Source organism: Diachasmimorpha longicaudata, chromosome 10 (genome assembly GCF_034640455.1).
Source record: "Diachasmimorpha longicaudata isolate KC_UGA_2023 chromosome 10, iyDiaLong2, whole genome shotgun sequence".
Classification (NCBI taxonomy): Eukaryota; Metazoa; Arthropoda; class Insecta; order Hymenoptera; family Braconidae; genus Diachasmimorpha; species Diachasmimorpha longicaudata.
The window spans coordinates 7,428,445-7,960,686 of NC_087234.1; the positions used below are offsets into that span (position 1 = coordinate 7,428,445).

Below are 532,242 nucleotides of genomic sequence, written 5' to 3' on the forward strand. Positions count from 1 at the left end.
TTACATAGAGGATATATCTGCATATAGAATATGTATTCATTTTGAAAAGTAGGAAATTTCCATTGAGTTCCTCAAAATTGAAGGAAAATATAATTTTTTTAAATGTGTTTGTGAGCTTGATGAATGAGATGGTATGTCAATCCTGGTCGGGCCTTTAACTCCGATGGCGACGGTGCCGTGAGCAGCTTTATCACCACTTCGTCTTCAACTGGATTCCATATCTTTTGACAATATTCTTGTTTCTGAAATAACGATGAAATACTGATAATAATGAAATATCGATTTTTGAATTGAGATTTCTTCTCTTACTACGAACTTACGTCACATCTTTGGGCAGTCTTGACAGACATACACCAGTAATTTTCGCCATCTGAGCAGTTCAAAACCCTTCCCTGAAATCGCATTCAAGATTAAAAACTGGAGGACAGTTTTTCTTCGCTGAGGGGAACCGGAAATTGAGACTCACCACTGCTAGACCACAAGAGATCATGACGATCATCACTGCGATGAATATTTTACCAGCCATCTCTGAACAATTGAACAGTAAAAGCAGGTCGACCGAAATGCCTTTCTTTATATCTAATGACCACTTATATACGTAATGACCCCCTTGATGTGCTAAAATTATTTTTTTTACGTTGAAAGTATATATGAAATTTTCTTAAGAAATGAAAAAATATGTTTGAATGAGGAAAACTATCTTTCAAATCAACACAACTTCTCTAAATATTTGCAATAATACACACACCAAAGACACTCAATCACGTTAGAACTCAATAAAAAAACCGTGAAAATGGCATAGACCTTCTTGCCTCGCAGTGGTGACGACCACTGACTGGTAGCAAGTTGATTTGAATGGTTAATGCCTCTTGATGAAGTAATTAGATAATAATATTGGATACCAACTCCTAAGAATTATAATGAATGTAATGACTTTCGTGTGGAGTGATCCATGACCAGACTAAGTCATTAGGTGTATATGGGATAGGTATTAATTTTTATGGATTCATTTTGTCAAGAAGAACGTTTTTATTGAGCTTATAAAAATCCATTGAGAAAATAACATGTTTTTTGCGAATTTTTGCCTGTTGTTCCATAGGTGGAGTCGGACCGTACAAATATCAGCGACTCCGCGGTCTTACACTTCGCGGTCGGCTGGAGGGTGCCGGCGTGATCGGTGTGATCACCACGTCGTCAAGTGGGAAATCTATACTCTGTGGATTTTCCATTTTTTGACAATAGTCTTGTTTCTGAAATAAAAAAGAAAAACCGATGAAAATAAGATAGGGATTTTGGAATCTCACGCAAGGAGATTGAGACTTCGCCGCTTGCTGCGGACTTACGTGACATCTTTTGGCAGTCCTGGCCGACATACACCAGTAACTTTCGCCATCAGCGCAACTCAGAATCCTTCCCTGCAATTGAATTCAATATTAAAACCTAGAGGAATTTTTTATCCAGATTTTCCTCTAAAAAACTTTTTCTCTTCTTTATATATGTATGCGATGTATTATTCAGAATTTAAATTTATCGGTTGCATAAATCATTATTGAAGTGAATTTAAACTCACTACTGCTAGATCAAAGGAAATCATGACGATCAGTAGAGCGATGAAGATTTTCCCAGACATCTCTAAAAGATTGAGAAGGAAGTCACGTCTAATGGTATGTTTCTCTGTATAATATCCGACCTGTACTTCTATACGTAATGATCTCCTTCTGTTACCAAAATTAATTGGTACCACGTTACAACCCAGTGAAAAAACCAACAAAACTCGGATCGACTTTCGTAGCGCAATTTCCAGAATCAGGAACTAATATCAAATTGATGATTTATATGTCGATGCGCGTCGGTGACGATGATTTGACTTCCCTTGACTTCTTAGTGAGCACTGACACAAGTTGCCTTTTTCGAGAAAACTTTATACTTCACTCCTCAGACTAATCAGAGAAATTTCACAATCCAAAAATTGTTGTAAGTCGTTATTTTGGCTTTCCGGGAAAATTAATGATGAAATAAATTGACATTACGGCATTCTTTAGTGGTGGCGCAACTAAGATTCATGTAATATCCTTTATGAAGTAATTAGAAGATTGCACCCACATGACTGTTTAGGAGATAGCATTGACTTGAATAATTAATATTATCATCCAATGGAAGTTTCCGCGACTGGACGGAGTAATTCGGTAATTTTTTCTGGTAATTTTCATTGGAATTTGCCCTCCATGTATGAATCATTAAGTGAGAGAAACGTAGAATTTTCGATGGCGTGCGGAAGGGTAAAATGATCGAAAGACGAGCGGGAAAAGGCATGTGACTCAATAAATATAAGCGATACTATTTATTAATTTTATTTTGTCAAATTCCTGAGTCCCTAAACATCTATTGAAAGGATAATATTGTTGTTATTTTCGTCCGCGGTAACCACCAGGTAGAATCCAAGAACTGCCCCCGTAATTAACAAACATCCCCTCGACGTGGTATGGAATCGGTGGGCCGGTGACTACCAGCCTAATATCCACGCCGTCGTCCTCTGGATTTTTTAGATTTTGGCAATATTCAGTTTTCTGAAAAACGGATAAACGAAATTGAACCATCGACTGTGAAATCAGAATTTCATTGAAACAGGAATATAACGTAATTTTTTCGCGTGGGACGATGAAAAGTTTACTTTATTAAACTCACTCCGCATCTCTTCGCAGCTTTTTCTGATGAACACCAGTAAATTTCTCCGTCTTCGCAGTTCAACACCCTTCCCTGCAATTAAATTGAATATAAATGGAGTGAGATTTTCTAAAAAATATTCTGGAAATATCGTTATTGAAATACGAATTCAACTTACCAAGGATAAATCACAAGAGATTGTGATGATCATTATTACGATGAATATCTTGCCGTACATCTTCGATAATTCGGGGAATCTGTAGTACAAAGCATTATTTAATAATTGGTAGCCCAATTTATATCCAACTTATGAGAAACCGAGTGGAATTTATTACCTCTTTACTGTTGTCACAGGTGTTGGTAAAATCAGCGGGGCTTTTCCCGATCGATGATTTAATTAAAAGATAATAATTAACAAATATTTACTTTAGTACATCTCATGAAAAGGCAATCTAGTGAATAATAAGTAAAGATAACCGTAGATAACAGTAGATACTAGATGAATACATTGATATGGTCCCAGGAAATTCTAAATCTGGAAGAAATATTTAATCGGAATAAGCAGGACTGCGAATGCATAACAAAATCGAATTAAATAATAATACATATATCCATTGAGTTGGAAAAACCAGAAGAGATTCAAAATTCAAGTAAAACTTTATGGGACGCGAGCCAATAGAAACTCTCATGCGCAGAGAGACGCGCAGCACGCACACTGCACGTTGTTTCGTTTTCGTTATTTATTTTAACGCTTGGTCACTTCGATCACGTTTAGTGCTCATTTGCGGTGTGAAATAATGGTTAAAATATAATTAAATTATTTATTTCCACTTGATTATTGATAAATAACGTTTCCTGCGTTTCTGCAATCCATTCAAATTCCATTCAACTCCAGAAATTATGGCAGACGACGATTTTGATGGGGATGAGTGAGTACCTAACCTCAAAGAGTTGCAAACAATGATTACTATACATTATTTTAATCAAATAAATGAATAGAACATGTTCTGATTGTTTTTTTCAATCATGTGCGAATTATGACTTCCTTTGCACATGAAAAGCGCCAATATTGAAAGAATTAATGTACCATAAAATTTCAGGGTAGCAGACGACTTCGATGATGCAGATGAAGATGACAACATTGAATTGGAACAACAGGAAGAAGAAGGGGATAATTTCGAACTCCTGCAGACCGGAGAAGGAAATGCAGGTGTTCAAAAATCTAAGAGGATAACCACCAGATACATGACGAAGTAAATAATCCCTCATCACTTGACAAATGAACATTAATGCTCACCCTTTACGGGAGAGAATAATTTCATTTTTATAAATAACGCTTGATCTATCTTTTTTTTTCAACTCATCTAGAAATATTTCTCTCTAAAAAATCAGACACCGTCTTTTGTCGATTTTTATTCACCTGGAGTTATTGTTATTAATTTAGGTATGAAAGGGCAAGGGTTCTTGGCACACGAGCCTTGCAAATTGCCATGTGTGCACCCGTAATGGTGGAGCTCGAGGGAGAAACGGATCCCCTGCAAATCGCCATGAAAGAATTGAAGCAGAGAAAAATTCCCATTGTCATCCGAAGATATCTTCCAGATCACAGCTACGAGGATTGGGGAATTGATGAGCTAATTATCACTGATCACTAAATATTACAAACTGCGTCTGAATTATTTATGTACCCCAATCGAAATATTTTAATATAGAAGAATAGTGTTGGTCTGAAGGACTGATCTCCCGATCATACATTAACTCATCAGATTAATTAATTTGTAAATAAATCTTGTCGCTTAAAATCGTGTTTTTTAAAATATTTTTATAGAAAGTATATTCTCCCTGATTTCAGTCTCATAAATAATGGTTAAATGGTGAAAATTCAATAATAAGCCAATTTCTATAATTTATCAGTGCAAATTTTATTGAATTTATTCATCAATAATTAACAAAATTGATGAAAAAAATGCATGAGTTGTGAATTTGCTATTCTTATTCTTTAATCGTTCTTTATTTAATGGGAACGTTCTTGAGAGAGTCTGCAGTGAGCTTTCCTTTGGCGGGAGTCAGAAGGAGATTCCCGCTCCACGAAGCCTCTCCATTCGAATTAACAATGAGATCCACTGACAATTTTTCCCAGACCTTCTTCTTGGGGTTTAAAACATCGTCTGGAACTCCATTCTCGTAGTTTTCTACTACCACTCGGTCTCCTGGGGATGCGTCTGATGGCGGACGAATGGGTTCCACCTTTCGTTCTTCTCCATCTCTGAAAAAAAAAGAAATTATCTAATTATTGAATTACAAAGAGTATTTAGAAGTTTTTCAGTTTTTCAAAGTAGAAATTTACTCACACTGAGGCACACAGGACCATTCCGTGTGAAGCCACACCTCTCAAATTGGCTGGTTTCAGATTAGCCAGAACCACAACCATTCTGTCCCTCATCTCCTCGATCGGAACAAAATTCACAAGACCACTCACGATCGTTCTTGGTCCACTCTCTTCCCCCAGATCGATTTTCTCCACGTACAAAGAGTCGGCATCAGGATGCTTTGACACTTCGATAATTTTTCCTACTCTGATGTCGAGCCTCGAAGGCTCGATTTCAGTATTTTGATTGGCTGGTGCACTGGATTTATCTAATAAAAAAAGTATTATGAATCGAAAGTTATAATTAATATCAAGTGATACATACTCGCTTGCTTCTTCTCTTTTTGGGGTGGAGGGTAAGCTTTATTGCTCAGGCTCTTCAAGTTCGGGTCAGCCTCGAATTCCTTTCTGATTGGATCCAGCAGTCTGTTAATGTACACCTCAACAGCTGCTTTCAAATCTCCAGGATGGATTACTTCTCTGGAGAAGGCATTCTCAAGATCTTCGTATGTTTCGTATTCTACGTCACCACCTGGACGGTAAAAATTTTTTTAAAGTTAAAAATTATTATTTGGAAAGAAAAAAGTTGTTAATTAGATGAGGAAAATTATCAGCGAAAAAACGTAAGAATCGTACCGAATTCCGCTGCCCTCGGAACCAAGAATTTTTCTCCCTTCTTCATGAGTCTGAAGATCACGTGTTTGGAAAACGCGAGAATTCCGTTATCAACGATGTTACCAGGCTCACAGAATGCCTTCTTCAATTTTTTTTTGACATTAGCAGCACTGTCCAGCAGATCTATTTTAGAATCCTCCTCTGAAGACGACATTTTGGCCCCAGCCAGTCCAGGGACTATCAAAAAATAAAAAAAACTTAGAACTAGTAGGCAAGAAAAACAATATTCTTAATTATAATTATTTGATTTCTTGCGGCGATGAAAATCCTAATGAATGAAAAACTTACTCATGGGATTCATCAGATGGACTCTCTTCTCATATCCCATCATGGGTAGATACTTCTCAGAGAATGTGAAGATCTTGCGTTGATCAACACCACCGAATTGAGCATCAACTCCCAAATACTGTTCGTCAAGTGCTTGAAGACCTGGATAGAGCAGCCCAGAGAGGAAGGGACTTGCCACTTGCTTGACAACTTCAGCCCCAGCTTTCTTGGCATCATGCTCAGTGACTATTGAGCTCAGACGATAAACGTCCAATGTATATTCCCTAAAAACAACGGGATCGAATGAAGATTCATTCGCTTGGTTAGTTTTCCAGATAAATCATCTGGGGTTATTTCAAAAAAAATAATTGACACGATGAGGAATTTGAGAACAAAATAATCTTCTTCATTACTGATCATAAGTGAAGAGCCAGGCTAAAGATTAAATATTGTCATACCGAGGAGGATAAAAAGCCCCCCAGAAAAACGAGAGAAAGACTCACTTGGACAGTTGGTAATCCGTTCCCTTTACAAACTTAAGATTGTTAAGTGGAACTTTAATCGATTTCAACATTGACTTGATCACAGCTTCGTAGTACTCTGTCCTTCTAGCCAGGAGCTCCCAGGGTGCCTTCATGTTATCCAAATAGGCATGAAGGTCGGCGAAAAGAATTGTCACTTCAACCCCAGCGTTCAGAAAATCCGCAATCTTGGATATTGGGGTGAAGTACCCAATGTGGGGCTTTCCTGTGGTCGCTGTCCCCCAATACAGCTTCAGATCCCTCTCCTTCAGGATGGATTTCAATCTGTCGTCACCCAACCATTCCGCAAGGTTTCGCGTTATCAACTGATGCTTCTCTTCGGGGGTTAACTGAGTCATAATCTATTTTGTTAATCCAAAACATTATTTCACTATTTTGCTGTCCTGAGTGGGAAATTTTTTCAAAAGAATTGTCAGTGAAAATGGGGATTTTAATAGATTTTTTTTGTTGTCATTTGTTTTTGTAAATTAATTTCGTACTTTCATTCTTTACTTGTTTGTCTACGCATGCGTAACTGTGCCGAACACACGTGTAACATGTCAGAAAATCGCATGATGACATGATGTATAAGCTTCCCAAAGTCTATGATAATTAAATTTTGAAAACCAAAAAAAAAAATCTAGAGAAGAAGTGTTTATCTATTCCAGAGAACTATTTTCTGCGAGTCACCACACAATGCTCGTTAATCTTTGGAGGTTATGAAGGCCGTCAGAATGAGAAATGGCGTTAAGCAGTTGAGAAAACGACTGTAATCTTTCAGAATTAATTTGGAAAAGCCTCAGAAAATAATTATAACTAAAGAAGAATTGATTTTACTCAGAAAATTGCTACATTATTACTTGCCAGTATTGATTGTGTCTGTGATGGCCAGATGTCAAGAACTTAACCCGTTAAGTTCAACCACTTTCTCATTCCTAGGGCCCCTATGCGTTAAATTAGCACTAGGCGACAGCGGTTGCGCGGGGTGTGTGTAAAATTACACTCTTCTGCTTTTTTCAAATGTTCAAGGTGTGGTATGATTAAAAATTTTGAATTATTTGTTCTTCCAAGTGCTGAGATATTTACGTAGAATTTATTTACCGTGTTGGTACTGGAAGAGTACTTGTTCCGGTTGTTTATGTCGACATATTTACAACTTATTTTTATGTAGGTTATCTAGGTTTATTTAGGTAAACAGATTAAGACAAACGAGGTAACAATTTTTATGAAGTTGATTTATTTAAACATTTATTTCTATAAAATGTATGGATGGAACTTATGTTTACGGAACAAATGACAAATCGACCCAATGTTTTGCTCATGAAATGTCATTTTCCTTGAGGATGATATTTCGTAATTGGCTTGTTTTTTGCAGCTCGTGGCCAGACTTAATAGATCATACAAAGCTGTTAATATTTTACGAAACCAAAACTTGGAAAAATTTCTCAAGAGTATCATAGGCTAGAATAACGAGTGCTTTAGTATAGTTAGGTTCCACCCCGTTAGTGGATAAGTTCGCTGGGCTATACTCTTCTGTGGAATTGTCTTTTGGACAAAGGCCCTGCTCGAAGAGAGTTAAATGGGTTCCATTCAGCCAACAGTTTACAAATGTATCACTTACATCAGATCTACCGATGACGGAGTTTGCTGGGGAACAAAAAAATGTAAATAATTGAGATACATTTTTCAGTGGATACCTCAGCGAATTTTAATCGATAACTTTCCTCTTGTTACTCAAAATTAATGAGTGCAGTTGCAGAAGTTCATTGAACAGGGGAACAGAGGAGGAAGTATCTCATAATACCGCGATCGACTGAAACTGATTTTCTTACCTTTCTCCACACACGTTTTGATGTTTGCGTTTATCCTCTCCCTATATTCCGAATAAATGACGTATGGTTGGACGGAGTTGATAACTTGCGTGGGGATTATCTTGTCAGATTCTGTAAACTGATAACACAGGAGGAGCATAAATATTTTTTTACGTTTCACTCACGACCCAAAAACGACATTTCTATACGGGTATCAAAATATACTATTTTGCACTCGTCATAAAATGAGTTATTTTTCTTGCTGTCGTGAAAATTACAAGAAAAGAGATTCAGATAGTTATACATAAGATGCCTTAAGTATACATACATAGTCCAATCCATTGAGGAAGCAACCATTTATCTTATAAAGAGTCGAGAGGCAATTCATAAGGTTGCGTTTTAAGGGTCCTAGTGCACAGGTGGCGATAATTTGGGTGTGGGACTTATCGATTTCTGATGAATTTCGAGAACATGAAACAAATGTTCCAGAAGTCTTGTTAAATCCACAATGCGGCATATCCTGTAATAGCTCATTGCTGCTTTGTGGAACCTTCTGCAAAGATAATGGAAATGCAAACAATCCAGAAAAAATTTTGGGAAGCAGTATTGAACGTATTATGACATTTTCTCTTTTTGAACTCACTCTGTCCATCTGTCTATTGGATTTTCTTCCGCAAAATATCCGGGGGAACAATTCAGTGAAAGCGTTTTTGTCATTCAAACAGGCAATAAATCCTTCGCTCCTCTCTTCACGATTTGTACCATATTCATTTGCTGGTGAAATAAAAATAAATAGGACTGAGGAATCATAAATGCAATATGAGACTTAATGGTATCTTTCGTTCCAAACACGAACCAAATATCACTTTTCCGTACTTGTTACGAAAGATTTTTTATCAGCCCTGTGACATAATGTCGTTTTAGTTGCCAAAAAACTATTGGAGCGTCGTTAGCTTCTAGTAGCTTTGACTGACGTGCCAGAAATGTTGATCAGTGAGGAATAGATAATTTGCCTCGGCTTTATTTTAATATGTACTTTTTAAGATAGGATACTTACCATCTGCTACACATGCTCTCATAGCTTTTCGAAGTGTCCTCCAATGGCCTGGTCGCTTGACGTACACTTTACTTGATTTCAATATTCGATGAATGGATAGCGTATGGTTTGGGAAAAACTGGGAGGGCGAAATATGAATATTATAAAAAGAAATTTTCTTTCAATTATATTACGTGCATGATTCTCACCCATTCAAAATCCTGCATAACACAGCCAGTGAATCCACGGTGCTGCTTGATACACGTTAAAGCGGTGTCACGGAAAGGACCGAACATGCAATGGCCGTGGGATGGAGAGGCAACTCTGCTATAGCAACTCTTGGGTAGTAATAGCATATATTTTTTAATTGTAAAACTTCAACTTCCAAAAATAGTATGTGTTACACGTGCGTTCGGAAACTACTTTTTTACGCATTGGTAACAGAGTAAACTTTTGCAATGTTTTTTGTCAGAAAACACTGCTTAAAAAGTTCAATCATCAGTTTCAGTCATGATTTATTTTGTCTAGCAACAATGGCCAATGAAACCCATCGATAACGGTCAATGAAATATTTTTGTCGTTATCAAAATGGATTTTTTTGGAAAACAATATTTTTATGTGCCTTGCCAACTCCTTGATTAAAGTATTCTGTAAACTTCTGTAAAGCTCATGATTATAATCACAATAAAACAGTGATTGAGACTAAACAAATTAACTTACCGGAGCCAATGCGATTATCGCGGTTAACAGAAAAAAATTAACCAGCGACATAGCTTTCCTGGATATTCGAGATATTTCGACTGTTATTACTCGAAAGCCCTGTCTAACTGTAATGTCATAGACAAGCTGCGACAGTTTTATATACCAGCGGAAAAATAGAAAACAACACGTGGCAGGCATTGTCATAAAATTCTATATACCAGACATTGATTGTTATCAATTGAAAAATCCGATTCTGTCCAGTAAATAGCACCAAAAGCAGGTGAATTCAGAAGCGAGCTTTGCATTGCTTTATCATTCCCACCACATTTGGTGAAAATGTGGAATATTTTGATAACTTTCGGTTAGACAAATGAAGCTATGCAATTTGTTCGCCAACCTGGAAATTTTTCCATGTTCGCTTTTTGACAAGCTCGTCATAATCATTAGCAGTCATCCGAACTTTGTACACGCTGAAATCACGAGATGAAAAAACAGCAAAGAAGAAATCATAACAAGGAAAACGAGTTTCGCAGAGGAAATAAGCGATGCCAGAGTATCTCCCACTCCTCTTACAGGAGCACCCAGTTATTAAATGACTGTCTGCGAAAAATCGCGGTTTCCTCATCAGTGTCTTGATGCACTGCTGCTGAGTCACAACAAACGCCAATTATGCTGCGAATTGTGCTCATCTTTCCCTTATTGATCCTGGGGTTTCAATCGGTGTTGGGGAAATATACTCCACCGAAGGCTAAGGTGGAACCCCTCTATCCAAAAGGAATTAGAATATCCATCCCAGGTGAGTCTTTTCAATAATGAAAATCTTTTCATCGAATCTACATAATCTCAGTAGTCAGGGACTGTTTTTTAGTCAGGGATAGAACTTTTCAATTTTCGAAAAACATACAGCAGTACTCTTCCCGATTAAAAAATTCTGGGATGAATACTGGAAGAAATTACAATCGTCGATTGTAAAAAAACCTAATGCTATTAAGAGAAATTGTCACAGGCGATTCAGATTTAACCCAATCAATTCCCAGTATCAGGAGTGATTTTTTTTTTTGGCCACCCCCTTTACTGTACGGTGACCAGAATTTTCCTCAGACATTACTCTTTGCGTATTTTTTAATCAATACTTTGCGCGATTTAGCTACTCAACTAGTGTGTCAAGCGACAAATATTTTTTTTAATATCTCTGAAACGTGCAAGAATTTGCCGGTTTATGTGCATGCCTCTGCGATACAGCTCCCTGACGTCTTTCCACTCAATACATTTCCAATGGACATTGGAGATATTGGAATACCTCATTACATCAGTATTGTCAGTAAAAATTTAATTTGCCGGAGTATTTCTTTATATGCGACTACACATGCGAGACTATGATATCACCGATTATCCAATGACCAAGTAATTTGAAATAAATTGTGTTCCATTGTTGGCTACAAAGGCAATTAGAATGTTTTTTTCTAATCATTCATATGATATCCCAAAATTGCCAGTATACATATACCATTATAGATTACAAAGGTAATGAGAAGTTAATGGCTTTCATTAATCGCTAAGGCGGTGGTGGACTATTATCGATATGGAATATCAAGGATTCCTGTCAATCTCTGGAAAAATATGTGGGAAAATTGATAAAATATTTAATACAGTTATTTCTGCCTCGTGTTTAAAGCGAAGCGTCATTTTCTATTCTCGAACGGATAGAAAAATGAAAAAAAAAAATTTGCTCGTCTTTTAGGATGCAATATACTGTAGTGAGCGGTTTTTAATAGTTTTGCTCTAAAATAAAATAGATGAGGAAGGCATCACACTAGTCGCCTTCCACGTTCGTGTCAACGAAGAATTCGAAGGGCTGGAGGCTGGAACAATAGCCGTAGATGTTCTAAGAGTGCGGAATGGCCGGTGGAAATACCAAGATAAGACGACAAAATTAAAGTATGGTGATACAGTGTATTACTGGGTTCACGTTGTGTACGAAGGTCTCGGCTACAATCTCCTCTTTCAGGAGCACAAGGTCACTGGTGAGTCAGACTCCTATCAGAAGGTCAAGTAATGATTAAGCGTGAAGAATCACGATGAACTTCATTAACATGACAACTTTCCTCGTTCCTTAAAATAGATTTCTACGACGACGACGGTAATCGACTCAATGGTAATGGCGAGCCGATTGCTCCGGGCGCCGACAATCCCAATTGTCAAATATCAACGTCTGTTGTGGTCGATCTGTCAACCGGCCGTCGAAACGCAGCTTGTATTGGGGAAACCCTCTTCCAGGACGAATTTGTTGATCTTGAGCCGAGAAAGTGGAATACGATTGAACAATTCTCACGCGCTCCTGTAATTTTCTACACGGGGAAAAATATTTTGTCAATATTACCGAACTCTAATGCGCGTATTGACATTTCCCTCCGAAATTACGAAAGAGACGGAAATTTGACGGAATATTTATCTCTGTTAATCGTTGCTCGTTTTAACAAAACAATTATCGACTTTTCAAGTGTTGATGCATTTTTTATTTTACCATTAATAGGATTACCCGTTTGTTATTTATCGGAATGACCAAAGAAATGTAAAAGCCGCGGATGGAAAACTCCATGTCATTCCGACATTTATGGAGAAAGAGTACGGAAGGGACTTCATTGAACATGGGACTTTAACGCTCTCAAAGTAAGTGACATTTTTTTTGAAGGTCTTCATTGACATGTGTGCGATTAAGTGTCGCAAATGTCATTGAGATTAGTCGTCCTTACAGCTTGAATTCTATGAAAAAGGAAACAAAATATATGGATTGGTAAAAAAGTTAAGGATTTGAAACCATTCTGTTTCATAATTTTATGATTAATTCAGATGCACAGGCAAACCAAACACGCAGGACTGCACTCGTACCGGTCGTGGCAGCTACATATTGCCGCCAGTAGCGTCCGGGATCGTAAATACCAAGAGCTCTTTCGCGTTCATGTACGGGAGAGTCGACATTCGCGCAAAATTACCTAAAGGGGACTGGATATATCCAGTTATTGTCCTGGAGCCGTTGGATGGGGATCCAAACTCCATGGAAACGACCCAGCAGTTGAGGATCGTTGAATCCTCCGGTAACGAGCGGTTGCAAGCTAGTGGAGGAACTGATATCAGCGGACATATCATCTGCGGAGGGCCGGTGTCGCGATTGACTGCGGCCAGCACTGCGCCTGCTCAGCGGGCCAGGAGATATTCCCCAGAGCTCTGGTCCGACTCCTTCCATACGTATACGTTGGAGTGGCGGAAAGACAGAATTTCGGTGAAGGTGAATGATGTCGAGTACGGAAGTGCTGCTGTTGATGCCAGCTTTGACAAACCGGTAACCACGAAAAATGAAAAGTCATCTTTTTCAAAAATTTCGTTTTAAAAGCAGAAACAATATGCCAAAATACAATATGAATAATTCCTGGAAATCTGTCTTTTCCAGTTTTATGTAACCCTTGGAGTGGGCGTGGGGGGTTCTACCGAATTTCCAGACCAGGCGGTCAGTGGTTCGTCCCAGAAACCTTGGAAGAATGTCGCCTCGAAGGTAAGACGTCGAGAAAACTTTCGTACACTATGTTTCCGTACTAAAATGAATTTATAATTATCACTGACAGGCTTTGTTCGACTTCTTCAAGTCCACTGCGGAATGGTCGGGATCGTGGAGGAACATGGACAGGGAATTGCAAATTGACTACATTAAAGTTACTGCTTTGTAATTACTACGAAATATTTTCATACAGGTATATTTCTCTTAAATACGGTACTTATAAAAATATGTTGACGTTGATATTGAATCTTTATGTATATGAAAAAATACTGACAAGAATCATCACGAATATTCGTCCTTAAAAGTATTAAATGAAGGACAAGACAGTTGTAAATTAGTGGCCGCAAGAAACACTTTCTGTGCATCAGGATTCTTTTCCTCCTCGTCTACTGCTGAGACGTTCAGCCTCTCCTGGGCGTCTTCGAAATTTTTAACTCTTCTCCAGAACGAGAACAAGCCTCTCTGAGAAATATCCCCAGTCCACTCTTCCCTCTCATCAACAAGATGAAACTCTTCAAGCAATTGTCGGTCGATATTCGCCTCCACGAACTCGACGTGGGTCATCGCTGCTAGTTTAGAAGAAAGTTCCAGTTCTGCTGGTACAGACGATGACTTCAGGTGTTTTGGCATGAGTAGATTCCCCTCGTACTGGACAGCATCAGGGTTGAAAGGGTGAAGTCCTGTGGTCTCGAAGGCAGTCGGCAAGATATTTTTCCACTTGATCTTCTCAAGTGTTTTCTCCAGAACTCCACCGAAGTACTCGCGCTTCAGACGACCTCCATTTTTATTCATTTTCCACTCTGTTATTGCATCTCTCCAGGCTGCTTTGAGAGGATGAAACACAGCGACGTCCATTGGCTGGAGAAAATTGATGTAATTTGGGTGAATGGAAATCAACTCTATTCCATTATCGTGACAGAAATCACTCAGCTGTAGGGTCAGATGGGACGAGTGTCCGTTCAGGTAGAGCACTACTGGCATTTCAATTCCATTTGTCACAAGCCACGGATGAAAAGACTTACGAATCCAATCCATGAATGAACCTGGCGTCATCCAACCATTTGTCGAGCGACCAATAGTGTAGTCTTTTGGCGTCAGAGCTGTGACAATGGCTGGTATTCGTACGTAGTTGAGTGTGATCATCGGTGGTAGACAATCGCCAGCAGCATTTCCACAGAACAATGCTGTGAGGCACTCATTTTCATCGAATACCGCCCGATTACCCCGTTTGATCAGGACCTTCGGTCCCTTAGGGCAGAGATAGAAACCAGATTCTTCGCAGTTGAATACACGCGAGCCGTCAATATTCAATAAATTTTTGTTGGCCAAGTGATTTTTCACTTGGTCAAACCAATGGCGAACTTTGTCTTCGGTAACTCTAGCTTGAGAAAACGTTGTACTCTCGGCTATTCTATCTTCAACCTGCGGATGACGTTTTTGAAAAGCACAATACCAGTGCCTTCCTGGACGACCATCAGTGAAGACATCGGCTTTGCCGAGGGATTCTACCAATTTTTGGACTGAATTTAAGAGCTGATCTTTGGTGACTGGGCAACCCTGGTCAGACATGTAGAGAATCCATTCCACGAGCTTCTGCTCGTAGAATTCACCCAAGACACTCGCTGGACCCGGCCGGCCTATTACAGGCTCCGAACAGCCTTTGGATTTGTCGAATAGCGTTGATTTTGGAATGTTAAATTCTTTGCTAGCTGATCCCAGGGTTTTTCCATCATTCACAGCTTTCACAGCTTTTTGCAGGTCTTCGTTGGTATATGAAAGTACTCGTTTACGTTTGGGCCTGGAAATGGGAAATAATTTTGATGGGTGCTATTTTTCAATAGACGGATTCATAGAAATAAATTTATTAATATTATTCATTCATTTCGATTCAAATCTAATGGATAATTGAGGTGGATTCTTGGTAGTGTTTTGACTGATGGCATTTTTCATTTTTAAAATTTTTTTCAGAGGTTAGGACTTGACGTGCGGTAACCCCGCTACTGGTGTTCTCGCTAGACTCAGTCCTCGAATCATTTATTTCTCTCATAAAATAAAGTATTTCTCTGGCGTATCGATCCCTGCCTACTTCAAAATGTTTACTCAATTGGCAAAAAAATATTTAAGGAATTTTTTCACTCACATTTTCGCGGTTGATCCTTATGGAGTGATGCGGAGTGTAATGAGTAGGAGTTATGTCTCCATGGGACTTGTTAACAAAGGGATCACTCAAACGAACAGTTGAATTTATGGCTCTATTGTCTTACACGTCTCGTAAAATACCAAGGAAATTACAAATTTTTATTCCAGTTTTTTAGGAGAACGTGTGAGTAGACTCACACGAGTAACAATATTAAATGAATGTGAAATTCTATCGTAAGAGTGCTCTGCGTTCGATAAACGGGTCATGTTCGGTAAGTGAGCCTTCAATATTAGTCATTTTTTAAAGCGGCCTGTACTGCATAATATAATATTAATTATAACAACTAAAAGAGAGTTTTAAAAAATATTGTGGTTAAAAATTTGAGACTAAAATATTTCTATGGAAAAATCAACAATCAAATAGACAATTCGATGTAAGAAGCCAATAAAAAAGTTTTATGGAAGAGTCGAACGTAATTTTTTTGTTACATTTCTTTACGAAATATGAAAATAGAAATAACATTAAAAATTTGAGAGTTTTGAACCGGGGATTCTACTATAAATTTCACGACCGCATAATTTCATTAAAAAAGATAATTATAGGATTTTTCAAATCAAAAGATTGTTATTCACAAACCGAATGAAATCGGTGGAAAATTGAGGAAAAATTTAACAGAAATCTAATAATATTATTCACTCAATTCGCTACGTTATTCAACTAATTTTTTTCTTGCGTCAAGCGACGTTCACATTTAGATTAAATCTATAAAAACAGAAAAATAAGGAGTTGATTAGTCATACTCAAGAGGGATTTCAAATGGTACTCTTCGGAAAAAAAAATTTCAATAAACGGATTATCCGCTGATGACGACTTTCCGCTTGCTGATAAGTTAGATTTCTCAGGCAGTGCTGCAGTACTAGCACTGCTCCTTTAAAGCCCTATCTACGTGATTTATGAATTGAAAGTTGATGAAGGAAAAATCTGCGGAAATGATAATTCCTTCGATTTTTCACGCGATCCCATTGGAAATTCCGCAACTACCGCGATAAATTTGTCAAATTATGTGTTTCAACGCTCGAATTTTTTATATATTCTTCCTGCAATTTTTTACACGAGATATTGATAAAAAATTATTGAAAAATATAGTCATGACTATTGCAAATATTTAGAAATTTCATCCATTCCCAAGCCGAAGGTCAACGTAGCCTCGAAAAATACAGCCGTAAGTGAGGAAGTAAACGTAATTGTTTACAGTGAATTGTACGTAGCATTTTCACTCGCCAAATGGTCGTATAAGGATGGCCAGTAAAAACCCGACAACCGGGGCCTTATTTCGTTCTCTCGCTTATTCGATTGTGCAGTGTTACGAAACTCAATACATTTGTGCGTTGACTTTTGCGGGATAATGTCCGTTAATTTGTGAATTTTTAGTTCAACGCGAGTATGAATCTAACGCCGGATAAGCAGAGCATGAGATCCATTAATTGTAGAATATGTCACGAAGGTAAACACCGACATCAGCCGATTCTTATTTTCAACTTGATTATTCATTTTTTCCCCCATAAATTCAGACAGCAATACCGAGGAATTAATTGATCCATGCGAGTGCTCAGGAACAGTGGGTCTGATACACACCAGCTGTCTAGAGAAATGGCTAACAACTTCAAACAGCGCACGATGTGAAATATGCAAGTACGCCTTTCCGATAAAGAAGAAGGATAAACCATTAACGCAGGTTGGTGAATTGCGGACAGGTTCCCATAGCTGAGGTTTCAAGCATATCATTATCTTTGGGCTTCCCTCAAACTCAGGGGATCGATTATAACGTTGACCTTGAATTTAATGAGTCATGCGTTCGTGGAAAGTGAAATTAGATGTTTAGTATGTGGTGATATTGAATTATTGAAAATACTCATAATCATTTTGATGCATGTGCTGTCGGGCCAATTTTATCATCAAGCGGAATTCCTTGGGGAATCATAGTTTATGAATAAATTGGTTTGTTTTCATTCCGATAATTCGTCATGAATTAATTTTTCAAGATGGGTTGAATCCTTTTTTATTGGCTACTCAATAGTGAAATTCGTCAATATGAATCCGATTCTATATAAAACAATTTTTTTTTCAATTTTCCATCACAATCGTGGGAGAAAATAATTCCGGAGGAATTTTCTCGGTAATTGTTGAGGGTAAAAATCGATTCACGAAATTTTCGCATTTTATTTGTTGCTTCAGTCAATTTGGCAATGGTGGCTATCGAAAAATGGCTACGGACCCCAGGGGATTGGTGGTGACCTAGTCTGTCTAGTTGTCCTGACTCCACTTTGCATCGCTGCAACTTATCTCTGCGGAGTTGGTGCAGCAGTTTACACACGTAATGGATTCTGGGAGGGCACGGGATTGGCTGTGCTCTGCTTCATGCTCGTAGCCACCTACGCATTATGGTTGATCGTCACAGCAAGGTGTATGATCATTCTATGAGATAAAAATTCAATTTAAGAGGGTTTGACCGATCGACAATTGTTTTTTCCTCCTTCAGATTTCACTATAAATCCTGGCGAGACTGGTGTCATTGCCATCAGGATGTCAAGCTACTTGTCAAGCATCGGCCGCTGCATGTGCATACGGAAATGAAAAATGATAAAATTTCAGTAAAATTGGAGAACAATGGTAGCGCCAACAGACAAGTTACTACGATTGATCACTATCGCAACGCCGAGAGACTGAGTCCTTGGTTTGCCAGGTTGATCGCTCGCTTTGGCAATCCCTGCCATGAATTCCACCAAACTACGTGGGTCTAATCATCGAGGACAGAGTCGCACTCATCTCGAGTCAATTCTACCTCGCCGATGTGCCAAAATAATTATCCTGTCTTAGTCTCTTTTTAAATGCACAATGAAATTATGTATTTTAAATGAAAATTTTGTTTTAATACTAAGTAACTCAATATTTATTTTTTTATATAAATAAGGGAATATTCGCAGATGTCCTAGACGGAGAAAAATTATTTTGCTTTCGGTGGTTTTATCCGCTTTCACGGATAATTGCGAAAGTAAAGTAGTAAATGATGAGCAACAATTTTTTATTGTGAGATCCATCTCTCCATAATGTCGCAGGATTCATCACAATAAAATATTCAGTCTTACCGAAATTTTGAAAATAAATAATACAGTAATTACTGCAAGTTCAGTAATTTCTTGTGAGAACGAAAATACTATTTGACATGATTTTTTTTTTTGATTCCAGAAACCCTTTTCCTCTCCCATTTTATTTTTTTTTCTATATATATAATCTAAGAAGCCATGAGGACGGCTACATAGGGAGTGTCTTGGACCGCAATGGGGAAAAAAGTCAAGTAAGAATTGTATTGGAATGGAAAATAAAACCGGAAGTCCTGTCACCCCTCAGAGGGAATCAATAACGCTACGTACACAGGCACATGACCAGCCCTCCCACTGGCTCTTAAACGAATTCCTGGATATTTTTTTTGTCAAAATAACGGAGAGAATGATGGAGGGATGATCCCACCCCTGCAAAAACGCGAAACCCGAGAATAACCACTTGGTTCCCGGTGAAATATTATCGATAGGTGAGTTAGTCTCTTATGACCCTTAGAACAACGTATAGACATGAGAGTACAGCCACCTGTTCAGGGGTTCTGTATTTAATAATGTAATAGTTGGAGGTCTCATTTGGGATGGTATACATTTCGCGAACTGTGAGTTGACTTATCAAACGAAGACAATGAAAATAAACTAACTGGAATAGAGGGTACTAAGACAGTAGTCCAAGTTCGATCGAATTATTCAACTTTTGCCTCGACATGGAAACACAAACAAACGCAGCGACGCAGTTTATGCTGTTTATTGAGGGGGTGAGTTTAACGACCTGAAGACATTTCGGTCAGTGCCACTAAAATAGAAGAGGAAAGGGAAGTTATAATTGATCCCTCGTTACATCGAGAAATGCGGAGAAAAAAAATTACTATTAAAAACATTTAATCAATCGGCAATCAAATTAATGCCATGATTCACGTCAATTATAGTTCAATTCCTAGGGCCATTCCTGGAATGTTATTTAATGAAAAAAATCCTTCACCCAATTTCCGGTGGAATAACCAAGTCGTTCAATTAACTGCGTATAACCTCGGAAAATTCCAACCGCGGAATAAAACGTTTTTATTCATGAACTTCAATGTTGAGACATTCGCAGAAAACTTTGGTGGAAGAAATTCTCACTAATTCTATACCCCTGCGACCCGAATGAATCTGGTGCAAGGATGGTGAAAGAAGTCACTGGAACTTTACAATCGAATCGATGATAATAAAGTGGTATATAGTTTATAGAGCATTTCAACGGTAAACTAGGCCTATATCAGGTATTTTCACTTTTGCAACAATGTTGTAGGTAGCGTAACTTGCATTATTGAGGAGCTTGTCACTGGTAACTACCTCAAAAATTATTTGTAAGGGATCAAAGGTTAAATGCCAGCATCATTTTACCTATGCTACAAAAACGATAAGTTACCTGACATTTTTACATTTTTTATTAGAAAAATTTATGCTTCTTTCGTAAGTGTAAAACGTTGACAATTGTTTGAATGTCACTATGGTTTTGGTCGTATATTATGCAATTCAAAAATTAGGTTTCCATCGGACAATCGTTTTTGACCACCGATTAAATTATTCTGCGACTATATAGTAGATTATGTACTTTTTTATAGAATATATAACATATTAGATTGTATTAGATTATTCCGCAAAAATTGTGTCGTCATTTATTTCTACCCAGAATTTTTTTCTACCCATAATTTTTTCACGAAAATCAAGTGACAATAATATGTCTCGAATGGTCATTCCACCACAAATAAATCCCACGTATCACCTAGGATAGCAACAAACCACATGCACAAATACGTGGAAAATGGATTAAAGCGCAAGTCTCGTAACTATGACTACCACATGTACTTGGTGGATTACCACCTGAAAGTTCGGGTCATTCTAGTTTTAACCGTTATATAGTGAGCTCGTTGAAGCGCATTAACTCCTCTGTGTCCCAATAAACTATTTCACAATCAAAAATCGTCGTCTACAACAACAAGTGAGGATTTTTCAAATCATAATTTTTGTGAGACTCAGAAGCAAATAGGGTTTTTGCGGAAAACGGAATAAATACACGGAACGGGGCAAAAGGGGAATTTTTTTTTTTCAAGTACTTTTAAAAGACTTGAATGAAAAAATTTACAAAACAATCTAATTAATTCGGGCTAGTTCTATGGAATTTTCAAATTTATAAAGAATATATGATGAATATATATGTGGCATGTATTTATTATATTTTTGAGAATAGAAATTGATCGTTGTGCTTTGAATAAATGTTTACGACTAGTTTTTCGAGGGATGAACCCCAATTTCGATAGTTCTGTTTCAGAGATAATCGAGAAGTCAAGGCGCAGAAGTTACAGTAAGTGGTGACAGATAAACATCACCCCCGTATTTCAAGTGCAAAAGTGAAGGATCTGATAATTCCATATTATTGAGAGTGATGTGACAGTCTGTCCTTCAGTGGGTCAAGCTCAAGTTTACGCATGTTTGTGGTGGTGTTGCTGACCATTGTTCTGAAGATAATCTTGAAAAAATTGAAGCGCTACGACGAAATTGAAAATATTCGCCGACGTCGGTCACTGGTGTTCAATAGTTTCACGACGAGGATCAAATTTATTGGGCAGTGAGGGACTCTCAGACTTGAAATTTGGGCGATCGAGATAAGACATTTGTGCTAACTGATGTGAAATTTAAGTTGTTTTTGGTTCTGTTTTGGTGGAATTTCACCCGCGCGATCGGAGGTGGGAGGTGTCGGGTGGGTTATTAATCATGTGAGTAAATGGCCGTGATAATTAACGGCCACTGTCGGAGGAACCTACTATGGGCATCTGCCTTGACACTGGTGAGTCATGATTATCGTCTCTTTGTTTAGAATTTTTTTACTCTCGTGAAAATGTGATTCGACGATTTTATGAGAAAACAGGGTGATTACGAGGATGCAAATGAACTCTAAGCATGAACTGACTTCAGACAGAATTTCACTCTTCCAGTAAAAAAAAAAAACAGAAAAATTACTGAATATGTGAGATTTCGAAATAAAAAATGGTCGATCATTCGACAATTTTTTAACGATCTGAAAATCAATAGTGTCTACCCCATATTTAATAAAATAATATAAATCCAGTTATTCCATAGCGTGAGTGACACCAATCGCTGTCCGAAAATGATTAAAACTTCCTCGTAAAATTAGAAATATTCTTCACGATTCCGTCACACGAAGTTACAAATCTATTGACGACACACGGTTCCATCTCTCAAAAATTCCGGGGATTCAGCACTGAATAATGTATGTTTACCCTACAGGACACGTAAAGAGGGTGTACGGTCACGCGAGTCGTTTGTCAAATCAGCTAGAAGCCGGATGTTTCAACTGGTTGTTCCTTTCAACTACCCCTAACTGCAATGCCTAGTCTTCAAAACGGCCATTCACGTGTTCAATGGGAATCTAAAACTTTCCGACGATGATCGTAAAAACGTGAACATAAAAATACATAAATACATGCTATTATTTATCCGTTAAACGGTGCCTTCTCACGCATTAACGTTATAAATCGGTAAAAAGGACTTAAATAAAACATTTTTACATCGTAAGGGAATATGTCTAATGGGCAATTGTAAGATAATAGTGGTTACACCACCCTCACCCCCTTTTCCATCCATGAAATATTACCGACAAGGCCGCGGATTGAGACAAATCCAGTTTTGTATTCACCCTTCATTGCGACCCTGTCACACGCAAAATCGTTCACTGACCTCAGTTGCCCCATCATTGCAAACAAAGTTAAACACAGTGGAGGGGGAATAAATATCGCGTAGGATGAAGGAATGAGAGAGACAAAAAATTGTCGATAAACAGGTGAATTATTAAATCGTCGAAAGAACAAAAACAAATATTTCCATTAAAAAAAGGGGCAAAGAAAATGTGAAATTTTTGTGTTTCACTCTCACAATTTTTCCCCAATAATTGTTCACATTCTGCTTAACATATTTTTTTGAAAACATCGAAGACAACATTGGTCAATTAATTCGTAACGATTTGGGATCGCGTGTATGCTCCATCCCGCATTGGATAATTTAATCTGACAACGTTGTTGGAATGAAATTCAAGCGTTTCACATGTTTACGAAACCGCCCACGTCAGTGATCGTACATGACGAAGCCGTTTCAAATAGCTCCAGAATTAGAGAATAGAAAATAAAAAAACCTCATTTTACATTTCGACCTTGGTTTCGCGATTACACATGTAGATTATATTATTCCTCGTTATCTTGCACCTTGAATGATTCACATACAATTTTTTCGTAGGAATTCATGAGAGAATGTTTACCCTCATGACCTTCATAATTTATTTTATATTTCAATATAGATTCTAATATTTGAAATACAATGTTAGACGAAATTTATATTTTAAAAAATCTACACACGTTCATTATTTGCCTGCTATCAAGACATCACACAATTTTATCGACATCATCATCGCATTTTGGTGGCCGTACGGCCGCCGAAGGTGGGAAGTAGATAAATGCGAATTGGGTCAGACATGGATGCGTCACGGCCAGTAAATCACACGAAAACGATAGTTGACTCGGAAATGACTCCTGAAAGGAACTATAAAGTTAACGGTGTAGCGGCTTAAAAGCTGATTCTTATCAGTGACTAATTTCTCGTTGGTTTTTTCGGATATTTATTGGGGTTCAGTAATATTTTCCCCTAGGGTCGAAGCGCGCAACAAACAGGGAGGAATGTAGAGTATTTCCAGGAGGGAATATCCAGTTTTGTCAGTTGTTTACTATCAAAAGTCCGGTGTTTCACCGTCTGGAATTTTTCCCATTTTTATAACAACATAGCTGTCCGTGTGGGGAAAAGGCCCGACACCACTTGTTGTCTCCATAAGAAAATCTGCCATACACGATGAATAAAATCAAACCCATTCGTCTTCGGTAGCAGAAAGGAAAGTCTGTTTACGAATTTTCAGATTTTCATGTCCGATAACGAGGGTCTGCTCATTTGTCCGGTTTTCCGGCGAATAAACGAGTTGCGTTTGAATAAAACTCATTAGATGCCTTCGACCAACCTGTATTTACATGTTTACCATGATTTAACGCCACCCTCGATGTGTTTGTTGACATGAATCGTCCCTTCTCAATAATCCTACTTTATTATTAAATATTCTCTAATAAGTCCATTAAATGGCATGGCAAAATCGTAGGGGTGCAGGAGCCGCCAAGTGGATTTCATTCAAACGCAACTCAATCCATTGCAGAAAAATTCAACAAAAGAACACACCCCCTTCTAGACCTATATTCATTCGTCTATTGACCAAATGCCCTAAGAAGTGACGTATCTTATTCAACAGAAAGTGAATGGGGGGAAATTCAAGATCGTACTACGAACTGTAACTCCTCTAATTAACCGATACTGTAATCATCATTTCAGATCATCATAATGAATCGCAGGTGTTCGAGGACGGGGATGCTCGAAGTATTGGAAGGTGGCGAGGTGAAGCAGGCTTACTCTCAACACCCCCAGCGGGTGTATTTCCAATGCAGAACGTTGGCCCAGTCAAGTTCGAACCTCCCAACGTTCCCGTCATTTTTGTCCTCGGTAATATTAGGAAAATTCTCCATCATTAAGTCACTTTTGTGTATATGATGACAAAAAATCCTGCCACTGGATTTTTGGAAAGTGGATGAACTCAGTGATATGAATAATTTTTTCGCGTTTTAGGCGGCCCTGGCAGCGGGAAGGTGACACATTGTGACAATCTAATGCAAGAGGAAAATGGGATGACGCACATTAATATGACAGACCTTCTGCAGCAATATGCCCTAGGCAACGGTAAGATGAGCCACGAATTTCACGCAAATAAAGTACCTAACCCTTTAGTAATAGGGTGGTCTTTAGGCTGTCCCTGGAGCTGCCGTACCATTTAATAAAATTTGTCAACGGGTTGGTGACAGTTCATTTAACATTAAACTGACAATTTACATGGAATCTTCCAATTTCCGTGCAATTCACATTTCCGTGCGATTCTCCAATAGATAATGACCAAGAAAATGTTAATGAGTCTTGATAAAAATGAAAGTCCAATAAAAAGAAACAATGAATGATGCATTACGTAATGTAGACGTTTGAATGACGCCGCTATGACACAATTTATATACCCTAGACCTCTAGTGAAGCATCAGGGTATGTTGTGTCGTAATCGATATATCCCGGTGATCGATAGTCCGTAGCGTCCCCGCTGTGTTTCATTGCCCGTCGTTATTGCGTAAACAAGTGTGCTAACCATCCCCCCGAGCATAAAAATTTCTTTAACCCCTCTTTTTTCATGTATCACCCAATGATATATGCAATGGTTTGATTGCATACCCTCGCGAAAGAAAAGTTTCTAGAATGTTGCGGGATAATTCATTGCTCTCTGCAGTTGGATTTTCTTTTCAATTGAATTAGCCACGCGATTTTTCGCCTCAATTAATTATGATTATTCATTATGTTTCAGACATGCAGGACTTTGGCCTCCTGAGCAGCAAAACAGTTGCCGAAGTCCTCATGTTGGAGATGAAAATGTCACCAGGGGCCACGACATTTTTGATCAGCGGGTACCCCAGGAATATGAGAGATGTCGTTGAATATTCGGAAAAAGTAAGTCATCCATTCACTGATAATTGCAAATTAATGAACTGAAGCGTGCGATATTTAATTTATTGGACAGCGCGATGAAAAAGTTTCCTTCTCCGGGATCACACTTCCACATTTAATTTCATTACTCAGGAAATTTTTGTTTTATTTGCGCTAGGCAAACTAATTATATTCGTCCGTGACCGGGTCATTTACCCCGAATGATCGGCATTTAGATCAAACAGGTGATAAAGCTCCGAATAAGTGACTCATCAGATCAATTCAATACCCAATTTTCAGAGTGTCCAGTTTAGTTTGCTTTGAGGAGTCCTTCGGCTGGCGCGAAAGCCGGGACAATTTTGATCTCCTTCTGGCTGGATGGGAGCCTCTATTTTCATTCAGAGATATCCTCTGGTCACTTTAGTCAGTCAGCCTGTGCTTTTGAATGCACCTTCTAACGCAGTTATTGGTCGATTTCCAATTTACTCGTGAGTGGTTCAAAGTTGGGGGTCCTAGGGGACACATGCAAGAAACTGTGACACGTGCCGCATGACTCAATAACTATTGACGCACATTCATTCTTGTCTCCCTCATGGTCATCCACACGTCAACTATATTTATTCGCTACTCTATTCTAGCCACGAGTTTCGCTTTCTTGTGGCGGTGGATCGAGGGTTGAGAATGTGCGCGTGGAACTGACAAAGAATCAACGAAAACCGTTGACCCGGCCCAGTGACCCGCTCCGATTACCTGCGAGAGTCAATGTCTTGCAAATCGGTCAACACCCCTTTTATATCAATAATGGCAAACAGTTTGTTTCGGTTAATTTCCAATTATTATTATCGTCTTAAAACGATAATGGTCTGTCCTCATTGGTGAACGTACTACATATTCGTCCGGAGACTAAGTCGCCATTTCTCCGGACGACGAGTTGAAGCAATCACATTTCCGTTGTTGTTATCAGACATAAAAATATTATTTCATGTTCCTCGTTGCACACAACGAATTTTACGACAGTGAAAATGTTGTGAGTCTTTCCCTGCAAAATACTGTAATTGTTTGAAACTATCCCTTTAAAAGAGCCAATTTTTTTAGCTCTTTTGTCGCTGGTTTAGGGCGATCGATGTTAATAGAAGGGCAAATATTTCCAATAGCTTCAAACTGTTAAAGATCGAATGTTGGTTTTGAGTTATTCATATGGAATTCTGACAATACTAGGACTATTTATTCCCTTTCCTTCATTGAAGATTAGCCGATCTAATCTGTATGTGGTACACTCGGCAACTCCGTTGCCACAATAATTTTGGAGTTATTATTTGATAATATTCCTTTCAATTATTCCTCTCAGATTCAAATAATTAACGGCGTCGTCCTGGTATCATGGCGTCAAGAAGTCTTAGAACGCCAGATTGATTATGGAGCTCAACTAGGTCACGTAATTCTGAGTCTAGCGCGAATGGAACTCCGAAATTTTTATCGCAATGTGATGCCTGTAGCTGAGTACTTCGATCGGAGTGGTATTCTCCTTGAGGTGAGTGAATTCCATGCAATTACAGTCATTTCAATTATAATAGCCCAACCGAAATGTCCGTCACTAATTTGCAACCCGTAATTGCAAGTCAAGTGCGTGGAAAATCAGCTTCAAACTTTTCCTTCTGCAAACATAAGCTTTTAATCGATCATAATTAGAGTCAACTTATAGCCGAATAGACGGAGTTATTTCATTACCGACATGATAAGCAAGACCTATTTCAAAAGTTTCGACTTCACTGGATTATTCATACTAATAAATTCATGACTGCTCCACATTATCGTTTGCCTTCAAAACATTCCATCAATTATTCAACTGATGTATTAGCCATTTAGTCATCACATGGTTAATAGTTCTTTTTCACCCACATAAACAATGAGCCACTAGTCTCTATATTTTTTCGTTGCAGGTGAATGGAGAACGAAATCCAAGTGAAGTTTATCTTGATTTTCGAGAAGCTGTTGTGAGAATTTTGGGTTTGTCCGAGAATGAGGCGTTTGACAGATCGCTACCGCAGTCACTGCAAACCGAAGTGAGTTTTCATTTAGAGATTGTCTTCAATTAAAGAGAATCATAATTGCACGACCATTTTCTTGCGTCAGGTGGAGGTGGTGCAACCAGACGTCACGTCTAATCCTCAATCAGCCACTCAGATAACTTCGCCACCACTTCCAATACGAATCAATCCCGCCAAAACTGCGAATAAGCCAAGAAAGGGTCTGCCGAGCTTCATTTGGGTGATAGGTACGTCCCTTGCACCCTCTTCCCGATAAATTTGTGGACCAATACATGACAATCAAATTGTCCATGTGAAAAAATAAAAAAATAATTCTTCAAGGTGGACCTGGGAGTAACAAATCCCATCTCTGCACGCAAGCTGTCAGGAATATGCCCAACTGGGTGCACGTCGACATCGGAGGTCTATTAAGGACCATGGCAGCGTCGAATCCAGTCATAAACGATGCTATCGTGGTTGGGGAAATGGTCCCCCAGGATGTCATCATACAGTTGGTAGAGCAGCAAGTATTAATCAACCGGGATAATGATGGCATTGTAATTGATGGGTTCCCCAGGGACCTGTCGCAAATGCAGGAGTTTGAAAGCAAGGTTCGTACGTTATTTTCATGTTGCTTGCATTATCTGCGCTGGCAAATGTCATGGAATCTTATCATTCCAGTTCGGACAAGAGCCACCACTGGTTCTTCTAGACTGCTCGAAGCTTCAATTGGGCCGGGGAAAGCTGGACGATAGTGTCCCGGCTTTTCGGAAGAGATTGGAGACATTCAGGGAAGTTACGCTGCCGATGTTGAAGACATTGGATAATGACAATCGTCTCAGAACTGTAGGTCAACTTCATTATGTCCTTTGATTGATGTATTCGTATGTATTTCCATCTGAATGGTGATGAGTTTTTAGATCGACGGGGATACTGATGTGCCCTCGGTCCAACAAGAATTCGCCGCAGCAATTTATGAGCTGATGCGTCAGGCCCGACGCAAGGAAGATGCCAGCCATTCGGCGAATAATGATGACCCGAATGCAGAAGCTCCCGGTGATGTCAATGGGGGCCTCAGAGACGTACGTTTACCCAATGGAATATCGAAGAATATCATCCCGAATGGAATCAATCCGCTTAATCATCATCCGATCAACAGGAGAAAGAAAATCGATGGTAATATTGGTTGAATTGATGATTCAAGATAACTGGGGAATAATTCAACGGAATTTTTGCGTTGTAGCAGTCAAACTACCTAACGGATTTGCCCACCATGGATCGAAAAATGGCGTCGGTGTAAAGGTCCGGGAAGCTGTGACCGAAGGCGCGAGAATAGCCAATGGCGTCATACGAAATGGTGCCCCCCAAAATAGTAATCATGTACATATGAATGGTGCAGCAAATGGTGCACACCATTATCTACAAAATGGCGTTGGTTATTTGTCTAATGGTATTCCACCGGGGGTCAACAGAGTTGCACCTGCGCCAATCACTAATCCGAAAGACTCCATTAGGAAAATGTATAATGAGGTCGACGGATATCACGAAGATCTTCACATATAGACGATGCATCGAGTGCAAGTGAACTCAGTATTATAGAAGACAGGGAAGAGAGGGAGCATAATAATAAGGGTGACCAAATAATTCGGGGGGATATGGAAAAATTATTGGACATTTAGGATTTCCTCCCCCAGATTGGGGAAAATTTTAGTGCAGTGTATCATTGGAAAGAGAGGGCACAGGTTTATTAGAAAAGAACTAATGAAGAACTGCTCATAATGTTTAACTATAATAATCAACATTTTTAATTCAATTATTAGAGAGGATAATCATTGTGCAAATATGATAGTATTTTTCCAGGATTTAGTGACGAAAAAAATAGTGACGATGGTGGGGAAAAATCTCAAGGAATACTGTAATACGAATATTCATAAATAATCATATTTTTCAATACACGAGTGCATTTAACTCCGAAAATGGCGATACCAGGAGCAATTCCGCTGGCGGATTTGACAAGAATCAATCGTTCACATTGAAAATGACAGAAGTCATCAAACAATGTCCGCGAATTTAATCGCTGACAAAAATAACGAGAGTGCCTTTAATGATTACGAATAAGATTACGAAATATTTGAGCGCATTTCTACAATTTTTACAATTATCCGATTTCATTCTACGTGTATTCGAAAAATATGTATATTTTTATTTAAAAGCATCACGTTCTGAGCAATCAATATAGAGGCTGTTTAGGTTATTGAATGGAGAAATGATGGAAAAGAAATTTAATATAATATAAGTTCAAAGGAGGATTTTGTAGTCCATCATTAGAATTAACTAGAATCAATAAAATGGTCGTTTCCTTGCGGCCGTCCTCATTAACCTAAGGCAGGTGGAGCAAAGTGGAACAGTATCCTTTATATCCTAACTCAACATTAAATCCCGTAACTGATCATTTCTTATGCAATCGTTGAACAATTGACGAGGTATTTTAATATTGTATGTAAATGTTTATAAATAAACAAGAAACGTTAATGTGGGGGTCTGAACTAGGTCATTTCGATCCATCCGCGGGGATAGCCCATGTATTACGTAAACTATTTAGGAAGAGGCTCTTCGATTTTTTATTTTTTTATTTAAAGACATGGGAGACTCTAGAATTTTATTTGAATTTATCTCCAGTCTCATTGTCAGTGTGTGCGCAACAATCTACTTTACCACACCAGGGTAACCCCAACTATAAACATGTGTGAGAGGCATACAACCGAACAACTCAAATTTCCAATAGCTTCAAGTGACCGACAAGGGTATTACGCACGATAATTTTACCGCAGCCGATGAGAGTATTATCGATATTCAGGATCAATGTCATGTACCCTCTTTAGAAAGAGCCCCTCTCATTTTGAAGGAGACTTTATGTCTATTGGCTTTAGATGGCGCTGCAGGATTGTATCAAGCCTTGGGGTGGGACATATTCAATTTTTTATGTGCACATCCAATTTAGATACAATAAATTAAACTATCTAGTCGCCCATAAGGTCGTCGAAATTAAATGGAAAAATTATGGCCGTATGTATGGAATTAAAATAAAATAAATCAATTTCTAAATTAAGGATTAATTGTTGCCCACCAGGTCCCAGCTAATGCGTTATAGATGCCAGCGAGAGATTCAATCCCCCCGGAATCAAGTTTCGGAAATCGCGTGATTACTCTTCATTCGTTTATTATTTTTATCTCCATCCATGTGCGGTTACCTTATAAGGACGAATGACCACTGTTTGAGACACAACACCGATTCCAACGGGGGATTGGGATATGTACACTTGGCGTGTGCGCGCACACGGGAATTATGTGGGTCAACGATAATAAGGGAAGAGTCCAATTTTATTGACACCTGCCACTGAATTGCGATAAACTCACTCAGGTTCCCTCAATCCGTGGACTTTGACTTCTACCGAAAACATATTTTTTTATCGCGATATATTTTTCAACGTCCGGAAATTCCAGGAAATAGTGGAGAACATGTGAGGAAATAGAGTTTTTGGGAGTTTTTCCGGTGAAGAGCTACTTTTGTTGCGGAAATTTTAATCCAACTCATGCGTTGCGAATGTTAATTACGTCTTCATCGCGAATGCAAAGTTGTGGATTTTTTAATTAATACGGTAAGGCTGTTCGTGTCGCTTGTATTTTTTTTCGCGCACTTCAAGCGCAATTTATTATGATTCCTGGTCTCATTACACGACATATTTTCATACGACTTTCTTCTCCATTAATTATGATTTTACATTTTTACTGGTTCGGGCGAATAAAGTTCAGTTTACGGCATGTCGAGCTCACTTAAAATTTAAATTTTTTAATATATATTGTCACTGGAAAAGTTCGATTTTCATAAACTAACTAACAGTCGGAAACAAGTCGAGAATAAGGCCCCCAGGGTTGAGAAATCAATAAGTTAATTTTCTAATTTTATGAACTTTAAGAGCTGACATGCACACAGGTATTTTTTTTTACCTCAAGAGAAAATTTTGAAATATGTCCGGGAGCAGCTGCCCCTCCCCTACCAAATCGAAAACCATGTTTTCCCCCTATCTCGGCGCAAAAATCAAAAGATCACAAACTCACCAGCAAAATCCATTCGAGATCTCCGGAACAATTATCGAAAATAAATGGGAATCTGGAATTAAGGACATGCGCCTGTGACCCATGGGGTGGGTCTCAATGAATTAACCTGGATGGAATTCCCGACTGGTTTTTCCGGAGTACCTTGCGGCAGCTGTTGAGCCTATGGATTTTCATGTTCTATATTCCCACCGACAAAAACTGAGAATCTCCTTGAGTAACGCCCACGGTCCAGCTACTATTTGTTCTCTCCACCCTCAAATCCGGACGATGTCAGAAAAATTAATGAGTTGAGACATTAGCTCAACTATCACTAGCTTTACCTCAATCTCCCTCGATAAGCGATGGAACAAAAAAAATTTTTTTGCACGTGATATTCAACATGGAGACGTCTAAATTGAGGATCAATAAATAGCGGAAAATCGCAGCACCAATTATAATGCAGGATAATTATCCCAGAGGATTTTTCATTTCTCAGAATACGTGAACTATCAGAAAGGAATCGATTCACCACTGACTCATTACCAGAAAGCCCATCGACGCTTCACGGAATTCGATCCCGTTTTATTATTCGCGAGCGCGTGTTCGCCATCAAATAAAGTTTTAAAAAATGCGTGTCGCATTGACGCATGTGCAGGTGCACATTGATCATGAGTTTGAGCAGTTGGATGAAAAATGTTAGTCGCTGGATATTGCAGGAGATTATAATGTACAGTGGTGAAACTCTGTGCCATTTGAGTCAGGAGAGGAGAGGAGAATTAATTACACCAATCTCTCACTTGTTCTTTCAACATTTTTTTTTTCATGTCGAGAACGTGGTCCGATTGCCCAATACATTTTTGAATGTATTAATATTCGTGGTTTTAATTAGCTCCTGGTGATCATTTGAAGTTCACATCAACAGTGTAATCAACATACGCTATGTGATTTACATATTAATCGATCAGTTAATTTTATGGCTTAATGATGATACTCGTTTTTCATAATTAACTCAGGGAGAATCATTCGTTTGACAAAACTTTGGAAATTTGCATTTGAACTTGACTGGTTAAATCTATTATTAAATGTTGATGTTTGTATATGACTATCATGCTCATTCTATTATTTGTGGAATATTCAATGAAAGCTGAAATCACCCAGAAATTAATCCCCATCCAGACATAGACCTGCTGACCCTATTAACCCACGGGAATTCGACATCTGGAAAGCCCTCCAATAATGAGTTTAAAATGTACAAGTCGTTCCGCGTGTCCTTCTCCTTATCGAATTCACATAATGGCACTTTGAATATGAAGAAACAAAAATGATAATTGAGTCGATATTGTTACTTTAAATTATGCACAAATATGCTTCCTGTACAAAATTATAAAGGAACTTCGGCAGAAGTCATTTCAGATGCATTTTTATTGCCACTCTTTCTTCGTGCACTATGAACCATCGGTAATCACCGAATTATGGACTCACACATTTCGGCCAACATCACCGGTGTCGAGATGCACCCAGCTGTCGTGCCATTAAAGCCTCTGGTACTGGGTCATCGTGATGCTACCTAAATTTTCGTGACATTCATTTTTATGCCCTCGTCGACCATTTGAGGAGCTCTTACGGCCGCTCACCATCATTCAACCTTGCCAATTTTGGGGTCCAATGTGCCCTCCTCGATCATCATTAAATTTTAAGTAAGTACCACTTGAAATTCATTGTTTATCTCGTTAGAACGAAAGCCCAATTGATTAATTTGACCCAAATTTCACTGACACTCGAGTGAGTCTATTTCCTGTATTTACGGGTAATCGGAGGGAGAATAGGACTGCTGATAAAATTTCCGGATCCCCCGGAGGAGAACAAGAATAAAAAATTTGTAAAAATCACGTCACAAGTCCGCGCGCCTCTGATGCGAAGATAAAAAAAAATCATTCGATATTCACGGTAAGGAGCCGATGTTCCGGCAATAATTGAAGCGAAATAAACATGTTATCCCTCCCCTGGCTGATTTATCCTTATTACATGTACCTCCCTGGCCAGTGAATCTCGCCGTAACCTCAAAAGGAAATAATTTACTCCTTGTGATTTGCCAGTGCATGGTCAGTGGGTACAATTAGCTGAAATTTTATGGGAGCATTATGTTGGGACCTTAAAATTGTCCAAGTGATTATACTCGAAGTGGTAATAAAGTACAGCCTCGGTTAAAGGAGGAGAAGTGAGACGGTACCGGTGGTACACACGTACCTGGTGCTCGTGAGCGATGACTCGCACTCGTCCCGCAATGTTATTTCGTTTTTTCTCACAAAGTGGACTGAGAGAGTGAGACAGAAACAAAAGATGACTCTTGCCAACCAGTTTAGGGGGTAAAACGAAGGAAAAAAAATGGGCTAAGACGAGGATAAACAGGTGCACGTAGGATTTATCTAAACTGATTTATCAGCTGTGGACAAATTGGTGACGATAAATTTTTCGTCCGCTACCTCGTAAAGCAGGGGGGAATCTCGAAAATGCAATCTCTAATCAGAATTCCACGTGCAGCGAATGGTGGAGAATCCCTCGGGGCTGTAAAAATACGTGTAATAATGAAATTGAATTTGTTTTTCATCAGTGTTTTAGGTTTTTTGGGGATTGAGCCATTAAGTTCCATCACCTGCGAAATTCCTCGGGCGAATATATTTTTTTTTCGGCCGATGCACTTGGACTAGAAAAAAATCAACCCACAATTTTCACAGCTTTAACGCACATGCAGATGAGTTGTACTGGTAATTTCGAAGTGTTTGCTTTGCAGTTAAAGTTTAATAAGTCAAAAATTTTGCAAGTCGTAAATGCAGGTGAGTACATTTATGGGAGTTTAACGATGAGAAAAAAATGGATCGAGTTATAGCTTCACTGGGTACCCGGGGAAATTATTCGTACCGATCATTACGAATATTCACGAGCGATCGTTAAATTTTTTGGTTTGGTGGAGTGTTTATTCTTGGTGAAAAAAATGGGCACAATATTTGGGGAATTACGGTAGGTAGGGTTTATGAGGTGTTTAACGTTGGATGAAGAGACAAGTGATATTTATTATGACGTGTCATTCGATTGTCAATGCATTCTAGCCATCGGCTATCGGGATTCGGAAATTACTTTCCCAAAATCGATAAGTGAGCATGGGCAGCTCGCGATTTGAAGTAATAAAATCCCTCAGCACTTGGGTTCAGACTACTAAACCAGAATAGAGAAAAAAGTGTACAAAGCTCACGCAGGTGGTGTCAGGGAAAAAAAGACCACCTGTAATTCATTTCTACTTCTTTATATCTCCGACCGTCCGATCATCGCTCCATCTCTTACATTAATTTTCCTCACGGCTACCACCTTTGATGTTCATTGAACACTCCTCAAGGATATATTATTGCGCGCGAAGGTTTAATTGGTGAAATCATTGGCAATGTATCTCACCGGGTGAAATACTGTTTCACGTCACCTTTCACGGTGAAAATTATTTGCTGAATTTCAACGACTAGTTGGAGAATTCAACAAGCAGTTAGTGAACTTCAAGGACTAATTAATTTCAAATTTCTACTGATGAAATACCGGAAGTTTCAATGAGAAAAAAAATCAAAAAGGCAGGTGAATGTTCAATCAAAATTATCCAACATTTTTCATTACTATATTTTGTAATTGGAATTGGAGACGGAATTCGATGCTCATGGATTTATTCTGACGAACTATCCATAATCATATTTATATTATTCCTCGTTGGGGTAGGTCTTTCAAGGTGTCTCAGGAGGTGGCCCACTCCGAGACACAATATTGTATTGTGCACCTGTATCAACTGAAATCCACAACAAAAGGTGAATCCGTTGTATACCTCATTGGCACCCTATTTAAAAACTTCGGAGCCCCAGGGAAACTGTCTTACGAAACAAAACGCATTGTACCCCAATTTTGGAAATTCCAATTTTCAACGGATAATAGAAAATAACTTGTGGGTTCTCCTCCGTTGTATCCGAATTTCTCGTCTATTTGGGCTCATTTTCTCATATTTAACAGTTGATTTTTCCTATTCAATCCTCCCTTCACGTGGGAAATATTTAAATTCTTCATGAGTAATCTTTGAAATTTTTTAATTTTTCAATTGACATCTGAGAGTGAGGAAAATTATTGTTTCTCACTATTACTGACTATCAATGCTAAAAATATTAATCTGTTGCATTGTAAAAGTGAAATCGTTCATCTACCGAGGGGCGTCTACCTTCTGGTGATCCTACCCCGTGCTACCGCCGCCCAAACATTTATCGCAACATTTCGACTAAAATGAAGATTCACCGGTGATTCACCCTGTGCTAGGATTTGACATGGGGGTGTTTAGTCCCCGTCGAAAAAAATATTTTGAAATTGAGGTAAGGGTAGGCATTGTTGCGTGACGTTGATGAGGCCGGTGGTTTAGTGAGTGCGTTGGGCTGAAGGGCGGGGGGGTGAGAATGAGGATGGTCGGGGTCAAGTACCGGAAGTTGTGCATTGGTGTATACCTGAGGGGTTGGCGCACTGACCGGTTGGGCTTTTTTCGATGGCATCCAACAAATTAACCCCTGGGCTGTATATATTTAGTCGTTGATGCGCATCCCCCAGTTGCATCCCCATAGCGTTCATCGTTTTATACACTATTCCTGTTTTTTTTTTTTCACCCGTCACCATATGTCGTGCAGGTGAAGACACTGTCCGATATGCGCGAGACCGTATCGGCCAGGAGCACGAGCCATATACCCCCTTTTCAGTCCCCCTCCCCGCCCCCTATTCGTCCTCTTCGGTTCTGGACTCTCGCAACCCTCGGCGGATTTTTGATCGCGTGTTCTCCACGCCCTGGCGCGTGTACCCTCCCCCTTGTCTTTGCGACATGCGGAACATGTGGGAAATCTTGGAGAATTTTTAGATGTAGTTGACTTTTTCGACGGAGGAATTTGTACGGAGATTTTTTTGATTAAGGAAACCCGAGGGGACTGAGGAGCCCTCTTTCTTCCGATTTCAATCAACCTCAAGAGAAGTAAAAATACTGGAACAATATTCCGAAAATGGATTTGCGAAAGTTGAACCGATCTTCAAGGAATTAACGAAAAAAGGGGTATTGAAACTGACAAATTAATTCGATTGGATGGGGGGAGGGGAGGAGGGCAGGTGGCCATTTCAAGAGGATTTTCGGCGGTTACAGGTTTCACAAAGGGGTCATACGTATTTATAATATATGACGATTCACCATTTGCTGGCAAGCCGTATTCGATCCTAATGGATGTTTTATTAATGAGAAACTGAGAAGTAAGGTGAGTCTTCTTGGTGCGTGCCTCGATTCACATATAAATCAGACGATAAAATACCGAGTTTTATCGTAAATGAGAGGAATCAAATAAATTGATTTATGGAGGCAATATTTTTTTTTATCCATCACTTCTTCACGGGGGATTCCAGGACTAAGTGGTGATTTGTAAGGGCTATGTGTTTTGATTTTTAATGAAGTAATCGGGGACTCCTTGGAGTTGTGATGACATTGTCATTGTTCTTGTGGGAGTGCTGGTATTACGAAATTTAACTTCAGATCTCATTGAGCGATTGTTAAATGAAAAAATTATTAATGCATACGGAACCCAATTATTCTTCTAAAAATATAATGAATTGTTCCACTCACCCAGATTAGGATACCTTCCCCATTGAAGTCACCTGGGATTTAAAACGCCAGTTGGTGTTCGTATGCTTCGCCCTATTATTCTGGTGATAGATCGATTGCCGCAGAGTGACAGTTATCTTTTCCGTGCCACGTGCTTCATTGGTGCTGCAGATTCCTGAAAATAAAATTTGAATTCTCCCATTTATTCGCATTCCTCTCTTGAGATACCAATAGATTTTTTTGTTGGATAGAATTGATATGATTTCTCGAGGGAAGTTGAACTTTTATTTGCGAAGGTTCGTTGCGCCTCTGGCACGTCATTGCCGGAGATTCCAGCGGGCTTTGGGTAAAGGCTCCAGTGGACCGAAACCTCCGGCACTGACAAATGACCTCTGGTAACACAAAATCTCGCCGAATTAGTCCTAACGGAAACCCGCGGCAACCTGAGTAGCTGAGATTCTTGCGTTTCTCGCGTCATCGAGATAAAAGAAAAATATATAAATGGACTCCTTTTATTCTTGCTTCCAAGCGCGGATTCCATAGTAACACAGATACAAAATAATAATAAAAATGAGCCATTTTTGTGAGTACATAAATAGGGAAACAATAATTTTTCAATCATCGCGCATACAATGGGCCCTTCAAGCAATTTTCCTGACTAAAAATAAACGTCCCCGGGAGAGCTAGACAAGAAAGCCCTGTACATCGGAACGAATCTGCTCTTTTATTTCCTTCACCTCCAATTAATGCGCCACATGACGGTTTCCGAAACGGAAATCGGGGGTTGAATACTTTGTTTGAAGCGTGTGGACCCCCACTCTGTACAACAGCCACACGCCGGGTATAGGTAAAAAGCTGGGGCATAACCGAGGGGTTCAACAAAGTATCATCCAGACGGTATCGAAAAACGCCGAAAGTTAATTGCTAATCGCGTCATCTCCACCCACATTTTTTGAACGCAGAGGAAGGGCACCAGTGGTTCCTGGAAATTCACGGGATTTTTGATATCGGGGGTTAATCGATATTTCGAATTCAACATTTGCGAGACGCTCGATCAATCCTGAGCTAAATTAGTTATTTCATTTTATTATTTTTTTCGTTCCATCTTTTATTTGAAGTATTGTATGTAAAATATTTTTTTGAAAAATACAACTCTGTATTCAATCCTGCTGATTGACTTTGTAAATATTGAAATAAAATACAGGATGAATTTCTGAAAATCATAAATACCTACAAAGGTACACCGGAAGCAGTAGTCCTTCAGAAAAACTTCAAAATACTAGGGTCAATAGAAGATGCAGAGGAAATTACGTGGGTGCCATGTGGCGAAAAGCCGACTATTATTTTCAGGGGGGAAAAATTTCAGTCTCTCAAACTCGTGACTTCCTGTTGTTCCATCACGTGGAAAGACGTTTAAAAAACAATTTAAAAAATCAGTTTAGTAGAAGTTTTCCCTGGTCATCTCTGATCACAAGAAAATTCCGCTGCAAAATGAAGTTTACAATTTTGTTTTTCCCCTCTCTTTGGGAAACATTTGGAAAATAACACGAAACAATTGTTCATCGCAAATTTCATAGGAAGAGAGATGACAATGCTGACCACAAAACATTGCAAATGAAGGAAAAAAAACCCGCAACTGACTTTTTATATGAAAACGATCCACCAGACATTGGGGTTTACCAATGACTGAGCCATCCCACATATCGAATACGGGACAGATGCATATGGCCTATGCATTTTGTAATTTCATATGGATGCCTCCTCTGCGGTGAATTATATTTCAATGGGTGTTGCCGCCAAACCCACGTATTTTCCCCACCTGTTTGTATTTATTATTTTCTCTGTGACATACTCATAGACTATTACAGTACGTTATTTTCCAATATTTTCCTCATCTCCTCCTGTGGCGTGATAATAATATATGCGAACGCTCTAAAAATTATAATGTGCAGTATTTTTTTGATACTTCTATTCATGAAATCACTGAACACCCAAAAGGATCCATTTTGTCCCCCTCTCCACCACCCACAGAAAAACCTAATCGTGTATTTCAGTTTAATGAAAATGGGAGGATAGAAATACAAACAGCCCTGTAATAACGATCGTCACTCATTGACTTTTATAGGCTGCATGGGCCCTATAGTATGGGGTTGATTTTTATCGTCGTCATTTTCATAAATGATGGGCAACCGTTGCTGAGCGCAGCCTGGTGTATAAAAGAGATTACGTAATGATTTCAAATACAGTATGGGGATTCACTCGTAGTTTAGAGGGGCCGGTAGACATGCAAACGATCGATTTATGGCGGACTCCTCAAGGGTGACCGATTTTCTAAAGTTTTTCAATTTTTTTATTTGTGGATTGAATTGATATAAATTATGTTGGCTGTGTTCCAATGATAATTTCCAATAGATTACACTCCTACAGATCATTCTAATGTCTCTGTAAAAACAATATATAAAAAATATTTTCCACGATAATTTTCCAGAGTAAAATGACGCAAGCCAATGTTCAGAACATTCTCATGTCCATCAAGAACGATCATCGACTATCATCGTAACCGAATTTTGTTGCGATATCCCCCAACTGTCCTGGTAGAAAGCACGCGTCGCCACGTGGCCAGGTAAAAAACCTAAATTGATGCCCTTCGTGGGGCGGGAGTCGATTTCTCTCCCTTTTTCCTCCTATCCACGTACCTTGTCGCCGATCCTGTCGATCCCCTGAAATCCGCCAGCCATCGACTTTGATGTCACTCTCAAAAAGCTAATAAACATGGATTAACCAATTGTAATCCCACTCGATGGAGAAATGCGTCAATGCACGATCTTTAATCAATTCTCAACCCAATGAAGTCATCGTACGCATGACGAAAATTGACGGCTCCCTCTCATCTCAAGTTACAATTACTTCCCGTGACTGTTTGTATTTTCTGATCGACGAGACATTTTTTTATCTGTAGGTGATTTTTATGGTGGGAACGAATGGTCCGAGGGGCCACAGTGTTGACTCACTCGATTAATTAAAAGATATCGATTTTGGCCAACTATTATTTTTTTATCTGTAGTGCAACTAACTATGAAATGTGTAAATAAAAAAAATTACCATTCTCACAGCTCTAATCATGATGCCCAGACGTCCAGGAGCATATGCGCTTGCCTCCTTGTGACCAAGAACCACTGAGTTATTCGGTACACCATATGGTACCGCGCCTAGAGCTCAGAGTTACCTTAGTCCTCCTGTCACTATCTCTGTTTCCACCCCATCAGTCCTCGCCAAGAGAAAGAGAGACGCGGACGAGTGGCCACAAGTCAGTACATGAGCTCGTGCCACTGATTACCGGTCACGGTTCATCTTCTTGCCATATCCTTCACCTTGTTACCGATCTGTCTGCAGCCGGAAAAAACAACAATGTCGAACATTAATTTGTATGCAAAAGTGGCCAATGACAAAGAATATCGCCGGACATCCGAGCAATTTCTGGGTTAGTAAGAAAATCAAAATTCACGGGGTCTTGTATTTTTGGTCGAATTAGGTTAGGGGTATTGGTGGTTTTCTTTATGACTTGGAACAATTCTTCTGGTGCGCATTCACATTCTCCGACATAACATTGTTGGTACTGACATATTTCCGACGTATTTACAAACGTCAAACATCTGTCATAACGTGGTCAACGAACTGGACTATTTTTTTGGGTTAACGTTCGTTCGAATGCAAAAAGTATATAATAAAGAATTGTATATCATTTATGCCATATAAATAATATATAATTTAGAACCTCTTGAAAATAATTCATCACAGCCAAGTGTCAAAAGACCCAAAAAAATTTCTTTTCCATTGTTTTCAAAGATAATTCAAAAATAGTTCACGAAATCTCCCTGAATAGTTCCAATCCCCGAAAACAAAGTCTTTCCCAAGCCTCCACCATTGTTCCTGCGTATCACAGACAGCAGGATGCCCTCAAAGCAAATATAAAATATGACTCCCACGCCGATTGTGACCTCACTCCCCGGTGTGTCAATTACCAAAGAGGAACCCCTCGATGATTGCTCCTCCCTCCCCCTCGTACCGCCTCGGAAAATATTCCCACTGGGAGACAGTTTACACACTCCCCCTTGTCATTCTCTAGAAACCTAAACTCATGTATTCAGTTCTACAAATTGACCAGTGTCATGCAAACTCTCTCTCTCTGACCCCTCCATTGTCATCCTCCAAAACCACGTGAAAGCGAAACTAAATGTAAAGAATTTTTTCTTTCATATTTTCATATTTTCCTCGAGATGATCTATGGCCGGCCTTTTGAGAATCCTCTTCACTCCAGAGTCTCGGAAATTTTGGGAGAATATTTTCTTTTATTCATTTGGATATCAATGCGATGAGCACATTCTTCGATTCAATTTCCAATCTTTGATTGACTTTCGGCGTCGACTGCCGGGGTGACCGTGAAAAATTTTCTCATGAGAAAATGGACGATAAAAAATACTCCAGAAAATATTTACCAACATACATATAAATATATTTATATATATATATTTTTTCTAATATATTGTGGTAAATAAAAAATGAATAATCTCAAACGGTTTTTCTCATAAGCTTCGATTGGCTCTCGATTTTTCCCACACTTGACGATAATGCGGGCCGAAGGAAGACGTTACCACCCAACTGTCTCCATACATTTTATTTTAATTTCCCTCGATTTAATTACCACTCGGTGTGGTGAATCGTTGGTGGCATTGGTTCGCACGCTTCATCAACTCGATACCCATATACCTCCTGCGTGCTCTTCCGTCTATATTTTTTCACGTTGAAATGAAACACACATGTGCACCTGCATTTAGAGCTTGCATGTAATTAAATACTCCGGATCTCTTCTTTATACTCAATTGTGGAATAATGATGGAAGGGAGAAAATGCATCATAAATATTCACAATGCTTCATTGGACGAACAAGCCGGAAGACGGGCGGAGATGATATATCCTGGTGATTATCATTCTCCCTGTTGTCCATGTTCTTTGGCTGATTAAAACGTTAAATTACAGATATTTCGAGTTATTCAGACGGTGGAATAGGTTTTATTGTTATGGTAATTCAATTGAGAATCAGATTTGTCCAATAGTCGCATGAAGACGTGGGAAAAAATACTCAAAGTGAAAAAACAAGAAGAGAAATCAGATTTTTAATTTTTTTTTTCAATTTTACACTGGGAGAAATATTTTGAAGTTCTATTCATTTTTTAGTTGAAAAAAAAATTATTAAATGCACCAAATATCCTTGAGATCCACTGGATGACGTCAATCATCTGCACAACCGACGACTATTCCATTTCAGAATTGATTAAGCCTCAATAAAATCGTCGAAAGAAGGTAGAAAACAAAAAGTCTCAAAGGCGTTGATCTTCGGAACGATAAAACACCTGAATTGAACAATAAGAGTGCACTTGTCGCACGTGTTTCATGAAGACAAGTGTCCTAATCCTAAAGTGTTCGACCGCAGGTGCTTCCGTTCCACTAGAGAATGAAAAAAACGGTTGCACACCCTTTTTACCCAGCACGTGCGGATTCAAGAAAATGATCGGGAACGATCATAGTCAATTGTGAAATTCTGAAACAACGAGCTTACTAAGGCACCTGTGCATCTGCATTTTATTTTTATTTCTTGAGGACACCTCCTACTGCCTGCAAATGGTGTCACTATTTTTTTAATGTTTCAGCGACTCCCATTATTCAATGGAAATTTGGTATCTTTTCGGTCATTTTCGGTCTGTAATATTTAGTAAATATTTCGCTCTGTGGAGGCCACCATGAAAAGGCCCAAATTCATCCGTGAAATATCTCAGATTGACATCGCTCCTCCGTACCCATAAAATTTTCGCTGTAACCCAAGATTTCTCCGATCATTATAATATTAATTTTTTTTAAAGAACGTGTCAATTCATCATATCGAACTTTCATTGAACCGGTGTTGTCGAATTGCCGTATACATTATAAGTAGTGATTATCTCTCCGACACATTCGCAGCAGGAGGGAAGTGATACGTGTCTGATATTTTCGCCTCGGAGGTACGAATCAAATACCATTTGGGAATATTTTTTCGAGAATACCGGGATATAAACCGTAAACGTCGACGGTGATGATCATGAAACCCGGTAAGAAGAGGTGTCATTACGGCCAGCCGTCCAGCCCGTAACTTTAGTGAAAAAAAAAAAGAAACAAGAGTTAAAACTCAGGTATATATATACTTTCAAGTGTAACTCTCCTTCACGCCCATGAAACAAAAGTATATACATCGAATTGCCACCTGAGAGTGTCTCTCCTACCAAGAAGCCAAGAAGTAGCGCCATTTCACGTGTAAAGGCCACTTTGGGTGTTGAGGATCAGAGATATGCCGTGGGAGAAAGCCAAGTATCTTTTTCCTTCGTTTTGTTAAAGGCACCTGTTCCATTGATATATTTTTTCAGAATTATTTTTCGCTGATCTTCAATAGAGACAGTTCTCACAATTTTCCTTGTGCATCAAAATATCGTGGGGCAATTAAAAAAAATTAAACCAGAGGTATCAATAGTATTGTTGACACTGTATTAATGAATGATTTATATTATCGAATCAAAAGCTCTCATCCAGACTCACCCCTGCCCAGTCTGAAAAAAAAAAATCCTTTCAAATCTACATACGTGAGAATCAATCGCCCGGGATGACTAGGTAGACAATAATAAAAGATCATTCCAGGTATTACCAGTATAGCCCATCATCCACCAGTTGTTCGGTACAATCGAGTGTTCACCCTCGCGTGGGGCAAGTTTTTAATCGGAGAGCACGATTGCGTCATTGTCATAGGTATTACAAGGGGATTTTTCGCTTTACGATTTCGTCAATCCTATAAGCCACTCTCACGAAAAGAGGGTCTTAAAAATGAGAATAGTTTGTTGGGTGATCCCTATTAAGGACTTTGGTGGCCAATTTATAAACCGGTGGCGCTATCCCTGACAGATACCTGCTTTAAACTCCACCAAATTGAACAATGGCTTAGGTCACTAGTATTTATAATGTGCAATAAATATTGACAATAAAAGACGCCTTTTGTCTATTTAAAATTTGCACAATGTACCTAATGGAAGGCCAACCCCCCGCGGCGCAAAGTGTCTCGAGAAAAGGTAAGAGAAGCTAATTAACCAGACGAAGGCTCGACCCATCTCCTCCCATTTTTCTCTCTTCCAATGTTTTGGCATCACTTTGTGACCCCTTTAACACTCCTAATTGGATACATTGATGAGAAAAGAAGGAAAAAAATCGCGGGAGTTAACGAAAACTCAAACGTTAAACTTTTTGATGAGGGAACACATTCGACGATCTCTTTAGGGGGTTTTGCGTCGGCAAATGTTTAAGTATGCCCAAATTCGTGATACACGTGTTTTCAGTTGGGGAGTCTGGTTGTCTCTGAGTCTGATCATTCGATCGACGAAAAATATAAGATCGATCTTACCTCTGTTCGGCTTTTAAAACCCGAACTCATCTCCCTCGTACCCCCCGGCGAATGCCATTTACGGATTTCACGTATGGTCAATCTCTCATGAGAAATTTTTTGTTTCACCTTTTTTTTTTCAGCCGTCGCTGAGATCCTCTGGACGTGTATGGGACGATGCTGGTTAACATTTAATTCCGTTAACTTGCACAAGTGAATTCAGGGGGCTTCCGACTTTGAGGTATCGGTGAATGTCTTTTTAACACTGACGTACATGAAATGCTATGAATTTTTGAATGCATTAGGTCGGGGATTTTTTGAGACAAATGATGACGACTTGAGAGTGTACTCGCTGTATAGGGTATTCTCTATAAGGTTTGATGCTGACGTTGCGAGAAGAGAATCTGTAAATTAATCTTGTCGCCTGCGAATGATCACGGGAGCAATTTGCGTCGTTTAAAATATTTATGTGATGGGGAGAGCTTGCTGAATCGGGGTGATTAGACCGGACTCTGTTAATAAGCTGAATATTAAACCAATAATGAAATTAATCCATGTTTCATTCGATTCAATTATCCAAGACCACCCGTGCACAATTTCCCACAAATAACCAGTCAAATTTCTCCCTCCACGACACCACAAAATACACTTTATCTGATTTTTAATGTACATACCATCGTACTCCCTTTCGATTCCGGTACAATTAAATAATCAAAAGAGTGACAATTAATTCACAAAATTGTCCATACATTGATATTCTCGCATACTCCTTTCTCATTAAATGCCCACAAAAATGTGATAACGTGAAAACCACTTAATTTGTTCCCCAGAAAGGTAGGAGAATAACTTGAAAAATTATGAGCGTAAGAATGATAAAAATAAAGAGTGAAAATAACGAGTGAGAGAGGGAGAAGTAAAATTCAGAAATATATAATACAATAATGATGATCTCGGTTCCGTTTATCTCGAGGAATTCCCGAAACGATCGTTTTATTCCTGCAATTTTACATCCCGCCTCAACCACTTCAACTCTCATTATATCCCATGAGGCAATCTGAATCTGAAAGAAGAAAAATGACGGAGAAAAATTGAGAGAGAACGCCATCTAGATATTTCGCACTTCATGGAATCCATCGGACGGGAAAAAAATCTCTTAAATTATGTATAATAGGATATAACCTATTGCGCGATAATTTCACTCCACTTTTCCAAGCTGAATGAGACAAAATGATGCGTTATAGTTTATTGTTTATTATCGATAAGAGCACAACACGGGAAATGCCCAGCAACTCGAGAAATATTGCACCTTGGCGATTTTCTCGGAAACAATGGCTCGGCTGGGGTTTGGAAAAAATTCAATGGGTCTGGGGTGAAGTTGCACATTTGCAATTAGTTTAATGGGACTTGAGGCACGCTAACCCCGAGCAATGGACCCTTTTCACATTGCCGACGTGCTCATCATATTGCCGTGACGGTTTATCTCAATTGTTGAAGGAAAAAACCATCGTCAATCGCAGAAAAACAAGTGGAAAATTGCTTTCGTCACAGCATCGGTAGTAGATCTCTGACCAGAGCTGCTGATTAATATTTAAAAATCGATGACTGAGGAAATATATTTTTTTCCCGTCATTCACTATTGCGCTATCGGAAAAATAATGACCGGCTTTGTCGAACTGCAAGTAGCTCGATCAATCGAAAACCAATACAGTCCGAGAAATATAACCCATGGGGCGAATATTTTAATTACTGAGGTGGGAATGGCGGATAAAATTTCAATCTCCATACATGAATAAATTCCCCTGTGAAGATCGATTAGTCGACATGTCGAGACATCGATCGATCGAACATCGTCAGCCCCGCGGCGTTTGAATTTTAATTACCGAGAAAACGACACGGGGGACAGAGTTTTAATCTCCATACATGAATAAATTCACAGGTGTGAGAATCAATTAATCAATACGTTTGACAATGGATTAATCGAAAAAAATGGCGGCCCATAATTCCCCGTGGAAATTTTTCATTGAATTAATTCACCCAAAATCGAGACGCGTCCCTGATGTTGCACAGTCTTTACTTTTGGTCAATTTCATTATTAATATTATTTTCTACCGAGAATAGGCAACTCCCCGGCCCAGGTACCTCCGATATGACTCTCTCGGATTAAAGTGGACCCAAATACTCTGGGTATAAACGGCTACGACGCGTGCGATCCACCTGTACACTGGTGGGACCGCACCCACTTTTCTCACTGCTCTGGTTCACTGTTTTGGTTCCACCTTGTATTTCAGGTTCCTCATCATTCTTTTTTTCATTCAACTTCTGCTTTTAGCTACCTCCTTACCTTTTCCGCACTCACCGAAGATATATTGCGATCCAGATAATGATTTTTACCACTTTCCAGATTGAACTTTGGTTAACATACATTTTTTTTCCGCCTAACAGAAATAATTGTGGCACGCCAGATTATAGAACCTCTTCAACTAACGTTCAATTATGATGACTACCCCCGTCTTTTACGAGTTTATTATTTATTTTATCCGGTAAATCATGTTCAAGTAATGGATAAATATATGTATGAGCATGGGAATGCTGCCGGAGATATTAAGTTTTGAGCACTTGGACTGAAGACCTAAAACAGATCTTTTTCGCACTCTTGCAATTCAAGATTTTAGCAAGGTACATCAGTAGCGTATATTTGCCGGAGGCCAATGATACATGAGATATAAAAGTGCCATTGAATCACGATCGTCTGACTTAAATAATACTTTGACATCGTAAAATCCGTGATATCGCTTAAATTTCCACGAAATTGTCTCGGTCTTGTCGTCATGCATTGCCTGAAGCATACAACGATAAAAGACTGGACGGACTACTCTCTGTTATTCACGTGTATCGTCGAGTGTGGACACGACTCAATTTACGAAGCAGTACAGCAAAACGAGAGACTAAAGAAGAGCGTGGCGAAACTGATCGGGGCGCGGGAAGGGGCTCGTATTAATTGACACCTTTGAACGGGCTTGTATATCGATATAAAACGATCGATTGAGACACCCAAGAGGTATCGAGAACGGTAGGAACCAGCCCCACTGGTTGATTTTTTCCCATCCATTTTTCAAAAATCCGGAGCAACGATTTTTGAAGCCCTTTATTTTTTTCGCATTATCATTAAGATGATTGCATCCCTGACACCAAATGAACCCGCCCTGTTCTAGTAGATGAAGTCTCACGACAATGTTACGTGGAACTTTGATTTTTTCCATTTGAATTTCGTTCTTCCCCACATGACCCACATACTGGGTTCTCGGAGGAATTGCGTGTCCTACCAAAACGAATGCAATATGGACCATCCGGTGGCCATACATGATGATGCGTTCGTGAAGGAATCTCGCATAACCGTCGCCCATACACTGGCTACTCCTGTATGACTACTTTTATCCTGAATAAGCCGGGAAAAAAGGGGTACGAGAGGAAAGCTGAAGCTGTGTGAAACGCAATCGAAAATCGCTCGAATGTACTTTTCATTATCTTTTATTATAGCAGTTTGTATGCAACCAGAGTGTGGTATTACTGTATCGGACAAATAAGTTCCTGATAATGAGAGATGAATTTTTTATGTACTCATTTCTTTCAGATTCAGAAGGACTAATTTATTCTAAAAATAGGATAAATGAATAAGTACATCGTTTCATCAAGTCAAACATCTTAAGAAAGAGGGTAAAAATTCAAAGCTCATAATAATAAAAAAATCATAAAAGACTGGCAATTAAATAACTACAATAAAAACCACAAGATACATCTCATAATACCCGGAAGATTGAAGAAGCCCGATGAAAGATGAATTCATCCTCCATTCACAAACGACAATAATCTCGCATTGCTAACAATAATAAAAATGACATAATAAAACAGTAGTAAAAATACATCAACATCCGTGGGAGCGCAAAACGATTTGAAAAACTAAAGGGCCGAGGTTAATAACGAGAAAAAAAAATTGCAAAGAAACGTTAACGATGAAAAAGGCAAGCCGGACATGACAAATTAAAAATGTAGCTTATAATTCACTCAAAGATATAAATTTGTATAAATGTGCATTGGTATAATTATCATCGGGTGAATGAATGACGGGGATGGGGAGGGAGAGAACGAGGACGAGAGGGAGATGGAGGGCTCGAGGAAAAATGGCTGGGAGAATTTCGAAGGGAACATACACCTCTCGGCAGCTGTTCCTTGGCGGTGTTTGTTTCCAATGTTGCATTGTCGGAATACATTCCGTCGTGGATGCGGTGGGAAATGGTCTGTGTTTGGAATTGTAACAAGAAATTTTATCCTACATCCACTTAAACATCAATCACGGTTTGAGTATCCGTCCACGACTTTTACGTACGATTTTATTACTCGACATTTACTTTTTTTTTACCTCTTTCTTGTCGCCGGTAATGTGAATTCTGGTATTGGAAAGTGTAGGGATTCTTTGCCGGGGGGACATTGCGGCGTTTATGGTATCCTAAGAGTTCATATAAATGTTTATTACAAAAGACGAAAAAATGGCTTTCCGGATTGGAGAAAGACGACAGATATTGAACAAAATTTAACCTTTCCCTCGACCCTCGTTTCCCCGCCGGAATTCTCGCGTGTAAATTAATTGAAAAACTTTTGAAATTGGATTAAGACAGGAAGATAAGACCTACTAAGCATTTGTATGTCGTATCCCCTCAGAAATATATGACAAGCAGGAAACGATCGAGAGATTAAGAGCTACGGGCTATAATTGGAGGCAACCGGTATTCATTAGAATTTTACTGCACTCAATATAACCGGAGAGAATAAAAAATCGTAATGATCATTATTGTTCCATAAATCGAGAAGTGAATATTTCAATTAATAACCAACCATCTAATTATCTTGTATTTATTCGGCTCCCCCACCCTGCCTGAATGGCCCGTGCACAGGCGCATGCGCAATCTCAATTCCAGAAGGATAAAATAACGAGACAAATCGATTTACATTATCTTTCGGATGACTTGAAGTCGAAAAAAGATGCCGAAGGGTTTAAGAAATGGTCACAGCCGTTCACATGTCACGAACGGAGACAACTTTTCACTGTTACATATGAAGGCACCGATTCAGTGTTAGCACACGCGCACGCATTCACCGCGCACGCGCGTATGCCCGTATAGAGTGGATACACTCTGCAATTACAAAATGGGTCTTTGAGTTATAACGAGCAGCTGCCTCAACGGTATCACGAGACATGCCCCAGGATTAATTATTAACATCGCCTCAAGACTCGTTACTGGCCTTTCGCACTTTGTCTCGCCTGTATATTGCCGACCGAAGGTATTGGGTAGGCAATTGATGACAAAATTACCGAGGTTATCGCGGGGCATTACATACGCACTATTATTGATTGAGTATAATGATGAAGATGGCAGTGTAAATTCGCTGAGTTTATTCCTCAACGATGGGTGATTACAGATTTGTTGTAACGTAATCTAGTCTTTGCTTGACGTTTCGTTTTAATGAGCGACGATGATGGGATGTTTTAAGGCTGGACATGGCAGTCTGCTAGCGAGTTAGAGAGGATTAAAAACCGTGGGACGTATGACGTCACGTCACAGCACCCTTATATGAAGCATTGTAACATCAGAGCGCAGATATTTCCTCAGCTGGGTAGAACTTCCTGGTTATTCTTTTTTTTCCAAAATAAAAAAATTTGTAGGTCAATTATTTATTCCATTAGTTAAATAAAATTCATGCGAGCTTCTCTCAACCCTTATCCTTATTCCTATTACAGGAGGCGTCATTTTTTCCTGCCATTTCCTCCCTCCCCGATTCAATCGCTAGTCTAGGCCCGCGTCTGAAGACTTATTCAGGTTTTGGCACGTCAGCTGTTGCCGCGAAACGCCAAAAAAAACATCTAAAAGATCAACAGGTCGTTCAACCTCACACATGTGTAGAAGACAGACGGAAGTTCCTGCGGGCCCTTATTCGACTTATATGTCTTGCAACCACTTCATTCGGAGATGAAAAACCCGCTTCGAAAAAAAAGCCTCGATAATTGAAGTGGGGAGCGACAAAAGAACAAAGCGATCCCCGAAAAATAACCCATCTCGCGCTCAATATGACTCGAGTCGATCAGACCCGAGTTCTTCTGAGGTTCAGGCAAGTTTTTTTTCATTTAGAATGTAGTTAGAAATTCGCTGTTAATCTGTCGTTGATCCGTCTATCTACTAAATTATTGAAAATTGTAGCTGTTAAATATTTTGTGATGACCTGAGTCACTGCAGTGATCAGATTATATTTTTGTAGGGAAATGTCTTGTGGAAAAAAATCGGCGTCATAAGGGTTACGCAGGAATTGAGCTCTCGTTAAAGTTTACGACTCAAAATGGGGTTTTGAATTTTACGATCTATAGATTTATCGAGGTTGCCGCCTTTGTAGGGTTCCTCTTCAGATTCATTTAATTTACGTTTTTTATTTTTCATGGTTGTGGAGGATATGCCTACCACATGCTGCTCAACTTCGTGGCTGGCGTTGGGCCATGTTTTTTTTTCATTGGTGAAAAAATGAAGTCTAGACTTCAGCATCCACTCAAACGGAATCACTCCTCGTTGATTATTCGTTGGAGAAATTATTTGATTGTAGAAAAATTTTAATCGATCCGAAGTTTAATAAAAAATGGGAAAGTGTACTAATCATCCCTTTAAATTCTCGTTATTTCGGTGCTCTTCTCACACACGCGCACATACACAATCATAAGATATCCATTCAGAATCAATTGCAAAGAATCCCATTGACTCGCGCGTGCCCCGAAAAATGAAGGAGTCAACTACCTGAGGCGCAGTACCGGTGTTGAATTTCCATATCGTCAAAAGCCCTACAACATCACAATGGCTGTCGATCACGTTACCCACTGGCAACTTTATTAATTACCCACCGATCCCCAGGTCCCAAGAGCCACAAAATATCCATCCCAAATTGTCCATGAAATCCTCCAAAAATCCCTCATTTCACGAGTCATTGATTTTGCGAATCGACACCTGTCCGATAAACGACTTCTCCACCACCATCAGGCCCTGTAAATCGATCCCGCCGCCCGAATATTTATGTCGATATTCAGGATTTTGCATTTGAAACGCGAACGACGTTTTAATGATGCGAAATTTGACATCAAGAAGTACACGAAGAATTCGCGCATAAATTCAAAAACTCCATCATCCGCTCATCACGTTCCTTTTTTTCCGTTCCTTCTCTCCGACGAGGTGGGATCTGGTGTTCGGGTACTTCACGTACGCCGTGACGTAATGACGAGCCCTTTCTCAACATCACCTGCCGCACAGGTGCCCTCTGTCCTTCTCCAGCGGTGCGTCAGCCGCATGATTAGACGGAGGACAATCGCCGGGTGATCGGGATGAGGAATTTTTATCCTCTCGGGTAATTATATCATCAGGACAGGGAGAGTGATGAAGCTGCTGGCGCAATTTATTCATGAATTCCATCGGAATTTTGACAGTCTTGTTTACTTTGAGATAATTTTTCTGTCGTCAAGAGTCTTCGGTTTTTTTTTTGGATGAGATCTTACGAGGTAATGATCGATGCAATTTAATCGATTAATAAATGTTGGTTTTCTGTTAGGGCTCCATCGATGCATCACAACAGGGGCAAATGGACAGTTTTTTCGCTTCGAATCTTCCCTGATAATTAATACATTTCAACCCTCAAAAGTTTTCCTTCTGTCTTGGAAAAAAATATCTCTGAGATGTTCCAATGCCACAATATTATAAAGTCAAACAATATTTGGATTACTCGCATCTCATTCTCCTGACATCCGGCAGATTAAACCGGTGAATTCATTGGCTCTTGTAATCCTCTTGAAAAATAGTGTGAGGTCGTATAGATGGTCTCGTTGGGGCCAGCAGAAGCGTCCGACCACCTGGACAATACCATGAGGAACTTTTGTTTGCTTTTAGCCGACTATTCTCGGGGTGCTAATGACTCCTCATTGCTGGCGATAAACTCCCGACTCCTTGGGGACTTCCGGAAATGGTGTAATGCCACATCTGGGTGGAATATTTGCGGTTTCAGTTTAGGCTAGAACTTATCGTCTAAAGTTTCGGTAATTCCTTGTTTGTCGAATGCATCTCTGTAATTTTCGATGTTCCGAGAATTGTTGTAAATGTTGAATTTCCTGACGTCTGAGTGTTACCGTAAAAATCAATGTTAGTATTTTCAATTGCTAGCCACTCTTGGCGTGGAATATTCTACATCCATAGGAATAATTCATTTCAAATGAGTGAATATTTTTTGTGATAAAAGAGCATGAATAAAACCGGTGTTCGTTCCTGAACATGCGTGCAATACTCGCTCATTATTCGCTGCTTAATGACACTGAACCGCTTCTGCCTTCACAGACGTATCTGATTTCGTCCTGGTCCAGTCCTCGCATTTCCCTCACATTTTTTTTTCACCCCTTTTATTTCTCCTCTCTGTCCTGCATAACAGGTCCTGTGTTTCATTATCCACATGCGAGAGGTAATACCGAAACGTGTGTCTACCGAGAGCATGTTTCGCCTTTTGTGCGTTTCACTTCGACGCGCCCCTTCACATGATCGGCCGCAACGATTTTTGTCCTCTTTAGGGCTTCATTACTGGACGCCACGAAGGCACGTATATAGATAAAAAATATACATCTCTATATATTCGACCGTCTTTTTTCCATATAGAAAAAAATTATTTAGATTTTTTAACGCAACGTCCTACCGCGTTTTAAGCCATCTCTTTCGGTAATATTTACCTTCGCTAAAAGAACACGTGCACAATATTCCTCGGGACTTTTCGTGTGTACTTCTTACTTATTCATGTTCGCTTATTTCATCGGGGATTTTTCAGATAATGATACAGCATGCCTCGATTTTGTCCTGCATTTGGTTCTTTTATACGGAATTTTTACGTTTAATGACGCCAAAAGCAGCACACCGAGACTTGTGCCTGGGTTGGCATCTTCACAAAAACGTGATTCCAGAGCGATTCTTTAATAAGACAACAAGTTTTTCAACTCACCCTGCCGATTCTGATTCTTCCTTTTTTGATGATACATTTGTTAACGTTTGTGGATGATGTTACTTCGGTACAATCAATTCCACGAAATTTAACGATTTTACAAATACCCGTTTAGGGCTTCATTAGGCCCTGCGGGAAGTTAACACGTGAGCCCATCCTACTTGGTAAAAGAGATGATGAGAAAAAGTGATTCTCAAAATCTCTATCACGAGAGAACTCAATATACACTGTTAAACCAAATTTAAAGGAGAAAACTCCCCCCCCCCCCTCCGTTAAAAAAAAAATCGGGCATTTTCAATGTTATAAAAATTGCCGCTCTCTAGGGATCGCCGACAGATGTCAAAAATTCCAAATCCATAATGGTCTCAAAACATTACGCATTCAGTGATTAATGAGATGTAATTACGCGAGTCAAGGAATTACTCGGGAATTCTCAATATTCAAGACTCGTTTGTCGTAAATTTTTTATTCAACGACTTTTTAACAATTTTTTCTACTTACACAGCGGATTCGCGTCAGGTGACATCCGACCAAATGGCAATTAATTATTGTGGAGTAACGTGAAATAAAACAGTAAGTACAATGCGCATGCGAGTGCACACTTTTACTTGGGATTTCGCGAGGGGAAGCACGACCAAGAGACGATATATCGGGTGACAATTAAGCCCATGTGAATTAAATCCGCAGCTGTCGACCACGGCTATACCTGAAGACATTGTGGTGGCCATAAGATGGCACTGTTTATAATGATATATGCCGATAGTTCGTCCTCCATTTTGGAGCTTTCAACACACACTTCATCGGCAATATAAACCGAACCAGCTTCAGACAGATGGTAAAATCTATTAATAATTTTTATCCAATTTAGTTTAAAGAGCGAAAGGTAAACGATGCGTGAAGCGAATCCGGGGAGTTAATGTTGATAGTTACAATTTATTAAAGGACTGAAACGGCTTCCCAATCCTTTGCCCACTTATTCCTTTCTTCGCGATTGATCTAAAATATGTAATAACCCTCTCTATTGAGTCCTGATTGACATGAAGATTCGTAACGGCTGACCAGGTCCTCTTCAGCTAGCCAACTTATCGATCCCTATAATCATGGCTTCAAAAACCGACTGAAGTTTTTACTGTTGCTTCGGTGAAGTGTTGCCGTGCACCATTTGCTGACACGCATCGTCACTTATTCATAAGACTGACGTCCTATTCCCCCCGAGGGAACCGGTAATTCAAGAATCGTGTGCCCTGTATCGGAATTCGGATGATAAACCGTATTTAAGAAGCGAAAATGTGTCGACAAAGTGAAGTTGAAGGGGGAGAGAAATGAAGACTCTCATAAATATAAAAAATTTTAATGAATTTATTAATATTATGGGATGAAGACGCACTTCACAGCAAGGGTGATGATTTGCAAGGGGTGTCGGTCAACAAAATTACACGACATGATGGATATTGTTGATTACTTCATGATTGAGTGGCATCATTATCAATATTAATGAGGGCAACTTCACAAAAAAATTATCCCTTCAAATTTTATTGATTTAAAATAAGCGATTGTCTTAAAATTATTGTTTTATCCATAATATTCCTCTCACGAGTGATTCCCCGTTGATAAATAAATTATCCACCGATTAATATTCAATTTCCCATTGCGATTCACCGCGTCACGAGAATTAATTAGCCATAATCGATGTTGCCACTGAACCAGCCGAGAAAACAACAATTTTCATCTCCCGTATGATAAAATCAACGACTCGTCTGACTGCCCCCTGAAATTTAAATATCCCGGTATAAACGAGTATATTCTGTAAAATCAATTGCGTGTAGCAGCACAGCCCCATAAATTCCCCGATTTCCGATATTCATGGGATAACGCAAAAGTAGGCGAGAAAATGGCCCTTAATATTACTCTACGCTGCCTGCTATCATATCCAATAAATCGTCTCCCATGTACTTTTCAGTTTAATATTTCCATGAAATTTGTGAAGAGAAAAGGACACGATGATCCACCGGGGAAACACCTTCTTGTGTGCGGAAGGCGGAGATGATGCTATGTACTTTTATTTTAATGAAAGAATATTCACGATCGCGTGAAGGAATTTAATTATCAAAGCTAAAGAGGGCGCTCCTTCCTGATACCTTCCCTTAACGACATCAAAGTACAGGGTTATCTTCTGGGATTCTCCTGGCGAAAAGCGTTTAAATCAAACGACTCAGTGGGTAAAAAAGCCGAAAAGATTGAGAGGAAAGACGAGATTCCGATCAAATCAAAAACTATTGCTTATAAAATTGAAGTGAATGAGCCGGCTGTTGTCGCTCCGAGCAAATTTATCGGCTAATAGTGGAGTTCGGGCCGTCACAATTACAGGGGGTGCAGTAACTAAAAAGAAGAGACGCGTCATTTATATTCGCAAAACGGCAATATCAAAGACTAACCGACGATTCGCTCTAGTCGTCGCTATCTCCGACGCATACAAATCATGTTTGAGAGACTTGTTTGCCAACACAATAATTCGGGGTTGCGGGGCCTCTGGGGCTCTGAGTATCGAGTCACTGTGGATTCTAATTGGGTGTGAAAACTAACTTCACCTGTCTCCGTAGCCCTTCATTCAGGAGAAAGGGGTTTTGAATGTCTCATTCAGACTTTTTTCAAGTGAGGGTTAGACGCCTCAACTGTGGCATTGAATTTCTCGAAAGGGATACATTCATGAATGGGGAGGTGGAGGGGTGGTATTGATGGGGATGTTTGATAAAGATACTAGGCGTGAAGTTTTAAATGATAGTATTACGTACACGCCGTCAAGACTTTCACTGCTCTCGACTGCAGAGCAGGTTACAATGAGTATCATTACAAAGACTGCTATGAGGCAAGTTCCCCCTAGCTCATTAAAATGGGGCTGGCGAGTCCAAGAGACTCGTAGATACAGAGTCTCCAATGCTCTGGGAGCAGGCAAGGCGTTCGATTCGCTCACAACGAGATGCGATTAGCAGCTGTTATAGAGACTCCATCGACGCCGCTGCTCCCATCTCACTTCCCATCCGGATGTCCTCAAGTACCTGTCTACTCCACCTCCAGTAATGTCCCATCAACACATGTGATTACCCTAATATATTACCGAATCTCAAGGACATTTTTACCCCACCATTTCGAGCGATTAAAATAATAATTGCACCTTGCAAAAAAGCAACATTCATCCCGTCATCAATACCATATTCAAAAGCGATAGGAATATCTCGTCAGATCCCTATCAAAATAACCTCACGCTCTTGAATAAAAGAAAGATCTTTCCACCGAGCAATGATAATTGTGTAATTCGCTTTTATACATTATAATTACCCTTGTGCGATGGTCTTTGGCACGCGAAACGTTTCCAGAATACATCAGTGTAATAGATGTTACGGAGACAGCTGCCCGCGCGCACCGATCGAGAGTGAGGCCGATGGCGCTTATATCGCACTAGCCCCATTCGCGAGATCGTAATCCCTATAAAGTTTTGCCACAACCCGTGAAAGGCATGGAAGGTAAAGGGGAAAAAAATGAAAAGTAAAACCACTCATTAGGGCTTTACCAATGGGTGAGGACAGAACGATGGTCGAGCCACCTCGTTTTAACGCTCTCATTTCCATCTTTCTTTCTTCAACTCTCTGTCTTCTTCTCCGGCCACTCCTTTTACGCGGTATTAACGTTCTGGAGAACTGCAAGAGCAAGCTTACACATCAGATCAGGTGCATCGGTCCCTTTTTTTTTTTTTCATCCAGATCCGATACCGAGATACCCCAATTCGTCATGTGTTTTGATGCGGAATTAAAATACTGCGGCTTTTTTTTTCACCACTGGATGCAATGTGTGGCTAAACTGTTTGCACTGGTATGGGTTCTTTCATTGGTTTCTTTTCCCCCATTGCGGGAAAGTTCTTTTTCTTCCCCCAAAGGTGGAACTGAGTCAATGGTAAATATGGATTTCAGGATGGCTGAGTGTGACCTTCGCTGAAATTATATATTTTTTCCGATTCTAGAGTACTTGTCAGGTGGACGTGGCTGAGGAAATGCTTTGATGTTTTTTTTTCAGCTTCTGACTTGAGGGAACCTGTATCACGCGTCGGGTATAATGTTCACTGATAAATAATCTTGGAAAGCTGCGTTTCCGAGACAAGATTCAAGGAGCGATGGAGAGCGAGACTTAATTGGTAGCGATCGGGATAAGTGAGAGTTGAATTTTTGGAATTTCATCTTGGAGGGTCGGGCCCACCGCCAGTGAGCATGCTTGCGCAGAGGAGATAAATAAGAATTAGATGTTTAACCGTAAAAAAATGAAATACCGTAACGACGGTGTGAAAGACTTCACCAGGGGCGTCAATGACAATTTCATCTTTCCAATCAATCACCAAGAGCAAGAGTATCTTATAAAAGGTGCATTGAGTCCAACTTTCGAGTGATAAGTATCCGGAGAGAAGGCTAGGCCTCGAGGGCTGGGAGCTCAGAGTATCTAATTCAGAGAGTCCACTCCGCTCACCTCAGGACATGAAACCAAGCGTGTTGACCGAGTTGGATCCGGAGAAATCACTCAAGTGGACATCCGTAAAACGCTGTTCCGCGTTCATTCGTAATCACTCCTGAGCAGGAGGACCAGCTGGAATGATACCGAATGATGAGGCATGCGCTCAGACCGAACAGCCCAGAAGAGGGCACGCAAGTATTCACGGCAGGAACTCATCTGCCTTTCATAAACGTTCCGCTGGCCAATTTACATAATTTGGATATGTTGTTCCGAATCCTTTGGTTACATTGCCAATCTCCCCCCGAAATACACGACATTGCGTTAATAATTGCACGAGTTAAATTTAATGAGTTTCTTTACGACAGACTTCGATTGGAATCCAGACCAATTAGAGGTATCTCAACATTTGGGTGTGAATCGCGTAATTCGGAATTTTTTCAAAATTCTTTCTTCGGATTGAACAAGCGTGAAATTAAAAGTGATCAGTCGGGGGTCGCCTTCAACTTTGCCTTAACGGTGGGATGACACTGCTGTGTTGAATATCGCTGCTACCAAAAATATTGTCATTATCACGTGTCCCCGAAAACCCGAACGAAATCTATAAATTCAGCGATATCACACTTATCTACCAGTTGCCTCTCGAATCACCCAAATTGGTCCGACCGAGTTGTGCGTATTCCAGGGGGTTTTCTGTTACCAGACCCGTTACGCTTGATTTCACATTCTGATGCTCTCCAAAACCCGGTACATATACATTCAGCAAACCGAGGAGAACTCAGGAGAGCGTAATTGCCGGGTTGGGCTTTGTCTCATTGCGATCCACCAAGTTTTTTTTTCAACCAGCATATACGGATATATGTGTGTGGTCGGTTATACCCCCACGTGTCCTCTGGGGATGTACATGTCAGATGGAATTACCTCTATACTTTCTCGCCGCTTTGATGTTGACTCTCTTCAATACTTCGTTCTTTCGTTCGCTCCCATTTTTCCTTTTTTTTCATTTGATATTAAATTTGATGGTTCGCAACGCAAGCACATTTTTACATTTGCCAAACAGTTTTGTTTAAATTTATGAGGGCGCGAGTGGGCGACTCTCATCGATGCAAAATCCTCGTTTAATTTCTAATTCATCAATCACTTCTGCGATGCGAAGGCTGATGCATTTGAAATTATAATGCAAGAATGAAAGAATTCATTGAAAAATCGCGGGTGACTTCGGCAGGTTTTCAAAAAAATATAAAGTCTATCATCACCTATAATTTTCAATTTCCCAAAATAAATTCAGCCCTAGCCCCCGCAACTTACGCGTAATAACCTTTCATCAAGCTTTCCACTTAATTAAAGCACCTAAAAAAAATCCATTTATCCATAGTTAAACTGATTAACCACGGGTGGGTCTCCTCATTAAACCCCCGAACCATATGATTTGCCCGAAAGTTGCTTGGACGTTCAAAAACTGAAGAGGCCCCATGTGTGCGTGATCCTGGAAAAAGGGATTTTGACCGTTATAACCCGCTGGTCTCTCTCCAGTAGTGAAAGAGTGAGAGCTCGATACGTTGAAAAAAAAAAAAGATGGCAACATGATAGAATGAACACCCGCGTGTAGCGCTCACCTCCTGCTTGCCAGATGACACCCAATGTTGGGTTCTGAAACAGCAGCGGACCCACGCGCCGAAGGGAGGGACAACAAAGTAAAAAAAAAATGACGAGAGGAGGAATATATGTTAGTACGGAATATAATGGTACTAGTTAGGGTTAGCCTCTATTGTTCACGTGTTGCTGTGGTATTTCAGTATGTGGTAGGTATATGTGATGGCACGGAGGTTACGTTCAACTGAAATTACACGGTTAATGCTGGGCATCGGTGGGGAATGGAGTAGCATATGAACTCAACCTTTTTTTACTCTTACTCTGTGTGTGTGATAATGGGTGAGGGCGAAGGCTTTGGCGTGTGCCCATCGCGTGCCGGGGGAACGACGGATGGAGAAGGGATGGGACTGACTTTCTTCCGGGATTTCCCTTCTCCGGGGATTTTTTTTCCGCTGCTGTTGGTAGAGCTGAATGAAGACGAGAATTAGGACTCAACCAGGAGACGAGGTATATGAGGATATTGGAACTAGACCTACCATCGACAAGACAAAGACATTCGATCTATTGAGTCGATATGGGGATCTAATAAGACAATCTGTCGATTTATGATATATCGATTCATTAAAATCATTCATCCTAGTACTCACCCCGAGAGCTGGTGATAATGTCTTCACCTCACGGCATACTCATGGACTTGATTACAATAATTATCGCGCCACTCGATAAAAATTTCCATTTTCTGTTTCCCACCAAATTAATCGGCAATACCATTTTCCAACCGGTTCTTCCTCCTCGATTTTTTCTTCATCTCCCCCGCCCTTCGCCAAAAGTGAAAGGGGACCCATCCTCACTGTTTATCATATCAGGCTACAAATGATACTGAACTCATGCCCTAATCAAAAAAATTATTATCATCCCATCCATTGCAATTACCTCGTGGTATGTATTTAACCCGGATAATTCCAAAAATATGTCTCAATAAATCTAATAAAATACAACTGAGCCCACTCATCAAACTGTAAACTTTCTACCTCAATCCCTGTCTCGAATACAAAATGAATTTGACCAGTCAATTGCAAAGGATGAAAAACCATTGGAAGAAGACCATGATCGGCTTTATTGGATGAATAAACTCGTCGTAAAAATCATATGCCTCGGTGGGAATACACTCGTGCCAAACTGGTAAAGACAGGAATGATCACCATCGTTCGCACAAATGAAGGAAAAAAAAATAATGAAAAAAAAATCAAGTGACATGATGGGAATGACATTAATTGCCGAATGTACCCCCGTTAGTCAGATGTACAAAACAAGCTTACTTTCATTGGAGGTTTTAACTCTCGTTTCATTTATTATTCAGTCCACGGGCAATATCATGTGCCCCGAATATGCCGTGTCATTTCTTTATTAAATGCTCTCACAATTACCCAGCGATATTCCCTTCGATATTTAATTACGCCTTTTTTTCGTATTGTTTTTGATTATTACTCGGACTATTTTACGATCGATTCAATTCATCATTCATAAATTATGAGTTTTTTTTTCAGACATGTTGCCGGATCTTATTTCATTGCACTTGTTGATGAGGTTGTTTTCATTGCAACTTATATGGAGATAAGTTACAGGTGGTGCACCTACGGATGCGTCGGTGCGTGAAGTGCGACGACGCGTGCGCATGACACGTGTTAATAATTCTAACCTTTGACTATCCGGAGAATGTTATTTGGCTGGAAGATCTCCATTTATTGGACTGAGTACACGTCGGTGAATCTATGGTCGATGGACCGATCGACTTTCCATTTCAAATGTTTCGATAAGAGCGCGCATTCGGACTTGTAAAATAAAAATGTGAAATCAGACGCACGAAGACATCATCAATCGCTACCTACGTCCTATCATTTCAAGAAAAAACACTTTCACAAATATATCCTACTGTATTTTCAATGTGAACGTACCCCCAAACTTTCTTAATCGTCAGCATGAAATCCGACAGCATTTTTCAGGTTGATTTATGACTATCTCATGCGCCAGAACATCGCCCCATTTATTTCAGCGAATGATCATGAATATTAAGTTATCACCACGAGACACTTGATCACCCGGCGATATTTTTCAAATTGCAATAATCTCATTTCGGTTCATTTGTCATTTCTTACGCTATGTCGACCGGGCCATGAACAACGTACAGAGCATGTCTCGAATTTCACGTTGATCAGGTATTGGTGGGCCGAGTGAACATTGGGGTGCAACAGGGGTTTACGGATGATCACCCCACGAATCGTGTGGTGCTTCATTTAATCACCAGGCAGGGGATGAGCGACCACGCGCCTGCGCCGCCGCCTACATTTTCGTGTATGAAACCCTCAACGGCCAGGTGTTCTTCCTCTTGGAAAAAAATGTGCCACCTTAGTGACTCTTCCGTTGCAAGTTTTTGATGACGATACATGATTACCCCTCTATTTTATATCCTAACGGTTTTTCAACCTCAAACAACTGCACTTTCGGGCGAATTTTTTGCAGTCATTCGCTTCTATTACATTCATCGTCAGCGAGTACATGACATCGTGGGAGTAATCTCCGGCAGCACATTATAGTTCGCAATTGAAGCGGAGAGATTAATCAATTTAAAAATATAATGAAGTGACCCGAAATCATAGTGTAAAGTTAGAAACAATGGGTATCATTAATTACTCACCACCTCGTCCATTATTTTCCTCGTTCACCTGCCCTTGAGCACAAGTCCAGTCCGGATGATTGATGCAGTGGAAGAGCATAATTTTTTACCTGCTTTCCACATTTTTCTGTAACTCACATCAGACTTTTCTGAGATTTTAGACCTCAGAAGATTCACATCAGACATCAACCGTTTTCTACAATCTGGCTGGTCCCGCGTTGACAGGAGAGCGATTTACGAGCGGCTGTTCCTCGTAACGGAAGGAGATGAGATCATTCTGTTAGCAGGTGTACATTTTTTTAAGGTATTCGATAGAACTTTTCCCTTTCCATCTGTAACAAAAAAAAAATATACTAATTTTTCAGTGAATTATGGTGTCTACAGAATGATATCCAACAATAGCCGTCCTTGAATATCAATTCACGTCTGGTGTCTTGCGTTCGGCGCAGGAATGGGCGGGAAAAGTCGTTGGAAGCTCCAGAGGGCTAGGGAAATAGCGCGCGCAACGCGCGTCGTTTTTGAATTCAAAAAGAAGTTTTTACTACCATATTCTTACACTCGAATAATACGAAAGTTGTGTACAAGAGCTGATGTCTGTCTGGTCGAAAATATGTGGTGGGAGCGATGGAAAGATGGGGGAAGGAGAGGATGTACAACGGGTTGAGAGAGATCACGTAAACGTTTACTGTTGGCACTGATGGTGGCGCTGATGGCAGTGACGGAAGAAGGAAGAGTTCTGAGGATAAAATTTCCAGGGGTTCGAGAGAGAAAAAGAGATGTGAAGTAGTGGGGGAGGGGTTTAGTGAGAGGCACGCGCTGTCTTTGCGTGAGAGTGTGGCGCGTGCCGGCGCGTGCCCCAACCCAGGGCATCGTATGCTCCGCGTGTTCCTCCTCTTGTACTAAACATTGGCGTAAACTCGGATTCAATTCCACTTTATATTGGGGGAGAAACAAAGACATTTGTGATGGTAAATTGAGAGGTGATGCTGAGACTTCCAAGATGGCCACCCTAAACATTTCCAATTTAAAATTAAAAATTCCACTTTCACACTTTACGACCATTTCGATAAAAAATAATGTTCTATCAACTTTTATGAAGGAAGCATGACTAAATGCATCAAAATTTGTGTAATAGGCCTGTGGAAAACGCGAACGGCTTTGAGGGGAGTTTGTTGAGAGAATTACTACTAATCCGGTCGCGCTGAATGAACCGCAGTAATCCAATGCTGTGGATGTCACGATCATTCGGGGGTAGTTGGCACCTCCCATCACAAGATAATTGATTTTTTAGGCGGATATTTAAAAGGGATTCATCACCTGCTCGATGGAGAGTGCAGATAGGCCCTGACGACGTCAAAGTATATTCTTTGCCTTTTTTAATCTATCAATATGTCGCTGGGGGGAATATTTTGCGCTTTTTTTCATAACAGTTTCATTCACTTCAAACTAATTTTAAGTACTAAAAAATTGTCGCAAAAATCTGAAAAGACAATTGTTGCAGATCGCAACGTTGACCTTGAATTTGAATTCGCGATGCTCTCTGGGAATTGTGAAATACATATCAAGAGTTGAAAATTAACTCAAGATTTAGGGCTTTACCTGCAATGAAGTCCGAGAGAATATATCAGCGAACACCAGCTGCGCGGTTAACTTCTTATTCCCCCTAGTCGGCAAGATTGAGTGGTTTCCATTAAGTTGGACGATATGTGCCCCAGGATATCTGAAGGAGTATACCTACCTGATGCCCGTCGGTTATCCTGAAGAGAATTGAGGGGGCGAGGAAGAGAGTGAGAGCGACAGTGGGGATTTTTATCTCTCGAGCGCATCTCATTTTGGGGGGGAGCGGACACTTTTTTACTTCTTCAGAACAACGTGCGGAAGGAACACCACTTTTTTTATCCATAGACTCTTGAGTTTTGCCCTGGGTGGCATCACCTGTGAGTGGCGGAACGACTAGTCATTCCACTCACTTGACGGCTATATTAACGTTTTCTGATGAATTTTTTATACTCTGAATTTTAAGAGGTCATTTTATCGAGTTATCGCTGACGATCGGTTTTTCAATTCTTTAATTTTAGGGAAATTTTAGGACAACGATGTTTCTGCATTAGCTAATGAACAAAGTCAATGTTTTTTTCTAATTCAATAAAAAAAGTGATTCCGAACTGACATTGCTGCGAAGGCAATGGGTCGTTCCTCAATTTAGTTACGGGCCGTTACAAAAATTATCTCCCAAAGTTTCTACTTCCCGACTCCCATCGGCCATTTTTCTCCCGTAAAATTTGTCCCCTACATGATAATAAAACCACAATTTTCAAGACGCTCTTCCTCTTCCGCATGCCTTTCATCTCATGTGAAAAGCAATCGTTTAAGAAGAAAGTCAAGCCTCAACATCTCTCCCCAAAACCGCACAACGGTATCGCTTTCCAACAATGTCCTAAAGGCCCATGTAAAATTGTCTCCAATAAGGAAACCAATGGAATCGTTTTTTTCTTCTCTTTGGGAACAATTGACAATTGATCTTGTCGTGCGTCAGGTGAAAAAAAAAAAAACATTTTGACGTCGTGCGTGCAATATCTCGTGAAAGTGTGGAAAAGGAAACAGAAAATTACCTGAGTTTCGAGTATCGGGAGTTGTTGCAAGCGATGAAAAAATATTCAGCGTACGTAATCGTCTTACGGTATTGCTAAATCATTGACGGCCTTTTGTTGTATTCCCACTGGAGTTTCACCTCAGCATCTCAAAAGCTTTGTGAATGGTCCATTCAAGGTATGTATTCAGTGATATGTATTACGGTTGAAGGGAAGTGAGAAATCTTTTGACCACTGGGCTCGATATCCCTCAATCGTTAAAAAAAACCTCGACCTACTGAACGAATACCACACGCGATATATGTTTTTTTTTGCATCTCCTCCTTGACTTTTGTTATTCACTGCACCAGTTTCCACCGGATATCTTTTGCATCTGAAAATAAAGACGAACGGAAAATCATCACTCCAGTGCATCCAGCGGGGATAAAAAATGTTGGTCTTTATGTGGAGGGTAAAGTATTGTGTAATTCAATTCTTATTCTTTCGATTTGAATGTCTTAGAAAATCCTCCGGCCTTCGGGTGCACCTGTTTTTAATACATCATCGTTCTGTAAGTTTTAACGAATGATAATCATGGAGATCGGGGAATTAATCGAGGGCTGGAATACAGCCTGAATGGTTTTCAAGAAAAAATTTTAATCCATCATAAATTTACTTAAAAATTTCAGATTATTCCGGGTCAAATGGGTCTCGATAAATGGCTCAGTACTGATTAAATTAATTATTAGAATGCGATAAAAGTTGTAACAGAAGAAAATAAAATCTAGGGGAAAATATGCCTCGAGGGAATTTGGCTAATTTATCAGCACAAATTCCACCGCGATACAAACACAACAGGTATTTTCCTCTTGTTCTATTCGCGCTCCGTGAAATATAAAAGCAATTGCGAAACAATTTTTTTCCATACAACAGTTGGACACTGCAAAGCGAGAGACTGCTTGCATTTTAGTCTGTACGTACACAAAGACCACTGTAACCGCATGTTGCGGATATGCATTTGGCGAATCGTAAAATGACAAATGGATACGTGAATCATTCGTAATGTATTATTTGCATTAAAATGTCCGTTAGAATTTTCTTCGATTTTCTAAGTATAGCCTATGGAAAAGTCATCTTCATTCCTTGATTCTGCGAATGGGAAACGACCAACAATGTTTAGTGTATCACCAAAAAGTGGTTGGCCCCCTCTCGTACGACAATGGAAAAAAAACTAGAGCTCAATGGCAAGTGATCAATCTAAAAGTTGAAGAATTCCATTCAACTATCAAGACAATTATATCGTGCAACACTCACTTTCTGGCAGTATTACAGTGATAACCATAAACGAACTGATAGGTGCACGTTACATAACCCCTCAACTGCACCTTCCCTGGTGTCCCCCCCTCAGACAATGAATATGTGTCGACTGCGTGTCGCCACTGCGCCTCACGCCTCGTCTACAATCGTTGGTCTATTACTGCCACAACAGAATAAATTGTTTGTGATTAAAAAATAGGAAAAAAATATAGCCACGACACTTGCGTCATTTGTGAAGACAGTCGTTGGGCATTCAATGTCTCACTGAGGTATTGCAAGTCAAAGCAGCAACTTTTTTTTAGAGGAGAGGAGTCGTTTAAAGTAAAATTTCCAGTTTATTGAAGAAAAAAAAAATGTGAAAAGTTTTATTGCTTCACAGGAACATTCTTCACAGACCTGTGTGTCTCCGAATCATTAGATAAATTCTACAAATTTTTCCAAATGAATTTTCCATCTCTCAATCAATAATAAAAGTAATGATGAGAAAAAATTGTTCATGGTAACCTCTAAAAAAATTTACAACCCAATTGAAATATTTATCACTCGCCATATCTCTACCCTCTAATCAGTCATAAAGTTTCTTTTTCGTGTCAGTGTGATAGCAATCACATGTCAGAGCCACTGGGAATTAAAATATTGCCTCCCTCGCGGAGTACTTCAAACTCCCCGAGGGAAGCTAAAACAAAATTTACCTTAGCCTATCATTCAGCGATATTATCCAATAGCTACTTCAATTTCTTCAAGGTCACCGATGCGCCCTGCCCAGGCGTGAATATGACAACCAGGTTGATCGAGTAAAATCATTGAAGGTGGGAGAGAGTTATCGATATTCATCCTAGACTGGTTTTTACAATAGGAGAAAATCGTGGGGATCCAATCACGTAGCGCAACGAATGCCGTGCTTCTAATACCGCGCATGCGCATCATTAGGGTTTACGCCCACATCCACTGCAAATCCTGGCGGTCCTAGTCATCTTCGTTTGAACGTCAAAGTCGAGATGATTTTTTGTGAGTTGACAGTGCAGAAAAGTTTACGATCAAATTAATTAATAAATTAATTAATGCAAGTCATCATCGAAAGAACTGTGCGCCAGTTCAGCAATCGTCATCTGCACTAGTGTAGGACCCTTCAGGAGAATTAATTTAGGGTCGGGTTGAGGCCCTCCCGGACGTACTGATGGCCGAATTGACAGCGGTAATTAACATGTGAATGAAATAATAGTAAATTCACTTTCAATTGATTGGCGATCACTCTCGCAGCTATTGTTTTTCAGCTTTGTACATCGGCGGTTTCTCTCCGTCCCCTCCTCGTCGCTGGATGCTACCGGAGTAGGCGGAGCTGGGGCAGCGGTGGTGATGCGCGCGCTTCCTACAACCGGACTAACTCAACAGCACAGGTGAGGCACTGGGGGGGTTTTTTGTTAGGGATGAGTATATACCTGGGTAAGGCCACGAGGACTTGGTGATACTGAGGTCAGTCGGGGTCCTGCAACACGTCGGGACGCTTGCACTGCTCGATCTTACCGCCCTTTTTGGTTTTTCAAAACAACATTTGAGATTGAGATTTTATTAGTCGTGATTAAGATTGTGAATTGGGAGAATTTATATTTTTGAGTGCATTTTTTTGGATTTATCGGAGATACGTGGAAGGATACTTGTCATCACATTGTGATTTGAGATATTTTCGGACTCTCAGTGAAGTGATTTAGAATTTTTGTATCGGTGTTCAGATTTTTTTTTTTTGCGGAATAAGTGAGTTTCCAAATGCGCGAACTGAAGGACTAGGAGAGACTTGACGAGATATCATGTGTGGTAAGTGGTGGAATGAAAATATTTTCAATTACCAACATATATGATTTAGACATTTTTCCGCAAAATATTTATCAAGTACTATATCAATATTGGAAATCTAAATATAATTTGCGGGCACATACAGTTCTAGAACAAATATTGCAGAATTGTTTTGGAACAATCTAACGTCTCATTAGATTATAATAGAATGAGGTAGTTTTCCATTATGTCAAAGGCTAATCAAACACACGTTTCCGTGCGTCAAATCAATATCTCAGGCTAAACCAAACGGTGCTAATGAAAAGAAAAATGATGGAACAATGTTCCATGTCAACTTCCCCTGGTATTTGATCAGCTTTTTATATCACCGAATATTTGTTCCCATTCCATTTGTCAGATTTCATAAGATTGTTTGATCACCGTACAGATCGAGAAGAAGTCAAATTTTTCAATCGAAGTTTGACAAATACGCGTCAAAAATGGAGAAGACAAGCGAGAAAGCTAAAAATAACTTAAAGTCATACACCTGTTCACACAGGACCTAAAAAAATGCAGCGAGTCGTTCAATTGTCTACATCAATTTCAGATTTGAATAGTTAAGTTCTTCAAGGAATCACAATTCGGTATGAACACAAGTGATGGACAATAAAAACCAGACGCCTGTTATTTTTGAAAAAAAAACACGTGTCCAATATCCGGTCTCATTATCATTTTCGATAGAAGATTGACATTCCGACATGAGACGGATTGGTGATTTAATGAGCTCAGAAATATATCCCCTGACAATGACGTAGACTCATTCAGTCCCGATAGCGTGAATAATATTTGCAAATCACCGATATGGAAATAAATGCCCTTTTATTACGAAATCTATTTGAGTTTTTCGATTCATCAAATCCAAACCGCCAATAGACAATCACAATCGCAAATGGACCACAATTCGTCTTTGTCTTCTCGACTATGGATGATTAGCCATTGATGTCTCAGGTTGTAGACACCAGCAAAACAAGTGGGAGAATAATCCCTGGACTAGACATCTCGTAGGAGTAGCGATTGAATTCTGTGATGAGTCACTGAATGATATTTTTCGGACAATGTCAATGTGCTCCATGGCACATAGATGATAGATGTCCCTGTAATTGTCGAGTCACCCACCCTCTCACATTGGCATACGAACCAGTGTAGATCCACAGTGTAATTTCCCCACTGGATATTCCTGTCCTACGAAACACGATACAAACTAATCGTTACCCTCCTTTCATCAAACCCCCTCGGTGGATTCTAAAGCTACCGCTGTATAACCACATATCATTGAAAATTATTACTCAGGCATTTAATGCCATCAATTGAAACGATCCAAGTCAATGTACCTCTTGACAATCATTTCGTCATGACATTGTTTTAGAAACAGTACCAAGAACTTGGCTGATGAAACCAGAAATCTGCAGTAGTGTTCCGGCTGGTGCACTCTCACCTCCAGCGACATTGTCACCACCGAGTAGTCCATGCGTGATGGTGGCATCGCCCTGGAGTCCAGGTGGACCAACTGGTGGTAGCAGCAGTTCAAGCAGTGGCATATCAAACCGCTCATCTATCCCAGGACTAGCACCTGATCAGCGTCTCAGTGCCTTTAGCTTTGTATCCGGTTACTCAAGTGATCTTAGAATGCAGAAGCTAGCACATGCACCCGCATCAGTTTCACATGGTAATTTTAAACGACATATTATATTTTTCCTGAGGCGAATGCGTAAGAGGAATTCACGACTCGATATTAAGATGGTCTGATGTCCTCCATGGCATCCATCATGGAGAGCCAACTGTAATTCACATTTTCGTTTCGTAACAGATTCTCTAAATCAAGGTGAACATCATATGTTTCAGTGTCTGACATGCGATCTGGTTTGTTATACGGTGGTTACAACTCAGCATGGTGGGCACATCATGCGGTCGGTCTTCTTCTACCGCATTCCCTTATGCCACCGCGAATTCCACCACAAACAACACCAGTTGCTGAACACTCGCCAATACATCAGGAGCCACTTAGTCCAGCGCGTGCAACATCACCCCGTAGATCTACCCCAGAGCGAGCCCAGTTTTCAGGTGATTAGCCGATACCTTTTCAATGCTCAACAGTAAAAATTACCGGTGATGATTAGGTGGGAAGAAGATGCGTGGATAAATTTCAGACAAAGAATGGAAATTTGTGAAATGACTTTTGCGAAGTAGTATAGTGGAACGAGTGGTAATAAGTAGGCCAGTCAATTGTCGGGTAATTGTTGGTTCAGGGGGACACGAAAGCACGGACAAATCGACGGTGGAAAAAAATAGAGTACGAAGGAAAACCGGTTGACGGCGACAAGAGAGGGGTTCAAAGGGGATATTAAGGCTTTTATCAGTGACCCGTTAACGTTATCATTGAAACAACAACCTGTGTACTTCGGACCAATTAACAATCCCACGGTAGCATCGTTATTGTCAGGGGAATTGCTGGAAAAGTACGGACACGATTTTTCTACCGATTTTTACCTCACTCGTTTGTTGGTGATTTTAAAAGTTGACTCATTACGAGGAAACTTGAGGGGATGAACAGTCTTGGCATTGGTGGTGTTTTCTGTTTTCAGTGGAAGGGGCAGCTCGATTTTCCGAAGAAGAAGTACCCCTTAATTTAAGTACCAAGCCGAGTGATGTATCGTCATCGATAAATCGAAAGAGTGAAATCTGGTCACCGGGTTCTGTGTGCGAGCGTGAAGCACGCGAAACCTCAGCGCAAAATTCACCATCAACAGCAACGCCGGTAATCACAAGACAGATTCACCACTCACCCCTCACGCCACCCTCCTCTAACGAGCGTACCTTCCAGGTAGGTGGATATTCAACCTTTCATAATGTATGAAGTATTTTCTCTCCTCTGTCATTTTCCTATTGTTCAATGGGGAAAAAGTATCATTCTCCCTATTTTGTAGATTTTAACGAACGTGCAAAATTGTTTGAAAAAAAATTTCTAGTGATACTCATCTCCAGAAATAGCAATATCACAGGGTTATAATACACATTACATTTTTCTCTCTATTTCCAACTCGGGTATTCAACCATAAGCTACTTTTTCTCTACACACCCTTGGTCTACCTTCGAACTAACTGACGTGAAATCAATCCTAGAAATCTCGAAACCCCCGAGGGAGTATATTTATCCACCGAGCGCCATACCGTTTTTTCTGAAGTATCAGCTACTGTTTTGGCGAACACTCGACGACACACTGAGTTTTACGACTGGCAAGCCAGTAAACACCTTATTTTTACCGTTCAATCTCCTTACTCGTTCGAGTATTCCAATATTCCTCCATTATTAGAGCAACCAAAGCTGTCGTAAAAGCGGTTCTTTTTTACGACAGGTCAATGTTTTGAGGTTACATTCCACGATTCTAATCATGACACCGATGCCAACCACCGATCGATAGATATTTTTCAATTGCATCAATTACCCAGTCAATATGAGCGAATATTTTGACACTCCGGAGGGAAAACAGACACAACTGAGAATCGCCGTTTCGGGCAATGTAAATAAATATAATAATAATAACAGGGGTAGGAGCTTATTCGGCGGAACCTCTTCGGGTTTCATGCCACTCTACATGATTTTCAATGAAATTGAAAGATGGTAAAAATCATCGACCACAAGGCTTCTATTCGAAAGGAAAAAAATGAAAGTACACATGAGATTCTATCAGTGCTTTTTCCACTCTCCGCCTCTTTCATCGATCCAATAAACGCAATGGGCGTATTATCACGATACGCGATGTCTCCTCTCTCTTTCTACTCTACTTTACTCACGTTATTTTTTTTGTCATGGCACTGCCTCCGTCAAATTATAGTGCCTGAGGACACTATAATACATTAAACCACTAGTGCATCGGTGTTGATGCACTGGTGAGTGGAGCAAAATGAGTCAACGCCTGTCAGAGAAAAAAAAATTATGGCGAGTTTAATACATTACAGCCGTATCGCCTATTACAGTGTTATCAGCTGTAACGATTGTCATTTTGCTCGATTGCAGAGAAAATCGGAAAAATTAATTCCGTAATGTATTTGGATTTCATGAATAGACAATCATCAGCAGGCTAAATATATTGCTCGTTCATTTGTCTTTGGTACACTTCACCCACAAATACAAGTCGAGTAAATCAGGGGATACACTCGAATTAATAACAAATAATAAAATCTTTCCTGTTGCATTAGTTATTGACAGACTTTACGGAGGAGATCGGCTGGTTTTGAATTTTTTCGGAATATATATGTGTGTTTCCACAAGCCGATCAATAAATACAACCACGTGGCGTTCCGTCCATTTGGTCAGACATGTAATTGTTACTTTGGCTCGTCACCTATTTCCACTTCATAGGTAGGAGTTTTTGTTTACTCCTCGAGGCTTTCAAATATTTCGCGACAATTTCGAGTTATGACGGCAAATGTCGAACAAAGTTTGCACTGCTCACCAATTCATGGCTTTCTTCGTGGACTTTCGGTTGAATTATTTAAATGTCTTGACCACACGTCAAATTTTACTTCAATCCAGTTGGCTTCGTCTTGACGATTAATATAGCAAATTATGTAAAGCCTCTGCGTTGACGATAATGATAACGTTTTGCAATATTTTTCTCTGAATGGAAGCAATCGCAATACGACCTAACGGAATGGCTCTCCCTATTGAGGCTAGTTTCAATGATTTCAAGTTATCTATTTCAAACGCGTACCGGAAATCTACACATTGCACCTTTGTTTTTGTACTCCGTGATGCTCCTGACAAGTGTCTAGACGCGAACAACTGAATGTCCGGTGGGGATGTATTTTTTTTTTCCTCTGACTCATTGTTCGCTTTACAAAAGTTGAGAGGCGCCAGTTAGCTTCTTTTGCCACAGAGGTGGGACGTACAATGGTTGACAAGGCGGAAAGTCAAAACGTTCCGTAAACACAGGTGCCAATGAATGACCTGTATAGGGATTTTTTATCACTTGCACTCGATATTCTTCAGTGACAATCAATTGTCCGAAAATGATCTATGAAAGGAAAAGGGGAATTTACTCAACTGCCGGTCTCCACCACATTAGAGTCAATATTTTCAAAAGTTGATCAGTTTGTGGCCGGTATTGAGAACGGAAAATCATAAATTTTTTAGATTAACTGGGTGAAAATATATGGAAAAATAGGCTATGGATGGTGTTTTTTTTTTTGTCGTTTGATATGAATATCGGTCTGTCACTGTAGTGCCCTCTTATCACTCATACAATCGGTGAATCGGTAGAGAAGCAATTTGTGATTGTACAATACAACCAACTGCCCCTAAAAGACATAGAACAGAAATACCACACGCTATTGTAGATTTCAGTCTATCAATCTGTTGGGTGGTATGATTCAACGGTTTTGCATTGATTTCATACCTCATAACCGGCTGTTGATCGCCCATTGCGTGACAATCACGATTTCAATCACGTGAGAATTCTCAGCACCCTATGTCATACCATTTCGGGAAGAAGGCGCATTTGATCACAAAATAGGGACTTCCCTCTGCTCAGCTTATTTTTCATTTCCTTTTTTCGTGATCGCTCAATCTCGTGAATTTTTAATTCCTTAAATACCTAAATTTGGACGAGAGGTTGTCGTTCAGACTTTGTGAGTAGACGTTAGAGTAATGATCGCGATAATTTTTCGATGGTTTATGGATGGAATTGTTTATTAATGGTGACTATATGATTTTTTTTATAGTGCAAGCAGTGCGGCAAAGCATTCAAACGATCAAGCACACTCAGCACTCATTTACTGATTCATTCTGATACGCGACCCTATCCCTGCCAGTACTGCGGGAAGAGGTTCCATCAGAAGTCTGATATGAAGAAGCATACGTACATTCATACCGGTAAGTCATCATTTAAATTATTTTCAATAAAAACCGCATTAGACGAAAATATGAAATAAGGATGAATATTTTCTCCTCATGTAACACATACTTAACTCGAAGAAATCAATGGCGCCAAAAAAATTATAGTGCCGTGGAAATCATACGATCAAACATGTCAACGAGTCAGTTGGATGTGAAATAATTCATGGACATCAAGGGGCGTTACTTTGTCCTCTAACTTCTGTTTTATTCCTTCGGAAATAAACTTTTTCCCTCGCCGAGGAGAAAAGTTAATGCTACATTACATCTACACAGCTTTGTGAGGGTGGTAACGAGGAGTAATTTCACTCACCGCATTTTTCCATTCTCCTTTTGTAATATATGTTGAAGTTTATACTCGGCAACTTTTTGCGCGCTGTCACTAGAATTGTTCGGACAAATTTCACCCATTTCACTGGGGGTAAAGCTTGAGGACAAGAATTTCTAAAATGACAAATTAGTTTCTAATGCCAATCGACATTTTTTTCTCTCAGATGACAATTCACTGTCGATTTTTAAAATTACAGCAGTAGTTGTACGCGTGCTCGTCTCTCCCCTTTTCTCTTACTTAATTAGCCTGAAACATGCACCCCAAGCATCGCTTAGTTGCGGCCGTCGGGCACGTGTCGACCGGGCGCCGGGTACAGGAAACTCACTTAACGCCCAACAAACAGCCCATTTCCCATCGCACCTTCCTTCCGGTCATTTGTGCATATCCCATAGACCATTCTAAACAGTGCAACTGTAAGAGTTCCCTCATACCATCATATTTTTCAATCCTTCCTTCAAATTCTATGGAATTATCTCCATCATTGGAATTTGTCAGTTTGATTGAATCGAATTGATACATCCATCACTCCGAAAAAAAGATGCCATGAATTCTTAACGTCTAAAATTTCGAAATTTTTCATTTATCAAATATTCATGTGCACGAAACCAGACGAAAATGTCCAAATATATGGGATTTGCAAACCCTTTGTCCTTGATATTGAATAATCGAGTATGAAAACTTGAATGATAGCTGTTGAAAAAAAAAACCGTCTCACTGATGCATAATTCCGATAGCATGACGGGGCGGGATGAAACACTAGAACTATCAAACATCTGAAATATACGAATAATGCGGGAGCAATAGAAAATGCACAGTACTGCATATAGGGCTTTGAAAAAAAAATTCCCCCTCCCTCCCTCCCTCCCTCCGAGGAAGGGAAGAGAGACACTTTAACCCTTTGTGTCTATCGAGGGAAAAAAATAAAAATAAAAGTTTCTTCTTTTTCCATGTTAGAGTGAATGTTAGAGTTGGTGCGGTGTCACGCAGAGTATGAAGTGGTTGCTGTCAACCCTATCACCAACCGTACAGCCGTACTCTGTGGTCTTCTATACACCGCTGTTGAAGTTGACACACCACCCTCCACCCTCTTTTAGATTATAGAAGACAATTGCTGTACATTCCATATGACAATGGGAAAATTATGGATTTCAAGAATGATAGAACTCTAGGTTTCAAATGAACTCGGGGGTTTATTATTTCCGGTTAAAGTTGAAGTTTCAACCCCCCGGTGTCGTCGCGAATGAATACCTGCGAGGGGTTTTGTTGTCGGATCTCTTCGGCATTTAGAGATCAATCAGAATTGGGATCGGTTTGATCGTCGGTTCCGCAATTGAGGGAGCTGCATTTTATCGTGGGTAACGAGGGGTATTTCAATGGTCAGACCTACAGAGTTAAGTCAATTGAAGGGTAGACCTACAGAGTTAAGTCAATTGAAAAAATTAAGTATTGTTGTGCGGCCCAGAATAAGGTCAGCATGACCAATGTTTTATTATCATTATGATTAACAACATGTGATAGATCTTTGAAAGTGATGTTTTATTGATTTTATGCTTCTGCTCTGCCTTCATTCTCCCTCATTACTGGGGTCTCTCTACCTTTAACGGCACGTCTTAAATATTTACCAAGCGAAACGCCCAGTTACAAGTCTACCCGGAATGAGTTTTAATGATTGGTCGGTGGGAATGAGAAAATATATGGGCTTTGATATTTGTAGGTTTATGCTCAACCGGAGAACTATACGATACCATTTGCTCTACTCAATTATGCAGATGACGGGAAATTAATGAACTTGAAATAATAACTGTGTTTATCTTCATTCTGTCGTCGTAAAGAAATCAATTTTCTTCAAATAAAAAAAGAGAAACAAGTATTAAAGACAAATAAAAATTTTTCCATAAAAAAAAGTTATTCCAAAATCATTGTTTCCTATTTGTTTGCAAATGCTATTGAAAAAACAGCTTCACGTCGCATCGAGTGAAATATTTTGTAATCAGGGTGCTGGTGCAATTACGCTAATTGTATTTTCCTTACCCCCGATCCTCCCGGGAGGGAGAAATGACTTTGAGCGAGTGACTGGAAAAACACACACATTAGAAGTGAAAAAAAAAATGAACGAGGGACAGAGAATAAGTCTATGTCGATTCAATACACATGAGCGTTATTTACGCAATTAATATTGAGTGTATGTAAACCAATTAAAAAACGTTAATGACACTGTTACAGTACGACAAATATTTTGTTATTATTTTCGTGGAATCGGTAATAGTTGAGGGACAATATTTTGCTCAATAATTATTTTTAATTTGAAATTGGGTGGGTAGAACAATATTGATGATTTATCGAATGTCATCGGTTATTTCAACTGATCTGATTTCGTCTCAAGGGGAATGATTTTGTTGGGCATTCGTGGAAACAGAGAAACCTGTGACAATATTTTCATTCAATCGTGATTCAATCATGATTAATTTCATTTAATATCAGAGTGATTCATTTATCAATAAGGAATATTGATAATTTCCAAATACAAAGATGATTGAGATTCGTCATTACCGAGAATTCTGTCTGAGAATACGTTTAGTCGATCTGAATGACAGAAAATGTCATCCAACAGCATATCAATCGTCCGTGTGACGTTCATCTTCTATATTTTTAGTAATCCAAGACATTAAGTTGAATAAATCTCGGCTGAATGCCTGTTTTTCTCTGGCACATATTTTTTAAATGTCACAGGCGTAATTAAAAACCCCAAATCGACAGCTGCGGCTTAAATCGTCATTTGAATCCATGTGATAGGGGACTGATAAAAACAAATCTGAGGATTATTTTCTTCCAGAAGAAGAGCTAATATTCTACTTTTCGTGGAGGGGAGGGCAGGGGGTGGGCTATTCAGAATTGATGCGTCTGGGGAATGAAGAATTCCTCGAGAATCGATGTTCACATGGTGTTGGTTTTGATGATCAATAAAATTCATTCATCATGCTCTCATCATTCCGACCGTTCGCACAATTCATCGGTGTATTCAGCTGTGTGTGACTAACCTTGGTGTCTGACGACGCAATTGCGCTTTATTCTGGAAATTCATCCATTTGGTTTGTTTTTCAAGCGTGATAATTCTCTTTAAAGTTGATGACAATAGAGACGAGTATTTTTTTTTCATTTGTGAAACGTGAAGAAATGAGGTTTTAAAAAAAAATTGGCAGAAAGGAATCGTAAAATATTTTTACGATAGCATATGCTCGGTTCATTATTAACATATTCTCTAGAAAGGAGAATATATATGTATATCTGAGGCAATTTTCATTGACCTATTTTCGTTGTATACACTCCCTCAATTTTTTTTTATTTCTATCTGTTACAGGTGAAAAGCCCCACAAATGTGTAGTCTGTGGTAAAGCATTCTCTCAAAGTAGCAACCTCATCACTCACATGCGAAAACATACCGGTTACAAGCCCTTCCAGTGTGGCCTGTGCGACAAAGCATTCCAGCGTAAAGTCGACCTCCGAAGGCACCGAGAGGGCCAACATCCAGCAGCACCAGCCCTGGACTACCGCTCGCTCCAAGTACCAAATTCCCATCAGCACACACGATCGCCAATCTCACCGTCCTACCACATGATACCAATACCGGGGAGCAGCTGAGACCAAAAACAATTTATTCGGTTTTTTAAATAAAAAAAAAAATGAAAATTAAATGTTCTATCGGCTGGACCAATGAATTTCTCCGTGTAGAAATTATTTTTTAACGAAATTTTAATCTCTTAGGTTTATCTCTTCCGTCGAGAGATGGTAAAAATTATTTCTCAAATATCGAACCGTCCAAAAATGTTAATGATAATTTGTAAATAGTCATTAATTCGTGAGGGGGGGCTGGATTAAACGATAGGAAAAATCTACGTACGAGTGAGTGAATTATAGAGTGCCTTTGGTCAGTGCATATACCTGAGACGTATTTATTTCAATACTTTAGCGTAACTCGTACTATTTATAAACATCTGACTATTCTTTCTCTTTGTTTACAGTTATCATTCACATACGTGTCATAGTCCATTGAAACCAAAGCCGCCCTTTCTGATTTTCGCTTTTAATTAGTGTCTTCGGGGGAGGAATGTGAAAAATTATTTTTTTCTTCAAATTGTATAAAAAAAATTGAGTACTTATTATTCCTTTGAGCGCTTGGGCATTGTAAAAGGATTTCATAGCGGCTAGAGGACCAAAGATATATAGAACTTAAGGCTGGTATCGACGGGGCGAAACCAGCGACTTCGGTGCAGTTGAGTAACTTTTTAGGCACGATTAGCATGCCTGAAAAATTCCTTTCTCCCACATTATGAATAAAAATAAAAAATTCTGGTCTGGACTTGTGACGAAATGTACTATTTTCTCGTGATCAATGTTTTCAGGGAGATATTTTTATTGAAAATATTTTTCACGGAGAGAAGCTTGAAGTTCCGGGTATTCGCCAACCGTCGTTTATTATTTTTTTGTAAAAATAGTTAGTGTGATTGGACAATTACTATTTTAAGTTAATGTTAATGAATGGAATTCGATCAAGATAAACTTATTTAGCATAAAAATGCAATTAAATTTTGAAAATGTTGATATACTTTTAATAGGTAGGAATTAATTCTAAGTATTGGTGTAGTTATGAAATGAATGGATGATTATTTTCGGGTATTTAAGGATTAAAATTGACTGCGTGATTGGGTGCATGAAAATAATGATTTTGTGTTAAATCGGTAAAAACCAAAAAATGTGTTTATTGATAATTGAAAATCCTATTGAATAAATAAATTGTTTTCTTATAAAAAAATGACTGGTTTGATGATTCCTCTCATGAGCGGCTGACAGGCCAGAAAATTTTCTTTGTTAATCGGTTAATTAAAAAAGTTGATTAAAGACCTTTCTCTCATTTCATTGAGTAACGGTAGGCATTCAGATTCAAGATAAATCGCTCGCACGGAGAATTATGCTCGATTTATTTTTATTTCTCACTCACTGGCGAGACACCAAACGTGTAATCAACGGCAATCCATTACGCACCAGAATTGAAGATTTTCCACTTATCGACGTTGTTTATGTGAGTGGAAAAAAAATTGTAAAAATTTATAGTGAGGAGAGGTAATGAATCTCACGATAACGATTATTATATTCCCTCCAAGATTTTCAAACACGGATATGTCATAAATTTTATTTTTGCAAAAAATCATTATTGAAATAGATCGTTGAGACTTAATCCATTAAAATATGCGAAAGCAAATACTGGACTACAACTGATTCCCTTCATAGAAATGAAGAAACAACTTTCGTCCAACGCTTTCATTTTCTCTTTCGATGTCGATTGGCAAAAAAAAATTTAACATCAGATACGTGAGGCCCCGTTTCCCGAAAAAGTGATCGAACCCATCGATCACGTGAGTATCGCCCGAAATTTTGTTTTCACGCAGGGGAACAAAAAAACCGCTGATTTCTTTCCGATAATTGCTGCTTCGAGTTAAAAAAAAGACACAATTCCGAGTTTGGCATCGAGGGAATGAATAAATTCATTGAGGAATCTTAAACCGACTGACTTTCGGAATTCTCAATTCAGGAATTTTTTGTCCAATAAATGGAAATAAATTAATAAGTTCTTCTGATAAAAAATGATTCCTTGAAAATTTTTTTTTATTGTATGTTTGAAATCGAGGTTTGAGGAAAAAATAGTCTGACAATATATCTTTTCACTCACTCACCTAATGACCCTTATCCAAGTGATAATACACATACAAAGGAGAGTACCTCCCCCTTTCCCCCACTCCCTCTCTCCAGGCCATTTAAAATTCCCTGTTTTGTTTGAAATGCCGTAATACAAGGAATAACGACTTCGAGGTCGAATGTGCCATTAACTCGACCAGTACTTTTACGATCTAGACGTAAATCAAGCTTTTCGAACTAGTAATTGGCATCAGGAAAATTTATTTATTTATTTTAATTTTTTTTACATTACAAAATTGAAAAAAAAAATTATTCTATCGCTATGTCAGCAATGTTTATCTATTAGCGAATAATTTCCAAGAAGATCACCAATCCTCAATCGCAAAAGAAATCGCAGAAATCGAAGTTGCAATCGGAGTTCTTTTTTTCACTCGCAAGAGATAAAAAATCACACCTGAAAGTGTATTTAAACAGTTAAAAATGTGGGGTTTATTTATCCATAAAAATGCGTGCAAAATTATCATGAAATTTATTATAATCAACGATAATAATTACTGAGAAACATCCCGTAATTATAATAAAAAGAGTTCATCAATTTTTTTACAGTTATTAAAATTGAAATCGATGACCGAAGAATTCTTACCTCCGGTTTCCAGTTCTCTGGTTTTTACAGCCACTAATTACCTATAGGCGGCAATCTGCCACCCAGTAGGCTATCGCCATATTTCTTCAATACTTCGCTACCTCTTATCCCACCAGTTATTTTCACTCGTTCATATATTTAAGCTTTTCTTTACGAGGCAGACGATTACGCAGCTCCTCGTAGCCGCGACCGCCTACTCTGAAGACATTTCTTGTGGATTACCGGGAAAAATTGCAACTGATTCAAAACAAAAAAATAATGATGATGCCTTTCATATCGGGAAAAATGTTTCTTTGTAATGAAGGATTTCTCTTTGAAGTCTCACCGATATTCTTACATTGTTTCAATTCAGTGCAAGATTTTTTATTGCGAACCAGTCAAATTCATTTCTACGAATTAAATGTCCCCGAACAACCAAACAATTTTATTTTCTCTTCAATTCAGTTAGTGTTTAGAGACAATTGATTTTTAATGGAAAAAGTTTGTTTCCCGCGCAGAATCTAATCTCCCCTTGATTTGAAATGCACTTCAAGTACGTTTTCTATATTGGATAGGTAATTCACATGTATGGAACAAGCATTGGTCCGAAGATTGTCATATAAATCCGAGATCAATACTCTGCGACACGTAGACAACAACGAGTAAAAGTATAGTAGCCAGAAAGGAGGAAGTGCAGGGGTTAGGCTATTCCATGATAGATTCATAAGGAACTGGGAGACAATCGTATACGCTGTCTCGTGTTCTTTTCCCCAACATGAAAATACCCATTGCATAACCCCTTCTTTTCCACGATGATGATTATATGCCTGGAAATAACAAAGAAAGGTTGGAAATCACGTGACGAAAAATACCAGTGGAAAATATAACCAGAGGTGGAATCAGCTAATCCGAACGTTCCACGAGACATGATTTTCCTTTAATTTTTTTTACGTTTTACTCGCTAGAACAATATTAACCGATTGATTTGCCCAAATTTAATTAATTTAGTTTTTTCCTCCCATTTATGGTAAATAAAAATCGCCGTCAAATCAGTTCCCATTCATCGATATTATTCCCATTCTGATTTACTGTTCTCATCAGAACGGGTTGAAACGCAAAACAGGTTCTCCATTTGGTTCGCGAATTATTTCAAGGACGTAACCTATAGGGCACGAGTGTAATCTCAATTTAAAAGCCCCACCGCGTATAACCGTTAGCCTTAGCCTGAAAAAAAATATCATCACCCACCCATGATTCCCCAAATAAGTAAAATTATCACGGAATGGGCAAATTCAATTCCCGAACATTGAACGCCAATTAATGGATACAGCCATAACTTTAAAAAAAAATCTCCCTCCCCATGAAGTGAAAAAGGACTCGTCGTCGTAAAATTATTCGTTCCTGTATTCTGGAATGCTTTGGAAAGGCGAGTCACCTGTCTAAAATATCTAAACATTACAACCTACCCTTCGATAATCCTAGGTGTACCCTAACCTACCCCTATCATCCGAAGAAACACCCGAAGGCGTAACGGTCTCTCTCTCATGTTGGCAGTTGCATCTGCGACGGGGATTCTCCACTTTTTTTTTATTTCTTTTTTTTAGAATTATGTATATATACAACAGAAGGAGTCGTTGCCGACGGCAGGTGCGGGCGAACGGTAGCGGAGGGTTAAAAGAAAATGACCGATGGAGGATAGGTTGAATGTACGCTGAAGATATACGGCGGGAGAAGGTGGCAATTCTTCTTTTTTTCAATCCCCCACCTCTTTTTTTGGATTAACACCGTTTTGAATTCTTTCGGTCTCACTAATGAATTTATTTCTTCCTCCCTGGGCCCTATATTTTTATTCAATGATCGGGGGATTAAGTTGTGGAGTTAAGGGGGTCCCAACCTTAACTCGTGAATATTAAATCGTATCAAGGGAAGACTCGCACTGGGAGAAAAAATTCTCCTTTTCGAAAAAATAGTTTATACTTTGATGCGAGTGCGGAAAAATTACTTTTTCGCACAGTGTGATGAGAGTCGCATTGATTTTTTTTCGGGAAGCGTCACTCCTAAATCAGGAAGTGAAGAAAGCCTCTTTGGAAAGAGTGATTTTTTTAAAAATGGACAATTTAAATCTGGGTAAACCAGGTTTTCCGTCTGATATCCACTGACGTAATAAAATAGCGTAAAAAAACAAGCATGACATTGCTGTCTACAACGTAATGCCCCTGAGGACTTAATGTACGCTGAAAATGGTGAATGCAACCAATCGCTTAAGCTGACTTTTTTCCACCTCAATCCCAAATTGATTAAATTTTTTTAAGAATTAATTAACCAGCGACTTAACGTCCCTCAAGTGTCACGTCAATGATACCGAGGAGTTTTCGATGCAATGACGATGAACAAACTGATTTTTCGGTAGACAAAAGGACGATTACATGAGATGAAATTTTTTATCGAATTCTGGTGAGTAAGATTTGCCAATTTTTTCTTTCGTTATTCCCTCGGCCATTTACCTCAAAACATTCTCCCGAAAAAAACATCCGCAAAAGCTCGAGCAAAAAAAAATCTCGAAAAAAATCAGGATAAAACTTGCAGGCGTATATACAGGTGCTCCCTTATCTATTGAAATCTGTTATACATATTTATAATGTAAAGAACGATGAAGGTAAAATTGAGAGAGTGAGGGGGAGGGAGAATTTTTGCATGGGGCACCCGGGATTGGAGGGAATAATTTATTCTCGCTCGTCTTCACTGGACTCTCCCCATACCACACAGAAACTCAGCAAAAAAATAAGTCGTGTGTATGTCTGTTGCAACCTGATGTGCAGCACGCGTTTAGGAGGTCCTTGCCCTCTTCTCGTTCGATTCAAACCGGGGGCCCTCCACTCAGTTGGCCCCAAATGAAAACGGGTCCGGTTTTATTTCATATGCCTTATATACACCGAAAACACTTCCTCATGCGGATGGTTTAAATGTTCGGGTTTAATGATTTTTTAATTAAAAATTTTTTTCCCAGCATTTATTATAACTTTTCCATTCACATTTGACCTTTACCTTATAGTCTAATTCAATGCCTACTAGTTGAATGAATGGATTCCTTGTTTCTTCGTAAAATAAACATTAAATTTTTCCAAAGCAGCGAAACAAAAAAATAATCACGCGCGTAAAAAGTGCGATTATCATCGTCGCACTCGGACAAGCTCCACTCGCAGGTGTTTGCTACCTGTTGGGTCCGTTTGATGACATTTACAAGATTTACCAAGAATAGAAATCTCGTCTTCGCGTCTGTCAGGTCAGTCTCTCCTCTGCCTGTCAGGCAAAAGAAAAGAAAAATGCCATTTGAGAATGAAAAAAAAAAATGGAGAAAAAAGTCGAGAAGTAGAATAGGAGGAGATGCTGGAGATGTGCATCGAGATGGCACAAAAACTCGTGAAATCGTTGCTGGAACGCGTTTATGAATGCAACGCGAGCTTCTACGGTTGGAGAAATGGGAGGCGCCATGGGGTAATGAAGGTAATAAATGGTGAAGGCTGGGGGGATGGGCAGGTGAAGCGCGCGTGCCGTGATAAGGCGGATCGCTTTAAAAAAGAGAGGAGAGGAGTAATGCACTTGGGAAAGACCAAAACGGGGAGTAATAAAAGTTAAATGATGATTTCAATGCACTTCCAGTAAGCGATTCTGGAATTATTTTATTCGTTTATTGGATCGGTGTTGCGGGAATGGAGCAGATGGGATAAATAATAAAGGGAACTCTGCTGTGGGAGAAATCCAAAGATTGTTAAATTTCCATTAACAATAATAATAATCCTTGAAAATAAACTATGGACACAATAATAATTATAATTAAGAGTAATTGGGAAGTAATAAGGAGTAATTTTTCTGCTCGTTGTCATGAGAAAACAATAGACGAAACCAAAATTAGACCGAGTCATTACTGTTCCGGTCAGATGATCGACTAAAATCAATTCCATCCAACTTTTACTCCAGATTTTCATATACCTTCTATAGCCGTGATGATCTAGTGGTTATGATTCTACGTTGTGGCCGTAGCTACCCCGGTTCGAATCCGGGTCACGGCAATACGATGGTATTTTTTTTTTCAATTCATCGCCAAATATTTGGCCGTCAGGTTGTCGTGGCAGATGCTGCCGATTGGGAATCACGATTGACGCGCGTTAACGCCAATCGATGAACACATTTGCAATTAATGAGGATGATTTGCCATGACAGTGTATATAGACACTCTCCTAAGAATATTCTATGCAGTAGAGTTCACACATGTAATTGTAACTCATGAAATAATTCCGCTGGTTGACACATGATTTGAAATTCAAAATTGAAAGAGACAAATATATTCGTGAGACTAGGAAATGACGAACGGCAGCGCCTGCGCGCCGTCACGGCGCTGACCAGGACACTTCACAGATGCTAGACTGTCGAGAGAGAGAGAGAAAGGGAATAGAGTTGTGACCACGATAGGATCAATGAGGAAAGGAGTATTCGAACCAGGTGCAACAGCCCAAGAAACCAAAGACATTATTCAAAACCACGGGAGGACATTGACTGGCATCTGCGGGAAGATCAGCAGCCCTCATGGTGAGGGTATGTAGAATTTTTTAGTTACAACTGTACGTCATTGACACTTCCTTCGAGAAGAACGATGCAAATTGGATTTTTATTTATATTAAAAGTTTGTTGTTTGCAGAAATAATTGTCTCAGTCATAAAGTTCTCAATCTTTTTCAGTGAAACTTGCACTCCTCATTTATGAGTTCTTTCATGACTCTTGTCACCAAGTTTTTCACCTAGGCGAACAAGGTAATTTTTAGCGTACTCCTCTCATCACGTAAATCTTACTTGAAGATCATGCCAAGATAGTCGTTTTTACTGGATATCTATAAAAGTACTTGAACTTATCCTCAGATACATGTTATTTTTTTTTCGCAGCAGAAAACGCGCGTGCCGATTGCATATACCTCGGGTGGTATGCACGCGCCAGTTTTACACACGAGACCCATGAATTATGTATACTATCCCGGGGTATGTACAGACAGAGGGATTACACTCACCGGTATTACCTTTATGCGTGCAAAGTACTGAAATGGGGAATGTGACGGTATCATCCTGATTGTTAAATTGTACTTTGGAATTTGAGACGAAACCCGATCCCGCGATTATTGAAAACCCTCGACTTTCTCGGAATATTTTTTTTTTTAATCTAAAAATTGTTGTTCATTGAATTGAGGGCAATTTTCAGGCATATCATCACGAAAATTGCTCAATCAAAAATCATCGAATGAAGTAACGGTACACGAGATTTATCTGGGGCGTACAAAGAATGAATGAAAATGCATTTTTTTTCAACATTATAGCAATATGGGCATGTCCATGTATGTGCAATTTAAGTACAGTGGAGGGTACCAAAAATGGCGATTGCGTGTGTGATTGCCGATTAACGGGCTTTCCGGGTTGAAATTCAATCCCGCAGTGGTGCATGTGTGGCACATTGTGCAATGTGGAATTAATGAAATCTTCGGGTTTGAATTAATGGCGCGTGTGAAATTGAGAATGAAATTGAAGTTTAATTGTTTTCGAGGAAAGAGAGATGCGACCTTTCCTCGTTGATTTTTTTTTCTGAAGATAGGGCTAGCATTTGGCCGACTTCAGCAAGAGTTGGTCTACCGTCAGGAGTAATTTGAAATAGTGGTACTTTCCTCACGAATATCCAATCATTTTTTTCGTCACAAGGTGTGGAAAGAGGAGATTTTCGAAACGCGAGGCGTGCGTAAAAAGGTAACAGACCCACCCACCATTTTTCCAAAAACGACAGGTGAAAACTTCCCGTCGGAATCATTCATTGCCACCCACTTAAAAAAATCCCAAGTGGTCCACCAGCCAATGTAGAATGTTAAAAACTCTCGCCTTATATATTTGACGTCTCTCCAACAACAGCCTTTCAGGGTTTGTAAAGCCATAGAAGGTGGTTTTTTGCCTCTCAAAAGCCGAATCCATTGTTGAGGACCAATATGGCTCTTAACGTAGGGTGAGAACCTGTCATATCGATTTTTACCGATTTTCAAGATCAAAATCTTAGCTTTTGAGGAAGAGTGGGAACATTTAGAATACCTGCTCCTTACAGCTCGATTCATACCTGCTGCAGACTCGAGTTTAAAGTCATCGAGGTTCTGATTTGAGGGCCCATTCATGTCTTAATGTTTTCCCTTGACATGAGCTCATCAAATTCATTGAAATAGCTAAGCGATTAGAGGAGTCGAAAGGGCGTCTTAATCCTCGAGAGCTTTACCCCACAAAAAAAATTCAAAATTTCGCTAAAAATTCTAATTTCTCCGGTTTTTGCCGGGAGTATTCCCCAGGGAGGGGATAAAATTTTATTGACGCTTTGCGCGACACTTTATTTACCCTGAGTGTCGTGTTACGGGCTCGTATTCAACAGTGGGAGTATTTTCCCCTTGTGGTTATATATTTTTTTATACTCTCATCCCTTTGTGTTTTATCTCTACAGGTTTATAGTATGAACAACGAGTTCGGGGTCATAACATGAAAGGCTCAAGTTTTTTTAAATAAAAATGAGAATGTAAACACAATAAGGGGTAGTTTGATTATATCATTTTTATCCTCGGAATAACGCATTTTTTAAGGACGATGGCGGTGGAGGGGGTGAGGTAGTCACCGGCAACTGAAATGACCTGAATGATAATTGATCAATCAATATAATCAAAATATTATTTTAATCGCTAGACTCTTGTCTGAATCCCCACGTGGTAGCCACCATAGCCTTCACCACGGCAACTCCACAAATGGCGCGAGTTCCTCAACATCCTCGAAGAATAATATATTAATTTGTAACTGAAACCTCGGTTGCATATCTTTCTACGCTTTTTTTCGTCAGCCGCAGGTGGCCCCGGCACGCCAGCATGCTAACGTGTGCCACAGGATCGCATATACAAGAGGCCTTTTATATTCAACGTAGCAACATATTCGCAAAAACCATGGTTGAGAGAGAAAAAAACTAACACACTGGAGGAATAAAAGAGGAAGAGAATTCTCACGAAAAAAGAGTAGTGGCCCTCAGAAGAATTAGCCGGGATGGACGCGCGCCACACAGTGCGGAGAGGAAACCCAATGGTGAATCTCCGGGAACCAACTGCCGTTTTGCTCGATCGATGCCACGCGCCAATAGATGAGTAATTAATACCCGCAGACTCATAAACCCCATTAATTTTTCAATTTTTATTTTCATTCTTAAATAGTAACTGTCTTCACGACCGATGGGATTGTGCTATCACTCGCTCCCATCCCTTCCCCATGCAAGTGGGTGATCGATGTCCTGAGTCTAATTTAGGGGTGAAAAGAAATGGGAGTAATGGGGGAAAATTACATGATTTTTTTCATGTCGTGTAATACGATCTTTGCAAGCAAATGAGAATTTCTCAATTTTGAATCGTCATCTCCCGATTTTTTTCCGTTCAACCGGAAGATCGGATTTGTCAGATACACAGGAACGCGGCGAAACGCCCGGCTGCGGGTACGCAGCTGTTTTCAGGGTGCGATGACACTTGGCTCTGCTGAAAAATAAAGGAAAAAAATAATCGGCGAGAAGGACGAACACAAGGAGGCTGAAGGATTGCCGGTTGTGGGGAAAAATAAAAGCAGTAGGTGTTTAAACCGCAGACAGAGGTTCGGATTTTGAGACAATGTGCGGACGCCTTATGAATCAATTTTGGGTTCATTCACTCAGTTCGATAACCGATCCGAGAACAAATGACCGGTAAAAAATGATGTATCAATTTTCATCGGTATTGAAATAATACAAAATGGGTGCAGTCCAAAAAAAAAACCAACAAATTACAGCATTCGAAAAATGAACAGAAAAAAATATTAAAAAATTAATATATTAAGCAAATATATATTATTATTATGGGTTATAATTTTCAGTTTGACCGTGGTTTATCACTAATTGATTGGTTGATTCAAAGTGGAAAATAATTCTAACAAAAGACGTAAATAAATATTTTTTTCTACCTGAAAGTAAAAAAGGTGATGTGAATAGCTTCCGCCTGCTGGCCACGGGGCAAATTGCCATACTCGATCAGTTTCAACGCATTAATCGACTAACCAGGCAATTAATTGCACCGACGAGGGCCGGAGGATCCGAGCCGAACAACTGGATGAACAGAGGTAAGCCATCTCGATATGCCATCGACAGCTTAATTGCATATCGTCTCGAGTCGTCTCTTCCTTCCTCATATTAACCCCAAGACCAATCGTCAGATTGTTTCGGTTAAAAAAAACCTGCCAAGAGGTCGCAACATCTGACGAACGCATCCTTCGATAAAACGCGAAATGAGGAATTGAAAGAAAAAAACCAATTGGAGGGTAAATGTGGGGCAATTCATAATTCGATAATTTTTATGAGTATTTTATTTTCTTCATTTTGTTATTCACATATATTTTATGTTGCATCCTAGGTTGTTTTATACATATGTGAGAGTAGGCACATTATTTTTCAGAGTGCCATAATATTATTTACATTTTTGTAATTCATAAATTTGTCGTCAGCTTTTTTTAATAATTGTTTTACCCCGCTCGTTCAGAGACAGTTGACGACCACGATGACCCTATATCTGGAGCATCTAATCGCGACAATGAGTAATGGCCATTGTCATAGTCTCATTCGAGGACACTTGATTAGGAATCAACGACAGTGAAATACATAAGACCCATCCTCGACTAACAATTCCTCCTGTGTTTGCACTTTTTGACGATGCACGGCTCGACCGAGATCCACACAGAGTGATACACCAACTCTTCGTGATAGGTTTGTTTGCATACATATACCCAAAGCCAGTTGCGTGTTTAAATTCTTTTTTCCCTTTTTTCATTCAATTTTCAGGTGAAAAGTGTTAGGTGTTTGGACAGAAGGAATTCTTGAAAGAGCGCCTATGGAAGGTGGGGGGAGAGAATGAGGCTATACCTAGACTTATTCGGTTTTCTCGCGTTGTAGAAATCTGAAGGGATGAAACAATTTTTCACTCTTTATTGGTGTATTATTTTTGTAGCAATTCGGGCTAATGAGAAATATATTGGTTTTAAATCCATAACAAAAAATTGTATTTAAATATCCACCCCCCGTACTGACAAACGAACAACCCAAAAGTCAAATCTCAACAGTGAGAAATAGAGACGAGACCCTCAATAATCTCCAATTGGTGCAATTAGCACTGATTACAAAATCACAATCGTAAATAAGAGATTAAAGTACATACCTGTTCACCTAAAGTGCAACAAAAATTTTAGCCGCGAATGGAGTAAACACTAAGTATGTAAAATATGTGGTCGTTTCTTGTCAATTAATTTTATGACCAAGTTAAATCCTAATTAAGTTCTCGTGTCGCGATCAATTCTCGGCGACAAACACACACGAATCGTGTGATGCGTAATGATCAAGAGTGATCCCAATAACATATACCGGTAACTTCCCATCACCTGCCTCAATTCCGTGTTCACTTTTTTTTTAACCACCGAAGCGTCAGAATCGAGAGCTGCCAGTGTACCAAACTATCAATTACACTTTCCCCAAATAATTCAATAATTTTCATTTCGCATTTTCTTGTTTAAATCTTGAAAAAAAATTGCCACTCAACTTCTTCTCACCTCAATCAAACTACTGGACATGAACAGTTTAAAATATATTTACTTCGGGGCCTAATTATTTTTTTTTATTTTCTTAATTTTGAGGTGGAGGCGTTTAAAGTCCATTATCTTTCTCCCCCATCTCATTAAGTTTTAAAGATTGGAGAAATGAGCAACGATAATTCTTAAAATCGGACTACTGGTCGAGTGGCAATTACGCACTCCGCTCTACATTATCTATCATCACACAATATCATTCGACGTCATTATTAATTCATTGCCGCCTATATCCGCTGTAGCCCCTCGTCCATTGAATATCCCGAGAGTCCACTTGATGAGTGGCGGGGACACGGGATAGACAAAGAATTAGAAAAAAATATAATTAAAGCGATGGCTGCAGAGAAAACAAATGGAATGGCGATGAGAAAAAAAATGCAGACATACATTAATAACGTTATAGCGTGTGTTTGAACAGCCGTCGACGTTACACAGCTATGGCACGATGAAAAAGAGGGATAAGTTTGTGGGGCATTTTCAACTTAATTGCTGAGAAATGCGATCTCGGGGGATTTCATTATCGTCGCAATTTCTCTACGCTTGATGGAAAAATTAGAAAGGGGTATTTTTACATTCCCTCACATTTGAGGAATAGAACAGTGGTTTTTATCCGCGAAATTATTTGGTAAAACTCGTAAACAAGAAGTTGGACAACTTTAGATCACACCATTCTGCATGAGGACTTTTTTATTGTGCGGAAAAAAATCAGCATTAGACCAGGGTACATTTTCTCTGATGATAATCAATTTAATCCAATATATGAGATTATGTATTGCGAAATTGAAGGGCGCGAATCCGCCATCAGTCTCGTGCTCTCGAATTCGGGGACTTGCGGAAAAAAATTGATCGCTCGTAAAGAAAATTAAGGAGACAGATATGAAATTTATGTCCATAATTAAATGTACAAAGTTCCGAGCATGACAGCCTCATTATCAGAACACAGGACGAGTTATTAATGAAGAGATCCAGGGGAAAAAAACGTCTCAACGTATGGTTGTAGTCAGTGCTTGTGGCTCTTCGGTACATACCCCCTCAGCTCATCATTATCGATGTGTATTGCTGGGTGCAAACCTGTCATTAATATCGAATTAAACGCACTCGTTAAAGAGCCCCCTGAGGTTTCATTTCAATTGTTTAACGTTTTTTATATCCGTACAAACCCCACTGGCCGATATGGGAAAATAATTTGAGGACTTTCACCGCCAAAACGGTTCTCCGGTGACATGCGCCGAGTGCTTTTTTATTAAACAGTGAAAGCTTTAATCACGATAAAAAGTGGCAATTTCCAGTCAATGACATTCGTATGATTTTACCCTATTATGAATATCAATGAAAATTCCCTTAATTAATTTAATATTCAATCTCTGAATATTTCGAACTTCCGCCAGAGATTATAGAGAATATTTGCCTTCGCTTCATTCCACTGTATTTTAAATTTTCGTGAGAGATTCCAACCGAAGGTAAAATTAGGTTACTGTCTTGCCGACAGCCGATAAAGTAACAATTTATGTTGACTCTCGCCGGTGATATCGCTATGTAATGAAACAGTCCTGCCACTTGATAATAATGTTAGGCCCAGGTCGCGTGGCAACCCTGACTAATTTATACACATCGTTGAGCATCAGTGTTCCCCCCCAGCAGCTGTGTGTGTGTGCGTTGGTTGACCCAACCGATGCGCCAGATAATAATTGTCAAAAATGATTATTGCAATTGTGTATGTGTGATTAAAATCAATCAAATGCGTTAACCAAGTGTCCTCAAAACACTTTCCCAAGTGTGTTCACTCTCCATTTGTGCCATTTTAACATAATAAATCACGAGAACATCTCCACTCAACGATTCATAACTGAAATTCCAGAGTGAATTTTCACGTAAAAACGATTCATTTGTCCGAGTATTAAAAAAAAGGAACGAGTGCTGTATGATCATAGCGATGTTGTGTAAAGGCGGAACGAATTAAATTCTCAGGAGTGAATCATAACTTCGAGGGGTAATAGTGTGACCCTATTTTTCACCTGGTTGTACCGAAAAACATCAAAGGTAAAACTATCTGTTTATTTTTATCACTCTTTGCTAATTCAGATCTCAAATTATACCATCGAGTGTATTCTGGCTTTCGTCATTCACTGACTTTCCATTTTTCACATGCAGAATACAAGTAGAAACGATCATCAAAATCTATTCATTCATTTATTCATTAACTTTTTTATTCCTCGATACGTTTTTTATTTTCCCAACTGGACCGTCATTTTGGCACTAATTAATTGATATCAAAGAAAAAATGACGGAAATACATTTTTTACAGACATTTGACAACATCATCTTATTATCGTTAGTGATTAAAAAACAATCGACCTCCATTTTTTTTACTGATAACCTTAAAAATTAAATCAATTTATTTTTATTATCGCTGCCTAGTTTTGATCTTAAATCAAAACAATTTTTTTACCTATCGACACCCATTAATTTTCTATGTCACTTTTGACTGTTGACCAGTTTCGACGAATATCTGGAAATCATTCGCAATCATTTTGTGGGGGAAATTGTATATGACAACAGAGATAATCACTAAAATCCCTCTATCTCTCTTGGATTCTGAGATATTCTCAGAGATAAGCTAACTGATCTTATTTTAACCCTTCACTCTTCATTTATTGGGATCAATTGAAGAAGATCGAGATTAATCCCTTATCACAAGCCATTAAAAAATCCACTCTCTTTTTCGTCCCCAAAAACATTCAAAATTTTCTAGTCACAGGTTGCATTGATAGCGAGGCAAAGCCAGAAGGTGAAAGCGAATGCCTAGTTTTAAAAAGTCAAAAAAGAGAGAGGAAAAAAAATATAGGAAAAAAGGGAGAATTGTGACCGAACAGATCGGTCCTGGTGAATGGTGTTGCAGATAGACTCGGTGTGGGGTTGGGCGTCACCCCCGCTGCGCCTACAGCTAGCCGGGGGGAGCCGAGGCGCCTCGGGGAGCTCGGCTGGCCAAGCATCCTCGAGCCAGAGGATGGGCGAGATGGTGGTCGAACGAGCACCATCGCCAGCACGCCTCAGTCATACCTCCGAGAAGCATCCTCGTGCTACCCTCACTGAGCTCAATGTCCTGAGACGCCATCGAGAGCTGTGTGACGTTGTACTCAATGTCGGTACCAGGAAGATATTTGCACATAGAGTTATACTCTCGGCATGCAGCCCTTACTTCAGGTAAATTCATAAAAAAATGAATTATCGAGTGGGTTACTAAGGAACCCCGAGAAATCAAGGGATTCCTAGACATTTCTAAGGAATCCAAAGAATCAAAAAAGAACTAATTAGTCAATAGCCCCCAAAGTCCCGATGCTCATAATGTTGTCCCTCCATTAATGAAGGATCCTCTCCCCAGGGCGATGTTCACTGGGGAGTTAGCGGAGTCTCGCCAAACCGAAGTAACGATTCGCGATATAGACGAAGTAGCAATGGAGCTACTCATAGACTTCTGCTACACCTCGCACATTATAGTCGAAGAGGCGAATGTACAAACTCTTCTGCCAGCGGCATGCCTCCTGCAGCTGGCAGAGATTCAGGACATCTGCTGTGAATTTTTGAAACGCCAATTGGACCCCTCAAACTGCCTAGGAATTCGTGCATTTGCCGATACCCACTCGTGCCGGGAACTCTTGAGAATTGCTGACAAATTTACCCAGCACAATTTTCAAGAGGTCATGGAGAGCGAGGAGTTTCTACTGCTGCCAGTCGGCCAACTAGTTGATATAATATCGTCCGACGAGTTGAATGTCAGGACTGAGGAGCAGGTGTTCAGTGCTGTGATGAACTGGGTGAAGTACAATGTTACAGAGAGACGTCAGCACCTGGCGCAGGTCCTTCAGCACGTGCGTCTTCCCCTTCTGTCGCCAAAATTTCTCGTAGGAACTGTCGGCTCGGATCTACTGGTGCGATCTGATGATGCCTGTAGGGATCTAGTCGATGAGGCGAAGAACTATCTCCTCCTACCGCAGGAAAGGCCCCTCATGCAGGGCCCCAGGACCAGGCCCAGAAAGCCCACCCGTAGAGGCGAAGTCCTATTCGCGGTTGGGGGGTGGTGCTCTGGTGACGCTATCGCTTCTGTCGAGAGATTTGATCCCAACACCGCTGACTGGAAAATGGTCGCACCCATGAGTAAAAGAAGGTGCGGTGTTGGCGTTGCTGTTCTCAACGACCTGCTTTACGCTGTTGGAGGACACGATGGACAGAGCTATCTCAATAGCATTGAGCGATACGATCCCCAGACTAATCAGTGGTCCTGCGATGTTGCTCCTACCACCTCCTGCAGGACTAGTGTTGGCGTTGCTGTGCTGGATGGGTTTCTTTATGCTGTCGGTGGGCAAGATGGTGTCCAGTGCCTCAATCACGTCGAGAGGTAAGGGAGTTGGGGTTTTTCATACTGAGAATAAATTCTAGTATTGTCAAATCATATCAGCCTTCACAGGTATGCTTTTGCCTTCACAGGTATGACCCAAAAGAGAACAAATGGTCTAAAGTATCCCCAATGACTACACGACGGCTTGGAGTCGCTGTGGCAGTACTTGGGGGATATCTCTACGCCATTGGAGGCTCTGATGGTACGTCACCATTGAACACGGTTGAGCGGTACGATCCCAGACAAAATAAGTGGTCCCAGGTGTCACCCATGTCCACCAGACGGAAACACCTCGGCTGCGCAGTTTTTAATAATTTGATCTACGCGGTAGGGGGGAGAGACGACTGCATGGAACTGTCTAGTGCTGAGAGGTACAATCCTCATACGAATTCGTGGAGTCCCATTGTCGCGATGACGTCGAGGAGAAGTGGGGTGAGTTGTCAAAAACAATACCAATATCCCAGTAATGGCATCCAACAATTTTATCAGACACACTCTCCATACCCTTTGTATAGAGTAAACCTGCAGGTGGATTTAATCATTTCAGGTCGGTCTGGCTGTCGTAAATGGCCAGCTCTATGCAGTCGGTGGTTTCGATGGCACAGCATACCTTAAAACCATCGAAGTTTACGATCCCGAACAGAATCAGTGGCGTCTGTGTGGCTGCATGAATTACAGACGATTGGGCGGGGGGGTTGGTGTGATGAGGGCACCACAGACTGAAAACTGCATTTGGTAGCTCAGGCCCCCCTCTTCGGCCACAACGGCTGAAACACCATCGACACCAATAACACCAGTTACACCCGTAACTCCACCAGCACCACTTTCCGTTCCTATCGCATCGACCAATACTAGAAAACGATATCGACGCTCCATGAGCATCATATGAACGCTTCTTTCGTTATTATTTCATCGTCATTCATTTGGGAGTGTTCTAGAGGAGATTCTAGCGTTACTACTGCCTTAAGTAATTTTTCCGAGGGGTTTTTGGTGTGTTTGTTGGGAGTGAGAGGTAGTTTTTTGATCGATCCAGTAGTGAATCCCATAACTAATTTTTGAAGACTATTTGCGTGAGAACAATTCAAAGAAAAGCTTTACACGGATACATCCGATGATTAGAAATGCTATCCCAGAAGGTATTAAAGGGACGACAGAATTTTTTTGAAGTTTCGGAAAAAAAATTGGAAGATCTGTTAATTCTTCCAAAATGTTTAGAGTATTTCCCCATGCTATACTCGAATCATTTGTATAGCAAAATGGGAAAATTCACTGTACCACTTCACTACTGAATCAATTAGAAAATTTTTTGTTTTATTATCTCTTCATGTGATTCAGTATGTAATTATCGTTAGTGATTATTTAAATTCGGTCCAAGACTGATGTAATAAATTGAGAAATGCCTAATTTATAAGGAACAAGAGATGATTTACCCAGGGCAGCTACAGGAAAACATTTTATTTCCATTCCATTCTCACATGATAATGAGAATCTACATATTTTGAAGGAGATAATGGAGAGGGCTATTTCCACAGGCGCATTTATCGAACGGTGCGAAAATAGAACTGAATAAAATCAACGATTTTTACTTTTTTTTTTTCAACGAAAAGGGATCGATACCTAAAATACAAATTGGGAGTTGTGTTGTCAAAAAGGGGAATGAGTTGAACTCAAAAAAAAAGCTTTTTATGGTTGTCAGTGAACGTGCACGTCCGCTTTTATTGTTGAGAGGAATGATAATAATTTACTTAGTAACTAATGATCTGATAGCAATTAATGAAGATCGAGAAGAAACAAATTTTCATTATGAAGAATTGAAAGTAAAAACTTTTAAATGGCCAAGGAGAGTTGAGTGATTCACCCTAGGGATTCAATAACTGCTGATTGACAAAACGAAATTGGGCGAATGGGGTTTTATTTTGAAGATATTTTTTCACACGCCAAAACGAGAGCTTGTTCCTTCCATTCAGATCGCTCATTCAGGGGATATCGAGGATTTAAGGTGGACATCCTGCTCTAGCCTCATCTAATAACTCAAACTCAAAGGTTGCACTATTATCAATTAATGAGAAAAAAATTCATTTGATGCAAACAAAAATTGAAAACCATGTAATATTTTAAGATGCACGTCTTCTAGGTGAATTTTCAAACTAATTAGTCGTTTATGGTATTTTGATTGTATCCAAATTAGCCAATTATGTTCGCCAAAAATATGAAAAATTCTTCCCACGGATAAAAGGGTTATTTTTTACACTCGAAGATTAGTGGATAATCGAGTCCTTCCAATGCCTTTCGATGAATTAAGGATCATGATATATTATTTATATTTTTCTCTCTAATATTTACTAGTTTATTCGAAATGAAAATATAAAAATCGTTACTCTCTTTTTCGAGTTATTTCAGGACTAAGTTCAACGTGTACAATGTAAATGATTAATTCATCATGTATATATTGAAATCTGTGAAAATATGAGGGCAAAAAGAAACAAAAAATGTTGAAGGAGAAAATATATTGTTAAAAATCCGATCAATTAGTGTTCTTTATTTTTTTTCACACCAACAATTAGCATTAAGAAATATTTTTTATTCAAATTTCCAAGTAGCTCTACAAAAACCAATACAAAATCCTTAAGGTGGTTTTCAACGATGAATTCGTTCCCTTGCGGAGGAACACGGAATTAAAACGGGTCGATTTTTTTTCCAGCACGTCAACAGCGAGCGTGGAAAAAGGTGAGTGAAGAACAGAACAAGAGTGCTCTACACAGTGGTGGTGTCAGCTGATTAGTGTCCGATCAACGTTAGAAGTTGAAGAAATATATTTATAATGGTAATCACCAGTTTTATATCTTATCAGCCCCCCTTCAAAATCAATCCAATGTTGGTGGGATTGTGTCGAATAAGTCATTAAACGTGGTGAATCATTTCAGTCGTTTGGTGAAAAAATAGCGTCCATAATGGAGCGACCTGGACAGGATCCGGTGAACAAAGATGACGTGCCCTGGTACATGAAATACGCTGGACGGGGAGTAGGAACTGGCGGAGGCTTTAGTAAGAAATTAATTAACCTATTTTTTTTACCGAGACTGAGACAGTCTGGGATTATCGATTTAATTGGAAATTTTGTCGCTTTTGGAGCTGATGAATTAATTTGTTGGGGGCTGTTTTGTTCGAATGCTTTTTGCAAATCATGCTGAATGGTTTGGGAGTAATTGGAGTGAAGGAATCAGTGACTGGAACTGGCTAGATTTGATGTTAAAGGTTTATCGTATGAGAACCTATATTGATTACTAATTAATAAAAAATTGATTGAGTTGGGGCTCGGAGGACTCACATCACGCAAATTAGAGTATAAGTCCTCATGAAGTTTGCGGGAATAATTTTGTTATTGAAGAAAAATCATAATTTCCATTTGAGAAACTTTTTTCTATATTTGTTGTAAGAAATTTATAGGTTATTAAATCACTAAATGATAGCATGAATAGATTCCCTCGTATTGTTGCATCTCATGAAGCTAATTGGAAATAAAAATTGATTGTAATATGATATGCCACTCGATTCGGATTAAATTGTCTAGTTTCCCTGGCGGACAGAAAAACTTTCACATTAATATTTTAACGCTATTAATCACGAGTGCGAGACTGAGATTTACTTGGAGAAATACTGGAAAATGAATTTTTCTCATTGTAGTTGCCATTTTTCTCGGCGCCTGGAACTGCATTGGCATTCTCCTGGGTGATGTATCATGTCTCATCAGTGGTATGTGGCAAATGGTGGCTGGTTTTGTGGTAATAATTGTTGAGGCCCCCTGCTGCTGCATGTTCCTCGATTTCGTTCAATCTGTGAGCGATAATGTTGAGAGGCGGCCGTACTGGAATCGAGCGGCCGGTTATTGCATGTAAGTATCTAAAAATTAACGTAACTTGAAAAAAAACCACAGAAAAAAATGGTTCAGCTCCCATGGCATTCCCCATATTCAGAATTTGGTGGGTAGGAGTAACGTGACATTAAGTTGAAATTAAGACAAAAATGGAACCAGAAAAGTCATCTAGATAACCTTGGACAAATAATGAAGTCACGTCTGAGCTCAAAAATTTTCCATTCCCAATTCCAGAATAGCGCTTCCAGCGATATTCGTCTGTCCAGGGGTGTCCAGTATATTAGGAAGTGGTCTGATATTCGGCGCGGGAGTAATCTACGGTCTCATGTCCATCGGGAAGAAGTAAGTAACGTAAAAATTCTGAAAATCCTGTCCTGTCTTCACAAAAAATGTGTTTCTGCTTTTCTAAACTCATTCATTATCGTTAATCATGTGTTATCGAGTACCAATCGGGTTTTAAACTTCTAATCATCGGAATCATTGATAATATAATCTCAAAATGGGGGTAACTGTTTGACTAAAAATCGGGATAACGTGAATGAACAGAGGACAAGGGCCAGATCCAGCTGGAATGGGCTCACCATCAGGTGTTGTGTCACCACCACCTGGTACTGGACCAACTGATCATCACACGACATTGATGGAGGATCCAGATGTCTGGAGGCCAACATAAAATGGATATTGCAACATTCATTCCACCACTTCGCTAATAAGGCAATAATCCTAACTACATTCGCAGATACCCTGTTGTCCTAGTGCATGGAGTAATCATCATCTCTCAATGGGGTTATGGGTTATCCTGGGCGCTGGAGAACGTGGGCTTGCATGGGCTTGCTTAATTACTTTTAAGAATTAGAATTGATTATGTTTATAGCTTTCTATTTTTTTCTCTTTCTAGTAGCGCCATTTACGGAATTAATTCAGTAGAAACCGCTGGAAAGTTCTGTGAAAATGAGGCTCTGGAGACAATGTCTGAATTTTTTTAATGATATTTGGTAGCTACAAAAAAATAAAATGAATAGAGCTTTATGAGAAATAATCAAGCTTGAGAATTCTAAAAATGACTTTGAAACATTTTTTGACATTGTCTCCTGAAGCTATACGTAGGAGAAAATCGTATAGAATTTTTCTGCAGGAATTATTTCCATACGTTAATTTTTCTATCATTTTTTTTCTATGAAAAATGTTTAGAGACTTCAAGAACAAAGGAGAAAAATATCATAACTCAAGAGAAAAGTGTAAATGACAATTGCTAGATTTCTTTGTATTAGTCCTTCTAGAGCCTGAAGCAGCTGAACACATAATCGAAACGTCTGCCTGATGACAATTTAATTACCATCTTTTCACTCAATGAAATCATGGAGATAAACTTATGAACTAATTCCATACATAATCCAACCTTAAAAGTCCTATACGATTTTTTTTACGTTTCATCAAGTCATCGTTGATTAGAAGCGACTAGCATGGGCCCTCAGGGATGTAAGGGCTCCTTGCCATACCTAATATTCCATCGACGTTTTCAGGGCATCGGTTGAAGAGATGAGTGCAGCAGCAAGGAATCCCCAAGCGCCTGCAGCAACGATGCGATCGAATCTCGTCGATAATGCACAGCCCATAGGCTTCACCAATAAACCGGATAGTAACGTTTGATTTAAGTAGTGACCAATGAATTTTATGTTCTCGTGAATGTGGTGGACAATGAGTGGTGGCAGGGGAGAAGTATCTTTGTATTAGACTCCGCATTTTTTTATCTGGTGAATGGAATAGGTGAATGTTCTTTGAGACAGTCGAATGGGTGCTCTAGTCATCCCTCATTTATTGTGTTTCAATATTTGCTCTGGCTCATTTGACTTGATGCTGATTGAAAACAAGTGATAGACTTTTCAGACTCGGGAGATCCATTTGTGGAGATTTCACACGGATTGCTAAATGATTTTTGTTTTCTTTTTCAACAGTTGGAAACGGTGATTTTTATCCACTAATTCAGAATGATTTTTTGCTCATTTTTTTAATGATTTTAACATACGAATGGATGTGCCAAAAGTAACTTCACATTCAAATGATGAATTCCATTTTCATTGAATTTTTTTTAGAAGAAATTTCTCAGTTTTTTTAGATTTTTATTGCTAAAGACATTCACAGCTTCCTGATGCATTCCCGGTGGAGGTATTTGTTGTTTTTTCCTCAATGGAGATAACGGAGACACAAATAGCTAAGGTTAGGTCAATTGAGATTTGCAAAATTCATTGTGCAACATTCAGAGGATTGAAGTCACTCAAAATAACATGAAGTTCCTCCTAAATTTTATTATTAAGTTTTTATTTATTTAAGAGTTACAAGACTTGAAAAAGAAAAAATACCGAGTCTGTCCACTTCGTGTAAACGTTCTTTTGATTAATAGCAAATTAATTTCATTGGTTTTGGGAAAAATGTGAGTTCTCAATGAAATTATTCCATTCGACTCGACTGCTGAGGAAGTTGTTGAGATTAGTTTAGCATTTTTCTTTTCAGGAACAGGTGTATCGATGCATTAAGAGTTGAAGTCCTTATAATTGATAGAGAATACTCACAACTTGAATGAATTCCTTTCGTGTTGGGAAGACATATCGAACTTGGGGATTAATAGTTCATGATAAAGTAATTAGGAATTATGAAGAATAATTAATTGTTTTTCAATTAAGAACCACCATTTTAATTTCATAAGTATTATTTCGATGTAAAAAATGTTAGGGCCTCGGTAAATTATTAAGCGATAATAAACGAATTCCCTTCTCGAGTCACGTACGAAGTTTGTTGTAAATTACATGAAGAGTCGGACAAAATGGAACGTCTTCAATTGCTAATAACTTGAGAGCGGTAGAGTGAAATTCAGCGGTGTTTTTATTTATTTTGAAGATCTGTTTTTGAGCTTTGAAATGAAAAGACAATCATTCAAATTCATTCGCCGTTTTCCGATGTATTGAACATTGAATACGTCCCTTCTGGTCAACTCTCTCCTATGTGTATCATTAACAAATCTTGAGAGTATTCTAAAGAGCAATGAAACACTTCAGAAATTATTTTCTGAGAATTTCAAAATCTTTAAAAATGAAAAAAAACCACAAACGGAACAGTGAAGTTTCTTCATTTCCATGATTGATTCTGCATTAAAGTAATAGAACATAATCTTACGGATGAGGAAATGCCATTAGAGGTGTCATTAACTCAGGAAAATTCTTCTGATAATTTCATAATTGACTTTAGTACAGAACCACTGATGAATGATGGAGGATTTTTATTTTCTCATATTTTCAGAAAAAAGACAATTAGAAATGCAACAAAAATATCTGAGGCGATTTGTACTTTTTTTCATTACTCATCGAAGATTTAGGAGAAAAAAACAATAGTTCGTATAGAAAATTCTCAGGAGGCTTCTTAGATTCGAGGAAACGCCCGCAATGTGTCGATTTGAGTTAATGATAAAACTAGCGATAGGAATTATCAAGTGAATTGCGATTATTCTATTAGAAAAACGAATGAGATAACTGAAAATATCATGTAGCTAATTTTTGGTGTTGATTCACAAAATATTGAATGAACTATAAAGTACGACAAAAAATATTGAGATAAAATGTCACTTGCGAAATGCATGAGTATTTTGAGTCAAACGGTGAAGAGATTGCTCTCGACACCCTTCGAGGTGTTCAAGTTATGTAAAATGAAATTGTCAATATAAATATACTATTAAGTTGAAAACACGAGTCATTATTAACAACTCCTCATTTTTTTTAAATTCATTAACTATGCCGTTGGGGAATAATTTCAGTAGAAAATGTCACAAGCAGTTTTTTCGTGGAAGCTTCAATAGCTAAAAAAATAATTTATTACATTTTCACGTTAGATTGTTCATTCTTGAGATATTTGGGTGGGAAACGACACCAATTTTCTCCACTTTGTAATTTATGTTCTCTCGTAAAAAAGATTGATAATTGTCAATATTACAACCTCAGCCACTGGGCAATTAAAGCCTTTCCGTGAATCTTCAGCAAATCAATCAAACGCAAGTTGAGCACTAAAAAAAATCCATGCTTATTTCAGGGAAATAAAATTTGTATAGTTGAGGATATAGTTGTAAATAATAATTCTACTCTCATCATGGATAATTATCAGTGCTTATCCCGGTTTCGCTACCGTATCCTCACTGATTCACCCGATAGACATATTAAATTATTCTAATGCCCTGTATGCGATAGAGTTAATGGCAGCAGAGTTAGGCGCGTTAGATGAACAACGTAACAACAACCTCTGAATGCCAGCAGTGGTCATTGTCAAGGCTCCTCGCAAAGCACGTAAAATTGCGTAATTCAATGTTTTACATCAATCAGCTATTACTATGATTATTTTATCGTTACGTTACTAATGCAATAGTCTTGACTCATTCGTAAATATGTTTTTATTGTAGTAGACGCTTCACCTGATTGAATTGAAAAATTCTCCTCGACGAGAGAAAACGTGGAGAAACTTCGAGGGAATGCTGACAGGAATCCCGATAAATCCATCATTATTATTTTTCTAATGGTCTTTAATTTTAAAAAATCCCTTTTGACTAGACGGCATAAACACGACAAATTGAGAAAATGTCACATTGCAATGAATTTCCGGATAAGCAGAAATTCGGCTAATTGTTTCGAAGGAATTCATATTTTTATTGTATACTACCACTTTGGGAAACCAGAAAAATGTAGAAACGTGAGCTTTAAATGGAAAAATTCCGACTTTGAACCAATTCCACTCGTTTATCTTTAATATTGATGAGCAAAACTAGTTTATTAACTATTCCTCAATCATAAACAGACACCTGTGTCGAAAATGCGGACGCAAATCGATGATCAATCAATCATGATTTTTTCATCGATTGTATAATTAATATAATTGCAAAAAAAAATAATTTTCATTGGCAATAATAAAGTAGAGTGCAGCAAACGTCCTTCCCCCTGACTCGTCCACTGAGGTAACAACAATCGCGCAATTATGATGCAACCATTATCGTCCGACGACTCTTATCAGTTGAAGCGATTGGTACGGCAATTAATTGCCATGCCAATCGGAAGTAGAAATTCCATTTGTCTTCCTCTCGTTCGTCGTACTCCCTCCCCCCATCCCTTTCTCATGCACGTTCCGTACATTTTGAAGTCCTTTTGACAAGGACAATTGGAAAAATATCCCCCCTTCATTCAGATCGAGTGGAAAAAATCATTTTTCGATTGCCTCTGGAGGCTTCCATCGATTCATCTCGAGGAAAAAAAAATCTGACTAATTGTTGGAGGGAGGATTGAGTGTGGAAACCTCTGGAAGAATCAACAAACTAATCAGTTTGATTACATGATTGAATTTTTTTTTCTGAATTAAGTTCATTGCGACTTTTGCGCATGGTAAAATTTTTTACAAGAATTTCGGACCTAAAAAATTAGTGTTTCCACTGTTGCTCTAATTTTTAAATGATTCTTCATAATTTTGGTTCATTTGCTTTTTATTATAAAAAACATTAAGTTTAACATTACCAAAATTAATTATCAAAAATAGGGATCAAATGTAAATGTGTCATTTTTCTTCTCGAGCAAAATGACATTTTTTTAAACATATGTATTTCTGAAATAACATTGACTCGTTTCACTTACCTCATTCGTTACGATTTAACCAACCGTGAGCATTGAATGAGTCGATTATATTTTCCTGCTTGTGTATGGAAAATTCTAGGGAGATTTGTACAATAAGAAACAACTGGCACGCTAAAAAAACCCGACGAAGAGGAGCGAGAAGGCAAGGGGGTGGATTCATTCAAAATGAACAATGTAAGAAAACTTGTTCCTCAATTTCCGGCAGTGCCAGCATGTTTTGCATAATTTTTTTGCTCTTCCGGTTTGAATATTAAAAAAGGCATTGAATTTTTATGTCTAAATGGAAAATCCATTGCGAGAAATGACGCTGTTTGTTTTGTCATGTTCTTTATGGTATTCAAATTGCACTCAGATCGCTTCAAGGTTCAGAAGTATGTGATTTAATGGGGCGATTAGAATTAATCGAAATTCTGATTGATTTCTATTCAATTTGTGCAGAAAATGTTATTTGTTTTCCTTTGGATTTTTTTCTCATAATCTTCCAATTAAAATAATAAATGAATAATGTCTTTGCATTTGAATTGGAGCATTGTATTTTTTTAAATTTAAGTTGTCACTTCTCTGTTCATTAATTGATCATTCCGTACAAATATCTTGAGTTAATGAATGGTCATTGAAAATTGCAGTTCAATACAATCGTTAATTTTAATTGAGTTTCCAATGAGCATTAATCAATAAATTTCTCAATGAAAAATTCCAATAAAATCAAGGGGAAAAATATCTAGTGCAAAAAAATGAATTTTCATTTGTATTAAAAGCAAAGTCATGTTTCATTCCAATTTCATAATCTCTGATTGCGAAAATAAATAACCATTCGAAGGATAAATCCCGACAGGCTCGATAAATTTGACATTCCGGAAACGAATAAAGCATCGTAAAGAATATCTTCCGTTCTACTAATCCGTTTCAGGGATCCTTGGCTCAGGAATAACTTTCATTGAAGGTTGATTCTGTCATCACCGAATGGCAAGGAGAGGATTATGAGATTGAAAAAAATGATAGAGGGCAGCAACCGATCAACACGTCGTTAGAATCATTTTACCCCGGGGCGATTGCGATACTGTTCCGCCTCAATGGTATTTTAATATCGGAGAAAATAACAAGGAACAGATCCTGGATTTTTTTTCTATCAGGGAGTTGATCCTTCACAAGGAGAGATCCGGGTAAACAATGGTCATGATCGTGATGGGAATTAACAGTCATATCGGTAATGAGGGAGTGCTGGGAAGGGGGAGGGCGATGGAAATCATTTAGTAATGATGTCTTGGAAATGTTGTCTACATTATGTGACTGGTTGATGTTGTTTTTGAGACGTACTGGGGGGCACTTGGCTGCGGGGAGGTTCAATTTATATGCAGATACGTGTGGAAATATTTTATAAGGTAATCCAACGGGTGGGGGAGGTGTTACAGTCTTTAAAAAATGTTTTTCATGAAAAAAATTCCTTAAAAAATTGTTTTGCATTAAAAGCGCGCCTACGATGGATCTACTTCAGTCATCGAATAGACAACACTCCAAAAATCCCTTTTCTGCACATCGTAATGGAAATCATTGTTCGATACCACGAGAAAAATCATTTTCTGCATTCATAAGAAAATATACTATTTGATTTTTCGCAACAAAATTTTCAGCACTCGGCGAATTTCGTAGTTTTTACGAAACATTTCTCCCTATAAATTTATCGAATTATCAAAGCAGCGGCGAACATTCGACATCTCTTCCCTTTTCATCTCGACGAAACCCACTGAGTGTATATAAGTCCACAGGACTGCAGCGATTCTTCTCAGTCAGCCACGAAAACTCATACACTACACGTGATTGCTATTTTTTTTATCATCTGAACTCTTGTACAACATCGTCATAGCAATGTGAATGAAGTTTCGAATTTCCAGTTTGTAAATTGAAGAGAGGAAAAAATATCGAAATATTTGATATCGTGATATCAAATATTTTTTTAATTCACCAGTAGGTTCTCCCTGGTAAGTAGTTTGCATTACTTATCCCTGACTATCAGAGCTCACCGGCAATTCGAAACGGATATACAATATTTGACCTCGGTTAAACGATCGAATTAAAATGAAATTTTGTTGCGAAATTTGTGATTATGAGTGCTCTTAGATGTGCTGTGTAGGCATGTCTATTTAAACTGTTATGCCACTTGATAAATGAGAATTTTTTCGCGGATGAGTTTATAGTGAAGTGGAAGACCGTAAGGAGATTTATTGCAAATCCCTCATTGTCAAAACCAGAAACATCCCGAGTGTCAAACACACGTGATATTGTCTCGTGACTCATTAACCCGTTAGTCATCGTCCCTTAAACAGTTTGAGGCCCTTCTGTAAGCGCGGCTATCATTCAATTGAAACATATGATCGGATGCGTGATGTGTGATTCGCATTTGATGTGACTTTACAACACCAATGATTACCTATTCAACGGCTTAATGCCAATGTGAATATAATTGAATCAGACTAATTTACTTCCTCCTAATTTTTGTCCGCAGGGTTTACCAATTGGGAAAGCAATGTTGAATCAATTTAAATTCTGGTGGAAAACTTTCAAGTCTACAGATGCGAGAGGTGTAAGTTGACTGCAATTTGTCCCAACTCCCACCCGGAAGTAATTTTAAGAAATTAAAAAATAATTAATAAGTAATCTTGAGAGAATAAAAATTAATTAACTCACGATCGCCTGCGTTCAGTCGCTGTCGACTTAAACCGCAGCTGTTGCCACGTTGCCACTTACCTCAATGGGGGTAGTGGCAGGATGGTAGCGAATGTGGCAATGCCGCCGCTCCAGCATTCTGCAAGGACGCACTCGGGTTCCGCGACACGGCTTTTCCGTCCGCTCGACGATTTTTTAGATAGAAAAAAATAAAAAAAAAAATGAATGATGCAAAAGCGCGATAAAATGATTGAGCTAGAAACTAATATTTTCACCAAACACATCTGACCCTATGCATGATGAATAATACAATTGATCTTTATCTCATCTAGGTGACAGCGAGTTTAGCAGCACATTCAGGTCAAATATCCCTCGGACTGTCCCAAGGTTTCAGTGCTGTGTTAATACCAAAATTACTCGAATCAAATTTGACAAGTATAATCGAGGCATCATGGATAGCGTCATTGGGGGTTATATCGAACCCACTCGGTGCACTCATCGCTGGCTCGACAGCCGAGTGTTTCGGACGAAGAGGAGCTATAGCCCTCGCTACACTGCCCCATGCAGCCGGATGGTTGTTCATAGCACTGTCAACGAATATATCGATGCTTTATGTCGGCAGATTTATCAGTGGTATCGGTGCGGGAATGGCTAATGCACTTTACCTCTATGTCACAGAGGTGATTATTGCTCTAATGTAGAAGTCACTCTTTCCAGAATTTTTGTTCATTTCCCGGAGCTTTTAGCAGTTCAAGTAGCATCGCGAATTTTGAGAATCCACTAACTGAATTTGCAGATCGCAGCGCCGGATCAACGAGCCTGCCTGGCCTCCTGTGGTCCCGTCCTAGTCTCCGTGGGTGTCCTCTGCAGCTACGCCCTAGGTGCCCTAACCACCTGGCAGTGCACGGCAGCCATCAGCATAGCCCCAGCAATTCTCTCCCTAGCACTAACCCGTCTCATTCCGGAGAGTCCAGCCTGGCTGGCTAGGAAGGGGCGCCTTCCGGAGGCCCATGAGTCCCTCCTCTGGCTGCGGGGCCCCGGCATAGCCTGTGACAACGAGTACCGTGAGCTCTGCAGCGTTGCCTCTGTTGAACATCGAAAAGAGGAGCAGATAAATTTAGCAAGCGCCATTTTGCAGCCCAAAATCTGGAAGCCATTTCTAATCCTCTTCGTGTTCTTCGCTCTCCAGCAAATGTCGGGAATTTACATTATTCTTTTCTACACTGTCAATGTTCTGAAGGATATTGGCACTGATATTGACGAATACATGCTGAGCGTTGGCATCGGCATTGTTCGATTACTGGCGGCTATCTTAGGGGCCATTTGTGCCGGTCATTTCGATCGCACGACGCTCGCCTGCACTAGTGCCATTGGAATGGCCGTGTCAGCACTGACAGTTGCCATGTCAACAGGAAGAACCATTCACACGGAATTAATTCCAAAGTGGATATCCATCATATGCGTTGGCAGTCATGTTGGCTTCTCCATGATCGGTTATCTGACCCTCCCGTGGGTCATGACGTCCGAGCTATATCCTTTGAGATTCAGGGGGGTCATGGGGGGGCTCACAACAGGAATTGCTCAGATTATGACGTTCACCGCTGTCAAAACCTATCCTGAGATCAATAATCTCATTGGGATACAGTTGGTGATGTTAATTTTCGGCGTTGCCAGTATATTTGGCGCCATATTCTCACTGACCATCCTCCCGGAGACGAGGGGTCGAAGCTTGGAGGAGATCGAGAGGCGATTCTCTCTCAATTTCAATTATTCCCGGGCGAGGGAGGTTAATGTCTTCGTCGTTGAAAAGTTTGGGAGAATTCAGGATAAGTTTGCAGAGTTGGGAAACGACAATTTCGCCTGTGAACATGACGATAAAATGAAGAAGGGGAATGGAGACAGCTGTGTTTAATATGGAAATGACATTCGACAATGACAGTCCGCTGATCAGTATTATATGAATAGGTTAAGTTATGATTAATTGTTTTTATACGTCTTTTATGGTAATAAATTTTTTTATGAAAAAAAAACTATTCATTTATCCTCCATTGATCCCGTTGTACTTACCAGCAAAATCAATACATGTACAATGATGTATTAACGATATACAATGATATACATTAGTTAGTTTTCCCCTTTACGACCCCCAGCCGGTACATTGCGGTCCTCCATTGGCTGAGGACCACATCAAGGTTAGGTTAGGTCGGCTCAAGTCACTATATCATTCGTGATAAGTCATTTCGCTATCTTTGAATCTTCGACTTTTCACAAGTAATTATTATTGAAAAAAATGCCATGTGGTGACATGAAAACCGGGTGTCTATATACCGAAACGGCATGTACAGTGTGTACACATGTTGTTACAAAGGTTAGAGCGTCAGGAACACACGCATGCGCACATAGACTTTGATCACAAGGCGCGCATATCGACTTGACGCACAATATGGCGTCACACGAGGATAAGTTTATTGACAGTATTCAGGAGAATTTAATAAACAACAATAACATTCACAGTGCAAAATGGATACCATTGTCACTGACACTTGTCGAGTACCCCAAAGGTTATTGATTAATCACTTAATTCGCGTTTTAATCCATTATTTTTTTGTAAATTCACGAATTCAACTCGAGTATGAACAAGTTGTTTATTGTGTACTGAGATGAGAAAGTAACGATCACTCGTCTATTTTTTCAGTATTTTAGAATTATCCTGACAGTTTCATGTGAAATTTACTACTGATTTTAGGGTTTAATTCATCATTTTGGTATATCTTTGCTTTTAGGAGACCTGGTAGGGCTTTTTTTGGCGCTCATAAGTCTGATGCCATTCGCTATTATTGCTGGCTTTATCACACTTATCCTGTTCAGGAGGGATTTACATACAGTAAGAAAACAATTCACTCACTGCATTTTAGTCCCGTGGATTTGCAATAACTCACTTCATATCACGCATAATCGCCAACGAATTTCAGATTTTCTATTTCATCGGTATTTTAATTAACGACGTCGTTGGATTAATTCTGAAGCATACGATAAAAGAACCAAGACCAATGAGACGAGACGTGGTGTATGTTGAATATGGCATGCCCTCAGCTCATGCCCAGTTCATGTGGTTTTTCGCAGCATACACAACAGCGTTTGTGTGTATCAGGTGATGACTGACATTCACCTGATAATTTTGATCATTTTTTCACGATTTTAATTGTCAAATCATTTTTTTTCTTCAACAGGATGCATCACAACAGCAATAGTACAGTCTCTGAAAAGTTCTGGAGATGGACAATAATAGGGGGATGTTTGTCTGTAGCATCTCTCGTCACCTACAGTAGAATTTACCTCCATTATCATACTATTTCACAAGTCCTGTGGGGAATGGTGATTGGTATTACCATGGGGGTCGTTTGGTTCTCCATTATTCATCTAGTCTTCACACCTTATTTTCCTGTTATGGTGACATGGTAAATTGGAAATAACATTGAAGATAATTTATTTTTATGTTTAATTATTTAAAAATGATTTGTTCACGAATATCACAGGAAAACATCCGAATACTTGCTTCTGCGTGACACAACTCTAATTCCAAACGTCTTGTGGTTCGAATACACGAATATCCGGACGGAAACACGAGCCAGATCGCGAAAGCTCGTCTCCATGAAGTCTCAATGACGTCTAATGGTCTCGCAATGGTCTGATACCAAATAAAAAATTACTTTCATACATCTATTTGATTTGACTGAACCTTGTTTCAATCACTCTGTTTTTCCACTGAACAATCATTAGACAGTTCTCTCACTCCTTAATTTTTTTTCTATCTTGAGCCATTAAAATGGGTGCGCACGTTTTTTCAATCATTGTCTAGATCTAATCGTTGATAATTCTTGTAATTTTTTTATACTGCATCGATCGTTTGTTACCAGGGGAAAATTTTGTAAATTATGCATGAAGGCGAACAATATTCCTTTTTCCCTGATCTGAAAAGTTTGATGAATATTTTATACGAATAGTAATGCTTCGATAGTGAAAATAGAATCATTCCATTGAGTTAAAGAATCAAAATAGCCTCACGTTGTTTAATGCTATAAATAAATTGTGATGATTATTCCCATTTTGGTAATAACTGCCCTTCAACTATTGAGGTCAGTGCCCCAGGATCGACTGTTTGCCTTCAGGGTGAATATGTTCTTTTTACAACTGATTGATTGATTTGATACTGACAAATAAAGATGAATGAGCCATTACAGAAAACGAGACCTGAAGATTATTTTTTTGTCTAAAATTAATTTTCCCCACGATTTCCCAGGACATCCAGGTTTCTCTTTTCGATTCGCCAATTACATTGTCAGCGAAAAATATTGGGAAAAATAATTTCAAATATTGAAGTACATTTTGATCAATTTTTCAGTCCCGATTTCGCGGTACTAGACCTTTCGCCAAACACGCAGACGCAAAGGTGTTCTTACCTTGATTTTCACCCTCAGGAACACGGTGATCGATAAGACAAAATTTATGTAGTGAATTTTTCCGGGCCTCAGTAAGCACTCCATCCCCGGATTGAAAGAATTATTTTTAGTCATGGATTTTAATATGAAGAAACTAGTCAAGGATGGTGTTAGGACGGCATTCAACAGAGTTGTTCAGGTAAATAAATACGATATGTAACACACACGAATTCAGCACAATTTTCAATAGTCTCTGGAATCAATGAATATTTGCTGTTGAAATGAGCATTTATTGAATAAAAAACCAACTATTGAACTGCAATGAAATCAGCTTCTGCTCTTTACTACTATTTACAAATATTCGTGAAAATTTGACGAGTGGTTTCACCATACTACCAATTTTTCGCCAGTCTCATTTGTCCCATTTTGTTCACCTCATCGTGCTTCATTTTACTTTCGATAAAAATGAAGTATCTTTCCTGCAAATTCATCATCAGTACAACTTTTTCGAAAACCCTGAATTGCCCCCTTATGCCTTAACCTACCCCCTTCCGCTCCTCGCGACAATCAGCGCCAGCTGCTGGTTGACAGGAGCAATCTTCAAGATCGATAGAGCCAGTCATAAAGGCAGCTCGAAGAAATAACATAATTAGTTCAAGTCAATATCAAGTGCATTATCGCCCTAAGGAGTTGTTATTCATTTTTAATCGTGTGGAATAAACCCTGGAGTTATGGACTTTAACGTTAAAAAACTGGTGAAAGACGCTGGTGCAGCCCTGAGTCGAGTGGTCCAGGTAATCCCTGCAATCTTAACCTCCCAGGATCTTAATTATCTCCTTTGTATGAAAGATTTTTAGTCCATGGTTTGAGCGTACTTATGCTAATTGCACCGCCCAGTCTATGATTTGTCATTTCGATAACTTCTATTCGAATTCCTTTTTTAATGGGGATGATTCATTTCTGGGACTCGTTTTACCCTGCATAAGACCTGGTGCAGTGGTGAAATGAGTCCCTCGTTGAGCAATAACATGAGAAACAGAGTCTATTGTTTTGAGACAGGAAATAACGTGCCTGTAGAGTACAAAACGTGCTGCTCATTGTGGAGGTATTCCTCAAGGATCCTTCATGTTTTCTTCCCATTATTGGTTTTGGTAAATTAATTGATAAACGAGGGGGGCATGGGGGAGATGTGACTCATGAACTGTAGGAATGTGGGATTAGATTTAGCTCTCGCGGTTGATTAATCATCGTTAAATGAGCTGAATTAAAATTTCTTGTTCGTCAGGACTGTGTGTAGTTTAAATCACAGAACCTTAGAACTACAGCATTTAAACGCTTTACCGCTAAGTTTATGGACTGATACCCTTTATTTTAGCTGACAGAGGAGACCCTCGGAACCTCCGAAAAAACTGAACTCGATGCTCACTTCGAACACTTGGCCGACAGGGCCAATATGACGAAGACATGGACGGAGAAAATACTCAGAAATATGGAGGCAATGTTGACTCCAAACCCGGGTACTGTCATCCACATTGTTTATTGTTACAAATGATTTGTTCCTGTAGTATTTAACAATTTTCTACGTCAATGCTCTCAGGAAACAGAATCGAGGATTTTTTTTATGAAAAAATCGACAAGAAGAAGCCTAATAGATTAAGCAATCTGGAGTACGTTGGGGCGGACATGATAGAAGCTGGAAATGAATTTGGACCAGGAATAGCATATGGTATATTGAATTATTTCTACATTTACAAAAAAATCCGCGAAATGTTGAAAAATTCCAGGTTATCAGCACATTTTTCTCAATAGAAATGTTCTCTAATATATAATACCGCAATAAATTCTGAATTCAGGCGCAGCACTCATAAAAGTCGGTCAATGTCAACAGAAATTGGGGCAGATAGAGCGTGACTTTATCGGTACAGCAGCTAATTGTTACATTCAACCCCTTCGTAAATTTCTCGACGGTGAAATGAAGACAATAAGCAAAGAAATGGCAATTCTCGAGACAAAACGGTAAAAACTAACCTCAAAGTCAGCTTTAATACGAGAAAAATCCTCACTGACGACTCGTTTTATTTTTGTCAACTGCAGTCTCGACTTGGATGCCTGCAAAAACCGAGTGAGGAAAGCGAGGAGCATGCTGGGGCAGCAGAGTGTAAGTTTCTTGAAATTTTTATCTCCATTCAATCGTGGAAGCGATATATTCAATTAGGAAGTGGTACAATCCAACACATCGTTCAGATATTCCGAATATTTTAATTGTCTTGAGGACGATGTCTTGATAAACATTTTTCGTAACAACTTAGAAATTTCTAAGCTTAATGACAAAATGGATTTTTGTGTTAACGTTTTACCATTTCAACATTAAATCTTTGTGGCTTTAAATGTCTTCGTACATTATCACTGGGTTTCTCTCCCTCATTGCTGCATTCCTAACACAAACAGGATTCAGGAGTGTCACCCGAAGTGTTGCTGGATCAGGTATTGTCAAAGAGAAGAAAAAAAAAACAGTTGCACTCATGAGAATTTAACTGTCATGTTTTGATATCAATAAATGGTGGACAATTCATCACTCCGACGAATAACACGAATGTTTTCATTTGTTTTTTACACTCAGGCAGAGAGGGAGTTGAGGATAGCCCAGTCTGAATTCGATAGACAAGCGGAAATAACAAAACTACTCCTGGAAGGTGTATCGAGCTCTCAGGCCGGCCATTTACGTTGTCTCCACGAGTTCGCAGAGGCACAGGCTCGACATTATGCTCAATGTCATGCCACCATGCAGGAGCTGCAACGAGAATTGGCTGGGTATGTACTGCTAGAGAATATTCCGGAGTTGTGTCAGAGTGAAGAGAAATTCCATCACCTCGTTAAATAATATTTCACGTTGAATAAATATCTCGATGCATTTATTTTGTAAATATTCCATTGACAATTCCTCTTCTCCTTGACACCATTCAATGGCTTCTCTTTCAATTGTAAATCGTCTTGAATCAACAATTTGTAAATCTCATCACGTAAAGCTGCACTTAGCTTCATAATTTACCAATTTGTCTCTGGTTTTCTGCATAGCTATCCCACCATAGAATGGTGATATGAGTGAGTAATGTCTGCTGATGTTGAACATAAAAAGATCTAAGTAATGAGCCTCAGTGAGAGAAAAAAATCTAAATATCCATTTACTAGAGAAAGATATTTATTGTTTTATCTTGAATGACCTCCGACAATAAATTTAACATTACATTACATAGCATTAATGCAAATGAATATTTGATAATTATTTTTTTCTCAACTCTCTAGAAAAAATCATATTGAATGTCAAAACGAATGCTTGGCGTGAAGGCTTAGAGTAGATTGATGTACTGTTATATTTAAAGCATACACAGCATCATTACTCATTGATGAATCTGCTCTCCACATCTATTGAAACTTGAGCATCAGCTGTGATAAACGTAGAGGAGCGGAATTTTCTAAAATATGATGAATAAATATTCACGAAAATTCCACTCAGTTTGCTTCAGATACATCAGCATCAATTGCTTGTTGATGAATAGTGACTAGATCATACCAGACTATTCAAATTCTCATTCTCTATTTCTTGCCTGGATTTCTCTTTTTCCATGGGGCATGGGGGTATTGTAGGGCCCGTCAACCGAGTCCCCTGCTCCGTGTCAACAGTGAAGAGATCGCCGAGCTAACCCCAACATCGACCGAGACTCATAACTCTCCGATACATCCGCAATTGACTGAATCAAGTTACGTTACTGCTACCTTCGAGCCCAACATAACCAAAATTTAAATTGAAAAGTATGATCTATTGAATTCTGGTGTTGATTTTGCCCGGCACCTAGTGTTATTGCCATTACTATTTAATTGAATTCAATCAACGATACTTCAATAATTCTAGTTCACTCTTGTTGACTTTCCTTCTTTAAAAAAATCGTTAAACTCTAGTTTTTCTTAAGAATGTCGAATCGGTATTTCTCAACGGTCTTTCAGCTGTTTCCTTATTCTAGAGCTTTGTGAGGGAATCTATGATGTATTTGTGATGAAGAATATCGAAAGGTATTTGGAGAGCATGGAAATCAGCGCTGTTTGCTCTATTATTGTCTTATGATAAAAATGATCTACTTTTCATTGCCAATAAAAAAAGCATTGTTCTTGTTGATAAATTATTGCTGTATCCTTATCTTCCTGTCTCAATGTGACTGTAGTGCTTCTTCTCACACTTCATTTCGTTGTTAATTTGTTTGTTGTGATTGCAATTTACTCACACATAATTTCATGAGAGATAAGTTCATGCAAATTTGTTGATATTTTCCTTCAGGAGTTCCACGAATTCTCAATATAAAACTAACTAAAAATTTGAGATAATTTGTGATTTGGGACATCATCAATGTACTAACCTCAAAATTATTCATGTGGATTCAATTATCAGTTTGACAGGGAGTTCGTATCACCCGGTCGGTCAACAAACTCCAGAGCAGGTCGACAGTGAGGTGGACCGGGCCCGAGTACTCTGTGATTACGAGGCTAGGGACGCGAGTGAACTTAACCTCACCCGAGACGAGGTAACAAAATTCGAGATCTGAAAGACTTGAGATTCCGACAAAATTGGACACCAACACTGACTCGAGTCCTTGCATGCGAGCATGACAAATCATGTATAATAATTTGAGGTTATGTCCTCATATCTCTATGTTAGAACAATATCATTCAGTTGTGAAGTCGTGACACCAACTATTGTGAAGAGTCGAATACAATTCCAATTTACATTCTTAATTCAAAATTTAAACTGAACCTATCACGAAAGTATTCTAAAATGATTTTCACACTCTAGTACAGACGATAATATTCTCTTGCATATGATAAAAATTAATAATATGTAATGAACGTCCACTATATATTAAGTTGTATTTTCCTCCAAAGCAACAATTGTCGTTGGAGTAATGCTGATGCAAACGAAGCCAGCTTGATTAATTATCTGTAAATACTTGTTGACATTCTATGGATCCGTCACGATAGTATAGAATATTTTTAAGCCCATTCATTGTTGTACGTTTTCTTGCACACTTTTATAGATCATTATTTCTCAATGTTTCAATAAAGTTGAGTATTTATTTCTCATTTTGTTTATTTTATTACTCCCTAATGCATGACCAACCTAACCCAATATTTTGCAATTTTTTTATACAGACATGAGGAGAATCGAATCGAAGACTTGAAAAAAGTAATTGTTGGATTGTTTTTTTCTCGAAAAAAATGTTCTGACTCTGAGCTGACTGAAGTTTCTAAAACTAATAAAAAATTCGTCTTCCAGGTAATCTCAGTTAGTGAAATATCAGGTGACGAGGACTATTTCATGGGCTTCAGGGGAATTGAAAAAGGAAAAGTTCCTCGAGTTTTTATCGAACGAATCACATTGAATTAGTGAAACAATTGAATCGAAACTATGTTCACAATAATTAAGTACAAATGATCTGTGGCAGGTGTGCAATATTATTAATACTCTCCAAGTTCTCGGAAATTGAAGCAACTTCGTATAAGTAATAAGTTAAAATAAATTATCGAACTCGATTCCTCAAGAAACAAAGATTTATCGATTGGAGTTTGGAAAATCGTCTAAAAAATTATTTGCGAAATAAAAAATCAGTATACTCAGGTATTCGTCACAGCGAATCCATTAGTTCCTCAGCTTGTGTATATGAATGATAAATAAATAAATTGTTGAGTGAAAATATAGTTTTTTCTCGAAGTGGAATGACGAGAGGTGAAGTTTTGTGAGATGTTTCAAAAATTTATTGACATACAATAATCGAGGAAATTACTTCTTCTTGGATACACCGACAGTGCGACCACGTCTGCCAGTGGTTTTGGTGTGCTGACCACGTACGCGAAGGCCCCAGTAGTGACGGAGTCCTCTGTGTGCACGGATCTTCTTCATTCTCTCCAAATCTTCACGAAGTTTGGAGTCCAAGTTGGCGCTCGTCAGCTGTAGAGCGAAAAAACAAGTTCATTATGTTGTTGAGTACATGCTGACCTCTTTTCGCAACGTATTTAGAGAGAATGTTCAATTAAAACATGTGAAATGGAAATAATAATAAAACTGTGGCTTGTCAGATGGAAAATTACCAATCCAATTCGATTTGGCAATTTAAATATCAATCAAACAGCTGTTTATCTAGCAGAAACTACCAGCCAATGGAAAAAATGGATTAATAAATTCTATCGGTCGTGATTTCTGCCATAGATATGTCATAGTGTTTATTTGACTTTTTAATTGAATTGATAAACTGAGTACACACCTGGGAGTATTTGCCATCAACAATATCCTTTTGTCTGTTGAGGAACCAATCTGGAATTTTGTACTGCCTGGGGTTGGCCATAATGGTCACAATTTTCTCGACCTATTGGCGTAAAAAATAATCGATTAAATGTAGGTGAACAAATACAAATGAATAAATTTAAAAAATGCGAAATTAATTTTTTTAAAGTGAATTTCATCCGAAAATTGGTTGAATAAATTGATCGATTTAAAATGAATGAAGGTCTACCTCTTCCTCGGAGCACTCTCCAGCGCGTTTATCAAGATCGATATCAGCCTTCTTGAGGACGATATTGGCATAACGTCTTCCTACTCCCTTGATGGCAGTCATGGCGAACATGACTTTTCTATTACCATCGATATTCGTGCCCAGGACACGAAGAATGTGTTGGAACTTCTCTGGAATGACGAGTGCCTAGAATTTCATCAAAACAGTCTCCATGAAATATTTCATTCTTAATGTCTGACAATTGTTTTCGTGCTTTAAAATAAGAATGATTAATTGAAATTAGCTCTCATCATGACGCGGTAATAAGATGAGACATTTGAGAGAACCTAACCTCAATCAGAATTGTCATGTCTTAACGACAATGATCATGCCCCTTTTTTTGGAGATAAAATGATTCTCTGACAATTAATCGACCTCTCAATTCTTTGAGCCCACTCATTGTCACTCCTCAAAACTTTAAAAAGATCTGAACCGTCAATCAAATTTGTCGGAAATATCACGAAGGATAACCTTGCCATGATAAAAAAAAATTCCGCCACAAAAAATAAATATTTATTTTAACGAAAAATAAAAATGTCGATTTTCTACGGGGCACAATCAAAACACAGACAATTGATCCAATTTTCCCGATGTTTTCGGATTATTTGATGAGTAAAATATCACACTCACCATTTTCGTAGGCTATCCACGAGCGAAAGAATCTCGAGCTGCAGTTCCACTCTCGGCTTGAAGTCCTTGTCGCTACATGAAAACTGAGCCATACTAAAAAAAAAGCTACGAACATAACCTGTAAATAATTGTGAAAGTGAAAAGCTATAAAATCGCATCTATACGTAAATAGTAAATCTTTTGCAATCAATTCTCTGAAGATCGAAGCTGTGAATTAAAATTTCAGAACATTCCCATGTGAAAAAGTAAATGCATGTCGAGAATTGAGAAGTTTCGTGTGTTAATTAGTCATCATTATTGGGCATGAATCCTGATAGAGTTGTGCACCCATCAAGTGGTGAAGCTGTCCCTGGGGCTAATGATACACTTGAAGGGAATCTGAAGCGATTGACTAGGTACCTCCAGTCTTTGGGTGGGCATATTGATGACGAGCTGAACGTGGTCCTCACAGATCACTGTTATGCTCGAGCATGGAACTGGAAGCCAGAGAGCATTTATGTCAAGCCTATGAAGAAGATTTTTTTCTCGAAGGGATGGGATTCTGTGGGGTGAGTGTGGTCGTTTCAGTTGTTACGGAAATCTCAATAAATATCTCCCATCTCTTCTTTTAGCGAAAAAAAGCTAAAGCCCACCGACAAAATCGATGTCCAGACGTCGCCACCCCCTATCTCTCCACCTCCACCCTACGATCTCATAAAGCCCCTCCATCAAATGGAGGAATGTCACCGACTGGCAACATTCGCACGTCCGGATTACCTCGAAGATTGGGAGGAAAAAATCGACAAGACCTTTTGGTCAGGTCTTCAAACACGCCTTTGGAGTCGTGTTCTTCGCATCCTCACTGAAGAGCACCTCTCACGCCTTGTGAAAACCACCTCAAGCAACGAATCCATCTCCCGACGAATGTCCATAGATTCTTCCGCCAAGCGATTCCGTCACGTTTTCGCGTCAACCGGTTACGATCCTCGGCTAATCCACTGGCTCCACGCTCTCCTCTTTGACCATCTCCCACGGGACTTCCTGACCATTTATCTGGACATCCTACAGACCCTGCGCACTAAAATCCCCCAGCTCGTGGACAAAATAATTTCGACGCAATCGACAATCCCAACGCGATCGGGAGGCGCAATCAATTGGGAAACCCTTACATCAGTCCTGAAGCGCCCGTGGGACCCAGTTTCCACAACCCTCAATACCTGTCGTCCCAAAAAGCTTCCGGGAAATCCTATTCTCATAATTCCACCGTCTGGCATCACCAATCAACTCTCCCCGCGTCAGCTCAAGTGGATCTCCCAACTGAACGCCCTCAGCACAGTCGTCACTATAAATCCTCACTTCGGTCTAACCTCGAGTAAGATGACGATGATTTCCTGCATGGATCAGCTGGTCCAAGCAACACGCGCCAAGATCCAGGAGATCAGGGCTGACTGTCCCGGGAGGCCACTCATCTTCGTCGGGTTTAATACAGGTGCAGCATTCGCCTGCCAAATTTCACAGATCGAGCATGTCACAGCGATTGTCTGTCTAGGATTTCCCTTCAGCACAGCTGAGGGTAAACGCTCGACCCCCGACGACATTCTCATGGACGTGAGGTCCCCCGTTATGTTCGTCATCGGGCAGAATGCGGCGTCAGTCAGGGCTGATGACGTTGAGGAAGTCCGAGAGAGGATGCTGGTGCAGACCAGTCTCATCGTCGTGGGAACGGCTGACGATCACCTGAGGATATCCTCGAGAAAGAAGAATGTGGAGGGCATCACGCAGGGAATGGTTGACAGGTGCATTCTGGATGAGATGGCCAATTTCATCGGGGGAATTCTTCTTCAGCCACATCCGCTGCCCCTGAGACATGTTCACATCAACTACGACAGCAAACCGATCAAAAAGGAACCGAGGAAGAGGAAGAATTCTACCAGCAGTTCCGTTGATAGCTGTGAAATCGTAGGAAAAAAATCGAGACCTGTGACACCGACTAGCGCGGGGAATTCATCGGGTATGCAAGTTATGATGCCGGTACCAAGGGCGGCGAAGTCGTCGCGCAATGGGCATAATGGGAAGAGAAATGCCAAGCCAAGGGGATCGATCAATTCGAAACTATTGACGATCGCGGGACAGGGGCAGGGGGGGAATGGAAACGGAGGGATTACTCTCAATATCGGTGGTATGGCTAGTCTGGCACCAGTGGGACCGATTAAATTTGGGCATGGACCTGGGGAGGGGATTGTTAACAAGGTACCCGTGGACGTCGGTCTGACGAAGGTCAGAAAATCCTTGGAGGGAGGCAGGAGTGTCCTCATGGCGGAGGAGGGGGCGATTATCGGGCAGCGGGGGCCTGGAGTTCAAGGATTCTATGAGGAGGACCTTAGAAAACCTGTGGCCAGGGCTCCCGTAAAGAAGGATCTCCACGGGAGGAATGAACCTCTCAGGAAGCCCTCCACTGCTGAGACCAATCCTGCGGAGAGGGCATCCACTTCTGCCATGAGTACAGGTTAGAGTTGTTTTCAATTTTAGCGCGCGAGGGAGGTTTTCGTACTTTCAAACGTATTTGTGATAGTTTGCGGGAGAATAGGATGACATAAGTCAACAGTGATCTTTGAATTTTGACTTACAAATAAATTTGTTTTTTCGTGGATTTTGAGTTTATTATTTTTCCCCTTTTCCCTGGCGATCCTTCCATTCTGAAGGGGGTCACGTGGGAGGGAGAAATTCAACGGATCTTTTAGATTAATTTTTTTCATTGAAAATGTTTCCGGAAGTGCATTATTAACCCTTTGGAACGGGCTCACCGAGCGTCATGCTGCTCCTTTTCCATTTTTGTTATGAAATGAAATGTTAATTATAAATTTTTAGCGCTGGAGAATATGGCCCACGAATCCAGCGACTACCCCGAGGTCAGCAATAGTACTAATCAAACTGGAGCCAGGATGAACGGCAATTCCATGACAATAATTCCAATGTCGAATAAACTAACAGTTGGTTGTGCTAATGTTAAAAAACTACCACTAACAGCATCGAATAATTCCTGGAAAAAGACTGAACCTAAAGATCTCGGTGAGGATTTCGGAAGTATTCTCGATATTCCCATAATATTTGCCAAAGACGATGATAATCTGTCAGCACTGGAGAAAACCCCCCCTCCAGTGAGTCTAAAAGACACCGCAAGACTCCAGGATGCCAAGCATGAGCTAACTACGCCCACCAAAGTTGTATTACTGAGCAATAAAACCGTGGGACATTCATCGTCGAAAGTGGATGGATCTAAATCCCAGAATTTCAATCGTCCCATTGTCCTCAGAGCTCCAATGCAGAATCCACCCAATCAGGGTCCAATCATCACGTCAAACGAGCCTGTCAAGTACACGAAGATCATATTGGCCAAGAGAAATACGATTATCAAGTCCAATAATTCAGACAAAATAGTTCTAACAAGGAATAAACGAAACTGAAGACAAACTATTTATCACTGTAGAAAATTGTGGGAAATGAAGAGTTGGTTAATGTAATTTTTAATAAACGATTGATTTCTCATAAATGGTACCGCAAATCATCTTAGATCTATTCATCATATGAATAGGAATCCCCTCTTCCTTTTCATCTCGCCCATATCACCGTAAGCATTGAAAACGGGTGGCTAAAATAAAATACCTAATTTACTCCTTCAAATTTTATTAGGTTCAATCATTCATGTTCATTTGTTCTATCAACATAATTTTCGAAAAAGTGAGATTGCTCATTCCACCGGAATGCCTAAAAATTAATGAAAAAAAAAAGAAAAAAATATTCGACCTCGTAAAGAAGAGTCTTATTAAAACCTTCAGAGAACGGTTCACCATTTGACTAACAGTAATAAAAATCATGTATATTAGCTAGATAAACAATGAAAATAAACAACTATTTCACTCATTTACCTCGTTCTATTGAATTTAGACGCAACCCTTAAATTATAATACAAATGCACATAATTTTACCTCATAACCTCCCCGTTTATCTCTACGTTTTTAAGAAATTTCAATTGTGCAATTTCATTTCTCATTACTTTCTATTTACTTTGAAAAATAATTTTTTCAGTACTTTTTCTAAATTTTTTTGCATGAAACTTTGTGCTGCAATCGTTGATCTGGTTATCCTCTAATTTATCGTACAAACTAGGGAATGTGATACCTCCAAAAATTTGTCTGAATCGTTATCTGTCCAATGAGACCCTCATAATTTCCGTAATCACCCGCAAAATCAATTGACCGGTGAATTAATTAACTTTCAAAAATTTCTGGAGGGTTTCTTCGACAAAAACATTGATTCACTATTTCTCTGGAACTGCAGGGGGACCGCATTGCCGGTATTAACATCATCTGGGTTAGTTATTGCAATGGACGTGTTATGCATTCAATGGAACATGATTCTCAACATTTCGTAGCACTGATTTTTTTTCCTGCAATTTTTTTTTCGTTCAATTGTACTGCTCGGGAAGGACGTACGAGATGTCGTCCCATGGGTGTCGATAGAGGCCTTGTTTCAATCGTTTCTGATCCATATAATGTCCTGGAACAAGAAGAATAGATTTTTGTCATACCTAACAGTTATCTAACCTCAAATTTTTCACAAAGTCTTGAATCAATTGCCGAAAGTATTGGATTTTTTTTCCAACCTATAACTTTACAGAAAGACACAGAAATTTCCAGACAACTCACCAATAAATCCTATACTCCTTCCCAGGACAAATAAACTGTTGATCGCCCCGATCTCGATGTATTCCTGAGCCTCCTCCCTCGTAAACATTCCAGAATGCCTTAGCATGTCCACAAAAGCGCAGGCAACAATACCATCAACATTCAGAATAAGATTGGGTTTCTTGCTGGTAGTGATCTTCTCCACCTCCATGGCATACTCCACCAGGGGCTTAACCGGGAAATTCTCCAAGACATACTCCTTGATGAGCTTGACCCTCATATCGGGATTATTAATACTCTTAACCCTGTGACCAATTCCCATAATAAGCTGTCCCTTCTTTCTCGTGCTATTAACAAACTCTTGAGGATGTAGACCAGCATCATAAGCCTCCGAGAACATGCGTGCGGCGCCATCAAGAGCCCCCCCGAACCTGTCACCAATGGTGAGCAGTCCAGAGACAAGCGAGCTGACCAGATCCTTGCCAGCCCTGGCACAGACAATGGTGTTGTGTGCCCCAGAGACGGCAGGTCCATGATCAGCTGTGAGCATTAGTGACATCTCCAGAAACTTGCAGTAAGTCGGCTGCAGGCACCTCTGGAACCACAACAGCGAGACAACTCCTCCAATGCCGACATTTTGTTTGAGAACCTCTGTAACAGGCATCCCAGCGTAAAGCAGCTCCTGTCCCCTCTCGTCACAGATAGACGTCATAAAAGACGCTGGCTTCCTGATGAGTCCCAACTCTCTTGCCCAGTTGTAGTCCATCGGTACCGTTGGTGGAGGTACCTCTGGTGCTGGTACAATGCTCCCACTCTCCACGAGTTTGCCATAGACAGATGCAATGAGATCCCCAAGTGTGTCAAAGCTATCGGGCACATGTGCTCCGGCCTTTCTTAAAGCTTCGTTCTTCGCTGAAGCTGTCTCCATGTTGCTGTGAGCAATAGATCCAGCGTGTCCAAACTGTACTTCTGACTTGAACATGCTTGCACAGGTGCCGATGCACCAGGCAACTAGGGGCTTAGTAATTCTCCCAGACTGGAGTGCTCCGCACACCTCGTACTCTTCGATCCCCCCGACCTCTCCTAGAAGGATGATCAACTTGGCTTGAGGATTGTTCTGGTACCTCATTATGTGGTCCATGAAAGTGGTACCTGGATACCTGTCTCCCCCAATAGCGACTCCCTCGAGCACTCCATTGGAAGCTTTCGAGATGATGTTGTTGAGCTCGTTGGACATGCCACCGGATCGCGACACGTACGCAACACTTCCCGGTCTGTACAATTTGCTGTGGAGTATATTGTCCATCATACCACCGGTGTTTCCAATCTTGAAACATCCTGGCTTAACACCTCCCACTGTAGCTGGACCGATGATGGTAACTTTCTTCTCGTGTGCCATGAGAATTAGTTTTCTCGTCATATTCTCAGGTATTCCCTCGGCTATTATGGCTATCGTCCTGATCTGGGGGAACTGGAGGGTCTCTACAGTACTCTCGTAGGCAGATCTCAGACTGGCAAACGTTACCATGACATCAGCGTCCGGATGCTTCCCCATAGCATCCTTCATCAGCTTGTAAACCGGTATCAGAACCTCCTTGTGTCCCCAGTAGAACTTCTGCTTATGATCACCAACGAAGGGATAGACAATAGCAGCAACTGATGGCACAGTCCTGCGACAGACGAAGTCAAAGTCCAGCATGCTCTGCACTGCCCTTGTCTGCATGCCCCAAATGATAGAACGAGTTCCATTGCTGAAGAGTTGTTGAGTTGTTGGTGAATCAGTTGAGTCCTGCGTTACCGTAGGCCTTTGAACTGGAGGTGGTGGGGTTGGTAGGGGTGAAGTTGGTCCCACGTCCTGCCCGGAGGGAAGCAAGAAATTCGCTGTTGAGAATTCCTGCGCCTCTGGATCGGGAATAGGTTTTTTTCCCATGGCCATTGCACAGATCGCTGTCATATGGGTCTCAGGGCCGAAGACGTGAACGGGAAGGGCCAGACGACGACCGACTTCTCGAATTATGCGTAGGCCTTCCTGGTAGTTTGGTCCAGCTCGTCTTACAAATATCCTGATATCGTGTTCCACCAGTTTTGGCTGAAATTCCTGGAGGGACTTGACAATTCCTTTGAAGGTCGCTGCGACATTCGTAAAGTTCGCTATTCCACCACCGATAATGAGGACTTTTCCATCGGGATGTTTCTCTTTTGTCATCAGGCTAAGGATTGTCTTGGCGTATTCGTAAGTCTGCTGCTCACTGGGAGCACCGGAATACTCGCCATAGTTGGCGAGCTCTGAGGCACCCCCCAAATCGCAGATTGTGTCTGAATAGATAACTGAAGCACCACCACCTGCTACCATCGTCCAGATCCTCCCGTTAGGATTGAGAATCGTTAGCTTCAGGGAGGCACCCGATTTCGCGTCAAGATCGGCGATGTACGCCTCCTCGGGATAGGCATCACGGCCGAATGGAGGTGGATAGCTGATTTCTCCCCAGTCAGGACGACAGATAAAGTCAGCTGTTGTGTCTAACTTGGCAGCTAAATCCAAGATGTAAATGTAGTCGTCCGTTACCACCAGAGGGTTTATCTCCAAGTATGTGAAGTAGAGATCAACGTAGAGTTTGTAGAGAGCTTCGATGAAGGTGGCAATGTCGTTCCTCTTAGCTTCAGCCACGTGGGGAAGGAGTTTTGAGATTATTGTCGCTTTGTCTGGGAGTTCTTTTCCCACTGGTACGTCGAGCTTAAGAGCCTTGGCGTCAACATCACCGATATCGACGCCCCCTTCGTGATGGAAGAGGATTGTATCAGCTGTTCGGTGAGAGTAGATGCAGACGTAAGCCTCTTCCTCGGCCTTGTGGGGGACGAAGGGCTCAATAATGAAAGTCTTTAGCTTGCCACTTGCTTTCTCAACTTTCTGCTCTTTGTTCATACGTTCGTTTATCCAGTTACGAACTGATGGCAGATCGGCGTTGACGTTGATCAGGCCTAGTTTACCGCGACGTTTGATCAGCTGATCTGGCTTGACCACTAGTTTCTCAGTGGACAGCCAGGGGTTTTCAGCGATCGCTGTGTTCCAGTTGGTGGTTTCGTCTATTTGGACGAAACGACATTTCGCCGCCTTTGTGCCGTTCGCTAGCTTACGGTTTATCAAATCCTTGCCGGTCGCTTCGCGAATCGCTTTTGCTGACATTTTTTAGAAATTATCTGTAACATAGGTATGTTACAATTTATTACTAACTAACGGTGATAGGATGAATAAGAGAATATATGAGAAAGAAACTTTTGGGCCCCTGATAACGAACTTAGGGACAGTGCTAAGGCCAGGTAGGAACCGGGGGATTATCGAGGGACGCCGGACCCTATATCTTTCAGATAAAAGACTATCAGTGGCATTCCTGGCACACACACACCTCCCTCTCTCCTCGTGAAAGTCGAGATGAATTGGAAATTTAGGCGGTCGCTGGGTCACATTCCGCGCCTTAAAATTTTGGGTGAAAGTAGACGAGAATTTCGAACGGCAACTATCAAAATAACTTTTTAAAAAATGTTCTTCTATTTAATTGATAAATCACCCTCGATTTACTCACACAATAGAGAAAATAATTCAAGACTCTTGAGGCGCGATGGATCGAACCGATTCCCTGTGATCACCAGTCACAAAAATCCCTGAAAAACTAAATCTAATAGGTCCGGTATCATGGACACTCGGCGATCAACTACTAGCAGACGTTCCAGGGGCTCAGCTTAATCATTTGTCCCACAGCCGACTTAATAAAAACATTGGACAGTATGCGACACACAATGGTGGCGAGATATCGTATGATTTCTCGTAACTTGACTTTTTCCCCTTCTCCCATTCCTGCGACCCCACTTTTCTCATTGCCTCGTGCAATACTTTTTCATTAAGCCCATGAGGCGATAGTCCGCTGGCGGTTCAGAACGTACTACGATAAGAATAATCGAACGATTTCTTTTTCCAGTTGTTATTTTCTTTTTGATGGTGAAAAATTGATAAAACAAAGAGAAGAAGACAAATGCTGCTGATGGAGTTGATTGCCAGGAGTGAATGCGACCGCTTAGCATTAGCCTCGATTTTTAATAATTTTATTTGAATTTAAACATGAATTTATTGACATTTATTTATTATTTACATAGAAAAAGTAGATAAATTGCTTAAAATATTGAGGAACTGAATCGAGCTCTTCCAAACGATGATTTTTATTTAATTTTATAAGTGCATTTACTTTACATGAGAAATCCTCCCTCAATCGTGAAGAATAAATGAGTCAATAATATCGTCAAACCCAACAACGTATGACGTGATTATAAATTATAATTCAGAACGCGTAATCCGCGTATTATTCATATGTTCAACACGCGTTCAATAGACGCCATCGATTTCCTGTTCGCTTTGGATTCTTGAGGTGTTTAAAAACCTTGTGCTGGATATCTCCGTGATCCTGACAAGCAAATCCAGGATAGCATCTGCAGATCGAAGTTCAGAGATTTATATAACGGTAAAAAATAACTAATGCCCGTGTAAAAATAGGAAAAGAGAACAAATTCTGAGGTACAAGAGAAAAATAATCGGGCACTTTAAACAATATGGTCGAATATTAAATTAAATACTGCAACAGTTTTCATTTTTTTTCTTCGGAATGCTTTATTAACTCTTACTACGTAAATAAAAATTCAAGAATAATTTTCCTTTCACCTAATCAATTTTTCTCCTAAGTTGAGAAAATCTTCTGTTATATGCAAATGTCTTTTACTTAATTTTGGGAACAATTTACTCTCATTAGGCTTTGACCACAAAAATAGAATTTCTTATGTAAATCTACAAAAATAAAGTCACGAATGAGAAAAAAAAAGCCGCTGCCCTTGACCCTTGATCGCGACACGTAGAGCAACTATCTGTGTTCTATGATATTGTCAAAGGATCGAGAGTGCATAGAATTATTTATTTTCGTGTGATAATAAGTGCTTGCGCATTCCCTGGCGTGATGTCACATTGCTTTCAAAAGATTTAATAATTACAATGTACATGAGTAATGAGTGACTCCTGTGTGATTATTTTATGATTATTGATGATAATCATTTCATTGAGTCCGTCCTTGAGAAAAATGAATATAAGAAAAAAATGAAGGAATAAATGAAGAAATTTATGTTGGAGTGATATTCTGCTTCATTTCTTGATGAATTATGTCAATAAAATAGTTAACAAGAAGAAACGAACGGACGTCAAATAAATTACCAAAAATGGGGCAGTTTCAATTGCTTATAACTTAGTATGGGCAGAGTGAAAATCAATTTTTTTTTTATTCTGAAGTTAGACTTGCCCCGAAAAAAAAGAGCTCTGAGTTATAAAAATTCCGTCATTCGTTCAGGAGATATCAACGATGCAATGACGTGCATTCCTATTCTTATTCATGTACCAATCGATAGTGTGAAAATGAGGTTATGTTGTTCCCAGCAAGAAAACCAAAGAACCCTCTGACAATACGCATTTTCCACCTGTCCCAGGTTGTGGAATTCCTCAGTTGAGAGGCATTGTAGTGAAAATCGTTTCAAGCGATGCGTTTCCCTGTCCACTACCCCCTAAATCCCATTCCGAATCACCATTTTTTTCAGCATTCGCCCCCACGAAACAAGAAACAGAATAATTAACCGCTTTCCGTATGCCTTTTGGAGTACAACTCACCTCAACTGGCAATGAAAAATGAAGGCGATTGTTGTCACCACTACTCGGCACTTTTCCGTTTGGGCAGTGACTCCAGTTGGAGTACTTATTGCAATTGCGGGTTTATTGTGGCGAAAAATAAGACTCCGATGTTTAACGTGTCTCACAGCACTGCAAACTTACACCAACGCACGCGCGAATTGCACTGATACTTGCATAAATATGGGAGTGTGAGAGGAAACGAGAGAATGAACTATAGGTGAAGCTTGTGAGCTCTAGTTCCGCGTCACAACCACGATATATATGTAAGACTGTGGGAGAAAGCCGCCTTAATGGCCGACTGCAGTTTTCGCTTCCCAATTCAGTTTGTGATCAACAGAGAGCGTATCACGAGAGTGCATTTTAGAATTCAAAAAACGCGGGCGATTTTCTAACCTCTCCATATTTCCTGTTTCTGGCTCAACAACGCCTCTCTGTATCATAGATTATCTACGTCGTGTGTTCGTCACGAAGTATCGGAGCCATTTCCATGAAGTGCGACCGGACAACTCTCGCGAGTCCATCGTCAGTTCAACCCTAACCCAATTCAGTTGACAATGATGATATAGCTGTTAATCATGGCACTGTTCGTGTGGACTTTCAAGGCAAATATCCACCGGTTTATCGCGGATGGACAATTTATTCAGTATTTTATTATCCTCTTTTCACTGTTCAATCTGTCGTTGTGTCTTTACGAGGATCAAGTTGGTAAATTCGATTGGTGAGTTTCTCATTCCCCTTACAACTCGCCCTCACACAAGCGAGGATAATTTGATATTAATTAATTCATGATAATGACCCACAGGAAACAGAATTACGTAGGGAGAATCAAATTTGCTAGTTTTGATACAGTATCGACTGCCAAGAAGATAATTGTTGCCACCGAGGAAAATGTCCTTGCAGCTCTCAATTTGAAATCAGGTAAGTCAGTAATTAATGTTCATTGGACTATGGGGTCGGAGCATCACTAGGGGGAATACATTGAACATTTTGGCCCTTTTTTTTTCTTTCTGAACATTGATGAAGAAAATTCGGTTTATGATTTGCTTCATGTTCTTCACAGGGCAAATAATATGGAGGAGAGTTTTGGAACGAGGTTGCGCCGGACGAATCCGTTCCTTGAGTGGCGGAGGAGATGGAGACTTGATAACAGTCAGCGGTGGAGTACCAGCGATCGTTCGGGTCTGGGATCTAACTGCTGGACATATCCTCAACGAGTGGCCGGTGGCTGAGCAGAATCCCGAGCAGTAAGATCTTTTACGGCAATAATTCCCTGTGAATATCTATTCGCCTGTCACGATAATTTCATTCTGGAAATGCGATTTATTGATTTTTCAGACTAGACACCCCATTCCTATCATTTTCCACTGTTGGATTATATTCTGCTGAAAGGTTTTCTATAAAATTCCATGACAGCACATGTATATTTCTTACACTATGTGTTTTGTTGATGAATTAATATCTATCCAAAGCATCACATGAACGATGCCTTTGATTTAAAAAATAATTTTTTTACGAAATATTTCTGATTGTGGACTTGTTTGGGCAGGTTGGAGGATGTTAAATGGCACATTAAAGATGGTACTCTTCATCATATTCTGCCGATATACAGTAGTGGAGTTGAGGTGACATCCTATGATAGTAAAACTGGGGAGAAGTTGAAGACGAGGAAGGTGTCAGCGCCATTTATAACAGCAGAAACAAAGTAAGTGCCCGGAGATAGAATAGTTGAAATAATCCGAACCTTTTTGAATATAAAATTTAATGGTCTGTTTGTTTATTGGTGAAAATTATTCAGTATTTTCTCGAAGATTGAAATAATAATTGACTAATTATCCAAAATCACTCTTATTTATTATTCAGATGTGTATTGACAGCACCATATTTAGCCTGCCTCAAAAGTGACACATCCCTTGCAATTCTCTTTCTGGTGAACCTATTTGACACGAATGAACAGCCACATTCAGTAACCAGTAACAACATATTTGGGGCTGGTGCCCAGGGCCCATTCACTCTGGAGGCAGTACCAGGAGATGAATCAGTATTATCAGTAACTGCTAAGGGAGACCACCGAAAACGTATCATGATACCTGGTGATACACCGAAAATCATTCCAAGAGATATCGACGGCGATGTGAGACTTTATATCACGAATGTTGATGAGGAGAAAGTACTTTTGGAAACTACTTATCGCAAGGGGGTAATTGAGCAAGATAATTATTTCACTCTTTATTTCAAGTTCAGGGCTACATTTACCTGAATTTCCCGGATTCTTACAGGTGACAGAAATCAAAGCATCAACTTTACTGGACTCGACCCCAATGCCAGAACTGTCAGCATCAATATCGCACAGTGCCCTCCTTTCCCCGACCATAAAAGCTTCAATCTGCCCGAAAACGCCAAAGGGCGTGATTTGCCGCCACTTGACGAGCTCCGAAGACGATGGAGTAGCCCTTCTTCAGCACAATAAACTAGTCTGGTCCAGGGAAGAGGCACTGGCCAGCATCAGCATCGTCGAAATGATGGAGCTCCCCATGTCGGACCGCGATCAGACAATTGAGACAGAATTCGATCAAAAAGAAAGTGAGTCATCAACCTTTATCTATTGTCCATATTTCATCAGTCGATGAGAATTTTCAGCAATGACCATGGATCTATCGCGATGCTCTAACAATGTGCATGGTCCCACTTCTCGAATTTTCATTTCTCATAATTAATAATCAAAGTTTTCAGTGTCTTCTCTCTTGATAGAATAAATTACAATAGTATTATGAAATGGTAAACACATTTGGGGTTTATTTGATTTAAATCGATCGATGACAATAACGAAATGTATCGTCTGAAAAGTGTATGAACTAATTGAAAAATTATATTAATGAAGTTTCTTTTGTGAATGGCTGCTGGCAGGTATCGATATAGACAGTTCATGTAAGTAGTTGTTGCAGGATAGGCTGGTTTGGAGATTTATCTCATTTTGTTTAGATCAGATTGGGCTTCGATAGCTAGATAACTGTTGCTCCATGCCGTTGAAAATTTATTATTCGATGTAAAAAATGAAATGAAATGCATGGCGTTGGAGTTGAGCAAAGCATGAGGATCTATTCAATCCGTAGAAATTCAGCGATTGGTGAATATTTCTTTCGCATCCTTTGCCCATTAATTCGAAAAACAATTCTTAGGATCGTTTAAAATGCAGTTAACAATCTCATTCGCATGGAATTTACCGAATAATATTTATTTTGTAGTTATAGAATGAATTGCAAACAATTCTTGATTTTTATATTTAATTTTAATTCGTTTAATCGGAATGTTTTCAATTTTTTACAGGGGATGTCGTGGGGATGATGACGCGGAGAGTGACAGCCCAGTTTAATCAACTCAAATCGTTCCTTCAGTCCTCGTTCGGTGTCACTCCACAGGCATCGAGCCAGAGAGCGGATCTGGTGAGAGATAAATTTGGCCTTCACAAGATGATCGTCGTAGTGACATCGGCGGGTAAATTATTCGGTATTGAGTCGAAAAAGGGAGAGATCATCTGGCAGTTGAGGATTCAGGACATGGCAACTGAGGGGAAGGAGTCGACACCACTGATATTGTACGTCCAAAGAGGCAGCAGACACTTCCCCTATCCTCCACAATGTGCTCTGCTATCAACTGACAAGAACACGGGGGATGGAGTCATTTATACGTTCAATCCCATCACTGGGCAGCCCCTGGATGGACTGGTGAAGCTCGACTACAAGGTGAAACAGTCCATGCTGCTCCATGATGCTACTGAGGATTTCCTTAGGGCTATTCTACTCCTAGATACCAGGGATAAGGTCCATGTGTTTCCTGAGAATGCAACTGCTGTTGCCGCTGCCAGTGGCAAGAGCACTTATTTGTTCACTGCTGATGCTGGTACGGGAATTGTCGCTGGATTTTCTCTTGGGTATAGTACACCTGAGGTATGTAGGAGGAAGTGCAGAAAATAATGATGTGACATTTAATTGCATTTCTAATACATTTTTTTGCAGGAATTGATAGCTCACAAAGTTTGGGAGCTAGTTCTAGCCCCTAAAAATCAAAAAATCACCCACGTCGTGTCGAAAAATCCAATCGAGCGTGTTCACTCCCAGGGACGTGTTCTGGGTGACCGATCAGTACTCTATAAATATATTAATCCAAATTTAGTGGCCGTTGTTACCCAGGGTGTTGGTAGCACTCTCAAGAGTAAGTAATTTTCCATCGAAATGGCAGAAAATTTATTCGGATTTTTTCCAACTTTTTTTGTTTTCTTCATTCACAGATACTATAACATTATACCTCTTGGATGTCGTCTCAGGAGCAATGATATTTTCTATTGTCCACAAACGAGTACGTGGACCTATCCACATAGTTCACTCTGAGAACTGGCTCGTTTATAGTTATTATAATGACAAGAGTCGTAGAACTGAAATAGCAACATTAGAGCTTTACGAGGGAAAAGTTCAGAGTAATACCACTGTGTTCTCATCATTAACAACAACACGACTACCTATGGTAGAACGACAAGCATTTATATTTCCAGCGTCCATTGAATCAATGACGGAAACTATCACGGAGAAGGGAATAACGAGCAAACATATTCTAGGTACACAATTTTTATAAATATAAAAAATCATGATGACGGAGGAAAAAAAATCGGATTCATTAATTCATCTGGCATTTGGCGGCTTGAGTTTTATTGCTTCTTAAAATTTTATTTACAGTGGCTCTGGCTAATGGTGGCATCTTGGAGTTACCCTGGATGATGCTAGATCCGAGACGACCTACCAATCCTGAATCGCGAGAAGAGGGTGTAATTCCCTACATGCCAGAGATACCAATTCATATGGATGCCATTATCAACTACAACCAAAGTGTATTCAGGGTATCCGGAATTTACACGAGTCCCAGTGGCCTTGAAAGTACCTGTTTAATTTTTGCACATGGTCTTGGTAATTATCTGTCTTATTAAAACTCCCTTGGCATGGCTTTTGTTAATATAGCAACTACTACATCTAAATTTTTTACAATTAATTTGATGGATTCCTTTGAATTCTAATTCAATTTCAGATTTATTCTACACAAGAGTTGCCCCGTCGAAGACCTTTGACGTTCTGAAGGAAGACTTTGATTACTATCTCATCGTCATAGTCCTTGCAGTACTCTTGATCTCATCGTACGTAACGAAAAAGTTGGCATCGCAAAAAGCACAGAAGCAGGCGTGGAAATGAATCGATGAACAGTCGCCCCCAAAAAAATATCCTCTTTCATTCAATTAATTTTCACCCTTGTGTGCTAGAATTTTTAACTTATAAAGGCCACATCACCCACCCTTTTGTAAATTAAACATTGTCAATATGTAAATTAATCTTAACAATGCCATTGATTTACGTAAACACTTACAAAATAGAATCAATTACTCTCAAACTGTTTTTATAAACAACACGTAGTTTCTAAATGGAAATGATATACCATGTAATGAGTGAGTGAAAACGAGGCGTGCTGATACCAAAATAAATTCAAAATCAAACAAACATTCGGAATTGCTTAGTCTATTGCTTAGCCTCTTCCGCTTTTTCGTAAAATAAAATTGAAAACCTGCACTCGATTGATTAAGGCCTCAGCTCTGCAATCCGCGGAACGCTATTTAAATTGTATGATTTTTGCTGACCCCTGACGAGGAACAGGTGCAGTTGCAGTTGTGGATATGAATTTTATGCAACAGCCGGATTTAAACCGGAATGTTGGTCTAGCACGTATGCGGGTGACTTTGCAGTATCGATTTAACTCTGTGACTGCGCAGACCTGCAACATTGTCACGTGCTAGCTGTCATTGCGCGGTCTTTGAGGAAAGCAGTAGACAGGATTTGCAGGAAAAAAAAAATAAAATTGATGTGGTAACCGATGATTATTCATTTTTCCGAGTGATCGTTTGTATTGATTGAGTGGACTGTTTTGATGACAGAAGGGGTGTTCATTCGTTGCAATACGGAAAACATCAGGTACGAAAATATTCAAATTTCCTTTTATTATTTGTATAATTATCTGTTGGAATATGAGCTCTACTTATTATTTGAGATTATTAATTTTTTCGAGTCATCAATTGATTCTCCAAACATCGAAACCAATCACTCACTTTGACCTACATTTGTTTTTCCAAAGTTAATTGATTTATAACTAAGTGGAGCCGTGAATGCTGTCCGATGCGAAGAATATAACTCGTCAATCAATATACTAGATAAAATCACCGGTTACAGGTGTTCCATTCAGGTATTCATTGTCATCTCGCGACAATGGATGACATCCGTCTATTTTCTCACGTTAAATGACCAACTGGGGAAGATTGATTGCCTCAAATCTATTCAGACGCATCGGGAATTGCGGACAATTTTGTGTCTATGGGATTCTTTGCATCGGTTTTTCGACGATGCTCGCATATGCTAAAGTATGTCTGCCTCGTTGGCAGATCTCTCCAGCTGTTGGGAAAGAGATTTCCCCTCGTTGAAGCTGTAAATGCAATTTCCCAGGCGGTTTTTGCTTCTATAATTTTTTTTTTCATCCAGTCATTCACTGATGGTCGTCGCCGGTTCCGGTCGTATCAAAACAACAGGAAAACGGGAGTGGAGCACTAACTGTTGGACTGATTGTAGGTTTCGGTTACTTCTGTTGAGTAGTTTTTCAGTGATTTTTCATTCTGCAAGACGTACTAGTACTATCTGTTCATTTCCATGTTTTTCATCATTTGAAAAAGTATTTTAAGTTGTCTATTACATGCTACCATTCGCCAGTCCTGGTTATATCATTACACCAGGGAGACAGGAATACAAAATTAACTACTCGGCTGATAGTAGGTTCGTTTAATTATGCTGAATTATTTTTAAATGATTGTTTCTTTTTCACGACGTCGATGCAGATCCGATATCAAATTTTTTAATGTATATTGAGCAATTGCGAATGGTCATTGAATGGTGTCCATGCACATTGACAATGTGGTTTAAATTGCTTATCGTTGTGTTGCCTTGAGAATTGTACCGGTCAGCAGATAGGCCACTGAAATACGCGCGATATGGTTTCGAGGACAACTTGGCTTTCTAGATTCGCCTCGTTATGAAAGATCGTCAGAGTATGAGTATAGTTTGAATTTTGAAGATTCAAATGTTAAGAAAATCCTTACCAAGTGTTATCATGAAGAATTAATAACTATTCTACTGTTTCAAAATAATTAGTACATGGAGATAATGAATTGTTATTCAACTTTTGGAATGAATTCCCTTTTATTACATTTGATAACAATTTTGAAAGTCAAACAATTGATTTTCAAATAATATTGTCTCTCCTAGAACATGGTTGACGTAACCACTCCCTTGCCATCCACAAACGGCGGTTCATTGATGGGAAAGACCCGAGGTGCCCTAAAATCGATGCGTACAGCACTCGGAGGTGGTGGTGAGTACCTTCAGGGCCTGGGAAACCGAATCGGTTCGGCCATCAGCAGCAGCTTCGAGGAGAGCGACATCACGACCCCATCCTCACCACCCTCCCCCGCGGGAAATGACTTAGGAAAGGATCAGGTCGATGGTGTTGCCAGAAGGAAGCTTCGCCTGCCTCGGTAACATGTTATCGCCCCTCATGGGGCGAATTCAGATGATTTTTATATATTTAAAAAATCTCAATCATGATCTTTTGATAAAGTTTCAGTGGATATTCCTACGAAGACTACGAGGTAATGGCTAGGCACAAGCTTCAGCGCCAAATGTGCCCCGAATACTCCCGAAACAATCGTAAATTCCCACCAGGAATGACGTACGAAGAAATTGCGTCTTCCAGAGCTCCAATTGTTCATAAACCTGACGTGAAGACTGACGAGGAGATCAGCCCTGATAGGTCTAGTGTGGAGAGCATTGAACCTCTTCAGGAAAAAGATATCAAGGCCACTGGTCCCGATCCCTTCGAAAAACTTAACTACAAAACCGGTGAGAACTGTCGCCAGTAGAATACTGCATCAATACATGTCTAAATATTTGTATCTCGTTATAAGTAATTTTGATTTGCTGATTAGGGGATGGGTCACCCCCAAAAACTAAAACTGTTTTCGGAGAAAAATAAATGGAGGTACTATTTTGCGGACAAGACCTTGTGTAGACATTCATCATAGCCTATTGGGTTACGACGTTTATTGACAAGATCTTTCTGCAGGTGGAAATTTGAATTTGACAAATTATGACCTTCGAAGTCTGACATAATTTCAAATATTATGGCATTCGCTGACATATGACTACATTGACCGTCGTCTTCTAACACTCTGTGTCATTTTATCAATTCGACGGAAATGTCAAAATTTATCTTCCTTTAGATTTGTTTTTTTACATTTACGTCAAAAAGTACTTTTGTTTATCCTTCTCGAAAAATGTAAATATTTTTTTTCGGGTGAGCCTCCCCTGAACAATCGTTTATTAAAAAAAACAATTCTCAAAATTTTCTTTTTCCACTAAAAGCAAGGGCTCCAGATCGCTATGAGACGGTCGTTTTTTGTTTAGGTAAATTAATAACTGAAAAATGAAATGATTAATGTCTTAATTACAACGTGTGAGTTGCCAGATCCCTGTGTCTTTATTTGCATCAGTGTTCACCCACTTATTTATTAGTTAAATGTACCCTGCAATGATAATTCTTGGAGAATGGTATCCACTTGGTAATGTGGAATTGTAAAGTTCCTGTCAACAAAGTTCTGGCTTTATGTCAGTGGAGTACTGATGTATTGCTTATTGTTTGGTAGAATTGTCTGGACTGTCTATTGTAGTTGAGATAGAAAATTGATGTGCTTCTAGAACCACTTTCATAGTTATTTGTCAGTGATAATGACTTACCAATGGTGTTATTATAGATATTCCGTGTAGTAGTGGATCGGCTAGTGATCTGGATGGATATGGGCCTAGTACGAGTTTAGATTCGAATATGGATGGTCGTAGGATGTGGGAGAGATCAGGTATTTTATGAACATTTAAAAAGGGCTAGAATGACCGAGTGTGAGATCAAGTTCATTTATACTTGATGAAAAAAATAAAGATAAAAAAATGAATGAAAAATCTTTGAAAACTTGACTTGAAAAATATCAACTGATAACTCTACCGAAACTCCCTGAAATTCAAACAGTGAGTTTCCAATTAAATTAATAGAAATTTCAGTAGAATCGTGACTCGATAAAACCCTCCATGACGTGTGCCGGGAATGGAGAATGCATAGAAAAATAAAAAATCGCCGATAAAAATCTAGATATTTCGCCGGTGACACGTAAATAAATATAAACATCAAATATTTGTCATGGCCCTGACAGGCTCCTCTGGATCAGTTCAATCATGGGCATCGAGTTTGTCGGCTGACAGTCAATCAGAAGAGGCGGCCGCAGATTTTATGAAAACCTTTGTGCCCCTTCTTTTTGACGCACCTGATACAATCGATCAGGAGCAAAAAGCAAACTTTGGCCAGATGGTTCTCGTATGTATGCAGATGACTCTTGGCAAAGCATAATAAATCAATAAAAATATTCAATAACTCGTTATGTTTCTACCTAAACAGACGGAGTCCGGTAGAATTTGGTTTGCAAGAGTGGTGAATGCAAGACGAGCACGTGCCTGTGTCACCGAGGCATCCTTTTACTCTTTGGCTCAGCACTTTGCACTGGCACTCTTCGAGTGCCATGAAGCTGATGACTTTGCACCAGCAAAGAGCCTCATGAATATGTGTTTCACATTTTATCATAAAGGTATGAAGAATATCCTTCAATTTATTTTCCTCGTTGAATAGAGGACAAAGGGAGTTGGGGGGTTATTGCTTTTTTAATTGATGTGCTTGCAGTGGAGGTTCCAGGTCTGGAACCGTACAGGGAGTATCTCTACACTCATCTCAGGGTACAACCGATCTGGTCCTCCATGAGGTTTTGGACAGCTGCATTTTTCGATGCTGTCCAATGTGAGAGGGCCATGAGGCCAGTCCCATCGAGATCCAAAACTCTGGATCAAGAAGCCTTAGCTGCTGAGGATCGCAAGTTCCAGGCGAATATTGTCTTTGGACAACTTGGGTAAAAAAGTTTCACCATTTTTTCTCTGATAATTTTTCACCGACAGGTCTTTTCAAAATGAGTTGTCCTTTTTTTCTATGGGGACAATTTAATAATAAATGAAAATTAAATATTATTTTCTAGCACCTTCACGTGTAACATGCATGCCTTTGGCCTGGCAAGAAGTCTCTGCTTGGAATTCCTTCGCAAACAATGTGTAATAGCTAATTTAACCCCAGGTAAACGAACTCAACGCATTATATTCTAAAAATATGTATATTGATCTTTTATTCATTCCTCGGTTGCTTCCAGATCAAGAAAAAATGCTGCGCGACAATATAATGCATATGTTCGATGAATCAGAGCCCTGGAGATAGTGAGTTACAAACAGACGAGTGAATTATCAAAATACAATAAATGATCATCAAGATGATTATGAGACTCCGAAAATCGCCTTCCAAAACGGTAACGGATCAGACTGATTGCCAGTGATGGTAGAATTAACGATAATAATGTCGAGTGGAGTGTTTCATCAATTAACTAGCCCGAGAATTAGCGATCTGCTGCGAATTTAGTTGAAACTGCGTTGTGAGAGCTTCAATTATTTCCAGAAAACGAGAGGGGAAATTTCTATTGAATAATATCCAATGATTATAATTCACAATAAGATATTGTGCAGCAGAAATTATTTTTCATTGTTATTTATAACAATTACCTTCAATTGATTAATCTTCCGTTAAATTTTCTGCCTAATGGAGACTATTATAAAGAGTATTATCGACGGTTATTTTGGCAGTTATGAAAATAAGTCGTAATGGCTCGTTTATTATGGCTATTCAAGAAAATGAATTTCGTCCGATCATATCACTACAGCTGCTATGCAAAATGTAAAATTGACAATAATAAATATCTATTTAAGAGAGTATTTTCGTTGTCCGTTGTAATTTTATTTGATGCTCCTCAGAGTGTTAGCTGATGCTCATCAGAATTTTTCATAGATAGAATTCATAGTCATAGTGGATGGGGATGTGGCATTGAATAAACTCAGTAATGTTATAAATTTTTACATAATGTTTATTATTCATAGTGTACTCGGAAATGTTGGGCCACAACCAGTGGGCCTATTTTTTTTAATCTCTCAACACATTTGATCATACGGACATCACAATGTTTTTTTGCTTTTTTTTTATTTTTCCAGTCCACGTTATTCGTTAATCTAAATCTCCGTGCACAAGTGGGTCTCGAGAATTCTCAATGCTGAGAGTGATCCGGAATTATCTTCATAAAAAACGCCACGTTCAAATGACAAATTATTTACTAGAAAAAATGAGAATTCGAAAATATCTCGAAATTCACTTGCACAAAATCGAGAAAATGTCCATCTCTTTTTCTTCTTTCTCACGTCATTTGGTTCCTCTTTCCTTTTTTTTCAACATGCCAGCATATTTGTACAATTTAATCGTAAAAACATTCATACCATGAGTATTAAAAAAACGATTAATTAAACAAAATAATAAATTTTCATTGCATTTTTATAAAATTTTAGATTTTTTCATTTTGACTTTAGTTTCACTCGATGAAATCATAACGGATATTTCCAGCTGCCAGTGGTTGTGTTTTAGTTGAAAAAAAAACTGTTCCTTCTAATGACTTTGTGTGCTCAGTGAGATTGAAATATTGAAAGGAAAATATATATGACTCTGATATTTCGGAAGAAACGGAGCAGTTCAATTTATTTTTCACTTGATTTTTTTTTTTCGGCAGTACACTTTTCACTTGCGCTCAGATTGAATGTCTCATGATTGTTTACTCCCATAATAAATTGAAAAAAAAACTCGAGTCGAAATACTGGAAAAAATCGGCGAAAATACTAACCGATGACATTCAGTCTGACACTGTGATCTGACCCACTTTGAAATTTATTCTCTTAAATCCATCAACCACCATCCTTTCCTAAGTCTATTACGAAATGATTATTACAATATCAGTATTATAATATAATCTACATTACATTACTAGTTTCGAAAAATAATATTACAATATATAGTGTATGTGAGTGTCATCGTTATGTATTTCATCAATTAATTGTAAAATTTCGTCATCATTTTTTCAATCCTCCATTAATGTTAGACATCTCCCGTTATATCACTCGTATTTTATTCAATTCTTCATCGGCAGTGGCTGACTATTTCTATCATCGTACGTCTCATTGTCTCTATCATCATCAACTACGTTTATCATCATAACAAAATTGAGAAAAAAAAGAAGAACCCCAGCCACTGTGAAAAATTGCAATAAAAAAATTTTAATCATCGTCACGATGAATTTTATTGCTACACTTGTTCCTTCATCACTCTTCAGCAACACAAATTACTGATTATTTATTCATATATCACTATAATAATTGTAGTGTGTAAGTGTGGATGTAATATCGCTAGGCGTATCTTTCTCGTCATTCATTTTACTCTTAATAACAACCGTTTTTTTCCACCTTTTTTTTCTTCTCAATTTTTTTTACTGTCCTCTTTCACTAAATATATCACAAACTGCCCGGTGGTGGGTGCAGCCCCCGAATTCGCGTCGAATCGATATCCCGATCGAGAATTTTTTTTTTCATTTTTGTATCATTTTTTTATTTTAAAAACATTTCGAACACTTAGTCAGTGTCAGTCTTATCGTATTATGAAACGCCTGGAGACTGCGTTTTATGCCCATTCTTCGTTATTTTTACAATTCGTTGGAGGATAAATCATCGAGTCGTTGCGCATTCGAGTTCTACCACCGGTAAAAAGTATAATATTAAGGGGGATTACGTGTTAATTAATTACATCACCATCGTCAATGAACAAATATCCACGATGAAACACGAAATTTTTAATTCCTCAGTGATTGGATAATTTCGATATTCACGTGGTATCTGCAACATCTCACGACCCAATTATTTAATTTAAATGTCGTACTAGAATTATCTACATATTATGCTGCCACAGAAGACTCCCGCTTACATTTTATTTTTTTTTCTTTTTAAGTGTAAATATCTTTGTAAATTTATAATCTTAATTATTAGGCTTTCTCTTCATTTAGGTTTCCAGTAGTTAGTTGTTTTTTTTACTTACATAAGGGTTTGTTTAACTATTAATTTAGATTTTTTTATCATTCTTCTTTTTCAAAAACTTGTAGTCAAGGGGGGGAGGGAAAAACGATAGAGAGAGAGAGAGAGAGAGAGAAAGATAGAGAGCGAGAGAAAGAGAAAGGTATGAGAAGAGAGAGAGAGAGAGAGAGCAGTAGTGAACTAAAAAATGATAAAATATAATTCATTGAAAATGTTATTGAACTTCGCAGTTTGCGTGAGGGACATAGGACATTAACCGCTTGGGGATAGTCTATGACGAGCAAGCTTTATGCAATTCAGCTGCCAAAAGCGTATGTCACAATTACCTATCGTATAAAGGAATATGTTAAAAGCTAGTCACAAGTGATAAGTAGTATTACCCCTGCAACTGACTACTCCGCAAATACTGTTCGGATTTAACCAGAATTTTTACGTATGCAGAAGCACATAATGAAGAAATAGACGATTTTTCTGTTTACACTCGAGTAAATTATTTGTTAAACTTTACGACGACTGAAGTTAGTTCCTGGGAATAATTTTGACTACTTATTTTTACTCTAAATTTTCCTCAAAAGACGGTTACTGTTGGGTAATAATTGTCAAGTTTCTTTACGATTTATTTCAGCATATTATATAGATTTTAGTCACTAAGCCACTACAATGCAGAACGTAGTCGATTTTTCTTTTAAATTATTATGTGATGTTTTACACGAACCAATGTACGATAAATAGTCCAGATGGACGTTAATTACATTTAGTAATAGCTTAGGGTGAAAATATTCAAGTTATCCATTGCTATTGGTTACAATAATTGCAAGCTACATGTTAATACTCCATTAATTTCTTTAATTATTTTTTTTGTATTTTTCATTTTCATTTCAATCTCAGTAACAATCGCCCCGGAGGGATGCCAGTGGTTACGAAATAATCGTAGTGTTCTTAGACTATTTTTATGTAGAGTTAAATAAAAAATATATGTTCAATTCTAACAGCTATTGATCACTTTCAAAGATCTATCAACTAAATCTGCGAGATGCAGATTTCTTAAGAAATGAAGAAGCCGTGGACGGTGTTAATCGTTCGTTATTTTTTCAAACTTTTATGAACTACGTGAGAGCTGAGCTGATCTCCCAGGGGCGATTGTTATTTATTTATTTATTTTTTTCATTATTGTTCATCTTTTCTTCACAGCGAAGCCGGAAAAGTTGCACAGCGGGCAGAAGCTGGATTGGGTACACACGTGCACATAGAGATCAATCCACTCGATCGTTGAAAAAACATTGCACAGTGTTTTTTTATCACTCAATTGTTAATTCAACGCTCGATGTGTGATTGATCGTTGAAAAGCGGTTTCACAACGAATACTTTATAATTTTTTTTTTTATTTGTTTCTTTTACATTCGAAGCGCCAGCGAAACGAACTCGAACGGCTGAAATCGCCGATAGGCTATGAATATTGAGTAAAAAAGAGAACAAAATGAAATTGACGATTCATAATGGCCTCTCGGCTATATTCTGTCGTTCGAACTGATGAGATTACACTTCTGAATACTTTTATCTCTTAAACTGCCTTGTGATAGCATATTATGCTGCAGCAGCTAAAACCCTTGACTCAAGTTAGGAAGCTCAAAACTTCAATGGATCCGTTTGTTTCAATTGGGACATTCGGATTTTAATCTCTTGTTGTCCAGATATTTATTTCTGGGGGGGGGGAGGGTAATGAATTGAGATTTTTAGTATGGCCACCGGTGTATTTTCGGTTGATCGGGGCAGGGGAAAGTCACCACGGAGAATGGAAAGAAGAAATGAATAAACTTAATTTTCTTTTCATTGTTTAATCGCGGAAAATAGAGGAGATGCTTTTGTTAATTTATTGGCCAACTCAATTTTCTGTCGCAACAACAAAAATTCTGTAATGCTCTCAAATAAATTGATCGTTCGTCATTAAATTATATTTTTTCTGCTGACAGTTCGAATTCTTCAAGAAATATTTCTGACAATGCCGAGACAAACGTGACTGGTAAAAAAATAATTTTCCCGTAGATCTCCTTTTTTCTTTTAGTACAGTGGATGTTTTCACGCGAAAAATCAAATTTTCTCTCAACTGCAAAATTTTTTCTCCTCGCAATGGCCATCCCCTCGCCTCTTTCACTATCCACAGCGCTTGGTATTAAAGGGAAAGATATGTGACAATCTGTCAGATTTACTCTATCAGTTGCTAGTCAATATTCCTACAATCCGTATTCTGAATTAAAAAATCTCACAATGAAAATAAATAATTGGAGTAACTAATTCTCCTGAACCTCAAATTGTATTCACATAGGAATTCACAGGTTCACTGAATGATTCTGTAAGTGAAATAATGAAGCGAATGACATTACCTAATATCCATCACTTCCTATTATTAATAGTACGAATAATAAATCCTATTTACACGCTAGAGTGGGGTACGGAGGAACTCGTCCGTCTATTAATTTCCCTTTTACTTCTTTTTTTTATAATGCATCCTCTACAATTTCTACACTTCAACTAAATAAAGTAATAATTATTCCAAAATTTGTTTATCGATGTATCGACGATTTTGAAGTGTTAATTGGGATTCATTAGGTTTCAGAAGTCAACGAGTTGGGTGGTAATACGATCCTCCACGTTTACCCAGCTTACACAGCCAAATGCATCGTCTCTTTATTCGTGTCATGGTGTTCGATAAGAAGTGAAACGTCAGAGAACTATCGAACGCGAGTATTAAATAAAAAAATTAAATAAATTTTTCGTTTTACCACAAATGTTTCTCGAGAGCATACACTGTTGAAAAATTTCCCATGAAATTTCAGTTAAATTGTCCATGTGAAAGATCGGAAATAAAAAATTAAGGTAAATTTGTTCTCCCATTAAATTATTTAATTGTTATTCAATTATGATAGTCACTTCATTAATGGTTACTCGCTGTCGGAAAATTTGCAATTGTACTGAAATTCTTACGAAACCCGAAATTTCATATTTTTTTCACAGTGTATCTGACGTTTCTTTCGTCGTAGGTACGCTCTATAAATCATTACGTTGCATATTAAATCATCTAGTCACTTTATCATTTAGTTTTGACAACACGATGTCTAACTTATTTACACTAGTAATTTATAGTTCCATCCAATCTTTCATTCCTTTAATACCAATTCTCATAGTAACTGATAAAAAGTGGCGTTTGATGTTTAAATGCTGTAAAGGAACTTTCACATCACTTAATCATTCATTTTAAACTATAATCCACATTTTTAATTGTTGAATCACTCGGCTAAGCATTGTGAATGACTCAAAAAATAAAAAATAGATTGCGATAGTGCGCAATGACTAGGTTTCAAACGTTTAATTTATCCGTTTCGATTTAATATTATTTTCTCATTGTCGTAACTGTGACTGTCACCCGATACATTTGCCAGGAAGACGATTCCAGCATTGTTTATTGGACGGTTGATAAATGTTTTATACAATTCATATGGATCAGAAATAGAATTCTGTTCACAAACTCATGTTAAACTGTTACGAACAAGACAATTGTTCAAATTAAATGAATTTGTCTGAGATTTCTTGTTCTATTTCCTTTGTGATTATTCAATCGGGCTTCTCTTCGACAATTGAAATATCAATATTGATAACTTATACAGAAAAAAAATTACTGGTCTCAGGCGCGTTTCGGTGTTCATGTTGTGTTGTGTTTAGATTAAGGTCTTTACGACGTGATCCAAGAGAATGAAAAAGGAAATGAAACGGTGCTTTGTTAAAAGAAAGGCTTTGATCCATTTCGCATAAATGGCTGCGATATTTCCGTGACGGAGAGGGGACTAGCCTCTCTCTGAATATATATCTGCCGAATTTTTTACATAATGGTCATCAAAGATTTGTTTTAAAAAATTGTAAATCATGTCTGCCCTTTTCGTTCTCCTCGTGCACCATCGCAATATCCTCAAAGTGTTACCTTAGTTACTCCGTTACAATGAACCAATAATGTACATTGAATTTGTTCTCTACACGATATCACCAGTTTTTTCCTAAAAACCGATGATTTAATAGCATATATACATATTTTGATGTGTGCTATTGCACTCATTGTACATGCATATAGTACAAACAATATAATAATTGAAATTTATGTTTTTTAAATTTCAATTCACCTCTCGTCGCTATTTTAAACCGTGGGTAACGAGTATAAAAAATCCTCACTCTCTCAGTTTAGTCTTGTAAACTACATCATTGACGCATCATCATGATCATCATTCAATTTCACCAAAGGTCGAGGGATGGAGGGGGTTAGAGGATGGCTCACCTGGCCCTAGCTAGCCTACTAACGCGATAGAATTCCCGATTTATTTACCTACACGCACCTATGTACACGCGAATTGACCAACAAGTCAGCGCCGTGTGTTCATACGTGTTCATCTCTCCTCTGTCTGTATAAATAATATATTTATGTATATATATCTTTTTTTATTTATTTATATATTTATATTGTATTTTATCTGTTATGAAATAACACTTGTAACGCTCCTCTGACGTACCCTCCCTCCCGGTGGGTGTTGCATTGCGCGCACATGTTTTATTACTGGTGAAACAGTGGGAAAAATCCCCGGAAGCATGGATTTTGTCATTTTCACGTTGTTTTCCCTTATTTATTTTTATTTGCATTTCATTCACGTTTCCTCCATACTGTTTATTTGTTATTCAGTTTACACAGAACTGGGAGATATTCCGGTTGATTTTTATTTTCAAGTTATGCTTGAGAAAATATCACTGGGAAAATTGAACATAAGATAACAAAACAAAAATACGCGGGAGTAATCACTTGGAAAATTTTACGTATAGACGATATTTGAGGTAAATAAAATGCCAAATAGAATTTTTTGAATCGTTTCAAATGACTTATGATTTTAAAAAAATTTGATTGTATTTCTAGTGATTCTATGAGTGTTTAGCTTATGCTATCGAAAAATTTTATCCATCAAATATTTCAATAGAAATTTCATGTATAGCGATTACCCCTTCCCTGCAAAATCTCAAAATCATGAGAGTACTCATCATAATGCAGTAACTGTTATTAAAATACTAGAAATAATTAAAATTACAGTTCTAACAAAAACTATAGAAAATACTTGATCGAAACAGTTATCATAAACACTTTGATCTCACGTACGAATAATTGCAGGAAATAAAACGAATGAGATGAAACGAAAGTAAAGAAAAAAAACACGTTTGCTTAACCTAGTGGCCGGTTCAACATTGTCTGGGACTGAGCCCGCTGGACAGGAAAGACTAATCAACGCCGAGTGAAGCCATTGAAATTGGTTGAATCTGTTTAAAAGACTCGAATGGATTTAGTTCTCTCTCGTATTTCACTCGTTCGATTCTTTCACAGAAGGTAATGCGTATTGCAAATGAACGAGAATGGTTTCCTTCTACTCTGATAATTTCCCTTTCGTATTATTGTCCAACTAATCGATGGACGATGAATTTTGGCTTTTTTCAATGACTTTCGGCTGTTGTGGCATGCAATTAAAAATACAATAGTCAAAATGAAAGATCATTTCATCGTTCGCTCATCACTCGACAAGTAACACTCATTCATCGTCATTTTTTTTAAATTCTAAGAGCACCAGGATGAATGACGTCAGTTATGACACTCGTTCATCACAATATTTTGACGCTTGGGGGGATCTTTTACTCTTCCAGTATGAATACCTTGAAACTCGCAGGAGAATTGCTCTCAGCGGCGGCATTGGTCGTCCCTCTAATTTTGAGACTGATTTTTCCTTTGTTTGGGAATTTTTAGGGGCTCGAGGAACTGCCGATAGCCATGAGAGGTGCTGGTGGGAGGGCCACCGGTATGTGATAATATTTACACTGGGGTCGCATGCAGGCGCCTTTCACCGCGTCTCGGCATACGGTCACGCGGTTATCCACCACCTCCACGTTTCCTAAAACGTCAATTTTCTTTTTTAATTAAATGTGCAATGTGGGAAAGTGTTCCAAATTTTTGGGTGAATGGTCGGAGATGGAGATTTTTTTTCAGGATGTACAAAACAATGACAACAACAACATTTTAATAGTATTGGATCCAATGAATAACCCATCGGTTTAGATTTTTTGCCTGAAAACAAATTGTTAATTTATGAGTAAATATGCAGAATGTTGTATTTGCAATATTTACCGTCATGGAGATGGATGAATTTGCAGGCGGGACGGTTGCAAAGTTGTCGATTAAAATCTTGGCACACCGGGAGGGTGTCCAGTAACTGAAATAAAACAATCCACTCTCTGTAATTCACGCTAATTAAGTATACGGCAAAATATGTAAACGTAAAAAAACACAAAAAAATATATATTTAGGTGGGACACAACCTTAGTAATAAGACTCACGCACACACTCTGTCTACACTCTCGCCTTCACCCACACTCAGACTCTCCAGTTTCCTAGAGCATGTATTCATCACATGCCCTACAAATTGGATCGTACGTGAATATTAAAGGTACTTAGATCTAATTAATGCACGAGAGAACGACGATATACTTCACCCTTCTTTTTTCCATTTCAATTTATTAAGTAGTCGACCTCGCCCGCTCGTGCATTCTGTAGTATACGTAAATTTGCAGTAGAACGTCATACTCTTTATTTCTTGAAAAAAAATATGGGGACTTTCCTGGCGCTTGTATCATCTTTCCAATGAATTTGCAAGCTAATCTTGCCTCGTGGGTAACCCATTGTTGGATGAGGACAGAAAAATAATGTAATTAAAATTGAAAAATTTTTAACTTTGGTTCTCCAAATTTTGAATACCCTACAATGGGTTTTTGATCATCAATTCGCAAATTAATTCACCAAAAAATATCTCAATCATTTCGCTCTGCATTTTATTGGTGACTTTACTGGTAATGAATTTGCGAATTCTCAGAGCCCTCTTCACGGGGCCATTTTCACTGACTAGACTTGAATAAATCCCATAATACCAGGGTAATTAATGAATCCGATGGAATTCAGGGGAGATTACTACGAGTTTTGAAAGTTGTGAGCAATGAAATTTCCCATACATCGGCATTGTAAATATTCTATTAAATTGAATTCAACATTTTTTCCTGGAACATTGAATGAAAATTTGAAAAAAAAATTTAATCGACTCTTCCGCTGTTAATAATTTTTTTTTTGCACTATCTACTTGTTTCTAGACCTTTAAACAATCCTGAATAAATGATAAATAGCCGGTGGTATTTGAAACTGCTAGTAATCTCCCTTCAAAGCTGAGGAAACTGCAATAGGATCCGAGGGATTCCCGTGTTGACCGCTCGAATTTTCCCAAATAATCCCCTAACAATTAATATACAATCATAAAAACCTGTAAGTATGTGTACCACCGATACTCTGAATTCGTGTATTCGATATGCTTGAAATAATAATTACGCACGAACATACATGCATGTATCACCGGTAGCGAATGAAATTTATTTCAATTAATTCAAAGCGATTTGATGTCATAAAGACGTTAAATAAAAATAAAGACCAACATTATGATAAATAATAATCATCTCAGAATAAATGAGTGAAGTGATAACAAATAAACACACAGATAACCACGCGCATCTAATAGACCCAGAGACAAAATAATCATAATCACGAATATAATTCTGCTAGATAAAGTGACCATTTTGAGATACAAATGAACGGTAGCTCACATATTAAACATCAATTTATGAGTGAAATAATTCATGTTAGCAAAAAACGTTAGAGTAATAAGCATTAAACAGCCTACGATATAAATAAACTGTAGTTATTAAAGGTACGCTTGGAACGAAAAAATAAAAAATAGACATACGTGAAAGTAAATTAATGATGTACATATATATGTATATATGTATACCGCGTTTAATGTATATGGGGTATTCCATGTGAATTCAACGCGATAAAAAATCTTCCCATTGTCGATCTTAATAGCAATTTTTACTGTGATTGCACTTCAGATATAATTTGTAATTTTTTCCTCCGCCGAATTCTTTTGCTCAGAAAAAAATTGAGGAGCAATTTGTTTGGATGTGCAACAATAGAAAAAATCGGCAATAAAACCACGTTGAATTCCCACGGAATTCTCCAAATAAACCAGTAGTTTATCATCCTTTAAGCGTGCAAAAAAAAATATAACGCAGTAGTCAATAAACGGGTATTCAAAACTATCAACAAATATTATATAATAATAACACGGGTTACTCATATCGCAACGAGATATAGTCGAATCCTATCGGATATCCTCGTCTATATTGATATTGTCAAAATATATCTGGGGTATAGAGTTGCGTATAATGAAAAATAAATAGTCTTGCATTTACCCAAATGTCTATATAAATATCTTATATTAATATAGACTGTGATATAGATATAATAATTCGCTACTAACACAGAGTCTGGTCATGCAAATAATGGGCCCGGGAGAAGGGGGCTCTTGTGCTTGGGTGATAATTTGTGCATTAAAAATTCAATATTTCGGTAATTTAACATTTATCGATACTCTCATTACAAACAATATTATTCATCAATTAAATTAAACAAGCCCTTTGACAAATGAACAATGTTAATCATCTGTTCTGGATTACAGGAAAGTAGGAAAAGTGCATTTTTCGTAGGATTTATGATAATCAATGGCTCCTCTTTGACACACGTCACCCAAGCATTTTTTTTATCGCCAAGCGCTAACTATCGCCGATTGGTTCGTGTGCGTGAGATTTTTTTCACGGGTTTAACACACATTCACACGCTACTTGGATTGCTACGAGGGGGATAGGGGGTGGATGATGATGTCAGAGGATTGCTCGGATATAAATTGGGGATGAACTCCAAAATTATGCGTCTTCAATTATTGTTTATTTTTAGTTAGGGAAAAAAATGGTAGAATTTGGGATCTTAAAAAAGGAGAATTTCCCAAATTATCATATATTCAAAGAAAATGTAAATTGATTGAAATATCAGTTAAACTATCACTTATTAAAAAGAATAGTTGCAGTGATGGAAGCCAATAAATGCAATCACACAAGTCAGTACAGAATATTTCGTACAGTGTGACGAAAAATGATTTTTCAACTAAATTTTACCACTCCATTACTCACACTTCCTCAGTTTCCACTAACAGAAGGAATTCAATGAAATAGGAATTCAGAAGATTGTGTTTCACGCAACAAACCAAGATACAGCGGAGAGTTAGCGGGATTTGGCATTTAAACGATAGAATGAGGGTAAAATCATAAAGCTTTCTCAAATTAATGTAATGTATTCTACTGCAAATAAGTTCAACACTATGATTAAACTGCGATCTCCGCAACCATAACGACACAGCCAATTGTATTTTCTTTATCACCAAATTAAACTAATAAATTAACGATCATTAACCGTTAGAAGGGGGAAAGAAAACCGGCAAAGCTAGAGAGTGTCTCCCCAATATAAGTAAGACCGGGCTACACATCCCCTCATTGGAGATGAAAAAATAAAAAAAAGAATAATGTGCAGCCGAGAGTAATCGTATGTGCGTGCAGATAATGCGAGTTAGCATTCATTCTTAATGTTCCCTCGTAATTAAATCGACAATTCCATAAACGTCTAACTTTCACGTTCAACAGATTGAAAGTCCTTTTGTATATAAATGCGTATAAAAAGCGTTTGTCTACGGCAAGCGATGACTGACATATGCGTTCTCCTCTCATGAATAAATATTAAGTTGCACCAATTATGACAGCAATTGTCGCGTGCGGGTTTGAGTGACATGTGGTTAATCCTTCACTCGGATAATTCATCGCACAAGCCGAAAGAAAATGTAATACTCTTGTGATGTAAATAATCGCGTGTTTCAATGTAAATAAAAGACGTATACGTAAATAATAGTGACTCATCGCGACTTATGCACAGTAATAATTTCATTAATCAAATATAATTGGAGGAAATTTTTATATCTCTACGGGGAATATATAGAAAATTAATAAAGCGTGCACGATTCAATTGTATTTTTTTCTCTCATTGAGTACACACATACGGTCATAAGTAATAGAGTAAATAATACGATCAGGGCTATCAAAGTAGCAGTATAATAACGATCGTAATTATGATAATAGACAAACACCAGGTAAGGCAGTGGTTATTTCGCAGTTATAGTTGCGGTGAGCAGTCGGTGAGGGAGACGCCCCCAAAAGCTACGTGTTAGCCAAGGGTAGTGAGTAACAAGGACATTTGCTCAATTCTCACTTCAATTCAATTAGTGTTTTTTACCATTATTAGCACTACTGTCCTTATCACTCCTTATCCTTAAAGGTTAGCAGCATTAAAATTTCGGGATTGCATTATCCAACGTTTTGTTACTCGACAAATTCATTGAATGGAAGAGCAGTAAATTTTTTTTCTCTTGATTATTTCCGGTAAAAATTGAATACTGTTAAAAGTTAAAAATTTAATGGAACATTCGGGAATTTAATTAGAGCTTCCAAATTGAGCTGAATATTTGCTGGTTTTTAATTATTTCCTGTCCATGAAATTTTAATCTTTTAACAGTGCGATAACGTATAATGCAAACCCGAGAGGTAGATAAAAACTGGTTACAATAATGAGTCTACCTGTCCGCAGCTGTCTGTGTAGACGACACAGTGAGCATTTTGAGGGACCACAGGGGCCCCGACAGTGGCTAAGGCTGCTAAGGCGATCCACATGCAGCAAACGAGGCAGTGTTCGTACAATTTTTATCGTATATTAATCATAAATATATATATGTGGATATATATATATATATATTTGTTTATTACCATCCGAATAGCGAATTCAGTACAGAATGCACCAAATCAAAGGGAGAGCACGTTGAATATTCCCTCCGGGCCACCCAGGTACATGTTCGATAATAAATTTTCAAAGACAGGCGTGTGGAAATATATTCAACGTTCGAGGTAATAACAAATAATTTTTTTTTGTGAGAGCGATTTGATGGATGAGTGATTGGAACAATTGGTCGAATGGATGAGATGGATTATTTTGATTCAGTATTTTTTTTTTTCGTTAATCATGTACCAGGGTGATTATTTAGTTCGATCCATTATTGGGGTGATGAGCGGGCATGGCGATGATGCGGCCGCAGTGCACACATACCAAGCCAGCATTTCAAAATATCCAAATATAAATTATTTACGTAATATATCCAACCAGTAATGTATCAGGTTTTCATGTGGATACAGATACGACAACGATTGGTGAAAAAAAATATTTTCGCAATAGAGAAACAATTATTGAATAGAGTATCAAAAGTCAAAATAATAAAGTTAAATAGTGTTTTCGCGGTTACCACAGGAGACAGTACCAGTTTTGGTTTCATTCCACCAATCGAAAGATCCATTTTGCAATATAATTGGTGGTACGTGCATTGTAATTTATTCGGTATTGAATATTGTTTATTGAAAACCATGTGAAGGCGACCAGTCGAGCAATCCAGGGTGTTGTCGTGAGAGATGGCAGGCCCAACACCATTTTTTAAAAAATCGTTTTCATATCATCCATGAACACAGCGGACAAGAGAGTGAATTCGTTAAATATATTCATTAGTTAGGGGGTAGAAGAATCGAAGGTATGCGGTTATTACCAGTGGTGATGACTCCACAGTCGCCACATGATGATTTTTTTAAAAGTGATATCATCGAGTTTAAAGGAATAAATTTTTACCGATAATTTTGGATATCGAAGACGTCCGCCAGGTGCACAAATATATTCGTTTATATATTCCGGGGAGAGGATAGGGATGAAGCATTCCAGTGATTTATATTTATTTGTGGAGGATTTGGGTGTAATCATTCGGTTCAGAGTCGTGCAGCAAGTCCGGGGCAAGCATGAAACAGAAAGTGTAAAGAAAGATCATGAACGGATTTGCGTATCATGCAGCATTCCCAATAAATGTGAAATCATTGTAAATTATTATCGATTAGTTGTGAAGAGCTGCAATGGAAAAATAAATATGAGAGTAATTGGCTTTAGGAGAACAAAGAGAAATTATCATCGAATATTGATACGGTCGACTTTCCGTAGCTGTGCAGATTCGGGGCTAGAGGGATGGAGAATGAGGAGTTGTAGAGTACCCCTTCTCTGTGCACTAGGGGTGTCTCTTAAAAATATTTCAGTGGAAAAAGAAACTATAGGAAATCACTTTGAAACGAATAAAAAGTTGACTAAAAGTATTTTGATTTTATTTTGATCGTCCCTATTCCCCCGAAGGCCACAATAAGGAAAGTCTCCTGTTTCAAAGCTGTAAGGTGTTATGAAAAAATAGTCAAAGCCTTAATTACAGATTGTCAGGGTAAAAATGTCATGCCAAAGACTCGATAAACCGCAAAACAATATGAATTAGCAAATATATAGCATCATACATTAAAAATCTGCACTCGTTCCTCGCTCACTTGGATATTTTGAAAGTAGCATAGGTGTGATTCTACCCTCGATTCCAGATGAATCACAACTTCCATTTGTCCAGTCAGCGTCCTGCGTGTACCCTTTAAAAGCCTGGATGCGGCAAAGCTGCAACAACTTACTCGCTAGGCGGAGATATGTGTTTAAGAAAGGAGAAATAATGTGCATTTAACCCAGCTATCGATATAAATAATGGCTTGATGAACAAATGTAAGGCGAATTGGCACATATTTCTCTTCGTAAAAACACTGTTACTTCGCGTTAAGTCTACTCTGTTGTCGTATTGATCTAGTGCGAATAAACGATGCGCCATATAAGACTGGCTGAAGCGGTTACATAAGTTTTACAAATAACGATGCACGTGGCGTGTTTCGTGCACTCTCTACGGCATATGATACTGCTTAAAGCTGTTTTTAAACGTCGTAGGAATGGGAGAATAATTTTGTACCACTAAAATTAGAGACCATTACGGTCTAATCGTTAGGGGTGTCAATGGGGAATAACAATTTTGGGTTTTTGCATGATACGGTTATTGACGTGGATGCGGATATATTTAGACGTAATTCAGAATGCCTGTGGAAAATTTGGAGAAGGCTTCTAATAAGCTTTCAACGATATTATTGGGAATTCTTGAAAAAATATAAAAAAAAAACTTTCAGAAAATTTTAGGAGTTTCGTGGAATTTCGAAACAGAATGAAAGATAGTACTCGGATCCACGTATAATTTTAGCTATAATTATGATTATAGATACAGCCGCCTGATTTTTTTGCATCTTGTGGAAGATCATTTTTTCAAGCAACATTAAGCGATATTTTTTAATAAATAACGAATGTGAAATTAAAAATTTTCATATAATGACTCATGCAAAAACCCCATTATCCCCGACTAAAATTTTATAAAGGTCTCTCCATTATTGGCAATTGTTTGGCCCAGTGAAATAACAATCACCTGTGCTGTAAACCCTTGTACCACTCACCATCATCGTATCTAAAGCGCTGAAAGCATTCATGGAGATCATTGATAGGAAAGTGGGATATAGTGCGAGGAATTTTAGCACAACGTTTAAACCAGCGGACTCTATGGTCCCCGATGAGCATATAACACCCGATTTAATGGTCCGTGGTACATGTGATATTCAAAGCAAATAACTAGGGATGGAGATGGAGCGTTAAGGATATCCGAGTGCTTCGTTCAAGGCAGTATTTTTTTTTCTGAAGATAGCCTTTTAGTTTTACCAAGAATTTATAATTTTTTGGAGGACTTTGCATTAATTTTTTTCTCCAATTAATTATTACTTGGCCTAAATTCTATTGACCGTTCGTCAACAGTGCACAGGTGTTCTACATAATCTTATAGGTTCGGCCCAGACGTCAGACACGCAAATATACAAAAAAATTCATGAAGTTGAAATCGGTTCCCTTCAATTGAATAGTGAGACCAAATTTCCAGTCTCAAATGTGCAAATAATCTTCATTAACAAAAAATTCGCAAAGAATTGCCTGAGTTATTCGGATATCCTTAAAGACTCGATTGCTTGATTTGATTAACGAAATTGATCCAAGGCGATGATATTAACGATTGATAAAAAAACCTTCCACATATTCATAATTTTTATTGTATTCAATCTATCAGAGAATATATTACATACTTCCTTGCAATGGGGGTGATGAAAATAATTATAATGTGTCCAAGGAATTCAGAGGAGTGACGTAGAAACAGTGTATGGCACAAGCACCAAAGTCCTAATAATATTCAGTAATAATCCACTTAAATAATCATGTTTATTTCACAGGGAACATATTCAGGGAAGCAGGAAGCGAGTAAAGGCTTAAAAATGATAGGCTATTCAGCAGAGATCGCAATATTCATTGTACGAGTAATATAATAATAAAAATAAAACATTACAGGAATATTTAGCTGACTCAGGATAATATATAATCGTTGAATAGAAATAGAGAATGAAATAAGAAGAAGCATTAATAAAACAAATATTTTCATGCATTTATCAAGCATTATTATTACAAATACTGGCTGACTCCTGACGATTTGAAAGAAGATTAAAAAAATCATAAAACACCCAGGCGTGCATATGCCCCCGTAATTGAAGCGCATTCGGTAATTAATATTTCGAGTGCTAGTACCAAAACGTCATTTTATTACTCAATAATTTCTCATCAATGATTAATAACATTGATTGCCGAAATAGGTCACTTGCATTATCCGAGACTTATCCCAGGTAATTTACATGTATTTTAATCAAAAGCAATAACCATTCTGTGTATTACCTATTATCGGTGAATCAACGAATGCGCGAAATTCGGCATTTGCATACCCGGAGTTACACGAAAATTGTGTTCATCTCTTTTGAACAGTACAAGTATAATATATAGGCGAGTGGATGTTGTGTATGTGTAATCAAACAATGTACATGAAGTATCCAGAGACGGTACAGTACAGAATAATAAATACTACCTGTATGCATGTATATATCGTTACATCTTAGATGTTAAATTTTTTTTTTTCATTTTTTTTATGTGTCTCTTTGCACGTGTATATGTATGTTTATTTATCTTCGTTGCACGCAAATTATATGCAACAATTTTATTGCGCAATATATATTATTTGTATAATATATATATATAAATCTAGTATTATATATTAGGCGTATTTATATCAATCAAGTGTTGTTTATCAATTTTAATTTCATTAATCTCTCAAACTCTTTCTCTCCCACTCTCACTCGGTGTTCGTATTCAGTGTGCAGTGGAGTGTTAGTGCAAGGGAAGGCACTTTCGCTGTGTTTCGGTGATTCTAGAGACCAAGGCTCAATGACATTAGTCTAGTTTCTTTCAATTCTTTTTTTTATCAACGACATTAAAACTCTGGATTAGTTATAACACACTTAGAACACAATTTAGAAAAGCCAAAAATTCTAGTTAAACAATAACACTAAGCACGAAAGACGATTAAAATATATTTTTCTTTGATCATATTTACGAACATTGCAGAGTGACTATTCTCGGGCTTGTGGTGCCTCGTAATAACGAACTAAAATTAAATATCGTCTTTAGGCCTTGGGATCTTGAATCCGAACCAGCCACCCTCTCTCTTGATGTTTATAATTTTGCTCGGCATGCTTTAACAGTGACACAGCAGCTTGACAAAATTTCATCTGGAAGTCGCTCTTGATACTTCTTAAAAATAAAAAATTATTCCGAGTCGATTAATTTTCGGGAAAATCCATTGGTAATCCCATTGTACTCGTTAATGTCCTCCATGAACTTCTGGTCAATGTCATAATTCCTTCTTTAAATCAAGGAAAATAAAAACTGTTGTGTCATTGTTAAAATATCCTTCTTGTTTAATAACTAACATTGAAATAGAACCCTAGAATACCGGTATTTGCAAGCTAGGCATAAATCCTTTAATTTCAATATCGCCCTTGTTTTTAAATTCCTCGGTATGGAACCGGCCTGATTACTGAAAAAATCCCTATTTAATCTATTACATAACCACATATAAGTAGGCATGTATTGAACATAAACTCGAGATGACTGTTTATGCGCTTAGGGCACTATTTTATACTATACTATCACAATGGACGGCCCTCGTACACTCCTTTCTAAGATGAAAAATGGTTCCCACTTTTTTTCCTCACTTTTTGTTCGTTTATTTTCGATAATAAATCTTTTTCATGTTTTTTTTTCGTCTCGTACATTAATTTTACACGAAGTGAAATAAAAAAAGGACTGCTCAGTATTTTCAGCTTCATATTGGAAGACTTCCGGTGCGCCCAGAGGCTTTGCCTCCATGCAGCGCGTAGATAACAAACTATAAAGGCTTCTTAGTTTTCTTTCAATATTTTGTTTCATCTTTATATATTTTTTTTTCTTAATTCAATTCTCGTCTGCAAGTATGCGTGAGTTTCGTTGTGCCCGAAGGAGCCATTTTTAATCTCATAGAGGATCAAAGAGCTCGGAGGATCAGGAATACGGGCGACGCCAGGGGTTTTCTCTCATTTTTTTCCTTTCTTCGCCAGCAAAGAACTCAGCTGGTCTTTCAACCTGTATATCAGGATTATTTTTCTTCGTTGACTGTGTCGACGCCCAAATTCTCACCTCCAAGTTCCTTGTTCAAGGAAAAATTACTATGAATGTAAAAAACTGGGGACTGTTGCAGGAACATTCGAGTTAAAACGAGAAACAAAATCCGAAATAGAAATTGTTCATTTATTTATTTATTTGAAAGGAGGAAAAAATGGACAAAAAATTCTGGGACAACCATGATATTTCGGAATTAAAATCTTTGCAATAATGATTCAATAAAATTCTCTGAATTATCCCCAGCTCCGAGAGCTCATAGCAATCTCCCCTCGGTATTTATATATCATAAATTTTTCGTGGCATTATTAAACGACCGTCGTTACCTAATCTAGTATAATGATACAATCACTACACAAATTTTTATGCCAACATGCAGATGTCCTGCAATTGTACATCTCTATCAATAATATATTAATATATAAATGTTTTATTCCCACTTGGTACGAGACATCGTATATACAAGTATATAGACCTCTATTACTCTCAATAAATGTATAATAAATGTACTTGAAGACATATTTTGTAAAAAAAAAGTGTTTCAAATCACTGGCAAGTGTATTTTTTTTTATTTTCCCACGAAATCTTTATTTCATCCGAATGTCTATATTTAATTTCCCTTTTATTTTGTTCAATGTCGTTCATGCACTTTCTCACATAATCCACACACTTACTTCTAGATTATGTCGTACGTTATTTTGACAAGGACCTATCGGTAATATTTACTAATAAAAATACAATACATTAGTTACTCTGCTTATTAAACGCATTGGCCGCGTTAATATTTGGTGAATGTGTATCGTGATGGCGTTCGTGCTAATTTTTTTTTGTATTAAAAAAAACACTGCGTTTATCACTGATGAAAATTATTCATCTCGTTTTATCAACAGTGGTTGACATTGTTTATCATTTTAATTTCATAATGTCGAAACACGAGGCGTATACACGACAACTCATTATCGTGACATGTAACTCTCCCAATTTGAATAGTATGAGTACGGTTTATCCGTAAATATGAGAAAATTAAACATAATTGATAACAAATAGACCTAAACGATAGATACAATAACATACATCATAAATTAAAAACAATTCAAATATAAATGACTGCGATTTGTCGCAGTATTGCGGCAAGAGTGCGCTTAGACACGTGACTAAACTTCAAGACAATTTGTTAAAAATATCGTTAAAAATCCATTAGAATTGACGTTAACGTGACATTTATCCACTACATCGTAACAATTCCTCAAGTCTCAATGAAGATAAAAAATAAACAATTCATTGGATTCCATTGAGAAGAAAAACTTGGTGCACAATTCCCCGAAAAAAAAACACGCTCCAACAAGAACAAAAAAAAATAACCACCAATATTAATGACGTTGACAAAAAACATGTCGAAGGATAAAATAGAAAACCTAAAACAGTCTTTACCACGATGCTGTGTGAAAAAATATATATAACGTATACTACTTGATTAAAATAAATTCTAGTGTTAAAAATAAGTCACACGTCGCGCGACTCGATATTATCAAAGTCGACAGGATATTAATGGGAATCGAGTCATTAAGGCACTGTTCATCGACAATGTCTGACTAGAAAATGAAACTATATTCTTGTATTTAATCAACACCACTGTGTCTGCCTCATCAGATTGAAATTAAATTTCACCAAGGCAACGCAATATTTACGTAGTTTTCATTTTCTTGTACGGCTGCATTATGACACCTGTGCTAACGGGAATGGCAACCTGTGGTTGTGCCGCTATCGTTGCAGGATTGGCAGTGGGTACCTGATGAATTCCAGGTACAGCTGTTGGTACACCTGGTACACCAGTTACACCAGTTACACCAACAGCACTCATGCCAGGTATCATGGCATAGGGATTTTGGGCGTAGGGATTAGTGGCTTGTTGGAGTGCAGCAGCAGCAGGTACACCTGGGAATGATGCCTGTACGTACGGAGAATGGAGCATCGGATGCTGACGAATTAGGGAGTAAGGATTGATGGGTGTGGCACTCGGTGGCCTTTGATAGTGATGAAGAATACTGGCTGGTAATTGTCCACTGAGTGGTCCACCAGGTATGCCAGCAAGGCCAGGTGGAAGCATCTGACGTGTCTGAGCACTGGCTGCAACAGCAGCTGCAGCCTGCGACTGATTGATAGCAAGTGCCTGCTTGTTCAGGGCAACACCAGTATAATTTAATGCTGTCAGTGGATTGATTCCATATTGCTGGCTTGTCTGCATCTTAATGGCCTTTGCGTAGTTCTTCTGGGCAACTTCCTTAGCCAGTGCTGCTGGATCCATTGCAGTAAGGCTGTGGCCCATTCCCAGAGTGTTCAGTACATTGAAGTGCGCCATATTTGCCATTGTATAGTTGGCCATTGAATTGACATTGGCCTGATGTATACTCGCATTAGCAAGTGATACGATATTGGACATTGAGAAATTTGGTACATTCGGCATTGAGGTAGTCATACCAGTCATTGTTGGTATTGATACACCAGCTGAGTGAGCCGTTAGTTGATTAACTTGAGGTGAATTTGAGTGATTCAATTCGGGAGAGTTACGAACATTTTCACCATCGTGATTTGACGTTAACTGTTTATTATCATTTGCATTTGATCCACTACCACCACCACTGGCTGCCGATGGTGGTGGTGGTGGATTATTAACACCCATAACACCATTCGATTCGGATACTTGGGCGAGGCTAGATGATGCCTGGGATTGTATTGAATTTTGAACGCTTGATATCGACTGGTTAGAGGTTTGAGGAAGGGGTGGTGTTCCAGCGTACTCACATGACACAGGCACGAACGGCTGCGGCAGCTGCATTAACTGCTGATAGGTCGTTGCACCAGTTGCCTGGTACACTGGCATACCAGATTTGTCACCAGCTGGACGTTTGTACGGTACCATACCCGGAAAGGCCTGAAATCACGAGAAAATACAATCGTCAATTATTCCACATTTTTTTTTAACCGCTAAATTAAATAAAAATCATAACATTGCTCGAGCCACGTCGAGATTTCTCTCAACGATTCGCTCGTTTCGGTTGCCCTCGTGGGATTTAGTGTATGGCTCCCAACGACTGGATCACTGCTGCCTCTAATTTTTTTTGCTTCGTTTTGTCAACGATTTTTCTGGGTTGGAACGATTGAATGCCAAAAAAAATGAAAAATAAATCGTGATTTGGATAGAATTCGTAGCGCGGATCATAGAATGCTCTCTAATGATTATTTTTTTTTTGGTGCTACACTTACAAAATTGTCGTAGTAGAAAGACCCGAATGACTTTGATTCCATCTGCAACAAAGACAGGATAGGTTTCAACTATTTTCGAGGGTGTGGCATTAAGCTGTTTTTTTTTGTGATGTTATTTTATTTTTGGCTTTCTTTTTTCATTCTCTGGAGCCAAGGAGTGAGAGATCGGATTGGGTATATAATGGGCGAACATGGTAAATATTAGTTATTTACAAGTTGTGCCGATGACGCAGCTTGAGGACGACGTTGCCCATTCGACGAGAGTGACAATTGCTGGACTAAACAAACTGTAAAATTGACTCTATCACGTGGTGATAACACAATCAACAAACAGACATATGTCGATCTGAATAATGTCGGTAAAATGACGCGTTTTGTACTACAGTTGATTCCTGCATAGAGAGCGAGATGTCATTCGAACAAATTTTAATTTCATTCATTAAGCACGATGAGGAGATATTCAAGAGCCGAACGTTATTTTGACATAAATAATACGTTTAATAAAAATTGTGTTATTGATGATTGTCAATCACGAGCGCGAGAAAAATGTGGACAAATGTTACGACTGACATCACGAGTGGAAAAAATAAGCTAATGCCTTCTTTTAAAATTAAAAAAAAAATTAAACGCAAGAGATGTGAAGAGTGGAAGAAAGTAAAACGATCGTGGTAAAGCAGCGAACGTTTATTTTTTCTGTCAAAAATGAATGTAAATCTGCAGAAGCAACATAAAATGTTTATTCGAAAAAATTTAGTCGTAAGCTGCGAACGTAGTGCGAAAGCTCAAGCCCGATTGCCACGTGATTGATTATCTCATGTTTCTCAACTTCATTCGTCCAAACTCGAGAGATTTCGGCGATGAAAGCTCGTGTGGTTTAAAATATGTTTGTTGTCAAGTGGATAATTTATATTGCAAGTGTAGGAAGCAGTCTATCGTGCTCGTCGGTTAAACTCGACGTGACTCTACATTGAATAACGATTGACAAGTGATAAGCATAGGATTTAGCACAAACTTGGGGGATAGACGAGTTGATATTACAAAAGCAATTTCTTCGCTTAGAAGGGAATTTTTTAAGTAAAAATTCTCAAAAGGTGTACTGGAATTTTCTGGCAAAAATATGGACAGTATTGCAAAATAACCGAGTGACTTATTTTATTTTCTCAACTCAAGAATTATTATTTTTTTTCGTGATACTGTATTCATTTCTCCTCTCAGAGAAGAGAATCATAACTTTGACAAGTTAAAAATAATATTTTTAATTCTCGAAGTTTCTTTTTCTCCGTGCATTTACATATATATTATGAATTCATCAATATATGCAGACGTTTCATCGAAGCTGTTCAATGAACAACACCTCGAGGCACTTTGTATTCATGTAATCGTCGAGGGGATGACGTCCATTGTACCATCACCTCGGTGGGGAGGGAGAAGGGCTTAAAAAGCACAACATGCATCATCGGCGCAAGCTTGAAATTTACAAACGAAACACAATTCGCTCGCTCGATTAATTTCGTTCAGTTTTGAGGAGTGAATTGTAAACTTTGACTAAATCATTATTTTTGGAATTAAAAATTTTTTCTAGTGTAACTTCAAAGTGCTGGAGACTTCCCAGAAGGTCTCCTCTCCCTTGGTTTTAGAGAGCGAATCGATAAAGTAAATCGAGGAGGCTTTTGGGATGTGGCACTTGAAATAAAATATAGATTGATCTTCGGTGATCTATAAATACAATACGAGGCGTAAGCTCCGAAGTACAAGACCAAAAGAAATTAATAAATGAGAGAAGGAAGAGAAATAAATCGTCCGGAATCGCAAGTTTCTCCAATCATTTTATCATAACGGAGAGTAAGCTAAATTAATCAATCTGTTGCACCCCAGGAAACTCTTGACGGATGGTTAAGCGTTTCCTGGTGATGAACTAGTTCTTTTACAGACTCTGACGTCTCGAGGTTGGACAAATTGGTGACAATGGGGCAATTGTTTTTCATATATTAGAGGAGCTAGAGCTCTAAGCGCGCTCGGCAGTGTATTTACAATCGTAATTAACTATTAATGTAAAACTTAAAAGTAGAAACTATCTGTGGTTGTGAGCAATTGTTCATTTTCATAATATTTCCAGAGTGAAGCAATGGTCGTTCTGTCGAGATGACAGGGGAAGTTATTTTGAAATTATCCGCGGAATTTGAATTAGCAATTCTTGAGATGTGACTAATGTAGTTACCAACTATTTGAGGGAAAAATTATGGCATTGTTTTTCTCAGATGAGAAATGAATTAGTGAAAAAATGAATAATTGCTCTCATCCATCTACAGAAAGGAAGGTGTACACCATGCAAAAGCCGTGGTACCATTAGCAGGTCATCATTGGTGTCGCGCATCCGCTTCTTTCCGAGCTCGATGCTCGCCATACTGGCATTCTGAAGTCCTCTAGAGACAGCCGATGTAGGCACACCTGACACTCCACCAGCCATAGCGCCCAATCCCGTGACACTCGTCGACAACGTTCCCGTCTGCATATTGCCGTTCCGACATATCCCCATTTATCCATTCAGTATATTTTTACAGTAATATGATTGTTTGCACCGGCCGATCCATTTATCGAATGATATCGTATTTTTTATTTGGCGGGTGGTGATTGGTCAGTCGTGCATTCGGGACAGTTTATTTATCGTCGGCGGTATTTTTTTTTGTATATAAATTTGTTCGCAGGCGTTAATTGGCAGGTAGCGAAGCGGCACGAAGATTTGTATTCAGCAAGCATGAAGCATCGGTCAGCAAGAGGGCAAGATAAAAATCAAAAAAAGAAAAAAAAAGATAAGTTGAGGCTTCGTTTAGGCAGAAATATAGTTTGAAATTACAAATAATCCATTAAATACAGATAGTCTAACGCAGTTTTGCGAATAAATCAATAGTATACGATAATTATCAGGTGGTGATTAATTTTATCGACATCTCCATGATCGTCAACCCCGAAATTCTGCAAATAATCAGTATTTATCACACCCCGAAATGTGGGCTGTACGAAAAAGTAAATTTAAAAAATATGTAATGACATGAAAAATTATAGATATTGCACAGAGAATAGATAAGAAATGTATTGAGTAGAGACGAGGCTCCCATTCGTCTACTGGCGCTGGCATTTCTGGCACTGGCAACTCCTGTAAATTATACTCTGGCATTTCTGGCATAAATTAATGTTTAGCGAGTGGTGTGTGTCGAGTTATAGTCTTCCTTGTTAGCTATTAATCACGGGTCCTGGGATAGCTGTTGCTCGTACCCCTTGCTTCAAATTGCAGTAGGCCCAAAATACAAAAATTATAAAAATTATTATGCATTAAGCCTAGAGTTTACCGCTTCTCCCACAAGCACCTGGAATTAATTGAGATTATTCTTTACGATTACATTCGCGTCTCGTTGTTCAGAAAATATCTCGTACTTTTGTCTGTTTTTTTTTAATGTCTCAATGCGTCTCCTTGTTCGCTGTCGTTGCTGGTGTTTGGCGTGGGCTGAATGTGCGATTTTCGTAATCTTGTGAATGAAAACACGTGAGACTAATGTGTACGTGCAGGTGTCAGGGGGATCAGTATCAGAAAGACAGTGTAATGATTGTGTACAGGGCATTACTGTGTGGTACACTTGACAAACATCCAATTAAATGGCGCTATAATATCTAAGGGTGCATTTTGTCAAATTTTAAGTGAAATTCAGTGATAGATTGAGCACAGAGAAAATCGGATAATTCGTTACGAGTGCGAGAAAATGTTGTGTAAAGTTGGTACAGGCCAAAAAAAAATTTTTTTCGCACTCGTAATGCCCTAGAGTCTTTTTCTCTGAGCGCATAATCAATGTTTACTACATAAAATGCATATAAATTGAGTAATGCACCCTTCTGATGTTAAAGACCATTGTAGAGAATGAGACTTCCCTGCTAACAAGCTGGTACTGCCGGTATTGGTGCCCGTGAATACTCTTCGTGTCCGGACGTTGTGGCGTGGTCATCCGTGCGCTGATGTTTGCTGAAAATTCCTCCTCTTTTTTTCATTTTTTTTTTCTCTATCTCGAGGTACCCCCGATGATCGATTATTCAAGTTGACTCGTGAGAGAACGAGAGAAAAATATACAGAAATTGTAAAACAAAAAAATATAAAAAATACTGAATGGAAATTTTTGAAAAATACAACGGACAATGAGACTTTATCATTGAGAAATGTTAATCAAAAATTGCTCTTCAGATTCTGAAATAATATAAAATTCTTTTCTCTTGTTAAAAAGAACAAAATAGTTCCGAATAACGAATTTGAAATAGTCTCCCCCCAGATGGATCTTGTTAATTCCTGGTGGTGATTGCCACGTCGAGTAATGGGAAAAAAATGAAAGATGATTGAAGGATAAAGTAACGAAAAATTGAAGAAAAAAATCGTCGGGTTTCAATTTTTAATGAATAATCAGAGTAAATCCTTCAATTTCGATTGATATATGACGTTTCTATTCTTCTGATATCCAACGTATCTCTCTTTGATCCATTCGTGTTCAATCATTCATTTCATATATTTTTGTAATTTGCCTCGTTAGCTCGAGTGATATATCCTGAGTTCTAGTTGGTGAGGAGTGTAGAGGCGCTTTTTAATTTTTTTTGTGTTGGGGGGCAGCAAACAGCAGCGGGGTTGATAGCCGGGAATTATCGTGCAGCACAGCTTGTCAGCAAGGTTGTGTTTTTCACTTTAATCATTCATGAATAAGGGGTACGTACTTTAACTACTATTTATTTACAAGTTTACGTTGTTGCATCATTATCACTCCATTCCGGGGTTAATATTCTACTGAACAAGACGAAAGCCATTAACGAGTGAACATCTCAGGTGACTATTTTCCAAGTAAATCGAGTGATAAAGATGCGACTGGATTTACAGCGAAGGTAGTAAAACTGCATCATTTATGGTCTAATCAAAATAGTCAAGGTGATGAATATATTCGTAATATTTGGTGTATTTGCAACTAGTTTATTTGCACCTCGATAGCTGCGATAGGCTGCTAGAAAGAGAGAAAATAGAAAACAGTGGTGTTCTTGTGATGATTTTAAAAAAATGGTAATATGGGTAATTCAACTGCTACTAGGACTACACACTACTTCCATGGCTTACATCAAACAGGATTGATAGATGGACGAACACAAAAGCAACAAACTGGGTGGGGCACTGGGAGGTGAGGATCTCCATTGTGGAGGGATGTTTTTTTTTCAGAAATTTTTTCGCTGAGTTAATCCATTTTTAATTGGCGATTTTTTAGTGCAATTTTTTTTGAGGCGAAATATCACGGGAATTTGTATCACGTTATGGCGTATGAAAAAAACCAATAACGTTGAACGTTTACTAGACAGTTCTAGTAGATTATCGATGGGGATGTTCAATAAAAAATTTTGAACGGAAAGAATTCCTTGAATTTTCAGTGAAATGTCAAAGATTTTATCTTTTTCCCATAAATAAAATTCAATGGCACTACGAAGAATGGCAAATTTCATTATTCCTAAAATTTTAATTATTTATCACTGTTTTATTTGAAATCCTCACGTCCCAGTGGAGTTTCTGACCGCTGCGTAGGCTTCAACCAATTCACACTAGATATTTTCATCATAATAGGTCTCTCATTGAATCGCAATATCAATAATTATAATGACGACAGGAGGAATTGCACAATATGACAGATATCGATTGGTGGATTGACGATAGGCGACGCAGCGACCGAAGCTTGAACACGAAACCCAACAAACCGAGAATAGAATGAAAACATGGGAAATAAAACGAAGGGGGACAGGATGAGGGAAAATATTGAAATCGTAGAGATAAAAAAATATCAAGGATTAAATTGGCCTTGCAAATATTCCCCTCTTTTACCCCTGGTACAGGCAATTTCGCGTAATATAAATTGAACAGACTATTTTCAGGTAAATGAGAAAATTTGATCAGTCGATGCTTTTGCAAGTGACTCATTTTTTTTTGCATCAAAGAGGTAAAATCAAAGTCGAGGCCTTCTGCAGTATACTTCAAGAATTACGAGGCCCTCCGTGGGAGAGCCCCATGTTCGCTCGGAATTTTTTGGCAGTGGAGAGCAACCAGGTGGAATGGAAGACGGCGAGAAACTCCGGAGCTTTGAAACTTTTCGAGCCCCAAAAACTCCTCTTCCTCACTTCTCCTGCCCAAGTATTCAGCGAACATGTTGGAAATAAGAAGTAATCATTCTATTCTTTAATTAAAAACAATTCGGAAGTGAGTCGAATTTCGGAGTTTTGCTAATTGCGCATTTGCTCGAGAATCATTGATCCTACGATAAAATATGCTGAAACCGTTTTTGCGGATAATTAAATTTTCAACAAAAAATATATAGCGATACTTTTCCGTAAAACCTTTGGTTATCGAGATAAATTCATATTCAACGCGAAGAAATCAACCGTTATGAGGTTTTTGATCGAAAATTTGTCCCGTGATATTCGAATAAAAATTAAAAGGATTTGTGGATTGCAACAAAAGTAGGGGAATTTGAAAGAAAGACGAGAGAGAGAGAGAGAGTAGAAAACAGAGACAGAGACAGAAAGAATGCATTACCGCAATGCTAGCCCGAGATTGTGCGGCCTTAATGTGGGCTTGTAGGTGCAGAGGGGGGTGGAAATAGCGGCAGGGGTCCCGATTGCATCGGCCCTTGACAGCGTCCATGCAGACCGTCACAGAACCGTCCTCGTTCGCCTGCACCGTCTCGAGGGGGTGCGCAAACCGGCACTCCGTCTCACCGCGTTTGCACGCCCCACGTTGAAACTCGCGACATACCTACAGCAAGAGCGAACACGCATGGCATAGCACTCTATCTATGGGGGATTATATATTTTTTTTCACTGTGGGGGCCAAAAGTTAGGGTGGGTGAAGACATGTTGAGGAAGAACAGGTGTGATTTTTACAGAAAATAATACTTGGAGAGCCTAAGAAGATTGAAATTCAGAAATGATTTTTCCACCGAAATAGCCGAACCATTTCGGACGAAATTAATTACTTCAAATTGATTTTGCACGAAATGTTGATTGAGGAGAATCATTTACAATTTTCAATCTGATGAACAGCCGAGAAAAAATCAACTTGTTTGGGATTTTTCATGTCTCAAGGGAAGGATCTGAATTATTTCCTCAAAATTAAACTCTAAGAATATTATTAATGAACAATAATTATTCAACATATTTCCCCATTCCTCATAAAAATAAATACCGGCATTGTTCTAAAGTTGCAGTCGCGAAATTCACCCCTGAAATTCCCTTCCAAAAAAATCCCGGATGTAGCCCCCCCCCCTGAATAAAGAATTTCGCAAACAAGTAAACAAATTCCGGTTGAACCTCTCAACTCTCCCATCTAATTTATAAATCTAGGGGCATAACAATACCAGTAATAACATTAATCAAGTGGTTTTACTCATTAATGAAGGTAATTCTTAACGTTTAACATCATTCGGTGATAGGACAGGTGTAAAACAATTACTTCACTCGGTGAAATGAATACAAAAAAAAAGAACTGTGCATATTGCTTAAACATTGATAAATTCGATAAATGTTCCCTGACTCCCAAGGCAACCATAATGCACACAACAGCGGAGATATCAAATCACCCAGGACGAGTGATATTGATTCAGTAGCAGTAACGGTAAAGCAATATCCACAGTTAGGAAACTTGATGGCTACGCTATAGGCGAGCATTTCAGCAGTAACCAGGCTCATGTACCGATGGGTCCACTGTACTTGCGCACGTAGAAAATAGGGTGGGAGGCGAACACTGTTTTGGCTGTATTGTGTTGTAACAATATTACAGAGCGATGTACACTGGAGAGGGGCCGAGGGGGGGAATGGAGCATTTAGGAGCGAGTATGAGATTAATAGAACATGAGATAGACTTGAAAGGTTCTTGTTGCTGAGGCTTCATCGTAGATGAAAGGATGGTGAGGGGCAAGAGGCGAGAGGAGGGAAAGAGGTGGAGGGAATTGTAGCGATTGATCTTTTGACTTTGGCTTGAGCACGCTCTGATGATCGTATCACTACGACTCTGTACAATAGATGATACGATGGAAAATTCACTTCCTGATTCCTGGTCGTTGGCTCCTTTGTCTGTTCTCAATCCACTGAGGTTGAGAATTTTCCATGAAAATTTATCCCCATTGATTCGTCTTTTAATGACATTTGCGAGAGATAAAATTAATGCGGTTCCAACGACCAATCATTTTTGTTTTATATCTGTGATTATGGTGATGTTATTTTAACAGCTATTTACGATCAGCCACTACATCAACTAGATCCTAGGGCGACTGAGTCATCGTATTCTACGTTGTGTTATCAGGTTAATTGGTTGCTACGGTTAATTACAATATTTGGTAGTGGGTGAATGCATTGTTAGGGAGTCAGAGTACATAAGCAACGGAGAGGGCGTGTTGTGCGATTTAGTTTTTCCATCTTAATTGTTTTCTTCATTGATAAATCGGGAATTGAGACGATTCGGGAGTTGCTGTGATTCGTTGAGTTGGAGCTCATTTCAGAATTTTGAGAGACTTAAGTTGCGTCTGGAAATTAGATTAAAATTACGTGACAGTTTGCTAATTCAGAAGTGAGAATAAAAAGCCGATAAAAATACGGAGGGACCAGTTAGAAGCACAGAACGTTCTGTAAAAATTACCTAACTGTTGCCTATTATTTTAGGGAGCATTTCGTGCCTTTTACGGGACCTTCTGTCATTTTTATCGACCTTTATTCTCGCCTGCGAATTACACAACTTCCATCTAATAAATTACGATCCCATCGCTCAAAATTTCCTCAACTCTACAATCGCCCAGCATTTCTCACCGTGCACCATTCACCCACAGCAGTGTATTCATCATATTTACAATAGCCAAACTCACGCATCAAAGGCACACATACCACTTAGTGTAGAACTTGTACAGTGAATTTTTCAAAGTGAAAAAAAAAATCAACAACATTTTGCTGCACGCGTGCACGTAAAGCGGGGAGAAAGACTCTTGTGAGATTCATCGATCGTCGATCAGCCCACCCCCCCCCCCCGGCCCACCCGGCAGATCGATCGGATGTGCTGCAAAGTCCCCCCTCCTTCCCCCTGGATCACTGATCATGATCCCAGGATGGTATTACCATCTCAGGGCTCATTTCCCTTGTCCCCAGTGATTACGAATAACCGTATAGCTATGGGAGCACTAGTGTTACGTGTGTATGTGTATGCGCGCGTGCCGCATTCGTCGTTAGCATACAGAGGTACGAGAGATGTAGCATACATTTATTATGCGACATGCGATGTATAACGCACGCCACGTGGCATCGAGTCGTGCTTGTGGCGATTCGAGTGTATGACGTATTATTCCGATATATGATCCCTAACAGTGTATTATGTGGATCCTTCGATCTCTCGGTGTTGTATCCAAACGATCGGTGGTGGGAGAAAAGGTGATGAGGAGCGGGGCTCGAGGGAGAAGGGGGTTAGGGAAAATAAGGGATGTGATTTTAGTTCAAGTTCTAGTCTCGTAATATATCGGTTGGTTGCTGTTCTGCTTTGATAATGAGTGCGCGTCATGTTGTGAATAGTCGAATGTGTCAATGTTATTCGAGTGATGCCGTGAGTTGTGTCAGTTTATTGTAAAATTATCACGATTTTCATTTTGTAGTACTGTCGATTTCAAATAAATATAAGGCTACGCACAAACAAACAACGACAACGATTAACTGCGAGCGCAACGAGTTATTATTTCGAGAATCGATTTATTAGGATTTTTTTTTTCATATGATTGGTTGAATCAATGAATTCTGGATCGATTGACGAATTTAACTCGTTTGTGATGTTTTTTTTTTGAGCCAATGAATTGTTTAGGCAGCACGGTAATAAATCGAAAGAAACACAACAATCGATAGGTCTATTGATATTGTAATGCTGAAAATATTATTAAATAAGGAGGTAATATTACATTTAGTTGAAGTGTGGTACACTAGTGTGAGAGCGACGATCGAGGTGCGTACTAGGGTCAATTACAGCACCTCGATCGCTTTAGGTTTCCTTATTTCTTTCGTTAGCGATTCTTTGATTTTTCTACTGGAGCAATTTTTAAATTCGCACCGATATAATGCGGCAAATAGGTGTGTACATATTTGTGTGAATAGATCCAATCAATTTCGAAGCGAAAAGTGGATTAATTCAACTGATTGTTCAGCTCTACCGTTGAAAATTGATTTCAATCTAGAAATTTTCTTTTACTTAGAAAATCATTAATCACACAAATATGTATATACACATCTTATACATATAAAAAATTTTTAATTCACATGCTTTTGCGTACAAGCCCCTCCTCCTAGCTGTAAAATAAACAATATACCACAATTAATGCATTAGAGGATTACTGAATTAGAAAAATAGAGTGAAAAAAAGAAAAAAATAAATAAAAACAAAATTAAATGAAACATATATTAAAATAAATTGATTAAAGAGAAATAATAAACGATCATTCGCTTCACCTTCATTGAAATAATGAAAATAATTATTTAAATCGGCGCTACGATTTTATCCAAATCGAAAATATTCATGTGATCACAAATAAATCATACAGACTTGTTTTCGTCTCTGTACGTGACGATATAAAATGGCAATCAATGAAATTCAATCGTAAATTACACTAGGCTGAAAGAACATGAAGACATAAAAGTTCTGAAATATCATAGACTGATTTTGTTCATCTAAAACGTGCGCAGCAATTATGACGCGTGTGTGAGAAAAATAAAATGATTAATTACATCAGTCTACTCATTACACTACAGTTCATTCATAATTTGCGTTACTCAACGACTCCTGTTGAATCGTTCGATCCAGATTGATCGATTAAACAACGACAAAAGCAAAAATTCAGGGCAATCAGTCTGAATCGAACGACAATTATTCAATGAATAAAAAGAATTTGAGAAAGACAGGCAGCAGGCAATAATATCCTCGAAAAAAAAATCTGTGTCAACGATATTTCACCACAATAATTTTGATTACTCAATTGTCACATGGAATGGGAAGATATTGGAATGCCAGGTTGGTAGTAAAGGCCAGGATGTGTTTCAGATTGTCTGGATGATATGAGGAATGATGAGTGGAAAAATCCCTGCGAATTAAATCGAGGAATCCTTCGTCACGACCTTATATTAATTTTTTTTACTTTTCTAAACATGAACGTGTTTGTGGTGGCTCTGCTGATTGTTCCACAAAATCCAACAATACCGAATACTAAATGATTGGCATGCAACCGATTGAATTCACGTCGAGCTGCGCCTCGATTCGGCCATTAACGGACACGCTGTTAACCAATTGAAATGCCTGACGTTGTGAATTCGATATTTCCTGGATTTTTATACTTTTTCTTTCTTTTATTCCATCAGAAACCACCAGTCTACGTCCATGAAGAACACGTCAATATACCCATCGAACCACAAGGATCAATGTAACGAGTTGTGCCCGCATTGTTTTCATTTATAAGTCTCATTATTATGTTAACGAAAATTATATCAATGTAAAATTGGTCATTAAATTTGGATAAACTGATTGAAAGGAAATCAAAACAACTCATCAAATGAAAATCATCGAATTGACTCTACTCAGTACTCTCAATATCAAATAAAAAAATTAATGGTAAAATATAAAAATAAATTGACGTGATATAATGCAATAAAAACAGTATCTTCAGTTGTTATAGTTTTGAATTACATTTGTTTTTATTTGAATTCCATCATCAAAAGATTTCGCGTGACCCGGACTTAATGCAAGTCATCGCATTACATCATCACAAGTAGGTATTATTATGATTATTTTTGTTATTAACCATTCGTTATTGTATTATTTTACTCAATAGTTATAATTATTAATTATCGTTAAAACCAATCGTGATTAGTTCAAAACAATTCGATTCGTTTGTTTTTTTTTCTTTCATCAAATATCTCATTTTTTTTCCTTTCTTAAACTGCAATAAGTGGGTAATAATAGGTAAGTAGTTATCCAATTAACAATATCACATTGTGTATACTTTTTTTTCCATTTTCATATTTTTTCCCCCTTTTCGTCTCTTCGTTCTGCCATTTACGCTCTTTAGTTGCCTATTATTTGTTTTTTTTTTTTTTTGTATTTAATCCTCTGTTTCCATTCATCATTTTGCCTTTGCATGTACCTTCACACGTGGACCGTTTTGACTATTATTTTTTTTCTTTACTCTCGATAGAATTCAACGAGCCACTCGCGTACCCATATCGCATTAAAATCAATTGTTTTATTATTTTTTTGTTCACCGGTTTTTCTCTCTTTATTATTTCGGGGTTCAAGGAACAGGAGAGCTGTTATGGTATGACTCTTGTAATAAAAGTAGAAAAAGGAAAAAGGTAGGGAATGAGATACCATGGGAACAATAATAGACAGTTACATCGTGTGATCAGCCGGAAGCAAATTTCGAAAATATTTCGATTCGACCAATTTGCGTTGGTATATATATCAACCACCAGAGACAATTGATTTTTTTTTCCATCATTCCCAGGCGATGAAAAATTAATAGAATATCAACGAAATGGAATTTAAATGTTTAAATTAATCATTAATAGAGGGATCTGATGATCAACGAATTTTAAATAATTTATCATTATAAATTTTTATTTTGAAAAAACGCTCATTGGTATTAAAAATTAACGTTTCGATCTTTGCTACCGGTTCTAGCAGTGATATAAAATATAATCAATCAATTTGTTAACCTACCTACTATATACATCTCATATGTTCTTATGTGCGTATGCATGTATCTCTTTTATTAATCGAGTTATCATTTTCATCGGTTATTATTCATCCACTTTTCAATGCAATATACACTCTATGAACTTGCATACGTACATATATGTACACATATATGTATATCCCAATGATTTTTTTTCTTTATAATTCCGTATAATCGAACGTGCATTCATGTATAATTGAAAAATTCCGTTGTACTAATTAATATTATAATGACAATCATAGTCCATGGTGACAATTGTCTATCGATTGATGAAACTGTTGATTTAATTATCATAGCATTAACAATTACTGGAAGACATCCGCTAAACATTATCAACAATTTTTTAATGTCACAAGAGATGAGAGAAGAAAATTGCTGATTTGTTATCACTGTGATGAATTATCCATGTGTTTTGCTCGATTAATTATCAACAGTATCGATGGAAACAACTGAATGAAAATAATAAAATACAACAAATAACAATTTCACCCTCAGTGTTCCATATTCATGATCACATACTTAAATCGTCATAAATAGTTCATAATTTACAACTGAAAAATGTTTTTTTAGACTCTCACAATGCCCTAATGCTTCATTTATCATTCTGTCGTGCTTGTGTTCTGTTATCTCAACTTTTTATCATTCAATTTCATTACATTTCATCGTCTCCAGTACTTTTACCCTCAATTTTTTTTTCTTTAATAACTTGGACTTTTAATTCGTGATAAAAAAGTGATTTGGATAGTGGATAGGTAGAAAAATAATAGCAAAATGTGATTAATTTATCCTCGATGGAACAAATTCTCGTAGCTCCCTCGATTTTTTATATTAAAATTCTCGCTGTGTAATGCATATTGTGCGGATAACCGAATGTTTTCTTCATGCGTGTGATCTCCCTCAGCCTTTGAAAAAAAAAATCTACAAAAATAAACCCCCAATTTCACGCTTATCATCGCGTTTATCCCCCACTGCAGATTCTCACTGAGTCTCGGGGAAAAATCTCGTCAAGTAAAAATGAAAATTCATATTCGGAGAGGCTGTGTATGTGTGTGAGTTCTGCAATGCGAAAGGAATTGATTTGTTGCCGTGAAATATTCTCCCCCAACCCCCAAATTCTCACGTCGGGATGCTCTACTCCAACTTACACGTTATCGAACTATAAAATAATCCTATGCAATCCTAGATTTATGTCTAACGTATATCTAAATATAGGTTTCGGGAGTTATTGCGCAGGTTTTTCATGCTCCATTCGTCGACGCAACCGAGATTTTTCTTATACATTAGGCAAAAATGAAATTTCAGAGATAGGTGACACTGAATTTTCAGGGCAGCAGCTTTAGACGCCTCAGGTCTCACTGCTATGAAATAGCCAATGCACGAAATCGAAAAATTAATGATTTTTTTTCTCTCTCAATAGCCTTCAGTGCACTGTTAGAAATTTTTTCTGTACGAAAAAAATAATTCCTAACAGTAAAACTGTATAAGTAACTGAAATTTTCAATGTCAAAATGTCCAAAAATTTCAGTAGAATTGCGATAATCAAATTAAAATTTTGTAACACTGTATAGAATGTTGAAAAAGCGATTGTTTACTTGAAGATGAGAAAAATTGCTTTTCGAAGATAAGGCACGAGCGTGCGCGCGACCATGTCTATTATTGATTCATTGTTTTGGCTTGAATTATTTTTACTTCTGGTTTGTTTAGATATATTTGTTGGTCTGCTGTATGGGGCCGTGCACACGTTTCGGGAGACAAGTAGACGACTGTCGGGCGAGCTACTGAGTGACACGCTACGTCGTCGCCAAAAGACGAATGAGGTACGAGTGATAAGATGAGAATTAGGTGTCTGGTGTCGTGCTACGCCCGACTCTGTCTCTTTCAATTCGGTGACTTTTTTTTTGTAAAAAAATAGTTGAATGTTGTGCCAGCTCGATTGAACTCCACGCACGAGATATTCAATAAAAATTACGCTTTTTCGGCGATTCCGGGACAAAATGAAGTTGTTGGAAATTTTATGTAATTTATACGTTGATTATTTCTTCCAAGTACACTTTCCTAGTCAGCCGAAAGGTCCAGCCAAACTACATAATGAAAAAGTCCGTGTAAAGTCATCCCCTCCTCCAATAGTCCCATCAACTTATCAATTTGAACTGTTAACCCTCCAGCTACTCTCATGCATGCAAACCTGCGCAAAACCATCCGCTAATGTCCATCGAATAGGTACATCACTCACTCGGCAACTGCCCCTCCAACTTTTCCACCAATATTTCTCTCAAAATTCACGAATCGTTCACTCAATTAAATAATCACCTCACAATTATTCTCACTGCCACGTGAAAATTATCGACACCGTGGTCCTTTTGAAATCTACAAATCTTCGTATTAATTACCTAACGCACTAAAAGTGACAAATAATGCCACAAGAATATAATTTACGTCTCGATGTGTATTCCCTCAAAAATTCCACCATAAAATAAAAAATAATAACTCGAAATTTGTGTTAATAATCCTTGATTCACGCTCAAGTTACCTAAAAATATCTTTCATGAACTACTGTAATCACGTTCCCTAGCATTTTACCACTCTCATAAGATAATCCCCCTCTCCGTCTCTACCCGAAATTTATATTCAAATTCCATTAAAAATTCTAAGTTTTTCTATGGTCGTTGATTTAAACACGTCGAGCACATGTCACTATACTTCATCATCTTGAAGGAACACTTCCCACCCCTTTTTCATTACCCCCCCACTCCCCTAAAACGCCTCGACGCGTCGAATTTCCGTGCCACGCGGCAGGTAAAATCCGCACAATATTGAGGCCACCGTTCTACCCCATCACATAAAAAAAGCTGAATTCGCCTGCCGCATCCACTGGACCTTCCCGTGTTACAAAACTAACGAATATTTCCAATACGAATATTTCATAAATATATTTATGCACGTACGCTGCATAAACCCCATATATTTATAATATATCATATGAGAGGGGGTGGGGCAAAGTGGAACAGTGGGGTAAAATAGAATTTAAATGCATGGGAAGAGATACCTAATTTCCACCTGTAGGTTTTATAGTGAATTATATGTTGTCGCAATTCCCAATAAAATTTCCTAGCAAAGATCATAAACCTTATGAAGATAACGAACTTTTTATAAGAATTTTCATTGTAGTCTTTGAGATTATTTGCAAAGAACGCTCTTATCGAAATTCTCTTATCTTCGCTAGATTAGTAGATGTTGTCACTGCCTTAACGTGGGATTATTTTGTTTCCTATGAAGATAGCAAAATTCTTATAATGATCTTTTTCATAGTTGTCGAAATTCTCTACAAAAAAGATCCTCATAAAAATTTTTCCATCTCTAAATTTGGTCTGAATTTCGCTTTTTTTTCCTACAGTTCCATGTTGCCCGATCCTCCCCTATCTAAACTAGTATAAATAAATGAGCCCCTCTCGGCACTCCCCCTCATATTTTCACCGATAATCCTCACGATCAATTGTCATAAATTCCGAGTACACTCTGACGTACTCACATCAAATAATCCATAACCCTCTACAATAAGTATAATCCTAATAGTACGCGTGGACGTAGACAAGATTGTGGAGAGGATGATGATGTGGATGGGGATTGTGCAGTGGTGTGCATACGGAACTCGTTATTGTGGTTGGTGATGGGGATTGATTGACAGATTGCATCGTGGATACTGGGGAGACCTGATTTTGTGGGCCTGCTTGGACCTGGGTGACCTGGTAAACGGCGTTTGGCCCAGTCATCTGGCACTGGGCCGCACCGGTGCCATGTTGGCCACCGTGCTGAATGTAGTTTGGTGGTAGACATACCTCTAGACGATCGGTACGCGGCATCTTCTGCGGCATTGCTACTGTCTGCTGTACAACACCTAGTGGACTACCAACCCCCGTGGGATCGGCTGGTCCCATTATCGCTGGCATTATTGGACTCGGTGTGAAGTATGGGGTGTACGTGTTGTTCACCTGTGGCATTCCAGTTAGGTAGGGATTGGTTGCCTGTCAATCAGAAAGAAAAAAAAACGCCCCGGATGTGAAGTATCCAGGAGCGTTGGCATTAATTTGAGATGATTTTTTTTTTGGCTTTCGGTGGGGGATTTTTTTTTTTGCGACGTTTGGTGGTGGGAATGACGCGTATGTACAGTGGGTCGTACCTCTGACCTGATTCACGAGAGAGGTTTCTAGGGGGGAGGCCCTTTCGCACTTGCCCTTTGTGCTTTCTTTCGCGGAATCGCGCTCCGACGCGCAATTACTTATACAAACACCCTTCTCGGGGTTTTTTTGCTTCTGCTGTTTTGTTTGGAGAGCTTTTTTTTTAGACGTGGCACAAGTCACAATAGGGCGACCTCGGGGAACGGAATCAAAAAGAGTGGTTGCCGCTCTGATTAGGGATGGGAATGATGGTGATTGTGGACAGTGTGTGGGGGACACTGGACATGCGCGACGGTTTTTTAATTGTACTGCAGTGCGATACTGACGGTTGATATTGAGAAAGTTACAGGCTCTAACTACTGAATTGAGTTGAACAAACTTTTGGGATTTTATTGGGAAGATAGGGAAGAAGTTGAGGTGATGAGATTGAGAGGTAAATTGGGAGAATTTTTTATATCGGTTCTCGGAATTTTTTGCTTCATGAAGAATCCCCTGGAAATTTTCACATTTCCGAGAATAAAATACAGACGATAAATTCCCGAGGAAAATGTTAAATCGGATAGATACTCGAACTGTTAAAGATCGCTTTATAGGGTTGAATCAAAAGTTTGTTCAATCAATAAAAAAAATCTACAATAAACACACGATAAATATAAAAACAAAATGTCGATCCATATAACATTAATCGTAATGATAAAAAAAAATAAAACAAAAAAATTAGTGAAAGCCAAACCAAAACCAGGAGTTACCATAAAGGCGTGGGTAGCGAGAAGTTGCTGCTGGATTTGCTGTTGAAGGTGATGGTGCGCTGGCAGAGGAGGTTGGCCCTCCTGTTCGCCATAATATTGCAGCGTACGGAGAACACACCAACAATCAACCACAACCACGAGCACCACGAGGCGGCAAACATGGGGGACAGACAGGCGGTCATACGTGTAGTATAATGACAACATAAATAATTTTTTTTTCTTTTTTTCTTCGCATTGATACTCTCATTACTTTGCGTGCTGGATTGATTAATAATGAGCGTAAATAATAAATGGAATCAGTTATTGTGGGCACATGAGATGACCTGTGAACGATATTCGATCAGCATTTGTGGAAAATTCATGGGAGAACGTATTCATAAAATGGCTGGAAGCATTGAATAATGCCGAAAATATACATCTCATTAACGTAATTGAACGGCACACGTGTGCCTGGAGTGTCGACCTCAACAATTTTATAGTAAATTTATAAAGCTAAATTTGGTTGAGCAATTAATTAATTGCGAAATCCTCGATTAATTGAGGGGATTCATTGGATTAAAATTAACTTTTTTTGAGAGCCCTCGCACAGAATAGCGGCTCTCCAGTCCCATTAGCCACGGCAATTTCACCAGAAACAAATATACATGTGATATGTTTTGAAGGAGAACACTGACAACACTCAGAAAGATATTAAAACATTGAAAAAAAAATGGAAAAAATAATTCACATATAATCATGCAACGTGCTGACAATTAATCTAGGGAGTGATGTGCATCAATAATGGCAAATCAAACATCGAGATTGAAATAAAACACATGAAATAAGCACTGTTGCATCTGCTTGATCTACAGAAAAATCATAATGTATGTAGATGGTGATACAAATGTCATACATTTGCGCGTGAGTATTTATTAAGAGTATGAAAGCTTGATTTGAGCATTTATTAATGATAATACGGGCTACTGGAGGTTTTTCGACATACCACTGTAGGCACCTGACCAGGCACAAGGGGCTGTCCAGGGGTTAGTCCCATCTGCTGCATTAGGGCATTCTTCAGGGCTAAGTGATTTCGTCCGTTTATCAATAATTGATCCTTGAGGTGCTGGGGTGGATGGAAGTATTTGCATGGTGGCTTTTCTCGATTGCATCTTCCCTGAAAGCATAAATTTACAGCATTTATTAATATTTAGTGAATAACAAACGGTACAGACGGTATGTTCTTAATAAACATGAAATAGATGAAAATATATTTTCATCTATTTGATTGGACTCATGTAGAAGCAATAGCCTGAAAAAGAAACACCTAAAATGTTATCTATGGACAGGGGTTATCAAGAGGGCATCGGCACCGCGGAGTCAATATCACTGCGAGTGTAATCACCAACTCGATGGGCAATAAACGCGATCGATTACCGGAGGAGGACCTCCATAAATTTCGAATCAAATTAATCTCACAGGCGAATACAATTCCCCTTCCACTATCCCCCACTTCCCTTGATTTTTTCTCCCCTATCAGTTCGGAAAAATAGTTGGGGCTTGAGTTTGCTGAACCCCAGAATTTTGTCCCTAATTAGACTCCAAGAATATTAGTTAAGGTAAGACGTATCCTAGCGGTGGAAATCCACTGGCTCTCGGTAATACCGCGGACGTAAATTCACCGGTGGCTCATGTTTCCATCTGTCTCTCTCTCTTTCATCATATTGCTACTCGGCAGAGGCTGCATTCTGTGCCACGTTGAGTTCAGCCTCAGATCAAATATCGCTTAATTAACCGAGTTGAAGAGAATATAATATTGAAGTACCATCAGCCTTTAATTCCGTATCGCCTGAGTAACAGTAAACAGTCCAAGTTTTCCTCTAATGAGCAAACCATCATGTCCTGAAATTAGTGGTGTATTTGCATGGAAAAAATTTTATTTGCTGTTGATGAAGAATTTTGGCTAAATGAATAATTATAATTATTTATATAATTAAAAAATAATTGAAATGAACAAACTTTAAACCCATTACTGATTGTAAATTTTTCATTAAATTGTTTTTTTGCTACCACAAATTCGTGGCACAAATACCACACCCACCGACTAAGTTGATGAAGAAAGGGAGGAAAAATAGAAATAAACAGAAAGTTTCTCCGGTGAATGACTGTGCGGTGGAAGGTAACAAGCCCGGCCACTTCGGGAAACCGCTAACGGATGGCTGAATACAAAAAGGCTTTTCCGCCGTGAGAAGAAGCACGAGGAGGATGGAGAACGAAGAAAGGACAAAATGATACTGGAGTTCAAGAAAGACTTGAAGTAACAACATTGTTTGGGGGAGACAGTGTCGGCGATGTACCAACTCAATTACAGCTCTTTTGAACGACAAGATAATTGAAATGCCTGGCTGATGGGTTTTTTCGTTGTTGCTGAGTTGTCCCGTTGGTCTAGAGGTTTGCGGCGTTTTGACGAATATAAAGGGTTTGTTTTTACGAGTGACGTTTCATTCTGAACGGATATAAGTAGGCATGGGGGTGATCAATCCATTTTGGCATCACAAAAAAAAATTGACGCATCCATTCATTGGTAGAACAATCATCTCGATTAACGATTATTCATTTATTGCGAGAAGGTAATTTTCACTGAATGTTTCTCTTTTCTGAATACATTTTTCAAAACGCACAGTTTTTCAAAATAATGGTGAAATCATTTGCAATGTGCTTTAGCGAGAAAAATAGCAAACTGAATGAAAACTGTAGACTTCAAAGGGAAATTTATGAATTTCCAGAGAGAAATAATTTTTCCGTAAACAGGTGATGGAAAAACATCAAAGTGATGCATAAAATGTGTTGGCCCGATGTTAAAGAATGCGTGATAATATTAATCGAGATGAATGTCAATCCGAAAACCCGACACTTTAATTAATGCCATGGATTTTTGATGCCCTGGGTGGAGTTATTTAATGTCACATCGCACGGTTGATGGAGAGCATTACAGCTCGTTGAGGGAGAATTTCAAAAATAATGAAGCCGCCTGGGGGTTTACATATTCCAGAGATGAGTTCAATGTTATGTACGGAGGAATAATTTTCGTGTGTTGAATTATTATTACGGTTCTTTGAACATTTCGAAATAACAAAAAAATCGTATTCTCATATTCTTTTCCATAATGTACACTGTGATAGAAACATAAATCACACAAATACCTTTGGAGAGAGAAATATTACCTTCGGGGCTATAAATATGTGGTAAGAGGGGGGAAGCTCAACGAGAGGAATGATCATGTTCTCAATAAAAATTCGCAAATTCACATGAATTTATGAATTTTTCTGCAGTTTGAAAATCATAAAATATTTTTCTTTGATAAAACCAAAGTACATTAAATAGAATTGTTTATATAAATATAGTCTAGTTCCATTGAGAAGAAAAAATCTAGAAAATCAGAGGGTTAAAAATGTAATAAATAGAATGGGGCAAAACCGAGGGTATTTTTCAAATCCATCACGGTGTGGGATCAACTCGAGAACTTTTCAGATCTTGTTATAAATCATCACGTGAAAATACTGGTTTTATAGGTGAGGAGGGTTCAAAGCATTGCCCATCGGCTTTCCCTCCCTAATACATGTGTGTGGTTCCTCGGCCTCGTTTTCTCAACGACCTTTTTGCCAATCCACCATACGTTGGAGGTAAAAAAAAAGGTGGCCTACGTACAACACGATCCCTGGCCCCTGACTAACCCCACTTTACGACCCGTTGTCGTTCAAACCCCTCCTTCGTATTCTGCGTGTGATGTGGCATCCGAACTCCGTACCCCTCACACTTCTCCGTATCCTATAGCCTCTCTGCGGGAGAATGCGGGGTCGCGAGATTACTGGGATTTGCGCGTAAATTTACATATCGATTTTCGGGCGATGGTATCGCACAGCGGGCCACAATTTGCCTTAATTTTGTTCGTGCAGTGAGAGAAAAAAAGGGGGGAACATGTGAAAAATAATTTCTTCAGCTGAGGAAGTCGCATAAATATTGAATAAATTTTGGGAAAGTTTGCAAATAGTCTCTTTCCCGAATTTATGATGAATGAAACTCAATCTCAGGTAGAGAATCACCAACAGAAAAAACAACCGAACATTTGTAGTCACGCGACATTTTTCCTATGGCTTCCACACCTCCGATAATAGGATCAACGAGGGTTCGCGGAAAATAGCTTCGGAACAAAGCCAGCAGGTACGTAGTGTTCAGCCATTGGTGGATATCTAGGTTAGCTTGGGAGTCAGTAAGGCGATAAGCGAGATTAGAAAGGACTTTGTTATCCTCGACGACCCTCCAGTGGCTAATCTCTTTTCTCGTCAATATCGTTTGTCAACCTGGTAGCCCTCAGGAAGAATGGCCGAGTGGGCGTCGGATAAATCGACGGGGACTGGGTCAAAGGTGTCACCCTGCATTCCCGACGCAAGTGACTGTTCTCCTGCATCATGTGTTTGATTAACAATTATCACTAATTGATTCTCAGTCATCCATGTATAGGAAATCTGCGGGTAGACGGGTCCAAGCGTCCAAGTGCCATCGTCTAGGTACTCGTCAAGTGCTCATCCGAAAGGATCGATGAGAGGGAAACTATTGAAAGTCTCCGGTTGTTGAGTCTTTCGAGAGTCTCCGAAAGGACGTCTGATGCCATTCCAAGCAAGTTGGTCACGTTTCGTACTACTACCACTGGAGACCTCGTCTCAACTGTCTAAAAACCATTCTCAGGGCACTTGATGATTCAACAATGTACACGTGGACCTCCGCAGAGTGCATGAATATTGGGAGAAATTCAAGTCAATCGTGAATCATTTATTTTCCATGTATAGAGATGGAATAATTCCATTGGGACTATAATCCTCAGAAATTCTTCGAATATTTGTACGAAATTTCCTAAATAATTGAATGCCTAAACAAGTTAACTCACCCCTGGATCAATGACACCTCTTGATTTTTAAAAATCTCATCGAGTTATCAAAGAAATATTCACTCCAATTAATAAACTCCCCCCCAACACTTTTTCCTACAATTGCATCGTTTCATGTAATTCCATGAGTATCAGTGAACAACTTGGCTGCTATAGATGAACTCACTGGGATCGTTTTGGTAGAGGTAACTTGTTTACTTCGCCTGAGAAATCGCGATAATTTGCACAAGGGTCTCAGGCGCACTCCAAAAGCTCTTTCGGCGTTTGATTCGTCAGCACAATTAAGCGAATTAATAGGGCAACCCTCATCGAGAGGAGTTGAGTTCATGCCCTTTGAGTTTCACTCGCTTACCTTTGATAATATATATATACAGTTTTAGACATAAATGGAGGACTTTTTGTATGCAAAGTAACATCGCGAAGCTCTTGAGTTTTCGTTTTTAACATTTCGAGGAGGTTAATTAATTGTAAGGAACAAATTCAAGAATGATTTATCATGTGTGAAGTATTTATATTTAAAAAATATCTATCACCGATTATTTCCAACTTTTTTGCCTTGGAGAGGGTCTTGTGAGGGCCTTATTAGCTTCTCAGCCCTCTCACAGCACTCCACCACTCACAGCCCTCATCTCCAGCCTGAATTCCCGGTCGAAAGAACCCCGAGTGTATTCAAGTGACGAGAACCCGGATAAGAGCCAAAGAAGGTGGCAGAGAATCAAACAAAAAATGAAAGAAAAAGAAGAGGCTCATCCCGAGGTAGTAAAAACGCTTCAGGACGGGTTCGACAAGGTTTTCCTGTTTTCTCTTGGACCTCTTCCACCATCAGATACATCTGACAAACTAAAGTCTTTTTTACAGGGAGGAGGGACATCAAAGTAGATGTGTCCAGGAGTACGGCAGTCACGTCCGGGTACCGCTGAGGAAGAGAATCTTCAGGGTTTCTACTGTGCACACAGTGAAAAAAACATGCCCATTCCCTCCCCGGCCGCTTTGGAAAAGTCAAAGCGATGAGGGGGTTGAAGAGGGTCCACAAACTCGAGAGGCTCGCGAATGATATCGTGAAATAATTGCACGCAATGGCTTCGCAAACCTTCAGGGGTAGGATAGGGGCTCTGAAAGACAGGGGGGAGGGTGGTGGTGATAAAAGGGGGTACGAAACTCGATGTTTATCCGGGCACTTGAACGACTGAGAGTCCAGAGACGGCTTGGGTTTTGTAATTAAAATACAATTAAGAGCGGAAATCAGAGCGTCGTGGGATGACAAGTCCCCGTGGAGTTGGATGGGGAGGGGGTTGTGAGGGGAGAGGGCGATTTAATCTTCCAGTATTATCGCTAGGGCAGACGTCTGCGTGGAGTCCCTCGGTGTGTGTATTTTTTTTTCAACTCTTTGTCCAGTTCTTCACCTTTTTCCGAGAAAGCCTCTACCCAGGGGTAGATAACAAAGCGATAATAACAGCTCTTGAGCTTTTGAGTTTTTCCGTGCGGTGTTTTGCATTTCAACCCCTGGAGAAATTGTCTATGCGAGGGGTCGAGGTGGTTGTTACCACAGCTGGGTGATGTAATTGGTTCTAGGAACTGGAGGGGGTGTGCAGGATCACCTGGACAACAGCTGTTCAGGGGTAATGGAAGGTAAAATACTGCAAATTGCAAAAAAAAAATTTTTTCCTTGAAAATTGAGGTTTTGAGGGGTTGTTCTTGAAACTGTGTGGAATTACTGGAATTGAGTTGAAACTGTCTGAAGTTAATGAAATTGGGAGACGGTACAATGTTGAGAATTTCTCTGTTAATTTTGGATTTTTTATCGCCTGTAATTTTCGCGGAAATTTAAAACAACTTGCCACTGGGAAAAAAAAACGTTTCATTGATTTTCTGTCCTAATGATATTGTCTGAAATGGAGGTAAGATCACACTATCGTTAATATCATCTCAAAGCCTGCACTAACCCCCCAAAAATATGTAAAAAAAATTTCCAATGGAAAGCGTTGGCACTTGATTGCCCCTAAAATCACCGTCTTCCCTAAGAAATTGAATTAAACTATAAGCACCATTGGCAAAAAAAACCTACTCGGCTGACATACCCCGCGGCTGCACTCCATCAACCTGCACACTCGACTGTAAAGTGCACTCTGGAATGACGTCAATTAAAAAAAAAAGGAAAAGGGGGAACGAACGCGAGGAGTTGAAAGTAAGAGGATTAAAGCCATCCCTCTTCATTCTCCCGCATCAACAATCCAAGAATCGAGACTCAAACGCTTTTTTAATGATTTCTTTCAGCTTCAGAGGCTCACCCCTGCCCGCACCTGCACGAGCCCACGTTAAATTAGTCACATTGATTGCAGAGCTTGGGGGCAAAACGACGTTTAATCGTGCATGCGCATGCACTAACCGAGAGGAAGGGATGAAGAATAAGGCGTCTCTGTATTGTGTTTACAAGAGGTCTTGATGAGGGGGAGGGTACGGTTGGTTTACCGGCTGCCGCGAGAATAGGAAGGCCGGTATACGTACGTAAGAGTGAGGCGAAAGTACCATGGAGGCGGAGGAGTGAGAAAGAGATGGATAGCAACAGGTTGCTGCAAGTAGAATGCACGAGTGACAAGCTGAGGGAGAACACTCCATCTTCCTCGGCTTGTCTATAACACCGAGCGAGAGGGAGGAGTGTTCAATGGAATTCTTCAGAAGTTACCAGTAGTTATGGGGGTTGGAGTGCATCGAAGAAAATTTTTTATATCTCCATTCCCACCCCGAATCTCAATATAAATTAAAATGCGATGATCAAGGTTTATGGTTGGGTAGGGAAATTTTATCCTGATAAACATTTGATTTCTCTTGAAACTTGGTGAAAAATTGTCGATAATTAGATGTGTGTGATCATTGCAGGGGTGTTTCCACTGATATTAGAGTAATTTTTTATTACATTATATTTCCAATTTGGGTAGAATTCTTCAAAGACTAATTGCGGGAGGACAGTAGTGCGGAAAAATCTATGAAATCTACTTAGAAGTCTTGCCAAAAATTTATTCAACACAATTTTCTGAAAGTATGAAGGTAATAAAGGGAAAATCTAAAATTAAATTATATCTACCATAGATATAATGCAAAGTAGCGTAATAACAATTTAGGGGCAGGTTAAGCCCCGTTCTAATAAATAACAACTATAATTTTTCTCATATTACCGGGAATGGTGTTTGCAGAGGCGATATAGATGGATATTGCGGTAACTTATGAATTTCACGTAATTATAGGTGAGCAAACAAGAACTCCCCTGGGCTCGTCTAGTTTATATCAGTACAGGGTTGAAGAGAATGAGCGAGGGAGAGGAAGGGGCTCTAGGCTTGGATGATGCACGGAAGAGGGGAGGATGGGCGCGAGGTACAGCGAGAAGATGAAAATGGAAAATGAGGGGGTGGAAGAGGGGCAAAGTGGAGTTGGGTGAGTAGTGTGCTGGAGAAAACATGGTAAAACGAGGGATCGTTATATACTCGGGGACGATGGTGTGTACGGAAGGGGGTGAGAAAGAGGATTCAAACTAACTCGGTTCATTTCCATAAATACTGCCACGGTGCTATACAGACTCTGTTCCACGACTCTTCGCTTGCTTTTACAGTGTGACCTGGAATTTTCAGTATTTTCCGGCATCTTTTTTCCTCCCACCCCCCCTCATCATACTCTATTATTGAAATTTTAACGTATGAATGGCCGAGTTTTTCTTATTTTTATTTGAGGAGAGATTTTTGCAGTTGAAGTGCTCATGAGAGGCGAAATATTCGTTTTGTCGTTAAATGAATGTGAGAATTGATAAATTCAATTTACCGGAACGCAATAAATAAAAGTATCAAATATCCCCCCTAGGATAAAGTGTTTAGAAAATTTTTGGAATATGATAAAGTGAGATGATACAGCTTGTAAAAAGAGACCGAGGAGTGGGAGAGGGATCGAGTGAAACAGTTTCAGTTTTCAGGTGATCTGTGGCTCCCTAGCCGTGAGAATCGATGCCGTCGGCCGGCCAATAACCATACATCCCGGCACTATTACTCCCACGGGCTACATTCCCGCCCCAACTCCGGCTACATTGCGAGCTTTTCCACTCGCCTGCACACCTTCTCCCATCGTCCTCCTTACCCATGCTACGAACGCATCTTATCATGTACCACAAGTTTTGTTAATGTGAAAAATTATTGCCTGCCAATGACACTATTCTCAAATTTCAACTATAATTTATGCTGGATTCATTCGAGACGGAATTATCAGAATGATTTTCCAAATTAAATCCATTAATTTACCATTCTGTACAATAAATTATTCATTTGTGACGTGACTTTGATTTTCTCACACCAATCGATATATTTAGTTATCAACCTTACCTCGAAGACGAGGGCATCAAATGTTTGCAATACGAATTTGTATCCCCCCGGAGTAACCCACACAAAACCAGTGAGTTTGTCAACTACCCCGATACATGATCCACCTTAATTTACCCTCTCTCGCTCGAGTGTATCTTAGATCCACACACAGATGAACGTCAGACGCGTACATGCGTCCCACGAGAGTGACAATTAAGAGATATCGCAATTACACTCGTGGGAGATCAAGACCAACCTCGGAACGATGACAATGTCAACGGCCCCCATCGCTCCCTTCCTCATCCCGATGGAAAAATCGATTCCACCATCTAATGAACTTTTATAGAGCAAACAACATGACGAAATCACCCTCCGATAGCCCATCCCTCCGCCAACTTCGAAAAGGCTGGAGCGTCTTAATTAAATCGATAACACGTGGAGCTTACGACGTCCAACCGATGAGCGTCACATCGGGCGCCATTGGGCAAACATCCATTGTGGAGTTCATGGGATAAGGGTGGGAGAGGGGGTGAGGGGTATGTTGAATGACGGTCCTCAACTCTTAGGTGCGGGCTCATCCCGCGTGCTTTAGATCGTGAGAGTGAAGATATCATCGCAGACGCCCACAAAATCTACACGAGTTTGGAAGACAGGGTTAACACGTCAATGGATCGTTGGATAAGACGCCAGACGCCCGTTTGAAGGGGGGAGGAATGAGGGATTATGTTGAGTGGGATAGTTTGGCACGTGTAAATACTTGGGGGTTCAACCCCCTCTTCGCTGGTATTTCTTCTTTTTCATCTGTTAATTCTTCCTCAACTCGAAACATGTCAATATTGGATATAAATTCCTTTTTTAAGGAATCAATCAATAGATGATAATAAAAAATAATATGTATAAATCCTCAGCTAGTCATGCGCCTGCAGCGCCTAACCTTTTTGTAGTTGAACGGAAATTGCCATTTTTGTCTGACTATTCACTGAAATTTCCACTCTCCAGTACAGAAATTCCCCGAAAGTCCAGCGAAATTACACTGGAACAAGGAACGCCCACCGAAAATCGTCAACTTACGGAACTATTACTGCCAATTTTTTTTTAACTATAAAAATAAATCGAAAAATAAAGGAAACAAGAAGATATTTTTCCCAGGATAAGACTGGATGAAGCGAATGGGCTGTGATGTGGCAGAGTAGTACAGCCACTACTTGGGGTGGATGAAGCACTATATATCCACAATGTATATACTTGTATCTCACTGAAAAAAGGGTAGGATCTGAAAGGAGCGAATGCCGGATTATCGGAGGATTTATTTGAGATTTTTTCCTCCCGTCAACAGCACGACGCGCTTCTCGATACAAGAGTATGAGAGAGATTTATATACACATTGAATAGTGGAGAAATAACAGTCGCGTCGTTGCGCAATGATATCTCACGGATGATGCAGACAGATATGTGCAGCAAATCGAGACAGATACAGGTGGTTCTCTTTTTTTTTATGATCCAGTGTCGCCTCGTATGGAAATTCTTCTCCTTCAATAATTTCTCCAATTAAATCCATTGAATTGCCATGAAAAATTAGCAATTCCTCTTTTTGTTAATGAACTGTCCTCCATTTTCATTATAATGCCATCATCAATTCACGCAAATTTCGCATTCAAATATATTTTTATCGAAAGCGATGTTGTTGGGGTGCAATTAAATATACATAAAAGGATGAGAGAGGGATATGAATAGCAATGACAATTTTTCCATTGCAAATGGAGTCGACGAATTATTCTCGCATTCGAAGTTTTCCTCTGTCGTCAGTCGCACGACTGCTGCGAACGAGGTCGAAATGACTATTAAGGTCAATACGGTAATAAAAGAATGGTTTTTTCTATCGAATAATACCTGATAAACGCCTATTATTTACTTGAATTACATTTTCCCCTCGTCAAGAATTTCTGTAATTAGTTTTATTCATTTCTTCCCCGGCTTTCACGGGAATACTAGTCACTGAGATCTGCCATTTCCCCTTGGAAATGTTGCCTTTGTCAGCTGTCTCCATCGCCAATAGGTACACAACAATGACTAGTCGATACTTATTTCTGTTATTTCATTTTTCTTTTTGAGTGCCACGGCAGGTAGACAGTAATGAGAGAAATCAGACAGTCCGCTCTCGATATTCAACGCAAGACTCATCGATTCAACTTTCACAGTGCTGAGTTGAAAATAAAAATAATAAATGTGAAGAATAGAGACCGAAGTACAGGAAAAATATTCAATGCAAGAGAAACATTATGTCTGAAGGTAGATATTTTTTTAAGACATCTCTCCAGGGAGCTTTCGACGGATCATTTCTATATGAAAAGTTTGCGAGGCTACTAGTGCGCAAAATGTCACTTTATGGCCTAGCGAATTAATCAAATACTCCCATAATCTCCGAAGGTCATGGCGCTCAGCTGACGCGCATCCCCTCCAACCCCGTCATTTTCACGTGTTCACGTGCATGTACCCGCGTCGTGTGACAATCCTTGGAAAAAAAAGCCGGAAGTGTGGAAGAGAGTCCGCAATAAGTACCTGAAGATCCAGTGCTGTGTGTGCCAGTCAGAGAGGAAGAGGGCCCTCTCGACAGAGAAAAGGGTGGTTTACGTCGGATAAGGACGTCAGGACACGGTCGGACGCGGTAGAAAGAGCGAAAAAGAGGAGACGGAGGGGTGGATAGGCTAGGGGGTGGGCAATAGTCGGAGTGGCGCCACGACTCCCGTGACGTCTGTCGGCGCGTTGGCCAATCAATAGGATCCCCATGGCAACCACAGATAACATCGGACACACATACTGTATAGAAACCAACACCACACTGGACTGCTTCCTTCGGAAAAAGCTCTACTGATGGCCAAACACCACCCGTAGGGCCCATATCCGACGTGACATGGGGTGGGAGTTGATGTTATTCACGGGATCCAGTCCATTTGGGGGGCAGGGGGAGGAAGAGAGCAGGACTAGTTTCTTTGTGACTATTAGACAGTTCCAAATTTGCTAATGAATTATTTTCCTCGAATTTTCTGGGAGTCGGCTTCATAGGAGACGAACCTTATGGATTTTTTTTGAGTTCTCCACTTCATCGACTTCTATTTTCATTGGAACGAACAGATCAAATATTCCAAATAATGTAAAATTAATTTGAAAAATAGTGAAATGTCTGTTCATCGTTCAATTGCAAGTCTCATTCACAGTGAATGAATAGGTCACGTGATTCTTTGGACTAAAGAAGAAATAAGAGGAAAAGTTGAATGAATGTTGCTACATCGGATGGATGAGAATACAAAATAGGAATGGAGAATTGGATTTCCGAGACGTCTGTGTGCAATTGATGCAGCAATGCTTAAACACTGCGTAGGCGCTGGCCTGTCGATAGAAAAGCATTGGAGCGACGAAGGGCGAGAGGGGGAGGGTGGAACGTTGAGTTCAAAGTTCCTTCTTCCTGTTTCTGCACGACTGCCAGTGGACGAAAGACGAAGGATGGAAGACTTTGTAGCGCAATCTGATGAGGCATGCAAACCTAAATTCTTTCATTCTCATTCCTCTCTCTTCCGTTTTTTTTTTTTTAAATTTATTTTCTCTCCACTCTGTCCAATCTCCGCTTCCTACGGTTTGGTACTCTCAATGATTCGCACGAGGAATGTCTGCGAATTTTCTTTTCATTCTCTTAACATTTCTTCGCATTGTAATCTTGGGAAAAGAGCAACAGTCTCTGTCAATAGCCGCGTTCCATCGCGTGTTGGGGGAAATTAAATCGATCCTGGTGGGCAGACTACATTTTATACCTTGAAAGAAATATATTAAATGCGAGAGAACAGAGAAGTCAATTGGTTTTCTCATTATTCAGACGGTATTCACTATTTATTGAGGCCATTGCGGTTGAAGCTCTGACAATTTCTCTGGTATTCATTTTTTAAATTGTTGGAAGATAGAAATTAAATGACTTTTAATGACTGCCTTAATTCCAAATCGGTGATTTCAGGGACATTGAGGCATCCAAACGATAATAATGGCGGTTAACTTGATTGAAGAAGTTGAGATAAAAAAAAACATTAATTTGAAAAATATGGGAAATAATATCTTTCACGGATTTTTCATAAATTGCAGTATACGCGGAATTGACTCAAATCAAATCATATTCAATTTTACTGATAAACTACAGATAAACAATCTAAAATAGCATGAATGATATTCGCATGTTCATGGTAGTGAATTTAATTATTTCCCATAATTTTCGCTTGATTGCCAACGAACCAGCACAAGTGGAATTGAAAATAGAAAAAAAGGCACTGTGAACATGGACTTGATCATCGAAGCTCTATGAAAGAGACAAAATGGGTGACATTTTATGACGTACCGAGCAGATTTTATGCCTTACATAACAATGGAACGACATTGTCGTTCATATTCGCTCTATAACTGTTGACAGTGCAGTTATACACGCGGTAGTATAATACAGCTAGGGGTAGAAGTGAAAAGAAAGGAGAGACAGGGTCGCTGGCGCCACTTGGACTGGATGCAACCCCCTCATTCCCACGCGCGTCACACACAAGCACAAGGCGATCAGCTGGTCTAGCGACGCTGGGACGCCCGTGGCTGTACCTGGACTCAGTCCAACCAGGTTATCCGCTTTTGCCCCCTCTCCTCTCTCTCTTCACCCCCCTCGCGTCTCTTCAGCCACGTAATTCCCTACTCCTCTGTCCCCATCCATTACCCTGGTATAAACATACCCGCACACGCTACAACCAACATTCCGAGTATGGAGTGGAAATATTTATAGGTGGAAAATAGTAACAACGATGAAATACTGCTCTCCGACGGATAATTGCGAGAAATAAAATAATTGGAGTGAGAAGAATTGAAGAGTGATTATTGGCGATTGGAAAATAATTGTCGTTCATTGTTGATGAAATGGAGGAACTGCCAGAAGACTCTTTCAGAGAGGGGTTAATTACGTAGGAGAGTGAGACTTTTTTCCGGCATACTATTTTTTCTTCATTTTAAATAAAAATTTAAAGTTCCAATAGAAAAACAGTTGTCGTTGATTCGTAATGATTTGAGGACAAATTGACCGGAAGATTATTTTTCCGCATGTGCTGGGCGGTCAGTTGTGGGTGGGAAATACCATGTGACGCCAACGCCCTTTAGACCACACCGCCGATTTCCCCCTGTACGCAATAGCCGATTCCCTCCGGAGAATATAGATCTCCTAGGACTGCCACCGAGCGTGCAGTATTTGCGGTCGTGGCATTCGATGTAGATGGCTCCGAGGCATTCCGTGCGTTTGATTGAGAATTTCTCGAGATCCAGAGACGGTATGTAAGCCGCACGGGTGCATTGACGACGCCCGACGAAAGTCCCTCGATACCCAACAACTTCCATATTTCATTTAATCTGAATCGATTCGATGAAAAATAGATAACTTTGAGGCAGCGGTTGCGGAGAATATTTGTAGATGAATATTATCGGTTTGAATTGAATAATTTTTAAAAAATATTTTTCCTCCGCAAGAGGAGCATCTCATCAAGAAAAGATTCTCATTCTGCATGAAAACTTTTCCTCTCAATCTAGACAGAAGTGATTGATGACTCCATGATTTTAAACATTGCCAATAAAATAATTTTTCGTGAGAAGCCCTAACCCTTCTCCATGAGAAGTTATTTTTTCTCTCTATGTAAGAGGGCGATAAGCGAGAATGACTAATTTCTTTTCTGCTAAAGTTGAAATGAAATCTCCCAGTGTAGGAATCGTCCCCTAGATCCCAAAAGAAAAATCTCACTAACATTGCCTCGTCCCCCCGCGAGTCATAACCCTATATTACATCAGTCCTTTCTCCCCTCATATCTCCAACGAATATTGCTACGCGGAAGAACGAGGAATATCGCGCAAAGACTACCCAAAGTTATGGTGTAAGTGCTCTAAAAAGGGCCCCGAAAGCCCGCGTACGGACAATAAAGCCCGGAGTTGGCGAGGGTCGGCCCTTCTTCACGCACAACAAGAAGTAGTAAAAAAAGACGCACGTGCACAGACAAGAGAAAAGAGCCAGAGCAGATATTTTGTTCTTATTTAGAGCCCCTCTATGCTAAGACCCGAGCACTTAGAGAGCAAGCGGAGTAACTCGATCGATTGGCAAGATGTGCTGGCTGGAGAGAGGGTTGTGAGGGGATGAGGGGGTACTTTCAAGTGAAAAATTCAAGCTTGTCTCGTTGCCTGGGGCACAGGAACAAGGCGGCACTACGGCAAGAAAACACTGAAACAAAAATCCTCTCTCACAAGGCTTGTATCGTACTTCGGTGACTTTCTTCTTTATTGCATCCGCGAGCCACTTCGGAGTTTCCTCTCCAAAACCACCCCCTCATCCCCTTCCATTTCGCCTATCACTGGTAACTGGCGACTGGTGTTGCGAGAGAAACTTTCTGAGATATGAGTTTGCCAATCGTATAAATCGTTCGATCGTTACGGGGACAAAAGCCCACGTGGGGGTGCCCACTGGGTATCGGATTTTCGGGCATTGAGTGGTAAAGGCAAAGTTGGGGATCAACAGAATGATGGAGGAAGGTTTCCAAATGTTTTCAATCTGTGGAATACGGAAAATATTGGTTACTTTCGCGGAAGTTTCGGGAAATTGAAAATTCTTTTTAGGAAATTCAAAATGAAATCTATTGTAAAATTCCAAATTAATTTGAGGTTAATGTTAAAATTCATTGAATTAACGAAGCATTTTTAATTAACAGTATAGGGAAATATTGTTTCTTGAAAAAAAATCGCGTTGCTGCTAAATTCCATTTCCCTCCGAAAAGAATCCAAGATCAATGTCACAATAATTATCATAGTTAGATTTTTTGAAGCTACTTTCTTTCACCTAAGGAATGGAGAAATAGAATCGCGAGGAAAATACTTCGTCCAACAAAATTGCAACGCGGTTTCCTGACCCGGAGGGGTAAAGGGAATGTATGACTGGTAACCACAGAGGAGTGAGTCCGCGAACAAAACCAATTCCTGCCGAAAGTTTCTATTCAGTACCAATGCAGTTGGTACGGTACCAGTCGCGTGTTACTTCTAGCGTGGTACTCGCTCTTTATCCTACCACCCCTCTGATCGTCCTCATTCCTCTCCCCCTCTCTCTCTAGATCGTTCATGTTCCAGTGGAGAGAGGGTCGACTGGGGTGTGGAGTTATCCTCGAAATCGATACCCAGTGAAAATTCTCGCTTGACAATGACGGGGTAATGATTGTCCATTTTCAACGGGTTCTGATCTTTAATTGCTAAACTCTACGACTATCTGTGTGAGGGGGAATCCGAAAAATTAAAAGGGCACTGAATCTCAAATTGAAGAGAATGTCAAAAATGAAATGTTCTAATAAAAAAATACATTTCCTTCAGCGGTTATTTAAATACTTTCGTTCTCTTGCACATCGGAGAAGGTGTTGAGCCTCCCAGCGAATCGACAAGACACTTCCAATCTCCAAAATCAAACAATCCATCAAATTCCCGAGTGCTCGGGCTCTCGATTTCCCCGACGATATTTAAATGTCAGGCCCATAACACGCGTCAGTCGCCACTCAGTCCTCCCCGGGGCCATCCACTCCCCACTGTCACCCCTCTATTAAACTTCTCCTCCTTCAACCCCACCATAAACTCGACAATTTCACCACCTCCAGTTCACTCACCACATCCCCAATCTCTTTAATTCGTTCTAAAGAAACTATCAACAAAAAACCGGGGAATGATTCTCCTCTAAAGCTTTTCACTGGGGCTTGCGTGACAGGGGGACGTGACAAGCCCTGCGATAACTCGATGGCGACGTTCGATAATAGACAGAGTGGCGCCACCGTATCACGAAAGCCTGGAGTCACTGGGTCTATTGCCAGTTGCGTTACCGAGACTTCGATTAAATATCAAAAATTGTTTAATTTATGTGGACTACGGAGGATTCGAAAATTTATCCGTAATTATGATTGATAAATGTCACTATCACTGCCAATCAGGGTATGCGCGGAAAAAGAGGGCGAAAGAAGGGGTGCAGTGGATGACGCCGCGGAAAAGTTTTTGGTGAAGCGTCCTTGTTACAGGAGTTCACATGACGGCAGTGGTGCACGCGAGCCACATCGTTGTCGGCCTCTTTTTTTTTCACAGAGGGAATGTCCGCGGTCCGCAACCGCTCTATGCGGAACCAATGATTTATACAGTGAAAGTTTTCGGATGTTTCAGTTGGAAATGACAGAATTGTTAATTAACTTTGTGCGGTTAGTTGGTTGAGTTGAAGACTATTAATATGACTTTTTTAAAAAATTACTCGGAAAACTAAAGGCCAAAATTACTTTGGCGGGCGACCCGATAGAGCTTGAATAGTAATGAAATAATAAAATCATAAATCAATCAATACTTATTTCCCTCGTATTAAAAACCGTCTGACCTTGATTCTCCCCAAAACTTTCTGCCTCAACATACCTGAAACAAAAAGAATAAACTCCAATTAACCCAAAACTCATCTCCGTGAAAACAATTCAATATTAAATTTCAGCGATTAAATTCTCACTGCTTGATCTCCGGTAAATCAAATTTTTCTCTACCTCCGTAATTCCCCCCGTATTACTCATTAACCGAGTGATAATCCGTTAATTGATGAAACGAAAAAAAACTCAGATAATCCCTCCCCTAAAAGAGAAATCACGGGATATAACTTGCGTTGAAACAGGGTCACCAGTTTCAATTGAAAAATTCCCGGCTCTGAAACAGAGTTGTATTCTCCCTTGATAATAAATTAGTAACATGAGACATTTAGGTAAACTAGAGTAAAGAATGGCAAGTGGAGGTGGCTAGGGAGAGGGCAGGCAGTTTGCAAGCATCGCTATCCTCCTCAATCCGCCCACTTGAAGAGTGGAGACTTGAAATTGGAGCTCAACCTCGGCTCCACACGTTATCTTTTTCTCTCTCCGACGGGGTGAGAGAGGAGAGGAAGCACCAATGTTGGCTTTATATGTATAGCACCGCCGTCACCTCGTTATGCTAATTATTTTAATCCCCACTCACTCCCGGCATCTTTATTCCATTCCACCCCGTCCTCTTCGGTTCTCATTCTTAAGCTGAAAATTGCGGAACTTGTGGGGTGAGCAGAGGGGGAGGGGAGCATGAGACCCGAATATCCGATGCTAAGTCGGACAATTTTGGCGGGAAACGTCAGGAATAATTCGCCACCGGAAATTTCTCGAGTGATTCCCAGCCGCCACTAGTCAGGCCTCGAAGGGGATTTATGTGAAAGTTTTGGGGAATTAGTTTTGGGGGAGTTTTGGAATGAGATACGCCTTGGAATTCATTTTTTCGGGGTATTTCGAGGGGTAGGGGGTTGATGTAGGAGGGAGAAATGAAAATGGGGAGGATTTTTTGATGTTTGGAATTGAGAGAAGCGAAAGGATGTCAAGGTTTAATTGATCATCTTCAGGTCATCTACGAGTATTGCTCAGAGAGAAGCTCAAACAATTTTCGGTAACAGCCATTTATCCACATTCCGGGCGAGTAGTGCTAGCCCCAAAAACTTTCCAACTAATTTCCACACGGTGCAGTATACGGGTTTTGGGGCATTTTGGCTCTGTACCATCTTCTTTTGCATCCGCATCTTGACACCCACTAAGAGTTTTCTCACTCCCAAAATTTACCGGAATTCCCGGCGTACATGAGTTAAGAAGAAAATGTACAGGAGGATTTTCAACAGCAGACGTTGCTGCCTCACCAGCGAGGAGGCATAACTCGAGTAAAGCAAATCGGGGGAATATCATATCGTTTAATTAAATTTTGATTCCAAGTTGTTGGAAGTAGTAACCGGTGAAACAGAGAAAGAGCCGTGGGAAATTTCAGAAACACCGGCTGCGGTTAATGCATCTGCGAACGAGTTTCAATCGAGCTGAGAGAGAATTTCTTTTTTTTTTCAACTATTTTCCGTTTCTTTTGATTTAATTTTCTTTCTCATATCTCAATTAATTTCACAGTTGAATGTGCGTGTGAGGTGAAATTAATCTCCTCGAAAGCGCGATATCTTCTGCGCGAATGATGCGATTTGGATAAGTCGAGTGTTATTTTAAAGCCTCCAACAGTTCCATTCAAAGGAAAGCAAAATTTTTTAGCTTCACTCTGAGCATTTCGAGCTGCAGCAGATTATAACCTGACTTTTATTTTCAACGGAGTTTTTTCCGATGAAAAATGCTCATTCGATAATTTTACATTATTTTAATAATTCAGGGATATTATACCTTCATTAATTTCGCAGTGGAATACGTGAGAGAAAATCGATAGCTTCGAAACCTCCATATATCTCGTCCAAATGGCGTGATGTCTATTCGATAATTCCTTGGCATTATTTCAATAATTTTCCATCTCCGATCCCAATTCATTTAAATTATACATCACTTGAAACTCTACGAAAAGTCTATTTTAAATGAAAATATAAGCTAATTGATTAACACCAATTTCAATTCATTTGAATCAATAGATATATTAGTAGACATTACTGACTAATGTAAGTTCCACCGATTTTTTCCCGTGAGATAGAAAAATATCTATCACATAATTCAATAATATTATTTCAACTCTTTATAATGGAATTTTTTTACAATTTAATTGAATGGCCGACGAACGGGTGAGATAAATTGAGAGGCAAGGGAGCAAAACAGTCCACAAGGACGAGGTAGAGTGTATGTAGTACTCTTGACTGAATGAATAGACTCGACTGTGGCCCAAGGATGAAGGACAAGGGGCTCCGCAAGAGTTCGCCCTCTGTACAGTTCCCTTATTAAAGCAATAATCATATAATAAAGGGTGCGGTATGGTCTCGATGGCCCTCTCTCGAGAGATAGCCACCCAGTGTTGGTAAACATGTATGCAGTAATTGCCATCTGTCTCACCAATTGAAAAAAAGATAGAATAATATTATATTGTATAAATCTATATTTTTTTGACGAAAAATACTTTAAATAATTATTTATTAATATCGAGATAGGCGAACTAGATCGCTGACGAAAGACTCTTAAACTGTTAAACTGCTTTTTAAGAGACGAAACATTCTGATAGTTTATTGATAACTGGGGAAAGACTCTGAAGAAATAAAATGTAAACGAACGCGTTACTTACTGGAGAATTCGCAAATTCCGACGAATTTATAACTGGGACACGGTCGACAACCCGTGTACCAATTGCGGTAAAAATCAATATCAGCTGTTCCATCATCCGATTAAATTGTGCATTCTCTTTGGTCTCTTTGATTCTCTTTTTTCATCAATAACGTATTAATAATCGGGGGTTAAAATCGTCGCTTGCGGCAAATACGAGCATGGAAGAGTGAGAATCGAGGGATTTCCAAAATTTACAGAATTCGTAAATGAAGGTGGAATTTTTTCTTTCATTTAGTGAAAAGTTGGGGCATATTTGAGACAAGAAATTCGGGAACAAAAATAATCGGAAGATTTTATTTTAAATTTAGAGTTTCGTTGACAACTATTTGAATTAGTTAGCGAGGATATGAACATAAAGAACCGACAACTAAAATGAAATAAAATCCCAGAAAAACAAATTCAACGGGGAAGAGAGAGACTCAAGAGAGTAAAACTCCTGAAAACAGTTAGCCCTCCGATGTAACTCTTTTTTGCTAGAAAATCCGCCTGAGAATTACACCAGCTGTTGGCCTGGTTGAGGAGCTGGGCTCCTTTTCTCACACTTTTCCCCATACCCGGGATTTTCCTGAGAGTTGAGCGACCAGTCCGAGCCCTGTAAATTCAGCCTAATTCGTCGCTCAGCAAACAGTATTATTGTCTGGGAAAAAAATGAATGAAATACCGGCGACGGTGGAATAAAAAAGCCCCGATAAATTCTCCTCATTCAAAAATATATTCCATTTTCAGACGTCTCCGAAAATTACACGGGGAAATTTATACGATCGAGTAATGCGAGCTCACCTTGCGCAGACCGCGATCGGGTAAATGAAAAAAAAAAAAGTCCATCGAAACCGAGGGGCACGATTTCCCTCGTGGCGGGATCGCCTTCTTTGCAGTCGTGTGCGCAAGTTTGCTCTCGTATCGCGTGATAAATCGTGAATGCGCCGGTCATAATGTACGCGGACGGTATAATTTCCTTCGTGTATACATTTTTTTTATTTTTACCGAGATTCTTTTTCCTTCTTTCTCTTCAAAATGCTTTACGAGGCGGCGAATTTTTTTTCAACTTTTCATCGGGGAATATTACTTGAATATGAATAATAATATTGTTCTAATCAACAGAAATTTTCAGCCTCATTATTTAACTTTTATAAAATAATGTGCAGGTTAATTATCTCATTGGAAATTCATTAAAAATTCCACGCGTATTTTGTTAAATCACAGACCTTCTGTCGAGGCAATTCGAGTAATGTGTCTATGTGGTACATAGCGAGAGCTATTGCTACCCGAATATACATGGGATATATGCGGCACTAAATATAAACTTGATTTATTATCGGTATGGGATATTATTAAATCCGGTTACTCCGTTTGCCAACCTCTAAGTTTCAATCCTCTCGTCTCTCCGCGATGTAACGGTGCGGAGCTTGGACTCGAGACTGAGTAAAGCGAGGAGATGAGAAAAAAAAATAGAAAATATCGGGAATGTGAAATTGGGAATTGGAGGTGAAAAAAGAGGAGAGCCGACGAATTTATTAACTTTAAAAGTCCCTTCTGCAGTTTACGGTGATATATATGAGGACAATGAAATAGTTTTGGAGGGGACACGATGGGAGGTACCGGACGATTTTCTTTCATGTTTTTTTCCACTATTTATTGGGAAAGTTTGAAAACGTTATTTTATTTGAGCCAGATTACCTCGATAATGAGTAGCTTTAGGACAAAAAGTCGTAAGAACTTTTTTGTAGCTCATGAAATTGTTCACAAAAAGAGTATTCTCACATTTATCCGTAAACACCGTCGTTACGAAGATATTACAACATTTAACAAAGCAGGTGATGTACGACTTTTTAATTCGACTGATTTGAACGAGAGCATTTCACTCAATTGGAATTATCTCGACAGAGGATAGTTGTATGCTAGAATGTCACGATAATAGTTTATGTAACTTTAAAATTATTCAAACAAACGTATAAATTCGGAATCCAATAACATTCCCCCATAACCACTGTAAGTGAAGGCTCGCCAGTTATTTCCCTCGAATTTCCATCCCCTGAGATGAAATAAAAATTCACAATTTGGCAAATGGCGCGTCATTCCATCAAAAATAGGCGCCAGTTGTTCCATCCACAAAAAGGGAACACGAGAGAGCTTAAGTGCGGACCGCAGGAATGGCTTAGAACTGCCATTATCGGTGGTTTAACTGTCGAATGGGATTCAGTAGTTCCTCGTGCGGCGAAGGGAAGATCCACCTCGGACCCTCTTATATAGCTTACAGGGTTGTAAAGTGATCCGATCGGTGCGATTCACCCGAAACACCCATTTCGATACGAAATACAATTTTCCCGTTGGGATATGAATATAACCCAGAATGAGATGTGAAAATTCATATGAAAATGAAGGAAAATAATTCAGAGTAAACGATACGACCACTCCGGATGTACTACAATATTCTGAAACGATGTTAATCAACTCTCTGACCCAATGGGAGCAAGTTATTGTTATTCGACCTCATCAAATGTAATTTTTTTTAATAAAAAAAAAACTTCATTTGGAAGTAATTTTTTAAATCACTTTCTCAACAATTACAGTTCAATTTGCATGAATTAGATATTTCATTTGAATATATAGAATGAAGAAAAAATCGCACCATCAATTATCCCCCCATAAATCAACATAAAATGGTGAAGATGGCAGCGTAATAGTGTTTCCCCCCTCACGAGAGAAATCTCGCGATAAGATATTACACTAGAAACGATCACGATCCATTTTCCAGAGACAACGAGAGTATGTAAGAGGTCCCCTGAATCGATGGACCAAACTAGAAGAGGAGCAAGAATGAAAAGAGAGAGGCGGGATCGGGCTCAACTGGAATAGGGAGTAAATGCCCCATGAATGAACGATGAGGCCAGAGGGGGCAGGTATTGCCATCCCCCCTGCACCCCTCAGTGAATTCGAATCGGATTCCAGCGAATGAGAGGGCCCGGAGACAAAAAAAAATAAAATTGCGCTGGAATCACGATCGACAACGACACGTGATCCATATTGCATGGGATCTGGCGGATGTGTTTTCTCCTTCGGAGGTGATAATCGGAATGGAACAAACGTCATTCGTCACCCGAGTTTCACACGTTTATCTTCCAAGATATCTTTTTAGTCATTTTCCAAGAATGGCCACATAATTTTCATGCTTTTTCTTTTTTCCCGAGTCGATAATCTACTATTATCTCGACAGTTCGGGTAATTTTTCTTGCATTGTATTGACTCGTGGTAACATTTGCAGAATTTCGGAGAGAGAAAGACTGAAAAACTCAGGCTGACGACGACTGTTGGGGGAATACCCAAAAGCCATTTTCCAAGGCGCATCGATTCCATCTCGATTCTGCTGACGCAATTGGAAATTTTCGTTTCTCTTTCTTCTTATCCCTCTCTCGTTGTCCGTTTGGGGAATTTTGCGAAATGGGAATGGCCTCGGTGTACTCTTGGGGCGAAACATGAAAGATTCATGACGCGTTACGGACGATCCCGCAACGTCAGCCAGCACCCAGGGTGCACCTTCTCGAGTTAAAAATTTCCTATGTGGATGATGAGGCCTAGTCGACTGCTGCTCCACCAGAACCTTTGGGAATTCATTTCCGAAAATCTAGTCCGATTTTTTTGTTGGCGTTTTTTTTTACGAAAAAAAGGATCCAATTAACATGAAAGGTTGAAGTATTCTATCAGAAAACCAATGATTGAGAAAAAAATAGCTCAGTAGCATTTCAGTGAGTAAAAAATAGCCCTCCAGATTTAACTTGGATATTCTTAATTCAAATCTCGACGACTCATTGCGGAATTTCTTCAATGTTTTAATAACCAGCTCCGCTACTCATAATCATTCATTATTTGAAATGAAAATAAGAAATTGAGGCCGAGGGATGATTTCTCCGAGGTACAACGGGAATAGAAAATAGCAGAGAAATGAGAATCGTGGAAAAGCGGATGAAGTAGAAAAATGAGAAATCAGAGTCGGTGGAGGGCGTCTCGTGGGGTCTTTTCTACAAGGTACGGATTCGTTTCAAAGATACCCTTCTTCCGTCCTGGAATTACGTGCTGAGGATCGCCAAGACTGCCTGATCGAAAGGCGGCTCTCTCTCTCCCTCTCTCGGTATTGGAGTGTAATCGCAGCAACTGCGATCGTGCCCTCTTGCCTTTATTCCACTGGCTCTTCTCTTTTTTTTTTCGTTGCCGTACTATACTTCAAGACGCCCCACGATGTAATCTGGCAGTGGGGTTTAACGAGCAGCAATTTATTAAGAAAAAGTGTCTCTGATAACAATCCGTGGTATGAATAATAATATTTATTGCTATTATATTCGCTGATTATGAATTCACAACGCGAAGAAAATAATGAGGATGTAACGACTGCGAAGATTCAAATTTTTCTCTGTCTCGTAGTTTTTGTCATTCAATAACTCGGGATCGGTATAGCTATTTTTCTTTGTTATTATTATGAAAATATTTTTTATCACTATGTACTTAAACGTATCCCGCTTACTACTTGAGTTTCGAACAAGTTGTTGAATAAAATTCTTCACCGGAATTTTTTTCCCTGTGAATTGAATATCAGGAGAATTATTCGAATAAATTGCCAGACCTACTGCCAAAATGTGCACTTCAATCAGAGCAAAAGTTCGACCGACAAAAAAAATGTGGCCGAGCGAGGAGGGAGGGGATTAAAGAAGGCAAACTAAAAAGAGCAGCATGTCAGGCTGTAGAAAAAAAGACGAGTGTAGTTGAGAGCGGAGTCATGGATGGATGGTAGAGAGGTCGCCTACCCTTCCAACTAAAGGGTTATACCCGATGCAGACGAAGGATGAGAAATAGGGGGAGAGTGAGAAAGAATTTGCGAGAGAACACGATGATCTCTTGATATAATCCCCAGTGAGGCGAAAAATACCCGTTTTTTTAATCTCTGAAAGAGACCTCCGGATAATTGTGCAATTAATTATAAATCTTTATGTTTGAGATCTCAGTTGGCTGAGAGTTCTTCAACGCTCGAGTGACTGCAATTCGTATTCCATTTTATTGTTGAGAATGTCGAAAATTTTTGATTGCTTGCACTCAACAATTTCGGTAAATTTGTTTTTTTTTCGTTGGCGGATAGAGCAAGTCGTTTATGGTGGACTTGCGGGGGGGAGGGGGCAAGGGGTGGTTACAAATGGCAAGGAAAGTGGATTTCAAACTGCGAGGAAGAAAACAGGGTTGTCGATCGACTTTCCTTCACTGCGTCTGGAACACCGGTGGAGCAACGATTCAACTTTTATTTGAAAACTATTCGGAGCGGCGATTGTTGGCTTCCAACTGGAGAAATATGGACTGGCAGGTTTGATGGAGAGTAACAGTTCGGGTAAATGTACATTCCACTGTTGATAGACCAATAATGAACAATAAATATTGTTTTTTTATTGATTGATAGCGAGATTGGAAATAAAATTGATTTTGTTAGGTCAATTTGGAAAATTTCAATGAAATTCCATCATAAGAGAAGGAATAAAAGCATTAAAATTTTTCCAAAGAGTAACAGCTCGAGAGTAGGAATTACGTTGTTGGAATCATGGAGTCTGTGAAGACGAAGGGCGAAGGGTTTCGGAGGGTCTGAGCTATTATAAATATATGTTGAGCCAGCGATATACGACAGGAGGGGGTCGGAGGATGCTGGTGGGTCGCGTATACATCTCTGGTTAGACATGAAAAATGCATCCAATGGCCCTCGAGGCACTTTGCCATTCAAGTCCACGGGCATCCAATGCCAACCTGCCACCACTTTTTCGATCGAAAGTTACCTGCCTCCCTCAACTTCTTTCACATCTTATTTTTATTTATTTTTTTATTCTCCTCCGGTACTTTGAGTGGAGATATTGAGAGGTCTTGGCTTACGCGTGCGCACCCCAATCACTTTTCGATGGGAAGGGGGTCTTTGCATTGGAGCAACTGACACCCAGCATATCCGGTAAATCTCCCGTTCGTCTTTCGCATGAGAGAAGCTCATAAAGTTTACAGAGTACTCTGTGGAATGAGTTTGTGAAACATGTTTATGGGACGGTTTCAAGGACAAAGATTGGAGATTTTCCGGGGTGAATTCATTGAATTGAATTGTTTATTCCAATAAATTGAAAACTTTCGAATTCTTCGGGATCTTTTTACCGCGAGAGACGAGACAGGGAAGGGGTTATGGAATTTAAACATTGACATAAAAACAATTCAGAAAGTAGCAAATAATTGTCGTAAATAATCCTCGAGTCAATCCACTCAATCCAGTATTTCAAATGCATAAAAAAAAAAAAACCCGTTGACACTGGCAGTTTCTGGATGACAATTAATTGTTAACGAGCAATGAAGGGAGCCGCGAATGGAATAAAAAGTTAAAATAAAAGACTCCCTCAATTCCCCAGAGAGTTGAAACGTCGGAGTTACGCTTGCTGTTTATAATATTCATCTCCCCAACACTTTGCAGGGGTCGCACGATTTGTGGGGGTTTGCACTTGCTACCGCGAAATCGCTCGTTAAAATTTGCAACAATCAATGCCGTATTGTGTTTTCATGCGCACCGCAGGGGGTTACTGCTGAAACGTTAACGGGATTTTAGACTACAAGGGCGGAAAGTGGCTGGGGGTAGAGGTTTTTGGGGATAACACGAGAGCGTTTTACTTCCCCCCGAGAGAGAGAGAGAGAGAGAGAGAGAAAGAAGGGGGGAGGGGGATGGGAAAGGGCCGAGGGAGAATGACAGGGGCTGAATCGCGAGCCGCATATTTTCATTGCGGCTCAATAAATAAATCATAAGCCCAGCCCAGCGGTGCGAGAGGCATTACGTTGCATTAAATAAATTAAAACCAATATCCGTGTCGTGTGCTCTCTCGACTGTTCCATTCTCGTCTGTCCCCGTGTCACTTTTAAAGCGAGAGAACGGCTGAAGTTCTTGCGAGCATGCATTTTGCATTATATTGAAATGGGACGTTATCTTCAATCGGATTCTCCGTGTTTTATGGAATTGTAATTGAATTTCACTCAGGGAAGAGATTTTGGATTGACAGAATTACAGAGTGTCGCGCCAAACGGACACTTTGGAGTTGGAGGAGGGGGGATGAGCGTTTTGTAAAGTAAAAGCTTTAGTTTTTAATCAATTTTCGGATTTATGGAAACTTCTGAATGAATAAAACGAGTATCTTTCACTGGATACATTGAAAGATATTCCGGTAATTAAATCCAAAATTTTTCACCCCAAGTTGTCTCAATTTCCATTTCCGCTACCACTTCCGTTAGGTACATCACGCAACTTGTAATTAAGGATACACCTGTGGTGCGTCATTAATTGACACGTTCGACACGAGCTAATCAGATCATCACCAATGCTAATGGCCGATAATTGGCGCTCCATGAGTCAGCCGTGACTCACACGAATATAATAAAGATCCCCTCTCGATTTCAATAATTGCATTGGAGACCTTATGTTCCATTCCTTTTATTCACAACACGCGAGACATACGCAATGCAACGGGGATTGAATTGCATAAGTAGCATTGGCACGGGGTGAAATACACACCGGAAGTTGTGTCGATGGTCACGGGAGTACCAGGAATTCATGCACCACTGCATGAAACATTCACCAGTCGGTTCCAAGAAATGTCCACTGCATTTGCTGGTAGCACTGTCCCGTGGGATTTGCACCACCGACTGAAATTTTCCCCGAAATGTTTCGATAGAGGAGAAAAAAAACCGAGGGTAAAGGGGGTCGGGGGTGTGCCCCCTTTTACTTGATGGAGACCCTCTATCAAAGTTTGAACGCGTTCCAAGTAGAGTAGTTTCGCTTTGGAGAATAAAATAAAAACAAGGGATGAGTCTTCTTTATCGCTCGGTCGTTTATATCCGAGGATTGAAATCCTTCGTCTTACCTCCGCAGTAAATAAACCATTTTTTATCATTTCTGGTTGGAGGGGGTAGAAAGGGATTAGAGGAATAGCCTTGATTGATTGGTAGCCAAATTGGAATTATTTTTTTTTGGCAAGATGCCAGGGGTCAGAGCATAACGAAAAGAAGGAAAAAATTAATTCTTCCCTGTGCCTGAATACGACAGACAGTAGTTATTGGGATTTTTTCAATGGCCCCTTTGTCCCTCATTTGCCCTACAAGCTCTTTGAAGATCAGGTTTTTTTTTTATCGGTGATGACAAAATAATCCAGCTTATTAGCACAAAGTTAGGTGACAGCAGCCGCTCGTGTCTCCAATCTGTGCCCAACATTTGATTAGAGAGAAGACAAGGGGATGGGAAGAAGAAAGCTCTCATTAATTACCACGGTATTACCTGGTAAGGTGATCTCAAGCTGTTGGCTGTCCCGCGAAAACTTAATCTCCTGTGTTGCCCGGTGAGACGAGAGAGCGCCCCGCCTAATTAACGTCTCGATAATCATGCCGGTAAACATCTCGAGGTAGAATCCCCTCTTGGCGCGGGGTGAAGAGGTTGGCGTTTAACCTCGGGATCAAGTTCAAACGGGAAAACGTCCGAATAATCTTGTTGATAAGCCGAGGATTTTCGTTCTCAAGATGCTTGGAGGACTCATTGAGGAAAGTACTTTTAGTAATTTTCAAATTGATCCGATGGCTTTTGAGTTTATAGATGGAAGTTATACCGGTCAACGACCGACTGAGGAATTTTTCATTAAATAGATTGGGTGATGGGTGAATGACTCTGTTGGGGTCCTATCAGGGGGTTTGTCCGGACCCTCGAGACGGTTCTGAAGGTTTTCTTGGGGGAATTAAAATTTACTCCGCAGGGATTGCATGAAGAAGATTATCTGTATTGATTTCCTACGTAGTGGAGCGTTTGGTGGCGGTCGCCAAATTTTAAAGGAATGATTTCTGCGTTGACAAAGTAATTGCAGCGGTTTTTCAACAATTTGAGAGATATAATGCCATTGACCACACGTCAGATATAAAAATCAGACATAATTCTATCACCATCTTCAGCTATAATTAATAATTTCCCGTATAATTATCAAGCGAGTAATTTCACTCAGAGGAAAACTGATGGACATTAATCACGGAAAACTGTGAGTAGCGACGCATAAAAAGTACGATAAACCATTTACATCGGCATTAGCAATTCTAATGTTTCCCTTTGGAATGAAAAACTTAATAATTAAGTTGCTTCCGAATGTGTCTCGAACTTGATTCTTTTCCCAGTTCTCCCTACTTGCCATGAAAACGTTGATGCTGCTGGACACGTCGAAGAGGGAGAACAAGACTGAGACAGGACTAGTTACCTCGGCTGCTCAGCAGGAAACTTTTAATTCAGTAACTTCTGGATTAAATTATCACGCCGAGACGATTGTCCCCGGGAAAGATTAAGAGAGGAGTTTGAGGGCTTGTCGTATCTCACGTCAGTCTTTGAACATTTCAAACGGTAAGTACGTTTCCACTTTATTTATTTCTAATTTTCCCCATTCACTTCTATCCTCGTAAAGCAAGTCCAAAGTATTTTAAAATATTCATCATGTTGATAAAAAGAGAGAATAGGTTGTGCTCAATTTGTCAATATTAAAATGTACAACGTTGACTGGAGAAGTGCTGTCTGTTGATAATCCCCCTACTGGTGGCTTGCAAAGAGTGAGACAAGTATTGGTGTGCCAAGCGTTTAAACTGAAATGGTGAATCTACTTAGAGTGAGGATAAGAAGAGGTCTCTGGTTTATCTCGAGTTTTCAGTATCACGTGACTGTCTTACTTCACAACCCAAAACAACGGCGTTATCCAAACGAACTGTTGGTACACGAGAAAGGGAAAAAGAGGATTGCGCGGAGGGTTGGATAAATGGAGGAATGAAGAGGGGTGAGATAGGTTTAAGGGGTTTGAGTAGAAAAATCGAGGGAACAGACGAGTGAAAGAGGAAAACTGAGAGTCGGAGGGATGCATCCAAAATAGGGATTTCAGTGAAGCCCAAGCTACGGTTGACTGGATAAAATATCCTTCATTGCTATTCTCGGGGTTTCGAGATTTTCCTCCAATGTCTAGAGTTCTCTTGTCTCTCTCCCTCTGGGGGCTTGTCTATAACCCTTACAGTCAGGCGGAAAAAGGACACCGGTATGTATACATCACCAGTGGCAGTAGTAGCAATCTGGCGGAAGAGGAAGAGTGGGCGTCACCCATGAAGGGTGCAGGGAAAAGGTCCTGCATTGCGACAACTAATGAACCATCTTGGAACGGACCCCCTCTCCCCCTTTCCACCGAAAGTCTCACGGGACGTGACGGCGCAATGCAGTCACCCTTTTTGGATTCCTTCTTTCCCCCTCACTCCTTCGAAAAGACTTCACAACTTTTTGCTCTTTTACCGAAAATCCTTTTCTGAGCTCACCCTCATTGTAAATGTCTGCGTTGGCTTTAACTTCCGGGGGATCGTTTACACATTTCTATTCCACTTGAGGATTTTCTCATCATTCCGCGGCAGACTGTAGGGAGGATATCAGCAAAAAGCTACCTCTAGACTGTTGTCTCGTATATTAAGCGTGAATTAGACGAAGCTGGTATTTTTCCACTGAAGTAATTAAGATAAACTCTCCATTACGAAAATTGCGACCAAGGTCTCAGCCCTCCGGATTGTCCCATTCTCTCTTCCGAGAATCCCCGTTATTATGTTTTTTTTTCATGAAAAAAAAAGAAAAAAAAATATGGTGAAGCAACACGGAGAAAAGGGAATGGGAAATTAGGAGGAAACAGCGGGAGGACCTACGAGCCACTTCCGGTGGCCCGAGGCCACTTCTCGGTTCGGTCTCCACAAAGCCAGCGATGGTAAACCGAGCGCAGAATGCCGAATTTAGCAGAAACTTAGTTGAATATTGTTTGGCCGGGGGTGGATTCGTACACGAGTGAACGCAGCTGGCCCGTTTACCTTCCATACTTTGTAATATAACTTGGTCTATCTATCGTACGTTGGAAAATTGGAAGATATGGGGACAGGGTGGATGATAGCATTACCTGTTCGAGTGCAGCCCTACCATAATGGCTCATTTCTTCTGGTAATGGGAAGCCAGATGAATGGCTTTGAAATTTCATTTCACAGCGGTATTCTTGCGGTTTTAGGAAGACGAGTAGGAATGATAGAAAAATTTTCTTGCAACAATTATACGATTCTACCTGAATAATATACCACGAAGATGCGACACTTTTTCATTATTAGATATTCATGTATTGCTCATAGAGCGAAGAAACTGCCATCTCCTGGTGGAAAAGTTTTCCTCGAGATCGTCTAAAAGTTGATCGATTTGGGAAATTCCTCATAGGAAAAATTCATCGTCTAGAATGCCCCCAGTGAAGACTATCACTTCAATATCTCTCATCGACCAGAATTCATCACAAATTCCGTTGCGACCCTAAAGGATAGAGAACTCATCAACCACCCAGCCACAATGGATGCCAAAACGACGTCATAGTTGGCCAGAAATGGGACACATGGTGTATATGAGTGGTATGGTATATACATGTCATGTATACGTAGTCAGTTTTATCCCCCCTCGAACGTAATTCAATAGCCATTTCTCTATTCTCTTGAGTTTCGGGTGATGCAGCAACCGCCTTTGTCCTGACATTGACAGCGAACGGACATTTTGTTGGTGTCTTGATGGCTTCTTCTGGCCATAATTCTCCCCCTGCTGAATCTCAACTCAAAGATAATTTCAAGGAGAAAACTTCGGTATAATTTCTAGAGGACGTGTTTATCATTCTCATTTGTTCCCAGCTTTGGCCATTTCGCCTCACCCTAGGAATTTCATCCTCCCTTTTTAGTATCATATGAAACTTGTACGAACCATCGAGAGTACTAGAACTCAATTCTACTTTTATGAGTTTCTCCAACTTTCGTAAGTTTCTGGGAGTACCTCATGTCATCTAATTGGTCAGCTTTGGCCATTTCATATAATCATCAGTAACATCCTAAGTCACTATCGCCATCTCCAAAAGTTGCTTCTCTCATACACCAGTGGCGCATTGTCACGGTTTCTTCTCCAACTATCAGCTTTCACGCCCTCCATAGTGAAGTAATTTTGCAGCATATCTTGCACCGTATTCCAGTGAAATTACGTTGGCTTATCGAGTGCTCCAGGCCGGAGGGAAAAATGCATGGAACGATGCACGTGGGAGTGAGCAAAGAAGCTTTGCTCGAGGAGAGGGGGGTGGGGGGATGAAAAAAAAGTTTTTACCCACGCACTTATGGGAGAAACATGTGAAATTTTTCTACGTGGATATACATGAACATTGAGAGTCTTGGTGAATACATAAGGTAATACGGCCAGTTATCGGGACGACACGTTGAGCGTCACACATATGTTGAATTCAATCGAGAGTGACGTGCCACAGTGTGAAAAAGGGTGGAAATTCAAGCGGGAATAGTGTACAGTGATGCAAAAGAAACGTGAGAAATGCACGACCCGAATGGCTGGAAGATGGAGAAATGCCATGGGTTTGCTTGTCGGGGGGTGGGGGAAAGTGGAGAAATAAAAGAGGAGGAGTGAAAAAATACAACGATATATTTATCGTTGGTGACTTTTTCTCTTTTGTGCTTCACCGTTGACTGCCAAGAGAATCTCTTTGTGAGAACTAAGATAAACAAAATCGATGTACCATTGCTGAGAGTATAACGGTTAGCTGCGACCTCCGAGTAAATGCAAACTTCTGGATATTATCCATTTTATTTTTTCCTTCATTCTCGTCCAACAATCCTCAATTGATCTTCATTCATAGTCCATTAATTGCCTGAATATCATATCGAGTATTGCCAATGGATGGATAAACCACAGGCATTTTCCAATATTGATTCAGACGAGGTACGATCCTTTCCCATCGGTTCTACCGCACTGGCAACCATTTAAGGTGATAGATTATTTGTTTGGAAATCCTTGCATGAAGAATTCCAACAATTGAAAAATTCCCGACATGATTTCCTTCATATTTTGTTGGATGTTACCATCCAACAGTCATCGATGGATGGGGATTCATTCATAGCCCATTAATTACCTGGATATCGCCTGGAGTAACCCCGACGAATAGGTAAACCACTGGCATTTGCCAATATTGATTCAATAACCCTTGAATTCCAACTACATTCTCCCTTCAACAGAAAAAAACGAGCAATAGCACTCGATGGAAGGAGTTCTACACACACTGAGTTCCGAGTAGCATGTGACCGAGAAAGCTAGGAAGACGGAAGTTTGTATTGGTATTCGAAAACGAAAGAGAAAGCATCAGAGTGAAAAAAAAACGAAAAAGCCTTGGAGAAAATACTGGTAACAGAGGCTGAAAGTGTGGTGGCGTTGGTGGTGGTTGATGGAAGTGCGGCGTTGTGGTATACGAGCAAGGGCGTGGTATTCCGGCTTCATTTCATCCTTTATGCTGGCACAAACCAGTGGGAGAAGGGATGAGGATGAGGCAACGCTGAATTACAACCCCTTGTGAGATACCGCAGAATGCAAGCTCAAAATTATACGGGCGTGAGTCGTTTCTCTGCTCTGTACATCTACCTACTATTTCCTCCTTTCCCTCATCCAGCGTCGTTTACCCAAGTCCGTCCGACTCTTACCTTCGGCCCAGACCACCCTAAACTGCCTCCGAGTATGTCCTATAAAGCCACCCACTATCACATGTTCTGACCCAGAATGGGGTAAATAAGTGAAGTTGGCAGTCACCTCATACATATTAAGTAATCTGAGCGAAATTCTCAAGAATATGGAAAATCATGTCTTGTCTTATGAACACTGGATCATCAGTTATGAACAACAGATGATGAAACTTTCATAAATTCAGGAAAATTTACATTCTCCTGGTATGGAGTCAGGGTAATCAGCTGTGATGGACTGCTTGGGGGTAAAACTTTTCAAGTTTATCGGAGGTAAGGGAATACTTGAGCCATTCTTCATTGTTCTCATAAAAAAAAATCGTTAGGAATCATTGATTCATGAAAATATTGCTGTTAGCTTGAATTAAACCTCAAGCACTCGATGTAATTAGCAACTTTCTAGTCTCTACCTTGATAACTCTCGCACGTGTTCTGTTATTTCACTTTTTTATACTCCAGCACCAGGTGGATAATTCACTAAAATTTACGATACCTTAAACATCCAATTAAAGCGTCTATAAAGCTGTGCTTGTTAACCCTGTGCGAATGATCGGGTGTTACCTTTTTATGTGCACGGGACCGCGAGAAGAAAAGCCTTCCACCCCTTCATACTGCAGTTTGTCCGGAGAATAAAAGAGGAGGGAGAGTATCCCATATACTCTTGTGGAGCCCGCCAACCTAAGTCCGAAGTTACGACCAAGGATTCCCGAGTTTTCTACCAACACGCACACATTGATCATGGAATTTCTTTGCCATTGGATTCTATCGCCTTCTCGGCCAAGGCAGACCGAACAAAAAAAAGACAATAATGATAGAAAGTATGGTGGAGGATTGCTGAGAATGTGATCGCGAATCGTGCAAAAAGACTCAGGGTGACAAAGGAAATCCCGATGTTCGAACTTGATGGCTTTCCTGAAGAGAAGTTTAATTTAGTTGGCTTCAGCCGTATTTTGAGTTCATCATCATTGTTCTGGAAATGACGGGGGAATAATTCCACCCCTGGTACATGTATTATTTGACTCATTGTCTAGATGATTCTGCTTAATCTTTTAATTAACTCTCATCCCCTTCAGTTGCACGTTGATGACTTTTCCTCGAGTGAAGATTAATTTAGTTGACTTCGGCCTCATTGATTGTGATTGAGGATATCATCTCCCAATTGAACTATTCTACTTCACTCTTTGTCTAGATCCTTCATCTTGAAACTGTAACCACAACTTACTCTTCATCATCATTGAATGTCAGCTCAAAACTGACAATTGTTCCCTGAGAATTTGGCACGAGACAACCTCTACCTTCCTTTTCAATTATTACTGTATGTTTTCCAGACAATCACCCCTTTTAAAGAATGCTCATAATCACCAGTCAAAACATGCCATGCCAGGGTGGTGCAGGTATAAAATCCCTCCGCAAGATGATCAGATTTACCGCATCATTGAAAAGAATGAAAAAAAACTTTATTCTCAATAGCAGCCGGCACGTGCCAATACAATCATACATTCACTCGAGCCTCAATCGTCCCCTCGTCAACCCAAAGTATCACATCATCCTTTTTGTTTTTTGTCCGACATCCCTTCAATAAAAGCAACCCCTCCGATGACGGTAAAAAAGTCTTGTTTGCAGCGGACTTTTCAGCTTTCCGCGTCCGTGAGGGTATGTACCTCGTGTTTGACTACCTGATGTGGCAGGTATTCGGGGATTTCAAGATCGAATGGAAAAAAAAGGATGGGATAACCAAGGGTGGGCGCCCGTCGGCGAATAAAAAATCATTGGAGGGCCCAGTGTTGTTGAGCACGAGACAAGAATTCAGAAAGGGTTGGGCTCTTATTTCATTTTATGTTAAAACTCCTGCTGTTCCCTAGCTTTTATTTACCACTCATGGTTAGCCCGTTAAGTAAGGAAGATTTTACCCAGATATCATTGCACGAAGGTAGGGCATTTCAACCTGGCCTCCATCTCTCTTTCGTATTACCCCGGAATTATTCATTATCATCCTTGCCCGCAACTCAACCCATTTTCCCCGCCATTTCATGCCATTTTCCTCCGCAGATATAGTGCTCACTCCGCTCCTGCCGTATTCCCCTGGTTTATTTTCATCCACCAGCTCTCAGCCGCACTGTTTTTCTCACCTCCTATCCCCACCGAGTCATCTCGCCCTTTAAATTTCAATGCTCTTCTCCTTTCTTATTCCCCCTCTCTTCTTCTCTTAGTTTTATCATATCTAGAACTGCGAAACCCCGAGACCGAGAGCGGAAGTTATACGTGAAGTGTACGCCTACATTGCTAAAGTTGAATTATTAAATATTCATGGAAGGACCATAGAAATACCCACTAACTTGCGTTATACGAGGGTCTACTGAAAGTGTGTTTTCGTAGAAAAATATTTGATGTGGCGAAATGGAGCCTGCAGCGGTAATTCCAAAGACTTGGGACAAATAGGCCTCTGAACAGTGAACAGTGAATAGCCCCTAAACTCCGTCGGACTACCCTTCCCCATCCCCCAATTTTTCTCGAAATTCAGACATTCCCTCCCCCCCAACTGCCTATTTTTTATCCATCACATCGCAGAATATTCGCGAAAGAGAGATAAAAAGTCGGGTTCAAGCGTTAAAACTAGAGCCCCCGTTTCCCAATGCTTGTTTTGTTTATGTAAAGCTGCCGTCATATAACGATACAACGGGGAGCAGTCCAACACATTTTTCCAGCAAACACAAGCAAAACCAGTGGATAGTGGGGATGCAGTGGGAATTTTCCCCAGAAATCAAACACAAGCGAAACCAGTGGATAGTGGAGGTGCAGGGGAATTTTCCCCAGGAATCACTCTGGAGGCACAATGCCAATCGAGAGTGATGTGTTTTTTTTTCTTTTTTTTTTTTTTTTCACAAATATGGCAATGCCCGTGTGTGGCGCGTTTGTATTATCTCCCTCTATACGTGCATCACCCTATTTTTTATCATCCACTCCACTGACAAGTTGCACAGTGCCACAGGTCTGCATTGTTACGAGCCGGAAAGTGTTTTTTTTTCGACAATCAGTGACGAACAAAAAAGATCTACAATTTGAATCATTTTTTTTTTCTTTCAACTTTATGTTTTTCAACTCTTTTTTATCAATTTTGGTGACGATCGTGTTCTTCATGGTCCATTTGTCTGAAACCACAGCATTCAGCATTGTCAATCGGCAGAGGGGAAGCGATGGGGGAGGATGGAGGAGGGTGATATCACCAGGGGGTATAGGATTTCGTTAACATTGGTTTTAGCGGTATTTCGATTATAAAGAGAATTCTGATGGAGACGGAATGAGAGAGGGATGCTGGCAATTGAATCGAAATGGCTCCGGAGAATAAAAAAAAACATGAAAGGAAAAAAGAGCCGACTAGTGCAGTGGCATCAGTGTCATCCTCCCGTAATGATGGCAAACAAAATATCGCGGTGTAACAAGACACGAGGAGTTGGTTATTTTGGCATCCAGCGGAGGGATCGAGGTAGGTATACGTCCCGAAACGAGAACTCAAACCAACCGGTCGAACAAACAATGACGGTGAAGCGGTATTGTTCTCCGAGTAATTGAATCCAGTCTACCCTTTTTTCCTCCCTCCCCCTGCGCTTGTGACGTTTCGTTGGTTCTTCTCATCCTCTTTTCGTATCGAAGCTGAAACCCAATGGTTTTTCCTCTGGTATTTTACCAATTCCTTGAAGCGACTAGACCCTTCGAGGGTGCATTCCCCTCTTTGCAGAATCATTTTGTGAATAAAAAAGACGACAATGGAGTGAGGAGAGGTAATGGCTTTTCGGTGGCCAGGAGGGGGGAGGGGTGGAGATTGACGCGACGAAAAATCATCAAGTCATCGCGCCGTGACGTTACGACGTTTTTGTGTATAAGGGGGATGAACGATTTGAGGATTTAATCGATTTTGGTAATATTGATGAGATTGGACAATCATTTTGGGGAACGAATTACCAATTTACTTTGCAATGAATTTTTTATGATGATGGCTTTTCAAGGGGACAAGAATCGAGGAGAAAAATTACGGTGAAAATTGTTGAATCATTGAATCAGTGAATAATAATCATTGGACGTGTGCTATTTTTTAACAGTATTTTAAATTATATTTTTATCAATAATGTAATCGACATTGAAGTGGTTTCCACCACTTTTTAATGAACACAACGTCCAAATCTCTCCACTGAAAATTTGGACACGTAAGGCTGAACCACGAGGGGTTGTTGAGCCAGCAGTCACATAGCAGTCACTCCCTCCCTTCCCTCCCCCTCATCACTCCATAATCCACAATTATTTCCAGTTGCGTCACAGTCACAGGCCAGTTAGGGTGGCTTGGCACACCCTTGTATGCCCATAATTAAACAGTAATGCACCGATGAGATGACAGAGGGGTAGAAACAAGACCGAGCCACAGCCATTTGCTCATACATATCTAGAAGGCCAGGCCCTTTGCTTGCTCAAGGCGTGGATTATACCCTATTCTCTGGCCTTCTATTTGCCGAAGAAACAATGTCAAATTCAAAGGGGTACGACATAGCCACGCGTAAAAATTACCCCTATTTGTGTAGGCAAAATATACCAATTGTATATACATTTCTATACTTCCCATAGATGGCAAATTGAATGGATAATGAATATCCTTCGTTCATACATCATATTAATTATTATGATTTTTCCATGGAGGATTCTGGTGAAAATATGCAGTCGCAAACGGTAAATATAATTGTCGAAGAGTCGGAAATTCCCGATAACGAGGGATTGCTGATGGTTTAACGAGTATCTGACGTCAAAATTATATTACCCACGATAAAATCCCCTTTATAAGATATTAACGTTACTGCACCAGCCAGTTAATGTGTATTTTCCCATTCTCAAGCGAGATCAATACCTGAACCCATTGTTCTTTTTATCAGTTTACATGGAGATTTATTACCTCCTTCAGAGTAATATTTCGTTAAAATAGAATTTGACTTACGTTACGCTGGGGTCATGCTGACTTTATTGTTATGGAATTCCAGAACTTACCTGAAACAAGAATAAAAGGATTAGGAGAACATCATTCAACGGATAAATAGTGGTTGACATTTATGAGTAAGAATGTTTTTTGACCTTTTGCGTATCTCTCGTGTGCATAAATAATATTGATTTGATCTAGTTCAGCAATAAAGTCACTCTGGAATGTTGGAAATCAGTTGATTGTAAATAACTCGAGTATTTTTCAACGCACAATCGAAACACCTCATCAGCACTCATGCGCTAGATTTCCCCTTGATTTCTATTGTTATTAAGTTTTTAGTTTTTTCGAGTACTCCTACTACCCTTATTCTGAAATATATCCGTTTAACTAATACTATTTACTTTAATCTACCTCAAACTTTCTTATACATTCAATTATAATTACGAACGATGTTATGATTCAGTTGCGATCGCAGACTATTCGCCGTGTCTTCCATTGGTTGAAAACCAAGGGCTAAGTTTCCCCGAGATCTTGAAGGTGTCTCTCCCTACAAACTAGGGGGGAAGGGAAAATTCTCAAGTTATATGATTTACAATTGTAGAGTGTACCCTTGACTGCAGCATAATGGATGAAGGAAAGACGGAGTTTTGCAGGGGTATCCAACCAACAGAAGCATAAGTTGTAGGTAAGAGAAGAGAGGAAGATGGAAATTGTGAAGGATAGGGGGGTTAAGCTTGGCGGGAGGAGCAAATGAGATAGGTGGAGGAATTGGAGAAGGCGGAACAGAAAGTGAACGTTTAGGTGGATGTTGGAGAGAGTAACTTCCTAACAAGGCGGTTAGTTGTGGCTTAGCGACGCAATGAACGCGAAATATTGCTGCGGGTGTATGTTTGGCATTGCTGCATTGTACAAACTGATTCGTCGGCCTCTACTGCATGCACAAGTAGAGAAATTTGTCTTTTATAATGGAGTATGCAACTTTGAGACCAAAAATTAACTTGTAAAGTCTTCCAAAGATTTCGACTTATTCGTTAATTTCAAAGAAATCAAAACACATTCATCTCCACGGTGCCCTCGTGAAAACCAATTTACTGTGATTTGAAAAAATTGAACGTCAAATGTCTTAATCGCTTTCATTCGGACCAGACATCATCGAAGTTGATAAATCTCTCGAAAAGAATTCTCCCATTCATAGAGTTATTGTCCGAATAATTGACCCCTGAAAATCGCTACATTCACCAGAATTGCGGGATCCAAGGCAATGAGAAATACAAGCCACTGCCATTCACGGCAACAACCCGAGTTTTTCTCAATTCCCCCGTATTTGAGTGTAATTTCCCCGAGGTACAAGTACCACCAACTGCTTCGATTCAATCTACCCTCATCTCTCCATCCCTCTTCTTTCGATTTCTGCCGCCCAATTATTTCTGACGCTACTTCACACAGATCAAGCCGACAATTAACGCTCCGAGACTTGGCCTTTCTCACAGCTAACCCTCAATGGCATCGATCGTTTTTCTTCCTCACTGGATTCCACCACCCGTACATCCTCCAGCCCTCTACCATCAACCGACAGCTCATCCGGTGGTTTCTTTATAAATGTCCGGATAGCTTCGACATCTTTTAATTTTACTGGCGGACGACAGGGCCTGTGGTACATGTCTCTAATGAGCCATGAGTCGTTGTCTGATAAATTCATCCATCTTCCGCCCTCATTCACCTCAATTTACCACATCTACCTCCATCCAACGACTAAACTGTAAATCCAGTTAATATACATTACCGATGATGTAAATTTAACGTGCGCTCTCTCGAGTTTTATCCGATAAAAAAAAGCCTCTCCCCTCCCCACAAATTAATTTGTTCATGTCGGAAAAAGTTCTCCCTACCGAAATCTCGGATAAAGTAGGAAGGGAGATCAACAGAGGAAAAAAGTGAAATACGACAGCTCAACTTTTTCTCCTACTGTTTATTTATTTACAAGAAAACCCCTTAACCTTTCAGTCTGGGCGTACTTGTGGGTAAGGTGCACCAGCTTATATTTTATTCATCCTCTATTGAATTCGGGTTCAATCTCACAAGAGTGTCTCTCGGCCAGAGCACGGCGGCCCTTCATTCCACTGTGTTCCATGGATTTTCTCCTCTTTTTTTTCCCCCCGGGTTTTCTCAGTACTCCAGACTCTTTTTACAGACACACTTGATCAAATTCTCTCAAATGAAGAATATTGTTCTTAATTCAAGAATTCTTCGTCCTTCAAAATTCAACGAGATTGATTACATTTGAATGCACGTGCTCAACAAGAAGCGACAAATGATTTGTCCATAGGAAAGCTCGTTTTATTTCACTGTCTCGGTGTTAAAGTCCTTTTTTTGTCAGGACATTTTGCCAAGGCGAGCAGATCTGAGTCGACGAGGCAACCCTCGACTTCGCGTCTAAGCTTGATATCTTCCTTGATAAAACGAAGAGCAGCATTTCTTAATATTTAATACAGGGTATCCTGGCAAAGTGCTGGCTCGACACTTCTCCAATTGCAAGATAGATCCTAGTGGTGAAGGGGGAAATCGCAGAAGGCGACAACGACGGGTAGCTGTCTCGATGTTGGATCTCCCTCGAGTGCCTAGACAACTCAGCCCAGCTGTGTCGGAATTTTCCCCCCAGACTGCCCGAGTGGTCTGTCAGAATGCTGAATTTTAACTCTTTTATCATCGACTTGGAGAGACGGAGAAAACGTCCACTGAGAGACAAATTAAATGGTGGAATAAAATCAACGCAGCTCATTTTACAATAGTCATTCTGATGAGGAATGAGAACGAGTTAAACTCAAAGTAAACCAAGTAACATCACATCGCCGGTGGTTTCGTCAACGCTACTTTATTATTGTGGAACAATGCGATTGAACTCGAGAGTCGCAATTAACAAAGTGTGGACTTTCAATGGCTAGAGTGAGAGAGAGTTCGGTTGATAACAAATAGTGAAGAAAGTGAGAGGAGTGAATGAAAGGTTAGCGAGAGTTGTTGGAGTTGTAAAGTTGAAAGAATTCTTCTATCAATATCATACTTCTTTGAATAGTGCGGATATCAAAGTTGCTGGAAATTCTTTGGTGATCGTGCCAAAGTTGCCTGGGCAAGACATTAGAAAGGGTTTTTGGTGATGAAGAATGAAGAAAGAGATCGTGTAACGACTGATGATGAGAGTAGATCAGCCGCCAATGAATTCAAAACCGTCAAAATGAGATTGTTTTTTTTTTTAAAGACACAGCAACAAAATTTGTGGAGTAAATACAATTAATTAAATTGAGAAAATTAATTTCATTTCAATTTTCAACATTCGGACGGGGCTCTGTTGAGGCCCCCTTGGCTGACTAGGACTAATTTTTCAGGCCAAACTTGACGCCACTGGGAACCGAAGGCTGAGAATTTCAGAGGGATGAATTCCAAAAGAGATGTGCTTTTAATTACGTTAACGCTGGTGTCCGATTAAATGAACGTAGGAGCCAAACTCGCGTGGCACGGGGTAAATTTAATTATAGGACTTAGACTGGGAAATGCCCCATCCCCTAGGCATACACGGAGGTCCAGCTGAGTGGGAGAAAGCAGAAGTAGGGGGTAAGGGGAGGAGGGGTGCATGTAATGACTGTGCAAAGGGTGAGGAGTGCGGAGAGAGACCTTTCTCCCTGGCGGACGAGAAGACGATGTTGCGCGGGTAAAATCCAAGTATTTATATGACGGCAGTTTATTTAGTCCGCTTATTAATGGAGCAGAAGGGGGTCGTTGTAATTAAGGTAACCCCGGGATTCCGTATACCTTGGCTACAGTGAGATCTTGCATTTTGCTCAGCCATCTTCTTTACCGTTTCCACCCCCCAACTCTCTATCCCCTAGGAACTTCTTACACTCGTACCGAGCGGCATCCGAGGCATCCGCTTTTGTAACTTGAGAGTCTTGTAATGCCAGAAAAAATGGATGAAAATCGTCTTCAGCGTCGTTGGCAAATGCCAGCGTATTAAGCACTTTGTGCCCTAATATATCTCGTCAGGCAGAAAATTGTGGGAAAGCCAAGGTCTGGCTTTTTTGGGGGATTTCGAAGTCGCTGAGTTTCCTTTGTGCGGATGTGCACATTTTGGATGAAACATTTCACCAGTTTTTGGGTTCCAGAAGACAATGAAAAAGTCACCCAAAGCGTCTTGGATTTTATATTTTAACGGGATTAATGTCTTATCCTCAAAGACCATTTGCTTAGATTCATTGACAAGCAGATAAATTATGAATAGCTATTGGCATTGACATACCTAAAAATCACCGGACCAAATAGCGGATTGACTCAAGACAAAATTCTACAGTCCGGGCGATGGTAATCATGAGAAATGGTCTACGACCATTGCAAATGTTCTCCCCACGTAGACGTCGTAAAATTATTCAATTTGTTGGAGACACTCGGGACGAATTAGCTGACATCAGCTATGACGACTTCAGGTCCAAGTGACTTGTGGGCGTTGTTGCTACGTTCCGGATCGTGGGAAGGTAATCAATCATTGAATATCTCCCCACAATGCCACAATTAACTTCACTACATCATGGCAGCTTTAGTGGGATATTGTCGCTGACATTTCCTACCTTATCAGGTACTCTCGTCCATTATTTTGATCGTTTACGATGAACATGGAGGCACATTAAATGACTTACATATCGCTAATCGCAATGAGAAAATCCATGAATCTAGGGATTACGCAAGCACCCATGCTATGAAGTGTAGGCGTATCCGCTGATGTCATGAATTCTCAGATCAATTTGCATTGATTCAAACATGATTGTTTAATTAATGCATTCACTTCTGGAACTGTCAGTGATGCAATCTGATGGGATTAAGTCGGCAATTTGAGGTATAATTTCAAGATGTTGTGGGAAACTATTGATAATTCCAAGGGAAAGCGAAGGCCTTAATTTGAATGAATTATGTTGTAAAAAAACTGAAACATCAGATAGTCCTGATCCAAGAGTATTCAGCATAATAAAAATGGCATTTCAAAAGGTTTCCATTTCCCGCAGTAGTTTTTTTAATTCTAAATTTAAATGCCATCACTCTGAACGATTATGACCAGCTATCTAATCACATCGCATCACCCGCTATCTCGTGGAATTTGTACTCGTTACTGTTCGATAAACAATATGCCCACAAATACTTATTGCCATTCCAATATTTGCTTTTCCAATTTATACCGCTGATCTGATATAAAACTGATCGATGCACTACGTATGAGATAACATTGAAGCTGGAGGACATCACAGAAATATATATGTGGAGAGATATAGTATGGCTCGCTCGGTTAAACGTGGTAATCACAAAACGAGGAGTACGAATCGGTTCACGAAGCACGGGAAAATGCGCGAATGTCACCAATGCAGAACAGTGGGTGGGGAAAGGGAGTGAGGTGCCCCAGGGTGATGCGTGAGTACTGCATCAGGCGGATGGGTTAAAGCCGCGTAATTAACATAGGTGGGTAATTGTAAAAGCACAGTAACGGTAGGCGAGAAGTTAGCGAGAAGCGGAATGAATGGAAACTGCCAGTGAGAATGTGTTGACTTTTTTTTTTCTTTTTTTTTTCGTTATGATTTGTTTGCGTTTCAAATTCTTTTGTATAATTAATGGAAATGATAATGCAGCCGGAGGAACTCATTATTTTAGCGGGGGGATAAGCATTAAAAATTTTCCTTGATTATTCAAACAATTTTTCGAGTGAATGTTTTAACTGTCGATGTGCGTGAAATATTTTGGATTCTCGGGTTTTAAATATTGTCCAGTTAAACAGAAATTGTGAATAAATGAGTACTTTGGTATTTGTATAATTGCAACCAGTCGAAACTGTTTTCATGGGAATCGAATTGTAGTGTGCATGGTCACGCACTGTGTCTCCCCCCACTCAATCCACAAAATTGACCAATAAAAAGACAAACGTAATTTCGATGAGTTTCAGGACTGTGGAAATGTTGCTCGTTGAACCGTTTAAAATCCAAACACAATTTCAGGGGAACGATTTAATCGTATGCCATCCACGCATTTTGCTAATTTACGTGTGTGGAGGGCTTTTCGATGAGGATAATCAATCGACTTTGTTCGATTATTGGTGATTGGTACTTCAAGTATTCAATGTTTAATGGAGAATGAATTAGATTAGACATCATATTCGATAGGATATAAACTAATATATATGTTTTAATTGTTTTTCCAATTCAGAAATAGAGAAGATTAAGAAACGAGAAAATTTCTAAAAAAGACCCATTATACAGAGGAAATTTCCTTGATATGGCCTTATCTCAAATAAATATTTTCCAGACATGAACGTTTTTTTTTGATTGAATTATTCAGCTGAAAAAAAAGGGAAAACCTGATTCAAGGAAAAAGAACCTTCATGTCATGGTTTGTGCCACTCAAAATGACCCTAATTGAGGTAAATAAACGTCTCCAAACATGGGACAAAATTACCTTAATTTCAGGGCCTAGTTTCTCGAGCTTATTCACATAATGACTGGGTGCAATGCTCTGTTGTTTGTATGGATAATATTCGCCTTCTAAAGAAGACGTATCGTTGTCAAAGTACTTTTCCAATTGGTCAATAAAATCGTCCAAACAAACTTGTTCACCATTACCCAACCCCTCGTCCTAATTTACCCCGTGTGACTCCCTGCTTCTCAATTGTTAAATTCGATTCTCGCGCGAGCGAACACCCACGACCAAAACAGGCTGGTTCGACCCTTCGGGTAATTGGCGTCACGCCAATCTCCATGACGTTCCACAAGCATTACCCTGTACCCTTCTGTAACGTTCTATTTTCCAACACTCAACATAGATAACTATCGCAAGCTCACTGGATTACAAAAAAAAAAAACAGAACAGGTGGAATTTCGAAAAATTGCGGGGTTCATGGCTGCAGATGAAGCGATTTGGAGTCAATTGGTGGAATAAATGGAAAAATCTGATCGAAATGGGAAACTCATTATGATTGATAATCGTGGCATTATGAAACTAAAGCCAGATCATCCAAAATTCAGAGGGTCCTGTGACTAGAATATGAGCGAATATGCAAATACCCAATGTCCCCAAATTTCAAGGACCTCGTGAAAAAAAATCTAAGGAAATATTTGCCGTTGCGTTACGACGCAGAAGTCACGATCAACCGGAATGAGACCAAACATTTTTGGAGCGATAAGAGACTCAATTATCGAACTATCAGAGGGCACACCGTTCAGTTTGCATTTCCAATTATTTGTCGGGAAATGGTCTGCCAATACCGGATACCTCTGATAACGCGTCTCGCCTCTTCTCTCTTGGCCGTGGAGAATCGACCTCCAGCCAATACCACATCCACACGGCCTCTCTCTGCTTCACATGATCTCTCTATCCATTCTCGTGGTCATGGAAAGGCAAGGCTCAGTTAGCCAGGCCGAACGATATAAGCCATTAGCATTAGCCTCTACGAGGTCATCGTGCAGGAGACTCACGTTTCAGTGGCGGTAACACAATGCAGCATAAATACTGCCAGTTATGGGCTTTTCGTCGATTAAAAGTGCATAAATTCGGGTATCGTTGGGTTAGAGAATAGTCGTTAATTTATTGATCGGATAAATTGGATTATTTCTTCTCGTTACTTGGGCTTGTGAAAAAACAAGTGTCAAGTATGGAATCATTAGATGTTTTTTTCCAATTATATAAATACAACGGGGATTATGCGCACACTTTTCTAGCACATTTCTAGCATCTGACAAAAGGAAATAAATAAAGGGCCTTAATCTTAGGAGATGCACTAGCATCTCCCCGGCAATATGAACTATTTCCACTCGTCATAGCCGAACCTCTTCAAAAATGCATCATCTCCCACCGTCAGCAAGCGAAGCACTCGTGTAGCTCCCGAATTCCACCCGTAAAACCCAGTGAATTGAAGTTACACGAGGTGAGGAGGCGTGACAGGGGTTGAAGCCGCACTCGCCACCATCATCTGTCACTCGCCGTCGAGGTTGTAACCCAGAAATACCCGGTGCATTCGTGCCGCGTACATGTGTCTAGCTGAAACCGCGGTAGGAGAAAGAAGAAAAAGAAAAAGAAATTCAAACGGCCGCATTGTGTGTCGTCTTTGGCGTTCCACTGTTAGCCCCCACGAGTGCGTCAAGAGGTCACCAACTTGGCCGCAGTAACCAATGTGAAAACAATTTTAATGGCCACCACCCAGTCTTTTATCGTCTCCCCGCAAGAAAGGAGAGGGGCAAAAAAAATGCAGTTAAAGTTTTGCTGTTTGCGCTCCGCAGGGACCAATTTCGTCCTGTTTATTACTTCCTCGTGGTAATTTCGTGTACTCCACTTAATTGTTAATTGTGCTTAGTACTGGGAGCAACGTGAATTGAGGATTTTTTTTTTGTTCGTCAGGAGGATTTGTAAACACTAGCGCTTCCGAATTATACGGATAGAACGCAACCGCTCATGCTGGCTCACGACATATCGCGTGTCGCCACTGCTACGACTTCCTACTAGCGGAGACTTGTATGAGGCTGTCCATTGTTTTTTCCTACCTCCAGTCGCTACGTTTTTTTTATTCATCCTCCCTCTCGGTTGTCATTTCACGGTGAAATGGCAGTACCTGGGTGCGCCCGGATCACAACTCTTTACGATTTTTTGTTCGCGCTGCTGGTGATGCCTCATAAGCGGGACAACGCGAGTACGAGGGGGGAAATACGAATGGTATGAAGAAAGTGGAGGGGTGGAATAGGAACAGCTGGGTGGGTTTTTTTTGTTGATTGGTGATATGGATATTGGTCACGCGGGCTCCCAGACACGGAACATTCCTTCTGCATGATGCAGTCATTTTTAGACGAAGGGGATTAGTCACTGGGAAAGGGTAAAATAGGTCGAGGGGATTTCGAGTATTGGTCAGTTTTCACAGAATATTTCAGCCAATTGTCATTTTAATGATGAACACAATCAATTTCAAAAAGGGGTAATCACCCATTTGCGGAAGTTGCATTAGCGATGACTCCATTTGACCAAATCAATGATCGAGCAATATCGTATTCTAGCCGACCTGGTGTCCACGAGACCTCGGGGTTCACGCTCAATGCGGAGAATGAGTAGGGGTTGGTGGGAGTGCGAAGGGCCGTACGAAGAGAGAGAGAGAGAGAGAGGACAATCGTGATTTGTGAGCGGGGAAAACGTTACGCCGCGATTCCCGTCATTCTGTGATACATTGCTGCGGCACGCGTGCGATGACACTGCTATGGAGAGCACCCCCCCCCCCCTCCTGGCCATGTTCGCCCTTGCTGGTATTAGAGCTACGTTACGTGTTCCATTCATTAATGACACGGGAGTCACGTGAGAATTAATGATCAAACGAAGGACACTGAGTAAGAGTCTGACGTTTTTAACGGCGGGTAAAACAAAATCTGCAGTCATTTGCATTTGAGCGAATGGCGGAAAGACATGGAGACGTTTAAGGAGGGGGTGGGCGCGATTTTTTTGAGTGAAAACACGTTTAAAGAGCCAGAAGGAAATTTTAATAGCCGAGACTGTCAAACTTGTATTCTTTATGCGAAGAATAAAAATGCTAGATAAATATGCAAAATCTTGTGGTATATTTTTACAAGGCAGCAGTAGGTCATTTCCGGTGGTCTGAGTTGCAACGAAATATTGTATTTTTGCGTCTAATGTTGAGGGTAAATATTGAAAAAATTTAATGGATGAAAATTAGGCCTAGAGATTGCGGGAAATTGAATTCTCCATGTCGGCTCACTGATGCATACGTGATTCAGCCAGCCACCAATAATTATGCCAGGAATACTACTCGGGCGACTCTCAAGGGGACTTCCCTCCGTTAACGTCCATTCCGGGGGTACTAGGGCTAACCAGAGCCACTGTGCACCGCTATAACACCAGAGTGGTGGATGGGAGAGAAAAGCTAAAGGGCCGTCGAGCGAAATTTCGTACAAAATTTATGATATATATCGGTGTGGCAGGTAATTACCCGTCGGATACGCTAGTTTCCCCGTTTCGCAAGAGAGCGCCCAAGAGAAAGAGGTCAATGCCTCATTGTTGCGGATATATAACGCAGGCACCACTCGACAATATATGTTACGTGTTACTGTTACAATGGTCGTTGGGCTCTCGTGGTTCATATTGGCTCTTTCAACAGCCTGTGTTGTGACAATCTTGGGTATTATTTAGGGATAAGAGGTAATTAACTTTAGTGGAGATAATTCGAGGGATCTCGTGAGATGAAAAAACTGAAAATCATATGATGAAAATGGGTCGATGAGAATTAAAGAGGAAATCGTGGTAAACCTTATTAATTCTATCAATAAAATATTTTTGGAGGATATTTTACGTCTTCATTTTTTTTTAAATGGTTCTTGCTGTACACGCAGAAACAATATTTTAATGAGAAAATTGTCCCAACAAATCATTGACGCACATTCCATTGTCCTTATGCAATCGCCGCAGGTAATATCCTCCTCTTAATTTTCCTTTCACGAGCGTGCATAAAATGTGCACTACATCATACCCGCAATTTCGTTGAAATAATAATAACCATCATGAGATAATTTCGCTGTACGTTTATTTTAACACCGCATTTTGTACCCTTCAGTGACTTGTCGGAAGGTTGTAGGTTATCCGAGCTGGGGTATGGGGGCTTCCATATGCGCACCCTGAGAATCAGAATTACGGGAATGTGCTCTGAGAGTAGTAAAAATAATCGCGTGAATGTCACTGTAAAAGTATTCACATTCCCATATTTTTGGAGAAAAAAGAAACGTGAGAGCCACAGTTTGGAATTAAAGGATTCAAATCACTTGGACGAGTACAGTAAACAATATTAAACCAAAGTTGCATCGGAAAACGATCGAGTCTAATGTAAATAGCGAAATGGCTTTCCAGGCGCACTCAACTTGCTGATTCCCGAAAATTTTGTTTGTTCCGAATAGATACATTTCACCTGGTGGAGAAACCCGTACTCGAGTACGTCTTCTCTCTCGACTGAAGCAGACACGAGTCTTTATGAGAATTTAGGAAACGAGAAGCCAAACTCGTTGGAAATTTCCCAAACTCCGCCTCGTGGTTCGTTTATTCGTGATATCTGGTACTCTGGATAATCCATTCCATGAGGCTAATTCACGTATTCACTGAACCAGATAAATCGAGGGACTGGAAAGATCTAATACCTAATGCCGAAATTCCGAACGATATATATCATCATTTTCACGGAAAACTCACTGGAAAGTTGTAAAAATGCGGAGACTGGTTGATGTTACAGAACTTTAAATGGCATAAGAAGTCAAAGTATAAGGCCGCTGGATTAGGGAGAAATGCGACCAAGTGGAAAGAGAAGAAGTTGCGTCAGACCTTTCCTTTCCCGTTGCCGTTACCTACCATCCTCGCACCAACTTCAAGACGTCGTGCAGCCGCCGTCATTGCGCCGCCTTGCGTTCTCACGGATTTATGGATTTCATTATTGTCGACGGTGGTTGGTAACGGCAAGGCGTACGAGAGCCGAACAAACCAGTGGTTTGAGGGTACCAAGAAGTGCGAAGGATTCAGCACCAAAGTCGCTGAAAACTTCAAGCAGAAAGGAGTGGGCTTGCATTTTACGAGTACATGTATAAGTTTCTGACAAATTTCACGATAACAGATTGAAATTTTTATTTTTCATTAGGGATATGCAACTATCTCTGCAGAAGTAGATTTTTATTTCCTTCTCTTATCGTATACAAGATGAATTAGGAACATCAACCTGGCGCACGTCACGACCGCATCTCTCGCTGTCCTCTGTTAGATTGATAGTCACGTACGTCTGAATTTTCCTAGGAAATATTCCGGACTATCAATGCCCCACACGCGACGAAAACAGATGCACACATATCGCTCATCATTCGTCTCGTACAGCTGTGAAAAATTAGATTACACCTGATACAATCACACTGCCATCACCGCAATTTGTCCTGAAAAGAAGGATCACCGGAGTATGGGTGAACAGCTGTACGAGACAGCCGAAAGGTAGAATTCATCGATGATTACCATGTATACGTCTAATTCCATCAACTCTAGGGAGCTTGTAAGTCATAAAGGACTATTTGATTAACAGGAATAGAAACCCCTGTCGTTGCTAGCTCCATTCAATTAGCGGATCATTATTATACAGGGGAGTATATGAGTAATGCTGAATGTAATACACTCCATTGGAAAATTAAATCAATTGTACCACTGTATGGTACAAGGGTGGGGGGGATCGGAATTAATTTTCAAGCTCTTCCCTACACGCATCCATACAAATTCCTGTGAATTCATTGTAGCGTTAGCTTCGCATTGGTGGTTGTTGTACATTAACTACATTATCCGCACACCTACAATACTCCGTCTCATCATTCAGACAAGATCCCAACGATAGTACGGCACGAAACTGGAAGGCGGTACGTGTCTACCTAGTGGATAAGCCAATGTATTAAGTCTCTTCTCGCCTTTCAGCATGTAGACACATCTCGTCGTGGGCGCAAACTCAAAACAATACACCAACAACGATCTAGCGTTAACCCAACGGCATCAGTAACGTCCACATAACTGTTACGATAAGCGAATAATAATAACGGCATCAACGTCCTTGCCAAGGGTGTGTCGAGTGAGCTTAGTTTGTTCATAGACACGAGGGACAAGTTTGAACTTGGTCGTTGGGACAACGGTTATTCTGTACTGTACATTAAGCGAGACCACATGTTATGGTGTTCCTTGGTTGTCTCTGAGGTTTCAAACTAATCGTCTAAGAGTAAAAAAAAAAATAAGCGCATTTCATGTTGATTTACAGGGGAAGTGGGCCCATCGTCCTACTCCCCCCCCCCCCAATTTCTTTTATTTCTCACTATTGATTTCTTCAGAAACCAATAATTTGTAAGGGGAAAACGATCGCGGAAAAGTGTCACCAGTGAGAAATCTATTTCACCGCGTGCCGTACATAAATAACAAAGTTACAGGAGTTAAAAAAGTTGAGGGTGAGTTTGAAGGTAGAGCGAACGAGTGTCGCTTGGCCCTGGGGCTTTTCACCTTTTTCGTTTGACGTCGGTGTAGGGCTGTCCTGGTACGACAGTCAAACGAAAATTTATCACCTTTTGTACAGATATTTTGATATAAAGTATTTTCATCAAACGATTGAGAAGTTGCACTGGTGCATTGCTCTGAACAAATAGTACAAGTAGAACGTGGACTAGTTTTGAAAATTTCAGCCATTAGGTTTTTTCACACCTCAATTCTTCCCCTGTATTGCAGTTTTATCATTGATGAGGCAAGGTTAAATCCTCATGACGCTCTTTACTCGACTTTCTAGACCAGTCGGTTGGCAAGCTGTGCACGATTTACAGTAGAAGCGGCATTGCCGATTGAAGCATAAGGCCAAAAGACTGAAGAGTACACTAAAGCCTGTGACTCGTTTCTTATTCCTCTCGCTTTCGATCAACAAAACCCCTCTGGACTTTTCTTCTCAATAGTAAACGGTGCGGCTGGCACCCACGTTGAGTGCAAATGAAAATTTTACCAGAGCCAACTCTTCCCTCTTGTGGACACGAAACAAACAAGCTCATCCGAGTTTGTCTCTTTGTTAGACACTGACTGCAAAGATAAAACATCAAAGGATATTCCTTTTGAGAAAAAGAGAGTTAAGAAATTACGAAGAATATTCTACCACGAATATTACATGGAAATCATTCATATTACAGGGAAACAATTTCGGAACGGTTAAATTCGGGCTGTCAATTAAAATAACCACACGGTAGCATATTTCTCATTTCAAGCTCAAATATTTGATAATGAATACTAGTGGGCTGAAGGATGAGGGGTAGCTCAAGCGAAACTACATGAACGCGCTATGATTGGGTCAGTGAACTTTAATACTCCAGATTGGAAATATCGCTCTGTAAATAGCCAGACCATGGGCTAGCCCCAGTGATGGTGATTTAGCTCCAACCCCATTCCCGGACTTTCGTTATGTGTAATCTGCTTTGAGTTATTTTCCGATTTTCATCTGTTTTCTTCATATGAATTTTATTGGAACTGTGGCGCAATATTCTTTATCATGGAATGGATTAGCCTTTTGGAGATTGATAGGCACCTTCCACAGTCTCTATTCTGTGCGAGAATTGGATGTCACTGGATTATTTCGTAAAGTATGATGAGACGCTTTTCGTTTGCAATAAAAATCATCGGATGTTTTTCTTTTCCGCGCTTGCTGATGACAAAGTTGGCACGATCAACAGTAATTAAACATCCGCTCTGATGCTTGGGTTGAATTTTCTTTGCTCCCTGGTGCGAGATTTAAATGGTGGTAGGAGGAGGGTGCCAAGAGGAACTGGGAGATTGTCCGGGTAATTTGTCAATCCAGGCGCTTGGTCACCCGGGAACGCTTTAATCGACCATCATTTACTCACTGAGCACCCTCGACTTCTCTACACCCTCCTTCTCCACTCTTTTTCCCAACTTTTTGTTTTTTTCCTTTTTCTTCCTCCCCTCCTAGCCTGAATGCGAGTGTCACGACAAAGTGGAACAGCTCCCTCGATACAGTACACCTCATTGAAAGCCGCTGGATTGACAAAAAAAGAAAAAAAGAAACGAAGATGGATTTCTTGTTCACCACCGCCTTAATTCACTTCATTCGCCCATTAAGGAGGAAAACGAAAAACCACAATTTTATGAGGGAATAACCGGCTGGGAAATTATTCGATGCAATAAAGTCTTGATGTGACACTATTGGAAGGGTCCACAATAACGTAGGGGGCAACTGGAGATTCGAGATTACCCACATCAGAGGGAGTGAATTAGAGAGCAGGCGAACGATGGTGTATCCCATGAATACACATACCCACACATGCATACGCATTGAACCAACGAACAAAGAGGAGCACACACGACAAGGCTAAAATAGTCGGGCTGTCTCTGTTAGTCATGAGCAAACAGACTGGCATATTGGTCTCCGAAAACTACGTACCCAACCTACCGAGGTTTTTAATAACGCTCCTTACGTGACTTCGACCCGATGCTTTCTCTCCCCTTCTTATACCTCCTTTTGGGTCACCAAGAAAACTCCAATGGCGGCCGCCCTTCACAATCCGCTAACGGTAAACTCTTCGTTGGAGGTACTGTGTAAGCAGGCGAAATGAAATTTCCAGAGGGCCGAACATCAGAGATTCGAGAGGAGCATCAAATGTTTGAGCATCGAATTCTCCTGCTCTTTGTTCTTGCTTTTTTCTTTTTTTTTTCTTCCTACATCAGAGAATTATTCCACGAAGCGCGGTAGGGAAATGCCATCTTTTGTGTTAAAGGAAGTTATCTAGGCAGAATTCTTGAATATTGTGGAGGCTGAGATGGGCTAGATTTTGCATATTCCATCAGGTGTTGGTAAACGAATTTGACATTCGCTCATAGATAACTACATTAAAGCAGGAAGGAAATCATAAGCCGGCGAGTACTATAACACAGAAAGCACTGTTAAGCTCATCCATCACTAAAAGCTCGTATTCCAACTAATAAGCATACTCGAGAAGACGAAGATAAATCGAAGCGTGATCGCCGATAATGCCAATTACCCTCGACATTGTATGCAGCAACGACAACGATAATGACAGACAATGCGCGGGTGAAAGCACGAGGGAGCTTTCATACAAAAGATCTTTGTGTACACATGCGAATGAGAAACGAGAGATGCATCCGTAGTTGTTGAGAATCGATAGGGACATTGTTAGATGCGCCGAGGGAACAGCTATCGAGTTAGCAGTTATCGCCTCGAAAACCGTTCGTTATCCGTTTGGAGAGGGGGAAGAAAAAACCTCGTCGGTATCGATCGTCGATTGAGCAAATGGAGCAAGTGTGTGAGAAGGTAAGTCTCATAGAGGAAAAAGACAACAGGGAAAAAGTCAAACTCAAAGAGGGGGGAAAACGAGTGGATCCTAGACGAGGTAGATCCCGAGGCGATCTGTCGCAACGAAAAATCCAGTCTGAATATCCCTTAATGGCCCCTCGACATATTCCAATTGGTCTGCACAGCATAGAGCGCCCCTGGGCGCTATCTTCTCCTCTCGAGGCTCGTAAAAGTACCATCCGTTTGACTTACACCTCTCGAGCCAGGACCCCTTCGTTATTTCCATCCTCATTATCAGTCTTGACAATGTACTCTACTGTATATTTATCTGTTGCTTGTTTGATTTTTATGAGATCGAGAGATGTACAGTGGAAATATTTGCTGATGCATCACACCTCTATACATAGCTCTCAGTGAACTCAAATTGAAAAATATTATGAAGAGTCGCTTAAACGTCTACCTTATTTACGACTTGTTACTGAACCGGATGTTTCAATATTTTTATGAATTACCTTGTATTATACTGTATGAATGCTATATCTCAAATCATATTTGTAAAATTGATACTCCCAATATTCCACATCTCACCCAAATGGATTTCCCATGAAACGTATGTGGAATAAATACCGAAGAATCTCCCCTGAAAGATTTTCTCCATCGTAAAAACGGAAGATTTCTCGCTTGGATTTGAAGGGGTTTGTATATGTTGAATGAAAGATAGGGATGGGGGTTATACAAACTCAGTAGGAGGGGGAGGGTAATGCGATCAGTGTGGGCTGGAGGTATTTCGCCAGAGGAACAAAGGACTTCTCCAAGGATGGGATGAAACGAGGGACTGAGAGAGGTAAGGCAAAAGTTTTTGGTTGAAACGTGCGGCAAAAGCAAATCGTTCTGACGCGTTTTCTGAAAACTTTCCTTTCTCCCTTGTCGGTTGTCTTTCCTTTATTATTATTTTTTTTTTCTCTTCGTTGTCGTCTCTCGGACAATAGCATATTCACCGAAAGAAGCCCACGAAAGCGCATGCTGATGACCGTAGATAACATGTCTCCTGTGATTTTCATAACACATGATAAGCATCGCAATGCTGTTAATTCCCAAATCCATTGGAGGTGGATATTTATTGTACTGGAAGAATGACGTTGTGCGGGTCTAGGTGATTATGGAGGGTAGAGAAATGAATGGTGGAAAGCAGTGAAAAGAAGCCGGGAAAGATTACGATTCCCTGAAGTGCTGTTTCATTGCCACATGAATTGATGAGAGAGTGAGAGATCCTTGGATTGACAGGATCATTATGGGTTATGCTAAATAATTATGTCATGCTATCCACAGCTATTCTTCATCTTAAGAGGGATAAGTCAATGATTCATCAGAATGGGATTTTGACCTTTTATTGTTCCATCAAGAAATGATGTATCTCTGGGGTTTTATGGCCTCCCTATGTGAGTTGAATATTCGGTGAGGATTGTTAGATTTTTGAGGTTTTCTTTTGGGCTTGTGACGTGCCTTACCAAGCATTTTCAAGAATACTTATTGCAATTCAGCACGTTTCTTCCAAGCTAAAAGCAAGATGGAAAGAGTATCCACTAGAGCGTAGGCGTCTACATCCAGGGATTTCAACAATTTATCGAGTATCTTCAGTCTGAAACCCCAACGGAGGTTTCCTGCAAAAGTGATGAGAGAAAAGGCGAGTAATGTGGTAAAAATAGGGAAAAAGTCACAGGTGAAAAATTGTGGGTTATTCAAATTCACCATTGTCTATTCCATTTGAGATTCTAGACATTCGTGATGGAACTGAAGATTACTCAACTCTTTCACATGTACATAATCACTCGAATGGGGTGAGGAGGGCAAAGGTTTATGGTTGAAGAATTATACCGAGTGTACATGCGCATGAGCAAAGTGGGCTTAAGAACTTTACCCACGAGGACACTCAACCAAGTTTCGGCAAAGATCCTTCAGAGCTTCTACCCACTATGAGACCTTTCATATGAATTCGTTCTTAGTAAGGAGCCATCTTGGGTTTAGGAAATTTTGTTGCTTTACATGTAGTCATAATTTGTTCCACAAGGAGTTGAGTAGAAGAGCAAACATCCCAAGATTGGATTTAAGAATGATATTAAACCAATATCAAATTGTGTCAGTGGTTTGCATTTTCCAGCTAAACTTCATTCTACTCATCGAAGATTTTATATCTCAACTTTGTCATCAAAATCTAGCACAGTGCATTGTGAATTCACTTTACTCAGAATATATATATATATATACAGGGTGTCCCAGAATTGCACGTCCAAACTTTAAACTTAAGTTGGGGGTGAAATTCTGGATCGAAAAGACCTGAGCGATTTTTTGATCAGATGCACCCTCTTCAAGTTATTGAGGGTTGAAGTTGGACGAATCAGGGGCGTGGAATACCCAGTCGCACGTCGGTGAGAAAAACATGCGAGTGTAGTGGTGTCCCCACCATACCGTACTACTCCCCTGCGGCGGCAGAAAGAGATGCATGGCGGCGGTGGGTAAGAGGAAGGGGAGGGAAATAAAAAAAATGAACACCTGCCCGCTACATAATAGTAGATTATGACATGAGGACGATAGGTTGAGGATTGTGAGAAGTGTGAAGTTTGCAGCACGAGGCGTGACAAGTCGCAGTCGAGGCGAGCCGGAGGCTTCGCCCCCCCCCCCTAGCGCAAAAAAGAAATAGACTTAATTAAAAAAAAATTATTCTTTAGAAAAATACATAAACAATATCAACTAAAGAAAACGAATCTTAACGTTTTGCTTAGGTTCTATTGTCCATGGTTGTGTTCATCGAAAGAAGAAATCATACGATTGCAAAATTTATTCACCAAAAAACATTTTATAATTTGTATCAATTTAATTTTATAAACTTTTATAATATTAAAGCACTTATTAATCTTTTGGTATTTCGATTAAGATGAAAAGTGAAAAACAGAAATAGGCTTAATTTAAAAAAAATTATTCTTTGGAAAAATACATAAACAAGATAAATTAAAGAAAACGAATCGTAATCGAAATACTACCTCTTACCCTCCGCCTCCAGTCATCTCTTTCTGCCGTCGCAAGGGAGTAGTACGGTATGGTGGGGACACCACTACACTCACATGTTTTTCTCACCGACGTGCGACTGGGTATTCCAGGCCCCTGATTCGTCCAACTTCAACCCATAATAACTTGAAGAAGGTGCATCTGATCAAAAAGTCGCTCAGGACTTTTCGATCCAGAATTTCACCCCCAACTTAAGTTTAAAGTTTGGACGTGCAATTCTGGGACACCCTGTATATATATACACACAATCATAACTTGTTTTTAACAAAGCTAATTGGAGATAACTCCCCAAGTCAAGACTAAATTTAGCTGCACTATTAATTCCAAATAGGATCGTTTGAACGTTATTCCAAAATTATTCATCCTGAAATGTTCTAAACTTTTAAGCTAAACTTCATTCTAGTCATTAATTTCTCTGTATCCTCCCTCCCATCATAATTAAGAAGCTATAAACTTGTCTCATGCTACGATCGTGCATTCTACCATCAGCCGACTCCGAGTATCTTCTCTATTCCAACCTCTCCATATTTTTTTTTATCCTCTCCAGGAGATGCCGGCATTTTTTTGTGGGTAGAAAAATATGTTCGTTATCCAGAAAAAGTAGTCTGGTGGTTTTCGGTGAGGGGCGAGTGCACACAGCGATTACGGGTGAATATAACGTCTCGTTACGTGGAGCAGACCGGTCCTCGGCTTATAATTTGTACTGCAATTCCATCTCGCGAGGGTTCCGGCCTCATGAGCAGCAGTCTTTTGGGCGAAATGCGCTCGGCAAATAATAAAAAAAGAAAAAAAGAGAGAAAACAAACAGAGAAGGAAGTGAAGTGGCAGTGTGGGTGGAGGGACGAAGAATAGGAACTGAGGGAGAGGGGGACAGGGGTTTGTGGGATACCCAGAACGTCAGTCGTGGTATAACCCAAGCTGGTAACCGTTTTGCTCTCCACGCCAGATGCTCTCGCGGAAGAAGCGGAACAGAGAGGTAAATGAGTTTTTATTTATAGCTGAGGGCTCGCGTGGAATTATCTGCTTATCATCCGTCCAAGCTAACCCCCCCCCCCCCCTTAGCTATATTGTATAATACCCTAGTGGTGGGCTTGGTTTGTTGGTGTAGACTTTGCCGTTTAATTATAACTAATTCTCATGCAAACGTCTTTACATTTAGCCGAGTTAAAACTCAACGATTTCGAAATATATTTCAATTTTTCATTTAACACGCCAGTATAATGTGTCAATAAACGAATAGAACTGAGTCACCTAACAAGGAGACAAATTAATTAGGTATCGGGGAATGAAATCATCGTCAAAAGGCTTTTCTACGTCGAATGTCTCAATTAAGAGATTGTACTAGTATGAAATGTCCCACTAACCCCGTCGACACTGACGACGCTTGACTGGCCGGCCTCTTCCGGTCTTCTAATGGGTAGGTGGAGCCACTGGCTGGTCGAGCGGGCGTCATACAACGAGAGGAAAAAAAAGAAAAAAATAACACTGGAGTGTCGTCAGGGTCTACTACCCACATCAGTAATTTTCATTGCGTCACCGCGCACATGAAAAAGCCCCGACATCAGTGTAGATTTCACACAGAATGCCAAACGAAAGGAAAAACCAAAAAGCAATGGAGAAGCATTTAAACTTAGTTTAAATGAATGGCAAGAATTACCGAGGAGTACTTCCCATTACCGAAACTGTTCAGATTTGCCGACCGAAAAGTTTTCTCTTTAGACCAGATCTGCAAAAACGAATGGTCGGTAGAAGAGGGTTAAAAAAAAATTGCCAACGTATCGTTGAGGGAGAGGGGTTGGGGTGAAAGAAAAAAAAATTGAGTGAGGTACGTAATCAGGCAGCTCCCGAAGACACGATCTAACGGGTGAGATTGCAAATTAACGAGAAAGGGACGAGAAAGGAGAAGAAATGAAGGGGAAACCGGGGAGAGTTAAAGAGTCGTGTGAGAGCTGGGACGGTCCATTATCGCGTGGGATGACTTTGGGGGGATACAAATTTTAAATTGTACCTGACCGGATTGTCTCTGTCTCTTTTACCCAGCAGGCCAAACCCACAGGTTTTGCAAATCACTTGAAATATAATATGCAGGAGAGAGCCATCAGTGAGACAGGCCAAGCTCCGTATCGGAGAAAGGGATGAGAGTGAGAAAGAATGAGAGAGTGTCCTACTGGGCTGATAGCATGAGGCAAGTGTGTTTCGGTGTGCGGGAGAGAAGCTTAAAAAGTAATTACCGCTGAAGAGCGCCGGCTGGTTAAAAATTGGCGTACATAAAAAGTTTTCTAATTTCAGAAGCCAAGGACTAGGGCTCGAGGAAGAGAGTCCACGAACTTGTTTTCTCTCTCGGAGCCACTCGAGCGTGGATTCTACACGTTGAGGTACATCAACAGGCCATGACTGAGGGAGGAAGAGAGTTTGGAAAGGCTTCATTCAACAATGCAAAACATAAACGAGGTAAAAAAAAAGCAAAATGTCAATTCGACTGATGGATAGCAATATCTAAATGAGGAGAAAAGTTTTATTGCCCCACTTGCCTACTGTGCCATCAACATTCCACATTCTATGAGAGTTGAAATTTCATAGTTGACTTCGCATTTTCTATGACTAATAAAACACAAGTTGCTGAAGACCACATAATAATGGGGGGAATAACTGAAAATGAATCCGAAAAAAATGTAATATTTCGGAAAAATCAGACAATGACCGAAAGAATGCAATTTTCTCACATAAAAAAAAATTGATCCCCCTGAATGTGTCAGTTTGTAACAAGTCTAGCTATAAACGCCAGTTTTTCATCGCGACTGAACAAAAATTGTCTGATGTAGAAGGGGATGAGTGTGAAAAGGGAGAAAAATAAAGTGATACATGATGGGTTTGAAGGGAAGGGTACGATGTACCACAATTATGAGATCCAGAGGGAAAGGGTTTAAAAACTCTTGGCTCTTCTTCTTTTATCCCTCTTCTTTTTCAACTTGCCGTGAAAAATTCACGGCAGGCTGAATCCGGCGCGTCATTAAGCACGTTGTTTCATAATTCAAGGGACTCAACTGAACAACATACGCACACGTTCAACTACTCTTCCCCTCCCTCCACCCCCTTCATTCAGTTCTTGTTCTGTGGGCTTTTTTTCCCCGGCATCATTATCATGGCTCTTTCTGTCACTTCCTTTCAAAATCTTCGCTAAATGGTGATCCAAAAGGGTGGATTTGAATGCATACAGCTTCGGCAAACGGATCAACGACGTCATTTATTCATTGATTGTCCACGGTTTAACCATTTCAATGTGAGAGATGAAATTTCATTAAATCAGGGACATTCAACCTGATGCATCTCAATTATCGAATATTTTTGACATTAATCAATAGCAATGATGATTCATGGACAGTTGTCATCGATTAATTTAGATGAATGTGGACATATTCGTAATGAAACTTGGCTAGATACGTCAGGGGTCACTAGACATCGGGGGCGATACGAGCTAGTATATTACGAAGGAGTTTGGCTCATCAGAAAGTCGTTAGCGTATCCAAGATCCCCTAACCGTTGGTCTATAACGACTGTCCTTGCATTCAAGTCATCAAGATTCAGAGGACACAGCACTGCAGATGGATTCGGCAGTTTGTCTTGAAATTTGTGAAGTCTTCCAAGTCCTCAAGTTTGTCATCATTATAAATAATGATATTGAAGATTGCATCGTCACGCTACGACAGTTTTTGAAGATATTCTCGGGAGTACAGAACATATTGACAAAGACAATTGTAAAAGTTATTGAATAGCCACTTGTGACAAGCAATGAATAACTCTGAGGGGAATTTTACAGCGGTGATTAATGAATTCTCGCGATCCGTTTCACAAGACATTCGCATTTACTTCCTCAACAATGGTTACTTCACGTATACGCGTTAATGCACGGGAGTACAGCTGCTAAATCATAAAATGTAAAAGCATCCTGTCAAGTGCTCTAACGAAGTGCAAACAATGAACGAAAATTTAATTCCAAGAGATATCAACATAACGAATGAGTCACAATTGATGATGGAGATGACGTGAAGTTGGTAAGACGAACTAAATTCGAACGCAACATTTCAAGTTAAGACATTGGATTTAAAAAAGCGATAATTTTGGAATTACTATCCGAGTTGTCCACTGAAGATCAAATGACAGACATCAGCAGTGAATAGATTCGTCTATCCAAACAGAGTAACCAGCGCGCTGTATTTATCCAACCGTCATAATCTGGTATGTAAGTACCGAGAGATTCGTCTGTGTGCCTTTGGAGACTATCATCGACGACCATAATACCCCAGCACCATAATCCCCGCTCGAGTTGAACCGTCACGTACGTAGAACGTTAAACTGAATATCACGCGTAAAACGCAAGATATAAAAGCCAAAGATATAAATTACGTACAACGATTGTAGCACACTCTAGACACCGACTCTGACTTTTATGTCATCATGTCTAATGATTCTCAGATGCTGAATTTTGCTCATCATCACCCCAATTCTTTCCTTTCCAATCGTCAATATTTACGTCAACACATTTACATTGTAAATGCTCCCTCTAACGACATGAAATAAGAATTTCACAGAATTCAAATGAAAAGAAAGCCTTTTTTTTTTCACCATTAAATTCCATTGCCATTGAAGACTTCTACGGGGAGAAGTGCTCTCACAGCGATTTGGAAAACAGGTAGACTACAAAAGAAGGAAGGCGTGGGTATCTGGAAGGTGGTGGATAACCGAGAGATAGTAAAGTTGTAGGTGGTTGATTTTAATTTCACGGGGCACGAGCCTTCGGTTACGCTTCGTACACAATCCACCTGAGCACTGGTGGCTGGAGTTATATAGCCATACACCAACCCCCTAGAACCATCACAAGTATTACTGCCAGCTAAAATCCCGCGGGCTCTTCCTCCACGTGTTATGCAATAAATGCCAGTGATAAACGGCACAATTTTGCCCGCATAATTCGTCCTAAATTAAACCGTTATATCAGAATGCTTCTTGGAAATGAAATTATAACGTCAGAGCTTTTGATGGGCAAGGGAAGAGAGATTTTCATAAGGTTATGGTGACGAAGGATCAATTTTAATGCAAGCTGTCTCGGAGCTTTTTGAGGGCGAGGGAATTCGTGAGTGACTACTGCTCCGAGAGGGAAAGGAGGCAGTGGTGATCGATGGTATACGGCGTTCAACCGTAGCTAAATAATTAGCTGTCTCGGTACTGTACCTCGCAAACGTTTGTAGTGACTGTACCGTGGTAATAACTGATGCAGGGGTGATCACGAGAGCTGACTGTGGCATTTTGCCCCCGACTTGTCACATACTTTCTCTATTATGTGACCGTACTTGGGAGTGGAAATTTTCGCGAGTTGGTTCGGACAATAGTCCAAGATCCGAATGACGCGGAAATGATGGAGATGGATTTAAAATATATGCCAAGACAATAAAATCCTCAGAGGTTATTGATGAAAGATCCCTTTTAAAAGATTTTCGAATGCCCAAACTCACATGACTCTTAGTGAACATGAAAGTTGAAGTTTAATAGAATATTTTCTTTGCTGACTGAATAAACCAAACTCATTGCTACAATTAAGTTACCGTGAACTTTGAATCATCAACTGAATAAACATAATGTACCAAAGAAATGACGCATCAAAACGTAAAGCGAGTTAGTAACAAGTTGTGAAAATACATTTCGCAGATTTCCTAAAAGAATTTTCGTTAGAATTAGCGAAGGAGGCAGTAAAAGGGAGAAAGGAGCGGTGGATACTAACGAGTTGCCTTTTCGAAGGGGGAGAAAGAGACAGAACAGCGATATTCATCGTGCGAAATGCTTCGTCGTCTCAGTGGGGGGAAAAGAAAAGGGCGTTATACGAGCCCCGACGTTCACCGGCCATTTGCTTTAACGGCCATGCCCGAATATTCTTCGACAGTGGTTCCCCCTCACATCCTCCATTCCTGAATTTTCTTCAGCAAGAAGAACCCCAGAAAGAATCAGAAAAGGGGGAGAAAAAAAATACCGGACGTCATTGGGAGCTTATGTAAGGAGGGCCTTGCTTCACCAGCTTAAATTTTTCGTCTATAATAGTTGAAGAAACAGTCACTGTTGCACACAAGTTGGAACTATTCTCCGATCATAGAGAAAACTACCCTACGGCGGATTACCCTTTTTCTGATTTTCCAGCCATTTTTCTTCCTCTCGCACCTCTTCCATGAGCTGAATCTTTACCGAAAATACATTTCCCATTGACGATATATTTTCCACTGCGCGCATTCCGGTTTTTCTCAACTTTTTTCCAAGGACGAAGAGAGTCTTCGTTAGGATTCCTTATCTCCATTTCTCTTTTCAAGCTTTTTCACCAAAGAACTATCGAAGATCAACAGTAATTCCTCACCGTTACCAGTAAATCCTTATCCCAGCAAAACAGTCTCCATCCACGTGATTTTTTCAGCGACTTTGAAACGGGTTCGCTGTGAGATACCGCTGAGTTCGTTGTACGTTTTCTGGTGTCTCTTCCTTGTTCTCTTACTGTCACTCCTGTCTCTCTTACCCAAAAACCTCAGTCCACCACTTGCCTCGAATCTTCTTATCCGTCTGAGTTTATTGTATGGGTTCTTATAAAAAAAAAAAAATTGTGCATCGGTCAGGGAGACGGGGCCACGAGATTGTACTACAAGGAGGATGAAAAAGAGAAGGATAAAATGATAAAAAAAAAAAAAGGAGTATGGGAGAGAGCTGTGGGAGGAGAATCGCTGGTGGATGAGGAGAGTTGAGAGGATAAGAACGAGGGGGAGAAAGTGAGTCTGTGAGAACTGAAACCAGTCTCGACGAGTAGGATCCTGTGCTTCGCTGGTACTCCTTCGAATCCCTTCCCCGATGTCCTGAGCTCGACAGTTTTCTTTGTGCCCAGTTTTACTGGCCACGAACGTTTATAACGGGTGATCTCACTCCAAGGCTTTAACATTGCAAATCATCGCAATTCACTCTTGAAAGCTGCAAAAACTATGGTTTTCAAGATCTCTTAATGGAAAACACTAGACAAAAATGTCCCATATCAGCGAAATTCGAGAAAACGTCCAGCCGATAACGGATCAAGGATTGAGGATTAAATTAATTAATGCCCATCAATATCCATTTTTACCTAGTGGAATTTTGTAATTATATTTTGGAGATTGATTAAAATTTTTTTGTTCCCTTTACCACATTCACTCGTCGATATTCCTTCAAAGGTCTTTGATATTTTTTTTGTCAGGCTTCTCCCTCGATATACGGTTGCCGTGAAAAAGGGTAAAAAAAATTTAAAGCCCGCCAACACTCGAACGATGGTGGGGATAGAAACACACAATATTGTGGATCAATAAACCTCAATAAAGTCAATTTCTGTCGTTGCGAGCATCTGAATACGGAAAATTTTGTATTCTATCGGTTAGGCGATGCCGCCTGGGCGAAATTCGTGCCCTGAATACAGATTGAGGATATTTTATATTGTATCGAGATGTGGATACTGCACCTCCACTGTGTCTCTCTACATCCTCCATCGTGCGTGTATGAAACTTACAGCGAGTGTATGTACAGAGATGATACAAGAGTGTGTAAATTTTTTCAACTATCATTCAACCCACACCTCCGTTTCTTTTCTACTTATCTTCTTTATTTTATGTACGATGTACACAGAGAAAAGAGTTGGAGATAAATTGCTAAACAAATCAACTACTCCTAGAGTAAAATATATTTCTAGGGCTTTTTTGGCGGATATCGGGACAAAAATGGCAAGACGAATGATGATTTTTTCCCTTCCTTTCAAACAAAACGAATCATTACATTATCTCAAACCTGTCTCCTCTGGATTACGGAAACTTTACAAATAATTGAATCATTCCGAAAGCTCCCTGACTCATTTCCCATGGAGCCGCATGTGCACAAGGGCTATTCAACCAGCGATATAAATCGACGATTCCTCTTCTCCTTCATGGCTACACTTGAATGGTTATAGTGGTTCACCAAGCCAACATTATCCAATGCAAAGCGACACCATCGACCAAAGTAACAAGGATACACTGAGCAGATCCTGATATCCCGATAAACTGGCATTTTTCAACTCTCCGCAAAAGGCTGAATTCATCCTGAGGACATTTGGCTATCTCACCGCATTAGAGGGCCACGGTTAGGCTGGATAAACCGGCACCGAGGCATCTGGCCTTGTCTTTCCGTCCCGGAAGGACCAAAGGACATCCCCAAGACGACAATAAACCGTGGGTGCAACAGAGACAGCAAAATGTCATCAGAGATGTCGGGCTCTTTTATGAAATTTCTATATTAGAACGTAAATCAGGGACCAACCCGGAAGGTCCTGGATGACACTATCACCAGCTTGGAAGCATCTCATTGAGATTACGACATTGGAGAGAGAGAGAGGGGAAAAAAATTCATCGTTGGGTGGGGGGAAACGCACGAACGGAAGAACATTCAAAGTGCCATTCACAGAGGGAGAATATTCCAACCGAATTGAGTGGAAATTGGCCCAGGGGAGGGGATGAATCATTCGTTCGTAAAAAGCGGAAGTTGTATACACAACCCCGGGGGGAACACGCCTTAGTTGTAATGCATGAGTGTTTCCTATTGGTGGACAAGAAACCCGGGTAGAGGAAACACGACGGCCCACTTGCTGGGAGACTCAAGGGCGAGGTCGTGAGCTTTTGAGAATAATAAAAATGAAAAAAAAAATCAAAAAAAATGAAAAGAAAAGGGGCGAGAGAAGGCGACTCACGTGAGAAAGGCGTTGCGTCACATAACGCAGGGGGAAGGCATGTTGAGAGAAGAAAAAAAAACAGGAGAAAGAAATGGAGCACTGATGAAAGAAGGAGGGGGAGTTGGAGAAGGAGAAGTCGAAAGGCGGAGGCAGTATGACAGAGAGAAATGGTAGTAATAGCGACTAACGCAGCGGGCCTCGGTACCCGGCAATTTTCGATGGGATCGCGTGGCAAATATTCTCTCCCCTTCCGTCTCTCAATATTCTTCATTCCTCCGATAATCCCCCGAAAGAGAAAATTTTTTCGTAATGACTTTATCGGGATGAACATTGCCAATGGTGCGATTAAATTTCATTATAAAATGCAACATAAAATGCTGAGTCTCTCATATAATTTCCCACGGACAAAGAAAATTTGAGGGTGACGGAGAGGAGGAAAAAAAGAGGTCCTGGGCAATTTGCATTTCTCATCAGGTCTAATAATCCTATTTGAGATGATATCTCAGGCAGTATTATACCTCTTACCCAAACTTTCACTGCTCCTTGGCTTCTCCCATCGCTTATTCTTCTTTCATTCTTTTTTTTTTGCCTCTTCCTTTTGACTGAGGGTCCTCTATCAATTTATTTTTCTCTCTTCGGAGCGGTGGACCGCGTAACGAGCAACGTAAATCAATCGTCGGTGCTCTGGCATTGCGGGCCCTCCCTCCCTCTGAGGTCGTAGATTCCTCGGGCGTCGTCTGATGCTCAGACTCCTGTGATTCCAAGAACTAACCTCACATCCTCCATCTCATCCTTGCCCTCCGCTCCTCATCACCGAACAAGAGAAAAAAAAGTAGGGACGATCGAAATGGGTTTCGAAGGAGAGCGAGAGAGAAAAATCCAAAAGCCAATGGGAGTGGGACCGTTACTCGGTCATAAAAACGGCGAATAACGAAAATCAAGTCTCCGTTACGACTTCCCTTCTTCTTTGAGGTTCATACGTTCACTATTTCGAAGAGTAGGTGGCATAGTTTTTCGATCGGGTTGAAAAAAAAAATTCATCTACTGGGATTGTCATCGATATCAATTTGAATGCTGTGATATTTACAATAGAAATAGACCCTTGAAAAAGAGGTCAATTCTAAAAAAGGAAGACTCAATAAACTCGCGTACATTTGTATTCAGCTCGTGCAATGATAGAAAAGGTGGCCAATAGTAGAAAGGTCTCGGGGAAGAATGCCTATGGGTAGACTGGATCGCGAAAATTGGAGAGGACGCTTCAGCTGGCCAAGAACGCGCACGAACCAAGTCCTGGAAACGCGATTTAATCGTATAACTTCCGGTACACCACCCACAAATCGAATCAATCGGTTCTCAGGGAGCCACTGAATGGAAAGGAGACAGTGGAGGGGGGCAATACAATTCAAGCGATCCACGAGGATGAACTATGAAACAGTGTAGCTATTGATTTTCAAATGAACGAAAAACCCCTCGATTCATGTTAATTCCGGAGAATCAGTGGGAGTTGATAGACCAACGGAAATGTCTTGGTTTATTGAAGGACCAGACCGGTTGCGAATAGCGCATTCATTAACTTTTTATAAAATATTATTTGGTCCTTCTTTACTTTGTTGGGGGGATTTGGGACACTGGGCCTAATTTTTCAGACAAGAAATTCGTTTCAGTCCCTTAACAAATGTTCTACCATATTGTGGGTGATTTTTCTTCCGACTTGTCACATAGATTAGCCCTCTGATATCATAAATTCAATAATAAAGTCATTCATCATTCTAGATTTTAATCCAGACAATAAAATGTCTTCGAGACAGTCGAGGGTTGAAGGGTTTTGTGTGACAATTAATTCCGTTTGAACACGTGCTGTTACGATGGTGAAGGGATAAGCTGTCTCCCTATACGTGACTCCAAACTCTTATCGATGATCTTCATTAAATATACTTTGTATTCCCTCCCCCTCGCCATTTCCACCCACAGCTCGAGTGAAAGAGTTTGAACTTCAGAATGTTGAAACGAAAAAATCAGGGAGTATTCTAAAATAGGGAGGATGAATTGATGACGGTGAAAAGTATAAAATATTACCAATCCTTTTACGAAGACGTGAGGTACACCACGCGAGTTATCGTTGGGATGATCGTTTATATACCTCGTATACGGAAGGAAGTTGATTTATTGCCGGCGCGTCGAAGTAAACAAGGTTAGTAACGAGGCGCGGTAATCCGTTGCCTCGTTAAGAGGCCCCTGTGCCCACATTTTACCACTTCGATTAATCGATTCGCCCTGAAAACCTCCTCAAGTTGCATCATACAACCCTTCCTTGGAGCCCATTGAGACTATCCACCCTCTCACCTACAATATTCACCAATTTCTCGGGTAATTGAAACACTAGTATAGGACTTTATCACGCAAATCAACTTGATCTTTCATCGATAGCCGGCACGAGGACGAGGACGACAAATTTTCAATTTCCAAAAAATTACGAAAATAAATGATTTAATTTCTCATGGACAATTCTGAAGAATTGAAATAGTTTGCTTTCATATTGATCTCATCACGGAGTAGCCTCTTTCGCTTAGACTAACGAAACATTTCCAACGCCTTTACCATTGCTCACCACTGGCACCAAGCTCAGTGCCAATCCCACCCCCTAATCTACATTTTCTGGTCGAGTGATCCCCCACCAGAGGATGGAAACTAAAACTGCTGGCGCGATAAAGTCAAGCATTGTTAAAGAGTTTCGCATTTGGTCTGACTTACACCCTTGAAGAGCGTGAATAATGCAAGCGATTACCGGACTGGCGAAAGCGAGTGAGGCTACGGTAACATAAACATGGAAGGGCCCTCACCCTCAGCCGATTCGTCGCCCAATGCGTTTGAGTCAACGATGCTTTTAGCCAACACAAAGCTAAAACTCAGATAGGCTTAACTCTGTACCGAGGAAACGGCGATACTGGTGATTCGCTTCCGCAGGGTTGGTGTTGTCGCGATAGGCTAAACACACTGCCGGGTGCCATTCAAGAAAATGCGTCTGAAAGAGGGGTTCGCAGCACTAGTCTCTTATCATTATCACTCCGAAGATTGCAGTGGGAATAATTTCAACAACACGAGAAAAACTAGTGGGCAAAATTAAGGCATTTTTATCGCCTCCTAAATATTTAAGTTTTTTTTTCGCGTTTTTTAATCTTACCGTTGAATGGATCATCCAATTTTGAAGAAAGCTTTATTAGCAAATATTTAATGAATTCTTTGAATGCATTTTTTGCAGTTTCCAATGAAGAATGCTTGACGTGACTAACTGAATATCGTCAAAGCCAGGACCCAATAATTTCTAGTTTCAAAAATTTTACTTTTACCATTAACATTCAAACTTCTTAATACAATGATTGACTGCAATCCTAATGTACCACCCTCTCGCCCTAAATATTCGTACTTTCCCTATGAATCACTTCCTCCACATGCTAATGGAGGTTAACATCCCTGAGGGCATAAACCCCAATTAAATTCTGCTTCAATGCTTTTTGGCGTTGCGTCCGTGGAAATGGAAACCGAATAGCGATACAGCGTGTTCAAACAGCTTTGATGGGTGTCGGGACAGAGGCAAGGTGTTAGCCGTGATATAATAAAAACGAAAAGAAAGGAAAAAGTTGTTTGAGTGAAAAGTAAAGTGCGGGGTTGCCAAGAGAGTGAAAAAAAGAGAAAGATCGTGGAAAGTGGTGTGCCACGATAAAGGTGAAAATCGTTGGAGAGATTGGTCTCACTTGGTGCGAGTATAACCAAAGGCAAGTAGACGAAAGAGGAGGGAAAAAGAAAGAGATATAGCCTCGGCTTCAAAATTGTCCTCCATTGAGCGACAACAACGGACACAGAGAGAGGGCCAAACTCTCGTTGTACATATATATACAACTAGTGGTGATGGGCAAAAAAACCTCATGGTTCGTTTTCACCCCGATCGGATTTTCCGATAAGCAAGGCGAGAATAACGCCAAGTGGCTTTCTACTAAAATGGTTATTTTCGCGTGAAACACGCATTGGCCTCACACCACGCACACGCGATGCTATTCTCGACGGAGAGAAAAGAAGAATATAGAAAGCAAAGTCAATCCGATAGAAGGACGCTTAACTGCGTGAGAGGAAATGGAGTGATTGTGAGGTACGTGTTGATAGCTGAATCACTGACTCCATAACCTTCTGAATATCATAGGGAGATTTTTGTCACTTAAATGAAGAAGAGGATAACTCCGGTAACGACATGATACCCGATTTAGTTGATACATATGTGCTCGTTGGCTTCCTTACAGACGCCTCCAAGTCGTTTCGAAGCATATGTGAAATTGAATGGAATGGCCCTTTTCCGCAGTCGTCTCCACCGTGAAAAGCCAAACTGAATACGACGCTGTGTCTTTTAGCCAAGTGATGTACAGGTCATGAAAGAGAAGAGAGAAACAAAAAAAAAAAAAAAGAAAAGAAAAACAGAACAAACACTGGAGAAAAAGAAATGGGTGAGCAAAAGAGTGTGAAATACCACTCGTGTAGAGGTGAAACAGCAAACACGTTGTGCCAACTGAAAAGAAAACGTCGTTGGTGGATGGTTGATGGCCTCCAACACTCGTTTTGCGACATGTGTCGAGCCTCATGGGGCTAACATAACCGCTCTCATATTCAAGTGCTCCCACTCATACTCCTCCCCTACGGTATCCACCCATTTTTTCACCCCTCTCGACATCTATCCCCCTGCGCTCCGCGTCTATTCACCGCATGATTATGCTTTTCACAGTTTCAGAAGTTATTCCAGGACAGGCCAGTGGTGGTGAAGTGGCCTCATGGCCTGCGAGTATTACCGCAATTAGACCGATGAAGCGTTAGTGACTCTTGGGTTATCCAGTTGTGCAAATATCTTGAATATTTAACCCACATTGAACTCCACTGAGTCCACTTGTCTTTAATTTCGCTTGTATTCATAGCCTTGATGGGGGAGGGGAAAAAAGGCAATGCACAGAAGAAGAAGGAAGAATATGCAGTCAACCCATTTAAAGTGGAGAAATGTTAACGGTGTACTATTGGAAATGCAAGGATGCTCGATTTTCTCGATGGCAAAGACATATCCTCCTGGTACTGTCAGCTAGAGCATTGCCCGTCGCAAGCAGAATCCCGGTGAATGGCTTCCAGGGACTTTGAATTTGTAAGTGAAGAGGGTAGACCTCTCCCCCACGACTCGGGGATATTCGCAGATTATTGGAGAAAGTAGAAATTGTCGACGAGCGTCAGACGCAGCTCAGTTTGTCTCATTTGTTGAAACATTTAGTTCATTCAACGAATAAGTAAGAACGAGGTGTACTAATATCCAAGTCAGCTGTGCAAAACTCCAACGGGTGATGGTAAATTATTCAAGTCAACAGTGATGCTTGCAATCAGCCAGGGGTAGTTGGGTAATGGCTTGTTAAGAGAACGAGAGGAGATATCGTGCAACTGGTAAATCACATGGTCCAGTTGTCACACCCTTCGAGAAACTGCTTCCACTGCGATTTGATTGCAATTTGCCCTAGAATTTGATTGCGTTGGTATTTGTCTTTGAGATGAAACGACTAGTGGAAATGGATGATTATCATCATGATGTTGAATGAGAGGAGAACAACTAAAAGATTTTCCATTATTATATCTTCATCTAACAAGATATGCCACAGCAGGATCCATATGTTGATCATAAAATATGAGTACAGAAGCCACAATTAGCTGTTGGAGCAGACTACTCTGACCATAATTTGGACGAATAGGTTAAAATGATACGCCAAGGAGAACTCATCTGGACGAGCAGGATAGCTGAAGATAATGACGTTGTTGTACATTGTCAAAGGAAAGGGACAAGCTGGGAGCGAGCGGTTATGGTCCACCTAATGACTATTCTTGTGTGCTCACGGGGTACGATATGAGCCACAGGATTTTAGACGGTGGAGGGAATGCACGCAGTGGCATGTGTGTTGGTGCTGTTATATGGCTGGGGAGGGTTGAAGTAAACGAGAGTACGGATCCACTGAGGAACAATGCCTTATCGAGCAACATTGTTTGCGGCAGGTTGGACGAATAGAAGCGAATGTTTGCTGAATTCGAGGTAAACTCAAGAGCTAATGCCAGTACATATCGTATGGTTGTACTGTCTATGGAAATGTTGAAAAAAAAAAAAAGTTCGGAAGGATTGAACTGTCCAATCAAATTTTCCCCAAATAATCATGAATAAGGGAGAAAAAGAAACTTATTCAACTTCGCGTGTTTCTCAGTTGGTATTCGCTGAATCCTTCACATAGTCTGATGAAAACGCCCGAGGTATTCGAAAACTAGCTTCAGGAAATTGATTTGAACGACACGACGGCGAATATATTTGTCAGAGGCCGATAAATGTCTCGGGATAAATGAACAATTTAGCCATCTCTGAGATAGCCATGGGGTTGGTCAATATAGACTGGTGATTCACCCGTGGGGGAAGACATTTTATCAGAAGGAGTGAGCGATCTACTGGACGGCGTTGAATACTCTCAATCTTGTCCCTGATATGATGGATCGGCTTTATGGTGGCCTTCGGGGCAGTTTACAGGATGATGGTCCCTGGTCTACTGGCCATTCATTCTTCTTCAAAATGTCTTGCGATTTTCGTATATATAGCCACACACATTACAAGCTCGAAAGCAGGCTTTATATCCAAGAGGAACAGAAGGATTAGCTCGAATACCTGTTTGAATGGTTAACTTGACAGAGTTCCATCTGCTGACACGTTGCGCTCAATCGATCGAATCTTAATCCAGAAATATCGAGGATGGATCGCCTCGGATATAATCCGCTTCATCTTGCTTGACTGCCTCAGTTATCCCCCGGTATATAGAAGATCGATTCACCAGGATACGTGGATGCAAGTCTACCGTCTCGTTTTAATTCTGCTCAGGGATCGCATTACTTTTCCGACGGGTTTGCGTGGTGTCTCAGCAAACTCGTCCGGGGGAGGGGAACAGCAGCCGCAGACGACATCGCCTTGAGGGTCTATCGGCAAGCGATGACGATCCACCAGGCATGCTGCTACGCTACTGTATAAACCCAGTTTCACCGAGGGAGTTGAAGATGGGGTGGAGGTTGGAAGCGGTGTGGGAACGCGATTCCCTCTTACTCAAAGTGCTAATGAGTGTCGCCTCGTAAGCCAATTAATACCCCCAGTTCGTACACCACCACCACCACCGCCCTGGGTTGGGTCGAGTGAGACCTGGCAGTGTGCGACGGACTCGAGAGGCTACATGACCGGAATACCCCGCGGATTTGGTATGCTGGCCACGCCTGACCGCCTCCCCTCCCCCTCCTCCTTTCCCACCCACACTATCGCACACCTCCACCCATATCTAGATACATACAGTGACAACCCCCTGAGGCAGTGCTGGCAATCTCTTGGTCGTCAAGGACTCCCTGCCACCTCGTTGAGTTAACTCGTTGGGTGCATGAAGCATCCCCAACCTTTTTCAGCCAACTAAAGAAGTGAGAGAGAAAGAGAGAGACGGAAGACACCAGGGTTTTCTCCGTCAACCTTTTCATACTCCTCCGAGCGTTTCGCGGCCAGAGCTCTTTGGATACTCAAGCGCTTGAGTGTACCTCGAGTACTCGCGGGGTGTTACTTCTTACTTGAAGGCACCGAGGACTTATGACGCGTACGTGAGGGAATTGCTGAGAGCCAAGAAACGTGGACAATGACGTTCAACTACCAAGCGTTTTACCATGAGACCCCCTCCCTTTTCACTGAATTTTCCTAATGTCTCATCTCAGTCTTGCTCACCAACTAGTCGAGCTTTTGGGTTTTCATTTTATTTTTCAGGTTCAACCCTCTCCTCTTCATCTCTAAACCACGACACCAGTTTCACCGGCAAATTGAAGTTTCCCACGACAAATTGTTCGGGGCAGTCTCCGTTGAACGAGAAACTTTCCAATCGTAACCCCACCCCAACGTTTTCAGTAGAAGGATGAAGAAATGGATTGAGGGGGATAAAGGAGATGGTACCGACTTGACTACGTGGCTGGAAAAATCTATTCCAATCAACTGACGGCACACATACGGGCCCGGAGATGAGTAGCACTTGGCGCGTGCAATACAGCGAAAATTGACGAGAAAAAGGAATTTGAGGTGAACTCGTGAATTTAATCGCATTTGGACGAGAACAGATTGAACGTCCACTGGATCTTAGAAATCTCCCGCGGATGTGAAGGGACAAAAAATCACTATCAGTCGTCTCTTTTTTTTTTTCTTTTCAATTTAGGTGTTTCTGTGTACTCTGTCACAGAGAAATAAAAAAAACTAATACGAATGAGTTGCAATAGACTTTGACAATAAAATTACGTGCTCAGTTCCTCGCTACAACGACCAATATTACCTCGGTGATGTGGAAATAATGGCCTTTGAGAGCACACCCAATTGTTATTTCCAGCAGTTGTTATCAAGACAGAGCATCTGCACATAGACAAGAGAATCTACGTATATATGTTGGGAAATCTTTCGATTCTCTCGGAAAACATCTAGAGCATTACAGATTGACGAGTATGGAATGTACGAGCTGGGGATTTGAGGTGGCAGGCCCAGAGGCTGAAGAAGAATTCTCATTCGGGTAGTGCAGCCACGTAGTCGCCGTTTGTCGATAGTACCGCTATAATTTCTTATTGCTATCCAACGTCTAGCTCAACCCTAACTCCAACTAGTTCACCATGTCCTTCGTTTCTTCTTTTACTCTTCAGTTACTTGCCTTCCACTTCTGCTTTCATTTCTCGCTTCTTCTCCCTACTCTCTCGACTACCTCAAATGTTTGAAACGCCCACGTACCCGGCACATCACGTCCAAGTGCTGTTTCCCACCAAAAGCCCTCGTGTACTATACAAACTCTTTCTCAAGTCATTTTCAAAGAGTTAGGACGCTACGGGGCTTATGGTTTCTGGGCAAAGGGTCAAAAATCGTTAAATCTGGCACAAATCGAACAATCGACCTCGACCCCCATATATTTTTTCTCCGCCAAGACCCTTTGGTAACCCAAACCCAAGGACCCTTCGGCGTTTGTGATCACCGTCCGAAAGAACTTAATCTACCATACTACCGAGTCGTTCACGTTTTTCTTCCTTCTCTACACATCAAACTTTATACATCTCGGGGGACGTAAAACGCGGGAGTCAATTGGATACTGTGTACGCGTTGGGAACACCAACGAGCTGCTAATAATCGGGGAACTGTTTTATATATATATATTAATTGACCAATCGGTATTCTCTTTCGTTGGAACATAAATTTTTTCGAAACTCACCATTTGATGGAGTTCTGTGACAAGGGTTTAATAGCACTTTGATTTGAAGCATGCAACTCACCTGAAACAGAAAATTCAACAAGTCATTAATACACTGTGTGAAGAGAACCTCTTAGGTATTATTTAAATTTGGGAGGCAATGACTAAAGACTAAGCTTTCCTTACTCTATCCATATACTTTTCAGGGTTATTAACTTGAATGCAAACCTACGAGTGGAAGGATATTACTGAATAGCTTCTGTAGATTTCACCTTTGATCTCGAAAAAATTGGGCAAAACTTTATGAATACAACTTGGCAGCAGTAACATCCGACCGGTGGTTGAGTTCAAGCAACCAAGCCAAAGCAAATACATTAACCGGGGCGGTACCTGACTGGTCCAAGAACTCAACGATATTTATGTTTGATCAGCTGCCACCGGGGATTCGCGTAGTAACAGCAAAACTAGTGCCAAAAAACATCGACCATATCCCTCGCAATTTCAGTTGTCCTTATCCAATAATTCCAACTCATTTTCGAATGACTACAATTCTTAGGTCCTGTGCACTTAAAGATGAGTAAGAAAACCAACTAACAACAAATCTTGGTACTTGAGAGGCCACGAAATTGGATCCTCCCACGGGAAACCAGCTCATCACGCCAGTAGAAATGCGATACTCTTCGTTAACGCGGCCATTACAAAATCACCGAGCGTTGAATTTGCCCTCCCGTGCAATACATATTTCCTACCTTCCGTTGTTTATCTCCCTGAAGGGTTTTGTGTTTTATCTTCACGCATATGGACGAACACGAGAGAAATAAAATCAGATGAAATTGATTATTCTTTTTTTTTCTCCACTGGTTACCGTACTCTCTATCTCCCTGTTTTCACGTTCATTTCCTCGCTTGACGCCCAGGAAATACCCATTATTCGATTGAACGACATGGCAATACGTTTTCACATAGCTGTTGAATCACTTCACAATATTTTACACACCATAGGAGTTTATGGTACAGGTAATTTCGATGATCAAGTAGTGTCCCATTTGTATTGGCCTCTAGTGGTTTATGGAGATAAAATGCTGGGTGAATAACTTGGAACATTACGGATGAAGTGTGATCTTACGGTTGTACCTCAATAAGCCCTTCTACGTCCTTACAAAAATAAGAACATACTTGACCGAATAGATAAATTTCAAGAATAAACGAGGACCAACGCATGCAACATTGATATATCTATATAATTCACGTTAACCCTGAAATATATAATTTGTTAATATATTCCCTCAAAAGCATTTGAAGAATATGTGGGTGTCCGTTGAATGTATCGGCACCGTAGGTGTCGGATGATACAGCACTAATGGTATACCATCGAAGTGCATGCACAACACCTACAGACCTCTCCCATTACAATTTGCAATTACACTGCATCCCCTTCCCCCTTCACCCTCTCGTAGCCAAATGGATTGCCCCCGTTCTGTAGCGCATTGGGGGGCTGGCTCACGCGCGATTCCACGGTAGTAGAAGTTCACGGTACGAGGGAGAGATCGCGGAATGGGATTACAACGGTCGAGATTTATCGGAGTGACGAAATGGATGTGACCGGGGATCAGTCTCACACCCGAGTACTCACTCATACCCCTGGATAATGCCAGCCAATGGAGTTCTTAAAACTGAAGCTTTGACGGAAAGCCATTTGAATGCATCAAGCATAGCTTACTCAGTGACTTACGACCTTTAGACTCTTCATGTGAAGTATGATGATTAAACTAAGGTGTCTTGGGTATGGGAAAATGAAAGTAATGAATTTAGCAAATGAAAGGAGAGCAGTGTATTCATAGAATTGAAAGCAATATGAAGATTGAGAGAAATTGTCTGCAGAACAAGAGAACTAAAATCACCTGAAAATACTCTGTTGGCATTAACGGAAACAATAGCTCTGGAATAGCCACATGGAATAAATGAAAGTATGAATTTTTCAAAGTACGACCTTTTCGCCTCTTGATATGAGGTGTGATAGTCAACTAAGATATGCTTGTATATGTGAATACTTGGAGCAGACTCTTGGTGGGTCTTCACGGGAAGCTTGTAGCTGTTGGATTGGCTGGTGCATTGACTGGGGTCAAATTAGATTAGCACGAATTAGTGGTTACCATATTCCATGACGATGGTTAGATTTCAATGTAAGTAGCCAAAGCGCATGTGCCACTGTTGGTAGTTACACTCTGAAACATTGATTGTGAGGTACGAGACGACGTGGAAAGTTTGAGAAACTCGGAATAATTCAGCGTTCATTGGATTCAAGCAAATGAGTAGATGGTTTAGTCTAATCCTTTGGTCAATTCACTTTGCTAAATGGTCATCTAATTCTATCCTTAATCAATTTCTGTAAAGGATCAGGTGATTTTTTTTTTAATCCTCGACTAAAGCAACTTTTATCAATTTTCTTCAACTTTTCCGACATTTAAATGATTCCATCATCTCAGTTGGTTTCCTTCCTCTACAAATCTTTGAATTATTCCAGAATTGTTTGCCGTCCTATATCAAGAAATGAAGTCACACCTCGGGTTACAGTCAAAGTTTGGCACTCACTTATAATACATTCGAGTGTTCAATCGAGTGTTTACACTTGAAGGAGGAACACATTTGCCTTTCATAAGTTTAAATTATCAGACACTTCGTGGACTTGACACGGATCAACGTCTGTCGCATTACCATATTACGTAATAGCCATTTTTGGAGTGATAAGATGTGTACATAGACCTATCTAAGTGATATCGCACTCTGGCTCTTCGTTTTCCTTTAGCATCATCATTTTCAACCATTAACCAAATAATTTTTGAAATTCATGAGTGCAATAGTCGTTCTACATCAATCATTCTAGAGGGGAGTTTCCCTAATGGGGGGATGTGAATATGGAAAAATCACGATGAAGTGGGATTATCACGAACCGATTTATTTTCAGGGAGGAAAATTCAATCAAACGCTTGATCAACTCGTGGAACCAAAAAAGAATGAAGGGTGAATTTTTTACATTACATCACACATTGTTTCGATTATAAACCGCTAAATCCCTGAAACTTTTAGTATTAATGAACCTCCGGCGCCTATTCCACGCGGGATTTGAATAAATTATTTCACAAGCTGTGATGGACGTAGAGAAAGTTGCGAAATTCATTCGACAGTGAGATTTGACATTCTGAAGTACAGATATTTGAACCTGAATGCAAAAATTGGGGGTAAACAAACCTCAAGGAAAAACTGTTCAAATTGAGGAACAGGAATGTGAGCAGTAGTTCCTAAATTCAAATATTGGCCACATCTTCCGAAGCGTTCCTCCAATCAAATATTTACTCGGAAAGTCCTTCCACCTAGTTTTTAAGAAGAAATGATAAATCATAATCATTTGCCACTCGATATAAAATCTCATAGCATTAACTTGGCGCAAGAGATGCAGTTTAATCCAGTTGCCTCGGTGACACGTAAAATCATGGAACCGAGCGAGATGTAATAGTCGTTTTGGTGCCGTATATTGGAAAGTGAATTAAATGAGGGAGTGTGAAGCAAAACCCGGGGAGCACTGTTGTACAGTAGAAGTGGTATGGGGCAACTGCAATTTGCGTAATTGAGCCGTGAATTATTTACATTGTCGGATGTGTCATACTTGGGCGAACAGTAATAACTAATAAGTTAACCAGTGAGGCTGCGTGCGAAAATTGGAGGGTCACGGTTATCCTCCCCCCCCCCCTCCCTACTCATGAGTTGACATTCAGAGATCGTAAAAACAGGAGAGGGCGTGACGAATAGTCAATCAAGTTTTAAATTACTCAACTTAAGTGATTTTTTCATCGAAGCTAATTCCCATAGACGAGCAGGTGTAGATATGATACAGACATTACCAGCAACTTATGTTGAAAATATGTCATGTTAATTAGGATGAAGACGAAACACAAGGACTCTGTCCACGGAAACTTCATCGAGTAGTTAAACATCTCCATTGACTCCGAATCAATCCACACCCCTCAGGCCGAAATCACATGTAATCCTATCCAAAGTCAAAGCGCTCAAGCCGAAAAGGGGTGACTCATCCTTTGAGAGCATTTAGCATACTACTTAACGTAATTACGCGACATCCAGCATTGGCGAATTTCCTCCAAACAGACTTCCGACATTGTCAACTAGATATTCACAAACCCGAGGCACGTTTCCCAACATCACTCGCGACGTGCGAATAATCACCTCTATGTCAATGGAACATGTAAGCAACAAACAACATTGTAAAGGGTTTCTCAGACATTGGTCCCTCATCCCTCCACGTAAATGCCTTGGTCATCGTGTCACGACCGTGATTACAATGCCGAATGGGTTACGAGCGGAAGCTTCACCTCTGGGCTGAACGATCGGGCACGGCCGCTATTTTCATGCTCCACTGCATATCCCCACACCACACACCAGCTTGCACCCGATATATTCATTTCGACAAAGCCAATCCCCCTTCTGCATGTATGGTGATTGCGTTATACCGTGTGCATTGACAAAATGTATCGTATAAACGATGTGTTTAATGAGAAAGTGACATGCGTTCAATATTACCGTTCACTGAATGACAATATTGTCATTCACCATTCGTATTTAACCGCCCCACCAAAAAGAGTGGCCATAGTATGCGAATATCGAAGGGTGACATTGATGGAACAAGAGAAAATATTCTATTGGCATGATCGGAAAGAATATGATGAAGGAAATGAAAGCTGAGTACTTCATGAAGCTACGGAAAAATTATTTTTCCAGATGAATGAAAAAAAATAGCCCGGATGTTTCGGATTGACCTCATAAAAAAATAACAACAATACCATTGGAGTAAAGAAATTTGGAATTAAAAACTCTGTGGAACTGAGAATGAAGTACATAGAGAATAAAAAAAAATTCTCCTCGGGACAAAAGAACAAATTCACCAAGGACGAAAGATCGTTTGAGTTGTATCGATTCTGGCTCTTTCTTTTTTCCATTGTCAATTTCTCATTCCAAGATTCGGGCCGGGCACTTTTCCGTCACCCGTTTCTCTCCCGTTCTCTTTTCATTCTCAGACTCTGGAAGTTTACAGCTGTTATATATTGTCCATTTGTCGTGGAAAATTCTCAAAATTCGAAACTTTATTTTCACCACTCGTTCGTACGAACTTTATTCAATGTCGTTTGGGGATTACACAATAGTCGATATATGCGCATGAATCGAATTAAACGAGAGTGGTAGCAGTGGTGCATGAGGGACAGGGGAAGAGGAAACGCTCCCGTCAGACATGGATATTGAAAATGAAAATGGCGAGGAAAGTAGAGTCGACGGGAGTGGCACGAATCGAATGTCCAATTCACTGGGATCGATACCTTATTTCCTCGTGCTTCTCTCGTCCAGTCTATGCTGATTAAACGTTCCGCGAAATGATGTTTGCGGCACGTACAGTCTACTCTCCTGATACTTGCTGCGGTGAACTAGTCCCGTTGTGTTGGCAATTTATTAAGGGATGGGTAATGTAGCCCAATGAGGAGTGAAAATTATCATCATTAGTGGAATATTTCCATCAGCTGTACATATCCAACAGCAAAGAGAGAAAAAAAATGGCCGATGGGAGAATAAATATTGAATCGCAATTGTAGCCCTATTTACATTATCGAATCATCGACGATTATATTTTGACAGCGTGCGCATGAATAGGATTTGGTATTTGAAACTGTCTATTATTCATCCATGTTTCACGATTTGTGTCATAACTCAATTTATCCATGCCGCATGTGTCCACTGTACTCCGCATAAAGTGAAACAGGAGGGGAATGATGAGAGTTTCAGCGTGTTATATTTACAGAGAGGTTGTAGGTTGGATTACTCAACCGGCCACGAGGGGTGAAAATTCTGCGAGAAATGTTTTCAAAGTGTATGGATATTTTTACAGGGGAAAAAAAATAAAATGAATAGGAATGGGAAAAAAAAAATGTTTCCAGAGGGGATTGAGCAGGTGGAGGTATGATGCAGCATGCAGTCAGCTGACAGACGCAGTCCAAAGGATGGCTGTGGGGATGGAGAATAGAGAGATGAGAGGGGGGGACGGTTGTTAATGGAAACCTATTGTTCTCTAATCAAATCATTGAGCTGTCGCGCAAACGAACAAGGCACTGTGGATACAAGAGGAAGAGAGAGAGAGAGAGAGAGAGAGAGAGAGAGAGAGAGAGAGAGTGCGGCGTTTCATGCACTGGTGTATGTAAATTGTTCACGGGCTCAATGATCTACAAAGCTCTCCTGTCTCCATCAACCTGCGAAATATCATACACTCTGGACGATTTATATTCATTCAATTCATTTATCTGCAGGAAATTCACTTGGATTCATTCGTACTAATATCCTCGGGTTTTTAGCAAACAATTCGTTGGTATATAAAATTGTTTGAAGTGTAAATGCATTTATGATGACGTGATAAAACATACATTTGCACAAAAGAGAGTCAAGTTGCTTGATAAACAAAAAAAAACACGAAAATCATTTGTGTGTTATTGACGTTTTTTGGTAAATTTTTTTTCCTGTTTTTTCGTGTTCTACAATAACAAATGCCCTTTGAAATGGTGCATGAATAGTTTCATTCCCTTCATCCATCATAACAGATGGATAAAAAATCAAATAGAGGTGAATTTACAGTAAACAGCACGCAAAGAGAATTTCAATAAAAAATGTGAGTGGAAATAATTTACAATCCTCTTCTTCATTTCGGAGTTCGGTCTCGAGGTAATTTGCCATTAGATTTCGTTGTTTTCATTGTCAAAATTGTTCCCAGAAATGTTAAATATTCCCATCCAACAATATAATTCACAGAGTAGAAATACAAATGAATATTTCTGAGAATGCCGAGTCTCATAATTACAAATGTAAAAGCGATAAAACCCTGAGTGCAAAACGAGGGGTGAAAAAAAAGCAGTCCTCCGCGTCGGTTTGGCGTCGGCAGGGTTGTGGGCAGACAGACCCGGCGGCGCCATGGTAGGCGTGCAGCACATACACCCGACTAAAAGCCACGCGCATTCAGCATACTGCATACATAAGAGACATACGTCGCCGTGTTATTTCCCGAGTAGACAGGGTATGACGCCAGTAGGCAGGTAGAAATACGCTGTGATATTGAGTATGAGAGACATCAGCGGTGGTGGAGGTATTGGTGCACAAATATCATTTAAACTTTGGTTAAAACTCGATGGTGCAGTGGGCACGTGCGTGTATTGCGATATAGCGGACGACAAACGCATGTAGTTACGTGTCTATTTAAGATTTCAGTTTTGCTCCCATTTCCTAGAAGTCCCTGGATTGTAGATGATTTCGATATCTCACGCACGCAGTGCGTCACGTTTTATTACTGACGGAACTAATTTGTAACTTAATATCAGGGGATAAAACTCGTTTTCCCTGTTAGAGGAGCGCGGCAAAAACAAGAGGGGGCAGTGAGAGAGAGAGAGAGAGAGAGAGAGAGAGAGAGAGAGAGAGAGAGAGAGAGTATATTAATTAACGTTGAATTGAAAATTCATTCAAAATCCCAAAATCAAACTCCCTCACTATCAACTTGATAGTAATAGTTCAACATGTGATGGGGTGATATTCAATCCCTCTAAAATGAAGCATAAAAATCAATTGGAGTTCCCCATTGAGTCGGAATTGGCGTGACAGGTTGAATGAGCATCGATACAGCGATTATTTTCCCTGCAATGTATTATTGAAGGGAAAAATTAGTTACAGAGAGTTGGCAATTGCAGTCTCCGGGTGAAAGCGACGTCTCAACTCGGGCAACAAGGAGCTCAGTGACCCAGTGGCACTCGGCTCGGGTCTCCGGTGACGTTGAAACGTCGATTTCCCGTTACTCCGTGATACAAGGAAATCCCTTTGAGACGGTGGATATTGGTGTTGGTGGGATAAGACAGACTCATATACGAGGAATAAAAGAAAGAGGATTTGTGATATGGTAATACAAGACAAACTGCCAAGAAAATTCTAGTGTCCTCAAAACCTAGTGAACTCAAGGACTGCTATACGCCGTTCCGCATTCTTCATTCGTTATTGCCTTTCTCAATGGGGAATTCCGATTATTTTCTTTTAATTTCTCAATTTCTAGTTCATGATCAATTTTTTGCCGCTAATGACTCTACGAAACGTAATATTTTCTTGATGTTTCTCAGTATTTTTTCGATATTTTTTTCTCCCTGCAGTGAAAATGCTGTCTATGACCGATTGACCCACTGCAATCGCAGTGAGATAAAGTCAGTAATAAAGTTTATATTTATAATCCTAGTGACCCTAAGCTACACAATTTCTCGGCGTATGGGGAGGCCCTTAGGGCTTCTCGGGTTACGCGCTTGACGGTGCAAACAAACTGAGCGTGCTTTATACTCCAACAATACCAGGGTATTGTGTACCGAATAGAAATACTCCAGTATAAACAATTCCCTCGAATATATATTAATGAAAAAAACAGAGTTTATTTTTTCCTGAATGAATGAAAGCGGTGGTATTATGTAACGCTCTATCAACATTTTCCAAATGAAAATGGAGGGGTAAAAAATAATTATGGATTTATATTGGATATTTTTATTCGGACATAATCGGAAATGAAGTAGAGAAAGGTTGGTAGAGAGCAGACACGTGCGCTTGGTAACTGCAGCAAGAGCATTGGCAGTCGCACTTTGGAACTCGAAGGTCATGAGTCGACGACTGGAGACCGGTTTTATACCACCTCCTCTCCACCGCCTACATCTACTCTCTCTCCTTTCTTCTCATTTTCTCGCATCCGTGATGTCTCGAATGGATTCTGTCTCAGGGTTGAATAAAAATCCTATTGAGAAATTATTCTCTCCAATTCGAGATAGAAAAAGCGGAATTTTGTGCTTTTAAAAATAAAAATTTTCCTTCAAAATCCTCTACCGTAGGTTTTCTTTATTTCTATTTTGTGAGTGAATAATTGATGGCTCCGATATTCCCCCGCTAAAGAATAATTGAAATTCAAGCAAGCGAAAATATCATCAATTCGAATAAATAAATTTCCCGTAACCTATACCCAATAATTCCGTTGGAACGACACGAAGAAGTGGAGAAAATAAAAGAGCGTGGAGGGGTCTGAGTGAGAAAAGTGCGAAGAGAAATGCAAATAAAATCGATAAAGGTTCGATTGCGAAAGAAAGGGGGATGAGAGTGCTTTCAGGCATTCCAAGACGATCGTAATCGGATGAAATTCGAGATGCGTACTGCGCAATGGAGAATTTTGTGTTCTTTTCCCTCTCACTATTCTACCTCTAACGCTATCGCATTCTTTGAATATTGGAACTCGGTGAGACGCATCTGGTGCCGATGTAATAAATATTCTATTTCTCCTGCAAAAGTGAAAACTGAAAATTAAATGACGAACGATATCTCTTAATCATTTAACTAGCAAACGAGATAATGGGTATTGATTTGGAAAAAGAATTGTGAATGCGTCGTGTGCTCGGAGAAATTATCAAATATTTAGAGTTAGAGATGACCTAAAAATCATCTTTGTGTGGATGAATCGATAATTCAATTGATCTAAATGAAGTTTAAAAATACTTGAGCTTCATGAAAAATCGCGCGATATTGGCGAAAATTTATCTCCATGATAAACTAAATAACTAATTGATGAAAAAAACATATACGTCCGAATACGTCCGTATATTCCTGAAAAACACTTAATCCTTCATGAGAATGATGAAAAATCCACAATTAAAGATGAAGAAAAAAAACTGCTCATTGTCTAGTGCCCATTGTTACTTGACACTTGGTGAATTCATATACTGGCTCTCACTTCTCCTCATTTTCGTCTAGTGAGAATAGTGAGTCGAACGAACGTAATCCCGTCGTGGAAGACGAACGCCACCGGGAAGTACGAAAATAAAAGAGCGTCGAGTGAAACAGGGAGGTAAAAATGGTGAAAGAAGAGAGATAAAAAAAAAATTGGGAGAGAGAGAATGGTAGAGACGCGTCTAACGACAATGCTCGCGTAGTTTCCTGGAACAATGCTCTCATTATACCGAGTGGAGGTGGGTGGAAAACGCCTGGGCTATCCTGTATCCAGCACCAATGCGTTCTGCGCCGGCAGAGAGTGTCCAATGCTTCCTCTATAACCCAACGGTATATGTGCACATGTCTAAGCTTGTCTGGCTCACTGGCTTCACCGATAAAGACTCTATATCGACTATGTCAGTACATAACGCCCGTATCGAACCCCGGGCCACTGTCAATTGTCTCCTATCAGTCACTCTGCAAATTGTCGTCCGGCTGGGGATCTTGTTGAGCAATCTCATTCCATTGAAAATGGATTTCCTCCAGAGGAAACTGTTTAAAGTTTTCAAAGTCATGACTATCGCGCGACATTTTGCATAAGATGAATATGGATTATAAAAAAAATTTATCGCGCGTTTAAATGTTTTAAGAAGCGAGTGAGAACTGTAGAGATAAAACAAACAGAAATTAATTTTCCACCACTCGATTTTCTTTCCTTTAGTCCCTTACCAATATATTGCCTCATAAAATTTCATTTCAAATCACTCTCTCCGAATGGACCAAAAAAAATCCTCCCCCTAAATTTCAAAAGTACACTTTAACTACTCTGAATTGCCCGCTCAAACAATGGAAGAAAAACATTATTTTTAATCCCAAACGAGCGAAAAACAAATACAAAGCCGAAATAAAACAGAAAGAAAACCCAAGACATAAGAAAAGCTCGTGCTTTTATCGACGCAAAAAATATCTCATTCAAGATATACTCCAGGTGACTGCACGCAAAAATGCTGTGGTGAAAGGCACCATGAGGAAGACGAAGGGAAACAAGTACAAGCGAGGGCTGGCCCTTTTTTTCGTGGCTATCTCCCTACTACAACGATTCTCAGGGCAACGAAGCTCAACCCTCTTGAGCAGTTGAAACAAAAGAACACCGGCTGTTGCTCATCCCCTCGTTCTCATCTCCACCACCCACCAACATTCTATGATCCTCACGTTCTTTTACCCGCTGTTCACTTGTATTTTCTTTTCTTTTCAAATTTTTTTTATTTTTCTTCCTTCCTGCCTTTAACGCCCCGTTTTATGGATTGATCTCACTATTGATTACTCCAACAAACAAATGCCTTCGAATATTTGTTGCCGGAGATAAAATGAATAACTGAGAAATAAACACCTTCGTGGGGGAAAAACAATTTGTTAACAATAAACAACAATATATATGCGATATCTTATTGGTCTTCATGCAGTCGCTAGTGGTCGGAATATACATGTATGTTCATCGAAGTAAGAAAAGAGTATAGAACTGTCCCTCGCGATTCACTGTCGGATTAGTGCCCCCCATGAGGCTCTCTCCCCTTCCCTTTTTCCTCATTCCACTCGGGATTTCAAAATAAACGTTTGGTACTTTGGCCATTCATTCGGTTGTAGAAGAAAAAAAATGTTACTCTCGAAACCCAATGTATCATGCACTTTTTCAGCTCTTTTTCCCTTTCTCTTCACCAGCAATACTTGTACAATTCGTGTTGCAATGGTAATCGTAGACGATCAGATTATTGATGGAAAAAAAAATGGGTGAATTGGTGAATATGTGGATTTATCTCAGTTGCATACATGGGATATCGATGCTAATATATTTTTTTTAGGCGTTAGTACGGGCGCTTATCGTGTATCAAGACGGATGGAAATACCGATTCTTGAGTAAGCCGGTGGTAACATGATCAGCATGTGGTAGTATTTAGTTACTATATGCTGTATCGAATGGTCGATGTGAAAAAATTGACTAACGGGGGGGTTTAATCTAGTGGTTATTCAAGATGGTGAATCATAATGATTGACTTGAAACTAAACAAGACGAAGTAATACCTCATATTAAACCCTCTAATCGTACAACCGAATTGTTCTGAAAACTCCATTGTTCCTCGAGGCATTTCATTTTTCCAGATATGAATCTCCCCTCAGCTAAACGATGTGGAGCAATCCTTAATTACCCTCAAGCCCGAATTTTCCACAGTTCGCAAATTATGTACCAATGGTGCATATCCACCGGAATAACAAGATGAAGAGGTTGGAATGAGGCAGTCACACGGGGATGCTGCGGAAGGAGGTGGGGGAAAGGGGGTATAAAAACCGGTCTCCAGCGTAGTGTATGTCGCTGTCCCATGGTAGTACCGCGTGTAGACTCCGATATGCAAATGCATCCACGAGCACGGTTGAATTTTATCCGAGTAATCTGCCAAGTATAATTCGAAAATTCAAGCACAGAAACACACTCACGCACACACAGACACAGGTACAGGTAGAGGAGAAGTCCGTTAGTTGTGCCCGATGATGTGTGGGTGGCTATGTGTGGATAATGGCGAGAAAGCGAGGGTGCAACAGAGACAGAGACTGGTAGAATTGCCATGGGGAAGCGAGAGACCGGTAATTAATGCATTGTTAATCTACTATCTCTCACCGTACCGTAGAATCAACGGGTGCACCAGCCCAAGTGAAATGCTACGAAATAAAGGAGGACAGGATGATACGAGGCTACCCTTTCTCCATGATAAAACGTCGAGTAATCACCGGGAGATTTTTCCCCCTCTTCCCTTCACCGCCCCCGCCGATTTTTAGTTATTTTTTTTCAATCCTGACCCTTTGTGTATTTTATTCTATACCGCAACAGAGGCCTATTCAATGGAATATCTTTATACCGATATTTACGGAGCATTATGAAACAATACACAATGAGATATGAAAATAATAATAAAAATAATAATAATAATAATAATAATAAACAATGGGAACTGGTAAATTTCGGTTAAAATTGGAAATCTAGCTCGGATAATGATAATGTGGGTTTCGTATCCGGTGAAATTTATTTTTGCCTGTTTAGCGGATTATTTTTATCTCATTGAATTGATATATCGAGGGTACGAGTGGGAGAATGCCCAGTTATTGGCACAACTAGGTAGAATAAATTTTTCCCGAGAAAGAGATGAGCGAATATTGGTATACATGAGATACTGAATAGCGGACATACGGTGGGAATTGATGACGATAAAAACTCATAAAAAATATGGGAAAAAGAGTGAGTACGAGGTGCAAGAGTGTACCGAAGGAAAAAGATCAAACAGGTGTCCGAAGACTGCGTTCAGCCGTTGGGCTAGATGAGTAGTAATTAAATTTAACGATCTACTCGCCATAGAGTCCGTAAAGTTGAGTTTTTTTTTCCATCCTCACTCATTTTTCTTGGAAAGTTTTCAACTACTGTATTAAACTCACAGCTAAAGAGACTGAAAAAAAAACCCCAACATTTTCCTTTTTTCGAGATTAGAAAGTCAAAGGGACATGATTTTTTTCCTCTCTTCAGTGGATACATCCGGAAATGGAGGTCAGGAGGGAGTTTTTCGAGTGCGTAAACGAATAACTGATACATATATATATATATATATATATATATAGATATTACGAGAGAAATATGAAAAAAAAGTAGACGACTTGAGCAACGAAGAAGGGATGTACGTGGAGAATCAAGAGACAATCAACTCCATGAGCAAATAGGGTCGAGTGGTTATTCGTGGGCTTCTATATCTTCGCTTGGAACACGCGGTGCACGGAAAAGGAGTACTGTATATGCCGTGCGAGCGAAGCATCTGAATAAGGTCGAGATTATAGTACCGGAGATCGAAAATGGAGGAGGGCGACGTGGGGAGCGTCCTTGGCTCCCTACTCGACCGCGCCAAGTCACTTGGCGCAAGATGAGTGAGCAAGAGAGAGGAGGAATACCAGCTCTCTGCTCTCTCCTCGTTTAACGAAAGCGAAATGCGCGGAGAACAGCTATACATTATGTATGCGTTTGGCCCCAGTGTAACTCAGAGAGCCGAATAAATTTGTACTCGAGTAGTATCCCGACGGTGGGTTACGATACGACTCCACTGGGTCTATTCCCTCAACCTTTAGCCCACACCATCTACCGATACCTCTCGCAGACTTTATTTTTGCATAGATATTATATGTGTAATTAGTGTACCACTCGAAGGTATAAATTATGGATCAGTCATTTATGCTTCAGTTCACTCCCTTCTAAATGCAATATGTCTGTTTGTTTACAGTCGATGACTACTTCATTATTATTGTCAAGAGAGATATTTTCAACAACTCCTTCTACTGAAAAATCATTTTACACATTCTGAATATCCAATTTATCGTGAAAAAAAATATTAAGCCTGATTTTATAAATAAAATATTCCGTCAACGATCGATAAATTAGTATTTACAGGAAAATTACCATATTACCCACTATTTCCAATTTATGCAGAGAAAGTCATCCATAAACTGCAAAAAATTACAATTTTAAATATATCCGTATTTTTTCGTCTCTCGTTGGGCCACATTATCATGTTCCAGCTGCGTGACTTCCACGAATTTTTCAAGGAGTCATAAAATGACGTAATGTGCAATACAAGTAGGATAAAAAAAGAAGTGATAAAAAAAAGTCTAAAAAAATGTACGACAGGTCGTGCTGTTATTCCACAACTGTATAATACTCAGTTGCCCCGGCCATCACCGAATACTTATATATACGAGACGAATAGACTTATACACTATTATTAGGCTCAACGTTGCCGTCTCCCTCCAGCTACCCTGGTGGTATTAGTGCGCCGGGCTTTTTCGTTCGGCTCTGTAACGTAATGGCGGAAGTGGCTTTTGGACTGCTCCCCCACTACCACATCTACCAGCGATTTCAATGGCCGACTAAGAATATCGTGAGCATTATTTTTTTTCAATGCATACTCTCGGTGGGTGTGAAACTCGCGACACTTTTCACGGAAAATATCTACTTTTGATAAATTCAGGGCAACGGCTTTTCCGGAGTCTATTTCATTTATGGATGGCTATCTCTATTTTTCCTAGACTTTATTCTTCCATTTCCAGTTATTGTTTAAATAAGAATTACTAAGAATGACGAAACTCGTATTACTACCAAAAATTGACATTCTTCCATTTTTTTTCTATCAAGATGATAGCCCACGGGCATTCCATGTGTCCCCTCGAGAACCCCCAATGGGGTTCGATGTACCCTTTGAATCGATAACACGTGACAGCACATAGGCGCATACCGTACTGACCATGGAATGCCATTTTGCACGTCTATGCTTCGTATTGTGTCCCTACACCAACGTCAACTCCCACCCAGAATCCTCCAATTCTCTCTGGCTCTCCCTTGGCATCGTCACCCCATCGTCGACGGACTTCTCTATGTATTACATGAGGGACCCTGGCGGCTAATGCCATCCGGTTATAAATTACACTAGACGCCGATAGATTGTACTCTCTATTCGTTGATTTACCCCGTGAATCTCAAACCCGTAAATACAGTCGTCATTCTTATTATCGTTAAACGACCTATTTAGTCACTTGTGGATAAGAATCCCACTGGATTGACGATAAATCGGTACTTTCAACAATTCTAATGCAAAAATATTTCATCTTTCTGGGTGAATATTTGCTCGGTATGAGGACGATGGAGTAAGCTGGATGATAGGTAGGATACAAGAAGCCTAATCGCATAATGCCAACATTGCCAACTCCTCTGACAGTTCCGCCTCGTCTCAGTTTCCCACAGATAATGCCTGTACCATTCCTCTCAACGTCTCACATACCTGTCTGTTTATCTATTTGACAAGCTTGCGGCTTCACTCGCCCTCGGCCTAAATGTCAGTGACTTTGAATTGATCTTAAAGTCGAGAGAGAGAGAGCATAATGAACTAGAGTTTAACAAGTGAACTACTCGAATACTTGCTGTTGTTGGAGGAAAAACTAGTCTCAAATGTTTCAACAATATACATGGAGAGAAATTATTAGCTTCATTACTGAGACTTCGGAGAATGATTTCAGAATTAGAAATTCCTCATTATTCGCGTTCACCGAATGATAATAATAAATTAAAATCAGTTCGCTCAGTGTTGAACATTCCCGTATGGGTTGTGAGCTAATACAATCACGTAAGAGGGAAGTAATTTCACCCTCTCATGATGGGCGTGCAGATGTGGGTCGATGAGCGTGGAAGAATATATGTATAACGAAGGAGCATAACGTCTTCGGGTGCGTCTTCAAGATACTACACATCGGTAAGGGTGCTTTTATTACAAAGGAGGTCGAAGAAGACTAGCGCACAGGCATTACTATCCGTAATACAACTACAATCCGGGCTATATTCCGAAGCTGCTTTAGCATTAGAGAGGAAAACGAATCGAGCGACGTTGGATTCCTGTATTTCGGTCTCGCGCGATAGTAACAGACGCGACAGGTGCAGAGGAGGTTCCCCCCCCCCCTTCATGCAGCAGCTGCTGGCCGTGTTTTTCGTCATGTCTGTGCCAACGTTTAGGGATTTTCGGAGTGAATTTCACTGTAACAGGTATACGATAGAAAGAAGGAAAAAAAATTACCAAAGAAAGATTGCTCAACTTTTCAAAACAAATGATTTATGAATCAGCGACTGAAAGTATTCCCGATAAACGATGACAAAAAAATGTCAAATGTCCAAGATTGTGCTGACTATTTAGGGTCACTAGTTCCAAAGATAAACCAGAATGGAAGCATCGAATGTGAAAAAAAAAGTATTGAGGGGACATCACCGGACGGGTAGACAGGTTAAAAGAAATGCCCATCGGTGAGCGAGCCGTAACGAGCCGATAAAACAAACCGACGGGGGCTTTTGGCTGTTGCCGTGACATCTGGCCCAGAGAGCTGTATACTTTACTCTTTTTTTCCTCATGCTCACTATCCCCTCTTGCCTATCACAAAATCGCTTTACCTCCCCCTCCGCCAACACACACACACACGCGTTAACGCTTGACAGCTGAATTAATTGAAAGTTTTAAGGTAATTGGAATCGATAACGCGACTGAACAAAACGCAGTAACTGTGCGACTCATGGAAAACAGCATTATTAAAGACTATTTGGAAATTGGTAAAGCTCCATTTGATTAGAGGTAAATGGCACGGGTCATGAAATACAGAGAAAGGAAATAAGGAGGGGTAAGAAAAAATGTTAACCGGCAGTTATTCATCTTTGAATTTATGTACGAGGGTCAAAGTATCCCATCTACTCTAATTGTCATCATTGTAATTAATTGAACCTGGCGCTGGGTGCGCGTGCAAGACTCTCGTCATTATTTCTCGCCCGTCGGAATGACGAATTCACGTGAAGCGGTAGAATGAGAGTCGGCGAGAAGTGAAGAGGGGGACAGGGTGAAGAGGCAAACGACGAAGACGAGGGAACTTATATATTACGGGTTGAAACTGAGAGACGACGTTGCGGATTGCTGAGCAGCGTTCGTGGAACGAGGTCGCGGCCGAACTAACGTTGGACAATGTCGTCTTTCAGTTTGAGTGTCTTAAGAACGTTAATATTCACGTTAAGACAATATATGGGTGAACTTTATGGGTGATATTAAGCATACGAGAATTTCTGGCAATAGACTAGATCGAATGAAAAAAAAAAAAAAAGGGAATTTCCCGAGGAGTTTGAATCTATTTTTAGAAATGTATCATGATGCTTCTCCTATTGAGAATGAGAATTTTTCATTTGAGAAACAATAAAAATTAGGAGATTTGAAAAATGCATCGAATAGCCGGTATTACGTCAATCGTTCGACACGCCCACGCCTGTCTCTCGTTTATTACGATCGCGTTACGCAACCAATTTACCATATATACGCCGACTAGTCTGTCATGAGGGGTTTACATAAAGAGAAATGATGAGTTAAAATCATCGGAATCGTATGTTTAGTCAAGATTCACCGAAGTTGATTCAAAGTATTGAATTACATTATCATCATATACCGGAGGTTATATTCATCATTTGATTATTTGATGACCTCCTCATGCCGGCACTCATCATCATAATCATTCTGAATGATAAAAAGCATCTGTCGTGATAACAGCACGCTTGTGTACTTATGTATACAGAGGGTAGAATCGATAAAAGTTATCGTTTTTTATCTGCGTCGGCCGAGCCTCAAAAGCGCAGAGCATTTGAAATGATTTCGTACTAAGTAACATTGGGTGATGAAGGAAGATTGTGAAAAATGAACGAGTCAATACTTGAGAGTTAATTGTTTGAAAATAATCTAAGAATGCAAAGTAAATATCGAGATGAATTTGTTCTTTCAATTCTCGAGATTTAAACGAGAAAGTGAAATCAAGCTGACGAATCTCGGCTCGGAATTTGGCGGCAAACTTTTGTAATGAATTCGTTAAAATAATCACTTACCTTGATACTGTCGTAGCAGGCAGTAACTCGTCCATTCTGCACTTCAACATTGGCAGGTGGATGTGCGAATTTACACTCCGTGTCGGGTCTGGTGCACTTGTTGCGTTGAAACTCTCTGCATACCTCCAACTGTAGCCAGCGCGAGTCCTTTCCATTGAGTAGGTTGTTCATGTTGACCATAGCCATCTTCGTGTTCAGCTGATCACACTCTTCGATCTTATTTTTTTCCCTTTAACACGCACCGACTAGACGATAGGTTTCAATGATACGTATGTATGATTCAAACTTGATTAAATTATTGAATTTTGAAAGCATTCACACGTACATTCACAACTTAAACATTCACCCCTACCTTTCATTATATATTTTCATTCGCATCAATCTTTCGAAATTTAACAGTCACTCACTCATTGATATTCATTCAAACAAATTTTATAGCCAATGCTAATGTGTACCTCAACTCGATGATTATTTCAACTTAGATTTCGGTATTATCGATTCCAATGTTCAATTCTCATACAAGTGGCTCACAATAACCACGTGTACTATATTATCGATTAATCTTTGTTTGTGATTATGACGATGATCAAGCGCTTCATCTACGGAAGCTTGTTGCTAGTTGTTCAATGAAGGCCGGTAAGACTCTTCCAGTGGTGAAAGTTGAATCAACAATCAAACTGATGATCCGTCAAATTTTTGAAATTGTCACAGGATACGTTCCCCTTGCGTCTCTCCCTCTTGATTGCTTTTATGTCCCGCTGATGAGTCGTGACGACAAAAGGGCGTGCAGGCTAGTCAATTTTTTTCACCATGGAGACGGGGAGAGGCAATGGAATCGTAAAGGGGGAAGAGTGAAAAAAAAAGGTGACAGTGAGGACACGTCGATTGTGTTGACGGGTCGCCGAAGATCACGGGGGTTGGAATTTAAAGGCTGAGGACGAAAAATGGTTAAGGGGTGAGGATATAAGGAAAAAGATAAAGACAGGGGGAGAGGGGAAAGGGTTGGGGGGACCAGCAAGGTAGCGTTACGTCCCTTTTTGTTCCTCGGATTTACGTCATTTATTCGGTTCCACTCCTGGCACGTGCCCCGCGAGGCTTACTTGGGTGTTTCTTATCTGAAACAAATAGATAACAAATTTATTACCAACTAGATATTTGAATTGGAAATGCAAATCAGTCCGAGGATTGCTGCCTCTACGCATACCCGAGCTGCGCGGCAATATGCGCATAGGTGTGATAGGTGAATCCGCGCGATTCAGGTGTTTGGGGTTTTAAAGTGGAAAAAGTGGAGAAATGATAATATTTTTGATTAAATAGAAATATTTGAGCCTCACATTTAATTAGTTAAATGGGCTTCCCTCAGATAACATTTCGGCATCGAGAAATATAATTACAGATAAAGACGATGGACTAGATAAGCACCCCGAAAGGTGGGGCATAAGAAGTTTATATCGAGGCCAAGCACGCCTTATTCAAACCTGGACGTATAACAATCGATAATTCACCAAGTCAAACACCATATTGCGTGTGTTACGCTATAACAATTTTCCAGGTTTCTACACATGAAAATTTCTTTCCAATTTACGATTATTACAGACATGGGTAAGTTCAGGTGCCATTATTCGTTTCCGTCTAGTATAACCTCCCCCCCCCCCTCCCAGCAATTGTTACGTCGGGGGATAATGATATTTGATGGGATTAAATACAGCTGGGAAATGAGAAAAATTGACATTGCCGGGATTTGCATAACGACTAGTCCATTTGGCCCCATTTAGTTCGGTAGTTTGCGGCAAGTATCAAGCTACACAGCCACGAGGATTTAACGATTCCTGTCCGGGGGAAATGATTCTAAAGTGACTTATCCTCACCTAGTCGGTGTTTGCCCCAGGTTTGTAACAAAAGTTCTTTACACGCCCCAAGGTGTTATTGTTAGAAGAATATACACATGTGCAAGCTCACTTGAACCTCGCAGCCAGCCGACTGCATAAATATTACGTTTGCTAACTGCTATGAAGCCTCGAGATGAAAAAAAAAATGGGAAAACGCGAGAGAAAAAATTGAAAAGGGAATCGACTTTCATCGCGATGAAAATAAATCAACTAAAAATACCTGATTTCTTTTCAACTCGGTGCATCGCTGAAGATAAAGTCACCGAGAGGAAAAGAAACAAATCGTTCATTGTATATGTGAAGTTAGGGCAAATGTATAAAAAAAAAAAAATGAGAAAAACATGAACGAACGAGCAAAGGCGTATCGCAATTTTCTCAACGGGCACGTCGGGAGCCTCAGGGTAAGCCGCTTACGGAAAGTGGATAGACTCGAGGCCAAACGACGCGATGTCCGCTGCTCCAAACCTATGTATCTCAATTCCTTCCTCTTTTTTTTTCTCGAATACAATTTCAATGTTATTGAATAAATAAATAATTTGTGATGGTGAGTTCAAGGTGAATCGCTTCATTGCAGAATATTTTCCAAGGGGCAATTAAACTTTTGCCAACGATGATCAGACGTTTTATGACTGTTTGAATAGGCTATGGCAAACTCAGGATTGATAGTGATTCACTAGTTCAGAGATTGACGTGAAAATCGATACTCCAATGGTGTCTCTCTTTCTCTCTTGTTTCGTCATTCGCCATTTCGCTCTTCTGAAAAAATTTCATTCTCTCACTCGCGATATTTCTCCGCACCCTCGACGCTGGTGTTTGCTCTTTCCAATCGACCGGACCAAATCGATTACGCCCCATCCGAGACATTTACTTGATAAAAAGAGGAAAAATTTAATTCTCCATTTCGTCTCTGTTTTCTCGATTCTATCAAATATTTTTATGTAGTAAATATCAGTGTTTTTTTTCGTGTAATGCAACGAGCTCTCGTTGTGGAAAGAAACTCAAGTTTGCACAGTCTCGCATCCCTTGGCAATACATACACCGCTGTGTATCTAGTGTGCGGTTAATAAAATTGAAAATATATATCCCGACGATTCTCCTTGAAATTCATCGTTTATTCGATGTACAAGTAAAATAAGGACATAATTTCAGTGAAAAAGAGAAGTAAAGAAATTGCTTTTCGCTTCTAAAAATTTAATTTTTACATTTTCCCGTTTTTCCTCGCAATAAAATCCCGTAAATTAATGAAAAAAAAATTCCTCATGTACATTGCGTACAAAAAAGGCGAGGACGTAAGCGGACAGCATCACCGCAGCACTAGAGTAGAATTTCTGCGGTCTCTGGTAAGCGAGATATCGCCTGCGGACAAACGCGTCCCGCGCACCAACCAGACCGGACGCGTTCTCACGTCGTCGCACGTTATGGGTACATAGTATACATATACATTGCAACGTACAAAATACCCGTAGTGCCGGAGACCTCGTTATCGACGATTAATACTGGCCCATTGAATATGCACATGGGTGGCATATGCATAAATGCCCGCCAGGTCGTACCGATATGCGGTGAAAACTCGTAATCGTAGCGTTGTGGCGTATATATGCGCGACAACCGTACAACAGTGGCTCTCATACTGCCAGTAATAATGTCCCCTCGGCATGACACCTCTCGCACTTCCCCCATATCTAATGATTACGCTGTGCAATACTCAGCATTGCAACTTTCCACGCTAATTCCGGGCATTAGCATCCGTACAATTTAAAAGAAAATTGAAAATGTCGCTATTTTTTTCAAGTTTTTACTCGGATGTTAATTTTCAAAAATGAAATTCCTATAAATTCGCTACAGGGATATTTTTCTATCAAAACCTCAAGTGTAAAGTCCAAAAAAAACAAAAAAACAAGGAACATTGAAAGCATTGACGCTATATGGAGTACCACAGACAGGTGATAGATAACCCTTTGTCGTTCAGTTGCTGGTGGATAATCCGACCTAGTCACTCGTAAAGTTTAAAAATCACTTGCAGGCTGAAGCTGTGAGGCATGCATATACATAAACGTCCCTCCTCCGCCCCATCAACTTTCCTCGTTACATGAATGAAAAACATCAGTACACAGAGGGCTCGACGATGATACTCGCACGATCGCGTAAATGTTTTACATTTGAGTGCATCAGCTGCATCGATAAGAGTGAAAACGCTATACAACGTTAAATAGTAACTCGTGTTACATAAATAGACCGCTCTGACACAGCAAACGACGCAGTTCCTGTGAGTCCTAATGAGCCGAGCAATGGAATGAGCGATTGAGGTGATGTTGGTGAGACAAATGTACTCACCATTCATTAAAAGAAGAAACATCATTACTCATCCTTTGAATCCATTTAAAAAGATGGAAAAAAATTTATTTTCACATAATAATAGGAAATATATGATCTGAACTTACAGGCATGAGACATATATTTCATATAATATTTATTATATAAAGTGAGTAATGCTGACAACTTATTGGAGTTACAAATAAACTAGCGATTATTGGATTGACATCTCCATCCCTCTCGAAACGTCACTCCCAAAACAACACCACAATCCCCATTTTATTGAGACTGCTCAATGCACGTATCAAATTCACCCCTCTTCTCTCCCCAATAGATTTGTTTTTTTTTTTATTTCATTAAATCGCCGTTACACCCACCCAACAAACCCACCTTTCGCACTCGTTGACGCACAAACTATACGACCGCGAGCCGCTCGTAAGTGAATTATAGATGCGCCCGGTGTTGTCCACTTTTACCGTTTATTCTGCACCCCCTCAGCCCTCTTCCAAATAAAAAAACATAAACTGGAGAAAAAAAGTGGCAACGAAAAAAGCATTAACGCGTGAAAAAGTCAAAAAGTCATTTTTACGCACTATTTTTCACGACTCCACCTGGAGCTCTTAACCTTTTTTTATGAGATTTGTTTATTGCTATGGGAACGGTAAAAATATTCCCGACATGATTCGCCATTGCATGCCCTCGTGGCAGTCGATTGTTATTGAATCCGCGTGATCTCGACGTTTTATCTCGAGTTGTGAGTCACGAGAGAGCGGCCATTGCGTCTCCTAAAGCCAACGGTTACGCAATTGTATTCTCGTTCTTACCGGTGGTTCCGGGGCTTTTTTTTTCTCATTCAATCTTGTTGTCTTTATGCTCCGAGTGAACCAGGCCGTGAAGTCTGCTGACCAGGGACCGTCCACTCGTAACGAGGCAGAAATACAATTTAATTATTTTTTAAAAATCTCACATTGACACAGTTGCTTTATTCCCGAGAATTTATTATACACCGACAGAAGAAATTAGTATCTTCCAAAATCATATGTTCCCAGAACAGAATTATTTCCATGTCCAAACGTTTAACGAGTGGTTAAAATGGAAAATTAATACAAAATCATGCTACAGATATTAATACCGGAGACTAAAAATTAATTGAATTAAAATCTCCAATGGAAGTTCACTAATTTTGCATCATGCAAGAATTATGTGGACAGACAACCGAGAATTTCCAATTAATTTTAATTAAAACATGATGAGTTTGAGAGTCGCAATTGCTGGCGATGAATGAGACCAAAGGCAACCCGTTTAGCCCCGCTAATTGTCAAGATCCATTGAATTAAAAAAAAAATCAGATCGTCACTGCAATTGATTCTGAATGAAAATATTTTCAGAACTTAATCCAGTTAATTGATTGAACCATCAATTAAGAGGAATCTGAGCATCAGTTAAAATCTTGCAAAATATCATGAAGATTGCAGGTATTGAAACTCCAAGCACGTCGTCGGTCTCTCATGTAACGTACCAAACAGAGAGAGTCCACTATCCGACACATCGGGAATAAATTGTGTGATAGATCGATCGTATGTGAATGGTGAGTGGACTGGGATCGTCCGTTACAGTTGGATTCGAAACCCAATTACGAAATTCGAGATTATTTGACCATTTCCATCATCTCGGCTCGACTGATACGAAATGTTCACCGCTGGAGACGTCGGTAGAAACGAGCCGTTGACGTGTAACCCAAATAGCTAGACAACGATGGGTCCGGTGTACCATTCCAATATGGTGGAACTTCTCCAGTATCGTCGGTTTATCCACAGAGTAAACCGAATTGGAAATTCAGTGGAATAAGTTTTTCCAGTATTGAAACTCGGAATATGACAGTTTCTGATTTGAATGTCGTGAATAGAGATAAATAAACGGAAAAATTAATCATTCTCCTATACTATTATTTCGATCAACTAAAAATCATTGACAAATCAATAATATAATTGTTTAAAATCAACTGCAATCATGACATCATCTCACCACACTACAATCGATAGTATTGATTTAATTTTCTTGTCATGACGTCAATAATGACGTTTCGCTTTAATGTCAATTAAACCAAGCCCTGAAAGCTCCTCATTAGGGCCTGATTAGTTCCTTCTAAGCCATTTAAGCTGCCTTGAATCTCTCCCCCATGGGGATTACGAAAGCATAAATTCCTCGGATTATTTCGAAAATAAAAAAACAACATCAAAGTGAATATATCCAACGTCTGAACTCCCAATGTTTTAGTTTGTATAACCGCCCACCTCAGATCCACCAACACGAGTTAGCGTTGATGAATCATCGTAGATGTTATGCAGCAACTCGAAGAATAAATTGGAATATTTGGGGTGGATTATGTGTAGGTCAACGGCATTCCCTTGCACGCGTGTCATCACTGATCCCCATCTAAAATTAGTACAAACCGACGCTCGCGCTATATGACATCGAAATACCAAAAAATAGTTGGAAAGAACTGGAGCTTTTCCTAACGCAATTCGATTATGGGAGAAATAATGGAGGGATCGTCGCTGTATCACGTGTAATCCTTTGTGATTTAGTATTCCGTTTGATATGAAGCGACCTTTTTCTCCATTAGCTAGTTGAGATAGTCGAGGAAAATTGTATGGATAAAATGCAATCCTTTGATGTAACAAGGACTCATAAACCAGAAGGTTTTTATGAACCATTTTTACCTAGACTTAAATCTCAATTCTCATTTGGATTTCATTTTTAACCTAAAAAAAAAATATCAAAAAATTTTCGCGATTCCTGGCTCACTTGTATTAATTCACAGAGGAGCGAAAGAAATGTGTCAAGCTTACCTTATCTATTAATCTATTATTTAATTTATTGCAACCGGGCTTTAAAACCTCTTACTTATCCACGAAATTTCGCTCCTCACAAAATTAGCTCAAGCTCCTGTTTGTGTCAAATGTTTGACGTAAAATGTCTACAACTACTTCCCACAATCACCCAAATAATCATTGACTCCCATCAACAGCAACACGAACCTCTAACAACATAATCCACTAAGATTTTACCAGATGAAAAGTGGTGTGTCACAGTTATCAGTGTAGTTCAGCTGAATACCGGAGTGAAAGGGGTTTTTAGGTGACACACACATACAGCTACCCACACACACCAAAAGAAATGGTTAAAGCTCGCGTTACCAACGCGTCCGTTCCTTTGTGCTTTCTCGCTCGGCTGCATCCCCATTTCACGTGCCTGTCCCGTTTTCCCGTAGTTTTTCCCACCCACAGGCACCATCTCGGACCACTCTCCCCCGTCCCAGCGTTCATTCTCTCTGCATTTCCTCTCTCCACCCCCCCCCCCCTCCTGTTTTACAATTTTCCCTCTTTTTCTCTCGCTCTCACTTGCTCTCATCCCTGCTCACGGACCATTTTAATGCAAAAGACGCAACTGGTGCCACTTCCATTCTACACATATGAAAGTATATGTGTGTACAACGCCAAGTTAATGCATATTCACACATATTTTTGAATCCTAGTACGATATACCGGGTATATATCTAGATGAGGGATAAATTCATGATGCGAGAGACATTGAATCATTCAATCGAAAAATTTCCACATTCGTCTGAATGAATCTTGACTCGATAACGAAAATGATAATTCAATCATGTGGATTTATTGAAGATTCTGTGCTCCAGACACTCTCTGTCAACGGGAATTCTTCCATAAATTCATTTCCAATGAAATTTGATCATTCATCTGCATCTCAACGAGATTTTTCTTGCTCTCCCCCTGCCCCTCGAGATGAAAAAAGAAAAAAAAAAAAAAAGATGCTCAAACGGGAGATAATATTGAAATGAAATACCACGATTCGTTTATTCTCAGGTAATGTGAATGAATTATCGAGGTCTTTGTAAAGCAAGCACCTTCTACGTTTTGAATGGCTTAGTGTTATTGATTCCCCTCTCCTTATTCCCGTATCATTCACATTTAGTATGAAAATCTAAGATACCCGGGAGGAGATGCGCGCGAGCGCGGAGCACCCGTGACTCACGGCGATTATAAAAAGCGTTCCAGCGTGAAGAGGGGCCATAGCCATATCCTGGAAGAGGAGAAGTTTCAACGGGTATTGCATTACCCATTGTACGATTTACGATGAAAGAGAATTTATCAGACAAGTGTGAAAAAAATATTATTTAATTGAGTTGAAATTTGTTTGAAATGTAGGTGATTATAGTGTCGGCTGTATTTGTGGCGTGTTCGAGTGGATTTTCCATATACAAGAATTAGAAATCTAGTTGTTTTCAATGACGATGAATAATTGGCTAAGCTAAATTCGTTTCATTTCAAAATTGACGTCACAATAGATCAGACGTCTACACTAATGCCTAAAAAACGGGATTAATTAAGTCCCGTGGACATTAACAAAAAAGTTTAAGCGAATCCTGGGATAGTTTCTATCGAAAATTCTTGTTTACCAATGAAAGATGGAATAATTGGAGCAAACTCCCGAGAATTCACTCAACTCAATTACACTTTTAAACTTCACAGAGCGAGTAACTCAATCAACTTGATTGAAGTATCCGAGACTTGTCGAAGTAGGTGTAAAAAAGTGAACTGTAAAACATCCACTCAATTAACGATTTCACCGTAAACATGCTCAATTTGATAGCACACGTGTAATGCTGTACAGAATAAACTAACTGAGGAGTAGGTAAACTCAAATTGGAGTAAAGCAGCTTGGATTAACGTTAATACAATTTAAAATGTTTGAGAATTCAATTTAACCGGGCTTTGCAAAGCGGATTTAGGTGGTTTGTTATGCTCATTCTGAACTTCGATAGTACATATTCGCACATTTCGTTGGAGTTATCGTTGGCTATTAATTACACAAACACAAACCTAATCTCAACTTTCAATAAATAATAAACAAATACGTTGACCGCTGTTTTTACGGGCCCTCATCTAATTTTAATACATAATAAAAAAAGTGGATAAGAGCTTTCCTTTCAATTTCAACCTCCTTAAGCCCCAACAATAATCATCAACTAAAATAGTAAAAGTCAATTAAACACATATCTCTACTCTATCCAACGGACTATTCCCACAGTTCCCATCATCTATTGACCGATTAAAGGTTGCCCACCTACGCCCATTCCCATCCCACGTACACTTGATTCTTCATGGTTAATACGGAGTACCCAACAGTCACCTCCAAGACAATGCAAACGTCTTTCATCATTCATTTCAACTCCCAGGGCCCAACGGATACTCGTCCGTCCGCCCGAGATCGTCAATTCGATTCGAATTATGTACGGACGAGACCCAGGCAGCATAAGTGGGTTCACAAATGAAAAAAAAAAAAAATTGAGGAAGAGGAGAGAAATAAAAGAGATATGTCGGCAAAATTGTAGACCGCCCATCAGTGAATCTGCAGAAAAGCGTCTTGGCCTCGCCTCTGCCCTACCCCCTTTCCACCCGCCCTTCTGACTCTGGCTGCTTTGTATGCCAGTCTCAAGTACGCACTCGCGCGGAGTCAATCTTTCTCAAGATCTCTCTTTCTCTCTCTCTCTCTCTCTCTCTCTGTACGGATTTTCATCTTGAGAGAAGTTGCATATTCAAGACTTACGATGAGTAAGTATGGCAAAGAACCCCCGTAACCAACGCCCTCTCCAGTATCTATCTCCAGTATATTAATATTTGGTTGGTGATAAAGAATTGATCCTTGGAAAGTTCAAAGCGGATGTTTCGTTTGGGATAAATCGTATACAGCGTTTCAAGATCTTTTCAATTGAGAACAGACCAAGGATCTTAATTTAGGAATTTTTTTATGGTAAGGATGAATATTTTCGCATCGTCGACGACACAAATGAATGGGAATTTTCTATGAGGTTCTTCTTGTTAGACGAAAAAGCAAGCACAGTCAACTAAGCATAAAGTACTTCACATTCAAGTATGCGAATATGGTGTTTAATTGGTTCAACCAAACAGAGGAAGCGTAATTCCTTCTCTTTTAATTTCTCTTCTAAAAATAAATCTTGCAAAAATTGAAGAAGTGACTTCATTCATTACATCCACTGTAGTCGAATACAGATCAAACAAACATATACTCTCACGTAATAATGAAAAAATAACAACGTTAATTCATATGACTGCGTCCGATGTTTCTTCCTCCTTTGAGCAATAAGACACGAATAAAGACGGGGAATTTTCCTTCCATGGAGTGTAAATTCGCACGTGCTTTTTACGGTCTTATATATCCAGCCTTGAAGCAGATGGTGCGACATACTTGCTACAACACGAGAATGGTCTCCCGTATAAGTTGAAGTGATTTCCTCGGAATTGACTGCGCGTAGGATGAAAGATTGATCGCTGACAAACTTTGGGATAAAAAAAAGGAGAGAAAGGAAAGGGGCGAAAAAAAAATCCATGAGAGATGACAGGCAAAAGCGGGACGTTGAGATACTTGCCGAGTAAATCGATAGACTGCCGAGAGAAAGAGGCACAAGTAAAAAAAAAGTTTTATCGGAGTATATATAGGAACCACTGAAAACTTTGCCATTTAAAGTGCGCAGAGCCGGAGCTCCACATGCCACGATATATCCTCGACATTTCAGTGCAATACATTGTGGCTATACAGATATTTATACGTCGGGTGAGTTTAGCTCGTCCCCGCTGTCGAACTCGAATTGCGGAATTCCCGCCCAGGCAGGATGTCGAGATCTCGACCGGTCGTAACGCCGATATCGAGCCACTCATGCTCGGGGACAATTGCTCCATTTATGCGAGAATAATCCTGACAACAACACCGATAAATAATTTTGTAGAATTTTGGTTTCACGTTTTGACATTTTTTCGGGGAAATCTCATTTTCTAATTCTCAAGTTGATATTTTATCATATTGAATTAAGTAAATTTAAATGCGAACAACAAATAGCCTTTCCTTAATGTATTATTTCAGTTCGATTACCTGACTCAATTTCCAATGTTCACCACAAATTAGTTCATTATCAAGTGTCATTTAAGTTCCCAATGATAAGAAAAAAATAATCTTGAAAACGCGAACAAATCGCCTTATAGAAATTTGTTTTTAAGTGTTTAGTGATTTAAGTGTTTTTATGTATTGAAGGAGAATCTTTTTTATTTTTCATAAGTATTAAGATGACATCAACAAGACAACTTAACACAATACTAGAACGATTCTGTCATCCCGCTAATTCTGCGATTCTCTAGACACCTATTGCCTCCACAAAAAAAAATATTACGACAATTTTTCAGAGCACGTCACGACTTCTATTTTTAAAAAATGATTAAACTCTCCCACTCCTCCAAAAAATCCCTCTTTTCTCTTCTAAAGCCATCTCCACGTCTTGCCCACCCATAATGTCCCATGAACCATATGTGCCGTATCAATCCCCATAGAACCCATCCGAAAAATTAAAATACCCGACACCCAACGTCAATACCGAACCCATCACTTAACATATGACGAAATGTATTTCAACTGCTCGAACAACATCCGGAGAATGAGCCGAGCTGAAGCCCTGTACTAGTCGCGCTAACGAGTATGCGGGAAGCTGCGGGGGATCATCGACAAGAATGCTAGAACGACAGACGTCCAGAGCGAGTCCGACCGAGTGATTCTTCATTACTAGGCATGACGTCATCCCCTGGTCAACAGGAGACACGTAGGACGCGAGCACAGACACAGAGCATTAAGAACTCGAGGAATATTTGTCGGAACATCGTGTATACACGACCCAGCGACATAACACACCATGGCGAAAAGAAAACAAACAAATGGATGCTATTGAACCCTAACGATTCCCTGTCCAGATCGACCGTTCGATAATAATCAATGTGAATAAAAGTAAAAACTGATAGGCTCTAACGACCCAGGGTCATTACAGTTAATAGAAAATACGTAATGTGACTGAGCGCGTGTACGAGTCACGTAAAGCTAGGTCTCCCCGGTGTAGAGGAAAATAAAAGTTGCCGGAGTGCGATAACCGTGGCCAGTAAAAAAAAAAATACCAATTTTTCCTCTCATATTTCATTCCCATAACTCATTTACACTGGTTCTCAACAGTTAAACGCCACTAACGAATAAACCCGACATGTGAAGATAAAAAAAATAAGAAAAAACAATTTGAATAATCACACTTACTGCGTTATTATCCTGCGTTGTACAGTCGCAACGACCCTTCGAGGCACTTCCTTTAAACAAAATATATATTCACTGATAACGCCGGTCCGAATACACGCGTTCACCGTTGCCTCTCCGACTCATATCAGCCCAGGATGTCAACAAATATCCTCTCACCATAAAGAAACAGTCACACAAATAATATAAAATGTCGTTACACAAATAGTCAGACGATTTCTCTCAATTCATTTGTCGAAACTGTCGTTCAATAGACAGAACAATCACGCCACTGTTCTCAATTTCACACCAACAACAAAATAAAACAAAAAAAACAACTCCCGTGTATTTTCTGAACAAAAAAAAACCCCGCGCGTCTACACTCTGATATTCAGCGGTAAGCAGCACCTCCGAGCGCGAAGCCAGTCTTTCCGCGTATTTAGATAAAAAAAAAAAAATTGAAGGTGGGGGAGAGTGAATAGGCTTCGCTTGAACTCCAATGACTTTGGACTATTGTGGGGAGCGAGGGGGACACACAGGCGTATTGGATGCAGCTTAGCGGGTATTAAGCCTCGTATGCGGTACTTTTTATCTTTTTTAAATACGACAAAGGGTTGAAAAGGTAAAAGAGGCGAGCGATGCGTTTGTTAGGCGACGGAATTGCGACTGCTCGGGCTGGAGACTAGTGCCTGGCGCGACAGCGACTGCCCGGCGACACTAGCGCCACATCGTTCCCCTCGCGCGCCATTATTCCTCACACTTACACGATTCTATCCCTTCCCTGAGAGTATACCCTGAGCAACTCACCGAGAGTTTTCCCCCATCCTCACCGTCCGGGTGTTCCTGCCTGCGTGTGAGTGTGTGATGTTGTTATCCCTCCAGTTTGTGGGGTCGCACTGTACTGCCATCGAGTCCGATGCCATTGCCGTTGCTCCGCCACTGCGTCGCCTGGACTTGTACCCCTCCGCCAGCTCGATAAGTTATACTATCTGCGCATGCGTCTTCACTCCCTTCCCGCGCGTTACTGATATCTACATAACAAAATTTCTGACTCTCCTTTTCTCCTTCTGCCTTCAATTCCCCCTACTTTAGCTGTTATTCGTGGAGTAGAGGGAGTTTGGGAGAATCGGGTTTTTACAATCGGCTGTATCGCGGTATCTGATGATGAAATTTTGGTAAGTAAAAATTCATTTAGAGGGGGGAGGGAATTTTTTCGTATAGAAAGTAATTGGGATGACTCACGCTAGATCGAGAACTGTTGACGATTTCATGAGGCAGGATTTTCTACATGGCTGCGAGAGTGGAAGATTGTTCGGGAAAGTGAAATATTTTGATTGTCTTTCATTTTTAGTTTTTTGCAATGTTTTAAAATGAGTCGTGAGGCATTTCAATCACATCGTTTAGTCGCGATATATTTGATAATTTTTGGATATTTTCGAACACACACGGTTCTCCTTGGGACTTTTTAGCAATGGAGAATGCTAACTCGTGTGAGTAGGCCATTTTGTGTCGGGGGAAGAGGCAGCACGGTTTTCGAGTTTTGGAAGTAGTGTGGGTGGAATAGCCATCCACCAACTACGAAAAGAGTAAGGGGGAAACGAGTACACAACGGGAGTAATCTCGTTTCTGTGTCCATGGATGAGGAAAGAAAATGTAGAATTGGGGATTGTTGAGGATAGACTTTTTGGGGTGAGATATGGGTTGAGGGGAGTTGTTTATTATTGCTGAGATGAGCTAGGATTTTGGGGTCATTGTTTTTTTTATTATGCCAGGAGGAGATTTGATGATTCTGAGGAGGAGCGTGCGGCCAAAGTCTTGGAGAAATTCAACTCGATGTTTATCTGTTTTATTTCATCGACGACCTTAACCTTTTCCCTGCAACTCCCTCGTCTCTTTTCGAGCAGACAATGTCTCGTGAGGAGAAGGGAAATCCTTATGTGCGAATGACAGAACACGTGGACCCGGATGACTCACACGATCGTAAAGGGAGATGTTACCACAAGAGAATTATGTGGGGGAAAGACCGAACGCTGAAAAATATTCGGAGAATGACGAAATTCGCACGGACATCGATTGTATTTTGAGGGGTAAGCCTTTTCCAAAAAAACTTTAGATTATTATTATCATTATTATTATTATTATTATTAGATGAATAACCGGTCATGTAAGCTATCATTTTCCATCTAACATATTAGTCTTTGTTTTTTCATGAGAATTTAAAAAATGATAATCAAAAAATTGATTAAAGATAATTGTTCTGGAAAAGAATATTATTTAGATAAGAGAAAAAGTGTGTTTACTCGATTTAGTTATATTCCGTTGATGCTTGAATTTTATCAAAAATATATTCCATTTGATTTTCATAGTTATTTTTTTTTTTGCAGCAGTCACGGAAGCGGATACACGTTTCTCTTCGATACGGTGGGGGCCACGATAAGCCGTTGCCTCTCTTTCTTCAGCACCTCTTCTCGCTCCATCGAAAGACGAGAGCTGTCGATATTTTACCAAGGAATTTTTCATGCTTTGTACATCGTCTTGAAAGCCTCGGAAAATGCCTGTCCCCTCCTCCTCCTCATCTTGTATATTTTTTCACCACTCGACGAGTGATTTCTCGTGTGATCCCCGCGGCTGAACGAAATCAAGTCATTAGGTAAGAGAAATATTCACCTTCTAACATGACAAATTACAAGTTGGGTATTTATAAGGGGCTGTTGCGCGTCACGATTTCAATAGAAAATCGAGGTGTTGCACTTAATAGCTAGTAATGAAAGACGGGCTACAAATGTGGTACACGATTTCACTCTTCTCTTGAGTTGTCGCGAATGCGGGGACAGGGGAATTGAGAGAGAAACGCTTGTTATTACGCTAGAACCTCTCATTTCTCCTACCCTTCTGATTTCTCATATCTTCACGCGGAAAGTGTCTATTTAGGCCTCACTGTTGGCCTTACTGAAGTATAGTAAAGAGTGATAGCACAGCTATCAAATTTAATTTCAATTTTATTTTAAAATATCAAATAAAAACTCAATATAATTTCGAAATTGTTGCGCTATAATCTACGATTCCTATATTTCCATAGTAATTTTCAATTTTATATTCTCCCAGTGCCGTTCCCCCCCACCGCGAACGAAAGTCCTTCACCACAAATAGGCACACGACACCATGAAATTGAAATAAATACAGAATTCCAGCAGCTGCTTCACCGGACAAAATTGAACCGGAAAGAAGAGATATTTAAAAATAATAGCAAACATTTAAAACCGGGGAGAAAATAACAAACGTACCCTCCGAGTTTTCCATCAACCGCAGCATCTCTTCCATTCCTTTATTCTTCGCGCAAATGTTTCCGTGGAGTCAGGCAATTAGGAACGGCCGGTTTTCACCGCGGAAACATAACTTTGTAACGCTTTTGGTTTCAAAGTAACGAAAATTGTTATATATTAATATACGGAGATGGTAAAAGGGAACCGCAGTTGGGGCGTCGACACGTAATGAATACCTCCCCCTGTATACAAAGTAGCATAAAACGGGATATTACGATAGAAGGAGTCGCGTAATTCACCACGGTCTTGGATCTCGCCTGTGAGTGGACTAACCTAGACGTAAACTCTCCAGTGAGTGGAGATTATATACAGGAGTAAATATTCCAAGACTTTACGAATTCAAAATCCCTGGAAATTTATATAACCAATCTATAATGATGGACTATGTCCCAAATGTATTAACAATCAATCAGACAAACATCATTAATACTTTTTATTTTATTTATTTATTTATTTTTTTTTTCAGAGAACACACTCGATCTGGGGCTAAAACAATTATCATAACTCCAAACAAATGTATTTCGTCTCACGCTTGAGTCCCAAAGTCTGCAAAGCAGAACAATTGGGCTGCTAGTGGTTCTGTGACATTGCTCTCTTTCTCTCTCTCTCTTCAAGAGCGTTGAATGTCGCCTTGAAGAATGAATAGAGACAGAGCGATGTGGAAACCTGCTCTTACCAACACTGGAGCCCAACAATACTCACAATAAGATAACAAGACGGGAAGAAAGAAGTGGAGGAGCGCAGGAGAAAGAGGCTCCCCCCGCCCCTGTCCCTCACCCTTGGTGAGTAAACTACACGTTATGTACTCGTGGAACGTAATACCTCGCATCGTACACGATATTTCGCCCACCTTGACTGCGCCCACCCGTTTACCACGACTTTGTATATCCCCTTCCGCCTCCTCGTACCTCGCGTAATGCTCCTCTTCACTCTATCGTCCTCAGTACAGACTCTACGGTTAATCTCAGTTGCGATAAAAATTGACGCCGTGAGGTACTGTATATACTTTCGCGAATCGTTACAAACTTGTGTCATGAATTTTTATGCCCTGTCTCAGCGCTGGAGAAATTTTTTCAGGGACTGAGAAATGCAATGAAATCGGGAAAAATAATTTTATGGAAAATTCAATGAATGTTGTGAGTCATTTGTTCGGTGGATATTTATAGAATCGATAGTTATATCATTTTCAGTGATAGAGAAAATACAATTCAGAAGGATTGCCATCGCTGACGAATAATTTTATCGGATTAACATAATGACACTCAGTGAAACAAATTGAAATATTTCCAACCCCAGGATAATTACGTTAAATTCTATTCCTCAATAAAAATATAAATCCATCCCCTTTAAGCCCTCCCATTTAATTGGGTCTCATAGCACTCGTATTAAGGAGACTAGAAAATAGCCAAAGATGCTTCCACTCGTATTTCACTCGAGTAAGTTTTGACTCGTTAAAACTTGCCTCTTCAACGTCAGTAAATTTCTGTGTTGATCAAACCTCAGCCAAGGAACGAGCCGTGCATTCGCTTGAGAACCTCTATTGACTGCCAGTCTAAGACGTGCCTTATTTATGAATAGAGAAGACAGCTTCACCTTTGAATGCACGCTCTCTAATTTAATATCGTCTCGGTTCTCCGTACTTTTTCGTCAATGAAGGGAAATTCGAATGTACTATTTTATGGATGAAAAACACTGCGTCGTCAGTTTCTTTATGTCTCAGGTTTATCCATCTACTTTCGGTATTTTTTCATCAGTAAAAATTATTCATTGATAAAAAACAAAGATTCGAAACAGGAGACTTCTGTTCAAGATATAATTGAATTGAATTGAATGTATAACGCGGTCGGTACCAGAGTTGCAAAGATACTTAGACATCCTTTCCTTAATCTCTTAATGCGGATAAATATATATGTCGGGATGAACTCGTTTGTTCTGGGTACTTTCACCCGATAAATGAATACGCCATCTTCTCCATACGTTCTATTTATCCACGGTGAGAGGATTCATATGAACTTAGCAGAATTTTATTCCCAGTAATTCTTCAATTGGTCAGTTTTTCCCCCTCTTATTTTATGATTTCCGGTTATTTTGACTTTCACCTGACATCCATATCTTTATTTTTCACGCTCAGACTCATCTATTAATTTACTTTTCACAGATTTACACCTGGTACATATCTATTTATGATTTTTTCGTCCTTTTCTTCGATGCAATTTCTTGGCTCTCGTTTCTTCTCGTTGAATCGTTATTATTTCCGGTGCGTGTACAACACGCCAACCAATATTTACGATTACGAGTCTTTTACTGAGCATGGGGGAGGGGGAGGGGCGACACAAAATTGGCCCCGTGGGCGCTCCAAACCTGTGTATATATGAAGTTGTTCTGTGACGATGTGGAAATGTAATTACTCCTGTGTCAGCCATGAACTGTCCATGAAAATATCAACAAAAAAGTGCTTTCTGTTCACAACAAGGGGCCATGAAACTAAGTGAATAGCTTTTAATATTTATGACTTCTGGTTTCGCGTTTTTTCGGCACAAAATGAAGGAAATTAAAATATAGAGGAAATACAAAATCATAAAATTCACAATAATAATTATTATTTTCCGTTCGCAACGAAAGGAAAGATAGAAATAATTACACAAAAAATTTGTAAATTTAATTGACGTACTCTGAATTTGCAATAGTTTTCAATTTTCAATCTATCGTGATAGTATATGATAAAAGGACAAAAAAAATAATGACTAAAGTGGATGTCAATACACGTCGTCGACAGCAATTTCAAAAATATTCTTATTCATCAATTGGAGCGGAAGGCGGCAGTCACACGGCCATCATACACTTCCCCCGAAGACGGAATCGTCGGTTCTAATGCGATCAGTGGCAAATGCGTGGTGAGAATAAATTTGTGCAACGTGTGCTCAGCAGCGCCCATTGCCACAGGCCCTGCGTTCGTTCGCAAATACTCTTTTAACAGCGTTACGATAGGTTTTTTTCGGAAAAAAAAGACAGAAAGAAAAAAAGTTTTTTTTCCACGAGAACGTGACTACGTCTGGGAATCGATCGATCGTCATACAGGCCCCAGTATGACTCACACGTGAAGAGACCCCTCCCTCAATTGCCCATACGAGTGACACGAAATATGTACTATGACTAATCAAAAATATTGTTCACGTGAATTGTTCAAAAAATTAAAAACTATCGTATAAAAATTAATTTTGTCGAGTGAAAAATTTTCGTCTGTAGTTTGGAAAAATATTGATGATTTTGTATTTTCATTTGTGCAACTATTTGATTATTCACATGGTCTTGGGAACATTATTTTTCTCGGACAATTGCTATTCCCACGAGAGCTTCGAAAAACAACAGAATTCGTAACAGATCTCCATCTCCAATTTTCCAAAAACTAAACGAACTCGGGATGCGAAGTACTGGTGAGAGAAAACTGGTGCGCACTCGACCAATCGTAAATCGGAAGTACGTTGTCGTTTACCGTTTCGTCCAGTCACGTTCCAACTACTTCGTGCTTCGTTTTACCTCTCTTTTTTCACCCCCATTCCATATACTTGTGTATCTTATCTTTATTTTTTTTTCCTCCTCTATTTTTTAGACTCTTCTGGGAGATGCCACAGTCGTTCTACGCTCGTCTTCTCCACCGCACGTACCACCCCTTTGACCCATCCCTCTATTCAGTGTTTCACCGCGAAAGGCGAAACATTTGCCCGAATTATCCCCGGGTACTTTGGTCCTTTTACGAGGCACATGGAAACCCGCAGGATTATGACGAGAGGAGGAGTATTGGCGGTGAAAATAAATGTGAAGGTTAGTGCACAGAATGTCTTGTAAATTTCAACAAGAGTGAACAAGTGAGTGAATTTTACCAGCTATCTGTTCAATTTTAATCACTATTCTTTGAATTTTTATAATTGTCCGTTTACTTTTACTTAAGTGAATAATTATTCGGTAATGATTTATTAAGCGCCGTCTATTTCTGATCGTCACGATAATCTATCGAAAGATTTAATTTTCCTGGGAAACCAATTCTTTCACTGTGTAGAAAAAGAAGGACGATAAAGCTACCTATGTGCAAAATAGGAAGAGCCCTGGCTCTAAAAGCAAACCTAGCAGTAGACGTGTTTCCTCCTTCTTTTTTTTCACCTTATCCATCATCATCATTCTCACCCCTCATAAAAATATAAACCCTGACCAGTCTCAATAGTGATTTCACTAGCGAGGGGCACCTCGTGAACGTGTGTAACATTCGACCTTTGTAGTGAAACAGGAGTTTGCAAGCTTGATCGGCTATGAAAAATTCTGGTTCTACTGGCCTAATGGGGGCTCGTGCACAGGTCGTCCAGTTATGAATTTGGAAAGGGGGAAGTAGTCGCGGATCTTGGAGAGTTCATGGAAGAATGGAAATTTTGAATAAAGAGTTCAGTCAAGAGCTTTCTTTCAGTTTCCATTTGGAATCACTTTTATTATGAGTAGTTACTACTGAATAGAATTCACTCATGCATTGAGCAATAACTGGAATTTTCGTTAAACTCTTTTATAGAGTGGTAGGATTTTTTGAAATAAAAATTTCACACCCTGTATGGTGAAATTTAATTTCCATAGAAATTATTCTCACGTTTAGTCAATTTTTCGCGGTCAATAGAGTGAATTTCACTTTTAATCGCCTCCTTTTCTTCTATTGAAGGTGAAAAAGTACTTGAAATCGTACTCCACAATTACTTTTTTTTATTTGGTAATTTACCCCTACCGTTTTTCTCGGCCTATTCATGCCCTTGCGCCAGTATATTTGAAACTTCTGTATAACTAACAGAATTGAGAAATCGAGGGCAAGACTGAGAGAGACCCGTGACGTCATGTATATTGCATCCGCGATTAGGTTATGGCCCAGCATCCAAGCACCGCTCTGCCACAATAACCGGTTAAGATTATTCCCCGCTCTGTGGTCCTTTTCATCATCACCAGCTTCGTTACTATTCAATGGGTCGTAAAAATACCATAAAACTGTATTGAAAAATTAAATGATGGGGATTCTTCGACTACTCAAGAAAACAATTCCACGACCTGAAAAAACATAAACATCTTTTCTTATTCCCGAATTGAATAATTTTTTCATTCAAAACAATTTTTTCGGTCAATTTTTCTCAGAGAACAAAATGGTTCATTTTTGTACGAAAAAAAAAAATGTTGCATTGAATAGATTTTCCATTCGCCCGTCAACCAGAAATAAATGATTTTAATTCAATTTCAATTTCACCATTAACGATCGCCGGAATATGCCCCCATATTTGCCCACTACCAGAAATAACCGTGAATGACGTAATAGCCAGAAGCATTATTCGGTCAATGGTTGGAGTGATGGACCACATGCAGGCAACGACTCCAGTTGCGCCTGTATAATTCACCCAACGAGTGCGTCACGGAGGATGTGCCAGTGCCTGAGATGATCTCTCTCGCAATACATTCTCTCGTCGCTGTGCCCTCGAGTCTCTCGCGAAGGTTTTTGCAATGCTATTCGATCGTTTCGTTAATTAACCGCGTGGACCGCTCCTTTTCCTCGTTTTTCTCCTTCTGGTCTTTCTTCCTCTTGAGATATTTTTTTCTTTCACTTTTTTTTTACCGTATCGACATGCGAAGCCATTCATGGTGTCGACGGCTCTTCGCTTCATTTATTCTCGAGATGTTATCGGTCGTCTTGATGAAAATGAAGATGGCCTTTGGGTTCATACGCATTATCTGTCTTTATAAACGGAAAGTTGGGAGATTCAGATACGGATATGAAAATAGAGGGAGAATTTAAAAATTGAGGAACGAAATGTTCATTAGTTTAGTAGAATTTCCTTAATAAATTCAAATCTCAATTAATCATTAACACGGAGCTAAACTCTTCACACTGTCTGGACCGCTAATCTCAGCAACTATCCGCGAAAAGAAAGTGAGTCACGAACAAAGCGTGGATCACGACGACTGCGAGAGCCTCCACGGAGCTACCGGGTGACTCTCGTGCTGGCCCACCAGCCGCTGTATCTTTAGATTAGATACCATCGTAAGATTCCCCTCTTCGACTTTTCTCGCTCTGCTGAATTCATAAATATTGGGAAATATATTATATACATTTATTTATTTCAATTATTATTCAATTATGTTCCCTGCACGACGAACCGCGACAAACGTTGCCAAAAAACTTTATATAACTTTTTTAAAGGGACATCTATTTTATCATGAGGACAATGAGGTCATAATTTTTTTCAATCAAAAATTTACATTCGAAAATTTGTCGGTTTTGTCATCGTCAAAATTTATTCATCTCCTTTAATCAACGCGTCGGTCTGAAGTTTCCGGTAACCACCGCGAAAGAAAAAAAATGAAAGGAAAAGTGATTCAACGGTCACAGGAGGTTCGTTGACCACTGGGGGTAATTATTGTAGCTCATGTAGAAAGATCTCACGGTCGTACCCCTTCGGCATTGTCTCTCTCTCTATCCCAGGATCAATGGGCATTCTTTGACTGAACGCGTCCAGCAAGCTGGTCACTTTGCTCTGCAGCCCAACAATTTTTGCAAATTCTCGATTATCCTCCGGCTGTCCCCTCACCCCGTGCGCTTGCCCTTGCAGACATCCAATGGCAACCCCTTTCGCTTCCTCTTGAATCGTCTCGCCGGGGACTCTCTCGGACCTGTCTCCGGTGCATGGAATTGGCGTCTCCCCTCGGAGGCTGCAGAACACTAGAACGGGGTCAATTGTGAAAGCATTGCCCGGGCATAATGAGTTTATCTTTATTTTCTCGCGAATATGCTGAATCTCCGGATGATATGGTTTTTTTTCTCAGTCGTTTCGTTTTTCCAGATGTGCAATTATTTATTAAGTGGAACAAAGAATGTGGATATGGGTGAGAGCTGGAGCTTAACGATAAATGTCGGAGGATGTCGCGAATAATGGGCGATGTTAGAAAGCTTGTCATTGTTTTAAGACAATTTTCATTATGAGACATTATTTTTTGAGGGAATTGTTGCTCTTGCTAGTTACAAAATCTCATTGCGTTCGTCCTATTACGAGGTAATTTCCGTGGATGAGTGATGTGAGTTGAGAGATTGGAAGTTGAAAGCCCAAATCCCGCAAATGCATCCTTTAAAAATAAAAGGAACATCGATTCGCACTCATTCTCACCCCATCCCCTCATTACCTCCCCGAAAAAACATCACGACAAACCAAGAAGGCCTCCCACGAGATCTTCACCTCTCTCATAATACCCCGGGAAACCCTCATGCATACCATCCGGATCTCTTTATCACCCTTTCCTCGGGGACCCGCCCCCACTTTATACTAATTCTCCATAAACCCAAGACCCCCCCCCCCCCCCCAACTTTCCAACGGACACAGGAGACGTTCCAAGAGCTAGTAAAGACAGTAGTCCCCTCCGACAACCGAACAGCTCCCTCTATAAACTCGAGCCTAACCTCTCTCGCTCACCCCCCATTTCGCTCTTTCCCATTTCTGAGAACTTTTCGTTCCGCTTTGCCGAAAGTTTCCCTCTCGCGCTCAATCAGACTGTCGAGGATGTGGAGACCCGGATTGCACGGGTGTGAGTGGGTGGCGAGGGGGTCGGGGATGGTAAGGCTGGAGGATGAAAAGGGATGGAGTACAGAATCCAAGCAAGCAGTGCACTCCAGCAGGCTCGCCCTCCTCATCCTCGGGGTGAAAAAGGACGAGTGGAATGAGGTGAAGCGAGAAAAATCACGCTCTTACCGCGCTAGGCGCCTCTGAATTACACCCCTAAGCGTTTTGCCACCTTCAACGAGCTCCAGAGAGCTGTTGGAACATGCCCCTTTTTTTCCATTTATTTATTTTTCTTTTTCATTTCACCGGAGAACTTTGAAGAACTTCTCCTCGCCCATCTTCCCCTCATCCAGATGGGCCTGATCAATCCACTGTCCGGCCAATTATCTGCCGCTCTAATCACTGTTATTATTTTTAAATATCCAGGGGCGTCGATATTCGGACAGCTGTGGGGAAAAATAAACTCCCAAAGTTGAAAATATTTGGCTCACGTACGGGTCGAGTCCGCGTGAAACAAAGAGACGGTTCAGCCAGTGAACAATGAGAGAGCGGACGTTACGAGACTCGGGCACCTGCCACAGCAGCAGTTTTTTTTTTTAAGGAAGGAGAGGATGAAAAAAAATAAATAAAAGAAACCTACCCCGTGCGAGGTCTCCCGAGATTGTGCCGAGACAATCCACCGCGGGAGAGGGGCTCACCTCGTTTCGCCTTCTCCTTCTCTTCGCTCTGCGGCACTCTTATACTTTTTACTTTATTCCGTCTTCTTGTTCATTCTGCGAGTTTGCTCGCTCGCTCCCTCCCTCCCTTCCAAGGGGAGGGGATACTTCATGCCCTTTTGTCATCTCGGCTCTCTCGCTCGGTTGCTCTAGTGGTGGCGATGCGGTGCTTTCTCTCGCGTGTAGGCCCTACGTGTTTCTTTTAACCAGCGTCTTCCGTCTGGTTTCTACGGTACACCATGCTAGATTGGACAGGTGCCACCGCCCCACTACTCTCACCAACCGGGGGAATCATGTACCTAATTTTTTTTCTGGGGCTTTCGCTTAGCCGCCGTGTTTGCGGAAATTTACACTAAAAGTGAAGCAGAATTTTCCAGATCTTGGGACATTTGAAATTGTAGGCAACTGCTATTTCACGCGGAGATAAATTTTTCGAAAAAATTATCTAATTACATGTATGAATCTTTTACTTCTTCATAGAGTACTTTTATTGAAGTCCAAGGACATTTTACTCTCAAACTATAGGCGAATATTAGCTTTCTAGAAATTAGCAAACTTTGGCTCGCAATAGCAAGTAATATAATCTCCCTATGGAGAGCATGAGAATCGTCTTCCTCTATTTTGTTCCAGATTTTGGTACAGCATTTGCTAACCGGCTCCCACAATTTGGCCTTCGACGTGCCATTTTTTCGCCAACACCCTCTTTCCTACTTTTTTCTCTTTTCCCTCCTTTCATCCCTTTTTTTTTCATTTTCGACGAGTATATAATACGTAAAGGAGTAGGACAAGAGCCAGGCATTTCTGCACACCAGGGCGGAAACTTTGAGTAACGCGAAACGTGATTCAGGTGCCTCATGTTCTATGTACACAATGCTATTTGTTGGATTTTACGGATGGGAGAGGATGTTTCGTTTTTCATTTGTTCATTTCCCGAGTTTGAGATTTAGTTTATGCATGACAAACATTTTCGTTTGTTGAAGAAATTATGGGTCAATAAGCATGCGACGATTTTTTATCAAGAATACGTCTAGAGTGAATTTCATTTTTAATGGTTGTGTTAAGATACGAAGAAAATAATTTTGAAGATTAAATGAACGAGGAGAAGGCAAATTAATGTTGTGGGTTAAGTTGGAAAGACTAGAAAGAATCCTCTGATATCCCACAGGTTGAGGGGCTACGGTCAATTCAATTAATTAGAGGGAGAATTATCAGTTGGGTCAAATGAGGGAGATAACTGACACAAACATGTCTGTCAAGTCTAGTGAGTTTACGCTTCTCGTCTTCCCACTCACTCTCAACTATTTTTCTATTAATACCCAAGAAATTGAGGGAATACCCGACGTTAAGAGCGGATATGTGCGTTACAACTGAGCACTGGACAGACGTTCGAGCTGGCTCGAAAATAATTTCCCAAAGAAAAGGCGTTATGTACATCGAACCTTTTGGCATCGATGAGTTAAGTTGGCGGCTCTCAACGTATGGAAACATTTTCCCGAAACGATCGCTCTCTCTTCCCTCAACTTCTTCTATTCGTAACATTTCACGTTTCAAATGTATTGAATTAGATCGAGCACGTCTGAATGTGCTACATATACCGTTTCAATTTATGTCTATTCTTGTGTAGATATACGTTTTTTTTTTTTTTATCTTCTTGTTATTCCTGGGTCAGCTGCCCCGAGTTATAACACTTTGGAATCCGATGAAGCCACACGCGAGATACATATCACGAAGAAAATAATGTACGCCTTGTGCGCCGTACCTTGGAATTAAATTCAACACTCCCGGAAATTCAGGAACATCTGTCTATCGAATTGTGGGCAGAGGGCATGGTGGCATTAGGAGAAGTAACTATTTATTATCGCAACGTATTAATCGTCAGCTGAGATTTGCAATCTTAATTTTCAAAGCTATTTTGAATATTAATTAATTCTGCTAAATGTGTTCCATCAATTGTGATATTATTCAGAAATCATTTCTATAGCAAAAGATAGAAACGATTTGTTTTCCCCATCAGTTATTTTTGTCCATATTTTCGTTTTTAAACTGTACTGCGGATGTGTTTAATGGTAACGGCTGAGAGATGTGGAACTTGATGCTTTGACGATTCGAGCTGAGGGATATTTGGACGCTATCCAGGCACCCAAGATACGGTTCCGCGGGGGGATTTTTGGGATAACGATATATCCTGGTCACTCAAGGTCTCTGTGACTAACAATCTGCAGTGCTGATGGGCTAATGGAAAAAACCTGATATAGATGTTTCATGAATTGATGATGATGTGATGAAGACTGTCGATGAGCGAACGTTGCATAAACCAATTAAGGGATGACCTAGAAAACACCCACTCGTCTGCGCATGTGAGAGTGAATGCGTGTGTGTGGGTGTGGGGATTTATGGGGCTGAATTTTAGGCGACGCTTGAATTATTTCAATACCGGATTCTTCATTACGTTTAACTGATTGATATTTCATTATCGTAAATTATCGTAATCAATTCGTCACCTTTGCAAAGTATTTAAGGAATGAGCCTAATGATACTTTATCCCTAAAGGTGGTAATTTATTAGAATACTTGTCACTTCATTTATTGCAAAAAATTAATAAAGTTTCGCGTGGTAGTTTTTTTTTCAACATCTCACTAATGCAGGGATTTAGAAGAAACTGTTGTAAATCCTTTTTTCAGACATTTTCGCCTGAACCCCATCATTAATGAAATAATTAGCAATTAACATAATATACCGACTCGTTTAATTATATCAGACTTTCCAACCTCCCCTATAAATTTCAATCCAGTATCAATAGAAATTAATTTCCATGCGATAAATGACGCTGATTATCATCTCAATCGCAGCCAAAAACAATTCCCGCAATGAAATGGAGGACGAACGTTTCACGGTGAATTCAAATATCCGGTGGCCAGTAAAACGATTGACAGCGGTAACGCACAAATTCAATAGTTCCATGTAACCATTGTACATCTTGTGCAAACGTATTGCGAATAAGCCACGCGAACTAGTGGGGAATATATGTCTCGCCGATCAGGCGACGTTCTAACGATTTCGCATACGTACTCCACGGCGCCAGCCTAGTTCAGCCCCACCGTACCAGCTATTTTAACGTTGGCGTCAATGGCCCGAAACAACTGGACTTCTCGACACAACCAACTTTTGTGTATTGAACGGCTATTTTTACCTGAGACAAAAAATAATATTGTTTCATTTAAAACTTGAGCCGTAAGAGAAAGTCATTTCAAGTTGATGATACACTGATAGAACAGGTGGAGCGATTTAATTGCTGGTACGGCATTTATAATGGAGTATTACGGCCATTTTTGCATTTGAAATATTTTTTTAATGCCTGTATTTTCCTCTCTCCATATTTGAAATGGTTTTTTGAAAAATAATGAATATGAAGAAAGAAAATGACAGTATTGTATGCTTTTCTCAAATTCTCTTTCAATTGGTCTACAGAACATCGAATACCGTAATTCAATAGGTCGATCGAGTCCTGCAAAAAAGAATGATTGAAAAATCCTCTGCAGCGCTCTATCCTTCGAAAAAATGCCTCCCATATTTTGCGCCATTTATCAAAAACCACAGTCAATTTTTTTTCCCGCAAAATTTTCCAAATACTGTACACAGAATGCAGCCGAAATACTAGGATCCCCCTGAAAATAATGTCCACTCCACCGGCCGATAGTCGGCAGTATCACCGCTGGAACGTCGAGAATGCCGGAGTGACGTTTGGCCAGTGCGGTATATCCGCAAAGAGAGACGGGAATGAGAATCCCCCGGCTATCTACTCTCTGTCCCACTTCGGCGTATCTCATTCTCAGCAATGGTAGAGGGCGAGGGGTTTGTGGATCGGGATGACAGGAATGTTCACGGTAGACTGATAATAAACGAGACCGACGTTAGGCATATATCCGTGGGTCTTCTTCGTTTCGCGGGTGTGTTACAACGAAGGAGAAATAAATAAGTATCATACGTGTGTGCAAAACATAGCGGTGGGCATTAGGTATTTGCCGAATGAATTGTCGTTGATGGAGGACAACTGGAGTAGTCCTGTTCAGGATTTTCCTGCTGGAGGAACAGAAAAGGATTTCTGATAAAAATTATCAGACCAGTCTATAAAAATGTCCCATGATACCAGCTGGCCCATTTTCTCAGATAGATCTGAATATACCTAAATAGGCTTGAATACGACCGAGGGAATCGAGAGTAGGATTGATGGGAACCAGATATTCGCCTCGGGGGCGTGCGGTCTCGGGGATGGCGTCTTGAGAAAGAGAAAAGGACAGAATTGATGAGAAGAGAATAGTCGATAGGATAAATTCCAATCGATGGCTGAATATGCACGCGGTGGGTGCAACCATCCGCCGCGAAAAGCCATATCGACTCGTTCTGGGAGTGAGATTACACACCCCAACGCCATTCTAGAACTCGGTATATATCCTGAGTGAAGTCGGAGGAAGGGGCAGTGTTCCTTTTTTTTTTTCACTCAACAGAAAATATCAAAAGTGTCCATCACTTTATAAAGTTTATAGCCTCTCATATGTTGAATGCTCTCTTCCAGTACTGCAGTCATGATCGATAAAACGCCCTCTACCCACTTCTTATATTCTTTCATGCATCCTTTTATGCTAACACAATTGAAGAACTGTCGGTTGAGGATGATGATGGGGGATATACAAATATTTGTGTTGAAACAATAAATTCCATTTGAGTGGAGACTGTTCCTCAGTTGAAAATATTGGTCTTGAATTTTGAAACTAGTTGTGAAGGTGCTGATAAGAGAGATGCACTGAATGATGCAATTTTACCCCAGCCTGGCCCTCAATATAAGTATTACAAATGGACTGGGCCCAATTCATACTTTATTTTCTCATTTAAGGGAATGTAGTGTAGATTCGGTCACTTTCTCTAAAAAATCACGATTCAGCGGATCTAATAAGATAAGACTAGAGTTTTCCGATAGACGGACGTCTGACGTGTCCCAAAATGCATTCGCATTGCTAATCAGGGCGCGTCCGTTCTCGTTTTTATAAAAAAAACACTGAGTCAAAACGACTCGTCATTTTATCGTTGAGAATATCATTTCCCTCGAATGTCACTCTTACAGAAGTATCTCTGGGGATATGATACACCGTCGTCCATGTATGGACGGTATGGGATTGGTCAGGAGTGTCTCGTAAACGCCACACCACGAACACAAACCGGACAGCCACACAGGGGATGAATACAGAGCGCTGGATATTTCAGACCTATCGTATTTCGTTTTTCCCCGGTGTGTTTGTGCCTGTGTGATAATCCGTGTTTCGGTGGGCTATACGTCAGTGTTGGGATATCTCTTGGTGCAACACTTCTACCTCGTACTTCTTGCAAGCTCAGATACTCTACCGCCCCATGCATTCCAGCTGCGTTTTTATGTCACCAGCTGTGTGCACCTCCCTCACTTCACTCGCGTACTTTAAACTTATACCTCACCCATCCGCATACCGGGAATTCTGCATGTGCTATTATGTTATTATTATTTTACATCTTTCAGTTTTATCGCTGTGCAATGGGATATGGGCTTGGGTGATGAGCACTGATTTTCCCGTCAATTGGGAGGCTTTTTTTCTCCGAGATTCCTTATAGTCAAATACAAAGCAAAAATAACAATCAAACAAATGGTGTCAATGAAGAGGGATGGATACTCAGCAATGCTCGACGTGGTTTGACACACGCATGGTCCACTCAATTGTAATTTAGCATAATTCTACGGATGATTGATGTTCCATTATTGACGCACCCGGCACATGTCAAGACCGCACACACTAGCTCATGCGTCCCATGCACACACATGAGTGCGCAGCTCTCTTTGTCAACAGGAGATAACGCAAATGGCATCTACTGAATTCCCATTCACTGAGTGCATACCTAGTCAAGCCCACTATCCTCACGATATAATTTCCACTGGTTGATTGAATTTAATCATCTTGAAAATCTCGAAATTAAAATTCCCGGTGCTATACCTAGAGCGACCGAAAATTCTTCATAGATTTCCGAAACTCAGTGTTATATTTTCCCTGATAAAAAATCCCCTGCCCTTTGGTTTTGACAATCAATAATTGAAAGTATTTTGACTTGACTTTGTAAGCCGGTTCTATCCTTGATCTAGTGCACGATAAGCACAGATATATAGATACATATATATATATATCCCTATCGATCCTTCATTCTCCCTTGTCTATTTGCATATTTCAGCTAATTAATGCCATTCAACTCGGCGACTCGGAACTGTTCCCGGTCGTCGGGTTTATATCCCCGGGAAACTCACTCGGTTGATCGGTCCAACGCGCCCACCACTTCCCTATGCCACAGCCATTCTCAAGGGTCTTTCGCTTATGATGCTGCAGTTTGACGCATCATATGATGTATATGTATGCATAAGTGAGATGGGAATTCATTAGGTGGAAGGTGAGAGCGACGATATGATCAGGAGAATTTTGTTAATTAAATTTTTCTCCTCTACGACCGATCACAATTATAAAGTATAAAACTCTTGTGAATCGAAATCAACTGTTGAAAAAATAATTCCTGAAATTTTGACTAATAATTTAGCCAGACAAGATTTTCATAGCCAACGTGCGTGCCAATGAACGTAGGTGAAGGTTACTATTGAAGATTAAGATGCGAGGGTATACCAGAGGTGAGAAATATACGGACGAAATGGAGCAAGTGGAAAAAGTAAGTGAAAAGGTGATAGACAGACAAAGAGAGAGGAGACTGCATCGGAGAAACTGTACAAACCGTGCTAGCTCCCTCCGGGGGTTTACTTGGATACTTTAAAGTAGTCCCTGAGGACTACAAGAAGTAGTGGACCATTGAAGGGTCGATGCTGGTGTGTACCACACAAACTCACCGGAATTTCCCTATTTTTCTGCCACTTTTTTCAAGAAAGTTTCAGATAACAACTCAAACTGAAATATAAATCATTAAACGGATAGTCGGATTGCATTTATGCCTTTGAAGATTTTGGAGTCAATTTTTCATACCATTGTTGAAATTTTAGGTTCAACTTTCCCTCATAAATAATAACTCGTCAGCGAGTGCAATCATCCGAATTCCCTAGACAATGTGAAATTGCTTATTCTCGAAATGAGTGTTTCTCCAACTGTCCGATTATTCCATTTAATCGTAATACAGTTCCACATACTTTCCACTCGAGAAAATCGTGGCTCTCGTAGCCACGAATAAGCCGTAATCGCAGAGTTATTGGTCGGGCCATTTTGAGGCAGCAACCCAGAAGAATGATCATCTCAGTGGGGTAGAAGTGGTTGGGTGGTGGGGGAGGGGTGCAAGTGGTACGAGATTAAATGGCTCGAAGCGCGTTTAAGTGGAAGGTAGAGAGGCCAGGATGGTTAAGGGCGAGAAGGGACTGGCGAGTGAGATGAAGAAAACCACCCGAGATGGAGGAAAAAATTGGTGGAAAAGGGAATTAAGAAAAATAGAATAAGAAATCAAGTAAATCTCAACGTTGAGAGAGAAAAGTACTCGCTCGATAAGCCCGCGGGATTTTCTTCAGCTAGTTCCGGTGGGAGAGTAGTTCCGGCTCTTTCCGATACTTGTGAATATTTGAACTCTGGTTGTTGAATAGTGCGCTCTGTCCGAGCAAAGACAATACCGGTTGGAGAACGGTGCCAACTTCATGGAGGAAATGAAGAAGGAAAGCCCGGTAGGATGAAAAACTACAGAGGATGGTGATGTAGAATTGGGGCTAAATATTCCTGTCAAGGTTCTCTGTTCCTCCGGTGTCGCGTGGAAGGATAATTGAACACTCAAAATAGTCCTCCTATCCATCGTAAAAATTGATCAAACCGTCACGTGAAATGTTCTCCATCCGCTCGCAAAGGCCCCGAGTCTCAAGGAATCGTACTTCCGTTGTCATCAATCGCGCGACACCTGAATAGCAAAACAGAAAGTCCAAATGTATTCCCTACATACCTAGATAGAGGTCACTACCGTATATTCGGTGAAGTAGCAGATAGTCCGCGTCGCGGGGGAGGAAAACTGCCGGTAGTCTGCATCCCCCCGTCTCGACGGGATAGTTTACATACTTTGATCGTTCATCCAGGAGATTCTCTCAAGGTTGTAAGTTTCTTGGGAGACTGGACAGTGAAAAGATGCTTTCCGAAACTTGCCTCTGCCTTCGCATTTCGACAACTTTGATGTATTATATATGTCACTGTTTATATTGGAAATAGCAAGTTGTTTCGTGCTTGGAATTGGAGGCTGGTAAATGGTGTCATTAAGGAGACCAGAGGATTGCACCTGTAATTTTATCAAGAGGACAACACGGAGACGAAATTTTTCCACCTAGCAAAGCAAACAAAAATGGTATTCTGCGGCCCTTTTCCCTTGTAATGACATAAAAGGCATAAAATCCGAAACAGCAAAAGGGACTCAAAAAAAAAATAGTCAACGTAATACAGCAGCGCAGAGTGGCACGCGCGTACAGAATAAATTTGTATATTGTCGTCAGCGTAAGTTGAATTTTCCACCCCCGCGTCTCCGAGGGGTTGGGTTGAGCATGCGATACATTCACGAATATAACAGAGTAGAAAACGAAGGACAGAGATCGTCTGTCTCGGTGTCTTTGAGTTGCTTACTCCGCGCGTTACATTCTGAATCAGTAATAGTTGGGCTTTGGAAGCGTTATGAGACGTCGTAGGCGTGACGTGGATGAGCCAAATGGTGATGTACAGGAGTACAGGGGGATGGCGAACGGGGAAATTCGCTGATTCGGGGTTAATTTTGTATTCCAGTTGTACTTGATACTTGTGAAGAAACCCATTTGTTTGACGTTGTGCTACCACTGCTGATGGGCTTTCACAGGGGGGAGTGGGGATGGCTTGTGGTTGTCCTGTGGGGATTCAACATCTTACTCCGCCTCGTGTAGGAGGCCAAATCCTAACGGAGAGTCGATCATCAGGAATCGTGTTGCGAAGGGTGCGTGTGGTCAATCGTGTCGTCCTCAAATGTAAATGGATTCACGATCTTCTGGGCTCACTTGCTCCCGCAGAAAATAATATCGAGGTGAGGTTTTTTTTTATCGCATTCGATAGTCATTCTTCGGGAAAAATTTCAATATTAATTGAATAATCGACTCCCGCGGCTTATTGCGCATTCAATAGTAATCAATATTATTTTGCGAATAAATGATGCACTAAAATTATTCCTGATAAATGGCTCATTGGGATATGAATTATTCACTCGCAGTAAAAACATCATGCAGATTCCCATCGGTATTTATTAATTTCGATAAATTATATTGAAACCTCAATCAAATTCCCCAAATCAAATAATTGAAACGAATATAAATATTCAAACGATTCTACTTTCATTGTCGTGAACATAATTATCCATTTCAGGGGATTGAATGCTTGTGATGCTTTGCCTTGTGACCGATTTATTGACTGGAAAATTTTTTAATCTCTGAATTTGGCGATGCCGCGCGGAACGACACGAAAAAATTGGCCATTTTCTCGTCTCGTCTCGTCTCGCGGCAGGGTTCCCTCATTTTTACTGTACATTTCTCTCCGTGTGGTTATTCCCTCCTTCGTTATACCAATTTGTTACTGACAATCCCTCAAGGTCAGCATTCTTTATGCACCGTGATTTGTTATTTGACAGGCTCATAAGTCCCCCGAAAAATTGCCCATCTACTTTTCGCCTCTTTTTTTTGCAGTTTTCGGCGGACGGCGTTTTATCAGCCATGTTTTGTTGAACACACTGGACATAAAAAAAAACAGGTGCATTTTCGAAACAACGCTCGTCACCGCACGCTGAATCGCACTCCGCACACATCCCCAGCGACACTCTCATTTATCGTTTCTCTCCTCTTCGTTTCTATCCCTCCATCTCCATTGGCGCTTTGTTCTTTTCGTACTCTGAGGCTCGCACAATTCGTAATTCTCCTCCCGGTATATGCAGCAACGAGAATACTCTCGCGAGTGAATATTTTTTTTTTTTTTCATCTCTCATTCTCTTCTTCTCTCATTTGTGTCGCGTGCTACACTCCATTGGCTCAACTGCACACGTAACACACGCACGTTATCCCAGCAAGACACGCGCACTTACCGCGTATCCCGCCATTCTCCACACTTGTGAATTTTTTTATTCGTTTTTTCAAATGGGATAATGTAATACGCAAGTTACTCACTCGTCCAACGGCTCACAACGCACAGGAATGACTGACGAGGGTTGATGTACTCTGCCGGTGGAGATGTGAGCGGCGCGTATTTCTGTATCTCTTGGGAGATTTTTTTTAGTGGAAGTTTATTCATATTTATGGGGGAGGATAACCGAATGGTCAATTTCATTATCGGGATATTCTTTCATGACGTTCATGTATTAATGTATGGGTCCTCATATATCCAACAAATGACAATAATTTTTAAAATCAATCCCTCATTCTCTTCTCCCCCTTCCACCAAAATATTCCTCAACATCACTTGCAACATGTGCAATTGCCCCATTCACATTTCATATCCCCATGATTAATGTCGACAATTCGATGCTGCGAGCGGCTGAAAGGATTTCTCGACTGAAATGGCCTTTCGTATATTTTCACATTTGCGATAGTTAAACTCAGCTCAGGCCATTTCCTATGAAATACCAAGAGATCTTGCCTTTGTGCTACACTTCCATTATATTTTCAGAGAAAACGTACATGACTAATGTTTTTACCTTTATCTTTATCTTTATCGTTGTTGTTATTATTGCAGAGTGCTTTCAGCCATAATGTTTTTGAAAGTAGTCCTTTTTTATCACTGTGTACAGAGATTAACGTTCCCTCCCTCTCCCTTTCCCTCTGGCGAAAAAAAGGAAATAGTGACCGAGGGTTTTATATGAAACGCGCGAGCGAAAAACCGAAAAAAGTTAACGTGAGTGTCAACATTTGCTCTTTTTCACTGAATATCGGTGACAACGAGAGTGTCCTTTTCCTCACTATCAATTGTAGCTGATAATTCATTTTTTCAAAACATATTTGAGCTCTTCCAAATCTACAATATAAACTTTTCTTATCGTGATTCAATTATTTCTCAATGAAAAAATTCATTCACACGAATCGCACACCATTAATTCTCACCTGCGAATAAATCAATCAAAGCCTCATTCCCCCAATCGTAATTTCATAGCAATCAGCAACATCGATAGTCTCCTAGTGTTTATTTCATTATGAACGGAGTGAGAATGATTGGAGAAAGTGAAACCCCTCGAATCAAGCGAGCAACCCTATCGTACTTTTCCCATCATTTTCCACCACTCGCCATTCCATTTCTCGCTGGCTTTATTTTTTCCTCGCATCTTTGAAAGGAGAAGCCCGGAGTCTTCTCTTTTCATCTAATTTCCGTCGCTGCTGGGTGCGAATAGCTCCAAAGAGCATTGGTATTCCACCGGAGGAAACGTGATTAGCTTTCCTTCCCTGTGGTGTGCACCACGCACCCAGCCAATCGGCTTTTTCCTTTATTCTCGGTGTGTATGGGTACACGTACGGCTGGGGTATACGACTCGGTGTGTTATACATATGCTGAAAGTGATCGACGGGGCATCCCATTACCCGTTGGGATTTTCTCCACCAAGTGACACTCAAACTAAAATTATCCAACAATAGGCTGAAACTTATCTTACGATTCCATCCAAATCCAAAATCCAATCAATTATTCCTGTATTCCCCTGACAACCCCTCTCTCCGTCTGTACACGAAAAAAAAAAAAAAAAAAAAAAAAAAACCGAAAATGTCGCAATTCACTCCCTATCCGACACTCACAGTTGGGAATTGTCAACGGATAAAAGGCTTTAAAACCGAGCGAGAGAGTCGAGAGAACCCCGTCCAGTTTCCTCTCAACTTCCAAAGTTCTCCAGCGTCCCCAGTGCCCTGCGTCTTACGTACTCAGCCGCCACCAGTGGAACTAGGTGGAATGCTGAAGCGGGAAAAGAGGAGACGAAATGAAGCGAGAACGAAGAAGGTAAACTCGGTGGATGCGTGGTTAAAAGAGGAGGCCTGAGTGGAAAGGGGCCCGCCGGAAAGTAGGATTATCAATTTGCGTTGATTACCTCAGTTTAATCCACTCAGAGCAGCTGCTCACCTGCCGCTTGCGCCACCCGCCTCCTTTCTCCCTTCCCCCTCTTCCCACCTCCTCATATCTCCGGATTTTTCATCCCCCTTCCTCTCAGCCCCAGCCATGAATGTACCTTTCATTCGATTAGTTTTATTAATTAACTGAGGGGTTCCGGCCAAATGAACAAATTAAATTACACTCGTTCTTTTGAATACAACCCACACTCGACGCACTTGTAAATCGCGCATCCCCGATTCCTCTATCGCCCCTTTTCAAATCAATATCTATGTCTCCAACGTTGTAAATTCATTTCACCGTGGCGCCTTTCAGGGGATCTGTAAACTCTCCCCTCCCCACCTCCCGGAAGACAGTGGAGATAAAAAAAAATTAACCATAAACATCTCCATTTGGAATGTAATGGAATTCCTCGGGAAAAAATAAAAGAAAGGGCTCGCTACCCCTATTCCCGTTTACTAGTGTACGTTTAGTGCAATAAAAATCGAGCACCCTTAAAACGTGGATAGCTGGGCTGAAAAAAAAATGGGGAGGCAGTTTAGATGTCCATTCAGCAGTTTCCAAAAACGATAAAATCGATACATATGTGCAATGGCGTTCTGGAGGAATGGCCTTTGAGATATCTTGTGTAAATATAGATTGAGGGTTGCTTTAGGTCGAGGAGTAGGGGTTTAGCTTTTTATTCTGGTTTGATTTTTTTATTTTTGGGGAGTGAGTGAAAAAAAGAGTTTTGCGGACGGGAAGTCCCTCCGCGCGCGAAATTTTTCAGGAAGTCGAGTCTCAATTACAATTTCAAGTAATTGTGAGTCGTGAGTCATGACGTCACGCCAATGCAATAAGTCCAAACAAATCTATCGTGCGCGCGCTCATCCTGTCCTAAGCAACGGGAAATCCCACGTGGCGCCACACGCGATCGTTTTCAAACTCATAACCGGAAAATTGGTTTTACAAACGAAAGCGACGGATTACTACTCAATTATTATAAATTATCCTTGCAATATCCACGTGTCACGGCGCGAGCCATATTCCACATGAAATGGATAAACATCCGCCTATTTCCGAGCCACAATTAATGAAAAAAAAAAGATGAAAAAAATGGTAAATCCAACGTTCTGGGTATTCACCACTTCCCAGGGACATACGGGATAATAGAAGGAGAGGATTGGGGGTGGTATACCTTTCGCATTCGTCCCAACGAACAGCGTTTTGCACTTACGGGCAGGCAACGTTTGCGATTAAAGTCGTCCAATCGGCGACGTTTGAGTTCTCGTCGAATGATCCGGTCCTGTCCACTGGTTCAGTGAAAAAAAAAAAACGACAGAGTGAATGAAAAAAAAAAAAAAAACAAGAGGTGGGAACACGTGCAAAGTACGTGCATTTAAATCCGTTGAGTACTTTCGAAATCCGAAAAATTTCAGGGGCTCGAGCAAGTGAGAAATCCCAATCCGGATGTTACCGGAAAAAGGCCGAACAGACGCATATGCAGTTGGCTGTTTCATTTCAGAATATTGTTTCCAATGTATGCAATTATCGTTTCAGGTAGTGCAGGGGGAAAAAGGCGAGTGGGAGCTGTAGATTTTTTTGCTTCACGGAGGGGGGGCATACAACGGTGAGGGAAGACGGTGGTACGCCTGTCTCGGGTACTTTGCTTCTAAATAACCGTTGGAGAATCGTGAAGTGTTTGGTAATTTACATACAAAGCACTCGACCTTGCCTTACAAATGAGCTTTGGCTGACGGAAGTTACTCCCTTTTTGCCAGGACTACCCGGAGAGATCGAAAAGCTATTGGCTTTTATAAGCATATCTTTAGGGTAGCGTATGAAGTTGGCTAGGAATACCTGAATTATGTAAAGAATGAATGTTTCACCGATGCGTTGGAGGAGAGAGCGAGTCCACTTGTCCATTTTTCGGCGAATTTATGTCTCGCCTCTCCCTTCATCATTAACGATTTATCGAAATAATTAAAATTTCATTGTCAACAGCCTATGCCCATTGTCGCATAAAATACAAATACATCCGACAATTTTTCAGCTCTCACGTCATTACCCCCATCAATCGCCTCAAGGAATTCCATTTTCCCCCCACTGAAATATGAATCACGGAATCCGCTCTTGGTCGGTGAGAGAGAAAAAAAATTTTATTGGCACAGATAATAAGACGGGCATGTAAAAAATAATAGAGATAATGAGACTCCATAGTTCTCCACAGCTCCACCAATCCCATGGCATTCAGAGTGTGAGGGTAAAGCCCCAAAGGACTCGCGGTAATAGTGCCTATAGATTGGAATAGCAGGAGCAAGAAGGACGATAGAGAGAGAGAGAGAGAGAGAGAGAGAGAGAAAGAGAGGTCAGGTTAGTGCTGGTTCGAATCGTAATCCAACGGCGTGCGAAATCGAGATGGCATTGTCTCGCGGCCCTCCGCCAGTAGGACCCTTTTGTACTTCATTGCTGCGGCATTTTCTTCATTCTCCCTCCTCATCGCACCACTAACCCCTCAAGACATCCGAAACAGCCCGGCTAATTTCATTTTATTACGAAACTACACAGTACTTCCCACTCCCACTTTCCTCCAACCTTTTCCCTCTTCCTCCATTCTCGAGGGACAATCTACACTATGACGCACATTCATGAGACATATCTTAATGTTTAGTCAGAGTGAAATAGTGCCAATAGATGATTCTCTCACCACTCAAAAAAATTATGATCAATATTTTGAGAATGAAAATGACAAATATCTTAAAAGTGAGGGCAAACATATATTAACTCTAGGCGCCAGTTTGTCCAGTACTTGCAGCAATTTTGTTCAGCAAACAGAACGAAAAAAATATCCACAACAGTTGATGTGCAATTCACACGCGATATCTCTCAATTTATGTGACTAATTTCCATTCAGCCTTGTAAATATTCCAACAATTTTTCCAGTCATTGAATTGTCCTATCCTGTATACCAGGTAGCCACAGCTAATCGCACATATATCATCGAAACCTCTCCATGTATATCGATATATGGCCTGGTGTGTGTGTGTGTGTGTGTGTGTGTGTGTGTGTGGTATCGGTGAAGATTGGAATTGATACATGGTCGATTCGCTCGAAGGGCATCGACGATGGTAACCACGCGTGGGGCCCAAGGGTTAGAAACTCAACGATGGGAGAGGAAGAGGGAACAACAAAATTGGAGATTCATTGTTGTCTGGGGAGTCCTCGTTACGCTCAGCCAGGCGTGACTTTATACCGGGAGAATATCTGAAGAGCGTAGCCGGATGAACAATAAGAAGACTGAGAAAAAACTCAAATGAAGTGGATGAGGACGAGTCTCAGGATAATCCACATTCACGAACCTTCATATCGGATAATTAAGGGGAATATTCATGGCAATTCACGCAAAATCGCCTTAATTTTCAATATTTATGGAGGATATTTAACCCCCCCGAAAGGCCCACATTTCTTTCAACAACCATCTGAGACATTTATTCAGGCTTCATGAATTTTAAGACGTGTAACAAAAAAAGCCCACACCTGAGTAACTTCTGGAGATGACTCGAAGCCCCAGACCATTCATCTGTTCTGGCATTCTTTCTTCTCCGTTCACCGAGGAGGCCAATGGCAAAATGAAACGAGGCAACACGTGGTTCACTCATAGTTATACTCGCCCGCTTATCCATCAATTTGTGCGCCAAACTCAATGGAGAGGGGTTTCCACCGTCTCTGACTTGGGGCAACTTCACGAGGAAACAGTGTGTTCTTGCAAGAAGTTAAGATAAAACAAGGCTGAGTGAACTAGTTTCAGATTATCTCATGTCTATTGACGATGAGGGGATAGAGCCTGGTCTATCTGCATCGGCTTGGGATTCCACATTAGACTCGCCACCACCGCAGATTGAAACCACTCCGATGGGGCGATTCAAGCTGTTGGTAGTTGATTGAGTGCCCGAGGGTTGCGTTTTCCATTTCGATTATGGGAATTAAGTGTCGAGGTTAAGTACTGAAATTTAATGACGAAAGATGATGTGACTTGAGGTCTTGTCCATTGTGTGGTCATCTGCATCTACACGGAGCTCGTTAATTTGATGGTTTTTTTCCATTAGCGAAACATCTAATACACCAGTGCATAGTGCTATTGGTTTAGGAGTGGTGGTATCATGAAAGCTTTCGACGTTATGGTAACAGAAAGTGCTTACTGATGCAGTGGAACATGTAAGTAGATCGGGAAAACTTAGCAGGGAAAGTGGGGCAATACGATGCCGAGGATTTCATCAGTGTTTCCAGAACTCAATTATTGATTCGATGTGCACGATAATGCCACTGTATCTCCAGTGATTCTTCAATCTCATCAGATCATAAAGTTCTCTATTCAATTCTCTCTGACCTTTCATAAAACTTCTGTACTTCTCTTGTGAGATTCTTCATGTGATGAATATGATTGCGCCTCACGCAAGGGAACGCCTCTGAAATTCCTACTGTATACCAAGTGATCATTATCATCGTGGACAAAGGGTCACGACTGCTGGTGTTATATCTCCCGGAAGACACTTGAAATTAGAAACAAAGGGAGCACAACACGGTCCATCTGCGGTACAGTGGGTATACGCGTAATTTCCACGATGCCTTTCCATCCAATAAAGCCACCACTACGTCTCCACGGTAGGCCTCAGTCCAGCAATGCCTAGATCCACCATCAGTGACAGCAGTCCTGGATTTACATAGAAGGTGGTCAGCACATGGAAGTGTACTTGAGCACTGCTCTCTATATGTATAACCAACCCTTGCTAGTGGCTAACGAAATATCTGTACCCCGAAACATTGTTCCTATTCTGCTCTCAACTACTGTTGTCTCGTCATTAGGTACAAAACCTAACCAGTTTCTATGAACCACGTCGAGTGGCCCGTCGTCTGACAGTATGTTGATATAACACTGGCAAAATATAGGACAATCACTGGCAGATCCGATTGGGTGAACAGCTCGTTCTCTGGATGCTTTCATTTTGTGAAAGAGGCAAAAGTTTTACCATCCGAATGAAGGGTAACCCTCCATTCGGCACGGTGCCAAGTAGTGAAAACTGGTGTCGCCTCCGTTGCCTCTAAAGATCATCCTCGAAGCTGTTTCACTTTAATTATATTGAGTCTGAGGAATAAAGACAGGCAAAGGTAAACGTTGGTTTTTCAACGGAAATTTACGTACCGTTGAACATCTTGAGAGGGAGTGCTTCAAATATTTGATGAATGGTGATTAAATTCTTTGATTTAATTATGGCTGAGACAATTTGTCATTGAGACACGCTCACTGATTCCAATATACACAGGTCGAGTCAATATTGTTCATCCCTCTCTCGAGTTTACTCGATGACTAATTCAATCAAGTCCATTTGATCTTTGTCGGTTCAATAATGTCCTCTCACTGGAGGTACATTTATTCTTTGAACTCATCATGAGGAAAAAGAATTCAAATGGATCTTGAGATGTATTTTCCGCACCGCGTTATCGACAATGTATATCGTGAGAAATCGAGACTGCGTCTCTCTTGGGGCAAGGGGAGGGAGCAGGGGATAGAGTCTCTCCCCTGATGCACAGACGGCCTTCCCACACACCTTAAACTTGTCTGTACAACCTCCACACGAAAAACGCTCCGTTTGGCTCTGCGAATCCTACGCTTCTGTGGTGCCCAGTGAATCAAGATTAATGGTTGTGGCGCGTGTTCCCCGGGCTCCGACGTTTCCCCGAAGGAATGAGACTCCGCGAAAATCGCGTCTCCATTCTGGTAACTCTAGTGTACATAACACCTTGGAATGGAATCACAGGTGTGGAGAAAAGAATGAAGGAGTCATTTGGGGAATAACATTGACGAGCTGCATTGAGAGATTTTTTTTTGGAAATTAGGGAAAAAATGAGACCCTCGGGCTGAACGAAATAAGATAGTTAAACCAGATATTTTACTAAAAGGATTAACTTCTTTGTAATTATTAATGGCAGAGAGAGGAATTACCGTACTTTTTATTCAATCGTCCTCTAAAAAATAACATTCAATTGGTAATTTTTTCCTGAACGACACAATTACTAAACTTTCCAGATAATTTTCATTGAATACGTTTGGTAAATTTTGACTGCCGACTGAGTAAAATTATTGGTCGAGTGCTTGTATCAAAATGCAACAATTGGATATGTTGCATGTGTTGACCGGCTGAACATGGGGACTGGTGGCTGTGTGTGGGCTTTTGCATTCGCCTGGAATACAATAAATAACTAGCGAGCTGAAGTAAAATGGCGTGGCAGCACAACTTGGCCAACGGGTGTATTCCTGATTACCGTAGACCAGCGTTTAATCGCGTCGTGGTGTGTTTCGTTGCGTTATTGGAGCTTGGATGCACAGTGGTAAATGTATTGTGACTGTTTCAGGGGCATTTGTAATTGTACGCGTGTTGTGTTGAATCCCCACAGCTTACGGTAGAAGGTGACGGTGGGCGGTATGTTGAGGTAACCTCCTACGTAGTACGCAATTGGAGACCGGATATACACACCGGTACGTTTAATAGTCACATTCGGCTTTAGCTACTGGCTCTGGATACATTGTGACAAGGATGCTAGACAGTCGATCGACATTTACGGCTGATCAGACCGGACTGTTTTCACTAGACTTCATTAGCGCTGTTTCATGTTTTCATAATGGATGTTTTTAATATGAGCCTCTTAATGAAATATCACAAATTATCGGAGGTTCAAACAAGTCAAAAAAGTGACATCATTCTAATTACATTTTATTTAGAGTTTTGTCAGATTGCGATCGTTGAACTCAAATGAATAACGTTTAAACCCCTCCAGGCTGATCTCCGGTAATTAGGAATACACGACTGGTGCGCCATTTTCCCTCGGTCCACCGGTTATTTATTATACCCCACATGACTGCAAGAGGCCCCCCACTCAGTCATCATCCCCCTGTTCACCGGGGTGAACCTATTCAACGTGTCCAATGGTTGACTTTTGATACAAGAGGTCGACGCCCAATTTTACCCACTCTGCAGACCAAATTTACCAAACGAGTTGTGGGGTCGGTCATTAAGGTCTGTACCGCTGAAATTTTCGAGTGACAAATTCTCTGGAAACGGGTACAAGTACTGTTGTATATTTCCACCACTCAAATCAACTGGTGTTTTTTTTTCGTGGAAAATAAAACTTTTTAATTTGAATTTTTCGTCATTTGGCAAAACTTGAATAATAAATAACAGAATTTGCTTTCCGTTGTTTCGTTTGAGGGCCGACAAATGGTGGGTCGAGGCCACGCCTATTCTCAGAAATCTTATTTCTTTTTCCAAAGAAAGTATTTCCGATATATAGGTGCGCCACACGGCCACCCATTAATATTGATCGGCAGTACGCGCTGTATGCTCTGTGGCCCGGCACCGAGATTACTTCCCAACAGGAATTACCGACGTGGAGCAACTTTGTCGACGCTATTTTAAAGAGTTACGAAACTTCACGCGGGGGCGGTTGGCGATATAGCCCAGGGGTCAGGTGTCGCCTTCCACCACCGCAGACGACGACGTTAACTGCCACCCTCTCGGGTTCCACAGTGGTCCCCTCTCCTCTACCTCTTGCCACATGCCACATCACAGCCCCAACTCTTTCATTCCTTCTTCAACCCCCTGTCTTCTTATATATATATATTTTTTTTGTGACTCACCCTTACACTCGGTCCTGCGAGGATCGACGAACTCAACGAAAGAGTTTGGCGCGTGTCGAACGTTACCAAGTTGTACTGGCATCCAAAGTCAGTTGCACGCGTGCTATGAAACTCGTTTGCCAAACTGTAATCCATTGGTTGAGTTTTTTCAACTTTTTTTTTTCGGTAATTTCTTTTGCTTTCATCAGAGAAAACATCAATCCCGGATTTTTATCGTGGTTGTTATTTTAACAACTCAGAGGTTGTTATAAAATAATCCGTTTAGAATGCTGACATCCCAACTATCTCTATGCCAAAGTCCTGAAACACTCCGAGTAATGAACTCCTCGATGAAACCCTAAACATTCCCCCCAACCAGCCCCCTTCCGCCTTATTTTTAATATGATAAACTCCGGAAGAATTTCTGCCAAGTCCCGGGTGACTAATCAACGGAGTCATGTCGCGTAGGAAGAGAGCAATGAATTTTCCGGGTGTTCCGTTTTCGCCCATCGAGGTCGTGCAAAAAAACGCCAGCGAAGGGTGAGGGCCCTCTCCCTCCCTTCGCGCGCCCCTTGGCCTCGCGAGTTAAAATGGCGTTATCAGCCGGGCACCGACGTCGAGAGAGAACGAGACACAGCAGTTTGGTGGAAAGAGGGAAGAAGTGCGCGGGGTACTCGGCTCGTAATTTTGCATATTACACCCTTCGTTATTTATTTAGCAACAATATTTCAGCCAAACGACTCTCACACGCGCCGTCTTCGTATTTGCATCTTGCCAGTGGGCTTGTAGGGTTTTCTCTTTCGCTTGCCTTTAACCGGGGGAAAAGCATCGTGAGAGTCGTCTGTACCTACAGCATGAAGGGTATACAGGAGTCCTATATAGGAGTGAAAAAAAGATCCAGCGAATGGAGGTGGAAGAGAAAGAGAGAGAGAGAGAGGAAGAGGACGAGGGATGAAAAACCGTGGGTGAAAGTAGGACAGCAATATGGCGGCTCGGAGGTAGCGCGAGCGGGACAGTTTGAGGGTTGATTTAGTGGCATTTTCCCCGGGAATACTCGCGCGATAATTCAGGAGGACGCGCTACGAATACTTACCACCCCCGTGAGAAGTCTCTCCCTTCCCTCCCCCATGGCTCCTTTCCTCCTGCACTTCTTGCGAATTTTCCCACTCCACTTGCCATTATTTTTCTCACCCGTTCGTATCTCCGCAGGAATCCAATGTCCTTACCATTTACTCCAGGGTGTATGCATCCATAAACCAAGTGCATACGTATGCATCAATAAACGTGTATCTGCATATATCTGGATGATAATCGACACGACTGTCATACGACTTTGACCCAGATAAGATAGCACTTTTCGAAAGTGCACATTCAGAAACAACTGGAAACAGCGGTTGGGATTCCAATCAAGAGTATCAACTGGCAAGTACAGCAAAGTTTCCGTTTTCTTGGTTTGTGTGATGTGCGTGTAAGGGGTGGTGGGGGGGGGGGGGGGCTTTCTCAATGTGGAGTTCACGTGATGGAAGATAGTTGGTGAGAGAGATGTGCAGTCATTGCTTTGATGTTGCTTGCTGGGTTTTACCAACCGCAGTGTAATCCTCTTAGGACAAAGCTGCTACGACAAGAGCAATCTTCGTGGAGATGTTGAAGAACAGGTAGGGGAGAGTCGTGATAACTGGGCTTCTGTTTATTGATTTCTCCGAATTGTTAGTGTTATATCGATAGACGTGCTGAAGATTGTTAACTCTGATTCTAACATCATGACTTTGGAATGAGAGTTGTCGCTGGTGATAACTTGATTTCCAAATTTTTAATGAGAACAATTCAACATGAGGACGTTAGAAAAGGTTATTTAAAGAATCTTCAATCAAGGAACCATCAAGCCAACTTTTCCGGAAATCTATGTCAATCCCCCCAGCAAATTCTCCCTTCATCCGATTGCATTATGTATTCGTTCATTATAAGCTGATCAAAATGGAAGGACAGCTTGATTAATCCAGAACTACGAATGATGATTCTAACGAGATTCCATCAGTATCATCATCATCACCCGTCATTCCGATACCACTAGACTGAACTACTTTCCAATTTTTTGCTCCCTCGCCTCATTCCCAACTCTTCCAATGAGTTATGTGATGTATGTTGTCTATGAAGCGGCTGGTGTGCTATGTGGGTCGAGACCTGACAGTTCAAAGGTTGGCATTGTCAGCTACCGGTGCTGTATTCTCGCCAAGTTACTCTCCCTTCTTCTCCTCCTCCTCCCCTATGACTCTTTCCATCGTTCAACATACCAACTGAACGAACAGAACAACGACGACTTGTTGATCGGTTGAATTCAAAGGCCCCCGGCCAAATTCACCTTTCATTTCGGTCTTTATTTTCTTTTCTCCTTCATCCACCGAAATTCTTTTTCCGATTGAGATGGTGCACATTGTGAATCCACCTAATCTCGATTCACCATTGGAACACAGGAGACGACAGCAAAATGCCCGGACATTGATGGGATTGGGGGAGTGGTTTGGAAATGCGATTAATTCGGGAAATTGCGGTAGCACAATATGCTGTTTCGGATTACAAACTTGGTTGCGCAATGTACCCAGTGTGCGTTGGCACGCGGTATACGACTGAGAGGGAGGGACCCCGGAGGTATGTTGTGTAACACACTGGTAATAATAGGATCACTGTTAGTCTTTTGTTATCATCTCGAGCGCTTAACTAATTAAATTTATCAGTGCAGAAAATTTTTTAGATTTTTCACTCTCCGTGATAGAAGACGCGACTGAAAGTGGGACAATTCTGCTGGGGCAACTGGAACTAAATGACACCTCTATATAATTTATAATTAAAATTTAATGCTGCGGATGGAACTTTCGTGATAAATGTTTTACGTATTTCGACGATTAGGCATTCTTTCAAATAAAATCGCTTCAAGACACTAGTTTGTTCAGTGCACGCGCCAAACGAAATAGTGAATTGAAAATAATACGAAAAAAATGGCAGAAAACAATCGGGATGAGCTTCGTCCCGAACAAAAGTTGAAAAACAGCGGAAATATGATGAAAAAAAAAAAAGGTCAAAAAAGGCTGGAGGCAGTTTATGGAGCGTCTGGCATAGTGCCAACTAGTATCGAATTTCGGATTCGGACCTGAATTCTCATTCTGAATCTGTCTGGCTTGTGCTTGTATGAGGAACGGGGCACTAGGATCAGAGGGAGACGTTTAAAGTTACACCCGCCTTGCGACACATCGAATGTGTCTTCCAGTTATTAGAAATCCAATTACTAATTAAGCGTCAGATGGAGCTCAGCCCAGAGACATGTACAGCTGTCTGCTTTTCTGAATGATGCTTCAAGCGAAACTTGTGGGGCATGTTTGTTAACTCACCGATCACTCGAAGGATGGAGTTTCGTTGCAGTTTGCGGGGGGTGTCGTATGATGAAGGTAAACTCACCTGCAACAGATGGAATTATTGAGATGATTAATATAATTATGGAGATGCTTCGGTGAAGCTAACTATCGGGGCGGACTTTGTTGAAGAGGATGATGGCATTCGGATAATTTCTGGACGTTATTCCATTATCGAAGGCACTTTGTTAATTATCCACCAATTGTCACATATAATACCACAAGTGGTTCAAAATTATCGAATATTTCCCGATAGATTCGTTGCAAACAAATGAAGGAGTCAAGTTTTTCAGGCTAAAAAATCACGAGTGCGAAGCACGAGTGATTTTTCCTGAAAAACTTGACGACTTCATTTGTATGCAGGGAACCTAGAGGGAAATATTCTATAATTTTGAAGCTCGAGTGGTATTCAGGGGATTATTTTTCCTATCCAAATTTCGGCCAAGAGAATTGTGCCATGACATGAAAAGAGGTTTATTTGGTTAAGTGTCGTTTGTTTACCAAAATATTCAAAAAATTATCGCTGATATTCGAGGTAGGCTATACAAAATATCAACAAATGGTGCAATTCTATTGGCTGAAATTTGGGTGGGAAAAATAATCATGGTAAATAGCGTTAAAGTTTTGTAAGAAAGATCTGAAACAGAATTTCACTCCCGGATTCATCTATTCATTTATTTATTAATATTTTTCTAATGTTTTTTTTTTGCACTGTAGTTTTCTGCACGAGAAAATAAAACATGGAGTTCTTTCAAGCATTTTATAATGCCAGCGCATATTTCGTGGGTGAGCGAGCTCCAGTGCTCACTCCTTCTCGACAATCCACGCTTTGCTACCTCTCATCATAGGAGGGCGGATAAGGCGGCTGTCGCGTGGCCTTTCCCCTTGATGAGTGAATGAGATTGCACGGGTTTGTTGGCGCTGTGATGAGGACAAGCCTCCTGATCCTCATCGATGTACCATTGAAATTTTAAACCATGTATAGAATTACTCCGAATTACGATTACATAAATGTAATTTACGTTACGCATACTCGTAAATTTTCACCCATAAAAATACGCGAAAAATCCATACAAAAGTGAATATACTGTAGCCCATGCCGGAAGTCACAAGGGAAAAACCGTTTGGTTATGGGCGATTTGTCGTTTCACACCCATACAGTAGTATCCTCCTCTCCAATGATCCAATTTATAACCTCCTCAGGCAGGACATTTGGAGCCACTACTTCTCCCTGTGCCTTTTTTTCCGTAACATACATGATAAAACGGTAGGAGGTAACACTAGAGAAATGGTTGAGAGGAGCGTGTCCATCAGGGACGTAATGGGTTTCTATCTGGGGCCAAACACACACGGATAGCTAACGCCAGAGCGCAGTAAACCGATATTTGTCTTATGCACCGTTATTTCTGCATCGGGATTTTATATCCTCAACGAGATTTAAACCGTGAATTTTATTCCCCATTTGTGGAATATGTTGCAACTCCATTCCAGATTTGTGGTATCTCACGTGTATTTGGTTTTAGCTTTTCTACTTATTTTTCATGGTTCAATTGATTCCCTCATCCAATGAACGTTGATTTAAATCAACCATCACCAGAAAAATCGTGGTAAAAAAATATTCAGATATTTTCAATGGACCATTCATTTGTTCTGAATTGATAAAGGCAGCTCTAGTTTTTTCGAAAAGCAAAATTCCAGGGAAATCTGTGCCAAGATTAGTAATGAACATTCTTGCGGGTATATTGAAGGAGAAATTTCCTGATAGATAAATCACATTATAGTGGAAATGCTCTTCCAGTGTGAAGAAATTAAGCCCTATCTGCAGAGCAGACAACAATGAAATTCGAAAATAGGGTAGTTTCCGGGGAAAGAGGGCATTTGCGCAGCGATATTGAATGGTGACATCAAATATACGTCCAATAACAGATAATGGGAAAATTTACAGAACTAAACATTAGCCGTATTCTGGAACTCCTCGGGTTTCAGGAAAGAGGTTAATATCACAATAAAACTGAGGTGATGCTGCGATAAAATAGAGTACCTTGACGCCATTTACAGTGCTGTTGTGAGTATGTTGTATCAATTGCAGCTATTCGCGAATGAGTTGTATACCCGACATTGTCAATCTGCCCGAATACTCCAGCAGTGGAGTTTCAAAATTACTGTGTTAATGATATCCCATAACTGGGATGTTGGTTGGAGTAGTCCAGTTATATCACGATGACCTCTGAGAGCAATGTCCATTGTCATGTAAATCATTCTACTCTCACGGTGAAATATGAAATACGAAAGGAAGATGTGGAAGCGGGGATTGGGTGGCTATGTAGGTGGAATGGAAAGAACCTTCTTGTACTTCATGCGCATCGTGATAGCCTGATGTGTTGGCTCCTTCTTTCCTCACTCACTTCTCCGCCAAATGTCTCGTTCTCCATTCACACGGATGATTAATGCATCGGGCGTGACTTGAAATTTGCCCTCACCTCGTCCATTCGCATTTCTCGACACTTCTGTCTTCGGAGTTGGTTTCTCGGTTTTTTTTTCCCATAAAATTTATAACTTTGGCAAAATCATGTCTTGAGATTTTCAGCCAAATGCATTGCATTAAAAATTTAAAATGCCAGCTAATTCATTTTGTTTACCAAAGCGGAGAGCATTAAGCTCCGTATTTTTCCGAGATAAAGAAATGAAAAAGCCTCCTAATGCCCCCAACACACGCATCTTTAGAAAAAATAATACTAAAGAAAACATCACAAAAGGGAAACAAGAAGTGTGTAATTAAAGCAATTAAGCTGAAGTTAACACTGCAAAGATCGTGGTACGAGACACAAAGAAATAAAGAGAAGATTCACAAGGGGACAGAGGGTGTGTAGGGGTAGTGTTAGAGACTCATGCAAAACCGGATGGGAAAAAATAAAAAAAGTAAGAAGTAAACCGAGAGTGAGAGGTGGGCAATGGGTGGGTGGTGGTTATTACACGATGGGCGCGAGAGAATAAAAATGGAGACACGCGAGAAGCCGACCACCACACTGGCTAGAATATAAATTCGCTAAACGAGACTCAAGTTTGGTAGTTAAAAAACTTTTTTATGGCGCGAAATACTATTTAGAAAAATAATGTTTCAAAGTTTTTGGGGAAATTCAACGGAACGATTTATTGGTGAGTCGTAATGCTGACTGATGAATCTCCCTGTTGATCTCTTGTCTCTGTTCATTATGTAGAAACATGTATTCCTTTGGGCACTCGGGCATACATACATATATATCCAATGATATGATTGGATAAGTTTTGCTCACTTCACTTGCTTCGTTCAATTTGCTCATTCACTAAAATTAGTTTGTGATCCCCATTGAAGCCAATTTCTGAACAATGAGAGGCGTAAATAAATTATATTTATAATATACTGATCAAATCCACAGATGTTTGCCATTTTCTCATTTCGCTCATTTGGCTCACAATGATTATCTCTCAATTGCCTTTTCATATCAATCAATCTTCATTTCTCTTTTCCATCTCAATTTAATGCAACGGAAAAACAACTTAATATTTTCATTCTCATACCGTTGAATTATCAAATATTCTAAACGAGTGAGTGCTAGAAGAGAAAAGAATTACTGACAAGCCAAAGACGTGACAGAGGAATGAAGAGCTCTCACTAAGTTGACTCGGGCATAATGAACAAGTTACAAGTCCACAAACTCTCAAGCATTTCCATTCCACCACCACGACAGCTCTCGTTGTTATAATAATCGTGTGTCCTTCACTTCTCTTACACTGTCTCGTGAGTTTCTCTCACAAACACATAATCTCCGGAGCTTTCTTCCTCACGAGTGACGACGCACCTCGAAACGGTGCATCACAAGCCAAGGCCAATGTGATATCTGTTGTGTTTCCTTCACGGTGTGAGGATAATATACCACTTTCAGGGATTTTCAGTATGTAGCAGACTATCCACCACCCTTACACTACCTCCCCCGCCCCGTCCACACCATCTTCACTGCAGTTCTTGGCGCAGTTTGACTCTTCCACTAGTATTGACATGAATTACGGAATAAGCCCCTGGAATATCTCTATTCATTTTGCTTCCAGCGTAAGCTTCTACTAAACTGTCTTACCCCTCATCCTCCGCGCCACTCTTCCATCCCCTTCTCTCTCTCTCTCTCCCCTCCCCCACGGCATACACTCCTTCCTGATGTATACGCGTAATCTCTCGCTCTTCGTCATAGTGTAAACAACACAATATCGCTCAATTTACCCGCTGCGACGCAGTTAAGATTAAATTATAGGGAAAGGAGGGAGGACAGGTGCCAGACTTTTAACCCCAGTGATTTATATATTTTTGGGAGTCATGTGTGAAGGGCATTGCTCTGGTATGACACTGACGCAACTGTTAATTTGTCAACTATTAACGAATGAACCTTTGGTCGAACTAAATGACCCCAAGTGGGGGTCAAAAAACAGTTTCCGTGATGGAATTGGCAATTTTACTGGCTTGAAATCTCCAGAAATTTTACCAATTGGTCAATACAATCATCCAAAAGAATATTGTCACTTTATCACCAATTTCCCACATTCCGTTCGTTTTTATTTGAAATTTATTTGAATGCATAATTTTGAGATAAAAAACGAACTTGATTAGCATAATGACTCTGGGTGAGAATGCCAGGGACAGATGTGAGTGTCACCGGTGAATGAAAAAAAGACAAGAGATCATAGTTTATTGCTTCCTCCCGACAGCCCTACTAAAATTAAAGCAAATGTTCAGTAACCAATGGCGGTGTATTATTTGGTGGTGTTGTACTCAACTGAATACGAAATCCTGTAAGTTTCCCATTTCCTCATGCACTCGTGGAAATTTCGATTTTGCAGGTGTACACAAAACTCACTCATCCTGCGCGCATGAGCAAACTCCATGAGAATAGAGAGCGAGATAGAGAGGAGAAAACAAGGAAGCTCAGAGCCGTGCAAATAGTGTAGATTACCTTGATTAGTTTGCCCTATCCGTACTCTCGTACACCCTTTGTCCGCGAGAGAAAGAGAAATTGAGAGGGAAATACGAGTCCCCTGGACCAACTGTGGAATTGGATGTTTACGGAAGATTTTTTTCACCATGGAGAAAAAATTCCAGCAGTGCCTCCGGGTGAGTACAACAGACAACTTTTTAATTTTTCTTTTTTTTTTCCCCCTCTCGCTTGCTTTTTACCACGAAAATTATAACTCAAGATGGAATTGGAGCATTTCTTTCGAGGCTATTTATCGACTCCATTTTAGTAGAATATATATATATATATATATATTTCTTTTTTCATGAATTAAATGTTTTCGGTGAAGAATTATGCGGATTTTCTCCCGGTAAAATATCACTCTTTTCTTCTGTAGCACTGTGTGCGCCATCTCCCTTGAATTACCCTGCTTTTTCCCCCTTATATCGTTCTACCCTCCCCATAAGTTCGTTAGGTCCCTCTACCAATTTTCACTTTGCCAGAATTTACGAGCATCTAAAGGGCCGTTGAGCTGCTTCCGCTTTTCGAGCTATCGCTCTTTCCAATGCTTCTCTCTTTTCGTAAGTAACACGGTTTTTCCCCGCTTTCTCAACATCCGAAAGATATTATTGGAGACATGATAAATAATCTTTAGAATTAACTTGATTCCTCTTTCTCCTTCGGGGAGAGATTTATGGGTGGAGCAGCTTTAACTCAGATTTTTGCATGGGAGGGGGTTCATATAATAAGTGCCAAGTCATTGCGGAGAGAAGAATCTTCCCATGATTGTCAAAGTTCATGAATGACAATGGAGGATATAGGTCAGTCGGTGGGTAAAAATCACTCTGAACTGAATTTTAAACCTTATAAATTTTCCTAGGGCGGTCAGAAATTTTTTTTTTACCACGGCAATGGCATCTGGTACAATTCTGCTATTCACTAAAATCCTTTTCACACGAATGCTCCTGAATAACTCCTCCAACACAATAAGCCGATGCAGATAGCTACGGTTGACCGGTGGAAAGCACGATGTAATTACTCCCCGCAAAATACCACCATGCTCATTTTGCCGTCTGGATACAATGCTCAGGTGACAAAATCTCGTCATTCAGGGCTTATCTTCTTCTGCACAATGAATTCGGTGTGGTGTCCAGTGTGGAATTTTCCCGTGGAATGTGTAGCAGCGAATTGAGCTCGGATTCTCAACTGATTAACGTCATAAATCGTTACGGAAATTTGGAATTTCCTCACAAACTTCTGATGCATTGCCTCATCTGTCTTATCGATTTGGAATTTGTTTTAGCGAAAGCTCATGTTCTCCATCTGGGGGCTATATTTGGTGACATTTTGTAGACTCAATTTGGCCTGATTATTAGTTTCATTGAGAATAAATTTCCAATTAATTTGAAATTCAGCAGAATGTAATGTGATGAAAATATATTTTTTCATTAACTACTAGGGCTGAAATTTAGTAGTTTCTCCCCGTCTACTAGATGCACTTGATAAACGCCAACATCCATGATTTATTCTCTTTAAATTATGTAGATCACATTATCCACCGTTTGTGTTTGCAAAATGCATAAATAACCAGAACCACTCTCGACTCCAAGTAAGTCCCTAGCCGTTCTCAGATAACATTCAATACCATTGAATTGTACGAGTCAGTCCTCCAATTCTCCTTCCAAAGCCAGTGTTTGTATTTTCTGGAGATTGAGAATGTCAGGATGATGTATATTCCTCTCTCAGCTCAGTGAAACACTAAACAATAATTATAAAATTGCGGCGAATTCCAAAGAGCGAAGGATTGTCTCGAGAAAAAGCCGGAGTACTCGCTTGACAGTGGTCCAAGAGGGTCAGTTTTGCAAGGAGTAGATGGGTTGGGATCTTCAAATGAGACGTGGGGTGAAAAGCAGCAGTTGGCGCACTTACTCGAGTATTCCCGGTATTACGGTGTCTAGGTCGTTCTCGGGAATCGGTACAACCACCATTTATCCGTACCCTGAAACTAACATCCTAGCTTTCTTATGTGTGTAAACCTCCTTCTCATTTTGGAGTATTGTGTCTACATGGAGTGCAACTGGACCTTTTCTTCTTCAACAGCCGACACCATTAGCTTCGTACTATAGATGTTGCTGTAGTGGATTGAGGTGAGGTGAGAAATTCACGGAGTAGGTGAAGAAGAAAGGGTCACACTGCTACCAAGAAATGGAAATTTCATGGGCACTTTCATTGTTATTTTCAGGAGAACGATATTGAATTCAATTCCGGAGAAAGGGGTGATGAAATTTCACTTTCCATAGTGGAATATAATTATTTTTTTTTTTTATCCAAGCCCAAGATTTTTCATGCCATTTATTTTAGCTGCTCTAATTTTTTTAGGGCTTCAAAACAATTGATTTGTCTGTATATCTATAAAAAGTTGATAAAAGCACTATTGTATCGACACTGCCACCAATTTCTCGAGTAAAAGTAATCGTGTACGGATGTAAAAATGGCTCTCCACTGTCAATCCAATAAATAATTTTTACGATGCACTCAGAAGTCTTGTTCCTCAGTGCATCTAAATCACTCTATGACATAATTCTCCCCAGTGAGACAGTCATTTTTATTCATTCTCCCGTCTTAATAAAATTAGCACAATACCAAATAGCCTCGCAGTAAATTCACGTACCATATTTCATGTGGTTTCGTTAGGAAGAGAACATCAGGGGCAAACGGTACGGAAGACGGCCATATAAGGTTGATAGTTTAGTCGGGTGTGCTGAGGAAAAGCAGAGTGAAAAGGGACAGAGAAAGACCCTAGGCAGTAGTAGCGTCTGGGGTACCTCCATAGAGAGGCTTTATGCTAATACAAGTTGTTGCAGTTGCTTCTAACCGACGCGCGTTCCGCACTCGTTTCACTATGTACCCTTTCCTTCTCTCATTTCATCCCGCCTTCTCTCTCTCTCTATGCCCCTGGTATTCACCTCTTTCTAACGTGAGCACTAGCGCGCTCAATTGCCGACTCGCACAGAGATTATTTCCGTCTAAGTGCAACTCAAGATTCCGACCCGGGCCTCACATATTTATTTCCAACCATTTACAAGCAATGGTCTCGAAAGTTTAATTCAAAAATTTCATAGAAAGCCTCTCAGGCAGATCTTATAGAGGAGAAAGTGGTGATTTTTTTTTAATTTTCAAATTGAGGCCTGCTGGAAGTCACTCGAGGGATGCTCGATAAATCCTAGTTGAGGGAAACAAGTGTACCGCTTAAAAAATCTCCACCAATACTGACAGGATAAAAAAAATTCACTCCCATCAATTTTTCAAACCACGAAAACACCATTCTTAATTACTAATGAGATTTATAGTTGTCTTCCTGGATTTGTTGAACAAAGGGGGTGCAACATAAAGCCACGTAAATACAATATAATCTCATTCTCTGATACAAGAGATGATATAACGAGTAATGGTGCTCACATTTTCACAGTCATATTCACCGTAGAAAATAAGGAGCCACTCTGAAACGCACCCAGCCTCTCTGGAATTTCGAATTAGTTTTCCGTGCTCACCTCAAAGTACTTGGGGTGTGAAGTTGGAGGCGGCCAACTTGGTAACGGAAGAACAATTTCACAACATTCACTTTCCCCACACTAAAACCTCCCCTCCCACCACCACCACCACCTCCACCACCACCAACACCACCAACACCACTAGTACCATAGCCATTCGAGCTTTTTGGCTCTTTGTTCCGGTGATGCCGTTTCACTCCCACCTCGGGTTCATCCTCTTTACATTTATATAATCCATCCCCTTGTTTCTCCTCACAACTTCCGGGATTCTTCATTACCAAATTTAAGATTTGTTTGTTTTCTCGTTTTTCTGTTTAATTAAAACACTTGCCACGAGAAACAATTTGGGGATGGGGAGGGCCCTTTTTTCAAGTATTTATCCAGTGGAATGTTGATGGAGTTGGCAAGTTTTCGACTCAATTTCCCTTTTTCAGTTTCTTTTTATGAAAATGCGAAGAGAGTGCTTCCTCGGAAATTCCTTGGAGCTACTTTAGAATGTGGATATTTTGTTTATCACGAGGGAGTTAATTTTCTACTATTTAAATATTTGATGACAATTTGCTAAAAGCTTTTGCTTTTCTTCTATTGGAAAACATATGTTTTCCTTGAAAACTATTTGTTCTAATAGAAATTGCATAGAAATATCATTTACAGCGATTCATACTCACTTCAATTGCGGGCAATAATTGGTAAAAATAATAAGGAATAGAAATAATATTCTCATCATGATTTGACAATCCCACATCAAAACTAGCGTATGAAGTATAGAACAGAGACGTGCCAACTAACGTCGTACAGTGTAGATACCGAAGATAATTCAACTTCATAAATTCTCACGCGACTGATAATAATTTTATCAGCGCGACCACTCTGGCCTCACCCCTGGCACAACGTCCCGTTCGGAAAATATCCTTTAGCGCGTTGGGTATCACGACGGGAGTCGCATGAGCCGGCGGGACTCCCAGGGTCATGAATCATATTATAATGCGCCCGCAGGCGTATGGCACTCTCTCGCCCAGCTCGTGTGTTATATTTTTCGTTCGAAAAATATCATAACCCAGTGCTATTCACGATAATGGTGACCTACGACATTGTGATTTTTTTTCATATTTTCACTTTGGAAATCTCAATTTTTTTATGCCGAACCGAAACGGCATAATCATACGAGAACAAATCAAACTGATAGATAATTACATCGCCTCGAGTACTAATACTTGATATTAAATTTATTGTTACACACATGGATTCCATTGAATTATATTGCACATTGCACGTATACGATTACCCTTGGTACACCGAAATTCGCCATAATTTTTTGGCTCATTTTTATCCAACTTTTTTCTCCTGAATTGAATTCTTGCTAATTTCACCGAAATATCTGGCACTGGGAGATAAAATTATGATTATTCCCTCCAACTTTTTGCTGAATTTCGCGGTGAAAAACAACACGACGACTCTATCATCATTTTTGGAGTGTTTCGCGAGATTCGCCGACCCAAATACACCCTCTGCTGACACAGGTTGAATGTAAATAGGGATTAAAGTCTGGTAAGAAAAGTATGCTAATGCGAAAACTACTCGGCGCTAAGAACTCGACAAAAGTCCAGGTGACGATTTATATTTTTATACGAATAATCTGTCGTTTCTTTTTCAATTATTTACGTGAAATCTCCAATTTTATGAGAGTCTCATTTTTCCGCCTCCGCCCCTAATTCCCTATAATAATAAATGCAGAAGGAAAAAATCCTCTAGAGCGTCGATCATTGAGAGTGATATCACGACTACTAAAGCACTCGCTACACAGCGATCGAGGTGAAAGAGATGGGCGTCGGGTTTACAGAGGTGGCCGTTATCGTTTGAACTTTACGAGGCCCGCTTGCACTCGTCGTTGGAGAATTCCTGCACCCCCATCTCGAATTATCGACAATGCTCTAGCGCCCTGAAACTCTCCTCCACATCTTTCCACTCATTCACAAGGTCCATTCGATATTCTAAAGTCGATAAGGCACGGGCTGTCCTCGCGTTTACCTATTTTCTACTCTCCGAGGAGCGAAAATTCTTACTTTGACAGACAACTTTTGTATCGATACCCCCCATGCACACTGGGAGCTTCCAACAGCGCAGACATTCCCTGCACGCGTCAAACTTGAGCATTTTCCCCGATGCATACTTAAGAATTTCCTTTAAAAAAACTTGAAAGTTTTTTTTTTAATGAAAAAAAGGCTATTGAAAATGTTTGGATGAAATTTTTGTAATATCCGACGTTGAAAATTCCGAATTATTTAACATGATAATATTATTTAAATATTTACTATTATCATTCGTCATTTATTTATCTAAATATTATTCGATGCCATTGAATTACTTGAGTGGTAATTTTTTAATATTTTATCATCAACTTAGTTTTAAAAAATTTACTTTCTTGTAGGGAATTTTAGAGGATAAATTGCGCAAGTAGGATTTATCATTTGGAGAAATGTAGCCTGGCTACAGTGAGAAAGACCCACCCCTACTCTCTATTTTTCTATTTTCAATATTTGTTGAAAGGATATCCCAGCTATTTTTCCACTGGATTTAATACCTGTAGCACACTAAGTCGGGCCTCGAGCCAACGGCCATTGGACACGCGAGACCACGCTCGCGAGAAAAGGATCCCATAATCCCCAACAATCGTCCCCGGGGATATTTTACCCGGTATTTTCCACTCCACCCATTCTCGTGAATGCTACTTTGTCAAAACTTCTGTCAACTCGTGCCAGTCGCTGATATTACAGGTGTATCACCAGTGGTCTTAATATTTTTAACTTTTCATGAGAACCGGAGCAAAGAATTTGTAGATGAGATATCATGAGAGTGCATAAAAATAATTTTGATATTCATGAAAAATTGGCCGACCACTGAGGTGACCTATCTACTGAAATAAATCTAAAACATCACAAAAATCTTGGGGACTTGAGGAAGCTTTCCTCTCCCCTCACTTGACCCGCAAAAATTACAGTGAATCGGCGAGTACTTGCGACCTCCCCAAATTTGCACAGATCGCATAAACCCCATTCTCAAAGAACACTGAAAAGACCAAAAGCAATAAACCACAATAAGCCGAGTTATATTGGACGGTGTAATGCTCCTGCTCTCCCCCCCCCCCCCCGCCCCTTCCCAAGCATCTTCCATCGCCCGATGGTGGTGGATCCCCCCCTCAGTCTCTCAGGGGGAGGGGGACTGAACCGGGCAAAGTGCTCTAATAACTTCCTCCCGGTCCAGACACAGAGGTACACGACGCATGTATTCTCCCACTGCTCATCTCCTTCTTTTACACACGAGTTATATCGCAATATCATTGCTTTTCACTCACGAAATGGCCCAGCCCCCTAGAAATGTGCTCTTGCTCTTACTCGACACCGTAGCTGCACTGGCTCTGTTTCATTGGATTTTCCCCATATTCCTCTTTCCCTTTATCTCGCTTAAACCACTATACACAACGCGTTTCGCGGACCCTGGGGGATGCCAAGAGGGCGACCGCGTGGCAGGCACTATCCACCCCCATCCTCGGCCCCACGTAGTTCTTGGCAGGTTCACGCTCGACTTGGTCTCCAGAGAGAAAAAGGGCCAGCGAAAAAAGGGGAGTATGAGAAGAGGAAATGAAGAGGAAAAAATATAGAGAAGAACGACGATATAGGACTGGGTGGGAGAATGTCGAGATGAAGAAATGGCAATACAGGAAGTATTGGGAATGAGAGAACCTCCGGAACTAACCAGTTTCCACATCCGAGAACTCGGGCTTACGGATTTTCGAGGGCAACCGCTGCGCTTGTATTTGCTACCGGAATCAACGCTTTTTTTTACCTCGAGTCGATGAATTGGACTGATTCGAAAGATTGGGGAGTAATGAGGACAAATATAGGGGTTTTAAGGGGAATGGGGGACTGCGAGTTTCAGGTGAAATTTAACAAAGGCGATAATTCAATGAAAATTAGAGATGATGCCAAGAAAATGCATACAAACTCACTGTACAACTCCATAAAATGGACAGGTCCATCCCCAGTATTATTATGTCCTCGAGGAGAATGAAAATAAAATTAGAGCTGGGAGGGTGACATAAAAGAAGTGATGGGAATAACGACCGCAGGGACAGCATCGGAGATGTCTAATTTGAGGGATAAGGCCTCCAGTTATTGGTCATTCTGGCATTGAAAGGGGACGGAAATACATAAATAAATACATGAGGGGTCACGTGATGTATGAAGGAAAGAATAATTTGGTGGAAGTATTCCCCGTGTGGGTACGTGCTTATTCCAATAAAAATGGAGCTGTTGTATCACAAGGAAGAACAGTCAGTGCAGGACGAAGAATTTCGGGACTTAGGGGGTCAATTAGTCTCAGGGCTTTCAGAGTCAAAATGACATTCCTGATCTCTCATTGAAAGGAAGAATAAAAAAAGTAAGCTCTCATTTTAGGTGATTCCGCTTTGCTCTTCCCTCAAATTGAATTCTGCAGCCAAAAATCAAGCAACATACGGAGGTGATATACGACGAAATTTTTGATTCTGGATTTGTCGGATAATGCTTAAGAAACTATTTCTGTAAATAGAGTGCATCCCTGCATAAATATTTACAGGGACAACTTTCAAAGTGCTGGGGACACTAATAGGCGAGGAGTGAGGGGAATCATCTAGAGGACATTTCGTGAGAAAACAAGAGGATAGTCTGCCGATTTGCCTCAATATCCGGACTGAAGAAAAGTACCCGGGGATTGAGTTTTCTCTTGCCTTTTCTCCCGGCTGAAGCGATAGTAAGTGCTTCGAAGCGAGTGAAAAAGAAAATCTGACCCCCTTAATACGATTGAAACGGGACAATACGTTCGACTCTGTATCGCCTTTGACCTTAGGGTGAAAACTCACAAAGGCGCTGGGTAACTTGATACGATGGAGATTATCTCAGGATAATCTTTAGATTGGAGTTGAAAACAAATATATTGGGAAACATTGGAAATTTGATGATTCAACAATGGAAGCATTACAACGCTCACTGACAAGCCTCAGATTCAGTTTTTTCTTCGCTGGAAATATTCAGAAAAAATTACTGAAACCTTAATGTAGAAAAAACTCGTCTACAAATTACATATTTCTTAAATTTGACAACAAATTGAAAAAATGATTGTTCTATCGAGACTGCCTCGACTGCCCTCAGAGTGAGTCATCCAGGGCTAGAGCCCACAGGTCTGCAATGGTTCTCTTTCCGGGAAAAAGGTTTTGGGATATAACAAGTGTACGTGTATCGCAACGGGACTGCGATAAAGGTGCATTATTTAAAAGGTAACTCCGCGCTTGCTCGTTCCAGTCGTGTTGCCGTGTGCAATTTTTATTTGCAACACGAGATGAAGGAGGAAGAAAATTTTAAAAATGAATAGAGTCAAAATAAAAGGTGAGAAGAATGAAAAAAATAGAGGATACGTGAAAATGGTAGGGAAAGGTGAGAGGGCAAAAGGGCGATAGCAGTGTGGATGTTACATCCAAGGCCGTCGGGAGGTACTATTTGCTATGCATTGAATTGAATTTCACCCAACTCTGTTCATCCTCATTCTCCATCTTTTTTTTTCGCTATTTTTCTTCCCTCCGCTGCGCAAAGAAGAGGAGTGAATTCTGCGCGGAAAATCTAGTCGAAATAATTGAAGACGAATGAACAACTGCACGGAGAGGAAAACATGTAATTTGAGGGCTTTGTCATTGGCAGCTGGAGAATTGTGTGACATGTCGATGAGCATTGGCAAGATGCAGAGTGGCGAGTGTCACGTGGAGGTGACGGGTAAAACAACGAGAGGAAGGATAATTACAATGCGCTATTACATGTCTGCGGTTCGTAGGATCGGATTCTTCTGTTTGACGGGAACGAGATTAACGAATCAACGTGATGAATAACCGGTTCAGCTGTAATCACGGAAAAATCGATTTTCCTTCGCGGTCATTCATGAGGGCAAAATCGTCCAATAGTGAAAAAAACATCCGTCATCTTAATTTTTTCTTCACTTGGAATTTTTTTCAAGTTATTCATAAATGAGGGCTATATTAGCCTGTTATTTTTTACTGATTATCGATCCAGGTATTCTTCGTAGAGTTGTTTTCACTCAATCATGACGTCCGAAAAGAAAAATCCGAAGAAAACTATAAGCCCGCCTGTAAAGAATATTTTTCCCTCCGGACTAAGAAAGAATATCCACTGAGAATAAGAAAAAGTGATCTCTTTTTACGAGACAACTTTCGAGCCTTCAGCATTCGTAGGTAGAATGTAACGTTCAATCTATATCTCAGTTGTCTCTTTCCGGCGTTTCTTCCCCATCCTGGCCATTTTACGTGACATAATCCACTCGTGAAAACAAAGTAACGAATGATATAGCCTAGCATGTAGTGAAACTAGAATGAACTAGAGATATGGAATAAGAAATAGCATTGCAAAGTTGTTGGAAATGTCGTTGGGCTGAATTTACCCAAGTTTTCGATGGTCTTGTCGACACGACCTAACCTGAGAAATTACGCTCTAACCGGAGTAACTAACGACGATTATAGGAACACTCTGCCGCGCTCATATTAAACGGCTTCAGCGACAATGTCGGAACAATTTATCAGTCTTACGTACAAGTATGACTAATTAGGCGTCTCAACTTAGTCGTATATTATTACATCTTATGGTTTACAACATCCTATTTGGCTTGGTTCATGATATTCATTTGCATTTTCATAGTTGAGACTAATTTTTATTATACTAGACTTCAGGAGAGGGGAATACGGTGTCTTTTAACTATTCGTTCGTCTATTTGAACAACTTATTTTTTCTATAATGCATTTCGCGTAGGAAGACTCGAGACTTTTTTCGTGTCATCCCCAGGTACCGTCCAAGGTGGTTGCGCTCTCGCGAGGTTTACGGTGTTTATCGTGTTTATGGGAACATAACACGCCTCGTGTTTTCTCTCGTCGCAACGGGAGTTGCTTGCCGACACTCCACTAAAATTAAAAGACTCAAAGCTTGTAATCGTTTTATCAATTTACCTTCTTTTTCTCGTAATATTTATTAAATATTTCTCTCCATGTATTCCTCATCGAAAGGATATTTCAATCTCTCAATTTATCAGATTTTACCTGGAATAAACTGATCCCTAGAATGAAGAAAAAAAACTTCATTGCACAATTCATTCCAACTCCACACAGGGCATTTGCCACTAAACGATTATCGTTTCGCTACAGACTGCATAAAATTGAGACGTGAAAAAGTTTTATCCACCTGGTAAATCCTCGTCGATCTCGAGGATCGTTGATAAATGTAATCGACCGTTTTTTCTATGTGAAAAAGAAACATTCCCGGACACAAGTGACTGATATAAGAACAAGGGGAATGGAATCACAGGATCCATTGTTACGTCTTCATTCAACTTTTCCATTTTGAGAAATGTAAAATAAAAGAAAAAAAAAACCTAAAAATACGAGCTGAATGGTGTGAGGAAAATTCGTAAACAGAAATCTGGGAAGAGTTGAGGGAAAAAAAGAGGGACTGCAGACGGAGAAGTGTGAGATGGTGGAAATTGCGCGCCCATGTTTCCTCCTCTGGAGGCGAAAACTTTAGCCCATTTGGCCCATGTAGTAGAGCGCCACACGTGCCTCACCACCCCAGTTCCATTTTCCTATTCCTCTGTCGGTGCTGACTTATTCCTGCGTGTGGCGAAAAAACATCAGAGGGTGGAGGCTAAGAATGTGGGGAGAGAGAGAGAGGGGGAAAGACCTTCTTGATTGAATTGCAAAATAAATTTACAAGTGGTGAGTGTCGGGTACGAATTGAATAAGTTGAAGGAGTTAACGCACACATCTCTGCACTGTAGTTTGCGATACTCACTTGTTTGACGTGTATGTGCAGGGGGAAAAGTACTTCTGAGTTATACGAGAAAAGAAAACGTACTTCAAGAAACTTAACCCGAGGGCTTTCTGTCCTTCACTGTGCATTATGCATGGGGCCACCCTTGTGTTGGTTTATTTTTTTCATTTTAATTTTATTTTATTCATGTGTTGGCGGGCGGGCGGGCCTTTAATGGAGCGCATTCAATCGACTGATTTTACATTGTGGGGAGATGGCAGATGAAAGTATCTGTGGATATAAATTGACTGGGGTAAAATGGGGCACCGAATCAAAATCCATAAATGCAAAAAAAAAAAAAAAACGTCGAAAATAAAAGGCTCACTCGCCTGTAAACTAAAACTTCCCTTAACTCCCTCTCACCAATCGTCAATTTTATCCGAAAAATATTCCCCGATGATTGCATATCATTAATAAACCCACATGCACCACGTGGATCTCTCGAAACATTAATTCCCCTCAAATTATTACTGTGAAAACACGAACAATTGAAATTCTCCAAAAATCGGTGTAACAAAATAGCCAATCTCATTTAGCATAATTCTCGTGGGTTTTAATTCGAAAAATAAATTCATTCGACCTGAAATACACGTTTGTTCAAGGCTGATCCCTTCCAGTATCCGGCAAATCGTTTTTGAGGTAAAAAAGGGCGGTTTAAAGCAAAAGGTAAGCGATTAACATCGAACGATTGGTTCGGTGGTTCGATGGGTCGTTAGGTTTTCGGCTGACCCGGCGAATATACTCTTCCACGGGGCTCCATTGTCTGCTTCTTCTTGGTTACCCCCTCCCCTTATCTATCCGGCATACTTGCTGGGATTTCGTTCTTTTTCTCGTGTTCTCTCGGGGTGTACGTGAGCAATTACGTTGCCATAGAGGAGAAACAGTCTTCATGGAGGATATACGGAGCAATTCCAAGCGTGTCGTATCGGCTTGGGTAACGAGAAGGCCCCACTGCCTCCTGCTTCGGTCTATTTTTCCCTCCTTTTTTTTGCCAACTGACCGCCCTGAGGATGCCTTCGGGGAATCGTCTGGACTCACGATAAATTCGCAGTTGACTCGCGTACTTGGGTTTGCTGGTCGTTGTCCAGCGGACAATTGGGGGGAGCGGAGCGATGATCATCAGATGGGAGGCTGGAAAAACGATTCCAACGGGCGGCTGGTATTGGTGGGTTTATTAAGGAGATTCATCCATGGCGGAGGGCATGACGTGGGTTTTATGGGGGTTTGATGGATCCGGGAATTGGGATGGACGGCTGCGGTGCGGAGGTAATTACGGGGAAAAATTGTTTGGTGGATTTATAAATGTCTCCTGACGATTTTTATCTCATTCCCTCTCCTACTACCCTGATTCATTATTTACTGACAATTGAAATATTTCATTCTAATATTCAAAAATATTTTTTTCCGCCGGCAACCTTTTCATTAACGTGAGCTTTCCCATTGTTATCCAAGTGGGATTTCAGTCTTCACGGTCTCATACAGCAGACACGGAAAGCAATTTCCCAGTTGAACAAAAATTGTGTAACTCCCGGTGATAGAAGTAAAAGCAGGAAAATATTCCTCTGAATTTTTGCTGAAAGTTCACTCAAAACTTTTACCTCCTAATTTCAAGCATTGAAGATGTGAGAAGAGAGAAGTTAATACCCGTCCAAACGAAATGAATTACTTTGAAGGTAACTATCGATTCAAGACAGTCATATTGGGGCACGATAGGCCCTTCTCAAAAAATCCCAAAATTGAAGACTCTCTCGAAAGATGGATAAAAATCCATCTTCACATTTTGGTCATAACCCCTTCATCGCCAATTAATTTCCGAGATATTCGTGAAAGTCGTTTGCCAGATTATGATGTCATCAATTTCTGTGGAAACTTCGTTTCCAATTGTCCCACGAATTAATGGAGATAACTGGGCTTATGACCTGTGTTTTAAAACCGCCAAAGTGAGCTCTTTGTTTTGCCACCCTCATCTCCACTTTCCCAGAAATTATTCCTCCAGCAGGGAATGCAATGAAATGATTTAGAAGAGGGCGCCAGGGTACAATGTAATACCAATACCAATGTAAAATGCTTCCCCAACCGATACGATATTCCAACAATTTTATATACTTTTAGAATTTTTAATGGGTACCTAAAAAAATAAATTTCCCTGCAGAAAAACTGTTGAAATGAGCTTCCTTCTCTCACGCATCTCATGCTTCCCCAGTCTCCGCTACTTTAATTCCGTACCTCTTCATAAATTGTAATCCCATCATTGAATTTCCCGGGGCAAGCAATAACGAATATAAAATATCGATTTGGTAAAATCTTCGAGCGCACTCTGTACCGTCGGCATTTATTAGAAAAGTTGTAGTACTACGACCGCGGCAAGTAAGAACTTGCAAATTGGAAAGCCTCTCGCCGATGGTAAGTAAGTTGAGTAACCCCAAACCCCTCGGTATTCTCCTTCGACAGTGGCTCGAATAAGTTTCCCCCTCTCCACTCGGCACTCCTTTAATATTCGTAAATGTTTAGGTTTAATTGAACTTTAATTGAGGAGATACAAGCCGGCAAAAAGCATTTGGCGGCAAAGGGGTTGGTGGAAGGGGGAAGGGCAAAGGGGTGAGAGTGGCAGTGGCAATTTGACTCGAACAACCTGGCCGTTAAAATTGAGCGGGTGTAACGGACGTGGACTGAATTACATGATTGTCCGTCGTGTCGCTGCCTCTGCTAGCAGCGTGGAAAAACTTTACGTGGAATAATTGATAAATGTTTTTCCGGGTTATGTACGTTACACTCTAGGAGGAAAGTGTAAGGGAGATGGAGAACACGGGAAAGGAGTTAAACAGCTCTGTATACGGGGTGAAGGGAGAGGGGAAGGAGTGATTTACAGCTCGCAGGGGAGCGAAAGCTGTTGTCACGGCTGCTGTGGAGGGACTAGAGACCGAGAATTTTGGGTTATATCAGAAATACGAAAAGAAATACAAGTCGAGGATGAGAAAATTGGCTAGAATTTAACAACATTTTTTTTCATCATCTTTTTGGATGTGAAACTTTAATGAACGATGAGACTCGGAAAACAGTATTTCACAGTATTTCAATTGAAAACTACCGTTTTTCCTCGCCGTAACTTCATATTCAAAGGTCGACCCAACCATTCTCAAACACTCGAATATATGGATTCAATTCTATTCATACCCCAAGAACGTTTCAACGACTCAAGTAATTTTGGCAGACCCTACGCAGGGAAAAATAGATTCCGCTAATGGACTATGAACAGCGGGTACCGAATGACGGTATTTTTTCCTTTAGGTCAAATTGGATTAATCGGATTTTCAATCGAATTACTTCCCCACTTATTGAATTATTATCATCTTCTGCTATTTTAGTTATACCTTATCATTGGCCCTTTCTCCATAAAAATACCATAAAAAAGAACATATATTACAAATACCTATCATAACAATCTGAACATTTTTATTGATTTTTTTCTCCGTTAAATTGAAAAAAAAAAATCTCACTCATTTACCTCATTAAAAATCCAATCAAGTCTAACCCCTACCGACCACGGCTCCGGTCATCTCCGGTCATGTGACCGTTCTTTTTGCCTCTAACGTCTCTAATTATGAACGTATTCTCCCCGATAGTCGGTTGAACCCATGTAGTTAGTCGTCACCCATTATATTATCTAATTGTTATTGCTACGACGGACTTACGCTTTACTCCGGGCACTAACGACGCAACGGACTCGTTAACCGAGGCAGCCCATTTACTTGCACGTGACAGGCCTTACGATTATTGGTCCAACACCAGGTCGTACCGTGCACCAACAGTTTCGTTTCTATCGAAAATTTCCTCAGCGATTTGTTACTTCACCAATTTTACGGACTATTTATGAATCGGTCGGGTCATACACTGGGCTAGACTACTTGGGCCTGAGCATACACTGGGTTAGACTACTCGACTCTGACAATTTATTCCGTGAATATTTTTCCGCGAATCTCTCGGGTGGATATCATCCATGAAAAATGAAAAAAAAACCACCGACTCCGATGATCTCCGCGTTTGCATCGCAAACTTCTGCTAGAGGTTATCCAGTGATAAATTGCCACGTAAAAACTTGTGACAACCAAGTGCCGACCATTCCCGAGGGCATTGGTGTGTCCTCCGACTTTACCGGGGGCTCAAAACCACACTCGGAGTAGCGTATTTCCAAACTCGATGTCACTGTGGGTTATTTTGGAGATTGTGGGCTGCATAAAGGGGTGAATTATGGGAATATTTTTCGATTGTCATGAGTTTCCGACGGTTTACATGTGCGCACGGGTAAATATCGTTATGAATTGCGGCGAGAGACGTTAAAATTTCTTGTGAGCGTTCAGTGAACATTAGATTATATTTTTTTTTATATTCACTGTATCTGGATATCCTTAAGACGTGGAAAAATAAGGAGCCTTCCCTGAATATATTACAATATCCAGCAATAAACCAAAAAGAAAATTCCCAAAATGCAATATTTTTTCTCCATCATCTCCAAAAACTTGTCTCAAGATTTACTGTTAAGTAGAAAATCAAAGTTTCCTCGGCGAAATAGTGAAGTGTATATTTACCTCTCACCATATATTCCATGTATACGTGGAAAACGAGTTGATGTGGTATTTTACCGGCAGGCCACGCCAGTTAGTCTTCGCTCAAGGTGTCCGTATGTAACTGAGAGAAAAGAGGCTAAACGTCTCAGTGCGCACACCAGCCACCACCAGGAGAATAAGGCCTGTCGAGTCTACCGGGCATCCGTAAATCTTCCCCCTGCCTCCCCCCGGTACCACCAATTTCTCTATCTCACGTCTCGACCTTTGCACCAACACACGCGAAAAATTGACCCACCCTGTTTCCACTCGTGTCCGAAAAAAACAGGTATCATAAGAATTTTATTGGACGATCGAATTGAGGATGATAAATACTTGAGCATTAGCAATGAAAAAGAAAATAAGGCGGATGAATCGACTCGCTACTCGCTTTCTTTAAATTTAACGGATGATCGATGGCACATGTGGCGTCATGAAAGCTCATGGTACTTTAGTATCGTGAGGGAGGAACGCCAGCAGATCGTTGAGATTTCCAGTGATCAATATTGCTGCGGCGGAGAATGATGAATTTGAATAAAAACTGGTGGAAAATTGCTTTTTTCGCGGATGAGTACTTGTCCGTCAGTTGAAGAAGATTTAAGAAGAGATTTTCTAGAGTGAATTCACTCTAGAGAGAATCATTCCCTTAATTTGATTTCCACTATCCTCTCTCTATCTCTCTCACTAAATATTTTTCAAAATTCTACTGAATAAATAATCTGATTGAATTGTGAGAAAAAAATCCATTTAGATGCCGTGTGATATCGGGGGAATCCTTCCCAACTAATTGATGCGGAAGTGAAGCCCCCCTTCCCTCGTTTATTAACCCCAGAGTAGATTAATGGAGTTATTTTCAAAGTATCGAGTTACTTCAGGGGAGTGAAAGAAAAATAATTGGAATTTTGCGGGTATCATTAATTTGAAGGAGATTAATTAGAAGTTTTTCGCGGGGGAGGTTAGGGGGTAGTTTAATTTATGAACTGATTGCCAATTAATGTTAACTAATGCCGGTGCACGGTGAGAAAAAATTGGAGTTGACGTGGAAATTAATTAGAATATGTTTCAGTTTTTTCGGATTGAGGGGAAAGTGGGATTTTAATTGAAGTGATCCGAACAGTTGCCAGAGGGAGAGAGAGGGCGAGAGGAAGAGTCTCTATTCGCAATGAATGCAATATTATTATCGTTGGGGTACTGGCTAACCAGTGAAGGAGGTTTATTTCTGGAGAGCCGAGAGAGCAACCCACTGGTGATAACTCAACCACTGGTTTGACTTAATTATGTGATTCTACAATAACATTCAATGGCCCTGTAGTCGTCCGATTCTCGAGCTTTCCCTGATTATTCCGGTCTAATCACACTGGCGGACTCAAAATGACCTCGGGGACATTTCATCCTAACTAACTTGACCCACTAGTGAAGAAAAATTGTTCAAGATAGACTTCTATAAGACAATCAGACTCCACGTCTTTTAGAAATGTTTAGAAGAATCAGAGTATTCGTCGAAAATGTTTCTTCTTTTTTATTTACCCCCATATTATAATTTTATATTTCACGATTTCACTAGGGATCCTCATCAAGCGCTACTACCTCCAATTTTCACTCCAGCGTTCATCGAATTATAATTATTGCAATTGGAATTGCCGTGAAAATGCACTCGAGACAATTTGAATCGACGAGTTTACTCAGTGTCACGTACCTGCGTAGGATGAATTTCTCTAATCTGCTCTGGGTTCCCTCAACACCTAGTGCGTACAGTGATACCGCAACGATACACTGAATTATTTAAGGAATTAACGTCACGTGTCGTGAGGAGCACGAGAGGGATAACGTGCATTAATAATTTAGAAACTCGGTGGGATGCACTTCGGGATGACGTGAGATACAGTAACACAGCGATCCCTAACGTATCCTCAATATTCAAGCATTGGATGGAGTACCCTGTGGGGGCAAAGGACACATGGATATTCTCAATGACATACAAAGTCGAATGGAATGTTAATAAATAATGGCATGAAGAATGCTGGATAAAAAATAGAATGATTTATTTATTCACTCTCGTTCTGTTGACGCACACTCGAAACTACTCAACTATCAATTATTCATAGGCCCGTTTCCTGTCGAATGGGTTTTTATACCTTTTACGCGGTGAAATTTTATCGTACGGGGCATTGCGAAGGGGTGCCATGAATTCTGGGGGGGGTTTTATATGCGCTGAGGGAAGGATGGCGATGAGGTACAAGATCCGAATGGTATTTCAAGTTCAATTTTTTTTTCCATTTTGATGTTATAGAGTGAGTTGTACAACATGGAAAATTCATTATATAATATATATTGTTTAGCCGAATATATTTTTTCAATTATATGAGATGTTAAGGGCCTTTCTTTCCATTTCATATTTGCAGACCGATCAGAAGTGAATTGCATTAAATATTCATGAAAATTGGCTGACTTATTAATGACAAGATCACTAGCGATTATATTTGATATTTAATTTTAAAAAATTTAATGATCATAGAATTGAAATTCTCAAAGTAACTTCCTCACAGTTCTCAATTGCTATATTTACCCAGTAAAAACTAATGTGATATTTTTCTTGTGCAACTTTTGAGGGGGAGAAGGTGCTATGGAGCCACGAGACTGTAGTAATTCAAACTTCATGAACACTCCGATCGATTCCACTGATTAATCTATTAGTTCGGCAACCTTGATAGTCGGCCGCGAAACCCAGCAATACTGTTCACGGAGGAATGTAACACATGTACTGGATTTTAGAGAAAATGTTTTGCTGGAGGTTTTTATTTCGCTCTTTTTTATTGAGTCATAAAAGTAACTCGGAGGGGAATGGCATTATCGTTTACTAGCGCATGGTTGAACTGAATGTTTTTTTAATTCATAATATAGGGGATAGTATTGTTGGAGTATTCAATAATGGAGAAAAAGAAGAGAAGGATCTGAGGGGGGAGGGGGGGGGGGGTGTGTGACACGGAGAGAAATATTTAATCAAAATTATGGAACACCTCATATTCAATTAATTTTGCAGTCTATCACCAACCAAAATACGAATTTGTTGCGTCATTTATCTTGGGAAGTAAAATCTTATTGCAAAATCCAAGGATCTCGTTTTTTATCTTTTTTTTTTTAAAGTCATTTCTTACCATACAATATCGCGTCAGAATTTATTCCCGTCGCGTCATAGGGGACACAATGAGCCACGTGTCTCTTTTTCCATCCCTTCGGGGAATGGTCAAAAAGTTTGCTTGGATGAAGTGGCAGAGATAAATGACTGGAGGTTTCGGCCGTAAGTGAAAACACGATGGAAATAGGAGAAGGAGAACAAGTAGGAAATTGCTCTGGTCAAGGCACATTCAATATATTTTTTTGTTAACAAATTATCAATATCCCGGAAAAATTAGGAAAATATTTTTTTCTCCTTGCACTCGGGACTACATGCCCCAAAATGAGCATCAACGCAGTTGACTCATTAGCTCTCTCGATAATTCACCCAAAGCACTCAGTAATAAATCCAACGAGGCTCATATCTCTGCACCGAGGCTGCCCTCGCAGGTTGAGCGTTGTATTTACACTGATGTACGGGGATCCCCGAGCGACTTCGACGCTTGTCACCCCGCCCCCTGTTGGCCGACACTCTGCCAGGTCGCCCCCGAACATCCCCCACCTATTCCGCAGTGTCATACATGCGTGTGTCTCCCATTCCCCGTGAGTAATAAAATTTACGAGCATTCCGCACTCCCGCGAATAATAAAGAAGCTTAACCTTTTTCTCTATTGAAAGTCGTGTATCGATAGTCCCCCGATAAAAACGACAATAAGTGAATAAAAAGTGTATGTGAAATTGAATATCTTTGTGGATCGATTTTTGTTGCGCTTTTTTTCACATTCACCAATGGCAATTTCTCAGGCTGACAGGTATATAGTGGATGCTGGGAGGAAAGAGCTTAAGTCCTCGTCTAGTCGTGTGAGAAAAGAAAAGAAATGGTGGGATAAGTCTTGACGCATAGAATCGAGTGGCGAAAAGAGTGCACTGAATATTTTATGTAGCATTCTCTTCGTACGTCAGTCGGGTTAGGATGAATAAAAAGGCCCGACACGTCGCCGACAACTATCCGCGTAACGTATCACGAGTGAAACATAACCGAGTCGTGCCAGAATTTTTTTTTTCGAGTCGTCCGTGGGTCCTTTCGGGGGGGTCTGGGTTAAGAATTTTTATAAATGACAACAGCTGGGGTAGGGGTACCAGGGATGGCTGCAGTTCTGGTATCGTTAGGAACTAGTCAATTGTCTCAATTTTATAGTATTGCTTTCATTCAGATTTTATAGAGATCTGTCAGTGGTATTCAATCATAAAAAAAAAATAGAAGACTGTGTCAAGACCCTTTTTGTGCCTTTCCTCAGCCACCACAACTTTTCTTCCATCATTGGGCCGAAGTACGTGCTTTTTCCCACCTCATTACTATTTTTCTTTATTTGAGTACTCTCACCGTAAAATTTAACCGAGGTTTTTCATCTTGAAAACGTGACTAGAAGGTGTTTACCAGTGATCGCATAATCACAGTGACAACACACAACGTGTCAATTTTCGTCCAACATTTTCATCATAAATCCAACCACTACCCAGACCACTTGTCATTATTTTCACTCGCACCTCAAATCCCAAACTTATTACGTTAAGTTACTGCTATTGAGCCGCGAAGAAACCTGCTTTATCTTGTTGGTGAACTGACCCTAAATAAACTAATAAAAGAATCAGTGGACGGAGAAGGTCATGGGGAAATAAATCTTTCACAGTATGATTACAAGTTCTTTTCAATATTTCAACGGAGACTCGGTTATACTCCGGGGAATTTGTACCAAGTTTACAATCCCCACACCTTCGCGAAAGTTTTTCGAAATTGAGACAAAGAGAGGAGTAGTAAAATATTATATTGCCTGGGAAAATCGACGTATCTCGGGGGATTCACAATTTCCGTAGCTGGAAATTATATGGAGAGTAGAAAAAAATTATTCTCGATTCAGTGGACTTTTCAATGCAATGATAATTCAGTCCAATCAATTTAAATAATTTTTTTCCATAAACTTGACGAATAAAAATTCGGATTTAAAAATTGTCTTCATTATTTCCACTTAATTTCCTCTTCACGTATTGATTTTATGATCTCCCGGATATTCATAGCCCACATGATACCACAAGCTCACTCTACCGCATGCCTGAGTATAACCGAGAATACGGCATCTTGTCCGGGTCATACTGTACCACTTGGCTCCGCCTGGCGTCAATAAATTTCACCGGGGTAGCACATGAAACCGTAGAAAACAACCGGACAGCGTCCAGTGACAACTGAGAAGATGGCAAATACGGCGGGAGATAATGTGTATTTCCACACTGAGAAATAAAACTTTCATATAGAGGAGATGAGCGGAAAAAGCACAGTGAGACCAAATAAGATCTCATTATGGCCTAAAACTTGAATAAAAATCAGGAGAATTATATTTTTTCTTTCAAATTATAATCTTTTCAAAATAATTATGAAGGAAACGCGGAATTGGATGATTCGCTTTTTAGATGTGCCGAATCGAAAGTCGGTTGGGCAATAAAACTCATCTTCTAGTTATATTTAGTTGAGTAATTGGTTTATTGAGCCGTAAAGTGGATAGTCATGTCCATGTGGTATATATATTTTTCAATGTTCAATTCGCGTTTATGAGTCCCGGTAGCTCCGACAGAAGTGCCATTGACAATTTTAATAGTTTTATGGGATATATTTTAGTGCGGGTCATGGGCATATTTTTGGTCAGAAGATCCTCGCAATTGGGGGGATGTAGAGGCTTGTATATTCCGCGTATTCTAGACCTCGGTGGTTTATTCTCGATTTCAACTTCTTTGAAGTGGAGGAGTACTTCTGACTCATCTATATGAAATGTTTCAACATCCTGAAGTGTATGTACTACTAAGACTTGTATTATTATCTATGGAATCGTTTCTGAAATAATGAAACGAAAGCTTCTTCGGCAAAAATATTTCCGCCAAACTCGGGGAAAATACAAGTGAGAAAAATGCCTTACACAGATAAACATAATTTTAAAAAACTCATTGAAAATGAAATAAAATAGAAGAATCGTTCTTACACAACCGTTGAAAATAACTGGCATTAAATAATGATCTGACGGAATGGAACGATAAGGAATTTCCGAAAAGTGAGAAATATGCGTCTAACAGATGAAAACCACAAAAAAAAGATCCACCTGAATGTACTCACTCTCGCTTTCATGTATAATAAACTTGGTCCGCTGTGTAATCCAAACGTATGGCCTGTATGGCCCATGTGGGTACCATGGAAATAGTCATGTATATTGAAAAACGCACCATGAGACGGGAAAAAACGTCGCACTAGAGAGAGATAGGTCGGGTCATTCCATTTGGTAAAAGCTGGGAATTGCTGGGTGCTCATCAAATAGTCGGGATGGAAAAAATATTATTCAACGGAAGAAGGGGAAAACTTTATAAATACGCTCTAGATATTTTTTTTACCTTGGAAATAAAAAAATTAAAATCGGTAGTAATTAAATAAATGGAGCCTCGGATGGATAACATCCACATAATCGAACATGAAATCCCTCGACTCGAGGTAAATAAATTTTCCCAAAAAAAGTACTCAAGCTCCCATTTCTCAATATGCACTGGGAGTTGAGTCTTCTGACGAGTAATATTAGAACTTTACAAATTGTCGAGGGAGAAAGTACTTTTGGAGAAGTCGAAAAAAGTTGAGGAGACAGCGGTAAGAGCGGAACGCGCAACGCTTCCCAACACTTTCCACCAAGTGCAAGTCTTAAAAGAGAATAAAAAAAATGAAAGGAAGCCGAGCCCAGAGAGGGTGCCTAGACTAGACCGACCGAACCTTCAGTTTTCAACCAAATATTATTCTTTCTTAACGAACTAGCCTGCAGTGAATATACACTTCTGGGTTTTGTGTAAGAAAACTCATGGCCAATGGGTGGTACAGGCGAAAATGGCTGAGTGACACGGTGGGAAAGTTGCACGGATGGATGAGCGCTTATAACGTACCGTTTTTAGATGGCTGGTGGAATGGAAAGTTTTCGTGGAAACTCGCTTGGAAAAGTGAGAAAAGTAAGAGATAAAAATAGAGGAACAAAGTGCAAACGTATCTGCGCATGAGATTCAAGGCCTTGGTTGAGAGAGAATCGGAATGGTAGACGTGAATTTACGAATCTAATTAACTTATCCGGAGTTGTATTACGGAGTGAGTTAGCCGCATCACCGTGAAACTATTGGAAATATGTCGAAAAGTATTATTCAAATGGCTGAGAGCTACTTCAGTGGAAGTGAAAAATCTTGATTAAAGAACAACTTGAATATTCTTTTTAATGAGTAATTACCCAACTTTCCCAGACTTATTTTTCTGACCATTCTGACAAATTAAAATATTTAGACTTGTTAATCACCATCGTCACTTTAAATTAAGACTGAGAGCTCGCCAATCCTCCCCACAATCCATGATAGCCGCTCCGTCCCCACCCCCCCTGGAAATCCACCAAGAAGCCCTAAGACCCCGGCAAGAAGTACCATCCCTCCGATGCAAAACCCCCTCCCTCCTTAATTTCCCGAATATTCCTCCCCACAATTCCCCCAAACCGCTGAAAAAAAATATATCCCCGATATTTAGCGACAACAATGGCCTCCGACCAGCCACTGTATCTCCCTTAAATAACCCCAAGGTAATCACACCTAGAACTTCCCCTCCCCAACCCTAAACACACCAGTATTACACAACTCCTTATCGCCCCACCCCCGCCCAACGAGGTCGCATCTTTGTTCTAGTGTCTCAACTGTGATTGCGAAATAAGCAGCGCACCTGCTCACTCAACGTCGTCCCCCACCCCTAATTTATCCCTTCGGAGACGCCCTCCTCCTCCTTTCCAAGTCATTGCAGAGAGTGAAGGAAGTGTTGCGAAGCACTGAAAAAAGGAGAAAAAGGAAAAATAAGAGAAGAAAATATAAAACAAAATACGGGTGCAAGGAGACATTGGGGAATGCCAAGACTTGCCAGTGGGCGTGTGTGGATCCCTCTTGGCCGCCCCTTTCTCCTCCAGTCACCCCCTCACCCGACGCCCAATTCTGCTCGCAAAGGAACAGCGAGGAAGCCGAATAACATTTTCCCTCACGAAGTCAAGACACGTACAGCCAGCATTTCGCTATATATGTTTACGTCGAGGACGGGAGGGGCGAGGGGATGTACGAACGCTCGCCTTCTACTTGCCGTTCTTGGTACGTCTTCGGAGGGGTAGTGTACTTGCCCGCGACACACCATATTCTCAGTACTCGTTTCTTTTTTTTTTCTATAAGAGAAGCAGAATCGTTCGTCCTCTCTTTCTCTCTCTTTGTTGCACTGCTCTTCTGTATGTAGTACGTAGCCTAGAAGAATGCGCACACACGTACACTGGGAGGACACGTATAAATTTTGCTGCTGGTGTATTAGGAAGAGACGTCCTTGTAGAACACATCGGGGGTGTTGGTATCCTTGTCTGGAGTCGTTTTGAGCGATGACGGGGGAAATGGTGCGGTGGGTCAAACGGGTGGATTAGATTAGTGATGGAGAAAGGAGATTGTGAGGGTCAAATGGGAGAGACAGAAGAATTATTCTAAAGGTCAAATGAGAAAAATGGATGACCTGAGTAATCATCGAGAGAATAATTGTGGGACCAATTACCGAGTCTTATGACCTCATCAAATTATTAAAGAACTTTCTCCATTGACCGTATCCATATAAAATTCCTTTTGGAATAGGAAATACTGTTCTGGGGGAAAAAAACCATCGATTTCTAAAGAACACATTCGTGAAAATTTATACCAACTGTTATTGAAATTGAGACTCTGCATTCATTTATAATGGGACATGGGGTGTTTTATCATGGAGGAGAACATACCGCGGCAGTCGATCGGGCAAAGATGGACAACGGTGATCTCTGGTGCACGGTAGAGACGTTCGTCACGTAAAGGCACCAGTGGAGCGAGAGGTTTTCACGAATGAGTGGAGTGGAGCTTTTTCTTAGAAACGTTTTCTCGGTGGAAAGACAGGAGCCATATAAAATTGTCGAGTTTATCGGTACTTGACCGAAACCGAAGTGAATATAAAATGCGTTGGTCCCTACGGAGACATAGGAGTTACTCTATGCCCGACAGCTAACGCAGAATGATGACTTTTGTGGATGAATATATATTGCTTATTGAATTACAAGTGACAGTTCATGAAGAGATAAAATCGAAGAAATACCCGGACTCAGGTCATTATCTTCTGAATCTAAAATTGGAAATATATTTTCAACTTTTTCTCAACGAATAAGGATAATAATACTCCCGGCATTGCTAAATACACGACTCCCTGAACTCTCCATTGAATGTTGAACATTTATCATTCGATAGTACCATGTGAAAAGACCTCAACGAGATATTCTCAATTTTCATTTGGCATTGGACGCGTACGTGCTAGGAATTCTGCTAGCACTCCGGGACCTATCCAAACTGAAGTGTGAGTAAAATGGGAAAAGGGCCGACCATTGATGAAATGGATAGAAGTGAGCGGGAGAGGAAGACAAGTTCGGGAAAAGTGGGAATATCCGGGAGACTGCCTCCTGAAAACTTTGTGGAAGGAAGAAGAGGGAATATGCCCGTAGTGGTTGGCAAGTCGATCGTTTGTTAGAGAAAATTCAATAATGCGACCGACGGGTGACGGGAGCCCCGTGACGCCTGGCGTCCGGAGGGAGCCCATCTCGTCATCGTTTATCAATCAATCGGTTATTTTTCATCCTTCACCGAGACTTAAGTATCCCGTGACTGAGCACAACTTGCTGAACGGTGAAAAATATTCCCCAAAAATTACGCAATTATTCACGTTATCTGTAAGCGACGAGAATTAGTACAAGAAAAGCTGCCTAATTCATAATTTTACCTAATGATCGACATATTTTTGGCGAACATCATTTCCTTGCGACCCACGTCCCAGAAAAAATTGCAATTATCCCCAAAATTTCATTAGTCTCGCAAAAAAAAACTATCCGATGGTACAACATTAGACAAGCCTAAATCCTAAGTCCATGAGGATGAACGTGTCTCCAATTCTTCCGCAGTATAAAATATACAAGACTCATCCCTCTAGCGCGTCACACCACCCCCAGCGAATCCGAGGACAATCCTTCTCCTTCTCGCAGGCAAGCTCATCCAGGTATGAGCGGGATTCACTTCTCTCCACTCACTTACCGCAGCGCATCGAAATTCGCTTGCCAATGGGTTTCCATCTTCACAATGCTATTTCCACCAGTCACTCCATTATATCGTTCACGGCTCTGAGGACCAAGCAGCTTGCGCTCACTCAGACTTGTCTAATCATTTAATAAGATCTCTCATAAGAGAGACCGGTGTAGCATAAACCTCGCTATTTTTGTTTGGTTTTTCAATGGGGCAAATCAAATAAATAATGAAACTAGTTGAAAAGAGGCTGTAAACGTCATAGGAGAAAAAGCTGCGACACTCGCCAAGATTAAGGGACTGGGGTTTATAATTTTATTCGTCTTACGACTACTCGGCATTACTCGGCACGAGCAAAGAATCTCGTGGAAGAGGTGTATCGATGCTAGAATCGAACCAAGTGGATGGGAAAGAGAGAATGGGCATGGATGTATCGGCCTCGTTCGAGGGTATAAGAACCCTTTCAGACAGCTTGGATCTTATTTAAATAAAAGCATCGATCCTAGCCCCCACTCTCTATGTATACATCGGCTATCGTTGGTGCATAAAACAGAGAAATAACCATCCAACTTTCGCAGTCACAGTTTTATATTCCTTTGCTGAGGAATTCGACATTGAACGACCTAATGTGACTAAACTAATTCTTTCAGTTAAATGCTCTTCAAGTATTACAAAATATTCTGAAAAAAAATTGCCTCTCAGTTGAGTAAAATTTTCAGAAAAGATGGCTAAATCTTCTCACCCCTTCTACCCATCCTCTCCACCTCCTTAACCCTGGTGCAAAGAAGGGAAAAATACCAGAGAAAATGATGGTGAATCCCGTACCACTGACAGCTGACGAGAGCTGTTCCACTCGGCGCCCCCTCACCTTGATTAGACCATACAGGTGCTGACATTTTATTACATTTCGTCACGGACCAGGAGATGTACGTCTACCATGGAATAAGAAAAGCAACGTTTTTTCCCCTCTGAAATTCTCGCACCGCTCGTTGCCAATTGGCTGTTGGTTAACATTCGAGCTCAGGAATAAATTCTGGAACCCTTACGCCTCTGGCACGCCGACATGACTGCCCAGTGGCAAAATATTATTAGGGAGTACGTGCTGCACTCCACAAGTGGTCCTCACCACGCATCACGTTTCTCTCGTTTTTTTTTTAACACCAAAACTCCCGCTCCCTCTCTCTCTCTCTCTTGCATCCTCCTGTCATCGTTCTATGGTTTTTTATTCTCACATTCTCTCATACGTTTCAACAATTCGCCCAACGCTCTAAAATCCAATGAATCACATCACCATGAATCCTTCAGATGTATGTAATTTCCACGTGTGCATAATACTTGTTGAATCTTAATTGAATTATTTTCAGTGCGGTGAGCACCACTTGAGCCCCTAAAATATCACCCAAATAATTTATAATGAGGGATATTGTAAATAAGAAGGTAAAAATATTCAGAGAAATCGCCAATAAGGCGACTCAGGATTTTCTGAGATCCTCTGGGTGAGTTTACATTGGTTCAAAAAAATTTCCCATCTCCATATCCCCCCAACATACGTGGAAACCCACCACGTGACAAAACTTGTTGATTCCTAATTGAATAATCTCAGCCCTCGCATACACTAATTCAATCTCCCAATTACTGATTTATCCCTGCTAAACTCTCATCGCTACTTCCTCATCACCATCATTCATATTGTATATCATTAACATTTCCAAACACCCTGGGATTCATGTTAATGAAGAGAGCTTCCACCCCAACCCTCCCAAAGAAATGGAGAAAGACAGAGTGTACTTCGTAAATGTCACTAAATTATTATTAAACGGAAACTTAGAACGACACTTAATTACTTAACAAGTTGTCGGTGCCTCGAGAGGATCCCGCGGGTGGCTCTCCATTGGGGGAAACGTTGGACCGACGTGAGAGAAGGGGGTGAGGATGACTGGTAGAAGGGTGGAGGAGCGCTAAAAGACCATGAGCCAGTGGTAGAAATAAGAACAAGAAGAAATAACTACACCGTCACCTGAAACGTTCAGACTAGATGTGCTAGTGAAGAAGATGCAGGAAATGGAGAGGGATGAAGAAGAGGAGAATGAGAGAATGGTTAGGTGGACTGGGAGCCCTCGGCAGGCATACGTTTCCCTATCTGCACCATTAAAAGTTAATTGGAGTAGAAGCCCTCTTTGCCAAGGCCCGGTGCTAGGTGGGCCGGTGGAGAGGGCTGGGGAGGGGGGAGGGGGGAGGCAAGGTGTTGGGGATTGTGAGAAAATGAGAATCGTGGTGTATGTGTGTTGGTGAGCGAGAGCACGATCGCTGATGAAAGATAGAGGAAGGAAGAAACAGAATGGCGGAAGGGGGGAGGGCGTAAATCAGGAGTTATCACCTCCAGGCCAGCCCTCACCACACGAGACGGTGGTAGTGACTTGGTCCTGGGACCAACACCGTCAATGCTTTTTCTGGGCTATTTTTACTCGGGGCTTTTAATGACAACTGAAAATGTTCATTTTGAGTTTGAGGGTGATTTTTCATTGGGGGGATTTGTGAGAAGCGAGGGGTGATTGAATCGATTTTTCAGGGACGATTCTCCATTTTTTTTTTATTCCGCCGGACCTATTCAAAGAGTCGTCGGGAGTGATGACGTCAGAAATTTTTCGGTGTATTTTAAACGAATAGGAGAAGGAAAATACGACGCTAGTTCCCCATAACACATGAAGATTGAACACTGTTCATGTACAAGCAGAATAAACCGGCGAAGATACAAAAAAAAATAAATAAAGGTAGAGTACGTTGAGAGGATGAGAGTAGATAAGAAAACTTTCCGAAAATGTTGCCCGAGCATCGAAATGAGAGAGGGGCTGGATCGCCAGTGGGTGGAGAATCGATTACATTTTATCGAAATAGCTAGACGGAGGGAACAAGAAGAAATAACGATGCCCCAAGTCAATTGCACCAGTCTCATAGGCCGAGGGGATGACTCACTCGTATCCGTTAGTCGCGCTTTTTCGGGATAAAGAGATAAGAAGCCATCTTCAACACCTACAAGTAAGTGACCCTATGGAAGTAACTTTGTTGTTCGATTTCACGTTGTTTACTCTTCACTATTATTCCATTGACGTATTGGCTCTTTGAATAATGCGATAGCTGAAATCGTTTTGTCATGGAGATAGATTATATGTCTTTGATGCTGGCTTGAAAAACTTATATAAAACTCACGAGAGAGCTTGTCTCACAACTGATGCATCTGGTATCAAGCTTTGACAAAAAAAAAAAACTATGTGAAGTACTGTTCAAAGTAATTGAAACGAATAAAACTATCAGACGCCCTTGAGAACGTGATTGATCCACATTTACGACATCCAGGAGCCAGAGGCGCTGTAAATGTTATCTCCAGGTTCGATTGAATTCACGACTCCTGACCAAGAGAACCATGGGAGGAGAAATAAAGTCCACACTGACACTTTCGTAACGTACGGAGATTAAGATTACGTCTAGGTAGTGGATTGTTGGTGAGAAGAGAATGATAAAAAAATCGAGAGTCAAATCTCCGAAAGAAATTAAACATTTCTGTTTCGTTTATTTTACTAAATTTAGAACTGTCATTATCTTCAATATCCTCATCTATTTATTAATCATTTAATCACTCATTAACGCTATTCACGCCCAATAATTCAACAAGCACTCATTCCATCCACTTTTTAAATCATCTCGAAAAAGCAACAAGTCGACCGAATGGCTCATTAACATGGAAAATCGGAAATCCATGCAATTTTCCCCGAATTCATGTAAACCATGAGTTTAAACTCAGCGTTGATGGGTTAGTCTGCATCATTTACTCAATTTTTAATCAATCACAGAGCACTCGGTGTTATCGAAAATTTCAATCAAACTTGAGAGACTCCAGGGTGGAATCCATTAGCACAATTCATAAACGTTCCCACTTGAGTGGAGTGATTTGCACGGGAGATAAGTTGTTACTTCCCAAGAGCTTTGTAATGGCCGGTGGACCGGGATGTTGAAACTGTTGTTGTCGGGAATGCTGGGAAATCGTTGAAACATGAAATATTGGGATCATTAGGTGGAGTTTATTGATTTCGTTCGAGTTGAAGGTGATGTTGAAGATATTGCCGGTGATTGGGGATCTTGCGAGATATCTGAAATGAAACAAAACCTGCAGGACTGGACCCACACCAGGAGAGAAAAAATTATTTTCTATCAAGAATATTAATTCTCAATAGTGATAAATGTTCTTTCTAGTCATTTACGTGCTAAAACTCCTCATCATCAAGATAAATCAATATCAAACATCGGCCCACTCATCAAATTACAAACTCATCACGAACGAGGAACAAAAAAAATAATCCACTCCCGAATCCACCCCGATAATACGAATATAATTTCCCGATTGCACTTCTCATTCATCGGTCAAACAACAAATACATGCAGATTATGCATTTCATCCGCTAGTATTCCCGTGATAATCAATTATCCATTACATTGTTCCGAGTTTATCGATCGATTATTCCCCCGAATAAATACAAAATAAACGGCTTTATCTCCATTACTCACTCGAGAATAATTTAATTTTTACGCTCAATTCACAAACCCATGAGATTTTGACGAGTAAATTCTCGGGGATGCATTCCAAAGGAGCATACACAGACGTATATATTCGACAAGAGAGAACCCGAGGGAAAAAGGACGACCCGGAGGTGACGGAGAGCTAGAGCCAGTGAGAGGGGTAAGGAAGGAAGCCAGGAATTTCATTAGCGGTTGAAGATGAACCGAGGGTCCTCGGTATTCACACGATTTCTCTGTTTCTATCCTCCACTATTCCTTTCTCAGCTTCTCACTCCATCTCCTGGCACCTTTTATTCTTTTCAAACAATTTTCCCTACCAAACTCTCTACACCGTAAACCCAAAACACGTTTTCCCGCCGTCTCGCACCTCTTACTCCCTGAAATAGTCTCTTCAATGGCACGAACAATCCCTTCCTCCAGCCGCACTCAATTCTTACAAGGGTATGTCCAACTGAATGTACAGAAATATTTAATAAACTTGAGTTTAATATGAATTTTCAAATAATTGTGCGGTTACCACGTTTCCTGCCTTGCTTGATGAAAAGAGCTATTGGTGGGAATAAATCGTTAAGGTGTAAAAAAAAAATTGTCGCAATTGTTGTCCTTTAAGTGGATAATTTAATTGATGTTCACGGGATTATGTTAGGAAGATGTTATTTCCCATGACCACCAGCAAATTACGAGACACCCATGACCCACGTGCCATTAAAACCTTTGCACGTACCATGTGGTAATAAAAACTGTCATCCATCCAAAAACCCTATGATTGCCCACGGTCCATTAGTTCGATGAGATTGCTTTCATTTCCTTTTCGATTTCAACTGAAAGAAGAAAGGACAGAGAGGAGAGGAGAGATTTTTCCTCGAGGAACTAAAAATGAGGAGACGTTACGAATTTAAGAGCCCCGAGAAATGCTGCGGTGAGTAAAGGAGGAATAAGCCACGTAGAAGAGAAGAATGTTCCCACTGGATAGAAAACAAGGGATAGAAATGACCCAGGTGAGCCCCCAGGATGCAGTTTGTGGATGCCTCACCGAGGTCGATTCGTTTAATTTTAGAGCGAGGTGTAGCACATGGGTGCTAACAACTCCTCCATCGCTGCTAGTACAGAGGCAATGCAATACCATTAAGCTACCCGTTGTGCCACGACCTAGATCAGGTACTGTTGCCCTCTGGTAACAGCGCTCTGGCCTCCACAAAACACACTCACCGATTCCGTATTTTTCCACCATTCTCTATTTTATGGAGCTCTCGGTGAGTTTACTGCCCTCAATAGTCTTCTGGAATGATCCTAGTGGCCATTAATTATCTATGTATACTATAACATTTCAGAAAAGCACTTTTAAATTCTCAAACTCCAACGTTCAATGGTGAATTTTTTTTTTTTTTTTCACCAGTGCAATTTCCCAGAGCAATTCTCTAACGTCGTTGGGTTTATGATTTGCATTTAAGAAGCTGAAAATTGCCAACGTCTTGAATTCTTCATCTCGTGCCAAACTTCTACCCAGCAGGGCGGGTCGGTTAAGCCGCTTACCATTCTGAAAAAGAGCTCATTGTTGAAGTGGGCCCGATAAGACTCAGACTGAGTCCGCAATGCCAGGAATAAGGCTTCACTAGGTGTGTCATATTTGCGGTGTTGATAATTTCAAGTGTTTCCAATGTATCTGGACATCGACCTGTCAATCTTTGCGGGGCTTCAGATAGCCAGGTTGGAATTCCATTCAATCGAACATACAAATGTACAATGATACAAACATGAATTTAATATCACCGAGGCACCAGCCTATTGATTCTCAACATCCCCCCCACGCCACGTTTCCTCGGCAAACAACTCGAATCCCACCAACTTCACGAGACACTTAATCCCAAACACGCTTCTTGGTAGAAGCCTACGGAGATATAACCATACAACATCATATTTCCTACTTCATTCAAGTGAAGAGAATTTCCGTGTGCTCGTGGAAGACGTACACACAAGGCAGAGAGGAGCACAAAAGGATTGATAGATGACGACGCAGCGATAGGGCTCGACACAAAGACGGCAGATACGTGGAATAAGACGGGGAATTCCACAATCCCCTCCTACCCCTAGTGCGCATTAACATGATAACCATAATCTATAAACAATCTAAAACAGTCAGAGTGATATAGATTGATTTTTTCAATAAATTCTCTCTCCTCGAAGGACGTAAACGTGAATTAACTCGTGTAACTGGCCATTTTGCCATCAGACATCTAGACGATATCCTCGAGTTGACGGTGGTCGGGATGGGGGTGGGGATGAAACTCGACGTAAACGGAATGGTGGAAGCTAGCACTCGAATGGATATTAGCTCCCTAACGCTACTCGGATAACGTCCGACTACCGAACTTGCTTCGGTTATATACACGATGTAGTTTCAACGATGCGACACACGAGCTCTAAGCGATATCGCTTCGCCTTTGATCCTTGCTAGTAGATAGTCATGCATACCCGTCCCATGTGACGAATTTTACTCCTCGTGAATGTTTGACCTCCTACAGTATCACCGGTACATCACCATCAAAAGCTTAAATTTATGGTTACACTTGAGTACATTACAAATTATTTCTGAGGAGTCAATTTTGGGCTAATTAAAGCTGTCTACTGACATATGAAGGAAATTTTCTATCCTTCGTAAAACCTGACCCCACCTCAGGAGCCGGATAAAGATTTTTCTCAGAACGTAAAATTCAAATGCATATAGCATAATTTAAATAGCACAATTTGGCACAGAAAATGGAGAGAGAAATATTCACATTACAGAAACGGAAATGCAATAAAAATGTCAGATTTAAGATTTCTCTGGTGTGACTGTATGAGTCTCTATTTAAAGAAAAACTATTCTCCCATCGAATGGTTAAAAGGCTTCGCGAGACTCGGGCTCATATACAAGCCGATAGTCAGACCGATTTGTCACCCAGCCACACCATTATTTCCCTGTCTCGTAAAAGCGAGGAATGAACAAAGAGTGGCCAGTGATAGAAGTACCAGAGATCGCTCGTCCACGGATGATTTAAATAGGACGATTTGGCAGTGAAAACACGTGACACTATTCACCCATCTTCACCCATTTGGGGAACCTTTCATACATTTCGAGTTTGTTTATTCTCTCCTATTGTCTGTTGTAAGAAATATGGTATATTTGCCATAACAACACGACCAATTTGGCAGCATACGTCTGACTTATGTATGATTCATTCCACTTCGAAGAACATCATTTTACTTGGGGCGAAGATATTTAGACGGCAACTTTCCATGAAGGCTAAGGCCCATCCCCTCATTATTAGATGGTATAACCGAAGGTTTTCAATACTTCCCGACAAATTTTTTTATTGACAAGAAATTTATTCACGGTTCATTAAAACTCTTTTACCTTTGCTGAAATTATTCTATTTCATCTTAATCTTTCACATAACACCCAAGCATAATTCCAGGGATAATCTAATGCAACAAATCGATCTTGACTTGAATTCAAAATCCCAATATTGCGAGTTTAAAGCCAGCAATAGCTCGATTGTCAAATAATATCGAAATGAATACTCAAACAAAATACTGATCAGCCCCTCGCATTCTCAAAGCATTATCCAAAGAGCACAAGAATGGGATATTCGTTTGAATTTACAAAGCACCTATACATCCATTGAATCGAAGAACACTGGTGAATGGAACACTCCCCAGGATTTGAAGAACCGATAGGAACGTCACGAACCCCTTGGGCCGTCCGTAATCACTCGTAGAAATTGCGAGAGAGTGGAAGAGGCAGAGTCAGGGTACGGCTGGTCGAGTTGAAAGGTAAACGCGCACTGGATGGGTAGACGGGGTGGATTGAGGCAGCCTGAGACATGAAGAAATCGACAAAATGGAGGAGGTGGGAGGGAAACGAGGAAAGGGAGATGAAAGAGGCGTCTTCGCTTTATCGTGAGCGTGTTTAATGAATTCAAAAGCATGTTAACGCTGACGCCAAAGAGCCTCGTGAATATGCAAGCCACGCCGTAAACTTCGGCCAGTTATTTTTTAATTGCGGTACTCTCTCTTTCATTTTTCCTTTTTTTTTGACGATTCTCTCCTCCTTTGTTATTATTCAAGGGCGTGTGCGTAAACATACGCTAAGAAAAAAATGTTATTCTCCCAACCACAACTATATTTTGGTCAACCGAAGACTCGAAATTCCAATTGAGAAGAGGATTGAGAAAAATTCATAAATTTGTCTCAATCCAGTTTAGAGGCAATAAAAAAATAATTTCCGATCATATCGACATTATTAAACTGGAAAATAGTAAAAATATATTTCATAGGGAGTTTCCCACTCATAACGGATAAAACTATAGTCCTCCTCCGAAGAAAAAAAAACAAACTCAACGAAAAAAAAGGAATCTTATGAAATTCCATCTCTTTGGAGATCCCATCTCCCCAGTTGGATGTTTTCCCCTTTGATAGTCAGACATGCCGATTGCGTTTGGAGAAAGGTCTATACACGTGCGCCATTCGCATCCAAATGCAAATTTACTCGCGGTCCCACCGAGGTTGCCTATACGCCCCGACCCCCTTTTCTGCCTCCGAACTCTCGCTTGCCAGGTATATCTCCATTGGGTATCCCCAGCTCTACCACGCAAACCGAGGCCATTGTGGAATATATATCGAGGGAACTGTTCAGGGGAAAATAGCTATTAGAGAGAGGATGAAGGCACAGTCGAGACCGAGTCGAGTATTTCAGTCATCATGCAGCAGCGGTGGTACTCGGATCAATCGATATTTTCCTTCTTCATTGAAGAACTCAACGGTCATTATCTCGTGATTCTTTAGTATCTCAATGAAGGGAGAAGAACGTACAATTAGTTTTGACAAATCAACAGCTACATACGAACATATGTATAATGATTTCAAATGATCAGACCTAATTACCAATAAAATCTTCAGGGAATTATCTACTATTTGAAAAAAAAAACTTTTTATTTTAGCCAACAAGGTCGAAAAATCTTTACCACCAGGTGGCATGATCCCCAGGTAACTTAGTTGCTCGCCACGTACCCCAGGAAATCGTAAAGAAAGAAATATGAATACAGTACGTGTAAAAATTCTTGCGTGTGAGCTCGGCAGTTCACCCGACAACAGCCTCGATGAAGTAAGTAGTTAACTCCCTATTCGGTCGAACTGAGAGTGTGTGACTCGTTCATGTTGTACCCTGTCGCCGCAACGGAAACACTGTCGTGATCGTTGGAGCTACTTAGCTTCGTTACCCGGCGCTCATTTTCGCAAACAAAACGAAACAACAGGCTTTTTCAAAGTTTACGCCGGAACAAAATCAAAAGAAAAAAAAAATTGTCACGTTTTCTCGTGCTGCTGTGCCACCACATTCAGCTACTGCACGCAATGTTGAAAGGACACGGACTCGTCTTATTGTGCATTATCGGAGTAGTTGCGATAATGTTTCGCTCCGGTAATTGAAATTATACATCTAGAAGAATAATTTATTTTAATCAAGTAAATAATTTTTCTCCCGACGTTTTTTCTATCATGAAGAAATATTTTTTGCTAATTTTTTAATCATATTTGCGCAATTTCGACTGCAATGAAAAAAAAATGACGATTAATTGTATCCAAATGAATAAAAGGCTTCCCTCAAGGTTGCATCCATCATAATAATACCCTATAATGATATAATTTCTATAATTCAATCCTCCAGCGAAATAATATTTGGCAAAAAAAATATATTTCTCAAAATTTCTCTCCTGACGTATTTAATGGCCCACTATAGGCCTTGATAAAGCGAATTTCATGAACAAAGGTGCGAGTGAGTGAGTAGTGGAATAGTTAGTGAAGGTTAGTAGCCAGGCAGTTTGTAGTGAGGCCAGACTGGAGTGAAGAGACAGGTGGAAACAGAGTATTCTCGTTGGGTCCGAGGATAGGAGCCACTGCGGGTCCAAGCCCATATAGCGAGTTGGATTGGGTTGATGGTGAGCAAGTGGCGGAGTGAGAGCGGTAGCGGGGAGCCATTACAGTAAATCCTACTTTGCGCGTGAAAACACAGACGCTAAAGCGATTAAATTATTAGGGGCGGAGGGAGGCTCGTTGGTGGAGGCGAGAGGGCAGATGGCTGGAAGGGGGCGAGAGGGTGCGGCGGCTGGAAGAGAGCGGATATAGTTGGAAACAGTGAAGTGGGATACACAGTGTTGTTGGGTTATATACAGTTGCACGGGGATATGCAGACCCCGGCGTTCCCTGTTAATAGTTATAGAGCTGTACTACGTGGGCAGCTCGCAGCACGCCATAATATCCCGACTAACCATCGACCTTGCTCCCACTAGGACTGCCACTACCCGCAGTTCTCGACGTCGGACCTTCCTCATGGTGAGCGCTTTTTCAGAGAAAAGAGTCCGGAGTAAAACTCGCCAGCCACCTATATAATCCGACATCTTACGCCAATGTTAACGCTAAAATTCCCTTCATTTTATTTTTTCGAACTCTAATGGTCCAAATCTGATTTTCATTTATACCCCACCGAGCGAAAAATATAATCCTGCCAATCAGATATTCTCCCGATAATAATAATTTAATTTAAGAATTGAATTTATCACATTTTCCCCCGTCTCCCCTTCACCTCATTCATATTTCGTTTCACCCTCGAACTGTCCATTAACCTCCGATCTTCGTGCAAAAAAAAGCAAGAACCAGTGTTCGGAGCCAATCCCCAGATCTGATCGCCATTCTAACGCATACATATATATGTGTGTATATATTGGATCCTCGAATTGCCCGCCAGGTGAAAATTGTAACGCACACCGGTGAATCCAGTATCCACCGAGCAACAGGAAAATCCTGTAATCGCATTCTATTCCCCCCCGGGCCCCATTGGATCACCGAAGGGGATGAGGTAAAGACAGGGAATGGTGAATGAGTTTGGATATGCCCTCAACCCATCGACACACACGTAAAATCGTGTGTCCATTGGACTCAAATTATCGATGCTTATCACGACAACGAGCATAATGGCCGATAGCCACTGGGTGGCGATGGGAGACCAGTTGTATATGGAGTTTTGCTGCTCTCGCAGGTCTCCAGTTGATTTATCGTAATCGAATCGGACATTTCGAGGGCAGGGGCTGTACTTTAACATTCTGTTTTCCCATGTATTGTCAATTTTCAAAGTTATCAGGATGTTCATTGGGGGATGATGCATGACTTTTAAATTTTGAATAAATACACGAAAAAACCTGAGGGTGAATTACATTTCGGTAACGTTATCTAACTTTTTTCTTTATCAACATTTCCCAATACCAGATTTTAATGGTGACTACGGAAATTGCCCGCTTATTGAATCCGCAACTCCATTTGATTTGTTTAGGGGACTAATTATTCTATTTAATACTATTGTTACTATTGTTATTAATTCACGACACGCAATTTTTACATCCATTCCAATTTCATTCATTCACCCCCTCGTTTTCATTTCACAATTGTCCATTGCCACCAGATTTTGCGGAGATTATTTCAAATTTTGGGCACAACGCCCATCCCTCCGAGGTGCTCAACATCATTGATATAAATGATCTGTCACATCTGGATTTCATTGGTTCATTGGTTTCGCCCGTCGTATCCTAATGATATTGATAGATCGATGATAATGATAATGACGTTGCTTCCGGTCCTCCAACAACGCACTCAATATCAATTCACCGATAATAATACTTTTATCAATAATCCATGGAAATGTCGAAATGAGGCGGAGAGGGATGAAAAAAAAATGGATAATGCGGATAATGTTGTGAAAAAAAAATGTTTTTCTTCAAACCAAGGAATTACGTATAATGGATATTGTGCTTGTGATTTGGATGTTTACACAGGGGTTATAACGAGGGGTAGAATAACCATTATCACGTTGGTAACGCGATATACCGGTGACTCTATTCAGGGAGTGAAGGAAAAAACGAAAGAAAGTGGCGGGGAACGAAGAGAAAAAAATAATAATAAAACCTGCGGGGCATACGTGCTTGGCTGACTGCAGTTGGATTCGCACTACTGAATGAGGGGAAAATGCGCAGAATATATCCATATGAATGAAATATTCCGAGGTGGATACAACAATGTGGATAGTAAAATCTAACGATCACGCGTAATCGATGATTTTACTGGGTGAGTTTATTCGACCCTCCAGCATTGAAAATGAAAAACTATTGACGGAGAAAGTACGAGCCAGGTGATAGATTCCGGTTACTTCCAATTGTTTTGTGCCACTTTTGTCATTATTATTCGACCCCCGCGGATTGAATAGCGATTATTATCCCGTTGGTTTTTATTTCAGGGGGATATTTAGCACCGATGATTCGGTTTTAAAGTCGGGATGCAGAGGAAAGGGGAATATAGAAGGTGAGAATTTTATGACGCCTTTATGGATCGTCATTCGGGAGAGATATTAATTTATCAATTGCTGATATTTATAGCTCCACCTTTTTTTCCTTTATTTTTTTCACCGACGAGTGGAAGTTTTCTATTTAAAATGGATCGGTGCTAGAGGAAAAAATAATTTTACATCTTCGTCGGGACTAACTGTCTTGGTTAATTATAATGCGACATCACGATTCAGCACTAGTTTATTTTTATTTTTCCCCTTTCATTTTATTATTTCTTCATCCTATTATGTATATTTTCTCTCTCTCTCTCTCTCTCTCGTAATTTATAAACAATAGGAAATAACTAAAATAACCAATGGGAATTTAGAATAGCAGATGAAAAATTTTATCTAATTATTAGGATACAATTTCAACGAGAATTATCTTCCTCATTATAATGCCTAATTTAGTAACTCACTGAAATACATAATGAACCATAGAGTGTGCAAATTTCTTCGGCCCCTCGTGTAAAAAATTATAAATACTGTCAGTGTATACACCCCCAAGCTCCCAGCCGTTTTTTTCGAGCTCACCCGCCCACGGGCCATAATGAATCCTCGCATGCTGGCATACTGGCGACTAATTCGCAACGATGAATAAGCCCCTGGGTTTCATACCTAACGAGAGAACGGGAAAGAGATGGGTGGAATTTATACCGTCGACGGTTCATCAAGCCCATTAAAGAGGCGGTCGGTTAAATCCGCCGGATTAATTATCCCGTCGACTGACCACGAAAACGTAAAATCCGTCGATGATCCGGTACAATGAATCAATCATTTTTTAAAGATTTTTTCAATTATTAAACAATTATACGTTAATTAGGGGGTTAAAATAAATTATAAACCTACTTTCATAAAAAAATTTAAAGCCTCATATTATTAAGTATTGGCTTCACAATCAATCGACCATTCAAATTATTTCAATCAACAACTGACTCACCTTGGCTGCATAAACTCCTCCCCAAATTGAGCCGAAAAATGTTTATGCAAAAGTTTATTCCCCCACGGGGCGTCTGGAACTTCTGAGCAAGGGGTGAGTGCACAAAATATTATTTACCAAATACCAGACGCGAGAAGAATCGATTTAAATGACGAAAGTTTTGTGCGATAGTAGTGGGAAGATGGAAGGAAGTGGGAGAGAGGGAGATACGGTGTAATTCTCCTCTCCTTACTTCCGTCTCTCTCGACCGGTAAACTTGTGGCACACTGCTCTCTTCGACGACTGGGTTTAGCGAAACTCCCGAGAACCACCAACCACTAGCATTCCCTCACCCCTCAGTAGGAGTTATTGCTTTTCCGGCACTGATCTGCAACACCACAAAACATATTGCTCAATTTCAAGGCTCCTTATTGAATTTAATAACAACTTATGATAATTATTATTCTTCTCGTTCAATTCCGACGACTTTTCAACTTTGATAATTAGCATAAAGTTGGCTAAATTATTGGAGAAATGTGCTTTACGTACAATTATTAATTTCACGAGTTCTTTCGGAAGTTTTATTGACTTTTTAATGAGATTTATTTGATTTGTTTTTGTTTTCAGAGGAATATTATTGGGACACTGCACACGCGTTCTCACCACTTGGCTGTCGGAATTGTTGATTCAACGAGTCGAGAGCGCGGGGATGATATCGAGAGTGTATCGAGGTGTCGAGCGGTTAGGTTGCAGCTCAGGCGACTGGCGGATGGTGAGTGGAGACTGAGCTTCTCTCCAACTAGTCTGTCTCACTCCGGTTGTACCCACTACTGGGGGGACGCAGTCGGGCCGAAGCACTGTCTCACTTGCAGCTTTACTTGGCTTTCAGGTGCTTTCTTCTCGTCTTTCGGAAGTAGTTCAGATTATAAACGAACTATTCCTCCCATACCTGATCATTTGCATGGAATTGATATTTTTCTATTAGGGAAATCTATCTATAACTACTCGTAATTATTGAAATTCTAATGGTTCAATGCAAAGATATATATTTGAACATTTTAAGTTGAATAAGTAACATAAGGAAATTTAATTAAACTATCTTGTTAATTAATTTAATTGACTGAGGGAGAGAAATTGGTTATTGATTGATCTAATAGCCTATGAGACGATTATCGTCAGCTGATAAATCAATTCACTCAAAAAGCAAATGGTATTTAATTTAAAAAATGGGATGACAAACCTCGAGGACGTGAGAATCGCGAAGCAATTTCACGGAGTGAATGGCTCTCAGTTTTTAATTGTGTTCGTTAGCGATAACAGTGTGCCGTAACGTTCGTCATTATGAAGTAGAGACCAGAGAACTCTAGAGTGTAGCAGCTGTCTCTCGAGTGTCAAACGGTTTCAACGAGAGAGGGGGAGACAGATGGACCCGATAATAAAAAAAAAATTAAAAAAATGAAATTACGAGGAATGAATCAATTTTCACGTTCATTGGATTATTGGATTGTGTAGGTGAGTCATGACCTTTTCATCATTTTTTTACTAAAGTCTTTGCACTTGACCGTCCGCTAAATCATAGTATAAAAATATCTAAAAAATTTCAACAAATTTTTGAAAATTCACTCTACTGATTCACCACTATGAACAATTGAAGAGTGAAGTTGAAAATACGACAGGGAATAGAAACGGGTTTTCTTAACACCTATTTGAAAGCGTAAATTTTGCCTCACGTCTTATCTCCTGATAACCCAAACAATGAACATTGATACAATTTAATACTGCCACCCGAACAACTAATCCAAGATATCCCGAGAGTTAGTCAGAAATATTGAAACCCCCATAATATCTCTGAACTGCTCCTGTTATAGAGAATTCCGGTGGCTTTATGGTCTTCCCCGTGCCCACGAGAGGACGGATGTGTCTCGTAAAGTGACAGTGTACACCGGCTGGAACACGTCCGCGCACCCCAGGAGTTGTTTCATATCGCTCCAATATCGAAACACTTTACTTCTCAAAATAGTATATCGAAAAAATCATCAAAATTGAATTGACCTTCTGTCCCGTGTTTACGAGTATAACAGGCACCCTCGGTGATCAACTCACTCTCATAATTCGTCGGCGGACAATTCAATTGGTTTTTCTACTGAAAAATATTCTGCAATATGCACTTATCCACAGTGGTCCCGAAGCGGAAATGAAGCGGGAAGGGAAATATAATTGACCCGAATATCCCAGGGTGAATATTTCCAAGCGGAGATGAGGATTGAGGTGAAAAATAGGAGAGCTCGAGCAATCTAAATGAAGTAGAGATATACGAGAAGGGAAAAAAGATAATAAAGTGTAGAATTTCATCAAATTGGAGAAATTTTCAAGACGAAAAATATGTTATTTTATGCACTGACACTGAAAATTTTCCTTCTCATATATTGACCAATTATCAATGTCCATAATCTACCAATTAGACTATTATTATCGAGGGAATATTTTATTCCGTGGAATGACAAAAAAATTGACATTCAACTGTGTGCAATCGGCCGGTTTTGGCAGAGCGATTTAATTACCAAGTTGGAGTGAAATAGGCGGCTTTTTCGAGGGCAGACAAAGTTTCGTGGCTTCCTTTTCCCTCACCGTTTCGCTGTTGCAGGCAAGATGATAAGTATTTCATGTTAACCTCAGCCCTCGACCTATCTCGTCGTTGCCCTGCACATGCCGCAGTTGAATGTACCGGCAGTGAAGAGCGCGTGGTTTAATAAGCAAAGTTTTAAGGAGCTGGTGGCGTCCAAGAGTACTCACCATTTCCACTACCTTGCATTTCCAGTTTTCATCTTCCATTTGAAAACTTGATTCACATGGCGAACAACTTATCAACGCCACTGTGTCTTCATTATCAAAGGTGTCTTCAATAGGGTTCACTGGAAATCACATGACAGTAAAAAACGTCATTTGATTTATAAATGGTAAATATAATTGCTTGGTTGATACCATTAATTTAATCCTTTCAACAAGTAAATTAGTTTCTCAATTCCTAGAAAGAAATTGATGGAAAGATTTGTCAATCTCAATTTTCTCCAATATTCTTTCTCAAGATCGTGCCCCCATAAACCCCAAAATTATCCCAACGCAACTCCACCATCCCCGACCCTCTCTGCCCCCCACCCCCCCACGTCAGCCTCTGCAGTCATCACGTGGCAAAGCAAACAACTGAACAAATAATGAGCCGATATGTCCAACCACCGAGAGAGTATGCACACACGTTCCATGTCATCTCCACAACTGTCTTCAGTGCATACACACACATATGTTGCACGCCAACGTCACTATTATACCACGTGTTATTTATGTAGTCTTTCTTAAATTTATGCCCGACCTCGGTGAGGAGAAAAAAAGCCCCGTCTTCTGGGCAGAATCAACGTGACGAATTTACATACGCTACTTCGTCTACGTACATATATACCCATTGGAAAATACCGTCTCGTCGTTCAACCTCCCTCCAGGTGGGCGCATGTTTCTGCAAATTCGCAACGAAAAAAGGAGTCGGCAATGTGTAGGACGGAATAGAACGAGTGACGGTGAGGTCGGTGAGGAGGTTGGGGAGGGGTCGGAGGGGGTAGCAGTCGAGTCGTAAAAGTGGTGTGGCCGCCACCGCGGTGGTGCGACAACGAGCCTCACCCGACGGAATACAAATTGAACTCGAAATAATACATGAACTCACCATCCCTATTTTCATATCTTTTTTTTCAACGAAAAAAAAAAATATATATATATACATATATATATATACACCACCTCCTCGATAAGTTCTTTTGGCCTGAACCGTCGGGTGAACTTATTGTATTTGATGAAAAAGGGAAAATTCAGGAAATTTTTTTTCTTTCGGGGATACATTTTGAGTGGATTGCACGACCCTTTGAATTATTGAAGCTGTTCGGAGGAAACTCAGCAATTTTTTAATTTGAGATTACGATCTTCTTAATATTTTGGGGGGGGGGGGGAATTGGGTAATGAAGTTTTGTCGCTCCTAAGAGATGTGAAGATGATGGGGTAAGTTTGAGGAAATTTTGCTGGTGGCGATTTTACTGGCGAAGTTTGTGGGACTTTTTTAACGGGAGACTGGTATGAGTTTTTAAATTGACTGAAAAGGAATAATTAGTGGAAATAAATAATTGTTTATGTTGTGTGGATCAGTCTGGCTATCAGCACTAGTTCGGTAACGGCGTATCCAAAAATCCGCTGGACAGAATGAATTGTTTATTTTTCCTTTCAGTCAAAGAGAGAAAAATTTTAAATATAAACTCGAGTTTTTATGGATAAAAAATATTTATTTGCTACGAATAACATTTGAAACCGAAAACCTGTTTCAGTTTAAATAAAAAAATTGTTTCACACTGATCAAATAAAGTTAATTATTGAATGTAAATAAATCGTTTATTGGCTGACATTATCAAGCAAATAAAAAAGTAAATCAAAAGTCAATAAAAAAATTGAAAAGGAATTTTATTGGATTTGTAGGCAATAATTCACTGAATGTATGATTGAAAATACGAAAGAGAAGCTGATTAATCCGTAAAACGCAAAGAGATGATCAGTGAGGCCAGTGAGAATCGAGAGTGCAAAGGGGTAAATTGGCTTAAACAAATCCAGCCAGCCGACCGACGTCTAATTCCATTTTGACAGTATTCCAGTACTTTTCACCAATTTCCATTGCCACAGTAGCATTTATAACCCCAACTTCGTAGCTCCCTTTGTTTTATCTCGCACTGTCGCCATTACCTTTCTCTGTCACAGTGGCAAAACGCGGATCGAAGTCATGGGCGTCCACGCGGCGCCCGGTGGTCCGACTTGCCGGCGCCTACGTGAAGTAAAGGCACAGTATATGTATAACCACACCATCCCGACCTGGCTCCAAACTGAACCTCTCGAGCGAAACGAGTCGACGGGTGTTTGCGCTCTTTTCAAAAATTATCTTCAGTGAAGTTTTCTTCCCAGGACAAAACGATTTCTCTGTCTTATCGCTTGATGAAACTACTGGCTTTGAAATTAAGGCTGATGGGAAGAAGGGGAGGCTAGTCACTAATGTAATCATGACTCTGTACTCTGATGAAATTTGTAGGACTATTAAAACTTGAGTACTGTTCGAAGAATCACAAATATGACGATTGCTTGAATAATTACGAAAGATAGTGATCATAAACTTTCAAAAATATATTTTATTCTAGTGAGGCCCACGTTATTTATAGGAAAATAATGTGTCAAGATGTTGAGATTTTTAAGCCAAATTCTGGTAATTTTTTTAAATGTACATATTATGCGAAAAATTGTTTACAACAATCATGTGGATTGCTCTTACTCGTCTGAAATTCTCCATTAATCCCCATCCGACAAGCGTAATAATTTATGTATAAAGGAGAAAAAGCCTTCATTCAATAAATTAAGTATAACGAATCCAATAGCCGACCATATATTTTCCTGGTAAGAACCGCGCGAAGCTATTCTCAAGGCAATCTTGTTCGGTAATAGTGAGTCCTAACGCTGTTACTTTTTATACGCCACATCCACGATCGAGAAAACATCACGAGACCTCGCGCATATTGTCTTCACATCCCATGCCTATGACATAATGGTACCGAAACTCAATCAATTTGCTGACAAGATTTCCCAAGGAAATTGGCTGGGTTCGATGCTCGGAAAATACGGCACTCTGAACGATTACGTCTCTTCTAGATTCAAAATTATTTTTTTATTATGGGTAAAGGTGGCTCTCCAACCCTATAACACCAATCTCAAAAATAATTACGGCCTTGATTGATAATTTTTATTAATTCAATTTAACTTAAGCCCAATTTTTTTTCTATTTTTCTATCTTTTGGTATATTTCTCAGAAATATAATTCTTCCCACACCCTAATAGCGGTAATGGCGCAGCAATAGTCATGCGTTGTTCATTCCACAATGTTACAACCAGAGAAAACAATTTCCTGGTAAAACCCAGAGCCATAAGTCTTTGGGCCATTGAATCCTCCCCATTTTTTCAGTAATAGAGTAATACAACAAAAAGAAAGGAAGGGCGGCAAAGAGCAAGGAATGGAGGCCTAGACACACAACGGCTCGTAAACGCTAAAACTGCGGTGAGTCCATTACAAAACAATATTCGGCACTCCGATCCTCTCTATTTTACCTCTCCTTTCCCCACTTCGTCATCATATCTCACAGCGTATCTACGGGCGTCCCGTTGCCCTGGTTTATGACCCACCTATTCCCACACATCGAAAAACTCCTAGGCTCGGGTCCCATGGAGACCATGAAAAGATCCCAGTGTCTATTTGCGCAACTCCGTCATCCGTTGATATGCTCCTCAGGGAAAAAGGGAAGAGTCAAAATAGGTTGGGGTGTAGAGAGTTTTTACGACGCAAACACGAGTGGTTGCAAAAAATTTTAACCGTTGTGAAAAAAATAAATTTTTCTCAATTTTCCGGAAAAAGTCATTGACCCACAACAAGAAACTCATGGTAAAAATTATACAACGAGCAATAATTCCATTTATTATTCCTAATCCCTCTACTCACCCCTACCATTACAACTAAATGTCTCATCAACTGCGAAAGAATGACCCCTCCCAGGAGAATTAATTGGTTCAATCGAATTATGAATATTCAATTCATGATATCCACGTGTCTTCCTTCTATACACCCCATCCTCCTGAGGTTGTCACCGGAGAATTCCATAATTGCTTTTCCACTGAATTAGCTTCACCGTTGTTAAATGGGCGGGCAGTTTAAAAAATTTCGAAGCTTCTAATTTAGAAAAATTTATGTCTTTGAAATAATCCTCTAAATATTACTCCAGAGAGATTTTCCTATTTGAAAAAGCGATCGTATTCTTTCCCTGGTTAATTTTCAACGATTATAAAACTTGCATTCAAAAGCAAAATGAAAAAAAAAATCTTCATCGTTTGTTTTAACGAAAGGATGGAGATATTGAGAGGGAATGGATCCCCATTACCTGAAGACTCGGACGAAATGGTATGAAAACTGGGGGAAAAGGTAGGGGAAAAAAATTATTAAAGATCTCGAGGAAAGAGGGAAACTTACCCAACGGCATTTTCACCAGCATTACCATATGAATTCTCAAGCTAGTGGGGTCGGTTTCACCCAGACAAGCGAATACCGGAGGTCTCAGTTATCCATCTATATACTCAACGACGAAAAACTCGTGTTCTCGGAGGTTCGCTCGTGCACTCGACCTCGGCATATATGCTCCATCCAACTTCTTACGGGATTCCTCAACATGTTGGTACAATGTGCGTATGTGTGTGTGTGGATGCTATACTTTACTTGTGCTTTCTGCAAGACCGAATATTGGTAAACGACGGATTCACGTGGATAGACGATAACTTCTAGCTCGCTAATTTTATGAGATTTCATTCTTTGATCGATGTGATACGCTAGTTTTTTTTTTATATCCGCATTGTATAAATTTCTCTTTCCTCTTCTTTTGGGGGAGCTGAATTCATCGGGAAGCCTTCGAGTTCTCGTTACTTGTTTGATTGACGGCTAACGAAGGACGAAATGGCAATTTTTTCGTCATGAAACGATAATTAAGTGATAATTTTTTGTTTTGTGCCGATCTATGAAAGATGTCAATAAATTCCGGCTCCTTTCATCACCCTTACCGCTCAATTATTAACAACTTAAATGCGATTTTCAGAAAATATATAACTAACTGACTAACGACACCCGGAGTAGCGGCCACCGGCCGAGGGAGTAAGACCTTGTGGGCTCGTTTGGTGAGATTCAAGTTACATTTTCTCCTGTCGTTTAATGTTTAATGGGCCCGCTAATGGTATCCGGTAGAAATTGGGTTCGGAGTTTACGACCAGCCGGATATGTGCGGCCTTAGCCGGGGCTGGGTAGCGCGACAGGGACGATGTCTGTAATGCTGTGGACGAGTAGTTTGCCACCCAGTGGCTGGTGTCTCTCAGCCACCCTAAGATTTACCTCCTTATACGAGCATGGACAGTCGGGAAGGAGGAATATAGGTGGATTACGCGTGGCCAATGGCTCTTGGATAGTACTCTAATGTGTGTGTCCCCCTCCCCCCCCCCCTACACTGAGATTTTGCTGCAATCTTTGTGAAAGCCTCTGATGCCATTAAACATGTACAGCCTTGAGAAAATTGAGCGGTGTTTATTTATTTATTTATTTACCTCCCTACGATACGTTTTCATAGCCCCAACGTGTCGTAATGAGCCGTAATAGCCCTGCTTTTTACTTCCGAATAGAAGTCTTTGAGCGTTGAAATTTCGCTGTTGGAAAATTAGTCATTTCAAGGAAAAAAAACGTTAAATATTCAAAGATAAATAATTTACAGACCTATTGATTGATTTTATATTTGATATATTTATTATTCATTTGACACTTTCAATAGAATAATTACACTGGATAAAGTACAGAAAAAATTTTCCATTTGTTATTACTTTCCAAGGGGATTATAAAGCCAGGGATAGCGGTCAGGACAGACACTGAGGCAAGACGTCATCCATCGTTCGGCACCGGTGGACGTCTTCAGGCCGCAACTTCGTGGAATACATTGAGTTGGGGAAATTCTCACCTCGCACTCACCAAAAGGCTTCTTAATACCCAGAGGTTTCGGATTTTTTATCCACTCGATCGTTTTCTCAACTGTCATGAGGTAGACGTCTGGTAGTGATTGCAGATAGTCAACGAACCTGAGGAGATATATTATCAGCGCCTGAACAAATAGGGCGTTTACAATGTCTCAATATAATAATTTTGGACACGATATTGTTTCCTATTATTCTAACTATATTACCCGGGTGAAAAATAAATTTTCCGATAATCGGAGAGAAGTTTTTGAGGAAAGGTCTCGTCGTACGGCGGAACAAACTCGATTTATTCTACTAAAAATAATTTTTCCTTCCCGGAGAAGCGAGAACTATTTATACTGACAATTGATAAGCCTTGAAGTACTCCGGGCTCCTGGTGAACCATGCCGCGTGCATGAAAACTGGGAAGGGTGCCCTGGAGCTGTTGTAGTGTCGTTGGAATTGCCTGATGAACCATTTCGAAAGCGGCTCTGCTTGTTTGGGTCTGAAACAGCCCGCGGGCCAAATTACAATACCTCAATGAGGAACGCGAATCACCCTCCTTGTCCTTCTTCCCTCTCCCCGCCCCAATCCCTGGATCCCTCGCTCGCCATCGACATTTTGGCTGACCATGCCGTCCTCTCACCTCATACCGAACACTGGGATTCAATCGAGCGTACTTGACTGATCCACATTCGCCCTACCCCGTTGAACTGAGATACAATGCAATGGTCAAACTATTCGTGAATCCTGTGTGCCAGCATTGGCTTATACCAATTAGACGGAGATCTCATAGCTGTAATTAATTATCAATTCATTGGGATCGATTAACGTTAAGTATCGTCATATTGTCCTGTGACAATTGAATTAATCACGACGCTAAGAGTTTAATGGTTTAATAGATTTTGGCAAACGACTGAGAGACTCTCTTCATTTTATATTAAATTGTCTAGTCGTTTAATCCAATATTTGGCACAAAATAATTGTTTCAGTTAGCATAAATAATAAATTTAACGCCAATGGTAAAAATTTAACCTCCTTCACGGCACCTGAATTTTGTGCAGGCATTTCGATACAAAGAACAACACGAAAATTTGATGTTTTAAACATAGGAAATATTTTATCCCTGAATGGAGAACAATGTTCCTGTTTTTTATTATCCCAACGATTATCTACAAACTGTCACGATAGCAAAAGTGGGTGGCAACAGTCGTGAAAGATTTCACAGAAGTTATCTCATCCAGATAACCATGATAAAGAGGTGTTAAAAAAAGCCAGAGAGTCATAAAAGAAAATGAATACGGAGAACTTGGTGGTGGTTGCATGCTAGTGAATCGATAGTGAACTTACATGTTGACACAAGCATCAACCATACTGCAACTGATACTTTTCTCGTCTTGCCACATAACCATGGGCACTTCCCAGACATTTGGAAAACTAGCTGTTGGGCATGGCTCTATCATGCAATCCTGATGACTAGCATATTCAAGAGTATATGGCCACAACGCTGGATCTGTGTACCTTATTGTGGGCATTGAGCTATCGTATATCAAGCCGAGCTCACCAACTCCCTGGAAACTTATATTACCAGACAACTCCAAGAATGGCACCCTCACGCCCCGAATATAACTCTTGGGTACTCCAGCAAAGTGCGTAATCATTGTTCTCATGTCGTCGAATTCTGACTTGAAAGTCGTCAGGTTTATGTATCGCCAATAGCCCTCGACTGTGTGACTGAGGATCAGGAAACGTGATTAATTCATTAACTAGATTTCTAATTAAATTTTTTTAGTTAAACTATATTATTTTCACCACCACCACCACCACTCACGTCACGGAGTGCAATGCAATTTCGTGTCCTCGAAGCCAGAGCTCGTGAACCTTTGCGTAATCTGTGTACTCGTGACAGAGGAAGTGGGTGACACCGATTGGACAGCCATCCGGATTCTTCCTGCCGAAGAGAGCCTTTTGGAAAAAATCGTAGGTAATTGGAGTGACGGCGTCGTCGAACGTCAACATGACAATCTGTAATCAAGAGCATTCCAGGGCTATGTCTTTCTTGGGCTGCATATGAGACAAGTTTTCTTTTACCTGCGGTATTTTTGAAGGTGGAATAGCACTTCCACTATCTGTTGTACTGCACTTGCATTCCGGTAATTTGCAAACACTTGGATAACACGGCTTTGCTTGCTCCAAACTCTTTGTGCCATTGGGGGCAATGAGAAGCCCGAGGAAAATTAGAATGCACCTCATGGCTTGGCTTTCACCACAATCAGGAAGCGCCAATCGCGACTCTGATTTAAAACGAATGGAGTTACGGCTGAATCGATAAATAATATTTATCAGAGAAAAATGTACATTTTTATCTGATAATAGACATACGTAATCACTACTTTTATCAGACTTAATCTATTCTTTATTTGGATTCTGGATAAATTTATCGGCAGTGTTCCCTTTTTATTCATCTTTTCTCCATTTGGTTTTCTCGTCCCATGAAAGCTCGGTAGTAAATGCAAATGAAATTTTGAGGATTAAATCATGTTACCATAAATTTCTCAGACTTTGGAAAAAAAAAATCATTACCGTTAAATACCTCTTTCACCTCTAATTGACAGCTCCACTTATGAATTACTTTCCTGGGATTAATATTGTGGTTGCGGGCGTAGTCGTGAATTATTGTTTTAATGGCTGAACTGATGATGCAACTGTTCATTTAGTTATCATGCTTCATTATCATAATAACGACAATTGTATGGAGCATCGGTTTAATTATTAGTTAGTATGTTCCAGTTCATTATCCTGATGCTGCCATCGTCCATGTCTCATGCATACCGACGATTTTGATGCATGTATTATCAATTTACGGAGTGCTATTAAAAATAAAAGGGGACATGGGGACATTATTACGTCACCGTCACCATTTAAAGGAGGGGGCTCTCGATTTTCAGTCTGACAGATGAGTGCTGCTTTCTGTCCTAGTGACACAATAATGAAATCTCAGGTGAAATTTTTCAGTTTATTTCATCATCGAGTCCAGTATTGAATCAAATCCCCTCCCCCGATGTTGACAATAAGGGGTGGCCCGGATGGGTATGGTGTAGAATAAATAACGATACAATTTTGATTCAATGAAGGAGGGGCTAAAACTTTTTCCCCGAGACTCTGTCAGCCCCCGAAGGGGCTGAAAAATAATGCTCAACTCGAGTGAGAGAGACACCGTTGAGATAAAATAATTCAACGAATATGGGGATGTATTTTGTAAATTTATTAAAGAGAGCCTCGGTATGCGTGTTCAATAGATGTGTGTGCAGGCCATGGGACAACCAAGTACATAACGGAGAATGGGAGACGAGTGAATGAGGATGGAGAGATGAGAGAGGTCGTGTCGTGTTCTCGGGGGAGTAAGCCCAGGTCGTTTCGATATATGCAAGTGACCTATGCGCACCGGTGGTGGTACGTAAGCTACGCGAGGATGAAGGGCATGACAACCAGACGGTCGCGCTAAACTCATGGGAAACACGTACAATTTTACTCTTCCTATCCTTTCAACGTTGAAAATAAAAAGTTTTTCTTCATCATCCAATTCTCCAATATGGCGACGTTCATTGCTATATCAGCGGCGAATTACTGGAAATTATTAGGGGTTGATAATTGTCATGATGATGCAAAGAGACAGAAAAAAAGTAATTTACTCTCCGAAATCCCAGAATTTTTCATTCCCCTCTCTCCGCAATTATTTATCAATCACTCCAGGATTAGGCTAACGGATGAGTAAAGCATGACTGCACAATAACATACAGATTTCCGGAAAATCCGATTTACAGATAATTTGAAAATGCAATAAAAAAAAAAGTACATCCTCGCGGATTTATATTTGCCGGATGTGGTGAATAGCGAGTTGGAAAATTGGTGAGTTTATTTCTGGCTCGTGCAGATTTTCATACCCGACAAGAGGGTGAGAGAGGGGATAAATCGTGCAACAGTGTCCAGTGAGTGGAATCACAAACACGGTATCCGTTTGCTTCTGTACTAATGATATATATGCACCACTGGACGAGGTGAGGGTGGAGTGAGGAATTACACAGGGGTATAGGAGGGAACCACGAAATAGGATGCATCGACCGATGCAACACGAGGACGAAATGGGGCAATGCGGAAACATTATGGCGCCTAGGTGTCTAGCAAGTCGCGTGAGACGCCACTGAGCCTAGTCTACCACTCTATGAAATTTCCTCCCCCTTCCCCTTCCATGCTCTTTACCTCGTGTATGTACACGTAAAGACGACGAGTTGTCTCCGGATTTGTATCGGTCTACGGAAATAGCGGAGGAGATTGCGACGCACAACGAATGGACAATGATCCGTAAATTTAAGTTGAATAAAATAAATGTCAAACAACTTTTTTCATTTTCATACATTGACATAATAATATTGGTTAATATTTTAGACATGTATTAATTTGAATCAGGGATCAAGGAGCGATAAAATTCTTCGGGAAAATTTGGTTGCTTGTGGATGATCCCCGAAAAAGCCGGGATCGACATGTAGAAGAGCCAAGGATAGCTTGAAGAGTGCACTTTGAAGCTTGATGATAAATTTGCCAAGCCAGGGGTGTTATACCACAGGTAGCGAAACGAGAGTTGTGGTTTTACGAGGGGAAGGAGAGGGTGGAATATGCTCCTACTCATGCCTTTATCGGGTAAAACCCGGTGGTCGTCCAGTCTCTCCCGATGAGAGAACCTTCGGGTGCAACAGCTTCCTGTCGTCGTCTACTGCTCGCTATTCTCCTGATGAAATAACTATTTGCTCCTGCCACTGGTAAGATTCAATGGCAATCCTCTGGTGGATAAGTTTAGTTGCATCTAGTGCTGTTGTTTGTTGAATAGTTATACAATCGTGCGGAATGACAAACAGTAAGTCCACTCATGCATCTGTTGAATCAAATATTAGAATGGGACAAGTGTTGTGGCCATCGGAGTGGAGAAATAAAATTTGTTATTGTGTTTCTCTTGCTCCTGGGGGCTTTCTTGGCAATTGCAGGGCCCACAAATGCGGGAAAAAAAATCACCTAAGTCGACTCACTTTCAGGGATTATCCACTCAACAGAGTGTCTACTTTCATATTATTACAAAATTACAAATTATATAAAAACAATACTTTTTAATTAATTCACTGAATTTGTTTTCCTCGAGCGTTATGACCTCTATGGAAAACAAAATCAGCCTTAGTCCGCACCCCGGGAATTTTCAATGAAAATAATTTATGGACCGAGGAATACAACAAAAAATTGAGGTACATCACTTCCATGTTTCATTTTAAAGTGAGGAACGGTACGCGTTTTATTACCTTTTCCGGGGCACAATGCGAAAGGGGATGAATTCTTTCCTTTCCACCTATTTTCTGTTTCCCCAAAATATTTTTTGCTGCGATCTCTTCGAATTCAAGAGCAATAAAGATACAGGAAAATTTTATGGAATTTGGATGCAATGAAAAATATTATAATTCATGCAAGGAGTCAGGGAATAATTCGGGCAAAGTCTTCTTAGATAAAAAATTCGGCAGAATGGATATCCATCACTTCTCAAGAGTGAGTGATACTCATGCCGCCATCTTTCGCAGAACCGCCGAAGCCCCTCATCTCTCCGCTGCTTTAATTACATTCATAGATATTTACTTGCTCCGATCGCCGGGAGACAGTCCTTCATATGAACAAGGTGACGTTTTTAAAAAGTGATAAAAACACCGAGCGGCAAATTCCCAAAATAAAAATCACGGTAAATGGCGTACAGAGGTGATCATTGAAATCTCGAAAGTAATGAGAATTTTATTCGCTCTCAGAGAATTATTTTACAAATAAATTGTAAATGACAGGTTCATTAGGCAGAGAACAAGGTACACTCCAGTTACATTTTATAGAAAAGAGTTTCCTTCGTTGCTAGCTCTCGTAATAGTTGAGAGACCTGTCAAGTGAGACTCAGAGTTTCAGGATAATTTTTGTATCAATTACAATTGAAGATATCTTCAATTACTCTAAAAAATTGCTTTTCATTTTTTTTTAATAAAACTGCTCAGCAGAGAATGTACAATAGGAAAATGCGGAGATCGGCAATGAACTTTTTAATTTAAAAAATGTAATTTTTTATCAGTTCTTAATGTCTATAGAATTTTATCCATAAATTTCTTTCCTGTATAATTATTCCATTTTTTAATACCAATGCATTCCGTATTTTTTATTGCCATTAAAATTGCTTTTATCGCGTCATTAGTATTTCTAATGAGTCGATTTCTCACTTCACGCACATCTCCTTCCCCCAAGTAATTAAATATAAATTATGAAAATTTTATAACTACTGACTAAAAAAAAAGGCAAGAAATGAGAGGCTTTTTTTCAAGTCATAGCAATTGATTTACATCCCTTCGAATCAAAACTTTTCTTTGTGTTATTTTCCACTTGAGAAATAATTTATACATTCGCTTTTTCTATATTAAATAAAGAAAGAAACAAAACGGAAATATTCTGCTGGGAAATCCCTACAGGGACCTTTCTCCCGAGATATTCTTCCCTTTCTCGAAGCCCCGGAGCCCAAGACATCTGGACCTTTCCTCCCATTCCCTCGGACTACTTTATTTTTCGTATCTCCACTCCCTTAACCCTCACCAGTGCCAGTTAATCTCTTTTATTGCACCTTATTGGGGTCAACCTGAATAGCACTGGATTAATTGCTCTCCGCTCGTGTCCAATTTCTTCAACCTGGCTGACCTTTTGCTCACCTTGTCCTCTGTTTTTACAGTCCCGTGAAGCTTTGTGGCTATTTCTCCCATCATAATCTCAATCGAACTGGCATCTCAATTATAAACATTGTGATTTCAAATTTTTTTCCAATCCTAACCCACGTTTTACGTCCGCCCAGTACAATGAATTTCTCCCATTTAATTACAAGCTTAAACATTCTCCAATTCTCCCCAGCCCATCTAATCGCACCCCCTCGATTTATCTCTATTCATTCCACTGTTCCCCGCTCGACGGGATCCTGGTTCGTGCTTCGCATCCATTCACCCGATATTGAAAAAACTCCCGAGAACATGCGTAAATAAAAAGCCAGAGCAACAGGAGAAAAATTATACAGCCAAAGGAGAGTCCTCGTGCGTACCTTCATTCGACACGACTAGGAAATTCACGAGTCGGCGAGGTGTTGTCATTTCTCCACGTAGTGCCTCCACTGCCAAACGGGAGGCACAACGATATTAAAAAATATTGACATTGCTGTGCGTTGGAATTGTTGGTCCCCTTCTTCATATCTCACTCAAAGAAAAACTCATGTCCTTTTTTTTTCAAGTCTCCTGAACTGAGAAAAAAATCTTTTTTTTTTTCTCAGTTTCTTGTGATTCATATTGACTCAGAATAAAATCAACCCCCTCCCCCCTCTTCCCGTGGGAAATAATGAAATGCCGGGAAGGGTTTAGGTGTGCGTTGTGCGACGTTAACGATGTCAATTATGGTAATGAATTGTTAGACGCTGGGGGATGCAGTAGCAGTTAACTTAAAATACGAGAGTACTCGGAAGGACGAAGACGTAGGAGAAAGGGGGGGGGGGATGTAATATGAAACCGATTAAGTGCAAACAGTGTGAATTAAGTCATTGGTGAGGGGGATTGGTGATAAATGTTTTTTTTATTAACTTTCAGCTTTTTAAAGTCAAGTTTCATTCATTCAAAAAACTATAAAAATTCCATGGAAAGTTTTCCTTTGAAAATAATAACAAATTTCAAAAACTAAAGGCAATAAAATTTCCTCGAATTCATATTGAGATTCAGTCACAACTCCACGAAAAGAAATGGTCACAACAATAATTTAATATGATATATTTCGCTTGTTCCATCGATACCCGCTACATATCCAGAGATATTCGTTTGATAGCCACATCCCAGTGAGAAATCAAAGTATGTCACGTATAAATTTCACACGCAGATGGCGAACCAATGATCACAAGCTGAATATTTATCAGTATCCGATGTTCAATAAGAAAACCCAACATTCGAGATTTCTCTGGAGAAATTATTCATCCGAAGGTGAAGAAAAAAGTCAATTCCCTCGAATAAAAAATATATACCTTGAGAAGAAAATTCAAGCGTTGAACTTTTCTCGATTGCAGGCGCAAAACTAGTTACTTTTTCCAATGAAATTCCAGGAATCGACCGATTAATAATTACAAAATTTCTTGAGGTTTTAGTGGAGAAAAGTTTCGTATTCTCGTCAAGAAAATATATTGCTCATTTATTTTTCTGCTGATGTGATTTTCTAAATAAATAATTTTCAAGTTTGTTAGGGGTATGTATTAGAAAACCAAATGAAAATCGACGCAAATTTGCTATTACCATTTTACTCGGAGAACATTCTTTAAAAATTCGAGGAAAAAGGCGAAATATATAACTCAGGTGGGCTGTAACTGCCCCGAGAAATTGTGGAAATACCTGGTCCTCAACTCTCTGGCCACTAGTAAGGATAGAAAGAGATAGATCCACTCAAGACAGTCCAGGCAGTTACGTTACAAGAGGGGTCCCAGCCCCAACCGTCCTAACTCAACCAGATCTACGGCTTTCCTGTAACATAGATTCGCGTTTGCCGCATAGTATAGCTCCGACTAGACGCGTGCCCTGCTCTCCTCTCTCTCCCCTTTTTCCCCTCTAGTGCACTCTCATGGTTTTCTCTCTTTCCCCACTAATACTATCCGTTGCGCTCCCTCGAGCGAAACCTCAAACGAGACCGCGTGGGACCTTCGTGCACGATCTACGAAAAGCATCCGGCGGACGACGTGGCGCCTCGTTATTTTCTTGCCTTGACAATTACGGACTGAGTGAGGACTGAGCTTGCAAGACTCTCTCGTCCGTGGATGTTTTTTTTTTTCTCACAATTTAAGGATTTGGAACGATATTTGAATGGTGCAATTAACGAATGAGAAAATTTTTAAGAAAAATTTCATGGACTTTTTATCTGAATTCTCGATAAAAACTTCAATTTTCCTACGCAATATTTCTCCCCGCCAAGTAAAAAGGATGACTTTGGCTTTCAAAAGGAATTGAATAATAAACGTTTATTATAACAGATTAATTAAAAATTATGGGTTAATTGACCATTCCCATCAATGGGAGGAAAATCTCCTCATGAATCAAACCATTAATATAAATTATCTTATCATTGTGAGAAAAAAAATTCCCATTTTTGAAATGCAAAACCTTGCCTTATCCTTTCCCTTCGAAAATTAGAATCATTTGCTCTGAGTGACTCCTGGCGCATCTCGCCCGTCTGAGCATCGAAGATTTTTCTACTTATTCATTCGTCTCTCTGCACCACGTGCTCACCTCTGCGATCTCTCCCAAAAAAATTCGACACGTTCGCCAGCATAATACAATTGACGCCTACGTCTTCTCAACTTCCGTATTCCTGACTGAAAAAAAAAAAAAAAACGTGACGCCCTTATATCAAGGAAGAGCAGCACAAAATTCCCACGGGACTTTTAGCAGCGAGAGAAGGCGCCAAGGTTTTTCACATGAAAAAGGAACATAATTTAGCTAGCCTGAGCGTTACCTCTTGAATCTACCAACCGCATTACCCTCATCCGCACCTTTTCTCTCAATGCTCTACTCTCTGTGAGGTTTTCAAAACGACTGACGCGTTATATTCGTACCGAAGTGAGGAACACGTGAGTACCAGGGCGTGAGAACTCATAAACCAAATACGGAATACCGCTGGAAGTACAAATGAAAGGCACGGAGGGTCATGAAAGGGCGAACTTTGGGTGTTAAAAATGAAAATATCAAATCAAAAAGTTCAAGGGAGGTGTGTTAAACCCTCGCTCTCTCCCAATGTTTCTCGCATTTTGCGTTATTTGCTGGGGGTTTTTTTATGGGATAGTATTTTACGGACGTTATGTATGATAACAAAAGTTTGAATGTTCGAATCATGCGTTCAGGGGGACGATTTTTTACGTGGAAATTATTATTTTTTTCATTTGGTTGTGGGTAATTTTAGGACAAGTTTACGGTATATTAATCAAAAAATATGACTTGTTTATATACTACTCCATACGGCACATACGATAAATATATTTTTATACAGAAAATTATTTAAATTGAAAAGAACAATTTAATTTGATGAATTCTTTTTCTGGCAACAATCAATTAGCCAATAAATTATTTAATTACTTTCAATTGTTAGCTAGACTATAATAAGCCCCCCCTCACCCGCTTATTAGATGAAAAAAAAATAGAGCCAAGAGCCAGGGATTCGGTAGGCAAAAACGAAGATGACTGATCGCTCGGTTGCGTGCGCGTTCCGCAGCCTCTTCTGCAGCCAACAGCGTGAAATTAAAAGTTCCGTCTAGTCCCGCGAGGCTCCAAGGATGCAAAAAGGAATAAGGAATAGTGAATGGGGGAAAAAAATAGCAGAGCCAAGTTAAAAAAAGGAAAGAAATGATGAAACCGAGAAGATGCTCTCACAGTGGAAAGACAACGGGGCCCCTCATCGATCTTCCCCGGCCGGGGTGCCCTCCTCCCTCGAGGAGACGCCCAGGTACATCAACACACACGGGTAGACCTAGTAAATACCTTTGGCAGAATGACAAAATGTCCCTAATCCGTCGTAAGCCGTAGACCCTTGGCTTCACCCCTCGGATTTCTATGAATCCTCGGTCAGGATTTCCATTGTTCCGAAATCCTGGTATATGGTGAAGCACTACATTATTTTTTATCCGGAGGGATATGGTTATCGCGAGAACAACCCTCTGGTCTCGTGTTTTCACGCATTATATGGTCGGTGAAGAAAAAAATATATATTTGGATTATCAGCTATGTCTGACCCAATTGGGTATTTTCTACTAGTTGCAGTGGTGACAAAATTGCATTGCAATATTTTTCATGTATTTATTTTTGAAAATGTTATCACATTACCGGGAGTACTTTGATGTTTAAAATATTGAATATTTACTATATATATAAAAAAGCAAATAACTAAGGAAAATTATTTGTTTTATCGTGCAAATGAGAGGATTCACAAGAAAAAAAAAAACAAGTCATGGAATTGATCAAAAATATTTCCAGAATTTTAGGCGATGAAAATATGAGGGGGAGGGAGGGGTAGGTATCCGAGTTATATCTTTAAAATATATTATAAAATATATATCAATTTTCCTGCATAACAAGACGCAAGATTCGATTTGACATCGCGCAACGTGAGAACGAGAATGAAGAAAATTTCGTAAAGACTAAGTATACCTTTGTAATAAATGCACTTCCATGAGGATCGAATGTCCAGGGAGATGTCTGAAATTCACCCCCAGAAAGATTTCATCTCAACGAAGTGCCTACCAACAGTTGCAAAAGGTTATTTGCATGCAACTCCCATTCCCCGCACGTTCGCGACTAGCCGCCATCTTGCATCACTTTACTTTGATCTCACTCAGGGCTAATATCGTGGTTAAGTACATACCGCACACAAAAAGGGGGAAAGGGGCCTCTCTGTTCTTCCAAGGGTGGATACCAAGTGTATGCAACATGGGTAACGCGATAATTGGGAGCCTCAGCGTGAGATTATCTGGTCCAATAACTTTCTGAATATTTTTACCATCTTGTCATTTATTTACAAATAAATATAACATGAGAAGTGATTTTTCTTCTCGGTTAGAGAAGTTTTAGTACGAAATAACGATTATAAAAAATTATTTGGCTAAAAGTAAATCTCCCTTTTACTGGAAAAATTTGAAAAATAAAATATAAAAAATACGAAATCCATTTGAACGCATAGACTTAATTGATCAACAACATCAACAATTGAAATCCACTCGTTACAACCAGGGAGGATGTTCTGATATTTTCTCCTCACACTTCAGCCCTCGATGTATCAAAATGCATTGGCTTGCTGCATCATTTGCAATTCATTTGGATCCTAGTGCCCAGCACATTGATAGGCAGAATTGATGGATACCTCCTCGTTGCCCCCCCATCGAAAGCCGGTCAGAGGATGTCTTTTCATCTTGGTCGAGGGCGTATGGTATATGGGTTTAAGATATTCCACGCGCCGGGTGTTTGAGAAGTAATAAAAAGCCGGCGCGCGGCGTCATTACGTTCATCCAGACAAACGAGGTGCCGGCGTGACTGGGATGTCGACGCCGCGGAAGACGAATGCCCGACGTCAAAGGGAGAATCGAAAACTTATTCAAACGGGGAGAGTGAGAGGGGACGATTGCCCGGGTATATTCGTTTGGATTTGGCTGAAGACATTGGATATTGAGAGTGTAACGACGTGGAGTAATGATGCTGCCTTATTATTCACTCATCCCCAGGCGATGAATTTTCAAAATATTCGATAATTTGTGATGGATTTGCCTTGGTGAGACGGCAGTGGGATGGATAAATATTAATCATCAAAATGGAAATTAATTTAATTATGTCTAACTCCAGCTGGGACAGACTAATCCATGTTGAATCTTTCCATTTTTTCAATCACTCTAGGATTTAAAATCACAGCCTTGAGATTACAAAGCTCCTGCTCTTCCAATTGACCCACTGACAGTTATTCAAAAATATTCAAAACCCGATGGACCAAAAACAACACCATTTTTCACTCACCACGCAATTAAAATTCTTTAAATTGGTCATGCTAATTCAAACAAAAAAAAACTCACTCTATGAGGAAAAACTGAATTTCATTATCATTCTATTATAGGATGATTATGTTTGAAACTGGAGTATTGGAATTTTAAGTGAGAGGTCTCATCGCCAATACTATTTTTCGTTCGAATATATTGGAATTCAGACTTGAGTAACGATAGCTGGCCTTGACTTTTCTTTCAAAGACAACCGGACGTCCAAGTATCGGAAAAACAGTTTTATCCGACAAATATTTTTTTCATTGTTCCCCCCCCCCCCCCCAATGATAGCATGTGAGCAAAATTTTCAACTCCCCCCAATTTTTCATCCTCAAGACCCTCGTTACCCCTGCTTACCCAAACCAAAAACATAGACTTTCCCACAATGACAGATAACAACGCTGACGATACGCTGGATGAGATTTCCGTGTGACAGGTATCCAATGCAACGATACCACGTCAGGGAAATATTTCATCCCCTTCGGTTACTCCCCATTACTATGCCCTTAGAAAAATATTTTTCCATCTATTTTGCCTGTTTCCTTTTTTATTACGCGAAGAGGCGAAACTCCGGCCACCGATGACGTATGGTGAATGTACAGGGGTAGCATTCACTGCTCGTTGGATCCTCTCGCGTCGCTAAGTCTTCCATGACTTTTGAGATTTGCCGGACACACGGGTAAAACGTGATAGGATAAGGGGGGGTCGAGTTGCGTGACTATTCGTCTGACTGGGATACATTTCTTAAAGTCGACTTGAAAGTTGTCGCGAGGGGGAGGCAGAAAAGGTGGGTAAAATTTTGAACAAGTTTCTAGGTCCACTCCGAGCCATCCTCAAGTGCCACAATAGTTGACACTCGGTGTGTGTGGTTCTGCATTTTAAAATGTCAAGTGAATTTTTTTTCTCCCCTTTGCAAGGGAAGTTTTTCGCGACTTCGTCACCTCATTACCCCGCCTCGTATTCCTAGTGACACGCACGCTCGTCGATGAATTACGAGAAAAAGTGTAGGAGAAAAAAAGTTAATATAAGTTTTGCCGTAAATGTTGACGCTTGTTATGATTCTAGGGTTACGCCAAGTTGCTAATAAAAGGGCTGATTTTAAAAAGTAAAAAAAAAAGGGAATTTTGATGCATAGATTTTTCAATTTAAAAAATAAACATGACAGACTTTCCTTAGATTATTATTATTATTATTATTATTATTATTATTATTTTATTAACAACAGTCTGTTAATATTGCAATAATTCCATCACTTGTTCCTAATAAATAAAAATCAGGGTGTAATAAAATACAAATCTCGACACCAGAGAATCCATCGGAAAAGCATCCACTTTCCGTACATTCCACCCCCGATTTCGAGCCTTCACGTAATAAAATTAATCCAAGAGCCACATGACATAAAAAACCCTCCCCAGATAAGACATTACCGGCACACGTGGCCGAATGTATTCTCCTCCCCCCAGCGATCGAATTCCTGAAGAAGAACACCCACCACAGACCCAAGATCAGCGACTCCTCTGCTCAAAGAGCAAGAGTAAACCCATAGACAACACGCGGTGTACATCCCCGGGATCATAGAGGGTTACGCCAGTGTACTCTACATATTTTCCCTCCTCTGTCCTCGCTCCACCCCTCAACCCAGGGGTTACGACAAGCCAATATCTAATACTGTCGCCCCGGAATTCCAGATGCAGCGACCCTAAGTGATACACGTCTTATTTATTATTATTGCCACGGCCGCAGCAACCTTTTCCCTTTTCTCTCCACCCTACAAGCCCTCCCAATGTCACTACTACAGTCGGAGACAACGAGGAGAACGCACGGCTACTCTCGTAAAATCCGAAACGAAAAAATATTCAAGGTCCAATACCGAGAGAGTCTGACTACCCACGTGTTCCACATTTTCTTGACATTCAGGTGGTTCCATTCCACTCGTTTCCAGGTTTATTAATCTTTTCAGGAGAAAGCGGTGGAGTCGTAAAATTAAAGAAGACAGACAGAAAGAAAGGGCATTGTTATTCGATGAAGCTCCGCGCATTGTTGAGGGGATTAAATATGTAGGTGATTGCAGAGAGAGGAATTCGTTACCTACGACTTTACATTGAATTATTTGGGATCCTTGAGAGAGAAAATTTGTAGGTTTTTTTCATCAGTTCAGGAAAATATTATCAGGCTTATTTTACTTATAAAGAGAATAAACAATAGATTCTATTAGTATGGTATGTGTCGTCTAATGTATTTTCAACCGAAAGACATAATGAGATCTTTTCTTGAGAGTCGGAATTTAAGGGAAAAAATGGTAATTCGATTTATAAGATTAGGTTGACGGTGGCACTTCACCGTTGAAAGATATGATATGATGCAGCCATCGTCGATATCACCCCCGTCATTTGCATGGTTATTCGATGAGCCGTTTGCACCCCTCCCACCCATGAGATTTTTATCGTCACACGATCGTCCGATCACGATGACCCAACTGAACTGGTGCCTTCTTATACCAGTATTAGAGACTCACCCATGTGATTCCTCCTCTCCCTCTACGGACTCACCCAACGGCTGTCCTTTGACACGTCCATTCCATCCATGGTCTATAAGGTCGGGGCACATACTCCACCATTCAGGACACGTATCAGCTTCCTTTTTCGCGCGAATCGAGCGTCGATGAGACGAGACGCGACCCGAATCGATCGTCCTGGGCTCGATTACGTCGGATTAGGTCGTAACGTGGATTAGCTTGGTGAGAAGAGGATGGAGCGTGAAATTATACTCCTCGGTGTGTATTCCATGCAAATTCCGGAGATGTTTAACGTGTCAATTATTCACTTGAAATTTATTGAATGCTCAGGTAGTGGAAAGAAGGTCGCATTTGAAAAATCTTTGCAAAATAACGACTCGAAAGCCCTTTGCTAATTTATTGTCATAATGAACTGTAGAGTATGCAATATGATAAGCATTTGCCAGTCTTAAATTCTTCTTCCCCTTGGGATTATTTACCTCCCCTTGGAAAACTCAGGTAGTTATGACATGCCTTTCCATCCATTCAAAACTTTTACTCAAAAGATTCACCTCTCGCACCTCCTGTTTCGTTTATTTCATCGAGGGCAGGGCAAGGGGGAATTGAATAATTTCTGGATGAGGGAGCGGTCGAACAAGGTCTGAGGATTCATTTTCTCCTGGCACACCACTCCTAACTTGCCCTGGTTAGTTCTGCCACTTCCCCGATGAGCGGAGAAGGGAGCACCGATTTCTCATATCGGAGGATGAAAATTCTCCTTATAAGGGGCGTTCTGGCAGCCACCCTGGCAGCTTATTGAGGTAAGTACGTACTTGGTTGTGAATTCTTGAGGCGCTATGCCAGCGCTCCAGCCAGCTTGGAATTTCACCCACTATCGTAGGGCTGTTATACAGGGCTTTTTTACTCCCTCATATTTTTTTGCACTTGTTTCAATTCCTCGAGGGTAACAATTTGAAAATATCGAACGTAAAATTTCATCGACTGAGGTCTTTGTTTGAATGAAAAAGAAGAAAAAATTGAAATTAGTTTAAGCTTGACTTCCTCATTCACATCTGAAGAGTCTCTACAACTCGTTGAGAGGGTGCTTTGATTGCCAGGAGGCAGTGAATAGTGACAGGCCTATTACGAGATGCTAATATAAGAACTGATGGAACACCTACAGACTACCCAGCATATACAACGCCATGTTTTCTCGTGGGAGGCAGGGAGATGGGGGGAGTACCTCAGTAGTGTCTTCAATGCCTCGTTTTCTCCCTGTGTTTGAATCTGAATGTACCATGTGCCAGTGGAGAGCGGGTAATTATACGAAAGGAAAAGATGAAAATGCAGGTCGGGAGGAGCGAAGATCATTCCGAGATGGATAATTTCGTATGCATTAAAAGCGAAAGTTATGAATGAGATTTCTCTTTTATTATCCCGTAACGTTTCTTCATTTCAACGGTGAAACCGCCCCTTAAACCAGTAGTGATGCGGAAATGTGGAGAATGTAGAATTGAGAAGAACATCCCGAAGGTTCGACCATAGTTGAAAATCTTAATATTTCCTCTCTTTTCAATGAAAAAATCATTTAAATCAATTATTCATACTCCTGATTTAAAATGGGGGTTTATAAAAAAAAAAACAAAAGAAAAAGTTGAGGTAAAAAATACCGCTCACATAATAAAATCATTAAAATCCCCAATAACACACCCCAATCGTCTATGTTGACCAGTCCTTAACATATTCACGACCTCCATTTCACTAGATTTAACATCGTCTCAACATCAACCCTCCCCCCTACCCGCCTTATTGAGGGTAAGTACGTAGTTTTCCGAGATTTTCAGCGTCTTACGGTCAAACCAAGAGTTAGGCTCGCTGGTGGCTGTTATACGAGCCCTCGAAACGAGCCACCCAATCTACCCGGTTCATGTCGTGTTGTGTAACCAGGCTTTTTTACTCCCATTTTTTCTTCCTCCACGTACAAATTAGATGGCGGTTGGTCAACCTGGGAAAATGGGTGACAAGGATGCCATCGTAAAAGAACACACGAGCCAGTGAAAACCGAATCACGGATGAATGAGGGGTGGTGGGGAGTAAAAGCCGTGACGGTGTTAAATTTAAGGCACAAGCTATAACCCTGAGCCAGCTAAATCCTTGATTCGTTGGGTAGTGCTCACGCTTGCGATACCGTATGTCGCTATATTCTTAACATTACTCTCCACCAAATTACATCATCTCCACAGTTAATTCTCAATTTAATGAGATGTAGCGGAAAAAAATATGGAAAAGTCACATCATAATTAACGAGGGTAATTCGCCAAGACAGGCTGTTAAAAAATTAGGGCATATTACAAAAAAAAAAAATTCTCTCGTGTTCTCACACACACCTCTCAATTTAACTCACAATTTATCCTAAGGTGAGGAAAAGAGAATATGCTATGCAACAATAAAGAGACGTTCATCGTAATTACATCGGCAAACTGAATAATTAATGCATTATGATCAATTGTCTTCGCAAAACACAGTCGTAAACCACTGGCTATTGAGGGAAAAAGGGAAGGAAATTGCGTGGAATCACTTATCTCATTAATTAACACCTTGAGCGGGGAATTTTTCACCGAACATTCCGCAAATTCCATTCCCACTGACGTCACCATCACCAACTTGTCTCTCGGTGATCTCCGATTGATACAGAGGCCAGCGCCACTAGTTGCCATCTTATGATAATCGAGGTGAGTTGAATGCCCGAGGACACATGAGGCCATAAAAAATTATTTATTACATTATAGTAATGCGATAAATTCTTGTTCTCCGATTTTCATTCTTCACTTTTTCTAACGTATAAATTAAATGAATTGAATTGGATAAAGTTGAAGGAGAGCATTAGAAATGAATTAATATAATGCAGTATAATTAATTGTATAAATAATCCAACTCCTTCCAGACATTGGAAATCTATCACGATATTTATCGTTGAGAAAAAAAATTCCGGTCAGGGAAAGATCATAAGGAAAATAATTAATTCGATTTGTCTAGCTTGGTAGATCTGCCGAGTCAGCTGATGCATGTCAAGGATAATCCACTTCCTCCGTTCAACTGCACGAGTATTTGATTTCAAGTGATGCCACCAGACAGGGGCAAACAACGAGTATCCTTGAGAAACAGAATTATACATCTTCCCCCTAGTAGCTTTTGTCTGCAAAAGCGTGCGAGAAACAAAGGTGAGTACCAAAAAATATAGATGAGAATTAAGACACCTCGAGATTAAATTATCCGTTATGCCAGCGGCATAGTTGATTCCTATTCTCTGTGGATGGCCCTCTGGGAGGACTTCATAAATTCTCTCTACTTCCTCGCTCTATATTCTACGTGATAGAAATATCTTAATTCTTTTGCCTTTATTTATTGTACGATCATATGTGAGAGAATCGATAAAGGTAATTAAGAAAAATAATTCTTTATGAAATAATTTCATCAGACCCAAGTGAATATATTATACTTAAAAAACAATCAATAAAAATTATGTACCAACTGAAAAATCCGACAGTAAATTTGTACAAGAGTATTTATTTTAATCCTACAATATGAAAGAAGTGAACAACAGTAAGGTACATCTCTCATAATATCAAAAAAATAAATAATCTAAAAAAAAATCAACATGTATCACAGATCTCTCCCAACTTGAATCATCTTCACGATAATTACCCCCTCATGGTAAAGCAGGTAAGGGCTCCTTGGGTGGATTCAACTTCATCTGTATCTCCTCGAGGGTCTTTCCCTTAGTCTCAGGTGTGATGAAGTAAACAAATAGTGTCCCTATGGCGCAGCAAATGGCGAATATCCAGAATGTCCAGTGGATGCCAACAGTGGTGTTCATAGCCTGAAATCCAAGACCGACTAGTGAGGCGAACACTGAGCCGACGACGATCCCCAGGGCGACGGCTGTGCCCTTGACATTGGTGGGGAATAGCTCACCCAGAAGAACATAAGGCAGTGTACCGATCCCAAGGACTTCCATAACGTCGTAAGCGATGAGAGCAGCGATGGGAAGCCAGGTGATGGAGGAGACATCGGCATGTAGATGATACTTCATGTAGAAAAAGACACCGACGGCGACGAGTGCTACTGCCGCTGATAAGCCCGAAACTAGCATGAGAAATCGTCTACCGAGACGATCAACTAGTCCAGCTGCTAAGAAACCAGCGATCAATTGGCAAACACCGAGGACAACCACTGCCTGCTCAGGGGGTAAGGATGAACCACTGTGGGAGAAGATCTCCTGGGTGTAGGCTACTAGCGCCATATGCCCGGAGAATTGTTGGGTTGCTTTCAAGCCCAAGAGAATCAGCAGTCCACGACGATTGCCGCGCGTTCGCACCAGCTCTATGAAGAGATTTTTCTTGGAGCGCTCCCCTTCCTCCACAGCTTCCTGTCGATATTATTGACAATTTAATGATTTAAATAAAAAAAAAAAAAAAAATTGTTAATGATAATTCTGCCTAACCTTCATTATTTTTATATCCTCTCGCACGCTCTCCGGATTCTTCAGTCGCCTTAAGGTCATCAGGCTCTTCTCAGCATCGGGAATCCTTCCTTTTATCAAGTAAAAATACGGTGTCTCTGGCATGAATGCAAAGGTAATCATAAAAATAAGGGGAACAGATATCGATACAAGATTCAACTGCCAATATGGTAGGTAAGCGCCTACAGCCGTTACAAAAAGCGTTCCAATATTAGCGGAAACTTTGAGAAAAGTGCCCAGCGCCCCCCTGATATTCTTATCTGCAATTTCACCCAAATAAATTGTGATCAAGTTGAAGATTCCCCCGTGACCGATTCCGGCGATGAAACGTGCCACGTAAAGGACCATCAACTTCTGAGCAGCGATTATCAGGCCCCAACCGGCCACCTGGGGAAGTGCGAAAGTCAGTAGTGAGTACTTCCTGCCGATTCTATCGAGGACCAGTGGTGTTAGGAGGGAGCCAACTATTCCGCCGATTGTGTAGCAGGAAACTATCCATGCACCCTGGCCCTTCGTAATCGGATTCGCCATTTCGGGGCCAGTGAGATATGGCAGGGCTGGAGAGGTCCAGCCAAGGTGACCTCCACATCCTATTACTGCGAGACATGCTGCCAGGGCATATTCAAATATTATTATATTTCATAACCAATTGGAATCAATGTTTTTTTTTTCGCAATTATATTATAATAATTATTACAAAATGGCAATTTTGCAATCGATCGATTTGAGATAAAATTGATGTAATTTACGCTAACTCTCTATATTGTATTCATCCAATTTCAACACGTGTCGCGACTGCAAATTATTACCGAATTTCACGGATTGCCAATTGTGAAAATTTTCAATTGGGGTCACGTCAATTCAAACAGGAAATATTTTGTATTTATCGTTGCATCACAGTTTTATTTATTTTCTGATTAAAAGGGGTAATCGGCCGATTCACCTGGTTAATCTATTTCATACAATTAAACGCCATTCTCTGATTCACGTAACTTAGCATTCAGCGAGTGAAGTGTCGATGGTGATCTTTGGGATTGCGCAATACTTACCGTTAGTTTGTTATTTTGTCACGTATGATTTTGTCTTCAAGTGGAAGAATATTTCATAGAAAATCGTTAACAAGTTGTTTGCAAATACCATTGAATTGTTTAGTTTTTTAATAAAAAAATTTCCAAGAAATTACCAGAATTTTTTTTATCAACAAATTCGCTAGATTTTTCAATTAAACATATTCTTCCACATGTTCTCAATTACTTGGATCATAAATTCAGCAGAAAATGTAATCATCAGAGAATTGATAAATCGATACTCGAATTCCATAGCAGCATAAAAATGTGAAATAAATGATTTATAATTTTTTAAATTCAATTCGAGTACACCGGGAGCTAATGCTGAATATGTAGCATAGAATATGCATTATGTGGATCCAATTATTTATGTTACGCAAGTGAATTGCAGATCTCACGCGCATTAACATTTTTGTGTTTATTTCATTCCATTGTATGCTCATTTACATTTTCAATATGATTTTGTGTTTCTGGTGGTCGCTTATGATAATATCGATTGCAAAGTCCTCTCTAAAATACTCAATCTGCAACTCTTCACCAGAATTTAAAGCGTAATTAACGCCCACATATGATCACAATTTACGACGATTTCAGTGTCATTTCCGCTTGCAAAAAAATGTCCAATGAAATGATGATGATTCAAGCAAAAATTTGCGTCAAATTATAAGTCCGTATAACCGTAATTTGCAATTATTTACTTTATGCGCAACGATTCCCGATAATGTAACCAAACAAATATTATTCCACTGAAATTCTTTAGTTTTTCGAACACATTAAATTCAATCTCGTATCGCCGAGAATGTACAGCCAATAGCCACTAACTTCGCTAAACATTTACCAATGCCACTATCAAGAAGTGATCAATGACTTACCGCTTATTGCCGCAGCAAACTGCAGCCACTGACTACCTCGTTCAGGAATAATCTGCTGTTGGCTCTCAATCTCCTTTCCCCCGATGACGTCCAATGCAACTGGCGGCTCATCAGGATTGCGGAGACATCGTAATATTTTTTTCAAATGCATTCTACTCGACGCGATTGGTAAAAATTAATTGACCCACTTTTTTCACTCGCATTAAAGAGAGTTTCACTGTTCAACGCGACAAAATAAGAAAAACAATCTCCACGGTTAATTATTCACCTCGGAGACTGTGTGCTTTGAGAAAAGTATTAATCAATCGACTGTCGATTATTAATGCACGAGACTGCAGTTGTGCCTCTAGAACGTAGGAATTTAATAATAATATTATTTTTATAATAATAATTTTATAATTTACAGGTACAGGACACGACAGTCGGGCACGTGGAGTGCCGAACTGAGTATTCAATGGTTCGGTACAGTGGCTTTTAAGCCAATTGACTGACAGGTGAGCTAATGGTGGGGTTTTGTATACAACTAACAGTGGTAGCATTAACTTCCTGCACAACCCCACTCTCTCAAGCATTTGTACGTTATACGGACGATACGAGTTAACGTTCACCGAAAGGTACGTGTGGAATCATGGACACGGTCAATTGCAATGCCACACATTAAGTCCCTTTGACCAACTTCCGACTTCTTAGTGGGATATTTTCATTGCTCGGCCTTCCTTGGAATTGTGACTCCCAATTGATCATTTTTAAACTGTAATTTTTTCGTTCATCGACGCGAGAGTCCCCGCTAGTTGAAATTGGTCGAAATTGAGGTGCAATTCCTCGAGAAAAATAACAAATAATTCTAATGGACGAAAGATATTAATCTTCAAGAGATTTTCAAGTTTTCCGGCGGGGCCACACAGAGTGGCTCTTGAGGCGCGTGGAAACATGAGATTTGTTCTGGAAATTATTGACCTTGAAATGGGAAAATAGTGGAATGTGAAAATTAATTATGGCTATTTTACTTTACTGGAACAGAGGTTTGGTCTTGTGCGGTATTTTTTCCCGGAATATCATAATTATTGAATTGAAAAAAAAAATGAGAGATTAATTGGGGAATTAAAATGAGCGGTATGAGGAATTAACCGGAATTTTGTTACGTTTCTGTGATTTTGGATCTTGTTTTTGTTTTTTTTTTTCATCTCATTGACATGTGGCACTCACTGTTATCATATATTGTTTCAATAGCAAAATAGTTCCAATAGTCTGAAAAAATTCCATTCACTTCACCTAATAACGGTCATTAATCAACATCAAAGTGATTTCAGAAAAGTCAATGATCAATCAATAATGAGAAAAATCACCACTGATTACAGTAATTCTTATTGGTTTAAGTGAATTCATTCATCAATAATTTTTCAAATACTCATTACAATTATTCCAAGACGATTAATATCATCCTCGAATACTGAACATCAGTCGTGACTTTAAAATGAAGCATTAATTCTATTCATTATGTCAGCGCAACATTCCAGCGCCAACTGGTCTGCCAATACACGTAGCAAGATGTGTGTGTATCCGGAAAAAAAAACTTGATCCTCCTCGAGCATCAATTAAAACACTTACGATCTTGGAAGTCGGCCACATCGTGCATACGTAATGGCTTTCACCTCTGGAACTGATCTAATGAAAAGAAAAATCATTGCTCGCTAATTGATAATAATGACATTCATTGAAATTTATTTATTATTCCATTTTATGTTATCCGGATTGGTCTTTTTATTAATAGTAACATTAGATTAATGTATGCCATTTTATTTATTTTTCTTAACTTCTACGTCGTCTACATTCAATGGAGAGCAATTTAGCTAAAAATCAGTACAAAATCCTCAGTATCCGCGAAAAATCATGGTAAACAATTACTTGCAGGAATGTCACAGGTGATCCACTTGTAGTAAGATGAGCGTGTGGTTACGTAATGAGAGTAATTCCCTCTGAAATATGCGATAGCCTCAGCATTCCAGAGTAGCCGTAGTCATATCCGTTGGAAATTAACATTCCTCTTGTTTTTTTTTTTTTTTTCATCATTTATCTGAATATATTCCACAATCGTAATCTTTCAATCAGCGTGTTCGCCAGACATTGGGGCATAACATCGCAATCATGGTCAATCAGAGACAGTACATCGGACGAGTGATTGGCTCAACCTGATACTGTTTATTTTTACATTCCGCAATGTTGAGAATTGTAATGATAAAAAATATTGACAATTGACTGGACAAATGTTTGGATGGCTCTTACTATTCGCTCGTAACCCCCAATTCCCCAGCTCATTTAGGGTCACATTAGTCCTCACATCGCGTACAGCATCGCCAGTGGTAAATACATGTCGACGGAGTCGAGGTCGACATGGCACGACACATACGAAACTCCTGAGCAAGTCGTTTTAACGTACTTAACGCGTTTCGCTGTACGGAAATAACGATGGAATTTTAACGCCTTGTGGGAGGAGGTAGGGGTCTCAAGGACATCTCCAGTCGACTGTGAATGATCGGTTGCTTATGATAAGTCCCCGGGGGTCTTCAATCATCGTCCAGTGCATCCTATTGTTCCATTATAATTAATAGTTTATTGAAGAATTCATGCTGTCCCGTTGATGAACAACGATTTGATATTTTCAATTGTTAATACTGATGAATCAAATCAAAGAGTTTGGAGATTATACTTTTCAGCGCCGATTGATACTTTTTGCGTCTTTTCAACATGTTTTATAAAAATGTTATCATGATTATTTCCACATACAAGGGGGATAGCGAAATTTACATCTCAATTTTTTTTTAATAGCTTCATCCCCTCTACAAAAAAGATAATTCTCAAAATTTTTGTACTTCCCTTAGATTCAGAGATATTTCTTAAAAACTTTAAGAAGTTAAGGGCTGACTGCACTTGTCTTCACCACTTCACTACAATTTTCATCGCTACAAAAAAAAAAACCAGTAGAGCGAAAAGTAATTTTTTCACGTCACTCTGTCAATCGTCGTCATCTTTCTAAATTCTATTTTCTTGATTTTCTGTAGGAAGAATGGGAAAATCGTGAGTTCAACGCCATTTCTAGCGCCCGCTAGATAACCCATCCATCCCCAGTATGTGTCCCAATGAATGAAGAATGAAACCGGCGACACCAATGCGGGGTGCGCTGCAAGCTCGACCAATCACCACGAAGCACCAGGTAGACCATGCAGCACGAAGGGGGTGGCATGCAACGATCACGTGAACTTCCCCCTCACCACGCCCACAAGGTACTTCTATTCTCCTTCGTCCAAACGCTTGCGATGTACATCCACACTGCTACCACCCTCACATCATTCGGCATGAACCATAAATTCACTGAAATATTCAACTTATGCAAAACCCCAGTCTCTACATTCTCCCAGTCCCCAGTAACAATAAAGCCCGGAATATAATTGAGACACTGAACAGTGGAAATTATCTCCACTTCTTTATTCCTCGATGTTTATTATTCTTCAAAACGTGCCTTTCCTTCGGTACAAAATAGATTTCCATAAAATTTTTGCAGTTTTAACGATGATTACAATCTAGTGAAACAACTCGTGAATAACATCATTTATTATTCGAAACATCTTGAAGAACTACTTTGAGAGAAAAAAATTGACTCCGCTGGCACTGGAAATTTTATTGAGGAAAACATGAATTTTCCCCGTATTTTAGTAAGAATTTCCGCGAAATTCCGAGAAATTTCACGTTAATTTTTTACACACAATCCATTCTAGTTTTTTTCACCAGTTCTCCTCGTAGAATTTTCCCCGAAATTCCCCCCCCCCCCCTAAATATCTAAGGAAAGAAGTTGTAATTGCGAAAATCGTATTCTGAGGGAAACTTTCTTTTTCCGTGAGTAAAATATTTTTTTGCTCCCAATGTATAAAAATCAACACTCTCATGTATACACTGTTAGAAATTGTTTAAAATTCAATCAATTGCGTTTTCTCGATACTTCAAGAAAACATTCGTTCATCACCCAGAAATTCGCTAAAAATTCCACGCAATTTGGTACTCAGTAAAAATTTTGCGAGACTCTCCACTCAAAATTTCAAAAGTAATTTTCCATCAGTGCACTTTAAATAATAAAAAAAAAATAAAAATTCAACGAAGAAACGAACACAGACACCTGTTGAAGTGCTCCCGAACTAACACCACCATCATCAAAGAGTTCCTTCCTGTCCAACCACCAATGCTGTAAATATCCCCGGAATAAGCCGGGAAATTGATTTTTTCCCACCTCAGTTAAATTTTTAAAAAAGAAAAATCGATTTTTTCCCAACAATTGAACGATTAAATTTTGAATGAATTTTTCAACCACCCGGTATCATCACCCGAATAACCCGAATAATATTGATATTGTCAAGGGGGTGAAAATTTGCCCACGTACTCGTTTTCACCAAGATTCCACCTCATTTTAATGCCCGTCCACTCGTCGTCCCCAGGATCGTGTCGTACGGAACGACACGATAATGTTATTATATGATAGGTGATTCTAAGCACGTCCTTAATAATATCTTGCCGACGACGCGCGACACACCGGCTTCTACAAGCCTCCCCACAAGCTTTCATTCTTCGGGGGCTGAAGTTTCCTTGAGAAGAAAAGGTAACGCTGTACTGCGTGGTGGGCGTGCTAAAGCCGTCGATGTAATTCGTCCTTTACGCAATGTTGAGGAGATCAACGATGAGTTTTCACCACGACACATGTTTGAGGTAGTATGATGTACATTGAGAATGGGGGGATGGCGGTGAGTTGTTTCGATGGAAATGTCAATTTGGAGTTTAATCGAATTCTAGCTTCTTGAAACTGCCGTCGACGCCGAAGAGATCGAGGGATGTTATTGCCTTGCCCGGGCGCTTTGACTCGTCCACGTGGTGCTTTTTCTCCTGCTGGTACCAGTCACGGTGGTCGAGTACTGCGTTCTTCCATTGCTCTGCAATTAATCAATATGATTATTGATAAATTGAAATTACATACAACATGGAAAAATTCAATCATTCATATATTTAGTTACGTGTTAAAGCGGCTATTGAGGGAGCTTGGCCACCGTAATCCGATGGCAGGACATCCGCCGGAACGTATTGGAAAACATCTTCTAGGTCCTTATGAACCATTATCTACAAGTATAAACCCTCATTATGTGTGTATTCCGATCAGAGTGGAAATTTAAAATGGAATAATTCGATTACCCTGTCCTTCAACTTCTTGTTCATAAAATTTTTGAAGATAGAGAAGAGTACGTCGAACGACGAGGGAGGATTGACAAAATGCAAACACTTTGTTTTTATCGGATAGCCATCCTGAGGTTAAAAAAACAGAAGGCCGAATTATATCTCTGTCCATTCAGCATTTTTCACGATTCAAAGATATTCAAGTGTTTTGTTACAATTTCAACCATCAAATTATTTAATTCAATCTGAACGAAATGTTTTTAAAATGATTTATAAAAAGATGAATTATATAGGTAATTTAATGATATATAGACATTAGCACAATCATAAAACGAGATAAGTCGACTTGAATATTTTTAATTAAATTAAATTTTCACCTGAAAGGCCATAACAGTTTTCTTCACCAGTGATGGTGTGAACTGGCTCGCGTGCTCGAGCTTACTCCCAGTTAGATCTAGAACGCTAATCTGACCTGCAACATTGAGCCTTGCATTCCACCAAGGGCATCGCATGTATTATTTCGTGTTTTTCTTTTGCATTATCCCAATGGGTACTTCATGAGTAACGTACTTGGGGGAATGTTATTCTTGACGTCATGAGGAAATTGTTGACCTACCGATCGTCCTTGAGGAGTAGAAAATCCATGATCATGAAGGAGACCTTGAGGATGCTGGCGTAGGTGTATTTTTTGGGGTCGAATTGACAGGGCCGCATAAGAATTACACGGGGCCCATCTGCAGTCATTGGCTCAGGCAGTGGTAAATAAATTCTTCAAGTGATAATTTATTAAATACAAAATTAATTAAAAAATCCAACGGTCTCCCTGTTATTTGTTCTTCTACGTTAATTTCATTTCAAATTATGCAACGTACGTGTGTTTCTAAAATAGGATGGTTTTGTAGAAAAAAACCTAGTTATTTAGATGGTAATTTTTCAAGTTAATATATTCCCACGGAATGTTCTCTCTAAGGATTTTTCAATAGGAATATTCCCCGTTTTTTCTTGCTTCTAAATGGAATCTTAATCAACATTAATTTTTCAATTTGATCATTTGATTTTTATGCCACACTGCTAGCCTCATAGTTACGTTGACCGTTTGATTATCATAAAAGTTGATAACACAGAAGATTGATGTTTTGAATTTCGATAATTGTATCAATAATTTCATGAAATTTTGATATTTGTTTGGCATTTTTCGTGGCATATACCCACCCCAAATCGAGCACCTCCCGGATGACCCTGTCATCAAGATCCCTCTGCAAAAATATCTCCGGCAGATGTGTCCGAACAGTGTAGAACGTGTCCAGCTTCTCCTTAGTTCTCTCTAAACTGTACTTGCACCCCCGGAGGAAGGCCACAAGCCACTGAGGATCCGTTCTCCCATTCATATGCGGCTGCTTCTCCAGCCACTCGGTGATATATTTCACATGCTCAGCAATTCGTTTCTCATCCTCCTTCAGTTCCTTCTTCGCCACTTTTTTTAAATCCGCGGGCAGTGCTCGAATGTTCATCGTACAAATCTATTGTACGACAGAGTCAAGTAAAATTCAATAAAAATTGATGATGCGACGTTCCTTTATCAATAACTAATAATTTTCATGCTACATGATTTAATTCCATGGAATGTCTCCAATATTCTTCATTCAGAAATCAAATTCTACCTGAAGAAAGGGCATTCACAGCGATAACGTTAATCTTACTCAATGATAAGGAGGATTTTACTGATAATTAATTTTAAACCTTTTTTTTTTTTCAACACTATCCACTTGCCCATTTTTTTCTTGTCGATGAATACACTTTGTTTTATCAATACAAAAAAAATTTCATGAGAAGAGATTTTCTGACTCAAAAATAAATCACTTGGATATTTACAATTATCACGAAAATTGTGAGAAATCCAAATTAAAAATCCATAGTAAACAAATTTCCATGAGTTTCACAGTTGAATTCTCTTAAAAAAAAAGAATTTTATTAATCTCCCTAGCATAAGTATTCCGGCAAATCTATCAATCGTTCGTGACCTTGACGTCATCAATTCCCTCTGTACGTATTTTAAATCCCCGTGATTACGCAATAGCAACATCGATAACACATCGCTCTTTCAATAATTTCCCATTCAATCAATTGATAAAAGAGCTGAAAATCCCGAGAAACTGCATCATTATCAATGATTGAACCACCTCGGCTTCAATTCAATAATACTCCCGCTTCCAATTCGACTAATGACAGCTAATGACGTCAACCGAACGGGAATGGTAGCCATCGGACACTTTGGTATTCTTGTCAGCCAGCACTTCCTCATATTATTTCATTTGCCCTTGTCATTCTATGAAATTTTCTCGATTTAGTAAACGAAATTTTCCCATACAATAAAATTTCCACTTGAATCATTGGTGAACGATATATACTTTTCATAAAAATGACCTCACAATTATTGGTTTCTTACAAAAATCTTTCACACTGAAATCAAATCGGAATAGATATCAACAAATTACTGATTACCAGAATAATGACAGGAAAATTACCATTAAATTGCGAATTCCGCGTAATTAATCGCCTTCAGTGACTGATGAATATTCTCTAAAGACCGTTTTTACTCCGAGTATTGAATATTCTTTATCATTCACTAGGCACTTGGTTCCCAATAAAAATATAACTTGCTTATCACCTGTGAGTTTACAGCCAACTACTATCCGCACGAGTTCTCGATGACTCCTCCAGTGGTTGCCGGCTTATCTGGCTCTGCTGTACTGGGCATTGGTCAGTGCTCCGGTAAGAAATTATTAGTGCAAATTCAGACCCATGTAATCGGTCATGATAAAAGATATTTTGCTTTATATTCACAAAAGCGTAGACAGATCGATAACCAAACGCTTTGCAGTCGCTGGAGATAACCGCTGACAGATTCAGATAATAAAATGGATATGAAGGAACAGGTGTTCATGACTCAACAGAACTCACAGATATAATTCAAAGATTTTGCCCCGATTGCCAATAATTTTGGAGTATTTTTTTTCAAAATTAATACTCGATGATGAAAAAAAATAGGCAAAACTCGAAGCAAATTGATTAGCACTTTTTATAAAATACTTTATTTTTATTCTTTTTCAAAAATTGTCTCACGCAATAGTATTGAATAGTATAATAATTTGATGACAAATTCATGAGAAAACAGCCACTAAAAAATCCCTACTCAAGTGCCCAAAAAGCAAAAAAATTAAAAATATTCACGTCTACCAAACAATTTTTATTTCCGTGTTAAATATATATAATTTTATCACTTTTCATTATACAATATTGAACAATCTATCGTGTCACAATTTTTCCATAATCGTTAATTAATCAACCATCATTACAAACGAATCATGCGATCATGCTTTTACATTAACTTATGGATGGCCACACCCATGTACTCTAGTTTACGTCTGTAGTAATCTAAAAAACATTACGTGCAAGTAAACACAGTCTCCTGCTCGAAAGTGAATTTTCATCGGCATTGGACAGTCTATAGGCCAGTCAACTGGTGACAATGAATTTCCCTAGTTGAATTCTATTTTTCAAGGACGGCGATGTAACACTATCAATATGATATTACACGTTGCATTTACATGATTTTTAATTTAAAACATCTGGATGTGATTCTTGCATTCGTTTGGACGATTTATCTCTCATTTATTTGATTTACGATACGACAGAAATGCTCCACACGCCGAGCAGCAGCCAGATCTCGATGTTCCTTTTCTACTTGAAGTGGAGTTCATCCTGTTGGATAATCCAATTATCGTCATCTTTATGTACATTTCTTTGCTTTTTTTTAAATAATTCTAGTTACTAATCGTCGAGTATAAAACTGGAATTATTTATCCTGAATATTGGGGCCCGTTGTTCTTTCTTTTGGGGAATATTACACATTTCACTAGTCTAACATGATTTGTCACTAACAATTCAGTTGTGAAATGAGGAATTTTTGGAGACATAACTTTAATTTGGAAAATTAAAATATGGAAATTATTATAAAAGATTATTAATGGATATAAACCGTTCAATATTCTTGACCATAAATGATCGGAAAGCACAAAAATGATTTCACGGAAAAATGAAAATTGTTAAGTAGCTAATTTCTGATTAAATTATAAATTATAGATGAAAATCATGATCAATTCAATTTTTTCTCATAAAAAAAAAGTGCTAGCCAGATATCCTCATTTCACAACAGGAAAAAAACTCTAAATCACTTACTCAATGATCCCCAATACATTTGACACAAACTGTACAACAAATCATTAATTCCTACTGATTCCAATCATCTCTAATTATTGACTCGATTACACAGATATCGCAAATCAGCATCTCCAACTAGTCAACAAACCCTGAATGACAAAAAAAATATCCTCTCTCTCAAAACATTGATAAGCATTTGAGTACAATTAAATATTTGCTACTCGACAAGAAAAATCAATAATAATCTACCAGTAATCCTTAATTATTCACGATTTACCACACATAATTACTCTAAAGTGCATAGGAAATATTGAATGTAATAATAATCGACTCCATCGAACTCCGAAAAATATCTTATCCCGATCTAACAATTTTATAATTTATTATAAAATTATCATCGATATCTATTATCTCTAACTAACTGTATCATCAGTATCTAGTTGTGTTAATCTGTCTTGTCAATATTTTTCTCCCAAAAATTGAATCTAAATCTCTAGATACATTACGTATATAATATATTCATTTACGTATTTAATCGGCAATAGTGCTACAACAATGATGATAAAGCCCGGAACAAAAATCACACGAAAATAAATCGAAATATAAATAATGATGGTAGCTAATTAATCAATCGATATTACAAATAAATTGTCAATTTAGTCAATTTCCAGAGAAACATTCTTCACATTTTGAAATGTCTCAGTCTAATTTCGTTGCGTTATACAACTTGCCCCCTAATAAATCGAGCATCAAGTTTTAATTGGAAGATATTGATCAAATGGAAGCGTCCATTTTTAGTTAATTATGTCACTATCAGCTACATCTTTACGCACTACACCTGGATTTATTTCAACGGCGATAAATGAAATTAATATTTAATGCATTAGTGGATGTTTGGCTGAGCTGAGGGATGTCTATTCAGGGGTATTTAATTTTGGCTGCATTTCGCTATCAGAGGGACAAACACGATTTGTGCTCTCGACGATGCCACTAGAATCGCTGTCGTACTCATCGTAGTATCGGCGCTGGCTCCCATCAGGCTCAGCCTCGTCGTCGCTGTCTTCGTCGTCCTCGATGAATTTCTTTCGGGCCAGCTGCACTGTCTCCCACTCCTTGTAATGAATTCTTCGCTTTGCCTCAAACATTTTTCGGGTCGCTGGGGAATTTATGAAAAAGAAGATTAAATGACGAAGGCGAATTGGGGCAGTGCCAGGACATTTTTACATTTTCAATGTTCCAATTCTTCAATTTCTCTGAATTTAATATTTACGCGTTTTCAAGCATTTCATAATTTTATTATTTCTTTCATATTGGAGAAACAAAAAATTGCTTTGAAATGCTTTATTGAAAAAAAATGGTACTTAAAAATTTGACATAATAAAAATTAGAAAAACACCAATGTTTGAGTTTTATCATGTTTAAAATTACTTCAAAGTATTGATTTCAGAAAAAATGAGCCAGAGAGTTTCTTAGGATATAAAAGTATCATGTCATGTTCCTACAAACCACTCATTAGCAAGCTAATTGAATATTCATGAAGATTAAAGGAGGGGACAATTAATTGTAGCCGAGACTATTGATTTTCAACAAAATAAAAATCATTAAATGCCGAACAACTTTTCGATTAGACTGGAAAACCATCAACTAGAAAAGTCTTTGCATTTCTCATCCCACACTGTGTTTTCCCACTTAATTTACTACTTGCAGATTAATAATAGAACGCAATCAGGAAGATGGAATGTTACCTCGTTGCTCGGGAGTCTCCTCTTCCTCCTCGTCACTCAATTCCTCGAATATCTTGGGTTTGCTGCTCCTAGCAAGCCTGAAATTCATATTTTAAATCCATGAAAATCCGGGACTCAGCCAGAAAATAAATGTAAACACAACAAACGAGTGAAACAATCAGAAGCCACTCACTTGTCAGTGATAACCGATGAGTCCAGTTCATCGTCCTCATGTTTGTTATCGAAACCCTCGTAATTATACGGAGTTTTCGGCTCTTCAATCTTCATGTGACCGTAATCCTTATCTGCTGGATGCAGCGTTGCAATGATATTCATCTCGTCCCATTTCGTTTCTTTATTTGGTCTGATAATGAAAAATAAACCACTTTTCAAAAATTTTCACACTGTCAGAACACAAATGATTTGTTTATCTGACGACACAATCATGGCAATTCTATTCAAGTTCTTTTCGATCCACAACTCATAATCTAGTGACTTGGTACGATTTTTTTTTAATACAACAAAATGCTCTGAGTCGGATGCAGTAGACCTTTCGATTATTTTATTAATAAATATCTTCAAGCCTAATGAATAAAAAAAACTAATTATAATTCATGAAAAAAAATTGTATCTCTCGATTTCTCAGCAAAATATGTCTCGCCTTTTTTGTTGCTATTTTCGTAACTAGAATTCCGGGGGTTCAGTAATATTTTGTTAAAATGCGACGATGAACAGAACGATAATGGAGGATGTTGTGGTCCCCCAAGCCATTTCTTTTTTTTCTACCCATAATCATCGTTATAAATAATCCCACAAAAGCTTGTGAAATTTATTTCAACATTTTTTATTCAGCCTGATAACACCAATGACCCCCTAATTTCTAAGTAAACATAACTTACCTGGGTGCCTCGTGGCTGTCAAAGCTGCTCGAAGTCTTCAAAATGCCCTTCGACGGTCGTTTACCCAAATTCTCAGCCATGTTTTGCCCTTTGTCAAAAATTTCTGCATATGATCACCAACAATTTATTTATTAGAGTGAACAATTTGGATGTTTTACTCGATAATTCACCCGATGTTAGGATATTACAGACTCAATAATACCGGTGACCTAATTCATTTTTTTTATTCCGTGTGATTGCTAGTTCATGAGTAGAACCAGGGTAAGACGGAATAAAAAAAAATGAAATCCCGACTGCTTTGGCAGAAGGGAGAACTCTCTACATGGAGAATCGCCTTTTGGAATTTATGAATCGGTTGGGAGACGCCAGGTGGCGGGAAACGCTTCATGAGGGGGGGCTCCGTTTGTACTTTTTCAACTGTACAAATGATGAACTGTAGAGAGAATTTTCAAACGTTGAGAGCACCGGTGTGCAGGGATTCAACTATCGAGACGTGTCAAAACCTGCCTTCAGCGTTGGACGAGTTCCCAGAAATAACAGGGAGATTCTGGTGAATTTCTAATAATATTTAATAATTTTAAAGTGAGTCGTTAAGGATGTCTGTGCTAGCTACGACAGCCACGGTCTCGCTGGACGATGATGCTGCTGATACTTCTCATCTTCAGGCCAAACTCGTTACATCGTTGGAGGTAAGAACAAAGACCTTGATTTGGTGGTATAACCTTGTTCCGTTGGTTTATTTGGTGGATTTTTACCTCGTTACCATTCCTAGGGAAATGGAATCACTTCAGGTGACATCGCCAAGTTGAAGGAAGCTGGTTATTACACAGTGGAATCGGTGGCCTACTCCCCGAAAAAGGCTCTGCTAGCCATCAAAGGTATCAGTGAAGCCAAAGCGGACAAGATCCTCCAAGAGGCCTCAAAACTAGTGGTAATGGGATTCAAGAGTGCCACTGAGTTGAACTTAGTCCGCCAGAATATTGTGTACATCTCCACAGGCTCGACTGAGCTGGATCGACTCCTCGGAGGTGGGATCGAGACAGGTTCCATCACCGAGATTTTTGGTGAATTTCGTACGGGAAAGACCCAATTGGTCCACAGTTTAGCTGTCAACTGTCAGTTGCCAATTGAAATGGGTGGAGCTGAGGGAAAGTGTCTCTACATCGACACCGAGGGTACCTTCAGGCCTGAGAGATTGAGTGCCATTGCCCAGAAATACAACATTCCTGGGGAAAATGTTTTGGACAATGTGGCATGTGCTCGTGCCTACAACACAGACCATCAGAGCCAACTGCTCATTCAGGCCAGTGCCATGATGACAGAGTCTCGTTATGCTCTTCTGATTGTCGACAGTGCAATGGCACTTTACAGAACTGATTTTTCGGGGCGGGGAGAGCTGTCTGCTAGGCAGATGCATCTAGCCAGATTCCTGAGGATGCTCCTGAGGATTGCTGATGAACATGGGGTGGCTGTTGTCATCACGAATCAGGTGGTTGCCCAGGTGGATGGAGCTGCCAGTATGTTTGGAGGGGATCAGAAAAAACCTATTGGGGGTAATATCATTGCCCATGCCAGCACCACCAGGCTCTATCTCAGGAAGGGCAGAGGGGAAACAAGAATTTGCAAGATTTATGACTCCCCATGTCTACCGGAGAGTGAAGCCATGTTCGCTATTTTACCTGATGGCATTGGGGATGTTAAGGAGTAGAGTCCGAACGTTCATTGATTTCCACACTTGAGGGAAGTGGAAAAATTTTGATAAATTTTTGTGGAGTGGAGGTCCAAAGAAAAGGATCAACATGAACTTCACTGTCTCTCTCTATCTCTCTTTAATTTCGGAAATGTTCCTTGAAAAGGCAACTAGAATTTAATTGACTGACCCTTGTTCACGACATCACTACAGAATATTTTCTAATTGTTTAATAATTTTTCTTGGAGAATCATACGTTTTTGGGAGGGATTTGAAGAATTTTATGACAATACTTGAAGACTGAATTTGTCCCAGTAATTTCCACTTCACAATCAATAAGATGATCATGATTCCCAATTAAAAATCCGCCACTCCATATCATTGAGAACTTATCCAATAATTTTATAAACCATCTGCACCTTTATCAGGTATAAGGCTGAACCCTTGATAGCGGATTTTGAAAAATCATCTGTAAGCGTGGGTATATTTTTCTATTTTTTGTTTTCTAATGACTAAATTATTTTGAGATTCGACCTAAATACTAATGTTTTTCTTCTTCTTGTTAAGAACAAAATAATGTACAAAGATAGGTAAAAAAGAATAGAGTATTTTTCAACTCATCATATGAATTTTGAATTTCTTGGTTAACTTTCCTTGTATCTAACACAAATTCACTTTTATTTATCACACACATTCACACATAAAAATACACATCAATGCACACATGATCATAACCTCATCCTGTTTTCTCTGCTAATATCCTCCTATTCGTCGAAATAAAGCGTTACACGTCAGCGGATTTCCTGTATTTTGGGTGTATAAATATTGTTTTCTTCAAAAATCATCAGAGGAGGTCCTGAAGTATTATTGGTAAGTAGAAATCCACATAAAATCATAAAATTCGATTTTTTCTTGACTACCTGGTCAAATTAGACGAGGGCAAGAATGTCAAACAATGATATCCATTTGGTGTATATAAACGTCAAGGTGTTCATAACCAACATCTATAGGGCCCATTGTCCACTAACTCATCGTCACTTTATTCATTGAGATGATCAAAATCACCAATCACCGATTGTTCCAACAATTGGGTAGATTACATGCGTCAACTATTTTTTATTCGCCTCTCCAAGCCCAACAGCCAACAACAGCTCCTTCTCGTGATTATATGACATTAAGTGAGGTTAAAAGTCTCAAAAGAAGGTAATTCATTAGAAATAATTACTCGGCATTGAGGAGGCATTGAGTGAACTTTCAAACTTGGCATTGAGCAGACATTGATTATTTAATTTGTAGAGTTAGCAATCAGTGAGAGGATGTTCGTTGCAATTTAAAACTAATTTAATCATTCCTTAATCACCGTTGATTAATTAATTAAAATGGTTATTGGTGTATGGATGAATAGGATGATGATTATTTCATCAAAAATAGGCAGATAAGTTAATAAAAACTTTCATTCAGGGCTAAAGGAAAATTTGCAATTTTTTTTTTAGACATTTCCTAAGATCATTCACAACGATGGAAGCCAATACGTCGCTGTATATACTCCCTAATAGTCAGCCGATAGTGACATTAGATTGTGACGTCGCCTTTAATGCCCTGACGAACAACGAGAAGCTGTATTCTCATTATTTGAGCAGAGCAGCCTGGACAGGAAGCCTGATCGTCTTCGTGCAGACGTCCCCTGAGTCACCCGTGATTTTTGCTCTACTGCACAAGATTTTCCTTGGGGAAAAGATTGGGGAGCTGAAAAGGGCCGCTGCCGAAGCCGGAGTCAGCGATGATGATTTCACTGCCTTCTTGGTGTACACCTGCGGTGTCCTCTCCAACACCGGAAACTACAAGTCCTTCGGTGACTCCAAGATAATACCAAACCTTCCAAAAGATAAATTCCTCGCGATAATCAAGTCCTCCAAGGCCTATAAAGCGAACTCCCCAGCTATGGAGAAGATCTGGAACAGTTGCAGTGAGGGAATCTACTCTCTCACCGACAAGGTCAAGTCCCTGGGTCTCGGTGACAATGGAATCACCACATATTTCTCTTCAAACTGCGATGACACAGACGCAGCTCTGGTTAACGAGTTTATGCAGGCACACTCCCTCGAGGGCTACAACACACGGTGCTTCAAAACCATTGAGGACTCCCTCACCGTCTACGACATAAAGCTCGCTTCCCACCTGGAGAGTGATGACCCAGCCCTCACCATTACCGAGAGCCTTTTCAAGAACGTCAAGTTCAAGGTGTCAAGAGGGGACTACAGCAAGCTTCTCCAGAAAACAAATGAGTATCTCGAGAAGGCTAGGGATCACGCAGCCAATGACACCGAGAAGCAGATGATTGATAAATACATCAGTCACTTCAGAACAGGATCACTAAATGATCACAAGGACGGCTCACGATTCTGGATAAAGGACAAAGGTATACTATTCAATAGATATTTTTCATTTGCACTGTTTTTTATTCTGATAAAATTTCAAAATCGCAGAAAAACGGAATTGAAGCTTTATTCTACACAAAAGTCGAAAAATACATTTACTGATTGTTAAATACAAATTCAATAGAATGCTTGAACTAATTAATCAGACGGGATAATTCGAAATCACTATCTGAACAGGTCCTGTAGTGGAAACCTACATTGGCTTCATTGAGACATATCGAGACCCGGCTGGCCAACGCGGGGAGTTCGAGGGTTTCGTAGCAATGGTGAACAAAGAGACATCTAAAAAATTCGCAGACCTAGTAGAGAAAGCCCAGGACTTCCTCCCAGTGCTGCCCTGGAACAAAGATTTCGAGAAAGACGTTTTTCTGCGTCCAGATTTTACGTCCCTCGACGTCCTGACATTCGCGGGCTCGGGTATTCCCGCAGGCATCAACATCCCCAATTACGACGAGATAAGGCAGAGCGAGGGATTCAAGAATGTCTCCCTTGGGAACGTTATTCCCGCGAATATGAAGCAGGATGTCATCCCATTCTTGTCTGAGGCGGATCAGGCTCTCCTGAATCAACACAGGATCTCCGCAATGGAGGTCCAAGTAGGCCTTCACGAGCTGCTGGGTCATGGCAGTGGAAAATTGCTGAGAAAAACTCCCGAGGGCTTCAACTTCGACGAGAAGACATTAAAGAATCCCCTCACCAATGAGCTGATTGATAAGTATTTCTTGGAGGGAGAGACTTATGACTCTAAATTTGGAGCCATGGGATCCTCGTACGAAGAGTGTAGGGCTGAGGCTGTGGGTCTGTATATGTGCCTGGAGAAGGACATCCTCAAGATCTTTGGCCATGAGGGAAAAACAGCTGATGATGTTATCTATGTCAATTGGCTAGCGTTGCTGTGGAACGGATGTGCCAAGGCCCTTGAGAGCTACAGCCCAGAGAAGAACAAGTGGCTCCAGGCCCATTCTCAAGCTAGATATGTGCTCCTCAGAGTCTGCCTCGAGGCAGCTCAGGGCTTTGTGAAGGTTGAGGAGATCGAGGAAGGGAAGAACTTGAGGTTCACTATGAACAGGGAGAAGATTAATACTGTGGGAAAGGAGGCAGTTGGAAAATTTCTGCAGAAACTCCAAATTTACAAGAGCACTGGAGACTTTGAGAGCGCCAAGACGATGTATGAGGCGTACTCTGAGGTGCCTGAGGGTGGAAAACATCCCTGGAGAAAGTGGAGAGAGATTGTGCTCGCTCATAAGCAGCCGAGGAAGATCTTCGTTCAGGCGAATTCTTTCATCGAGAGTGGAGAGGTCAAGTTGAAGAACTATGAGGCGACCTTTGAAGGGTTCATTCAGTCCTGGGTGGAGAGGTTCCCCGAGGCTGAGACTGTGGAGATGATGCTGCAACTCGCTGAGAAGGATAGACCGTATTTTGAGACTATTTAGAGGTCTAGCTTCCCAAAAGACTACAGGGGAGTTTCTTTCATTCAAATTATTACATTTTCCTTAGGAGGTAGGGCCATGCTCCTATGTACATTTGTATTTTTTGATATGTTTGATTTGACGATAATTAATAAAAATATTTTGCAGCATTGATGGGTTATTAATTTGTAGCACTACAATAAAATTAACTGATAATGCAATCACATATTATTGAACAATAATTTCAAATTTAAAAAGCCCCGTAATTTCTCCCATATTGATAACATGATCAACATATCTTTTCAGTCCACCTAATGTGCCGTTCCATCTCCAGATGGCCCCACCCTGTAAAACGTGTATTAACTCCTGAGTTTCGCCTCTACTCTTTTCAAAGTCATAGAATGCTTTCGTATTATTCGCATTCTTGTTTTCTCCAGAACCTTAAAACTGTTCGTAGTGATATCAATATCGAAACCCTTAAATGGCACTAATGTTGAATATGAAGAATAATTCTGTGTGAACAATGAAAAATATATGTCAGTGAAAAAGTGATCAATTGAACAGTAAAAATGTTGAATCAGGCAGTTGTTGAGGCACTTTACTCGGCCACGTACATCGAGAATTACCTGGACTGCGTTGAAAATCTTCCAAACGACGTTCAAAGATATGTGTCCCGTTTACGTGAACTAGATGCCACATGTCAAAGTAAGTTAAATTCATAATTTGTTTTTGTCCCAATCTGAGGTCCGAAAAATTCAAGTGCTTTATTATGATTACATCCATCAAATCAGATGCATTGGTCCATTCATTTTGAGTTTTCGCTTAATTTTATCCTTCAGCATATCTAAGAGATGTCGATCAACAGCAGGAGCTCCTTAAAATTGACACCGATGTGACGCTACGTCGACGAGCATTGTTAAGGGTCCAGCAGTCACTCATAGCAGCTCAGGAAATCGGCGATGAGAAGCTACAAATTGTACAACAGATTCAGGATCTTATCGAGAATAAAACTCGTCAACTGGATATGGATTATCGTAATTTAGGTAACAACCAGCTTATTTACAATTTATTTATACCCCAGGGCACCTCAAATTGAGCTGGCTTAACCAGCATTTCCTTGATAACGTCAATGAATCATAAGATGTTGCACAATTTTGTTTAATTTCTAAAGAGATCTCTGGAAATTTTCAATCAACTGTCTTTCTCACGCACAGATGTCGGCAAAGAGCAAGAGAACAACGACACAAATCGTGAATCTACAGCAACCACCAACTCCACAACGACAAGCAACACAAACAACGTGGACCGTCAGCCAAAACGGGCGAGAAGAACTCGCACAGACAATCTTGCAGACTCGAGTGCAATTGACATGATGGTAATGTCGGAGAATCGTTCAACAGGTTTAGCCAATACTAGCAATGGAAATCAGAAGAAAACGACAGCAGCAGCAGCTGGCAAAAAGAAGAAACGAAAGTCTCGACAGGGTACACAGCAGAATCAGCAACGAGAAGACACACCACCTCCCATTGACGATGACATTCAGGTGGATCCAGATGAGCCGACTTATTGCCTGTGCGATCAAATATCCTACGGCGAAATGATTCTCTGTGACAACGATCTCTGCCCTATCGAGTGGTTCCACTTCTCTTGTGTCTCCTTAAGTACAAAGCCGAAGGGCAAGTGGTTCTGCCCAAAATGCCGAGGTGACAGACCAAACGTTATGAAACCCAAGGCCCAATTTTTGAAGGAATTGGAACGTTATAATAAGGAGAAGGAGGAAAAATCGTAGCAGTGACAGATACGTTAATGAATTGTGGATAAATAAATAAAATAAGGTCTGAAGGGAGTATCGAGTGTTAGCCATCTTTATGATATAAAATATATCATAACTCCCATCGGATTTTACATCATTTTTTGTGACTCCAAGATCAGCGGTAATTGAATAACCTTTGGAGATCATTAAATCATCATAATAAAATTTAATGGATTGATAAAATAACTGGTCATTCATATACATTCTATAATTTCGATACTGAGCGATGAATAGACTTATATTACAAAATTCATTTCTGAAGCCAAATAAATTCTCTTGAAAACAAATTTTTCAATTCAAGAATTTCAGTGAATTTTGTCGAGTAGATATATCTTGAAATCTCTCAGTGAATGACCGGAAAAATTACAATGATGTAGTTGTCTCACAGCCTCACTGTGGCAGTATTATTTAACATTTTTCAATGGTACATGCGGCGAGTTCAAGGAGGAGGATGTCATGTGACATTCAAAATATCCCGATTGTAAATAAGCATTACATGTATTTTAACAGATTGATAAATTGATTAACATGCTAGCGTTTTTTTAAAGTAATTCAATAAAGATGTTGATTTAATTTCCTAATGAAACATAGCTTGAGATTTATTTTGTTATCCTATTTAACACCAAAGTTTCCCATACTTTAGAAAAGATAATTATGGAAAATGAAAGAAGTAATATTGCAGAATTACAATATTCCGGTATTTTTATTATTCACAAGTAAAATTAAGCTCAATCAGACGCACTCCGCAATTTTATTACCAGCTGTTCCAGAATCCCTTAAATTTTGTTATCATTGTGTATAATAATTTCATTACGTCACGTCACAGTCACTATTTTATCGTTCTCAAATTATACCTCATTTCTATGCGTAATGAAATGAGCGAATACACAAAATTAATATCATAGTGTACTTATAAATAATCATCACATGAGTTTTAATGACCGGGTAGAGAATTAATGTCACTTCGGCTCTCAATGAAAAGCTAATTTTGGAACAATATGTTCGTTTTTTTCTTAGGCCTTACACCTCTTTTGTTATTACATCAGTGCCTGCGTCTATTAAATTTCACCGGGGCGTTTTCAATTTTTTGGGTCGTAGAGCTCCCAAGAACGTAATTACAATTGTTATTACTAGTTCAGCCGAGAAAATCATTGAAAAACTCATAGGTAATTAAATGCGAACTTGTTAGAATTGTTTAGCTAATTCATGAAGTTTTTGATAATTTTGTTTTCTTGGATTTATAGAGAAAATTGCTTCAAAATAAGTAAATATTCCTTGAAATTCAGAAACTTTGACCTCCAAGATTTTTTTGACTGATAATTAAAAACGTAATTTCTGAGAACAACTAATCCCGATACCATGGAATTTGCCCGTAAATCAAGTAGTACGTGTCAGCGAGCAGCTAGAACAGATTTAATTGGTTTAATTGGGATAATGTCTTTTTCGGTCATGGGAGTCGATAATGCATATGTGATAATGAGATTGAAATCGTCTGGATGTCTCCAGTGATGGTGTTTAGAGATTTAGCCAGAGTTGACTAATGTCAACGGGCATCATCAACGTGGCTCTCCTGAAAATTTAGCCACGACTGCTCGACAACAGTTGCAACACGTTTTTCGTACTCTCTCTTGTTTTCCTGATACAACTGGGCTGCCAGTGAATTCGCTGGTGAATTTGGATTTGGCTCGTCCAATAGAGACTGAAACACAACAAGTGAAGTAAAAAAAAAACGGATATTGGTTGGAAACTACAAACGTATTCACATAAACATAAATTGTCAGATCAGGATTAAAGACGAATGAAGAAGATGATTTTCGCATCACATACGTTTTATTACGTTTTTTCTTTTCTCATTATTTTATGTGTATATATATTTATATATGTATAATTGAATTTAGGTACGATACTAGGTGCCAGAATTGAATTCAAGGTATAACAACTCTGTGCTCATACAGAACATTCGCCTCTAGAGAACGAATAATTTTTTTTTTTTTTTTGAAAAAGAACAAAATAGTAATAATAACACAAATTAACTACACAATTATTATTTTATTATACCCTAGAATTTAATAATTACTAATTGTCTCGTGTTATTTGTTATTCCTCGTATCTGTCCTTCTCATTTACTTCCCTCGTTTCGCATTAACCGTTGAAAATCAAATAAATAAATACACAATTTTCCATCACAATAAATCGTACAAGATGGTGAAAAATTTTGTTCCTAATTTTCAAACTGATAGTTCATAGAGCTTTGGTACCTGATTATTTCAATGGGTTTATTGTTTTCTCGTTAGTTATTTTTTATATATACTTTTTTATCCAATTTTTAATTCTCATTAATTGATTTACAGAGTGATGTGCTAAGCGGTTAGCGTTAACTCCCCAGTAAGGCTGGACAATCGCTTTCACAAATGATGTAGTACGTTGATGGTGGATGTTGACGCGATGATACCAAATCAATCAGCGACTAATCCACAAAACTTTGCTCGACACAAGCCTTCACTCGTTTCTCGTACTCGCGTCGATTCTCTTTATACAGTTGTGCTGCCATTGAGTTGGCAGGTGAATTCGGGTTCGGATCACTTAACAGCGACTGCAATCACACAAGTCAACAATACCAATTTATTTATCATTCTGGCTTTTGATAATGTTAAGGGCAGACTGGTGTTTTCGAATTATCAATATTTCTCAGGCTGTTGGTGACACATCTCGTACGTTCGAGATTGATTATATGAATTTAGATGAATTAAAATGAGAAATCAGTGCTAAAGGCGTATTCAAAAAATTCAAATTAAGGTCTATTAGCCGTTATTAACATGTTCCTCAATTTGATCCCCTTGTGAAATAAACATTTCAAATGAAAAAACATCAGTATTTGATGAAGAAATCAATTGGTTACTTGGCTATCATAAAAAGGTAATTTGTAAAATGTAATTAGTGATAAGTGTCGAAGAACAACAAGGGGGAATTCAACAGAGAAAAATAATTGGAGGAACATAACAGATATTCTTTCTATAACCAATTTCAATAAAGAAATATTTCACTAAGTATTTTTGACGAACAGTTTCAATACAATTAATCAAAATTCGAAATCTTAAACATCACCATGAGACATCTGCCTTCAATTTTAAAACATTACAGGAGTCTCTTCTTAATTCTGGATTAAGATTAACCATGAGCCAATATTTGCACAACTTGATGGTATTTTTCCTTAATTTCAGCCCACTCAGAGATAAAAATGAACCACAAAATGATAAATAAAATATTAAAAATGTGAATACTGACTTGATCAGAGACTTTACGAAATTGCAACCGCTGTTAAAGCGACGACTGATGATTCATCAGTAATTGATGACTTTTTTCATCGAATTATTTTACAAATTATTCGTTTTAAAATCTTGGAGATACAAGTGACGTACGGGCACACATTATCTATTTATTTTTTTTGCTTTCAACGGAAACAATGTCTTCATCAAATTGGAAACTTTACCAAATTTATGTCCCAAGATGACTACTGTTGATCTCAGGGGTTCAAACATTCTATCTTCAGATAACATATTCTCATATGCGTACGTCCGATCTGTTTTACAATCAAAATTATCTATATAGCTTTTTTCCCTCTATTTTTCGTGCAAAGTGCCAACTCGATACCTCACTACCCTGAGTTCGCCAGCTAACATGGATTAGAACCGTGAAAAACAAGTAAAAAAATATTCTAAACTTGTTAAGAAATGAGTTCAATAGAGAAGATATGAATAATGTATAATTATCGTGGTAAATGGGGACCTGAGGAAAAAATAAATTGTTTGGCGCAGCGCGACTGAACGGTCGAACAAAGAGGGCTGAAAAAAATTTCTGTAATTTTTATGAGAACTCTTTCATTATGTTTTTGCAATCACCTCCTTATCACTTACACCGATCTTCATCAATTGACAATTGTAATGCCCATCAATTGTCACTTTTGTCATGTGCGATCGGCACAAGTGATCGCTGATTCATGATAAAAATATTTTCAAATAATATCAATTATTTGGAACGAGTATTTTCAGTCGTTTTTCAGTCATAAGAGAAGAAAATGCAGACAAAAAAAAACGCAACATGATGGGAAAATCATACTTTGTTCAATTATCTTCCAATATTCATCGTTTTAGGAATAAAATTAAATAAAATTACGAAAACTGATCCCTTCCATAAATATCCCCTTTCGCACAGCTGAGGATGAAGGACTGATAGAGTGAATATGAATGATCCCACATATAATATACATTACCTGGATTGATGTGAGTATAGCAGAAACGTCGTAAGTTGGACTCCAACGGTTCTGCAAGATATCAAGGCAGATGCCTCCGTCTGCGTAAACATTTGGGTGAAACATTTTACTAACAAATCGAACTGTGGGTGGTTTATTTGGATATTCCTCTGTGAACTCTATGGTAAGCTTGAAGGTACCGTCCTCGAAGGGTGTGTCGTGAGGTCTGTAAAATCACAATCGATTAAATATACATCATCATTAATGACTCCACGTGGAGAAAAAATAATAATGAAAAAGTACACGAAAAATTTAGTGGAAAAAAGGGAATAAGTCTCTTTTTACCATAGATAAAAAAAATGTTGATTGAAATATTCCGAATTCAAGATCTAGGAAATCGCCCTCTGAATTCCACTCACCCGAAAATAACGGCGTTCCATATCATGATATTATTGTCAGTGGGAGCACCGGAGACACCAGTTGGTGGGTCCTCTTGTAATCTGCACATCAATTAAATACCAATGTACATGGACACAACAATGATTCAGTATAAAATTCAATACTAAGAATATTCTAGAATCACGCGATACTCCATAATATCCCCTCGAGTTCGTCAGAGTTCAAGGTAAATTGTTAAAAATTGGTTAAAGTTGATCTTGCCTTCTGGAGGAGTCTTTTTATAGAAACTCAAAATATAATATGATAATCGTTGAATGACTGAAACCTTGAAATTCCTTGCACAATTTTTACCAAACTGATAATCTCTTCCCTAGACAGTCAGTGGATAGAGTCCAGCGAAACATGAACATATGACTCATGCAATCAACTCATGAAATCCGAGTGATGGCGATGTACAACATTTAAGCAGTGGCATTATTTTATTAAACCCACCATCAATGTCACATTGATAATCGATAGTTTCATCAAAACTCTCATTTAATATTTCACGAGTCAAACAGAAAGCAACCAACCAGCAATACGAAGCAGATAAATATAAATAAAGCGTCGAGATGGTGTTATACTTGAAATCTAATAATAAACCCCGGGTATAACGATGATCAGGCTGAGGATGACGTTGGAGAAGGTGCTCAGAGAAATGCCAAACATATGCGAATGAATAATTAACTCGGTGGATTCACTTTCTCCGAGTAACAATGTGAATTGGTGAAGCACGTTTATGCCTTCTCCTCTCCCCCACCCTCTTCCACTTAACCAATTTCAAGTGTAATTTTAATATTTAAAATAATACCTCTTGAAGTCCCTCATGAGTCTTCGTCTTGCTGGTGTAGACATTTCAGTTGTTCCTTGTGATGGGCCCAAACGTCACTCGAATAAAAATGAAAATTTATTCCCGATGACCTCCAAGACAACTACTCACACACGTCTGCACTTGAGCCTATCCTCTTTATCTCTCTCACTCCCTTGTTCTGTGCTCCAAATCAGTATTTGATATCACAAAAAAATAATAATAATGAACTTTTCTATAGGCTTGTGTGAGTAGGAATATGAAAACAATTACAATGGATCACTAGCTTCACTGTCCAATTGGGTGTCCAGCACAGTCAGCGAATCTTGAAACTGTTTTCTCGACTCCGCTAGCTGCGTATGAAAAATCTCACCTCCACGGGGCCTTTTGTCAGCACCGAAGGCCGCCCTCTTTGCACAATACCGTTACGCGTAGTCCCAACTTAATCAGCTTCCGTGTTTAATGGAATAACGAACCAAATTAACCGAAATATCACTTGAATTATTTGATATCTGATGCTTGTGTATTGATATTTCAACTTTGATATCTTTGTTCTTGACTCCCACACCCGTAACACCAACCGAGAATGCGTATTATGACGTTCCACGAGCTTACTGTGGTCGAGTTGAAACTACACAGCCACACACATTCACACGACAACGAAAATTTGCTTCTTGTCTTTGCCACACACCAGCAAGACTCCTGCCAAAACGACTGTGAACGTAAGGAGATACCAGCTGAGCACAAAATTACTGATGTCATAGAGAGGAATCAATGGAGGTTATTTTCACCTGTATTGACGTCACCGGCCTAGTTCAGCCAATCCGATCGCTCAGTTCCGTTGGCAGATCAACAGCAGAGCGAGCCACTGGCATGTTGTCAACCTTTTTACCTACAGCTAAACGAAATTTTCTCTGGGGGATTTACTGCCAAGGGCTTGCTCACAAAAAGAAACCAAAAAATCGGCCATTTTGGTGTTTGCTTTGCGAGAATAACGTGGCTACGAGCCCCTTCCACAAAGCAAAATGAAGTAAGTTTGAAGGATTTGAGTTGATTAAATAATCGGATTGTTCGTGTGCCATCATCCACGATTTTCCAAAAATATTTTGATATTGTAATGCATAAGATGTTCAACTATTATTCTGTGATTATCTTTTCAGGATTGGTCTCTGTGCTTACAGTGGATACAAAATCTACCCCGGCCATGGCAAAACCATGGTTAAAGTTGATGGAAAGGTGTGTTTGCTGTTCTTTATTCTTATAAATTATAATTATACTTGCCTTGAAGGACTTTGTTTTTAATGCAGAAATTTTAAACATAAACAATTGGAGCTGTAACGTGACAACGATTCCGACATAACCTAATTCAATTGTTGCCCTTTTACAGACCTTCACTTTCCTCAACTCCAAGTGTGAGGCCGCACATTTGATGAAGCGTAATCCCAGGAAGGTTACATGGACAGTCCTCTACAGGTACTAATTATTGAACTTTTGGAATTGCCCTTTCATTTCAGTCAAATTTCATTATTTCTCTTAGCCTTTATTCTAATAAATGAATGAATAAATTTGAGCCTGAATCATGAACATTTACAGAAACATGAAATCACAGTTTTCACAGTTACCCCAATTTATTAATTATTTAATTTCTCAATCTCTCCAGGCGTAAGCATAAGAAAGGCCAAGAGGAGGAGCAGGCCAAGCGGAGGACACGTCGTACCCAGAAGTTCAACCGGGCTATCGTGGGTGCATCACTTACTGACATTTTGGCTAAGCGAAACATGAAGCCTGAGATCAGGAAAGCCCAGAGAGAACAGGCAATCAAGTTAGTATAAGACATTTAATATCAAATAACAATTTGTCAACAGACATCTGTTCCTCTGTCGCGATCAATTAATTTGCGCCAGATTTCAGTTAGTCTTAGAGAAAATTCTATGCAGGGCTGCTTCACCCAGAATTGTATCCCTCGATAACACTGTCTGGCTTTGCGGGCTCAAACATTAAAAATTTTGTAATCAATTAATTATATTTCTGCGGAGAGGAAGGAGTATTTTTTTTTTAAATTGCAACCTGAGAGGAGTGGAACAAAATGAAACGCCTTCAATAGTCAAGCACTCGAAAACCATCCAAAGAAATCCACTGATACATGTTTATTTCAAATTTAAAAATCAGAGCTTCAAAATTAAGAAAAATTATTGAATTTCACTCTGCCTATCTCGGAGTATTGACCATTGAAGACGTCCTACTTGGTTCCCCTCTTTCCTAGGTATTAGAATTTATCTAGGCAACATCTTAATAAAAATAAATCACGATATGCTAATTGAGGCATGCTCCATTTTTTTTGTGACAAAACTCCTTCGAGAAAAAAAAAACAAAATAATCTGTCTCATTATCCAGGGTCGCCAAGGAACAGAAGAAAGCCGCTAAAGCCGTGAAGAAGGCCGCAGCTCCTCCCAAGACAAAGGCAACAGCCAAGAAGGACAAAGCCACTAAGGTTACGCAGAAGGCTGCACCGAGAGTAGGAGGAAAGCGATAAACTTTTCTGTTTTAACAATAAAAAAATTATAAGAAAATAAAGTGTCAAAATCACACTATTCACGTGAAATAACTCTTTCCCACTAGTCATGAAACCACACACAGGTATGTTTCCAACTTTATTTCCAACAATTCGTAATACAAGAATTCACACAAGCTACGACAGAACAGGTCATTCGCGCAGGTTTACTGCTTGCTTTCCTCATCCAAATCTTTCTTCAGTATGGATAGTTTAGTAAGTGCCAGGTCTCTCCATGCTCGTCTGTCTTGAAGCTTATCCAGGGGGCAGATTTCCTCCAGCTGAGCACATACATTTTCTGCTTCTTTTCCAATGAATTTGGGAGTGGGACCGAATGTCTGACTCACGTCGTATATTGATTTATTATAGCTCTCGCAGTACTTTTTCATGCCTGAAAATGTTTTTTTTTTTTTTGTAAAAGAAAATTAACGGTATTTCAACTGAGTTTATACTTCTGTCCTCTATAACCAGGAATTTTTCAACTCTTCAATAGAATAAAAATTTCATTAACAATGAAACATAAGTATGAAATTATGAAGAAAAAAATTTAGGAATCCCTCATTAATTTATTGATTTGAAAGTTTCATAAATAAACCCAGATTTACCGTCAGCATTGAGATGTGCAGCTTCAAGTGCACCCAAGAAGGCATACCGCATTCCCAGACCCTCACTCATGACAATGTCAACGTCCTTGACACTTAGAACGCCATCATTTACCAGTCTCCAGGCTTCATTGAGAATGGCATACCTGTGAGAGAATTTGCGTTACTCTGACTCACTATGAAATACAATTAAGTAATGTGCATACTGAATTCTGTTGAGTGCAAAACCATCGATCTCCCTGCCGAAGACCACTGGTGCTTGTCCTATCTCCTTCATAATGGCCTTCACCTGCTCAGGAATTTCAGATTTTGTCCAGGGGCTGGGCACAACTTCCACCAGTGGTACATAGTAGGGTGGATTCACCTGGAAAAAAATCAGTCATTCAGCCGTTTTCAATGTTAATATTTACCAATCGATCACTGAAATCAGCTCTACTTGTAAATATCAATGAAATCCAACAACTCTGTTATCTAATTCTCATTTAATCTCGCAATTGCGTAACAATTGCTCCTATATAGACAGCTTTCTCAGAAATAAAACTAGTAAAAATGCAATGCTATCTCAATTTTCCTTGTAATCTGGGAAAAACTAAATAAAAAAAATTCAAGAGACTTCCTTACAGGATGAGAAACAATGACTTGGGCTCGATGCTTGAGGTTCTCAGTAAACAAGGAAGGTCGGAATGTCGATGTTGACGAGGAGAGAATTGTCTTATCGTCAACGACTTGGTCAAGCTCAGCATAGAGCTTCTGCTTCAGGTCTAGCTTCTCAGGAACGCATTCCTGAACGAGTTTAGCGTTCTTCACAACTTCTGCAAGACTCGATGTACCTGGGGAAATTCCATAAAAATTTAATTTGCATTACAATTTATTTCGAAAAAATTACCTTTGATTAATGCAAATTGTTGATCAGCAGTGAATGATCCGCGAAGGAGTTTGTTGGCTTCCAATCTCTTTAGCTGTTGGTAAATGTCTGTGAGGGCATTGTCAATTTGTTTCTGAACTATGTCGTATATCATGACATTGTACCCAACACTGGCGAACAGCATAGACCAGCTTCTGCCGATGATACCGCTGAGAAACAAAGAAAAATAAGTGCAGTGTACTTTATGAAGGAGAAATTCCCATTCGTGTTTCATTTAATTTTGCCCTTTACCTGCCAATAATTCCAATTTTCTCGTGCTTGGCCATTTATTTATTTATTTACTTATTTTTCGATAAGAATTTTTACAATTAAACTATTGAAATGTCAGTAATACTCGAGTGACGAGTGACAGGAAGATACCCTGTTTGCCTCGTTTCACTTCTATATATATCCTCCTATCACTTTACTCAATCCCCTCCCGACTTTCGAACAAGTGTGTTATCGAAAGAGAGCCTCGTCTCTCTAATCGCATGGACAGCTACGACTGGTTATTGGGCGTGAAGAAATGTTATTGAGGCTTGAGTTGTATCACTGGTCTCGTTGGAGTTTCAGATGTTAGATTGAAAAGACAAGGCAACTTCATCACTCATGTCGCTAGATATCCTCTTCGTTCTACACCTGTGAGAAATACGAAAAAGTAATCTCGACCTTAAATTTTTCATCAAGAAATCATACAATCAGAATGCTTCTGCATGTATGCTATTTTATCGACTTATGTGTGAAAGAAAATGCAAATTTCCTATAAGTCATGTTCATCTCAGGGGAATGGATTTATATCTCTTCATTTCTAATTTGTCCTATTGAACACGTTCACCAGATAAATCGTCGTTACAAGTTTGTAAATCGCAAAAAACGTGCACTACAAGGAAAAGAATGAATAACTGGGTACTCACTTGAAACAGTAAAATATAATTAATTAAAGCATATATTGGTCATAAACACATGTGATTTCATCACCAAATAATCGAAAAAAACATTGTCATTATGGTAATGTAGAGTTCTGCATTTAGCACCAACAAATTGCCAAGAAAAAGAAATAAAGAAACGTCTTCCTAGGGGATTTCCCTGTGTGCGGACTTCTCCAAACTCCCCACCTCCATAAATCTTCACACATTCAACTCACAAATTCATTGACGAACGAACACAACCAACAGTGGTGCTGGGCTGCCACGTGATTGGTTCCTCTTGGCGTGCTTCATTCGGGGAAGAACCGACAGTTTTTAATCACAAGGCCTTGGATGACGTATTACCAGATAAACAAGAATTGCAAGGGACCAATTAACAAGGTGAGTCCAACAACTACGAGTCAGATTGTGCGTGTTACTCCAACCGATCGTAGCTTCATTATTTTATCAATACCCGAGTGTCTATAACCAAAAGATTTACACTGGTGTCGTTCCATCTCATTTTCTTCAAAATCACTGGTCAATAATGCCTGAGAAATACGACAATATTAATTTCCTGCAGAATGCACTCGCCGACCCTCAGAGTTTTTACAATTACGGTAATTTATTTGTTTGAAATGAATTTTATGTGCAAGATGTGGATTGACGTCAACATCTAGCCTAACCCTAAGTTGTGCTGATGTCCACACATCAATAACCCTAGGATAGCCTCTCTTAGGTAAATTACTATCACAATAATTAATGTAAAACGATTTTTCTTGGCGCAGATATCTCAATTGCGTCGGCTCACATGCCGGTGACGACTCCATATATGAATTCTCCGGAGTCATCTTGCATGGCGTCACCAATGACGGTATCATCTCCTGAAGACTTGGACTTCCTGGGATCGTGTTCTGAGAGCACTCTTCTAAGGCTGGGAGAACCTGGAGGTACATGCGTATTTCAACAGTAAGGCATAGGATGAAAAAAACGGAAGGTGTTGGCAAACAATTATCACTTGTAGCTGAACAATAATTTATTTCAGCGTAGCTCAGCTGCAATAACGAACAGTGAACTCGGTTAATTATTTAGAAAAATAATAGTAATGATAATGACAACAGAATTTGGAGCACTGGATACTTATCGATATAGAATAAATGATTCAATTAGCAAGAGTAATATTTGATCTGTCTTAAAACTACACCTATAAGCTTTTTTTCATTTATATTTTAATTCGAAAGCTCACACATGCTTGAATAAAAAATTAAGACACTAATACCTGATAATTTGGTTCAAGGTTTTACTGCTGAACCTATGGATCCACCAGAAATCAAAATCCTGGATCAGCCAGTTGAGAAATTTCGATTTAGATACAAATCAGAGATGATGGGGACACATGGGAGCTTATCAAGTGCCAGCTCCACGTCGAGAAGGAAGCGACAGGTGCCTACTGTGAAGGTAGGCAGAATATATCTAGTAGACAATGGAAAATACAATTAGTTCCATGTCATTAAATGATTGCGTAAAAACTGAATCGACGCCATAATAATTTATTTTCTATTTATTTATTTAACCCCTAGAATCAATTTTCGTTTCCATTTTGATCATCTGATATGGCCCTCAATTGTCAGTCATTTATTAATGATTTACATATGAATTTTACAGCTGTTAAATGGAATAGGCACGATGATAATTCGATGCACAATCGTTACAAAGAATACGGAACGCCGAATACCTCATGCTCATCACCTGGTAAAACGTGTGGGGAATGACGAGCGTGACATTCCCTACGAGATCGAAGTGTCAGAAGAAAACGATTACATCGCCTCCTTCGTAGGCATGGGCATAATTCACACTGCAAAGAAGCACATAAAAGACGAGTTAATGAAGAAGATGAGGGCCGAGAAGCTCGAGGAAATTCGCCGAAGGGACCCAAACAGAACTTCCCTGAATGTTCGCGAAGATACTGAGATACGAATGGAGGCAGACTCTGCCCAAAAGTGGATGGACCTGAACAGTGTTGCGCTATGCTTTCAGGCCTTCGTTAAGAACGAACACGGAGTTATGGAACCAAAGAGTCAGCCTGTCTACTCGAATACAATCAACAACTTGAAGAGCGCCTTAACTGGAGAGCTTAAAATCTGCCGAATTGATAAATACGCGAGCAGTTGTGCTGGCAACGAGGAAGTTTTTCTCCTGGTGGAAAAAGTGGGAAAAAAGAATATTAAAATCAAATTCTTCGAATTGGACGATAAGGACAACGAGATTTGGACAGACTATGGTAAATTTTCGGAACTCGATGTGCACCACCAATACGCAATTGTTTTTCGTACACCTCCTTACAAAGACAGAGATATTACAGAGTCAAAGACGGTTTATATTCAATTGGAGAGACCGACTGATGGTGATTGCTCAGAGCCCATGCAGTTCACTTACAAACCGATGAATAATCTCCTCCAGAGGCCCACAAAACGCCCACGAATGTCATATTCAGAGAGTGTTGATTTGTCCAACATGATAGACTCAACAACAACAATGTCAAATCATGCTTTGGCCACGTGGAAGTCTGTCATCGCACCCATGACAGTCAGCGAACGATCAGCAGAATTGAAAAAATTATTGGATGAGAAATGTGATTCTGCTGAGTTTCGAGATTGCCTCGCCAACATTAATCTGGAAGAGTACATGGCATTGGACGATGATCCCCAACTACAATTTGTACCCATGTTAGAGACAGATGGGCCACAACATCGAGCTACTCCAGAAGGTTCAAACTTTGCAATTAATATTTTGAAAAGAGCAGTTGAATCACTCAAGAACAATTCTAAACTTGATGAGAATGTGATAAAGATACTGAAGGAGAGAACTTCTTACGGTGACACTCCACTTCACGCAGCTATTCGCCATCACCAGAGGGACATTGCCAAATACATTCTGACACTCATAGCTGGATATCCAGAGTTGAATGATCTCGTGAGCATCGAGAGTGCATCAGGAAAGACTCCCCTTCACTACGCAGTTATTCTCAATCAAGCTGACATTGTTCGAGCTCTTTTACTTTTGGGAAGTGATCCCAATGCTTGCGACAGTCATGGCTCCTATGCTCTTCATGAAGCTGTCAAGCAGCCTGAAAATTGGCAGTGTGTCGATGCATTGATAAAAGGTAATGTCAATATTGAGCAGGATAATGATGCTGGCTGGACTGCACTCCAATTGGCAGCTGAGGCTGGCTCTGTGCCGGCCATTAAGTTGCTTGTCAAAGCTGGTGCTGATGTTAATAAATCAGAGCGGTCATATGGACGAACTGCATTGCACATTGCTGTGGAGGGGGGACACATCGATATTGTCAAATATTTTCTCGAGAACACACGTGTTAATGTTAATCAACAGAACTTCGGGGGAAATACGGCACTACATGCTGCGGTTGTTGATACAGGCAATCGTGCTCGAGAACTCTGCAAGTTACTCACCAAATATGGAGCTGATCCATCCATTAGGAATAACCAGAGAGCATCTCCAATTAATCATGCTAATGAGGAGGAGGAGCATGATGGATCTGAGGATATTAAGCAGGAGACCGATTCCAATGATGAGGATGATCTTGATGGACAATCGTCTTTTGACCTTGCAACGAAAAATAAAGATGTCAGTGATATTTTTTCGTCTGGTATTGAGTCCAACAATGCAGAGTTCGAGGTCAAAATCAAGGAGGAGATTATGGATGCGGATAATGAAGGAGATCTCGATTGGCTTGAGTTGGATGAAATAACGGATTTGGGAAATATTTTGGAAAGTAATAATGGCTGGAAGTCACTTGCTCAACGACTTGGCTGCCATACATTTCTTTCGAATGCCTTGGAAAAGTCGGGGGCTAGTCCTGCGTTAACCATTCTAACATTTGCACAGGTATGCATCTCACCATCTCCAGGGCAATTTATTTATTTATTCGTTTATGTACACATGTTTATTTCTTTTTATTGAGGTGGTCCGACAATACATTTTTCCCCCCTTCCTTTTGTCTCACAATATGCCAAATATCATTATAACGAGAGTTGTCTTGGTTCTTCAGGTTCAGGGGTTTACCATGAGCACATTGTTGGATTTGCTGGTGGATTTGAAGCAAAAGGAAGCTGCGAAGTATATCGAAAATGTCATAAGGAAGAAGGCTGATGGCGCACGATAAAAATAAAATCATCTCGATAAATTTAAAGCAGTCATTATATCATCATCTCTCTTAACTATTTTTTTCCACTGCACATTGTCCATGTCTAAACTTATTTTATTTTTCCATTAATAGTTTAGTAAGGATTATGAAATCATGCTATTACCACTCTTTATATGAAGAATAATTGATCGATATTATATATGTTATACAAAAGATGAAACACACTGAAGATATCTGATATATCGAATCGTTTATTTATAAAGGCACAAGCACATAAATGAAGTTAGACACATAAGATGTCGGCTAACTTTATCCGTAAGACGTTTTTCGAGTTGTGTTCGACGCGGCAGATTCAAATACGGCGCGTGAATCACACAAACAGTCGTAACTAGTCATCAGAATTAGTTTGAGCAATCAGTTTGACATTTTGTAAGATGCTTGTGCATCTCATTTCTATGAGACGCCAATGTTTCGAAAAGCTTGGCGAAAAAAATTTGCGCCCATTGTTCCAGATGAGCTTTCCTCCTTTTAACAGCGTCTAATTTCTCGTGAGCCTCGGCCACTTCATTCTCCATCGCCTGAACATCCGGGCAAGACTGTTGCAAATCTTTTATATCGGCGTGTACCTTCTGAAGGGCATCCAGCCACTTATTCATCTCATCCTCAGCGTGCTCCTTCAATTTCTTAATACACTGTCTCGTCTCGCTATTTTTCAACACCATTTCATTCTTCTCCTGATCCAGAATTTTGATCCTATCGAGCAGTGTTTCCAATTTAGTCGAATCTTTATCAATAATTGTTTCACAACTGCTCAATTCTCTTTTAATGGTATTTTTCAAATTGTTGATTGTTTCGGCCTTTTGTTTCAGTACCTCCACAATGTCCATTGTGGGGAATGTCTCAGGCATCTTCAATTCATCCAAATTTCCAGCAATATCATTTATTATATTAATGACGATGTCCTTGTTGAATGCTAATATAGATTTGTCAAACTGATCACGAGCTTTCGATGCTTTCATGCCCATTGCCCAGGCCTCTTTCTCCATCTCCTCAACATGATCATTAAAACTGTTGATATATCCCTGAATCTGCAAACACTGATGGAGAATCTCATCTCTCTCATCGATGCTCATCGTCTGCTGTTGAATAATATCATTGAGTTCATCCTGTTTAGCGTCGCACTTCTGTTCTTCCCTGTCAAACAACTGCCATTTAGCATCCAACTGTTGCATTTCCACCTCAATTGTACTTGAATATGTTGTCTGGGCTGATGAGTGAGCAATCTGTTTACTTTCATCAGCAGCCAGCATGCTGCATTTTTCAGTGCATTCATTCAATTGATCCATGATAATCTGATCGTCCTGAAGTAGTGCCTGCTGTTTTCTCAATGATTCCTCCAATTCAGCCTGTGCTGTTTCAACGTCTTCCTCGGTGAAGCCACACTGATTAGCTATTTCATCGGTGTGTTTGGCCTCCAGTGCTTTCTCCTCTTCCTCTTTACCTCCATTCCATACTTGATAAAGCTCCAGAAGTGCTAAGAACAGACTGCGATTTATCACTTCACCATGATCGCTGTCGTTGAAGGGTAGAGCATTCAGATGGAATGTCTGATTGGCAAAATCCTTGACTTCACAAAGTTCCACGAGCCAGGACAGCCATCCGAGGACGTGGGGAAATGAGTGCATCGTGTTGGCTGTTTTCAACCAGGATTTCGCCATTACACCAGGATAATGAAGTTTTTTGGCTATTTTTGGTAGCTCTTCCATGTAATTGGTGAGACTCAATTTCTGCTTGTACTCGAAGAGTTTCAGGAGAAAATCCGATGCATTAACGAATATTTTCAGGGACACTGGCTTTAAACTTCCTGATGGATTGAGAATCGCCGATTGTTGGGTGTCACTGAAGAAATTGTCGATTCTACTGAGCATTAGATTTTGATAGCTCTTGTCATTCAATGGTCTCGTATCTTTTTTTGGACCCTTGGCAGCACCTATAACGCTGGCACGTTCCGCTGAGGGAGAACGGCCTCTGGCCAGACTTCCAATCTCACTGGGAGGACGCAAGCATGACACTGGGGTTGCTGTTGGTGATTGATAAATGTTCAATATTGTTAGACTAGTTGATAATTTAGTTTTAATATTAGTATTTACTTGATTTAATGAGCCAGTAAATAAAAATAAGTCCCTCCAATTTTATTTTCAATCCCTTTCCCACCAACTAAATAATAATTATTACCGGTTGCTCTTGACGTCGACGGCCTGATGCTGGCCCTCTCGGTAGAGTCATTTCGCATTCTGGGTCTAGGTATTTGGGAACCATCGCCTATCGATGATGCTCTCTGCTTCAACGTCTTTCGTGAATCTGGACGAGCTGAACCCTTGTCACCCAGTGTTGACACACGAACGGGATTCAGAGATGACTTACGTCCCACTGATGTTGGTCTCATTGCGATCAGTAAAGTCCAGTAAAAATCACTGATTTTTATGCCCAGAATGAGGTTCAATATTCCTGTTCAAGTCTGAGACATGGTAAAATCCGATCAAAACTTTAAAGATCATTCAACAACATTCAAACTGAGAACAACAGTTATTGCCACTACCCTCACTCCCTGTGGAAAAAAGCGTTGTGAGAAGTACACATTTGGCGCCCTCTCTCGGACGATTCTAGAATCTCCTCAAAGAAATTTCCCCGCGAAAATTTGAATGTGATTATTTTCTTTTATATAAATTGCGAGGGTAAATAATCAATTTTAAACAATCTTAAAGTATCCAACAGGATGTATCAATCAACTTCATTGGTTAAACAGTTTCTCAGTCGCTCATGCATAAATTTCCATACCCAGTCCTCAAATGGGGCCCACATATGCACGTTACGCAGATGCACTCAATTGAATGATCAGCTGATGTGTGCAACAACTTCTATTCGATGAATAAACGTGTTTAAGGAGAACCATCAAGTGTCACGGATACTGGATCATGGGACGATTGATATACGCCGAGGAAGGCATCCTCAATTATTTGATCAGTCTGTCAGATCTGGACACATACACTGTTGGCCTCATCCTGGGACAGGTTTGAAATGTTCAATCAGAATTATTCAGTTCCCGAGGTTAATGTTACCAGATGTTGATCGACACGATGCAAGAAACTATATATTTTCAAGGATAAAAGTCGGAGAAAATCTGTAAATCAATTTAAATCAATTCTCAACCGATTCACTGGGTGTTTCTTTTTTTTCGCATATATATTATTTCATCCTCTAATTTAGGGTCTTTTTGATTCATAAAGAGCACTGACAAACAAGATTATGTTGTTCATCTGGCGAGAACTCCACCACCAGCTCCAAAAGACGTCATCGAGGAGACCCTCATTGGTTCAACAACGAATGTTCAACAGGAGTCCCCCATTAGGTCTATAAAATCAGTGAAAGATGTGCCAAGTAGTTGGGTGGCAGATCATGCCATACACGTAAGGCAAAATTTCAAAGGGGAGGGGGGGGTAAATTTTTCGGATAATAGAAAGGGGTGGAATTGATTGCGTATTTTTATTAGGTTACGAGAATGTTACCAGGCGGGATGTGGGTCCTGGGAATATTTGTGGTTGCGCCCAATGACTGTTTCAGTGACAACGATTCTACACAACGACTGAAGTTCATTATTTCTTCTCTCCACAAAAATTTTCAGTCCAATTCATATTTATATGGGCATAATCCCCGGGAGAGCCTCATTCTTGCATTTAACAGTTCAACTCACAGGTAATTTCCACGCTTCCATGATTTTGATGATTCTTTTTATCCATAAATCTGTATAAAAAAACGCTCCTTCGTCATTTCAATGGCTATTGACTTTTCAGATTTGTTTGCAAGTCGTTCGATGTTAAATCGAATAGCTCATTGAAAAGTGCAGATTGGAAATTTGAGGCAAAAATCACAAAATGGTACCAGCTGGAGACCAGACTAGACTTTGACCAGACATTCCCTATTGCTGATGGGCAAGAATCGGAAACCTTGAAACAGCAGCTGCAAAAAATTCTCAAGGATGTGGCTGGTGTCGTGAATTCTTCGCTTGTTATAATCGAAGGTGACAGGAGACTCCCCGACGAATTAATTCAAATTATTGGGAATCAGAAGAAAAAGGAGAGGAAAGAATCCAAGAGCAACGAATCCGATGCCAGTGATAAATCACTTCAGGCTGCTATTTATGTTCCATGTGTAAGTGAAAGAGACTTCTGCTTCTATTTTGCGAACAGAAGTTTAATTCTAATTTGAATGAAGAGCGTCTTTTTTCATTTGTCGTAATATAATTATTCTCTCAGTCGAAGAAATCCGATAGGGAAATCAGAGAAGTGAATTGCGCTGCCTCGATACGATTGGTCGGGCAAATTGGCAGCCAAACTTTCGTTCATCAAAAGTCAACAGTCGCTGAAGCAACGGATGCTATCAAACAAGATATTATGCGGTCATTGGCGAGCCGGTTGGAAATGCATTGGGATAGTTTGTTGGAAGAAGACAATGAATTGCCTGAAGGTAAAATTGAAAATTGAGGTACACTATTGCTTGTAAATGAGATTGCTAGAATGATTTCCCTATCCAAATGGGATAATTCATAAAAAAATATGTGTGATAGAAGTCAATTCAATATAAGTTTATATATTTTTTTTATGGGATTAGTAGCAGATCTAATAAAACTTTATATAGACCGTCTCACTGAATTTACGTAATTTTGCGTTAAAAACTGGCTTTAAAAAATTTCAGATAACGTTACTCTCCATGAACCTCCTAGAAGAGTTCTTGTCGCCCTCCCTCAGAGTCGTATAACATTATCAGACTACTTGTTTCCTGGCGAAGGTCCCCAAGAGGCTCTCCTATCTCTTCAAGAGCTTCTCGACCTCCAAGTTCAAGAGAGCAGTGTCCAAAAAGAGTTGGAGTTGCAAATTGGTAAGTTATTGTCTAAAATGTGTGAAAATTATTTCTTAAACTCTACTATTCCCAGATCCTTCCGAATTCTACTGTCAAAATGAGATGAAAACCGAGCCGACTGAGCATGGAAAATTTGTTAACAACAAACAGTTTATGGTGTACGCCTCTGGCCTAGCAGCTACGACACTGTTCCTCATAGCTGCGATTATTATCCATTGTCTTTACTAATTTTGATTCAGGAATACCCACGAGACTATGTTTATCGGCTATTGATGAATTTTTTTATAAGAGAATATTACTAATGAAAAATAAAACCACTTCTGAAGGAAACCATTGTACCATCGTCACTTGCATTCTCTTTCATTTAATATTCTCATTGTTGCGGCAAGAAAAATGGAGAAATCTTAGAACACGAGACATGTAAATATTTGCACGCATAAAAAATTAAACAACAAATTCATTCTTCAACTTGCATTTATATTATAATAGTCTTTCTAATATTATTTGTATAATGTAGTAGTAGTATATACACGTAGAGTAATTTCATAACTTATGTACAAAGGCAAATTAAAACCTCAATCAATCATTCTGCTCCAACAATTATCAATAGCTTCTTGTACCAATGAGGGTGTCAAAGTAAATGACTGTTTTTCGAAGGTTTACACAGAGTTTTACAGACGAGATTTGCACTTCAACAGTACTTCAAGAAAATAGAGAATTAGCATGAAATTTCAAGAAAAAAAAACAATTTTATAAGAATTATCAGGCAGTGGTTTTAATTGTCGTTTGTCAGTTTCTTATTCTCATATATCTCTATATAATCCACTTCACGTATCTATATGTAAAACATTGAAATGCTCGTCGCCTGACTTTTCAAAAAATCTCACTCACCACCGGGTCTTTTGAGTTGAGACCTTTCACGAACGACTCTGGAAGTTTTACAACGAATTTACATTCTCCATTGATTATTTACATAAATATCTTCTCTCCCTTGAATAACACTGTACAATAAATTTCCCCAAATGATTATTATTTGAAAAAAAAAAAAATTCTGTAATTTCAGTTGCAAAATTATTGACATTAAAAAAAAAATCAATTTCTCAAAATTTCTCCATTCAATACTTCGAAACCGACACAACATTTTGCTCTCAACTCAAATTCCATTTGTCAAAGAATGAACCCCTGCTATTGCACGTCACTCTGTTGGAAAAATGCTATGAATTTTTCCCAAATAGAAGGGCTCAAGCAATTAAAGCGTAACAAATTAAATCAATTCAGTTGTGCGTAATTATTACATTAATGCATATGTATGTGATTGCAATAAAGTCATTTACCCCTCAATTTACATTCACTCACCCGTAAATTATCCACGCTGTCCAAATCCATAAAGTGGCACGTAATTTCATTTTTTCATGCGTGAAAAATCTAATGGAAAATCTAACGAATTCTGCAGAAAATTAAATTGAGGTGATCTCTATTAAAAAAGTTATTTGATAAAAAAGATGGCTGTTATTGATTGTTGTTTAATAAAATATTTTTCATCCTCCATTTGTATCTCAAAGTTCAACAGAATTTTGTAATGAATTCGTGAAGTTTTCCTGTATTATTTTTTGTACGTTTTCCGTGTTATCCTCTCCTCGAAATGTCTTTCAATCAAAGTAAAACAGTGAAATAATAATAATAATAATAATAATAATAATAATAATAATAATAATAATAATAATAATAATAAAAACAAACTGCTCCAATGGCTGACCAACATCGTAGCCCATTGGTGTGAAAATTTGTGACAGCGTGAAATTAAAATTAATGGCAAGGCACAAAGGAACGTAATCACAACAGTGCCTTCACAATTATGCCTAATTGTTCGATAATGTCATTCAACAAGCTTCCCATAAAAAAATAATACAATTATCTAAATTGTACCGACTCATTGCTTCCCACACTTTTTTCGCTACTGAACCCTTCAGTTATCATTTGTGAACTCAAAAATTTTCCTCTAGCTAGAAAAAAATATATTTTCCCTTAATTAACAATTATTTGTTCTAAACAACCCCCATTTTAATGAGGCCCATTTGACTACCACGACCGACACTGGAGTCCTCGAGTGAATCTAGATCTAGGGCAGATTCAATCATAGTTGTGTCTTGGAGTAGCCTCAATCGTGAGGCGGACAGTGGTGTCACTGCTGTCATTGGTGATGCATTGTTGGTGCCCACCGGGGACATGATTCCAGATTGCCTCGAAGGCAGTGGGGCTATCTCATCAATGTCAATTGGGGGTATTTTAAATGAGGCCAGTGGAACTTGGTTGGTGACGAGGTGGCTCACACTATTTGTCGTACTGCCTAGAAGAAAAATCAGTGCTATAGAAATGAAATAAATCAGCCATAGCTATATTTCAACATCGACAGAGTATTTTTTCCATAAAATTATTTACGACCAAAAATTAAATCACATTTTTTTCATTAAATACTGATTCGTTGATAATTTTTCTCTATTCAAGTCGACTTGTTTTGAGCCAGACTCTCGAGGAATATCTCCTAATCTGAAGCAAATATTGACGAAGATCTAAAAATGCTCTATCTTTGTTGGAATAAGTTAAAAAAGCGCTTGAATTCTTTGAAAATATTTAACCATAATTTTTAAGGTTTTAATTGCTTCAACTGTATTCACAGTTTCTTTTATTTTAAATGATTGCTGCGAGTATTTCCAAAATTAATATTTGTAATTCAGGGAAAAAAGGCACTAATTATTGGCAGTGTAAGAATGAATAGCCAAACTCCTGTGGATTAGTAGTACAGAAACCAAGGAGTTTACAAAGAAAACCTTGGAACTGTGCTAAAACGGATGCATTGCCAATCAATTCCGAGTCCATTGAAGAAATTAAAAAATATTGATTTCAAACGCTCGGTGGTTAGAGAGAAAATTCATCTGTCACAAAAACCACCCATATATTAGAAACAAAGCAATCACCATGTTCCCCATATGTTTATATATAATTAAAAAACCCCATTAAAAACTGTCTCTATATTTTTAATAATATACAAAATGTGCATGAAAAATTCAAGTGATGATGGACTTACCGAATAGCGCGAGCTTGAGCCCTCGACAATAGGTCGTAATTATAAACAAAGAAACACCGTTTTAATGACGTATCTTGTAAATTCTCTATCTTGAATTGTTTAAACTATAACGTGTGCAATCTTTAACTTATTAATAACAATGCATGGATTTTCTTATTCAGGCAAAACTCACAAATGAGATGGACTTGAAATATTCCATAAAATCGAAATTGAATATTTCAGCGGTGAGAATTATATGAAAGTAACACAATAACCAAGTTATCCACCGATAGTGCAACAGTGCTGATATTTAATAATAAAAAAAATTGTCAATCGTTATCGCTCATAGAGCCGAGGATAAATCTCCGATTAATATCATCCTCAATGCTCTCCCCCGAGCACAAGGAATTGTCAGCAAAAGAAATTTCATGATTCAAGGGTGCCGATCCAAATTTATTGACAACAAGTCCGATAGCTGCTTGTCCAATAATGGGAATGCCCCCCGAGCCGAGAATACGATTTGGTAAAATATTTTTTCCAATGGGATACTTGAATCCATGCTGACTACACCTCAAATTATTGTATTTGATGAATTGTGGTGAGTACAAGGGCCTATTCGTATCATCAAAATAGCGCTGAGGGAATTTTTGAAGATCCGGATGATTTCTGTACTCTTCGTCTTTGTGGCTCAATAAATCAGCTGAGTAGCCGCGGGGGTACTTTCTCAAATCAACTCCGTATTTACGTTCAAAGGTGTATTGATCGTGGATCAAATTATTATCGGCGGAGGGGTGAAAATCATCGCGATATCTTTGCGGGTATTTTTGTTGATAATTGTAATTATGCTCTTCGTGGGAAGGGCTAGTGAATCTCTGGGATTCGTAGTAGAGAACCGATGGTACACGATCCTGGGTAACTCGTCGTGAATACTTTGGAATGTACGTTTCGTTGTTCGGATACTGATGGTAACTCGGCATTGCTGCTGGCAGACGTTGCGTCTGGCTTACAAGTATCAACTCACCGTTCAGGGATTCTATTCGTGGAGAACGACGTCCTGATACGAGATTGTTCATCGAGCCACTGAGTTCGGTATCCATCGGTGGAATGCTGTTTCCATTAACCTGAAATTTGTTTGTATTACATAACTCATTTCTTTATTCCATATGATATTATGCAATTTATTAAATTATCGCAAAGCATGGATATTTTTACCGATGCATCATAATGTATGAGAGATTTATAGGAAAATAAATAATAAAATGAGGTACAAAAATGATTGGCACATTCACCATCGACTAAATTGATAATTTTACCTGTGGTTGAATGATTTTCACAGTCCCGTAGGCTTTGTTGTTAGCAATTACGTAGTCCTCACCGACTCTTTCATGCTCCGCTCTGTAACCAGGGGTTACTACACCTCTTCGATCTTTAATTTATGGAAGACATTGTTCATGTTTACTTAAAAAGGTACAATATAATGAATTAAAAATTTCCAATCAAATACAATAAAATATTACCGATGAGACTAGGTGGAGCGGGCCCACAAAGCACATAGAAACAGTTTTCACAGATATTTCCTTGACTGTAAGGATTGAAACTCTCTTGCTCTCGTTTGCTCGAAAATGATCCCTTTATCTGAAAAGATCAAAAGAACAAAATGTTACACACAAATTGAAATAGTCAGCAACTACGTATTAAATGACAATTACATCTTCATTGGTGGTTTGATTGCTCGTTGTGAGATACGTATGGAAGCCGGCTAAACCTAGAATACTCCAGACCGAGAAAAAACAGACTACCCCGACGATTACACTTGCCGGAGACAACTTGACAGCCTCCAAAAATGGAGTCTCATTCCTGGTAACTGAAAAAGTGTCGAACAACGTCAATCAGCGACAAACTTTAAGTGAATAATCACAATAGCTACTGATAAAAATACTCACGCATAATGAGGTGTGTGATTGCACAGGCAAAGATGAAGACACAGAGAAATGCCAGGGATACGATAAATGCATAAAAATACCTGTAATTTCTCCGACCCACGCAGTTGCCTACCCACGGGCAGTGATGATCGAATCCCTCTAGATCATCATACCATTACATGCATTAAATTTTATAGCATTTTCTTCACGAACCTATCAAGACCCTCCATTTTCTGACACATTTGATGTTTTATGTTGAGGATCGCCAACTAGTTTAGCTAGTTTTGCATTTTTTTTTGTCCAGTGAAATGACTATTCACTTTTCTAATTAAATGTCAAAACATCAAATGAATCGAGCAATAAAAGGACTCAATTGTGCGTAATAGATCATGTTGTCATGAAATCCTATGCCAATGTCAAATTCATAGAATTTCAAAATTCTATTAAAACTCTATTAATATCACCTAACATTTTATCAACAACACAATTCAACGTACCAACGCAATTGTCGCAGAGACTGCAATGTGACGCCCGGGGCGGTCTAAATATCTTACATGTAAAGCAATACTTCAATTTAACTAATTGCCCTTTGACAAGGATCTCTTTTGTTCTTGGTGGCGGTCTATAAGTAGGTGAATTGCCATTATTTGGCACTTCTGAAAAAAAATATGGATTGGCAAAATTGTACAACAATTGGAGAAATACTATACTACACTATACTATACTGTACTATACTGTAAGGTGGTTAAGCATTTTGGAAAATAGAATAGATATGGCCTTATTGAATAATTCATATGGAACTTTTTTCAACTGCTGTGTTTATTTTTGGTTTTTCCGGACAATTTAGACTTGTTTAGGATCTCTATTCTTTTTCTCGTTGACAGAAACTCTTAACTTCAAGAAAAGACTTAAATACCTATTTGTTTCTCTATGTAGGCAGCCTCATCAGGCGTTGCCCTGGGAATAACTCCAGGATCACTGAAACTCGTTCTGAGTAATGCTGACATTACAAATATAAAAAGCAAACCACCAATGACTGGTATAGCTGGTGTTATGTGTATCGAGAGATATGGACAACTGAAAATAGAAGAAAGTACACGATATATACTATATCCATAATTATTTCTCGTTACGGTGCCATTAGTATTGGGAACAGATGTTCTAATAATGAAAATTATTGCAATATAAAATCTCACTCAAATGCAAAAAATAATGCACTCGTTCCAGCAATCAGGCATACAGTTATGTAGAATACGCCAGTTTGTGGTGCCATCATTATTCTACCGTCACAACAGAATCTATTTCTTCCGGGAAATAATTCCCACTTTCTTGTCACGTGCGGCATCTTCACTTGTATCTTCTTTATTATCTATAGTTTAAGAGCATTTAGGGCTTGGAGTCATTTACGAGTTAATGGTGGAACTCTGAAAAAATAAAAAACTGTTGTCATGTACTAGACATTTAATAGATTTGTTCTTTAATATTTCAGTTGGATACCAAAAATTTTGTACTTTTTTTTATTGAATCGGGAGAGGGTAATGGAAATTAATTAAAAATTTAATCTCAAGCAAATTTCTTCAATGACAATATGTTCGCACAAAAAGTTGAAGTATTTTGTAGACGCAACTGTGAGATCATAGAACGAACGTCTTACCGAGAATAAACATAAATAAATAACTGTAGCAAGTGAAATTCACCTTCACCAGATTTCCTGCATCATCGATTTAACCTATTTTCATATCTCATTTGTCTCAAATCACTTGTGATCAATAATCTAATAGAGAAACTCCCAAATCAACGATAAATGATATGATAAAAAGAATGCAAACTCACGTTTTTCGCATCATCTTTACACAATGTGCAAGGCCGCTGACTCCAAGTGTACTCACTCCGATCATATTTTTCTCGATGGAATGTATAAAAATCCATGAGAAAAACACCTGTAAACCCCCTGGCAGTATCCCTCCAAGTCTGGATAATAATCTACCCAAATCACTTGCAAATATTGGACTCAATTCACTTTGACTACAAAGTTTTTCATAATTTTTGAGAAAATATGATACATAAACGAAGCAATTTTCACTTTAATAACTCATACCCTCACTTCAGCAATGACAGTATATCATTGACAAGGGCCAAAGGGGGGGGGGACGTCGTTCGTACGATCTTCTCGTTTTCGGACGTTCTCGAACACGTTTTCTAGGGAAAATGGCGGCAATTCGGAAAGATGGAGGAAAGACGTGCAGTCAAAGACTCTGCAGACTGAAGTAGATGGTCACATCTCGGAAGTCAGGCGAGCCCAATGCTAGTAATGATGCCTACCGTCAATTCTAACGAGTTTGGGGAGCTGTCTGTTTTTAATTTTTGTTTACCCAGATTAAGGAATGAAACATGGCCTCATCGAGGGGAAGTTATTTTTCCTCCACCGAGTCTATTCATTAGAAATCAAGAGACAATTTTTCAATGAAGAGATCAATTTTTGGGTGTCTCTGTGACACCTGCCAACCGCCAGAATCGATGGTGGCGCGTCCCACGGTCATGGTTATAACTACCGCTGGGATGGGGTAGCCTAACCTCATCTGATTCCCTACTTTAATTTATGCTCTTTGCGTACAGCACTTCCCTCGCCAAAAGCCAATTGGTTTTGGAGTAGAACATAACCTCAAAACCAAGTGAGTGTTTATATGGAGTATCTCTGTGTAAAAAAAAAACGAATAAAAAGCTGATCAATTTGAGGTAAAAAAATAAAATAAAGACAGTAAAAAATGGTGGATAAATTGTGAAAATGACTTTTAACAATTTTTTAGTTGATTTTCCTGCTCCTCATCGCGTGTAACCTCTTGAGCCATGCCTCTCACAAAACAATACCTACGTTACAATGCCACCGGTAACCTCAACATAATTACAAGTCCAAAATGCTGCAACCTGGCCTTCGTAACCCTTGAAGCCCAAGAAGGCCGATTTGTAGCAGTCGGTGCTTCCGAGCACGTTTTTGTCTGGGACCTTCGTCTCGCGGAGAAGGCGCAAGTTCTAACAGGCGAGACTTCGGAAGTGACTTGCTTAGCGGCCTCCCCGAATAAGCGACACCTGGCTGTCGGCTACGCTGATGGTACAATTAAGACCTTCGACTTACGTTCGGGGGAAAACATGAGCATTTTTGCCGGTCACAAATCTGAAATAACAAGCCTGTCCTATGACTCTCTAGGCCATCGGTTGGCCTCTGGCTCCAAGGATACTGACGTGATCGTCTGGGATGTAGTCGCCGAGGCTGGTATCTGTCGCCTAGTTGGTCATAAAGGGGTCATCACCAAGGTATCATTTATGCTCGAGTACAACGTTCTTATCACCTCCAGCAAGGACACGTTTATCAAATTCTGGGACCTCGACACTGAGCACAATTTTCGAACAATTGTTGGTCACAGGTCTGAGGTATGGGGATTTACACTGGTCAAGGATGATAAGTACCTAGTGACCGGTTGCAATGACCACGAGCTGCGGGTCTACAAGATCTACATGACATCTGCTGACCAAACCAGCATTACAAATATCGACGACCAGAGCAATGAATTGAATGACTATCCCCTGAAGTGCGAGAAGGTTGGGAGCATTTTACGAAAGGGTAAGGGACGTGTAGTTTCGCTGTCTTCGGACCCAACAGGTCGGGTAATTATATGTCATGGGGTGGAGAACATCATAGAACTGTTTCACCTGATTCCCGAAGAGGAGGTAGAGACAAAGGTGTCGAAGCGCCTGAAGAAGGCAAGGAAAAAGTCCGGGGGTGCAGGGCAAGAGGAGGAGTTAACAAACTTGAGCGACGAGGTGAGACGTCTCTCCGTGATCAAAGCCACCAGCAAAGCCAAAAGCGTCGATGTGGTGATGGGCAAGGGAGGCGAGGTCAGAGTTTGCGTGGCCCTTAACAACAATAGCCTTGAGCTTTATTCCACAAATGTAAAGCGCCGGGAAAAGGGTGAGCAAGAGGAGGAGGACAACGTTACTTTATTAGCAAATATCACCTCCCAAGGTCACAGAACTGACGTCCGAGCCATCTGCTTCAGTTCCGATAACCTTGCCTTTGCCACTGTCTCTGGGGACTCTATTAAGTTATGGAATAGGCCGTCATTAGTTTGTCTAAGGACCGTCCAATGCGGATATGCACTCACAGTGACCTTCGTACCTGGAGATAGACATCTAGTAGTGGGACTGAAGAGTGGCCATATGCTGATTGTTGATATTGCGTCCGGGGATATTCTCGAGGACATTCAGGCGCATACAAGCGAGCTATGGAGTGTTGTTTTGTACCCAGATTTGAAGGGAATAGCCAGTGGTGGAGGAGATCAAACGGTCAAGTTTTGGAATTTTGAGTTGATTGAGGATGAAAAAAGTGAAAACAAGTGCAAGGTACTCTCGGTATTGCATAAAAGAACTCTTAAACTGGAGGAGGGAGTGCTCTGTGTGAGAATCAGTCCCAATGGACGATTTGTTGCTGTGGCTCTGTTGGATTCAACTGTCAAAATTTTCTTTCTGGATACTTTCAAGTTCTTCATTTCTCTCTATGGACACAAACTTCCGGTCCTGTGCATGGATATATCAAGTGATTCTACGTTGATAGCTACTGGATCGGCTGATAGAAACATCAAAATATGGGGAATGGACTTTGGTGATTGTCATAAATCTCTATTTGCCCATGATGACTCGGTTACTGGCTTGAATTTTGTCCCAAGGACCCACTACTTCTTCACCTCGGGGAAGGATGGAAGAGTCAAAGAGTGGGATGCCGATAGTTTCCAGAAAATCGTAACACTTCAAGGACACACTGGTGAGGCCTGGAACTGTGCTGTTTCTCCAAATGGCATGTTCGTGGCCTCATGTGGGTCTGATAAAGTTGTCAGACTGTATGAAAGATCTTCAGAGGCATTAGTTCTCGAGGACGAGGCAGAAGAGGAGCGAGAGAAACAGGAGAACGAATTGGTTACTGGAGATACAACGGCAGTGCAAGGACAGAAGCAACAAATTCTCCCCTCGAAGAAAACTGTCAGCAGTGAGAAAGCTGCAGAACTCATTCTAGAGTGCCTCGAGGTTTCAAAAGCCTACAATGAGGAGCTGGAGAAAGTCGTACCACCTAATGTACCTCCGACTCCTCCCCCGCTGATGCAGGCCTACAATTGCAGGACAAGTGAGGAATATTTATTGGAGACATTGAAGAAGATTCGTGCAGGGGATATGGAGGAAACCCTATTGCTGCTGCCTTTTTCAGCAGCTTCCGAGATACTTCAGATGCTTCCAACGTTATTGAAGAGGGAATATCAAGGCGAAATGCTTAGCAGATTGGCTGTCAGCCTTATTCAGGCACATCATGGACCGATAGTTGCTAATTCCGATCTTTTGCCGGTACTGGTGGAGGTCAGGGACTTGGCAATCAAGAGAATTAGCAGTCTGAGGGTATTTTTCTTTAATTTTTTCATTATTATTACTACTACCATTGTTCCCTCATTATTTTATCTTCGATAGATCAAATTTTAATTGTTTATTTGTTATTTCCTCGTAGGACATCATTGGTTACAATCTCCACGGAATGGCGTTCATTCAGAGAGAGGTTGAGGACAGAGAAGGAGTGCAACTATTCAGGGATGCGACACAATCAAAGAAACATAAAAATAAAATTAAAAAGAATAAGGAGAGAGCCCTCAAACGTGCCATCATGGCACTGTAATTGCCTTGTTAATGTTTTTAGATTTCCATACACTTGTACAGATTCAGGATAAATGTTTTCAATTAAATATTTTCTAAAAAATATATAAATTTTTTTTTATTGTTAATTTTTCTCTTCATAATGTGCGCATTTTTTCAACAACTTTTATATTTTTACCTCATCAAATTACTCCATCTATAGCAGCATTTGTCAGTGTCACGTTGAAAATCTAACCTCTCTTTCTTAAGCTGTGCACACAGCATACATTAGATTAAAAACAAACGTTTATTACGTCTACGATGAAGGATCAGAGTTCTTGTATTAATGAAGATGAAAGATTGCAAAAAGGGTTCACATAATGTAGATTGTAATTTCCAGTGATAGAACACTAAAAATTAAATGAGAATGGATCACGAAGAAGAGTTTCTGAACACTTTCTTCACACAAGTGACACAGCTGTGCTTCGAGAAGGCCAAAGAATCTGTGGTAAATAAATAAAAAAACTAAAGAATAATTAAGTATAAAAAGTAAATATTTTATTGTTAATCATCAATAAATACCTTTTATAAGAAGGAATCAATTGTTTTAACGTTTATCGTTTCATTAATTAATGAGCAAATTAAAATTTGTCGGATTAGGAAAAAGAGAGAGAATCATGTCGACTGACTCAGATGGGGCCCTGGGGAATGCTACTCATGCATCTGCCTCAAGTGGTTGTTGCTGAACGTTCTTATGCAGATTTGGGATTTTTGCACACGAAAAATAAAGGATTTTTACGCAAAGATGTATTGCCTTGGTTTTTTTTCATTGACTAGATTCTTTGTATTTCTTATCGTGAAAATATCATATCTCGCATTGTTGTATAGACCTCACTGAAGCCTACCTATGAATGCCTAAAGGGAGATCTGAGAAGAGTTGAGGAGATGACGAGAGGCACAAACACGATTGGAGCTACTGTTGCTGAAGTGTCTAGTCAACTATGTCAATTTATCACCGCGAGGATACAATTGATAGAATTGTGAGACTCAAACAAGTTCGTCATGGTCATTACGTGCAAATAGGTCTTTTTTTTTTCAATAATTATTTGTATGTTGCAGTTACGAGAAAATGTATAACATGAGTCTGACACATAAATCCATGAAACATCAGGAATTGTTGAGAATTATTGAAGGGATTGCAGACGTTCATTCGTTGTCCTGTTGTCACATGGCTCTGACAGCGATTAAAGCTGCCCTAACGTAATGATTTGTCTTATGAAGTAAATGACCAAAGTGAATGATATGAATTTGGACTTTTCCCCATTAATTTACAGATTAGAATGTGAAATCCTGGTACAATTGACAAGAGCGCAAGTCGAGGTCAGCAATTGGAGATTTTTATCCAGTTTGATGGCCCTGTACGGGGCACAAGCTAGAATGACAGCTTGGGAGCGGACACTCCAAAGTAGAGAAGTGAGAAAACATGAGAGATCAATTTTTATATAATTTTTGTGCAATCCGGAAGGTTTACCAAAGTTGCTTTACAGTCGTGGAAATTGGGATTTGGGGCAACGTTTCTCAAAGCCAATCAACAGCCAGCGCTCTACCAGTGGTTGGTGAAATTGAAGTCTGCGATTCTGGCAAAATGCTCTTTATATTTTCATACGACGTTGAGTCAACAGGCAACTCAAGGGGAAATGCGAAATATCATGAGCAAACAGAATCTGGATTATTATCACAAGTATTGTTGTCTTGATTATTGAATTTTATCAATATTATTCGTTAATGAGGAAACATAATGAGATGATCCGCTGAGTATTTTTATTCAGATTGTTTTACCATAATATAATTGATAAAGCAGATGAATGAAAACTTTCAAATTTTGTATATTTGTCGAAATATTTCTGTCTCAAGGAGAATATGGCCGATACATATATTCCAGAGCTTCATAATTCCCATGAAATTAATTTTGTGCATAGGATACAAACATTTCAGAGGAAATGGGACGTCTTGGCTGTTTTAATTATATTTGACGCACGAGGACCTGAGGATTCAGGGCCTGGGTATCGCCACCCTGATAGAGAGGCTGACACCTATGAAGAATTTCCCATTGTCGTTGGATGTCCCACTGTGAGATATATATTTTATTGACTAAAATTGTGAAATCAAGTGAAATGAGAATTTAAAATGAAATTGAAGAACCAGTTGGTTTCTCCTAAGTGCAATTTTCTACTATTATTATGCTGCTTTAGACGTCCTTTCCAGTCAATACCATTCAATTATTTTTTTTACTGCTTTATTTCCACAGATACTTGTACAAAAGCCTTCAATTCATTGGGACACAATCAAACAAGTGATAAAAGAACGCCAGGCGGAGCTCCTTAATATGGACAAAATATTCTACATAAAAAGCAGTAAAGATCCGATAATCTATGCCATGTCAAGCATAGATCCACGAATGACCTTGATAACAGTGTATGAAAGTGGAAAGCAAAAAGACAAGGAGCCTCACATAGTGACGTTTATGAATGATTTATGCAGCCATTTGAAATGCAATAAAATTTACGAAAGTTTGAAGCTTTCAAAGTAATAACTACCGTCAAATCGATATCCCTTATTAAATGAGGTAATTTATTTTTGTACAATGATAATCATAAATCACAAGATAAATTGAGGTATGTGAATGGACAAAAATTAAAGTAAAATTTAAATAACAAACAGGTGTGTTTTCTGTTCCGAATTAATAGTCCAGTAATGGGTTAATTAATATTTTTTTTTTTCGATAAAATATCTATAAAATCTGCAGAATAAATTTGCCAGCGCAGCCAAGGCTCATCGAGACTTACCCATCACTTGACCCATCAATTAAACTATTACATCTTTTGTGAGGCGGTTTCTACATCAGGATGATCATCCCACAGTTGTTCCATCTTAGCATCATCCAATATTTGCCTGAAATTTACTCAAATAAATGAACTACCTCTCGTAGTTACTGAGGAAAAATCTATGTGACGAAAAAATCCACACAGGTGTCTGACACGCAGAAAAGCTTCTGATCATGCACTATGTTATTATCTCAGTATAAACATAAATTACTCGGTTCAAATTTTATGCAGACCCTTCATAGTTCGGTCTCCTGAAAATACATTATCTATTTTACTGTCTAAATACGAAATACTAAAGGAAATGCAGTTTTTCAGTGAAAAAAAAATAAGGAACCAATAAATAAAAAATGGAAACGAATTTAATATATGAAAAACGTACAAATAATTCAACTTGAATAATGAAGTTGGAAATAAATCAAGTAATAAAAAAATAGGCTGTCTTTTAAAGGAATGACTGGGGCCGCCAAACTATCGAAAAAAGTAAAAATTATTGATATGAAGACGAAATTACTTGTATGCATGCCAATATCGTTGCTCTCGGCTTCTTCTGAGATAGTAGAGTGTTCCCAAAATAACAATACATATGACTATTATCATACTAATCAATGCAGCATCTGTAAGGAAAGATAGTCAATTGATAAGTGCGAGATCTTGTCCAACGCTCAACTTTTGTGGAGATATTGGTCATTGTTTCCTAGAAATTTACAATAAAAATTTAAAGATAGGATTAGATATTTACAGACACTCTTGTCCTTCGATGGGTCCTCGTACTCCTTGAGACAAGGTTTAAAAGCCTCCAGAGTGCCATTAGTGATTGGACAATCGGTAATGTGGAGGATATTGCAGAAGAGTGACAGTAAGTCAATATTCTGGAAGGGTTCTAACTTGCAGTGTGATAAAAAGGCTGGCCCTCTGGCAAAAAACATTGGGTGCATCCTGCGATCCTCATTGTCGTAACCATGCACTCCGAATACTGAGTCATTCGAAACTGCAGTAAAAATAATGAATCAATAAATTATTTCCTTACATTTTGTATTCTGTTTTCCTTTAAAAAGAATCTTTGGAAAGCAAATTGTATAATTACTTGTGACATTGAATGCAGACTGATAATAAGGGAATGCATCGGAGAGTTCTTCGAAGGCATATCCAACCTTGCTTACGAGAAATATTGAGCTCATTCTGCTATTACTACCATAATGATATCGTTCTGGTATTTCATGTTTCCACCAGACCTCAAAGGCCCCAGTCTTATTAGCTGCAGTCCTGAGTTTATTATAGACCTCGTGTTCCTTTCCTGAAATTACGAAAAAACTTTCCTCAGGTATAATTAATTGAACGACTATTGATTATAGATAGAGTAATGAATTTACCGCCGTGGGGCATTATGAACATTGTAGAGGTACTGGCGACAGTCTCGTAATCATCCTTGCCAACTAATTCCGTGATATTTATTATTTTTGAAATAGATACGTCTGCCATACCGTGATCACTCAAGTGAATTACATTCACATCCTGGAGATTGTGCTCATCCAGCTTTTGGTGAACGTATTGCGTCAAATCATCAAGTTTTCGCAATAAATCTTTAATTGTTGGATGTCCGGTACCTAGAGCATGGGCATGAGCATCGGGCTCTTCGATGTATAGTGCAGCGAAATTCACTGGATTTTTTTCGTCGAGAAACCAAGATATAACTTTATCCACTCGAGCCCTCCAGGGCATTGAAGTGTTGAAAGGCTAAAAATGTTAATTTGTGCTGTATACCAGATGAGTTTTCATTATTTTGCCTTTATTCCTGTATTAGCAGATGGACATGAGAAAAAACGTTTGAAAAAGCTTTTTCTCATTGACAAAAGCTTTCGAGAGTAAATGCCTTTTTATTATCTTCTCATTCAAATTGCGAGTTAACAGAATAATTCTTAACGGATATTTTGATTTTTCAATTATTGGAGGATAGTTAACTACCATAACATGACTTGGTACCACCATCCTCCGGTATTTATATTCACTCCCAGGCCACATCATCATTCCACTATGTCTGTTCTCACCGTTCAGTTCGTTGATTGTCTGAAATAATGTTTTTTTTAATTTCAGAGTTTTGAAAAATACATTCCAATTGTTTTCTCCATTTTTCAATAATATTTTGACGACGTAAATGAAGTAAATTTTAGATTGAAAGATTGAAGTATTCCATAACTATCAAAATTATTCGGGATAAAAACACAATTTTAGTTTTTTTTTCATTTCGAAGGAGTTACTCTCACCCAAATAGGTAATATATTCTTATTATAAGTGAACAACTCTTGTGAGTTATTAAGGAATCCCTCTGGCCCTAGAATTACATTCTCCAAAACCCCGTGGGTTTCGGCATAAAACCCAGTTGCAATTGAGTGATGATTTGTCAGTGTTTTTGTCACAAACACATTCGTCATGTATTCAACATCAGTTCCCTCTTCCTTCATCTGCACCATGAACGGTGTGATATTCTTATCGAAGTAATCATATCTGAGAAAAAAGAAACAAGTCAGTTGTTTCTCAGACTATGTAAATAGAAAACCAAAATAAATTTCACACAATTAATTTCCAATTTACCGAAATGCATCGTAAGATATTACGAGGAGCTTTGGATGCAGTGACACCGAAAAAACGGATTTTGAGTTGACTAATATCAAAGATAGTTGAACTAATATTCCTAATTGTTTCGCCATTATTAAAACGTTCAGAAAAAAATTCCTCTACGCTCTGATCCTTCGGCTTGTAGTCATACAAACATTTTCTCCTGTACATATAAAAAAAATATTGGATCTAATAATTTGAAGTATTTGGATGATGAGATGTCGAAGAGGATGAAAAATCATTTGGTGGAAATATCGTGGTCACCAACAGCGTGTTATGATATTTCTCTTAAACTCAATGAATTTCACGCTTTTATCTATTTAAAGTGGGTTATTCTGTATTATTGGGTTATTTAGACAGTCATATCGAATTCATTGAATTCTATGACGTTGATAGGGAAAGGAAATAACCATAAATTTCCTGCTAAGGCCGATAATAGTGCATCATTTTTTTTTTGTAAGAAACTATCTCTAAATAAATGATTTTACAAAAACCACGTATATTTAAAAAAAAATCTTACATTCATAGACGTGATAGTTTTCATTTCGATCCCTCATTCGCATCCTCAACGGGGAACACCAGATATTATAAAACTTATCATTATTTATAACAAATACGCTGATAAAAAAAGTACCAATATATGTGTTCACTCACAATGTTTTTGTTTGTCGATAAATTTTATCCAATATGTGTGAAAAGAGAAATTATCCAGCGACATGAATTATTAACAGATGAATTTTCAAGAGAAATATGAGAATGGATACAATGCTGCACTTTTCGTCGGCTGTTTATAATTCTACGTAAAGCTCCGATGTAATATGTACCTAGGTGAGGCGGCGTTTCAGTGTCAGGTTCCCGTTGTCACCTTTGACAAAAATAGGCAAAAAAAAAATGAAGAGCGGGGTTGCATCCTGCTGCCATCTATTGCAATTTGTACCCCCTCTACCGCAACACTCCTCATAAAAAATGAAACTGAAAAAGAACACCTGACTCTTCTTGATGGCGATAAAAATTGACGTACCATTTATTATTCTATTTATTATTTTTCAAAATATATACTGAAGATCCGACAAAAAAACTCACAGTTGCAATACTTTTCATTGCAAGTGCGGGTTGTGATACGTCCACGTGGTCATTATTATTATTATTATCGCCAGATATATGTATATAGATATCGAGGTTAGATACCCCCACTCTGACAAATTCTTCCTATTCAGAAGTTCAGAACCAAGTCTTCTCTCCTGGAAACGAGCATATCACGTTTTCCATGGAAGTGGATGTTGGACAGGAATGAGAGAAAAATATTGATATCGCGAAGAAGTAAATATTATTGATTACAAAAATTTAGATTTCTTTAATTAGTGATGGCCTTACGTGTAAAGAGTGACGGGTTCAAACTCGTCCCCTGGTTTTCCTTGTACGTATTCTAATTAATTGGTAAACCGTGACATAATTATCTTTTATTATTTGAGGATATTGTGATATTTCAGGAGCGAGTGGCACGATGTATATAAACAAATCTATTCCAACGATACGGAACAGCAGACGAGAGGTTATGAGATGCTGCTGGTGTGGAAAAGCCGGTGAATATGGATTTTCATTTTTCTTGCAAAATGTTAATGAAGAGATTTGTAACAAAAAATATATTTCTGCCTAATTTTCATTCACTTGAATTGACCAAGTCTCTAGGTGTAAAGATTTTATCCTTAAAAAATTCCAGAATGCCGAAGCTTCCAGTGGGCATTGAGTGCACTCTCTCCTTGATCCAGGTCTGTCTGCGAGATCGTTCATGGAGTCAGCAAATAAACTCCGGGGCTCTCCCGATGTACCATGAGAACGACCTCTCTCTCATGTATTCCACCACAATAATGCGCTTCCTTAATCATATCTCCAACATCGGTCCAACGAAACAAACGTCCCTCTTTCAAATAGCAAAGCAACTGAGAATTCCCGAGTGGATCGTAAACCTACGGCACGACACAGCCCATGGGCACGAATTGCCCCCGATCACGCTTTTACGAATGGCATCAAACATCTTGTTGATATGGTTGAACGATGAATATTGGGTACCAGAGGCTCAAGCTCTAGATCAAGCCCTGAAGAACCAAAATGATGTGACAGAAATCGAGGTGTTGGATTCTCAGGAGGATCTCGTTGATCTCATAGAACTTTGGATGTCAGTCGGTCTCTACGTGGAGTCGGACTTGTCCCGTGTCTCAGATCTCCCTGACGAGCACCTCAGGAATATTCTGAAAGACATTCATCCGCGCACGAAGGCATCCAAACGAGACCTAGATACTAGTATTGGATCAGAGCACTTGGAGGGAGACACTTGTCCTCTGAAGAAAGTCAGATTTTATCTTTTGACAGAAATAACTAATCATCTTCATCAAAGTAAAGATCAAAAGTGCTTAGGGAGTGAAATCGCCAATCTCCTCGTCAACAGCCAAATTTTTCTCGTTGCTCCCGAAATTGCAGAGCTCTTCTCAAGAAAACGTGAGGATGGGCATCCTCATAGCGGTAAGAATTTACCTAGACAACTGATTATCTTCTGGCAGCCAATGATTAGTCTTCTTCATGAAGCAAAGCTTCTGGAGACGTTGATTTTTAAGCTCATTGAGGTAATGAATTCTGATGAGAAAAAGAGTAGCCAGACGAGAAAATGTGCAAGCCTGTGGCTGAAATGTATTGGCCAGAGTTTTCTGAAGCTGAAGATTGCACACAAGGAGAGGGATAAGTTGGAGCACTCTCAGGGGGACGGGAGCAAGAAGACACCTTTGAAAGGTATCAATAAGCAGGTCGAGTGGATTCTCAATACACGTTATAGGGAGTTAAGAGATTGTCCATGGTTGGGAGTAAATTCTGATGTTCCTAGTGTTTTCACTGATGAGAGTTTCGTCGAAGAACTGATGATAAACGCTAATCAGTACTCAAATACTTTTATCGGGCCGTTTTTAGAATTGATAACTCCGGAAATGAGTGCCGAAAAGAAGAGCGATTTGTTGGAATTGTTGGCAATTCAAAGCGCAGTAGTTATTGATAAAATTGAAGATTATGATCCTGTTGTACACACTGTCCACGACTTGGAGAGAATTTGCGGAAGAGGGGATGCAGGAGAGGTAAATGGAGATGAAGGTAGAGCTGCTGAATCCGAGGATAACTACGGGGAAGGGGATGATGAGAAAGCAACCGATTGTGGGTGGCGATTGGCCCCCTCTAATTACAACTGGGGAGATTGTGCCTTTGGGCTTCTACCCTGGCAGAAAAAGTCAATGGCAACGGTGAGCAGTACTGATGGACTTCAGCCTGAAGTGATGTACCCAGATACTGGCAGTGAAATAATTCCGGGAATTTTAAATGATAGAAAAGTGTCCGGTAGGAGAGTGAAATGGGAGAGTGTGCTTAGGACTAATCAGAGTAGAAAGAGAAAGAGGAGGAGAGAAGCTGATAAGGTAATGGATAAAGCTATTCAAATTGTAAAAAGTAGAAAGTTTTGACAATTTTGCTGGAAGAAAATAAATAACTTTGATAATGAAAACAACAATTGGGTTCTTTTTATTCAAGCTCTTTCTGATTCCTGAACAATTAGTAACCAATATTACAATTTTTTTCGCATTGTGATGAAGATAAATATTTTTTAATCAATTTTTTGCGTTTTATAACAAGATTTTTTCGTTATAGTTTATTAGATCTTTCGTTTGTTCAATCATTTAAATATGTTTAGTCAGGTTATGGATTTATAATCGTGGAATTATGAATTCCAGAAATAAAAAATACAAAAAAGTTCAGTCCCGAATCTATTTATTTCAGCCGAGAAAAAAGAAATATCTTCTCATGATGATAAGTAAAAATATTCATTCATAATGTAGGCATTTATTTGTTGACTCATACCATAGGTAAATCAAACTTTGAACTTGACGTAACTGTCTACCGACTTTTCATGTCAACGATAAATTTTTTTTCTTGCATAATCACTGTATTTTTAATCGCACAATTGTCTACTTAAACTAATCATGGATAAGGATTGTTCAATTGATAAGACACATCGAGGCAAAATTAGAAATTAAAAAAATGACAAAAGTTAGCACAATCCAGGAAATTTGATTTTTTACATTGAGATGAGGATAAAAAACGAAAGGACCGTTCTCTAAACTAAGATGGAATTATCCTGAATATCTTTTATTCTCATCGGTTTATTCAAATTTAAATCATAATTATATTTTGCTGCAATTTTATTTTATTTTCATATAATAACTCATTTTCAAATCACTTAATTCAATCTCCTGTTACAATCAACATGATTGAAGTAGCAATAAACAATAAACGATCAAGAATCAAGCAACAGCTGATGCAATACAGGTAATTTTAATATTTAAAAAAATTGTATAAAAATTTACTATCACAATGTTTGCTAGGCACCATTCGTTCAACTTGGCTTACAAGTTCCTTTAATATCCTATCATCAGTTAATATTTACCCTACTACAATCTACGTTCTACCCTAAAAGAATGAGATAACTGTTGATGGACGGCTGTGATGATATGAATTGTTTTTGTTAACCGATTTTTTTTTATTTAAGAAGGTCTCTTTGGTTTTACGAATTAAGAGCTTTTCAATGATTATTTCCATTGTTGAACAGTAAAAGGGCGGAAATATCACTGAAATAGCGTTTGTTCAATAAAACGACTCAAGGCAATTGTGGAATTTTATTGTTAATACCATTATCTCTATAAAATATTAAAAGACATTTTTATAGGCATCTGGTTTCAGCTAAAAAGTAAAACTTTTCTACAAAGTTGTTCAGAGTTTTCTAAAACATCTGTCATTTGTTTTTAAATCTCGCTAGAGCTACTGTTCAATTTGTTCATTACATAATTAGTCGATTCTTTGTCGAATTTCACGAGAAAAAACTAATTCCTTGAATATATTCGCAGCTACAAATGTTTTTTTTTTCTTGGAAATGCGTTTCTTGCTCGGAGAACACAGAGAAATAACATTATTGGCCGTTTATAACCTTTCGAAATTAATCGGTGAGCCGTGAAGATAAAATAACTAAGTGCTAAAAGGAAATTGTTAATGAGAGAATTCTCTACAGACTTCACCACTTTTCGAATTACTTTTTTCTCTTCACAATACAGTTCTCCGTAAATTTTTTCATTTGCGTCACTCGAGAGCGCCTCAAAGGTCATGAATCCTCAAGAAGACAGGCTTGTCACATGATGTAGAAACAATCTCATGAATAATTCTACAATATGACGAACAAATTTAACTAATATTATTTACTCATGTGTAGTTGACTCGTTGTATAAGATAAAAACACGCATTTGCTTCTTGCGAAGTAATGATAGAGTGGATCAGCAATTTTACAATTTTTTTTTCCTATGTGTGCTTCAATTTGTTTTTATATATGTCGAATAATCAATTATTTGGATTTCAGAATGAATAAACCAGTTTATTCGTGGTATTTGTTTTTACGAGAACTTGGTCCAGGTATTTTGATGTTTCTAAGCCAAATTGATCGAGGGGAATTCGATTCATTGTTGCTAATCTGAAATTAATTTTAATTTATCATTTGACGACTTACGTAAGTTTAAGATAATTAAAATGAATCTATGTATAGATATTGGATATTTTTAAGATGGAAAAAGAGTAAGGGTCATTGTAATTGGGTTTCTTATTTACCTTCCACCCGACAGAGTGTGTAGAAATTTGAAATAAGAGGCTCTCAAGTTTTGAGGCTCAACCATTGCTGCGTGGAAAAGAACAGCTGTACTGAAACAATAAAGGCCAACTACAAAGCCTTTGATCTCTGGCAATGTACCATTTTCAATTCCTTTATTCCAAAATAGCTGAAATAAAAAATCATCAGATCCATAAATTTTTTTTTTTAATCAATTTTTTTATTCCATTAAATTTTTAAATTCATTCGTCTTACTTGCAGTGCTTTCCACATAACGTAAAGAGCAATCGTATTATTCGGAAACATTACAAATGTTAATCCTGCGAGTAGTCCAGCTGGTAATGCGTGAATAGGTGTATCAGCATCATTGAATCTCCGTAATGTGCAAGAAATAAACTGAAAATAGTTTTAGCGTTAGTAAATAAAAAAAAATGATGAGCCGGATCGCTAAATTATTTCCATTATTGTATATTCAACCTATGACATTGTAATTACCCTATATATAACAGTAAATCCACCAACAAAAATAGGTAGGTCGAAGTTTTTCTTTTGTAAAATTGTGGATTTTAACAAGTGAGGCTTTCTCAACAATTTTTTAAGCTGCATAACTAATTTTAATCCTATTTGTACAGTCAATCCAGTTCCAAACAATTTGAAGCCTCCCTAAAACCATAAGAGTTTATAAAAATCATTGGAGATTCAATTGCAATGAAAAATCGGAACGAATAAAAATACAAAATTGACGTTTACTCACGCTCAGAACAAAGTGTGCACAACTATGAGGATGTGGACACCGACAATGTTTTCCACAACTTTTAACCCAGTTTATTAATTTACGGTAGGCTCTAAGTGATTCCATAAGGACATTTGATCTCGATACTGATTTTTGTATATTACTCCGTCCCTCTTGCCTATCAATTCTATCTTCTATTTGACTTTGTATATAATTTTTAGCTTCATAGGGACTAGCAACAAACTTTATTATTCTAAATATTGAGTCCTTATTATCATCACTATTTCGATAGAGATAGAGTAATGCAGCAATACTGGCTGCGAAAATGTAAACATTTCCATGGGGAACGGATCGGTAGTACCCTCTCCAAAGTCCCATTTTAAAAAGAGTTTCTGTTGCCTGGAAATAATAGAATGAAATTCCTTAAACCATAGTGAAACCGAGGTTTCGATATTGTAATATAAATACAAGTAGACCAGACATTTATATGACTAATAGCCGCCACTGCACATATGCAAAGTTAAGAGTTGATAAAAAATGAAGATATGAAACATTTAAAAGATCAGGAATAAAAAGAGAATAAAAAAAATTTTTTTACAATGTTCGATACGTAGAGGCACAACATGGCACGCCTCGAAGGCCTCTCAATGATGATTGCAGATAAACTGGAGAAAAATGATGGAAGAAATGCTACTGATAATGCATTAAAATTTCCAGTCAACCGTCTGCAACGGAAAGATAAAAACAGCTTTTGTAAATCAGGGATGACACAATTCCCAAAAAAATATAAATTTTGTTAGAATCCTGGTAATAATAATTCTGTAATGAAGAGGTGAAAGGAGTTAAGTGTCAACTGATCTCCAGCCTTGATTAATTTATAAATGTCTCAAAATTGACAAGCAATGGAAAAATTGTTTTCGTTACTTCTTTGAAAGACTTATTTTCCTCTACAAAAAAAAATTATAACGAAAATTTCACCATTGCCTCTAATTTTTTATATATTCATCAGAAGACAAGACTGAAAAGAACCAACTCCCTTCATTTATCCACTTCATTTCAGAATTTCATTAGGGAATAATTGAGTTGTCGGTGAAAAGTCTATTTTCAAAATTACTTTCGAATTTCTTCAGCCTTACGACGTATAGCAAGAATAATTTGCAGTTTTATTATTAAAAAACTTAATCATTACGATGATTATCATGCATCGAAAGTAATTACCTGATGCTGCATAAAAACATAGAGAAGGTAAAAGTGCTCCACGAGAGAAAGGCAGTGGACTGAAGTATTCCCATCAACATTTTCTTAATGTCATCTTTAGTTGGTTTTTTGCCTTTCATCATCATCGTCACCTTGAATCATCACGTGAAAAGCATAATACACTCTTAAATCAATATCTCCTTCGATTTTTATTGCCAAAATAATATAATCACAATGAAAAGTATCGATATACAGACACTGACCACTCCAAGTGGTAATTACATACGAAATAAACAGTTGTATATATCCTTAGGCATTCCTGGATGGCATGTAGACCGAGACCAGCAGTTGCACTGACGCACGAATCCGTCCAGGGATGAACATACTCTTTACAAGTGGCATCGATCACAAATTTACTAAATTTCGTAGGCATTTTCACTGATTTATCACAAAACAATCAACAATTGTCCCGCTGTGAACGGATAAATCTTTCATCAATCTCTCCAAGAAGTACTTCCGAGTGCGGTTGCACTCTGCTCTGACCGAGAACAGGGTTCCCTGACCGCAATAGAAAGGATTTCACTGGAGTGCATGCGAACTTTCGGCGATTGCGCAATGAATCGAAAAGTTTTTAAATGGCTAAACAGCTGAGAGAGTCGTCATGTGTACGAGAGAAGGGGGACTCTTCTCCGACAGCCGCTACCGATCGACTGAATAGAATGGCTTAAGTAGGCCGTTGGATGTGGTTTTAATGACGGTGAATGGAATGTAAAATGTTCGGCGGGGAAGAAATATCAGGGGCAATATTTTTCTTTCAATTTGAAATGTAAAAAGGTGTAATGACAGCATCAATTTAATTTCACTGAAATAATTTCTTTTTTCGTTTTTTTAATCATTTACATTTGCATGATTATAATCAAACCACTTGTCAAATAACAATCATAATACATTCCCTCATTGCAAATCAATTAATCTCGGTAGAACTGACTGAGAAATATTTTTTTATGAGAATTCGTAAAGAATATAATTATTCTTGTTGACGACTTGTTTTTCAACTCTTTGGGTGGCTGATCAGTAATCTCGGTCTGTGGCAAGGGTCACGGTTTCCGGTGCATCAGCACAATATAAGCATTGAGGAACATTTATTTTTTTCTTATAATAATCCGGCCAGCCTTCTGCTGAGAATTTTTTCATTGTCAATTTTTTAAAATAATTGTTGGCCTCCTTCATTTTCATAATCCTATTTTTTTCAAAGTTACGCAATAGAATACATTGGCCGGTGATAACATTGGTAGCCACCCGACGGGTCTGTAACGATAACAATATTTTATCATAAGAGATAATTTATTTTTTAATCGTACAGTCATCATAAATACTATTTAAGAAAATATCTCTTTAGTTAGGACTGTTGAACAACATTGAGCTGATCGAGGACATTCCAATAAGGTTAAGTTTGACAGAACGGTGAGAGAAAAAGCTTGGACATATGTTATTTTATCAAAAATTGAACAATTGATTTATAAATTTTTTAACGTTACCCACGCAGATGGCTACACGTTGGGGTATTGTAAGTACTGGGAAAATAGCCCACGACTTTACAACTGCTCTAGCAACACTACCTAATACTGAGCACCAAGCTGTAGCTGTGGCTGCCAGAGATGTTAGTAGAGCTGAAAAATTTGCACAACTTCATAATATATCCAAGCATTATGGTAATTACGAAGCACTCGCCAAAGATACTAATGTAGGTGAGTTTCCATTTCGTGATCAAACTTGTCAATTTTTCATCTTCATAGTTATCATAGATAAATCAATGTAAATAAATTTGTAAAACCGATGAATTTAGAAATAGTCTACATTGGAGTGCAGAATCCTCAGCACTTGGAAGTAGCCAAGTTGATGTTGGAAAATGGCAAACACGTTTTGTGTGAGAAACCTCTGACATTGAATGTGAAACAATCAACTGATTTGATTAATTTCGCTAAAAAGAAGGGATTGTTTTTGATGGAGGCAATTTGGAGTCGTTGTTTTCCACTTTACGAGAGAGTGAAAAAGGAGATTCAGGAGGGAACTATAGGAGATGTCAAACAAATAGTTGCTTCATTTGGATTCCGAATGCCTGATGTGGAACGTTTAAAGTAATTAAAAATATTTTTATTAAATTCCATTCAGTTTATGGTAGGGCTTTGTGTTATTATTGATTTTGTAGTAAAAAAACTCTGGGAGGTGGTACTGTTCTGGATTTGGGTGTCTACACGATTCAGTTGGCACAGTTTATATTTGACGGGGAGCATCCTGTTTCTATAAAGGCATCAGGCTTTTTGAATAATGATGGTGTTGATCAATCGATGTCTGCAATAATGCTGTACAGCAATAATCGAACAGCAACACTGATGACCCATGCATTCGTTACTTTGCCTAATGAAGCTCATATTATTGGTACAAAAGGCATTATCAAGATCCCTCAATTTTGGTGTCCAGTTAAAGTTGAATTGCCTTCTGGTACAGTTGAGCATCCACTTCCCGTAGGTCCGCATGAGTTTAATTTTCTCAACAGCGCTGGCCTTAGATTTGAAGCAATGGAAGCACGAGTGTGCCTCAAAGCAGGTTTGTTGCAAATTTTATATCGTATGTATTTATGTATTTATATGTGTTGATTTTTTTTCTTCAAAGGTCTCAAAGAAAGCCCGAAAATATCTCACGCCGAATCACTGCGTATTGCTGAAATTGAAGATGAACTTCGTAGACAACTTGGAGTTGTTTATCCTCAGGATTAAATGCTTCAGAATAAATTCTATCTTTGCGGTGGGAGGAGAGCTACCCGTGCCTTTATTTGAAATGATACATTGACTCAATGAAAACAAAAAAAAATGAGGATTTTAAATTTAATTCCTACAAGGAAAAGAATATTCCATATGTATTATTCGTTATATTGTGAATAATAATCATTTTGCCGCAAACGTACTGTTTAATTTTCTTATGCGATATTTAAAAGACGGATGGAGTACTGTTGCTCATGCGCAGAAGGGGAGCCGTCTCAACAAAGTCTTTGATTGGCCAGACTCAGCATAATGGTAATAACAGCCATAACAACAAAAAAAAAATCACATAGTAAGGCAGTATCAGATGTGTACATATTTCGATTAAAAGAAAATAGTATCTGAGTAGTTTTTAATTCTCTCGGAATATTCTTACTGCTCTCTACTTTCAACAGTGACTGCTAACATTGGAAATAGAAATGTACTATCATGTGTGTCCCTTATCACAGAGGTTGGGTTAGCATAATCACATATATTTATGGGCGCTATTTTTATCATTGACAGTGAATTTCGTTTCAATCAACCTATACATATACAATCTAACCATCTCAGTAATTAGTACCTGCGTTAATTTTACAAGATGCTTACTCAGCTGATCATGTGGTACGAGAGGAAAATGAGTTAGTGGATGGCGGAACAGGAAAACGAAAAAAAAAACCTTGAGCATACACTAGACGATAAATATATTTCGGAATCATAGTCAGATCGGGATTTTTTTGCTTTATAATGTTTGAAAAAATGGCATATAACATTTGCGAAAATCCAAAGGAAAGCCTTGGCATAGATGTTGCCTGTGTCAGTGTCATTAACGATTACAATACATCAGTATCCCTTTACTCCTTCTTCAATGAATGCAATGCCTGTGTCAATCAGCTGTGGGCTAATGTGTCAGCAAAGAGTAATACAACATTGCCGGTCTCAACAAAATGGCCCCAGCACATGTACTATGTCCAGAACAATCTCCAGTGGTGTCATACAACGTACAAATTCATAGAGCATGGACATTATGGCTGGAATTTATCTCACGACTCGATATGTTCGTTCATTTATACAATTCAGGAGCCAACGAATCCATACCTTCCGATTCTGGCTGCTTTTGTGGTTCTGATAATTGGCCCATTAACTGCTATAACAACGAAATATCTGATCAACATTGTCAGAGGATTTCTCTGGAGAAGTACTGGTACTGATCATGATGATACAGGACCTCTCGATGACTCGGGGCAGGTGGACAATGAACCACCAGTGATCAGAGTTACAAGAGCCAGTACGAGAATTAAAACAATCGATGCTTTTCGTGGTATCGCTGTGCTACTCATGATTTTTGTTAACAATGGAGGAGGAGAATACGTTTTCTTCACACATTCACCCTGGTTTGGCCTGACTATAGCTGATCTTGTACTGCCCTGGTTCGCTTGGATTATGGGATTGACAATTGTGCTCTCATTGAAGTCAGAGATGCGGCTCTCCATCTCAAGACCTCGAATTATTCTGAAATTCCTTCGACGTGGGCTCATTTTGATTTTATTAGGATTAATTATTAATGGACAAGGGGGCACGAGCTTACCGAATCTAAGATTTACTGGAGTTCTGCAGTTACTTGGTGTTACTTATTTCATTTGTGCCAGTATTGAAACTATTGGAATGAAATCTCAACGAAATTATCAGGTACGTCAGATAGAACGGGTGGATGATTTTTCTTTATTATTATGGTGATGATGATAAGATATATTCAAGTTCTGGTTGTTTGTCTCTTGCTAGTATGGAAGATTCGCTTTTTTGCAAGACGTTCTGGATGCCTGGGCACAGTGGCTCATTGTCCTTACGCTGATTGTAATTCACCTGTTAATCATATTTCTTCTACCCGTGCCCGGCTGCCCTATGGGATATCTTGGCCCAGGAGGTAACGAGTATCGCCAGCAATATGCCAATTGCACTGGGGGCGCCGCCAGTTATATCGACAGAATGGTTTTTGGTAGCCACATGTACAAGAAAATCCATAATCCAGTTTATGGAACTGTTGGTTCATATGATCCTGAAGGTATTATTTATATTTCCTTGTATAAATGTAACTTTCCTTACGCGCACCTGCACAGAGATTTTGAAGAGATTTTAAATATATTTTCTCGCAATGTCCTGTCCACAGGAATTTTAAACACCCTATCTGCTGTACTAATCGTCCAACTTGGTGTCCAAGCCGGGAGAATATTATTCTGCTATTACCTTCACACTGCTTCCAAAATTGTCAGATGGTTTTCTTGGGCAGTTTTTCTTGTGAGTATACCTACATTATATTTTATTGAGACATAATAGTACTGAACTACTTTGATACATTTTTTCCAGGGATTGGTGGCTGGTTTTCTTTGTAACTGGAGCAAAGGAGGCGTCATTCCCGTTAGTAAAAATATCATGTCATTGTCATTCGTCCTCACCACTTGCTGCTTTGCCTTCTTACTCTTCGGCATTTTATACTATATTATTGATCACAGAAAAATTTGGAATGGAAGGCCATTAATTTATGCGGGTGCTAATGCCCTTTTTCTGTACGTTGGTCACTACTTTACAATGAAGAGCTTCCCCTGGGCCTGGGAAGTGAATGATGCTTCTCATGCTACAGCACTCGCTATGAATGTCTGGACAACAGTAGTGTGGGCATCCATTGCCTACTTACTTTATCGAAAAGACATCATAATAACTGTTTAATCTTCTAGATATTGAACACCTTCACTGTCTTAACCTCTCTCCACTGACTATTTCCAGCTTTAAGTTTGATGTATTTACCATCATTATAGTGATAAAAATAATTATCCATTACCATACCATAGCATTAAGACTAATTCATTTCACTAACCAATAAAAAAAAGAGAAACTAGAATTAAGTTGGCATCGACTATTGTGATTTGTGAGCTGTCTTATTCTGGAAATTGTTTTGTATTGAAGTGACATGGATATGGGATAATTAAATAATGTATTTACATCCATTTTTACTCACCTCTTTATTTATTGTCAGTTGAATGTTTTTCTTCTACGCTTTTTACCAATATAATTCCTTAAAGTTATTAATAAAATCTGAGAATTTCCTATATACTAGAGGATGGAACGCACATCAGTTTTTGTATCTTTCTATTTAAAAAAGGCTGATTAAATTAGTATGACATAATTTTCAATATCACTACACAGCAGGTAAGTGTGAATAGGCCACGTGAGTTGACCAGGCACAGCAGTTGCAGATAAAACTAGACAGAATGAAAGTCATAACGATCGAGAATACCCAGAGGTATCCTTTCAGTTTAGGAAATCTTTCAGGCAGCCACAATATTGTAAAGTCCACTGATTTTTCATGGGTATCTGCAAGCAACGATAATATTGAGTAGATTTAATTACAGTCGTAATTCATGAAAGAAAATCTATTAAAAGCCGATAGATTGTGTACCGATATAGGCCAATCCGTAGCCCATGTTGACTGTTCCCATTCTGTACGAACAAGTCGGTATTTGTAATTCATGTATATCACCCATGTCTAAACGCAGCTGATAAAGAGAGGTTTCATGAGGTGGTAAGACCCAAATATCACTCAATTCATCTATCGTTGTATCGAGGCTCAGGTGCATGGCTTTGTGCTCATGAGCTGTGAAAATCACCTGGGGTGAGAGTTCCTTAATTACCTATACGGTAATGGGTATATTAAAGAATATTGGTGAATGTTTTGTAAGCAAGATAAGTTTACTTATTTCTAAGTTGAGTGTCTCAGCAATTCCTTCTGAATTTAAGAGAGATAGCGAAATTTTTGTAGCATCAATTGTTGTAGTAATCAAATCACTCCACAACGAAGGCTCTAATCAAAATTTTATTATCTCCCCTAGATTTCGAGATATTCTCAATTCTAATTACCTACGTACATTTTTTACAAATGAACCAGATGAGAATAACAATGGCATATGACTGAGTATAATATTCGTTGTATTTCTTTCTGTATATTCACTGAGAAAGGCATCTTCAGGCGCTTTTGGCATATAGTGAGTCAATCGATTTACCTTGAATATAATTAATTTGATAATTAAAACATTTAGACAGTTAGAATTCTGCTAGTATTAGCCAATGATCAACTAATTGTAGCAGTAATTTTGTCGAATACCTTGTAAAAACTCAAACTTTTGTGGGTCAGATAGTCTGGCTGAGAAAATGCAAATTTAAATCTGTTGTGAATAGCTGCTGACACACTGTCTTCCTCCCCACCAATGTCATTATCGCCTGGCAAATAAATTGTCTAAACAAAAGAAATATCAATCACCAAGATAAGTAATATTGACTTTTGAGATTATAAAAAGAAAACAAGAAAGCAAAGTGACTATCAATTTAATAACATGAAGCGAGACTCCATAGTTTATATATCTTTGCTATAAATAGTAATAATAAAATTACCAAAATATGCTCAGGCGTTTGAAATATACGATCAAATCTACTTTTATATCTACTAAAATCTTGCATTGTGGAGATGTGACCCTCGTCCATGAGATCTCCAAGAAATACTATCACATCGGGTTGGGCATGGCTCATGGCCCTAGTAAATGTTTTCGCCAAATATCTGTACATCATCAATAAATTCAATTAATAAATTATCAATTGGATGAAAAGAGAAATCTTTACCTATCGTTGTCCCACCGAGCAAACCACGCGCCAAAATAATTTTCATTTTTTTCTCCCAGTATCTGTGGATCTGCAACAAGCAATACCTTGACGCATTCGTTGCATTCCCTCCCAGACCATTTAAAACGTTGAATTTCATAGGCAAGAAATTCACAATATAATATTGTTGAGCCCAGGATGAAAGCGATCATGAACAGCTTATACTTTGTCCTGCAATACGTTCCATTAATTTTCCTCATCTTTTCTCTCTTTCACCGGGTGGAATAAAGCAGATACCGATATAATTACTAGTTTCCGTAATTAATTACAAATTTTTACATAACATATTCCGCAGAGAAACAGTGCATATTAATGGAGTACATGCAAAGTTTCTAAATGTGAGAGGTTACGTTCAATTGACAGTAAGGAAAGTCATTGTCTCAAGGTATCATGCAGAATTTCTTGAAGATTTTTCCTCTTAGATTGATACAATGGAATTAACAATTAGGGATTAGAATTTTTTTCACAGTTTGCAGCAGTGAAACAATTGTTGTTAATGGAGATGAGCTGTTGGAGTATAGTGTTGGGCCTTACCTATTTCTGCGAATCATTTTTCCTCACTTACGGCTTTCACTCATATGTATTTTATGGATTATTATCTCTTTGATTTGTAGTAAATTGCATAATTCTCTCATCATGTTTCTTTCACCTCACACACATGATGTTTTCCGATATGTTTTACATACCATCCGTTGGCAGCTTGTGACGATCACCTAATTGCTGCCCTTCGAAGGTCGCTAAAGGCCGCTAAATTATGATTTTGCTTCGACTGGGACCAGTGGGAAGGAGAGCAAAACTAAATATAAGAATAAATAAAGAAAGAAAAAAATTTGAATCAACATTTCGAGTAAGTGTAGTAGAGAGCCATGATTTTATATTTTTTTTATTTATGTGAAAATATTCTGCCAAGGTTAGTGTTTGCATATATTTAAAAAAATGAGATAGGGCACATCTTCATTTACTTCAGAGGAGTATTAATTTATTCATTATTGCACTTTTCAGGCTAGTAATTATTAGGGAATCTTATAAGGTTTGAGTTCATCTATTTCAGCATAAAAAAGAACATGCAATCTATCATTTGCCCGGCCATTAACATGAGAAATCTATATTAGAGAATTGTGAAAAAGTCTAATCATAAAAATTAACTTTTTTCCACTGATTTACCGAGAAATTTCTCCAATTTCTGATCACGAGCTACTGTAATACTGCATAATCATGAGAAGAAATGTTTCAAACATGACAGTGTGAATCATCAATTCTCTATTTTTCCAATTCTATTTCGAATATAGAAATGGTGTGGACCGGCCAGAGAGAATTTAATATATCCTTCGTTCCAATGAGCGCCTACAAAGTAGACCAATCATAAAATTTCTTTTCAATTTCTATGTTCCTGATTGGTGTCCTCATCACCAGCAGTTAAACGCACTTGCGATCTAAAATTCTTGTCATGTGTATTGATGGCCTGGAAATCCAATTAATTCCCCGGTATTACCCACCAAATTCGATAAATAATATAAATTATTCATCTTGTAGCTATATTTTCCATTAATATACATATAGAAATAATTTGGAACAAAGACGAATAATAAAATTTTCGCAGATTTTTTGTTTATTTTCCTCTCTCGTAGACACCAATTATTGATAAAATCTCAATGATGATTATGATTGGAAGCGATTCATGTAACAAATTGACAGTAAATAAATTGGAATGATGTATTTTGTTTTATGGAGATTCAATAAATTTTAAATGGACTAATAATTTATCTGCATGCGTAAATGAAAACATACCGATAAGATCGAGGCTAAAGCAAGTGTATTTAACATTTCCACTTTCTATCGCATAGAAAATTCAAAGAATCACGTGTTATATGCACATAAAGTGATAGAGATATGTATTGAAGGAAAAGGAGGGGTCAGATGAAGCCTACTTTCTTTTGAATTGTTGCGAGAGAGGGAACTCGGTTAAACATGTAGTGAGTGGCAAAACTACTGAAACACCTCAGCCAGTACGTGCGTGGCAGTCAATTTGACTGAACGACCTCAAAAATGAGTGAGCAATTTTCCGTAAGAAATTGACAAACAATATCGTGCTGTTCAGTTGACAAATCGCAAGTTATCAGTAACAGTGGTACATGAGGTGGTTCTTTCAGTAATTTTGTTATAAAGTAAGAGTTGGTATTACTTTATTCATATTAAATTTAGCAATAAATTAATTACACACTATTGCACAAATATTTTTTCTTAATCATTCTGATGATCAATGCAATATCTTCGCAAAAGTTGAAAACCGACAAATTTTCATTCACGATTAAATCTCTCGACGGGAAATAATATTTCGAGTTATGGCCGGTGGGAAAGATGTTGTAAGGTTTTTCAACAATTGTGAAAAGATGAGTTGAAAAAATAAATAGAGTTTTGTTGGAAAAATAGGGTTCTTTGGTAAATTCTGCCCTAATTGTTTTACTTTCAACATTGACGAGAGGAAATCTAAGCGAGGACTTGAATCGCGAAAATTTCTCAAGGAAAATGTGCTTTGTGTCATAATTTGAAAGTTTAGTAAGATTGTTTTTATAATATTCACTGGAGAAAATCTAATGCAAATTATATCAATTATGAGAAGGAAAGAATGACTAGTTTAATAAATTGATGGAAATATAAATGGATTTTCTGCTTTATATGTTTTAAGTTGGGATGATAGTAGTGATGTGCACTAGTTGGTTTGGAAAAATGAGGTCACACTTTCCCGTTCAGTTCGAGAACATTAATATGAAATTTGAGAATATTATTTGGAACGCTTCATATATTCAAGCAAAGAAGATTTGAATTTTTTTTAAAGTCTAATCAAATTTTTCGCATTCAAAAATTTCTAAATGTCTTGTTGACCACGTTCCATTCAAATACATAACTAAAGGGGGATGTTTCAACAAACCACTTCAATTTATGTTTATTACAATACATATTATAATATATATATAACTTAAAGTTGGCAAGTGCCAACATGTCATTTTAGCATTTTCACATTTTATAGTGAGTCGAGTGTGTGTAATTATTGAAAATATTAATTTTTCCTTTTCAGAATTTTATCCCAATGCTCTAAATTATTGAAAAGATGTCGAGACACCCATTTTTTTGGAGTAAGTAAGACCTTGCTTTTGCCTTTACTATTTTCTGAAAGTGGGCTATATTATTGAATCTAAAAGTCCAGAGTTTTGGATTTTAATTTTAAATGTCGCTCAGGTTATAGCTAATAATAGGGAGAAAGCACCAGTCAATTAACTAGTTTCTCAAAGAGACCGCCAAATTAAAAAACATTAATTTTCTCGGCCCATAGTTATTGTTGTTACTTGAGGATGGATTTTAAAAGAGAGCGAGAGAGAGAGAGAGAGAGAGAGAGAGAGCGCGCTGTTATTGAATGCAAATGATAAATATTAAATATTGAATTAATTACAAAACTACATATCTCTCAGGTTCACTCACGATATGGATCTGCAGTGCATTGATCTGTATCGTAAAAAGCGGTCATGTAAAAAATGGGGTGAGTATATCTTTCTCCATGTATTTGCTAATTTAGAAATTTACCATATAAAATTTTTGCTCCCATAATTATAGAATAAACGTTTATAATATGCAGTCCAGCTAACAAGATTATAATTTTTCACAGGAACTCCCGGGGAAAAATGGTTGGCAACCCTTAGTGACATATGATAATGTAGAAAATGTTTCACCCCCAAGTAACTACGCCGCCTACACAATTTCCCACTTTGATTCCGAGCGGGAAGCAAACTTCAAGATATCAAAACCCCATCGAAAATCAGTAGACACAATTCATCAATACGATTACACCCCACCAAGTATTCTGGGTAGTTTCAGTATCTTTGGTCACTCAATATCAAAAAATCGTAAAGGAGACGAAAGCAAAGGGTACCGTGATGCCTTAAATACCAACGAGTACGACTTTCTGGTGCCTCCCCCTCGGCAGAGGATAGAACCCTATCAAAAAATCAAAATAAGCGGCGATGCCTATGGCGGTTCCCAATATCGGGACACCATTTACACCCCTATGAATACTCAGTTTACATTCATATCGGCAGGGGCATCATCACCCCCATCATCATCGTCGGTGGTTAAAAAGCTCCCCGGCATTGTACCTTCTAGAGATCAACTGGCTCATCATCCTCTACGTCAGTATCAGACGGCCAGTGAATCATACAAATCCCAATCACCTACGCAATCGGCCTGGATGTCGAATATCCGCGACAATATGGCCTCCTACCATCTACCATTCAGACAATATTCAGTCCACAGTGAGGCCAGTGCTATTGCCGATGGTGGAAATCATTACTACACCCAAATTGGCCATCCACCTGTATTCAAATCTCCTTATGATGCCCCTAGTCCACCAAAACCTGCGGTTGAAAATCCCAATGAATACGTTACAGCACATCATCCTGGCAATCTGTATGCAGTTGTCACGACTCCAAACAACCGCTACGTCGAGCCTCACTACGGTTTCGATCAAAATTCTCCAGGAAAACAGCATTTCGACACGTCCGATGATCACTTACCCAACGGTCCGGCTAGTGATAATTACTACAGTGGTCGTAAAAAAAATACAACACCGAGCTGGTTGATGTCCACATCAAAGGAGCAATTACGGGATATATTGCCCAAGTTGAATAAACCAGTGCAGTTTAACAGAGCAAATAATGCAACGCGACATAAAGCACCGGCTGTTACCGAAAATAAATTGAAAACTCAAATTTTACCTGAGAAAATTGCACCGATTACTCCGAAATTACGTCAGGAAACACCGGAGAGTATTTCGTTGAAGCATTTCAATGAACAACAATTTCTTTTACAACAACAACTGTTAGAGCGCGATAGGCTAAAGCTGGAAGAGTTTCAAAGTCATAAGAATCCCATCACCAGCAAACCAACTGAGAAGTATGAAGAAACAGAATCACCTGGAGAATTGAACGGTGATAAAGAATTTCCAGTTTACGAAGCTGTGAAATTAACAAATTCGGAGAGGAGGCCACCAGCTGGCCAATTACCCCCCAAACATTATAATGTTAATTACAGTAAAAAACAAGTGGATGAATCGACTACCAGGGAAAGCTCAATTTTTGATTATTCTACGAGGCATCCGATTCGTAATTTAACTGAAGCTGATGTATCAACTGGAAAAAGAAAGAAAGTTCATAATCACAGAATTGTAGTTAGTAGTGAAATTAGCCACTACGACGACGACGTTATTCACAATGAAAGACCTGATACCGATCCCGGGCATGAAAAAATCAATAATTCCATCAAATTGGAGAACACATCACCGGAGTTGGTTGTTGCGGTGAAACCTACCTTTATCACTGGTCCAGAAGTGACATCAAAAAATTCCCAAACGTTCGAGACTCCTCCCGAAGGATCGGCCATTACTCCAGTTAATGTTAATAGGACTGTGGCGTTCGTTATCGATACAACGCCGAGAAGATCTACAACTATGAAGACGAGATTACAAAATAGAGGATCAACACGTCGCAGAAGACCGCCCCTGGAGCCCGAGGTAACATCGTCATTATCATCAATTCAATCGATTGCAATCACGACAGAAAATATTCCTGATGTTAACAGTAATCACCGCCTCATTACCACCCCCTCTTATTACTCAACAAACAAATCGACAATAATTAATGATATTGATGATGATCGTAAGAATGAGACTGAGTCCGTTACTGTTGAGCAAGAAGAAAAAACCAATACAGTGACTTCCGAAGAGTTGACGACACTTTTTACACGTGAAAATAACGAGGCAACCAAGATCCGCAAATGGAGTACTCAATCGCCGATTAATGAGGAAAACCACGAGGAAGTTTCATCTGTAACGCATGCCAAATCTCCTGAAGAAGTCACCACAAGCACAATGGAGATAATGAGCAGTATAATGCGTAACTATACCTCTGAAATTGCTCCCCTGGAAAATTTATTCAACTTGACTGAAAAATATGGAGATGATGAAACGGTGATGAGCACACAACTGTCCGAATGGGCATCATCATTGGTTGGGGAGAAAAAAATTAACGGTAATAATTCAAATTCTCCGGATATCGTGGATGTAACTACAAGGCCAACCTACAGACTGAGACCCATGAAAATGACAAATAATACTCGTCCAAGATTTAGTGTGAAAGACTATAAAAGTCGGTTGGATTACAGAAATCGATTGAGTCAGGCTTCGACGACGCAAAGTACTTCTACAACGACCCAGTCTACGCAATTAAAAGGGTCTGGAAGGTACAAGTACACCCCGAGGTATTACACTAAATCAAAATCTTCAACTCCAAGTTATTTACCAAAAAGTATCAACGTCAGTGATTTAATTGAGGGAAAACGTAGTAAAATTCCTGGGTATCGACCCTACAACACAGCCATTCAACGAAAAAAAATCATTAATAGTACCACTGAAGCGACTAATACAGAGAATAAATTACAGGTAAATAATTTTGAAAATGAAAACCTGTTTGTACAGCCAATACGTCGAAGGCCTCAAATTAAAACATCAGGGCAATTCGCTCAGATACTTAAGAAACACAAAAATAACATTGTAAGTACTGATACTACGGTACAAGATTCCGTGTTGGTAACTACTGAGCCGATTCCAAAAAGGTCTGACTTCACTGAGGAAGCTGTTGCAGTGAGTACAACGATTACAATAAATGATAAGGGAAAAAAGCAACCTAATAATACGATGGATGATATAACAGTCAATTCACCAGACCGAGAAAAAGAAATAGTTGCAGTAACTACGGAAAATTTCTCTCCACATGCGAGCATTCAGAGCGATGAAGAAGCTTTTGCGAGAGCATCATTGAGTGTTGCAGATTTGACAAGTTCAGCTTCTGCTCTTTACAATAAGCCGGGAATGTTCAAAGCCGTATCGGTGATGCCAGTATTTGAGAGTGACTTCCATAGGAAAAAATTAACCCCTATAATGGACGAACCTTCGCTGCCTATTGAAGCATTTTTCCGCGAATTATCCAACAAAGAAAAATAAGAGGAGATATGACACTCATGTAAATTACCATGAACATATAATTCTTATATATTATCTACAAAGTACCTTTGACATGGATAATTAATTTTTATGACACGAAAGTAATGATCCTATATTGTTATTGTATTTATGATTAAAATTTTATAATTTATTTCTGATACTCGATGTCTGTTAAATTATGTAAAAAAAAATTGGTAATAGCCCTGGATATTATTCATTCAATTCTTCACCTATTGATATTCCCTTCTAAATTGTAGTGAAATTGAAATTTTTTGAGAATTTCTGGCAACATCGCAACCCGAGAATTGCCATTTAGCACGGGGAAAAAAAATTTCCCTCTTCGATTTTTTTTTCTTCAGTAATTTTGAAATGTTTGACTGTTCTATAGTCACTGTACTTTTTTAGACACTTTAATAACAGGAGTCCATTTTTTTTTCAAACTTTTCCATTCAGTCAATGCATATAAATTCATGAGAAATCCTGCGGTGCCGCATAATTATGGTCAACTGAGGAGAGCGATCAATTTTTCATATGGGGAAAATCAAGCATTAGATTTGAAAAATGGAAATATACAATAAAAATAATATAAATGTCCTATAAATTGCACTGAAATGGAAGAACAATGATAAAAACATTCAACTTGTTGTTAACTCTCTTCTTTATTGATAAATCGGCTACAATTTTTTATTCAGAAGCTATTTTTTATTTACGTATAATCGTAATAATGGTAAACCATCCCGATTAGTGTATTCCCTTTTTCCTCATATTCTGTCATTACAAAAATATCTTCGTTGACGTTTTATTTCCTTTCTATGGATTTTTTTTATCGAAAAAAAAACAACTACGAAGTTCTGTCCTGAGCAATATTTCTTGCAACGTAGCTGATGCAGTCGAAGAATAAAAGTAGATAAAACCGATAAATAAAAATAAAATGTTGATTGGTGATCGTATGTCGACTAGACAGAATACCATCGTGGTAGGTGAAAAACAAAAAAACTTTTTCAGAAAAGAGAAATACAATGTAGTTATTGCATACTATCGATTAGCTTCATTCAGAGGCCTTTCTTACCATCGGCCTAATAAGCCAGAGACTGCACATTGAAGGGTGGTGAAAATGGGGATTGTCGTAACAATGTGTATATATTGAGGATACACATACAAAAGGGGTGAATACTCACCCTTCATGCGCAGTCGCATTATATTTTATTTTAGAACCCCTCCAGTATTTCGTTCCACTGGCTGCCCACCCGAGCAGCTTTTCGGATCGCATGTCTGTCAGTTTCGTTCAGACACGGGTAGTTGTTGGCAATCCCTCAGAGCTCTAGTATACGTTTCTCAAGATATATTCCAGCTTTCAAAAGCTGTTATAAGCTGTAATAAAAAGTAAAGAACATTTTATTTTGTCAACTGAATAACCGAGTCACGTGTCAGCGACTATTTTAGTGCTTTCAACGGTCAATATTAATGTGTGTCATTGGGGTAATAATCAAGGAAATTGGAAAAGGCCAGAAAAATGTAAAATGATTTATTCGCCATCGATTTTGTATTTTTATGCATAATGTTGGTTTAGTAGAAAAACATCATTTATGGAGACAATAGAAAAATGCCCTGATGTGAGGGCTTGGAATCAACGTCGATATTCCAGGCGAGTCTGGAATTGACTTGTTATAAACAATTTTTTTTTTTTTTTTTAATCGAATCGGCAATTTACCAACTGGTGTTGGTGGGTCTTGGCACTGGAAGAATTCACAGATGTCTAAATTACAATCGTGGATCTTACAATGCCATTACTCGCCGCGCCACAACACAACTACAGAGGATGATCTTCAATAGTTTCTAATTTGATTATCATGCTTTATCATTACTCCTTCATCTATAATTGGCAGTATTTTGTTGTAATTACCAATGTGCATTTTATATTACAGTTTGTAAGATTGAATTATTCTGTAGAATTTGTTACTGTGATGAGGCAATAAAAATAATCTTTCGTGGGATACCGAAAATTCGCATCAATTTTCATTACTAGACTGTAACAATTATAATCCTATTTAAATATGACTGATGCATAATAAGTAAATGGGGGGATGAGGGAGGCGGGTTAAAAAATTTTTATTCCGCCTATTCTTAGCCGCACTCCGAGCTCAGTTAATGAATGAATAACATAACATTAATGTATCCCAAATTGGTGGAAGTAGAACGCGAGTATTGAAAAATAATTTTCCGTTTATAAAATCAATGGGTTCTCTCGAAAGAATTTATCCTCGATTAGAACCGATACCAGAGGGAAATAAATATAAACATTAGAGTCAGTACAAATACATTCAATTGTCAACTAGTCTATATCTGTACAGAAAAAAAGGTATTTGTAGAAATTGATTGAATGTAGATATTTTTCTCGTGGTGACTTTAATCATCACATTAACAATACAATAATTCCATCTTTACTGGGTTATCGTTAACATCGAGTTTGCTTCCTGCATATCGATTGTCAGACTCGTGATGCTATAGTTGATGTGAAATTCTACGAACGATCGAAGCAGCTTATCACTGCAGCAAATCAACGTCGTGTGCAAAATGAGCGTTAATGTCGAGCGTTAACATAGACTCACACCCTCACGAACTAGTTGGAATATACCACGTGCACGCAGAGGGAGCATAGACGGCCCGAAGCCAAGGCACATAGGGCTACATTATTAGGGGTTCGATATTCTTACACGATAACGGAACCGGAAGTACTGTGGCCGGCAGCTTGAACTATTTATCGAACGCGTTGCCATGCCAGCCCACGTGTACACAAGTCCACTGGCATCGAGGCCATTGATCACTAGCATGAATGTTTGCGTGCACCTGCGCGCTTACCTGTATTCTCCACTAATATTGGACAAAGATAGATAAATAGTGGAATTGCCGTGTGTATATGGTACTTGCTTGATCCTGGCACCATGTTACTTTCTTAGGCTTCTCTCTGTTCTACCGATTTTTCTTTTATTTTCCCATCGAATTTGATGAATTCCAAGAGATTTTTCTTTGTCCTATATTTGCATTTTGTCATATCACACAAGGATTGAGGCACATTGGCTGCAGAGATAGGTAAATATATGAAAAATATATATCAAATAGATTATGTCAATTATACATATGCATATGTGTATGGGCGGGAAATATAATATGCGATTTGTACGAGATAAAGGGATTGTACATATGTTGTGTACAACGTGTTTTGCTGCAGCTATATAAATATATTAGAGATATATCGCATGTTGAATTGTTCGATTATATATTATTTTCAATAAGCTGTCAAATTTGGCAGATGATTTATCGTCTTGCGAAGGGCTATTCATGGACCATATCGATGCCTAAGAATAAGTTTTCAAGATTAATATAGAAAATAATAATTGTAATGAATTATTAAAAATAGTTTACTTAAATCTTGAATCACATTATTATTATTAAAGATTGGAGTTGATTGATTTTTTTTTGAGCTCAAGTGGAAAGAGGATAAATTTCCATTTCTCTTAAATTTGAAGATTGAGCTTCGATGTTTCAGTCTTCTTAATCGATTCTAGAATTTGTCGAGGATAATGGGGGGGGGGGGGGGGCGGATTCGTTGGACGATAACAAGGATCATGGAGAGCGTTGTTTGATTGAATTCTAGTTACGTCAAGTTAATTCATCTCTCAGAGTAATAAAAGGGAAGTTAACAGCTTGCACTGTTAACAACCCTCAGTACACAGTTATTGACAGTGAAAGGCACTGTCAAGGCTGTCAGAATAAGTTTTACATTACCGATTTTTCTGAGAATCCACAGAGATTATTAAATAAATTTCAATACAGCGTGAACCAATACATTAGACAACTCAATCAAGTTGAAAGGTTTCAGTAGTGATTTTCCTTGTAAACTGGATTTTCGCCTCTGCAATGTTGAACGCCGCTGTAAAATTTTCAAAAATTTTCATTTCCACTATTTCTTTACAAAGAGAAAATCCTTCTGATCTTCACAACAAACAAATAAAAATAAATTTTTAAAATTCTTATCTCGATATTGGATATGAAAGAAATCTTGGTGACTTTTTCAGGATTATTACGGATTCTGTTGAGGGGAAAGATAAAATTAGTATTATGCTCGGCGGTATAACAGAGATTTTTTCAATATGGTGGACATGCCATGCCGGTGTTTGGCGTCGGTGCCCCCCGTATTGTGCCAAATTCCTTCAATTTGTTTAATTTCCATCCCGAATTTAGTTTAAAAAATAATATATTCTATCGAAACAGAGTCATCGAGCTGAGTGTACGTATTCAGACGAGTTTTTTATATTAAAAACTGGAAGTAATCAGTGTCAAGCTGTCTTTCGGCGTTGGTATTTTGAGTGAGTGAAATGCAATGTGAAATGCTTGAAATGTGTAGTGTTTAGTGACAAAATGTATTTGGTATGTGATAGTGCGTGTATGATTGTCAAAATTTTGGGACGCGGAAGTGAATGTAGAAATCGTTGAAGACATGGGAGAATTGATGTTATTAGAGGAGATGATCTAGAGTTGACTGTATAGTTCCATCCAATCTTTTTTTCATGGTATGAACTTCACTTCAAGTCGTAAGTTTCTATCTGGGAAATATAGTACATTCGGATTATAATGGGCGTGAAAAAGGCATGGCATGGGTGTACTTATGGACTCTAATCAGATTTTAAATGATGCGCCAACGTGCACGGAGGGGGTACCGCCGTGTGACTAGCGCTGCGCTCGGTTCAAAATCGAACTTCTTTCCCAAATGGCGAATGTGGGTCTTCATATTAATAAAGTCCAGTTTATTATAGGCTGTGATTAAATGGGAAATTATGATATTGTGACACAATGTTTATTCTCATATCCTTTGTTGAAACAACATATTGTTTTGCAAATCATTTGCTGTTGGGGGAAGGTTGTAAAATTGTCAATTAATAATATACAATGCCTTAGCTTTCTTTACCATCCAATGGATTAGCCTGCTCAGATATGTCATGGTTATTAAGTGGATAAATTAAATAAATATGGATTGGACATATTTTCATTTAACGAAGAGTCTTTTCGATTATTCGATAGAGCCTGACAGGTATATTCCAGAATCGAAGAGTTATGATCTTGAACAATCTCTTTATAAATAGATTGAAGTTTGGATTTCATCGTAATAAAAAAATTATTTTGTCTGTAATTAAATAAACAATTTGGGTTCTCTTGATATATAATAGGTGCTAATAATTGAAGAGTTCTAATTTCCAGTTGTTAGAATTGAGCAACCCTGATTGGCAATTTTTTGATTATTTATAAAAATAATGCTGCCCTCTGTTGGCACTAATTAGAAATTATAATTGATGCCGATTGTAAATAACAGAGAATTGAAATCCTACCCTACCAACACGGTCTGACCGCCTGTAGATTTCCCAGGCAGGATATATGTGAGTGAAGGTTATCAACCGAGGGAGTCGAACTTCACAACAAGTTACCACCGATATTATTATCGACGGTATTTTTTTAGGCATGTAATTCGTAAACTTGAAGCCCAGCCTACAGTAAAAAAGTTCAGTTATTCCTCTAGGCTATTTTTCTTATTTAGTGAAAGAAAAACTTAAATTTTTCATCTATAAACATTAGTTTAAAATCAGTGACATTCCAAGTGACGACAGTAATAATGTGGTCATGTGCTAGTGACCTGCTGAGATCGCTAACATCCGAGAAAATGCTTAGTATTCCTCCTAATTAAGCGTGTCAATATAATCATGAATAATATCAAAGAAAAAGTTTATATTATAACATAGGTCTTTTGAATATGCTCATTATTACAAGCTTACATTTTTTTCATTACCCGAGAGATTCAAACCTCGGTCGCGCTTTTCAAATGAAAATCCCACTTGTCAAATAGCACCCCTAGCGAACGTCAACGGAATAAGTCCCGTTGTCCTTAAGGGAGACTTCCCCTAGCACAGGGGTTCCTAGATCTGTGTGTGCGAAGAACATGGAGGTGTGTGTCATCACACGGACAAAACTCCACCATCTCTCCCTCTGGTACTTGAAAAATATGATTTTTTTCACCCTCCGCGAATGTTCGTTTCGAAAGAGAAGGAGAATTTTGTTTATATTGCGCGGTACACAGTTATTTTTATTTCAAATATGCAACAATCGAGCAATTTATTATAAATGAGTTATATACAGAACCCGTCGTGTAATCAGTCAAATAACGTAGTTGTTACGATAAAGGAATGAATTACATAATTTGGATGACTGATAACCGATTGAAGGGATTTATACCCTTGAGCCTAGCACCAACTAGGACACGCACCCCCCAGGTTAGGCACAACAGAAAAATGAAATTTTACTTTCTACTATACCGACGCACAGATTTGATTACCTTTCACATAATTTTTCATATGTACTATCACGATTTTGATTTCGTCAGAAGGGTTTTCCTCGCGACGTCGTAATTTTTCATTTATTCACAAAACTACTGTATTAAACGGTAAATTTCAATGTTTTGCGACTATGGGTTTTTTTTATACGTGGGCTTGGCCAAGCTTCGTCCTCGGTAAGATATGATACAGGGAGATATTGGCAACCTTTGATGTCGCCGACACGAAAACAGAGGACAAGTACCTTGGAAAGCCGTACGTGGCGATGTACACCGCCTTCCTCTCATGCGCGTTTCGTCCCCACCACTCAGTAATTTCTGGGGTCGAGCGTTCAAATCTCGGCGAGGACGCTCATTTTTCTTTGCAGTTTCTCCCTAAAGATGGTTGGCATGCAAATCGGAAAATTATCAAGAATTGAAAGGGCTCTTTTTACTGTAGGAGGCCTAGGAGCCGAGAAAAACGCGAAAAACAACAATTCCTAAAATCCCATTATGCGTAAGCGATGGAAAGATGGCTTATTCTATAATTCATTCTCAAAATGTTCACAAATTCGCGGGAATGAGCGATCGTAGCGGAAAATCATGGTGAAGGGGATAGTAAATTAACCAAAAAATAAGTCTGATTCTTATTATTTTTGGGGTTTTCCTTCATTTTTTTCTTAGTAACAAAAATATTTTACATTTTTCCGTACTTTTCCAAATCATTTTGCAGTTTAAGAAATAGTCTCTTCAGCGCTGAACAGCTTAGAAGAGTGGGGATGACAAGGAGTTGAGGGGAATGTGAAAGTGACCGCCACGCGCCCTCGTGGCGCTTGCGAGACCTTGTCCCCTGTTTCTTCGGATCCGACGTCAGCCCCGCGAGTAGAAAAAACCGCATCGCCACAGCCCAAATGTATGCATTAATTTTCCACAGCGAATTTTTGTTCAAAATCTCTCAGCCTAGAATAGCTTATGATTGTCTTTTTCATGAATATTCATAAAAAATCTTCTACAATAGTTCTATTATTGTGTAAAACCGAAAAATATCAAGAAACATATGACAGATATTCTGATTAAGACCATTGAATTGCAACAAAGTCTTGCTAAATTTTGAAACATTGGGTAAATGGCTTGCGTTGAAACAAAAAAATTTCCAGGGCTTTCATGTTATGGTAAAAAATCTCAGAATAAACCCCATACGGTCCGTTAAAATAATCATTCATGTCGAAAGCTCATCTGATCGGTAAAAGACTCTGCATGAATCAATTCACGAATATGTACTACCATAGTTCTATTGCCGCCTTTAAAATAGAAAAAAATACTTTCAACTAAAAAAAAAAAATCTTACCCACATCAATAAAAAACAATTGTGAATAACGGGTGCAACCCACTTTATATATGGCGGTTTTGTTCTCCGTTCGCTAATACGGAACTGTACAATGGTCATTTTTTTCTTGTGAAACCGGTACGAGTATTTTTTTTCAAGCGAATTCTATTCTTTAGAAGTTCGTATTGTTTTCAAGTTTCGCAAATGGACACTGGGTATTGTCTCACAGGAAATAGTGAACGAATAAAAAAAAATTTGGGATTGAAACGTACTAGAATGAACCCATTTTTTTTGCATTTTGAGAAACGTACAAAAAATTGGTACCCATGCCAAATAAGATTGGTAAGTATTCACATTACATTTGACAACCCAATGTAAAAATTCCACAGATGACGTCTCAATATTCTTTAGTTCAACTTTTTGCGTATTAACACAATATAATTTCTCATAATAATTTTCTCATTTTCGAATTGAAATGATAAATATTCCGGCGTGAGCATAGGAACAGGGAAAATTATATATATTTTTTAAATATTGATGAGGCCGAAGGCCCTCACAGACTTTTCATGACACCGATTAAGTATTTGTCGTGTGATTCATGATTATTAAATTTTACTGCACTAGATCTCTGCACGGAAATAAATTTTAGGTAAAAATTAGATCTCCAAAGGGCGAAATAACGGACGAATTTCAGTTTTAGCATAAACATTAGCCTCCCAAGTCTAATTTTTCCAACAAAACTTGCCCTAAAAAGAGGTTGATTGTCATTTTGCCCCACATTTCACCCTGTAGAGGTCTAATTTTTATCCAAAATTTCCTTCCGTATGTCTATTAATTATTGACTGCTATGGATCGCTTCTTACCCTTTCTTTGCCTCTCACCACTCTCATGGCAGCATTGGCAGCAATCAAAAATGGCGTATAACGATTGGGAAGGGGGGGGGGGGCACAGTGACAGAGGATTTTTGCCATTTTGAAAGCCATATCAATAGCGGTGAAAAAAAAAACCTCCCTCACTATCGAGGGCGGTGTATGTGGACCCTTCTTACAACGCCCGTATAAGAAGACTGCCAATGAGGGGGTGCGCATGTGAGCCGTACGAAGTTCCGTTTTATTCGTCGAAACTTTAATCCCCCATGTGAGCTCCAACCATAGCACATACCCACTCTGATCAGACAGTTAAACCAATGGTTCACATAAGATTTTTCTCTTGAGACGCGCATGTCCTCCTTGAGTTATAGGGCGCGTATCCCAGCTCACCCCCCAACAATCCGAGCCTTCTGAACTGCATGCATCTTTATATGTATATTTAATTATAAAATTTTGGATTTTTCTACATATTTCTGAATGATATATCAAAGACAGATATTTTTCTACGCGGGGTAAAAGTCGGTAGATCTTCGTAATCGGATGATTAGAAAATTACTCATCTTGATACCGTCTAAGAAATTTTCTGCAGACAGATAAAAATTCTTTAAAAATTACGTGCTTGTTTTCAGTGAACTGTTTCATCATTTTTACAGTATTGTTGGTCTTAAACTAAAATTTTCTCAGTATTTATATCATAGAAATTATTACTTGATCATAATAACTGTGCATTATCTGACTGATTATAAAGAGTTGCCGGCTTTTGTACGCGTCGGAGTTAAATTTAGGCCGGATTGCAACCCCAGGGGTTGTTAAAGTAATCCATTAATTGGTTATAATTAATTTGGTCAACAGAATTCAGTTACGCTGGAAATTATCATACTGATATGCTGTATGTCCTTATATGCAACAATAACGCAATTACCCAAAGTCTTGGGTATAACATCTTTCCTATAAGAAAACCAACATGAGACGTGGCTGCGACCGAGATTAAGAAGAATCTCGTACGTGGCTCTATATGCTTGAACCGGATGAAATTTGATCACACCTTCTGTGACACTTCTGACCCCTGTGATCTTTGACATTTTTCTACATTTTTTCATCCCCGTGTAGCTCTATTGTTCCTTACCGTCTTTTGATACCAGCGAATTAGTTGATTATTGTTACTTATCTGATCTCTAAATCTGTTATGAATATTTTTTTTGATTCATTTTTTTGTGACTTGTCCGTGAGAAAATATCGTTGGCTGTGATCGCAACGCAAAAATTTTGAAATACATTATATTGCGGTGTGCAAATATCGAATGTACACAGCGGAATTTTCGTGCTAGACCGGAAAAAGCGATGGCCAATAAAATATTTCAGTGTGAACAGTGAAAATTTTTTATTCCTCTAAATATGAATTTTCCCCTGAATTTGTGTGAAAGTTGTTCAGAAATGCCGAAAAATCACAGCAGAATATTGATTATATTGATGACCTGCACTTGTCTGATGAAATATATTCCCTTACTCCTGCAGGAGACATAGGTGACTATTATGATATGGTGCACACTCGCCAAACGAATTTTTTGAGGCTATTATTCATTTTGCCCCAAGTCTGGAATATTGTCCGACTTTTGATTTCTATTTATACTCGATAAGCAATCATTTTACCCATAATAAGAAAATTTTTCCGGTCAAAATCTACAAGCTTACAATATATGAACAATTGGTGATATATGTAAATGAATTATTCCAATTTCTTTCGTGATACTTTAGAAAATTTAGTGAAACAAATACCTGGTGATAATTGCCGTGGAGTGTGAAAATTTGGGAAATTTCTCCCCACTTATTATAATAACCCAAATAAATGATATTACCATTATCGTTATCACTAAAAATTGTAGTTTTATATAAAATCATTTTCTGGTGTTGAGTGGGAAGATTGGAGAATGAAACAATCATAAACTATAGGAAAGCTGATGTGATTAATATAAAAGAAAAGGCAAAAAACCGGTCATTCATGATACAAAAGTAGAATACTGAGAATCTCAATGAAGGCCCTAACAACAACTCCCCTCCTGAATTTTTTACAGAGAAATACCAACCAGCTGGTTTTAGACAAGAGTATTTTAATGAATGCCGTGCATATTTTATATATGCAGATTTGCATTGTTTGAAACTTTGTCATCTGAAAGGTGAAGGAAAAAAAGGATACGTTGCGAAAAGTATCACCCGTCAAATGAGAAAAAAAAACTGTAGTATAATAGTGTACTATGAATTGAAAGGTATTAATTTCACCTTTTATTCATTTAGGCAATCTTATGTTGAGCATGGCAGTTATCAACTGCATAAATTGCAAAATCACCAATTTAAAAATTATTATTAAAATCAAATGCAGATTTTCAAATTTCATATTGCCCCGCGCTCCGATAAGAAATTTTACGGGAATTTGTGAACGAAAATTTAGGGTATTTAGTTGTCGGCAATAAATAGGATTGGAAATTTTTTTCGTTTTTCTGAGTGAATATCATTTCATAGTATATCCAAAGTATTCCTGAATGGCAATATTAATCTATACTTTCCTATAAATCTATCTCATCTCAGGCGAGACGCGCAGGCGGAATCGTTACACGCCCTAACCCAACAGACAAGTGAGGGAAGAGAAAATTTATTTCTTTTCCATCACATTTTCCAGGGAGAGAATCCGCCCTAAGATCCTTCTCCCTATGAGCATTCACCGTGAGTGCTTCTTTTCGAACTTCATACGTTGAGAAAATCCATGTGGGATGGAGCTTGACTGCTCACATATCGTCTGCGCAACTCGATTTGTGCTCCACCCTCTGAGTTTTTTTTCTACATTTGTGATTCACATCCCGTATGTGCAGTTTATCACAGATATTTAGTGATTACAAAATAATATAAAAATGTGTTGTCACTGGGGAATAAAAATTCATGAGGGGCCATTCAATATTTTGAGTCCTCCAAAGCTTGATACCCAATGCTACATCCAAGGACCAAATTTACTGGTGGCCTCTGTTTCGGGTACAAAAAAAATATCCTCCTTATGCCAGGAATTGAAACAAAAAATCTTGCAGTGCGATAATGCCTTTTGGAAATTAATGTTTACTGAAATTGACTGGTTGAGTACTAGATTAATGTAGATCATGTTTCGGGCGGAGTTGTTATACACTAATTTATCAGCCCAATTGAATTTTAAGGGTGTTCTTTAACATTACACTATATCCTCTTCATCAGGTGCACATATTAACCCCTCGGACCTCCGTTATAACGAGAAAATTTTTCCATTGCGATGAGGATGCTCTGGTCGCATTATTTCCTTTTTATTCTCCTTTCAGGACACCGTTTAACGGATTCTTATATTTTAAAGGGTTTTATATTATTTGATGGAATGGATTTCAGTAGATTTGTTTAATAATCAAGTATCAATAATCCTGCGAGCGATTTGAAAAGATTTAAATGTCATTCATTTCCAATAGAATTACTTCTAAATTTTTATGTTGAGGGAATTAGTTGTGGTCCGTAGAATGTAAATGTACCATTTTCCGACAATGTCTTGATCCATGTGTGTGTGTGTGTGTGTGTGAATTTTTTCATTTTTTTAATTGCGACACAGTAAAATTAATACTTGAAGAAGTGCCAAAATGGCGCGAAAAATATGCCTACATTTTTCAAGTTTTACAGTAGCAATATAAAGCATTACATCATACATGAGCCCTTCCGCGCCTCGACACCGAAAAAAAAGAGTAATAAAACGAAAATATAACAAATATTCCCAAATGCGAAACTTTCTGATTAATCAATAGGATTATTACTAGTAACTGTCTTAAAACAGTTACAGAATTACTGGTTCTACGTATCTGGCACTTTCGCGCGCACTTCGCATTAAATTCTCCACCGGATTAACATAATAATTATCGATACGTCTGTCAAGTTAATCGATTTATTGAGGATACATAGTGAGGGTGGATCCTCTGTTACTGTTGGACAACATAATCATTCGGATTCTGAAATATTTTTAGTGTCACAGTCTGGAAGTTATATTCGCGGCTTCTATAACCCTCTCACTGCTCGTCCGTTTTTTTCCCTCCAGTTCCGCGAGACTAACGACCACATCGGTCGATGTTGGAGCGTGGTAAAAGCTAACGGTGTATAATGCAGACGGAGCAACTTTTGGCCTAACAAGGGGGCGCCGCAGTGGATAGGTACCGCGGGTATGTAAATCTCCTTCTCTCAGTCACATCGTCTCGCATCCCCCACGCGGGCGTTCCTCCGAGACGCGCCACCATGAGGGGTAGAATTTTAACCCTTTTACGTGCTCGGAGGCTATCGATTTTTTGCCCGAGACGAGCGGATGAGCGAGAAAGAATTCCAGTTTGTACATGGAAAAGAGTGGGAGGATGGAAAAAAAGCCCGGGCAAGAGGGTGGTAGAAAGAAGCCCGAGGAGAACGAGTCACTACCATCAATGTGCCTTGGCCACTTCACTTATTCGACAGAAGCTCTGTTCTGTACTGTGATGAGTATGCTGCCGTCACTCTCACTCGTTTTTCCTTGTCTTTTCATTTTTTTTTTTTTTTTTTTGCCTTTCCTACCACCATACCATACTCTTTTGTTCTCATCCTCTTTGACTTGATACAAGACCGCGCGGCTGGAAACTGAAGTAGATGCGTAATACGAGGCTGAGACTCTTTGTCAACCTTATGTTGGCTAAAAAATTGCGAAAGTTAGAGTGGCTGTGAGAATGTGCTTTCAAAAATTTTTTCATCGTCGAGATTTCTCTTCACGAGACTAACCATTTCCAATATTTATGATTACAATTATATGGATTCATGTGATTGCGATAAATTGTATCTGGGCCTGATCATCTCATTGATTATTTATATTGTTAGGTGTTTCAACTTCCCTCATATTTAGACTTTACACTATCCTCCTCTAGAGCAATATAGAATTTACGTAATTAACAGTCAATTAAAATTGCCAGGTAATGGCATGACTACAGAAATAAAATATTGAAAAAAAAGTACTTCTCTATAGAGTCAAGCAATATCTCGTAAATGTAATTTTTTTTCTCAGTGTAGATATCCTGCTGTCAAGGGTGATGTAGCTTGCACCTTGAGATGATATTTTTTCTTTCTATCATTCACGTTCATTCACGTGATCATATCCCAATGACGAAAGACTGACCAGTGAATAAATCATGCAGTAGTAACTGCCCTGTGTATGAAGCCAACATAAGGTAGCGCATGAACTCGCCAGCATCACTTCCGTATATGTTTTTGGCACACAATCACTAACTCCGATTTATCTCCCTTTTATTAACGATCATTCCCAAAGTTACCACTTCAATTGAACATCAGAAAAGTTTATTTTTAAAAAATTATAGAGAAAGTATTTAATTTTTATTGAACATTTTCCTCAGTGCACAAACATCATTTAAATATCGCATATATGAGCATTTCAGAGCATTGTTAGTGACGAAAATCCAATTCTCAGATAAAATATGACCAGGAAAAGTTTTTTTAATAACCGGAAAAAATGAAAAATATACATATATGAGCATAGATGAGTTTTAGTTTGTAATTTCAGTGCATAAATAGAATTAACTTGCTCCGATGAGAAGAGTGTTCAACTCTCGGAACGTTGGGGTTAAATGCAGAGGAGTTTTTTTCCTCCTTCGTTTATTGATTAGTAGCATGGCTAAGGGTGACCGCATAAGAAAGCCTACCTAAGGAAGATTCTTCATACGAAAAGTATTTTTCACTTGTTTACAAATTGCCTATCACAATAATAGTGTGGTGTATTTCAGGACTTTGAAATTGCTTAAATTGATTAATGTTTTTTTTTTCACAACCTACATAGCTCTATCGAATTAACTATCTTAAAACAAGGAAAAAAATTAAAGCCTCTCATTGTAGGGAAAATTGGGTGAGTGGTACAGCTGTATCCTTCCCTACAGTGATATGTTAATTCTAATTCCCTATTTTCTTGGACTAGAACAGGGCGTGCGCTTTGCGCCTATTGTTTTCCATGGGTGCCAAAATAGTAACCCCCTATCATTTCTCCTTGCCAGTATTTTTTATTTCAATAACAATGCCCAAAAAAATGAATGCTTTCAACAGAGTGGCTCACAATGAACATTTAATTGGTGAATAATTTATTTGAATTCGTTATAATACTAATAATAATAATAATGCTTATTTGTTCCTGAAATTTTCTGGGAAAACTGACGATACCAGAAATTTTCTTACCCAGTTTTGCAATTGGTAAGTGAATATAACCTCTGTCATTTTTACTTAAATGTTCTAACGGTGGTCGACATCCTCTTACTGTTTGCAATGACAGAAAATACCTTTTGACTTACCCAGGTGATCCAATACCTGATTCATTAGACCCTCGTGATAAAAATCAGTAGTTTCTAAATTTACATCAGGGTCACAGTTATCACTATTTTCATGTCCCTCAAATGACTTCAAATGACTTTACAGAACTTGAATCTCCACACTGACTACGTCTCTGAGACCTCCAGGTGACTGCATCTTTTTGCTTGAATGAAATACGATCATGTCCCACGAAATGTCATCGCAAATTAATTCCGGAACCTTAAGTGCCTTACCCATCATCCGCAAACAGGGAACAGGACAATTGTTTTTCAGCTATTGTAAGTACTTGGAAAAATCGTAAATCGTCCGGAAAGACGATAGAATCGGAATTAGGGCGTTATCTTGCTTAGTTTTTAAGATATTGACGAAGAAAGGGAAAGGGACGGGAATACCCTTGGCTCTTAGTCGGCTGGGAGCCAAGAGCATCCCCTAGAAAGATCTGGAAATCGACATTCGGCTGTGTCCCAGGCCTTCGAAAAATCGTAAATCGTCTGAAGAACGCAGTGGAGTTGAAATTGAAACACTTAGTCTTTTATTTTTTGAGACCTAAAAAGTCAAACCTAAATGTAGATTAAGAGTGTAAACTTGAAAGTACCTTTTATCTCATCTTGCCTCTCTCATGTACCAAATCAAAAACTAAGAAGTCATTAAATTGAATTTCCCTTTTCATCATAATCATATAATCGGCAAAACTTGAACCGCGTTTTGTTTTATTACATGTCCCGTTAGCGTCATAACATACCATACTTAATTATTAGAGATCCGAATTAATGAATAGTGGGAAAATCGGTTATTAGATCAATTCGAGTTCGGTTCTCATGTCATTTTATCATTGTAATTTTTACATATTTATGTCTATTACATAATGATGTGGTCATCCAGATAAGTGAACACTTCAAATTCTATATTTTATCTTCAATCAGGAGAAGTCGGTGATTAATTTTTCAACACTTTTGGTAAATGGTTGTCTTATGGTTCAGTATGATATACTGTACTGCGCACGCGTTTTATGGGCATCAATACTAAGCGTACATCGTACCCTTCCTCATTCACCTTCACTCACATTGTCTTACGAACAAAAGTGAGTGCGTTGCACGACAAAAAAAACATACTCAGCTATTCACAGAAGTACAGAACAAAGACCGTCGTACATAGCACTTAGTTATTATTTCATATAGCTGTATACTCAAATTCCAATATGATGTTAATTAATTGCAAACATTGGTGCATCGTTGACTGTCGTCTATAAGGAAGATAATGATTTTCCAGAAAATTAGTTTCTACACTTGCATGACAAAATCGAGAGTTGATTGGCAGTTGACAAACAGGCGATTCGCCTCATTTCACCGATCCCTCTGCATACCTTTCTCCCTTCCCCTCCTAGTTGATAGGAAAATCTGGAGTTTTCTCTGCTGAACAATTACTCCCCGGACATTTACAAGGAAATTGTAAAAGACATAGATCAACCCATTGTCAGGGAGAGTCGCGAATTATTTCGGTGCAAAACAAGTAGAGGTAGAAACTATTCAGAGCGACGCACAGAGCTGTGTGAGTGGGGTGTAAAAATGTTAGTTGGTAAACCGGTCCCCTATTTTTCTTCACGCCAGAGTTAAAACGAGACATTGTAATTACATGAAAAAAATTTTTTTTTTTCATCAATAAGGGCATTATTTCCATTACGATGATTGCAAGTGGAAAATTAATCTATCGGAAAGTTCGACTCTCCACTTTTACGAGAATTTTCATGGTATTGACGAATAATTTATAGTTTACAGCGTGCAGAGGGGGTACAACTTAAAAATTTATTCAATGAAAAGTAAACAATGGAAACTACTGGCGTAATTTTACCGGAACAATAGCCTTTCGGTGCTATTTTTTATTTTAATTATTATACTCCTCGCAATATTTCAAAAGGGCAAAGGCTACGGCCCTGCTACCGCCATCCCCACTACTGCCGTCTCAGGCAGGGCAGGGGAGGTGGGGGAAGTTTGGTCTTCGGCAATGGGTTAATGATCTTTCAAAGAATAATTTGACATTGATAATGTCCGAAGGGAAATCGAGTACATTCATTCCGTTATTCTTTATCGAGTTGTTCCGTTTGGATTCGAAAATATTCAATTTCTTCTTTATTTTGACAAACATGAATTTGCAGTCCGAGTTGAAAGCGAAAGGTCCAACAATATGAGTGGGAATTTACTTTTGGCTATGCTAAATAATATTTTTGGTTCACGTATGTGTAGAACAAGTCCCTTTACAATTCGTTCTTCTTCTCAATCGTTGATTGTTCATAAGATTTGATTTTTTTTCATCTTTAATGTGGACGGTTGATTATTCTCGGGTGACAGATGGAATTATTTGAACCTTGCATCAAGGATGATCAAGCAAAGGGAAAGTATGAGACACTCCGCTGATGTCCTGAGAGGAGGAAGGAAACATTTTCGTATTTTGCAGTCCATGAATTATTGTTGAGTGTTCTACTCCAAAGTCTTGTAGTTGCTCCGATGAAGAAGATATATCAACACAACTACTGCTATTCATTCATATTTCGTCAGACAACTTATTTTATTGCAAATAATTAATCAAATAGATTGAAAATATGTAGGACTTCAATTGATTGCGAATTTTATTGATATTTTATGGGGAAAGTTTGCGAACGTAAAGTCGTGTTACTTGCAACACCAGGAAATTTAGCTGTTATATTTACAGGCGTAACCTGTACCGGGGAACTAGAATAAAATCTATTATATCTACTAAAGTATGTAAATATATTACAAATGTCCACACAATTGCTAACACCTTCGTTGGTTGACATTGAATCCAAAAATAGTGACAGCTTACAAAAATTATGATAATGATCGAGAATTTGTTCGGCCCCGGTAAATATTTATTGATTTATCAATTCTCCAATATCACGGAGACGATCACAATTGGGCTGTTCCGTAATCTGCAAGTGAAAAAAAGTATTCAGTCAAAGTTATGGAATAGTTACACATTTTTTCACTGAACGTTTCATACTTTTTCCTGAAAGTTAATTGAAAAAGCTCGTAACTGTAATTTTTAAGCAATTTTTCTCTCCCTGTAGCGGTCACTCGCATGTTGAACTGGTCCTGAGGGCAAAAGTTAAACCGTGACAAAAGCAGGGGAAATCTGTATATCTCAAGTACTCAATAATTTCAATGCTCTTGGGGGACAATACAATAATGGCTAATACCTATCGACCCTTGGCGATGATCTGCTGTCAGCTTCCCTCGGTGATTTTCATCCAAGTGGATGAATGACACCTCTCTAGAATTGTGTCCCAGATATTTATGGAATTTATTAGTGGAACCACAATTAGGATTAGCCGTAGTCGTAGCTCTTCCATTGTCACCCAGATTGTCTCCATCTTGAAGATCATCCATTTGTTACGGGGAATGATGATATTTAGGCAAGTCCAAGAGCACGGTAAGAAGTTCCTACTATTTGAAATCAACGTAGGAACTCTATACCTCGCTGCTGAATAACCATGACAAAATAAAAACACCTATAGTTAGGCCAAGTACCGGTTCCAGTTGGACTCTGCTTTTTCTAGAAAAATTGTAATAATTAATGTGTTGTAAAAAATATTTAAGGAACATGAAGAGTTCTATGTGTTTCCCCAAGAGAAGGAAAAAAATGATCAAAGGGCAGAATGAAAATAGTCTTTAAATATTGAAAATTATATAGTGGGAGACGGTTTCTTAAACATTGAGATATTGCTCATGATTTACACTCACCATCACCAACTTGTGTTTTTTCAAATGACTTTTTCTATCCTTCATATTTTATTTTATTTTTTAATTTAAAAAATGCTATAGTAGAGAGTCATGTATTCAAACATGCGTTGAGGATTGCGGCACTGATTGCGTGCCAGCTACTCATCCCCTTTCATGGTGAACATCCGGACCCCAAAGGTAGTGGGGGTAAGATTGCCAGTCAGAGGGTTAATACTGGGTTAATGTTTTTAGGAACAGTCGTAGGGCATGCAAAACTGAAAGAGAAGAGAAGAGGCCTATCGGAGGAGGTACCGGCCGGGCTGGAGCTTGTCATTTACAGGATTCTCTTCTATTTTAGTCTCGTAAAAATTACAAAAATTGCCACTTTGGGTAGAAAAATATCTAAACGAAGTGGCTATTCTCCAAATATGTGTTTCAAAAAATATTGTTAAATACATGCGAAACGAGAAGTCTCAGCGTGTGATTAACATTTTGACATGAATGAGAAATCCATAAATTGTTGGTTGACGAAGACTGAAAAAAAGTCCAATCTAAATTTCGGATAAATTTTTTTTATATGCCTATAAGCATGCGAGGGTATGGACCAATTTCGCAGTAACTATTCATTCATGATTTGATGACGGAACTGAATCTATTTTCCTCTGGAATGTAAGTGTCGTTGAGCCCTATCGATCGCCATGAATTAAAATTTAATTGAATTATATATTCTGAATTGATAAAGAAATAGGTAAAAAAAAAACTTGTTTGAATATTCTCTGGTAGAATAAAAAAATCGTAACGGTCCTGTGAAATCAAATACGAAACAATTAATCGTCAATGATGAACATTGAAAATTATAATAGTAATAGTAATAGTAAAAAAAACGCTATTGATAATTTCTCGATAATTTCAGCATGAGTTAGTGTTCAGTGCAAGTCATTCATTTTTTACAAAACTATTCTTTCTATCTTATTCATTCTCCCTGGTTTTTTACCATACCCTTTCGACGGGTTCAAGCATTTTTTGTTTCTGCATATGATTAATCCCTCATGCCAGGCTGCTCAGGGCAGTTGGTGAAGTAATCGCAACCAAAAGTTAGTCCCCTTTTATTCAGAGCCAGAAAAAAAATTACTTAATGCATCCACTTTTTTTTCTTTTTTTTTTTTCTATTCAACTGATGCCGTTATACAGTACTAGCCATCGTAAATTTCGTAAGAAAAAAATTAATTATTTTTATTTTCCCATACTTATGAAGCAAAATAAGGTTTGTGATTTGAAGTCTAGGAAAAAATTTGCAGTTAACAATGAAAATTTATAATGCCTATATATCACTGTAGTTCGCAACTGGAAATTATAGAAATCATTGTTTTTAGGACAATTTTTTTAATTAACTCAACACACTTTGATTCCCAATGACGCCTCCGAGGAGGGGTGTATGGGTCTCGACTACGGTGTCCCTGCTGTTTACGGGGTTTGAAAAGGGCAGTACTAGATCAAAATAGGTTGAGTAACCGAATTTTTGGTGCGGGGATTGAAAGAGGAATTTTAAAAATGTGCCCAATAACTAATTTTTTCAAATGATTACTGCAATCTAGCAAAATTGCTAATGTAATAAATTAAGTCCATCTGAAGCAATTTACAATTTAACCGTCGACGGTTTGTAATTTTTTAATTTTTAGTAGATAAAAATGTTACTCATTTTTACTTCACTTGTGATGAATATAGTTGAAGGGTTTTTTTTACGAAATTTCCAGCTGAGAACTACTGCATAATTTTATACTGTACCAACAGCTTGCTCTAAGGATCCCTCAAAAGACATCCGCTTTAGTGCTGTTACCCTATCCGGATATAGGATTTTTTTATTTGAATACATGAAGCGTCAAATTTAGATAGTTTCACGTTTTTTTTATGAAAATTGAATTCAATTAAACCCCACCGTAAATGACGATAAAGAGCACAAACTTGCGATTGAATCAATAGACCAATTAACTCCTCACAGACAAGGCCATTCTGTTACTAGGGATAATATCGGCTCAATAAGATTCCATTGCGATTCAATATGATGAATGAAAAGTTATGAAACCGGTTCTCCTTGAAGCTGCAACGTCCGGTTCCCAATTTTGTTCATCTAATGACATTATTCTTTGTAGATTTGGAAATAATCAAATTTAATTTAAAAATAAGCTTTCGCATGCACACGGGTCGATACCACACACCAACCCCTTACGTGAGGGGTTAATTTCTTACAGGTATAAAGTTGCTACAATGGGAAACTTGCATAGAGCACCAATTTTCGAATATTTTCAAATGAAAAGACATTTTGCAGTTAACAAGGCATTTCACGTAGTAAAAAGCTTTCCAAAATAGGGTTTGAACAATTTGTAATAATTAGGAAATTAATTTTAAGTGCTAAGAAGAAATAAATTAAGAAAGATCATGGTTAAATTGAATTACGGATCAGAGAATAGCTTTGTAGAATTTTGATTTGTTTCCCCAGGAGAAAAAAAAATACAGTAAAAGAGAAGTTGAGGGGAAGTTGTTAGGGAAATATCGTACGCGATAGCTTCAGTTAAAATTAACTTGGCACACGCTATCGTATATCGTAATTAAAAATGCATCAATCTTGAATACTTTGTTTGAAGTTATGACGTCAACTCACCGGAATCGTATTAATTAATCATTCATATAACTGACAATGAAATAGTGTAGAAACACATGAGAACTTTGCTTTTCAATTTCAATAAAAAGACTCCTCTGCAGACTAACGTTGACAAAATTTTGCTGGGCTCAGGATTGAGCATGCTGTGCCGGTAACCCATAAATGGTGATCGTAGGGGGAGCGAGCATAGGTAGGATGGAGTAGGGTGAATTTTAGAAACGTAATGCTTTCGTATGCAAATGGTGGGACACCTGGAGTAAAGAGCACATGCAAATGAGGGCCCGCCATGGTTTTGTTGTCAACCAAAAAAACTTTCGTCTCGCGTCCCTTGTAGTATTCGGGGCTATAATCACAAGAACTAGTTAATACTGTGAGTGGAACGGAGATTTTTTTAGATCGTTACTGGAATATCCTATTTCGTAGAGGCCCTACATCATGTAAATTCCTCCTTCGAGTATTTTACAACCAAATATGAATATTTTCAATGAATACGTAGTTTTTTTTAATTCCATGAGAAATCTCTATCGATTCATCGAGTTTTTCAGAAAATTATATTGCAATTTTCTAACAGATTTGCTTAGTTGTTGTACAGAACTTTTAATTATATATTATGTATATTCTTTAATAGGTAGATTGATATGGTTGGATGGTTACAAAAATACCGGATATTTATTGATTGGGGTTGGTTTATTAGTCTCCAAGATTTGGTAGTAAAGTTGAAGGGTTCCACCCAAACTAACTCGAGCTTTCCGTTGAGCCCAATAATGATTTAATGATTTTAACCATCTGCCTTTTAAGCAATATCAATATTAAAGTAAATTCAATTGATTGGAGACAATCGATTCTTTTAATAGATTGATATGATTGCCTTTCTCTTATGATATTTTATGGGGAATATTTTTAATTATAATTTTTTTTTCACGATATTTTTTGCCATAATTTTTTATCCACAATTTTTTTGTCGTAGTACCTTCGATACATTATCCCTAAAAGCATATTCAAAGTGTGCTAGACTACAGAGAATAATTTCATTCAAAAAAAAAATTTTTTTTCGATCTTGAACTCTCCTTTCAACAATGAATCGTTGGTACCTGGGACGTAATGTTCTCAAAAGGGCTATTCTTTAGACCCAACTATGTTAGTCCATTTTCTAGGATCGACGCATAATTAGATGAGTTGAAGGCTGGGGAAGGCATGGGCACAGCCGGAAGGATATGACAGGGTGTGGGGATGTGAATGTGGTGTGCGTCGCTTGTGCCAGAAGTATGCATGCCGATGACTTGGTAGAATGAGGACCAATTGAAAATTCTCATTTAACCAAAGAAACAAATCATTACGGCTTATATACCCATTCTCTATTTTGTCCTCTCTGCGCTATTCACATGGACACACTTTACATCTTTTAAGATAAATTTTTAATAGAGATCAGAGTACTATCTGGGCAACTTTTCGAGCCTCCAGACCGGCCAAATTTTTAATAAATTGAAAAGAAAATCATCCTCATTGATAACTGGAATGGTTATATTGAAAATTAATTATGAAGAGTTCAATCGAACACATTATTTCTACTTCAATGATCAATATTTTTGATTGGCACAATAACGATCATGAACTTTGTTGCTTACATCCATGTAATATTATTTAAATAATATATCTGCCCAATTTAGTGGAAGGATGCTAGATATAAAAGTCGCAAAAGCATAATTGCCGAAATTTGGGAGAAATCCAAGAGAATGGTCTGAGCAACGGCCCAGATTTCCTCAGTAATTTGGCTCTTCAATTTGTAAATTTTTTAATAACATATGATAAAAATATCAACGGAAAGATTTGAACAGGTGTGATAGTTTTTAGCAGTTCCACCCATCTTCCTTTCGCTCTCATAAACCCCGCATACCTGCTGAATATTTTTGTAGTTTCCCCATTCTTTCTATACCTGCAAGGGGTCGGTAAAACACTGAGCCGAATATGGCCCCTCTTTCGGGTCATGCATGACGTATAAATATTGTATATAAATAAGGTTGCTCCATCCACGTATATTTATGAGCATTTCATGAAAAATCTATGCAAGGGTATAACCAGAAAAGATGCAAATGACTGAGGTAACGGTCGTTAACTTTCTATTCGGAGTAGGAATGACTGTTTTCATGGCTTGCATCTAGCTAACATCTCTTCTGTCTCATCTATCTATCTATCCATGATGGCCCATTCAATGAATAATTTTCAATCCATTCCGATGAATATTAATGCTTATGATAATATTTTTTCAAACTATGGCCAAGAAAATTTTTCGAAAAATATATACTTGCAGCCCTTATCGAGGAAAAGGTAAAGAATTCTTTTGTCCGATAGGGGGTAGACGTATTATAAAAACAACATGCATAGTTTATTTTCTATCAACAGATAGAAGTCTGACTCCTCCCCCTTCCTAGACTCGCTGGACACTGGGCCGTAAGAATCAGTTTGGGACACACCTACTGACCGATTCCCCAAAAATAAAAATTAGGACTACCGAATGAAGATCGGTGTCACTCCCACCTTCGTAAATAGCAACCATCGCGGTTTTCTTCAAATAATTTTCAATTTCCAGGAATACAATAACTATAATATCGGCATCATATTTGAATGAGCCTTAGAATCCTCATAATTCTGACCATCGAGGATGAAACCGCTATTTATTTATACCCCGGGTTTTTTTCTTTGTGTTCGATAAAATATATAAATTTCAAATGATCCTCAGTAAATGTTTTTAAAATGCCCATTAGTTGTCCATTACTTTTTCAAAATGCTGGACGTATATTGCGCCAAAAATTGGATCGAAATTAGTCTTAAATGTTCAGTAAAAATTACACTATGAATTGTAATTGTGCAGCTTAATGGTAGTCGTGGAATAATTATCTGGTATAAAAATATTGCAATTTTCTTGTTTTTTTACGATGAGGAATAACAATGGTATGAATTGCCGGGGAGAGGATGGGAGAAGAGATACCACGTGGTAAGGGACTGGTAATGAACTTCACCCTGCGGAGGATTTTTTTCGGAAATTTCCACGATGAAAAAAAAATTAATGTCATAAGGTTGAGGATGAGGCAAAACTGATACAAAAAGTAATTATGCATTGATTAGGAATGAACAAAAATCTACTAGATTATAGTTAGAAGTAATTTAGACCCCTAAGAAGGAGCTATAAGCCCCAGGAGTCCGAGCCGAATGTCTCGATTCTGATGGCTTTGGCGGTTGCAAGATTTATTTAGAGTATTTATAACGAGTTACAACCGGGGAGTGGGGGACATTTGTCACAGAGATAATGAATATGATGCAGCTCATTACTAACGAAATTAATTGTTAGTTAGTCGAATTGCTTCATGATGGATTCAGTTCCGTTATCCTCGTGCAGTAATTTGTTCAAAGAATTGGTACTTGCGGAACGTCCAGTAATGCCAAATATTTTTGCAAGTCATTTAGCCTTCTAGTGAATCAAAAAATTGATGAAAAATCATTTTAAATGGCAAAATTGTTAAGAAATATTGGATACAGAACTAATGAGTGCATTTTATTGCATCCGCTGGACCCCAGGGGCTACTAGACGACTAGTTTATCAGATATCATCATAATAAAATCAACGAATTACGTAATTGAGGATCGATTTAAGCCTATCGACCCAATTAATGTTTAAAAGTCATTGTCTCAACCTGGGAATAAAAGACATAAAATGCAATATTAGACAATCGTTGTGGAACTTACCCTACAAAAATTGTTGGAACTGCAGCAGTTCATTAGTACCGTCGGACGAAGATATCACTTTCCTGAAGGCACTAGGACTCTTTCATCATTGACTCGTTTACTCATCATTTCAAAGAAATTTCACCCAATTACAGACTATTCTGAATTCAATGACTTGATTTACTGGGCATTATTACGATTCCTCGGTGTTGTCCATGATCCATAAAACGATAATTGGCAATGAATATCTCCAGGAGCCTTTCTATATAAGTGGTACAGTGTTTATACGAATGGCCAAATTACAACACGATGATTTATCATCAGAGAATATGCAACATCACTCATGATCCTGTCTACGTATTACGAAAGATATTCCATGCTCTTTTTGACATTTTAGCGTGGAATGAAACACCACTTATTGCACTTTTTGCAACTTTTGCACTTTGGTATTTACGATGTTTATTGATCTTCAAAGTTATTTTGGGATGACGAACACCCCGATATCGAAGCGAATATTTCTCATACCTAAGAAATAATGTAATTATATTAATTATTCAATTGTTTAATTTTCTCAAAACCCGTCTGATCAGCAACGGAATACATGTCCTGATCGTCAGAATTTACGTTCAGTAGAAACAGTCATTATGGATCGTCCATTGCGTCCTCGGCTCTGTTCAAATGTTGATTATCAATTCGTGTTATCATTCACTTCGAGAGAACGTCTGTAAACGATGGACGACCCCTCGGCTATGAACAACGTTACATTGAATAAATAACACATTACCAATAATTCACTGTAATGCAGAGAAAGCAAAGTCGGAGAAGAGATGTGGACCGGAAAATTATTAATATTTTGAAGATAAATATAGATTAAATTTAGAGAGACAACGACAACTGTCACTACACTTGAACCCGGCGAGGCAACCGCTCGTTGCGACGAACTCTGGAGATCTGCGTATTCGTGGTGCCGTGCAGCGACGTTCACGTAGTGGTTGTACTGTTGCGTAGACCTCTCCCCTCCCCACTCCCCACTCACGCGGCTGCACTGCCACATAGAGCATTTAGCTGTTCTCGACTCCACCTCTCCGATCACCAGGTACACCCATTCTCTGGGATGAGCGTATGCAAGTTCTCGTGATTACCACTGCTTGTCGCTAGTGATCAAATGATGTGCAGTCACTGCAATTTGACTTGCAAGTGAAAAATTCTACGAAATAATTGTAATTCTTATTTTTTGGAGAAAAAAGCGCCAAGTTAATTGTTTCTTTCTGCTCTACTAACACACAATTGTTACTAGAGATGGAGAAAAATATATAAAATTAATTTCAACGATACGCTTCCTCAAATCTCGGTCATAAGCTCTTGGGGAGCATATTTCTCACCGTTTGCGGTTAAAAAAAAAAATTACCGAGTTGGGGGCATTTTTTCTTTACTCCCTCAATTATAATTAATAATATCGTGAGGAAGTCCCAATGTGGCACGTAAATATTTAAAGTTTAAGTGAGTAGTCCGTTGAATACACCGCCTTCCGGTATTTTAATTTTAAAAAAACATGCATTCCCCTCAAAAATATCACCCCCCCCCCCTGGCCACTCCTACTTCGGTTCAATAAAAAGGGGGGGAAATCTCGGAAAAAAATGACGTGCCCCTCCATCTTTGGGCACCATTTTATTGTGGTCCTTCTGCCGAGCGAGTTCACTGGCCCTGGGCTTAGAATTCAAGACCTTAAAAAATAATACAATTTAAATATTAAATAAAATAAAATAATTTCCAACGCAGTTCAACAATTTTTAGTAATTGGAAGAGACTTCAGTGCCAAATAATTGTTCAAAATTGTTGAAAAATTGAACAATAACTCATTTAGCAATTAATAGGATGGCTAATTGCATGATGGATACATTAGATCTACCATATAATAAATTTATTGAATAACATTTCGACAATACAATTTTTATTTCAATTCTCCTGTAAATTTTTCCAAGCCCAATTTTGGAATAAAATTTTTCAAAGTCCTTAACTTTTGAACAATTCAACAATGACATAACGCGATGTTCCTTCGTATGAATATTTTTAATTTAATCGGAAAAAGTTTATCACTTTCCGACTGGTTATGCAGTCACGGAAAATCTTTGAAAGCTCCGGCCGGACAGAACGCGGATTGTTCTCCTTACGATTTTTCTCCTTCTCGTGAATATTCATTTTCTCATCCTCTCTTTTCAACGTATCACTCGTCACTGCATACACTACTGTTTTGTAAAGTTATCAAGCTCGTCCAGACATATCATATAGGGTATTAGGAACTGCAAGGTTTTACTCTTCAATACCTCAAATGGGCAGATCAAACTTTAATTTTTTGGCTCAAACCCTCGGACGACGGCCCGTTGCAAATGCCCGCGAGCTCTCGCGTTTCGTTAAAAATGAATGAAATAAAATATATAAATTTTAAATAATACTTGTCAGCCCAATAGAAAAATGAAATTTATCGTAATTTAATTAATATTGGATTATATCGCCTGCTAACTACACATTTTTAACAGTAAAATTGTAGTTACGAAAAAACTATGAGCTGTCAAATTCTGAAATTGAATCCGACGCCATTCTAAATGATATTCAAATAATCCAATGCGGATTATCTACAGAATTAACTATATACCTGATAATTATGTGTTCGTTCGTACACTCGAGTTTCGCGATCCCCCGTCGGTATAGGAGGTTTCTATTGACTGTTTTCTGTTCAATATTATCAGTTGAAGATTTCAATAGGATTCGCCAAAAAAAGCAACCTCCGTAGAAATAAGGACACCAAAATCAACTACATATTTGTCAACACCAAAAACTAATCATTAAAATATCAAAATCATCATATATTTGTCAACACGCGTCAGAATCTCAGAACCCACCCAAACAAGACCAAATACAAACACCAAATACAAATACATCAACTGGTTTAAAAAAAAAGCCACTATTGTTTCAACATCTCATACAAAGATCCCGTTGACTAATAATCCTCATCATCATAATCATATCCATAATGTTCATCGTCATCAGTAGTGTGTCTCTGGAGCATTTGTCCCACGCTCATCTCATTGGGATCAACGTCAACCTCATCCTCAACATCATCCTCAACTTCATCGAGGATCTCCGCAGCCTCCCCTCCACCAATTCTCTCATCAATCCCCTCCTCGACTTTCTCCCTCTTCCTCTGAGGAGTCTCTTCCACTGGCTCCTCCAGTTTATGTCCCGTTCTCCGACCTCTCTGGATCACTGTCGTGATCTTCGTCTTCATTTCCCTCTCCCCTCGACTTCTATTGGCATCATTTGCATCAACGTCCTCCGTATTTGCACTTGCAGCCTCTTGATTCGTCGATACTCTGATATTTAAACTCTTTAACACTTCGTAATTAATTTTCGTAGAAATTCGTTTTTCCTGGAGCATCTTCTCAATAGCCTCTCCAGCACTGTTGGCCGGGCCCATTCCGCTTTTTTTCTTCGCTCCGATCTTTCTCTTCTTCTTCTCCGGCTTGCCCTCTTCCTTCTCCTTCAGCCTCTTCTCCTCCTTCTCCTTTTGCTGCTCGAGATACGTCGCATTGACTTTGTGCCACAGACTAGACTTCATACTGGCTTCTTTCTCCGTCATAATATAACTGTCAAGCTCCTCATCGTCAACATCGGTCATATCAATTTCCCCATTTTCAGTCTCAAATAGCTCTTCTTCATTTTTCTCATTCCTTTGGGATACACTCATCGACAGACCCAGACCCATCGAAGCGATGTCCGGACCCAGTCCAACTTTATCCTTACCTGCACTCTGTCGAAAATCATCAGTGGTCGTATCCTCTGAACTGTTCAAACAGCTTTTGATAATGTCCATGGTGCTCTCAGCGACAAATCTCTCTGCATCGCTCTCCTCGACTCCATCATCGTTATTCTTTCGCTTTTTCCCCCTCGACGCTCTGTACTCTTCGAGCTGCCTGTCAATTTCACTCTGTAAATCGTCAAACTCAGTGTCGATATTCTCCAACTTCTGCAATCTCTCTCGATCCTTTTTACGTGCAGCCTTGAAGGCCGGGGGATCTTGCTCTTCTTCAAGATCAACAGTCATGAATTCATCGAGAGTAAGAGCACTCGAGGGCGTGTCACCGAATTCTATCAGTCGTTTTCGCAAGGTTGACTCGTGAACTTTGACGATTTTAATGATATCATTTGGAGTGCGGTTGAACTCGTGTAGGCGAGAGGCTATCAGCAGGGCCGCACCACAGAGACCAGAAGGCCTTCTACCGCTGTGAATACTGTCTCTCATCATCCTCTGGAGCAATCGCTGTGCTGTATTAGAGACCTCGTTTGTCTTGTCACCGAATTCCAATTTCAACGCGTATTTCATTATGAATATACATGGATCCATTGACGGAATGTTTATGCACAAGGCATTCGTGAACTTCAGATACGTTCTACCTAATTCGTGAACATCAATCTGAAGAATATCACTAATGTCAATCAACAAGTGCGGTGTTTCCTCTGTTCGGCAAGTGATGTAGACACATGCAGCGTGATTGTGTGCATGCTTTCGTCCTCGTGTTAAATTCCTTGCTAATGCCATTTTGTAGAAATTGACCGATGTCTCTATGTGACGTTGATTTAATCGCAATTGTTGGCATAAATGGGTGATTCCTTTCCGAGCATTTTGGATCGTTATGTCACGAGATTCTTTACCATTGACGTGGTAAGCTGCGCCAAAACCTGTTGCACCACCTGTACTATCACTCGCCACGAATTGACCGATCATCGCCATGTTTCCTGAGGGGGTCTCCTCGAAGGCTGTTTCACTGACAATGCGCTGGTCCTCCAGGACAACACCACACGCCGTACAAACGGCATCTCCACGGGCTGGATCTGTCTCGATGTCGGTTGAACCGCAGTTCTTGCATTTTCCAGACATTTTGAAGTTTATTTTGTTGAAGGTTCAATCAACAGTGCTAAGGACTGCGTGGAGGACTTTTCATTGAACACTTCCTGCAGATAAATTTTAATGTTATAAATATGTAAAGTGAAAATGATTGAAACTCGTCATACAAATAATTTATTTAGCTATTTCTTTTATTCATACACATTACACCGATTATAGAAAATATACCTGCAATTTATTTATGAATTCACTGTCAACGATGACGGGGAGCTCATTGTTATTACAATATAAAAATCGAACACTGCTTATTGATTCAATTCATAGTTCCATGCTTTTTGAAATTGATTGTGTACATTTTGATTGAGAATTATTGGAGGTTAGGAGAGCCCTATAGTAGCAAGGTTTTTTTTTCTTTTTTTTTTCATGACCCTGAAGTTGGCTGATGCATGTCATGCTGGATTGTTGTCGGTTTCAACTAATTTGAGGTTATGCGTATAAAACTAATAAGCCGAAAAAAAACGTAACCAAATCAGTAGATTAATTCAACAGTTGAAAATGGATTGTTAATAATATTGTGCAGACACCAGTGAGGAGTAATAAATAAATGTCAGTGGTCGCTGGTGTTTCACTTGACTCAAGGTCTAGTTCAATTATTGATGACATCTGTGTACAGTAACCAGTGTGTTCGATTTCTCCAGAAGATTTATGCGATTTACTGATTGTCGAAATAAATATCACAATGACACGTCCAACAGCGCATTTAATTGATGGAAAACCGAGAACAGGTGATGTTAAAATCAGTGAAGATGTAACATTCTCTCAAATGGGTCTCTCACAGTGTGTGCTAGATGGGTTAATGAATTGTGGATTTCAAAGACCCTCTCCTATTCAGCTGAAAGCTATTCCTGTTGGTCGATGTGGAGTTGATTCTATCATCAAAGCCAAATCAGGAACAGGAAAAACTGTAGTTTTTGGTGTGATCGCCTTGGAAATGATTAATGTGAAACTGCCATCGGTTCAAGTGATAATTTTGGCACCCACACGAGAGATAGCATTACAAATTGCAGAGGTACTCACTGCAGTTGGTTCTAAACTTAAAGGAATGAAAGTGCAGTGTTTCATCGGAGGCACAACGTTGCAAAGCGATAGAAACAAAGTTGATAATTGCCACATTGCTGTTGGCGCCCCAGGGAGAGTAAAACATCTCATAGACAAAGGACTTCTCAAAGTGGATAGCGTGCGGCTCCTGGTGCTTGACGAGGCTGATAAATTAATGGATATAAGTTTTCAATCGGATGTCAATTTTATCTTTGCCAAATTACCGAAAAACAAGCAAATTATATCATCGAGTGCGACATATCCCGACGACTTGGAATTATTCTTATCATCGTACATGATATCACCAACTCTGTTAACACCGGATGCTAAGGACTCTATTTTGATGGGGCTCAGACAATTAATAGTCGTTGTTCCATTCCACCCGAATATTATGAAACAGATTCAAATAAAAACTGAGGAGTTGAAAAAAATTCTTACAAAAGTACCATTCAAACAGTGTTTAGTATTCTGCAACTACCAAATAAGAGCTCAATCATTATGCAATCGAGTAAATAGCCAAGGACACTCATCAACATATATCGTTGGAAGTCAAGAAATGAAAAAACGTATCGAGACAATCAACAAGTTAAAGAATTCTCAATGTAGAATTCTATTCAGTACTGACTTGACAGCTCGAGGAATTGACGCTGAGAATGTAAATCTTGTTGTGAACTTTGACATCCCGAACGATGGAGCTACGTATCTCCATAGAATCGGCCGAGCTGGCCGTTTTGGATCCCATGGGATTGCCATTACCATCGTATCCGAAAACGAATTGGAAAAATTTAGAGATCTCATGCACATCATTGGAGGTGCCAGCTTCTCACTTCTAAAAATGCCCGCTGAATATCCAGAGAATATATGGACATCCGATGATTCAGCATTCGAAAAAGTTTACCCAAATTCACGAGTGGAAAGTGGGAGCTCTGCTGCTGATGTCAACTATCCAGGCATTGCAGAAGTACCTTCCAACGAGTACTCCTCTGCCATCGAAGAATTCGTTGGACAAAAGTCAATTATTAATTCAAACGATCAAGATAAAGTGAAAGAAAATTTGGGTTCCCCGAAACCCCAAAAACTGTCGGATTTTGTGAAGCAAATATTGAAAAACGGCAACAATAAGACTGAAGTGAGAGCCCACCAGCCATTGAAAATTAATGCGTCATCCAATCTCAAGGTTCTTGAGTTGAAATCTCTACCAGAAGATCCATCAAAATACCGACTGATGAATGATAAAATTGAATTTTCAGTAGAACTGCTGCCAGACGTAGTTGAGTCTGACATTAATGTGATGGAATTCCTGGATTATGATATTACTTTGAAGAGAATTCCTGATGCCAGTCAAATGCATAATGAACTTTCCCCAAGAGCTGCACCTTTCGAGAGCATCGACATTCCAGACGATTTTGATGGTACAGAGAAGGTTTATTTTTTAAAAATTTATCACGGTCTAAAGGACTGGTTGAAGCATGAAAAATCTGAGGGCCAAATGTCACGAGACACAAAAGATGTGGCCTTGGAAGCTGCTCACCTCTGGAACAGAGTATTGGAGTATGAAATTGAGAATTTGAGTGGATGTTCGGACAGAATGAAAGAATGTAGTGGAGATCAAGAGAGAGACGCTGATGATAGAGATTATAGATTAGCTTTGAGAGATTTCTTTGAAGTGCAAAAGAGAGCATTTCTCTGTGTCTATCCAGAGCTTCGTAATGACGCAGAAGTGATTGAGACGTATTCTTATTCAACTCAGAGTCATGTCAGCAATCTTGTAGAGATGTACCAGGGAATAGAGAATTTCAAGAGCCGCCATCGTCCACCGGGCGCTGAATTTCAAGCCCATTTTCCCTATCCCATTGGGACTAATGATCCACTTTTAAATCTGATGATGTCCCCCAGTGATGTCGAAAGGTATTCTCGTTCCATTCTCTATCTTCGTAATAATTCAAAGCCTCAAATTCGTTTATTAGCAGTCATGGAGGATTCCACACGAGGGCAACAGTCTGATGGAATTCAAATCATAGAAAATCAAGTTATGGAATTGAATATTTTAGAATCTGTTGAAGAGGAAATCTCATCAATCAATGGGGGATCTTCAAGTAGCAAAGAGATTGATAGTTATTATCCTCTGGAGAATAATTCTGCTGATGATGCTCCTCAAGAGACTAGAGACAAACCAAATACGTGTAGTGGTGTTAAAGCTGAAATTGTTGAGTCAGTGAAGGATATTCCAGTCTCATCTGCCTCAATCTTTCCCCCACGTGTTCAACGAAGTGTTCATTATGGTGAACAATCTCAACAAAAGAATTATTGTGATAACAATATTCATCGAGCAAATCAGTCTTTCGTCAATAACTTGATTAATAATAAACGCCTGAACTTGCCGCGAAATAATTTTAATGGTGTAAATCAGTGGATTGGATGTGACAGTATTGATGCTTTTTTGGACAAACTGACTTTTGATACTGAACTACTACATCTGCAGGAATACATTTCGTTAGTTTTGGATTGGGAATAAATTGATTTGAATTCAGAACATGTAATTTCATTTAATCTCTTCTGTTCTCTTTTGTATTTAGTGACAGAAATGTTTAAGTAAAATACCTCATGTGCGAAAACAAAATTATATCCAACAGATGTTTATTACTGATTACTTAGACATAAAAACATAGAAATCATGAGAATAATATTGCTCGTTATTTTATTGTTTTTTTTTTTTGTTTCTTCCAATGAGAAAATATATCTGCTTTTGCATGTACGGTTAATTACACCAGGCAAAGATTGTTACTAAGCTTAATAATAATAATTTACTGGAATAATTCGACGTTTTGAATACAATTGACCCAATGTTTATCGATTAAAACTAATACCCGAGTTTTTACTAAGAAATCCGGGATATTTGAGTTCCTTTCATCCTAGATGCTGGTGAAAGTTTTGGTAAACGTATATTTTATCAATTTCTTAAGCTGACAACAGAATATTTTCAAATTTAGATGATTCACCATGCTTACGAGGCCCACGCTTCCAATTGCTTAAGGTCCTCATCTTCTTCCACTGCTTTTCCTTCTGAGAAAGATAAATGAGAAGGTAATGGTTCGCAAATTTTCCCATTATCATTGGCAATTCTGCTTGAAGAACACAAAAAAAAAACTTACTTGTCTTTTTAGGTGGTGCCACAGGTTCGGTTGAGCCCGGAATAACGGGGAGCTCGAAAGTTCCTTCAACACCCAGTAATTCCTCGTCAAGTGCCTCCTGTTCCAATTCCTCGAGCTCTTTCTCAAGCTCATCCTCGTCGATATCGTGACCAAAGGCAACTGGATTGGATATGGCATCAGATATTTCTTTAGCAACGTCTTGCTGTTCAGCAATATCGTCCATCATGTCATGTACTTGATCGACATCCCTGAAATGTAATAACAATTTATATCATTCTGTATTATCTCAATAATTTGAAAAACCTCTGAAATTTTCATTGTAATCAATTAGATTCTCTCGGAACTCCTTGCATTGCCATGTGCCAATTCTACATAGAATAAATTTCTACTTTTCTATTACTTATAAAGAAGTTACGAGAGCTTACATGTGAAGATGAGCAGCTTTGAGGGCGTCAGCGGCATTTTTCATAGTTTGTAATACAGTTGTATTAGTGTTTGCGCTTTCCAACGCTTCTCTCTGCATCTCAATTGTTGATAATGTGCCATCGAGCTGTTGTAATTGTTTCTCATATCGCTTCTTTCGTTTAAGGGCTTGAATTGCAGCTAAAATAAATTTATTAAAAATTCTTATTTAATTAAATTCATTAAATTAAATTAAATTGATTTTAAACCTCTTTTTCCTATATTTGATCCTCACTAGCGTAAATCCCTAACGTAATCTAATGAAAAAAAATCTTGTCATGGCGAATGAATTGCATAGCCAATAATTAAAAGTCATAATATTCGAAAAAAAAAATTCGGCTCTTCTATTTCAGAACAAATGAGACACATGAATTTTATTCATCATCTTCAATGGATTGTTTTCAATCGACGATAGTCTCAGTTCAGCACAGTAGTAAATAACGATCATTATTATTTACTTTTCAAGGTTTTTTCATGAGCTTGGAAATTAGACTATATTCATTCGTTTTCGAGTTACTTAACGATTTGAAAGTCTCAAGCTAACGTTCTACTATTCTAACCTAATCGATTCATACTAAAGCATCATTTGTATTGAAAAAAAGCAGTGAATTGAAAAAATTTCGGGGATTGCCAATTCCATTAAACGTCACATCACATACAGTTACACCGTAACAATGTCTGACTCAATGTGTTTGGAATGTTCACGATATGAATTCACTGCTACAATAAATCTACAATTGTAACGTACCTCTCCTATTTTTAGCACCATTCTTCTTCGCTGTTATGATCTCCTGTTCAATTTTTCCCTCAAGGAAATCTTGTTTTTTAATGAGCATATCCTCTGTTTCACGCAATTTTTGTATCGCTTCCGTAGTTGTTGGAGCTACGGGCTCCTTCTTTCCCCCAAAAACTTTGCTGAAAAAACTCATTTTTGGAATTCTTTGAATAATTCTGTCACTGTCACACTTTATATTCCACAAATTGTCATGTAACTGTAAATGTTTCAACTTTTGCACGTCGTAATAGTTTCTTCAGTGTAACTTTATTTTAGATGCTTGCCATTTGTCACATATAAAGACGAATACGTCATGGCCATTATCAGGAAGGGTTTTTAATGAACTGCCTGTTTTCCTTTGGGGTGAATAACGAATGAGGAAATGAAATTAGATATACGGAATGTGATGGAACAGGAACGGTCTCTACGTAACGTAAAGGCGCCCTCGGTCGAAATTGGACCAAATTGATGGTCGGTAATAAATCAACGAGTGATTGTTCGTGCACATTTGATTCAATTTACAATAAAATCAAATAGAATTGCAAACGTAACAATATGTTTATTGACCTTGTGACTATCAATTTTTTTTTCTACTATGACCAATGTTATGGGTGTATGGACAAATTTTATTGATCCTTACCGACGGAGCACAACGCAATAACTTTCAGTATCATAATAATCATAGTTCTTCCGTTTCGATAACAATTGACAAGACATAACATACATTAGTGGATAAGAACGTGTTCGGTGGAAAATAAATAAATCGATCCATTCGCCTAGGTAAGTTATTAATTAGTAAATTCAATAAATTATCATGGAAACATTAATTACTATTAATTATTTAATGTAAAAAGAATTCCATAAAAGTTATGAAAATTATTTCTCATAGATGTTTATGCTCAGGTCGTACATGTGAAGCAGGTTAAAGATCTACACAATGAGTTGTTACTTTTTGCGTTGATTTTTTGCTATGAAAATATCACCAATACATTCGCATTGAAATAATCTCTCTAGCAAAAGAATCATGGGTTCAGTTTCCAGCGCCAAAAGAGTCATGGCTGAGAGCAAAAAAGAATGGGTTGCTCAAACTATCAACTCCGACACTGTAGTCATCTTTTCCAAGACCTATTGTCCTTATTGCAAAATGGCGAAGGAGGTGAGCAACTGGTGGATTTTCAAAAAAATTTTATATACTCCATATGGACTAAAAAAAGTCAGCCTTATCTTCGTTTCTTATTTTTTAACAAAAAAATTACCATTGAAAAATCTAAAATGGAGTCGAAAGCCTCGATGACCATTCTATCTCTTTTCTAATGGAAAAACAATAATAATGTCGTACTTTCCCATTTTCAGGTCTTTGAGAAGCTTAAACAAGGGTACGGGGTAATTGAATTGGACGAAAGAGATGATGCTGACGAGGTTCAGGATATCTTAGGAGAACTCACAGGTGCTAGAAGTGTACCCAGGGTATTCATTAAAGGCGAATTCATCGGCGGTGGAACCGACGTCCAAAAGATGTATCAATCCGGAGAGCTAGTTAAAAAATTAATATAATTGCAAAGGCTCCTTGATCATGTCTGATATTGAAAATAATATTTATCAGTTAAATCAAATTTCTATATTCGCATATTAACTAATTATGTCACTAATGAATTAATGAATTCAAAGTTATGGATATTTAAACACTTGATGAATGAGTCCGTTGTAAATAATGGAGCACAACAAAAACAAAACGCAAATATAATACTTATATGCTTAAAAATTACAAATATACTACGAAATATGTGCATATGTAGAGCATAATTATTTATATTTCCATTCTTGCGATATTTACATTTTATCCCAACTTGTAATTTTCATAAACTTCGTGGAACAGTTCTTTGCAATTGATCTTGACATCCAACTTAGCACAGAGTAGAAAAACACCTGACAATTTTCGATGAATACTGTAAATTTCCTCTGGGGGTGGACACAATCGATGAGTTATGATCGTTGGGACTAATTTTTGCATGCTGTAATACAATTCATAATTGTACAGGTGTAATTATCAATTAAACTGTTCACAGGTATCTTTGAAACCCACCTTTTCGTAACATTTTGCCCCCCAAAATCATATTTTTCATTGTTTTCACTGAAAACTTCCCCGAGAATCATAACAGCATCAACATGAGCACTTTCCATCACCTAAAAAATTATTATTATTATTCAAATCATCTACTTAGCTGCCGATAGTCACCTTTGATTCATATCCAGTCAAGAGTTTCATCTTCCTCGACAACTGAAGAACCGTATTACGGTTTCCACGACCAGCTGCATGAATTATTTCAATGTAATCATCCAAAAATGATTTGTCATATGATCTACAGGCACCAAAGTCGAGAAGAATCAACTGGAAAATAAGAATATTAATCGAATTATTCCAGGTTTATTGTATTCTTGTTTTTTTCTCCATGGAATAAATAGGAAAAAATTATTACTTGTTTCAATTCTGGATTATAAAAGAAATTGGCCCAGTTTGGATCGGTCTGCATGTAACGAAACTCGAATAATTCTTTTAGGCAGAGCTGCATTATTAATTTACAAATGTGCTCGCGAACATTCATCTCCATGTCAATACATTTATCAACTGATACGCCATCGATGAGTTCTGTAGTAAATACTTTTTTTGAGCATAGGTCGTCTGGAAGAAAATTATGATCTTGTGAGTTTCCCACTAGGTCTTATTTTCGTGGTGTGCCGATGAATGACAGTGTGTCGAACACTTCCCTATCTCGCGCATTGCATCTTTGAACAAAAAAATCTAATTTGACAGATATACCTATAACCTGTGGAACGTAATATTCCGGATAAGGCGCCAGGTGCTCCCTGAATTTTTTAGAACACTCTGCCTCTCTGACATAATCGACTTCCCACGCTAGTTCTTTCTTAGCAACTTCGACAACATTGTCGATGAACATTCCTTCAGGGAAGACGTTCCATAACTGGAAAGAAAATGCCAAAAAGCCATTTGTTGATTTTCTCTCTCTCTCTCTCTCTCTCTCTTTCTCTCAATAATTAAGGCAGTTTAGCATTATTCCATTACTTTCAAAACGCCAACTAAATTATCTATGTCACTTTGAATTCCTTCTGCCACACCTGGATACTGAATTTTCATAGCAGCAAGAGATCCATCGTTAAGGGTAACTAGATGTACTTGACCTGAAATTTAGAGTAGTCATTAAATGCCGCGATTTTTTTTTCTATCGTATTTAACACAAGGTTAATTGCATGATATAAAAATCGACGACTTCTGGGGAAATTATCTCCACAATTACCTATAGAAGCTGCTGCAAATGGTTTTTCATCGAAGTCCTTCACTTGACTTCTCCATTCAGTCCCCAACTCATCCGTGAGTACTCGCTATAAAAAAAAAATCTTCATTAAATTTTTATCGAAATTAAGTCAATTCCAGTTTTTAATTATTTTGTATAAAATATTAAAATTAAAATGGAAAGCACAATCTTATCATAATAGAATAAATTACCTGAACTTGCCACGTTGGCATGAAATCAGCACTCTGACGAACTCGCTCAAAGACTTTCTGCATTTCTGAACTTATTATGTTACTATCCTGAATGCTCAATATTTGGCCAATTTTTAGAGCAGCACCTGAGAATTGAATTCAGAGGCTAGAATTTTTCACTGGTAGATGTTTAATCATCTGTGCTCCTCACCTCTCACTTTACAAAGAGTCGATACAATTCTCTCAGCATTAGCTTTCGTTAAGAAAGTATTATCCAAACTTTGTCCGATGCCCTGTTCTTTAATTCCCAATGTTCTTCGTCCATATTCAGCAATTGTACCAATTCCTAAACCGATTCCTAGGGTTCCGAAGCTTATCATACGTTGAATTCGTGTGCTTGGAACCTTTCTTTCCCTCGCGTTTGGTGAGAGCTTGAGGAAAAAGAAGAAAATTTGAATACAAATTCATTTTGTGTCTTACCCAAAACAAAATATCGTTTAATATTTAATTAAACCATAAATTAAAATGAATACAACCGGTCTATTAGGAAGTAAAAATGGAAAAACATGCAAAATTATTTAAACGTCACTATAAATGAATTCACTTACAGTTTGCTTGGGTTTTATCATTGGTTTAATTGTTGAATTTTTTTTCGCCATGAATATTTTTTGCTCCACATCTTGTAAATTTTTTTCATTTTTCACTTCAACTCTCACGACTTTCGGTTCAACCATCACTGCTTCTCTAGTTTTTACATTAATTTCATGTTCGATTTCCAGCTTTCTGAGTACTTCCTTCTCTTTTTTTGTCAGCTCTATTTTAGGAATCATTTTTTCATATCCTCCAATGGTGTCTATTTTCTCTTTAACACTGCTGTATTTCCTTGAAACATTAACAACGTTTTCATCTGAAGGTTTATCAGAGTTTTTTCGATGAACTCGTTCCCTGGGGTCTCTTGCTGGATGATAAATTTCCAGATCCGCCGGCCCATACTTTAAATTTTGTGAGTACGACGCAGAATTTGTACCTTCATTCGTGAACTGCTTTGCAAACTCGGATATTCCTTTCTCAACGACAAGTACTCTGTTGAATAATTCTTGTACCGATGACAGTACTTTATTCTGAAAAGGTGAATAAAAAAAGATTGAGCTAGAAGGTAACCTCGGATGATATTGCGATAAGTTTGATTCTGAACAACTCACCGGAGCTTCACTCAGCTGCATCTCAGACAGCTGTTGAATTGTTCCGTTTATATTGTCTTCAGTTGCTCTCTTGACACTGGAATTATCTATAACGTGTTTTATAGTTTCTGCTTGATGTTTGGCAATGCTATTAACCACCGTCTGCATGCCCCGAAGGACACCGATGACATCTGAACCCCATGGACGAGCCATTTCATTTTACAAAATATGAAAATTTGAGGTTATGCTTTGCGAGCACTGGAATTCAAGCATTTCATGTTTTATTATATTCCGATTGTTACTAAGCTCTGATGCAATCGCTGATCATATTTTTCTTTTATTTTTTTGGGTACCCATTTATGTATTCATCAGAACATTGCATACTGATTTTATTTTTCATATTTATTAATATCAAATGATACTCACAGTAACAATTAACATAATGAAAAAAATTATAGATTATTGGTCAACTAACAATCGGTAGGTTCAATTTTTTCAGTCACTCATCTCTATTTATGTAATAGCACTTTGAAGGTTATGATCAGTGGTAGCACGATCAAGTTCAAAATTGGTGGTGGAAAATAAAAAGAAAAATGGACAAATGAGAACAAGAAATGTGGAATAACAGGGCTGATCCACAATATCGGCCGCAATTCAATTGAGGGTTTTTTTATTTGGAAAAGTGGAAGGGTTGAAAGGATTCACTCAATCAATTAAGTAATTAATAACATATTTTTCCGGGTTGTTATTATACTGGTTACTGGTGATCAATGGTTCCTGCCTGATATTTTTTTGTTATCCAATTCTCGTCACTGTTCCTAAAAAACGCCCATTTTTCTCCTCCAAAATTTGGCCGGAGACGCTCAATGTGAAACATCATCGTTCATTGCGAAGAGAGTTGTAACCGCCCCTAGTCACCCTACACCAATTTCCATCATTTGTCAATTGCGCATTTGTAATAGGTTTTCGTTGAGAGTTGTGCCGGTATTATAAGAGGAATTTTTTTCGATAACACATAACTATGGATCTTATTTTTCGAGTGCCTTTTTTGGTACTCGAGGTTCCAAATTTGAAGCTTAAAAAGCCATCCTGGTTGGTAAAACCCAATGCCATGGTGGTCTTTTCCGTCATATTATTGTCGTACTTTATGGTCACTGGAGGTTAGTTCCACGTACATACGTTGTTTTTATACTGACAAATTTTAAGGTCTGCATTATTCGATTATTTAATGGGTAAAACAAGGACACTACTGCAATAATTACAGAGTCAAGTTTGCACTTTGAGCTCTGATGTATTTTTAATAATGCTTTTCATTTTTATCAAATTTTGATCATTCAAAATGGCAATAGAGCTTTTAGAAAATGTAAATAATATTTTCTAATATAAATGAGAAAATTTTTTAAAAATTGTTTTTTTTTCTTTCGATTTCCTCAGTTGATAATTGTATATCGATATACATGTCCTAACTTTGACACCTCGGTTATCATACGCGTCTCCTTATATTTTATTAGGAATCATCTATGATGTAATTGTTGAGCCGCCAAGTGTTGGATCAACAACTGATGAGCATGGGCATACGAGACCGGTAAACAAATCTTCTTTATAAGCAAGAGTAATGTTTCTGTGACCATAAACCGCCTAATCGATTATATGTGAAGGCAACAATAAATATAAAAAAACATACTGAATTTAAATAATCATTATATTCTTTATGTACAATACGCCATGCAAGCATATATCTTTTCAGGTGGCGTTCATGCCTTATCGAGTTAACGGTCAATACATAATGGAAGGTCTGGCCTCAAGTTTTCTTTTCACACTGGGGGGCCTTGGATTTATCATCTTGGATCAAACTCATTCACCATCAACTCCAAAACTTAACAGAATTTTGTTAATTTCTGTTGGATTTATCTGCATCACTGTTTCATTCATCACTTGCTGGATTTTCATGCGTATGAAGCTCCCGTGAGTAATTAAAAAATATCCCTAGGATATGTTTTTTTAATTTCCCATTTTATAAAATGAAATTAATAATGTCATTTTGAGGTCAGGAAAAAATATCTTCTAAATGAGAGGAGACCTGTGTATTGGCTCTCAATTATTATTGAGTGCTAATTGAGAGTTGACATTTTTCATCACTGTTACAAATCAATAATTATAATTGAACATTATAGAATATCGACCGTAAAGACAATAATGTTTGAAATGATTATTACGAATTATTAGTAAAATTGGGAAAGTTTGTATTGAAAATAATTTATTTGACAATCCTCTGCGCCATTACTATTTTTGACTTGTGTTATCTTTGCAGCGGCTACTTCTAGTGGTAAGCTTGAAGACAATTAAAATTGTCTTCAGTAAATTGCGATCGTCGGTCGACGCTGCCAGGAATTTCATACGACAAATAATAAAACAACCAATGAAATATATGGGAAGATGTAAGAAGTAAAATGATAAAGGACAAGAGAATCTCAAACTCCATTTTAGTTATTGGCTATTTTATTAATAATTTGTTTGTTTATGTCTTATACTTTTACATTTAAAGTCATATTATTTACTATAAATGATAGATTATACCTCCAAATACTTCTAATGCATTAATCATAAGCATAAATATTCCGCCAATATTATGATCAATAGTTAATGAGTACTATAGTAGTTTTTATTAGTGTAACCTTCGTATGTACTTCAGAGATTGTACAAAAAAGAATTTAGATCTATATTAATTACTTACCTTAGTAATTTATAATTCGAAGCAATGATATTTTTACCAATTTTATTTTTAATAATTAAGTATTATCATTTTTTTCAGTTTATCATTGATAAATAATGCTGAAATAGGTTGGCGGCTTTCTACTCTTTTGTTATTACTATAAATTTGAAAATGATCAGTGGCTTATTTATTTGATTTAATACTATAATTGGCAATTTTTAATCGAGAATTTAGTAATCGAGTCATGATTTTAATACTTCTTTTTCTGCAAAATAAACATCATATATTTCTTTAATGTGTGTGTGAGTGTGTGAAAATCGTTTACGCTTTCTTAGTTCTCGTGATATTGAAGAAAATTTTTTTTTCAGATTCGATTACCTAACAGTTGATTGCAGCAATTAATTTGACATTAATATCTTTATCATATTGTTTACAATTGCAGTATATATGTAGGCCATCAAATCATTATTACTTATTTCAATTTCTTTCAATACTTATGATTCATATTAGGCCCTAACTTTATTTCTTATAAAACATGATTTTTTTTTGTCGCATTATGGATATTTCATTTTTAATTCTATACCGATTGTGAATTCTTTGATATTTCTAATTATCCTTAATCTCATAAACGAATTCGGAATGTCCTGAAAGTGCAGAATAATTAAGTATTATATTAACGTTATACTAATGCAAAAAAAAGGTATTCGGAAGGCATTAGCATTGCATTGCACTTACTTTGAAAAGTCACTGCTCTTCTCAATTATGTGCTCAAATTCGGCAAAACTAAGCGCACCGTCGTCATCAAGATCAGCTTCTTCTAGGAGATATTGAAGCAGACGTTGTATATCAGTCTCACTCAGTCTTTGTGGAGCAGTTAAACGATCGATAACTTGACGGAGATCCCCAACACCCAACATATCATCACCATCAAAATCTAATGGGAATATTTATATTAATTGGAGTGTCATTTGAAAATCAATTTTTAGAATTAATTTGGTTTACTAATTTTTTTATTTCTGGGTGCTTCTTACCAAATATTCTGAATGCATGTTCAGCCTTTACTGCTTTTGGTGCTGCATCACTAAAGACAGATGTCATATCCAAAAAATCTTCAAACGTACAGTCTCCATCCTGACTTGAACTAAATACCTTGCAAATTCTATCTCCAAAAGGATTGACCCTGAGCTCGGGATATTGCAGTATTTTCGACATAGGCAATTTTGCATTTCTGTTGTGTCCCACTTTTTCAGGAGCTAATGCTTTGAATTTTTGATGGGCGCTGCAAGTTTCAGGATTTATGTTACGTTATTTCTATTCCCATCACCTTTTGAAATGACATAAAAAACTATTTTTACTAAATAAAATGATGAAAGCAAAGTATCATGTTAGTTTAGTTAAATAATATTTTTATTTGACTAATGGTTTTGTATTTATTCAAACTCAAATTTAGAAACAAAATCCTCAAAATTTCAACAACTTTCTCCCCTCTGAGGAAAGTTATTCAATACATACAATAGGGGCTAAAAATACGAATATATTCCCAAGAATAGGTAACGATAGTTATTTCCAAAAAAGTACTCACTATAAAACTTCCTTTTTCGTAAAATAAGTTAAGTCCTGAAAAACAACCAGAATGACTAGAATAAATTTATATTTTTATAGATAGTAAATTAAAGCATGTATCAATATCTATAGTGTATTTTGATTTTATATTTACATTCGACGAATTGTTGATAATAAAAACTCAGTAAAAACTATTTCATGGAAATATTATTGAAAAATAAAACATATATTTTTTAATAAAATGAACATGTTTGAAATTTCGTAATTGAGAAATAATATAAAATTATTTTCTTTTCACATTAAAAACATTACTAATTACCTGGTAATCTTGAAGCTCTTCTTCAGTAAATTGACTTTTACCTGCCCCCATTTCCTTTGAAAAAAGAGCCTCGATGGACAAAAAATATAGTTGAAGAGCTAGTTGGGATATTTATTGTTATTAGAGTTTATTTGAGTTTTGGAAAAATTTCCAGAGTTCAGTTATTTATTTTGAGATTATTGAGATGGGGGATACGGCGGAGTCTGAATGGCAAATATTATTGACTGTTAAATTCCGCAGCACCATCCCTATACCGTCTGGTTTCATTTTCAAGGCCAATTTTCATGAAACATTATTGGTTGAGTATATATCTGGAAATATATATGTATACAAGGCTGTATATATCTTCTCTGTACCACGCGGTTCTTTTTGTATCTCGGTTATTATAGTAGTTTACCATTTTTTTATTATTAAGTTGAATTAACCAATAGCAAAAAATGGTGGAAGAACAAAGAAGAAGAGTTGAGGATCAGATGACGAAAATTGTGGAGGAAATAGACAAAAGTTACTTGAGGAAAATTCAAGTAGGTTTTATAATTGCATTTTTGAAGGTTATATACATTGTTTTCGATAATAGAAGAGTTTCGCGGCAGAAAAACAAGAATAAAAATCTATTCAGTTGTTAATGATCAATAAGGAAAGGTGGAAAAGTTTTTGAAATGAATTCTTGAAGGTTTCTTAATTAAATTTTGAGAATGACTCAGTTTAGGGCAGTTTGGTCCACATTCAGTATGCATAATTGTAACATTCTACACCGAAAGTTTATTTCATGTTCAATATGAAATGAATATTTTCTCGGACTTTGAATAACAATGGCTTGCATCCCTTCCATTTTCAGGGAAACATGCACAGATGTGCAGCCAGTTGTTGCGATAATAAAACTGCAAGTATTCAAAAAATCCACCATTGTATTGAAAACTGCAATGGAAATTTGACCCATGCTCAGCAGTACGTGAATTCCGAATTTGAAAGAGTTCAGGTAATTGTTTCTTATGTAAAAAATATTACCAATTTAGCATAATTTTTTATGAACTAACCTGATTACTTGCCATTTGATTTGGTTACATCGATTTGAGTATAATAAATTGAGCTAAATTCATGTGGCCAGTATCTCCATAGATATTTTCCTGCTTCACTACAAAACATATTTTTTGTAATTAAATCATAATATATGTCACTTGTGTATTTTAGCACCGATTACAAAGGTGTGTCATGGATTGCAACGATTATATAAAAGATAAAATGGGCCATAATTCAACACAAGATGAAGTCAATCGTCTAACAGATGATTTTGAGAAGTGTGCAACAAAATGTGTTGATACATATTGTGACTTACTTCCATCTTTGGAAAAAACGATGAAAAAAGTACTTGCGAGTGGAAAATTTGACCAGCCGATGTGAAAATATATAAAATTTTCATTGCTATTGCATTCCAGGTGGAATTGATTTTGATAATTGGTTCTTGAAATGAAAATGCAATAACGAAGCAATAAATGGAAGTAATTCATGTACAGTTTTAGTGAGTTTTGTAATTTAATAATCACATATGAATGGTCAAGAGATATTTTATGTGGATGTGTCAATAAATTTCAAATAATTAAATTGTTTTTTTTTTCATTTTTCCACAATAACATTTTCCCAATAATTTCCTGGACTTTTCACAATGTAAGTAATGCTCCTCTAAGTATAACTATGTTTATTATTATTGATAAACAATACTTCACATATTTGGTGGTGTGAATAGATGACAATGGTTAATTTCAAGATTAATTAAATATAGAAAATGTATTCGAGCATGAACGCACAATATTTGACTTTGCCATCAGTGATAATGTGACTGACGTGGAGTGATAAAATATATGCACATCGTTCGGAGTACAAAATTAAATTTTTATTGTGTTATCTAACTTTGAAAGGCATTATTGTAAATGTGAAGTTGTATTTGGGTGTTTTTGAATTTATTGAATCAAATAAGACAGTAACAAGATTTCAAATCATCCGCCAAGGAAAAAGTCCCTAGCCGTGCGAAGGGTGGGGAAAGCGCTAGTGAGTTTCGTGCGCAGCTTCCTCGCGCAGCTACTGTTACTAGGCGGGCGCGCGCGCACAGGCCTGACTGGGCTACGTGGCGTCAGTATGCCCTGAGATGGCGGCTGTACGTGGATGTCTGTCCCGGTGTATCGTGTATTTCGTCTAATTTTATTAATAAAATGCGGAATTTAGTTTATTAAAGTGTTTAATTAGAGGGAAATAGTTTCGGGGCGTGTAATTGATATAGTGAATATTGTTTTTGAAAGTTTAATAGTAAATAGTGAAGGGATTTGTGGGAAGTGAGCATGAGGACGCTTGGGCGTGGCTCGTTGGTGATGAGGCCTAATTTGCTAAATAATTGGCCAAATTGTTGCTAAAAAAACTGGTACATTGGGTGTAAATGGATTGGCCCAGGAAAGTGTGTGCATTGAATGACATTTTTTAAAATAATAAAATGCTAAATGGAGTGAAAAACGAGTAGCGTCTCCACAGAGCTGGGGGACGAAGGGATGGTGCGGCGAGGGGGGGCAGCCGTACGTGTTCGTGTTGGTAATGACGCCGAATCTGTTAAATAATTGGTGAAATATTGCTAAAAAAAAGTGGTAAATGGAGGGTAAATGCATTGGCCCGGAAAAGTGTGTTTATTGAGTGTAATTTTTTGAAAAAATAAAATGCTAAATGGACAGTTGAGAAATGGGGAGCGTCTCTACAGACTTGGGTGACAAAGGGATGGTGCGGCGAGGCGGGGTAGCCGTGCGTGGTAGTGCTTGTCGGCGGCTTGGAGATGAGGCCTAATTATGGTGGAAATTCTAATAAAAAAACGACTAAATTGGGTGTGAATGCATCGGCCCAGAAAAATATGTTCATTAAGTGGCATTTTTTGAAATAATAAAATGCTAAATGGAGGACTGTGAAATGCGCGGCGTGTCTACAGACCTGGTTGGCAAAGGGATGGTGCGGCGAGGCGGGGCAGCCGTGCGTGTTGGTGCTTGTCGGCGGCTTGGTGATGACGCGTAACCTGTTAAATTAAATAATTGGACAAATTGTTGGTTAGAAAAAACGTGGTAAATTGCGTGTAAATGCATTAGCCCGGAAAGGTGTGTTTATTGAGTGACATTTTTTAAATAATAAAATGGAAAATGGACGAATGAAAAATACGTAGCGTATCTACAGACTTGTGTGGCAAAGGGATGGGGGGGGGGGGAGTTGTGCGCGTTGGTGGTTGTTGGTGCGTCGGTGTAATTTGTTTAAAAATGTTTAAAATTTTAATTAAAAAAATGATGAGTGAGGTATGGATTGGCGTAAAAAAGTGTGTGCATTGCGTTAAATTTTTTTAAATAATAAAATGTTTAATTGGGGAGTGAGAAATACGGGAGTGACCAGTGGGGCGAAGGGATCGAGGGGGGGGGGTAAGTTGTGCGCGTTCGTGGTTGTCGGTGGGCCGGTAAAAAGGCGTAATTTTTTCAAAAAATGTTTAAAATTTTAATTTAAAAAGTAATGAGTCGGGTGTAAACACAGTGGCCTAAGAAAGTGTGTGCATTTTGTTTAAATTTTGGAATAATTAAATGGTTAATTCAGTGAGCAGTGCGGTGAAGGGATGGGGGGGGGGGGCGATCGCTACCGGTACGGGTGGGCCGTCAGTGGTATGTGACATTTGTTTAAAAAAAATGAGTGCAGTGATGTGGGGATAGTGTTTTTTTTTTTTTTTTTTAATGTGAAGTGAGCTGTGGAAAAGGAGGAATGCTGAGACAGCATTCAACAGCATGCGACAGTTTGCAGTTTGCAGTTGGTATCTCGGTGAGTCAAAAATTAAAGAATTTTTATTTAATGTTAAGCAATTGTGATAAATTTTGAATTATTTGTCACAAATGTTTAACGATGCTCATGATGAGCTTCTAGTGGATAAGAGGTACGTTTATGAGTTGTGAGAAATTAAAATGAATTAATTAATAAAGTGAAGCTAGCCAGAGTCGGGGTTTTTGAATTAATTAGAGAATTAGCTCTTAATTGAGTTTTATATAATTTTTTTGTGTCGTCAGTAAAAATAAAATGGTGAAAAAGCTTTGTTGAAAAATCAATTTTTGTAATTTGTTTTTTTTTTTTTTAAGGTGAAGTGAGCTGTGGAAAAGGAGGAATGCTGAGACAGCATTCAACAGCAGGCGACAGTTTGCAGTTTGCAGTTTGCAGTTTGCAGTTGGTATCTCGGTGAGTCAAAAATTAAAGAATTTTTATTTAATGTTAAGCAATTGTGATAAATTTTGAATTATTTGTCACAAATGTTTAACGATGCTCATGATGAGCTTCTAGTGGATAAGAGGTACGTTTATCAGTTGTGAGAAATTAAAATTAATTAATTAATAAAGTGAAGCTAGCCAGAGTTGGGGTTTTTGAATTAATTAGAGAATTAGCTCTTAATTGGGTTTTATATAATTTTTTTGTGTCGTCAGTAAAAATAAAATGGTGAAAAAGCTTTGTTGAAAAATGAATTTTTGTAATTTGTCATGGATTGTTGGACTCAGCTGTCTTATATACTGGTGGTTGTAGGAAGGGGTGTTTTTGGGGGGGCGCGGTGGGAAATGAAGACGGGCGTTGCTGGAGAATTCAGCGGCCGCCGTCGGATCCCGCACTTTATCCGTCGGACTCGGACGTGCATAGCCGTCGGAGTGCGACCTGTACCCTGATTTACCCGTCGTACTTGGCCGTGGTGAAGTGCGACGTGGATTCCCCTTTTGTATATGCCCTGTATATTGGGCGGTAAAAAGCGCGTAAATTGAGGGTGGAGGGGAATGAAGAGGGGGGGACCGTCCAGAATTCGACGGCCTCCTTGTCGGAGCCCCCGGGGTTTTGTTCCGTCGGAGTTGGACACCGAGGAAAAGGTATCCGATTCCGACGAATCGTGTTGACCAATTGAGCCATCGTGTATTATATAGGGGTGGAAAATATTTTTTGGACAAGCCTCGACGCATTGAATTGAATGCGGAGGTTTAGTATATGCGGCGGCGGCGGCTAGTTTGGGTGGAATGGTAAATTATAAGAAATGAATATTTGAAGAAAGCTTTTTGAGGATGAAATGAATAATTAGTAAAAAAATAATTGAGTGGGATGGTTAGCTTGACAGGTGGATATTTGTTAGTCGGAATTTAGTAATTTGCATTGTAAATGATTTCTCACAAATGATGAATAACCGTAAAGAGAACCTCGGGGGGAGGAGCATTTAAATGTAAAAGTGATAAGGTAGTAAAAATGTTTAACATCTGTTATGGGGAGAAATATAAATTGAAAATGTATTTTTCATTGCTATTTCATCGAGCCTGAGAAATATTTAACAAGGCTGATAAAGAATTGGGTTTTTTTGTGGGGGATTTTAGTGATGAACCCGGGGGTTGATCGCTGTGAAAGTTGTAAGGTACTGTTAATGGTATAAATATAAATTTGTAATTTTTTTGAATTGATATTAAATGGCGTGAGCATGTTTTTATGAATAGAGAGAGTTAGAAGCGAAGTTTTGCAAAGCCTAGTCATAATGAAGTTGTAAGGGTTTCGCTAGATGGTGTCAGTCAAGAAATTGGTGGCCCTGCGAAACTTGTCACCCTTCAGACTAGATTTGTTTACCTTTGCAATAATATTGTTAGACTGGTTAGGATATTTTTATGAATAGAGATTGAGAAGAGAGAGAGAGTTAGAAGCGAAGTTTTGCAAAGCCTAGTCATAATGAAGTTGTAAGGGTTTCGCTAGATGGTGTCAGTCAAGAAATTGGTGGCCCTGCGAAACTTGTCACCCTTCAGACTAGATTTGTTTACCTTTGCAATAATATTGTTAGACTGGTTAGGATATTTTTATGAATAGAGATTGAGAAGAGAGAGAGAGAGTTAGAAGCGAAGTTTTGCAAAGCCTTGTCATAATGAAGTTGTAAGGGTTTCGCTAGATGGTGTCAGTCAAGAAATTGGTGGCCCTGCGAAACTTGTCACCCTTCAGACTAGATTTGCTTACCTTTGCAATAATATGGTTAGATTGGTGAGGATATTTTTATGGATAGAGATTGAGAAGAGAGAGTTAGAAGCTAGGTTTTGCAACAGTTAGTCAGAATAAAGTCGTAAGAATGTCACAAGAGGGTTTAAATGAAGGAATACTTAGCAAGGCGTGTGAAAAATAGGGTTTTTAAAATTGATAAAAATTTTTTGTCGGGTTGTCAGGTGTTAAATTCAGAAGGTATTGAAAATGGGTGAAATAAAAATTTTGAAAATAGCTTTAATGGATATTCCATGGTGTGAGACGAATATTTAGCAATGCGTGGGAAAAATTGAGTTTTTTAAAATGATTTTAATGTTTTGCGGGGTTGTCAGGTGTTAAATTGGTAACATATGGAAAATTTTGAACCATGTCGGTAATTGGTTAGAGCGCGGGTGACTTGTTCCACACGTCGATAACTAGTCTGTCGGTAAGAGTATTCGACGGTCGGTATCTCGGCGATGGGTAAATAGTCGACGAAGTGTAATGACGTGACAGGGTTATCAGCCGTCAAACTTTTACCGTATTGAAAATAGTTGAAATAAAAATTTTAAAAATAGCTTTAATGGATATTAAATGGTGTGAGACGAATATTTAGCAACGCGTGTGAAAAATAGTGTTTTTGTTATATTGATTTTGATGTTTTGTGGGTTTGTTATCAGTTAAACAGGTAAGTATTGAAAATTGTTAAAATAAAATTTTTTAAAATAGCTTTAATGGATATTAAATGGTGTGAGTGGAATATTTAGCAACGCGTATGAAGAATTGCGTTTTTTTTTTATTGATTTTAATGTTTTGCGGGGCTGTCAGCTGTTAAATTTGCGACTTATTGAAAATGGTTAAAATAAAAATACTTAAAATAGTTTTAATGGATATTAAATGGCGTGAGACGAATATTTAGCGACGCGTATGAAGAATTCGGTTTTTTTAATATTGATTTTAACGTTTTGTGGGGTTATCAGGTGTTAAATTCGTAACATATTGAAAATGGTTAAAATAAAATTTTTTAAAATAGTTTTAATGGATATTAAATGGCGTGAGATGAATATTCAGCAAGGCGTATGAAAAATTGGGGTTTTAAAATTGATTTTAATGTTTTGTGGGGGTGTTAGCTATTAAATTTTTAACATATTGAAGATAGTTGAAATAAAAAGAAAAAAAATAGGTTTAATGGATATTAAATGGTGTGAGACGAATATTGAGTAAGGCGTGTAAAAAATAGTGTTTTTTAATTGATTTTAAAGCGTTGCGCGGTTGTCAGCTATTAAAGTTGTAAATATTGAAAAATTTAGAATGAGATCGGTAATCCGCTAGAGCGCGGGTGAGTTGTTCCACACGTTGATAACTAGATTGTCGGTAATCCGATTGGTCGGTCGGTATTTGGGCTGTTGGTTAAACAGTGATAATAGTTTTAGGGGTAGCCGGCTCGAAGAGTCGATAACTCGACTGAAGGTAATGACAGTCGTCGGTCGGTATGTCGGCGATGGGTAAAGAGTGATTACAGCTTTAGGGGTAACTGGTTTGAAGCGTCGATAATTGAGCTGATGGTAATGCGATTGGTAATTTTTTTACTTATATATAAAATATTAAATTGAAATAAATACTTATAATTAATATACAAAATGGAATATTAAATTAATATATTAATTTATTATTTAAAATTAAATGTAAAAATACTTTCTTTTTTGAATGAAATTGAATTGAAAATTTTTTAATCTAATAAATTTAGATTAGAAAAATTCTATTTAATAGTTTTATCTATTTGTAAAAATATGAAAAAATGTTATGTTTATAACGTTAAAAGATATAATTATTTATATTAAAAATAATTGAAAGTTATGTTTTTTGATTTATATAAAAAAATATACTTGATTTTCTATGTTTATTTTATTAATTTGAAATAATTCTTATTCAATATTAATTTGTCTTAGAAATAAATTGATTAACTTTTATTGTTTGAATAAAATAGTTATTAATAGAAGTTATGTGGGGGCTAAATCTATACAATATTATTTATTAAATAGATTTAGTTGAATAATATGTTTTATTTGAATTGTTTGATAAAAATAAATTGCAGTAATAATTAGAATTTCTATTTATATTGTAAATTTTTGATTATTGATTTGAATTTTAGGAGCTTTATTTAGAATGAAATTTGATTATAAAAATGAGAAGATATTGTTTATGAAATGATATATGTTGAATATTATTATGTTTAATAATTAGAATTGTTGTATTTTGAAGTTGTTATTTATGAATTAGAGATTAGACATTTGTTTTTTGTTCATAATATATTTATATATATTTGATTATTTATAAGAATATGATTAGGAGGAGTGCCCTCATTTTTTCGGATTTTTTCTAAAATGGGTGTTTATTATAAATTAACGTATATTAAACTTTTTATTTATATTACTTCCGGTTTGGGTTAAATTTTCTAATATTGAATTATTTAATAATAAATGTGATTTTTTTTTTCAATAGAAAATTTGAAGTTAATTTTCTATTATAAATTTAGAAAATTGATAATATAATTAAAAATGATAAATTTGAAATGGTAAAGAAGATTTTGTTTTCCTTTTAAATAAATTGGCAATTTAATGTTTAATCTTGGTTTATATATAGGTATAGGTTATCGAATTAGAGTTGAGTCTTACTGGGGGGAGTACAATAGAATGGTAACTGGTCATGTTTTTGTTATACTTTTTTTTTTTTATAGTTATACCTATCATTATATTAGAGTTTCAGTAAGACTCAACTCTAATTGAATAATTATACCTATATATAAAGCAAGATTAAAGATTAAATTGCAAATTGAAAATTGTATAAAATGTAAGATTTGAGTAAAGCTTCTGACTTGACTAATAAATTGTAAATTGATTTGAAAGAAAAAAAATAGTTGTTTGATATGTGAAATTTTGAAAATTTCTAGTGTAAAATGAATTAAAAATTGAATATTATAAAAATATGAAAATTTTTCAGTAAAAAAAGAGAAAAATGAAATATATTAAAATTTCGAATAAAAAATGCAAGGAATGGGGGCACTTGTAATGATATTGTAATAAATAAAAATAAAAAAAATAGGTTTAATGGATATTAGATGGTGTGAGAGGAATATTGAGTAACGCGTGTAAAAAATAGGGTTTTTTAATTGATTTTAATGCGTTGCGGGGTTGTTAGCTATTAAAGTTGGAAATATTGAAAATTTGGAAGTAGATGGGTAATTGGGTAGAGGGCAGGTGACTGGTTCGACACGTGTCGATAAGTAGGTTGTCGGTAATAGTATTGGAGAGTCGGTATCTCGGATGTGGGTAAAATAGTGATAAGAGTTTTATGGGTAACCGACTGGAAGCGTCGGTAACTGGATTGAAGGTAATGTCAGTCGGTATGTCGGCGATGGGTAAATAGTGATTACAGCTTTAGGGGTAACTGGTTTCATGCGTCGATAATTCTACTGATGGTAATGCGATTGGTAATTTTTTTACTTATATATGAAATAAAAAATTAATATATTAAGTTATTATTTAAAATTGAATTGAAAATTTTTGAACTAATAAATTTAGAATTGAAAAATGATATTTAATAGTTTTATCTATTTGTAAAAATATGGAACAATTTGATGTTTATAACGTTAAAAGATAAAATGATTTATATTAAAAATAATTGAAAGTTGTGTACTTTGATTTGTATAAAAAAATATAATTGTTTTTATATGTTTATTTTGTTAATTTGAAATAATTATTATTGAATATGAATTTTTGTAGAAATAAATTTGTTAACTTTTATTGTTTCAATAGTAGAAGTTATGTGGGGGCAAAATCTATACAATATTATTTATTAAATAGATTTAGTTGTATAATTTAGTAATTTTTTATAAATTGAAATTTCGTAATTTAATGATAATTTTTTGATATTAATTATAAATTTTGTAATATTAATAAAATTAGCAGTTGTTGGTTTGGGATTTTGATTTATTGATATATTAATAAATTTAGATTGAATAATATGTTTTATTTGAATTGTTTGATAAAAATAAATTGTAATAATAATTAGAATTTGTATTTAAATTGTAAATTTTTGATTATTGTTTTGAATTTGAATAATTTAGAATGAAATTTTGTTATAAAAATTAGAAGATATTGTTTATTGAATGACATATGTTGAATATTATTATGTTTAATAATTAGAATTGATGTATTTTGAAGTTATTATTTAAGAATTAGAGATTAGAGATTTCTTTGTTGTTAATAATATATTTATATATATTTGATTATTTATAACAATATCATTAGGAGGAGTGCCCCCATTTTTTCGGATTTTTTCTAAAATGATTGTTTATTATAAATTAATATATCTTAAACTTTTTTTTTTTTATTACTTCCGGTTAGGGTTAAATTTTCTAATATTGAATTATTTAATAATAAATGTGATTTTTTTTTCAATAGAAAATTTGAAGTTAATTTTCTATTATAAATTTCTATTATAAATTTCGAAAATTGATAATATAATTAAAAATGATAAATTTGAAATGGTAAAGAAGATTTAGTTTTCCTTTTGAATAAATTTGTAATTTATTATTTAAGTGAGACATTTTGATAAAATTAGATATTTTGTATAATTAAAAATTAGGATTTTAATGTTTAATGTTGAGTTATCTATAGTTATTATTATTGAATTAGAGTTGAGTCTTAGTGGGAGTGTAATTGGTTGTCAGTAAGACTCAATTCTAATTGAATAATTATATTCATAGATAAACCAAGATTAAATTGGAAATTGAAAATTATAAAAAATATATAATTTTAGTATAGTGTCCGACTTGACTAATGAATTGTAAACTTATTTGAAAGAAAAAACTTGTTGGTTATTATTTAAACTTTGTGATTTGAAATGAGATTGGAAATTTAGAAAATTTTTAGTTGAAAATGAAGTTAAAATTGAATATTATAAAAATATGAAAATTTTTGTGTAAAAAAAGAAAAATAAATTGAAATTGATTATTAAATAATTTAATATTATAAAGTTAAACGCTAATTGTAAGTAACAACAGGAAAAAATGAAATATATAAAAATTTAGAATAATAAATGGAAAGAATGGGAACACTCCTAATGATATTGTAATAAATAAGAAAATATATATAGATATATTAGTAAGAATAAATAAATGGTTAATTTGTAATTTTTAATTGTTAAATAATAAGTTAAAAATAGAGGAATTGTAATTATTAAAGCTAATAATATTGAAGATATATGATTTAATGGAGAATTTAGTAAATTAAAAAAAAAAAAAGATATTGTTTAATCTAAATGAATTGATATGTTTGTAAATTAAAATTGAAAGGAAAAAATTAGTAATTTGATTAATATTATAAAATTAATAATGATATTATATAATTATAGCAATTATAATATATAAAATATCATTATTATTATATAAATATTATTATATTAATTATTATTATTATAATTTTTTAAATTATATTTATTTATAATATGAAAGAACTTATTAATAAAAGAAAGATTTAAAATGAATGATATTTTTGTATATAAATAGATAAAACTAGGAAATATAATTAGTGAATTTGAAATTTATTAGATAAAAAATTGTAATTTGTTCATAATGTAACTGAAAAAAAAAAGAAGTATAAATGTAATAAAAATAAATATAAATAATTAGTAAATTAACATACGAATATATTAATGTAATATATTAATAGTAATTATATTAATAATAATTTATATAATTACTATTATAGTAATAGTAATAATAGTTAATAATAGTTAATAGTTAATAGTTAGTAATAGTAGTTAATAGTAATTGTTTAATAGTAATGATATGAATAAATATATGAATGTATTAATAGAAATAAATATAAATAATTTAGAAATGAATGTAGGTGTATACTTTAATGTATTGAAAATAAAGATTTTTGTAATTGTTTTTAATAATTGATATTAAATGTAAGTAAGATGATTATTTATTAATGCGTGGGAAATAGCAATGAAAAATATTGGGGATTGTTTTAAAAATGTTTGCCGTATGAAGGGCACATCGGTGCTCCATATATGGAATAAAAGTTAATGTAAAAAATGTTTAGGAGCCGGATAGCTCAGTTGGAAGAGTACCGGATTGATAATGAGAAGGTTCCGGGTTCAAATCCCGGTCTAGACAATGGATTTTTTCCGGAATTTTTCTTGAAAAAAATGATATGGAGAATTATCGAGCAGGTGTTAAACTTTGAATGGTAACTTTTAATGTTAATTTAGAAAGTGTATAATAAAATATTAGAATAATTGTTTATAATTGTTTATAATTGCTCCCTCCGAGGTTGTCAGTGGGGCGTGAAGTTATATAAGGAGTTTTGTGGTCACAATAGAGGGAGTGTCACACATAATAGGCAGTCTCACCTGTGGTGGAGTGAGACTGTCTAAGAGAGGGAGTCTCACCTGTGGTGGAGTGAGATTGTCTCTCAAGAGGGTGGTCACAAGAGGGTGGTCACATTAGAGGCAGTGTCACCTGTGGTGGAGTGACACTGCTTAAGAGGGTGGTCACAGGAGGATCGTCACAAGAGGGTGGTCATAAGAGGATCGTCACAAGAGGGTGTGGTCATAAGAGGATCGTCACAATATAGGATCGTCACTCAAGGGTGGTCACACTTAATAATTAATGGCAACAGAGATAGTGATGTTCGGGGGTTAGTGAAATTAGAGAGTACTGCACTTGTTAGGGTGGTGGTGTACAAGAGATTGTTGCACACGAGGGAGTGGTTAGAGAGAACCACGTACAAGGGAGTCGCAAAAGAAGGTCATACAAGCGAGAGTGGCTAATTAGGAAGTAAAAAGACAGAGTCACAATTATATGTAGAGTGTCAGAAGCTAATTGTTAATAAACAGCGAGTCTAAATCGTGTCTCAAGACCTTTGCGACCGTTCAGACTTCATTTGTTAACATTAGCAACAATATGAAGACATTCGTGATTATGTCTTTGTCAATAGACACAGGTTGAGAAGCGTGGTACAGCCTTTAACAGTGTCATAACGGGTGTAAACCGATAGAAATGTATCTCATTGACCTGTAGGGCTCCTCACATTGAGAACCGGGCTCCACAGACCTGTGGGGCTCCTCACATTGAGAACTGCTGCTTCTCCCACTTCTTCCTCCCCACTCTCGTGACCCTCGCGGCCATTGTGCTCACTGGCGCTCCAGCTCTTCTCAGCGGCATTCTCGCGTACCAAACCACTTTAACATGGAATCTTATGTAAATCGTGTTACCGTCTTTTTTTTCACCCCGACCACTGAGGCGCTGCTGCTCCATGCATTTGCCCTATCCCAACTCAAAGCTTCCACCCCGGTCCGCAGTGATCAACTGGCGCCAGTGATCAACATCCCCTGTGATCGAAGAGGTGATCAACATACCCTGTGAGTGACCCTCGTGACCCTCGTGACCCTCGTGACCCTCGTGACCCTCGTGACCCTCGTGACCCTCGTGACCCTCGTGACCCTCGTGACCCTCGTGACCCTCGTGACCCTCGTGACCCTCGTGACCCTCGTGACCCTCGTGACCCTCGTGACCCTCATATCACACGTGAGTGGT

The 532,242-nt window shown here is 39.1% G+C and overlaps 51 protein-coding genes, 1 long non-coding RNA gene and 1 other non-coding gene across 127 annotated transcripts; 31 read left to right on the plus strand and 22 right to left on the minus strand.

Annotated features, from left to right (window-relative positions):
• Positions 1-3,379: 3,379 nt before the first annotated feature.
• On the plus strand, positions 3,380-4,468 carry LOC135167036 (DNA-directed RNA polymerases I, II, and III subunit RPABC2). Its single transcript, XM_064129880.1, has 3 exons — positions 3,380-3,593; positions 3,765-3,917; positions 4,109-4,468. Exons 1-3 carry the CDS (start codon positions 3,565-3,567, stop codon positions 4,317-4,319), a joined length of 393 nt encoding a protein of 130 aa, XP_063985950.1. The 5' UTR covers positions 3,380-3,564; the 3' UTR covers positions 4,320-4,468.
• Positions 4,469-4,561: 93 nt separating this feature from the next.
• LOC135167030 (tyrosine--tRNA ligase, cytoplasmic) lies at positions 4,562-7,519 on the minus strand. 2 transcript variants are annotated; one of them, XM_064129870.1, is made up of 7 exons: positions 7,360-7,519; positions 6,478-6,857; positions 5,996-6,258; positions 5,669-5,884; positions 5,358-5,564; positions 5,016-5,301; positions 4,562-4,930 (listed from the first exon to the last, which is right to left on the minus strand). In XM_064129870.1, the coding sequence occupies exons 2-7, from the start codon at positions 6,852-6,854 to the stop codon at positions 4,675-4,677; spliced, it is 1,605 nt and encodes a 534-aa protein (XP_063985940.1). In that variant the 5' UTR covers positions 6,855-6,857; positions 7,360-7,519; the 3' UTR covers positions 4,562-4,674. The 2 variants fall into 2 exon arrangements, with proteins under 2 accessions (XP_063985940.1, XP_063985941.1); XM_064129871.1 differs by having other exon boundaries at positions 7,356-7,379.
• A 191-nt stretch (positions 7,520-7,710) lies between these two features.
• On the minus strand, positions 7,711-10,257 carry LOC135167034 (uncharacterized). Its single transcript, XM_064129877.1, has 7 exons — positions 10,063-10,257; positions 9,552-9,680; positions 9,364-9,481; positions 8,950-9,080; positions 8,635-8,859; positions 8,328-8,445; positions 7,711-8,142 (listed from the first exon to the last, which is right to left on the minus strand). Exons 1-7 carry the CDS (start codon positions 10,246-10,248, stop codon positions 7,913-7,915), a joined length of 1,137 nt encoding a protein of 378 aa, XP_063985947.1. The 5' UTR covers positions 10,249-10,257; the 3' UTR covers positions 7,711-7,912.
• A 398-nt stretch (positions 10,258-10,655) lies between these two features.
• On the plus strand, positions 10,656-13,837 carry LOC135167032 (beta-1,3-glucan-binding protein 1-like). The gene is made up of 7 exons (XM_064129875.1): positions 10,656-10,840; positions 11,841-12,068; positions 12,167-12,384; positions 12,578-12,714; positions 12,895-13,384; positions 13,493-13,594; positions 13,665-13,837. The coding sequence occupies exons 1-7, from the start codon at positions 10,714-10,716 to the stop codon at positions 13,764-13,766; spliced, it is 1,404 nt and encodes a 467-aa protein (XP_063985945.1). The 5' UTR covers positions 10,656-10,713; the 3' UTR covers positions 13,767-13,837.
• A 42-nt stretch (positions 13,838-13,879) lies between these two features.
• On the minus strand, positions 13,880-66,531 carry LOC135167031 (uncharacterized). Of its 2 annotated transcripts, XM_064129874.1 has the most exons (6): positions 66,396-66,531; positions 65,124-65,475; positions 62,533-62,843; positions 40,337-40,621; positions 37,256-37,409; positions 13,880-15,395 (listed from the first exon to the last, which is right to left on the minus strand). In XM_064129874.1, exon 6 carries the CDS (start codon positions 15,164-15,166, stop codon positions 13,880-13,882), a length of 1,287 nt encoding a protein of 428 aa, XP_063985944.1. In that variant the 5' UTR covers positions 15,167-15,395; positions 37,256-37,409; positions 40,337-40,621; positions 62,533-62,843; positions 65,124-65,475; positions 66,396-66,531. The 2 variants fall into 2 exon arrangements, with proteins under 2 accessions (XP_063985944.1, XP_063985942.1); XM_064129872.1 differs by lacking the exons at positions 37,256-37,409; positions 40,337-40,621; positions 62,533-62,843; positions 65,124-65,475; positions 66,396-66,531 and adding an exon at positions 15,738-15,878.
• On the plus strand, positions 15,952-18,963 carry LOC135167035 (E3 ubiquitin-protein ligase MARCHF3-like). 2 transcript variants are annotated; one of them, XM_064129878.1, is made up of 5 exons: positions 15,952-16,008; positions 17,169-17,241; positions 17,309-17,472; positions 17,973-18,199; positions 18,277-18,963. In XM_064129878.1, the coding sequence occupies exons 1-5, from the start codon at positions 15,952-15,954 to the stop codon at positions 18,536-18,538; spliced, it is 783 nt and encodes a 260-aa protein (XP_063985948.1). In that variant the 3' UTR covers positions 18,539-18,963. The 2 variants fall into 2 exon arrangements, with proteins under 2 accessions (XP_063985948.1, XP_063985949.1); XM_064129879.1 differs by lacking the exon at positions 15,952-16,008 and adding an exon at positions 16,723-16,959.
• Positions 20,702-30,021, plus strand: LOC135166404 (adenylate kinase isoenzyme 5). 3 transcript variants are annotated; one of them, XM_064128569.1, is made up of 12 exons: positions 20,702-20,837; positions 21,157-21,683; positions 24,278-24,445; positions 24,569-24,679; positions 25,344-25,486; positions 26,811-26,993; positions 27,403-27,525; positions 27,596-27,737; positions 27,832-28,100; positions 28,171-28,335; positions 28,410-28,665; positions 28,736-30,021. In XM_064128569.1, exons 2-12 carry the CDS (start codon positions 21,662-21,664, stop codon positions 29,050-29,052), a joined length of 1,899 nt encoding a protein of 632 aa, XP_063984639.1. In that variant the 5' UTR covers positions 20,702-20,837; positions 21,157-21,661; the 3' UTR covers positions 29,053-30,021. The 3 variants fall into 3 exon arrangements, with proteins under 3 accessions (XP_063984639.1, XP_063984637.1, XP_063984638.1); XM_064128567.1 differs by having other exon boundaries at positions 20,703-20,837; positions 28,733-30,021; XM_064128568.1 differs by having other exon boundaries at positions 20,704-20,837; positions 21,168-21,683; positions 28,733-30,021.
• Positions 66,532-67,820: 1,289 nt separating the features above from the next.
• Positions 67,821-79,270, plus strand: LOC135167033 (zinc finger protein Gfi-1b-like). Its single transcript, XM_064129876.1, has 6 exons — positions 67,821-68,210; positions 69,595-69,894; positions 70,071-70,289; positions 70,811-71,049; positions 73,949-74,099; positions 77,810-79,270. The coding sequence occupies exons 1-6, from the start codon at positions 68,204-68,206 to the stop codon at positions 78,088-78,090; spliced, it is 1,197 nt and encodes a 398-aa protein (XP_063985946.1). The 5' UTR covers positions 67,821-68,203; the 3' UTR covers positions 78,091-79,270.
• Positions 79,271-84,762: 5,492 nt separating this feature from the next.
• Positions 84,763-84,834, plus strand: Trnah-gug (transfer RNA histidin (anticodon GUG)). The gene has a single exon. It is a non-coding gene; the product is annotated as a tRNA-His (tRNA).
• Positions 84,835-92,084: 7,250 nt separating this feature from the next.
• Positions 92,085-97,385, plus strand: LOC135166786 (kelch-like protein diablo). Of its 3 annotated transcripts, none has more exons than XM_064129374.1 (5): positions 92,085-92,505; positions 93,218-93,669; positions 93,848-94,861; positions 94,951-95,293; positions 95,409-97,385. In XM_064129374.1, the coding sequence occupies exons 2-5, from the start codon at positions 93,353-93,355 to the stop codon at positions 95,598-95,600; spliced, it is 1,866 nt and encodes a 621-aa protein (XP_063985444.1). In that variant the 5' UTR covers positions 92,085-92,505; positions 93,218-93,352; the 3' UTR covers positions 95,601-97,385. The 3 variants fall into 3 exon arrangements, with proteins under 3 accessions (XP_063985444.1, XP_063985445.1, XP_063985446.1); XM_064129375.1 differs by having other exon boundaries at positions 93,224-93,669; XM_064129376.1 differs by having other exon boundaries at positions 93,365-93,669.
• A 947-nt stretch (positions 97,386-98,332) lies between these two features.
• On the plus strand, positions 98,333-99,591 carry Fwe (flower). Its single transcript, XM_064129923.1, has 5 exons — positions 98,333-98,348; positions 98,546-98,753; positions 98,970-99,077; positions 99,282-99,390; positions 99,475-99,591. The coding sequence occupies exons 1-5, from the start codon at positions 98,333-98,335 to the stop codon at positions 99,589-99,591; spliced, it is 558 nt and encodes a 185-aa protein (XP_063985993.1).
• Positions 98,976-109,086, plus strand: LOC135166789 (facilitated trehalose transporter Tret1-like). 2 transcript variants are annotated; one of them, XM_064129383.1, is made up of 4 exons: positions 98,976-99,077; positions 106,896-106,973; positions 107,389-107,736; positions 107,853-109,086. In XM_064129383.1, exons 2-4 carry the CDS (start codon positions 106,917-106,919, stop codon positions 108,966-108,968), a joined length of 1,521 nt encoding a protein of 506 aa, XP_063985453.1. In that variant the 5' UTR covers positions 98,976-99,077; positions 106,896-106,916; the 3' UTR covers positions 108,969-109,086. The 2 variants fall into 2 exon arrangements, with proteins under 2 accessions (XP_063985453.1, XP_063985452.1); XM_064129382.1 differs by lacking the exon at positions 98,976-99,077 and adding an exon at positions 100,381-106,371.
• Positions 109,087-109,255: 169 nt separating this feature from the next.
• Positions 109,256-111,312, plus strand: LOC135166804 (dolichyldiphosphatase 1-like). The gene is made up of 5 exons (XM_064129424.1): positions 109,256-109,617; positions 109,840-109,940; positions 110,029-110,207; positions 110,287-110,514; positions 110,593-111,312. Exons 1-5 carry the CDS (start codon positions 109,500-109,502, stop codon positions 110,720-110,722), a joined length of 756 nt encoding a protein of 251 aa, XP_063985494.1. The 5' UTR covers positions 109,256-109,499; the 3' UTR covers positions 110,723-111,312.
• Positions 111,313-111,534: 222 nt separating this feature from the next.
• LOC135166798 (endophilin-B1) lies at positions 111,535-117,489 on the plus strand. Of its 7 annotated transcripts, none has more exons than XM_064129407.1 (9): positions 111,535-111,694; positions 112,871-113,012; positions 113,093-113,221; positions 113,349-113,511; positions 113,590-113,653; positions 113,944-113,979; positions 114,116-114,306; positions 115,937-116,069; positions 116,819-117,489. In XM_064129407.1, exons 1-9 carry the CDS (start codon positions 111,629-111,631, stop codon positions 116,927-116,929), a joined length of 1,035 nt encoding a protein of 344 aa, XP_063985477.1. In that variant the 5' UTR covers positions 111,535-111,628; the 3' UTR covers positions 116,930-117,489. The 7 variants fall into 7 exon arrangements, with proteins under 7 accessions (XP_063985477.1, XP_063985479.1, XP_063985481.1 ...); XM_064129408.1 differs by lacking the exon at positions 111,535-111,694 and adding an exon at positions 112,080-112,289; XM_064129409.1 differs by lacking the exon at positions 113,944-113,979.
• LOC135166808 (small ribosomal subunit protein uS13) lies at positions 117,275-118,845 on the minus strand. The gene is made up of 4 exons (XM_064129433.1): positions 118,722-118,845; positions 118,053-118,238; positions 117,804-117,905; positions 117,275-117,490 (listed from the first exon to the last, which is right to left on the minus strand). The coding sequence occupies exons 1-4, from the start codon at positions 118,722-118,724 to the stop codon at positions 117,323-117,325; spliced, it is 459 nt and encodes a 152-aa protein (XP_063985503.1). The 5' UTR covers positions 118,725-118,845; the 3' UTR covers positions 117,275-117,322.
• LOC135166781 (KAT8 regulatory NSL complex subunit 3) lies at positions 118,822-123,258 on the plus strand. The gene is made up of 3 exons (XM_064129348.1): positions 118,822-119,269; positions 119,333-121,206; positions 121,569-123,258. Exons 1-3 carry the CDS (start codon positions 119,025-119,027, stop codon positions 122,162-122,164), a joined length of 2,715 nt encoding a protein of 904 aa, XP_063985418.1. The 5' UTR covers positions 118,822-119,024; the 3' UTR covers positions 122,165-123,258.
• On the minus strand, positions 122,368-129,318 carry LOC135166777 (ATP-citrate synthase). 2 transcript variants are annotated; one of them, XM_064129338.1, is made up of 3 exons: positions 129,081-129,318; positions 123,407-126,583; positions 122,368-123,257 (listed from the first exon to the last, which is right to left on the minus strand). In XM_064129338.1, exons 2-3 carry the CDS (start codon positions 126,567-126,569, stop codon positions 123,166-123,168), a joined length of 3,255 nt encoding a protein of 1,084 aa, XP_063985408.1. In that variant the 5' UTR covers positions 126,570-126,583; positions 129,081-129,318; the 3' UTR covers positions 122,368-123,165. The 2 variants fall into 2 exon arrangements, with proteins under 2 accessions (XP_063985408.1, XP_063985409.1); XM_064129339.1 differs by lacking the exon at positions 129,081-129,318 and adding an exon at positions 126,967-127,146.
• Positions 129,319-129,584: 266 nt separating this feature from the next.
• LOC135166778 (ER membrane protein complex subunit 1) lies at positions 129,585-134,638 on the plus strand. 3 transcript variants are annotated; one of them, XM_064129340.1, is made up of 13 exons: positions 129,585-129,819; positions 129,904-130,019; positions 130,162-130,345; positions 130,437-130,490; positions 130,648-130,803; positions 130,962-131,298; positions 131,378-131,681; positions 132,006-132,026; positions 132,426-133,045; positions 133,115-133,310; positions 133,387-133,710; positions 133,829-134,056; positions 134,175-134,638. In XM_064129340.1, exons 1-13 carry the CDS (start codon positions 129,677-129,679, stop codon positions 134,333-134,335), a joined length of 2,844 nt encoding a protein of 947 aa, XP_063985410.1. In that variant the 5' UTR covers positions 129,585-129,676; the 3' UTR covers positions 134,336-134,638. The 3 variants fall into 3 exon arrangements, with proteins under 3 accessions (XP_063985410.1, XP_063985411.1, XP_063985412.1); XM_064129341.1 differs by lacking the exon at positions 132,006-132,026 and having other exon boundaries at positions 129,586-129,819; XM_064129342.1 differs by lacking the exon at positions 130,437-130,490 and having other exon boundaries at positions 129,586-129,819.
• A 218-nt stretch (positions 134,639-134,856) lies between these two features.
• On the plus strand, positions 134,857-140,086 carry LOC135166792 (uncharacterized protein KIAA0513). Of its 4 annotated transcripts, XM_064129394.1 has the most exons (11): positions 134,858-135,001; positions 135,070-135,106; positions 136,445-136,713; positions 136,797-137,077; positions 137,600-137,641; positions 137,989-138,090; positions 138,439-138,599; positions 138,681-138,867; positions 138,960-139,182; positions 139,306-139,400; positions 139,474-140,086. In XM_064129394.1, exons 3-11 carry the CDS (start codon positions 136,448-136,450, stop codon positions 139,536-139,538), a joined length of 1,422 nt encoding a protein of 473 aa, XP_063985464.1. In that variant the 5' UTR covers positions 134,858-135,001; positions 135,070-135,106; positions 136,445-136,447; the 3' UTR covers positions 139,539-140,086. The 4 variants fall into 4 exon arrangements, with proteins under 4 accessions (XP_063985467.1, XP_063985464.1, XP_063985465.1 ...); XM_064129395.1 differs by lacking the exons at positions 134,858-135,001; positions 135,070-135,106 and adding an exon at positions 135,802-135,955; XM_064129396.1 differs by lacking the exons at positions 134,858-135,001; positions 135,070-135,106 and adding an exon at positions 136,073-136,227.
• Positions 140,087-140,211: 125 nt separating this feature from the next.
• Mbl (muscleblind) lies at positions 140,212-287,400 on the minus strand. 21 transcript variants are annotated; one of them, XM_064129365.1, is made up of 13 exons: positions 286,485-287,191; positions 274,569-275,228; positions 274,114-274,358; positions 180,808-180,978; positions 179,826-179,906; positions 178,738-178,923; positions 168,691-168,909; positions 164,440-164,601; positions 162,096-162,137; positions 161,634-161,763; positions 152,903-152,970; positions 148,473-148,557; positions 140,212-148,239 (listed from the first exon to the last, which is right to left on the minus strand). In XM_064129365.1, the coding sequence occupies exons 3-13, from the start codon at positions 274,297-274,299 to the stop codon at positions 148,091-148,093; spliced, it is 1,479 nt and encodes a 492-aa protein (XP_063985435.1). In that variant the 5' UTR covers positions 274,300-274,358; positions 274,569-275,228; positions 286,485-287,191; the 3' UTR covers positions 140,212-148,090. The 21 variants fall into 21 exon arrangements, 18 of the variants coding, with proteins under 18 accessions (XP_063985435.1, XP_063985434.1, XP_063985440.1 ...); XM_064129364.1 differs by having other exon boundaries at positions 152,903-152,976; XM_064129370.1 differs by lacking the exon at positions 179,826-179,906 and having other exon boundaries at positions 286,485-287,188.
• LOC135166809 (uncharacterized) lies at positions 270,399-372,408 on the plus strand. 8 transcript variants are annotated; one of them, XR_010299753.1, is made up of 7 exons: positions 287,563-287,635; positions 288,233-288,547; positions 288,845-289,110; positions 290,250-290,565; positions 293,394-293,605; positions 367,074-367,958; positions 368,315-368,411. XR_010299753.1 is itself a non-coding variant. In XM_064129439.1 (7 exons), exons 5-7 carry the CDS (start codon positions 293,546-293,548, stop codon positions 371,306-371,308), a joined length of 399 nt encoding a protein of 132 aa, XP_063985509.1. In that variant the 5' UTR covers positions 287,563-287,635; positions 288,233-288,547; positions 288,845-289,110; positions 290,250-290,565; positions 293,394-293,545; the 3' UTR covers positions 371,309-372,408. The 8 variants fall into 8 exon arrangements, 7 of the variants coding, with proteins under 7 accessions (XP_063985506.1, XP_063985509.1, XP_063985508.1 ...); XM_064129439.1 differs by lacking the exon at positions 368,315-368,411 and adding an exon at positions 371,232-372,408 and having other exon boundaries at positions 367,074-367,335; XM_064129438.1 differs by adding an exon at positions 326,111-326,381 and having other exon boundaries at positions 367,074-368,315.
• A 2,413-nt stretch (positions 372,409-374,821) lies between these two features.
• Positions 374,822-377,349, minus strand: LOC135166532 (chitin deacetylase 8). Its single transcript, XM_064128842.1, has 5 exons — positions 377,139-377,349; positions 376,879-377,072; positions 376,398-376,781; positions 375,412-375,552; positions 374,822-375,170 (listed from the first exon to the last, which is right to left on the minus strand). Exons 1-5 carry the CDS (start codon positions 377,298-377,300, stop codon positions 374,915-374,917), a joined length of 1,137 nt encoding a protein of 378 aa, XP_063984912.1. The 5' UTR covers positions 377,301-377,349; the 3' UTR covers positions 374,822-374,914.
• Positions 377,350-393,731: 16,382 nt separating this feature from the next.
• On the minus strand, positions 393,732-398,007 carry LOC135166790 (facilitated trehalose transporter Tret1-like). Its single transcript, XM_064129384.1, has 3 exons — positions 396,646-398,007; positions 394,689-395,314; positions 393,732-394,613 (listed from the first exon to the last, which is right to left on the minus strand). The coding sequence occupies exons 1-3, from the start codon at positions 396,794-396,796 to the stop codon at positions 393,894-393,896; spliced, it is 1,497 nt and encodes a 498-aa protein (XP_063985454.1). The 5' UTR covers positions 396,797-398,007; the 3' UTR covers positions 393,732-393,893.
• A 683-nt stretch (positions 398,008-398,690) lies between these two features.
• Positions 398,691-404,738, minus strand: LOC135166802 (retinol-binding protein pinta-like). Of its 2 annotated transcripts, none has more exons than XM_064129421.1 (7): positions 404,525-404,738; positions 403,069-403,376; positions 402,473-402,625; positions 402,234-402,342; positions 401,875-401,985; positions 401,700-401,802; positions 398,691-401,618 (listed from the first exon to the last, which is right to left on the minus strand). In XM_064129421.1, the coding sequence occupies exons 2-7, from the start codon at positions 403,365-403,367 to the stop codon at positions 401,467-401,469; spliced, it is 927 nt and encodes a 308-aa protein (XP_063985491.1). In that variant the 5' UTR covers positions 403,368-403,376; positions 404,525-404,738; the 3' UTR covers positions 398,691-401,466. The 2 variants fall into 2 exon arrangements, with proteins under 2 accessions (XP_063985491.1, XP_063985490.1); XM_064129420.1 differs by having other exon boundaries at positions 404,382-404,737.
• Positions 404,739-405,088: 350 nt separating this feature from the next.
• LOC135166805 (protein phosphatase inhibitor 2-like) lies at positions 405,089-409,011 on the minus strand. 2 transcript variants are annotated; one of them, XM_064129426.1, is made up of 4 exons: positions 408,701-409,011; positions 407,995-408,165; positions 407,823-407,899; positions 405,089-407,233 (listed from the first exon to the last, which is right to left on the minus strand). In XM_064129426.1, the coding sequence occupies exons 1-4, from the start codon at positions 408,778-408,780 to the stop codon at positions 406,992-406,994; spliced, it is 570 nt and encodes a 189-aa protein (XP_063985496.1). In that variant the 5' UTR covers positions 408,781-409,011; the 3' UTR covers positions 405,089-406,991. The 2 variants fall into 2 exon arrangements, with proteins under 2 accessions (XP_063985496.1, XP_063985495.1); XM_064129425.1 differs by having other exon boundaries at positions 407,995-408,186.
• A 136-nt stretch (positions 409,012-409,147) lies between these two features.
• Positions 409,148-411,010, plus strand: Spn-a (spindle A). Its single transcript, XM_064129415.1, has 2 exons — positions 409,148-409,389; positions 409,473-411,010. The coding sequence occupies exons 1-2, from the start codon at positions 409,297-409,299 to the stop codon at positions 410,406-410,408; spliced, it is 1,029 nt and encodes a 342-aa protein (XP_063985485.1). The 5' UTR covers positions 409,148-409,296; the 3' UTR covers positions 410,409-411,010.
• Positions 411,011-411,109: 99 nt separating this feature from the next.
• Positions 411,110-414,407, plus strand: LOC135166782 (dipeptidyl peptidase 3). 2 transcript variants are annotated; one of them, XM_064129350.1, is made up of 3 exons: positions 411,110-411,260; positions 411,884-412,809; positions 413,006-414,407. In XM_064129350.1, the coding sequence occupies exons 2-3, from the start codon at positions 411,909-411,911 to the stop codon at positions 414,259-414,261; spliced, it is 2,157 nt and encodes a 718-aa protein (XP_063985420.1). In that variant the 5' UTR covers positions 411,110-411,260; positions 411,884-411,908; the 3' UTR covers positions 414,262-414,407. The 2 variants fall into 2 exon arrangements, with proteins under 2 accessions (XP_063985420.1, XP_063985419.1); XM_064129349.1 differs by lacking the exon at positions 411,110-411,260 and adding an exon at positions 411,373-411,593.
• Positions 414,408-414,621: 214 nt separating this feature from the next.
• LOC135166803 (inhibitor of growth protein 1) lies at positions 414,622-416,636 on the plus strand. The gene is made up of 3 exons (XM_064129422.1): positions 414,622-414,942; positions 415,077-415,280; positions 415,452-416,636. Exons 1-3 carry the CDS (start codon positions 414,807-414,809, stop codon positions 416,024-416,026), a joined length of 915 nt encoding a protein of 304 aa, XP_063985492.1. The 5' UTR covers positions 414,622-414,806; the 3' UTR covers positions 416,027-416,636.
• Positions 416,637-416,782: 146 nt separating this feature from the next.
• Positions 416,783-422,274, minus strand: LOC135166806 (ubiquitin-conjugating enzyme E2-17 kDa). Of its 4 annotated transcripts, none has more exons than XM_064129428.1 (5): positions 421,919-422,274; positions 421,549-421,726; positions 420,719-420,799; positions 420,321-420,525; positions 416,783-417,749 (listed from the first exon to the last, which is right to left on the minus strand). In XM_064129428.1, exons 2-5 carry the CDS (start codon positions 421,590-421,592, stop codon positions 417,594-417,596), a joined length of 486 nt encoding a protein of 161 aa, XP_063985498.1. In that variant the 5' UTR covers positions 421,593-421,726; positions 421,919-422,274; the 3' UTR covers positions 416,783-417,593. The 4 variants fall into 4 exon arrangements, with proteins under 4 accessions (XP_063985498.1, XP_063985497.1, XP_063985500.1 ...); XM_064129427.1 differs by having other exon boundaries at positions 421,819-422,273; XM_064129430.1 differs by lacking the exons at positions 421,549-421,726; positions 421,919-422,274 and adding an exon at positions 420,960-421,226.
• A 159-nt stretch (positions 422,275-422,433) lies between these two features.
• On the plus strand, positions 422,434-424,136 carry LOC135166807 (large ribosomal subunit protein eL24). The gene is made up of 5 exons (XM_064129431.1): positions 422,434-422,575; positions 422,706-422,781; positions 422,933-423,018; positions 423,206-423,367; positions 423,940-424,136. The coding sequence occupies exons 1-5, from the start codon at positions 422,571-422,573 to the stop codon at positions 424,076-424,078; spliced, it is 468 nt and encodes a 155-aa protein (XP_063985501.1). The 5' UTR covers positions 422,434-422,570; the 3' UTR covers positions 424,079-424,136.
• Positions 424,137-424,183: 47 nt separating this feature from the next.
• On the minus strand, positions 424,184-426,651 carry Had1 (beta Hydroxy acid dehydrogenase 1). Its single transcript, XM_064129419.1, has 7 exons — positions 426,517-426,651; positions 425,855-426,241; positions 425,585-425,772; positions 425,320-425,528; positions 424,905-425,062; positions 424,702-424,844; positions 424,184-424,487 (listed from the first exon to the last, which is right to left on the minus strand). The coding sequence occupies exons 2-7, from the start codon at positions 425,887-425,889 to the stop codon at positions 424,264-424,266; spliced, it is 957 nt and encodes a 318-aa protein (XP_063985489.1). The 5' UTR covers positions 425,890-426,241; positions 426,517-426,651; the 3' UTR covers positions 424,184-424,263.
• Positions 426,652-426,756: 105 nt separating this feature from the next.
• Positions 426,757-430,892, plus strand: LOC135166780 (nuclear factor NF-kappa-B p100 subunit). 2 transcript variants are annotated; one of them, XM_064129346.1, is made up of 5 exons: positions 426,757-426,909; positions 427,296-427,457; positions 427,805-427,965; positions 428,173-430,413; positions 430,577-430,892. In XM_064129346.1, exons 2-5 carry the CDS (start codon positions 427,319-427,321, stop codon positions 430,688-430,690), a joined length of 2,655 nt encoding a protein of 884 aa, XP_063985416.1. In that variant the 5' UTR covers positions 426,757-426,909; positions 427,296-427,318; the 3' UTR covers positions 430,691-430,892. The 2 variants fall into 2 exon arrangements, with proteins under 2 accessions (XP_063985416.1, XP_063985415.1); XM_064129345.1 differs by lacking the exon at positions 426,757-426,909 and adding an exon at positions 426,916-427,127.
• Positions 430,893-430,905: 13 nt separating this feature from the next.
• Positions 430,906-433,314, minus strand: LOC135166785 (kinetochore protein NDC80 homolog). The gene is made up of 2 exons (XM_064129373.1): positions 432,908-433,314; positions 430,906-432,752 (listed from the first exon to the last, which is right to left on the minus strand). Exons 1-2 carry the CDS (start codon positions 433,116-433,118, stop codon positions 431,074-431,076), a joined length of 1,890 nt encoding a protein of 629 aa, XP_063985443.1. The 5' UTR covers positions 433,119-433,314; the 3' UTR covers positions 430,906-431,073.
• A 215-nt stretch (positions 433,315-433,529) lies between these two features.
• LOC135166793 (protein odr-4 homolog) lies at positions 433,530-435,919 on the plus strand. The gene is made up of 7 exons (XM_064129398.1): positions 433,530-433,743; positions 433,960-434,139; positions 434,223-434,425; positions 434,524-434,881; positions 434,986-435,196; positions 435,425-435,607; positions 435,663-435,919. The coding sequence occupies exons 1-7, from the start codon at positions 433,648-433,650 to the stop codon at positions 435,815-435,817; spliced, it is 1,386 nt and encodes a 461-aa protein (XP_063985468.1). The 5' UTR covers positions 433,530-433,647; the 3' UTR covers positions 435,818-435,919.
• Positions 435,920-436,626: 707 nt separating this feature from the next.
• App (approximated) lies at positions 436,627-442,777 on the minus strand. 3 transcript variants are annotated; one of them, XM_064129378.1, is made up of 10 exons: positions 442,409-442,740; positions 441,772-441,999; positions 441,492-441,652; positions 441,073-441,231; positions 440,597-440,734; positions 440,363-440,517; positions 440,171-440,288; positions 439,967-440,079; positions 439,675-439,774; positions 436,627-437,936 (listed from the first exon to the last, which is right to left on the minus strand). In XM_064129378.1, exons 2-10 carry the CDS (start codon positions 441,918-441,920, stop codon positions 437,635-437,637), a joined length of 1,395 nt encoding a protein of 464 aa, XP_063985448.1. In that variant the 5' UTR covers positions 441,921-441,999; positions 442,409-442,740; the 3' UTR covers positions 436,627-437,634. The 3 variants fall into 3 exon arrangements, with proteins under 3 accessions (XP_063985448.1, XP_063985449.1, XP_063985447.1); XM_064129379.1 differs by having other exon boundaries at positions 437,773-437,932; positions 442,409-442,742; XM_064129377.1 differs by lacking the exon at positions 436,627-437,936 and having other exon boundaries at positions 438,676-439,774; positions 442,409-442,777.
• A 383-nt stretch (positions 442,778-443,160) lies between these two features.
• LOC135166779 (WD repeat-containing protein 3) lies at positions 443,161-446,748 on the plus strand. The gene is made up of 3 exons (XM_064129344.1): positions 443,161-443,311; positions 443,383-446,014; positions 446,121-446,748. The coding sequence occupies exons 2-3, from the start codon at positions 443,423-443,425 to the stop codon at positions 446,283-446,285; spliced, it is 2,757 nt and encodes a 918-aa protein (XP_063985414.1). The 5' UTR covers positions 443,161-443,311; positions 443,383-443,422; the 3' UTR covers positions 446,286-446,748.
• LOC135166796 (KICSTOR subunit 2-like) lies at positions 446,611-448,960 on the plus strand. 2 transcript variants are annotated; one of them, XM_064129401.1, is made up of 8 exons: positions 446,611-446,750; positions 446,903-447,049; positions 447,131-447,282; positions 447,362-447,502; positions 447,577-447,715; positions 447,790-447,983; positions 448,222-448,372; positions 448,551-448,960. In XM_064129401.1, the coding sequence occupies exons 1-8, from the start codon at positions 446,664-446,666 to the stop codon at positions 448,830-448,832; spliced, it is 1,293 nt and encodes a 430-aa protein (XP_063985471.1). In that variant the 5' UTR covers positions 446,611-446,663; the 3' UTR covers positions 448,833-448,960. The 2 variants fall into 2 exon arrangements, with proteins under 2 accessions (XP_063985471.1, XP_063985472.1); XM_064129402.1 differs by having other exon boundaries at positions 446,659-446,791.
• LOC135166791 (ectonucleotide pyrophosphatase/phosphodiesterase family member 5-like) lies at positions 448,853-452,686 on the minus strand. 9 transcript variants are annotated; one of them, XR_010299752.1, is made up of 10 exons: positions 452,395-452,623; positions 451,717-451,903; positions 451,389-451,629; positions 451,090-451,191; positions 450,498-450,861; positions 450,212-450,421; positions 449,867-450,115; positions 449,639-449,741; positions 449,270-449,378; positions 448,853-449,194 (listed from the first exon to the last, which is right to left on the minus strand). XR_010299752.1 is itself a non-coding variant. In XM_064129391.1 (10 exons), the coding sequence occupies exons 2-9, from the start codon at positions 451,830-451,832 to the stop codon at positions 449,351-449,353; spliced, it is 1,413 nt and encodes a 470-aa protein (XP_063985461.1). In that variant the 5' UTR covers positions 451,833-451,903; positions 452,395-452,623; the 3' UTR covers positions 448,853-449,194; positions 449,339-449,350. The 9 variants fall into 9 exon arrangements, 8 of the variants coding, with proteins under 8 accessions (XP_063985461.1, XP_063985456.1, XP_063985457.1 ...); XM_064129391.1 differs by having other exon boundaries at positions 449,339-449,378; XM_064129386.1 differs by lacking the exon at positions 449,270-449,378 and adding an exon at positions 452,261-452,304.
• A 42-nt stretch (positions 452,687-452,728) lies between these two features.
• On the plus strand, positions 452,729-455,284 carry LOC135166784 (ribosomal biogenesis protein LAS1L). The gene is made up of 3 exons (XM_064129371.1): positions 452,729-453,157; positions 453,231-453,323; positions 453,461-455,284. Exons 1-3 carry the CDS (start codon positions 453,105-453,107, stop codon positions 455,235-455,237), a joined length of 1,923 nt encoding a protein of 640 aa, XP_063985441.1. The 5' UTR covers positions 452,729-453,104; the 3' UTR covers positions 455,238-455,284.
• A 1,148-nt stretch (positions 455,285-456,432) lies between these two features.
• LOC135166794 (transmembrane protein 135-like) lies at positions 456,433-460,052 on the minus strand. Of its 2 annotated transcripts, none has more exons than XM_064129399.1 (8): positions 459,637-460,052; positions 459,372-459,502; positions 458,752-458,878; positions 458,175-458,552; positions 457,916-458,083; positions 457,676-457,816; positions 457,423-457,589; positions 456,433-457,288 (listed from the first exon to the last, which is right to left on the minus strand). In XM_064129399.1, exons 1-8 carry the CDS (start codon positions 459,781-459,783, stop codon positions 457,174-457,176), a joined length of 1,374 nt encoding a protein of 457 aa, XP_063985469.1. In that variant the 5' UTR covers positions 459,784-460,052; the 3' UTR covers positions 456,433-457,173. The 2 variants fall into 2 exon arrangements, with proteins under 2 accessions (XP_063985469.1, XP_063985470.1); XM_064129400.1 differs by having other exon boundaries at positions 459,614-459,752.
• Positions 460,053-460,082: 30 nt separating this feature from the next.
• Positions 460,083-462,310, plus strand: LOC135166800 (trans-1,2-dihydrobenzene-1,2-diol dehydrogenase-like). Of its 3 annotated transcripts, none has more exons than XM_064129417.1 (6): positions 460,083-460,184; positions 460,750-460,814; positions 460,897-461,098; positions 461,197-461,488; positions 461,560-461,957; positions 462,024-462,310. In XM_064129417.1, the coding sequence occupies exons 3-6, from the start codon at positions 460,897-460,899 to the stop codon at positions 462,125-462,127; spliced, it is 996 nt and encodes a 331-aa protein (XP_063985487.1). In that variant the 5' UTR covers positions 460,083-460,184; positions 460,750-460,814; the 3' UTR covers positions 462,128-462,310. The 3 variants fall into 3 exon arrangements, with proteins under 3 accessions (XP_063985487.1, XP_063985488.1, XP_063985486.1); XM_064129418.1 differs by lacking the exon at positions 460,083-460,184 and adding an exon at positions 460,257-460,656 and having other exon boundaries at positions 460,750-460,796; XM_064129416.1 differs by lacking the exon at positions 460,083-460,184 and adding an exon at positions 460,260-460,656.
• A 120-nt stretch (positions 462,311-462,430) lies between these two features.
• On the plus strand, positions 462,431-465,150 carry LOC135166788 (heparan-alpha-glucosaminide N-acetyltransferase-like). The gene is made up of 4 exons (XM_064129380.1): positions 462,431-463,837; positions 463,931-464,210; positions 464,316-464,443; positions 464,513-465,150. Exons 1-4 carry the CDS (start codon positions 462,896-462,898, stop codon positions 464,870-464,872), a joined length of 1,710 nt encoding a protein of 569 aa, XP_063985450.1. The 5' UTR covers positions 462,431-462,895; the 3' UTR covers positions 464,873-465,150.
• On the minus strand, positions 464,513-467,530 carry Mppe (Metallophosphoesterase). Of its 3 annotated transcripts, none has more exons than XM_064129405.1 (7): positions 467,390-467,530; positions 466,817-467,026; positions 466,592-466,754; positions 466,305-466,436; positions 466,069-466,203; positions 465,603-465,810; positions 464,513-465,517 (listed from the first exon to the last, which is right to left on the minus strand). In XM_064129405.1, exons 1-7 carry the CDS (start codon positions 467,404-467,406, stop codon positions 465,342-465,344), a joined length of 1,041 nt encoding a protein of 346 aa, XP_063985475.1. In that variant the 5' UTR covers positions 467,407-467,530; the 3' UTR covers positions 464,513-465,341. The 3 variants fall into 3 exon arrangements, with proteins under 3 accessions (XP_063985475.1, XP_063985473.1, XP_063985476.1); XM_064129403.1 differs by having other exon boundaries at positions 465,603-465,834; XM_064129406.1 differs by lacking the exon at positions 466,069-466,203 and having other exon boundaries at positions 465,603-465,834.
• Positions 467,531-467,561: 31 nt separating this feature from the next.
• Positions 467,562-474,111, plus strand: LOC135166776 (uncharacterized). 2 transcript variants are annotated; one of them, XM_064129337.1, is made up of 4 exons: positions 467,562-467,702; positions 469,932-469,989; positions 470,323-470,390; positions 470,517-474,111. In XM_064129337.1, exons 2-4 carry the CDS (start codon positions 469,965-469,967, stop codon positions 473,901-473,903), a joined length of 3,480 nt encoding a protein of 1,159 aa, XP_063985407.1. In that variant the 5' UTR covers positions 467,562-467,702; positions 469,932-469,964; the 3' UTR covers positions 473,904-474,111. The 2 variants fall into 2 exon arrangements, with proteins under 2 accessions (XP_063985407.1, XP_063985406.1); XM_064129336.1 differs by lacking the exon at positions 467,562-467,702 and adding an exon at positions 467,823-469,020.
• Positions 474,112-491,168: 17,057 nt separating this feature from the next.
• On the minus strand, positions 491,169-492,357 carry LOC135166812 (uncharacterized). Its single transcript, XR_010299754.1, has 3 exons — positions 492,046-492,357; positions 491,850-491,941; positions 491,169-491,778 (listed from the first exon to the last, which is right to left on the minus strand). It is a non-coding gene; the product is annotated as an uncharacterized LOC135166812 (long non-coding RNA).
• Positions 492,358-501,790: 9,433 nt separating this feature from the next.
• Positions 501,791-504,219, minus strand: LOC135166934 (transcription factor IIIB 90 kDa subunit). The gene is made up of 2 exons (XM_064129685.1): positions 504,079-504,219; positions 501,791-503,957 (listed from the first exon to the last, which is right to left on the minus strand). Exon 2 carries the CDS (start codon positions 503,881-503,883, stop codon positions 501,946-501,948), a length of 1,938 nt encoding a protein of 645 aa, XP_063985755.1. The 5' UTR covers positions 503,884-503,957; positions 504,079-504,219; the 3' UTR covers positions 501,791-501,945.
• A 358-nt stretch (positions 504,220-504,577) lies between these two features.
• Positions 504,578-507,903, plus strand: LOC135166932 (probable ATP-dependent RNA helicase DDX20). The gene has a single exon (XM_064129683.1). It carries the CDS (start codon positions 504,590-504,592, stop codon positions 507,461-507,463), a length of 2,874 nt encoding a protein of 957 aa, XP_063985753.1. The 5' UTR covers positions 504,578-504,589; the 3' UTR covers positions 507,464-507,903.
• Shrb (shrub) lies at positions 507,556-509,646 on the minus strand. Its single transcript, XM_064129686.1, has 4 exons — positions 509,311-509,646; positions 508,526-508,703; positions 508,101-508,348; positions 507,556-508,011 (listed from the first exon to the last, which is right to left on the minus strand). Exons 1-4 carry the CDS (start codon positions 509,489-509,491, stop codon positions 507,953-507,955), a joined length of 666 nt encoding a protein of 221 aa, XP_063985756.1. The 5' UTR covers positions 509,492-509,646; the 3' UTR covers positions 507,556-507,952.
• Positions 509,647-509,841: 195 nt separating this feature from the next.
• Positions 509,842-511,128, plus strand: LOC135166939 (uncharacterized). 3 transcript variants are annotated; one of them, XM_064129692.1, is made up of 3 exons: positions 509,842-510,117; positions 510,352-510,493; positions 510,691-511,128. In XM_064129692.1, exons 2-3 carry the CDS (start codon positions 510,362-510,364, stop codon positions 510,889-510,891), a joined length of 333 nt encoding a protein of 110 aa, XP_063985762.1. In that variant the 5' UTR covers positions 509,842-510,117; positions 510,352-510,361; the 3' UTR covers positions 510,892-511,128. The 3 variants fall into 3 exon arrangements, with proteins under 3 accessions (XP_063985762.1, XP_063985763.1, XP_063985764.1); XM_064129693.1 differs by having other exon boundaries at positions 510,372-510,493; XM_064129694.1 differs by having other exon boundaries at positions 510,379-510,493.
• Positions 511,129-511,130: 2 nt separating this feature from the next.
• Positions 511,131-514,744, minus strand: LOC135166933 (atypical kinase COQ8B, mitochondrial). Its single transcript, XM_064129684.1, has 12 exons — positions 514,447-514,744; positions 514,042-514,278; positions 513,448-513,960; positions 513,051-513,270; positions 512,861-512,985; positions 512,652-512,736; positions 512,420-512,535; positions 512,156-512,318; positions 511,815-512,017; positions 511,574-511,726; positions 511,421-511,521; positions 511,131-511,349 (listed from the first exon to the last, which is right to left on the minus strand). The coding sequence occupies exons 2-12, from the start codon at positions 514,231-514,233 to the stop codon at positions 511,175-511,177; spliced, it is 2,046 nt and encodes a 681-aa protein (XP_063985754.1). The 5' UTR covers positions 514,234-514,278; positions 514,447-514,744; the 3' UTR covers positions 511,131-511,174.
• Positions 514,745-514,903: 159 nt separating this feature from the next.
• Positions 514,904-516,501, plus strand: LOC135166937 (oligosaccharyltransferase complex subunit OSTC). Of its 2 annotated transcripts, XM_064129689.1 has the most exons (4): positions 514,904-515,180; positions 515,532-515,605; positions 515,768-515,985; positions 516,332-516,501. In XM_064129689.1, the coding sequence occupies exons 1-4, from the start codon at positions 515,042-515,044 to the stop codon at positions 516,342-516,344; spliced, it is 444 nt and encodes a 147-aa protein (XP_063985759.1). In that variant the 5' UTR covers positions 514,904-515,041; the 3' UTR covers positions 516,345-516,501. The 2 variants fall into 2 exon arrangements, with proteins under 2 accessions (XP_063985759.1, XP_063985760.1); XM_064129690.1 differs by lacking the exon at positions 516,332-516,501 and having other exon boundaries at positions 515,768-515,989.
• Positions 516,502-516,784: 283 nt separating this feature from the next.
• Positions 516,785-519,808, minus strand: LOC135166936 (calcium and integrin-binding protein 1-like). The gene is made up of 6 exons (XM_064129687.1): positions 519,653-519,808; positions 518,616-518,926; positions 518,316-518,350; positions 517,765-518,012; positions 517,469-517,667; positions 516,785-517,377 (listed from the first exon to the last, which is right to left on the minus strand). The coding sequence occupies exons 2-6, from the start codon at positions 518,664-518,666 to the stop codon at positions 517,356-517,358; spliced, it is 555 nt and encodes a 184-aa protein (XP_063985757.1). The 5' UTR covers positions 518,667-518,926; positions 519,653-519,808; the 3' UTR covers positions 516,785-517,355.
• On the plus strand, positions 518,940-520,217 carry LOC135166938 (protein FAM136A-like). The gene is made up of 3 exons (XM_064129691.1): positions 518,940-519,139; positions 519,454-519,594; positions 519,807-520,217. Exons 1-3 carry the CDS (start codon positions 519,053-519,055, stop codon positions 520,014-520,016), a joined length of 438 nt encoding a protein of 145 aa, XP_063985761.1. The 5' UTR covers positions 518,940-519,052; the 3' UTR covers positions 520,017-520,217.
• Positions 520,218-532,242: the final 12,025 nt, after the last annotated feature.

What these genes read in the sequence shown, in the direction of transcription:
- LOC135166790 (XM_064129384.1), bottom strand. Translation starts at nt 396,796, where the DNA reads ATGCATTTGAAAAAAATATTACGATGTCTCCGCAATCCTGATGAGCCG. An exon ending in GTTTGCTGCGGCAATAAGCG is followed by an intron (nt 395,315 to 396,645) that starts GTAAGTCATTGA and finishes ATGCCCTGGCAG; the next exon opens with CATGTCTCGCAGTAATAGGA. An exon ending in AGGATATAAAAATAATGAAG is followed by an intron (nt 394,614 to 394,688) that starts GTTAGGCAGAAT and finishes TAATATCGACAG; the next exon opens with GAAGCTGTGGAGGAAGGGGA.
- LOC135166786 (XM_064129374.1), top strand. Translation starts at nt 93,353, where the DNA reads ATGGTGTTGCAGATAGACTCGGTGTGGGGTTGGGCGTCACCCCCGCTG. An exon ending in TGCCTCAATCACGTCGAGAG is followed by an intron (nt 94,862 to 94,950) that starts GTAAGGGAGTTG and finishes TTGCCTTCACAG; the next exon opens with GTATGACCCAAAAGAGAACA. An exon ending in TGACGTCGAGGAGAAGTGGG is followed by an intron (nt 95,294 to 95,408) that starts GTGAGTTGTCAA and finishes TAATCATTTCAG; the next exon opens with GTCGGTCTGGCTGTCGTAAA.
- Mbl (XM_064129354.1), bottom strand. Translation starts at nt 274,299, where the DNA reads ATGGCTATGGTCAACATGAACAACCTACTCAATGGAAAGGACTCGCGC. An exon ending in CCTGCTACGACAGTATCAAG is followed by an intron (nt 180,979 to 274,113) that starts GTAAGTGATTAT and finishes TTATGCTTTCAG; the next exon opens with GGAAGATGCAATCGAGAAAA. An exon ending in CTGGTCAGGTGCCTACAGTG is followed by an intron (nt 179,907 to 180,807) that starts GTATGTCGAAAA and finishes TATGGCGAACAG; the next exon opens with GAGGGCCAACCTCCTCTGCC.
- LOC135166404 (XM_064128567.1), top strand. Translation starts at nt 21,662, where the DNA reads ATGGGCATCTGCCTTGACACTG. An exon ending in GAGCTTCATTTGGGTGATAG is followed by an intron (nt 27,738 to 27,831) that starts GTACGTCCCTTG and finishes TAATTCTTCAAG; the next exon opens with GTGGACCTGGGAGTAACAAA. An exon ending in ATGACAATCGTCTCAGAACT is followed by an intron (nt 28,336 to 28,409) that starts GTAGGTCAACTT and finishes ATGAGTTTTTAG; the next exon opens with ATCGACGGGGATACTGATGT.
- LOC135166808 (XM_064129433.1), bottom strand. An exon ending in GAGAGTGCTCCGAGGAAGAG is followed by an intron (nt 117,906 to 118,052) that starts GTAGACCTTCAT and finishes TTACGCCAATAG; the next exon opens with GTCGAGAAAATTGTGACCAT. An exon ending in TTGATGGCAAATACTCCCAG is followed by an intron (nt 117,491 to 117,803) that starts GTGTGTACTCAG and finishes TTCGCTCTACAG; the next exon opens with CTGACGAGCGCCAACTTGGA.
- LOC135166802 (XM_064129420.1), bottom strand. An exon ending in CGGGAGGTGCTCGATTTGGG is followed by an intron (nt 402,626 to 403,068) that starts GTGGGTATATGC and finishes TATCACTTGAAG; the next exon opens with AATTTATTTACCACTGCCTG. An exon ending in CTACTCCTCAAGGACGATCG is followed by an intron (nt 402,343 to 402,472) that starts GTAGGTCAACAA and finishes GTGGAATGCAAG; the next exon opens with GCTCAATGTTGCAGGTCAGA.
- App (XM_064129377.1), bottom strand. Translation starts at nt 441,920, where the DNA reads ATGCCGCACGTGACAAGAAAGTGGGAATTATTTCCCGGAAGAAATAGA. An exon ending in CGCTCCACCTAGTCTCATCG is followed by an intron (nt 440,080 to 440,170) that starts GTAATATTTTAT and finishes CATAAATTAAAG; the next exon opens with ATCGAAGAGGTGTAGTAACC. An exon ending in TGAAAATCATTCAACCACAG is followed by an intron (nt 439,775 to 439,966) that starts GTAAAATTATCA and finishes AACAAATTTCAG; the next exon opens with GTTAATGGAAACAGCATTCC.
- LOC135166785 (XM_064129373.1), bottom strand. Translation starts at nt 433,118, where the DNA reads ATGAGACCAACATCAGTGGGACGTAAGTCATCTCTGAATCCCGTTCGT. An exon ending in GTCGACGTCAAGAGCAACCG is followed by an intron (nt 432,753 to 432,907) that starts GTAATAATTATT and finishes AATCACCAACAG; the next exon opens with CAACCCCAGTGTCATGCTTG.
- LOC135166933 (XM_064129684.1), bottom strand. Translation starts at nt 514,233, where the DNA reads ATGGCTCGTCCATGGGGTTCAGATGTCATCGGTGTCCTTCGGGGCATG. An exon ending in ATTTAGTTGGCGTTTTGAAA is followed by an intron (nt 512,319 to 512,419) that starts GTAATGGAATAA and finishes TTTTCTTTCCAG; the next exon opens with TTATGGAACGTCTTCCCTGA. An exon ending in TTACGTTCCACAGGTTATAG is followed by an intron (nt 512,018 to 512,155) that starts GTATATCTGTCA and finishes ATTTTCTTCCAG; the next exon opens with ACGACCTATGCTCAAAAAAA.
- LOC135166778 (XM_064129340.1), top strand. Translation starts at nt 129,677, where the DNA reads ATGGCACTGTTCGTGTGGACTTTCAAGGCAAATATCCACCGGTTTATC. An exon ending in GCTGAGCAGAATCCCGAGCA is followed by an intron (nt 130,346 to 130,436) that starts GTAAGATCTTTT and finishes TTGATTTTTCAG; the next exon opens with ACTAGACACCCCATTCCTAT. An exon ending in AACGAGCAAACATATTCTAG is followed by an intron (nt 133,711 to 133,828) that starts GTACACAATTTT and finishes TTTTATTTACAG; the next exon opens with TGGCTCTGGCTAATGGTGGC.
- LOC135166532 (XM_064128842.1), bottom strand. Translation starts at nt 377,300, where the DNA reads ATGAGGTGCATTCTAATTTTCCTCGGGCTTCTCATTGCCCCCAATGGC. An exon ending in CACCTTCAAAAATACCGCAG is followed by an intron (nt 377,073 to 377,138) that starts GTAAAAGAAAAC and finishes TCTTGATTACAG; the next exon opens with ATTGTCATGTTGACGTTCGA. An exon ending in ATTGCATTGCACTCCGTGAC is followed by an intron (nt 376,782 to 376,878) that starts GTGAGTGGTGGT and finishes CCTGATCCTCAG; the next exon opens with TCACACAGTCGAGGGCTATT.
- LOC135166800 (XM_064129417.1), top strand. Translation starts at nt 460,897, where the DNA reads ATGGCTACACGTTGGGGTATTGTAAGTACTGGGAAAATAGCCCACGAC. An exon ending in CGCCAAAGATACTAATGTAG is followed by an intron (nt 461,099 to 461,196) that starts GTGAGTTTCCAT and finishes CGATGAATTTAG; the next exon opens with AAATAGTCTACATTGGAGTG. An exon ending in ACGAGTGTGCCTCAAAGCAG is followed by an intron (nt 461,958 to 462,023) that starts GTTTGTTGCAAA and finishes TTTTCTTCAAAG; the next exon opens with GTCTCAAAGAAAGCCCGAAA.
- LOC135166780 (XM_064129345.1), top strand. Translation starts at nt 427,055, where the DNA reads ATGCCTGAGAAATACGACAATATTAATTTCCTGCAGAATGCACTCGCC. An exon ending in TCAGAGTTTTTACAATTACG is followed by an intron (nt 427,128 to 427,295) that starts GTAATTTATTTG and finishes TTCTTGGCGCAG; the next exon opens with ATATCTCAATTGCGTCGGCT. An exon ending in CCATTCTAACATTTGCACAG is followed by an intron (nt 430,414 to 430,576) that starts GTATGCATCTCA and finishes TTGGTTCTTCAG; the next exon opens with GTTCAGGGGTTTACCATGAG.
- LOC135167034 (XM_064129877.1), bottom strand. Translation starts at nt 10,248, where the DNA reads ATGACAATGCCTGCCACGTGTTGTTTTCTATTTTTCCGCTGGTATATA. An exon ending in GAGAGCATGTGTAGCAGATG is followed by an intron (nt 9,081 to 9,363) that starts GTAAGTATCCTA and finishes TTATTTCACCAG; the next exon opens with CAAATGAATATGGTACAAAT. An exon ending in CCAATAGACAGATGGACAGA is followed by an intron (nt 8,860 to 8,949) that starts GTGAGTTCAAAA and finishes TTATCTTTGCAG; the next exon opens with AAGGTTCCACAAAGCAGCAA.
- LOC135166803 (XM_064129422.1), top strand. Translation starts at nt 414,807, where the DNA reads ATGTTGAATCAGGCAGTTGTTGAGGCACTTTACTCGGCCACGTACATC. An exon ending in ACTAGATGCCACATGTCAAA is followed by an intron (nt 414,943 to 415,076) that starts GTAAGTTAAATT and finishes TTTATCCTTCAG; the next exon opens with CATATCTAAGAGATGTCGAT. An exon ending in TATGGATTATCGTAATTTAG is followed by an intron (nt 415,281 to 415,451) that starts GTAACAACCAGC and finishes TCTCACGCACAG; the next exon opens with ATGTCGGCAAAGAGCAAGAG.
- LOC135166796 (XM_064129401.1), top strand. Translation starts at nt 446,664, where the DNA reads ATGAGAATGGATCACGAAGAAGAGTTTCTGAACACTTTCTTCACACAA. An exon ending in AGAAGGCCAAAGAATCTGTG is followed by an intron (nt 446,751 to 446,902) that starts GTAAATAAATAA and finishes TTGTCGGATTAG; the next exon opens with GAAAAAGAGAGAGAATCATG. An exon ending in GGACACTCCAAAGTAGAGAA is followed by an intron (nt 447,716 to 447,789) that starts GTGAGAAAACAT and finishes GTTGCTTTACAG; the next exon opens with TCGTGGAAATTGGGATTTGG.
- LOC135166782 (XM_064129349.1), top strand. Translation starts at nt 411,442, where the DNA reads ATGATCAAAATCACCAATCACCGATTGTTCCAACAATTGGGTAGATTA. An exon ending in GTTAAAAGTCTCAAAAGAAG is followed by an intron (nt 411,594 to 411,883) that starts GTAATTCATTAG and finishes TTTTTTTTTTAG; the next exon opens with ACATTTCCTAAGATCATTCA. An exon ending in ATTCTGGATAAAGGACAAAG is followed by an intron (nt 412,810 to 413,005) that starts GTATACTATTCA and finishes CTATCTGAACAG; the next exon opens with GTCCTGTAGTGGAAACCTAC.
- LOC135166784 (XM_064129371.1), top strand. Translation starts at nt 453,105, where the DNA reads ATGGCCTTACGTGTAAAGAGTGACGGGTTCAAACTCGTCCCCTGGTTT. An exon ending in CTCGTCCCCTGGTTTTCCTT is followed by an intron (nt 453,158 to 453,230) that starts GTACGTATTCTA and finishes GTGATATTTCAG; the next exon opens with GAGCGAGTGGCACGATGTAT. An exon ending in CTGCTGGTGTGGAAAAGCCG is followed by an intron (nt 453,324 to 453,460) that starts GTGAATATGGAT and finishes AAAAAATTCCAG; the next exon opens with AATGCCGAAGCTTCCAGTGG.
- LOC135166793 (XM_064129398.1), top strand. Translation starts at nt 433,648, where the DNA reads ATGGGACGATTGATATACGCCGAGGAAGGCATCCTCAATTATTTGATC. An exon ending in TTGGCCTCATCCTGGGACAG is followed by an intron (nt 433,744 to 433,959) that starts GTTTGAAATGTT and finishes TGATTCATAAAG; the next exon opens with AGCACTGACAAACAAGATTA. An exon ending in AGAGTTGGAGTTGCAAATTG is followed by an intron (nt 435,608 to 435,662) that starts GTAAGTTATTGT and finishes TACTATTCCCAG; the next exon opens with ATCCTTCCGAATTCTACTGT.
- LOC135166791 (XM_064129388.1), bottom strand. Translation starts at nt 451,832, where the DNA reads ATGGCGAAACAATTAGGAATATTAGTTCAACTATCTTTGATATTAGTC. An exon ending in TGGTACCAAGTCATGTTATG is followed by an intron (nt 450,862 to 451,089) that starts GTAGTTAACTAT and finishes TAACATTTTTAG; the next exon opens with CCTTTCAACACTTCAATGCC. An exon ending in GTTCATAATGCCCCACGGCG is followed by an intron (nt 450,422 to 450,497) that starts GTAAATTCATTA and finishes TCGTAATTTCAG; the next exon opens with GAAAGGAACACGAGGTCTAT.
- LOC135166777 (XM_064129338.1), bottom strand. Translation starts at nt 126,569, where the DNA reads ATGTCAGCAAAAGCGATTCGCGAAGCGACCGGCAAGGATTTGATAAAC. An exon ending in AAGGAGTATAGGATTTATTG is followed by an intron (nt 123,258 to 123,406) that starts GTGAGTTGTCTG and finishes TTCTTGTTCCAG; the next exon opens with GACATTATATGGATCAGAAA.
- LOC135166938 (XM_064129691.1), top strand. Translation starts at nt 519,053, where the DNA reads ATGGTGGAAGAACAAAGAAGAAGAGTTGAGGATCAGATGACGAAAATT. An exon ending in GTTACTTGAGGAAAATTCAA is followed by an intron (nt 519,140 to 519,453) that starts GTAGGTTTTATA and finishes TTCCATTTTCAG; the next exon opens with GGAAACATGCACAGATGTGC. An exon ending in CCGAATTTGAAAGAGTTCAG is followed by an intron (nt 519,595 to 519,806) that starts GTAATTGTTTCT and finishes TGTGTATTTTAG; the next exon opens with CACCGATTACAAAGGTGTGT.
- Had1 (XM_064129419.1), bottom strand. Translation starts at nt 425,889, where the DNA reads ATGGCCAAGCACGAGAAAATTGGAATTATTGGCAG. An exon ending in ACAATTTGCATTAATCAAAG is followed by an intron (nt 425,529 to 425,584) that starts GTAATTTTTTCG and finishes GAATTTCCCCAG; the next exon opens with GTACATCGAGTCTTGCAGAA. An exon ending in TGCACATCTCAATGCTGACG is followed by an intron (nt 424,488 to 424,701) that starts GTAAATCTGGGT and finishes AAACATTTTCAG; the next exon opens with GCATGAAAAAGTACTGCGAG.
- LOC135166805 (XM_064129425.1), bottom strand. Translation starts at nt 408,780, where the DNA reads ATGGCTGAGAATTTGGGTAAACGACCGTCGAAGGGCATTTTGAAGACT. An exon ending in GACAGCCACGAGGCACCCAG is followed by an intron (nt 408,187 to 408,700) that starts GTAAGTTATGTT and finishes ATTTTTGAAAAG; the next exon opens with TGGTTTATTTTTCATTATCA. An exon ending in TCATCGGTTATCACTGACAA is followed by an intron (nt 407,900 to 407,994) that starts GTGAGTGGCTTC and finishes TATGAATTTCAG; the next exon opens with GCTTGCTAGGAGCAGCAAAC.
- Mppe (XM_064129403.1), bottom strand. An exon ending in GCTCGGTGGGACAACGATAG is followed by an intron (nt 466,755 to 466,816) that starts GTAAAGATTTCT and finishes GATGATGTACAG; the next exon opens with ATATTTGGCGAAAACATTTA. An exon ending in CTGGTTCATTTGTAAAAAAT is followed by an intron (nt 465,835 to 466,068) that starts GTACGTAGGTAA and finishes ATTACCGTATAG; the next exon opens with GTAATTAAGGAACTCTCACC.
- Fwe (XM_064129923.1), top strand. An exon ending in CTCATGTCCATCGGGAAGAA is followed by an intron (nt 99,078 to 99,281) that starts GTAAGTAACGTA and finishes GTGAATGAACAG; the next exon opens with AGGACAAGGGCCAGATCCAG. An exon ending in CATTGATGGAGGATCCAGAT is followed by an intron (nt 99,391 to 99,474) that starts GTCTGGAGGCCA and finishes CTACATTCGCAG; the next exon opens with ATACCCTGTTGTCCTAGTGC.
- Shrb (XM_064129686.1), bottom strand. Translation starts at nt 509,491, where the DNA reads ATGAGTTTTTTCAGCAAAGTTTTTGGGGGAAAGAAGGAGCCCGTAGCT. An exon ending in AAAGCTGCTCATCTTCACAT is followed by an intron (nt 508,349 to 508,525) that starts GTAAGCTCTCGT and finishes ATTACATTTCAG; the next exon opens with GGATGTCGATCAAGTACATG. An exon ending in GGCACCACCTAAAAAGACAA is followed by an intron (nt 508,012 to 508,100) that starts GTAAGTTTTTTT and finishes TATCTTTCTCAG; the next exon opens with AAGGAAAAGCAGTGGAAGAA.
- LOC135166934 (XM_064129685.1), bottom strand. Translation starts at nt 503,883, where the DNA reads ATGTCTGGAAAATGCAAGAACTGCGGTTCAACCGACATCGAGACAGAT.
- LOC135166939 (XM_064129692.1), top strand. Translation starts at nt 510,362, where the DNA reads ATGGGTTCAGTTTCCAGCGCCAAAAGAGTCATGGCTGAGAGCAAAAAA. An exon ending in ATTGCAAAATGGCGAAGGAG is followed by an intron (nt 510,494 to 510,690) that starts GTGAGCAACTGG and finishes TCCCATTTTCAG; the next exon opens with GTCTTTGAGAAGCTTAAACA.
- LOC135166806 (XM_064129428.1), bottom strand. Translation starts at nt 421,592, where the DNA reads ATGTCTACACCAGCAAGACGAAGACTCATGAGGGACTTCAAGAG. An exon ending in TGGAACGCCGTTATTTTCGG is followed by an intron (nt 420,526 to 420,718) that starts GTGAGTGGAATT and finishes GTGATTTTACAG; the next exon opens with ACCTCACGACACACCCTTCG. An exon ending in CTATACTCACATCAATCCAG is followed by an intron (nt 417,750 to 420,320) that starts GTAATGTATATT and finishes GTTGTGTTTCAG; the next exon opens with TCTCTATTGGACGAGCCAAA.
- LOC135167033 (XM_064129876.1), top strand. An exon ending in AGAGCGAGCCCAGTTTTCAG is followed by an intron (nt 70,290 to 70,810) that starts GTGATTAGCCGA and finishes TTCTGTTTTCAG; the next exon opens with TGGAAGGGGCAGCTCGATTT. An exon ending in GCATACGTACATTCATACCG is followed by an intron (nt 74,100 to 77,809) that starts GTAAGTCATCAT and finishes TATCTGTTACAG; the next exon opens with GTGAAAAGCCCCACAAATGT.
- LOC135166937 (XM_064129689.1), top strand. Translation starts at nt 515,042, where the DNA reads ATGGATCTTATTTTTCGAGTGCCTTTTTTGGTACTCGAGGTTCCAAAT. An exon ending in GTACTTTATGGTCACTGGAG is followed by an intron (nt 515,181 to 515,531) that starts GTTAGTTCCACG and finishes ATATTTTATTAG; the next exon opens with GAATCATCTATGATGTAATT. An exon ending in AGCATGGGCATACGAGACCG is followed by an intron (nt 515,606 to 515,767) that starts GTAAACAAATCT and finishes ATATCTTTTCAG; the next exon opens with GTGGCGTTCATGCCTTATCG.
- LOC135167036 (XM_064129880.1), top strand. Translation starts at nt 3,565, where the DNA reads ATGGCAGACGACGATTTTGATGGGGATGA. An exon ending in GACGATTTTGATGGGGATGA is followed by an intron (nt 3,594 to 3,764) that starts GTGAGTACCTAA and finishes ATAAAATTTCAG; the next exon opens with GGTAGCAGACGACTTCGATG. An exon ending in ACCACCAGATACATGACGAA is followed by an intron (nt 3,918 to 4,108) that starts GTAAATAATCCC and finishes TTATTAATTTAG; the next exon opens with GTATGAAAGGGCAAGGGTTC.
- LOC135166932 (XM_064129683.1), top strand. Translation starts at nt 504,590, where the DNA reads ATGACACGTCCAACAGCGCATTTAATTGATGGAAAACCGAGAACAGGT.
- LOC135166789 (XM_064129383.1), top strand. Translation starts at nt 106,917, where the DNA reads ATGTTGAATCAATTTAAATTCTGGTGGAAAACTTTCAAGTCTACAGAT. An exon ending in AGTCTACAGATGCGAGAGGT is followed by an intron (nt 106,974 to 107,388) that starts GTAAGTTGACTG and finishes TATCTCATCTAG; the next exon opens with GTGACAGCGAGTTTAGCAGC. An exon ending in TTTACCTCTATGTCACAGAG is followed by an intron (nt 107,737 to 107,852) that starts GTGATTATTGCT and finishes CTGAATTTGCAG; the next exon opens with ATCGCAGCGCCGGATCAACG.
- LOC135166792 (XM_064129394.1), top strand. Translation starts at nt 136,448, where the DNA reads ATGGTTGACGTAACCACTCCCTTGCCATCCACAAACGGCGGTTCATTG. An exon ending in AGGAAGCTTCGCCTGCCTCG is followed by an intron (nt 136,714 to 136,796) that starts GTAACATGTTAT and finishes CTTTTGATAAAG; the next exon opens with TTTCAGTGGATATTCCTACG. An exon ending in AATAGCTAATTTAACCCCAG is followed by an intron (nt 139,401 to 139,473) that starts GTAAACGAACTC and finishes GGTTGCTTCCAG; the next exon opens with ATCAAGAAAAAATGCTGCGC.
- LOC135166809 (XM_064129436.1), top strand. Translation starts at nt 293,546, where the DNA reads ATGGAAACCCGCAGGATTATGACGAGAGGAGGAGTATTGGCGGTGAAA. An exon ending in CGGTGAAAATAAATGTGAAG is followed by an intron (nt 293,606 to 367,073) that starts GTTAGTGCACAG and finishes TTTTGTTTTCAG; the next exon opens with AGGAATATTATTGGGACACT.
- LOC135166779 (XM_064129344.1), top strand. Translation starts at nt 443,423, where the DNA reads ATGCCTCTCACAAAACAATACCTACGTTACAATGCCACCGGTAACCTC. An exon ending in AGAGAATTAGCAGTCTGAGG is followed by an intron (nt 446,015 to 446,120) that starts GTATTTTTCTTT and finishes ATTTCCTCGTAG; the next exon opens with GACATCATTGGTTACAATCT.
- LOC135166788 (XM_064129380.1), top strand. Translation starts at nt 462,896, where the DNA reads ATGTTTGAAAAAATGGCATATAACATTTGCGAAAATCCAAAGGAAAGC. An exon ending in TGGTTCATATGATCCTGAAG is followed by an intron (nt 464,211 to 464,315) that starts GTATTATTTATA and finishes TCCTGTCCACAG; the next exon opens with GAATTTTAAACACCCTATCT. An exon ending in TTTCTTGGGCAGTTTTTCTT is followed by an intron (nt 464,444 to 464,512) that starts GTGAGTATACCT and finishes CATTTTTTCCAG; the next exon opens with GGATTGGTGGCTGGTTTTCT.
- LOC135166794 (XM_064129399.1), bottom strand. Translation starts at nt 459,783, where the DNA reads ATGCCTACGAAATTTAGTAAATTTGTGATCGATGCCACTTGTAAAGAG. An exon ending in GCCTCTACGTATCGAACATT is followed by an intron (nt 458,553 to 458,751) that starts GTAAAAAAATTT and finishes TATTATTTCCAG; the next exon opens with GCAACAGAAACTCTTTTTAA. An exon ending in GTGCACACTTTGTTCTGAGC is followed by an intron (nt 458,084 to 458,174) that starts GTGAGTAAACGT and finishes TTATGGTTTTAG; the next exon opens with GGAGGCTTCAAATTGTTTGG.
- LOC135167030 (XM_064129870.1), bottom strand. Translation starts at nt 6,854, where the DNA reads ATGACTCAGTTAACCCCCGAAGAGAAGCATCAGTTGATAACGCGAAAC. An exon ending in CCATCTGATGAATCCCATGA is followed by an intron (nt 5,885 to 5,995) that starts GTAAGTTTTTCA and finishes ATTTTTTGATAG; the next exon opens with TCCCTGGACTGGCTGGGGCC. An exon ending in AAAAGAGAAGAAGCAAGCGA is followed by an intron (nt 5,302 to 5,357) that starts GTATGTATCACT and finishes TTTTTTTATTAG; the next exon opens with ATAAATCCAGTGCACCAGCC.
- Spn-a (XM_064129415.1), top strand. Translation starts at nt 409,297, where the DNA reads ATGTCTGTGCTAGCTACGACAGCCACGGTCTCGCTGGACGATGATGCT. An exon ending in AACTCGTTACATCGTTGGAG is followed by an intron (nt 409,390 to 409,472) that starts GTAAGAACAAAG and finishes TACCATTCCTAG; the next exon opens with GGAAATGGAATCACTTCAGG.
- LOC135167035 (XM_064129878.1), top strand. Translation starts at nt 15,952, where the DNA reads ATGAATGTGAAATTCTATCGTAAGAGTGCTCTGCGTTCGATAAACGGG. An exon ending in AGGATAAACCATTAACGCAG is followed by an intron (nt 17,473 to 17,972) that starts GTTGGTGAATTG and finishes TTGTTGCTTCAG; the next exon opens with TCAATTTGGCAATGGTGGCT. An exon ending in TGGTTGATCGTCACAGCAAG is followed by an intron (nt 18,200 to 18,276) that starts GTGTATGATCAT and finishes TTCCTCCTTCAG; the next exon opens with ATTTCACTATAAATCCTGGC.
- LOC135166781 (XM_064129348.1), top strand. Translation starts at nt 119,025, where the DNA reads ATGAATCCTGATAGAGTTGTGCACCCATCAAGTGGTGAAGCTGTCCCT. An exon ending in AAGGGATGGGATTCTGTGGG is followed by an intron (nt 119,270 to 119,332) that starts GTGAGTGTGGTC and finishes CTCTTCTTTTAG; the next exon opens with CGAAAAAAAGCTAAAGCCCA. An exon ending in CACTTCTGCCATGAGTACAG is followed by an intron (nt 121,207 to 121,568) that starts GTTAGAGTTGTT and finishes ATAAATTTTTAG; the next exon opens with CGCTGGAGAATATGGCCCAC.
- LOC135166807 (XM_064129431.1), top strand. An exon ending in TGGTTAAAGTTGATGGAAAG is followed by an intron (nt 422,782 to 422,932) that starts GTGTGTTTGCTG and finishes GCCCTTTTACAG; the next exon opens with ACCTTCACTTTCCTCAACTC. An exon ending in ACATGGACAGTCCTCTACAG is followed by an intron (nt 423,019 to 423,205) that starts GTACTAATTATT and finishes CAATCTCTCCAG; the next exon opens with GCGTAAGCATAAGAAAGGCC.
- LOC135166776 (XM_064129337.1), top strand. Translation starts at nt 469,965, where the DNA reads ATGTCGAGACACCCATTTTTTTGGA. An exon ending in GAGACACCCATTTTTTTGGA is followed by an intron (nt 469,990 to 470,322) that starts GTAAGTAAGACC and finishes CATATCTCTCAG; the next exon opens with GTTCACTCACGATATGGATC. An exon ending in GCGGTCATGTAAAAAATGGG is followed by an intron (nt 470,391 to 470,516) that starts GTGAGTATATCT and finishes AATTTTTCACAG; the next exon opens with GAACTCCCGGGGAAAAATGG.
- LOC135166798 (XM_064129407.1), top strand. Translation starts at nt 111,629, where the DNA reads ATGGATTTTAATATGAAGAAACTAGTCAAGGATGGTGTTAGGACGGCA. An exon ending in GCATGCTGGGGCAGCAGAGT is followed by an intron (nt 113,654 to 113,943) that starts GTAAGTTTCTTG and finishes TAACACAAACAG; the next exon opens with GATTCAGGAGTGTCACCCGA. An exon ending in CTGCAACGAGAATTGGCTGG is followed by an intron (nt 114,307 to 115,936) that starts GTATGTACTGCT and finishes TTCAATTATCAG; the next exon opens with TTTGACAGGGAGTTCGTATC.
- LOC135166804 (XM_064129424.1), top strand. Translation starts at nt 109,500, where the DNA reads ATGGCGTCACACGAGGATAAGTTTATTGACAGTATTCAGGAGAATTTA. An exon ending in ACAGCGTTTGTGTGTATCAG is followed by an intron (nt 110,208 to 110,286) that starts GTGATGACTGAC and finishes TTTCTTCAACAG; the next exon opens with GATGCATCACAACAGCAATA. An exon ending in TTTCCTGTTATGGTGACATG is followed by an intron (nt 110,515 to 110,592) that starts GTAAATTGGAAA and finishes CGAATATCACAG; the next exon opens with GAAAACATCCGAATACTTGC.
- LOC135166936 (XM_064129687.1), bottom strand. Translation starts at nt 518,666, where the DNA reads ATGGGGGCAGGTAAAAGTCAATTTACTGAAGAAGAGCTTCAAGATTAC. An exon ending in AAGAGCTTCAAGATTACCAG is followed by an intron (nt 518,351 to 518,615) that starts GTAATTAGTAAT and finishes GTTGTTTTTCAG; the next exon opens with GACTTAACTTATTTTACGAA. An exon ending in ACGAAAAAGGAAGTTTTATA is followed by an intron (nt 518,013 to 518,315) that starts GTGAGTACTTTT and finishes TGAAACTTGCAG; the next exon opens with CGCCCATCAAAAATTCAAAG.
- LOC135167032 (XM_064129875.1), top strand. Translation starts at nt 10,714, where the DNA reads ATGCTGCGAATTGTGCTCATCTTTCCCTTATTGATCCTGGGGTTTCAA. An exon ending in AATTAGAATATCCATCCCAG is followed by an intron (nt 10,841 to 11,840) that starts GTGAGTCTTTTC and finishes AAAATAAAATAG; the next exon opens with ATGAGGAAGGCATCACACTA. An exon ending in GGGACTTTAACGCTCTCAAA is followed by an intron (nt 12,715 to 12,894) that starts GTAAGTGACATT and finishes TGATTAATTCAG; the next exon opens with ATGCACAGGCAAACCAAACA.